At 34.7% G+C, this 485,103-nt stretch overlaps 20 protein-coding genes and 7 long non-coding RNA genes across 58 annotated transcripts; 15 read left to right on the plus strand and 12 right to left on the minus strand.

The window, feature by feature from the left end:
* Window positions 1-6,990: 6,990 nt before the first annotated feature.
* LOC135844658 (uncharacterized) lies at window positions 6,991-9,621 on the minus strand. Its single transcript, XM_065362922.1, has 3 exons — window positions 9,220-9,621; window positions 8,104-8,268; window positions 6,991-7,998 (listed from the first exon to the last, which is right to left on the minus strand). The coding sequence occupies exons 1-3, from the start codon at window positions 9,289-9,291 to the stop codon at window positions 7,795-7,797; spliced, it is 441 nt and encodes a 146-aa protein (XP_065218994.1). The 5' UTR covers window positions 9,292-9,621; the 3' UTR covers window positions 6,991-7,794.
* On the plus strand, window positions 7,040-16,772 carry AdSL (adenylosuccinate lyase). Of its 4 annotated transcripts, none has more exons than XM_065362882.1 (9): window positions 7,040-7,561; window positions 12,732-12,935; window positions 13,049-13,173; window positions 13,424-13,581; window positions 13,696-13,847; window positions 15,512-15,729; window positions 15,808-15,988; window positions 16,095-16,274; window positions 16,366-16,772. In XM_065362882.1, exons 1-9 carry the CDS (start codon window positions 7,424-7,426, stop codon window positions 16,450-16,452), a joined length of 1,443 nt encoding a protein of 480 aa, XP_065218954.1. In that variant the 5' UTR covers window positions 7,040-7,423; the 3' UTR covers window positions 16,453-16,772. The 4 variants fall into 4 exon arrangements, with proteins under 4 accessions (XP_065218954.1, XP_065218962.1, XP_065218948.1 ...); XM_065362890.1 differs by lacking the exon at window positions 7,040-7,561 and adding an exon at window positions 8,266-8,418; XM_065362876.1 differs by lacking the exon at window positions 7,040-7,561 and adding an exon at window positions 9,753-9,791.
* A 325-nt stretch (window positions 16,773-17,097) lies between these two features.
* On the minus strand, window positions 17,098-18,595 carry LOC135844649 (protein snakeskin-like). The gene is made up of 3 exons (XM_065362911.1): window positions 18,379-18,595; window positions 17,846-18,052; window positions 17,098-17,449 (listed from the first exon to the last, which is right to left on the minus strand). The coding sequence occupies exons 1-3, from the start codon at window positions 18,427-18,429 to the stop codon at window positions 17,225-17,227; spliced, it is 483 nt and encodes a 160-aa protein (XP_065218983.1). The 5' UTR covers window positions 18,430-18,595; the 3' UTR covers window positions 17,098-17,224.
* A 27,414-nt stretch (window positions 18,596-46,009) lies between these two features.
* On the plus strand, window positions 46,010-172,874 carry LOC135844758 (uncharacterized). 4 transcript variants are annotated; one of them, XM_065363104.1, is made up of 8 exons: window positions 46,010-46,493; window positions 46,643-50,250; window positions 50,349-50,585; window positions 164,290-164,402; window positions 169,584-169,735; window positions 169,867-172,275; window positions 172,358-172,518; window positions 172,627-172,874. In XM_065363104.1, exons 1-2 carry the CDS (start codon window positions 46,491-46,493, stop codon window positions 48,245-48,247), a joined length of 1,608 nt encoding a protein of 535 aa, XP_065219176.1. In that variant the 5' UTR covers window positions 46,010-46,490; the 3' UTR covers window positions 48,248-50,250; window positions 50,349-50,585; window positions 164,290-164,402; window positions 169,584-169,735; window positions 169,867-172,275; window positions 172,358-172,518; window positions 172,627-172,874. The 4 variants fall into 4 exon arrangements, 2 of the variants coding, with proteins under 2 accessions (XP_065219176.1, XP_065219167.1); XM_065363095.1 differs by having other exon boundaries at window positions 172,375-172,518; XR_010558628.1 differs by lacking the exons at window positions 46,010-46,493; window positions 46,643-50,250; window positions 50,349-50,585 and adding an exon at window positions 163,967-164,061 and having other exon boundaries at window positions 172,375-172,518.
* On the minus strand, window positions 56,160-76,772 carry LOC135844675 (uncharacterized). Of its 6 annotated transcripts, none has more exons than XR_010558607.1 (8): window positions 76,635-76,772; window positions 76,310-76,369; window positions 75,364-75,530; window positions 75,059-75,223; window positions 73,559-74,617; window positions 72,337-72,513; window positions 57,046-57,225; window positions 56,160-56,606 (listed from the first exon to the last, which is right to left on the minus strand). It is a non-coding gene; the product is annotated as an uncharacterized LOC135844675 (long non-coding RNA). The 6 variants fall into 6 exon arrangements; XR_010558610.1 differs by lacking the exon at window positions 76,635-76,772 and adding an exon at window positions 76,498-76,628; XR_010558605.1 differs by lacking the exon at window positions 76,310-76,369 and having other exon boundaries at window positions 73,350-74,617.
* Window positions 80,004-100,211, minus strand: LOC135844665 (uncharacterized). Of its 5 annotated transcripts, none has more exons than XR_010558600.1 (4): window positions 100,058-100,207; window positions 98,892-99,082; window positions 80,856-81,017; window positions 80,004-80,419 (listed from the first exon to the last, which is right to left on the minus strand). XR_010558600.1 is itself a non-coding variant. In XM_065362957.1 (4 exons), the coding sequence occupies exons 2-4, from the start codon at window positions 98,953-98,955 to the stop codon at window positions 97,996-97,998; spliced, it is 399 nt and encodes a 132-aa protein (XP_065219029.1). In that variant the 5' UTR covers window positions 98,956-99,082; window positions 100,058-100,211; the 3' UTR covers window positions 97,681-97,995. The 5 variants fall into 5 exon arrangements, 2 of the variants coding, with proteins under 2 accessions (XP_065219029.1, XP_065219040.1); XR_010558599.1 differs by lacking the exon at window positions 98,892-99,082 and adding an exon at window positions 81,144-81,331 and having other exon boundaries at window positions 100,058-100,196; XR_010558598.1 differs by lacking the exons at window positions 98,892-99,082; window positions 100,058-100,207 and adding exons at window positions 81,144-81,331; window positions 82,925-83,119.
* On the minus strand, window positions 86,376-88,564 carry LOC135844664 (uncharacterized). 3 transcript variants are annotated; one of them, XR_010558597.1, is made up of 5 exons: window positions 88,376-88,564; window positions 87,714-87,744; window positions 87,454-87,625; window positions 87,173-87,340; window positions 86,376-86,810 (listed from the first exon to the last, which is right to left on the minus strand). It is a non-coding gene; the product is annotated as an uncharacterized LOC135844664 (long non-coding RNA). The 3 variants fall into 3 exon arrangements; XR_010558596.1 differs by lacking the exon at window positions 87,714-87,744 and having other exon boundaries at window positions 88,176-88,558; XR_010558595.1 differs by lacking the exon at window positions 87,714-87,744 and having other exon boundaries at window positions 88,376-88,556.
* Window positions 107,280-109,040, minus strand: LOC135844723 (uncharacterized). The gene is made up of 3 exons (XR_010558621.1): window positions 108,668-109,040; window positions 108,367-108,531; window positions 107,280-107,885 (listed from the first exon to the last, which is right to left on the minus strand). It is a non-coding gene; the product is annotated as an uncharacterized LOC135844723 (long non-coding RNA).
* On the minus strand, window positions 113,438-139,516 carry LOC135844697 (uncharacterized). Of its 5 annotated transcripts, none has more exons than XR_010558619.1 (5): window positions 129,494-129,672; window positions 129,199-129,351; window positions 121,888-126,039; window positions 114,862-114,972; window positions 113,438-114,310 (listed from the first exon to the last, which is right to left on the minus strand). XR_010558619.1 is itself a non-coding variant. In XM_065363022.1 (5 exons), the coding sequence occupies exons 3-5, from the start codon at window positions 121,946-121,948 to the stop codon at window positions 113,880-113,882; spliced, it is 654 nt and encodes a 217-aa protein (XP_065219094.1). In that variant the 5' UTR covers window positions 121,949-126,039; window positions 138,994-139,143; window positions 139,296-139,516; the 3' UTR covers window positions 113,438-113,879. The 5 variants fall into 5 exon arrangements, 3 of the variants coding, with proteins under 3 accessions (XP_065219094.1, XP_065219088.1, XP_065219102.1); XM_065363022.1 differs by lacking the exons at window positions 129,199-129,351; window positions 129,494-129,672 and adding exons at window positions 138,994-139,143; window positions 139,296-139,516 and having other exon boundaries at window positions 114,811-114,972; XM_065363016.1 differs by having other exon boundaries at window positions 114,811-114,972; window positions 129,494-129,673.
* Window positions 141,018-144,780, minus strand: LOC135844728 (uncharacterized). 4 transcript variants are annotated; one of them, XM_065363056.1, is made up of 3 exons: window positions 143,552-144,780; window positions 143,014-143,175; window positions 141,018-141,972 (listed from the first exon to the last, which is right to left on the minus strand). In XM_065363056.1, the coding sequence occupies exons 1-3, from the start codon at window positions 143,610-143,612 to the stop codon at window positions 141,230-141,232; spliced, it is 966 nt and encodes a 321-aa protein (XP_065219128.1). In that variant the 5' UTR covers window positions 143,613-144,780; the 3' UTR covers window positions 141,018-141,229. The 4 variants fall into 4 exon arrangements, 3 of the variants coding, with proteins under 3 accessions (XP_065219128.1, XP_065219136.1, XP_065219145.1); XM_065363064.1 differs by having other exon boundaries at window positions 143,671-144,777; XM_065363073.1 differs by lacking the exon at window positions 143,552-144,780 and adding an exon at window positions 143,249-143,544.
* On the minus strand, window positions 148,384-151,663 carry LOC135844750 (uncharacterized). Its single transcript, XR_010558624.1, has 3 exons — window positions 151,444-151,663; window positions 151,069-151,227; window positions 148,384-150,629 (listed from the first exon to the last, which is right to left on the minus strand). It is a non-coding gene; the product is annotated as an uncharacterized LOC135844750 (long non-coding RNA).
* Window positions 172,875-193,219: 20,345 nt separating the features above from the next.
* Window positions 193,220-205,574, minus strand: LOC135844775 (ras-related protein Rac1). The gene is made up of 6 exons (XM_065363123.1): window positions 205,366-205,574; window positions 204,428-204,499; window positions 204,235-204,352; window positions 204,096-204,158; window positions 203,882-204,016; window positions 193,220-195,210 (listed from the first exon to the last, which is right to left on the minus strand). The coding sequence occupies exons 1-6, from the start codon at window positions 205,398-205,400 to the stop codon at window positions 195,055-195,057; spliced, it is 579 nt and encodes a 192-aa protein (XP_065219195.1). The 5' UTR covers window positions 205,401-205,574; the 3' UTR covers window positions 193,220-195,054.
* A 205-nt stretch (window positions 205,575-205,779) lies between these two features.
* On the plus strand, window positions 205,780-207,793 carry LOC135844783 (protein archease-like). 2 transcript variants are annotated; one of them, XM_065363135.1, is made up of 7 exons: window positions 205,783-205,979; window positions 206,086-206,225; window positions 206,370-206,534; window positions 206,632-206,656; window positions 206,742-206,946; window positions 207,051-207,255; window positions 207,356-207,793. In XM_065363135.1, the coding sequence occupies exons 3-6, from the start codon at window positions 206,483-206,485 to the stop codon at window positions 207,228-207,230; spliced, it is 462 nt and encodes a 153-aa protein (XP_065219207.1). In that variant the 5' UTR covers window positions 205,783-205,979; window positions 206,086-206,225; window positions 206,370-206,482; the 3' UTR covers window positions 207,231-207,255; window positions 207,356-207,793. The 2 variants fall into 2 exon arrangements, with proteins under 2 accessions (XP_065219216.1, XP_065219207.1); XM_065363144.1 differs by lacking the exon at window positions 207,356-207,793 and having other exon boundaries at window positions 205,780-205,979; window positions 207,051-207,256.
* Window positions 207,794-211,176: 3,383 nt separating this feature from the next.
* LOC135841860 (uncharacterized) lies at window positions 211,177-212,210 on the plus strand. The gene is made up of 3 exons (XR_010558004.1): window positions 211,177-211,504; window positions 211,654-211,815; window positions 212,048-212,210. It is a non-coding gene; the product is annotated as an uncharacterized LOC135841860 (long non-coding RNA).
* A 43,605-nt stretch (window positions 212,211-255,815) lies between these two features.
* On the minus strand, window positions 255,816-350,798 carry LOC135844806 (trehalase-like). Of its 4 annotated transcripts, XM_065363180.1 has the most exons (11): window positions 350,563-350,798; window positions 280,964-281,345; window positions 276,504-276,779; window positions 270,595-270,719; window positions 264,568-264,701; window positions 263,841-264,007; window positions 263,516-263,717; window positions 263,215-263,411; window positions 261,167-261,299; window positions 260,915-260,979; window positions 255,816-257,341 (listed from the first exon to the last, which is right to left on the minus strand). In XM_065363180.1, exons 1-11 carry the CDS (start codon window positions 350,679-350,681, stop codon window positions 257,336-257,338), a joined length of 1,806 nt encoding a protein of 601 aa, XP_065219252.1. In that variant the 5' UTR covers window positions 350,682-350,798; the 3' UTR covers window positions 255,816-257,335. The 4 variants fall into 4 exon arrangements, with proteins under 4 accessions (XP_065219252.1, XP_065219237.1, XP_065219242.1 ...); XM_065363165.1 differs by lacking the exon at window positions 260,915-260,979 and having other exon boundaries at window positions 350,563-350,796; XM_065363170.1 differs by lacking the exons at window positions 260,915-260,979; window positions 350,563-350,798 and adding an exon at window positions 326,276-326,613.
* LOC135844829 (uncharacterized) lies at window positions 319,090-323,387 on the minus strand. Of its 3 annotated transcripts, none has more exons than XR_010558647.1 (3): window positions 320,661-323,387; window positions 319,527-319,860; window positions 319,090-319,365 (listed from the first exon to the last, which is right to left on the minus strand). It is a non-coding gene; the product is annotated as an uncharacterized LOC135844829 (long non-coding RNA). The 3 variants fall into 3 exon arrangements; XR_010558649.1 differs by having other exon boundaries at window positions 319,090-319,209; window positions 319,292-319,365; window positions 319,527-323,387; XR_010558643.1 differs by having other exon boundaries at window positions 319,527-323,387.
* Window positions 350,799-352,672: 1,874 nt separating the features above from the next.
* Window positions 352,673-356,657, plus strand: LOC135844796 (uncharacterized). The gene is made up of 4 exons (XM_065363154.1): window positions 352,673-352,805; window positions 353,025-353,189; window positions 353,258-353,422; window positions 354,098-356,657. Exons 2-4 carry the CDS (start codon window positions 353,061-353,063, stop codon window positions 356,378-356,380), a joined length of 2,577 nt encoding a protein of 858 aa, XP_065219226.1. The 5' UTR covers window positions 352,673-352,805; window positions 353,025-353,060; the 3' UTR covers window positions 356,381-356,657.
* A 992-nt stretch (window positions 356,658-357,649) lies between these two features.
* On the plus strand, window positions 357,650-377,769 carry LOC135844839 (cytochrome P450 4C1-like). The gene is made up of 12 exons (XM_065363211.1): window positions 357,650-357,992; window positions 358,077-358,180; window positions 360,947-361,028; window positions 361,351-361,539; window positions 372,591-372,660; window positions 372,747-372,873; window positions 376,120-376,177; window positions 376,293-376,399; window positions 376,608-376,676; window positions 376,764-376,935; window positions 377,035-377,214; window positions 377,348-377,769. Exons 1-12 carry the CDS (start codon window positions 357,830-357,832, stop codon window positions 377,551-377,553), a joined length of 1,527 nt encoding a protein of 508 aa, XP_065219283.1. The 5' UTR covers window positions 357,650-357,829; the 3' UTR covers window positions 377,554-377,769.
* A 1,134-nt stretch (window positions 377,770-378,903) lies between these two features.
* On the plus strand, window positions 378,904-389,395 carry LOC135844843 (cytochrome P450 4C1-like). The gene is made up of 12 exons (XM_065363223.1): window positions 378,904-379,179; window positions 379,274-379,377; window positions 379,733-379,814; window positions 382,441-382,629; window positions 383,046-383,115; window positions 383,219-383,345; window positions 385,609-385,666; window positions 385,747-385,853; window positions 386,063-386,131; window positions 386,221-386,392; window positions 386,522-386,701; window positions 386,805-389,395. The coding sequence occupies exons 1-12, from the start codon at window positions 379,017-379,019 to the stop codon at window positions 386,996-386,998; spliced, it is 1,515 nt and encodes a 504-aa protein (XP_065219295.1). The 5' UTR covers window positions 378,904-379,016; the 3' UTR covers window positions 386,999-389,395.
* Window positions 389,396-393,648: 4,253 nt separating this feature from the next.
* Window positions 393,649-402,284, plus strand: LOC135844871 (cytochrome P450 4C1-like). Its single transcript, XM_065363258.1, has 10 exons — window positions 393,649-394,412; window positions 395,579-395,767; window positions 395,983-396,052; window positions 396,752-396,878; window positions 397,567-397,621; window positions 397,698-397,804; window positions 401,113-401,181; window positions 401,331-401,502; window positions 401,595-401,774; window positions 401,890-402,284. Exons 1-10 carry the CDS (start codon window positions 394,361-394,363, stop codon window positions 402,072-402,074), a joined length of 1,206 nt encoding a protein of 401 aa, XP_065219330.1. The 5' UTR covers window positions 393,649-394,360; the 3' UTR covers window positions 402,075-402,284.
* A 1,923-nt stretch (window positions 402,285-404,207) lies between these two features.
* On the plus strand, window positions 404,208-406,494 carry LOC135844878 (uncharacterized). The gene is made up of 3 exons (XM_065363270.1): window positions 404,208-404,400; window positions 404,480-404,804; window positions 404,952-406,494. Exons 2-3 carry the CDS (start codon window positions 404,505-404,507, stop codon window positions 405,294-405,296), a joined length of 645 nt encoding a protein of 214 aa, XP_065219342.1. The 5' UTR covers window positions 404,208-404,400; window positions 404,480-404,504; the 3' UTR covers window positions 405,297-406,494.
* A 2,832-nt stretch (window positions 406,495-409,326) lies between these two features.
* Window positions 409,327-418,005, plus strand: LOC135844861 (cytochrome P450 4C1-like). Its single transcript, XM_065363246.1, has 12 exons — window positions 409,327-409,700; window positions 409,815-409,918; window positions 413,034-413,115; window positions 413,194-413,382; window positions 413,583-413,652; window positions 413,910-414,036; window positions 414,258-414,312; window positions 414,410-414,516; window positions 416,152-416,220; window positions 416,350-416,521; window positions 416,644-416,823; window positions 416,935-418,005. Exons 1-12 carry the CDS (start codon window positions 409,538-409,540, stop codon window positions 417,117-417,119), a joined length of 1,503 nt encoding a protein of 500 aa, XP_065219318.1. The 5' UTR covers window positions 409,327-409,537; the 3' UTR covers window positions 417,120-418,005.
* Window positions 418,006-426,960: 8,955 nt separating this feature from the next.
* Window positions 426,961-431,201, plus strand: LOC135844886 (cytochrome P450 4g1-like). The gene is made up of 5 exons (XM_065363280.1): window positions 426,961-427,274; window positions 428,010-428,078; window positions 428,234-428,405; window positions 428,521-428,700; window positions 430,699-431,201. The coding sequence occupies exons 2-5, from the start codon at window positions 428,046-428,048 to the stop codon at window positions 430,881-430,883; spliced, it is 570 nt and encodes a 189-aa protein (XP_065219352.1). The 5' UTR covers window positions 426,961-427,274; window positions 428,010-428,045; the 3' UTR covers window positions 430,884-431,201.
* A 487-nt stretch (window positions 431,202-431,688) lies between these two features.
* Window positions 431,689-438,897, plus strand: LOC135844853 (cytochrome P450 4C1-like). Its single transcript, XM_065363234.1, has 12 exons — window positions 431,689-432,018; window positions 432,105-432,208; window positions 432,367-432,448; window positions 433,263-433,451; window positions 434,366-434,435; window positions 436,126-436,252; window positions 436,786-436,840; window positions 436,973-437,079; window positions 437,219-437,287; window positions 437,369-437,540; window positions 437,993-438,172; window positions 438,285-438,897. Exons 1-12 carry the CDS (start codon window positions 431,853-431,855, stop codon window positions 438,470-438,472), a joined length of 1,509 nt encoding a protein of 502 aa, XP_065219306.1. The 5' UTR covers window positions 431,689-431,852; the 3' UTR covers window positions 438,473-438,897.
* Window positions 438,898-446,811: 7,914 nt separating this feature from the next.
* On the plus strand, window positions 446,812-460,174 carry LOC135844899 (cytochrome P450 4C1-like). Of its 2 annotated transcripts, XM_065363288.1 has the most exons (12): window positions 446,812-447,148; window positions 449,832-449,935; window positions 450,881-450,962; window positions 451,132-451,320; window positions 451,400-451,469; window positions 451,564-451,690; window positions 454,868-454,922; window positions 455,030-455,136; window positions 455,240-455,308; window positions 455,402-455,573; window positions 456,730-456,909; window positions 459,137-460,174. In XM_065363288.1, exons 1-12 carry the CDS (start codon window positions 446,986-446,988, stop codon window positions 459,322-459,324), a joined length of 1,506 nt encoding a protein of 501 aa, XP_065219360.1. In that variant the 5' UTR covers window positions 446,812-446,985; the 3' UTR covers window positions 459,325-460,174. The 2 variants fall into 2 exon arrangements, with proteins under 2 accessions (XP_065219360.1, XP_065219366.1); XM_065363294.1 differs by lacking the exon at window positions 449,832-449,935 and having other exon boundaries at window positions 446,814-447,148.
* Window positions 460,175-460,388: 214 nt separating this feature from the next.
* Window positions 460,389-471,355, plus strand: LOC135844914 (cytochrome P450 4C1-like). The gene is made up of 12 exons (XM_065363305.1): window positions 460,389-460,986; window positions 461,104-461,207; window positions 464,840-464,921; window positions 465,084-465,272; window positions 465,410-465,479; window positions 465,583-465,709; window positions 466,087-466,141; window positions 466,242-466,348; window positions 466,475-466,543; window positions 466,680-466,851; window positions 466,964-467,143; window positions 468,596-471,355. Exons 1-12 carry the CDS (start codon window positions 460,824-460,826, stop codon window positions 468,781-468,783), a joined length of 1,506 nt encoding a protein of 501 aa, XP_065219377.1. The 5' UTR covers window positions 460,389-460,823; the 3' UTR covers window positions 468,784-471,355.
* Window positions 471,356-472,096: 741 nt separating this feature from the next.
* Window positions 472,097-473,696, plus strand: LOC135844919 (uncharacterized). The gene is made up of 3 exons (XR_010558671.1): window positions 472,097-472,407; window positions 472,578-472,651; window positions 472,735-473,696. It is a non-coding gene; the product is annotated as an uncharacterized LOC135844919 (long non-coding RNA).
* The last annotated feature ends 11,407 nt before the right edge of the window (window positions 473,697-485,103 follow it).

A 485,103-nucleotide genomic window follows, 5' to 3' on the forward strand; every position in this document is an offset into this window, starting at 1 on the left:
TAAATTTTTTAAATTAGTCCCAATAAAGGGATCTATTTACCAGGAAAAAAAAGTTTTTTTATTTATCGAAATACAAAATTTTGAGAGATTTTGCCCTAAATTCGATTGTGTTCTTTTGCTTATGTTTTTCAAAACTAAAATTTCTACAAATAAATCACTTAAATTTTGAAATTTTTAAGCCAAAAAATCAAATTCTTCCCATAACAAAAACATTAAACCATTCTGGATATACCTACTTATCAAATTTTTTGTATTTAAACTGATCTTACGCAAGGCCAATGCGTTCACCCGTACTTTTCGAGTTTATTCAGGAATAGATCCACCTTCCATCTCCTATTCTCTAAGTATGTTAAAAATTGAAGCTTTGATGATTTTGTAAAATGCTTAGCAAATCGGAAATATTCGGTAGCGAAATGAAAACTCTTGATGACGTCACGAAGATGACGTCATCAAAACTTTGAAGCTTAATTACAGCTTTTTAAGGCCTCTAATCGCGAAAAAAATTTCAGTACAACCATCTACGCATCACGCTGAACATTTTGAGTATTTTTTCACAATTTTCCGTCCAGCCGTTTTGCAGTGATGGCGTTACAAAGAAAACACCACTTCAATTTATTAAGTAGATGAAGTCTAAAATGTCTGAATACCAATTTTTGTCCGGAGGCAAGAATGACCATATCGCACCTTCGGAGTAATAAGGTTACCTACATCTAAACAAAAAATTGATTTTGACATTTTTGTATTTTTGGGGTTTGTATGACCCCTCCCCCACCCCTCAACCAAAATTAACACTTTGAGTTGGGTACATTATCTAGATTTTGTAAAAATGCAAATGGCCTAACTCAAAATCCCAACAACATTGCAAGTTGTTTGGAGTTATTTATAAGGGCACATCTCGAAAAACTCCGCCTTTCCTAAGTAAGTACATTTTGTAAGGTGCACTGCGGCAAGTCAGAATGATTTTTCGCAATTTCAACTTTGACCAGCTGTTACTCCCCTTCTAATGAACCAAATATGGCTCAAATTTATTATGTAGGTTCCCATAAGGGTTCTTAACCAATGGTGAAAATTTGAGCGTGATTGACACAGTAGCTTTCGCTCAGTGGAATAAAATATAAACTGTTCTGACTTCCCCCGGGGGAAGTCGGAACAGGCTTAACTTTGCAGAGGCGTAGATCACAAACGGAGCGCACTAGAAAAATTGCATATAAACAAAATTGTAGAGAATTTAATTCTCTTTGAGATTACTCTCATCAGATTTTCACTAGGACGCACGGTTCGTCCGCTATATGCGAAAAACTAAGTAATAGAAAGTTTGTATTTAGAACAAATTCAAAACATGTAGGTACAAAACAACAACAAAATACAATTGAACCAAAGACATCTAAGATTAAACTGAATCGCGAAAATTTTTATGCCGTGATGAAGTAGGGGTAGTACCCTCAAGTCATCTTTAGTGGCAGTTTGCCAGATATAAACCTCTAGGTGCTACCGCAAGTTTTCTAACTTACCCCGAATTCTGACTTCCCCCAGTGCACCTTACATAGAAAGTGTTGAAAAACAGTTTTTATTGTTTTGAAAAACTAAGCACTCTAGATAAAAACTAACGACATTATGTCGATTGGAAATTTAATTCTCCACAACTTCGTTGACAAGAATTTTTAGCCAAATTTTTGTAAAAAATAATGGCTATTGCGGTAGGTCCAACTTTGGATAAAAAGGTCGGGGGTCAAAAATTTTGATAGTTCTCGACGTTTTGAGCTCTACGTAACTAGACGATTCCCGGTGTGTCAGATTTTATATATATATATGGACCTAAGTATCCTCGACGTCACCGTACATAAACAGTACCTTTCGGTCACCAGCTTTTAAAATGCCTCAGGTGGTGTATTTATAGCATATTCGTAACCAGCACAGTTGTAATAGTGCTTCCACTCTTTTCCCCACTTGATTTAAATGCATTTAGTTTATATGTACAAACAAATTTGCAAAAATGGTAGCAATTCGCCTCCGATTCTAAACCAATTTTTTCCATGACCCCGTGTACCTATTTAAAAATATATTGACTATACGTCTTTGTCACCTGCTGCCTTGCCTAATAGATTACAACTGTGCTGGTTACAAATACGAAAATATAACACCACTGGAGGCATTTAAAAAGGGGTGACCAAAAGGTACTGTTTTATACCGTGACGTCGAGGGTATGTCAGTGTTGATGGAACAAAAATTTGAAAATCTGTATGCAGTAGGTGTATACATGACCTTTTCGTCACCGGACAAACTTTTCCCCTTTTACGTTTCAGGGGAAAACAATCCATTTGAACTTGGTATACACAGGGAAACGTCTTCGTCACTGGCAAAACGCCTCTGTCACCGATTTCGGTGACCAAGAGAACGCGTGAGTATATAAAAGGTGACGTAGAGGTACCGTTTGCATCTATAGATTGCACCCATACATATACACAGCCCATGACATTTCACTGACTTTTTGCGGACCGACGTTTGGTTTGCACTAGCAAGCGAGCGCTTGATTTTTTCCATGTGTTCTCAAAGCAGCTCACTGCTGGGCCATGAAAAGAAGGTATATACTCCATCAGGTTGGAGAAAGACTTATATTTAGGCTTGTAATTAAATTTTCAATTTTTAAGGAGGGCTCCCCACTCGAGTGTATGTTTTTTAGATATTCCCTAGACTTTTTCCACCATAAAAAAAATGTTTTCATTCACTTCCAGAGAGGTGAGGAACTCGAATAGCTCGTGCATGTAACTCCAAGTTCATAAAATCGGATAATGCAGGTCTTTAGTGGTATTCTGCCTCATGGCTCATATACACACTGGGTTGGTTTGTTTTTGAATGCCTGTAGAGAGTGAAAACAGAATAGACTTTTTGCAGCCTGGCGCAAAAAGTCTGAGGTTTATCTAGTATGGACTGCGTAATACCACTTTTCATGTGTACCTAAGTATTTATGTGAGGGCGCTTACGGAAAGGGACCTAATGACCAAAAAAAAAAAAAAAAAAGTTCTCTGAAATTGTTGTAGGAAAGAGTTCATACAACAATTTCAGAGAACTTTTTTTTTTTTTTTTTTTTGGTCCTTAGGTCCCTTTCCGTATGCGCCTCACTTATAAGTTTCAGCACAGTGGTTATTTTCACATTTTATAACCTGGAATCTGCTCTAATTGATCAAATCAACTCAAATTAAGGGAATGGGGTTCTTTCAGGATCAAGAATTGACCCCGGAAGTTTCAAGGGTCAAAGTTGCAAATTACAGAAAGGTCATTTTTTTGAGGAGCATAATATGACCCCAAATAGATGAAAAGGGTCCAAAATCATACCATTGGTCAGTACCCCCATTGTGATCAACATATCCAAATTTCAGCTTCCTAGGTCATCCCCACCTTAATTAAGGTGGGAAAAATCACATTTGACCCCAGTTTTTGACCCCCTTACCCCTAACATTGATCTGGAAGGTCCAAATTTTCAGCATACAATGGGAGGGTACCCCTTGAGTGCTTTTTGCAGGATTCAACCTTCCAACTCCGTTTGACTGCCCTCCAGGGTCAAAAGCAGGGCTGCATACCGATAAACATAAACGGTATTGGTACCAGGTATTGGTATTCAGCATACAGTTCTCAAAATGGTATTGGTATTTCGGTATTCTCCAATACAGATATCGAATTTTGGTATTTTGGTATTGGTATTTTATTATGTTGTGGATTTTTTTTCGGTATCTGGTATTGGTATTGGTATTGTACCAATATAATACCGAATAAAAAGTGTGTTTTTAGGCCAAAATTAACAAAATTTTTTGAATTTTTTTTAGAAATTACACTTTTGTTCTATTTGAACACCTCAATTTGTGAGTTCAAGGTTCATCATTATCACTTACAAGCTTTTCAATATGAGTAATTTATTAGTTATTTTATTTATAATTTTGTAATCAATCAAAAAATTCAAAATACCACAAAATTCCAATACCAAAATATACCATTGAAAATTATTTCGGTATTGGTATTTTGGTATTAATACCGTTTCAAAAACGTTATCGGTATTTTGTAAATTGGTACTTCATCTGTCTGCTAATTGGTATTGGTAAAACGGTATTCGTAAATTTTTTCAAAATTTGCCGGTATTGGTATTTTGGTACTTATATCGGTATGCAGCCCTGGTCAAAAGAGTGGATTTTTGAGGGTTTTTGGACGTTTAGCCAAACCTACAGCCCCTCCAAATTGACCTAGAGGGTCCAAATTTTTACATTACAATGGGACGATGTACCCGAAGTGTCTTTTGCAGGTTTCAACCTTCCAACCCCATTTGACCTGTTTCAGGGTCAAGACAGGTTTGTTACCAAAGTTTTTGAAGGAGGAAGAAGAGAGTTGGGCAAAGCCCAAGGGGGTGCAGGGGGGACGGAGTCCTCCCGCGAATATAAGAAGGAAGCAGCGGAAGGAGAGAGTTGGGCGAAGCCCAAGGGGGTGCAGGGGGGGACGAAATCCCCCCACTAACATAAGATAAGAACGAAAATTGCGGAAGGAGTGAGTTGGGCGAAGCCCAAGGGGGGTTCAGGGGGAGGGGGACCGCAGGCGAAGCACATAAGCGAAGTGCAGAACATGAAAAAAACACGCGGAGGAGGTAGTTGGGCGAAGCACAGGAGCGAAGGGAGGTGCAAGTAGTTCAAGCGAAGCGCAGAACATGAAAAAACAGGTGCAGGAGGCAGTTGGGCGAAGGTCAAGGGGGTGTAGGGGGGACAAAGTCCCCCCCCAGACATAGGCGATACACAGGAGCGAAGCGAGGGTGCGAGTAGTTCAAGTGCCCTCAATCTTTCTGGCACAAAAATTTGACTCTTACGTAGCGTCAGACTGCTACGACTTTTTTTTTTGGACGTTTCCTTTTGTCTCCCGATCAATTTTAATGAAAGGTTATAAACTTATAATATATGTAACTCAAAATGTTCTCCAAACATTGAAATATTTCCTCTTTAAGATTTTATTTTTCAAAGTGTTCTTATGCCAAATGAAGCAACGATACCAAATCTTTAAAATGAAGTGCTATTCATTCCTTACAATTAATTAGGTATAAGTTGATGAAAATAATGAATCAAGTTTTTGAAAAAAAGAAAATCACTCTCCTGTAAAATTTCACTTTCTTGAGGGACGAAGAGAGGATCTTTTTCTATTACATTACAGCCTACAGGTTTTAATTGAGGAGCTTGGTTACAAAGTTGGACAAACGCCACAGGGTTGATTTAGAGAAAATCCATGTTATTTGTTACAAAAATATGCAGCATCGTAAAGGCAGGAGATATTTGGCAAATTGTAGTGATTGATACTGAGTAACAAAAATACGAAAAATATCCTTCCACCCCCCCCCCACCACTAATAAAATGAACCTGAAAATGCACTTGTCTAATTTTGTAATTAAGATGAAGATAATTTGAAAGTGAAGCTGTCTAGATCAGTTAGGTTTTGATGCGTATAGGATTTTTAACCCTCTTTCCATTTCTGAGGTCCCTTGGTTTCAAAATAGTACATATAAAAAGTTGAAAAACGCGATCAAAGTTTTGCCTTAGTTTCAAACACGGACATGTGAACATTATCATAGTTTCAAAATGAGACATATCCCTTCATCTTAGTTACAAAAACAGACATATTCTGCATACAGGGGTTGAAACTGTTAAAAATCCAAAAACCAAAAATGAAGGAAAAACTGAAAATATAAATTTGTTTTGTGCAAAACTCAATACCAAAAATGAGAAATATTTGATCAAAACCAATTAACCAAAAACCAAATAAGTATAAAAAATTTAAAATTTAAATCCTCGAAATATGTGTAATGTTTTGACTTTTATGCATTAATTGACTGGTAGAAATGAAATGAATACAATAATTAATAATACTAATAATTACTAATGTGATAATTGGCAGAAAAAATAAAAAAAATAAAAAACTGAAAACTGAAACCAAAAACCCAAAACTAAATAAAAGTACCAAAAACCTATAAACCAAAAACCAATTATCAAGAGGTGAAAACTGAACAAACTGAAACCAAAAACCAAAAAATAAAAATCAATTTATTTCAGTTTTCATTCCCTGCCTGGATATGTCTGTGTTCGAAACTAAGGCAAAACTTTGAGCGCGTTTTTTATACTTTTACGTAGGTAGGTACTACATAATACATATATGTATATTGAAAGTAACAGACCTCGGCAATGAAAAGAGCGTTAAAAATCCTATTATAAGAATCAATACCTAACTCGATTTTTGTGAAAAAGTGGCGTTTGTCTAACTTTGTAACCAGGGATGGAAGAGCCGGGAGCGAGCCGGAGCCAGAGTCTGAAAGAGCCGGATTTTTTGAGGAGCTAGAGCCAGAGCCAAGAGCCAAGTAAATGAAAGTGCAGAAAAATATCAAGAGCTCTCTTGCAAAAGAGCTCCTTATTTTACTCAAGAGAGCCATCAACATAAGGAGTCTTTAACCTGGAAAGAGCCAGAGCCGAGTGGGAGCCCACAAAATTTTTCAGGCTCTTTGGCTCCCTAAAAGTAGAAAAAAAAGTGGAAAAATGCGCACAATTTTATTGAAAATTCAACTTTCAACTCACATTTGTGAAGAAAATGAATAATTTCTACGTTTGTTATCTCATTGAGAAATAAAATGAAAATAAATGCAGTATATTTTCATTTTTTTCATCATTTTTCACGAATTTTAAGTTCTAATTTAAAGAGCCAAGAGCCAGAGCAGGAGCTGCAGTGGGAGCCAAGAAATTGGAAGAGGGAGCTGAGAGTCAAAGAGCGGAGTTGGAAAGAATTGAGGAGCGAGCAAGGAGCCAAAGAGCACATGTAAAGAAAAAGAGTGAAGAGCCAAGAGCGAGCCAGAGCTAAAACTTAATGGGGAGCTGAGCCAGAGCCAAGAGCGGGAGCCCTGAATTCAAGGCTCTTCCATCCCTGTTTGTAACCAACCTCCTCAATGGTGTTTAAAAATTAAATTGAAGAAAAAACTAATAAAAGCTTTAATTTTTTATTTTACTGATAAAAGAATGCCTACCACATTGATAATATTTAGGCAAATGGTTATTATATGTATATATAGTCAATTACAATTATTTTTACATCAATGGTATAGGTAGTCCATCTCAATAGCACTTCAAAAAAAATAAAATTCAAATTTTAAAGATGAATCAGAATCATTTCATTTTTGATTGTTTTCAAGGTAAAATACGGTAATTACGAAGCAATTTACCCTCATTGCGCAGAATCTATTAAAAATAACACCTACTGCGCATACATCACAAACGAAGTTGGGATCGAGTTATCAATTCATTCCGAATTTGAATTGAAAATTGAAGAGAAAAGTTTGCAAGTTTACAAAGTCTTAGAAGTTGTGTACAATCGTGGTCTTGGTGCTGGGTTTCGTGCAGTTTCATGAACTTTCATCATGTGCGATTCAGTGAATACCTTTGTGTCTCCATTCTCGACAAGATACGCTTCGCCGGAAATGAAGTACAATTTTAGTGATAACAAGAGATTCACCACATGGAGAAGATTATGGTTGTATTTGGCTAAAAGTGAGAAGGTACGTTTGATTTTACTGGTAGAATGCTTAATGCATACTTCAAAAACCATATGTTCGAAAGATCTTTTACGAGAAACAGAGGAAAATAAGTAAAACAAACAAACGAAGTTGAACTTATGCTATAAAATTCCTTGGAAAACAAACTGAACATTCTATATTTTACTGCAGTAGAAAATATTTATTCTAATTAGATGAAACTTTTATAATAGGTAAGTATGTACTTAGTGAATTTTTCAAGCATACTTGATCGTTAAACCAATATCAGCGAAGAATGAAACACTTGTGAATATAGAGAAAACACCTGAAGCTAACATCATATCCATGTGGTATTTGAACTGTCTGGCGTAAATATTTGTTTGTATATTTCTCCAATCTTGGATAACGATGAAGCCAGCTATCAGCATAAACACTCCGTAGAAACAGCTGATGATTAAACACTGGAAAAGAACAAGAGACACAATGCAATGAACAAATTTTCCAAGTACTGGGTTTCAAACTTGGAGCTTTGAGTATATGAAGCTATCAAAAATGAATTTATTTACTGCTTTTTTGGGTATTCTTTCGCCAATGAAATGACAGACTATGATTAATATGTTGATGAGAATAGCGCCGGTGAACGCCGAGTATATTAGACCCGATTTTCCGTTACTTGGTTGCACTTTATTGTATGGTGAAATTATTAAACTGATGCTCAGTAACGCTAATACCTGTAAATTGGAAGTTCGATTTTTATAAGTGAAGGTTTATTCATCTGAAAACGTCACAGTTGACTCTGTGTCAGTTGTAACAAACTAGACAGAAATATTGAGATGCACGTAAATTTTTTTAAAATAAAAACAAAATTAAAAAGTCGTAGAGTAAGTAAACTACATAAGTACCTAATTATCAAATAATTAATTGTAATTCACGATTTCTTTTTTTTTTTTTTTTTAATGGAAAAGTGTACTTATGTGGGTTTCAACTTATTTGTAATGATTACATTTTTCATGATAAAGAGGATTAAGAGGCTGCAGGATGGAATGTTCTTTTTTTTATTTTCAAGAAGTTTGAAAGTTGGTTTGTACTGAACGTAATTTATAGATGGCTTAGGTACCCATTGTTGCAATTTAATTGCTCGAATATCGATTAAATCCAACAATTGAAAAACAATTACCAATATAGGTACGAATAATAAAAACAGTTTTTTATTACAGCTTCAAAATCGTTCAATTTCTCAAGGAGGTTCTTTGCTTAACTACTTTAGTAAGAGAACATTTATTTTTTAAAGTTGAAAAAAAATTTTTTTGTTCAAAATTTATGAATTGGAACTGCCAAAGATAGTACAAGCTGATCTTAAATTTCACAATTATTTATTTTCGTATTTTTTAATAGTAATTAAGTACTGCAAAGTTGAGTTTATGGTGTTAATAATCTGATGTAATGCCTATTAGATCTACTTGTTGGCGCACATTTTTGAAATTTCGTCATTAGATTGAGATAAAATTTTTCAACTCGTGTAGAAGTTTCTCGCGAATTAGGTAACTAGCTAATCTCTTCAGATTAGATAAGTACGAGTACTACCTATCTATAAATTACGTGCAATTTTTTTATTTTGTGGACTGCTTATCAAATAAGGTGGTGAAAAAATTACATGTGCGATGAACTTATAATCAACTTACCAATTCTAAAACTTTAATGAGAAAAGGTGATGCTCCTAGAATAGATTCTTTGAGGTTTTTTTCATTCGCCATGATTCGCGCACTATAAACCACTAAACACTTTTAACTGCAACGATAATACAAGTTGTAGTCGAATTTCGTTAATTAATAGATCGTTGATTAATTTCGACCGTAGCTATTAATTATTTTCTTTGTCAATTGAACTAATTCATTGATGGTCAAGTTTGATCCCTTAGCTGTAATTTTTTTCTTCGTCAATTAAACTTCGGTACGAGTATTCATCGATAATACCTTGTCGATCTGGAATCTGATGTTTTTTTCTGTTTCGTAATTCACAATGCGTTTTCCAACGGAAAGTACCAACGATTTCCATAATAGTAGGGAAAATATGGAAGGTGGGAGACGACGTTTTCTAATGATTCATGATTTTCTTACGGTTTTCCTTCGTGATCGTAACGTTTGATATTAAAGCGTGTAGAATCGAGTGCGGTGAACTATTTTTTGTAAGAGTTGGCCAACGCAGATTTGCCAGCAGGAAGATTATTTCGATGTTGCGTAATGCGAATTTGAATGTAACTATGGGGAAATGGATACTTATTTGTATATTGTTTTATTTTTTCAATTGTGTTGAAATTACTCGATGGTTCAAGAAGATGGATATGGATATTTTTTTGGTGAATTTGTTTCATTGAGATTTTGAGGCACTTTTTTAAATTTGAAACTTGAAAAAGTAAAAACAATGAAATTACAACTTGATGAAACTTGGATTTTATTTGATTCGATGTTCGATTTTTGTTGAAATTATTGAAAAATGAATGAAAGTCAGACTGCGTACTTACTTGATAACTAAAATCGCTACATACTATGTATTTAGAGAAAATTCTAATGAAATTAATCAATCTTTCACGTCGAAGGTCTGTTTTATTTTTTCAAGTGTTTCTTAATAATGGTAATTCGATCGTAGCATGATTGAAGTGTACCTTATATTTATTTGTGTGGTCATTATTCTTATCAGATCCTTAGTTGATTTATGCAATGCATTCATTATTTTTTCCTCATGAGCTATATAAATACAGTTTTGTTTTTGGCGTAGAATCTTAGTTTTACGAAACAAAGAGACCTTTCAAACTCTCACTCTCCAATTTGAAAGACAAAGTTGATTTTTGAAAATGATCTTCAAGAAATCTGTTCTCGCTTCTCAGGACGATTCTGAAATTTTTTATGAAGTATAAACATAGTTTTGGGCCGTACTGGAGCAGAAACCTCCAGAGATTTTTAGAATTTCTCCACTCCAGGAATTTCAAGCTATACTCTGGAAGGGCCAAAAATGAACTTTCGGAACTATAACTTTGTTCGGTGCTTCTTGGACATTCTCTTGGCCGTTTCAGATAGTTACCGCAAAATTGCAGGAGGGTGAGTTCAAAAGTAAATTTTTGACCAATTTGTAAATTCCAAAAAAAATTAATGAATAAGTAAATAACTTATTAAAATCGACAAAAACTTCTAGAAACTTGACAAATTCGGAAAAAATGTGGCGAAATCGAGCGAAAATTGCAGTAACCGTCATTCAAGCTCGTAAAAAATTGCTAAATAATACCTCGAAAGCGTTTAAGTTATTTGGAATAATAAAAAGTGGTGTTACGACGATTTTAGTAAATTTTTGAAGAAGTTTTCCACCTCGTTTCAATGACTGTCGGTGCTTTTTACGTGTTTTAGATCATTTTTTAAAACATATTTTGACTGTGTATTTCGTCTGTTTTCGTAAATTTATGATGATTCAATATTTTTATTTTATTTTCAACATATTTTCATGACATTTTATGCCAATTTTGCTGAAATGTTTTTTTTTTTTTTTTTTTTTTGAAATCTCATGTTTGAAAAGCTTGTCAAATTTCGGAACTATAATGTTTGAAAGAAATTCAATTGACAAAAAAAACCTGTTTTTTTTATTTGGTAACATTTGCTGTCAACAATTTTTTTTTCTCTAAATTACCAAGAAAGTCTGGTGTTAGCCAAAAATTACCAAAAAAAATTTTTTTCTACAATCTCAAAAAGTAGGTACCATATTTGCCAAAATTTACAAAAAGTTCTCATCTTGGTCAAAATTATTGAAAATTTTTAAAAAATCCACATTTCATGAAAATTGCAAAAAAAAGTCAAAAGTTTCGGTTTTTCCCAAAAAATTCTGGTTATTGACAAAGCTCTGGTGTTTCTCAACAGAATTGCCATAAAGAAGTCCCATGATCGACGATTTCCCAGGAATTCATACTTCATGCCAACACTACTGTAAAAAAAAGAACAGGTTTTCTTGTCAAAATGTGTCAAATGTGTCAAAAAAATCCAGTTTTGGCAATACTGTGCAAAAAGTCCCATTTCTTTAAAAATTATTAAACAGTCTAAATTTTTGTCAAAATTGTCCAAAAATTGTTCGAAAAGGGTGCTAAGTATTTTTTGTCGGAATTGTCAAAAAACTGTCCTGCCAAAAGTCCAGTTTTTGTCCAGCTATACCACGTTGTCCAATCTGCTAGACACCTTGTCACAAGATATTTTACACTTTTTCATATTTTAACCAAAATTATGGGACTCCGTATCCTCTCAACACATGGTTTTGAAAATCGTACAAAAAACATGACAAGTTCATGGTCGAAAATACTCATCATAGAAATGTATGTTTCTGAGATTTTTTCAAATTTTCTAGCAAATTTTTAAAAATTGAACATTCAGATAAAGCAGCTATGTTCAGAACACGTGTTTTCTTGCCTCGATGAAATTTTACTTCCACTTTTCGTAAATACCTAATCGAAAGTGAACCTTGATATCGGCGAAGCAATCGTCCAGTTCGATACGTCTTTTGACTGTGTGGAAAGTGTATAATTTGCTTGTCTGTACACATAAATCTACGAGCAGATGGATACCTATTTTATCATGCAATTAATCACCTCAATAATTGGGAACGTGAAGCAGCTATATCGAGGCGTTTAATTGGTAAATCCGAAGATCCTCGTTGCATGTTGTATTACGTACAATAAAGGGCGATGATATCGGGAAATGACTTGAAAACAACGCGAAAAAATATCAGTTTCGAAATTCATTTTGTTCTTTTTGTATAAGTACAATGAGGTAATCGTTATGAGATGTGATTGTTGTGAAGTGACACTCGAACGTGGAGAAAAATTGCGAAAATTGATTTTTTTTTTGTATGTATCTCCTTATTTCTATAACACCGCAGTTTCGAGTAAGTAGGTACTGAAGTCAAAATGAGTGCTCATTCTTTTTAGTACAACATATAAGCTAATGCCGCAGAGAGAATGCTGAAGGAGCGTCAATGGTGTTTAATTTTTACCTTCATTTCACTTCCAATCTTTTGAATACTTACGACAAATTTTCTTTTTCTAGTATTGATTTAGTTAGCTTGATGAATATCATAGGCTTATCACAGTGGATTTCACTTACTATTAAAGAGACTTTTTTTACAATGCGAATTAATTTTAATTCTGTTTGTTTGGCTACAGGAGCTGGGACTGAAAATTACCGACGATCAAATCAAAGAGCTGGAAAAAAATGTAGACAACGTTGATTTTGTGAAAGCGAATGAAGAAGAGAAACTAACTAGGCACGATGTAATGGCCCACGTTCACGTATTCGCCGCGCAATGTCCATTAGCGGCGCCAATCATTCATTTAGGAGCTACTTCGTGTGATATTGTCGATAATACGGTGAGTGAGCGTAGCATATTCGAAATAAAACGCTGCTCGATACATTTGTATCATTTTAGATACGATTTACTCGACTTCGATTGAATTACTAATTTATTACGTATATTTTACAGGATTTGATAGTCATGAAAGACGCTATGAAAATTCTGTTACCAAAACTCGCTAAATGTATCTCAGTGATTGCCGAGTTCGCTAAAAAGCACAAATCTCTACCTACCTTAGGATATACCCATCTACAGTAAGTTATAGTTTACCTAGTAGGTATTTTTCATTTTAAGGGACCGAAAGTGTGCCATTAAAGTACAGTGAGCAGATTTCGGAATGAAAATTAACTTCTATATTGTGTATTGGAATTTGAAATAAGGAATTGCATGACTTGTGCATTTGCTTCTGTGGTCAAGCTCTTCTTATCTTGATAATATGACAATAATATATTATGATTGTAAAATGCCTTCGCACAGTTATTGAATTTTTCGTTATTTTTTCAGACCAGCTCAGTTGACGACGGTAGGAAAACGAGCTTCCTTATGGTTGAATGAATTATTAATAAGCGAACGTGCCATTAGCAAGGTGAAAGAAGATTTGTTGTTCAGAGGTATCAAAGGTACTACTGGAACACAAGCTTCTTTTTTACAATTGTTCGAAGGTACGTAAGATGGGATTTATGATCTATTATAGTTACCTGACAAGTAACTAAGATATGTATTATTGAAGAAAAACTTGGAATTGCTTAATATTTTATGTTTTTTTTTCCTCACAGGTGATTACAATAAAGTCAAAAAACTGGATACCTTATTCACCCAATACGCTGGCTTCCAAAAATCATTTCCGGTCACAGGGCAAACGTATTCCAGACTGGTTGACGTTGAAATCGTATCAGCTCTGGCGTTACTTGGAGCAGCTGCTCATAAAGTACTTATTTATTTTTTAATAATTTATTTTGAAGTCAGTAGATCCAAGATTTTGAAGGATTGAAAAAAAGGAAAAGAAATTATTTCCTTAGATTTGATTTATCAGTGTTTTGGTATGTAGTTTGAGTAAATAATTATTCATTTGAAACTTTCGTGAAGAAATGTCACAAATACGCATAAAAAATATTAAAATTTGAAAAAAAAAAAAAAAGGTACCTACCCAAAGTTTTGAAAAAATAAATTTTCTCCAGGGTTTCTTAAGCGGAGCTTTTCACAGAATTGCATAAAATATCGTTAAAATGAGCTTGAAATTACCGATGTGAAAATACGGAAAAGCTAAAAGTATTGAAATGTATCAAAATATTTTCATGATTTTTGTGCTTTTTACGTGTTTCAAGTTATTTTCAACACATTTTGACAATATTTTATACAAGTGGTTAATTTTGTATAATTATTTCCTCCGTTTTTATTAATTTTTGATGAATTAATCTTTTTATGTTATTTTTAACATTCTTTCACGATAAGTATTTTATGCAATTTTGCTTAATTTTGACAAATTTTATTGAAAATTTGGTCAGTTTTTGGTAATTTTCAATGATTTAAAAATCGTTCTAAACGTTTTTTATTTTGTTATCAACTTGATTCAAGTATTTTTTGTGCGATTTTCATCAAATTTCAGCCAACAGAATTTCCCAAATTGCCAAAGAAGTCACGTGTTTTGCTAAGAATGACCAATAAGAGACCGTTTCATCCACAATTGTCAAAAATGGCATGCTTTTTTTATTGACATTCTCAGGAAATGCTATTTTTACCAAAATCATCAAAAAAAAATCTCAATTTATATATCTATAAAATGTTGTATTCATTTCTAAAATTATGAAAATTCACACCATGATTGTTGAAAAGTTCTCATTATGGTAAAAATTCGATTGCTGCAAAAAAGTCAAAAGTTTCGGGTTTTTTTTTGTCAACATTGCCGAGAAATTTTTGCCTTAGATTTCTACGAAGTCTTCTTTTTTTTCAAAGTTTCCCAATCAAATTCTGTTTTTTTGCTAAAATGCCCAAAGAATTCTGTTTTTTGACAGAAATCCTGTGTTTCTTACCTAAATTGCCAAAAAATTTTCAAGTCTGTTTCGAGCAAAATTCATGAGTTTTTCATGGTTTTCCTGTTTTGCAAAAATTTCCTAATAATGTGTGCCAAGAAAATTTCTGTTTTTATTGTCAAAATGGTGAAAAAGTTTCACTTTTGTCGAAATTTTACAAAAGTCCTATTTTTTGTAAAACTTATGAAACAGTCTCAATGTTTGCCAAGGTTGTCCATTAGTTATATTGTTGTTAAAGTTTTCAAAAAATATGCTGTTTTTCGCCTGAATGATCAAATAATTTGAGCCAAAACTTTTATAAATTCCTGATTTTTTCCAAAATATGGCCAAAATTGTCAAACAGTTCGTTTTTTTTTTACCAAAATTTGAAAAAATGTTCTACCAGAAGGCCTGTTTTTGGAATTTGACTCACTGAAAAAGCATGTCATTGTCATCCACACCTTAATGGTCACAATTTGACTCGTTGACTTCAATGCACTCCCGTTCATCGAACTAATTCGAGTATTTTCTATATTCAAGCGTGTGACTTACTCAACATATTATTACTTACATTTATTTTTAGACTTGCTCCGATTTAAGAATACTGGCGAATCAACAAGAAATGGGAGAACCGTTCGAAGAAACTCAAATTGGTTCAAGTGCCATGGCTTATAAACAAAATCCAATGCGTAGCGAACGATGCTGTTCTATTGCTAGATATTTAATGAATTTGGTTCCAAATCCATTGCAAACAGCTTCTGTTCAGTGGCTAGAAAGAACTTTGGACGATAGTGCGAATAGGTAACTGTCTAAAAAACCACGTGGATAATTGAAACATGAATTTTATTGCTAAAAAATTCATTGCGTTTGTTATTCTAGACGAATTGTTTTATCAGAAGCATTTTTAGCTGCCGACAGTATAGTGAGAATTTTACAAAATGTGTTCGAAGGATTGACCGTGTTCCCTAAAGTGATTGAAGCGAATATAAATAATTATTTACCATTCTTAGCTACCGAAAATATCATCATTGCTGTAGTCAATCATGGAGGCGACCGTCAAGTAAGTTCTTTTTTTTTCAAAAATAGATTAATTGTATGAATTGTTGTACCAATTTACACATTTTTGTAAATATTCATCTGATTTGAATTTCATTTTATCAATACAGGAAGCACATGAGAAAATTCGAGTTCTGTCAATCGAAGTTGCCAGAGAAATGAAAGTAGAAGGCGTCAAAAGAAATACTCTGATTGAAAAGATCGAAAAGGACAGCTTTTTCGAAAAAATTATTCCAGAATTGCCTTCTATTTTGGATATAAGAACATTTTTCGGTTGCGCTGATTTACAAGTAAGCACAATACGCGTATGAAATTCTATTTTTATCGACTTGTAGGCCCTACGTATTATTAATTATTTTTTAATTATATTATTGCTCTCAGGTTTCTGAATTTTTAGAAGATTACGTCGATCCTGTTTTGAAAAAATACGAAATTGAACGTATAGCACCTTCCACACTGGATATTTAAAACATTCGAAGACGACAAAACGCAGCGTTGAATCGAATACCTACCTACTACGAAGCTTTCAATTTTTTAAAATTTGTGCTAAATAATTAATGTTATCTTATTCGAGTAATAGTTTAATACTCACATGTTTTTTTTTGTATTTTAAACTGCGGGGTACACAGATAGTATGTTCATTGTATAGTCTCTGCTCTTCTTCTTCATCATAGTTCATGAACAATAATCGAATGAATTTTATTTTTGTTAGGTATGTTCCAGTGTTCCTGTTGTAATGTTGTGTTTTGTTTTGTTAACTTATCTGAAATACATAATCTTGCATTTTACTGGAACGAGTTCTTTTTGCTGTTTCATTCATGTAATACGTACTGTTCTATTTCTATTCGTACTCATCTTAAGGAATTATTAAAATTGATTGCATTATTTGAAGGGAAGCTCGACGATACACGAAATGATGATTTCTTCCAATGAATTAAGATTTAAGACATATTAATTGAGCAAAATAGGATAACCCTAGAATTTTGTCGTTTTGTTGTATGAAACATCTTCAGTCGAACAAGTTGCTTATCTTGAGAATCAAAGGTGTAATCGCGATTCGAATAGAAAACAAAGTTGAAAATGAATGTTTAAAATTAAAAAGTGAAAAACATGAATATTTAATTACATTTATTGAAAAAACGAATTTGAAAATGGTACATTAAGAAATTGTTACACCACTGTAGAGTAAAAAAATCAAAAACGAACACATTGCGACGTAAATTTCGCGACACATGGATTTTTAATAATCGCCATATTCTCGGAAAAAATGAATACACGATAGGACAGAATCAATGAGATATATGGCTCCAGATATTACACATAGAATACCAACCGTGATACCGATTCCTTTTTCGGATGTTACCACTTTGAACTTGTGTTCGGGTTGGTATCCAATCCAATAGTGAAGAGCAATTCCTCCAATTGCTATGAACAAAACTGTTCCGAATATGTTCATTATTACATCCTGAAAAACAAGAGTAATTTTCAGTAACGATAATTATAGTTCTTGAAATGATTGATAATTTCATCGAATCATCGATATGTGAGGAGTTGGAGTTGAGTTGATTGCTCAGGCATCAGGATACTAATATGTGATGATTCATTCGGAAAAATATTCAGTCTTGAATGAATCATCTAGAATCTAGATAGGTAGGTGTAGGTACTGGATGTCGATGTATTTTTCGCATCCCTCCCTTTCGCTTCTTCAATTTAATTTTTAAATAATCATTGAAATAAACAATGAACATAGAAAGAACTAGATAGGTTTAAAATTATGAATGTCAAACACTGGAAGTGATTCATTATTCATCAACACAGATGGTTGACAGTATTCTAATTTAAATGCACCATAATAACTTACGACAAGAGTCTTCTTTTGCTGAGTCGTTCCGAACGCATAAGATATTAAAATCACACTCGTATATATGAAAAATCCTACGAGTACTCCTGATGCTATTATTTCGGCATCAGGATTCTTTTCCTCATTTAGATTCCAGGTGCCTCCGATTCCGAGAAATTCGCCGCCATATCCTTTTCGGTAGAGTATCAGAATGATGAGATTTAAAACCTGGAAATGAATTTGAATTAGGTATAGGTAGGTATAGTGAATTAAACTCACATGAAGCACTCATATCAAATTGGATGGCAAAATCTCTCAAGGACGCTATGATAATTTTGCGTTTTTAATTTTAATTTTTTTTAGATACCTACAATAACAGCTCACATTTTCCAACAGGGGATTCTCTCTACCAAGTGCTTTTCTTCATCCTCAAAGTTTCCCATAAATTTAAAATTACCGATTCGTTTGCGACATTAATGATCTCAATTTGGGAGTTCCCATCTTTTGCGTTTACACGTACTCATTTAATATTATTAAAATGATTTTTTACTCACGATTTTAACAACTTTTATGACGATCGTTGCGATCGTCGTCATTTCAGGCATCTTGATCCAAGTTTTCAATCGCAGCGTTAAATAAAAAACACAATTTTTTCATAAAACGAAACTCAACACAATAGCTTACAAGAAACTTACACAAAAAAACGTTCAACTTGATTTGTGTCATTCCACAAAGTTAGATACCTACATTTCTTCTCTGTTTGCTTTTGCTGATAAATTTTACTCAGTGTGTAAATATTGGAAGGACTGTCATTTCGTAATGGCGAAAATATATAATTAATAATACACTTTTCAAGAGGTATATAGGTAGATTAGATAAGGTGACTTCATTAACAAAATGTGCGTAAACGAAATATCGCATCACTTACGAATATGTGTAATAGGTAAAATTAAAATAATAACGCGTTACTTTCATGACAACCTGTTGTAAGATTCGGATTGGTGAAAAAAAATCATTCCACGATCAACTCAGTACCTACATATTTTTGAAAATTTCCATCATGTATGCATCTTAAAATCACAGCTATAGTATCTAGATATAGCCTACGTTTGGCACGAACCAAATTAGAATGTCGATCGTCAAGTTTGAAGAAAATATCAGACCAGATTAACCGACGATAAGTAAAATTTTGTATCATTTTTTAAAAGAAAAAAAAAAATCAAATCCATGTCATTGAAAAAGTGGAGACAACCGCCAGCGACTGAATTTGTCAGATTTTGTGAAATTGTGAATTTTTGAAGATCACATTCTCTGACAGAATTTTTTTAGTCAAGTATTCAGATAGTGTAGGCGAATTAGCTGAAAAATCGCATTAAAAAAACATTATTACCTGGCCAAGGTTTTTTTGCGGGAAATTGTCGAAGGTGACCCCCTGAATAATTCCTGAGAGTTACCACCCCGTACCCCTCTTGCTAATTTTTTTATGGGGGGGGGGGGCTGAACTCCCCCAAAATGGGAGTTTCGCAGATTTCTCCTCAGGGGTTGATTTTACGTTGAAAACAGTTCAGTACTTTTTTTGTTCTACGTCAAATTTCCGATCTATTGATATATCAACTGTCCTTCCACCCCCAAGGGGGTGGGGCTAGAACCATTCAAATGAGAGGGGTTTTCTAAAAAACATAAAAAAAACTATCGGCGCATAGGAGGGGTGAAATAGCCCCCGAGAGCGTTCGGGTTGATACTAGCATGGAAGATGGGTACCATCGAGAAACTACCGCGTAAAAAATTTCAGATCCACGCCACCTCCCCTTTTTTTGAAATTTCAATAACACTGAAGTTTCAGAAAATGGTGATTCCCCAAAAAGGGGAGGGGGTGTGGATCTGAAACTTTCTACGCGGAAGTTTCTCAATGGTACCTACCTTCCATGCTAATATTAACTCGAACGTTTCAGGGGACCATTTCACCCCTCTTGGGCGCTCATAGCCTTTATGTATTTTTCAGAAAACCCCCCTCATTTAAATGGTTGCAGTTCCACCCCCCTGGAACATACAATGAAAGTAGATACATCAATAGATCGGAAATTAGATGTAGATCCTTTTATCTAACTACATATTTTTCGCTAAAATGCAATGCGGGGGAAATATTGCTAAAAACTGATTTTGAGGGAGGTTCCACCCCCCTTTGAGGGGGTTCCGGACTCCGTAGGGGCCAGGACATTTAGTATGTTTATGAAGGAACCTCTGTGAACAATATCTGAGAAAGATTTGATAATAATTTTTCCCGTAGACGGGACATAATTGGTTTTCAATGACTGGACTACAGACAAAGTACGTACAGTGGATTGGACATTGATTTTGAAAGTGATGTGATCTCATTGTCAGATCTGGGATACTCATTGCTCATCTGTGCCAAATGGTGAGCAATTCAATTAAAATTTAATTATATTTGCCATTTCAATAATTTGCAAATGCAAATTATATTGTAGATGAACATTCAAGCAAAAAGTGTAATTTTATTGTTAAGAGGGTGCTCTATGTATTGATGAGTTGCATAACCAAGAGACCACAAGGCATAAATTGCGTTTTTTAATTACGTTTTTTCATAGGCGCCACTGAGGTCAAATTTCTGGGGGGGGGGCAAGCTATAAATAAAGGCAAATTACCAGCAGCATATGTGTAACATACCTATATTTTTTTTTACGTAACATATGATTTTAGTAGGGTACCCGAGTGCCTATATTCGTTCGTTTGCATAAAAAACAGCTAGTGTTTCAAAATACATACCTAAGTATTCATTTTTGGTGCAAATAAAAACTTGAAAAAATAAAAAAAAATGAAAATTTTAAAAACCAGGGCGGTGATGCTTGAAATTCGTAATCGGCTTTATCAGTGTGATCGGTCGTAATAAAAATTTTGACGAAAACGGCGTGAACTGTCGTATTGGGAAACTGCTATGCTTGAAAAGTTGATAATAATGATAAATTTTTTTTTGAGAAATTGTTGGCTGCTTGAAATGAAACTGGAGTGGCAAATTTTTTCATATCTATATCTCGTTCTACGTTTTTTAAAATGTATATCAGGCGACGCCAGGGGGAGGGCACTTCATCAATTTTACACTATTAGAGTAAAAAACTCGTTCTAGTTCATACTCTCATCACGCGTAGCGCTATTTTCAAAATATTTCCTCCAAATTTCAATGACAGTAATCTCTGGTTGCCAAAAATGCTGATAATGAAGGAAATCATTTTGTTTTGTTTTGATAACATGACTTACAAATTTGTACTTCAATTTTATGCAAATTCACCATTGCATGATTGTTATTATTCTATCAAAAGTTAGGATGGGAGAAATTAAAGCATAATGAAGTAGTACAAATATATGTAGAACTTACATCTATTTGTATTACCATCATTTAAAGGAAATATTTCGATTGAAAAAGGAAACAGAAAAAGTGTGTACGACAGCAACGCTATTCACTGCAGTGATGAGAGTATGAACTAACTGCTCAGTGCAGCCACTATTCAAAAACAAAAAACAAGTTTTTCAAATTTTTTTGACTTGCCAATCTATTACAATATATATAAGTTGGTTTATCTATGGGCGACGCGGTAGCGTTGCCACCCCGCCCTCCAACGGTTTCAAACGCGTCATGAAACGCGTTACCGTAGGCGGCGCAACGCCAGACGGAGTTATATTCTCAAATCATTTCATAATGTTAGCCCAGAATATTTCCAACGCAATTTTCTCAAAAACTATGCGTTTATTCAAAAAACGCATAGATACTTTTTTTCTTATTTTTCAAAGACCTTTCAGAATATATAAGAATAATTTTTGTACGATAAAAATTCGCAAAGTTTCAAGTAGCCAGTTTTTTGTCATTTTGGTAAAATTCTTCTTCAAGTTCCACTCAAAGTTAGAAGGATTGGCCGAACCAATTTTGATGAAATTTGGAATATAGCTTCGATTTGTCAACCATTACTGACTAAAAGCAAAAAATTGTAAATTTTTTGAAAATTGACCCTGCACTCCCCCTTTTTGGGCCCCAAAAATTTTCAAAATTGACCCAAAATATCAAAAGGCACTTCTCCACTACAAACTTGATGTTCATGCAAAAATTGAGCTTTGTAGCCCAATTACATCAAGCTTGAGTGGAGTCTAAAGATGCTGAAAAATGGCAAATTTTGAAAAAACGAGCAGTATATTTATCCAAAGTACAATCAAACCAAAGCTGGGATAGATGTACGTACATCAAAAGGCACATCTACGATGTTGAAAGTACATTTGAACAAAATTTCAGCGTGATTTGTGCCCTATTCGAAGCTGTAGCTTTTCTTAATGAAGTAGTTTAATTATACTCAAAAAATGGCCAAAAATCCATTTTTTAAGAAAAGCTGCAGCTTGGAATAAAGTTTCAATCACGTTGAAATTATGTTCACATATACTTCAAACACCACGGAAGTGCCTTTTAATATTTTCAAATTGATATGAGCTTTCATTTATGCGCAATAATAATTATTATTGCACATAAACGTTCAATATCAAAATGTCCCTTAAATTTAAAGCACAACACGTGTTGGCGTTACAACGTGAGCGTTGTATGCAGTTGAAATGCGCCGTTATCTAAGCAGCCCAAGTGGCTGTTTGGTTTAAGCTTCCGCTCGCCACGCAGTAGACTCCGGTTCAAACCCCATCAGAATCAAAAATTTTTTTCAATTTTTAATTTTCTAAGCTGATTTTTTCAATATGATTTTTATTTAATATGTTCAATTTTTAAAAATAAATTGTAAAAAAACGTTGTTTTTCACTTCCGAAAGTACAAATTTTCTTTTGCCCTTGTTTTTTTTTTTTTTTTTTTTAAAGTAAACATGGAAAAAATTTCATTACGCAAATTTATTTAAAACAAACAAGATACATTTTTTCACCTGAAAAAACATGTTTTTTTTTTTACTTCTTGAAAAATGACGTTTTGCTTTACTTTGTTCAGATTTGTTTGGTTTTCATTAAAAAGTTGACATTTAAATTCCAAAATTTTGAAGCCAAAAAATGGAACCTGAAAAACACATCGTTTCTCACCTCTTGAATTTTTGAACGTTTTTTCACTCGCATTGATATGAGGAAATATGCCTTCATCGCGTAAGCGATGGTTATTAGAAATATCTCTAAGAATATCTCCCGCCTATACTGCAAGTAGGTCAACGTGAGAACTATGTTTTAGAAACAATGCGCATGTCTCATAGAAAAGATCATAGGCATGTATCCATCCGCGACACGTAGCTGGAGGCTCCGTGGATCGGATCTCTGACCAGCAACTTTACTTAGTTTCGGCAGATCGCGAATGCTGGTTCTCAGTCAGCTTAAGGATGATGGAGCTCGTCTTCTCTCCTTGGGCTTTATATTTTCGAGGTACCCACCTTATGAAGTGGTTAATATGTGCAATTTAACGCGATAGTTTTTCGTAAGTTTAATTATCGTGGAACTTATTGGGCAACACCAGATCCTGCCGGCCATCTGGATTGCTTCTCGACAAAAGGTACTTCTAGTAATCCATTTATACCGACGAGCCTAGTATGAGTGAGCTCCCGCGAAAGAGGTATAAAAAGCGTACAGTGTTATTTGTTCTTGGTACTCATAAAGGCATTTAGTAATTAACCTACTAACACCTATCATTATGGTAAAATAGTCGAATATTCACGTAATAACTAACGCGAGTCGTGTGGCATACACCAGAGTGTATGTCCATTATAAAATATGTCTCGTATGTATTTTATATTTAGAACTAACCATATCCTGTTAATTTGTACTTTTTATATTATTCTTTTTATCAATAAATCACATTGTAATCTCTCCGAGTCAAATGTGTATTATTTATTGGTAAATATGAGTGATTATATGAAGGGTGAACTGGCGTATACTGGAACCTCTCCTATGAACTGAGCTATCCACGGCAAGGCAAATATTCCTTCTCTAAGGAATATTTCTAGTCTCAAATACGTAAATAGGAAAAGATTAGAATTTCCCTCTATCACAGTTATGCCTGATCTAACTCTATCATATTGGCGCCCGCGATCCGGTGAGCCTGTGCCCCCTAGAATTATCAAGGGGTACTTGTCTCAATCTTACCCTCCTAAAAAGTCTATTTTCGATCTTGCTTGAGTCCAAAAAACTCGAAAAACGAGCAAAATTCAAGCTAAAAATTACGTTTCGAATGAATCTAAATTTTTCTCATCCAAAATTTTTTGATTTCTTTTTCGTTTTATTTTTTTTTAATTTTTTAACACCCAAAAATCACGTTTTTACCTCGAATTCGTAAGTCTCGAGGTAAAAATGTAGCTCATCTTATAGTGAGAAACAGTTTCAGTGGATGCTACTTACCTACACTTTTTTGTTAAAATGACATAGTTTATTTTAATGTACATATTGTAGATAGAACGAATTTTTTCCAATACTTTTTCGTCCATAAATTACGAAAAGGAAAAGAAAGAATTCTAACATACTAATAGACTCGCGATGCGTAGCAATACAACTCCGAGCCGTAATAATCTAATTAGTTAGAAGATTAGTTTTATTGCTTCTCTCTAACGTATGTGATGATTGAGGTACTGCAATGTGTACTGTACCTATCGAAAATACAACTTCCTCTCTACGAGCAAGGTGCAAAGCCTGACTAGCCTCATGGGAGATAGTTATTTCGAGAATCGCGGTGCACTTGTGGTCTCTTGGTTGTCATGTATTTTAGAGAACATTAACCTATAGAAATTCTAAAAATAGATACTCTCGGATGTACATGCTGGATGAGGGACCTTGACATACACTGTGACAATCGAGAACAATGACTTATCTACATGAGCAGGGTTATAATACCCGACCAGTCTCGTAAATGATAGCCATCTCAAAAATCACAACAAAGTCATGAGATCTCAATTATGTACTTTCCGAGGGTATCAATTAAAAATTCTATCAAACAGTTCGATTCATGATTTGTGCTTTCATAGATTTTCGTGAAAATCATTTTACTCACAGAGAATGAAAGTACTCCCTTTTATCCTGGATAGGTTGTCTCGTAAGTGAGTAATTTATCATCACGGAAATCTATGCTTAACACACATCTGAGTCGAAAATCTCAACTCATTCTTTTGGCACAGTTTGCAATAAATATTGACTCTCATGAAAATCATTTTACTCACAGAGAATGAAAGTACTCCCTTTTATCCTGGATAGGTTGTCTCCTAAGTGGGTACTTTATAATCATGAGAGTCTTTGGTTTTTCCTTTATTGGAAAAACTGTCAAATTGCATACCAACGCCAAAGTATGAATTTTTCAAGTTTGTTAGAAATAACAGAATTTAGTTTAAAAATTATTTTTATTGCTTTCTAACTTAATAAAAACCCATGTGATATATTTTCGGACATTTCTGTACAAATTATGATGACGAAAATCAGAAAATATAACACAAACAAGGTGAAAATTCTTCCGAGGAAAATTTTATTCCAATGGGGTAAAATAATTTTTTGATGAATTTGAACCTAAAAACTAGGTGAAATTGTGGTTTTTTGCCAAGTCTGAAGATGAAAATCCACATACTTGGCAGAAAAGTTGCAAAATTGCCCACCAATAGATTATAATTAATGATAGGAAATTAAATTCTAATCACCTCTTGACTTAACTAATACTCATTGTGGTGCATTTTCGGACATTTTTATATAAATTATGATGGTGAAAATCTGAAAATATGCCACAATGAAGGCAAAATTCTTCCGAGACCAGTTTTATTCAAGTAGAATAAAATAATTAGTCAATGGTCTTGAACCTAAAGTTGGGTGAAATTATGGTTTTTTGGTCAAGTCCGAAGATGAAAATCCACCTACTTGCCACAAAGACTGTAAAATTTCCCATCAATACTGAAAAATGCAAGTGTTGAATTTTTTTTTTGAAAAAATGAATGTGTAGTTCAGTCAAGAAAAATTCACTCAAACTCATATTTTCCCCTATGGAAAACAATGACAACTTGAGTGAATCACACCTAGTTTTAATACAGTAAAGTGCCAAATTTTCAGAAAATTCTGGCTACATTTATCTAATAATGTAGATTATTTTAGATAAATAATACACCTTCATACAGTATTATAACACTCGAAAATTTTAACATTTGAGAGCATCTTTCTAGTCAATTAGGTAACTTAGGGACGAATTGCTTCCCATAAGAAAGTAATTCAATCTGTACATTTTTTCTTTTTGTCTATTTTTATTTTTTATCTTCGTAAGATTTTCTCAGCTTGTCATTGAGAAAATGGTCAAATAACCTGCATAAAAAGGGTCTATTTGATTGAATGACAAACTGGCAGTTTTTTCATACAAATTTCTGAACATTCTGCTGCAAAAAACTTTGAAAATTCAGTGCCAAAAAGATCGTTTCAAACTTTGAAATCTCCGAGGAAAAAATATTCTCGAAGTACAAGAGACAAAAATATCAAGTTCTCTGTTAGAAAAGACCGCGATTTTTTCATTCTTCTTGGTGCCAAGTGCATTCACCTGTACACACGCGCCGAATTTTCATAAAGTCTTTCGAAATCATAGTTTCCACTGTGGGAAAGAAATTATCAACGAGTTCTCATAGTGTATTCTTATAGAAATCAAAAATAATAGCCAAAATTATAACTCCAGTGGTTAATTTTAGAAATAATCATCGTCTAAGTAGAAGACCTTTACACCTTTGGTTATACTCGCGTGTCTCTTTAATTGCTGTACTTCCTGCACAAAACAATTAACAGAAGCGCGAGCCTTATTACACCTATTTGTTGGTACATAGAAAAATATTATTTTTACTGCCTTACCATTAGTTCAGTGTAATAATCTTCTCGCGACGAATTCATTTAGTAATATGTAAATAGATAAAATGATACACCTCTCTTCCCCACCGCCTCCCCTGCATATGTAGATGCTCCGCTTCGAGTGATTAAAGTAACTACTGAGCTACGCTTAGAAAAATAAAAGCGTAGATTTTTATTTTTTCTCTTAATATTCATCAATAAAACCAATAGCCACTTATTCGATTTAATTTTTTCTTTAATATTTCTCTTGAATATTAATTTTAATATTCTTCTATACTGGCCATATAGGAGGATAGAAATATTCACGCACTTAATATTAAACGATCTGCTTAATATTTTGACCAATTAAATAGATTCACATTTTTATACCTTCTTATGCTTACGAGTATAAGAAAGCAGATACATAAGCATCTACGTACATACGTAAATAGTCTCTTTAATTTCATTTTTAATATTTTCGTTTCATTTTTAATATTTTCGTTTTTATTTTTCTCTTATGCTTAAATACATAAGATAATCAAGCCCTACTTAATTGCAATAGCCAAATACTCAGTTTAATTGCAGTTTTAATATTCTAACAATTAGTTTAAAATTTTTATTTTTTCATACTCGTATAGTAGGAAATAAAATCTAATAGTCCTATACTATTCTTGTACCAACGAATTGCAGTAATTAGAGGCTCTCGACTTCTTAAGTGTTATGATTTCCTACAAAATATTATTTTCAACAAAACTTTATTGATCAATTTGGAAAACGATCTTATTCGTACCAATTAGCTTTATGATCTAGGGTATGAACTTGGATGTAGAGAATATTAACTTAATTACTCCAGATAGGAAAATTGAGCAACTTTATAGCTCAAGGCAAGAAAATCTAGCGTGAGAAAATGATTACAATGAGGTTCTCAGCAGATTCCATGGGAAAGTAATAAAGGCAAGGTTCTCACCAAGTCTTCATTTCCATCTCCAAGTTTTCTTTCCACCTCCACTTTTCTATCGAATTGGACACCCAAGCTCAAGACTTAGCTCAAACCTTCGATCATATTTCGTGTCGTCTTCGCGTGCATCGGACCTTCGTCTTATTTTCGCGATTCATGTACACTCCTCCAGCACTGAATACACGTAGCAGGGTGAGTAGAAATACTTTCAAAACTTTGGAAATTACTCGACATCGTCGTAATTCCAAATTAAACAAAATCCTCGAAATGGACAAGGAAAATCAAGATTCGCATCATTCATTCTTTAGCGACCAATCCCAGACCAATGCCAAAGAGCATGAGTATGAGGATGTCGACAACCAAAAGTCGTCGAGTGATGAAGGATTGGGTACCCAAGAGTACACTCGTCCTTTTGATCCTGAGATGTGGAAAGATACAACGAATGATCACGTCTACTCGATTTTCCGGAAAACATGGGATTGGAATGAAGCAATTCATTCCGAGGTGAAAATGAATTTCCAACAACAACAACAAGAAATTGAAGATATCACAAAAGCGGTATCTGAAGCAAAAGGTGCTGCAGCGTACGTAAATACCAAGCTTTCAGACTTGGCGATCCAAGCACACAACAACTTAAAAGAAGCAGGTTCTTGGGTCGACGAACTCGGCGAAAAATTGAAAGCCACTCGTATTGCTCTGAATGAGACCAATAATGTTACGACGGAAAATACGTCAGAGATACGGAGAATTTCGACGACGATTAATAAAATTCATCAAGATACGAAGAAACGTGACGATGGTTGCGTTAAAGTCATCGAAGAAATCAATAACATCAAAGATTCTCTCCGACGTAGTCCGTTGATTGGCAGCTCAAAATTCAAATCTCTTGCGATTGATGCTGGATCTATAAAAAATGCAGGAATTACATTCACTGACGATCAACTGCATTTCCCGCACGAATTCTTAGACGAATTTGATGCGTATTTCGAGGAGACGAATGCAGTTGAAAAACACAAAATCCTTGCATTCAAAGGGGTAATTGCGACGAAAACTCGCAAAATATTCCTGGAAACTGTACGAAACGTGCAGAATTATCGCGAATTAAAGAACAAATTTTTGGACTTTTATTGGGATCGCAGAGCTCAGAACGAAGCGATGAAAGCTTGCAGATACGATTTTACGCACGCTGAAGATATCAAGGACTTGGCGAATAAAATGGCCAGATGGGCCAAATCATTACGTCATCATCGCCATAGAAGTGAGGATGAGATCATCGATATCCTCATTGGAAAAACACCAGAAAATTATCAACAAAGCTTGAAGGAAGAAGGACAGACAATGGATCAATTTTTGGAAAAATTGACCAATTTGTCTAGAATTCAACACGATCCTGAGAATGAAGTACCTGTTATGATTCGACGCAATTATAAACGTAAATTCGATGACCATGTTGTACCCGCGCCTGAGAATAATACGCGATACAATAACAAAGGTACATCGACAAATGAACAGCTGCTTGCGATATATAATTTACTCACGCAGAAGGCGACTCCGAGAAATTATAATTACAACAATAATAATAATAACGCAAATAACAACAACACCAACCGTCAGCCTGTTCAAAATAAAGAACCGATTACGTTTTCTCTTCCAACTACCGTCGGGGCTCCTATAACGACTCATCCGCCAAAGGATAAGCCGGAGCCAAAAACAATACTTCAAAATCCAAATCAAGTGAAAAACCCAACTATGACTGTGTCTCCAAATCCTAGGCAATTTAATGTCGACAGAAATGGGAATCTGACAATGAATAAATTTAGACCGAAATCTCCAACTAACGCACCTGCGGCTGCTGCTGTGCAAACAGTAGAATTCGATCCAGAACTCGCAGAATATGTTGTGATTCAATCACCTCAGGAAGATATAAATGATCAGGTGGCTACTTGCAACATATTAAATACAATATTCGCAGATGCGCCAGAGGAACTTGATATGCAAACAATCACGGCTGCCTTGCAATTAATGACTACTGCCTCCCCAGATATGACTGATGACGAAAGCTCGGCTTCGGGAAACGAAGATCACTAGGTAGCCAAGGGGCAACTCCTAGTGGCTCCTCCGCCCCTTCAGGAACGTGCTTTGATAAATACATATGGGTTGGGGATGGTTTAAGCCATTACATGGCTAGAGGCGAAAAGACCTATACTACCGATCTACCAGACTATTTACGAGATCAATTAGCTCTTGAAGAATTACATCGTAGATTGATAAACGCGGTATTTCCCGACAAATCGCATTTCATAGTTTCTGCTGGACAGTTGGAGTTCAATTATTCCCGAAAGCCATATCATGTCATAGAAAAACAATTACAAAACATCACTGACACACTACTCGACAAAGGTGCACAGAGCATAATATTATTATTCCCTCTGTTAAAACCACGCGCACCAGAAGACCTCGACGTAAGACTACCTCGGTATGTCGACTTCAAGAACATCTATGTACGAGTAGCCAACAGCCCCTACATACGATTTTTACGAACACCTGCAATGACCTTTTTGGAAACAGAAGTTCTTCATAGTCGTGGTAAACAATTTACAAGACCAAAAATTGGCCCACGTAAAGAGTTGCGACCAATAGAACACAAATTCCATTATGTCACCTCAATTCAACGATATTTCCCCTCCATCTTGGAATATCGCGATGTTCGTAAGATACTTATTTCTGAGATAACACAAATCGAATCGTTTAACCAGAAATTGGCTACATTAACCACCGATTCAGAAGTGGAACAAAATCCAAGAGGTGGTGGAGATTCTAATACAGCTCCAATCTCCACAATTATGCCAATTGGAAATGTTGAACTTTCTATTGACTTACTATACAAAGTCAAACCGGAGAAAAGAATTAAAAACGCGATTCGTAATCTCATGAAAGACCCCAAACTTTTCGCTGATTACCCTATGAGTCTAGGTGAATTACTCGTCGAAAAAATTAACGAACAACGACCACTTAGACCGAGTCATAGAAACATCAGAAAATTGAAGAAAAAACAAAACATCGAGTTCATTGAAGCAATTGATAATACTTCACTCAACAATAACGAGCCTGACCCAGCGACTTCATCTCAATTAGTGACTCAACAAACCAATGACCCTGCGTGTGTCATACCTGTCACCATTGGTACAAGAAAAGTTGCGTTACAACTTGATTCAGGGGCACTTCCCAACGTGCTATCTAAACTAATGGTCAAAACATTCCTCGAAGAAGCTCCGCATTGGATGAAGTTTATCAGGCTTCAAAAACAAGTCCAACTCAAATTAGCTGATAATTCGCTAATTCCATCCGCAACCCACATTGTCGAGCTCAAAATGATACTCGGAAATGAAAAAATTAAAGTGCCATTCTACATCATAGACACACCTGGTCAGACATTCATTATGGGCAGAATCACGATGGATTATCTGAGAATGACGTTAAATGTCCATAAGAGATTCGCAAAATGCGCACCAGAATTTGGCGAAAAATTCACAATACCGTTTATGCACACCGACGAATTCCAAAGTGCATTAACAGTATTCGCATTGGGTGCAAATGAACAAGAATACGAAACATTTTCCGATGATATGTCTGACTCTCATTACGACATCACTGAACAAGAAATTTACGAAGAGCGAAGGACAGCTCAACGCACTTTCAAAGAAAATCTGCGAGCTGACCTAAATATGGCTATCGAAAATGGGTCAATTACATTACAACAAGCGACTCAAGGGTTCGATAGACTACAGCATTTTGCCGATATTTTTGACCTCAATCCTGGTAAATACACTGGCGAGCAAGTCAAATTCACGTTTCAAGAAGGAAATGAACACTTGCAACCATGGAGAGGAGAAAAATTTCGACCTAGCAAAAAGTTATTGCCAGCTTTACGCAAAGCAATAACGAAAATGCTCGCTCTTGGTATAATCAGATACTCACACTCATGCTACATTAACACCTTAGCACCTGTAGTCAAGAAAAACGGAGACATTAGACTCTGTCTCGATGCCGACGAACTTAATAAATTCCTACTCAACGTTTTGACTGAGCCCAACACGATTGCAAGCATGTTGTATGATAATGCAGGCGATAAATTCTTCTGCACCCTCGACTTCACCGCGGGATTTTGGCAGCTTGTACTTACGTTGGAATCATGTAAATTTACTGCTTTCCAAGTTGAGGGGCAGGTGTATGAATTCACAAGGTTGCCTTACGGATTGAAAATATCATCCGGTGAATTCGTACATATGATTAATCAAGTCATTCCCAACGAAGACGGAATTACGAAGTACGTCGATGACATAAAAATCTCTGGAACAACTTTCGAAGAAACTATACAGAGACTCGAAAAAGTTTTCCAGTCAATAAGAAAACACGGCTTAAAACTAAATCCAACAAAGACACAATTCTTCAAAAATCGTGCTGATCATCTTGGCTTTGTAATTTCCGACAAAGGTGTTGGAAAGCAAAGCGAAAAGATCAAAAAACTCGAAGAATTTGAGAAGAAACACACCAAACGAGGAAAATTCTCTCTGTCTAAAAAGAACGACATTTTGGCTTTAGTTGGTAATACAGGACTTTACAGGGATTTTATTCCTGAATACTCTCAGATTGTAAACCCTATCTACCATCTAACGAAAGGTGATGTGCCTGTCGAGTGGACAGAAAAACAACAAAAAGCCTTTGAGACCTTGAAAGCTGAATTCAAAAAGGACTTCAAACTACAACAAGCTCCAAAGGAAGGTGACCTGTACCTAGACACGCAACTTTCTGATGACGCAATGAACGGAGTGTTATTTTATATGGTCGAGAATGAAAAACACATCATCATGTTCATCTCAATAGCGTTCAAAGATCATCAGAAAAACTTCACCTTATTTGACCGAGAAATCATGTGCTTGGTAAAATGCGTTCAAAAACTTCAAATATGGCTACATGGACGACGAATTCACGTCAGATCGAATCTTTTACCAATCATAAATCGATTTCGCGAAATTGCTCAAACCCATCTAAAAGCGGCGCATTGGATAACCGTTTTGAACTGCTATGATATTATTTACGATATGAACTTCTCCAATAAGACCCTGTACAAAATAAGGGCACCCGAACTGGAAATTCATAACGTTGAAGTTGCTAACGACCTAGAATCAACAGAGTCCGAGACAGCTGAACTTCAACTACAAGAATTTGAGACAGGAATTGAACCCCTGGAAGTCAAATTTCTTGCTGAAAACATTCCTGAGCTCCACAGACGTCTCAGAAATATTTCGTCATATCAGCAATCAGATACAACGTGCAAAAAACTCATTTCGATTCTTGAAGAACAAATTCCGGCGAATAATAAAAAGCAAAGAGATGCTAAAAAGAACAAACTTTCAAAATTTGAGATCTTCAGAAACGCCAAAGGCGAGAAAATTTTACTCAAAAAATTAGAAAACGGTGCAAAAGTTCCATGCCTGCCAAATGAGCTTTTCTACGACACCATTGATTACCTACATTGCGCATATGGTCATGTAGGAGCGACAAAACTCGACGTAATATTTCCCAGAATATTTTACCACAACAATTCATTGGCGTATATTCGCGAAATTTGCAACGTATGCATAGTCTGCAAGGTCAATAAAAACTATGCAAATCATAAAACCATCGAGTATGCACAAATTGAAGCGTATTCATTAGGAGATGTTTTATCCGTTGATTTGCTAGGACCTTTACCTGCTATGAAAAACGACCCAAAATACCTCCTGGTCGTGAAAGACGTTTTTACCAACCGAACGTGGCTACGAACACTCTTCAATATCAAAAAGAAGTCAGTTTGTCAACAAATGGCTACGGTGATTTTTGATATTGAAAGCCACAAAGTCCGAATCAAGAAAATAATCACCAACAACGGCTCTCAATTTATCTCTGACCTTTGGAAAAAATTACTCGATGAACATCAGATCCAAGTGGCTCATACCAGCGCATACAATCCACAATCTTCATCAGTGGAAAGGACGATGCGCTGGATTGGAGATAAATTACGAGTTAAGATCAACAAAACTCACAATCCGTTACGCTCACATCTTGGATGGCAAGACGTAATTGCTGAAATAGAGGATGAATTGAACAATACGCCAACATCATTCGGCTTTAAACCCAATGAAGCCTGGGGCATCTCAGATGTGATTGGATTACAAATTCCCCAAACTAGCGTAAAATTCAATTTCAAGAAAGAACTCCTCAAAATTCGTGAAAAAACGATAAAGCGCGAAATTCCATCTGTTTCGACTGAACAATGTCTTGAAGAGACCTTAAATCCCGATATTGACTTAATTTTCGACACAGATGGTTATGTCCGTGTCACAGCAGACGGAGCCTGCTCAAAAAATGGTGACGCAGATGCAATCGCTGGGATTGGTATTTGTTTTGCTCCAGACTCAATCCTAAATATTTCTGAGCGCATAACGAATACTCAATATCCAATTTCGAACAATCTCGCTGAATTAATTGCGATCCGTACAGCTTTACAAGTGCTTAAAGAAAATGAAATCAAGAAAGTCAAATTATTGAGCGACTCCAATTATGCTATTAAAGCACTCAACAACACCTGTTCGTTATGGCAGACGAATAATTGGAAGAACTCGAGAAACAAGCCAGTCCATCACGAACATCTATTTAAAGAAATTCTTGAACTTCGCAAAGAATTCGATAACGTCGAATTTATTCACGTTTTTGCGAGAAAGCATGAGTTTACCAACATCATTGCTGATTCTTTAGCCAAGAAAGCTGTATATACCATCGAACAGGATACGCAAAGAATCGAAGACATGACTCCACGTCAACATATTGAGTCGTTCATAAGAGAGAAAAGACACTTGAAGAAAATTGAAGAAGAATACGCCTTCAATAAAAGTCATCCAGACCCCACATTTTTCAAAAAAGGAGATTGGGTTTTAATGACTAATCATAAACAATCGTCATACGCTAAGCAGACTTCTGGCAAACTGTATGAGAAGAAAACTGGACCATATATCGTTATCCAAAGAAATGGTCATAATTGCTACCTTCTAGAACCCACTGATACAACTGAGATCAACCGAGTAGCAAACATTCGCCAATTGACTCTATTTATTACAAAAGAGAATTTGGAGAAATTAAGAAGCGAAGTTTGTTTTAAATCCAGCATTGATTCTCGTTCGTTGGAGCAGAGAATCAAGGAATTTCTTACTGATCATGAAAATGAGTCTGAAATCGAAAGTGAAGAGGATGAAGTACAACTCGACTCAGACCAGGAAGATGACACCAAAATTGTGATCAGTAGGAAAGATTTCTGAAAAGCATCTCAAGTAGTTCTACAAGAAGTAGCAAAATCAGCTCGTGAAAAGCGTGCTGCGGCACGAAATAAGCGACCTAATGAGACGCAAGCTACAACACAGGCGTCTCAAAATTCAACTATCTTACAACCCCAACCTTCCACTTCTGGGGCACAGGACACCCCTCCAGTTATTATAAAGAGAAAAAGAGGTCGTCCTCGAAAAGATAGGAGAGTTGAATTTTCTTCTCAAGAAACTATCTCAACAATCGACGATAGCCAAGATAGTCAAGATAGCCAAAATACTGATGACGACATATTCATGGATGCTCCAGAAGCACCTGAAAATACACCCGAAAATGACTTTTCCAATGCTCAAAATCCATTGGATACTCCACCCGATTCTGCTATTCCAGATTTGCAACCTAGCGAAACTCCAACCGCATCTCGGACTGGGGCAAGTGCAAAAAGACCTACCTCACTACCCACAAGAAAACGGTCCGAACGAGTCCTCGCTAGATTACGTACAAAACCATCTACTCACTGGAAAAAGCAGCTTGAGTCAAAATTCCTAAATTATGTATCAGATAGCGATCAAGAACCTCTCGCTCGCTTTTACGAAATGGTTCCTGATGAAAAATCTGACGATGAAGGAATCCAATCACGGAAAAATTAATTCCTGACAAATGAACCATCTGTGACGGGACAAGGTATAAATATTCCATCATATGTCCCATTATGTTGTCCTGTCACAATAGAAACAACCAACTACTGATAGGATAATGTACAAATATTTCATCATATGTTCCGTTATATTGTCTTATCAGTATGTTTGTTAAATTTGTCAAATTAATGTTTTGCAACAAGCGACTCATTAATACTTGATACAGTCGAGAAATGTAGAAAATTCGCGAATTCAAATATCTCGTTACATTTTTTGGCTATACTTCTTTACATGATAGGATAAGGTATAAATATCATACGTCCCATTACCTTGTCCCACCACAACACACATTATTCCCCAAAATTGTCAAATTAATGTTTTGCAACAAGTGACTCATTAATACGTCATAGCTAAAAAATGTATAGATTTCACGAACTCAGATGTCTCGCTACATTTTTTCAACCATAACTGTTTATATGATAGGATAAGGTATAAATATTCAATCATATGTCCCATTAGTCTGTCCTATCATATTACACCATATTCGTCAAAATTGTAAAATTAATGTTTTGCAATAAGCGACTCATTAATTTCCAACACTCGTAACTTGGGGGTACATAAACTTCTTCATATGTCCCATTGTACCTCTAGGTTACGTAATGTACATACTTAAACATTCTAATAATCGTAATTTTAATAATCTATATGTCTTCAAAATTCTGGACCACCTCTGTAAAAATTTATGTTTCGTCAAGAACGATTCATTTATTTACGAAATTCTTTTAGAAGACATACAAATCAAAATCGTTTGGAGATAGACAAAATACCCTATCATATGTCCCGGTGTATTTCCAAACGAACACACATGAATTATTATAAGAATGTATAGAAAAATACGTTTACTAACCCTTAGCATTTAAAAACATCGCATTCGCGTATTTCTAAGTAAAATACTACAGCAGATAGACGAATCCGGAACCCTATGCGTCGTGTATACAAAAATAAACTACAACAACGAGTTTATTACCCTAAGTTCGTTACTCCAGCGACACAGTAAGCGAGCCCAACATTGACCTTGCAACACCTCGTCAAAACAGTGCATTGACACTCGAATGCATCGGCTGGAGAATAAATACGTCACCAATACGAACCCAAACAAATACACACGCATCTGTGAGCCGAAATTCGCTGCCACAATACTCAGGGAAAGAAATACGCTTCACAACTAGTCTATACACGATTCACGAATATTAATTTTCATCCTTCCTCGAAATTTCTACTCATCAAAACATCCAACAACATACAGCTATGACTACAATATACTATCTCAACAAAAATTCAAATCCCTTACACACTCGGAGATATACAAATATTTCATCATATGCTCCAGAGTATCTTCGAGTACTGCAACTAGATTTTCTATCAAAAATAACCCATCTTTCCAACCAACATGACTTTGCATACTTGAAAATCTGCAAAAAATCTCATCATATGCTCCAGCGCATTTTCAAGCAATGCAAATCACATCTACATAAAAAATCTTCACAACACCTACATACTCGGAGAGATGCAAATATCTCATCATATGCTCCAGTTCATCTTCGAGTATTATAAATAAATTTCTCATCCTTCAAAATTTCAACTCATCAAAACGTCTGATAATATGCAGCTTTACTACAGCATACCATCACTACACCACACTAGAACCCTTGCATACTGAAGAATATGCAAATACTCCATCATATGCTCCAGTGTCTTTCTTCAGTATAGCAAAGCGACCTTTTCATTCTACAATTCGAAAATGTACAAAATTCCACCCATCATCTGTACCAGTGCATTTTCAAATCAAGACAGCATTTGTATACTCGGAGGTATACAAACACTACATCATATACTCCAGTGTACCTCGCAGTATGGCAAATGATAATTTTCTTTCCTTCTCTCTCTATAAAAAACAACGAATTTTTTTTTTGAAACTGCTAGAATCGTAATCGTGTGTATATTATAAGCTGTACATAAAAAGAAAAATAATCGAAATATTACAGTACAGTATTCTCAGCCTGAGAGCAGTGAAATACTCGTATGTAATATTTTCACATACTAATTAGTTCAAGCCGGCTGTGATATGTTCTAACACCTAATGTAAATATTATCTTCATATAAGGTGTTAAACCACGCCTCATCGTAATACCAGAAGATCGTCGTTAAGAGTTTGAATAATTACACCATTCCCAGTGGAATACCGAAGACGACGGATTTTTGGTCAAAGGAGCGAGGATAGAAATTCGAGCTGCTCGTAAAAATAACATACACACCTCGTTAAGATAATCGTTCACGTAAGGTACCAATTACGAGTAACACCGGCAGCATTTAGAGACGAAATAATTATCGGCGATGCAAGCAACAAGCATGTACCGCATACACGATTCGTTGCAATCTCTACGAATTTTTGCCTTGCAAAAAAGTGCACTATATGCATAATTCCACTCATTTTAATCGTCTGGCGATATGGAATTTTTTGCATATAGTCAGCATTTTTTGAAAAATTATTTCGAAGAGAAATCGTCACAAAACTCCGACGAAGCGCTGTAGGATGTAGAGACCATTCGGTACCCATTCAAAAAGAAATAAAAACGATATCAAGACGAAGACAAACTCTGTCACTCATATTAGGTGTCGATTTTCTCTCTCTTACGCGATTATTTTACTCGATAATTACCTCGCCTTTTTATCTATTTCTCACGAGCAAGTGTTCTCTAAAATCATATCCACCAAAATTTTATGGATTTAAAGGTGGGGGCCGATTTGTACTTCTATCTATATCATCATAAGATAGACAAAAATCGGACCAAAGGCACTACCTCCTTTTAAAACTCAGACCATTTTCCATATTGCTGAGTTCCTTACAACATCTCGTCTCTCTAGCTGTGGTAAGTTTTTGACTTTGTTATACTTCGATTCCGAGATTGCTTATTTTAATATAATCTGATCTAGTTGGCATACAACAAGTAAGCCCGCTGGATCTTTTTGCTGTTTCGAATTCGCGTGTGTTATTTGTGCAAATTTTCCAAAAAACCCTTTGATTTTTTTTTCTATTTCATCAAAATTTTCTTTTTAAACTTGTCCAAAAATTCGATAATATCCACGTGATCAATTCTTCGATCAAGCTTCTCAATCCCCTGTGGATTATTATTGAAAATTCATCCGATTAATTTTCAAATTTAATCGATTTTGGCTCAACCTTTTCTCAACCCATCCGATTTTCGAAATACATTCGTGTATTTTTTCGGATTGTCCCAGACCATTTTTCAATTTGCAATATGTCATATTGCGAAATTGTTTGTGACCAACGCAAGCTGTCCCTGGCCCTGCCAGGGCCATTTGCCGAATCCGATCGTGATAATGTCTACATTACAGCCTGTCGACACCTTTTTCATTACGGGTGTCTATATAGGATGTACGTAAATTCAACATCTCGAAACGATCGTGGTCTTCAATGCGTCCCATGCCCGCACCCTTTATGTACTCGTATGATCCTCGCATCCGACTTCCACTTCGTGGACCAGTCATTGCGAATTTTCCAAGTTCTACAAACTGACTCAAGAATTCAATCTTTGGTCAACCAGTTGGCTCTACAACGTGACTACGTTACGCGAGTAGAGACAACTATGCTAAATGAAAATATCTCGTTACGTAATCAAGTTCAGGACTACAAAAAGGAATACGCCAACTTGATGACGCGATATAATATGGTCCTGGACCATCAAATCGCAAATTTATTTTCGAACATTCGCAGTGGTGGAAACCCCCAACCATCAACCTCAAACCCTCAACCTGTTCCACCGCCATCTTCGACCCCAACTCCAAATTTGCAACAAACACCCCCTTCATCTTCAAGTCAGCAATCTCAACCATCTTCGACCTCAAACAATAATAATCCAATACAGGTACTTCCCTGTGAATCGATCGGTGCAGTTCAACGACCTCAACCTGCACCAACTCCCATCCCAACAATTGTCACACCTCGGCATCAAACAATACAACATGATCCTTCGACCTCGTCTATGAATCAGGAAACTGCTTTTATCGATTTAACAAATCCGACTCCCTCAACGTCACCCGGCAGCTTTAGAGCTCCAGATGTACGACCTGGCAATTCTTCTACTCGCGTAATAGTTACGCGAAAACGTTCGAAAAACCCCCCGCCACCGATGAAAAAAGGTACCTCAGCTGACAGACCTCTCTTTCATCGTCGTTATAAGGCTCGGTTCGGCTCCGATTCAGCTGAAATCAAACCGTTCTACCCATTAAACTCGTACCCCTACGGCTTCACTGCTGCGGGTTACGAGCTAATGGAAGATACATACGTCGCGGTATTTCTCGCGTACAAGATTTTATTAATGGGTGACGGACACGCCGACGGAATGGCGAGATTCCTAGGTTTAAATCGACCATATGAAATTTTCATCGATATCGAAATGTACAGACGAGATTTACTCGCGTCGGAACTCCAGCTGTATTTAGAGACATTTAAATTGCTCCCAAATAGGATTATGATCTCTATTGGAAATTATGATGTGCTCCAAGGCACATCATACTCCCATTTTTTCAACACATTTCAGGCAATTTGCCTATTATTTCGCAAATTGAACATCAGAGAATTGGTAATTTTACCACTAATCCCCCATCCAAACTCAAACCAAGAACATTTCGCAGCGATTAACAGAGCTCTGAATTTCGATTGGGCACGAGTTTTGAATGGGAGAATCACGAGAGTTCCCCATTTATTCGATGACATCCACCGAAATGCAGCAGGAATGGACCAATTTGGCCCATTTTACCCCTCAAATTCATATGCGGACTTAGTCTCAACACTTCGAGACGAATTTATTCCAACAATGTTTCGCAGACCACGCTCTCCCTCAGTCCCTAGACCTCACACACCTGACGTCGAACTACCCCCAGAAAATAATCCACCCACGTCCGTTCTTGATCTACGAGTACCCCGAATCTGTTTAACCCCTGTGCAAATAACACCTAGGCAAACAGTAATCTCGTCGCCGGAATCGACACAAAGCGTTAATACTTCCTCAGCTACTGCAAGCACCTCTCCTCTCCAAGGTATGTCACACATGGTACAGAACATGGACCCGCCATCTGACGAACCACAACATAGGGGTAGATTAGGTAAAATACGTCGCACGCGAAAACATTCCACCGATAATAACGAAGTGCGTAATATTCGACGTCGCACTGACCCCATCGTGCGGATGGTTGAACAGGCGTTAGCGAGCGTAGATCCAGACAGCGCGCCGCCTGTAAGTATTGCGAGCGAACGCTCGCAGCGTATTTTTGAATCTAATTCCAGAAACCCAACTGACCAACGTGTACCAACTTGGGCTGAAGAAGCGGCATTAGAGGACGAGAATAAAGAAAACGATAATACTAGAAATAATTAGTGCTGAGCTCTGGATCCCTAATTGTCCATCGTCGAGTAATATTATATTTAATCATCTATCTTATATTCTATTAATATATTTAATTAATTCTATGATAAATTAAGCATAAAATAGAACATTAATGGCATTTTCAGGTAGTCATCTATAAACAAAATTCAAAGTAAGTATTTCTAAAAACCCTTACTAATCGTTTGATTCCCTACAGATTTATTATATGACGTATACGACAACATACTCGAGAGCAGCGAATCCCTGCGAAAAGATGACGTAGAGCGACTTTTTGACTACAAATTGGCGATTCTCTGATAATGATACTGTCGGTGATTAAACGAATTCATCAGCAACGAAAATGTTATCCTTTTTCCACGACATTTTTTTTTTACAATAGTCAATAGTACTTATTTCGAAAATTTTATTCACAATATTTCACATATTTTGTTTTCGATTTCAATCCATGTTAAAATATCATATGCAATAGTCCAAATTTTACAAATTTTTTTTTGTCATAATATTTTGCATTTTTTCCACATTATCATGCATTCATGTTTGAGTTTTATGCATTTATATTTATATCTTGTACATATGTGTGCGCCTAGAGTTACGCTAAATTTCAAATAACACTGAATATGCTTTATCTCTCTTAGGGCGGTAGTGATGGATTACATAAAAAATTCAAAATATCGAGTGACGTAAAACAATTTTTTAGAGCCTTCTTAATTTGATTTCGCTTTTTCAATTTTTCTCTTTGATCGTCACATTTGGGTGGAAAATTGGGAACAAAAACTTACAATTGAGGGCAAAAATATTACAAAATTTCAGATAGGATTAGAAAAGAAGCTGGCTTTTTGAAAGTTTTCTCTAAATTTATAGGCCAAATTTGTATACTTAAGTTGACCGAGAACCACCTTCGTTGGCAGAATACATACTTCGAGTATTTATTCCATCTAAATTGTTAGGAAATTGTAGCGACTTAACCCAATCTTATACATTTGGATATCTATATAAAAAAGGGGGGACTCTTTTTGATACTCAAAAACTTAGGATTTTTTTTTTAACCCTATTCAATTCTTGCTTTTCTCAACCCTGTTGGTTGAATTATAAACATAGACTCAGTATTGACCACCTTTTGATGCACCTTTCTTCTCGTAATACTGCTCATTTGATATCATATGATATCGGATAAATGTCGATAGCAGTAGCCTGCACCCTCCACCCATCTTTTGAAAACCTGTCACCTCTAAATCGCCTGCAGATCAGCGCGGCAAAATACGGAGGGGCAGTGGTGATGCATCCTCTCTTGTCTTGTAAGGGAGGGGGGCGGGAGGAGGCATATTCTTTCCTCTTATTTTTCATGATCCGTGCTTTACCCCGCGACCTGCGGAGGGGGTCAACCCCCGGAGGGGCATATGATATGAGGAAATATGCCTTCATCGCGTAAGCGATGGTTATTAGAAATATCTCTAAGAATATCTCCCACCTATACTGCAAGTAGGTCAACGTGAGAACTATGTTTTAGAAACAATGCGCATGTCTCATAGAAAAGATCATAGGCATGTATCCATCCGCGACACGTAGCTGGAGGCTCCGTGGATCGGATCTCTGACCAGCAACTTTACTTAGTTTCGGCAGATCGCGAATGCTGGTTCTCAGTCAGCTTAAGGATGATGGAGCTCGTCTTCTCTCCTTGGGCTTTATATTTTCGAGGTACCCACCTTATGAAGTGGTTAATATGTGCAATTTAACGAGATAGTTTTTCGTAAGTTTAATTATCGTGGAACTTATTGGGCAACACCAGATCCTGCCGGCCATCTGGATTGCTTCTCGACAAAAGGTACTTCTAGTAATCCATTTATACCGACGAGCCTAGTATGAGTGAGCTCCCGCGAAAGAGGTATAAAAAGCGTACAGTGTTATTTGTTCTTGGTACTCATAAAGGCATTTAGTAATTAACCTACTAACACCTATCATTATGGTAAAATAGTCGAATATTCACGTAATAACTAACGCGAGTCGTGTGGCATACACCAGAGTGTATGTCCATTATAAAATATGTCTCGTATGTATTTTATATTTAGAACTAACCATATCCTGTTAATTTGTACTTTTTATATTATTCTTTTTATCAATAAATCACATTGTAATCTCTCCGAGTCAAATGTGTATTATTTATTGGTAAATATGAGTGATTATATGAAGGGTGAACTGGCGTATACTGGAACCTCTCCTATGAACTGAGCTATCCACGGCAAGGCAAATATTCCTTCTCTAAGGAATATTTCTAGTCTCAAATACGTAAATAGGAAAAGATTAGAATTTCCCTCTATCACAGTTATGCATGATCTAACTCTATCAGCATCACTCAGCTATTTTTTCTATCCTTTTCCTAAACTAAAAAATTCCATTTTGAAACTTCAAAAAATTCAAAAAACGAAAATAATAATTTTTTAATAGGTATTTCTATCAATTATTGGTAAACTTGTCATTTCATCTCTCATTTCATTTTAGAAATTTGTATTCGCTATTGTGTCATTTTATTTGACAAAATTTAAAGTCTTTTTTTTTACTGATCGGCGAATTTTTGGTCAACCCCTTCCTCCATCACCCTTAAAAACCCACTGTTTTTATTCCAGTCAGTTTAATGACAAATGTCCAGTAATCTGTCCACTCTCTGCATGCTCCTGCCACCAACGCTATTTTCATTCATTAGATTAAACACTTCATCACAATAATATAGAAAAAAAAGTACTGATATCCTCCAAAAAAACTCTTCAAAAAAGAATTACACCCCGCCCTCTCCACGATTTCTAATGAACCTACTCCATGAGCAAAAATTAAAAATTTCAGTAAGAAAATGTTATGATATCATGGTGGAATCCGCCCCTAACAAAAACAACCTACCACTTCACCATTTATCGTATAAGACAATCTATGAAACAGCTAATGAGCCAAAAATTTGGGCGGACAGATCCCTCAAATAAGTTTAGTAATCTAACTTGACTCTGGAGTGTGGAAGATTTGTCAGCCCCCAAATTTTTGGCTCATTAGCTGTTTCATAGATTGTCTTATACGATAAATGGTGAAGTGGTAGGTTGTTTTTGTTAGGGGCGGATTCCACCATGATATCATAACATTCTCTTACTGAAATTTTTAATTTTTGCTCATGGAGTAGGTTCATTAGAAATCGTGGAGAGGGCGGGGTGTAATTCTTTTTTGAAGAGTTTTTTTGGAGGATTAGAAATTTTAAATTCAAATTGAATTGCATCTGATCGCGTATTGAAAATGAAATTAATTGAAAATCCAATGAAAATGGACAAAGATCGAATTAGATTAGAAAACTTTTACATTTTTTACTCGTAAGTAACCATGTAATTTTCATTTTTGGACGCAAAATTCCACAATCATTACGATACCTTACGCTCATTATGATTTTCAAGCATTGCAAACCAAAAAAAAATAACGACCGATGAGGCCAATTACGATCGATTGCGAGAGCTCTTCCAAAGGAAATTTTGGAGCTGCACAATGATGAGTTACTTCTAAAAAGTTTATCATTTACATTTTGCTTCAAAATTTTGAAATTCAAATGATGATTTTTTTTTTGAAAAATTCAAAAGCGAAAAAAATGAGCCCAAACGTTCTTGAAAATTAGTATTTCGAGAAGCAAGAAACATGAAACAATGGAATTTGAATGATGATTTTTTCTAAATGTATGTAAGAAGGAAAACAAAAAAGAAAAGCAAACGACCCGGGCAAAGCGAGGGCAAAGCTTTCAAAAATCAGTCCTTCTTTCAAGAGGTATACGATGGTTTTTTTTAGTGTGGTCGAAATTTCATCACTGCTGATGTTTCCCTTGAAAAAGTCATTTTCAGAAGTCACTCACATATTGAACTGATTTGCATTTTCCTAAAAAACCAGACTTTTCGACTTTTTGAGATTTTCATTTTTTTTCAAGCATATGTGATGATGATACCTAGTGTTTTTTTAAAAAGTCTGTTTTTTTACATAAATATGAATTCTGCTTGGGGGGGGGGGGCAATTTTGAGTTTGGGGCCCCCGGCCCCCCTAGTTGCGGCGCCTATGCATTTTTTAAAGGTTTAAACGAAGTAAGTTGATAGAATCTGTTGAAATAAGATTTAGTGAATAAAATTATTGGAACGTAATACAATAGTTGTAGCAGGAATTATTAACCTTATCAGAATTTAGACGTCGATTTTACTCGACAGAAGATTTCTCCGTGAGTAATGAATCATGAATGAAATTCGCTGAAATTTGAATATGTTGTACTTGGAAGCATTCCTAACAAGTTGACGTTGGCGTCGTTGGCCTTTTTTCGATTTTTTCCTTTTGAGTGAAAATACATATGACCATTTTAAAATACCCTACCCTAGGGATGGTGCTAATTTTACAATGAAGATAAAATTGATAATACAACAGAAATCGAAAAAGGCCAACGTCAACTTGCCAGGAATGCTTCCAAGTATAACATATTCAAATTTCAGCGAATTTCATACATGATTCATTAGTCATTATACTCACGGAGAAAACTTCTGTCGAGTAAAATCGACGTCTAAATTCTGATAAGGTTAATAATTCCTGCTACAACTATTGTATTACGTGTCCAATAATTTTATTCACTTCTTCTAACATAATTAAATCTTATTTCAACACATAAGGTATTCTATTAATTTACTTCGTTTAAGCCTTACGTAAAATGTAGGTAATTAAAAAACGCACTTCATGCCTTGTGGTCTCTTGGTTATGCAACTCCTCAATACGTAGAGCACCCTTCAGTTTATTTTTTTTTCATAATTCATTTTTCCCTTTCATTAATTTTTGAGTGGAAATCAGGATCAGGAAGGATTCCAAAAATCAGGACTTCAGGAAAAATTTTCAAAAAAAATTTCTGAGTATTCTGTGTTGGAGGAGAGTGGGAGGTTCGTCCTTGACAATTCCCCACCACAACTCCCCTCATGTGTTCAAAATGCATTATGCAATGCGTGAATGCGATAATGGAATGCATGTCTTGGCCTTTTGATGACGTTTTCGTCTGTATCTTATCTTATCTTCATTCTTCAAGCAGACAGATTTGAGAACTCCATCCAGTATCGACTAGCTTTTTATGTGAATAATATGGTTATTGAATTTTAATTGAAGTGCTGTGAGTATCTAGATTTATTAAAATTTCTTCGTTTTCAATTAAATTGTTCCGACTACTGATTACTATTGCTCTGTCAGAGAGTCAGTGTTCATTGCTGGTGATACCTAAGTATTGATAAACGCCAATAACATTTTTCGATTTCGTTCGTCTTTTCAATGTTTCGTCTATCCATACGTCAAGAACACTTACAGCACGTTCACGTTTGTTTGTTATCCGTTTACAATTTAATGAAAATTCGTTATCTATCTCGTTGTGTTTGTGGACATTGAAACATCTATCGTAAAACATGGTAAGTTGTCGTTATATTCTCCTCATGTTACATATGTACTTAACTATTATCAAAATCATCGAGTTGTAGAATCAAGGTGATGAATCTGTCGAAGTTGTTCTAATCAGTAATTCTAAATATAGTATCACATCTTGATGTTTTCATTCTAGTCTAATGAATTGGAGAAGAAAACCTTTCCCAACGGTCGTCATCGTAACAAAACTTACCTCGATGTGTTTGAAACCGATCGAGAATTCTGCGAAATGGTACTGCGAGGTGAAAAAAGCCGATTCATTCCGGATGATTTCCTCAATTTCTTATCATCCAAAATGGAAAGTGTTTCGTTGCAAAACTGCATCTCTGAAAGGAATGGAATTCATTTTGTGAAAGCATTCGACGAAGAAATGGCTCAAGACTTCCGCGATATTATCGGAAGACCGAGGATAAACGTCGAGCAAGTTCATCCCCCTTGTAATGGTAACCATCCTAACGGATTCTTAGGAGTATTCTATCATTTTTTTGTACAAAAGCATATCGCCAATATCACCAATACGGACGGCTATTGTAAATACCTGGATAGTTACGCGGCGATTTTTCCCTTTCCGGTTATCGATCGCGTAGTTCGTCAAGAAATTGATATTCTCAACTCGATAGACGAAGATCTATTTACCGAAATGCAGATGTTTCTGAATCAACACTTCGATGACGTTGGAATACGATCCATTTCTGCAAAATTTTTCGATAACATAATGAATTTCAGACAAAAAAACGTTCCCGAGAAAGCGATTCTGGCTGCTGTCAAAGGATTAAATTTGAAAGGCTTGACAAACGATAACCGAAGCTGCGAGAATTTCAACGATAAGTTCTATTTCGCCAACGATAGGTGCGAATACTTGAAAACATACCCTAGAGTCAACCATACCGGAGTATTGAGATACCAAACGATCTACGAAATGATCGTAAATGTTACCAAACAGTATGGAAAATCGTGCAACTCTTCGCCAGCCAAATACGAACCGAAATACCTGCTCAAGTTACCAGAAATCAATCTCTACGAACTTTACTCGTTGCTTAACGTGAATTTTCTACGTAGCGATCGTCGCGAATATATTTATCGATTCAAGAAGTATTTACTTTTCTTCGTCAACGCTCTGAACAACCCTGCGAAACCAGTTTTCTTCATAGACGAAGGACTTTACGATTGTTTATTATATTATAGCACTTATAGGAAATCTCGTAACGACGTCGAAAGGATGAAATTCGAGTTATCAATGCTCACATTGGCGTATCGCCGTAAACAAAGCTTTGACGAAAGCCAAGCTCGAGGAACGTATAATCTAAACAATACCAATTTACGAGACGTCAAGAAATATTTCGATAATTTCCCCGGTATCGCGAATGCATTGGTTAAGAACGAAATCCTTTCCAATATTTTGGAAAGTCAAGCGTTCGTGTCTACTGATCGAGTCGCTATGGATGTTTGTTTTCGAAACGCAGTTCGCAATCAGCATAAAGATTTCTTCGAGTTGGTGATTCACGGATCTTTGTCTCCGAATAATTACAGATATTTGGTCATCTACAATGCTTATACCGGGCAAGAGACGAGCATCGCTATGCCTTCGAACAAAGCAGCCGTCGTCGACTTCATTAAAAGATATAATAAATACGATTTCAGCCAAGTCTTACCGCCTGAAAAGTTCCTCACTTGGGGACACGAGTGCTATTATCAAGGTGATGTTGCAAACTGGGATTCTAGACGTAAATTGCGTTATTAATTGAATCATGGTCAAGATCTTGTAGACTTCTTGTTTTTCATTTACGTAAATGTTGTTCCTTTTTTTTTTTCATGTTTTCGTTCGTTTTCGTGCATTTATTATTTTCTACTCTATGATGATGAAAATACGCTTTGTAATATTATTTCTCAACGTAGGTACCTAGTTATTTGATTAGAATTTTGTTTCCTTGAAATGTTATTTAGGCAATAAGATAAACAAGATAATTTTTAGTTAGTATTATTGTTCCATTGTCCCATGTTCCTGATTTTTAAAAATATCCATACATAAATTTCGTTAATGTACCCAAAGACTGACAGACGCCTATTTTGTTTGGACTGATACTTATTGATACGTAAGGTACTTATTTTATTATTTGTCTCATGTTCGCATTTAATGCACCAATATTCTTGTTTCTCGCACTGTTTCGTTGGCGAGGTAAAAGATTTTGAATTTATTCTAATTGTAAGTTTCCTATGATATCATCTTCCTACGTTTTTTGAAGACCTCCTGTCGTTATTTTGAAAGAATGAGATATTTATATTGATGTACCTAGGTGTTGTGTTGAACAGAAAAACATTCATGCGAATAGTTGGTTTGAAAATTCGTTTAAAAACTCATATTTTTTTTGACAAATAATGCGGAGCTAAAGTACGTGAAATTTTATAATGGATGATGAATTTAAGAACTTCGTTAAATTATAAAATTTTCAAATTATTTTGTTTTCAATTATTTATTAACAAGAAATCAACATGAGGTAATTGTACCAATTTTTTGTGCAATGGTAGGTAATCACTAATCAGTGTATTCACCGGTAGAGAATTCTCATTTTTCCCCCTGAAATTACTGAAATTATAGGTACCTCCACGAAAGTACAATTTTTTTCCCAACAATTCCCAAAAAGTCGTTGTTTTTGGCTAAAATTGTTTAAATATTGCTTTTTTCAAAATGAAAAGAATTTTTGCTTTTTGGCAAAATTGCAAAAAATTGTTCAAAAGTCTCGCTTTTTTGACTGAAATTGCGAAAAAATTTCATTTTTGGCTCCTAATTATCTAACTAAAGGTTCTGTTTTTTGCTGAAATTGTCAAAGTCTTGCTTTTTGCCCAATCTTCCCGTTTTTTAAAAAAAAGTGTCACAAAAGTAACACCTTTTTCTCCAATAATTCCCTGAAGGTAGGTACAGATTTTTGCTAAAACTGTCAGGATCTTACTTTTTTCCAACAATTAAAAAATATTCTCGCTTTTCCAAAAATGACAACTATTTTTGCTTTTTAGTAAAGTGGCCAAAAATAAAAACTTTCGAAGTTTTTGCTTTTCAGCAAAATAGCTAAACAATTTCGTTTCTTCTTGGAAAAAAGTTGCACAGCTTCACTTTTTTCCGAAAATTGCACCAAGTCTCGATTTTTCCACAAAATTTCCAAAAAAAATATTATTTTTTGCCGATGATTGTCAAAAGGTCTTGCTTTTAGCTAAAATTATCAAAATCTCTCTTTCAAATAGAAATTTTTGGTTCTTAGCAAAAATCTTTGGAGTATAAAATAATATACTCAAAGGTAAAAATACTAAAAGGTCTCACTTTTCACCAAGAATTATTTTAAAATTCCAGTTTTTTACCATGAATTTCCAACAAAGCTTATTTTTTTGCTAAAATTGTTTGATTAGGTGGTTAAAGAGGTGTTGAAAAATTGGAATACCATCATCGTCAGTCGTTCAAGTTTGTATGGTTGGGAGTAAGTTTTGAATTTACATATTGAAAAAAAAAAATTATTCGCTAATTGAATCAGCTAACATTCGTACGTTTTCCAACAGATCAGCGGATTATTTCCAATTAAAGATACTCCGTTACTCGACATTGAACCGTTTACATCGACCAGCTGTTGAGCAAATTTCACATCCTAACTGTGAGAAAGAGTATATTTTGACAAATATAATATGGATTCGAACTCGAAAGGAAAATCACTGTTTAGACTGCTGTCTACGGTATGGTTCATCAACATTGGAAAGTTGGTAAGTATTTTGCCTACAACTGTGTATGTTTTTCTATCATAAACATACGACTTATCATTATCGTATTTTAATTGCTTTCAAAAATATTACGATTGCAGTAAACTCGGTGAGAAAACACGTTAGACTTAGAGGGGATTGGTGCTACTTGGGCTGTGACGATCGCCGCCGCACCGCTAGTACTACATCTACCGGCGAGGATTCCACTGGTAATTCGTTTGACGGTGCTGATAGTTGTTTAGTTGACTGCTTCAGTGTATGTGAATGCTGTGCAACTGGGTTGTATTCGACGAATTTGCGAAAAATTTCAATTACGTAATTTCTTCCAACGTTAAAAGGTAAGGATTTTTGCAATTTTTTTAATTTAGTTGTTTGGAAATTGGGTAATAACATTTTTCTTATTTTTATCCTCGAGGTTTTAATCGTTCGTTGTAGTTTATTTAGAACGTTATGATTCTTAATTAAGGAATGAGAGTTTATTGTTGATTGTTAATCGGGATCAGGATACAGTTGTAATTTCAGTTGATTCTATTGTTGTTCGATTATTGCCAGTAATTTTAGCATTTTAATCAAGTTGGTAACTGTATGAGTGAATGTATTGATTGAATTTATACCTATGTACTATTTGAATATTTCGATCATGGTAATCTAAAAAAGGTCGATCAATTTTAAATTTTAGTGCTGATGAGCAACATCAAAAATATTGTTCTAGGTACTTACTTACGCTAATTTTAGAGCAGAGATTAATCTTGAAGTTCAATCGTGTAGGTATTTCAAAAATGAGATAGTGGTGGGACGAGAGTTTAAAACGCGTTTTTGGAAAATAATTATTTTCCTAACCGCCTCCTGAACTACTAAATTTGTTGAAAAAAGATCTCGTTTTGTGTTTTTTTTTCTCTGAAAATCCTCGATTTCTCCTTATTGATGTACTAGTTATATTTTTAGTCAACTATCAACTAAACATACTAGGAAATATTGTTTTCATTATTGTTGTATTTTAAATCGCTCCAATAATCCATCGCTAACGCATTCATACAGAAAATTATTTAAAGAATACCGCGATTATGTCATCGGTGGTTAAAACTATCTATACCGAATCAACATTGTATTTGGTGATTGAAGGATTTTACTTAATGACTTAGAAAAGTATCCTCATCCTACTTATCGTTCGAAGCGTGAATTATTCCTTGAAATAATATCGTTAAATTCAACAGCGTAAATTGCCGTTGATGATTAGCGAATTAATTTACGTACCTGTTCAATCGTTTTTTTTGTTTTCGTTTTTATTTTATTTACGTGTATTTATTTATTTATTTTTCGTTTTATTATGAACGTGTGAAACGTTCATTTCGATCTTCGATGAAGACCGGAGCTATGCCTTAGTTAGGTACCTGATAAAATTGTATTTCATTCTAAATTAAAAATAGGTATTAATTGGATGTCCTTCATTTCAAAAGCGTCCAGCAGTGGTCCAAAATATGAACCAAAGTTTTCTGTTTATTATTTATTTTTTACTTTTTTCTTTTGAAATTTATAAAACTTGAAAAATCAAGACCCTTCATCTCCAGGGCTCGTACCTCTACCTACTCAGGTACTTTTCAAGCGTCCAAGTTGCTTCAGTCACTTTTTTTGCGAAAAGTCTTGCCTTTTTGCCAAAGTTGTCAAAAGTCTTTCTTTATTGACAAAAAATTGTAAAAATGTGTAATTTTTCGTTTAATAATTCCCAAAAAGTCCTGTTCTCCTGTTCTTTGCTAAAATTGTCAAAATTTCGTCTTTTGCTAAAAAAATTACAAAATCTCGTGTTTTAACAAAATTGCTCCAAAAAAATTCATTTTGTTTCTAAAAATTCCAAAAAGTTTTTCATTTTTTAAATTTAACCAAAAGTACAATATAAGTATAACTTTTTTGCCAGAAATTGTCAAAAAGCATTTCCTTTCGCTGAAATGTTCAAAGGTCTTAATTTTTGCAAAAAATTGTCAAAAATTCTCGTTTTTGAAAAAAAATTATATGTACTAATACCTACGTGTATTGCCAAAAACTAAAAAGCCTTTCCTTTTGCTAAAATTGTCCAAGTCTTGCTTATTGCCAAAAATTATCAAAAATTCTTACTTCTTAGCAAAATAGATAAAAATTGCCTTCTTTTGCAAAAAATTCCAAAACATCGAATTTTTCTAATAAATAACTCGACATTCTACTTTTTTGGATAAAATTGTCAAAAGGTCTTCACCTCTGCTAAAATTGTCAAAATCTTGCTTTTTGCAAAAAATTTTTGCTTCTTATTCACTCCTCGGTGTAAATTTATTTCAACCCTGAGCTCATTTTTGAAAATTTCTGACTTACCTTTCATGCTTATTTCCGCGTACTCTTATGTACTTTGATATACGAGGTCTGATCAAAATGTTATTGGACAATCCCCATATTTTGGGTTTAAAATAATGGTAGCGAGTTTGTAATCATACCGTTGGAAAGAGCAAACCTTCCTCTACAAAATAAGCGTATGACGGGTTTTCTATGTGAAGGGGTTCCCAAACTGCAGCGGATTAAAGGGGGGTACCTCAGGTGTGTTCTGCGAATTTTTGATTTAGTGAAAAAAACGTACAAAAAACATACAAAAAGCGCTCAAAAATTTTATTTAACGAGTCTACGGCGAACATTGGAGTCAAAATTAGTATCTCCATTAAGATATTCCCCCTCCTGAGCAATACTTCAAACTCGCACACTGCTCTAAACGACAACATTGCAACAAACACAAAATTTTGCACACTGGTCTTGAGGTGTGTTTGTTTAAAGCGGATTAGCTCGCGTGCCCTTCAACGCACACAATTTTTTTATATATCGTTGGAAAGAGGAAGGTGTGCTCTTTCCAACGGTATGCTTACGAACTCGCTACCATTATTTTAAACCCAAAATATGGGGATTGTCCAATAACATTTTGATCAGCCCTCGTAGTTACTTTTAGCGTTACTACGTAAAGGTAATTGGTACTATAATGATTACATATTTTGGTGAGGATAAGAATTATTTCCTAAGAGGGGAATAATTGCGGATACTTAGTTAGCTCAGAAGGGTTGTAGTTCCACTATCAAACTATACACATTTAAAGATGGTTACATAATAAATAAAAACACATATTTACTTATTATATATAATTATTTACACTATTTACAAATCATCATTAACATACATCGCTTGCACTTATGTTTACACATAGCATGAGAATGGATGAAATTAAGAAATGTAAATGATCTACCTATTCGTGGGTTAGGTGAGATCAGCAAAATGATGACAATAACGAAGTATTGAGACTTCAACCTACCCATCTTGCATTTGGGTTTGTTGGTCGAATTAGGTACAAATAAGTCAAAACTATCTACACGTTGTAATTTTGTCTAATTCAATTAATATCAATCATAGATGACGACACCATGCTCATACATTTATGAGAAAAACTGATAATTAATTAAGTAGGTGTATTTCACCACTTACTTGGACACTGTACGCATTTACCATCGATTTCCAGGGTGCTCCTGGTTAAAAATTTTGAAATTTTCAAAAAAATCAAAAAAACTTTTAAAAAAATATTTTTGATTTTTTTGATGAATATTTGTCGCATTATGTCTATTTAAGAGTAAAAGGCCATTTTCAATCGGATTTTTCACTTTATTGGAGATTTTATCTCGCTTTTAAAATTCGCAAAAACAGCCATTTTCAAGATAATTCGCGATTTATCTTGATTTTTACAAATTTGTTATTCATTTGAAGTCTAGAATGCCATTTGGTTTGGCACTACATGACTTGAAATGGACCCTTACCCTCCCAATTAGCGCATAATTTTGTTCTAACATAGAATTTTTCATCCTCCGAATCGACTTGTGGAGTGATTTCGAGCCATTTCAACTCCTCAAGCCTCCAGTGAATCTTTGAATCTTTTAATCCTCGAAAAAACACGATTACAATCTGAATCTGAATTGGTAGAAATGATTTACGAAGATACCAACCTATAATCTATACATATAAAAATCCACAAAATTGGTAATGAGAGTTTACCGTTCCGAATTTCGTTTTGATCATTTTTATGGCAATTTTTCCAAAACTGAAAAATCCGAGAATACCCACTTCCCCCTCGGAGACTCTACAATTACTCAAAATCACCATCAAATTGATTCAGGACGTCAAAAATGAAGCATAGGTACGCCAAATTTCAGCCTCCCTGTCTGAAGTACCTCGATTTAATCAAAATTTTGATGCTTTTTCAAAGTGAAAAGTACTTTTGAATTTACTCTGTTCGGAACCCTAGTAGTGTAATTTCTAGAGATATTTTGATTCGATTTCTCATCAGTTTTATTGTGCTAGCTATTTTACATTTATGTACCATCAGAAATTCTATTTCAGATTCGTTCACACTAGCTTTGAATACCCCAGTAAACGTCTTTTTTGCAGCATTCTGATTAAATTTTCGAATTTCTTCTCCCATTACAGTTCAGTAGATGTTTGAAAAAATGGAACCCAAAAACAAAAAGAGAGAATTTAGACAATTTGATCGAAATGGCCGCACAAAGTATGGTAAATCGGGGTATTGAGTGAGAGAATTGCAGGTATGTTATGTATTTTTCAAGATTACTAGGTAATACCAATTAATTTTCTATCGAAATTATGCGCTAATTGGTGGGAGGGAGGGATGGAGGGAGGGTAAGGGTCCATTTCAAGTCATGTAGTGCCAAATGAAATCCTAGACTTCAAATGAATAACAAATTTGTAAAAATCAAGATGAATCGCCAATTATCTTGAAAATGGCTGTTTTTGCGAATTTTAAAAGCGAGATAAAATCTCCAATAAAGTGAAAAATCCGATTGAAAATCGCTTTTTACTCTTAAATACACATAATGCGACAAATATTCATTTTTGAAAGTTTCAAAATTTTGAACCCCGGTTGCAAAATGCTGGGTGAAGTCTGAGACCCCAAATTTTTCCTACAGTCTTTTGAGGTCCCCCCACAACTTTTTAGCACCCGCCCCATCCAAATTTCCAAAAAAAAAGTCAAAGACGGCCCACCCTACTGTGCCTGTGTGCCGTGTGCCAGCATACATTCTCCTATCTATTTCTTAACACAGTAGACAGTATAGGTATCAACAGTTTATAGCCATCCGTTTTTCAAACAAACATTCTCTAATCACCATTAAAAATATGCGTGTTTAAATAGGTAGGTACGTAAAAAACGTACCTAGCCGGGGTGTCTGCTTGGAAATTAAATTCAACAAATAAGTCAAGCATAGGTCACAACTCGATTCGTAGCCGCTCAGGTTGATTTTCATTCCTTTTAGAGGAATTTCGAAAGTGTAGAGAAATCGAAAATCGCGCTAGAGTCTTCAGAATGGCTTGTAATGGCAAACTTAGGATTTTGGTGGTTAATTGTGGACAAGGTACAGCCAATCGTGTAAATTCAAAAAATATCCTTGCGAATAGAAAAATTTTCGTTTTATGAATTTTTCTCCAAGGAGGAGCATGTTGTATTATCTCTTTCAATCAAATTTTTCATATTATAAGTATGTATTTTTCCAAAGATTATGCAAATTTTTTATTTTCGATGAAAATTTGAATAATCCATGAAACATACTCTCTAAATTTCACTGTTTCAAATTTAGTTTTGAAAATATTAAATTTCAAAATTCTATTGTGGGAGCTAAACTCAATATTGGTAGCTGAAATTTCAATGGTGTTGTACGTGGGGCAAGGGTTTCCACTGAGACCACTTTACATCCAAATCGCCGGGGGACACTTCATGAGGTTCTGTGATACGATTCTGAGAATATTTTCACATTTCAAATTTGTAGTGTGGCTGCACTGTCTTATTCATTTTGTTTATAATCGTTAATCATTAATAACACAACACAAAACAACAAAACTTCCGAACGTAGGTTACAATTATATATATTAGTTTAGTTGTTTAAATTTGTAATGTTTGACTTTCTATATTACGGTAGTACACATAAATAATCATTAATATCCATGTTTTACAAGGTTTTTAAGGGGTCGGGGTTGGCGTGGGGGTGATGGTGGTGGTGGTGGTGGCGGCGGCGGCGGCGGCGGCGGGGTTGGGGGAGAAGTTGAAACAATTTTTTTTTGTGTGTTTGCGTACCCGAGCACTACAAAAAGGCCAGCCTGGTGTGAAATGTCACCAGCCTTGTCATCTGTGTAGTTCTGTCTACTGATCTGGCGGCTATTGCAGAGATCTGTCTCACAAAATTCACAAGAAAAGCCTGCAGGACGTTTTTTTCCGATCAAAAACCAATCGCAAAGAACTTCAGTTTTGACATAATTGGGCACACCGGGAACTCCCATTCGCCTGAAGTCAGATCCATCTGAAATAATGAAAATCTACATGAAGAAAAATTCGTTTGTTGTAAAATACTATCTCGCTACTTTGCGTTCCAATGCTTCATTTTTCTTTCTCATTGAATGTTAGAATAAGATCTTCAGATTTCATGTAAGTACCTATCACAATTTGAAATTAGAAAATGTAAAATGGAAGTAGGCAACTGATTTCGGTCAGAATTTTTGACAGATGAAAATTAAAACAGAAAAAAAAATGGAATAGGTATGGATAATTTCGAAATTATTCACTTTTGTTTTTTATTTTTAGCTTATTTTTTGACAGGCTTTCTTTCAAATTCTTAAAGATGTCCGAAATTAGCATGTTCGATAGTAAATGAAAGTACCTACATATGTATTAATAAGCATGTCATCTGGATTCAAGTTTTTCAAAAACTTCGGTGAAAAAATCACAGTTGTATTTCTCACCTCCCACTCGACGACTGAAGATGGCACATGCTGCTCTATACCCTTCTACATCAGGTGTGTATTCCTTTATAGGGATCTTAAAATTCACGTTCTCTGTTGCGTTCCCATCAAAACACTTATTTGTTTGAGGGTCCAAATCTTGGCTGTATGCTTGGCACTCATAACATTTCAAACCATTTCCTGCAGTTCAAAAAAGTTAGGTAAGTACGTCATAGGCATAATGGAGGTACATACGTATTATGTTGATACATTTCAAGATAGATTCATTCAGAATAATGCATCGAATTAAATTTAAAAAATATTTACCTTTTGATATTTGAGTCAACAAAATCAAAGCGTAAAATATTAAAACCGGACTGTAGCTGCACATACTTAGGCTTTCACTGGTTTATAACAACTGTGAACGACGAATCAAAAAATGAACGTACAAACTATTGTTGCGAATTCCAATCGTAATTTATTCAACCTAAAAATAGAGTGATTTGTGGATGGATTTGAGAATTACAGCCCCAACGTATCGTATGTAGGTACAAAAAATAGGTATATTTTACATATCAAACGAGTCAAAATCCTCTTATGTGGGGGGATTCCCTTTTAGTCACATGTATTTTACATAATGTGCTTTGTTCAAATTTGTTTTTAAATAGGTAATTATTTTTTTTGAAGAAAACAAACGCTTACAAAATGGGTTAAATGTATGGTAAAAGTTTCAATAAAATACTTTTTTTGAAATGTAAGTGGTCATTCGGGATGTTGGGTTTCGGGAAAACGAATTCGAGATTTTGGGTGGTATCATCAAGATTTGCAACAAAAGGAAAAAAAAACAAAAATGAAAATATTAAAAGGTTCTCAAAAATTCAAATTCTTTTCTTTTACCAAGAATTCTGCGCTTTAATTAGGTACTACACCTACATTAATTCTCATCCAATTACTTTAACAGAATAGAGCCGGTTCTATTATACGATCCGAACGTATCCCATATATATTTTCTTGGTTCGAATACTTACTCGTAGAACATATTCTGAGTAATTTCTTACTTGATAACACCGTATTTGCTACACTTTGTAACTGACTAAGCTAACTAAGATACACACTTCGGCGCACAAAAACTTTCGGTACCTAACTTTGAGTGTGGACTAGGCAGGAGGCGATATTTATAATGATTTTTTTTCATCCGCATGCCAACGTAATTAGTAAGCATTTATTAAATTTCCTATACGGTATCAAAAACGCATTGTATTATACAATTAATACCATTAACAATTCACACAGTAGCTGTGTATTTTCGATTGAATTTCTAACCAAGATTACTTCAGCGCAAATTTTTTTCAAAGTGACCGCTGCTCTGTCTTGTTACTATTTCTTTTGTTTCTATACATGTAATATTATTTTTTAATTACTCAAGGGAGTTGATTGACACGCTGACGTTAAGGTACTACACTGCGACAATTGCCATACCATCAGGGTGTCCACAAGCCTGGAAAACCCGGAAAAGTCAGGGAATTTTGTGAAAAGTTACGTCAAACAGATTTTTCCATTTTTCATAATGAAAAAATTCACGTTAGCTTTGCTCTGGCAATTTTTTCGCTTGTCGGTTTTATCATGAATTGCCAAATTCCCAGAAAGCCTTGTTTTTTGCAAAAATTGTTGAAGTCTTGCATTTTATCAACTTATGGGTTATGAATACCCATCATTAATAAATCTCGCTCTTTAGCGCTAAAATGTTTCGCTTTTTTGATAAAAATGGTTAAGACGCCGCCCTGCCTTGTACTGAAATTATTGTGGAAGTCTAGTTTTCTGCCAAAAATAGCAAAAAGTCTCGCTTTTAGACAAAATTGTCAAGAATTTTCTTTTTTTTTTTGCAAAATAGATGCTAAGAATTGTGTTGTTTTTTGTTTCCGAAAACTCCCATTCTTTTCCGATAATAATTCTGATGTGTCGTTTTTTCGACAGAAATTCTAAAAAAAAAAACCTTTCCTTTTGCCAAAATTGTCAAAAGTCTCGTATTCATTTCCAGAAATCGCAAAAATTCTCAATTTTTGATCTAAAATTACACATGCTGCATTGCTATTTGCTGGAGGCTTCAGAATTGCTCAACACCGTTCGAAACCGTCTTCATCGATTTTGGGCATCGAAAGTAGGGTATTTACCGAATTTCAGCAATCTTGATTTATTTGGAGAAATTTTGAAACATTTTTCATTTTTAGTCAAAATTAAATGTTCAAAAATCGATAAATGTCCTTCAGCACCTGAAATGTTTGGCCAATCGGATATCTCATTTGTTAGGGGGAAATCAAAAAATAAAAGAATTATTTCCTCACAGGACTTCTTTTTTTTTTGAGTAACTTTACCTTGCACTCAACGAAAAAATAAAGCAAAAGTGAGCCAAAAAATGGCACAGATCTGTAATAAATAGGTAATATGTACACATACATAAATCTACAGATATCGCTATCTTTACTGCACTCGCTTAGTAGTAGAATAATAAATTGTAAAAGTACACCAAGTCGCCCAGTCGCCACATTCAATCATCCGAACAAAAAATTTCCCGCGGCTTTGAAATCTCTGAATTATTGTTGAAAGGTGACGCGTTTATAAGTCACAAGATGAGAATTCGTGTGATTTTGGTTGGATTATCATCTCAATAAGACGTGTTGTACTTACTCGACTCGTATCTAACTTATTGCCAAAAATTATCAAAAATTCTCACTTCGTTAGCAAAATTGCTAAAAATTGTCTTCTTTTGCAAAAAAGTCCAAAACATCGAATTTTTCTAATAAATAACTCAACATTCTACTTTTTTGGATAAAATTGTTAAAAGGTCTTCACCTCTGCTAAAATTGTCAAAATCTTGTTTTTTGCAAAAAATTTTCGCTTCTTATTCACTCCTCGGTGTAAATTTATTTCGACCCTGAGCTCATTTTTGAGAATTTTATTTCTGACTTATCTTTCATGCTTATTTCGCGTACTCTTCAAAACTGTAATGCAGGTATTCCAATTCAAATGTGCACCCTATAGCTTTCTTTTAAATTTCCCTAAAGAAAGAATATTTTGGCCATGAGAGTTGGTTTATTACATATAGGTACCTATACGGCTATATGTACCTAATTACCTACCTATTATCAAAATCCTGAATTTTGCAATACCTACATTATTCACGGTAGGTAGGTATGCAATTCACTCGGATTCGAACTTATGAAATCATCAAGCGAGTTCGAATGAGCATTTTCGGGGATATTTTTAGTCTGTAAATATAAGAAAAATAGGGACTGATTGACCAGAATATTGTTTGCTTTATTTGATACAGAACCCGTTTGGAAGGGTGTGCCAGCGTACATTTTCCTATCTATTTCTTAACACAGTAGACAGTGCAGGGATGGAAAGCTAAAAGATGAAACTTTAGCTTCAGCTTTTGGCTGTTCAAAATAATGAAACTTTCTAATGGCTAGCTTTTAGCTTCCAAAAACCATTGGCTTTCGGCTTTTATTTAGCTTTCGGCTTTCAGCTTTTGGCTTTTAATATTTTCACACACTGCTACAATACAGAAAAGTACGCCATGGATATTTGAAATGAAATATGAGTACCTATAATTCATAATAGGAAACGTGTACTTTAGTGAGAATAGAAATTAGAATCAAACAAAACGATGGAAAAAATGAAAACAAAAACGGGAAAATGGCTATGATTAAGTACAAAAAATTGAAATTGAAACCAAACCAGATAAATGTGCAAAAAAAGCTGAAAGAAAGCTGAAAGAATGAAGCTTTTGGCTTTAGCTTTTAGCTTTCAAAAATCCCAAATTTCCTTTGGCTTTCAGCTTTTAGCTTTCGGCTAGCTTTCCATCCCTGCAGTAGACAGTGTAGGTAAGGTGCACCGGGGGAAGTCCGAATTCGGGGTAAGTCAGAAAAACTGCTCTAGCTCTTAGAGGCTTATATCTGCGGAAGCGCTACCCAGGGGTAACTTGAGGGTACTACCCCTACTTCATCACAGCATGAAAAATTTCGCGACCCAGTTTCATTTTACAGGCTTTTGATTGGTTCTTTTTTAGTTGCTGTTTTGAATTTGATTTCAAATTGTAACCAGTGTTTTCCAAACTGCTTTTTACCTCAGAAGAAATGATCAGTAAAAGTGATATTATAAGTGAAAGTATTCCTAAAACAATAATGTAAAACCCCAAGTATTCAATTTTTTTAAATTTTCAATTATTCATTATTTATATCGCTTTTTCTGACTTACCCCCTAAATTAGTGCTATGGGGTAAGTCAGAAAAGTGAACATTGATAATTAGGATTGGACTTCATCGATGTGTAATACGTAGAATGATATGTTTTCGAGGTCGTAGAATCCGAATCTGGAGTTATTTTTTTTTTGTAGGAGTGGGGGGTGAGGCGTGGGGAGGGGGCAATTCCAAATTTTTCCTACATTATTGTGTAATATGTCAATTGATATATTTTCGAAGTCTTAGAATCCGAATCTGGAGTTATTTTTTTTGTAGGAGTGAAGCGGTGAGGCGTGGGGAGGAGAAAATTTCAAATTTTTCACACATTATAGTGTAATATGTCGAATAATATGTTTTCGAGGTCATAGAATTCGAATCCGGAGTCATTTTTTGTGGTCAAGGTGGAAGGTGAGTCGTAGGTTCGTATGGGTGGGGGATTTCAAATTTTGCTTATATTATGGTGTAATACGTTGATTGATGTTTTCGAGGTTGTGGAGTTCGAATCTAGAGTTGGTTTTTTGCAGAATGAGGAAAGTAAAAAATTCCAAATTTGGTTTTTATTTATTTCTATGTTTTCTTATACCACTGATGTTCAAAGTTGACAGTTTTTTATGTAAAATCAGAATTCAGAACACGTTTTGAAAAAAAAAAAATGCTATACAATCAGGCAATATCATGTGTTCTTTTCTGCAGGATGATGTCAGATGTGTATTTTGGAGTGGTGTTAATATGTTTTGGGGATTTTTTGTTTTGTTTTCTCAGAAGATGATTATTTTTTTCTCCTAACATGAATTTTTCAATTTTTTACAAAATACATTTTTGTACCCTACAATAAATTGTCAAATGAATTGTTTTTCTGAAGTTACCACAATGACAGCCAAAATTCCATAAAAGGCAGGAGGGGGAGATTTCTACAAATCGCCATTTTCATACACATCCGTGTTTTTGAGTGGAAGGTATTTCAAATAATCATTAGTTAGCTCATTTCCTTGCTGTTCCAACTTCCACGGAGCACAGTAGGCCAGAACCCCCTCTCCCCAAACAGTGATACTTGAGTAGCACTCAACCCTAAAAACTAGCTCAAGATTTGAATTCTGCGACCTTGAACACATAACATTCCAATATTATAGGCAAAATTTGAAATGTCTCCTCTCCCCTTGCCTCGCCTCCTACCCCTGCAAAAAAAATAACCCCAGATTCGAATTATACGATCTCAAAAAACATATCAATCGACATATTACACATTAATATAGGCAAAATTTGTAATATACTCTCTCTCCCCTTGACTCACCTCCCACCCCTACAAAAAAAACTCCAGATTCGGATTCTACGACCTCGAAAACATATTACTCGACATATCACATGATAATGTAGGAAAATTTTGAAATTTTCCCTCTCCCCGCGCCTCTCCCCACCATTCCCACAAAAAAATAACTCCAGATTCGGATTCTACGACCTCGAAAACATATTACTCGACATATCACATGATAATGTAGGAGAATTTTGAAATTTTCCCTCTCCCCACACCTCACCACCCACTCCTACAAAAAAAATAACTCCAGATTCGGATTCTACGACCTCGAAAACGTATTATTCGACATATTGCGTATCGATCAGGGTCGAATCCTAAAATCACCAATTAATTTTGTAGATTTTCTGACTTACCCCAAAGCGGGGTAAGTCAGAACAAGTTAAATTTTATTCGATTGTGCGAAAGCTGCTGTGACAATCGCGCTGAAATCTTTACCATTGGTTAAGAACCCTTATGGGAACCTACATACCAAATTTCAGCCATATTGGTTCATTAGTACGAGAGTAACAGCTGATCAAAGTTGAAATTGTGAAAAAACGTTCTGACTTCCCTGGTGCACCTTAGATAGATATACAGGGCTTCCAGAAATATCAAGTACCCTGTAGCATATGTAGGTTACGATTAGAATTAAGTTGGTAACACTGTATTGGAGTTAGTTAGAATTATACTTTTGAAACGTGCTTGATGTTCTTTCTCAAGTTTATTACATTTGGCGACGAGGAAAATGTTTAATTAATTTTTTTATATAAAAAAATTGCGTTCGCGAACAAAGACACCAGACACCAGACACCAGACAATGGCTCCCAGACGCAAAAACAAGCAAAAGACACCTACACACGCACACGAAGAGACACCCTTTGCTGGGTTTGCTATACCACGTTTTCAACCAAACACCTTCACGATACAGCAACGAATTTCGAATTTTCGCTTTGCAGAATTCTCTCCACAGACCGAGGAATGGCGCTACTACAAGCAACGATTCGAGGTAGAAATTAGTCTACAAGGGCTCGACGACGAAATCAATGCAAAACGCAATCTACTGTTGAAAAGTATTGGCCCAGATCGTTACCGTATGGTAAGTGACCATTTTGATCCAAAGCCAATAACTGAGCTTAATTACAACTCTATCGTGCAATTTCTGGATTCGTATTTCCGTCCTACTACCAATTATCTGTCGGAGCGTGTAAAATTCGGACAGACCACTAGAAAAAACACCCAAACTATCGCTCAATTCGTTGAAGACCTACGATCTAAAGCTGTTCCATGCAAATTTCGTGATACTTTAGATGAAAGACTGAGAGACCAATTTCTAGTGGGCCTAAACGATTCTACCATGCTCGAGAAGATTTTTGCGGAGCACCCAGACAAAAACTCAACGTTCAACGATGTCGTAAAAACGGCTACTTTACTCGAATCTGCTCAACTGCAACACTCCTCAGTGACTGCATCATCTACCGAAACTTCAACTCTACACAAGGTAACTGAAAATAAAACATCTTACCCCTTGAAAACAGTGAAAAATGACGTGAAAAATGACGCAAAAAGTGATAAGATAAAAATTGTCGACGCGTCTAAATCTTGTATCTATTGTGGTCGTGAACGGCACAAATCTGACACGAAGTGCCCAGCTGCTCAAGCTACTTGCAAAAGTTGCGGGAAAACTGGTCATTACCAACAATGTTGCCTTGGTTCGGGAAAAGTTAAACTGGAGAATTTCAAAAAACGCTCTGGTCCCAGACAAGGCCAAGGTGGATCGATAAAATTGGTATCAGTAGTGGATGATGATACACACGCTACTCTTTATCAACTCAACGCAGGCGGCAGTGGTATCCGACCAGTCGTAGATGTCAAACTTGGCAACGTCTCAATCGTCATGGAATATGATAGCGCGGCGCATTGTTCCACTATCAACACCAAGATCTGGGTTAAACTTGGTAAACCTAATCTACGTGCTACGATCAAGCTAGATGGTTATACGTCATTCGAATTGAAAACATTAGGCGAATTTGACATCTTCGCTAATGTTGGAAATGTGTCTCATCAAGTGACTATTGTTGTTATCGACAATCCGAATGTGGTACCTCTGTTTGGTCTCGATCTTATGCGAATCTTCGACATGATGCCCAAAGTTCAAAATGTTCGTCTAGCAATCAACTCCGTCACTCCACCTGACTACACTGCCGAAACGAAGGAAATATTTAGTAAATATAGCCAACTATTCTCAGACGAAATAGGAGAAGTCAGAACGTTTGAAGCCGTAATACACGTACAGTCCGATGCTAGACCAGTCGTAGCAAGAGCCAGACCAGTACCTTTTGCCTTAATCGACGCAACAAACGAAGAACTCAACAGACTTGAAAAAGATGGTGTTATTGAAAAAATTGACATAACTAAAGAGACAGTAGAATGGGCATCTCCGATAGTGATAACCGAACGTAAAAACGGCAAAGTAAGAATCGTTGGTGATTACAAATCTACTATCAATCCATACATCGTATACGAACCATATCCTTTGCCTGTGTTCGAAGAGGCAGCAGCAAAACTAGCCGGATGTACGATTTTTTGTGTTGTTGATCTTAAAGACGCATTCTCTCAACTCCGAGTCAAAAAAGAATGCCAAATTTACCTCGTTATTATCACGCACCGTGGGTATTATAGAGTATTACGCTTACCGCTTGGTGTTACAGTCGCATCGAATATTTTCCAAGAATTTATGAACAAAATACTAGCCAATATGGAAGGAACAGCTTGGTTTATTGACGATGTCGGCATCAGAGGTAAAAATCTACCAGAACTTCTTGAACGTCTAAACAAAGTTCTCACCAGACTACAACAACTTGGCTTACGTACACAACGCGGCAAAGTAAAGCTCTTTCATTCCGAAATAACGTTCCTGGGTTATAGAATTAACCAACTAGGCGTTACACCCGTCCAAGACAAAGTTGACGCATTAAAACAGCTCCCATCACCGACTAATCAGACAGAATTACGTTCGTTCATCGGTACTATCAACCAGTTTACTCGATTCATTCCTAATCTACAACAACAGCTCAGCTCTCTACACCCCCTCACCTCGAAATACGCTAAATGGGTATGGACAGCAGAACACCAACGTGTTTTTGACAACCTCAAACAGCTGATTACTACCGACGCAGTCCTCATTCATTACCAACCAGACCAGCCACTGTACCTAACTACCGAAGCATCCGAAAAAGGTCTAGGTGCGGTCCTGCAACAATGTATCAAAGGTAAAAACAAACTACGTCTAGTTTGCGGCTGTTTCCCGTGTTCTTACTCCTGCCGAGAAAAATTATTCGAATATTGACCGCGAGGCGCTTGGTATCATTTTTGGCATTGGCAAATTCGAACGCTACTTACGAGGTCGAGAATTTATTATACGTACCGATCAGAAACCACTGATACACATATTCAGCGAAAAGGAAGGGTTTCCTAAAATCGCCGCTTCATGTCTAATTCGTTGGTCTATTATACTCAGTGCTTTCAGATACAAGATCGAATATATTCCTGGTAAAGAAAACGTCATAGCCGATGTGTTATCTCGCCTACCCTCTCCTACTGAAACAAAATCCGAATACGAGCAGCAAGAAGAGGAAGAAACAGCACACATATACGCGATTCAACGTGATAACACCTACGAAAACTTTGACGTCACCCAACGTGTACTGAAAACAAAAACACTAGATGATAAAGTGCTCGTCAAAGTATTCGGCTACATTCAACGCGGCTGGCCAGAAAAACGCAACCTTCCGTGTGATGAATTCTTCCCCTATTTCGAGAAACGAAACGAACTCTACATAGACGATTCCATCATTATGTGGCACGATCGCATCGTTGTACCAGCGTCCCTACACGATAAGTTTCTTCAAAAGCTACACGAAACTCACATCGGTTCAACTTCGATGAAAAATCTCGCGCGATCAACTATATGGTGGCCACATATCGATCATCAAATTGAAGAATTCGCGCATAATTGCTCAACTTGCCAGAAACACTCACCTAACGAACCAGAGATGCCATTGTTCCTGTGGAATACCCCTCAAAATCCGTGGGAGCGTATTCATATCGATTACACAGGACCATACGAAAATAAACACTGGTTTGTAGTGATCGACGCACATTCGCGTTGGCTAGAGATATTCCCAGTCCCTTCACCCACCTCAGCCAACACGATCAGATGTTTACGCGCACTCATAGCTAGATACGGTGTATGCGAAGCAATTGTATCCGACAACGGAACTGCTTTTACCTCGGAAGAATTTCGCAACTTCTGCAAGTCGAATGGTATCCGTACAATATACACCACACCGTACCACAGCCGAACAAACGGACGTGTCGAACGAGCGATAAGAATGTTCAAACGGCGTTTCACTAAAGCCGCCGATCAATTTCAAGATCCGGAGCACCGTCTGCAAGCAATGCTATTCGCATATCGCTCAACCGTTCATAGCTCAACCGGAAAAACCCCAGCAGAGCTTTTCCTAAAAAGAAAGCTACGTACAACGTTCGACACACTAAAACCCCAAAATAAGGAAAATGAAAATGCCCTCAAACAGAAGATCCGGCATGACGAAAATAAAAAGGAACGCGTATTCGACGTTGGCGACGAAGTCTTCACAAAGAAGAGCAATGAGAAAACCTGGACGAAGGGGAAAATCGTTGAAAAAAAAAGGTCCATTGTCTTATACGGTCAGCTCCGATGATAATCGCACCACTCGGGTCCACAGTGATCACTTGAGAAGAAGTGAACGAGATCGCCGACAGCCAGCTCGTTTCCGCGATCAGTGATCAATTATTCGATGTCTCGGACATTTTTTTTTATCGTTTTTTTTATATCGATAGGATATGTAGCATATGTAGGTTACGATTAGAATTAAGTTGGTAACACTGTATTGGAGTTAGTTAGAATTATACTTTTGAAACGTGCTTGATGTTCTTTCTCAAGTTTATTACATACCCCTAAAAAAGTTTTCTACTAAAATACTTTGGTTGGTCACAGTGAATGATAATAATGATAGCACATGATTGGTTGTTGGACTAAAGAGATAACATTCCACCAATCATATGCATCTATTTCACGTTGCCAACCTATATGTATTTTTAATGAAAAACTTTCTTAGCGGTACTCGATATTTCTAGGCACCCCTGGCACCCTGTATACAGTGTATTTACCCACGTTTTTCAAACCAAACCGACATAGGGTTAAAAAGTACTTTTTTTTCTTGGCTATATAGTCTAAAGTGGTAACACTACATTCCAGTTGAAGACCACGGCACGTTTACATTTTCAAAACAGGACTTTCTTATTCGATGCTATATTTCCACTAATTTCACATTAAATAGAACTAAATTTACGTGTGGTGAGTTGTTTTGCATTCTTGCTATCATGTAAATGAAATATTGTTAAAACTTAGTTAAAACTATGAAATAATCGCCGAAGTTCCTGAGTGATAAGAAAAGTCCTGTTTTGAGATGTAAACACCTAAGAGCACAGAAGTGTTACCACTTTTGGAATGTAGTGTTACCATTTTAGACCATATAGCCAAGAAAAAAAAAGTACTTTTTAACCCTATTCTCCTATCATCATTAAAAATGGGTGCAATTTATCGTTACTTTAAAAAAGGGGGTTAGCACGATAACAGTAGTGGGTTATCACGATAAATAAGTATTCACGATGAGAAAGAGGATTGCACAATAAAAAAGTGTATTTCACAATAAAAAAATGTATTGCACGATTTCATAAAAAACGAACGATAAATTAAGTGGTATCCACGATAAATATGATAGTATAAGAACAATAAAAAATAAACAATTTCCACGAGAAGTTTTTGACAGAATGAACTATAAATAAGTGATGCCCACGATAAATAAGGATAAACGATCGCCAAAAAGTATAAGATTTTTGCAAGAGAATAAAAAATTAAGTGTTCTGGTAGGTGCCTATTTCAATAAAGCTTCACGAGATAACGTCGGATGACCTCGTTTATGTTTTTGACCCAATGGGATGGATTTTGCTGCCAAGGGAGAGTGGAAATTCGGTAAATTTTCACCTGAGCTTAATACTTTTTCTTGAAATGTCCCGATTCTCCTGTAATGGACTTGGAAAAATCACAGATTTTTAATGAAATTACGAGAAATTCTATTTTTTTACCTATTTGATGGCCTTTGCACCTCCCCCCACCCCCTCTGGAGCCTCATTTGGGTTTCGAACCAAAATAACGTCAAAAATGAATTCTGGAGCCCAAAAAACGAAAATATTGATACCCCGCCACTCGACTCTTCCAAAATAGCACCCCCTTGCAGTTTGCACCCTCCCCTTGGGGCCCCCATTTGAGGTTCGAACCAAAATAACGACAAAAATGAATTCAGTGCCTCAAAATACCTATGTATCAAAAAGATTGACGTCCAAATTTGCATTCATTTCTGAAATATGATTTTTGACACACTAAAAAATGAATCTGTTCCACTGTGTGCCAGCGTTTTCTTTTGTCAATGAAAAATATCGTGCTAATCAATGAAAAATATCGGGCTAACAACCTTTTTCAATAGTTGAAAAATGCTGTTCTTACCATCTAAACTATCGTTACTAAGCCATGTTTTATCGTTCAAATGGTTATCGTGCTAACCACCTTTTTTATCATTCGATTATATATTTCCCATTAAAAATTATGCCGGTCTAAATGAATTGGAAATCAAACTCGACAAATAAGTCGAGCATAGGTCACAACTTGATTTGTTATAATATATAGCTGCTCAGGTTGATTTTCATTCCTTTTAGAGGAATTTCGAAAAAGAGTAGAGAAATCGAAAATGGCGCTAGAGACTCTAAGAATGGCTTGTAATGGCAAAATTTGGATTCTGGTGGTCAATTGTGGACAAGATACAAATGCAACCAATCGTGTAAATTCAAAAAACACAAAAGGGTATGATTTATGGTTACGATAAAAAAGGGGGAATGCGCGACAAAAATAAGGGGTCCAACAATAAGCGACAGAAAAAATGAATACCACGGCCCACAAAAAACAACAAAAAAATTACTTCAATGACAGGCATTCTATACTGCACGGTAAAAAAATACATTCAACAACAAATAATTATTTTACACAACAACCAGATAAGCGAAATTCACGACACAATAATATCTTGGAACGAGTAATTTTATGACTAAAAAACGGCAATTTATACAATAAAAAGAGACTACACCGACTACACATTTGCAAATTGATAGGGAAAAAAGTTTCATTGCACCAATAGTGCCCTCTTGGATTTAGCTGGCCTCCCACGCTTAGGTTTTTGGCCGAAGGGAATGGATTTCACCTCGGGGAGGGGGGAGCCCGAACCCTTCTCTGACAACTTTGCATTCCAAGCACATGTTTACATGTTGATCTTTTCATGAAATAAGGGCATGAGCAAGTTGATAATTCCAAATTATTCGATACAATGCTGATTTTCCAAATTCCATGCGTGAATTTGAGGAATTCGTCAAAAGTTTTCCAATGTTCGTAACTATGCAGATTTGAAGGTTTTAATCAATTAGGGAGTAATTGAGTGTTTGGCTGTGCTCAGGAGGTGATGGAAAAAAGGGAAGCAGCGCTGGAATCGCTTGGAATTTGAATCACTTTTTTGTTTTGAGCAGCCTATTGATACCCAGAGATCCACTCCTTCCTTCAAAGACACATCTGGAGAAGTGGCAAAGTGTAGACAGTTTTGAATTACAATTTTATCATATTCCATTGTACCAATTATGTGCAGTTCAATCACTATACCCAAGTACAGATGTAGTTGTCGCTGAAAATCATAATTTGTCGTTCTAACACTCATATCTGTCGGGAGAACTAGTCGTGATTCATAAACAAAAATAGTTGTGATGACGACCTGTTTAGTCGTTTAAAAACTTCTGTTTTTAGTACCTAATTTGTCGTTAATACCCTTCTTATTGTCGTAAGACTTGCCTGTCGTTCAAACCACCTTTTTTGTCGTTCGATTAAATATTTCCCAATATAAAATACTTATCCCTGCGAATAGAACGATTTTGGTTTTATGAATTTTTCTCTAAAGAGGGGCATGTTGTATTTTCCCTTTTCTCAACTAAATATTTCATGTATTATATTTTTCAAATAAGTATTATTCAAATTTTTCATTTTCGATGAAAATGAGAATAATCCATGAGACATATTGTAATATGAAAAATTAAGCTGAATGGAAAATGATGGGGGTCTTTTGTGCAAACGCGTGGGTTAGATAACGCCACCGTGGGAAAAATCTGAGCTTCACGGTACGATATAGTAGCGAATTTTGAAAATATTAAAATTCAAAATTCTAGTGTGGGAGCTAAACTCAAAACTGGTTCTGAAATTTCAATGGTGTGGTGTGGTACTTAGGCCAAGGGTTTCCACTGAGACCACTTTTCATCCAAATACATGGGACACACTTAATGAGGATCTCTGATTCGATTCTAAAAATATTATCACGTTTCAAGTTCATAGTGTGGTTGCACTGTCATTATTTGCTTCCTTAGAACATTTAGAATTAACAATGTTCTAAGTTCGTTTCGTTTACTTATAGGAGTAACACAACACAAAACAACAAAACTTCCGAACATACATTACAATTATTATTAATTTAGTTGTTTAAATTAGTAATTTTTGACTTTTTTTTATATTACTGCAGTAGGTACATACTACATACATATCTTTCAAATAATCTTCTTTGATCTATCTTTTACAAGGTTGTCAAGGGGCTGGGGGAGAAGTTGAATCAATTTTTTTATGTGTGTTTTGGTACGCGACCGCCACAAAAAGTCCTGCCTGGTGTAAAATTTCACCAGCCTTGTCACTTGTGTCGTCCTGACCACTGGTGTGGTTGCCATTGCAGAAATCTGTTTCACAAAGTTCACAATAAAATATGCCATTAGCAGGATTAGTCCTGGCCATCGATGTGCAAAAAGCATGATTTCCAACATTTCCGGGCAAATTATCATATCCCAATCGCGCTACTTCATATCCATCTGAAATAATGAAAATCCACGTATGAAGAAATTTGCGTTCCAATGCTTTCGTTTTTCTTTCTCATAGAATTTTAGAATAAGATCTTCAGATTTTATGTAAGTACCTATCACAATTTGAAATTAGAAAAATGATTGATGTGAAATGGTAGTAGGCAACTGATGTCAGACAGTATTTTTGACTAATGAAAATGAATACGGATAAAAAAAGAAGTAAGTAAGTAACTGATTTATTTACGCATTTTGTGAGGGAAAATTGTTCACTTTTCTTTTTGATTTTGTTTTTTTCGACAGACTTTCTTTCAAATTCTAAAAGATATCCAAAATTAGCATGTTTGATAGTAAATGAAAGTAGGTACCTACATATTAATACGCATGTCATGTCATCTACTCGTAGATTCAAGTTTTTCAAAAACTTTTATGAAAAAATCACAGTAGCATATTTCTCACCTCGCAATTGACGTTTGAGGATGCCACATGCCACTCTAAAATCTGGTAAAGGTGTGAATTCCTTTATAGGGACTTTCTCGTTCCCATCCAAACAATTTTTACTTGCAGCGTCCAAATCTGTACTGTTTGCTTGGCACTCATAACATTTCAAAGCATTTCCTGAAGTTCAAAAAAGTTAGTATGTCAGAAAGGCATAGGTATGGAGGTATCATGTTGATACATTTCTGGATAGATTCATAGTACATGTATGTAATGTATCGAATTAAGTTTTAAAAAAATATATATTTACCTTTTGATATTTGAGTCAACAAGATCAAAGCGTAAAATATTAAAAACGGACTGTAGCAACACATACTCATGGCTTTCACTGGTTTAGTGATATAACCAACTTTGAACGATGAATCGAGAAATTAATGTACAAACTATTTTCGACGCGAATTCTATAATAAAGTGTAATTTATTCAACCTAAAAAAAAGTAATTTGTAGATGGATTTGAGAATTACAGTCCCAACGTATCGTAGTTATAAAAAATAGGTACATTTTTGAGTTCATGTTAATTTTGACTAATTTGCAGGGATTTAAATTAACGCACAGGCTTCTTTTTATAAAAAATGAATTATGAAAAGTGGTTAACAACAAAGGTTCACATTACTTTCTTTGAGGAAAAATTTTTGGTGGTGATCTCGTGAATCTTGTTGAAATTTTGTCTGAAAAGGTTTTTCCGGCATTTCAAATTCACTTCCGTAGACAAAATTGGATAAAATCCTCCGTGATGAATATTCCCTAGCAATGAATGTTATACAACGGTGAATTTTCCTCCGCGATCAATTTTACCCTGCGATGAGTTTCGCGCGGTGAATTTCGCGCAATGAATTTTCCTGTAATCTTTTTTTTGTCGAAGGCTTTAGACTGATCCAAAATTATCACCAAACACCAATCATCTCAAGTGGGAAGGGGGAAAGTCAGAATTAGGATTTATATCACGTTTCAGCCTTTCGCCTGAGTTTTGCTTCATTCTGGATTTTTGTATGAAAAAATTTACTTCAGGATTTTTAAATTCGATATAAAAACATTCGGGTAAGTGGTCAGGTAACATCGAAATTTGCAACAAAATTAAAATTAAAAAATTAAGTAAAAATAACGAACATCTCGATTGTTTGTTGATTAAATTCAGGAACAGGAAACAAAAATAAGTAAATAAGTACTAAGGTTCGAGATGGAGAAAACAGCAAAAGAGCAGATACAAAATACCACGGCATGAAATACTTGTGAATACTTTGTAAATCAAAAATGAATCTCACCAAATGTTAAAAAGTTCTCAAAAATTCATATTCTTTTCTTTTATCGAAAATTTTGCTCTTGAATCAGGTACATTAATTCTCATCCGATATTACTCGTACTTTAACAAAATATGAACCGGTTCTATTATATCCAAAGGTATCCCGTATTTTCTTGGTTCGAGTTGTACTCGTTGAACTATTCTAGCCTCAAAAGCTGAGTAATTTCTTACTTGATAACACTTGTTTGCTACACTTTGTAACTGACTAAGAGTAAGCTATACACACTTCGGCGGCACAAAAACTTTCGGTAACTTCGAGTAAGAACCAGGCAGTAGGCGATATTTATAATAATTTTTTTTTCATCCGTGTGCCAACGTAAATCAAATAAGCATTTATTATTATATATTCCTATGCGACATTAAAAGCACATTGTATTACTCAATTAATACAATAAACAATGCACAATTGCACGTAAAAGCTCTGTATTTGCGATTGAATTTCTGACCAAGATTACCTCAGTGCAAATTTTTTTCGTAAGTGACCGCTGCTCTGTCTTTTTACCACGTCTTTTGTTTCTATAGAATATTTTTTAATTACTTGATGGAGTTGATTGACTCGTTTATGTTCCTACACTGCGACATTTGCCACACCATACAACTATACTCTCAATGTAAATTGTAAACCTCGTTCACAGTAATACAGATTACTGTATTTTGTCACTCCCTGGCATTACAGGTTGCAGGTAGATATGTGGGGAGATTTACGAGGCAGCCGATGCACTTGCGAAGGGCTTCTCATCGGCTGTTTCAAAATCACCGCTAATATTTTGAAAATTCTAGTTTTTCGAAAAAATTTCCCAAGACAACCCAAAACAACAAAACTTCTGAACGTAGATTACAATTATATTAATTTAGTTGTTTAAATTTGTAATTTTCGACCTTTTTTATATTACTGTAGTACACATCTTTTAAATAATCATTTTTATCTATCTTTCACAAGGATTTTAAGGGATCAGGGTCGATGTTGGGATGAGAAATAAGTTGAAACATTTTTTTTATTTGTGTTTCTATTTATGTACGCCACCGCCACAAAAAGGCCAATAATTTCACCAGCCTTGTCATCTGTGTCGCTCTGTCTACTGGTCTGGTTGCCATTGCAGAGATCTGTCCTACAAACGTCACATTCAAAGCCATCAGGAGAATTTTTTTTGGCAATCGTTTTGCAAATAACTTCATTTTTAATATATCTGGGCAGATTATTATATCCACCTCGGCTCAATTCATATCCATCTGAAATAATGAAAATCTACATGAAGAAAAATTTGTTTGTTGTAAAATATCTCGTTACTTTGCGTTCCAATGCTTCATTTTCCTGTCTCATTGGATGTTAGAATAAGATCTTCAGATTTTATGTCAGTATCACAATATTGAAATTAGAAAATGTAAAATGTAAGTAGGCCATTGATTTCGGACAGTATTTTTGACTAATGAAAATTAAAACGGATAAAAAATTGTGTATGGAACTGATTTTTTTATGCGTTTTCTGTTGGGAAATTGTTCACTTTTGGTTTTTATTTTTATTTTTTGACAGGCTTTCTTTCAAATTCTTAAAGATGTCCAAAATTAGCATGTTTGATAGTAAATGAAAGTACCTACATATTAATAAGCATGCGATCTGGATTCAAGTATTTCTAAAACTTTAGTGAAAAAAATCACATAAGCATTTCTCACCTCCCAATCGACGTTTGACGATGCCACATACCGCTCTATACTCTTCAGAAATAGGTGTGTATTCCTTTATAGGGAGGTCTTTCTCGTTCCCATCAAAACAATTATTTGTTGCAGCGTCGAAATCTGTACTGTTTGCCGAGCACTCGTAACATTTCAAACCAATTCCTACGGTTCAAAAAAGTTTGGTACGTCAGAAAGGCATTTATGGAGGTATTAAGTGTGTTGATAATTTCAGGATAGATTCATTCATAATAATGCATCGAATTAAATAAAAAACAACAACAATAACAACAACAAACATTTACCTTTTGATATGTGAGTCAACAAGATCAGAGCGTAAAATATTAAAACCAGGCTGTAGTTAGACATACTTAGGCTTTCACTGTTTTATATCAAGTTTGAACGATGAATCGAGAAGTGAATGCATAAATTATGTATTTTCGACGCGAATTCTGATGGTAATTGATTCAACCTAAAAAAAAGTTATTTGTGGATGGATTTGAGAATTACAGCCCCAACGTACTTATCGTAGGTATATAAGAGATAGGTATATTTTACGTATCGAACGAATCAAAATTGTCTAATTGTGGGAGGATTCCCTTTCAGTCACATGCATATTACATAATGTGCTTTGTTCAAATTTGTTTTTAGGTACCTAGGTAATTATTTTTTTGAAGAAAACACACGCTTTCAAAGTGGGAGTTCAACGAAATACTTTTTCTGAAATCATTTGAGGGACAAAGAAGTTTTTTGCTTATTGTCACAAATTCAACGGCGTTCTCAACTGCCCCATATTTATCTCCAGAGAGCATGAATATTAGGACCAGCAAGAGAGAAGAAGCACGTTCACATTGCATTGTAGTTTGAAAAAAATGTTCGTCTGGCAATTTATAGCAAAAGCGTGCTGACGCCCTTTTTTGTCGTGGTCTAAAATCACACCCATTTAAAACGATACCTCGGATTCGCGTATGAAGAAGTTAAAGAGCTTTAGAAGAAGTCAAGTTTTTTGTACCTAACTCTTTGCAGAAAAAACAACAATTTTGAGCAAATTTTTAGCAAAACATTAGACTTTATAGCACTTTAGACAAAATGGTAAGATGTTTCGCTATTTCTGGCTGAACGCGAGTGCGAGAGACAACGTTAACAATAATTTTTAAGAAAAGAAGCGAGGCAAATTCGGGATAAAAACATTCGGGTAAGTGGTCATTCAGGATTTTGGGTTTCGGGAAAACGAATTTGGGAAATACCTACCCCATTCGTGAAATGTTCATTCGGGAATTCGGATTCGAGATTTTGGGTGGTAACATCGAGCTTTGCAACATAAAAAATAACAAAACTTGATTCCAATTGTTAAAAAGTTCTTGAAAATTCAAATTCTATTCTTTCATCAAAAATGTTGCGCTTAAATTAGGTAGGTAGGTTAGGTAGTAGGTACCTACAATAAATCTCATCCAATTACTTTAACAGAATAGAAACGGTTCTATGTATTATATCCAAACGTATTCCATATTTTCTTGTGGTTCGAGTATGTACTCGTAGTACCTATTCTAGCCTCAAAAGCTGAATAATTTCTTACTTGATAACACAATTGTTTGCTACACTTTGTAACTGACTAAGCTATACACACTTCGGCGGCACAAAGACTTTCGGTAACTTTGAGTACGAACTAGACAGTAGGCGATATTTATAATGATATTTTTCTCATCCGCGTGTCAACGTATATTAGGCAAGCATTTAATAAATTTCCTACGCGGTGTCTAAAACGCATTGCTGTATTATACAATAATTAATGCAATAAACGATGCACATAAAAGCTCTGTATTTGCAATTGAATTTCCAACCAAGATTACCTCAGCGTAAATTTTTATCGTAAGTGATCGCTGCTCTGTCTTTTTACTATTTCTTCTGTTTCTACAGAATGTTTTTGAAATGCTTAAACGAGTTGATGGACACATTTATGTTACTACACTCCGACAATTGTCACATCATACATACGATATAACTTTACTCTCAATATAAACCTCATTCACAGAATACCAGTAGATCTTCATAATACAAGTATAATGACAAAAGAACACGAAATTGTGAAAATCCGTCTATCTCTTCCACTGTATGAACAAGGAAGAATTTTTATTTGATCAAATAAAAATTCTTCCTTGAAATGTCTCCTACAACTTGGTTATCCTCAATTTTCATTTGAAGTAACCGTTGAGATTAAAAGCTCAAAAAAACATTCTCAAAATGATCAAAATCAGGTATTTTGATTTTCTGCCGAAATTTACAGAGATATGTACTACCCACATTAAAATTAAAAAGTATTGTACATAACAAAGGTGTTAAGAATTAATTTTTCAAAAATATACATTTCTCCGGCGATTTTATGATTGAGAATTTGAAAAAAAATACCTTTTTACGGTTGTGGACTAATATTAAAAATCGATTTTGAAAAAGTGATGCGTAATCAACTGGTTAAGTGGATCACTAACGTGCATTGAACGCATTTATGAAGGCTAAAGTTCATTTTGGACCATTTCTACGTGACACTTTTTGAAAATCTGGGATTTTCAAATATAACTGGAGGCTCTAGAACGGCTCAAAACATCCTCCAATCAACTTCGCGAGTTGTAATTATTATTATATCTTCTAAGTTATAAAGGGAAGTTGTGTCTTTTCGACTCCGCATCGCGCATTTCCTAGTGAACCGATTTTGCTGAAAATTGCACAATCGGTTCATTTGTATCTGAACCAGGTTTTGACGAAGTTTTGAACAAAAAGCTCCATTACAGCGACTGTAATCGAGCTTCAATGTTGCAAAAATCGCTACATAGACGTTGCGGTGAGGTAATTCGTTTCGCGGAGAGACGAGGTACGTTTTCGTTTACAACGTGTCCTTGGCGTTTCGTTTGCAGGGATACTACCAGTTCCCACCTTTGAATGTTTGATACTTTTTTTAAAATCCAATCTGAAAAAGCAAATCCGTAGAATTTTGAATATGGGGGTTTTTAAGGTCACTGAACATGATTTTGGCATTTATATTCCCCCCTAACCTCGAAATAAGCCCTTAACGAGGGGAGCTGAGGCATGCCAAATCACAAAATTTCGAAAAATTCAACATGTGAATCGAAGAGGGGAGGTTTCGAGTCACTGAGGTTGACTTTAGCATTCATATTCCCGTTAACCTCGAAATAAGTCCTCAGTCAATGGGCGGAGGGGGGGGGGGGTGTGCAAAACATGAGATTTCGAAAAATTCAACATGCGTATTGATATTTGATATTCGGGCTTACAGGGTCGATGAAGTTGATTTTAGCATCCATATATTCACCTTAACCTCAAAATGAGTCTTCCAAGGGGAATCTCGAAATGAGCTCTCAATTGGGGGGGGGGGTGCAAAACATGAAATTTCGAAAAATTCAATATGGGTATCGAAATAGGGGTTTTTAGGGTCACTGAAGTCGATTTTAGCATTCATACTCCCCTTAACTTCGAAATGAGTCCTCAAGCAAAGGAGGGGGGAGGGTGCAAAACATCAGATTTAAAAAATTCAACATGCGTATCTAAATATGGGTTTTTAGGGTCGATGAAGTTGATTTTAGCATCCATATATTCACCTTAACCTCAAAATGAGCCTTCCAAGGGGAATCTCGAAAAGAGCTCTCAATGGGGGGGGGGGTGCAAAACATGAAATTTCGAAAAATTGAATATGGGTATCGAAATAGGATTTTTTAGGATCATTGAAGTCGATTTTAGCATCCACATTCACCTTAACCTCGATATGAGCCCACAAAAGGGACGGTGCAAAACATGAAATTTCAAAAATTCAGTCTTGATAACAATGTATTGGTTTTTCAACTTTGTAGGGAGACTTGCAAGATTATGAGTATACATGAACGGCTTCTTTGTAATTTGTATCAAATGTTTACGAATGTAAAAATTTTATCAAAGGGGGAAAGCGGGGGGCAAATTTTTTCTCATAAATATTTTTATTTCCAAGCCAAGATACCGAGGACACGTGGTATTTTCCTATCATCGCTCTCGCAGTCTCGCTCAATCTTCATTTTATTCAATAGTTTTCACATTAAAAATAGGTACCGAAAAAAATAGCAGATATGCAATATTTTGCGTAGCAATTTTTTCAACTTTTTTGAGGGCTACGGTCGCGAGCCGGGGTTGGAGTTTTTCCTTACTATGTACGTGCCATAGTACGCCAGGCATGTGATATTTTTAGTTAGAATGGATGTTTTTAAATAAGAACTTTTACCTCACAATAACAAAAAAAAACAACAGTTTTTTAAGATGAGCAGGGTGGAAACCAAAGTATTTTTTAAAAAATGGAATCCACAATTTTTATACTCAAAAATGTCCATGTTTTGATATAAACCCATAAATTTTTGAAATTAAAATTGGCATGTTTTACAGAATTTTAAAATTGGCAGTTTTTTAAAAACTATTTTGAGGTAAGTATGTACTTACCTGAATTCAATTATTCCTGTATGCAAGAAAAATGCTGGAAAAGTGTTTGAAATCACAGAAGGGAAAGTGGAATTTAATGTAGAAAGCACCTACATACTTATTCATAATCAACTTTTGAAATTTTTCTGTTCTGAGGATTTTTCGAATTTTGGCCTTTACTTTGCAATTTTGGACTATGTGTGAAGTCCAATGGCTGCAATGAAATTCGACAAGGATACATGCCAACCTTCAAGATAGGTACTAGGAAAATTATATCAAAATTAGTAGTTTTCTGCCCGTTTTATCAATTTTTTTTAAATATAATTTTGGTTTTATTTTTTACCATTACCTACTCACAAGTTTTCTTCCACTATTCACCCGTGTTGCTTTTTCATGCCCGAAGGGCGGGTCGTCATCTTGTAAGTGTGGTTGCACTGGCATATTCGTTTTGTTTATAATAATTAATAACACAACACAAAACAACAAAACTTCTAAATACAGAATATAATTTATCTATATTTAGTTGTTTAGATTTATAATTTTTTGACTTTTTTATATGTAAATTACTGTAGTACACATCGTTTAAATAATCATTTTTATCTATATTTTACAAAGTTTTTAAGGGGTTGGGGTTGATGTTGGGGTGGGAGAGAAGTTGATACAATTTTTTTATGTTGTGTTTTGGTACACGACCACCATAAAAAGTCCAGCCCAGTGTGAAATTTCACCAGCCTTGTCACCTGTGTCGTTCTGTCTACCTACTGGTCTGGTGGACATTGCAGAGATCTGTACTACAAAGTTTACAAAAAAAGCCATCAGGAGGGTTATTTGTGGCAATCAATTCGCAAATTCCATCTTCGGTATAGTTTCCGGGCATGTCATTATATCCTATTCGCACCAATTCATATCCGTCTGAAATAATGAAAGTCTACATGATGAAAAATTCGTTTGCTGTTAAATAGTATCTCGCTACTTTGGGTTCCAATGCTTCATTTTTCTTTCTCATTGAATGTTAGATCATATGATCATAAGATTTTATGTAGGTAGGTATCATAATTATTTGAAATTGGAAAATGTAAAATGGAAGTAGGCAACTTTTTTGACTAATGAAAATTAAAACGGATAAAAAAATGGAGTATGAAACTGATTTTTTTATGTATTTTCTGGTGGAAAATTGTTCACTTTTCTTTTTGATTTTGTTTTTGTTTTTCGACTGACTTTCTTTCAAATTTTTAAAGATGCCCAAAATTAGCATGTTTGACACTACATATTAATAAGCATGCCATCTGGATTCCAAGTTTTTCAAAAACTTTAGTGAAAAAAAATCACTGTAGTAGTTATTTCTCACCTTCCAATCGACGTTTGAGGGTGCCACAAAACACTGTAAAATTTTCTTGACCAGGTGTGTATTCTTTTATAGGAACTTTCTCGTTCCCATCCAAACAATTTTTAGCTGCAGCCCCCAAATCTGTACTGTTTACTAAGCAGTCATAACATTTCAATCCGTTTCCTGCGGTTCAAAAAAGTTAGGTGCGTCAGAAAGGCATATGGAGGGGAGGTATATTATGTTGATAATTTCAAGATAGATTCATTCGTAATAATAATGTATCGAATTAAGTAAAAAAAAAATATTTACCTTTTGATATTTGAGTCAACAAGATCAAACCGTAAAATATTAAAACCGGACTGTAGTGACACATACTTAGGCTTTCACTGGTTTATAACAAGTTTGAAGGATGAATCGATGGAGAAGTGAATGTACAAATTAGTTTCGACGAAAATTCTGATGGTAATTTATTCAACCAGTTCAACAAAATGCTTTTTCTGAAATCATTTGAGGAACAAAGGAGTTTTTATTGCTTCTTGTCACAAATTAAACGACGTTTCTCAACTGCCCTGCCCCATATCATCTCGAGAGGAGATGAATATTAAGGCAGACAAGAGAGAAGATGCACGTTTGCATAATTGAAAAAAAAATTTCCATCTGGCAATTTATAGCAACTGTGTCATTCACGGAAAATATCTAATTTGATTCACGGTCATTTTCCCAAATCCGAATTCCACTCTCTAAATTTGAAACAGTCAATTTCACTGCTTAGCAGTCACGACATTTTGCCTTTTTAAAGCAGTAGTTTTTTTTTACTGCAAAACAGTGAAAAAAACTACTGCTTTAAAAAGGCAAAATGTCGTGACTGCTAAGCAGTGAAATTTGACTGCTTTAAATTTAGAGAGCAGGGATGGATATTTCCCGAATACCATTTTTCCAAAATACCCCCAAAAATGTTTTTAGTATAAAGTTCTGAGATACACCAATTTATTGCTGACATAGGTAAGTATTCGTTAGGTATAATTTAAAATGATACTCTCTAAATTTGAAACAGTCAATTTCACTGCTTAGCAGTCACGACATTTTGCCTTTTTAAAGCAGTAGTTTTTTTTTACTGCAAAACAGTGAAAAATTACTGAATTGGTCAGTCAAAATGATTTTTTACTGACCAACTCAGTAATTTTTCACTGTTTTGCAGTAAAAAAAAAACTACTGCTTTAAAAAGGCAAAATGTCGTGACTGCTAAGCAGTGAAATTGACTGTTTCAAATTTAGAGAGCAATGTTGGCAATTTTTAACAAAAAAAAGAGAGGCTTTGGTAATTCACTAAAAAATAATTATTTTACAAGACTTTTCAGCAATTCTGGTAAACAATTAACATGTATTCAATTTTTGGTAAAAAACTGGGCTTTTTCACAATTTGTTTTGTCGTGAAAGTGCGACTTTTTCGCAACTTTTTGTAAGAAACACAGATTTTTAGCAGTTTTTAGCGAGAAATCGAACCATTGAAGGCTTCCGAATGATCCAAAACCATCACCAATAATTTCAAGTGGGGAGGGGAAAAGTCAAAAGTACGCCATAAATCCTGTTTCAGTATTTCACCAGTGGTCATTCGGGATTTAGGGTTTTGGGAAAACGAATTCGGGATGTTGGGTGGTAACATCAAGATTTGCAACAAAACAAAAACAAAAATGAAGTAAAAATAACAAAACTTGATTGTTCGTTGATTAATTCAGGAATACGAAACAAAAATAAGCTATTTAATTTAATATTAAGGTTCGAGATGGAGAAACCCGCAAAATGGCACATACGAGTACAAAGTGTGACTGTAGGAAATACATGTGAATACTTTGTAAGTCAAAAATGAATCTCACTAAATTTTAAAAGGTTCTCAAAAATTCAAATTCTTTTCTTTTACCAAGAATTCTGCGCCTAAATTAGGTCCCTACATTATTTCTCATCCAATTACTTCAACAGAATAGAACCGGTTCTATTATATGTAAGTATAGGTATATCCAAACGTATCCCGAATTTTTTTGGTTCGAGTACTCGTTGAACTATTCTAGCCTCAAAAGTTGAGTAATTTCTTACTTGATAACACTTGTATCCGACACTTTGTAACTGACTAAGTTATACACACGTCCGCGGCAGAAAAACTTTCGGTAACTTCGAGTACGAATTAGGCAGTAGGCGATATTTATAATGATTTTTTTTCATCCGCTTTCCAACGTAAATTAAGTAAGCATTTATTGTACATATTTCCTATGTGACATTGAGCACATTGTATTATACAATTTAATGCACAATTGCACATAAAAGCTCTGTATTTGCGATTGAATTTCTAAACAAGATTACCTCAGCGTAAATTTTTTTCGTAAGTGATCGCTGCTCTGTGTTTTTACTATTTCTTTTGTTTCTACAGAATGTTTTTGAAATACTTAAACGACTTGATTGACACGTTTATGTTCATACAGTGCGACAATTGCCACACCATACAATTCTCATTTCTTTTCATATCACCTTCCTTGTACGGACATCATTTAAAAGAATTATCTTGACCGTAATAAAAAATTTTCTCCGACTTTGGTTTCTACCATTTAATCGTAAAAAAAAATATCCAACTTGGAAAGGGCTCCATACAAAAGGATTAATATAGCTTTGGGGACCAAAGAATGTTTATATTTTAGAAAAATTTTATTCAGATAAATTCTAAAGCAGAGATGGTAAATTTATGGATAAGTTGAATTTTTAATGTTTTTAAATGGGAGGAGGAGATCTGGCACTTTTTTTTTTACATGAAATTCAACAACTTTGAGCGGAGGAATACGCGAGCGGATGTGTTTTTTTTTTGTCAAATTGAGACTAATTTTTGCTAAAATTGTCAGTCTTGCATTTTGCAAAAAACTGTCAAAAATTCTCGGTTTTTCAAAAATTGAAAAAAAATCTACTTTCTGGTAAAATGGCTAAAAATTGTCGTTTTTTTTACAGAAAATTCCCCCAAAAATATCATGTTTCTCTAAACATTGTCCAAAAGTGTAGATAAGGTAGAGTGGGGTAATTCCAAAAACGGGGTACGCCTAACTGCAAAATTGTGACCTCATGCTAACAAATATCAATTTTCTGGTTGTGCCAACTAGGGGGTGTCGAAGCAACAACCTTTACCGACATATTCACCTGGTCACAACTCGCGAGGTTCAACTTGTCGCTCCGTAGCAAACACTTTTATCAAAACATGTTGAAACCACTCATAAGTAAAGTGAGAGGTGTTTTTTTAAAAAATGCATGTGAAATAGAAAAAACTGTCGATTTATCTGGAATTTTCACGATTTAGGGTCATGAAGGATTAAAGTTTAAGGTAAGATATCGCAATTTGAAAAAATTTGTTTATTTTGGCCGTAAATTGCGTTTTTGCAATTACCCCAGAAAAAATCGACTCAGGGTAATTGCAAAAATGATTTTTTTTTTCATTTTTGCACTTACCACAAATATTTTTTTGCCTTGAAAATGGTTCGAAATTACAAAAAAAAAAAAATACATAAACTTCCACGGTTACATGATGAGTTACACGTTAGAGAAGTGATTAACAGTTTTACTGAATTTTTAAATTATTGCTCCCTTTCAATGTTTTACTAATATATTTGACGAAAAATGAATTTCTATCACGAGTTTTTTACATAAAAAACATCAGAAATGATCAATAGTTGATTTTTTGTTCATTTTAGCGAGTTTTAAAAAAAATAATTTTTCAACATTTTTTCACTCTCCTAAAAATTTTTTTGGAAAGTGGAAAAGTTATCGAATTTTTTACCGAATCAAGACCACGAATACATCAAAAGTTAGCAAATGACACGTAGAATACAGTGAGTGTGTTGAAAATTCAAAAAAATTATAAAATACAAAAAATATTGCCCACTTTTGCATTTACCCCAACATGGGGTAAATGCAAAAGTCAATTTTCAAATTTTCTCCACGATTTGTGGACCAACTTGTACCAAAATTTTACGGTTGATAGAGAACCCCCTGAAGTATAAGTGGTACAAATTTCAGCTTCATCCGGGCAACTAATCAAATATAGTGCTTTGCAATTACCCCACTCTACTTTACACATTTTTCAAATAATAATTTTTATCTCTCTTTTACAATGGTTGGGGGGGGGGATACGATATTTTTGTGTGTGTTTTGGTATACGTGACCGCCGCAAAAAAGCTCGCCTGGTGTGAAACACCAGCCTTGTCATCCGTGTCATTCTTTCTGTGGGCCCGGCCATTGTGCGAAATTTCTGTTTTGTGTAGAACTTTTTTTTTTTTTTAAAACAGGGTTTTAAACACGTTTTCAACACAAATTCATTTGTTTTGGATTTAGTTTTTCAAATATGCGTTATCCAGTCATCAACTTTCAAGATGCGACGTCATAAAATAGCTATAAGGCTCAAGAAATATTAGAAAATTGAAATCAAAACACAAAACTAGCCTTCAAAAAAAAGTATAGAAAGAAGAATGGAAATCTAAAAATTCAGTTCCTTCAATTTCACTACTTTTTCAGCGAGAAATTTGTGATATACTACTATGCTGTACGTGGTATGTTTAGGGTGTGCCCACATGGTAACACTGCGTTGCACTAAGGCAACACTGTGTTGTATTCTCGTCAGCTAGCCATACGAGCCAAGCAACGAGAGTACAGAACACCAGTAGTGTATCCGAGTGCGCGGGTATGTTATTCACAGTTAATCGGTTAATGCAGTCATTTAATTATAAGTATTACTCTCGATTGTTAAGTGTTAGTATTAATTCTTCAGTTATTTCTAGTTAGTGTTTAGATATTATTAAGGATCGATGCGCTGAGATTAGGTTCGAGGCGAGTAGGTGAGAAGGATTAGTGATCTACTCATCGCCATCACGGTAAGAATGTATCATAGAATACTATCAGGAATCTTCGCTGAAAGATACCTTTTGCCAACCCTACACTAGAGAGTGTATAATTATTTTTAAGAAAGTGTCATGTTAACCTATCCGAATACATTCATATATGTAATTAGATAGCTCATGTAACAGAACAGTGTTGTTAATATCACACTCATTATAAATATTTCATCTTGTATTTCTTGTTGTTATTTATGGTGTATGTGAACATCTGTTAAGAGTGTAAAAGCAACCTTTCCTACTCACGCCCTAGCCGAGCATGTGATATTCTGGTGAGTATTTATAAGAAATACTCTAAGGGATATTTCCAGGAAACAACACAACATTATAGGTAGGTACTCTTACCTATCATGTACTCAAGTCATTTTACCCTCTTACAAATTGAAAAAAAACGCGTTTTTTTTAGGAAATTAAAGTTGAAAAAAAAACTTGTTTAAAACAAAAAAAAAACATTTTAAACAGAATTTTGTTTCAAACACTATCTGTTTTTTTCTCGACGTTTAAAACACTGTTTTAAACTGACAACACTGAAAATAGCGAAAAACATCGACAACTACTGTCTTATAACGTATTCATTTGCACCACGTGCACAACTTTCAAAGTTCAATAAAAACGAAAACTCATCGCCAGCAAATGTGGGTTTTATTACCACGATGTACAAAATACAATTAAATGCAAGTACATCGAGTCAAGTACATAGAGGGGCTTAAGTCGTTTGGACGGATGAATATTGAATGTCGCAATATTAATGGTTAAATACGAAATAACATAACGCGTAACATAACGTTAAATAACGAAACAAAGTTTCTTAAAAATATCTATCGTCTAAGTCAATTGGATTTTCGAAAAGTTGTATTAACGGCGACAACAATTTCACTAGCCTTGTCACCTGTGTCAGTCTGGGCCTGACCATTGCAGAAATCTGTAAAGCAGTAACTGCAAACCCCTCTTTTACTTCTATCACCTAAAACCTCTTTGCACGCGTTATCTGGTGCGTTTTTTATCATCTCTTGACAAATTATTTACTCCAGATCGCCCCACCATGTATGAATAACCATCTGAAATGATGAAAATCTATCTGAAGAGAAACTCGTTTGTTTGTGAAATATTTCGCTTTTGAAATTAGAAAAATGTAACATGTAAGTATAGGTAAGTAGGTAATACCTATTGTCAAACTACTTGATTTCGGACAGTATTTTTGACTTATGAAAATTAAAACAGAAAAAAAAGTGGAATAAATGAATAATAGAACAGATTTTTTATGCATTTTCTGGTGGGATATTGTTCACTTTTCTTTTTTCTTTTGTTTTTTTTCGATAGGCGTTCTTTCATATTATTACAGATGTCCGAAATTAACATGTTTGGCAGTAAATGAAAGTATAATGAAAACTTGAATTAAGACATCATTGTTGCATCTCACCTATCGATGTGATATTGACCATGAAACACACAGCTTTATACTTTTCAATGTTATTATTAATGATGCGTTCTTGTACAGGGACTTTTTCATTCCCGTCCAAACAATTTTTAGTTGCTGCGTCCAAATCTTGACTGTGACCTCCGCACTCATAACATTTCAAACCATTTCCTGCAGTTCAAAAAAGTTAGGAAGGTATATAGAGGTATTACGTTGATACATTTGAATTTTCAGGATGGATTCACAATACGTAATGCGTCGAATTAAGTAAAGAAAATATTTACCTTTTGATATATGAGCCAACAAAATCAAAGCGTAAAATAATACTAAAACTGAACTGTAGTTACACATATTTGTACTTGGGCTTACACTGGTTTATAACAACAGTGAGCGATGAATCAAGAAGTCGATGTACAAATTATTTTCGACGCAAATTGTGATTGTAATTTATTCAACCTGAGAAATAAAGTGATTTGTGGATGAATTTGAGAATTACAACCCCAGCATATCGTAGTGTAGGTGGCTATAGAAAATAAATACCTACATACATATTTTACACATCAAACGATTCGGATCTGGAATTATCATCAGAAATAGAATTTTCAGAAAAAGCAATAAGAAATTCTGTTTTTTGACCGTATGCAGCTGGATCCGGCTGATGATGATATGAGTCGATTTGGTATCCAGCACAGACTATTTGACCGAAATTTGAGCACTAATTCATTAGGTGAGATGATTCAACTGGTTTTTCAAATTTTCCAACTGCTTGTAAGCAATTACGAGTACTATTAGCGATAGGTAAGAAATTCGATTTCTGATGATAATTCCAGATCCGGCCGACGGTAGTATTATTCGATGGTGTATCGAACAATTCGAACATAGACCCTTTGGCCAAAATTTCAGCTGCTAGTCAAGTTCATGTAGTGGGAAGAAACTGTTACTTTTCAAATTCACACATAACATGAAAAAAAAACCAGGCTTGTTAACCAAAAAAAATGAACTTCACCTAATGTTAAAGGGTTCTCAAAATTCCAAATTCTTTTGTTGCACTTGAATTAGGTACATTAATTCTCATCCAATTACTTTAACAGAATAGGAACCGGTTCTATTAAGTACATATATCCAAACGTATTCCATATTTTCTTGGTTCGAGTACTCTTAGTACCTATTCTAGCCTTAAGGCTCAAATGCTGAATAATTTCTTACTTGATAACACAATTGTTTGCTACACTTTGTAACTGACTAAGCTATAACTAATACTACACACTTCGGCGGCACAAAAACTTTCGGTAACTTTGAGTACGAACTAGACAGTAGGCGATATTTATAATGATTTTTTTTTCATCCGCGTGTCAACGTATATTAAGCAAGCATTTGATAAATTTCCCATACGGTATCTAAAGCGCATTGTATTATAGGTACAATAATTAATGCAATAAACGATGCACATAAATGCTCTGTATTTGCAATTGAATTTCCAACCAAGATTACCTCAGTGCAATTTTTTTTGTAAGTGATCACTGCTCTGTCTTTTTACCATTTCTTCTGTTTCTACATGCCTAATGTTTTTGAAATACTTGAACGAGTTTAGTTTATTATACGTGTTTATATTTATGTTGCTACAATGGTTGCTTCATTCACTGCGACAATTGCTACACCATACAACTTTATTTCAATATACAGGGTCATCCAAAAAAGACTTTACCATTTCAAACGCGCGTATATAAGACAACAGTGTATTTTAGCGCCGAACTCTTGGCAGCACTGAATTCCTTGAAGAATTACATTTTTAAAACACTCCCCACAAAGTCAGTTTGGTACAAACGTTCGGCTGCCAGAGCGATTTTTGTAAAAAAGTACATTTTTACACAAAACCTCATTTTTATCATGTCACAACTTTTGAAAATCGAAAGCTTGGGTACTGAGCAAGAAAGTTTTATGAAAAAGTTCAACTGTCCGTGTGGAAAGAAGCCAGAGAGACCCAAAATAAACATCCTCTCCATAAAATTCAGCAAAAAATGAATTTTGGTGACGTGCTCGATAATCAGTTCAGTGCAGTAAAGTTGAACTGAAAAAAAGTCGAGCACAACTTGCACGATTTGAAATTTGTGAGAAAACAAGGGAATATCTGTGATATGTAGTAGATTGGAAAATGCTTTGGAAATGAATTTCTTCATAGAATGATGTGCTGCGCAGAACACCACCGATATCCCTCTTGTTTCATCTCGAATTTCAAATCGTGCAAGTTGTGCTAGACTTTTTTTCAGTTCAACTTTTCTGCACTGAACTGATTATCGAGCACTAAAGCTCTTTAATACAAGTATGGAAATAGATTATACTCTTAAGAAAGTCATAGGATTGTACATAAGTTTTACGTACTGCGCAGTGCGCGAGCAAGCATCAAATCAGCTGTTCACGTACAACGTTGCACCCCATTGGTTGCTCCACCCACCTCCACCGCGTGACGACACCAACCTGCCATGCGCAGTACGTAACATATACGTAAAATACTATGACTTTCTTAAGAGCATACTCTATTTCCATACTTGTATTTAAGAGCTTTATCGAGCACGTCACCAAAATTCATTTTTTGCTGAATTTTATGGAGAGGATGTTTATTTTGGGTCTCTCTGGCTTCTTTCCACACGGACAGTTGAACTTTTTCATAAAACTTTCTTGCTCAGTACCCAAGATTTCGATTTTCAAAAGTTGTGACATGATAAAAATGAGGTTTTGTGTAAAAATGTACTTTTTTACAAAAATCGCTCTGGCAGCCGAACGTTTGTACCAAACTGACTTTGTGGGGAGTGTTTTAAAAATGTAATTCTTTCTTCAAGGAATTCAGTGCTGCCAAGAGTTCCGCGCTAAAATGCACTGTTGTCTTATATACGCGCGTTTGAAATGGTAATGTCTTTTTTGGATGACCCTGTAAATCTCATGCTGGAAGTGATTTCAAGCTGTTTTGAAATCACCGTCAATATATTTTTGAAAATTCCAGATTTTTGAAAAAAAACCATTTACTTAAAACAAAAAAAATTGCTTTATCACCTTTACCCGGTGACCAAGAATAATGGGATTTCAATGTTATCAAAAAGGAGAGAAAATTCCCGTTATGAAAATTAGAAAATTAAATAATCATGTAAAAAATGGCGTTTGAGTGATTGTTTCAATGAAATATGAAATAATCTTTCATTTTGCATCGAAACAATAATTCGAAAGCACTTTCTCTCGATTGTTATTTTATTTTCCAGTTTTTAATTAGGGAAATTTTTTCCCTTTTTGGCATATCAGAACATTACAAAAACAAAACCCATTATTCTTGGTCACCGGGTAAATACAATATTGGTGCTTCCTAGAGACTCTTGCATTTCTCCGGCGATACTCATTGATGATTTGCAGTATTGTGGTTTTGACGAATGTATTGTTAGTTGGTTTTACTCGTACCTTAGTGGAAGGACACAACCTGTTCAAACTAGAGATGTTTTGAGTGCTATGGCTCAGGTGTTACGAGGAGTACCTCAGGGGAGCCTGTTGGGGCCTCTTCTTTTTCTAATTTACATCAATAGACTACATACACGAAAAAAAAAATTAATAAAAATTACTATTTCAGTACAGTAACCGGATCCCATTCAAAAATAATAGTGATTTTTACTCAGCCAAAAAATACATTTTACCTATCTAGAATTAGGTAAAAATTTATTACTCTCATAGTAAAATTCACTAATCTCATAGTAAAATTTACTATTCTCATAGTAAAAATCCCAATATTTTTGAATGGGATCCGGTTACTGTATGAAATAGTAAAAATTATCCATACTTTTTTTTTCGTGTAAGCTTCCCTTTGAGAGGTGTTCTTAGTGCTTTTGCTGATGATCAGGGCTCGGATATTCTTTCTCTAAAAAACCCAAAATATGCGCTTAAATATTCCCTAAAAAATGCCAAAATATGCTCTAAAAAGTAAAAATATTCCCTAACGATTTATGGGCATTGTTTTACAGGAAAAATCAATTCCTATACAATTTTACTAATATTGTTGTGTCATACCAAGAATTCATGAACAAAAGTGCGAAACAGAGCATTTTAAAATCACGAAAAGGTAATTCTAATTCCATCATTAAATGAATAAAAAACAAATAAAATGAACAAAACAAAAATAAGTAGGTATACAAGTGAGCTATTGTCAGTTTCACAAGTTTTAAGGTGAAAAATAAAAAATATCCAAAATACTAATTTGATGCAAAAATTTGAATTGAGCAAAATATTCCCTAAAAACCATTAAACATGTAAAATATGCTCTAAAAACGTAAAATATTCCCTAAGAAATGCCAAAATATGCTTTTACATGCTTTTATGGTGAAATATGCCAAAATATGCCCTAACAAATTAGGCTCATTTTACTTAAAATTTCATGAATCGTGGAGATAATGTTGGAATATTGTTGGCTGAGATCAACTTTTATATATTAATCAAACTTCAGTAATACATGGTTACGTACTACGATCCTATTTATATTGATTCTATTTATTCTTTTCCTGTAAATAAACTATTCGTGATTTAGCCTCCATACGTGATCCTTGATTTTCTTTCTTTTATTCTTGTTGTTGACATTGTATTACGATAGGTTATGAGCCCAGATCATTAATTTTTTTTAAAAATATAAATATTTTTTTTGGACTGAATTAAAAATGGAAAAGGACAAACCCTCATTTATTTTTGACGGAACGAGATTTGATGATTTTAAATTTCGAATGAACCTACACCTCGCGAATTTAGAGCTTAAAAAATATATCGACGAACCAGTGCCAGAAAATCCTACTGCCGCTTGGAAGAAAGGTAACATTTTAACGAAGTTGCAAATCGCGAATCACGTTAATGACGAAAATCTTCAATCGCTTAAAGATCAAGAAAATGCGCGTGATATGTGGAATGTACTTCTTAAAAGGTATGAACGTAAAACCGCTGTTTCTAAAATGATGCTCATTCGGAAATTAACTAATTTAAAAATGCCCGATAATTCGGATTTAAATAATCATATTCTTGTTTTTGAAAACCTCGTACGAGACTGTAAAAATGCCGGAATCGATTGGGACGACAGTTATTGGCCATGTTTTCTGCTCGGCACCTTGCCTACCAGTTATTCAGTAATTGTAGCAGCGTTGGAAGCAAATTCTACTGTTCTCGAAATGGAGGAGGTCAAATCAAAATTATTAGATTTCTATCAAAAACTGTCCGAAACCAAAAATGACGTCGACGAAAACTCCAAAAACTCAGTAATGTATGTAAACGGTAGAGGTAATTCTAATTCGAATTCTTATCGCGGTAGAGGCAGTAGAGGCAGACGTCGTGGTGGCAACTTTTTTCGTAATTCGTACTCTCAGCATCGATATCCTGACCGTGATTATTCTAATTCTCGCTACAACGATCGTGATCAAAATAATGATCAGAATGGTGGTCATCGAAGTCAAAATAACGGTCATCAAAATAATGGTCATCAAAATCATGGTCACCGAGGCTACTATCATCATAATCGTAATTCGTATCATCCGTATCGTCGAGGCGGTCGAGGCCGATTCAATCGTTATTCAAAAGACAACAGAACTGACTCCGATCACAAAAATGATGGTTCTTCTAATTCGAATGGAAATGTGAATTTGATCGAACGAAATGAGCATAGTTGTATGTCCACTACCAAATCTGATGCTTCGAAAACTGTGAGTTTTTATTTAGATTCTGGTTCAACTGACCATATTATGAATGATAAAACAAATTTAGAAGATATTAAAAATTTAAAAACTCCGATTAAATTTAACGTCGCTAAAAATGGTGTGAATATTATGGCATCAGAATTCGGAAATTTAACAGTATTTAGTAATCAGAATTTGAAAGTGAAAATTAATGAAATTTTATACGTACCTGAACTGAGACACAATTTATTGTCTGTTAGAAAATTAATTTTAAATGGACTTAGAATAATCTTCGATAGAGATGAAGTTTTAATACTGAAAAATGGAAATTCGATTGCGAAAGGTTATTTCGATGGTACTTTATATAAATTTGATTTTTATTTGCAAAATGAAATTTTGGAAAATCCTAAAATTCTATCTATAACTGCAGACGTAAATATTTGGCATCAAAGATTAGGCCATATAAGTAAAGATAATTTGAAACTTCTGACGAATAAAAATTTAGTGATTGGTATACCAGAATTGAAAAATAATATTGACGAAAACTGTGAAACATGTGTCTTGAGTAAAATGTGTAAATTACCATTTAATAAAGAAAAAGAAAATAGATCAAATCAAATTTTCGAAGTAATACATTCTGACGTATGTGGTCCATTTCAAAACTCTATAAATTGTGAAAAATATTACGTGACATTTATCGATGATTATAGTCATTTCACTTATGTGTATATTTTAAAATCGAAATCTGAAGTTTTTGAAAAATTTAAAATTTTTAGAAATATGGTAAACAATCAATTTAAAAGTGAAATTTCGAAATTTTATTGTGATAATGGTAAAGAGTATTTATCCAACGAATTTAAAACGTATTGTGAAAATGTTGGTATTGAAATTCGTAATACTAATTGTTACACACCTGAGCAAAATGGTAAAAGTGAAAGAATGAATTTGACAATTTTAAATAAAGTTCGAGCTTTGCTTATCAATGGAAAATTTTCGAAAGGTTTTTGGGCTGAAGCAGTCTTGACAGCTGTTCATATAATTAATAGATCGCCAAGTAGAGCAATTAATATGACACCTTATGAGAAGCTCTATAATAAAATACCTGATATTTCTTATTTTAAAGTTTTTGGTTGTCTTGCTTATGCTCTGATAAAATCGCTTAATGGTAAACTTGAACCCAGAGCTACTCGTTGCATGTTTCTCGGATATACTCATAATGGTTTTAAATTATATAATTTGGAAAACAAACGAATTATTTTTGCTAGAGATGTCAGATTTAATGAATATAATTTTCATACGGTTCAATCAAATAATATTGACGATTACAACGAATTTAATATTACGAAATTTGAAGATAATAAAATTGTACCCAATGTTATCGTAAATAATCAAAACAAAAACGTTTTAGAAGTTGATAAAGTTGAAAACAAGCAGCCAAATATTTTTGAGTATTATTCTTTAGCAGTAGATGCAATTTATGACGATGTTCCGAAATGTTTTAGTGAAATTGAATATAGATCAGATAAAATTAATTGGTTAGAAGCTATAAAAGTCGAAGCTGGTGCTTTAAAACAAAACAAAACTTGGACTTTGGTTCCTAGACCCAAAAATAAAAATATTATTGGCAGTAAATGGGTATTTGTTATCAAAACAAACGAATTTGGAATAATTTCTCGATATAAAGCTAGATTAGTTGCATTAGGATATGCACAAAAATTTGGAATTGATTATGACGAAATATTTTCTCCGGTAGCACGATTATCCTCGTTTAGAATTTTATTAGCGATATCTGTGCAATTTGGTTTTCATATACATCAACTTGATGTCAAAACTGCCTTTTTAAATGGAGATCTGTTAGAAGAAATATTTATGGAAATCCCTGAAGGGTTTACACAAAACTATGATATGGTATGTAAATTAAATAAAAGTCTTTATGGTTTAAAGCAAGCACCAAGATGTTGGTATCAAAAATTCGATATTTTTCTTAAATCACTTGGTTTTGTTAATTTTGAAAATGAATATTGCCTTTACGTGAAAATTGATGAAAATCCAGAAAATTGTATTTATTTATTATTATACGTTGATGATATTATAATTGCTTGCAAAAATCTAGAAATTTTGAATAAAATTAAAAATATTTTCAAAAGCAAGTTTGAAATGTCCGATATGGGAGAGGTAAAATATTATCTCGGCATACACGTTGAAAAACATGAAAATAAAATTGTTCTCTCTCAAAAATCGTATTTAGAGAAAGTCTTGAAAAAATTTAATATGAATGATTGCCGATCTGTTTCGATTCCTCTGGATGTTGGTGTTGATTTAAATGAAATTAATAAAAACGATGAAAATTCAAATTTACCTTGTCACCAAGCAATTGGATGTCTTATGTATGCAATGTTAGCAACTAGACCCGATTTATCTGTATCCGTAAATATTTTGAGTAGATTTCAGTCAAAGAATAATGAATATTTGTGGCAATGTATAAAACATGTTTTAAGATACGTGAAAGGCACCTTAGATTTGAAGTTGACTTTTAAAAAGTGTAATGTTAATGATATTTTACTCGGATATAGTGATTCAGATTGGGCAAGTAATGTAATTGATCGAAAATCTACTTCTGGATTTATTTTTAAATTATTCGGTAATACTATTTCTTGGGTCACTAGAAAACAAAATTGTGTGGCACTTTCGTCCACTGAAGCTGAATATATTGCATTGACTGAAACGATAAAAGAGGCTAAATTTTTAATTTCTGTGCTTAAAAATCTAAAAGTATTACCTGAAAACTTGCCAATTACGATTTATGGAGACAATATGAGTGCAATTAAGATTGCTATAAATCCAGTGAATTTTAAACGAACGAAACATATTGATATCAGATATCATTTTATTCGAAACGAAATTAAAAATAATATAATTGATTTGAAATACGTTTCAACTTCTGCAAATGTAGCAGATATTTTTACGAAATTAACCAGTAGAGTAATTTTTGAAAGACTCAGATCCGAACTTGGTTTAATTTATTAATGATGCTTTGTTTTCAGATATCAGCAAATTTTTGATAAGAGATTTACCTAGATTTACCTTATGTTTGATTAAGAGAGGCTGTTGGAATATTGTTGGCTGAGATCAACTTTTATATATTAATCAAACTTCAGTAATACATGGTTACGTACTACGATCCTATTTATATTGATTCTATTTATTCTTTTCCTGTAAATAAACTATTCGTGATTTAGCCTCCATACGTGATCCTTGATTTTCTTTCTTTTATTCTTGTTGTTGACATTGTATTACGATAGATAATTGAAAAATTCCCTATCCCCTACGCATACAAAAAATAATATGCTCCAGCATAAAAATCCGAGCCCTGCTGATGATACTTGTTTTAGTTATCTCTGCCAAGACTGTGGATGAACTTGTTCATCTGCTCAATGAGGATTGAAAAACAATTGCAGGCTGGTTTGAGAGCAGGGGACTCAAAATAAACTCTTCAAAGTCGGAATTGCGTGTGTTTGGTTTTCAAGAGCAGTATGTTCGGGACTTGGGTGGTCAAGTATATTTCCATGATGGTGGTTGCAATGGGTCATGTAACTGTGCTCCTCTGGTGCAGGTCATGCAACATAAATATTTGGGGGTTCATGTGGATGATAGTTTATCTTGGAGGGTACATTGTGTCAATCTGAGAGATAAACTTTGCAAAATTGTTCACTTATTGAAATACCTCTCTGGTATGGTGTCTCTAGCTCTTTTGCGGAGGTTCTACAGGATGTCATGTTACATTCTTATAATTTTTCTGATTTTTTTCAAAATGGGAGGGGGGGAGGTGCAGGATGTTAGAATGGCACAATGCTAGAATCCAGAATTTTAATTTTTTTTTTTAAATTGAAAATGAAGTGGGAGTTTGATGGAGCTTTCAGCGTAACCTGACTACACTAGGTATACTATGGCTGCTGCGTAGCATACATGTGAGTAGTATAGTTCTTTCACACAGAAAAGGGTTAATAATATTGACCCGCTTCTCTCTGTAAAACGGAGGCTTCCAAATAAACAAAACGTCAAACAATCTATACCTACCTACTCTGCCGCCGACTATTTCTCTTTCTAATTACTCATAAGGTTTTTATTTTTTCATCTCCAGCATACAGTGAGATGGTGCGACTTGAGTGCTTTTTGCTGGTTTCAACCTTTCAACCTCATTTGAATTTTTCCTAGGATAACAAAAAGTGTATTTTCCGGCTATTTTCACGTGTTTTTCGACTTTTAGAACAGCCTGTAGCCCCTCCAAATTGACCTGGACTTCTTTTTATTTTTCATTTCACTCCAGCTATCGATAATATTTCAGAATTTCAAGTTTTTCATTATTCCCTTAGTCAGAGTTTTGTGTTTCATTTTCGTTGGGTGTTTGCAATTTTATTTCAAGTTTGCCAATCGTGTAAATTCTAAAAATATCCCTGCGAATAGAAAAATTTTGATTTTATGAATTTTTCTCCAAGGAGAGGTATGTTGTATTTTTCATATTATATTTTTCAACGAGTACCTATTCAAATTCTGTATTTTCAATGAAAATTTGAGTAAGTAATCCATAAAACATAGGTATAATATGAAAAATTTAGCTTAATGGAAAAATGATAGAGGTGTTTTGTGCAAGCACGTGGGTTAGATAATGCGGCCATAGAAAAAATCTGAGCTTCGAGGTAGCGATTTTTGAAAATTTCAAAATTCAAAATTCTAATGTGGGAGCTGAACTCAAAACTGGCAGCTGGAATTTCAATGAAGGGAACAATTCACACGGATCTCTGATATGATTCTAAGAATGTTTTCACATTTCAAGTTCATAGTGAGGCTGCACTGTCATTTATTCCTTTTGTTTAATACAAGTAACACAACACAAAACAACAAAACTTCCGAACATACATTACAGTTAGGTACCTACTTATATTAATTTAGTTATTAAAATTTGTCATTTCTGACCTTTTTTTAATATTACTGTAGTAGGTAAGGTGCACAATACATACACATCTTTCAAATACACAGGTTATCTTGTTTATCTATCTTTTACAAGGTTTTCAAGCGGGTGGGGAGGAAGTTGAAACAATTTTTATGTGTGTTTTGGTACGCGACTGCCACAAAAAGGCCAGTCTAGTGTGAAATTTTATCAGCCTTGACATCTTTGTTGTTGCAGCGATCTGTTCCACAAACTTCACAATCAACATCAGGAAGATCATAATCATATGCGCTCAAGTATGCGCAAGCAGCATTATATCCAACCTTTCCGGGCAACCTATCATATCCCCTTCGCCACACTTTAATATATCCATCTGAAATAATAAAAATCCACATATATAGACACATAATGAAAAAAACTGCGTTTTTTGTAAAATATCTCGCTACTTTTCGTCCCAATGCTTCATTTTTCTTTCTCATTGAATGTTAGAATAAGATCTTCAGTTTTTATGTAAATATCACAATTTGAAATATTAGAAAATGTAAAATGGAAGTAGGCAACTGATTTCGGACAGTATTTTTGACTAATGAAAATTAAAACAGATACAATGTGGAGTATGAAACTGATTCTTTTATGCATTTCACTTTTTCTTTTGATTTTGTATTTTTCGACAGACTTTCTTTCAAATTCTTAAAGATGTGCCAAATTAGCACGTTTGATAGTATGCCATCTGGATTCGAGTTTTTCAAAAACTTAGGTGAAAAAATCACTGTAGCATTTCTCACCTTCCCATCGACGTTTGAAGGTGACACATACCGCTGTAAAACCTGGCATAGGTGTGTATTCCTTTATAGGGACTTTCTCGTTCCCATCCAAACAATTTTTAGTTGCAGCGTCCAAAGTACTGTTTGAGCGACACTCATAACATTTCAAACCATTTCCTGCAGTTCAAAAAAGTTAGTACATATGTCAGAAAGGCATAATATGGAGGTATGGCATATGGAGGTATTATGTTGATACATTTTTAAGGATAAATTCATTCATAATAATTAATAATGCATCGAATTAAGTAAAAAAAAAAAGCATTTACCTTTTGATATTTGAGTCAACAAGATCAAAGCGTAAAATATTAAAACCGAACTGTAGTTACACATACTTAGGCTTTCACTGGTTTATAACAACTTTGAACGACGAATCGATGGAGAAGTGAATGTACAAATTAGTTTGGACGCAAATTGTGATGGTAAGTATTTATTCAACCAGTTCAACAAAATGCTTTTTCTGAAATCATTTGAGGAACAAAGAAGTTTTTATTGCTTCTTGTCACAAATTAAACAACGTTTCTCAACTGCCCTGCCCCATATCATCTCGAGAGGAGATGAATATTAGGGCAGGCAAGAGAGAAGATGCATGTTTGCATAATTGACAAAAAATGTTCCATCTGGCAATTTATAGCAACTGTGTTATTCAGGGAAAAATCTCTTGAAATCTGCTCTAAAATGTATGGAATTTGATTCACGGTCATTTTCCCAAATCCGAATTCCAGGGATGGACATTTCCCGAATATCATTTTCCCAAAATACCCCCAAAAAATGTTTTTAATGTTCTGAGATACACCAATTTATTGCTGACATAGGTATTCGTTATAATTTAAAACGATACCTTGCCCTTGGATTCGCGTATGAAGAAGTCAAGTTTTTTGTAACTTTTTGCCAAAAAATAGCACTTTAGACAAAATGGTAAAATATTTCACAGTTTCTGGCTGAACGCGAGTGCGAGACAACGTTACCAATTTTTAACCAACAAAGTGAGGCTTTGGTAATTCAATAAAATTAATGTTTTACAAGACTTTTCAGCAATTCTAGTTAACATGTCTTCAATTTTTGGCGAAGAGCTGGGCTTTTTTCCAATTGTTGGCGAAAAAGTGACAATTTTTGTCATGAAAGTGCGACTTTTTTGCAACTTCTTGTAAGAAACCCAGATGTTCAGCAGTTTTTATCGAGAAATTGAACCATTGAAGGCTTCCGAATGATGGGAAAACGAATTCGGGATGTAATGAATCTCACCAAATTTTAAAAGGTTCTAAATAATTCAAATTCTTTTCTTTTACCAAGAATTCTGCGCTTGAATTAGGTATCTACATTATTTCTCATCCAATTACATACTTTAACAGAATAGAGTAAGTATCCCGTATTTTCTTGGTTCGAGTTGTACTCGTTGAACTATTCTAGCCTCAAAAGCTGAGTAATTTCTTACTTGATAACACTTGTTTGCTACACTTTGTAACTGACTAAGCTATAAACACTTCGGCGGTACAAAAACTTTCTTTCGGTAACTTCGAATAAGAACTAGGCAGTAGGCGATATTTATAATGATTTTTTTTCATCCGCGTTCCAACGTAAATTAAGTAAGCATTATTGTACATATTTCCTATGTGACATTAAAAGCACATTGTATTATACAATTTAATACAGTAAACAATGCAAATTGCACATAAAAGCTCTGTATTTGCGATTGAATTTCTAAACAAGATTACCTCAGCGCAAATTTTTTTCGTAAGTGATCGCTGCTCTGTGTTTTTACCCTTTCTTTTGTTTCTACAGAATGTTTTTGAAATACTTACTTAAACGAGTTGATTGACACGTTTATGTTCATACAGTGCGACAATTGCCATCACCATACAATTCTCATTTCTTTTCATATCACCTTCCTTGTACGGACATCATTTAAAAGAATTATCTTGACCGAAATAAAAAAATTTCTCCGACTTTGGTTTCTACCATTTAATCGTAAAAAAAAATATCCAACTTGGAAAGGGCTCCATACAAAAGGATTAATATAGCTTTGGGGACCAAAGAATGTTTATATTTTAGAAAAATTTTATTCAGATAAATTCTAAAGCAGAGATGGTAAATTTATGGATAAGTTGAATTTTTAATGTTTTTAAATGGGAGGAGGAAGTCTGGCACTTTTTTTGAAATTTTTTTTTTTTTGATTCATTTTTCTCTGCATTGAAATTTTTTACTCTAGGTTTTGTCACCTTTTCGAGCTGTTTTGGTAATTAAAGCTGCTCGTACTTTTTGTGGGGGGGGGGGACCTGAGTGCAAGCCTTGCATCTTCAAAAAAATTAATTCTAAATGTAGATTATGTACTTCTTTGATTGGAAAAATATTTCGATTTAACGGCTATAGGTACCTAAAGATTTTTCACTCGTTTCACATCTTGCATTCCACCGTAAAAAGTAAAAGTACATTCTATACAGAATTACTGTTCATAATTAAATAATACCTAAATACGCACGAGAAAGAAAAATACACGAACAATTATCGTATTTCATACAATACGTGATTGTGTGCGTTGTGTTAGGGGAATTATGATTAATTCGTCCTTGACTGTGGACTAGGTATGAGTATGTTTGTTGTATGCGTAATTGCGTAAGTCTAGGGTCTAGGTACTGGTACTCAAGATGGTCTAATAGGTGTGCTTGGATATTTATTTGCACATAGATTGCAGGCTACAGTCCTTATTTCAATTGCAAATAGGAGCCTGTTTTGCTAAAATTGTAAAACTAGGTAAGGTAGTTGAATTTATTTTGTTTTTGTTGCTGCGATGATTCGCTAGGTGTACTAGCTGGCGGTGTTGGTAGGTTGGTACGAGTACTTTCATTCGTTTTGTATATTTAGGTATAAAATGGTTGGTTTTTCTTTTTGAAATCTAATGTTGACCTAAAGGTGAAAGTCTTTAAATGTAAGATCAGATCGATAACATGATGATATCGTTTAATTTTTCGTTTATTCGAGTATAGAGTTTATTTACTTTGACACAACGTGAGACCGTACTCTGGTCTCTGTGGGGATGTTCAGGGCTGACGACAAATTGTTCGGTGAAAGTTTTTCTCTTTTTTTTAACCATTTAATTGATGCACACTGCAGCGGCGCCGTGCTCGTTGCCCAGTTTAATATGCTGACGACGGACGAGACCTTGAGAGCATTATTATCATAGGAGTACATTTCCAGTTTTAATGACGCTTTCTGACAGCCCGCTTCTTAATGGTCGGTGTGATTTAGAAGAATTCACGCGACAACAACCGGTGAATTCCAGAGAAGGCGATTAGAATCGATTGAATACATTTTTTGATTCAATTTGAACTGAAATAGTGGATTATGAAATTGAAGATCTGAGAGTTGAGATTCCCCCCCCCCCCCTCCTTACTACTAAAGTAGTAACCTATGATGAGAAAATAATTCCCTATTTTTTATTTTTTTCCATTTTCAAAAAACTCGGGCTGCAGTGGGCCCCTCAATTTTCAAAAATTTTTTAAAATACAAATTCTCTATAAAACTTGAAAATTTTAAAATTTTGATTTCTATGATCTCTAAAAAGTCTCTTTTGAGTAAAATAAACTCTCAGGACGATTTTAGCCCACTCTCTTGAAAACTAAGTTGACCTCCTAGAATAGCTCTTTGTATTTTATACATAGGTATGAGAAATCTTAAAATTAGTTGATTTTGGTCTTTACTCAAATACTCATACGTTGATGCAAATTGTTCACTCGCATACTTGCAATGAATTGTAACAAAGCACGAGCCCACTCTCCCCCTTAATTATTTAATGGTCCTTTTGAGAAAGAGTTTTTTTTTAAAATGATCATTAGCACAAATTGAATTTTTAAAAAATTTGTACAAGAAAAATAACGAGCAGATTAAATCCGGGTTATTTAAAATTCAGCAGCTTCTGGGAACGAATTTTGGATTTTACTCATCATTCAGAGTCGTAGCGAATGCTTCCTTATTGAAGGAGGAGGAAGGCAGATGACCAGAAATCCCCAATTATGTATCACGAACTTCCCAACTGGCCCCCCGTTGACAAAAAAAAGTTCTCAAGTTGATGTTTTTTAGAGTAGGAGGGGGGTGGAATTGAAGATTTTGTGGAGTAAAACGGTGAATTTTTAAAATAAAATAAGAGATAAAAATGTAATTTTTTTGTTAGTGATTTTTTCAAAAGAAATTCCGATAGATACCATGATCAGCTTATGGTAATTTTCAATTAGTGGGGAGGGGGAGTCAACTTGACAAATTATATGACACTTTCTGCAGTTTTGCCAAATCATCATTCAATTTTGAGAATTTCCGATTAATTCCTCGTATTTTTCAATACCTCATCTAACGTAAGCAATTAAGCATTCTGTGCAGAATTTAACCCAAATGAAGCATTTTCTCAAATTTTGGTCGTTTTCCGGTGGTCCATCAATTTTTGATATTTCTGAGTAATTTTCACAATCAATTTTACAACTTTTATACATACTTTATTGGTGAACATTCATTTCTAGCTCTATATCAAACGTCGATATCGTCAGAATTTTTACTTTGGCTTTCGACCATTATTATTTTATATACCTAATACATATTATTATATCTGTTGATTGATCAATAATTTTATAACTAATTAATCCACCTCAATTTTTCTTTGTTTCAGGTGAGTACAAATTTCCTTCCAAAACTGATAGAATATGAACTCGCGTATGAGAATAAGTTGTAAGTACCTACCTAATTTTGATAATTATTCTTATGAGAAAAAATACGTACGTAAGTCACTTCAAACCTGTGACCTTTTATTTTCAATTGCAAATCAAAAAAGAAATTAATCTCGGAATTTGAAAACAGCTGAAATAATTATCCATCGATGAATTTAGGTGATCTGACTTAACGAATAGGAATTTGGAAACAGTAGATCAAATTTTTGAGTCCACAAACGAGTTTTATTTTGATTGCATTCTTAAAAAATCAAACTTGGGTCAAAAATGGAAAAAAATTAAAATTTTACTAAATACATAGACCAAGAAAGCTAAAATTTGGCGTGTGTACTGTTTCCGACCCTCTAAATCGATTGGAAACGTGTCGAACCATTTCGAGTGGTAGTTCTGGAGCACCCTAGAAGACGTTTGAAAATTGTTTTCCACAACGTTTTACCCAATTGAGTTGTTTGAAATGGAATTTACTTAGTGCCTCATTTTTAATATAGGTACTGAGTCGATTGGAAGTGGTTTCAGCCTGTTCAGGAACCTTCGGGTGTCAAAAACGTAGTGAAAAAATGAAAAAATTCAGACGCGTAACAAAAACTTTCAAATTATTGAAAAAAATTGATTGAAATTAAAAAATTCTTTATACACAAATTTTCTCCCAATTTCAATTTTTTTCAGAACTTTCCTATGAAAAATTTGATTTTGATATTTTTGTGTGGGGGGGGGGGGAGGGTTGAGTAGAGAGCTTTCTAAAAATTTAGTGAAAAATTAGGCATTTTTTCAAAAAAAAAAAAAAAATGCTGTTAGATACCATGAACGAACTCCCTGGTACAAACGATTTCATAACCTGGTGTTTTTTTCGCCACTCCGTAGAAACAATCTACACCCACTGAACGACTGTGCGGAAAATTTAATTAATTTTCACCGACCATGCATATTATGAGGTATCGCCAAATCAACCCACGTGCGCTGTGATCCACAGTTGGCGAAGCGAAACGGTTGTCGTCATATGCCGAAGAAGACGATGACCCGTGTGGTAGATTTTCAAAAAAGGAGCGTTGTTATTCGCCTGCTCTGCTCTGCTTCAGCTAGCGTCATTTTACATAAATCTTAATCGAAAACGCCAATGATCCGGTCTAGATCGTCGGCGTACATGACGTCATATACCATATAGGTGCATTCGTCGCATCCCGGTCTCGGTCTTCGATGGAAAAAAATTCAGACGTGGATGGTAGATGGGAAAAGGACGTAAGAAATGTCACACCTACCATAGTCGAGTGTCGGGTAGTTTTTTTTTCTATTTTTTTAAATGTAAGCAAGTGGGATTAGTGTACGGAAACGAGATAGTGTACTCGGTGGGCGAAACATGAAAAAATTATAAGTCGTCCTATTGACCGCAGGCTATTTGGCCGGCGTCCATAGTCGACGAATCGCCTTCGCGGTATTTGCAGTCATCCGATCGAATCGGACTGAATCGATCAATTAGAGATGTCCGTGTACTTATTGAAACGAGTATTAAATCGAGCTTCTTGTTACCGATGTAAAGAAGGGGTCTTTATAGCCAAGACCGGTGTATTCTGACAATAAATTGTATAAATCTTTACATACAGTGCTCATTTTTCAAAATCTAGGTTCAAATGATTCATTATCACTCCATCTGTTCATCAGTTTGTCCTTATACTGTTTAGAGATGACTAGGTGTAGAGATTTAATAATACGAGAATGTCAACTTGGTGATCGTGAATATCCATCGTCAATATTCACTTCGGTAGTCCAACTTGGTTGGTTAAATGTTGAAAATTTACTGAAAAATCGAAAGGAAGAGGATGATTGGGGGAGGAGGAAGATTTTTATAGTTGAGTCCGAATTGGTCAAAAAAGGCTCTAGTCACAATCTCTGTAAAAATCTGGCAATTCATGTCAAGTTTGTTCAGATTTAGGTTCAAGTGCTCAGATTTTACGCAGCATTTTTTTATATGTATTTTTTAAAATCTGGTTTCCTTATGTTAGGAAAGATGAAAATTCGCTATTATTGGCTTCCTAATCCCCCTCTTGTAGCAGGTGAGCAGTTTTCTTTCAGTAATTGAAATTTCTCGTCAAAATGCCCAACTTTGGAGTCTGATAGCACGGAATTGCAAAAACTGAAAAAAATTGTGTATATGGTATGTTGTCTGTTATAGTAAGTAGATACGTAAGTATGCATTATGTAACTGAAAATAGCTTCAAAAACATTTGTCAAAAATTTCAAACGTTCAAGGTTGAGATTTTTTTAAATGTTTAATTTTCGAAAGCTGGCCAAATTTAGGAGCTGTATAATTTGAAAATGTGAAAATTCGAAAAACTCCAGGATGCGTACACTTTCATGATTATTTACAACTATGAACTTTTCATGATGGGATTTGCAAGATCTGGAGGGGAAGGGGTTGTACAAAATCCGAAGATTTTGGTAAAAATATAAAATTAAAATATTGTATGACATATTATTATTGCATGCAATTTCGATTGCGCTAAATACGAATATTGGTTCATTTTTTTGATTTAACTTTTCAATGGCCCTCATTAGTCGCCTTATTCATCGCCCAAATTTTCTGAAGATTGAAAAAATGTCAGAAAATGGTAATTTTAAAGTTTCCCTTTCGTCAGGGGAATACTTAAGCCTGATGAAATAATTATAAAGTACAATAAAAAATCTGAAGTTTTCCTTTCTGGGGTCACTTTTAGGCATATGTAGGTATCTCAAGTTAAACATTTGATTTTCAGGGAGGGAAATGGGGAAAAAATTGAAAGTTTTCAATTTGGCGAATGAAGCATCAAAGTAAATGTTTTTCGACCTCCCAAATCCATTTCTCTGTGTTTATTTTAGCTGTAAATCCAAACGTTGACCCTCGGGGATGAAGGCTAGGAGCAAAATTTAAATATATCTAACGAACCCAAATTCATCTAAATTAATTTTTTTTCTGGTCCTTGAAATCCATTTTAGAAATTATTTAATTTAGTTTCCTTTTCACGCTGTGAAGAAGAATGGTAGGACTTATAGCTACCGCCGCCGGTGAGCTCACCAGCGCATCGCGTTTTTCACTGTCAGTAGGGTGCCATCTAACACTCGTGTAAGGTATTTAAAAAAATCAAAATATTTACCTACCCTACAAGCTAATTTGCATATTTTTGTCATTAGTCTGATTCAGGTGAGAAAATGGTCTGAATTCGCACATAATGTGTGTATAGACAAAAAAAAAACTGTCTGAAAACACAGAAATGTAAGCTCCGGATATGTAAGATTGTTGACAAATGAAATATCAAACATAGATATTCATTTTATTCAGAGAAATTTGCTTAGGTATTATTAGCCAATTAATTTTCTTTTTTTCAATTTCCCAAAACAAAAGAACTAATTTGTGCATCATAAAGTTTGTTTACACCTAATAAAATTGGGTAGGTACACCCTATTTTGACAGTACTTTGGCTGTTGAAATCAGGTACGGGTAGGTATACTCAATTTTGTTAGGTACCTATTAAACAAACTTTATGATGCACAATTTAGTTCTTTTGTTTTGGGATATTAAAAAAAAGAAAATTTATTGGCTAATAATAAGCAAATTTCTCTGAATAAAATGTAAGTATATCTACTCGTATGTTTGGTATTTCATTTGTCAACAGGAGACAACCAAACAACATTTTTGCTTCCTGAAGTATGTAAAATCTTAGAGCATGTAGCTATACGTACTAATGCTCTAAGGGTAAAATTGAGGTTTTGTTCATGGATCCAAATCTTTCAAAGAATGAAAAAATCTGATTGGCTAATGCTTTGTTTATACCTAATGAAATTTTTCTGAAGCGAAGTTCGTTCCTTCCTAGAGTACATTCATAGAACAAGACTTTCCCTGGAAAGGATAAATGCCAATATGGTTATTAAAAAACAATGTTCATGATTGTACTGTAAACTGATAGAAAAACATCCTTGGTTTTATTATTGTTATATATTTTTTACTAAAGAATAGTCAAAGTTATTATAATTTTTTAATTTTTATTTGTAGAATGAGTAAAATAAACCAACCCCCACGAAAATCCATCCGATAACACTAGTTTTTGCACAATCCGCGCTTGCCCAAAGTTCACAGTTTTCATCAAAAATCGCTACTGATAATAACAGAGGTAGAGAATACCCTTACTCCACATTTCAATTGGTTCCATCTGTGGTAATGACGTGTTTGTTGGTGATATTGTGGTTGGACTTTGAGGTGATGACATGGCGGTTGTTTGGGGTTTGGTTACGGTTTTGTGTTATTTGCATACAAGCTTAGCCTTGGATAGCAGAGGTAGTGAGTATCTGAAACTGTAATTTCAATCGATTCTGCCCTTGATGGTGACGTGGTGGTGGTGGTGGTGGTGGTGGTTGGAGGTGGTGGTGCCGGGCCACCTGACATTGAATTGCAGAGATTTGTATCACAAAGTTTGCACTCTCCTCCTAAATTTTCTTCTCGAATTCGTCTGCAATAGAGGCTATCCATAAGAACATGAGAATCGGGTAAGAAAACCAACTTTCGTTCTATAGCATATGCGCCAGCTGAAAAGGCAAACATTTACATTAGGTAATAGCTTATAAAATTTTGTTTGTTGTAGATTATTTTACTCCTTTTAGCCTACATTTTAATGATTCATATTTTCTTTCCTGTTTATTAAATGCTAAAAAATAAAGAGCAGAAACGTTTCTATTGAGAATGGAATCACAAAAGGCCAAATGAAGGTATCTATTACGTTGAAAGACAATCATTGTGGCAACTGCGCAATTTTTTGGTGAACCTCAAATCTCAATAACAAAAACAGTTGGCAGTTGCATTGTGGCGGTTTTGCTATGCAAAAAGTTTAAATTTTTTGGGAGACTTGAAAAAGTGGATGATATGTTTTACAGAATATTAAGGTGGGTAATTTTCTTTATGTAAATGTGTTCAAAAATTCTATAAAAACGATCAAAACTGTTTTAACGCTTCGCTTCATGGAATAATAGAACTCCACTCATTTTTTAAGTTTTGTATTTTACTGCCTACCTTTCTCTGGTTTCCTGGTGTATAAGCATTTAGCATATCCGTGCCCCTCCGTGAGTGAGAAAAAGTCAGCTCCGGATTCTTTAGTGGTTTTTTCATTTACGTTTACACAGTTTGGATCTGGACTTCGGGTATCATGTTTACACTTGTAACATTCTATAGGTTTTCCTACATTAAAAAATTGTCAATTAGAACATGATTGATTTTTACGCGAACAACCTTAGGCGTACGTATATTAATTCGCTCACAATGTACATATTGTTGCTTTTCATCAAATGGGTAGGTACATAAGTAAAATTCTTACCTATTGAGTCACCAATAAACGCCAAAACATAGTGGGTAATGGCCAAAATAAACGTGAAAATTAAAACAAAACTGTAATTACTCATTGTTAGGCTATCACTGTTCTTTAAGAAATCTGAATCTAGTTATATGATTTTTGCTATCGAGGATTGTTGAGTTCTCAATTTCACTTGTAGAATGAAGCAGTCTACTCAACCTTTGCTGTATTTAAATGTTAGTATTTCATAAATTCTATAAATTACCCAAGAGCAAAAAAAAACTTACAACATTTTAACAAAGAAAAAAGTACAACATAGATACTGAACTGAACACATACTTGATAGGAAAAAAGAATACGTTCAGTAAAATGAACCAATCAAAAAAAAAACGATGAGAAATCATTTATTACGAGACTTAATGTAGAAACACAAATCATTCAAAACCATATTGCCCCAGAATAGGAAACTTCTTATTGATGACGTCATAGCACTTGGTACATCCCACTGTTTTTTTTCCATTTTAATTTCAAAATTTTTGGTTACGTATAGGTACGTACCTCTACCTACATGGGAGAAATTCTGTTTTTCAACTTTTTAGTGAAAATTAGCAAATTTATACGTAAATTTTACGTGAAGAGGACTTTGGTTGAATAAAATTGAATTTTTCATCGAATGGTTTAATGATGTGTTGTTTTCGTGCAGAATTCGCGATTTTATGAAGTATTCTGATTCACTTTTTGGTAGGTATGTATGTTTGTATGTAAGTACACTTTGAATTAAATTAATTCCTGAAAATCCACGTCTCCATGATTCGTGGGTACTTCGTCAGTGAAAATTTTCAATGTCTTTATGATTTATGCTTTTTTTGAGGATAATCAATCACCTTCACCTACGAAGCCTCCATGATTCATGGGTACTTCGTAAGTCAACCTTCGACCAGTGCTCCCCCTGCACAAATGAGTACCTATCCTGCCAATAACGAAAGAAAAAATATTAAAATTCTTCCAAATTGACCTAGACAGCTGAAATTAGTTATTATTGACTCCCCAAATCGACTGGAAGCGGGTTTTAACTGTTTTGAGCCGTTCTGAAGCCTCCAGCAGATTTTTGAAAGTTGAAATTTCCTCAAAATTTTGCTCAATGAAGTTCCAAAGCTAAAATTTACTTCATGTCTGTTCTAATCTCAACAGGCTTAGTTGACTAAAAATGATTCCAAGCTGTTTAAGAGCCACCGGCCCACCGCCAATATTTTGCAAATTCCAGATTTTCGAAAAAAATCCCATTTAAAACCGTCACAATTTACTTTAGCGTCTATAAATGAATCGGTGGGAACGGAAAGGGGCCAAGTCCATTTTCGCATTTTTCAGGAATAACAAAAAACTGATTTATTTGAAAATCAAAAATTTTTGGTAAACATGCTTAAGGTCATTGAAAGAGGACCCCAAGACACAATTTTTAGCTCTGTTTAGAAAAAAAAATATTCACGTGCGCCGGCGCTGTTGCTGCCTAAACAAATGGGACTTAGACCCTTTCTGCACCCAATCGACAAAATTTCTTTTGAAATTGCTCGGGCACGAATGGGGCTTGATTCTACATCTAAGTACATCATTTAGACTGCTATCTCGTTTAAATTGACCAAAAACCCCTCGAGTTCTAAGACTTTTTGCCGAAGTTGTTAATTTTTTCATCATTTTTCAGTTCAGAGATTAACTTAAATTTCAAAAAATGGTCTTCTCAAAAATGTTAGTTATTTTTCATGTCATATGGACTTGCATTCTGGGGAGGAAACAAAACCCTTCTAGATAGGATATTCCTTATCCAAAAAAGAATTATTAGGACAATGTTCAATTTAGCCCCTACCCAATCCTGTAGACAAACCTTCATTGATGAAAAAATTGTTACAACACCATCCCTATATATACTACAGGTATCACTGATGATAAAAAAAAATATTATTCAGCCTTCAGTACTGACCCACACTTATAATACTAGAGGGGTAAACTCAATCTTTGCTGATCAAATGAGTACTAAAGTGAACAGGGAAGGAATAGATACTATGGCAGTCAAAATCTTTAATAGTCTCCCTCCACAAATCAGAGATATTCATAATACAAAGCTATTTAAAAAAGCTCTTCATAAATGGCTACTAAAAAGGTCATTTTATGATGTAGATGAGTTCCTAAACTCTAACCCTATTTAATTAGTTAAGTATATGTATCCATTACTTTATCTTATTGTTTTGTTTCTATCCGTTTCATTTTATTGTATTTTTAATGTTGTAGAGTAGCTCAATAGGCAATACCGTGTAATAATATTGTAACATGACTTGTAAATGCCGCTTGCGGTCTCTTACAGCAATAAATTATTTGAATATTTGAATATTTATACAAAAAAGTCATAAATGCGGATCCGCCCTTTTTCTGCGCCCAAATACCACTTTCCCGGCAGTTTTGCGGAAATCTGACATCACCAGTCGATCCGCCGTACTTTGAAACCCCTATATCCGTGAACAATTTTTTTTCCAAAAATGTGACTTGTTACCTTTCCGTTCCCACCGATTCAAATACAGTTGGTGCTTTTTAGTGACTATTTTTGACGAATTACACATCATTTTTCGAAAATCGGTTTTCCGGCGATTTCATCATCGAGAATGTGAAAAATATGCGTACCTTACCTACCTACAGTGTTTTAGACTGACAGAAATCGATTTTGAAAAATTGACGTGTAATTGGTTAAACGGATCACTGACATGCAGTTGAACGCGTTTATGAAGGCTAAAGTTTATTTTGGACGGCTTCTATGACACTTTTTGAACATCTGGAATTTCCAAAATATGGCTGATTGGCTGGAGGCGCCAGAACGCTTCAGAACATCCTCCAGTCAACTTGGCGAGTTATAATTATAGAGTATAAATGAAGTTTTTACTTATCCAACTTCATTGGCTAAAATTTTGCAAAAATTTCAACTTTCAAAAATGTGCTCGAGGCTTCAGAACTGCTCAAAACCGTTTGAAATCGATTCCAATCGTTTCGGGTCATTGAAAATATATCATATATTTTACCGAATTTCAGCAATATGGTTACTTTGGTAAAATTTTGAAATCTTGCCCATAGCGTACACTTTCATGATTATTTACAACTTTGAATTTTTCATAATGGGATTCGCAAGATCTGGAGGGGAGGGGGTTGTACATACAAAATCCAAAGATTTTGGTTTGTAAAAATGTAAAAAAAAATTAAAATATTGTATGACATATTAATTGTTTTTTGCGTTTTCGATTGCGCTGAATACGAATACTATTAGTGGTTTTTTTTATTGGACTATTCAATGGCCCTCATTAGTCGCCTTATTCGTCGCCCAAATTTTCTGAAAATTGAAAAAATAGCGTGACATATGGTCTACTTATTAGGTTATTAGGAGCGTTGAATGCGAATGTAGACGTATTTTTCTGATTCGGACCTGCTAATGCTTCCATCTGCCCCAAAAACTTCCCAAAAGTTGAAGAAATTGTATAAAAATTACGTAATGGTTTGTGAAAAATTGGTTTCCTCGCGATTTTTTGAAACTGATAATCGTTTGTATGTAGCCTCTTCAACTTGCAAATCAGGCAAAAAGTCATAATAGGTAGATACTTAGGTGATTTTGTTCATTTTTTAAAGTCGGTCCTACTGTCTCCCTCATGGTCGAAATTGGATTATTACATACCTAAATTAGGTACATACTTACTTAGTACTTACCCTGTTTATTAATAATCTACCTCAACACATGTTATTTGAACATGACGTACCATATATATTTTCGTTTGTTATTTTTGAATGCAGCATCACAAGCGACATGTGACCAGAGAAAACACTTTTTGCAACAAATCCAATCTTGCCCTTTGTTATCTGTCAAATACATATAAGCGATCAAAAAATTGACAGAAATACTTATTAAAAAATCTTGTCCACAAAAAATTATCGCATAGGAATATCACTGCAAAAATTAGGTGTGTGATATTAGAACATGGGGTAGTAAATATTTGGAATTTGTAAACGTTTGAAAAATTTGATATGAATACATACTTCGAAAAAATCAGTAATTACATGATCGGAAAACACCTTCGATTGTCTTCTGATTTATGCAAACAAAGTAAGTACATCAAATTTCATATATTGCAGAGCAAAATCAAAAAACCGCAGAAAAATCATCACCAAATGAATGTTGATAGTGATCACTGATCAGTTATGAGTTATAACTATGACGATTTCAAAGCAAATTTTCAAATTTTACCTCACAAATAAAATATATAAGCCTATATTGTTGACTGTCTCCTGTTGACAAATGAAATACCAAACGTAGATATTCATTTTATTTAGAGAAATTTGCCTGTTATTAGCCAATTAATTTTCTTTTTAACAATTTCACAAAACAAAAGAACTAATTCGTGCATCAGAACGTTTGTTCGCACCTAATGAAATTGGGTACACTAAGGGTACACCCTATTTTGACAGTGACGCTGGGGTATGTTCACTTTGGCTGTAGAAATCAGGTATACCTACTCAATTTTGTTAGGTAGTTACCTGTTACACCAACTTTATCATGCACAAATTGGTTCTTTTGTTTCTGGAAATTAGAAAATTGATTGGCTAATAATGGGCAAATTTTGCTGAATAAAATGAATATGGTTGGTATTTCATTTGTCAACGGGAGACAAGACAACCAACAATATTTTTGCTTCTTAGGGTAAAATTAAAGTTTTTGTTTATGGATTCAAATTTTTCAAAGAATGAAAAAATCTGATTGGTTAATGCTTTGGTTCATAGAATAAGACTTTATTTGAAAAGCATAAATGCTAATATGGTTATTTAAAAACACTGTTCATAATTTGTATGTACCTACTGTAAACTGATAGAAAAAGAACTTTGGTTTTATTATTGTTATATTTTTTACTGAAAGTATAGTGAATACTGAATAGTCAAAGTTGTTATAATTTTTTATGTGTAGAATGAGTATAAAATGAACCAAACCCCACAAAAATCCATCGGATAGTTTTTACACAATCCTTTCCCAAAGTTCACAGTCACAGTTTTCATCAAGAACCTCTACTGATTACACCAACAGAAGTAGTGAGTAGGTAGTGAATACCCTTAATCCAGATTTCCATCGGTTCCATCTCTGGTAATGATGTGTTTGTAGGTGATAATGTGGTTGGACTTTGGAGGTGATGACATATGGTGGTTGTTTGGGGTTTGGTTACGGTTTTTCGTAATTTGCATACGCATATAAGAAGATTAGCCTTGGATAGCAGAAGTAGTCATTACCCTCATACGCCATACGCATCGGTTTCATCTCTGGTAATGACGTGTTTGAAGGTGATGATGATGACACACTTGGAGGTGAGATTCGCCTTGGATAGCAGAAGTAGCCAATACGATTAATGTCGATATCAATCGGTTCTATTTCTGGTAATGATGTGTTTGAAGGTGATGATGATGACACACTTGGAGGTGATGATGTGGTTTGAGGTGATACTGCAAGGCTACCGGACATTGAATTGCAGAGATTTGTATCACAAATTTTACAATCTGCTCCTAAATTTTCTTCTAGAAAATGTATACAATGGCGTTTACTTTCATGCCAGGATGTGAAAATAATCAACTTTCGTTCTATAGCATATGCACCATCTGAAAAGGCAAACATTTACATTAGGTAGCTTATAAAATTTTGTTTCTTATAGATTATTTTACTCCTTTCAGTCTACGTTTTAATGATTCATAATGTATTTCCTTTCCTGTTAATTAAATGCTAAAAAATAATGAGCAGAAAAGTTTCTATTGAGAATGGAATTACAAAAGGCCAAATGAAGGTATCTATATCTGGTATACCTATCTACGTTGTAAGACAATCTTGTGGCAACTGCGCAATTTTTTTGGTGAACCTCAAATCTCAATAACAAAAACAGTCGCATTGTGGCGGTTTTGCCATGTAAAAAGTTTCAATTTTTTGGCAGACTTGAAAAAGTGGATGATTTGTTTTACAGAATATTAAGGTGGGTAATTTTCTTTATGTACCTAAATGTGTTCAAGAATTCTATGAACCGATCAAAACTGTTTTAACGCTTCGCTTCATGGAATATAAATGTAGAACTCCGCTCATTTTTCGAGTTTTGCATTTCACTGCATACCTTTCTCTGGTTTCCTGGTGTATAAGCATTTAGGCCCCGCCAGTTTATTACCGGGAAAACGGTCATCTGTGAATTCTTTAGTCGTTTTTTCATTCACATTTACACAGTTTGGATCTGGACTTCCGGTATCGTGTTTACACTTGTAACATTCTATAGCGTTTCCTACATTAAAAAATTGTCAATTAGAACATGATTTTTACGCGAACAACCTTAGGCGCTATTAACCCTTTAAGGCCCAAACCAAACTGGAAGTGATCAGAAAAAATGCTTTCAATTTCACTGAAAGAAATGATTTTCAAAACGCTATATTCAGTCCCGAAATTGATGCAATGGTTACTGCACAGTACAGTAATTTTCAAATTACCTCATTTTGATGTAATGATTAAATAGGTTAAATCAGAGAATACATCAAGTGATGGAATGAGTACATCGCCAGGATGGATTTATTGCATCACTTTTCAAAATTCATTTCTATGTTCTCATTACATTTCTTTGGGGACTCAGTCATGCAGACATGGTATTCAAAACATCCTTTGGTGGGTAATAATTACATCATATACTTAGTAAGCAATGATTACATTCCTTAAACATGACTGAGAACCATGTAGTGATTTACTGAATACAGCAAACGAGTACAGTATTGCCATACTGCAATGAAATATTTTTTTTCAAACAGTGAAAAACCTATGAATACTTTGAGGGCCTGAATCAAATATTCTACTCGCGGCCATGTTGTTAAGTGTAGGTAGTTAGGAATGAAAGGTCGCAGGTTCGAATCCCAGTCAGGTAGGAAAATTTTCTTAGGGGAATTTAAGGCTCGTTTATACTGGCTGCGGAACGAGACCGTAAACTTTCGTAAACTTTCCGTGGAAAATCAAAGCTGGGAGTTATAACGTAGTCGTTTATAGTGGCTACGGACACCGTTCCGTAGTTTCTTACGCCGCGGCCAGTATAAACGAGCCCTTAATCTAGAAAAATTTGTTGCAGTGAGAATTAATCATATGTGTGGAGAAACGTGACATTGATAGTATCTAACCCCACTTTTTAAATATTGTTGAATAAAAGTGATGGAATGGTTACTGCACTTCTGTGTACCTAATAGTTACTTCTCTAAATATGTAGTGATTAATGCGTTTCATTCCTATACCAAAATTACCGCGTTTTAATGTACTGAGTGCATTGTTTTAATGTAACTATTACTGTTTATTTCTTTCAGTGTTGTTGAATGGGACTTACATGAATATCACTTTAATGTGTAGTATGCCCCCTGCCTCTCAAAACTATTTTGTAAATGAGGGGTCAATTTTTTCAAATTTTTGTAAATTACGAAAGAGCAAAATACTTAATTGGCCCAAATTTGAGGTAATCTTATGTAATCGCTTTCCACCCACCTAATTATTGAAAGCAAATCCTTGATGAGCCCCTTCCCATTTTTGGTGGGGCATAAATATGAAAAAGTTGAGGTAAAATATGGGCCAATGTCCTCCATTTTTAATTTTATGAATTTGTTAGTATGCTTTCACAAAATATAATCACAAAGGGTATACGCAGTGTGGTACAGAGTGATTTTTTCAATTTTTGATTAACTGGTTTTGTGAAAGTCGCTGAAACATGAGACGTGAGTACATCAAGTACTACATATGAGAATACACTTCACTTGAGTAAAACGATACGAAAATTATAAAATGTATATACAAGCAATGCCTGAGCTTTTTCAGGCCTTTTCACTTTCAGTTGCACTAATATCTAATGCTCATCTGAATAAATTTTACCCATCATTCGTAATTAGAGTAAGTGGTAGTAAAATGGACCACCTAAGCCTTTTTTGAGATTACTCTTCACCAAATTGACCAATTTTGGTCATCGAGGGCTTAAATGATAGATACATGTGTCTAGTTTAATAATATTTAATAAAACTACCTCACAATTTATATACAGGTGGAGCAATTTTCATTTTGGCGAAGGTATCAAAAAACGGGGTCTGACTTTGTGGGGTAGTAAAATGGACCACAGCAAAAAACACCTTAAAAAACGCATGAAAACACTTAAATGGTAGAACAATAGAGCACCTTAGCTTTTTTTATTTTTGTGGTTACTTTTCACCAAATTGGCCATTTTTGGTCATCGAGGGCTTAAATGATAGGTAAATATGTCTAGTTTAAGAAGATTGAATCAAATTACTTCGCAATTGCCTAAATCTAATCAAAAAATAGGAATTATTGTTGTGGTCCATTTTACTACCTCACAAAGTATGACAGATACAAATACATTACAGATGAATTTCATAATGAAAACTCGAGCCAAAAAAATATGTCCAATAGATGAAAATAAAGCTGAAAGTATGTACTACTTAACTCAAGTTATCGTTCACCAAAAAATAAATTACAAAAAATACAATCTGCATTCCAATCAAAATGTTTAATTTTTTATTGAAAATGGGAAATTCACACATTTCAAACAAACTGCCTTATCACTTCGAAAGTCGGAAATAATGAGTGATGGTCACCTAAAATGAAGTATTAGGTACAAATAACACCAGTTTCTGTAATTTCTCACCAGGTTGCGCTAGTGGATATCACTGAAACTACTGGTGGTCCATTTTACTACCCTGGTCCATTTTACTACCTCTTACTCTACTCAATTATCTCACATTTTATACCTCATCAAATTAGCATGTACATACGTACCAATGTCACTAAACATTCGTGAAAAATTTTTAAACCATCAAAAACGGATTCCTTGACCTATTTACTATCAAAATAGTCAATCAACCGCAAAAAATAACGAATTTATTAACCCCTTTCTATTTTTTCAAAATTTCACAAAATGAAAAATCCCTGAAAAAAATGCACTTTTATTTCAGAATTTTTTTTTTAGGACTTCCTAATTGAGAATCACATGTAAAATTAATGTTGTACACATGTTAACCTGATGACAAAGAAAAAGGTATCACCTTTTTTTTTTTTTTTTAGCCACATGTAGCGCCACAAAATGATTATCCATAACTGGTGTCAATATCCATGACTGGTACAATATGGTACTTCAACTTTACCTTATGCAGTAACCACAGAAGTTGACTCAACTCCAACTTCTACAGTTCTAGGGCTATTCTTAAAGAAATCTATTGTGCTACTTCCATTCTGCACCAAGAACCAGTTTGTTTTTTATGCGCGCGCAATTCTCTTGTAACAATTCTCTGGTTCAGTATAAATAAACCAACGCTCTTTTTTAGCGCTTATGTAATGGAATTGAGTGCTTCAAATTTAAAGAGATACGAGGTATGAGAGCGAACAAAGAACATACACGGTAACAAGCAAAACGTTCAATAATCAACAATCATGAACACAAGAATATGTACCAGTGTTGCCGTTTTGAGCATAATTATACGCTTTTCGCACAATTTCAAAAGAAGCGCATCTTTTTCCGCATCTTCAGATTTCCGCATCTTTAGGATGCGGTGAACATTTTTTCATATCTTTTGATAGTTTTTGTAAAGAATTATTGGATATTTTCAAAATTTTCCCATCTTTTTGAAAACACTATTGCGATTTTCCCAATTTCGGATTCTACATTTTCCATGATTGCCATGAGAATTCCAAAAAAAAGTACTTTTATGTTTCCCAGAGAAACATTGAAAAAAAAATTTGGAAGCGCATCTTTTCAGCATTTCAAAATGGCAACACTGATATGTACTGAGAAATTTAAAGCTCTTTAATACAAGTATGGAAATAGATTATACTCTTAAGAAAGTCATAGGATTTTACGTAAGTTTTACGTACTGCGCAGTGCGCGAGCACGCATCAAATCAGCTGTTCACGTACAACGTTGCACCCCATTGGTTGCTCTACCGCGTCACGACACCAACCTGCCATGTGCAGTATGTAACACATACGTAAAATGCTGTGACTTTCTTAAGAGCATACTCTATTTCCATACTTGTATTAAAGAGCTTTAGAGAAATTGTCCTTATCGGATTATGACGTATGTATTTCATACCCCTCCAATAATGGATAATCAAAAAATTTCATTATACTACTTCTCTCAAACGGAACTAGTTCTAATTAAATTATGAACGTCTTTATAATGAGCTAATTATTTGATTCATCGAGATTTATTGCTCTGTGTAGTTAATTGAGCGAAACCTAAATTCAAGTACCTACCTACTACATATAAGATGCGTGTACTTGCTAGCGACGACGCACAGTGACATCTCCATCAGTTGTTCAGTTTTGTATAGGATATCTACCTACTTACCAGAGTCCTGCACGGTATAGTTAAAAGTTATCTGCGTTAGTCGCGTGTCGTGTGCGGTAAGCTACCAAATATAACTCATCCAAAAGCAGTTATATTAGCGTTAGCCTATGCGGATAATTTTGTAGTTAAAATGACTAAACTACCTGCGATTATACCGCGCTCTTATCGGAAATGTAATGTTCGATTCTGTCTTATCTGTTTGATGAGTCACCAAAATGTATTGTTGAGACACCAGAGAACCGAATGCGGTTAACGTATGGTTATTAACCTAACTTACCGCTGGTTGCGCGCGCCGACAAAAGTAACTGCAGTTTGTAACCTGTAGTTGAATTAGCCGATAGCTCCGGCGGTTATCCGGCTATTTTAACTTAACCGTGCAGTACTCTGCTACTTACCTTCTACATATTTACATCTAAAAAGAAATTCCAAACAGAAAGATGTGTTTCTCTACAAGTTTTTTCACCAGTATTTTCATTATTGCGCCAAGTTTGTTCCTGAATTCGATGGCTCTTCGCTCACACTACGCAGGTAACCTCTTGAAAGACTTCGATAAGATAGACCGTGATGGCGATGGGTCTCTCACGTTTACGGACGTGCTGAATTATTATAGAGAACTAGGGTATACTTACGATTATGAGGTATTGGTAATGCAATTTCATGACGCCGATCGGAATTCAGATAGACATTTAAGTTATAGAGAAGCACAACGAAGTAAGTTCGCCACGATGAACGTGAATCCGTCCTCCGGCTTCACAGGTAAATTCATGGAAGACTTTAAAACTATAGATGCTGATAATGATAAGAATCTCTCGATCAAAGAGGTGCGGCAGTATTATATAGCAGTAGGTGTTACTTACGATTATCAGCAATTGAAAAAGGACTTTGCAGATGCTGATAAGAATCGAAATGGATATTTAAGTTATCGTGAAGCAGCAGAAAGTAAGTTCAATCCAAATCGAAATTAGGAAAATGTTAAACCTAAGTGTTAGTGTTACTTTTATTTATAAACCAATGTTTAATTTAAGAGTAACGCCCTCGCAACCATATTAAGGTTCCGAAGTGTTTATTAGTCTATGTATTACACGATTCTGATGAATTACCTACCAGCTTTGTTGTTGTTTTTTTTGACGTGTTACCAGGCTTGTTGACCAAAAAAATTTCTGGTCAGGGTTACGGTTAAAAATTTATCAAGAAATTCAAAATTTAGGTTAAAGGTTACAGTTATGGTTATTCATTTTTAAAAGTTATGGTTACGGTTTTGGTTGCAGTTATTGGTGATCATGTTTTTTTGGTTAATGTTTAAGGTTACGGTTAGGGTACAGTTTTTGATGGTGATTTTTCCAGTTGAGATTAAAATTTCAGTTAATGGTTGAAATTAGGTACCTACAGTTGAAAATTTGAAAATTTCAAAAACTTTTCTCTGAGTTTAGAAACAATTCTTCATTATCTCTTATCGTTAAAATATCATTTAGCATTAATAGTTTAATGACTAATGAGTGTGATGCAACTATAGTTTCAAGTTTTTTGAACTTTCTGTTCTCGTTTTTTTATTCCACCTTTTGATCATTTTTTTTGATTAAAATTTCAATTCACTGCAAATCACACTAAAAAATCACAGGTAAAAAGAAATGAAAATGCACTTTTCAATTTTTTTTAAATTTTAAACTGTTTTTTTTTTTCTAAAAAAAATCAGTTATAGTTACAGTTATGGTTCATTTTGATTTCAGAAAACGGTCACGGTTGGTTATGGTTAGTGATGTTACAAAAAAATTTTTTTGGTCAAGGTTACTTTTTTTCAGTTAATCTACCGGTTAATTTGTGGTTAAGGTTAATGGTTAAAAACCAGTTAACGAGCCTGCGTGTTACCAAGAAAGAAATCGTTATACACGGTTTTTCTAGCTCATTGTTTGTATCAAAGAAAGTGTAGATACGTAAAAAAAAATCCAAAATCTGCAAAAATCCGTTCATGCCTTGTCCCCCTTTTTTGGAACTTTTTCAGACGCCACACCCCCTAAAATGAGTTGTGACGAAAATTGCAAACAAGGTGTTAAAACGCGTTACGATTTCACACTGAACACAAATATTGCACTTTTTACTCCAAGTTTCAACTTTGCGACCAAATTTACAGGTACAAATGTTGAGAAAGTGCCATTTTTTAAAATTCTGCACAAAATTTAAGTAACAAGAAATCTTAGAAGAAGAATACGAGTATATACATTTCGGCAACATCAAACAATGCTTCCCTAAAAAAAAAAGGCCGTCCTTATCCGAAATTTTGCCGAATCTTATACCCCCGCCAGGCAGAATCGTAGTTCACAAACCAGTTAATCAAAAATTGAAAAAAATCGCTCTGTACTGTACCCCACTGGCCACTGCATATACCCTTTGCGATTATATTTTGTGAAAGCATATTAACAAATTCATAAAATTAAAAATGGAGGACATTGGCCCGTATTTTACCTCAACTTTTTCATATTTTATGCCCCACCAAAAATGGGAAGGGGCTCATCAAGGATTTGCTTTCAATAATTAGGTGGGTGGAATGCGATTATATACCTGAGATTACCCCGGTCGGGTCAATTAGGTATTTTGCTCTTTCGTAATTTACAAAAATTTGAAAAAATTGACCCTTCATTTACAAAATAGTTTTGAGAGGCAGGGTGTATACTACACATTAAAGTGATATTCATGTAAGTCCCATTCAACAAATTGAAAGCATTTTTTCTGATCACTTCCAGTTTGGTTTGGGTCTTTAAGGGTTAATTCATTCACAATATGTTGCATTTCATCAAATAGGTACGAGTACATAAAAAAAATTCTTACCTGTAGAAACATGAAACGCCAAAATAAACGCGAAAATTAAAACAAAACTGTAAATACTCATCCTTATGCTATCACTGTTTTTCAGCAAACCTGAATCTAGTTAGTTAGGTACATATATGATTTTTGCTATCAAGGAGTGTTGAGTTCTCATTCTCAATTCCACTTGTAGAATAAAGTAGCCTACTCAACTTTTTCCATTAGTTCAATATTTTAAAATGAATTCCATAATAATTACACAAGAGCATGAAAAAATTTTGCAACAGTTTTAACAAAGAGATACATTACAACGTACTGTAAAGAACGCAATATACCTACGTTCAGTAAAATAAACCAATCAAAAGAAACGATGAGAAATCATTTATTACGAGACTTTATGTAGAAACATAAATCTTTCAAAACCACATTGCCCCAGAATTGAAAACTTCTTAATTCTTATTGATGACGTCATAGCACTAGGTAAGGTACATTCTACTGTTTGTTTTTTTTTTCAGAATTTTCAATTCAAAATTTTTGGTTAGGTACATATACTTACATGGGAGAAATTCTGTTTTTCAACTTTTTGGTGTAAATTGGCGAATTTACGTAAATTTTGCGTGATGAGGACTTTTTTAAAATAAACTTAAATTTATCATCAAATGGTTTAATAATGTGTTGTTTTCGTGCAGAAATCACGATTTTTTGAAGTATTCTCATTCACGGTTTGTTATGTATTTAAGTACACTTTGAATTGAAATAATTCCTCAAAATCCACGTCTCCGTGATTCGTAGGTAGGTACTTCGTAAGTTAAAATTTTCAATGTCTTAACGTGGTCCTTCGGTGATTGAGGGTTGCGTTTCACTTATCAAGGCAGAGAATTTCAATCTTTTTTTTTTCGTGTTCAAAAGTGCTAAAGTAAAAACTTTTTGCGCAGCACGATTACTATTAGTTTGTTTAATATAATAAAGTATTTTAAAATAATAAAAACATTAGATAAGTACATGTGTTTAGTGATTTTGGAAGATGTCCAGAATGACTGTTTTAAAGACATTTCTCCGCGAAAACTGAATGAAATTGGATGATTTTTGGATATGTTGTTCATGAAAGTGCCCTTGAGGCTGCTATGTTGCCCTTTTTTAAAAATTTGGAATTTTCATTCCAAATTTGAAAAAAAGGGCAACTTAAAATCCAAATTTGAAAAAAAGGGCAACATAGCAGCCTCAAGGGCACTTTCATGTACAACATATCCAAAAATCATCCAATTTCATTCAGTTTTCGCTGAGAAATGTCTTTAAAACCGTCAGTCTGGACATCTTCCGAAATAACTATAACAAATGCAGATATAATACGGTTTTTATCATTTAAAATATTTTATTATATGAAACAAACTAATATTAATCGTTCTGCGCAAAAAGTTTTTACTTTAGCGCATTTGAACACGAAAAAAAAAAGATTGAAATTCTCTGCCTTGATAAGTGAAACGCAACCCTCAATCACCGAAGGACCACGTTAATGATTTATGTTTTTTTTGAGGATAATCAATCACCTACGAAGCCTACATGATTCATGGGTACGTCGTAACTGTCGTAAGTCAACCTTCGACCAGTGCTCCCGCTGCACAAATAGATATACTTAATACCGATATATTGCCAAAAATGAAAGAAAAAAAATCAAAATTCTACAAGACTGACCTACACAGCTGAAATTTGTTACATTTACCCTATTTTTGACTGCCCAAATCGACTGGGAGCGGTTCTAAACTGTTTTGAGCCGTTCTGAAACCTCCAGCAGATTTTTGAAAGTTGCAATTTCCTCAAAATTTTGCTCAATGAAGTTCCAAACCTAAAATTTACTTCAAGTCTGTTATAATCTCAACAGGCTTGGTTGACTGAAGGTGATTCCAAGCTGTTTAAAAACCACCGACCCACCGCCAATATTTCGTAAATTCCGGATTTTCGAAAAAATCTCATTAAAATCGTCACAATTTACTTTAGCGTCTATAATAATACAGTTGGTGCTTTTTAGTGACTCTTTTTGACGAATTACACATAATTTTTCGAAAATCGGTTTTCCGGCGATTTCATCATCGAGAATGTGAAAAATATGCGTACCTTACCTACCTAGTACCTACAGTGTTTTAGACTGACAGAAATCGATTTTGAAAAATTGACGTGTAATTGGTTAAACGGATCACTGACATGCAGTTGAACGCGTATATGAAGGCTAAAGTGCATTTTGGACGGCTTCTTTGGACCATTGTGGAGCCTTTAGTGTGATTTTCTATTTCTACAGAATCTGAAAATTTCTCAATGTAAAAGGCGTGGAAATTAATTTGAGAGCCTTAAAATCAACTTGTGATTTATTTTCGACCTGTTTGAAGGGCCTACTCGTATTTGAGCCCATTTCCAGGACACGTAGACTGTTTTTTTTTCACAAAGTATAGGTATTTTAAAAGGAAAAAAAAAATTTTAAAGAATCAAAAATCTCTGTTCGTAGGAAATTTTTGAAATTTGCACGTATCGATATAAATCTTGTCAACCCCTCCTCCTCCTATTCAAATTTTACCAATTACAGCTATTCTAAGCCCCCGATGCAATTTTCAATTTCCCTAGAAAGTCTGGAAATTAATTTAAAAACAAACTGTATCTATTTTTGACCCATAATTATAACGAATTCATCCACATTAAGTTCGATTTCCAGACGGAAATCTTGAGTGCATTTTTTTTATCAGAATATCTTAGAAGGAAAAAAAATTAAACATCAAAAATTTTCTGTTCGAGGGGAAATTTTTGAAATTTGTGCGAACGGACTAATGGTACTATTATTACAACTAATGTAATTCGAATTCATTCGTTATAAAACTACATTTCGAACTTTGATTGGCTGTACCAACCCCGAATTGTACAATTTCGGACTTGGTACCCAACATGTACATACCTACTTGATTTTGATTGCCACAGTGAACGCACCCATGGGATGTGGTCACTTTATCTGTTGAAATCTAGTATGTACATGGTGTGTAGAAATATCGTAAACCCCAAAAAAAGTTTTTTTTTTAAAAAATGTAGGCTGGCAACATGAAATACAGTAAAAGCTTGTTATAACGCTCTTCAAGGGACCAGGGCACCTATTCCTGAAATTCTTCATCGCCGTCATTATATAGTGCAATTTGTGTTAAATTTTTTGTATACCGGGGTATTCTAGAAGTTCCTTATAGTGGGTTATCTGTCGCTATATGTGCAATAAATAGCGCGGATAGCGATATCAAAAAGGTGTCCTTATGAGAATTATGAGTGTTATTTCTATTTTCTTGTAAAGACAGTTGGCTAAGAGAAAATTTCTGTGCAGAAAGTGTAATTGTCAAATGAAAATGTGATAAGCTAAAGAGATCTTGAATTTTCGAAATTTCAGCTCAGCTTAAAATCAATTTTTTACTCCAGTTTTGAAGATTTGGCTCAGATCAATGTGAAATATGTTGTAGATAAGGATTCATAGAGGTGAAAAATAAATGCTTTTATAAACTATTTTGGCACGCAAAATTTTAGGTTAAATTTTTTTTCAAGAATAGGTTCCATTTTTAACACTGTTCATAATTATTGTACTGTAACTGTACACTGATAGAAAGACATCCTTGGTTATATTATTGTTATATTTTTTACGAGGAAATAGTCAAAGTTATTATAATTTTTTAATTTTTATTTGTAGAATGAGTAAAATAAACCAAACCCCAAAAAATCCATACAATAGTTTTTGCACAATCCCTGCCAAAAGTTCACAGTTTTCATTAAAAATCCTTACTGATAATAACATAGGAAATGAATACCCTTAATCCAAATTTCAATTCGTTCCATCGCTGGTAGTGATGTGTTTGTAGGTGATAACATGGTTGGAGGTGATGGTGATGATGTGGTGGTTGGTGGTGATTACATGATATGGTGGTTGTTCGTTTGGGTACGATTTTCAATCATTTTCAGTTATAAGGTTTACTTCGCTGGATAACGGTCGTGGACTATACCCTCCATCTTGATTTCAACCTAGGTATCCAGACTGTGAATTGCATAAATCTCTTGTACAAATTTTGCATTGTGATCCTGGATATTTCTGTCGTGTGCTTCTACAAAGGTGTTCTTCTTGAGGTACCTTTCGCGCCGATCGCTCCAAATAAAATGTGCCATCTGAAAAGGCCAACATTTACATTAGCGTAGAACATTTTGTTTGTTGTAGATTGTTTTGGGTGCCATTTATCGGCAAGACAGATTAAATGATTTGAACAACCAAAAAAAGTGTTTTGCACAACAGATGCTAACGTCCAAAACCACTTTTTTAATGACGGAAACAGTTTTTAACGATTGCAGGACAACAAAAATCAAGTGAACGCCAGAGTATTCCCGACAAATTGAATTAAATGCATCGACGACTTTAGGAAATGAACGACGACATGACATAATGATAAAAGCGAGGACGCGACATATTTATTCACAGAACTAAAAGAGCCTTGTAGGATAAGATAGTGAAATCCGCACTTTCTCCAATTTTGACAAAACTCACCCAAAATGTTAGTATATATGTAAAACCACCCCAAAAAAATTTTTGAGCCGGCCCCCCCCACCCCAACCCGAGAAATGACCCCATATGTGCTCAAAATTCAAATGTCTCGTTCTCGGGAGGGGGTCGTCCAAAAATTTAGAAACTTTCACAGAAAATAGTCAGTAGGTAGGTGCGTGTGTGAAATTTTTTTCAAATTTTTTTTTTCGTATTTAGGGGCTCTTCGGGGGGGGGGGGTTCAAAATTTCAAAAATTCATAGAAAAAAACGGGAAGAGGGCACTTTGCGAAATTTTTTCAGAAATTTAGTTACACCCCAAAGTATAACATACAAGAAATAAACTGAGAAATCGTTTGGGTATAAAGACAGACGTTAGTGATTATTGCTAAGCAAAATATTTAAAAATAGGAATACCAAAAACAAAACTGGTGAGGAAGTCTGCAAAAGGACGCAAAAATGGCAAAAAAAATCACTTAATCTGAAATATCGAAGGAACATCTAAACCGATTTTAATAAAACTCGAAATCTCAAAATTTCGGCAATACACCAGTCGGGAGGGATAAAGCACTTTGTTCAAAATTTCATAGGTTTCGAGTTTACTCTGCCACAAAATGGGTACATAAACACATATATATATATAAATATATATATAAACTTTAAGGAAACCTGAAAAAAAACTAATGGTCACACAATGATCCCAACACCCCAAAACGCAAAGAAAATTTACTCCGGACCGAAACTGTCACAGTTGAGACAAATACAGTACCGGACTTTTCTGCGAAAAGCCGGTAAAAGAGAAATACTCGGCTGAGAATTATAAGTTGGCTGTTTTGTTTACTATTTTGATGATTTAAAAAATGCTTAGCAAATTGGAAATATTCGGCCGAGAAATTTGAAGTTCAAAGTTCAAATTGTTCAAAATATTACTTTTTTGATTTTTAATTTTTCATGCTTAAACTAAAATATTTTGATTTCAAAATGCTTTATAACGTATCCACACATTGTAAGGAAGATTTTGAAAAAAAATGAGCAAAATTGGTTCAGTTTTCATAAATTTAGAGGAGGGGGCCCAAAAATTGGTTTTTGGGCCATTTCTCCCCATGGGACCAAATCGGTTCAAATTTTGGAATTAGGTTTATAATGCAATTTGGAAGAAAACATATTTCCAAAATTTTTTTATGTTAAATTTAGCCCCTTTTTTCTTAAATTTGGGGCCCTAAAAATCAAAATTTGGACTTCGCTATATTTTTCGCATCAAGTACTCGTCGAGAGCTTTCTATTGAAAAAAAATGAGCTTCCTAGGTATAATTGGGGCCAAATGAGAGCCTGCTGAAATTTTTTGCTTGTAGCTGTATACTATAGATATTTTTTGTGGAGCTCAAAAATCGGTGCAACATGCTCAAAAAAAAAACGAAATGTTGCAAAAAACGTGTTTTTTCATCTTTTTTGCTATGTTCAAACTATTAAGGTCAAAATTTTTGGTAAAAATAGTATTTCAAGCAAAGTACGGACCTAAAAATACACAAAAACAACAATTTATCATTTTTGAGTCATAAACTACGTACGTAGGTAGGGTATAACACACGATTACATTGCATATAGAGCAGCACAATTGAATCAAGTTCTGATAAAATCCTAATTCACAGCAAGCACCCTGCGTGTTTGCTTTTTGTACACATGGCTGGTGAATTATAAGGCGTACAGAATGCCCTCTCTTCTCCCAGCTGAGAAATTTGAAAAGTTGTGGATCTTCAAGGTCAACATTTTTGATAAAAATCACATTTCAAGCAAAGTATACTTAAAAATTAAAAAAATGACGATTTTTTTCATGCTTGAACCACAAACATAGGTACATATAACGAACGGTTACATTGTATCTAGTAGCTCAATTGAATTTTGATAAAATACCAACTCGCATTGGGTGCTCAGTTTTTCTATACCTATGTCACACATGGTGGTGATCATGCAACAGCACCGTTTGGTGAATTTTCTTGAGTGTGTTGAATGGGTGCAAAAAAATCAATCACCAAATATTCAGGTATCTATCTTCATATATCCTCCAAAAAAAACTTTGTACGTCAAAAAAGAATTACACCCCGCGGCCCGCCCTCTCCACGATTCCTAATGAACCTACTCAATGAACAAGAGGTAAAAAGATTTCAAGTAAAAAAATGTTATGATATAATGGTGGAATCCGCCCCTAATAAAAAATACCTACCACACGTTCACCAGATAGGATGAGACAAACTATGAAACAGTTGATGAGCCAAAAATTTGGGGCGGACAGATCCCTCAAATAAGTTTAATAATCCAACTTGACTCCGGAGTCTGGAAGATTTGTCAGCCCCCAAATATTAGATACTGGTAAAGTAAAAGTGGTTTTTCATTTATGTAGGTATACTAGTAGTATTTCTGACATACTACTAGTGAACTTGGATGCAAACTAGACTAGTAATTTTTGCATAGGTACCTAATACTACTTATACTTGTGAAATGTGAAATGATTGTAATTTCACTTGTTACAATTAGTAGTATTTCATACATAGTACTTGTTGGCGTAATAATTAATAAATATTCGTTACTATTCAGCGATGTTCGTGTCAACTGCCCATTCGTTTTATCTGTCTTTTGAAGATTTTGTTAGTTTTCGAAGTATTTTTTCGAGTTGGTTTTCGTGTATTTCGCTATGCATTAAACAGTACTTGTAAACTACAAATAGTAAACTAGGTAGTGATTTTGGGCGATACTACATAGTAGTTTTTTTTTCGTGAGTGTTATTTTACTACATACTTTTATAGGGAATCCTTAGGTATACGCAGCGTTCAAAAGACCTAGCATCAGAAAGTTTTGCTGTAGGGGTTCTATGATTCACTTTTATGCAGTCTGGCTGTGGATCATCAGCATTACTTACACACTGGTAACATTCTATGGTAGTAGCGTTTTCTATACGTTAGAAAATTAACGATTAGTACATGATTTTTACGCGAACAAACTAACTAATTCAATACATTTAGGCGTAAGTAGCTATTTGTTCACTCGCAATATATGTTACGTTTCATCAAAAATACATAAGATAAATTCTTACCTACAGAAACGTAAAACGCCAAAATAAACGCGAAAATTGAAACAAAACTGTGACTACACATTATTAGGCTACCTATCACTGTTTTTCAGGAAATCGGAATCTAGTTATACAATTTTCACGATCGAGAAGTGTTGAATTCTCAATATCACTTGTAGAATGAAGTAGCCTACTAGAATTTTTCCGTATTTAAATGTTAGGTATTTCATAAATTCCACAAATTACACAAGAACAGATAAAAACTTTGCAATAAAAGATAGATCAGGTATATTCGAAATAATTAAAAAAACGAATCAACAAATCAATAACGATTTAATTACCCAATAAAAATGCAACGTGTAAAAAGTTCCAACAATTACAACAAAAAAAAATCTGATGCTACGCATCACAAACTTTCCGAACGTTCTTCTGTTAAGAAGTAGGTACGCGAAATAATTGTAAAAATGTGAAACACCCGTCATCCCCATGGCGATGTGACGTTTAATTATCACTTTCAGATAAAGGGTAACTAAGTTGGACCGCGCCGCGCCTTATGCGTTTCTCCTGCAGTTAAACTAAAAGGAGACGAAACGCGTGTGATGTTTACCATGTAAAGACTAAGCATTGACAAAAGTTGAAGTTGCTCCAGTTCATTTTTCACATTTCAAGGCCCATAAAATTTCTTCGATGGCACTTACGAACTCCAAATTGTTACTGTGCCGTCTTTACCATACTTCTGACCATCTCTACAAATTTCAATGACAGATTCTACACACATTTTTTGACCGAGGTATTCCTGACTGCGCAGTCAGGAGTACCTCGCGGACTACACAACCCTCCCTTTTCCCTGTTGCCTGCAAAATTGAAGTACAGCGCTGCCAAGATCACCCAGCGGGATAAATTGGCGTTACTCAGGTTATTTTGCCAAGATGGTCGCGAGTTGGTTGTCTTATACGCAGGTCCAGCATCTATAGGTGAACCTTATTTTAACAGTGACACTGGGGTTTGTTCACTTTGGCTGTCAAAATCAGGTATACTCAATTTTGTTAGGTAGTTACCTGTTGAACAACTTTATGATGCACAAATTGGTTCTTTTGTTTCTGGAAATTAGAATATTGACTTCCTAATAATGGGCAAATTTCGCTGAATAAAATGAATATGGTTGGTATTTCGTTTGTCAACAGGATACAAGACAACCAACAATATCTACCTATTTTTGTTTCTTGGGGTAAAATTAAAGTTTTTGTTTATGGATTCATATTTTTCAAAGAATGAAAAAATCTGATTGGTTAATGCTTTGGTTCATAGAATAAGACTTTCTTTGGAAAGCATAAATGCTAGATAATAATATGGTTATTACAAAACACTGGTCATAATTTGCACCTACTGTAAACTGATAGAAAGAGAACCTTGGTTTTAGTATTGTTATATTTTTTACTATAAGTATAGTGATGTGTAAAATGAGTATAAAATAAACCAACCACACAAAAATCCATCCGAGAGTTTTTACACAATCCTTCCCCAAGTTCACCAGTCACAGTCACATGATGATGTAGTTGGAGATGATGATGTGGTTGGAGGTGATGACAGGGGTGCTAACCCTAACCGCAAAAAACCGAAAACCGTAAACCAAAACCCAAACAAGAACCTAATTTTTGCCATTTTCAAACCCTAACTGAAAACAAAAACCGAAATTTCATAGATTTTTTAAAAACCGCAAAAAACCATAACAATAATAATGAAGCAGAATGAGTGAAACCAAAACCTAAACCGATATAATTTATTTCGGTTTTTTTGGGTTTTGAGGTTTGGATTTTTTCAGTTTTTTCAATTTTTCTGGGGGGATTTTTTCACATTTTTGACTTTTGAGACTCGAAATCCAGGGAAATTGATAAAGGGTATTCCACGGTAAGATAGGTGAAATGGCCCTGTTCCCAGATTTGGAAAATTATGATGGATTATTGTTGGGTACCTCCAAGTGGTGGGGGTGAAATTGACAAAAGAAAACTTTGAACCGCCACAGCTCCGGAGTGTATGGTGTATCCAAAAAGTTGTTTTCGCCAAAATGTGTCTTTTTACTAGTATTTTCTTACTACCAATCCATAAAATCAAAATTTTGTCTGCAAAAGGGTCATATTTGCAAAAAACCCTGGAAAATACGCGTTTTTTGCGTTTTTTTTTGCAAAATAGTACGGAATATGCGAAAAATACATGGAACAAAAATGTTTAGTGTCAAATTTTACCCTAGAAAATGTGTTCACAAGGTTGTCAAAACGCTCATCTACTGAGCTACCCGCGCGCACACGCCGCCTCTTTGCAGCAACGTCAAGAGATGAGGTATTATGGCACCTGCACTTACTGACAATTGTTACATTGGTTGTGTCGCTACACAGTATTGGGCAAAAGGTCAGAAATTTAAGCTCCTTCACCACCAGCTGAATAATAAAATTGCTGCCAAAAGGTGGACTATATTGCAGAATTGCGGGCTACCTCCTCAACAAATTTGGGAAACGATGGACTTCGGTTGTGGAAAGTGTGCCCTCAATTCTATCTCGGATCCAAAATACAATGACGGATAAAAACATGCTGGCTGAAGAGGTAGAAGAACAGAACTTGGATCGATTGAGGGCACCTTTCCACTCGGATGAATTATGGGATTTTCCAGAATTGACAGTAGCAGATTTGAAGCTCCTTTTCACAGGTAGCTTTCTACTTCGCCAAGCCATCTCTTATCTCGCGGAAATAATGGAGGAAGACTACACTATCCCACTCACCGGTTTTAAGGGGGGGTATACGGGGTATACACCCCCCCCCCCCCCCCATTATCTGAAAATTCTGAATTTATTGGCAAAATCGTCAGTTTGTCGGCAAAATCAAATCGTTAATTTGCCGAAAAAATCAGCAAACTATCCTTAAAAATTTTCAATTCTTTAAAAAGCGTTTGCCCTCGCTTCGCTCCGGCTAAAATGTTGTTTTCTATTTCTCAAACTGACCTTTCACATCAAATTTACTGCTGTTTTGCCTCTTAAAACTACAAATTTTAAAAAGCTTTCGCCCTCGCTGCTCTGCTCGGGCTATTTTAGTTCTCTTCATTCCCACTTAAAATTTCAAGAAACCATTAATAAAATTTTTAATAATCGAATTCTTAAATTTAAATTGATATTGTTCTACTTTTCGAATTACAAATCTTCCAAAGCTTTTGCCCTCGCTTCGCTCGGGCTACTTGCTACTTACAAAATCACAATTTCACGAAATCCGTGATTGAATTTGAAAAATATTGAGACAAAACAAAAACAAATTCCTTCATTAAAATTGATGTGAACTCAAAAATTAAAAAGAAAATTCCTGAAATACTCGTAGTAGTTAATACTCACACTACAGGGGTCGGCATAAGTTAGTATTCGTATTCAAAAACTGATGCGTTCTTTTTAACACCCCGTTGTGTGTAATGAGTAGATAGAAGATCTTGTAGGTAGTGTGTTGTGTTTGTGGAAGTCCCACCAACACTTTGGTAATGATAGTTTTTTTCCCCGCTATGTCACTACAGAAAAAAATTCATTTTCATTTGAAAAAATTTTTGTTTGTGCAAATCGGAATACAAACTTATTCCGACCCCTATATTTGAAAAGTAAGGTACGAATTTTTCATTCTCTCTGAATAGAGCTGTGGCGTCAACTGGCACCCGTCTGCCAGTCTGCCAAGCTGCCAAGCGCACCTGCACACGCAGCTCACAGTGACGTAGTGGGAGGCATTGTACCTCTAGCCACAGACGCAGTTCATCTATTTATTAATCTGTATTTATCTCGCACGCGATTACTATGTATGTTTTATGTTCCTCTAATAAACGTTTGTCAATTGACACCCGCCTGTCTGTCGACTATTTATTTATCCAAGTCGTAGCTTGATGATTTTTGAGTTGAGGCCCAGACCTCACAAGAGCCAACTAACTGTTCAAAAACATACAAAAATGACCGTTTTTTCGTTATTTGGGCCAATTTTTTTCAAGACTGTCGCTCTTGCTTTGCTCGAGCAGTAATTTTACCTTCTTTTCAATAAATTAATACTTATTCTTTTTGAAAAGATTTCAGAAAATTATCTAAAATTCCGATTTTTTTATGTCCAAAAATCCGGTTTTGCTCCCCCCTCCATCACAAATAAAAATAACCCTCTCCCCATATGATTTCAGCATACGCCACTGGTATTCAGCACGTTTAAATTTTGATTTTTGTCGGAAAAATCACAATTCTTTGTCGGCAAAATGACATGATACACCCCCCACCCCCAAAATAAAATGACTTCGATCCGCCTCTGTGTACGAGCTAGTTTCATCACATTCTCAACATTTTTGATTCTATTACCATACCTTTGATTACCTATATATTACCTATCCATTTTTATTCCGATGTACGAACTATTTTCATCTCATTCTTCGCGGTTTTTCATTCTATTACCATACCATTTTAACAATAAAAGTTCGCAGTTACGATTTTTCGCCCAATTCTATGTAGCGACACGACCAACGTAACAAATTGTCAGTATGTGCAGGTACCATAGGTACCTCATCTCTTGACGTTGCTGCAAAGAGGCGGCGTGTGCGCGCGGGTAGCTCAGTAGATGAGCGTTTTGACAACCTTGTGAACACATTTTCTAGGGTAAAATTTGACACTAAACATTTTTGTTCCATGTATTTTTCGCATATTCCGCATTATTTTGCAAAAAAACGCAAAAAACGCGTATTTTCCAGGGTTTTTTGCAAATATGACCCTTTTGCAGACAAAATTTCGATTTTATGGATTGGTAGTAAGAAAGTACTAGTAAAAAGACACATTTTGACGAAAACAACTTTTTGGATACACCATACACTCCGGAGCTGTGGCGGTTCAAAGTTTTCTTTTGTCAATTTCACCCCCACCACTATGGTAAAAATTTTTGAAAAAAATCGTGTTAAAAGACCCATGCTTCCCCTACACATTCCACACGGTACCAAAATTTTCTCCCCACAACTCATGGATACAGAATTTTTCTCGTAAAAAACGCGTTTTTTGGCTATACAGACCGAGGGGGGGGGGGTTGGGGAGCGGAAATTCCGCTCAAAAATTTTCATTGGAGGTACCCAACAATAATCCATCATAATTTTCCAAATCTGGGAACAGGGCCATTTCGCCTATCTTATCGTGGAATACCCTTTCAAATTAATTTGGTACCTACTTACCAAAATGAACTGTCCATAAGTTTGAGAACTGAATTGAAACCCTAGACCGATAAATTCCGCCGGTGCTTGGCTCGGTTTAATTTCAATTCAGTTCTCAAACTTATGGATATATTTTCATTGTGGTAAGTAAGTACCTATACCAAAATTAATTTGAAATTTCATATCAATTCCTGATCACAACTACTGAATGATCATTGCTTGGCGATGTTTCGATATCATGAATTTTTTCATTAAAACTACTTAGCAGAGTTTTGTTTAACAAATCCTTCTTAGTTTTTTGTAAGTTTTTTTTTTTTTTTTTGGTTGGCGCCGTATGGTGGTAATTTTGCTTTTTGAAACTATTTTTGACGGATATCACGAGTTTTTTTAAAAAAATACTAAATTGTATTATAAAATGTTAATGGAATTCCGGTATGTACTCCAAGAGCTTTAGAATAATGTTTTAAATCACGGAGTTTCTTACTAAAAGAAACACTATCGAATTTCGTACAGCGATGTAACTTAGGGTATTATTTCAAAATATAACGTTGATAAAAAAAAAAAATGATTCGGACCTGCTAATGCCTCGATCTGCCCCAAAAACTTTTTAAAAGTTGAAGAGATTGTATGAAAATTATACGTAATGTTTTGTGAAAAATTGGTTTCCTCGCGATTTTTTGAAACTGATGATCGTTTGTATAGCCTCTTTAATTTGCAAATTAAGCAAAAAGTCATAATAGGTCATTTCGTTCATTTTTCAAAGCCCTACTGACGCTCTCATGGTCGAGATTGGATTATCACAGTACCTAAATTACATACTTACCCTGTATATTAAATCTACCTCGACACATGTCATATATTTAAACATGACGTACAAATACGAGTAGGTACCTACCTATAATTTCATTCGTTATTTCTGAATGCAGCATCACTAGCGACATTTGGCCAGAGAAAACACTTTTTGCAACAAATCCAATCTTAGCTTTATTTGTTATCTGACAAATACAAGCGATAACAAAATTGACAAAAATATTAAATCTTGTCCACAAAAAATGATCGTGATATCACTGTGAAAATTAGGTGTGTGCGATATTACGACATGTGGCACTCAATATATATTTGAATTTTGTAAACTTTTGATAGATTATAAAAATTTTATGTGAATGTAGGTATACATACTTACTTTGAACAAATCTGTAGTTACCTACATCGTCGAATAACACTTTCAATTATCTTCTGATTTATATGAACAAATTTTTAAATAGGTATGTAGGTACATCAAATTTCATATGTTTCAGAGAAAAATCAAAATACCTACCCACCTACCTACCTCAGAAAAAGTTTTCAAAACATGCGAATGCGATTTTTATTTTTCCTCGCAATTTTTTGGCACGAAGCAATATCATCACTAAATGAATGCTAATAGTGATCAGTTATGAGTTATGACTATGACAATTTCAAAGCAAATTTTCAAATTTTACTTCAGAAATCAAATAATTGTATATTGTTGACTGTCTCCTGTTGACAAATGAAATACCAAACATGGACATTCATTTTATTCCGAGAAGATTGCCTATTATTAGCCAAATAATTTTGTTTTCTTTTTCAATTTCCCGAAACAGAAGAACTAATTTGTGTATCATATGTTTACACTTAATGAAATTGGGTACACCCTGTTTTGACAGTGATACGTTGCATTCACTTTGGCTATCGAAATCGGGTATACTCGATTTATTTTTTTTCGTTCTTTATATTGAAACTGATTGGCTAATGGTTTGCTTACTTATACCTAATTTTCCATTTTGAAATCAAGTATACCTACATACTTACTTGATTTTGATTGCCTCAGTGAACGCACCCCTGTGATGTGGTCACTTTATCTGTTGAAATCTGGTACATGGTGTGTAGAAATATCGTAAACCCCCAAAAAAGTTTTTTTTTCATTAAAAATGTAGGTTGGCAACATGAAATATGTACAGTAAAAGCTTGTTATAACGCTCTTCAAGGGGCCAGAATTTTGATGCGCATGTCTCAGCTGGCCAAAAATTTCAAATTTTTCACAGAAAATGATAAAGTGGCGAGTGGCCGCATATTATTGCTTGTTTACAGATGTAAACAATGCATACTAAACTAACGCTTGCGCCAGAGAGACTTGGTCCCCCACAAATTTTTCTATGTTTGGCCCAAGTTTGGCCGGAAAAATTTCCATTGTGGATTCCTCTACATACGTTATAGTATAGCTATTTTATGCTCTAAGTACACGGCGCGGCGTAAACATTTTGTAAGGGCGAAGAGGCAAAGTAATTTCAAATTTACACGGACCTACGCGGCCACCAAAGAATTCAAAATCAAAATTAACCAATCAGATACCATACTCAGAAGAAAGCTATCGCTGTTGTTCTTTGACACGGGGTATATTGATGATGCAACCTGTCTTTGAATGAACAATTATTTTCTGCTGCGAAGTTTGTTCCTTCATGGTTCTTGGTGTACATTCATAGAACAAGACTTTCTTTGGAAAACAAAAATGCCAATATGGTACGTTATTAAAAAACACTGTTCATAATTATTGTACTGTAACTGTACACTGATAGAAAGAGATCCTTGGTTATATTATTGTTATATTTTTTACGAGGAAGTAGTCAAAGTTATTATAATTTTTTAATTTTTATTTGTAGAATGAGTAAAATAAACCAAATCCCAAAAAATCCATACAATAGTTTTTGCACAATCCCTGCCAAAAGTTCGCAGTTTTCATTAAAAATTCTTACCTACTGATAATAACATAGGTAATGAATAGCCTTAATCCAAATTTCAATTCGTTCCATCGCTGGTAGTGATGTGTTTGTAGGTGATAACATGGTTGAAGGTGATGATGTGGTGGTTGGTGGTGATTACATGGTATGGTGGTTGTTCGTTTGGTTACGGTTTTCAGTTATCTGTAGCGACTTCCAGACTAAGAATTGCAGAAATTTCTTGCACAAATGTTGCATTTTGATCCTGGATATTTCTGTTGTGCGCTTCTACATATGTGTTCTGCTTGGTGTACGTCTTGTGACGATCGTTCCAAATAATATGTGCCATCTGAAAAGGCCAACATTTACATTACTGTAGAACATTTTGTTTGTTGTAGATTGTTTTGGGTGCCATTTATCGGCAAGACAGATTAAATGATTTGAACAACCAAAAAAAAAGTGTTTTGCACAACAGATGCTAACGTCCAAAACCATTTTTTAAATGATGGAAACAGTTTTTAACGATTGCAGGACAACAAAAATCAAGTGAACGTCAGCGTATATGCCCTACAAATTGAATGAAATGCATCGACGACTTTAGGAAATGAACGACGACATAATGATAAAAGCGACGACGTATTTATTCACAGAACTAAAATTTCCGAAAACGATTAGTATTGGTTTCGAACCAAACCAAAGCCTAAAAATAAAGGTAAAAATGAAATTCAGCACTTATAAAGGCACATTAAGTACACATCTTTAAATTCTTTTTGTGCCGATGCCGGTTCAAATCCAAAATTTTCTCCAACAAACATTTTTTCTTAAATTGGAAAATTAAAAAGCAAAATTTTTCTTTTTTTCAAAACTAGATTCGTTATTTTCATCAACTTCGTACCTTAGGGACCCACAGCTAGGGGTGCCCAGTACGCATTTGCATATTTGAGTAGGTAAGTATAGGTAACATGTTGAATCCACTACTGAATATTAGAGCAGAAGTATTTTTTTCATTTTACGAGTCTGGTGTTTATCAGTAGGTAACATTTGATTTGTTTACTTTTTGAGTTTTTGAGAATCTGAATCGAATCAACATTCGTTCGCGAGATGCAGTCTAATGGGGTGGGGGCCCGGGGTTGTTAATATACCAGAATATTAGATACTGGTAAAGTAATAGTGGTTTTTCATTTATGTACGTACTAGTAGTATTTCTGACATACTACTAGTGAACTTGGATGCAAACTAGACTAGTGGTTTTTGCATAGGTACTTACCTAATACTACTTACTTGTGAAATGCGAAATGATAGTAATTTCACTTGTTACAATTAGTAGTATTTCATACATAACGTACTTGTTGGCATACTAATTAATATGTATGTAAATATTCGTTTCTATTCAGCGATGTTCGTGTCAACTGCTCATTTGTTTTATCTGTCTTTTGAAGATTTTGTTAGTTTTCGAAGTATTTTTTCGAGTTGGTTTTCGTGTATTTCGTTATGTATTAAACAGTACTTGTAAACTACAAATATGTAGTAAACAAGGTAGTGATTTTGGGCGATACTATAGTAGTTTTTTTTTTCATAAGTGTTATTTTACTGCATACCTTCAAAGGGAATCCATTGGTATACGCAGCGTTCATGAGAACTAGCAGCAGAATGTTTTACAGTAGGGGTTCTTCGATTCACATTTATGCAGTCTGGATGTGGATCGGTAGAATAACTTACACACTGGTAACATTCTATAGTAGCGTTTCCTATATTAAAAAATTAACGATTAGAACATGATTTTTACGCGAACAAACTATTATAACTAATTCAATACATTTTAGGCGTAAGTAGCTATTTGTTCACTCGCAATAGGCCTATATGTTGCATTTCATCAAAAATACATAAGATAAATTCTTACCTACAGAAACGTAAAACGCCAAAATAAACGCGAAAATTGAAACAAAACTGTAATTACACATTATTAGACTACCTATCACTGTTTTTCAGGAAATCGGAATCTAGTTATACAATTTTCACGATCGACAAGTGTTGAATTCTCAATATCACTTGTAGAATGAAGTCTACTAGAATTTTTCCGTATTTAAATGTTAGGTATTTCATAAATTCCACAAATTACACAAGAACAGATAAACACTTTGCAATAAAAGATAGATCATTCGCGTTATATTCGAAATAATTAAAAAAACGAATCAACAAATCAATAACGATTTAATTACCTAATAAAAATGCAACGTGTAAAAAGTTCCAACAATTACAACAAAAAAAAATCTGATGCTACGCATCACAAACTTTCCGAACGTTCTTCTGTTAAGAAGTACGCGAAATAATTGTAAAAATGTGAAACACCCGTCCGTCATCCCCATGGCGATGTGGCGTTTACGGTTTAATTATCACTTTCAAATAAAGGGTAACTAAGTCGGACCGCGCCGCGCCTTATGCGTTTCTCCTGCAGTTAAACTAAAAGGAGACGAAACGTGTGTGATGTTTACCATGTAAAGACTAAGCTATAGACACTGGACCTGCGGGAAGACATCCAACTAGCGGCCATATTGGCTGAATTACGTGTGTCATGCCAATTTATCCCGCTGGATGCTTTTGGCTGCGCTGTACTTCAATTCTGCAGGCAACAGGGAAAAGGGAGGGTTGTGTAGTTACGCGAGGTACTCATGACTGCGCGCGCAGCCAGGAGTTCCTTCCGGACTACACAACCCTCCCTTTTCCCCGTTGCCTGCAGATTGAAGTACAGCGCAGCCAAAAGCATCCAGCGGGAGAAATTGGCATGACACAAGATTTTACTACCGTCCCTCTTCCCCGTTGCCTGCAGTTGGATGTCTTACCCGGAGGGCCCAGGTGCAGTGTCTATAGACTAAGCATTGACAAAAGTTGGAGTTGCTCCAGTTCATTTTTCACATTTCAAGGTCCATAAAATTTCTTCGATGGCACTTACGAACTCCAAATTGTTACTGTGCCATCTTTACCATACTTCTGACCATCTCTACAAATTTCAATGAGATATCATCATTAGGTCGCTTTTTATCACGTGTACAGAGTCTACACACATTTTTTGACCGCGCAGTCAGGAGTAAGTACCTCGCGGACTACACAACCCTCCCTCTTCCCTGTTGCCTGCAAAATTGAAGTACAGCACTGCCAAGATCACCCAGCGGGATAAATTGGCGTTACTCAGGTTATTTTGCCAAGATGGCCGCGAGTTGGTTGTTTTATACGCAGGTCCAGTGTCTATAGGTAAACCCTATTTTAACAGTGACACTGGGGTTTGTTCACTTTGGCTGTTGAAATCAGGTATACTCAATTTTGTTAGGTAGTTACCTGTTGAACAACTTTATGATGCACAAATTATTGGTTCTTTTGTTTCTGGAAATTAGAATATTGACTTCCTAATAATGGGCTAATTTTGCTGAATAAAATGAATATGGTTGGTATTTCGTTTGTCAACAGGATACAAGACAACCAACAATACCTATTTTTGTTTCTTGGGGTAAAATTAAAGTTTTTGTTTATGGATGCATATTTTTCAAAGAATGAAAAAATCTGATTGGTTAATGCTTTGGTTCATAGAATAAGACTTTCTTTGGAAAGCATAAATGCTAGATAATAATATGGTTATTACAAAACACTGGTCATAATTTGTACCTACTGTAAACTGATAGAAAGAGAACCTTGGTTTAGGATTGTTATATTTTTTACTATAAATATAGTGAATACTGAATAGTCAAAGTTGTTATAATTTTTTATGTGTAAAATGAGTATAAAATAAACCAACCACACGAAAATCCATCCGATAGTTTTTACACAATCCTTCCCCAAAGTTCACCAGTCACAGTCACATGATGATGTAGTTGGAGATGATGATGTGGTTGGAGGTGATGATGTGGTTGGAGGCGATGATGTGGTTGGAGGTGATGATGTGGTTGGAGATGATGATGTGGTTGGAGGTGATGATGTAGTTGGGGATGATGATGTGGTTGGAGATGATGATGATGTGGTTGGAGATGATGATGTAGTTGGAAGTGATGATGTGGTTGGAGGTGATGATGTGGTTGGAGGTGATGATGTGGTTGGAGGTGATGATGTGGTTGGAGATGATGAAGTGGTTGGAAGTGATGATGTAGTTGGAAGTGATGATGTGGTTGGAGGCGATGATGTGGTTGGAGGTGATGATGTGGTTGGAGGTGATGATGTAGTTGGGGATGATGATGTGGTTGGAGATGATGATGTAGTTGGGGATGATGATGTGGTTGGAGATGATGATGTGGTTGGAGGTGATGATGTGGTTGGAGATGATGATGTGGTTGGAGGTGATGATGTAGTTGGGGATGATGATGTGGTTGGAGATGATGATGATGTGGTTGGAGATGATGATGATGTGGTTGGAAGTGATGTGGTTGGAGGTGATGGACCACCTGACATTGAATTGCAGAGATATGTGTAACAAGTTTTGCATTGTCCATTTGGAAAATGATCTGAGAAAAAAAATCCTTCCGGACAATAAGACTCCGATGGTAGGGGTGTAGGTACAAGAACCCCCTTTCGTTCTACAGATATTCCACCACCTGAAAAGGCAAACATTGTACATACATGTACATACATTAGCTGACTAAGCTGAGAACATTTTGTTTGTTGTAGATTATTTTACCTCTTTCAGCCTATGTTTTAATGATTCATATTTCCTGTTAGTTAAATAATGCTGAAATAAAGAGCAGCAAAGTTTCTATAAGAATGGAATCACAGAAGGCCAAATGTACTTTAGCTATGTAAAAAGTTTTCATTTTTGGGAGACTTGAAAAAATCAGAGCTGTGGGTCCAAAACGATCCCAAAACCAGAACTGATTCGAATCCCGATTCACATGCAATCCCAAAACCTATTCTGAAACCAATATTGTTATTTTTCTTGATCCCAAAACTGAAAAAATCCAGGAACCAATATAATTCTGATCCCAAAACCATCCCAGAACTGAAACAAGATCGTTTTGGTTTCAGGATTTCAATTTTTGATTTTTCCCCTGATTTGATTTATGATAATTGATAAATATACAACAAATTAAGCAAAATATGCCTTTAAAACATCAAACCAATTACACCATCGGATTTGCCATGTCAAAACCTCCAAATTTTTTAGATCTCTTGCAGGGTCTACTATGTAGGTAGTCAATTTGGGCATAAAATTGGTTGAAATGAGAATCCCGAAACTGGAACTAGTTCAACTCGGAACCAAAACAAGTTTTTCAACCCCAAAACCAATACTGAAACGGAAATAAAAATTTAGAGGAACAAAACTGAAACAAATTCAATCCCGAAATGAATAAATTTTGATCCTGATTCCTGAAACCGAAATCCAATCCTGAAATCATTTATGACCCACAGCTCTGGAAAAAGTGGATGATTTGTTATTGTTTTAAGGAATATTATGGTAATTTTTTTGTAAATACGTTCTAATTCTAAAGCACTTACCACAAAGTGATCAAAACTGTTTTAAAACGCTTCATGGAATATGGAATTCCACTCATGTTTTAGGTTTCATAAATGTGGAGTTGTGGGTATTAATACTCAAGCAAACCGAAGGAGAAAACTCTATGTTTCATTTTACAACCTACCTTCCTCTGGTTTCATAATGAATGAGCATCCTGGCCAGCCATATTCTCCATCCATCTTGGAAAATATTTCTTTAGGGGTTTCTTCATTTACATTTACACAGTTTGGATCTGGTCTGTGAGGAAGATGTTTACACTTGTAACATAGTCGTTCTAGAACGATTCCTATATTAAAAAATTATTGATTAGAGTATGTACATGCATTTTACATGAACAACCTAATTCAATATGTACCTACCTACATTTAGGCGTATAGGTGGCTATTTGTTCAATCGCAATATGTTGCATTTTATCAAATAGGTACGTAAGAATGGTATTTTATCCTACTAGTAAAATAAAGTGATTTTTGACGATTTTTGAGGTTTATTTCCCGAGCAGAGCGAGGGAAGTAATTAAAAATCGTCGAAAATCACTTTATTTCACTAGTTGAATAACATAATTTATCCAAACGCGGGAAGAAAACGCGCATTTAATTACTCGAGCGACTAGCGAGAGTGAATAAAGTAGTGTTTTATTCTACTAGTAGGATAAAAATTCTTACCTGTTGAAACATAAAACACCAAAATAAATGCAAAAATTGAAACAAAACTGTAATTACTCATGCTTAAGCTATCACTGTTTTTCTTTTTTTAGGAAATCTGAATCTAGTTACCCACCTACCTACGTATATGATTTTTGCTATTGAGGAGTGTCAATAATTCCAATTGTAGAATGAAGTAGCCTATTTAACTTTTTCCGTAGTTCAATATTTTTAATAGGTAAATTACATAAATTAAACAAGAGCAAAAAAACTAACATTTTAACAAAGAAAAAATTACAACATACCTACATACTGAACAGAACACAATATACTCGATAGAAAAAACAATATGTTCAGTTAAAATAAACGAATCAAAAGAAACAATGAGAAATCATTTATTATGAGACTTTATGTAGAAACACAAATCATTCAAAACCACATTGCCGCAGAATTGGAAACTCCTTAATTCTTATTTATGACTTCATAGCACTAAGTAGGTAAGGTACATTCAACTGTTTTTTTTTTCAGAATTTTCATTTCAAAATTTTTGGTCAGGTACATACCTACCTACATGGGAGAAATTCTGTTTTTCAACTTTTTGGTGGAAATTGACGAATTTACACAAATTTCCACAAAATTTTGCTCAATAAAGCTAAAATTTACTTCAAGCCTATCCTAATCTCAACAGGCTTAGTTGACTGAATCCTCTCCTATTCTTGCAGTACTTCCTGGTTGGTAATGAAGTCCTTCCATGAGATCCGTAGTAGCCTTCGATAGCACCACACCTCAAAAGCAGATATTTTCTTTTCGCATTCTGCGCTCATGGTCCATGTTTTGCAAGAATACTTCAGAAGTTCAGAACTGTCCATATGTAGCATTGGATAATTCTCTTTCTCAGAGCTAGACTCATCCATCAATTTCCCAGCACATTGGCTAGGTTATTAAAGGCGCTTTTTGCCATTCCAATCCGTGATTTAATTTCTTTATGATCTCTACCATCATTATTTATCAGCGCTCCAAGGTATCTGAATTAATTTACATTTTCAATTTCTTGGCTTCCAATATTGATTTTGACCTCTTTGGCATCTCCTTTTGTAAATCTCATCACCTTGGTCTCTCCTGCGTTTATTTTCATTTCATATTTTAATCCAGCACTGTTGATTTGGTTGATCATTTTCTGCATCTGCGCTTCTGTTTCAGCAAGGATCACTTTGTCATCTGTGTAACTTATTTCATTTATTCTCTTGCTGTTGATCTTGAATCCCATTTGTTCGATTCGCGCTTCTCTCATTATTTTTTTCTTCTGCATACATGTTAAACAACCTAGGTGAGAGGGGGCATCCTTGTCTCACACCTCTCTTTATACCACATCCATTCTCCAAGTACTCAGTTCCACACTTGATGTTTGCAGGCACTCATGCTCCCAGTACAGGTTCTTGATTATCTGCAGGTCTTTGTCATCAATGTTGTATTTCTTCAGGATCTCCAACATCCTCTCATGGTTGACATGATCTAATGCTTTCTCATAATTGACGAAGCAAGCAATGATTTCCCTGTTTGCATTCAGTGCTCTTTGGATGATCACTTTCAGCAGGGCAATTGCATCTTTCATCCCTTTTTTCACTACAAAGTCATATTGTGTTTTGCTTAAATTTTCATCTATCTTCTTTTAAATTCTGGCATTGATGAGTAGTAGCTTCAGTGTGTGGCTCATTAATGCGATGGTTCTATATTCAGAGCATTTTTGATAGTTGTTCTGTTTTGGTATTGGTACAAAATTTACCACTTTGAAGTCCTTACACAGCATACTTTCATTGTAATATATTTCATTCAGGGGTTAAAACTGTTGAAAAACCAAAAACCAAGAAAACCCAAATAAAAACCTGTTTTGTGCAAAACTCAAAAACCAAAAATGGAAAATATTTGATCAAAACCAATTAACCAAAACCCAAAATATAAAAAATTTAAAATGTAAAATCTTCAAAATAGGTACCTGTAATGTTTTGACTTTTATGAATCAATTGATTGGTGGAAATGAATACAATAATTGAAGCATACAGTTCCAAAACGCACCAAGTCCAAAAAAATATTGATAAGAAATTCATGGTACTTATTGTTGGTACAATTTGGTAATGTAGAAATGGCCCAAACCCGAGTAGCACTGACGAGATTGGCAGTGGCCTCCACAAAAGTAATTATTGACATGATTTGAAAAACGTTGGAACATTATCCACAAAGGGGTTAATCTAACTACGTTTAAGATAACTGATTAAAAATTGACACTGTTTTCAAAAACTATGATGAAAATGTTGATGGTCATCATTGCTGTCTACATTTGTATCTACTGTCATGTGCAAGATTTCAATATATTGTACATAGATACCTTTGTAGACCCATGATCAATATCGAAATTCAGGTCATCTTGTCAATCTGATGTTGATGTCAACTATAAGATCGACAAAAGCATCTACAAAATTTTGATCTTGTATAGTTACTTTTGTCGATCTAATAATTGTCATCAACTTTGACATCCGCAAGATGACCTGTATATTGATCATAGGGTCTACAAAAGTATCTACAAAGTGTCGTCATCGAGTAGATACTTCTGTAGATCTTGTAATTGACATAAATGATCTGGTTAATATTGATGAGGAAGTTAATGTCGATTACAAGATCTATAAGATATTTTTAGAAATTTCAAAGTGTTGCCGACTCATTTGTTGATGTCTGAGTCGACAATACAATATGAAAATTTTTCAAAGTCCATAATAAGATGGACTGAATATTCTTTTAAGGCCTCTCCACTCCACAGCGGCAATGGTCTAGTGGTTAGAGAACGTGACAGAAGTGAGTGGCAACATAGGTTCAATCCCTACCCAAGGCAACTTTTTTCCTTTCAAAAAAATTTTTTAGGGTGAAATATTTTTGAGAATAATTTTACTTGAATCAAAAATAAGAGTTTTGGGCACATTTCGCACATTTTCAATCAAAATTTGCTTCTTTTAGACTCAAAAAAATGACACCAATGTCGAGACCTTGTTGAGACAAAAAATGAAGGGAGGCGACAGTCGATTTTGATATCAACTTCTCACTCATCATTTATTGACATTGGTGTCATCAAATGTTGTGTTGACAAGTGATGGATTAGAGAGCTTGTCTTTTCCATCGACTTTGGCATCGCTTGTGCTACGTGGGAATTGACTGATTTTTTGATATGTTGTAGCCAAGGCCCTTGGGCACAACATATCGCACCTCGATCAGGAGTAATAAGGTTACATCTCAAAAAAGTGAAATTTTACAGGAGAGTGTTTTTCTTTTTTTTAAAAACTTGATTCATTATTTTTATCAACTAATAATTAATTCTGAGGAATGAATAGCACCTCATTTTAAAGACCTGGTATCCTACCTTCATTTAGCATAAGAACACTTTGAAAAATAAAATCTTAAAGAGGAAATATTTCAATGTTTGGAAAACATTTTGAGTTATAACTTAACTATAAGTTATAACCTTTCATTAAAGTTGATGTGCAGGCGAGAGGAAGCGTCCAAAATAGATTTCCTGACAACAAAGTTGTAGAGAATTAAATTTCCAATCAACATAATGTCGTTAGTTTTTTTCTAGAGTGCTTAGTTTTTGAGTGTTTCTCAAACAACTAAAATTTCATTATATATGCAAATTCATTTTTCTGAAAAGTGATCATTGATCAATTAATTTTTTTTTCCATTTGGTACAAACCAATAAAAAATTCACTCCTTGTGACTATTTCTAACTGTCGTCGTTGTAGTCGCACTCCTTTACAGGAGATAGCATATACTTCCATCTATATTAGCCAGTTTCTAGCATATCTGATTGTTTCTTTCAGGGAGAGTTGGCTGGTGAGTTTGTTGTTAACAGTTCCGATCGTTTCCTCCCTCTCATCAATCTTCCTTGGATTTTCCCCTGTACCGCTAGCATGAAAATACCGTTTTCTCGTATTTTATGAGCTAAATACTTTAGCTTTCTGTTTTTGATATCTTCTACTATACGACTTTCCGCTCCTCTCCTATTCTTGCTAATACTTCCTTGTTGGTAATGAAGTCCTTCCATGAGATCCGTAGTAGCCTTCGATAGCACCACATCTCGAAAGCGGATACTTTCTTCTTGCATTCTGCACTCATGGTCCATGTTTCGCAGGAATACTTCAGAACGGTCCCTAACTGACAAACATTCAAAACAATCAAAACTGTTTGTTAACACTTTGTATGTATGTACAAAATTTGCTCAAAAAAGGTGGAGTTTTTTGAGATGTACCCTTATAACTCCAAACAACTTACAATGTTGTTGGGATTTTGAGTTAGGCCATTTGCGTTTTTTACTAGATCTAGATTCAAAGTGTAATTTTTGGTTGAAGGGGGGGTCATACAAACCCCAAAAATGCAAAAACGTCAAAATCAATTTTTTTTGAGATGTAACCTTATTACTCCCGATGTGCGATGTGTGAAAGTTGTATTTTGAGAAAAAACTGTTTGAAAGTTTGAGTGCTTGTGAAGCTTAGAAATGTGCATAATTATTTGAACATGGTGGCGATTTTATCTTATTTTCCCACTATCTAACTATACAAAATGCTATGGACCGTCAGTCTGGAGGAAACTTGTGTGTTAGCGGTAAGCGCTCAAACATTTCAAAATAGCCTATGTCCTTTTTAAAGCGAAAAATTGACCAATTTTTTTTTTTATTTAAAAATGTTTTTGAGCAAATTTTTGGATTCAAACCAGGTAAATAACAGTTGACAACACAAAATCGACTATGAGTAACCCATTATCTCTGAAAAAAGATCGCTATGTTAAAGTAAAAAAATAGCAAAAAAGACAAGTTTTTTTCGTCAAATTTTTTTTATTGATTTAAAAATACTTTTGAGCAAATTTTTGGATTCAAACCAGGTAAATAACAGTTGACAACACAACATCGACCATGAGTAACCCATTATCTCAGAAAAAGTAAATTTTTAATCGACTTTGCAGTATTCAAATGGCGATAGCTCAACTGGTTTTTCGATTTTGTGAAGTGGGGGTGGTCTCATATGATAGAGGAAGGTCTGAAGAATAACAATATGGATTCGTCTCAAAAAGGACATATGTGTCATCTCGTATACCCCTTTTTGTTACGAACTCTTCAATTTTGTTCATTTTTCAATATATGTACCACTGACTCTCATGGTCAAAATTGGATCATTACATTACCTAAATTACATAGGTACTTACTTACCATGTTTTTTAAACATGGCGTACAAATATATTTTCGTTTGTTATTTTTGAATGCAGCATCACAAGCGACATGTGGCCAGAGAAAACACTTATGTATTGCAACAAATCCAATCTTGCCCTTTGTTATCTGACAAGTATAAGCGATCACAAAATTGACAGAAATATTAAATCTTGCCCACAAAAAATTATCGTAGGAATATCGCTGCAAGAATTAGGTGTGTGATATTAGAACATGTGTACTGTGTAGTCAATATTTGGAATTTGTAAACTTTTGAAAAATTTGATTTGAACACATACTTTGAAAAAATCTGTAATTACACCATCGGAAAGCACCTTCGATTGTCTTCTGATTTATGTGAACAAATTGATGAATAGGTACATCAAATTTCATATTATTTCAGAGCAAAATCAAAAAACCTCAGAAAATTTTTTCAAAATATGCAATTTTTATTTTTCCTCACAATTTTTCGGCATGAAGCAATATCATCACCAAATGAATGCTGATAGTGATCAGTTATGAGTGGTGACACTGGGGTGTGTTCACTTTGGCTGTCGAAATCAGGTATACTCAATTTTGTTACGTAGTTACCTATTAAACAAAGTTTATGATGCACAAATTGGTTCTTTTGTTTCTGGAAATTGGAAAATTAATTGGATAATAATTTCAAAGAATGAAAAAATATGATCGGCTAACGCTTTGATTCATAGAACAAGACTTTCTTTGGAAAGCATAAATGCTCATTGCTCAATATGGTTATTTAAAAACACTATTCATAATAATTGTACTGTAAACTGATATGAAAGAGATCCTTGGTTTTGTTATTGTTATATTTTTTACTAGTGAATACTGAATATAGTCAAAGTTGTTATGATTTCTTAACGCATTTTGCGAAGTAGAATGAGTAAAATAAGTAAACCAAACCCCACAAAAATCTATCCGATAGGTTTTACACAATCCTTGCCCAAAGTTCACTGCAGTTTTCATCAGAAATCTGAACTGATAGCACCAACAGAGGTAGTGAACTGTGAACACCCTTAATCCAGATTTCAATCGGTTCCATCTCTGGCAATGGCGTATTTGTGTAAGGTACTGTAACCAGGGTATGTCAGACTCCCATTTTGTTCCTCACGAAAAAAAATTGTTGTTTTTCGATTCAAGGTTTTTATGACGGAATTTCTGGCATAGAATGAAAGTAATCATTGAATTAGAGCACATGCTGTGAATTTCACACAATTTCAAACTATTTTTAACCCAAAAGTGAAGTGCTGAAAAATGACTGAAATTCAAAACAATTAAATGTATTTCAATTGATACATGTATAGCATACCATTGGAAAGCTCGTTCAATTCTCTTTCAAGTTTCAAAGATGTTATTATGAAAAAGTTGTAAAAGTGCACGGTTTTGAAGATATACGCGGTTAAAGTTTGCCGAATTCCCATATACTGCAATGCTAAGTTGGTCAAACCAGGAACAAAATGGCCGTCTGACATACCTGGGTTATAGTTCCCTAATTTGTGAGGTGATAACATGATTGGAGGTGATGATGTGGTGGTTGTTCGGGTTTTGGTTACCGTTTTCGGTTATTCGCGGTTGTGGTTTACACCCGTGGATAACAGAGGTAGTGAATACCCCCAACCGAGATGTTAATCGATTCCTTCTCTGCTAATGACGTGTTTGGAGGTGATGTGGTTGGAGGTGCTGGGCCGCCTGACATTGAATTGCAAAGATCTGTATAACAAGATTCGCATTTTCTTGGAGTATAGTATGTGCTGGAAAATCCATCCGGACAGTAATTCTCAACTGGTGCGTCCCTGCGTACGAGAACCGCCTCTCGTGTTACAGAATCTGCGCCATCTGAAAAGGCAAACATTGTACATGTAGGTTCATTAGCTTAGAACATTTTGTTTGTTATAGATTATTTCACCTCTTTCAGACTATACGTTTTAATGATTCGTGTTTCCTGTTTATCAAATGCTAAAATACGAGTAAAGCGCAGCAAAGTTTCTACTAAGGATGGAATCACGAATAATCACAGGAGGCCAATTTTTTTTTCTAATACATAAAAAGTTTCAATTTTTGGGAGATTTGAAAAAGGTGGATGATTTGTTTTACGGAATACTAAGTAAGGCAATTTTTTGTAAATTTAGTATGTTCAGAAGTTCCATGAGAAGTGATCAAAACTGTTTCAAAACGCTTCATGGAATATGGAACTTCACTCATTTTTTAGGTTTTGTAAATGTGGAGTCAAAAGCAAACTAAATGAGAAAAATCAACATTTCATTTTACTGCCTACCGTAATGTTTTATCTTCATGTATACGCATCCTTCCCAGCCATATTCACCATGAATGTTGGACAATGTTTCTCTAGGGGTTTTTTCATTTACGTTTACACAGTTTGGATCTGGTGCGTTAGTACTATGATGATAACACTTGTAACATAGTATAGCGTTTCCTACATTAAAAAATTGTGGATTAGAGCATGATTTTTACACGAATAACCTAACTCAATACTTGTACCTACATTTAGGCGTAGGTACCTACTCTCTAAATTTGAAGCAGTGAAAATTCACTGCTTCAAATTTAGAGAGTAGCTATTTGTTCTCTCGCAATATGTTGTAACTTGCATTTCATCATATAGGTATAGGTACAACATTAAAAAAATTCTTACCTGTTGAAACATAAAACGCCAAAATAAATGCGAAAACTGAAACAAAGCTGTAATTACTCATGCTTAAGCTATCACTGTTTTTCAGGAAATCTGAATCAACGTAAATAGTTATACTTATGATTCTTGCTATTGCTATCGAGGAGTGTTGAGTTCTCAATTCCACTTGTAGAATGAAGCAGTACCTTATGGCCTACATACTTACTCAACTTTTTCCATAGTTCAATATTTTTTAATAAATTACATAAATTATTACACAAGAGCAAAAAAACTTACAACATTTTAACAAAGAAAAAATTACAACGTACCGAACAGATCACATACTTGATAGAAAAACAATATCGTACGTTCGGTAAAATAAACCAATCAAAAGAAACGATGAGAAATCATTTATTACGAAACTTCATGTAGAAACAAAAACTTATTAAAGCCACATTCAACGTTTTCTGGAGGGGTACTTACACAATTTTAGGGGGAAGGAAGGATTGCTCCAAAACGAATTTTGATGAACTAAAATTGTAGATCTGATGTCAAGGAACAATTTTTGTTGAATAATTTTTTTTTGTACAACCCATAGATTAGGAGATACACAAATTTCAAATGTTGGGGAGTGGACCCTTGAAGAAGGGGGAGGGGGAAAATCGGCATACAAGCTAAATTTATTCGCTTTAGTGTGTAGAACAAGAATCAATCATAAAATTGCTTTTAACAAGAATTGCGAGCGGGAGCTTTTTTTATTGTGAAATTAAGACCTGACTATTCAAGCGAATCCTAATCTCAACAGGCTTAGTTGACAGGAGGTGATTTCAAGCTGTTTTGAAGCCACCCCGCTAATATTCGGAAATTCCAAATCTTCGAAAAAATCCCATTAAAACCGTCAAAATTTACTTTAACATCTATAATACTTAATACAGTTGGTGCTTTTTAATAGTCACTCTTTTGACGAATTACACATCACTTTTCAAAAATCAATTTCTGCCTGTTCGAAACCGTAATATATTTTTTCAGCGATTTTATGATCGGGAATTTGAAAAATATATATCTAATTATTACCTTACGGTTCTGGACTGACTGATTGTGAAATATTCCATGGCTGGAGGCTCCAGAGCGCCTCAGAACATCCTTCGATTAATCTTGGCGAGTTGTAATTACTAATTAGAGTATATAAAGTAAATTTTACTTTTTCAACTTCATTTAGTAAAATTTTGTGAAAATTTCAACTTTTAAAGATCTGCTGGAGCTCTGAAACTGCTCAAAACCACTCAAAACCAATTCCAATCGATTTATGGCATCGAAAATAGGATATTTTACCAAATTTTAGCAATCTGATTAAATTCGGTAAAATTTTGAAATTTTTTCCATTTTTAGTCAAAATTAAATTTTTAAAAATCGATAAATGTTTTTCACTTCTTCAGCACCTGAAATATTTGACCGATCAGATACCTACCTCATTTGTGAAAAGAAAATCAAAAAATATGAAATAGGCCAACTTTTTTTTTTGAGTAAGTTCATCTCGCACACGACGAAAAAATAGAGCAAAATGAGCCAAAAATGACACAGATATGTCATCCAGTCCATCGCTCATTTCGTACCGACTACCGAGTGACCCATCTTCTTCCTACAATAAATGCCACGAACATTGTTAAGTTATAAAATGTGATGATAGTAACTCATTTTGAATAGCTCTTGGTCTCGCGGTGCAGTTTGAAAAATAGCTCGCTCGTAAACTGCTCAGCAATCTCGAGAAAGCAGTTCAAAAGATAAAACCACGTATTGCACGATTCAAACCTACTCTTACAATGTACCTCTACCTACTACCTAAGTACTGGTAGCTATAGCTACAATATCTCAAGATATCTTTACCTTTACTGCACTCGCTTATAATCGTAAAAGTACACCAAGTCGCCCTATTCAATCAACCGAACTAAAAAATTTCCCGCAGCTTTGAAATATCTCTATATTGTTGAAAGGTGACGCGTGTTTATAGGTTCTGGTTTCTCGTAAAGTCATAAGATGAGAATGGGTATGATTTTGATTGGATTTTCATCTCGATAAAAAAGTACTCGACTCGTATCTCTAACTTATTTAACTAATTCGGCGAAACGTTTGCCATTTTTTGCAATCGTCGTCGTTGAGTGAGTCGTGTCTCGTGTGATACTTTCTCCTTTATTTTTATTTGCAAACAACAACGTCATTTTCATCGTTCTTCATCGTGAGCCTATCACTCTATGTGTGTGAGATTGAGATAGCTTCGTTTTACGAGTATTCGTGAAAATAGTACCTACCTAATTTTTAATTTAAATTCATAAAACGACCGGTATAGAGTGTGACTGTACGTATATTGACGAATGAATCGTTTTCATTTCACGTATCAAAAAACTGCATGACGCTTTAGAGAATAGACAACAAACTGTTCTGCATAAATACACGTTTAGACGCTATATATGTGATGTGTATACTGTATTATCAGTGAAAGTAATTTACTTAACGCGTATTCCGTAAAATAATGTGAATTTTTACCTACACGTAATGTGTATATAGTCTCATAGTCTGTATACCTACCTATCAATTAGGTAATGATTATAAATACAAAATAGGCAATTGAGCGTATAAAAAGCGGTTACGCTTTACGCGGTTACACCACATAATTTATTTAATGTAGATTTAGCCAGCTCCATCCAACATCATAGTGGCCAACAGCTATTAAAGGTCTCTAGGTGGAAACTGGTGGTATATTAGTGCATATTGGAAAAAGAGCACGCCCCACAGGCCACAGCGTTCTCGCATCGTCAATTCGATGTACCTATACCTACATTGTGTAAATTTCATTGATTAGGTACTCGCTGATTACTTTATTGAGGTTTCAATTCAATTCAACCGTCTCTTAATCAATCTAGTGATCGAGTTTTAAATTAATAACGTCATTGTGTCGTAATCGTAATCCGTCTTCCGAATTTCCGTTATATGTATGTATTAGTCTTCTCACTCGAAAAATTCTTGTTTGTCGAGTAAATGGAAATGTTCGAGTGGTATTGGCCAATTACTCGTTAATCTGCTGGAAACGATTGTGGTTCGATTTAAATTGGCAAAAAAGATGGATGATATCCAGTTGCAGTGCAGAAATTTCATTTGAATATTGGAACTGTGTTTTCACCTTCAACTTAGAATTGTTATTAAAAAAAAAAAAAATTAGTTTGCAAAATTACAAATCATTGTAATAAGTATACTTATGATGAATAATAATAATTAATATATTATTTATTTTTTAATTTTGATTGTTTTGAGTTTAATTTAATGTGTATTTCATTTTATTTGCGTTCAATTTTGTGACTTTATTTTTTTTTAAATTAATTTGAAAAATTACAAACGATTGTAATATACAAATGATGAATATCGAATGATTAATATAGTTGTTTAATAAATACTTAATTGATATCATTCAGTTTTAAATTTAAAATATTTTGATTTTAATTTAATATTTCATTTTATTTTGACCAATCTCCGCCCTCATGTTTTGGTTTTGACTTCCTCCTTCACTTTTCAACAATCCTTTCACAGAGTTGAGGATGATTCTAAATAAAATTTGCATCAAAAATATGATATTTGATTCCCTTACATAATTCATGTCGTGTTTCGAATTATTTTTTTTTTTTTTTTTTTTTTTTTTTTAGTTGGGACTTGGGATTTTAAATTTTCGATTTGTGATTCATAAAAATTGTGAACCATGAATTACGTTTGCGAATAATTTTTGCAACATTTTACTCTGCAAATTTTGAGATACGTAATCTGTCAAAACACGATGTTTCAAGCAACTTTTTTTCAAATTTATTTCAATTTTCTGAAATTTCATCAGTTATTGAAAATGTTCCGTTATTTTCATGCCCATGTTGTAGTTTGTACATAATATCATACATACTATATGATCTTTGCCAAATTGTATTACACTTTTGATGAGACCTTTGATCAATTTCATTTTTATTCGAATTGTTTGATAATTTTTACAATTTTCACTGAATTTTGCTCAAATTTTGAGACAAGTATTTTATCAATTTTTAGTGATTTTAAATCATTGATGTGCTATTTTTAACAAGTTCTAATCTTGTTTCATGCAATTTTCGCCAAGTTCTCAAAAATTTTGTCAATTTTTTTGGTAAATTTTAGAAATTTTTATGTCAGTTTTTCTAGTTTTTTGTGATATTTCGTATAATTTTTTCTAAACTCGTTCAACTTAAGTTTGATAATATTTCATCCATTTTTTGTAAATTTCTGTGATTTATTTTTGCGATATTTTACTCAAATTTCAGTCATTTTCATCTATTTTTATGATATTTCAACTCATTTTTAAATAATTTTCGCCATTTTTCGCAAAGTTGACTCAAATTGTGCTGATTTTTCATCACTTTATTTTTATAATTTCTAATTAATTGAGAATTCAGTTTGACTTTTGTATCATTTTACAAATAATTCAATTTTTATAAATTTTCTTGCAATTTCGTGAATATTTCGATAATTTTTAATAATCTGAGTGACTTTTTCCAACTTTTGCTCAATTTCGAAGGATTTTCATCAATTTTTGGCTGTTTTCATATATTTTTATGCCATTTTAATTAGTTTTTATCATATTTTAAACTGCAGTTGTTGCAATTATTGCAACATTTTTCTGAAATTTCATCAATGTTTTGTAATTTTACTTGATTTTTCCCTTGTTTGATTCCATTTTAAAGTATTAGGTAGATCAATTTTTCAAAACTTTCAACCATTTTTGCAATATTTTTGCAATGTTTTACATATTTAATCAATAATCAATTTAAAATATTTTGGTCCCTTTTGAAAAAATTTTCGAGCAATTTTAGCAAGTTTCTGATTACTTTATGATCTTTTTGTACTTGATGGTAATTTTAAATAACTGAGCGTTCAACGATTTTTCTAAGCTTTCTGCATTTCTGAAAAATTATCATTTTTGAGAATTTGATCAATTTTCAGTTATTTTTAATAACCTAACAATTCATGAAAAAATTTCAGATGAATTTTGAGACATTTTTTTATTTACAAAATCATTAATAGGTGAAAATAAGTCGATAGTCCGAATCGCTTTTTTGAGCAGTAATTTGTAATCTGCGATTCGAATCCAATTTTTTACATTTTAAACCCCTTCCCATCTCGTCCCTCCCACCGTGATTCCAAATGTCCATACTGACTTATCCATTTCAGCTTTTTATTCAAAAAAAAAAAAAAATCGTTAAATCAGATAAATTTTCGAAGGGTTTAAAATTTTTGGTGGAGAAAATTGTCCCCATAAGGGCTTTGTGAGGTCAAAATACTTATTCTCTGAGGTTTGCTCTCTACATATTCTTTCGGTTTTTTGATCAAAGAAGTCATGTGGTAGGTACCAAAATTTTCAAAAATTAGGTACTAAAATTGTTGGCAAAATTGATACCGTAACCGTAACGTTTATGCTCGGTAATTTTAGTTTTTATTTTTAAATAAAAAATAAAAATTCGTTTCGCGAATTCTAAATATCGCTGGTTATGTTTTTAATGAAATTTTGTTCTTTTCGTAAAATCGCGTAAACTGTTGGCTGTTAAATTATCGTTTATTTTTCGTTGTTTTCGTTATGTATATAAGTTCGTCGTGTTAATATTGATTCAATCGTCGAGTTATAAAGTTGTCGAGCTTCTGCTCAATTTTGTTTTTGTTTTGGTTCATTGACTTAGGTCATTGACCGAGTAAATAAATATTTCTATTTATTTTGAGTCGTTATGTTTTAGTATGTCGAATTGTTTGATTAAAAGTCAATATTCTTTGAGTCAGATTTATCGATTTTGATCGATTTATCGTACATGGTAGCGTAGAGCGTAGTTCGTGAAAGCTCTGTTTCGCAATTCGACGTCCTGTGTGGAATTTTCTGGCTTGTGTAGCTTCAGCGTATTGGTTCGTGTAGTGTTCGACGAAGTAAATGTCGACAGTCCTGTCCTATTTGCGGTCAGGAAAATCGGTCAACGTAGACGACGAAGACAGTAGTGTAGACAAGCGTAAATCGAGCGCCGAGTTTCGTGGTTTTTCTGAAAAGGAAAAACCAGAACAAAGTATACCGAAGTCGAAAGGTAAAAGTAAAGTAACGTTACAGCACGTATCTGAGTCATCCGGCGATTTGGAAGCTGGTCCAAGTTCAGCAGGTTTTGGTGATTCGATATCCGACGATCCGACGATCCCTGTTGATTCCATTCCTCCTCCGTCTAATCCACCATCCGGTCCTCCACCTCCTCCACCTCCTGGTCCATCCGACGACGAGTCCGAAGGTAGTGAAAGTAGCGACGACGAGTCCGACGACGTAGCTGTAGAATCCGATTCGAGTAGTTCGTCTGGTAGTATGTTCGGTGCCAGTGATAATCGTGCAATGGAGTCGATGGTTTTTCGCGGTACTGGCTTCGTGTCCTGGAAGAGAAAAATAAAGGTCATTTTGGCGGCCAAAGGACTTCAAACCGCGATTCTCGAAGTAAATATGTTATCGGCGCGTAAAAAAGCGAAAGCTCTCGAAATTTTAATTAGGCACGTAGCTGAGAACGTTTTCCGACTGGTCAAGGAGACAGAGGACCCGTACGTATTCTGGACGGAGCTCAACTCCTTGTACCAGGCGGAAAACCAAGCAGCAATTATCGACTGTCGAACTCGTATTTCGAAGATTGTCATCGATATGTACAAAGGTCCGAAGGAGTTCTTGGAGGCATTTTATACGCTTGTCAACGATATGGAGAGTTTGGACGTGAAGTTGACTCCATCGGAAACGTATACGTATCTGATAAATGCTTTAGGCAATTCGCCTAAGTACGAGTCAGTGCGTATGACTGCTCGAGGACTAGTTCACGTCACAGCTGGAGATCCAAATCCAAAGTTAATTTCATCGTTGCTTTTGAGTTTGGAAGATGCCTCGAAGAACTCCTCGACCTCGAAGAGTTCGACAAGTACCGGTTCAGCGATGGCCGCATCCGATCAATCCGGTAATAATAATAATCGTAATCGTAATCGTAATAAATCGCGTAGTAGTAATTCGAACTCGTCCGGTAATTCGTCGAACGGTAACGGTGATCGTAGTGGTAAAAATGGCTTCGTTCAAGCCAAAGATCGTACCTGCTATAAGTGTAATAAACGGGGCCATATGGCCAAGTCTTGTCGATCCGCCGGAGGGAATTATAGAAACGATACCAACCCTCGGGGAAGTATCGTTTGCTATCGATGCAATCTAACCGGGCATATAGGTCGTAATTGTCCGCAGAACGGTGATTCGTCGCGTAATAACGGTGGTAACGGTTCGTCGAGTGGTACGTCGGGTACGTCTGGTACTGCAGGTTCGTCCGGTTCGTCAGGTCCTCGTCCGTCGATCGCGTTAGGTCTTTTTCCGTCGACTTCTGAAAAAAAGAAAAATTTCTCGTTAGAAGACAGTCGTAGTGGTAATATCGTAGATGATTTCGTTAAAAATAGAGTCGGTCGTAGCAGTTTCGGTGATAGTATCGCGATTTCAAATTTCGGAAATTCGCGTAACGTAAATATCGGTTCGAATTATTTTTTAGGTGACTCGATCGCTTTAAACCTCGGTGAAGAAAATGCGTATGTCGAGACAAACGACGACGACGGCGTCGATTTCATCACGTTTGTCGTCGACAGTGGTGCGACTTCGCATTTTCTAAAACATCCCGGAGTCCTGCTCGGTGAGAGGAAAGTAAACGAGAGTTTGCAATCCGCTCATTGTGAAGTCTCTTTGATCAAAGAAGGAGTAGGTCGATTGAGAGTTCTAGCCGATGACGGAAACGTCTATTGGTTGAACGAGGTATACTACGTACCTAGTCTTTCTTTTAGTCTTCTGTCCGTGTCGAAAATCGTAGCGAATGGTTATCGTTTCTTCTTCGATGAAGATCCTCGTTTGGTCGATCCTGCGGGAAATATAGTTTCTAGATTAGTACTTAACGATAATGGATTGTATACGATTCAATTTATGATCAATATACCTCCTCTTTTGTATTCTTGTTCAAATTATTCATCTGCGTTAATTTCTGACGATAGTAGTGACTCGACAAATGTAGGTAATACTTCGACGACGATAGGTAATGATTCTGGAGTTGTAGTATCGAACGTTTCAAGTGTAGGTATAGGAAATACCAGTACGTGTAGTGACAGTGATGTAAATCTGAAAAATAAAAAGAAAGTTAATAAGTTGAAAGGTGAAGGTGACATCTGGCATCGTAGGTTGGCTCATACGAGCAAGACGGTACTAGATAAGATCCCTGAGTTACGTGGATGTGATTGCCCACCTTTTAATCAATGTCAAATTTGTTGCAAAGCTAAACAGAAAAAACATACCTATGATTCGAGTAGGTATAGGTATCCAAATCCGCTCGATCTTGTTCATATTGACGTAATGGGTCCTATTACAGAAGGACTAGAAGGCGAGCGATATTTGATTGGCTTCGTAGATGACTGTACGAGATGGGGAGTAACGTTCGGAATGAGAAGTAAAGCCGAAGTAGGTACCTACCTAAAAAAGTATGTTAATATTAGTGAAACGTTATGGAGTACGAAAGTGAAGCGTATCAGGTGCGATAACGCTAGCGAATTTATTGGAGGTACCTTTAAAGAGTTTGTTGATGAGAAAGGCATATCGATGCAGAACAGTGAGCCGTATGAGAAGCAGCATAATGGCACCGTCGAGCGTTTTTTCCGAACCATCCAAGAAAAAATGCGAGCTCTGTTATACGAAGGCGGTTTAACGAATAAATTCTGGCTTTACGCTGCATACACGGCGAACTACGTGTACAATCGTTTACCGCATTCTGCCTTGAACGATCTGTCACCGTACGAGCTGTGGAATCGCCGAAAGCCGGATTTATCGAGAGTGAGATTGTTTGGAAGCGTTGCACGAGTTCTGGTACCGCCTGAAAAGAGAAAGAAAACTGATGAGAAGTCGATCGATATGGTTCTACTTGGTTTTACAGAGACAGGCTATGTATTGTACGATGTTTTACGTAATAAATTCACGAATTCGAGCTGTGTAGAAGTAGACGAAACGCGTAAGATACACGATGTTATTAACGATCATCTGTTAAAAACATCGGTATCAGTGAGTGTAAGCGATGTAAATATCGTACCTACGGTTACACCGGTATGTAACGCTGATCCAGCTCCTGGTTGCTCCAATTGGATAAACCCAGATGAGCTTACTGAAGCCGAACGTAGCGGTGATAATTTAGTAGATCGTAGTTTGATCGATACATCTGCTTCAGATGAACGTAGCGACGATTTTGCTTGCTTTGCACTCGCTGGGGTCGATGACCTTACGTATGAAGAAGCGTTAAACGGTCCTGAAGCGAAATTTTGGCGTGTAGCGATAGATGAAGAGTTAAAGGCGATGGAGATCAAAGACGTTTGGTATTCAGCATCTGAAAAAAGCGTAAATAAAGAGAATTATTCGAAAGTAGACAGTAAGTGGGTTCTAAAGAAAAAAATCAACTCGAATGGTGGGGTGAAATTTAAGGCTAGATTGGTGTTGCGTGGTTTCAAAGACAACCATTTTTATGAGTTGGATGAAATATACGCTCCAACACCTAATCAACCGATAATACGCTCGATGCTCAATCTAGCTATGGTCAACAAGTGGCAGTTGAGACAGCTAGATGTGAGTACTGCATTTCTCAATGGAGATATAAACCGAGGTATTATGTTCAACCCACCGAAAGGGACAAACGAAGAAAAAGGTGTCGTATATATTCTCAAACGTTCGTTATATGGGTTAAAAACGAGTCCCAAGTCGTGGAACGCAAAATTGAACGAGTACTTACTTTCGCTCGGTTTCGTAAGGAGTAAAGTCGATCCTTGTGTGTATTTCGATGCCGAAAATCCTCTACGTTGCGTGTTTGTCGTTTACGTAGACGATTTTCTAATTACAGGTTGCGATGATCGTCTAATTGAGTGGTTGGTCAAGCGATTGAATGAGCGTTTTGGAATCAGAGACCTGGAACAATGCAAGAAGTTCATTGGAATGGAAATTAATCGTAGTAAAGAAAAGTTAGAAATACATCAAAATTCATATATCGAGCAGTTAGTTAATGATTACAGTTTATCTAATTCGAATAGTATCTCAACTCCAATCGAACCGGGCTAGAAAATTACCAATCTCAAGCTCGATAAAAGTTATGAAACCAAAGTGCGTGGTCTCTTAGGAAGTTTAAGTTACATAGCAAGGGGAACACGTCCCGATATCGCTTTTGCTGTAAACTTTCTAAGCAGATACCAGCACTTGGCAAACAAGGAGCTATTCGAATATAGTAAGCGTATTCTCAGGTATTTACGTAGTACGTTGAACGTGAAACTTACCTACGTAATACCTGAAGTCGTTGATAAACACTCTGTAAGAGTGTACGTAGATTCGGACTTCGCTGGTGATTGTTTAGACAGGAAGTCAACGTCTGGAATTTTCGTGTTACATTATGGCAACGTAATTGACTGGGTAGTTAAGAAACAAAATTGTGTAAGTCTTTCGTCGTGTGAAGCTGAATACGTTGCGTTAAGTACATCTGGAAAGGAAGTCTTGTCTTGGCGAAATTTGTTTGTTGAATTGGAAGTTCGTATTGATACCGTACCGGTGTACTGCGATTCTAACGCAGCGATTGCCGTAGCGAACACGGTCGAATCTAAACGTACCAGACATATAGATGTCTGTTACCATCATATACGCGATTTAGTCACGAAACAGATAATCTACTTGCAAAAGATATCCTCGGCAGATCAACTTGCCGATATTTTGACCAAAGCCACGACACGTACCGTATTCGACAGACTCTGTGAGTCATTGTTTAACACTTAAATTATGTTTTCGAGTAGATTTTTGTATAATATAAGTATAGTTTTAACTGAAATTTTGCTGTAAAAATATTTTTTTATCGAAGTGTTTACAAACACCGGTAATGATAAGAAGCAACAAGTTTTACGTTTATTTAAGTGGTACGCGTGTTAGGTAAAATATTTTTATGGTGGGGTGTTGGCAAAATTGATACCGTAACCGTAACGTTTATGCTCGGTAATTTTAGTTTTTATTTTTAAATAAAAAATAAAAATTCGTTTCGCGAATTCTAAATATCGCTGGTTATGTTTTTAATGAAATTTTGTTCTTTTCGTAAAATCGCGTAAACTGTTGGCTGTTAAATTATCGTTTATTTTTCGTTGTTTTCGTTATGTATATAAGTTCGTCGTGTTAATATTGATTCAATCGTCGAGTTATAAAGTTGTCGAGCTTCTGCTCAATTTTGTTTTTGTTTTGGTTCATTGACTTAGGTCATTGACCGAGTAAATAAATATTTCTATTTATTTTGAGTCGTTATGTTTTAGTATGTCGAATTGTTTGATTAAAAGTCAATATTCTTTGAGTCAGATTTATCGATTTTGATCGATTTATCGTACAAAAATACTGCAGAATTTTCAAAATTTCAGGCCAGTTACCCCCCCCCCACCCCACCCTCTCCTCTCCTCACAGTTTGCCCCAGATATCCTCCCTCGGGAAAAAATACACCACTTGGGTACTTCAAGTTTTCAACTATAAAGATATTTTTTTGAAATAAAACCATCTTAGTTGAACGAAAAAATCGAAAAAAATTTCAAATATTCTCCCTCTCCCAATAAAATTATGGAAATTCACCTTTTTGATTTTTTTTTTCAAGTTTCAGTAAGTAATTGATCAAAATTTAATCTCACAAAAGTGTCCAGTTTTTTTTTTTTCTTTTTTTTTGTAAGACCAAAAATTTAACGTGGTCTTTTCCTCGTCCTTTCTCACGTTTTCCAAGTATCAGTCCTAAAAAATGTCCCAAGCAAGAGTTGGAAGAGCAAAGAATGAAAATTGGATATTTTTGAATCAACTTATCTGCATTTTGATTGTCACAATAATTAACTATTTAAGGCTCAAAACATTAAAAATTAATGAATGAGTAGGCAGTATCCCAACGTCTCAAAGTGAAAGAGAGCACTTTTTCTATTACTTGTAAAAGTAAAAATTTTAAAAACGTCAACTTATAACCGAGCAATAATCGTTTCATTTAGTCGAGAAATAACGAGAAAACATTTTACGAAAATGAAGATTAAGAGGGCAATGGTCGCCACATACCACAACATGCTCTCATTCAAGTTGAGATAATGCACAAAGCCATCCTATAATTTTCGCTCGATAATAAGCACACCTTTAAGCACCCAATATTGTAAAGTGAACAAAACAAAAAAACAAAACAAAAAAATGAAAAATAAAAACGCGAAATTATTAATCGTCGTTGACCTGGAATTATCAATTGAAGCGCTTTCTGTAAACAAAAAAGCGTAGGTGAATGGAAAACTTTCTTCATCTTCCTTTCACTTGCGCTAGGCATAACGATTCTTTGCCCCCACCGGCCGGCAGATCGACCAAACGGTACATATGTACGAATTTAACGCACGACTAAAACTATTATACAAACCGGTATCGTTAATCATTGACAGCGAAAGTTCTTTTTATTTTTTATTTCTAAACTTGTAATCCTAATACGAGGACGTTTGACCTTTCTAGTCATCTATCACATGTCAATTTATTTTTGGAATAAAAAATCTGTTGTAAGTTTAGTCGTTCGCGAAGAGCGTAAAGATATGGTATTGTGATGTGATGTGTGGTTTCAATGACTGTTTTCAGCTCGTATGTTGTACTCGTATTACTTATTTAATATTTACACGTGTTTCATTTCGTAGTGTCGTATAATGTTCGATTAGATACTCGTACTTTTACTTTTTCATTTCTTTTTTCATTTTTTTTAAAACTCAAATATTTGAATTTTTTGTTCGCAGAGTGATCATTTATCTGATAGATGACCTGGATACTGGATTTAATATCATCAGTTCAAATATGACGAAAATCAGAATGACGAAAAGAAACGAATTACCTTCAGATTTTGATATCGGTGAGTTATAATCGACCAATGATCTATATTCGTTTTAGTCTATGCAAATTAGATTATTTTCAATGCTAAAAAAATCTTGGATAAGTTTTCTTTTTTACTCCGGTAGAATGTGTTTACATAATTTTTTCAATTTTAAATAATATTTTGGATGAGCACTTGAGCAGTGTTCTGAAATTGAGCTGCTTTTCATGAGCAATCTTAAAAAATAATGCAAGAAGGGCTGTGAAAGAGTGAGCCACTCACTCTTTCTCCCTCTCTGAGGCTAAAATACAAAAAAAAAAAAAAAAAAAAAGATAAATATAATTAAAAGTATAGTCAAGTAAGGTTCAAAAATAATTGAAATTCATAAGACAATTCTTTAAAAATGAACAGAAATATCCTAAAAAATTGTTCTATATTTCTATAATATTAAAAATAAAAATTTAAAAACTTGTTGGAACAAAAATTACATAATTAAAAGGTTTTTTTTAATGTTGAAGGGACGCAGAGTTTTGATGAATAAGTATTTTAAATACGCGTTTTGATAACAATTTTTATTAATATTGGAACACATTTTTAATATTCTTGTTGCATTTTTCAACTTTTGTTGCATATTTTAATAAATTTCCTGAGATTATTATAAACAAAAATATCATTAAAATTATAACAAAATTTTCAAAAACTCATTCAAAAAGATGGAAAAAATTTTCAGAGCAGGTATTTTGAAATTAATTGTCAAAAATGTCTGAAAAAGTGATCGAAAATTGAAAAAGAACAGTTGAATAGATACAATTTACAAAAATATTTTATGGACCCATTTTGTGATAAATAATTGAAATTTGAAGGAATTTTTTCACAAATTATTTATTTTAGAAATTTGTTTTTCAAGTGGGTATCATTTGGTTTTAACAAAATATTTCCATGAATTTTATTCAAATTATCAATGATTCTATCTTTATCCAGAAATTTTCCAAAATTTACTGAAAAAAAAAAAATTGAAAACCTTATTTTGAAGTTGATGAACAAAATCTCGAAAACTGATTTAAAAATTGAAAAAAAAACTATTATTTGGACTCAGACATCAGCATTTTTATAATTCTTGGATTCATTTCAAGATACTTATTTTCAAGTAATTAATTAATTAAATTTTAAAAAAACACATTTTTTTCAAGTTTCCAAATTGTTTTGTACACGTATTTTAGTCAATTCCTAAATTATGAACACGAATGTTGTAAAAATTGCGAAAAAAATTGTAAAATGTGTTGGAAAAAAAGAGAATTTTTTAGAATATTTTAATGCTAAAAGTATGGTCAAAATATTGCGAAAATTGACTGAAATGGAACAGAATTTTTACAGAATTTTAAAGGAATTCGTTATGAAGAACTTTTTTTTTGCATTTTTAAAATTGTTTTGGGATTTACCTTTTGTAGTTGGTAACGCATAAGTATTTCAATGAATTATAATGTAAATGAAATTTCAAACAAAAGTGTCATGAAAATTATTTAAAAACTGATCAAAAATGAGAAAAGTTTTGAGAATGTATTTTTTGAAGTTGTTATGAAAATATTACAAAAATTCATATAATATTTCGGTAATCTTTATGACATCTTGGACTCGTTGAACTTTTGAGCGAATTTTCTGGCATTTATTGGTGTTTTTTTTCTTCTTATTTTAGACAAACATTCAGTGAATTTTGTGACATATTTCTAATTTTCAATCGGTTTTATAAAATTTTTGACAAATACGACATTTTATGTTATTGTTATGATTTTTATATACATTTTTCTTCGATGTTTTAATGATTTTTATTACATTTTCAATTCTTTTCTATTTCTGGTCTTTTCTTTAGAAAATTTCAGTGAAAACCAGAGAACAATATCTTATTTCGAAAGGAGTCAAAGATCAATTCAGGACGTTTCCTGTGAGCAATAAATTTCAAAAATCGACTCGTTGCTTTATAGTCCGGCATATGACAATAGGAGTAATTGCACCCCCCCCCCTCCCCGCCGATCATCCGGGACAACTTCTTTCTTAAAGGGGACGTCCTAAGGAACATTTTAAAGCAACTTGCCCCAAGAAAAGTTTTGCCTTACTTACAAAATGGCGGCCATTTTGATTGACAGGTCAGCCGAAATCGCAGATTTTGCGTTTTAACATAGGATTTGCTCAAACTTTTTCAAACTTTACAAAGGTAGATCGAAAGATCATGCAAAAATTATACACCTGTAAAAATTTCAAGTGCTGAAGTGCGTTTTTCGATTTTTGGTAAATTTTTGAAAATCGGATTTAGGCCAAAAATGAGGGGAAAAATCAAAATTTTACCAAACTGACCAAGAAAGCTGAAATTTGGGATGTACCTTATTTTCGACATGCCAAATCGATTGGAAACAGATTCAACCCGTTTTGAGCAGTTCTGGAGCCTCAAACAGATTTTTGAAATTCGAAATACCCACAAAATGCCATCAAATTGGAGTTGTAAAGCTAAGATTTATTCTAAAAACTAATTTTAATACGCTACGAAGTACTGCAGGTGAATTTCAAGTCGTTTTGGAGCCTCCAGCAACTTTTTGAAAATTCCTGAAGCCTCCAGCAGATTTTTGAAACTTTGAATTTACACAAAATTTCATCAAAATGGAGATGGAAAGCTGAAATTTACTCTACACTCCATATTTTAACACCCTCTGAAAACGACTTCTGGTGGATTTCAAGTCATTTTAGAGCCTCCAACGACTTTTTTGAAAATTACTGGAGCCTCCAGTACATTTTTGAAACTTGAAATTTCCCCAAAATTTTATCAAACCAAGATGGAGAATCGAAATTCATCCTGCAAACTAATTTCAATACGCTACGAAGTTGACTGCTGGTGAATTTGAAGTCGTTTTGGAGCCTCCAGCAACTTTTTGAAAGGTTGTATGACGTTTTTTTTTTGGAAAATTAAAATTTCTTAAAAGTAGCTGGAAGCTTGAAAACCATTTGAAACCACCATGTAGTCTGCGAAGTAAATTTCAGCTTGTCAACTCCATTTAATAAATTAATGTTGGGGAAATTTCAAGTTTCAAAAATCTACTGGAAGCTCCAGTAATCTTCAAAAAAGTCGCTGGAGTCCCTAAAATGACTTGAACCCACCTGAAGTCGTCTTCAGAGGGTGTTAAAATTGGAGTGTAGAGTAAATTTAAGCTTTCCATCTCCATTTGACGAAATTTTGTGAAAATGTCAAATTTCAAAATCTGCTGGAGGCTCCAGGTATTTTCAAAAAAGTCGCTGGAGGTCCTAAAATTACTTGAACCCACCTGAAGTCGTCTTCAGAGGGTGTTAATATTGGAGTGTAGAGTAAATTTCAGCTTTCCATCTCCATTTGATGAACTTTTGTGAAAATTTAAAGTTTCAAAAATCTGCTGGAGGCTTCAGGAATTTTCAAAAAGTCGCTGGAGGATCCAAAACGACTTGAAATTCACCTGCAGTACTTCGTAGCGTATTGAACTTAGTTTTTAGAATAAATTTCTGCTTTACAACTCCAGTCGATGGAATTTTGTGGGAATTTCGAGTTTCAAAAATCTGCTGGAGGTTCCAGAACTGCTCAAAACGGGTTGAACCTGTTTCCAATCGATTTTGCATGTCGAAAATTGGGTATATCCCAAATTTCAGCTTTCTTGGTCAATTTGGTAAAATTTTGATTTTTTCCCTCATTTTTGGCCTAAATTCGATTTTCAAAAATTCACCGAAAATCGAAAAACGCACTTAAGCACTTGAAATTTTGACAGGTGATAAATTTTTGCATGATCTTTCGATTTACCTTTCTAAAATTTGAAAAAGTTCGTGCCAGTCCTATGTTAAAACGCAAAATCTGCGATTTCGGCTGACCTGTCAATCAAAATGGCCGCCATTTTGTTAGTAAGACCAACTTTTTTTTGGCAAGTTTGCTTTAAAATGTTCCTTAGGATGTCCCCTTTAAGAAATGAGTTGTCCCGGAAGATCGGCGCGGGGGGGGGGCAATTACACCTTGTCATATGCCGGACGATTAAAAATGTACAAAATTTGTTTGTTTTTTGCGGTAGGTATCTTACTCCTTGAAAAAACCAGTAGAATCGACCTGCATCCTGCAATTAGCAGTTCTAAATTTTATGAAAATATGTCACAGGTTCACCGTCAATATTGCTTCACATTTTTCATAATAGGTGAATCCCAGAATTCCATCCGGTGAATTTCTTTTTCTCGTATTATTTTCGTATTCATTCCTTCATTGATATTATATTAGGTAAAAAATAATAGGTACGCAAACTCGTACAAATGCGAGATATTAAAAACACAAATACGAAATATTAAAATTTAATCACTAGGTACCAGCTTTCTTCTCAGTCTTCCTTTCAAAACCTAGTCTACATTTTTGACCAAATGTGAAAAAATTGGCAAACTATTCTGGCCCACTTTAGGTACATAGGTAAGAATTTGATTAAAATTAAACGTAGGTGCTTCTTCGTCATTATAAAATCATATATTTCTCGCTTTTACCCGTAAAAAAAATAATAATGTAATGAAAGAAATTCTCACACCATTAAAACGTTCGCATTTAGCGTCATCGCAATCATCTCTCAGACATTAAAAAAAAATCTTACCGTTCAAGTCTACACCTATGTATGTATAATTCACTCGTCTCGTACTCGTACGAGCAATTGTCGAATATCAATTGAAAAAATAGGTTACGTTGGTACTCTTTTTTCGCCAATTCAGCCGTGCTCTTGATCGTAAAATAGAAAAGAATAATGAATCGTATAAATACCTACTTGCGAATTTAATTCATTCATATTCATTGCTCGGTAACACAAACGACAGTCGTCATAAGCGTTTTAAAAGGAGTGAAAAAAAAATCTATAAAAAATCGAAAGTGATACTCGTTAAAAGGGAAAGCAGTATAGGTATTTGTTTAGTAATGTTTAGTTTTCTCGTAGTACTAGGTCTAGGTACTTGTGAGATGTGAGATGACTCGAGAAAAAAAAAACTTGATCTTTGGGTCGGTTTTCGATTCACTTCGTATAGTTGAAACCATGTTGAAACCATGTTTGTAGATATTCTCTACACTTTAATTTTAGTTACTTATAAGGTAACTAATGTGTTTATTAATTGGGTATTTTGTTTTATTTTTTTTACTCATCTGTGTATTATTAATAACTTGGTTAATTTTGTTGTATTATTTTATTATTCAAGGTTGAACGATTTGGATGAATGGATGACAAGAGACGTACGTATCGCATCGGTGTATCCTTGTAATTTGACGAACGATGCCTTGAAATTTCAGTACATTCTATCTGAATTCCTAAATTACCAACGTACTGAATGGATTTGACTTGATTGTCGTGGTAAGATTAATTTAACCAGTTCGGAAACCGAATATCTTTTTTTTTTTTTTTTTTTTTTTTTGATTTTAAATAACTGCTCTTTTATTGCTGACCTTACTCGTGTGTTTAATCTAAGCTTCTGATTGTTACAGATGTTGTGAGGTGTACTATAACGTTGTAAAATAAAAACAACATCTCGCGAGCAGGTGACATGTGAAATTATTGAAACTAATTTGTTTACCTAGCGTGTAAATTATGTTATTTTTAATTCGATTTACCTACGAACAGAGAAAGAGAAATGTACAGCGACAATATAGTACTACTTACCTACACTTACTTTTAAATACATACTCGTACTTATTACTCGTACACGTACGTGGTGTATTAAACACAGCACGCGAATGTTACCTTTCCTACCTACCTGTACTTCTACTTACATTTTTCAACGATTAACCACGACAACGTCGACGTAATTAACTCGTAAAATACACGTTTAAAGAATTATATATTAACATAGCGGATTACTCGTACAATATAAATCTACTCTTACTCATACCTAACAATTTACTTACGTTTATGTGTAAAAACAATACTCTCGATTCTCTTATGTTTACTCAACTGACTCTGTGACTCGGATGATGACAAAACGTCTTTACACACTTTCTTATGTTTTATGCGTATCGTGTAACGAATTCGCATCGTATATTCGTAATATTATTGAATAATTTTTTTTTTAACGCACGTTCACCTCATGATCTACCTACGTAATATAATTGCACAGCTCGAGCTGGCCGATGTAAATTTCATTTTTCATTGTATATTATTCATCGTGATAATCTTCATCTCACACGCTTCATTTTTTCCATATTATATTTTATAAGTATAGCACTTTTCCTACCTACTAACGGTTTATTATTTCTTCGGTATCTGTCCACTTTGAATTGTCTTTTGTGTGTACATGAGTACTACTTCGGAAACTGTCGTATGGATTTTGAGACTGATTTATCTTCGGGGACTGTCGACGTGTTGTAAATAATTTTTTACTTGTACGTTTAACGAATTGAAAGTTCGTAGGGTTGCCAAATTTGATATGTATTGTTTGATTTTATTTAATTCAAGAGTAAAATTTGTACGATTCTACGAACGATTACTTATAAGTAGGATATTTACTCGACTCAACGATGATGAAAAACTTAATTCAACGTTTTCTGACTATTCGACGATAGATTAAATACCTTTACTTACTATCAGAGCCATGACGATTGGGAAAAATTGAGGATATTGTTTATTTACTTTAAATTTACTATTTAGATTACAATAATTTCTACACATCACTTCAACAGACCTCTGCTTACTATTACTTTCATTACTAAATACTAAATAAATTCATAAAAATTCAACTTCACTGTAAAAATTTACTATTGCTGGACGAATTGTATTTACTGGAATTTGAAGGGAGGGGTTAGGGTGTGGATTTGGGGCGAATAATTCATTTTGTACGTTCTTATAACTCGAGAATTACTGCGAATACTCGTACCTAAACGTTTTACTAATATACTCGACCCATCTAAAAATATTACTTATGTACCTATTTTAAAATCACGAAAAACTCATACCGAATATGTACTTACTATTACAATTGTACCGTACCTAATACCTCTATGTACTAATAACTGATAAGACTTTTGTACCTTACCTACTTACTCTACCTATGTGTATACTTATTAATGAATAATTTTATGAACTCATATTTTACTTTGGCGCATGTGTACTGTACTTAAAATTAATCCACGTACCTCACGAAGTACCTACCTATTTACCAACGACATTTTAAAATAATGTAAACATTAAAACACGAATGTACTGGAATTTGTTAATGTACTCGTAGTACACGTTTAATTGCTGTATTTCAACTTATACGATATTACCTATATAAAATAAATTTTACTAACTAAGTAACATAATATGTAACATAACCTTACTAAAATGTAAATACTGAATTTTTCAAATGTCAATAATGTACTTAGAATCGACTAATTTTTACTACAAATCACGATCATACCTAGAAAAATGACTAACGTGCTTCGGTATCCGAGCTTCTTCGCTACAGTACATACTTACAATATTACTGAGAAACTGTTGAAATCAAAAGAACGTGAGACAGAAAAAAAAACAATTACGATTTTTTTTACTAAAAATTTAAAGTTTTATAACCAAACATTGTAACGTACGTTTTCAATTCTTATTACAGACCTATTAAATGGGTCTTACGTGACCAGTGACCATAACTCAACTCTTTTTCAAATTTGGCAATCTGCAGTAATTAATATTTTTATTTATTTTTTTCTAAAGGTAATCTATTTTATTGATTAGAATTTTGATTAGGTATTTTTTCTTCTCACGCTCTGTAAACATCTTTTATCGCTTTGTATTTTCGGCATTTTTTCTCCAAATTTTTGTTGTTGTTAGTAGTAGGATTTTATTTCAGCTAAACGAAGAGAGACTATTTTCCAAAAGGAACCAGTTTGTCTGAAATTTCGCTACGTTACGCGGTCAATCAAGTAATTTATTTTTCATTATCTAATAAAATGATGACATTTATTACAAAATTATCGCAGTTCTGTGATAGATAATTATATCTAGATATCATTTGTTCGCAGGTATAAAGGTATAATTATTATGAATGATTCAAGAATTCCTGCGTTGGGTTAGAATATCTACGACATTTTCCCCTTTTGTCAATCGAGTGATTTATCGAACTGAGTATAGTGATGTGAAAATTCCATTAAAACAGTAATAAATAGGTGTGTATTGAAAGGATAATTATTTCCTTCGAATAATACGTGTAGGTATAAGTATGTAATTCATTGAATTATTGCAACTGATGTCGTATTTTTTTCCATTATTTTCAGGAGAGGGTTTGTTCAAATCAAAACATGCGCTATTATTTCGTCATACTCAAGAATATTGAATCGTTCTTATTGCTATTATTGTCAATGTCGATCCAGAGTATATGCAGTAAAAATCGAATTGTGTATCGAAAATATGCATACTTAAACTCTAGACCTTCGAGTTTTAGTAAAAATGTAATAAGAGTTTGAATTTTTATGATCTTAATGAAGCTGTTCAAAAACAATAAAACATCTATTTGGTTTTTTAATTATTTCAAAATGCATAATGTGTTTATTTTAAATGAGAATTTTTATAGTGGTAAATTTAAGGATTATATAGGGTCTCGGTGGAAAAAAAGTTGATGGGTTTTTTGGGGAGGGGATGGGTAAGCAAAAAATGTTTCCCATAAAATTTCCTACCAGAATGGTAATTATTATAATTTTTTTGAAAAAATGCATTTTAACCTCGCACAATCGTAATTATCCAAAATATTCTCAAACGATCACTTTTGACAAAAAAAAAAAAAAAAAAAAAATGAAAAATTTACTGTTTGCGAATTAGCGAACGAAAAAAGCTGAAATTTAGTTTCCATCTCATTTTTGACCTCCCTAGTCGAGTTGTTATGGTTTTGAATTGTTCTGAGGCCTCTAACAGATTTTTGAATTCTCCAGTTTTCGAAAAAAATTCGATAAATAGATTCAAACTGAAATTCAGTACCTAAAAACTCAGATTTACTACTCGGTAGGTTAAAAATATCCAAATTTGAACAATTTTTCGATTAAACGTTCGCGAATGGCGAATTTTTCATTTTTTTTTTTTTTTTTCAAAAATAACCAGAGGAGAAAATTTTGAATTTGGATCGACACAAACTAATTTTTAAAATATGTGCTCGAGTCGGTCAAAATGGTCACAATGTATGTTAAATTCGAGTTTATAAGGGCTGAATTTCATTTTGATCCTATCCTATATTTATGGTACTTTTTTAAAAACTAGAAAACCTGAAGAATCTGCTAGATGCTCCTGAATAGCTCAAAACCAAGACTGATCCACTCTGGATGTCGAAAATAGGATGTAAACCAAGTTTTTCAACCTCTGACGTCAATTTAATCAAATTTTAATCTTTTTCATAGAAAATTGGCCAAATTTTAAATTAAAAAAAATTCGCTAAAATTGAGAAATGAATTTCATCAGCTAAAATTTGTGTTGGTGGTGTATTTTAAGATCCATTTTTAATTTTTCGTTGTTCGATTTTGATATTTATTTGCCAGCTGGGATATCACCTTCGTGAGGAGTTGAATCGAAAAAATGAACGACCTCGTTGTAAGGTTTAAGAGACGCTGAGTATTAGTTTTCAGAAACCGAGTGAATATTCGAACTCATCAAGGAACCTTTTGGAGTCTGGGACTCTTTTTGATTTTTTTTTTTTCACTAAAGCATAGAGCTGGGTCATTTTGGTAATAAATTTGATAACACTGAGAGAGGAGACACTTTTCCGGATGCAAATTTCTTGAAAAAAAATGCTGCAAATATCTACCTTTTCAAAGCCCATGTCAAAAGTTGACTTTAAAACAGGGTATTATAGGTACCTGAGTTATTAAGTATTTTGGAAAAAAATCTGGGCTAAAAATCACACCTTTTCTCGATCACATCGAGAGCAGGTAACCCTTAAAAAGATTTGTGTTGAAAATATCACCCATGAAAAAAAAAAATTCCTCAGTAGTGACATCCCAATCTAACGTTTTGAGAGATTTTGGTGTATTTTTTGAAAAAATTCGAGCCTCAAAAACACCATCGTCCGCATTTCTTTCAGAATAAGGTCTCTAAATTCGATTTTAATTCAAACGTGACCAAAAATGTAAGTATTTTTTTTTTTTTTGGAATAATCATATTATCGACATTTGAATTTTTTTGCCAATCAATGCAATTTTTTAAACATTAAAAAAAAATTAAATCCTCGTAAGATCTTTTAATTTTGTTGTTTGAGCACTAGAAATATTTTTTTTGACTCTTCCAAAGGGATTATCACGCTCTGGAGGGAAATGTGTGAAATCCGTTATTGAGAGATCGAGAAGTTCCACTTGTTACTAATATTACAAATAAGTGTTTGAGAAAAAAAATACGATAAGTAAGTAAGGAACTAATGAAATTCAGTTCCTTCAGATTCTAATTTAGTCTATTCGTCGCCGTCCCCACCCTCCCTCAGCAATTTTTGAGCGTGATTTTCAAATATGAATTTTTGTCAAATATCAAATCTGTTTTTCATTTTTCTCAACTCAAAAAATTGATTACTTTAAATTTTAAAGATTGAGATTTTCGTGACTTTGATTTTTTTAAATTTCATTATTGTTTACATACCTATTATTATATCGAAGATACAAAATTCACTTATAATTAGTAATAAATTTTTAAAAGGCTGAATATGTCTTCTTTGTTTTTATTATTTCAATTATTGCATTTTGCCAACTTTTTACAGCATGCACTTATTTTTCGAAATTTCTCAACCTCGGCGAGCTTTAACGTCCACTTTGCTTTGTCCTTATCCGAAACAACTTCAATGTACGCACTGAATCTACTCGTATGTAGGTACGTAAAAATATAATTAGGTAAGAATTAAATTTTCATTTTTCATGCCTATAGTGTGTAATATTCTCATAAATTACTTACCTGCTGGCTGCTACTTGGAGAAACTGGAGAAAAGATTCCATCTGTAGGTATTTCTCTTCCAACTTTCGCAAATTGGACATGGCACAAATCACACATTCGATAAAAAAGTTGAAACAAATAATACGAATGCACCGATCGAGCAAATTAATTTTTAAAAAAACACACCACGAACGTACAGAACCCTCTCTTAAGAGTCTTGAACTCTTGATGCAATAGCAACAACTGGTTGAATGTGAATGAAAATCTTACTGAATAGTGAATGGAATTAAAATCCATATCAAAATGCCAATCGTGGTTTCAATAACAAAATCAGCATCAGCATTTTCTACTAAAAACAAACCAACTGTTGGGTTACCGTTGCATATAATACATCTGGATCTTTCCCCGATTACCTGCCTATCGATTTTGATAAACCGAAGAAACCGATACATGTCGACAAATGGGAAAAGAATGTGAAATAGTGAACAATCATATCGTGGAGATATTTTTACTTGAGGTAGGTAGCAGGTACCCTCAGTTTTAGCTGGGTTGTTTTTACGACATGCTTCTTCGATCTATCTCGGTTTTGTTTGAAATGAAGAGTCGAGAGTGTGGGTTCAAAATGTTCATTGTACATAATGATACAATTCTAACGGCGATTGCAAAATAAAAGTTCTAATTTGTATCATCATCATCATCATAATACCGCAAGTTTATTGATTCAAAATAAGATTGCCAAATTGAATCTTAACTAATGTTACCTACTATAGGTATAGGTATACTTAACATACTATCTTATTAGGTAGGTATACCCGCGATCTTGTAAAATTTTTTACCCTTGCAATAGGAACCTTTACGACAGCCACCTTTGCAAAAGCATCCGAAAAGATCGCAGTCTCCATATCCGCAGAAAGGAGTACTACGAGAGCCGTCAGCACATCTGCCAACTGGCACAAATTTGCCATACCATGAAATTTTAAAGCCAATGACTTCAATTTCACACACAGGATGGCAACATGCGCCATCTACCCTTGCATAAAATAAATGCAACAAAATATAAACGACAATTTTTACGTAAGAACGCATTTTACCAAGTATGACAAGCTAAAGCCATGTACCCGATGTAGGTATGTGTAACACAAAATTGCGAAACTGAATCAAGATTTTCAGCAGAAAGTCTAATTTTATAATTTTAATGGCTTGATTTATACTATCATAATTACCTCGAATTCTAATACCTACCTAATTGTAAATTTTATGGAATCGAATAATACCTACATCTAATTACGAAACGTGAATCGGGTACAGCTATGTATAGGTAAGTAACCTAATTAGCCCAAATGTCAAGATTACGCGCGTAAATTGATTCTATTCAAATAATAGGTATATTTCAACATAGTTTATTGGTACCTACATCAAAAAAGGATAAAATTCCTACAAGGGAACCTCTTGAAGTGTCACACTCCGATTTGAACGAAACCCCGATTTTTGGAAAGAGCATAGTCTAAACCCCCCAAAACCAAATTTTCAGCTGCCCAAGTTCATTTTTCGATTCTTGGCGAATTTTTGAAAATTCAAAATTGACTGTTTTTGGCGATTTATGCTTTTTGAAAAAAAGTACGTACTTGATCAATAAAAATGGTCAAAATAAGTCCAAAAACTAATATGAATTACCCAAATCCAAATTTTATCAATTCTAGCCATTCTGGAGCCTCCGGCGCAATTTTTCAATTTCTCCAGAATTTTGAATTTGCCCCAGAAGGCGCGAATATGAAGTTGGGCAAGTAAAAAACGAGTTGTATATTACACTCGACATGTTTAACGAGTTTATCCACATTTGAGCCGATTTTGAGAGTGATACCTACCTCAAAAGTGGTTTTTTGACCGGTTTTTTTCAAAATTAAAAAAACCAAAAAATCCAAAATTTTCCCGTTTGTGTGGAAATTTTCGAAATTCACGCGAATCGCTGTATTTTGTCCAATACAAACCCCCAAATCCAAATTTCACAATTTCCAGCCATTCTGGGGCCTCCAGGGCGATTTTTCAATTTCTCCAGAATTTTGAATTTGCTCCAGAGAGCGTGAATACAAAGGTTAGGCAGCTAAAAATCGAGTTGTATATTACACTCGACCTGTGTAACGAGTTTATCCACATTTGAGCCGATTTTGAGAGTGACACCTCAAAAGTGGCTTATTGACCAGCTTTTTTCAAAATTAAGAAATCCAAAAAATCAAAAGATGACCGTTTGTGAGGAAATTTTTGAAATTCACGCGAATCACTGTATTTTGTCAGTAACTATAACCCCCCCAAATCCAAATTTCACAATTTCCAGCCATTCTGGAGCCTCCAGCGCGATTTTACTATTTCTCCAGAATTTTGAATTTGCTCCAGAAGGCGTGAATATGCAGTTGGGCAGCTAAAAATCGAGTTGTATATTACACTCGATCTGTTTAACGAGTTTATCCACATTTGAGCCGGTTTTGAGAATGACACCTCAAAAGTGGCTTTTTGACCAGCTTTTTTCAAAATTAAAAAATCCAAAAAAATCAAAAGTTTCCCGTTTGTGTGGAAATTTTCGAAATTCACGCGAATCGCTGTATTTTGTCCAATACAAACCCCCCAAATCCAAATTTCACAGTTTTCAGCCATTCTGGAGCCTCCAGTGCGATTTTTCAATTTCTCCAGAATTTTGAATTTGCTCCAGAAGACGTGAATATGAAGTTGGGCAGCTCAAAATCGAGTTGTGTGTTATACTCGACCTGTTTAACGAATTTATCCAAATTTCAGCCGATTCTGGAGGAGACACCTCAAGAGTGGTTTTTTGACCAGCTTTTTTTCAAAATAAAAATAATTCAAAAATCAAAAATTTCCCGTTTGCGAGAAAATTTTCGAAATTTGCGCGAATCACTGTATTTTGTCCGTAACTAGCCCCCCTCCAATTCAAATTTCCCAATTTCCAGCCATTCTGGAGCCTCCAGCGCGATTTTTCAATTTCTCCAGAATTTTGAATTTGCTCTAGAAGGCGAGAATATGAAGTTGGGCAGCTAAAAATCGAGTTGAATATTACACTCGACCTGTTTAACGAGTTTATCCACACTTGAGCCGATTTTGAGAGTGACACCTCAGAAGTGGCATTTTGACCAGCTCTTTTCAAAATTAAAAAATCCAATAAAATCAAAAGTTTCCCGTTTGTGTGTAAATTTTTGAAATTCACGCGAATCGCTGTATTTTGTCCAAAACTAACCCCCCGGAGCGCAACTTCCACCATTTCCAGCCGTTTTGGAGCGAGAGTGACACCTCAAAAAACCACTCTTTAGTTGTCACTTTCAAAATCGGCTCAAATGTGGATAAACTCGTTAAACAGGTCGAGTGTAATATACAACTCGATTTTTAGCTGCCTAACTTCATATTCACGCCTTCTGGAGCAAATTCAAAATTCTGGAGAAATTGAAAATCGCGCTGGAGGCTCCAGAATGGCTGGAAATTGTGAAATTTGGATTTGGGGGGGTTAGTTTTGGACAAAATTCAGAGATTCGCGTGAATTTCAAAAATTTTCACACAAATGGGAAAGTTTTGATTTTTTGGATTTTTTTAATTTTGAAAAAAGCTGGTCAAAAAGCCACTTTTGAGGTGTGTCACTCTCAAAATCGGCTCAAATGTGAATTAACTTGTTAAACAGGTCGAGTGTAATATTCAACTCGATTTTTAGCTGCCCAACTTTATATTCACGCCTTCTGGAGCAAATTCAAAATTCTGGAGAAATTGAAAATCGCGCTGGAGGCTCCAGAATGGCTGGAAATTGTGAAATTTGGATTTGGGGGGGTTAGTTTTGGACAAAATTCAGAGATTCGCGTGAATTTCAAAAATTTTCACACAAATGGGAAAGTTTTGATTTTTTGGATTTTTTTAATTTTGAAAAAAGCTGGTCAAAAAGCCACTTTTGAGGTGTGTCACTCTCAAAATCGGCTCAAATGTGAATTAACTTGTTAAACAGGTCGAGTGTAATATTCAACTCGATTTTTAGCTGCCCAACTTTATATTCACGCCTTCTGGAGAAAATTCAAAATTCTGGAGAAATTGAAAAATCGCGCTGGAGGCTCCAGAATGGCTGGAAATTGTGAAATTTTGATTTGAAGGGGTAGTTACGGACAAAATACAGTGATTTGAGTAAATTTCAAAAATTTCCTCACATTATGGTCATCTTTTGATTTTTTTGATTTTTCAATTTTGAAAAAAGCTGGTCAAAAAGTCACTTTTGAGGTGTCACTCTCAAAATTGGCTCAAATGAGGATAAACACGTTAAACAGGTCGAGTGTAATATACAACTCGATTTTTAGCTGCCTATAACTTCATATTCTCGCCTTCTGGAGCCAATTCAAAATTCTGGAGAAATTGAAAATCGCGCTGGAGGCTCCAGAATGGTTGGAAATTGTCAAATTTTGATGGGGGGGGGGGTTAGTTACGGACAAAATACAGTGATTCGCGCAAATTTCAAAAATTTCCTCGTCATATTTTGATTTTTTGGATTTTTTTAATTTTGAAAAAATCTGGTCAAAAAACCACTTTTGAGGTGTCACTCTCAAAATCGGCTCAAAACAGGTCGAGTGTAATAATTATACAACTCGATTTTTTGCTGCCCAACTTCATATTCACGCCTTCTGGAGCAAATTCAAAATTCTGGAGAAATTGAAAAATCGCGCTGGAGGCTCCAGAATGGCTGGAAATGGCGAAATTTGGATTTGGGTAAATAATGTTAGTTTTGGGACTTATTTTGACCATTTTTATTGATCAATCAAGTACGTACTTTTTAAAAAAAAAAGCATAAATCGCCAAAAACGGTCAATTTTGAATTATCAAAAATTCACCAAAAATCGAAAACTGAATTTGGGGCAGCTGAAGATTTGGTTTTGGTGGTTTTAGACTATGCTCTTTTCAAAAATCGCGGTCCCGATCAAATCGGAGTGTGACACCTCAAGGGGTTCAGTCCTAGGACCGAAAAGCACTGGTGAAATGCTGAAAGATAAAACTTTTGGCTTTAGCTTTTAGCTTCTACAAATTTTATAAAACTTTAACTTTAGCTTTTCGCTTTTCAAATTCGTAAAGTTTTCTAAAGGCTAGCTTTTAGCTTCCAAAAATCCTTTGGCTTTTGCCTTTTAGCTTTTGGTTTTCGTTTTCGATTCTTCAATTTTTTTTTAATAAGGTGAATTGAAAGGAAAATGGAAATTCACAATTACAACGAAAAAAAATAAAACGAAAAAACAGAAAAAAGGAGAAAAATAAAATATGAAAATCGAAAAAACGCAAACAGAAACTGAACCAAATGAATTTGCAAAACAGCTGAAAGAAATCTGAATAAATAATGCTTTTGGCTACAACTTTTAGCTTTTCAATGGAGGAGGGATGGAATAGTTGATCACACTAGTTCATTTTTTTTTATAAGGGTAAATGTTTTGCGGAAATTGTTAACAATTCTCCTGAAGTTCACTTTGTTTGAATTTTTTACATGTTTGCAAACTGACTGAAAATTCATCAAAAATGAAGTTGACTCGTCGAGTAGGTAGTACAGAGTACACATAGGTACAGTTCGCAGATTTAGTTGGGTTTTGAATTGGAGGGTCGAGAGTGTGAGTCCAAAATGTTCACATTATGATAAAATTCTAACGGCGATTGCAAAATAAAAATTCCAATTTGTATCATCATCATCATCATCATACCGCATGTTTATTGATTCAATTTGAACATTTAAGTATGCACCAACGCGACGATGGCATTTCAAAATAATATTGAATTGAATCTTAACTATAACGTTACTGTACTGTAGTAGGTCTAGGTACTTCTACTTACATACTATCTTATTATGTTAGTTATTCTAGAAAAACACGACTTTGATCCTATCTTTACCGTTGCAATAGGAACCTGAGCGACAGCCACCTTTGCAAAAGCATCCAAGAGGATCGCATCCTCCATATCCGCAGTAAGGAGTACTACGACTGCCGTCAGCACATCTACCAACAGGGACAAACTTGCCATCCAATGAAAGTTTTATGCCAAAGAGTTCAATTTCACATATAGGCGGGCAACATGCGCCATCTACCCTTACATAAAGTAAATGCAACAAAATAAAAACGAAAATTTTTACGTAAGAACGCATTTTACTGTATGACACACTAAGACATCTACCTATATGTGACACAAAATTTCAAAAATGAATTAAGATTTTCAGCAAGAAGTCGTATTTTATAATTTTAATGGCTTGATTTATACTATCATAATTACCTCGAATTCTAATACCTACCTACCCAATTATAAATTTTATGGAATCGAATAATATTTCTAATTATGAAACGTGAATTGGGTACAGCTATGTATAGGTAAATAACCTAATTAGCCCAAATGCCAAGATTACGCGTCTAAATTGATTCTATTCAAATAACACTAGGCAACGGCATGCTTGTGTTCGGGTTGAAAATGGGCTTAATCGATAGTTTAGACCCTAAAACAAAAAACAGAGTGGGATTTTTCAATTTGAATTGTTTTTGTGGTCAGGAGAGATGATCAAAGTTTCAAAAATGGCCGTTTTTGCCCTATTTCACGAGTTTCTGGCGACACCAGTATTGTTTTTCGAAAAAAACCAAGGTCATATTCGGATTCTACGCACTTTTTTAAGTAAACATCTTTACCGGATTTTTGATTTTCGAACATTCAAGCGCATACGGAAGATTTTCGATTGTAACACGAGATTTTTACTGCACGAGATCCTCGCCCGCGCGAACACGGTTCCGCGCCACGATTACATCGTGGAGTAACGCCAGCGTCGCGCGCTCCGAGTTTTAAAATATGTTACAAACAAAAATCGTCCGTATGCGCTTGAAACTTCGAAAATCGAAAATCCGGGAAAGATGTTTACTTAAAAAAGTGCGTAGAATCCGAATATGACCTTGGTTTTTTTCGAAAAACAATACTGGTGTCGCCAGAAACTCGTGAAATAGGGCAAAAACGGCCATTTTTGAAACTTTGATCATCTCTCCTGACCACAAAAACAATTCAAATTGAAAAATCCCACTCTGTTTTTTGTTTTAGGGTCTAAACTATCGATTAAGCCCATTTTCAACCCGAACACACGAAAAAAGTCAAAAATTGTTGCCTAGTGTAATAGGTATATTTCAACATAGCTTATTGGTACCTACTTACATCAAAAAAGGATAAAATTCTTACCAGGGAACCTCTTGAGGTGTCACACTCTGATTTGAACGGGATCGCGATTTTTGGAAAGAGCATAGTCTAAAACCCCCAAAACCAAATTTTCAGCTGCCCAAGTTCGTTTTTCGATTTTTGGCGATTTTTTGAAAATTAAAAATTGACTGTTTTTGGCGATTTATGCTTTTTTTAAAAAAGTAAATGGTCAAAATAAGTCCCAAAACTAATATTAATTACCCAAATCCAAATTTCACAATTTCCAGCCATTCTGGGGCCTCCAGCGCGATTTTCCAATTTCTCCAGAATTTTTTAATTTGCTCCAGAAGGCGTGAATATGAATTTAGGCAGCTAAAAATCGAGTTGTATGTGTATTACACTCGACCTGTTTAACGAATTTAATTTTATCCACATTTGAGCCGACTTTGAGAGTGACACCTCAAAAGAGGCTTTTTATTGACCAGCTTTCTTCAAAATTAAAAAATTCAAAAGATCAAAAGATGACTGTTTGTGAGGAAATATTTGAAATTTGCGCAAATCACTGTATTTTGTCCAAAAATAACCCCCCAAAATCCAAATTTCACAATTTCTAGCCATTCTGGAGCTTCCAGCGCGATTTTTCAATTTCTCCAGAATTTTGAATTTGCTCCAGAAGGCGTGAATATGAAGTTGGGCAGCTAAAAATCGAAGTGTATATTGCACTCGATCTGTTTAACGAGTTTATCTACATTTCAGCCGATTTTGAGAGTGACACCTCAAAAGTGGCTTTTTGACCAGCTTTTTTCAAAATTAAAGAATCCAAAACATCAAAAGATATGACGAGGAAATTTTTTAACTTTGTGCGAATCGCTGTATTTTGTCCGAAACTAACCCTCCCCCCTCCAATCCAAATTTCACAATTTCCAGCCATTCTGGAGCCTCCAGCGCGATTTTTCAATTTCTCCAGAATTTTGAATTTGCTCCAGAAGGCGTGAATATGAAGTTAGGCAACTAAAAATCGAGTTGTATATTACACTCGACCTGTTTAACGAGTTTATTCACATTTGAGCCGATTTTGAGAGTGACACCTCAAAAGTGCCTTTTTGACCAGCTTTCTTCAAAATTAAAAAATCAAAAAAATCAAAAAATGACCATTTGTGAGAAAATTTTTGAAATACACTTGACCTGTTTAACGAGTTTCTCCACATTTGAGCCGATTTTGAGAGTGACACTGTTATCTTATAAATGGTAATGATTAGCAGATGATAATAGGTTTCATAACGATTGTGTTAATGGTCCATCTCATAAATATCACCTAAGGGGGGACATTTATTCGACTCCTAGCTAGCTCAGATGGGAGTCCTGTGAGTAATCACTATATTTATAAGTCATCAAGTACATAAATAATCAACATTTAAATACCATTTATGTACACAAGGTTTATTTTGAGAAGATATTCACTACATTGGCTACATTTATAACATATTGAGATATGTTATTACTTCGACGAATGTGCTCTATCTAAACAAATAGGATAGCACTTAAGGTACTTCTCCTAGGTGACTCATGCCAATTATACAAGGAATTGAGACCATACTGGCTGCGCAATGTACAACAACCATGTAAGCGAAATATGTCGAATAATGCGTAAGTGAGGAATCTCTGCTCCATCCCTTACGACGATTGACTTCATCTATTAATTACGATACAACTATAATTAATACAGTGGAGACACCACCATGTAAGTACCCACTTACCTAACACTGCTGACCGTCACACCACCTCTTTTCTGTAGCCTACCCCAATAATAGTGGCTGTCGGTGGCTGCTTTACTAGAAGAGACTCACGTAACACACGCATCCCTCTCAATGCCTAGGTACATTTCGAGTAGACCGCAAAATTAGGTATAATCGTCGGATTATCACCATAGTAATTAATACGCGACGATTACGATTAGACTTTGATTTAATCTAGTCCACACGCGAGGTGGGTTAAATAATGAAATAATACTACTTAGGCCGAAGCCTGTCTTCGTATACAGATTACTCCCTGACCACATACTTTGACGAGGATCCTGCCACGGCCGATTGCAAAAACCAAGTGAAGAGACACTCGTATCGCCAGAAGCTCGTGCCTCCTTGGCGATTGACAGATGTCTTTCACACCATAATATTTGAATACTTTCCCACGTACTCGGTACCTTTTATTACCCAATAAAGATAAATCACATCACGTAAAAGGTAGCCCTAAGAATAATCACCAAGCAGGTGGAGGCAGATTGCACCATAACAACACCTCAAGAGTGGTTTTTTGAGGTGTCACTCTCGCTCCAAAACAGCTGGAAATGGTAGAATTTGCGCTCCGGGGGTTAGTTTTCAACAAAATACACCGATTCACGTAAATTTCAAAAATTTCCACTAAAACGGGATTCTTTTGGTTTTTTTGGATTTTTTAATTTTGAAAAAAGCTGGTCAAAAAGGCACTTTTGAGGTGTCACTCTCAAAATCGGCTCAAATGTGAATAAACTCGTTAAACAGGTCGAGTGTAATATACAACTCGATTTTTAGTTGCCTAACTTCATATTCACGCCTTCTGGAGCAAATTCAAAATTCTGGAGAAATTGAAAAATCGCGCTGGATGCTCCAGAATGGCCGGAAATTGTGAAAAATGGATTGGAGGGGGGGGTTAGTTTCGGACAAAATACAGCGATTCGCGCAAAGTTAAAAAATATCCTCGTCATATCTTTTGATGTTTTGGATTCTTTAATTTTGAAAAAAGCTGGTCAAAAAGCCACTTTTGAGGTGTCACTCTCAAAATCGGCTGAAATGTAGATAAACTCGTTAAACAGATCGAGTGCAATAATTATACACTTCGATTTTTAGCTGCCCAACTTCATATTCATGCCTTCTGGAGCAAATTCAAAATTCTGGAGAAATTGAAAAATCGCGCTGGAAGCTCCAGAATGGCTGTAAATTGTGAAACTTGGATTTGGGGGGTTATTTTTGGACAAAACACAGTGATTCGCGCAAATTTCAAATATTTCCTCACAAACGGTCATCTTTTGATCTTTTGAATTTTTTAATTTTGAAAAAAGCTGGTCAAAAAGCCACTTTTGAGGTGTCACTCTCAAAATCGGTCAAATGTGGATAAACTCGTTAAACAGGTCGAGTGTAATACACATACAACTCGATTTTTAGCTGCCTAAATTCATATTCACGCCTTCTGGAGCAAATTAAAAAATTCTGGAGAAATTGGACGTGTGACACCTCAAGAGGTTCCCTTGTTAGTAAGGTAAACATATTCATTTTCACTTAGGTACCTACTACTGATATCATGTAAAGTGCGTTTTCCAACTCCTACGTTGCTTGGAGCACAAAAGCACTTATTTTTGGCAACACAAAAAGTACCTAGGTACCTATTGTTCTATGGGTTTATAAAGTAGTCCTAGGACCGAAAAGCAGGAGTGAACAGTTGAAAGATGAAATTTTTGACTTCAGCTTTTTCAAATTCGTAAAGTTTTCTAACGGCTACAGCTTTTAGCTTCCAAAAATCCTTTGGCTTTTGTCTTTTAGCTTTTGGCTTTCGTTTTCGACTTTTCAATTTTTTTTAATAAGGTGAATTGAAAGGAAAATGGAAATTCACAATTACAACGAAAAAAAAAACGAAAAAACAGAAAGAAAGCTGAATAAATAAAGCTTTTCGCTACAACTTTTAGCTTTTCAATCATACAGCTCTGGTTAGCTTTGCCGTTAGAACTTCAAGAAAGCTGGAAAAATAAAGCTTTCGGCTGGCTCTGGCTTTCTTTCCGATGAAAATCGAAAACTTGTTAGAGTCTTCAGAATGACATTAAAGCTAGTATACTTATCGAAGTGTAGAAGGAGGAGGGATGGAATAGTTGATCACACTAGTTCATTTTTTTTATAAGAGGAAATGTTTTGCGGAAATTGTTAACAATTCTCCTGCAGTACACTTTGTTTGAATTTTTTACATGTTTGCAAACTGACTGAAAATTCATCAAAAATGAATTTGACTCGTCGAGTAGGTAGTACAGAGTACACATAGGTACAGTTCGCAGATTTAGTTGGGTTTTGAATTGAAGGGTCGAGAGTGTGAGTCCAAAATGTTCACATTATGATAAAATTCTAACGGCGATTGCAAAATAAAAATTCCAATTTGTATCATCATCATCATCATCATCATACCGCATGTTTATTGATTCAATTTGAACATTTTTTATGCACCAACGCGACGATGGCATTTCAAAATAATATTGAATTGAATCTCAAACTAACGTTACTGTACCGTAGTAGGTGCTTCTACTTACATACTATCTTATTATGTTAGTTATTCTAGAAAAACGCGATTTTGAACCTATCTTTACCGTTGCAATAGGAACCTGAGCGACAGCCACCTTTGCAAAAGCATCCGATAAGATCGCAGTCTCCATATCCGCAGAAAGGAGTACTACGAGAGCCGTCAGCACATCTGCCAACTGGGAAAAATTTGCCATACCATGAAATTTTTAAGCCAAAGATTTCAATTTCACATACAGGGGGGCAACATGCGCCATCTACCCTTACATAAAGTAAATGCAACAAAATAAAAACGAAAATTTTTACGTAAGGACGCATTTTACCTTATGACACACTAAGACATCTATCAATATGTAACACAAAATTGCAAAACTGAATTAAGATTTTCAGCAAAAAGTCGTATTACCTATACGTATAATTTCAATGGTTTGATTTATTATCTAATTACTTCGCATTCTGATACGAGTATACCTACCCAATTATAAATTTTATGGAATCGAATAATACCTATTTCTAATTATGAAACGTGAATGGGGTACAGCTACTATATGTAGGTAAATAACCTATAACTAATTAGCCCAAATGCCGAAATGACTTGCGTACCAAATTGATTCTATTCGAATATATAATTATTTCAACATAAATCTTGGTAACCTATTACATCAAAAAAGGATAAAATTTTTAGCAAGGTAAAAATATTCATTTACGAAAGCACTCATATTTTTTTTTGGCAACGCAAAAGGTATTGTTCTATGGGTTTATGAAGTAGTCATAAGGACTGAAAAATTATCATGGGGCGGAGCGACCAGGGAGCTTTATTATTTTCAAGTTACCGAATTTATTTTTCGATTTCATGAACTACTCGAGTCATTTTAGAGTGTTAAATGTCGCACAAGTTGTCCAAATGTCTAAAAAAAAAAAAAAAAAAAAAAATACCTGAATCAATCTTGGCTTATTTTTTCTGTGAATTTTGGCAGTTTATGCGTTAATTTTAGGTAAAAATCAATTAAAATAGAACATCTGGTAGCAGAGACCACGAGCTGAAAAATAAAACTTAGCTTTTAGCTTCTGATAAATCAAATATAAAGCTTAGATTTCTTTCAGCTTCCAAAAATTTTGAAAAATATCGGGTTTTTACAGCTTTTAGATTTTTGCTTTCGGCTGCTTCCAGATCTCTGATTTTGAATTTTTGATTTTTATATATTTTTTAAATTTAATTTTTAATAATTTGATATAATTACGTACTTTATTTTAATATTTTAAAATTAAATAATGATTTCAAAATATTGCTGCAAGATTCGAAATTTATTTGAACAAGAAAACTGAAAACTCAGCTAAATACCTGCATTAAATACATTAAAATGCGGTAAAAATCTGTCAGAACTTTAAGAAAGCTGAAAAAATATAAAGCTTTCACCTTCGGCTGGATTTGGATTTCATATTTATAAAGCTTAGCTTTCTTTTAGCTTGCAAAAATCTTGAAAATATTGTCTGTTTATGGCTGTTAGGATGCTTCAGGTATAATAAATGAATTTTTATACCTTATCCTTGTACCTTTTGAATTTTTTACACGATGTGAAGAAGTACACCATTTATAGAGAAACGTGCAAAAAACAAAAACAGAAATGGGTCAGATCAATCTTTCTTTCTGCAGAAGAATAAAATGAAGAAAAAAAATTGTGTTTTTTCGTATAGAAAATATAATTAAAAAACTATTTTAAAGTTAGCTTGTGACTGAAAAAAATAACCAAATTATCAAAAAAAAAAAAAAAAAAAAAAAAAACAGTAGGTAGGTAATAAATGTAACTTTACTGCACTTGTGTCACAGTGAAACTGGGTAAGGTCACGCTCAGATGTTACGTTCCAAACTTTTTAGGGCCATTGGGAGTTTGAGACACCGATTAAAATCAAAACTTTCTCTGACGTCTTCGATATTTTTGCGAACTGTCTAGGTAAGTAGGTTTACCAAGGCAATAGGAACCTCTTCGACAGCCACCTATGCAACCGCATCCAGTAACATCACATGATCTGCGAGTAATCCCACAATGAGGAGTACTACGCGTTCCGTCAGCACATCTACCAATAGGGGTAGGTGATACGCTTTCAAATTCACATAAAGGATAGCAACAATCGCCTTCTAGCCTTACATAAGGTAAATGCAATTGCAACAGAATATAAATGAAAATTTTTACGTAAGAAGGCATTTGCATTTTACTGTATGACAAACTAAGTAACACAAAATTGCAAAACTGAATTACCTAAGTAAGTATAATTAAGATTTTCACCAAAAAGTTTCATTATACTTACTGCAGTGGTTTGATTTATTATCTAATTGCTTTGCATTCTAATACCTAGGTATACTCAATTATAAATTTTATGGAATCGAATAATATTTCTAATTATGAAAAGTGAATCGAGTACAACGATATAAATAGTAAACTAATTGGCTCAAATTCCAAGATTACGAACGTAATAAGTAAATTGATTCAATTATCAAATAGAATACAGGGTGCGCAGAAATATCGAGTACCTATTCACAAAAAAGTTTTTCTGCTTGTGCACCCTGTAGCTAGTTAGGCACCTCTATCAAAAAAAGATAACATTTTTAATAAGGTAAAAATATTCATCTTCATTACTCATGTCATGAAAGTGTGTTTTAACACTCTTGTATTGAGATTGAGACCCATTTATTTTCAAAATAATTGTTATAAAAACTTTTTATTTTAAATTTTAAATAAGCCTTGTTTCTTGCCAAAAATGTAAAAACAATTTTTTTTGTCAAAATTAAAAATTTCCAGAAAGTTTTGTTTTTGCAAAAAATCTAACAAAAACCATTTTTTAATCAAAATTTCTAAAACTGTGAAAAAGACTTATTTATATTTTCAAAATTGCCAGAAAAAAATGTTCTTTTATCATTTTTAATTAAAATTGCCAAAAAAATCTTCATGTTTACCTATTTCCAAAAAATGCAGAAAATAATATTTTTCTGAGCAAAGTTTCCAAAAGCTGAAAAGAGTCCATTTTTTGTCAAAATTGTCAAAAAAAACCTTTATTTTATCAAAATTATCAGAAAGTTATGTTTTTGCCAAAATTACAAAAAAAATTTTTTTAGTCAGCTATGAGCAAAAGTCTAGCTGTTTAGTCACAAAAAAATCGAGTTTTTTTTTTTGTTAAAATTGGTATTTTTCTATTTTTCTTACCTCAAGTGGACTGGAGATGGCCCAAGATGCTAAGACTTGGAAATTTTAATCATAATCTATTCAGGTATTTATTAACTTATTATTGATAATTTTTATTTCTAAAAATTTTTTTTTGTAATTTTGGCCAAAACATGACTTTCTGATAATTTTGATAAAATTAGGAGTTTTTTTCTGACAATTTTGACAAAAAATGGACCTTTTTTAGCTTTTGGAAATTTTGCCCAGAAAAATATTGTTTTCTGCATTTTTTGGAAAATAAACATGAAGATTTTTTTGGCAATTTTGAAAATATAAATAAACCTTTTTCGCGGTTTTAGAAATTTTGACTAAAAAATGACTTTTGTTAGATTTATGCCTTAGTTTATCTTGATGCTTAATCAGAAATGATCATCCGGACCGGATCTTCAACCTGAAATTGCCTGATCCTATGCAAGTCTGAGATTCTGCTTGAACTCTCAAGGTCATTGAATTATCTGTATCTTCTCAATGTCGTATATCTGCCTGTAAACTAAAGGTCATTGACCTACTGTCCGACTTCTCAAGATTGTGTCTGTCTCCCTGTCTGGCCACTTGAGGTCATTGACCTGTAAGTATGACTTCTTAAAGTTGTCTGTCTCCCTGTCTGGTATCTCAAGGTCACTGACCTACCGGTCTAGCCTCTCATAGTCGTCTGTCTGTTCTCTAAAAGTCATTGACCCGTCTGTTTGGCTTCTCAAGGTCGCCTGTCTTCTTGTCTAGCCTCCTAAAATGTCGTTGACCCGTTTTCCTGACATCGCTGAGGTCATTTGTCTGTACCGCAAAGGTCATTTACCCCTCTGACTGGTTTCTTAAAGTCTTTTATCTTCTTGTCCAGCCTCTTAAGGTCATTGACCCATCAGTAGGATTTTCCAAGGTAGTCTGTCTGACCTAGTAACGTCATTGACCTATACCTGTCCAGCGTTTCATAGACGCATGTCTGACCTCTCCAAGTTGTTTGCTTCCCAGTCTGGCCTCTTAAGGTCATTGACCCCGTGTCTGACTTCTCAAAGTTGTCTGCTGTCCTATCTGGTCTCTTAAGGTCATTGACCCCTGTGTGTGGTCTCTCAAGGTTGACATACTTGTGCAGCCTTCCTATCTGTCCTCTTGAAGGAACAAAATTTTAATCAGAATGTTAAAAAAAGGTCAATCATTTGATTGCTGTCCTATCTGGTCTCTTAAGGTCATTGACCCCTGTGTGTGGTCTCTCAAGGTTGACATACTTGTGCAGCCTTCCTATCTGTCCTCTTGAAGGAACAAAATTTTAATCAGAATGTTAAAAAAAGGTCAATCATTTGATTCGACCCCTCCAACGCCCCTTCGCTTCAAATTTTCTGAAAACTGAAAAATTCATGTGACACACAGTGGGCTGTGAGCACCCTCAAAACGGGCGTAATTCAAAAACTTACAATAAACCTTAAAATAATGGTACAATCATATCCTCCCTTATTTTTTTTAGGTCGCAGAATACGAATTTGACAATATTGGTTTTGTAGGGGTGGGATGTGTGGGGGTGAGGGGACGAAAAATTCAAAATTTTACTATAATGATGTATGATATGTCGAAATGTATGTTTTTGAGGGTGTAGATCACGAATTTGACAATATTTTTTTCGTAGGGGTCAATGGTGGGGGCTGAGGGGGTGAAAATGGTTAAAAATTGAAAATTTGACTATAATGATGTGTGATATATCAAAATGTATGTTTTCGAGGTTGTAGATCACGAATTTGACAATATTTTTTTCGTAGGGTGTTAATGGTGGGGGATGAAGGGGGTGAAAAATTCAAAATTCGACCATAATGATGTGTGATATGTCGAATTGTATGTTTTTGAGGGTATAGATCACGAATTTGACAATATTTTTTTCGTAGGGGTGAATTGGAGGGGATGAAGGGGGTGAAAACGGTGAAAAATTCAAAATTTGACCATAATGATGTGTGATATGTCAAAATGTACGTTTTCGAGGGTGTAGAAAGGGTGAAGGGTGGGGGATGAAGAATTTTCTATTGGGGAGCCGTCAAAGTCCCTGGAAGAAAAAATTTGTAACATTTAAAGAAATTCACCATCTTCAGTATTACTAGCCGCTGGAATTTCCCGTGCATCTACGTGCAATAATTTGTTCTATTCCTATTTATGCAGCAGAGTAGGCAAAAAAAGGAGTTTCAACGTAAATTATACCTCTATAATTACTTCATAAAAACTAAAATCGAGTAAATCGATGAAAATTACTCTTTTTCAGTTGAATTATTTTATTCATACTTGGTATGTACATTTCAACATATCACTTATCATTATAGTCAAATTTTGAATTTTTCGCCGTTATCACCCCCTTCAGCCCCCACCATTGACTCCTATGAAAAAAATATTGTCAAATTCGTGATCTACACCCTCAAAAACATACATTTCGACATATCACACATCATTATAGTCAAATTTTGAATTTTTCACCCCCTTCACCCCCACCCCTGCAAAAAAAATATTGTCAAATTCGTATTCTGCGACCCAAAAAACATGAGGGAGGATATCATTCATTGTAAGTTTTTGAATTACGCCCATTTTGAGGGTGCTCACAGCCCACTGAGGGCCATACCTATGGCCAACTAGTTAGGTTTTTAGGAGCGCTGAATATGAATATCAACTTAATTTTTGAGTTTGGTTCTTCCAACACCCCTTCCTTTCCCCGGCCCCCAAATGTTCAAAAATTGAAAACATCTTCTACACGGTTTATTCGGTTTTTAGGAAGCACTGGATACGAATATAAACTTGGTTTTTTGATTCGACACCTCCATCGAAAGAATTGATCATAGCAAAAACATGAAATTATTCCCATTCGATCCGCTGACTAATCAATTTAGAAAATTAGTCATTATCTTAGAAATTTTCGCTCGTTTTAAAATTAAATCCAGTCCACCGCTGATAAAAATCAACACTAGTTTTTCAAAACATGGCACCTATGACGTCTGTAGTTCATACAAAGACTATAGTGATGAAAACCCAGCCCACAGGAACTTGATGATAACAGCTGTGTATGTACAACACTATTCCGCGAATAATCAACTGAAATAAATTATAGGAAACTGAGTAATTAGAAAATATTTCGAAATTCCATTCTAATATCTATCATATTCCGGATGAATCCTCCTAACGAAACCATTACTCTTCTACCTACTTGAACTTGAATCTACGCAAATCGAACTATTTAGAACGATGATGAACTAAATTTTTCTAAATTATCACCCTCGTGAAAAATAAACTCCCAACACATCTCGTCGGTCGTGTCATTATACTTTATTCATTACAAATATTAAATTAATAAATTAAATGCTATTAACAAAGAGAATAAGAAACAGAAATAAAAAGTTAATAAAATTCAAAACATCCAATACAACTTTACACGTATAAATTAAAATAAAAATGGATATGTTTAAAAATTAAATGCACAAAACTACACTTATCGTTCGGGAAAAAAAGAAGAAAAAAACCGCTTGTGCGTTATTACATAATCAAAATCAAAATGAACAGCGATTGGTAGGTCATTAATCGATGCGAACCGCGTTAATATAGTTACGATAATTGTAATTTAAAATACAAAAAAAAAAGAAAAAAATTTTGATCAACAAAATCATTCATCATTGTGGTAATTTTTCATCGTAATAATCGCATCGAATTACACAGAAGATGAAATAATAAAAAAAAAAACAGCGAAAAACTACAAACACACGTTTAAAAAAAGAAAAAAAAAAGAAGCGAGAAAAAAGACAAAAATAAAAACAGAACAGAGAACTCGAGCAAGCGTAAACATTTAAATCACAATCAACGCAACGCAAAAAATATAGCATATGCAAGCACAAAGCACCAATTAGACTATTAAAGTACCTATATACACTCTTTAAAAAAAAAAAAAAGAAAAATGAAAATTAATACTTTACAAAGATTTCATGATGGTGACATTTTAGAAAATCAACTAAATAATATTCTGAAATGCACGCAGAATAATTATTGACCTTAATAATATAAATAGGTATAATTTGTACGTAAAATACGTTGGATATTTTACATCGACGCAGAGGACACTATATTCGCTTAAGTGATTAATACTACGAAAAAAAGTCGCTTTCGCAGAATTGTTCTCCTGGCGCGACTTTTTATTACGCGATACGACGACATTAGAGTTAAAATACATCACAGTAATAAAAGAAAAAAAAATTATTGTTAATAATTCAATTATTAAAAAGTATGCATTATTTTTTCCTATCATTGCATTATCGCGACATATTATACGCGTATATAAAAAAAAAATGTAACTAAACTATCATCATACGAATCGATCGGCCAATAATAATTTTATTATTAAAAACAAACGAGTGTTTTAGAGAAGGGGGGGGGAGGTATTCCTTAATAGAAGATAAAACTGTCGTCGGATGTACGAGGCGACATCCACATACGACAACACAGGAAGCGCTAAATTTATATAGTTAACTACGTATCAGACACGTTTCTTTAATTCGGTAACCATTTTATGTTCAGCATTTTACCTCAGGCTACAATGAAAATAGTGCAGCAGCGATTTTATAAGCTACTTGAAAGACCAATGTAAAAAAAAAAAATTGCTGACGATAGAACAAGAATAACTCGCACGAAACCCATCCGTACAACAATCGCCTTATCGTTGGTATATCCAATTTCTCGATAAAAAGCTAAATGAACACATAAAATACGTATCTGATCGTTCTACTAATAATGGAATGACGATTACGACGCTTTTAAAACCAGAAATACATAAAAAAACGATCGCGCTAAATTAGCAGAAAAACCAGCGCTTGAAATGAAAACCCATTACGGAACACACGACGTTCAATCAAACGTGATTTTCGAATTCTAGGTAATTGAAAAGAGGAAAGAAAAAAAATCTGAACGGAACCAGATTCGGCCGAAATTAAAAAATATTCCGTGTGATGGCGCGAAAGAAAAAAATATATAAGTAGAGTGACAAGTTACGAAAATACAGTAGAATTAATTCGAGCTTTCAACGTACGATATTTACAAGATTTTTCCACAATAGATAAAGAGATATTCGTTCGAGCAACAGGTTTGTAAAATTTTTTCAGAGTATGACGCACCCCCTACGCTTTTTCGGTGGCACAATAGGACACAGTACAGCTCGTATTGCCTCGTCGAATACAGTTTTTAGGCCTTTCTGCGTTAGAGCACTGCATTCCAAGTATTTCACTGATCCGATTTCTTTCGCCATTGATAATCCCTGAAACAGATGAGAAAAAGCAATCGATTACAATCGGTGAAAAACGAAAATAAATAATAGGTAACCTTGGTCGAACTCGATTGAACACCCTGTACATGAGGCAGAAATTGAAACCGGTGGTATCATTAAATTAATCATACTAGTTTTATGGTCCAAGTACGTGAAAGTGTTCAATGAGTTGGCATTGTGTGTGTGTGTGTGTGTGTGTGTGGGGGGGGGGGGGGGTTGCAGGGAAAGAGGGCTGACATTTCTTAGCACGAACCCCATTTTCCGAAAATCGATTGGGGAGATTTCTTCAATTGGATGGAAGACACTAATCCTTCATTTTTCGGACAACCCCCCCCCCCAAGGAATCAATACCTCGCGAGGGGCAAAAAATACTTCAAAAAGCCGTCTTGTGACCTATCAAAATGAGTTGAAATTTCGCGGGAAGAACGAAAATGCAAATGATTTTCTTTTTTAACCACTTGCAAAAAATTTTGAACCCAAAATTTCATCAAAATTGAAAAAAAAATTATAATTATTACGCGACCTATCAATGTAGGTTAAAATTTTGCGAAAAAAAAACAAAAATGCCAATGAATTCTTTTTTTGGCCATTTCCGAAAAAATTGGGGGCAAAATTTCATTAAATTTGAAAGAAATTGAAAAATCAATACGGGATCGACCCATCGATGTGGATTGAAATTTCGCCAGAGAAACGAAAATGCGAAGTGTTTTCCTCATTTGACCACCTGAAAAAAATTAGGGTCAAAAATTTTTTTTTATGAGAAAATGGGAATAAAGTCCTGCGAGGAAAATTTTAAACCACGTGGATATGTTTTTTGCTTCAAACTTGATACTGTAATATCATCGACAGACACTACATATTAGTCCGGCATATGACAATAGGAGTAATTGCATCCCCCCCCCGCTGATCCTCCGGAACAACTTTTTTCTTAAAGGGACATAACATATGTAGGAAATTATCACTTTTAGTGCTTTGCATAATTATGAAAGAAAAATCACGTTTACAAGAAAAACACTACATCCCCCCCCCCCCTAAACCCTAAGCACTCCGCGTAATTTTTAAGCTCTCAACGAATATTATGTTAACTTTATCACTCGTTCTCATGCCTTGAAGATGGTACGTTATTGTACCGAAACGGCCGTCGCATTTTTTCTAATAATAAATATAGTGTTTTTCTTGTAAACGTGATTTTTCTTTCATAATTAAAGGGACATCCTACGGAACATTTTCAAGCAAACTTGCCCCAAAAAAAGTTGGACCAATATAGGACTTGCACAAAATTTTTCAAACTTTACAAAGGTAGATCGAAAGATCATGCTAAAATTTATCACCTGTCAAAATTTCAAGTGATCTAGTGCGTTTTTCGATTTTTGGTGCATTTTTGAAAATCGAATTTAGGCCAAAAATGAGGGAAAAAATCAAAATTTCACCAAATTGACCAAGAAAGCTGAAATTTGGGATATACCCTATTTTCGACATGCCAAATCGATTGGAAACAGTTTCAACCCGTTTTGAGCAGTTCTGGAGCCTCCAGCAGATTTTTGAAACTCGAAATTCCCATAAAATTCCATCAAATTGGAGTTGTAAAGCTAAAATTTATTCTAAAAACTAATTTCAATACGCTACGAAGTACTGCAGGTGAATTTCAAGTCGTTTTGGAGCCTCCAGCGACTTTTCGAAAATTCCTCAAGCCTCCAGCAGATTTTTGAAACTTGAAATTTTCACAAAATTTCATCAAATAAAGATGGAAAGCTGAAATTTACTCTACACTCCAATTTTAACACCCTCTGAAGACGACGTCAGGTAGGTTCAAGTCATTTTAGGGCCTCCAGCGACTTTTTTGAAAATTACTGGATCCTCCAGTAATAGATTTTTGAAAATTGAAATTTCCCCAACATTAATTTATCAAATGGAGTTGGTAAGCTGAAATTTACTTCGGGGACTACATGGTGGTTTCAAATGGTTTTGAAACTTCCAGCTACTTTTAGGCAATTTTCCAAAAAAAAAAAAGTCATACAACCTTTCAAAAAGTTGCTGGAGGCTCCAAAACGACTCGAAATTCACCTGTAGTACTTCGTAGCGTATTGAAATTAGTTTTTAGAATAAATTTTAGCTTTACAACTCCAATTTAATGGAATTTTGTGGGAATTTCGAGTTTCAAAAATCTGCTGGAGGCTCCAGAACTGCTCAAAACGGGTTGAAACCGTTTCCAATCGATTTGGCATGTAGAAAATAGGGTATATCCCAAATTTCAGCTTTCTCGGTCAATTTGGTGAAATTTTGATTTTCCCCCTCATTTTTGGCCTAAATTCGATTTTCAAAAATTCACCAAAAATCGAAAAACGCACTTTAGCACTTGAAATTTTGACAGGTGATACATTTTTGCATGATCTTTCGATCTACTTTTGTAAAGTTTGAAAAAGTTCGTGCAAGTTCTACGTTGAAACGCAAAATCTGCGATTTCGGCTGACCTGTCAATCAAAATGGCCGCCATTTTGTAAGTAAGTAAGGCCAACTTTTTTTTTTTGGCAAGTTTGCTTTAAAATGTTCCTTAGGATTTCCCCTTTAAGATAAAAGTTGTCCCGGAGGATCGGGGGGGGGGGGGGGGGGGTGCAATTACTCCTATTGTCATATGCCGGACTGTAATGTTAACTAATCGTATTAGTTTTACTACAGTCCAAGTACGAAATAGTGTCCATTGAGTGGGCATTTTTAATTTGGGGGGGGGGGGGGGGGTGGGGAGGGAGGGAGGTTGAAGGAAAAGAGGGCTGACATTTCTTCCACCTGATGAACCCAATTTTCCGGAAATCGATTGCGGGGGATCTATATACTAATAGTATGACCGAATTCTTATGACACTGAGATCTCAGCAACGGCTGAACCGATTTTGCTCGGTGACCTCTCAAAAAAAAGGTTTTGACCCGTAGATGTGCAGGTTTTAATCAAAAGTTTGAAAAGTTGCACCAAAAAGCTCAAAAAAGCTCAAAAATTGATTTTAGCCTATACATATCGCATTCGATGTATACACAGTAGTACGTATATTATACCTTGAAAGAGCATTGAAAAAAGTCAAATGTTGAAGAAAAAAGTTTACAAAAAAGTTGCGCCATAAAGCTCAAAAAAGCTCAATAATTGATTTTTAGCCTATACCTAACGCATTCGACGTATACACAGTAGTACGTTTATTATACCTTGAAAGAGCATCAAAAGAAGTCAAATGTTGAAGAAAAAAGTTCACAAAAAAGTTGTGCCATAAAGCTCAAAAAAGCTCAATATTCATCAAAAAGCTTATTAGTAAGACCGAATTCTTTTGACTGCAAGATCTTAACAATGGCTGAACCGATCTTGCTCAGTGACCTCTCAAAAAATAACTTTTGAAACGTACATATGCAGGTTTTCATCAAAAGTTCTGAAAGTTGCACCATAAAGCTCAAAAAAGCTCAATAATTGATTTTTGCCTATATGTAGCGCATTTGATGTATACAGAGAAATACGTATATTATACCTTGAAAGAACACCAAAAGAAGTCAAAAGTCAATGAAAAAAGCTTACAAAAAAGCTCAATAATTGATTTTAACCAATGACCGGATTCTTATGACGCTGAGATCTCAGCAACGGCTGAACCGATTTTGCTCAGTGAACTCTCAAAAAAATAGGTTTTGAACCATACATGTGCAGGTTTTTATCAAAAGTTCCAAAAATTGAACCGTAAAGCTCAAAAAAGCTCAATAATTGATTTTCATCTATATGTAGCGAATTCGACATATACATAGAAGTACCTATATTATACCTTGAAAAAGCAACAAAAGAAGTCAAATGTCGAAGAAAAAAGTTTACAAAAAAGTTGCGTCATAAAGCTCAAGAAAGCTCAATAATTGATTTTTGCCTATACTTAGCGTATTTGATGTATACAGAGAAGTAAGTACATATGTTATACCTTGAAAGAGCATCAAAAGTAGTGGAATGTTGAAGAAAAAACTTCACAAAAATAGTTGCACTGAAAAGCTCAAAAAAGCTCAATATTCGTCAAAAAGCTCATAGTATGACCAAATTCTTTTGACTCTGAGATCTCAGCAACAGCTGAACCGATTCTGCTCAGTGACCTCTCAAAAAATAGCTTTTGAATCGTAGATGTGCAGGTTTTTATCAAAAGTTCTAAAAGTTGCACTGTAAAGCTCAAAAAAGCTCAATAATTGATTTTCGCCTATACGCAGCGCATTCGACATATGCAGAGAAGTACGTATATTATACCTTGAAAGAGCACCAAAAAAAGTCCAATGTCGAAGAAAAAAGTTTGCGAAAAAGTTGCGCCGTAAGCTCGAAAAAGCTCAGTAATTGATTTTAACATTTTTAACCTGTATACAGCGCATTCGACATGTACAAAGAAGTACGTATATTATATCTTGAAAGAGCATCAAAAGAAATGGAATGTTGAAGAAAAAAGTTAACAAAAATAACTGTGCTGTAAAGCTCAAAAAAGCTCAACATTCGTCAAAAAGTTTTGAAGGGAGCTTTGAGCCTAAACCTTTGTACCTATATTTCTTCAACCTTTAAAATCAATCGATTGTATGTAGTTTCAATCACCATCGTAAAAAGCTTAAAAAGCTGACGTTGGTACACTTTTTCAACCTTTGAAATCAATTGATCGCAGTTTCATTCGACATGGAACTTTTCTTTTGTGAGGGGGGGGGGGTGAAAAATAAGGTAACCTTTGAAATCAATCGATTGTATGTAGTTTCAATCTCCATCATATAAAGCTGACGTTGGTACACTTTTTCAACCTTTGAAATCAATCAATTGTAGTTTCATTCCAAATGGAACTTGGGGGGGGGGGGGCGGAGTGAAAAATAAAGTTTGAAATTGATCAATTATATGCATTTTCAATCTCCGTCGTAAAAAGCTGACGTAGGTATGATTAAACAGGGTGTCTAACGGTCCTTCTGGGTCAGTAAAAGTCCTTCTTTTTGCCTATTGGTCCTTCTTTCTTCCGAATTTTCTAATAATTCTGTCATTTAATAAAAATGAGAAATGGTGTTCTTTTACGTCTCAAACGGTATCAATTTTTCACAGCTTTCGCTCAGGCTAGATCATTTTTCTTTTCTTTTCTTTTCTCTGACCAAAATTAAAGGGTAAAAAAATATGACTCCTCAAATCAAAAATAATGCTGTTTTACCTACTACTCAGGAATTGTGAATTTTTGAAAGCTTTTGCCCTCGCTTTGCTCGGGCATTTATTCATATTTTTAACTATGATGACTACCTTACTTATGAAATTTTCTGAAAACTTTCACAGCTTTCACCCTCGCTTCGCTCGGTCAGATTGCAATTCTGCTACAACAATTTTCAAACATTTCCTAAAATGGAAAAGTCAACTCGAGAAATTCCAAAAACATAATCTAATCAATGCAAAATTCAAATAAATTTTTATTCGACATTTTTGTTTCCAACTTCCCTTTTTAAAAAATGGTTCGAACCACATCTGTCCAATTAGTTGGAAAAAATCTTGGCGTGGAAAGGGGGGGAGTTTAGAGTAAAAAATTGGGAAAATATGGAAAATCTAGAGACAAAAATTGGAACAATGTCCATCGTGTCGTCACGCCTCCGAAAATGTTTTGTGTGGAAAGTTTTTGGCTCACCTCTTTTTTATTATTATTACATTGAACAAATTTTTAGTGACTTTTTTGATTACTTTTTGGTTACTGGTAGGTAGTCATTAGACAAGAAATTTATGAGGTCTATTTGAATATTATTAATTTCTTTGTTTCTTTTAAAAATTATAAATTTTCGTAGTTTTTTTTGGCAATTTTGTAAAAATGAATGAGGGAGGGGGGGTCAGTAGGTGCATTTTTAAATTTAAAAATGTCCTTCCAAAAGGTCCTTCCAAGGCCCTTCTTTTTAGTTTTCAGATTTTGTTGAACACCCTGTTGAAGTAATTCTAAAAAGTATGTAATTTACAATTGTAGTTTGGAACTTTCTTTTGTGGGGGGATGAAAAATAAGGATTTTCAACCTTTTAAATCGATCGATTTTATTTTCATTCGACATGGAAATTTCCTTTTGGGGGGGGGGGGCTGGTGGAAAATAAGGAGGGTATGGTTAAAGTTTGAAATTGATCAATTATATGTACATATTTTCAATCTCCATCATGAAAAGCTGACGTTGGTACACTTTTTCAACCTTTGAAATCTATTGATTGTAGTTTCATTTGACATGGAACTTTTTTGTGGGTGGGGGGGGAGATGAAAAATAAGGTAGGTATGATTAAAATAATTCTTGAATAAAATCAACACCTAATCAGTATAGATCAATATTTACAACAAAACCGCAACAATAAATTCAAATCAGTAAAATGCAAACCTAATCACCGTAGATCGCTGCAAAACCGGGATAAATATCACCCCCTCTCCCTTGAGTGTTAATTTTCATTGCACCCCTCGAGTTAGTTGAAAACGACATTTTTTGGAAATCGTTTGATTTTTAAAATAAAAATAAAAATAGATGTGTTAACAGATATTTCTGTCGTGATTTTTTTTTTACTATTGTCGTCCAATTTTTTATTTTTCGTGGACATTTTTTATCTGTCGTGCAAATATATGATTGTGGTTCAATTTTCTTTGTGTCGTTCAATTTCTTTTTTGGTCGGGCAATTCTTTTATTTGTCGGGCCTGTCGTTTAGACCACCTATTCTGTCGTAACGATAAATCATACCCTGTTTATTTTAATTTTTAAATATTAAAAATTATTTTAATTAAAAAGTTACTATGAAATAATTACTTTTAATTTTATTGAATGAACCAAAAGCTGTGATACAACTATACCGTAACATATTCTTACATCGTTCCTTCCAATTCTATCTTCCCCCATTCTGACATTGAATCCGTTCAAACGTAGCGCATTTATGCGCGTTGTTAACGGGTTGCTAGTTTTTTTTAATTCGATGGAAGACACTAATCCTTCATTTTTCGGACACCCCCCTCCTTCCAGAACCAATATCTCGTGAGAGGCAAAAAAATGCTTCAAAAAGCCGCCTTGTGACCTGTCAAAATGAGTTGAAATTTCGCGAGAAGAACGAAAATGCCAATGATTTTCTTTTTTAACAACTTGCAAAAAATGTTGAGCCCAAAATTTCATCAAAATTGAAAATCATCACGCAACCCATCAATGTAGGTTAAAATTTTGCGAAAAAAATAACAAAAATTCCACTGATTTTCTTTTTTTGACCATTACCGAGAAAATTGGGGTCAAAATTGCATTAAATCTGAAAGAAATTGAAAAATCAACACGCGATCCATCCGTCAATGTGGGTTGAAATTTCGCGAGAGAAACGTAAATTCCAGGTGTTTTCTTTATTTGACCGTCTGCAAAAAAATTAGGGTCAAAAATCTCTTCTTTGATGCGAAAATGGGAATGAAGTCTTGCGAGGAAAATTTTAAACCGTGGATACGTTTTTTGGTTCAAACTTGATACTGTAATATCATCGACAGACACATTTGATTGCATTTTGTTTCGTTTTTGAAAATTTTACATGATGTCAAAATATCAGAAATAATTTTTTGTCTTTAAAAGTGCGACAAAAATGCCAAAAACTCATCAAAAGTTGAACTAGATATTTCCATGGAGATTGATAAGTTGAGTGTTAATTTTACAATTTTCTTTCAAATTTGATGAAATTTTCAGCCCAATTTTTTTAGAAGTGTTCAAAACAGAAAATCACCGGTATTTTCGCGAAATTTTAACCTACATTGATGGGTCACAAGACGGGTTTTTAAAACTTCTACGCAATCAATTTTTTTTAATGAAGTGCCCCACCCCCCCTCTAAAAAAACTGCCCGCTATTTTCGATTTCCACATCACTTTCTTTGGTCCGAACAGTAGACTATAGAATCGGTTCACAACGTCTTCGAACACACAACAATCTCGATCGATTATTTCCATTGTGCATGGAATTTTTCAAACACACTGTACGATATAATTAACGCTGATTCTACGAAACAAAACGAAACGCGAGCAGACCAGCATTGAATTACAGGAATTTATCGAATACCATAATATTTTCTCCATTCTTGATACGCAGCAAATAGTGCAGATGTCGATGAAAAATAAATCGTTACGATAATCTGTAACATTTTTCAACGATTCAAGTTCAAGTTACGAAACGAATTTATTGTTCGAATCAATGACTCGTTATCGATGGGACAATGGTCGCTGGCCAATTACGACAGAGACGTACAGAAATACAAATGTCTACGTTTCCAAAATGACTCACAGTCACAGGAATTCCTTCATCTTGAAAATTAACAACTTTCATTTTCGCCCGCAATGTTTACTGTTTACATTTTGATTAATAATAAAATAAACAAATCGTACCCAAAGGCTACTAGGATGATCTAATCGAACGATATCGGCTTTTGAATGATAAAAAAAAATGAAGATAATATTTCAAAATGCTTAGTTCACGTAATATTATAAAATCGGTAAGCAATTAGACGATTTCTTCCAAAACAGGGGTCAAAGAGCAATACTAAGTAGATTAATGAGAAAAATGCAATCAACCCAGCCCAAAACAGATTAGTATTAGTAATACGAAAAAATTAATAGGTAACACGAAGGTAATTCGAAACGAAATTAGAACATAAAAATTTTCGATAAAGACTTCTCACTTACTTGAGGATAAGTAATTGGAGCTAATTTTTTTTCTTTCAGTTTCTCAATAGTTTCTTTATCTTCTCGCAGATCTAATTTTGTACCAACAAGTATTATAGGTGTACTGGGAGAATGATGTCTTACTTCAGGATACCACTAAATCGAAAAAAATCAACACTATTAGTGAAACGAAACAATAAAATTAACCTTACGGTATTACTCGAGGATAACGTACCTTTGCTCGAACATTCTCAAAAGATGCCGGATTTACGAGAGAGAAACAAATTAAAAATACATCCTGGAATGAATAATGAAATCATACGGATTAATTGTTGTGTATTTAAGTGCATTCTGTATTATGCGGTGACACTTACAGTTTGTGGGTATGAAAGTGGTCGTAATCTGTCGTAGTCTTCTTGACCAGCTGTATCCCATAATCCTAAGTTGATTGGTTTCCCATCGACCATAACATTGGCGGAGTAATTATCGAAACTGAAATTTAACGAGGTACGGTTACATAACGCTCATCTCTCAATATGAAACACGATTACGATAAAATGAGCTTACACTGTAGGTATGTACTCGCCGGGAAAAGCATTGGTTGTGTAACTAATGAGTAAACAAGTTTTACCGACGGCTCTGCGAACAGAAAAAAAATTATAAAATTTAATAATTTGCTTCAATAAATAATAATATTAATATTAATACGATTCTTATGATGGGGAAAAATTACGAGATGGAGGGTATTCAACTTTACTGTTGTAATTGACGTTGGGTCAACTGTTTAGTACGATTAATGGATACTGGAGGAGTTCCAAATAATACGATATATTAATAGATATTGCATGTGAGGGTTATATACGATGCAAGGTCGCTGTACCGCGTATTACGCGATAAGAATAAACATTTGGCGGTAATAAAATAAAATATCGCTAATAGTCGGATTAAACTTGCGAATAGCTACTATTTTATTGACCAACTCGAGACGCCAATTGATCCATGTACGAATATGGATATTTCGACGAAATATTCCAAGATGAATACGTAGGTAACCGTATCAAAACTAGACAATTATCCGACAGGATTATCACAGTCGGTATTATCAAACATCTTTTCAGCAGAACAGGTGTATACTGAATTTCTGTCAGATGTTGAGAGGTTCAATTCACTCCGAGTATGTTGATCGGGATAATATTTCAAACCGTATGAGATGGAAGTAGTACCACACTCGAGATGAACACCAAGTCGACGTTGAAACACAACGTTGGAGGCTTTTCCATGAAAAAGATAACGTTTCCAATTGGAATGTCAATCCATATACACTAATTACCTCCAACGTCGAACAGGAAATACACCTAAAGAACCTCATGGAGATCATATTTTCGGAAATTTTATCGAAAAATTCAACAATTAGGGTGTTAATATTAGTCTATCGGCGGCAATTACAGAATATATCGAGAAAATTATAAAATGGGTGTACCGCAGAGGGAATACTTTGAACTTACCCATCACCGACAACTACGCATTTTATGGCTTGCATTTCCACACTCCGACGATGAATTTATTCTTTTCGCACACTATCTATTAAATAAATTAGCCACAAGTAACAAATAATTAGGATATTGGATTTAATTAATTAAATAAAACACGAGAAATGAGTAATATCCTTTCATGCAATTTGAAAAAAAAGATAAATAGTTGTGACTGAAATTGTGTTTTCGATGAATTTGGAAAAAACTTTGCTCGTACGTGTTTTACGACATCTGTAACTTTTTATCTGTGGTGTTGGTTTGGAATTTGATTTCAGAATTGTGCTGCCTGCAAAAGTGTGCGCGTGAATCTAAAAAAAAAACATAAGCGCGCATTTTTTGATTTTTTTTGCAAAAACTTGTGAATTTTTTTGAAGGAGTGAATGAATTTTCGTAATTCCTAATAATTTTCTTGTCTTTTTTATTTTGTCATTAGTGAAATACAATAATCAATTAATCACGCCATAGTAAAAATGTCAAGAACTGAAGAATTTACTCCGCTCCGCTCCTCCAATTCCTGTATGAAGATGAACCGGCGTCCATATCAAGATGAGATTTCTGCAAATTCGAGTTATTTTTGTGGACAATTTGTAAGAATTTGAGTAAAACTCTATACTTTGAGAAATTGTAATTAGCTTTCAAGTAATTTGCTGTTGAATGAACGTCAATAACGTCATCGTCAATGTATTTTAATAGGGTCTCTTCAGTCTCGTCTCCTCTCTCATCACCCACCGGAGAATGAAGAATGGAAGATCAGGATCAGCTAATGACTTCTGCTGAAGATTCGTGTCCAAAAATGCTGCCCAGAGTACGAACATGTATATCTAACTATGTTGGTGAGTTTATTTCTCAAATTTGCATTAAATTAATTTGCTATCAAAAGATAATCTCCGCCTGTGACGTACTTTTTTTTCACATGCCATGACTCGCATGAGTCATTCCAAACTCGTTCTTATCACTTGTTTATCACTGAAATGCAGAAATTGCACAATTGCACCGGTGAAAAAATGTTCACGAGTTTCGATCCTTTTGAAAGTAAAAATCTGACGAAATTTCTATCAGAATCTTGTAATTTCTACGATATTTTTGAAAAATGGCAGAAATAACTGAAAACGACTGGTTCATTCCACCGAAGAAATACGAATGTAAGTAAAGTATCATCATTATTTCAACTAATGATTACATGGGTATTTTGAATTTATTCATACTCGATGTTGATTTTGATTTTTACTCATTTTACAGATTTGGATCATACAGCCGATGTACAGTAAGTAAACCGTCATCAACGTTTAGACGTTTACTCGTGTTCTCATTTTGTTAAATACGTCTCAGACCTTTACATTTAATTTCAGATTGCACGCTTGGGGTGATACTTTACAAGAAGCTTTTGAACAATGTGCCAACGCAATGTTTGGATACATTACTACGATCGAATATGTTGAAATGAAAGATACACTCGATATCGAAGCTGAAGGACACGATTTAGATTCTCTATTGTTTCATTTCTTGGACGAATTCTTGTTTAATTTTTGCGCCGAGCCATTCTTTATAGCCAGAGTAAGTGATTTAGAATTCTGTACTCAAGTGTACCTACTTATGATTTTTCTGTTTATCATTCTTATTCGTCGGTTTTCATCATTCGATCGTTCGTTCGTTCGCAGAAAGTTCAGATTCTTGAATTCGATACTGAGAATTTTCGAATCAAAGCTCGAGGATTTGGTGAAACGTTTGAGATTGGTAAACATCCTCAAGGAGCTGATATCAAAGCTATAACTTATTCTAATATGCAGATTCATCAAAATGACGATAAAAGCGAGGTTTTCGTTATCGTAGACATATAATGGATGTTTCGAGGAGACTGAATACGTAAGTATTTCGAATCGAAAGATTTATTCAGTTGTATTGATGTCTTTATTTTAGTATTTTTTACGATAATTTTATTTACATTAATATTGTCATGTTACAGGAGAAAATGAAATATCAATGAACGTGAACATATGGAGGAAGTATAAAAAGTACTGAACGAGTATTGAAGAATAAATTTAAACAAAATTTAAGCAATGTAATACGATGTAAGTAGAATGATATGGATTTGTGGGCAAATAAGTCGGAAAAAGAACAGAGAAAGAATGACTACTGGAGAATCAAGATCGAGTACATAGACAACAGAAATCACGAGGTCTTTTCCAGTACTCAGTATTAATTTTTACGATTTACCTAGTTATGATTATTATCTGAAAGCATATATGAAATAGTGTAAGATAAAATATAGTAAATTTATTATATTTGGCTAAACATAACGATACCAAGTATTCGCCTGATATAATGTACCTACTTGATAACGGTGCATGTAAGCTGTCATCTGCTATATTTTTTTATTAAATTTGTAACATGGCGAGAAAAATGTCGGTTTTATATTTTAGAAATCTTTCTTACAAATTTAATTGCTCGTAAACTTGGACAACTGCGTTAATGTATTCTGGATTATCTTTACCGTAGCATTCCTGTGAAAGAGAACAATCAGTTCGAAAGATGTAATCAGACTGAATGCGCCTTACGTAGTTGAATATGAAAATGGAGCTCTGCATTCATTATGCTTACTTGCAATATTTTCTTTTGATCAGAGTTACAATTGTCAAGTGAAGTTAGGAGGATCCAAGTCAATTTCCCATGCTTGATATCTTTTTAAAAAATGGTCAATAGGTAAATGATGAAAACAACCTGTTCTCATCATCACCTTGGCACTGGAAGGAATATTCCCAGTTCTACGCTAATGAACGCTTTTTTGAATTCGGTAATGAAATTAATCCTAAATTCAGAATTGTGCAGGTGACACTCTACATACAGAAAAATAAAGCTATACATTCATTAAATCCGTAAAAAATCAAGCGTCAATGCGAATCCGCTCCAACTGAAGGAATATGTATGTACCTACGTAAAGAAATTATCAATAAAATCGAATAGAAAAATTTCTTTGGAGAGAGATCACTTTTTAGAACCGTACAAAATCAATGAATTGAATATTCATGTTCAAAACTTTTGCATAAGTACCCTACAAGTAAATTAATCAATTAGATACTTTACATTAACCAGTTCCGAATATCTACGCTTGAACTTTTTTTTCAATTCGTTTTAACTTATCCTAAGTCAAAATTGTACCTAATATTGTAGATATGCATGATTTTGATTGTAAGATTATCGTAAATTACTGTTTAAATTATGACAATTGACAGCGCTGTGTTTTTTAATCTGTGCAGGTCTACGTTGAAAATCATAACGGCGCATCATCTTCAAAATTATAAATAATTACAAAAAGCTTCCGAAGAATTCTGTGATGTCAGCGAGCATGTCGCAGCTTCAAACTTCAAAGTGATTCATGCTTCTAGATCATCCTTCTGAATTCTGAAAGCAAAGTAAGCGAATGTTGAACATATTTATCCCCCAGTCATCTTAATTTCAACGTAGATATGCCTACATAATTGCAACAGATGAGCTATATTTATCAACGTGCTCAAATTTTCGGTCATGTTCGCTCAAAGTATTTTTTTATCAGCTCAAAACGCTTCATTCTTCGAAGCTGCGTTGACTGTTCTTGGCTCTTTTCGCATCCGAAATAAAGTACGTATACCGATCACCGAACAATTGGTTTGAGTGACAGATAGTGAGATTTCGGTATCGAACATTTGGTACCTACTTAAGTATATGTGATCGTCGTAGAGAAGTGCCATGAATTGCATCGATTGTACGAGTAAATAAGAATATCTTTGTAACATCCTCCATTCTCGGTTAGAGTTCTGTAAAAATGAAAAGTATCATGGAATTAAGAAGCATATCCTAAAATGAAATTAACGGGAGTATAACTTAATTTCATCTTCGTTTCACCATTTACGTATTTATTAGTATCATTTTTTGAAAAGAAGATACCTACGCAGGTACGTTTGAAAAAAAATAACCATACTAAATATCTCATGTAAAAATACCTATTTTCAATGCTTCATCTCCAAAATCCGAATTCCGAACGATTGGAAGACAGAACGATTGATTATTTGATTTCTATATCAATCTTCGTATAATATTGTTGTAGGTTTTGAAAAGATAGTTGAAGAACATGAAAAATTTTGGAAGCTGTCGCACGCAGAATTATTCTCCATCTTCACTACGTTGATCAGCTTTATTGTCATCATGGTCCAATCTACTGTCAGGTACATATCTACATCTACGTATACTCATCTTTTGCGAATTTTCTGAGCGAAATAGTTTCTTCCTAGTGATCATTATAATATATACACAGCCCGATGTTTTTAGAAGTAACAAGTATAGCTGCGTGCTGAAAATATATGTACTTAATGAAGAAATAGCATTATGAAAGTACCCATTCAAAATCTAACCGCTGTAGTAGCGATGTAGATTATCTTATCTTGAGAAGTAGTTTCGTTGCTGTACCATCTGTCAAAGCTGTCTGCGGAAGAGTTCGATTCTTCATTACGTACCTATACAGATGAATTCGAAAAAGTACAAACAGGGTCGTTTCTTATTATAAATTTATTAATTACCTACATATGTTGAATAATGACGTGAGAATAGGATCATGTTATTGAGGATTTACATATGTATCTTCCTTTGAAGGTTCATTTTACCAATACATATTAAAATTGAAAACTGAAAGTAGAAAAAAGTACAGCTAATAATTTGGCGAAGAACAGTGATTTTTGTGGGTGTTTTTTATTATGTACAATTCACAACGCTATCAGGTATTCATTTTCAAAGATTATATCACACTTTTAAAGGGAAGAAGTGCTTTCGAATTATTGTTTCGATGCAAAATGAATGATTATTTCATGTTTCATTGAAACTTTTAGGTACATGATTATTTAATTTTCTAATTTTCATCCTTTATTCTTGGTCACCCGGTAGAAAGTAGAAACATGAAACTTGTTGGGTGCCGTGTGCCTTACATTTTAACAACCAATCAGAAGCCTAGGAACACATTCAACTCGTTGAACTCCTGTGTGAGTCAGCGGCGTGTTTCCGAAAACAGCCAGTTTTGTTTTGTGCATTTTTCTGCTAGCCATTTTGTTTTCCTGTTCAGTGACTCAGTCTTCAGTTTGGTTTTGGTTGTACGTTGTAGTAATTTCAAATTGCCTTTCGCGTCCGTGTTAGCGAATTATTTTCAGAAGTTTTTTACGAGAATTATTGAATTTATTTACGCGAGTTAATTTTAATATGAATTCCAGTCAGAATAACATATTGGTAAGTTGATTGTATTATTCATTTAGGATTGTAATTGAGCGGCGACTATTGAACTCGAAATTTCATTGTTCTGATGCTTCGCGAATTTTAGTCATTATTCTACTACATCCTTATGTCAGTTATTTATGTCATTTGAATGATTTTAGTTCTTTCATTGGTATCCGATCCGATGTACGCGAATTTTCTGTAGAAGTTTCTCCAAATTAATAAGTAGGTATCTATTGTCTTCTGTCTCTCTCACACACACACACACAGTGGTCATATTTTCACGCCGCTACGTGAATGTTCAGTTGTAATTTGTTGTAATATTCTGTTTGCTACCATCAGTCGTCGCTCTTGATTGTAATTGACTAATTGTATTGTTTTCGTGTTGATGGGTTAATTTAGTTTTCTGGATACTGGTCGTATTTTCACTCGGTTTTCTAACGTATTGCATAGAGAAATGTTGGTGTAATCGTGTTTTTTTTTCTTTCCTGAGTATGTATTTTAAATTTTTAATAATGAAATGATGATGACGCGTTGTGAAAGTAGTTTTTTGCTGGTCCGCGTACCTAAGTAGGTATTAAGGTATTATTTTTGAAATTAATTTGTGCTGTTTTTATTCGATTCGATCCTAGTTTGTTTCGTGTCTATTCGTGTTTCATCTGTGTGACATTTCCTCTGATCCGAAGATTAAAGAAGTAGAAAACTAAAGCCAGTGTTTGTTTTCAGGTACAAGATACAGGATACACGTAAAGGTTACCGACGAACATGCTATAAAAAAAAGTGCCGGCGATGATCAAGAAGGAAACGGAAAATGATAAACAAGAGATGCTCGTCGAAGGTTTTCATTATGTATTTGTTGAAGAGGAAGCAGTTTCCCCTGGTGAGTTATTTCAATTCAACTGTTTGAAACTTGAAGACGAGTTTTTCTTCTCTTTGTAGTTTGTTGTACATATTCGTATTTCATGTGATTCTATCTTTGATCTTTCATTTTATTTGAAAATACGAAACTAAGCTAGTGTTTGTTTTCAGGCAGATACAGACCGACGCGACGAACGTGTCAAAAAAAAAGGTAGCGGAAATGATTATTACGAAGGAGACAGAAAATTAATACGCACGTATGAAAGATGCTCGTCGAAGGATTTCATCACTTATTTGTCGAAGATTGAAGCAGTTTGGTTTACCCTGGTGTTGGTGAGTTATTTCAATTCAATTGTTTGCAACTTGAAGAGATGTTTTACTTCGGTTCTCCCCTTTTATCCGTCTATACTCTTCACAGGGTGAAGCAGAATGATATAAGTAATTATTTTTCAGGTATTTCCTGATAGATTTGAGATTCTCACCACTAAATATATACCAATGAATTATTCTAATCAACGTTGTAATTTTAAAAAATATTTTATCTCATTTGAAATTTTTTTTTTAGATATCTCGTTACATCGTAGACAGTGATGGTGCTAAATATTGTATTTGGAGTTCCATACCTCATACCTGTGAAGTTGTTAAATGTTTTGTTGGAGAAGATTTGGAGGATTCGCTGCTTGGTAAGTTTTTTCAATCGAGTCGCTGTTATAATTTACCTACTTGTATTTATTGTGAACATTGAATTTATTTATTTCGAATTATTTCCTTTCCCTTTTCTTCATGTTTTTGAAAATGTTTGAAAACGTCATGCGACTAAAATTAGACTTGTTTTTTATTGTCCAATTTGTCGATAGAGTCGTTTTCCTCTATGTATTGTGTTCTTATTAAAATGAAATGATGGACTGGGAACGATTTTTAGTTAATTGAATTAAGCTGTTTTTTTTTTCAATGGTAGGTATTTCTCACCATACTTGGTTAATTATTCTAATCAAATCTTGTGATTTTTAAAAAAATTTTGAATTCTAATTGAATTTTCTCGTTTTCTTTTTTTAAATATTTTACAAGGATATTTACCTGTTAACTTGATAATTAATTTTTCATTTTTTCTTCAGATTTTTCATCGTTACACCGAGCACAAAAGTGGTACTACATTCGGTTTGGATTTCCACACCAGTGGAATTGAAGATTTCATTGGAGAATTTATAATTTGGTAAGTGTTTTCAATCAAGTCTCTGTTGGATTGTATTATAAATTGTGAACATTGCCACTTCTTCGGAGGTTTTTTTCCCGAGCACATTTAAATTGAGAATTTCGAGTCCGAAGCTGAGTTATGATTTTCGAGGTTTTTAAGAAAGGCGTCGCACATCCTATCAAAATAATATGAAATTTCAAATACCTCGACGATAATAATTTTTTTGACCTTTTTTTTTTTTGGAAGACTTTTGAGCTCAGAATTGGTCCATGACTTCTGGAATTTAGAAGTCTATTTTTGAATTAATGTCATACAACCCGTCAATATTTTCACTGTAAATGTTTTTTGAACACTTTTGAAGAATTTTCAACGAAAATTTGTAGTATAATTTTCGGAATTTTTGTAAAATGAGTGAATTACGTGGTCTATCAAAATGTACCATGTACCTATTTTAGTTGATACATTGGGCAATGCTGGCGAGGTGGATCCTCGAGATTGTACAATTTTTTTTCTTGAAAAATCCTCTGTCTGTCCAAATTGAGCTACTGTCAAAACCCCTAATTTCGGACAGGGTACGTAATTTCGGACACTCGGTGTTTTTGCTCTTTTATTGATAAGAACCAAGGGTACAAGTAAAAGTGAACACTTCTTCTATTAGTTTAGATCACGGACAATCTCCCTGATGTAAGAATTTTCATTTTACACTATTTATTTAGCCATTAAAATGGACTTTACAAAGTGCTTCATGTAAAGTGTGGGGAAAAAGTTATTCACAGAGTCTATCCAAATGCTTTCATAACCACGAAAATCGCTCTAAAATATCAAGAAGTCACTGGTAATTAAAAATAAAATTCATTTATCAAATTTCACGTTTTGTTTCTATTATTTAAATCCTAAAAACTGAAAAAGTCGCGAAACGGATCATTATTTCGGACACTTTGGTTAACGCTTTACCGAGTTTGGAAGGGTAACACTGATGCACTTGCAAATGTGTATTTTTCGAGTTCGACGGTATTTTTTCAAGTGTTTTCAGTTTTGATGAAGATATTGTACTATTATTTCACTCATTTTCCTAAAAACCATACTGAAAAGTAAAAGTCGGAGTCCTAAAATCATCAACAAGGAGTTTGATAAGAAATTGTTCAATGTTACCAACTTATTTTTCTAATGAGAAAGTGGATAATGAGAGTGCTGAACATTTCCTTGAAAAATCGTTTTTCTCTACATTTCACATCATGATTCGAGCTGTTTTTGATTGGAGTTGTTTTTCAGAGGTAAATAATTTCTTTTTCAACTAAAATTTTCGAGTTCTCACGTTAAAGAAAAAGTGTCCGAAATTAGGGTACCTTGGACCTAATTTCGGACACTTTTCGGATTCAAATTAAACAAACAAAATCACGTAATATTTATAAATTGATGCTCAAAAACGATTCACACGATGACATTCTATGAGAATGTGAAGACAAACACCAAGTTGAATCGCTCGTTTTAAAGCCTTTTTTGAAAAACGTGAAAAAGTGTCCGAAATTAGGGGTTTTGACAGTATCACAATGTAGCAGCATTGGGGCTGTGGGGTACCATTTTCTTTTTTCAGGTTCACATGTGGAAAGGAAATGGTGAGGTATGATGCATAGTTTTATAATTAATTTAGATATGTAGATACATAGAGGTAAATGGATTGGGGCTGATGGGTGTGATTTTTTCCATTTCAGGTTCAATTTTGGAAGGGATTTGTGCTATTATAATGGTTAATGATTATGAGTAATTTAGAATAATTTAGATAAATAGTTTAGTAGATACATAAGTTACATACAGTGAGTAATTGCTGGCAAAGTCATGCCTGATCGTTCTCAACTTATTGGTCCAATAATCTACTGTTTGCATGAATTGTGCCATGGTAATATTTTGTTACATTGGACTGGGATGGTCAATTTTCATTTTCCAGGTTCAAATTTGGAAGGGATTTGGTGTGAGATTCTTAGTTTTCAGAAGTAATTTAAGTTATTAATTTAGTACATATATGGAGTGGGTAAACTGATTGGGGCTGATGGGCGTGATTTTTTCCATTTCAGGTTCAATTTTGGAAGGGATTTGTGCTATTATAATGGTTAATGATTATGAGTAATTTAGAATAATTTAGATAAATAGTTTAGTAGATACATAAGTTACATACAGTGAGTAATTGCTGGCAAAGTCATGCCTGATCGTTCTCAACTTATTGGTCCAATAATCTACTGTTTGCATGAATTGTGCCATTGTAATATTGTTACATTGGACTGAGAGGGTCAATTTTCATTTTCCAGGTTCAAATTGTTCGGCTGGTGGTGAGCGTTTCAAGGAGTGTGTGTGTGTAGACATATACATATGTACTAGATATAAATGGTTGTGGGCATCCTTGTTAGGTTAAGTGTCTGTCCATCGTCATCTATCATCAAAATTTCAGTGTTGTCATAACGTTATTCATAACGTAACGAAAAAACGAAAAAACGGAAAAAACCGGAATTTTTTCCGTTATAATAACGTAACGATAAACAAAAACGAAATTTGTTGCAGAAGAAACCGTAACGAAATTATAACGTTACGAAAAATCTTAATGCTATAACGAAACGGAAAACGAAAAAAATTCCGTTATTTTTTCGTTTTTTTTTTCGTTTTTTTTTTCGCTTTTTTCTTCAAGTTTTTGGGGAAAATGATTAAAAAATGATTAATCAATAAAAAATTGAAAAAGTTAGTTTGAAAATTGAAAAATACTGTACTTGAAAATGAAATTGATGTAAAAATTTATGAGCATTTAAATACATATGTATCGAAAAATCAAGGTGTCTGACAGGTCCTATACTGGCCCCATTAGTCCTACTGAACTCCTACTTCTTTTTCAATAGGTAAGACTTTTTTTCAAATTTAAAATTTTTCATTTTCCCCCTTTTAACGGAATTTCGAACAAACTTTGTAGAAAAGGGCTCATTTTTGACTTTTTTAGATTTTGAATCACACATAAATGAGAGCTTAAAATTGATGGTTAATTACTTAATTTTTAAAAATTCATCGCTAATAACTGCATGTTTTGTTTTTTTTCTGGTTAAAATTGAAAAATTGGAATAAAATTTCATATTTTTTGCAAAAGTTTGGTTAAGAATTTGAACGTAAATTTCGACACCACTGCCCCCCCCCCCGAAATTCCATAAGTACTCGATAGATGACCTGCTGAAAGTCGTACTAAAGTCCTATTTTGTCATTTTTCAATAATTTTGTTAGACATCCTAAAAAATAGAAGTACTGACAATTGGAAAAATTTCATAAAAATAACTGCATTAAGTGGCTCAATTGACATAAAAGTTCACCTATTAAAAAAATGTTGCAAAAATAGAGAAAAGTGCTTAAAAGTTGGAATGAAATTGCATAAAGTTACTGAGAAATGAAGGTGAAGGTACACTTTAGGTATAAATACTGACCAACCTTGTACTTTTTTCAGTTTTTTTCAGAGAAACCCCCAATTTGGGCATTTTTGTGCTTTAACGAAAAACGAAACGAAATAACGAAATAACGGAAAAACAAAATGATGTAATAACGTTAAACGAAAAACATAGCGTAATGGAATTATCTGTGCAACGAAATAACGGAAAAATAACGTAACAAAAAATTTCACAAATCTGAAACGAAACGATATAACGTAACAAAAAAAAAAATTCGTTATGACAACACTGCAAAATTTTACTACCATCTGGATTCTTGTGATTTCTTGAAAAATTGAATTCTGTTAGCTTAAGTACACGCATCCACGGATTGTTCTGTCCTGGCCATGCTGGGGAAAAGTGTGCGGAGTACTACTCATCCCTGCGACACCACCCATTCAGTCATAAAGAGGGGTAGCCGTGATAGGCTGGCACATGGAGTACCGGATGCGTTTTCCATCTAGTAGTTAATAGTGTAATACTATTTTCTGCGACCTTAGTTCCGGTTGATCAAAGATATGGAGCAGGTGTGGTTAATGTTAGCCCTACGAATCGCAACATTGCCATTCCTGCCATCGAGGATCAGACCTGCCGCCCTCGGATCGCCAGATCTGCCTGCGATCCAAGCGCATGATGTGTAGTTTGTGTGAGTGATTTTAGTTATACATAATGTAGTAGAGAGATTGGGACTGATGGGTGCAATTTTTTCATTTCAGACACAATTTTAGAAGGGAATTGGGTTTATGATGGTTAGTGATTACGAGTAATTTAGATTAATTTAGATAAATAGTTTGATAGATACTTACATTGGGAGATTGCTGCTGAGGTTATGCCTCATGTTTTCCCCAATTTTTTCCCCAACAATCCCCTCTTCCCCCAAAATGCGCTATTATTATGTGGCTGCATTGGGGCTGAGGGGTACAATTTTCTTGTTTCAGATTCAAACATGGAAGGGATTTAATGTATAAGGCTCAGTTTTTAATAGTAATTTAGTTATTAATTTAGTACATATATGGAGTGGGTAAACTGATTGGGGCTGATGGGTGTGATTTGTTCATTTCATGTTCAATTTTGGAAGGGATTTGTGCTATTATAATGGTTAATGATTATGAGTAATTTAGAATAATTTAGATAAATAGTTTAGTAGATACATAAGTTACATACAGTGAGTAATTGCTGGCAAAGTCATGCCTGATCGTTCTCAACTTATTGGTCCAATAATCTACTGTTTGCATGAATTGTGCCATGGTAATATTTTGTTACATTGGACTGGGATGGTCAATTTTCATTTTCCAGGTTCAAATTTGGAAGGGATTTGGTGTGAGATTCTTAGTTTTCAGAAGTAATTTAAGTTATTAATTTAGTACATATATGGAGTGGGTAAACTGATTGGGGCTGATGGGCGTGATTTTTTCCATTTCAGGTTCAATTTTGGAAGGGATTTGTGCTATTATAATGGTTAATGATTATGAGTAATTTAGAATAATTTAGATAAATAGTTTAGTAGATACATAAGTTACATACAGTGAGTAATTGCTGGCAAAGTCATGCCTGATCGTTCTCAACTTATTGGTCCAATAATCTACTGTTTGCATGAATTGTGCCATTGTAATATTGTTACATTGGACTGAGAGGGTCAATTTTCATTTTCCAGGTTCAAATTGTTCGGCTGGTGGTGAGCGTTTCAAGGAGTGTGTGTGTAGACATATACATATGTACTAGATATAAATGGTTGTGGGCATCCTTGTTAGGTTAAGTGTCTGTCCATCGTCATCTATCATCAAAATTTTACTACCATCTGGATTCTTGTGATTTCTTGAAAAATTGAATTCTGTTAGCTTAAGTACACGCATCCACGGATTGTTCTGTCCTGGCCATGCTGGGGAAAAGTGTGCGGAGTACTACTCATCCCTGCGACACCACCCATTCAGTCATAAAGAGGGGTAGCCGTGATAGGCTGGCACATGGAGTACCGGATGCGTTTTCCATCTAGTAGTTAATAGTGTAATACTATTTTCTGCGACCTTAGTTCCGGTTGATCAAAGATATGGAGCAGGTGTGGTTAATGTTAGCCCTACGAATCGCAACATTGCCATTCCTGCCATCGAGGATCAGACCTGCCGCCCTCGGATCGCCAGATCTGCCTGCGATCCAAGCGCATGATGTGTAGTTTGTGTGAGTGATTTTAGTTATACATAATGTAGTAGAGAGATTGGGACTGATGGGTGCAATTTTTTCATTTCAGACACAATTTTAGAAGGGAATTGGGTTTATGATGGTTAGTGATTACGAGTAATTTAGATTAATTTAGATAAATAGTTTGATAGATACTTACATTGGGAGATTGCTGCTGAGGTTATGCCTCATGTTTTCCCCAATTTTTTCCCCAACAATCCCCTCTTCCCCCTAAATGCGCTATTATTATGTGGCTGCATTGGGGCTGAGGGGTACAATTTTCTTGTTTCAGATTCAAACATGGAAGGGATTTAATGTATAAGGCTCAGTTTTTAATAGTAATTTAGTTATCAATTTAGTACATATATGGAGTGGGTAAACTGATTGGGGCTGATGGGTGTGATTTGTTCATTTCATGTTCAATTTTGGAAGGGATTTGTGCTATTATAATGGTTAATGATTATAAGTAATTTAGAATAATTTAGATAAATAGTTTAGTAGATACATAAGTTACATACAGTGAGTAATTGCTGGCAAAGTCATGCCTGATCGTTCTCAACTTATTGGTCCAATAATCTACTGTTTGCATGAATTGTGCCATGGTAATATTTTGTTACATTGGACTGGGATGGTCAATTTTCATTTTCCAGGTTCAAATTTGGAAGGGATTTGGTGTGAGATTCTCAGTTTTCAGAAGTAATTTAGTTATTAATTTAGTATGTGGAGTGGGTAAACTGATTGGGGCTGATTAGTGTAATTTTTTCATTTCAGGTTCAAGTTTGGAAGGGATTTGGGCTATGATGGTTAATGATTATGAGTAATTTAGATTAATTTAGATAAATAGCTTAATAGATACCTACATTGGGAAATTGCTGCTGAGGTTATGCCTCAAGTTTTCCCCATTTTTTCCGCAACAATCCCCTTTTCCCTCCAAAATGCGCTATTATTATGTAGCTTAATTGGTGATGAGGGGTACAATTTTCTTGTTTCAGATTCAAACATGGAACGGGATTTAGTGTATAAGGCTCAGTTTTTGATAATGATCTAGTTATTAATTTAGTGCATGGAGTGGGTAAACTGATTGGGGCCTATTATTATGTAGCTGCATTGGGGCTGAGGGGTACATTTTTTTTGTTTCAGATTCAAACATGGAAGGGATTTAGTGTATGAGGCTCAGTTTTTAATAATGATCTAGATATTAATTTAGTATATGGAGTGGGTAAACTGATTGGGGCAGATGGGTGGAATTTTTTCTTTTCAGGTTCAAATTTGGAAGCGATTTGGTGTGAAATTCTTCGTTTTCAGAAGTAATTTAGTTATTAATTTAGTATATGGAGTGGGTAAACTGATTGGGGCTGATGTGTGCAATTTTTCCTTTTTCTGTTCAAATTTGGAGGGGATTTGTGGTATGCGGGGTTAGTGTTTACGAGTAATTCAGTATAATTTAGATATATGTAGTTCAGTAGATACATTGGGTGATTGCTGCTCAGGTTGTGCCTCGAGATTGCCCAATTTTTTCCCCAACAATCCCCTTTCCCCCAGAATGCGCTATCATTATCTAGCAGCATTGGGGGCTGAGGGGTACAATTTTCTGTTTTCAGGTTCAAATTTGGAAGGGATTTGTGGTCTAATGATATGCTTAGTTTATCCGAGTAATTTAGTTATTAATTCAGTAAACATAACGTAGAGTGGGTAAACCGATTGGGGCTGATGTGTGCGATTTTTCCTTTTCAGGTTCAATTTTGGAAGGGATTCAGTGTATGATGCTGAGTTTTTATTAGTAATTATTTAGATAAATAATTTAGTAGATACAGGCATGCATTGAGTTATTGCTGGCAAAGTCGGGCCTAATCATCCTCAACGTATTGATCAGATGATCTGCTGTTTGAGTGAAATCTGCCATTGTTATGTTGTTACATTGGAGTGAGTGCGACAGTTTTTCATTTGTCAAGTTCAAATTTTGATGAACGCTTTATTTCCTTTGTGTGATTGTATGGTTTTTTCATTTTCACTGTTGTGTAGGTGGAGCTGGTGGTGAGTGTGTTAAGGCATGTACTCATATATAGGATCGAACGGTTGTGGGCAGTCTTCTTGGGTTAAGTGGCTTGTCCATTGTCGTCTATTATGTAGTATATCAACCCACAACCATACATTTTCCAAAATTTCACAACAACCTGGAGTCTCGCAATTTCTTGACACAACAACCTGGAGTCTCACAATTTCTTGATAGTTTGTCTTCTGTTAGCTGAAGAAAACGCATCCGCGGGTACGGGCTCTCGCCCAAGGATCCGTCAGTCAGCAGGGCTGGTGAAAACTGTACAGGGTGTCAGGGGCTGAGATTCGTTCCTAACGATTCGAGGGAAACCTGGCACTCACCCCAGCGAGGGGTAGTCATAATAGGCTGGTGCAGGAATTAGCGTTTGCATTTCCGTCTAGTGGTTTCTGGTCTGACTGTCTCGCACACCCCTAGTTCCAGTTGATCAAAGATGTGTGCTGGGATGGTGTATGTCACCATCACAATCGTGATATATCCATTTCGGCCATTGAGGATCAGACCTGCCTGGTTGGTTCGCCAGATCTGCCTGCGACCCAACCACACGCAGTAAGTGGTGCACTCTAGGTTTTGCAACACTTGCTTGCGTGAAATGTGAGTTTTTGTGTGAGAGAGAAGTGTCAGTGGCTGCCTGGTTTTGTCACATCTGTCAACTTGCCAGACAGGTGAGTGAGGATGCTTAGTTTACAGGGGTAATTTGGTCAATAATTTATGCAGTATATGTATTACACAGTGGGTAAACTGATTGGGGCTGATGTGTACAATTTTTTTTTCAGGTCCAAATTTGGAAGGGATTTGGGGTATGATGGTTGGTATTTATTTGGATTAATTTAGATATATGTACCTAGTTTAGTTGATACATTGGGCAATGCTGGCAAGGTGGAGTCTCAAGATTGTCCAATTTATTTCTTGAAAAATCCCCTTTCTGCCCAAAATGAGCTATCACAATGTAGCTGCATTGGGGCTGCGGGGGTACAATTTTCTTTTTTCAGGTTCGCATTTGGAAGGGAATTGTGGGGTATTATGCTTAGTATGTATTTATGAATAATTTAGTTACTTATTGGGGCAACTTTGTTGAGAATTTGTGGTACGATTGATGAGTAGCTGTATGAGTAATTTAGATAGATAGGTACATGGGGTAAATGGATTGGGGCTGATGGGTATAATTTCATATTTTCAGCAACAATTTGGATTAATTTAGATATATGTACTTAGTTTAGTTGATACATTGGGCAATGCTGGCAAGGTGGAGCCTCAAGATTGTCCCATTTATTTCTTGAAAAATCCCCTTTCTGCCCAAAATGAGCTATCACAATGTAGCTGCATTGGGGCTGAGGGGTACAATTTTCGTTTTTCAGGTTCACATTTGGAAGGGAATTGTGGGGTGTGATGCATAGTTTTATAATTAATTTAGATAGATACATAGGGGTAAATGGATTGGGGCTGTGGGGTATAATTTTCTTTACGTAATACACACTCGTAATCTCATCATTACACCTCTGTCGCTAGATGCAAAATGTACGTCATTATGAGCGACCTAATGCCGGGTCAAACACGTACATAATAGCCGTATTATGTACGTGGTGTTATGTGGCAACACCGCGAAACTCCTCATTACGTACGCGTTTCGTTTGGACATAATTTAACAAATTTAACCGGTGAAGTTTGGTCACTCATAGACGCACATTTTTTGCATCTAAACAACAGAAGTGTAAAATGGTGAGGTTACGAGTGTTTATTATGTAAAGCACCTTACATTACGCGATTAATAAAGTGTGTGATTATGAACTCGAGCAAAGTTACAGCGCTCGTCTTCGACTCGCGCAGTAACTTTGCACTCATTCATAATCACCCACATTATTAATCTAGTAATGTAATGTAATGTACTATTTTTCAGGTTCACATTTGGAAGGGAATTGTGGGGTATGATGCTTAGTATTTATGAATAATTTAGTAACTTATGGGGGCTGATGGGTACAATTTTATATTTTCATCAACAAAGTTCTTGAGAATTTGAGGTGTATAATGCGCTTAGTTTTTATGAAAAATTCAGATAGCTACATATATTGGAGAAAGGGATTATTGTGGCTGATGGGTACAATATCATCTTTGCAGGTGCAAATGTGGAAGGGATTTGGTATTTATGGGTAATTTGGATTAATTTAGTTATATGTGCCTAGTTTAGTTGATACATTGGGCAATGCTGGCGAAGTGTAGCCTCGAGATTGTCCAATTTTTTTCCCCTTTCTGCCCAAAATGAGCTATCACAATGTAGCTGCATTGGGGCTGCAGGGTATGTGATATACTACTATGCCGTACGTGGTATGTATAGGGCTCGCCCACATGGTAACACTGCGTTGCACTAAGGCAACACTGCGTTGTATTCTCGTCAGCTAGCCATACGAGCCAAGCGACGAGAGTACAGAACGCCAGTAATGTATCCGAGTGCACGCGGGTATGTTATTCACGGTTAATGGGTTAATGCAGTCATTTAAGTATAAGTTTTACTCTCGAGTGTTAAGTGTTATATTTAGTGCTTTAGTTTTAGTTAGTTATTAGTGAAACCAATGAATAGACGAGAAGGAGTGATGATCTACTCGTCGCCACTCTGGGTAAGTACTTGCACATATCAGTGTGAATAAGTTAGATCTCCTTGCCAGAGGAGATCACTTATCCAAACCTACACCACAGTGTGTAACACCAACGTGTGTATATTTAGTTTAAGAAAGTGTCATGTTAACTAGTACATTTGCATATGTGCTAATCATGTAACGTGTTGTTAATATTGCACACATTAAATATTATTCTCGTGTATAACTTGTTATTATTTATGGTGTGTATGATCATATGTTAAGAGTGTAAAAGCAACCATTTCCTACTCACGCCCTAGCCGAGCATGTGAGGTATTCCGGTGAGTATTTAGCAGAAATACTCTAAGGGATATTTCTTGGAAACAACACAATAGCAATCAATCGTAAGTCACATTACCAATCCTGCTTTAAGTCAATTTACCCTCTTACATTGGCGCCCTTCCGAGTGTCCAAAAAGCACAGATTCGTCGTAATCTGAGCTTGGAGGAAGTAAATCGTTATGAGTACAAAGTTTAGATCGCGACCAAACTTTGGAAAATAATACTTGCAGTACGATTTCAATTGTACTTACGATTCACTTCTTGACTATTCTCAGACCAAAGTGTCCGAAAATAGGAAAGGAAAGAATACTTGTGAATATTTCAAAGTAAATAATCACGAAAGTATTAAGTTGCTTTCACTCATACACACACACACCTAGTCAAATTTGCCAGAATTTGACGAAAACGTGTTTATTTTTACATGTGTATGTGTGGTGGTAGATGATGAAATCCATCGATGGATAAAATATCCGTTGAGAATTTCTCAGAACTCAATCCGTTCGTTGAAACGTGAAAAGCGAGTTCCAGCTTGTCCGCCGCATTGTTGCGTGACCCCTACCACCACCCAAGGACAGACACACACGTCGCACTAGCCGCCATCTTTGCGATGTCGCCGCTGCAGCTGCGTAGCCACCAACCGTCGAGTTGATAGCTACCGCGGCTCGCATTATATATTTTTCTTTTCAAGTGTGACGACGGTTATAGCCACGCTCCTCCAGAGAAGCAGCTTGACTGTCATTGTGTTATTTTTCGCGCGCATTTTTGCGTCTTTAGTGTGTGTCTTGTCCGGTATCTTTTCACGTTCTATTTTTAAAGTGAATTTTGATACTAAGCAATTTATTTGCATAATTTCTCCGCGTTTGTTTTTCAACCACGCGATCAGCAGCAGTAGAACTTCTGTTCGAAGCTATATTTTGCAGCAGTATTGGTAAGTAATATCGTTGAATATTACTATTCATTTCGCGAGTGGCTTTTAATCAAAGCAAACACATCGCAAGCATTTTTCGCGTATTTTTCAAACCAGCACTCAAAGCTGAGTGATAATTCAGTGTCCTTGTATTTTTTCAGAAATACCCAAGGTGGTATTTTGGCACCTGAATTTTTTCTCCAGCAATTCGTGTTCGTGTTCGCGATTCATTCGAAGCTAATTTTTTAGCTGAGATCTAGTGCTCTTTATCTTGTCCGAGTCACCTCTGAAGTGACTTTGCACTCGAATCCCGCTAAGAAACACGTTTCGAGCACGTGTGAAACAGTTCGTCCTGACTCAGCGCTTTTTATCTTGTCCGGATTACTCGCCGTAGTAATCTAGCGACTTGAGTCAACCGACTGTATAGCTCAGTGCTAGTGAAGCGCAATTTACGTGAAAGAATATTTTTGTGTACCAGAACCAACTCGCGAATTAAAACCAGCATTGCACGTGAATTTGTGTTCGAAATTTAATAGAAATTTCACACAAAAAAGGGAAAATATTCGTCGTAATATTACCCCAGCTGTAGTTGAATTCGAACGAAATGGCATTTACTGGACCAGCTGCAGGCACCCGAAGTAAAGCGGTAGCCCTTACGCAACACCAAGTACATTGCTTATGTATTGGTGAAACGCACGAAGAATCGTGCGTTACGTTGAAAAATTCGGATAACAAATCCAAACGGAAAAATCGAAAAAATCCACCTACGCAGGATTTAAACGTAGAACAACCTGAACAACAATCGAGTCCGCAGAACCTTGTGGAATCATTGTTCAGCAGTCATCCGCCATCAAACAATTCTGACGAAGAATATGACGAGGATGATGATGAGGATGACGAAGATTACGTACCTACCGAAGAAAATAACATGGTACATGGATCAGATCTCCCTGACCCGCCCCCAGCGAGGACACGTCACCTGCAAAATTACAGGGACTCAAAAAGGGAAGAATGCAGATCCAAAACTGAACCGAAACGACCTGAAATCGCCACCGATGCTGAAATAAATGATCCGTTGAGATCGTTGTTTCAGCAAACATGGGATTTCACTGAAGGTGCCATAGAGAACCTACAGATTGGTCAAGCAGTTCAAGAACACAGCCTTATCCGAATAGAAGACTGTCTAATTAATCTTGTGGACCATGCAGGTAGTACGAACCGCAACATTGACGGATACAGAAACGACGTAAAAGACGTTCGTGAACACTGTACCCAATGGGCCACTGGCATGAAAGAATATGTAGGTCAAACTACCGGTGCAGCTTTACAAAAAGCTGACAGCGCGATGCAAAAGGCAACGCAATGTGAAACCAAATTTGACCAAGCGACCAACCTATTCAAAAATGAAATGACAAAACATAAGGCAGAATGCAGCCAGTTAGCTCATGCAGTTGCGGATATGAGAAAGGAAGGTGGATGTAGACCCAACAGTGGTCTTAATTCCAACCCAACCTTGAAAATAAATGCCAACTTAGTCAGAAGTGCTGGCATTTATTATGACGAATCGAAACGTTACTTCCCTCATGAATTTGTACGTCAGTTTGAAGACTACGTAAACAAAAGCAATGCCGCCGAAACTCAGAAAATTTACGCATTCCAAGGAGTAATTGAGACTCAAGATGCGACAGAGTGGAAAGGCGACATGGTGGGAATAACGGACTACGAAGACCTAAAACAGAGATTCCTTCAACATTATTGGAACAGTCAGTGTCAAAACGATGCATGGGAATATTTCCAGAAATATTTTTGCGAAACCAAAACGGAGAAACGTCTGTTCTTGGAGATAAAGAGATGGGTCCTATCTCTAATCAAACGCAAACATCCAAATATTTCCAAAGTACTGGAAGTGGCAGCTGAAAAAGTGCCTTACCCATACGATAAGAAATTAGCGAAACAAACTACAGTGGAAGGTTTTATAAGAAAACTTGACGAATTCGCCAACTATGACTCTGACCCGAAGAATAATGTACGCATTGCAGTTCGCAACAGCGCGATGACGCCCGTTCAATGGCAACAAACTCCATCATTCGAATGGAATAGAATGCCTAACAACAGCTGGAATAACGGAAACGGTTTGCCTCAGTCAACGTACTGGATGCTCACCGCAAATGGACAGTGGGCTCAAATACCCGGCAATCCGAATAACTGGAATTTGAATCAATGGGGTAATCAGACTCCGATGACTTCAAACCAGAATTTCGGTCCGCAAATAAGTTGGAATCAAAACTCCAACTCGAATTGGAACATGGGTAACAACCAAAACTTCCAGAATACCAACCCTAACGGGGGTTGGAATTCTCAGAAGAATGCGAAGAATTCTAATTCTGACAGGAATAGGAATTCAACCCAAGGTCCTATTCCAACAGGGAACTGGACAAACCAACCCATGATCACCAACTCACCACATAATGCGCCGGAACATCCGAAGAAATCGTATCCAGCTGTTACGAACAAAAATGTAAACGAAGGACAACTACAAATGGCATACCAAAAGCTACAAAAGGCTTTAGGTAACAATTTCAAAGGGAATCAGAAAATCAATTTCTATCCCAACTCGAACAAAACTAGTAATAGTAATGGTGTTAAACAGAACACTCATACTAATACTAATTCGAACAATTCTGGTGGTAATAACAACAGCAACGATAATGCAAAACCCCAGAACAGCGACAATCGTGGTGAAAAACCGCATGAAGCCAGAAAACCCTCGACTTTCCAACCGAAAGTGTCTAGTCAGATACCTCTACCGGTACACTTCTTCATAATAAACGAAGATGGTACGGTAGGAGAAGGTACTCCGGATAACGCCGATTTCTGCGCAGAAATCGAAGAAATCGACCTAGATCACGATTCCAACGAGAGTCAAGACCAAGGAAACGATGACAATTCGGAAAACTAAAAGGACTAGACACTACAGGGGCACGGTCTAGTAACATCAAAGACCCCGGTAAATCGATTTTTATGGAATTCATTTGGGTAGGCGACGGTATAGCGCATTTCCTAAAAAGAGGAGACACGCCATTACCTGTAGCGGTGCCACCATATTTACGTGATCAATTACCAATTGAGGAATTATACAGACGTATAGAGAAAACGGAATTCCCCGAAGGAGAGAAATTCGTTCTATCAGCTCTGCAATTCGAATTGAATCACTCACCTCAACCTTATGACAAAATAAAGAAAAGTCTAAACAAACTCTTAGATCTACTAGTCAAAGATAAAGGGGCGGAATTGATTATATTAATCTTCCCAATAGTAAAACCCTGCATTCCAGGTGACCCCAAAAGCATTGGCGTTAAACTAGATCGATATATCGAATACCGTAAAATATTCCAAAATGCGGCGGACGACCAAATTGTAATATTCTGGAAAGAACCGCCCATGTATTATTTGCAGACGCAAAAATTGATAACGGCCTCCGGTGTCGAAGCGATTGGCGTCATGGCAGATAAAAACCAACGAGTAATTCCTTGTGAACGAAAGTTCAAATTCGAAAAGGATAGGAACAAGTACTACCCTGCTATACCTACGTACCGTGTGATTTACGACATGGTTTGTACAGGTATATACAGACTATTCGAAGAATGGAAACGAGTACGTTTAAGCAGAAACGCGCTCAAATCTCCATACGACGAAGTACAAAAGATACTCCAACAACGTCCGCAACCTCCGTACACGTACATGGCTCCGCCTGAACAGCAACCTAAGCAGGAGGAAGAAATAAAGGACGAACCATTAAAAGGTAGTCAGGTCGTCGAACCTAGAAAGAAAACCTTATTTATGGAATATCGAACCTCGTGCAATAATCCTAATTGCCAACGAGATCCAACGTGTTGCATGTTACCAGAGGAATATTATGAAACATTCACGGATAAGTACACCCGTCCTGCTCAGTTAACAGAACTTGACGACGACGGTTTAGTACGAGGAAATCAAACTAAGAAATCCATAAGAGAAATGGATGTCAAATGTTTGATAATGGAGGACCCAGAACTCGTATTAGACGAGTTTCCGGAACTTGATTATTCTCCAACTCCTTTTGAAGTCTTGAACATTCACCATAGAGCGAAAGATCGAAGACCAATCGGAGATTTTGGAGTTAAAAATGCAATAATCAAGAAACCTCCCAAAGACAGATTACTCAGATTGTTGACAAGGGATGGCATTAAGACATTTCCGTGTAATAGTGATACGACTACAACACGCGTGAAATTCATAAGAGGCCTACCTGCCGACAAGAAATGGAGACATCATGCACTTCGTAAACGAATAATTAAAGAAGCTCGAGCACTCGAAGCGATTGACAACGCACACCTTGATGAAACTCAGCTGAAAGAAAAAGCTAAACCATTAGTGGTAAACGAAGGCACCGATGACCCAACTTGCGTCGTTCCAATCACAGTAGGTGATAAGATCGTTGCTATTCAGTTGGACTCGGGAGCACTCCCCAATGTTATCTCAAGGAATGTGCTGAAACAACTCAAATTGAAAGTGCCACATGCAGTACGCGAAATCGCTATGGATCGCATCGTGCAGCTACGTATGGCCAACAATGCAATTGAACGAGCGTCACAAATTCTGGCCAAAATTACATTCAATTTTGGTCCGAAGGAATTTGTAGTACCATTCTACATAATGGACACCATTGGCAACACTTTCATACTGGGAAGAGTAGCCATGGAGCATTTGGATCTACACTTACATTTCCGCCAGAGATGCGTAAGTCATGAACCTAAGGATGATGATCATTTTACAATTGCATTTATAAACCCAGATGTGTATAAAGATGCGCTCTCTTTATTTAAGATTGAGCAAATCCCTGAACACACTACTATAACTATTGATCTCATGGCCACAAGCATGTCTACAAGAGACAAGCTCAGAGAGCCTGAAGAAGACCGAATTAAAGCAGTACGTATTATGCAGAAAAATCTCATCGAAGATTTAGCTGAAATACGAGAGCTTGGCATTGCACCTCAAAAGGAGGTAGACGATGCCATGCACAAGATCAATGCTTATCAAGACATATTTAGTCTGAATCCGGGATGTTACAAAGGTGAAAAAGTACATTTCAACTTTATCCCCGGTGAGGGGCACCTAGCAGTGCCACGAGGTGAAAAATATAGACCTCCAGCTCGGTTAAAACAAGCCCTCGATATGACGACTCAAAAGATGTTAGATTTGCGAATAATTCGGCCATCTCGTTCAGTTTTTATAAATACACTCGCACCCGTCATTAAAAAGAATGGCGATATACGACTGTGTTTGGCAGCTGACGAGTTGAACAACTTTTTACAATGCGTACTAACTGAACCCGCTACAATCGATAGCGTAATATTCAGTGGTTCACCTGATGGTCTATTTTGTACGCTGGACTTTACGTCCGGATTCTGGCAATTAGAGCTAGATGAAGAATCGAAAAAGTATACAGCGTTCATAATAAACGGCCAAGTATACGAATTTAACAGACTACCATACGGATTGAAGATCTCGAGCGGTGAGTTTGTTCATATGATAAACCAAGTGCTAAAGGACGAAGAAGGCATCTCCAAGTTTGTGGATGACGTCAAAGTCTCTGGCACTACGTTTAAAGAAACACTTGATAGACTACTCAGTGTATTCGAAAAAATAAGACAGGCCGGATTAAAATTGAATCCAACCAAAACCCACTTTTTCAAGAGGCGTACAGACCACTTGGGGTTCGTCTTATCCAAAGAAAACATTGATAAACAGGACCTTAAAAAGGAAAAATTCCTGAAATTTGAGAAAGACCATATGAAACATGGCAAATTCGTACTTAAAAACAACAAAGAAGTGTTAGCTCTTGTTGGGAACACCGTGCTGTACAAGCCGTTTATTCCCCGATACATGCAAATCCTGAGCCCAATATACGAACTGACAAAGGGCGACGACCCTATAGTCTGGACGGATGCTCAACAGAAGGCCTTCGACATACTCAAATCGGAGTACTTGAAGGAATTCACGTTGAAACAACCTCCACGTGAGGGCGACTTATTCTTGGATACGCATTATACAGACGATGCAATGAATGCAGTTCTCTTCTACAAGGAAGATGAACAAAAGCAAATCATTATGTTCATTTCTGTTGGCTTCAAGGAGCACCAGAAAAACTTTACGCTGTATGACAAAGAAATGCTAACACTCTACTCAGTCATCAAAAAGATTTGGATGTGGATTTTCAGTAGGAGAGTCCACGTGCGCGCCAATTTGCTCCCAATTTACAAAGAATTTGAGAGTCTGGCGAAAACGCACCGAAAAGCTGCAAAATGGGTTACAACCATATGCAATTTCGATCTAATCTATGACATGAAGTTGTCTAATAAAGCGTTATACGACATCAAAGCACCAGAATTGGTAGTCGGAAATATCGTCATAGAAGAGCTAACAGAGCTCGATCTATTGATGATTAACCAAGTGGTACCCAGGTTCACGAAAGGTTTTCACAAGGAAGACAATCATGAACTCACAGGTGCCAGTAAAAAGACCGCCCTACCACCTCTGGATTGCAAATTTATGGACGAAAACGTACCTAGATTATTCGACCTATTATCTAATATAGAGGACGAACAAGCTAGAGATAAACATTGCAAAAAGATAATGGATGTCTTAGAAGAAGACGTACCAGCAAATAATAAGAAGCAACAGGGTACGTCACTTCGTAAAAAACAAATTTATGACATAATGTACACACGCGATGGTAAGAAACGTCTGATGAAAATTTTGCCAGACAAATCGCAAGTACCATATTTACCTGATCGATTATTGTATGACACGGTCGACTACCTCCACTGTGCTTATGGGCATACAGGGGCAAGTAGATTGGATACAATTTTCAAACAACTATACTACCATCCTAGTTCACTCGCGTATATACGCGATATTACAAACACCTACATTATATGCAAAGTGAACAAGAACTACGCGAAGCACAAAGTCCTGGAATACGCTCAAATAGAGGCGTACGCCATTGGCGACGTGCTATCGGTAGACATATATGGACCAGTTCCAGCATTAAAGAACGATCCGAAATACTTGCTAGTTGCAAAAGAAATCTTTACCAGTCGTGTCTGGCTTCGAGACATGCACAGGATTCAAAAGAAAGTAGTTTGCAACGCAATGGAATCAATTTTATTTGAAATTGAAATCCACGATGTCAAGATCAAGAAAGTGATCACTGACAACGGTACGCAATTTATTTCCGATTCCTGGTACAATTTGCTGGAAAAATGCGAGATCAAAGTCGCACATACGACAGCTTACAACCCTCAGAGTTCTTCAGTGGAACGAACAATGAGAGTAATAGGCGATAAGTTACGTGTCAAACTCAACGAAGTTTATGATCCATATCGCACTCATCTTGGTTGGAGTAAATTCGTTGGAGAAATCCAGAACGAAATTAACAACACACCAACGTCGTTTGGTTTCAAGCCCAACGAGGCTTGGTTCATACCAGACACGACAATTCCAGGTTTTCCTACTGAAATTAGAACTTTCAACTTCCGAGATGCGTTAGCACGATTACATGATCAAAATGAAAACAACCAAATTCCATCAATAACCATTGAGGAATGTCGAAGCCGTGAACTCAAGATATTTGACGTCCCGTCGAACGAACAGGAAGTCTTTATCGACAACAATGGCTATGCCAGAGTCACAGCCGACGGCGCCTGTTCCAAAAATGGCTCACCCGAAGCTATCGCTGGAATAGGAATCTGTTTCAAACCGGGTTCAACTGCTAACATATCTGACAGGATTGTAAGCACAGAATTCCAGGTTACGAACAATTACGCCGAACTAATGGCAATAATTATTGCGCTCGAAATATTACGAGATAACGGCGTTAAGAAGATAAAATTGTTATCAGATTCGAATTACGTAATCAAAGCGCTAACGAACACATGCTCAATTTGGAAAACCAATAATTGGAAGAATTCCCGAAATAAGCCAGTTAACCATGCTGAACTATTTCAACGTATTCTTGCTATCAGGCAAGAGCTCGAAGATGTAGAATTTCAGCACGTATACGCACGCAAAGTAGAATACACTAACATTATAGCTGATATGTTAGCCAAAAAAGCTGTGTATACGAGTGAATGGCAAGAAGACAGAAGCGGAAATTTGACTGACCGCCAAGCCGTTGAAGCATTTATTAGAGAAAAAAGACGTCAAAAGCGTATTGAAGAAGAATATTGCTTCAACAAAACGCACGTTGATCCTACATATTTGCAACCTGGCGACATGGTACTAATTACCAACCACAAACAGTCAAGTTTCGAAAAACGAACAGCGGCGAAACTCTATCAAAAGAAACATGGACCTTTTATAGTAATAAAATGGTCAGGTTTCAACAGTTACCTTCTGAAACCTACAGATGGAACAACTGTAGATAGAATTTCGAACATAAGACAGTTAACGCTATTCCTAACTAGTAAAAACATCGAAGACATGGAAAAAAGCGACTGTCTCAAATCTCTACTAGACCAGCGTTCTATTGAAGAAAAAATCAAAGAATTTTTGTTCAAAGCTCGCGAAGCAATGTCTGACAGCGAGGAAGACGTTGACGACCCGCCAACTCGTGCACCGCAAGGTGTCGGTATTAATGAGCGTGACATTGCAGAAGCATCACCTGCTATTTTACGACAGCTTGAAAATACAGCACGCGACCTTCGAGCACAACAAAGAGCTGAAAAACGCGATCAAGCCAGTACTTCAACAGCTACCGAACTACAAGTAGAAGTTGAAGTGCACAACCCACCGATTACTGAAACTGCAGTAAATGGTGAAGTGCCAACTGAACAACAGTCTACGGAATCAACATCCACTGATTTACGAGAGGAAGTTGATCCAAATGACTCAGCTCAAAATACCAATGCCACTGGGGAGACTCAGACGAGCACAGAGGATCAACTAGAATCCTCAACTTCGACTGGGACATCCGCAGCCACACCCAAACAAAGTGCACAACTCGCTCCTTCTGTTAGGAAGCCGCGAGGTCGACCTCCAAAGACACCTAAAATTGTGACAAACGCCGCGGAGCCGCAACCTTCAATGTCGCAATCTCAAACAGGAGATTTGACGACAGGAGGCAGCGCACAAACGGCAAAGGATTCAAATAAATTGACTAAATCTCAGAGAAAATCTGAGAGAATCAAGGCACGCCTAATGCGTATGGGTCAAGACCCACTTAGAACCTACGATTTCCATCAGATTGTCCCATATCATTACTCTGAGAAAAGTCTATATAAAAGTTACTTTATTGAAGACTCAGAACTTTCGCTCACAGAAGACTTACAAGAAGTTTTTACTGTGGAACCAAGAAACTTAGAGGTCAATAAAGTCACAGTTGAGATTAACCCTGAGGAAAATGAAATTAACATTTTCATTTCTCTCCCACCAGAATATAAACTGGAAGGGGAAATCATAAAGGTTGAAATTCCACCTCAGTGTGAAATACCTAGAAATGAAAATGCAATTGCTCAATTCTTAAAGAGTACAATTACCAACGCCATGAATGGCTGGTTACTTAATAAAATCTGAAATTAGTCAATTTATTTTGTAAAATCGTAACTGGAAATTTTGAACACTATAACCAGATAGTGACCAAAATACGCCACAGACCAGGATTCGCTGAAATCCAAGTCACAAGTATTTTTTGATTAGTAAAATTTCAAACAGGAAATTAAAAAAGTCAGAATAAATTACAAATATGAGAAAAAGTTGCAAATTTTGAATAATTAGATTTGAAAATACAACCAAATATACGTAAACGCGGACTGGGGCATTTAAAATGATCAATTTCGAAAATAATTAGATTTTTGAATAATCACAAATCACGTATGCTCCATTACAAGTCTCAACAAGTTAAAATTTGGTAAAAGACTGAAATTTAACTACAGTATTGGCTGAGTTTGGATTTTTTCGAAGTTGAAATTCGGTAAAAAACTGAAATTTAACTTCGAGAATCACTAAACACGTAAATATTCCACAAGGGAATAACCACGTAACAGCCAATACTCGGTTTAGATAGCTAAAAACGCAAAATTTGAGTAAAATCTCAGATTTTTGAAAAATAACGCTATTCAAAGCGTTACGCGTTACGTTACGGGCAAAAAACGTGAGCCACCGCATCCACATGTACTCAGACGGAATAACACCGGCGAAAATGTGCTCTTATCACCATTTCATCACTTCGAAGGAAAGTTTGATTAATTTAGAAGTTGTTCTTAGCAAAGTTGTACTTTTGAGTAATTAAAGGCTACGTTGAAATTAACTAACGTGTTAATACACTCTTTAGCGATTTCTACAGTGCCAGCTGTATTGAAACGAGTAAGTAAACCTTAAATTACGTAGCATTTAGTCCAAACTAATATCAAACAATATACCAATCTGACTTCGATTTTTAACAGAAAAATGGAAGCGGAAATGAACAACGGTGACCATAACAACCACGAGCACACCATCGCCAACCAACGAATCCGTCAAACCTGCAAAATTACAAAAAGACATGGCGAAATATATCGGAAATGCTACGTGCAAAATGGTAACGGTCCAGAAACCATGAAATGGATTAAGTTAGAGTTCCTGCAATGGTGGGACGAGCTGACTGAAAATACGGATCATTACGAAGTATGCTTTGCCATTAAGGCGTTATTAATTGCACAAATGAACATAGATACTAATCTATCACGCTATTTGTTTGTTAAATCAAGGAGTAACTAGTTAATACGATAACGACGGCGTAGAAACTCCAGCGAATCGACGTATTTGCGGGTGAATCAGCGCACCAGATTGCGACGAATGAAACACATACAAGATGTGATCATTGTCGTGATAATTTTAGTCATATCATATTAATTTGCATTTCCGTATTTGTTTCTTATGCTTTAAATATAAATGTATTTCGTACCGCTTGCTTTAATTAGCTATTCACACTTTCATTGCACAGCTTTACATTGCATACTTCGCCGAAAGTAAACAATGTACGTTTGTACACAGCTTAATCACACGCACATGAACAAATGGATACTTCGTAGAAAGTAACCTAACGTTCAACACACGCCTCATAAAATTAACAACTCAAACGCTTGATGGTATTTTAATCAGATTCGATACTAACATTTTCGATCGATTTTTTAGTACCTAAGAAGAATGAAAAGCTGATACATACAATGACGAAGGCTGAAATGGAAAACATATCAAACAACATAAAACACAAATTCAGGTAACAACTCGAAGTGTATTTATAATACTAAACGATTCGGTAAAAAAGCGGGCGGCATGAATACTTTATTCTAAATTAGTATCTACAGTGAATTTATAACATTCGGTTTTCGTTTCAAAATAGTTAGCAACAAGCTACGTGAGTTGAGAATTACTCTAATAAGAGTTGGTTTCGAACTTATGATTAGATTTTGAAAGTTAGCATTACATCTACGATCAATTCACCGGCGAGTGGAATGATTCTAACGTGGAAGAGCTACGAAGATGAAACCGAACGTTGATGCAAAATTTTCTTTATGGTAAAATAAAATATCACGTAAGTACCAATTACATACTTCAATGTAAGTAAGTAATGAGTACCAGACGATCTCTCAGAGTACAGATTGTTCAGATAGTGTTTATTTCCAAATTATAAAATGAGCTACGTAGACGAAACCGAACGTTACAGTAATTATCTTTCAGAATAATGATCGCTGAGTAAAAACTGCGTACTTCAACGTAAGTAAAACAGTAGGTACTTGGTGATTTGGTTTCAAACGCTAATTCTCCGGTTTAGTATTTTGAAAAATATTCCAAAGTGAGTAAAATTCAAAATTACAAATTAGCAGCGAACCAAATCAAATCATTCATAACTAGCGAATAATTTAGTCAATTCAGATACGCAAATGAAAGATAATTTTAACGAACGTTCATTAGCAGAATACCTACGGTCAATTTACCGGTGAGTAAAGTGATTGTAGCTAGGAAGAGCTACGTAGACGTAACCGGTCTCAATTAATAATGATTTTGCGAAATAAATTAGCTAGGAGAAGCCACGTAGAAAATACCGATGGTCTCTTAGTTTAAAATTTCAAAAACAGCTAAAAGAGCTACGAAACTGAAACCGATTATACTAAGACCAAATAATAGTACTAAATCAACCTAGATTTATGAATAATTAGCAGTAATAATTTATTTAGAAATTATGATCGCTAATAACGTTCACGTATTTTCATACAGATTCCAGATCGTATACGAAGGGCGAGCAAATTTTATCGTAGTATAAAATACCGCCAGCGGTACAAATGGAATATAGCAACGTTGCCAGACGTAGCATTTAGAAGTAGAAAATACAGGTACAGTGACTAATTATGTAGTCGGTTAGAATTTCTAGCATCAGTGTTAAGTAATACAATGTTTATTTTTCTCGGTGAAACAACTACGAGTATGATGAAAATAAGCAGATTTTCACAACAGAAAGTAGCAGTTGAAAAGTAATCAGAAAAAATTGAATTCAAACTGGAATAAATCGACAACATAGCAAACTCTATTCAGAAAGTTGCTTTTGGAGCTAAACGTACAGGTAAAACTTAGTTAGCATACTGAGATTAATGTACAAATCCATATACCCTGTCTAAACACTACAACTCAAAATTCGAAAAAACAAAATTACGAAAACGCAATTTTCTAACGCAGACAAGTTCGAAATTTTTTTCGAAATAATAGATTTTGAAATTCATTTTTCACATACATATGCCCTCATGTTTGCGAGAAAATTAGATTCGTGCATTGCAAAGCGTTTTCGAGGCAATGAGAAATTTTTGAAATTAATTAAGAGCCCAAAATAAATAAAATTTTGTTGACTCGAAATTATTTCAAATCTCAAAATGTAATTTTGAAAATTCCAAAACGTGAATAAAATGACCGAAATAATAGATTTTGGATATTTTTTCACGAAATTTTTGCAATACAGTAAAAGACTGTGACGCAAATTTCTTCGAACAAATACCTGAAAAGGACATAAATAAAAACCACAGGAGTAGTAATATTTAATCGATGACAAATAGAAATTTGAATAATTAGAATTTCGAGGTGATAATAACAAAAACCACCAGCACGCAAATTTCAACCATCGAATCCGATAAAAGATTGGAATCGATGATGAAATCTGACGCAATAATTTCGAGACAAAGAAGAACGTGCAGTTAGCAAAAGGCAGATGTTTTCTTTCAACGAAAAGAAAGCGACGTGACTCGTAGTGATAGCAAAATGGCTGACAGGCCGTTAAAAAATTCGATGTAATTGCGACATAGTTTATCATAACAATAAAGACCGCCGAACTGCGCATTTAGGCGCACATTTTGACAAACCCGTTCCAGGAAAATCGGCGCCGTCTGATATTTTCTGCTTAGAACATTCTAGAAGGTTATAGTCAAAACCTGCCGTTCGAGCGCATCGCTACCAACACAACGCCGAGTTCGACCAATCCCGTTCGCTGCCGCCGAGTAGCGAAGTGGGGGAAAGACTCGGCAGTTGGAAGCAACGACGAACCTGATCCAACTATCGAAATCATTATTTCGTTTCGCGTGCTACCGAGTACATGCCTTTGCTCTTGCTATATGTTACTAATGCGTTTTTGAATCTTCGTATTCTGTCTTCGCGTCTTATTTTTTGCGTTGCTATCGTAAGTAATTATTACTTATTTCGAGTATAGTATTTTCGTTTCTCGTTTCAATTTTAAATATTTGTCATCAGCTCCTGTGGTAAGTACAAACTCGTACGATTAATATGCTTTTAATATACTAAGCAGTGTTAACGTAAAGACAATAGGCCCACCATGCCGATTTGTTTTCTAATCAATATTCAGAATTTATTTTGTCGCTAAATCGGTATTGCCTTACAACTTCGTTTAACACCTCGTCGCATTTCTGTTCACAGTGATGGCAGAATCTACGCATCTCGCATGCGATAAATGCGGTTTGGTGATTACATCACACGGCAAACAATATGGAGGCGATAAAAAGGTTCCCGAATCAATCTACATAACCAAATGCCAGCATCTTTACCATAAGAGCTGCATCATGAAAGCGATCAAAGACTCCGAACTCCGAGATCCTGCCGGCGTGCAGTTGACTCGGTGTACACATATCGGTTGTGAACGAGACGTGAAGGAGAACATCTGCTACAAGGTAGAGGTAACTCGTATTCAGATCTCAACACCTGAACCCACAGGAGCCGCAACCGGCGAGTTGCAAGCTCTACGTAGGGAAATCGCTCAGTTACATACCGACAAAGAACTACAACAAGATTTGTCCGAAGACATGTACAAGAAAATGTCAGATTTCGAAGTACAATTAACTGATGCTAATAATATGATCGCGAGCTTAAAAGCTCAATTGGAAACTACTACGGCGAAATACGAGGCACTTCGTAAAGCCAAAATGTCATCGCTATTCCCGAGCTCCACAGCGATAGCCAGTCACTTGAACCAGCAATCTGCAACCAGCTCGAATGCGACGACGCCAGCTTCGCTGCCGGCGGTTACGGCCACCTTACCGACGAATACGACGCCGATTTCGACGACCACGGCAACCACCGCGGCGACAAACGAGCTCTGCCAGGGGTTTGTACCGTCACCGTTCCCGCCACCACCTCCGGTCAACAACGGTACACCAGAGGTCACGCCGAAAGTTCCGAAGCCGTCAAAAAACGCGGAAAGAGGTATCCCCGCACCCACGCCGGTGGGCGCAGGGATACCTCAAACAAACGCCGCTACCGCGAGCAACCTTACGCAAGGCCTCCACCGCCCGCCGCCCGGTTTCCCGACCATAACAGGCGCCGCAACGAACGCTACGACGAACGCAGCGACGGACGCTACGACGAACGCTACGACAATCGACGGTACGACGAATACGAGCACCATCACGACGAACGCCGCTACGACAACCGCCCCACGGACACTCGCTCACGTCGAGGACGCGGCCGACGGGGCGCTTATTAGTTTCAAAATCCCGTTCGTGCAACCGGGTACAGCGCCGACTGTACCGGATGCAAGTTCCCACTCGCCGATTTCACCTTACTGGGATTTCCCGCAAAAGAAGGAAACAGACTACTGGGGAAGACCACTCGCTCAAAGTGGCGAGCAGTCGAACTCCAGCGCGCCCGATACCGCCAACACGCAGAATTCCGTTGATCCGAACGCGAATTTAAACGTACCGAATCAAGCCGAAAGCGCTCAACCAACGGCGAACCAGTCTCCGGCGATTGTACCAAAGAAGAAAAAGCGGGCAAAACCGGGAAAACAGTCCAATACGAAAGCAAATCGAGACACCTTCGATTCACGATACCCGGAGGTAACGCACGAAGTGTTAGCGCCATTCTACCCAACGAATGCCTACCCGCAACACTTTTCGGTCTGCGGTTTGAAAATCGGCGAAGCAAAACCCGTTATGGCTCTCTTCGCGTACAAATATTGGATTGTAGGCGACATCCATGCTCATGGTATCATGCATGCGATTACGGAAGGCAAACCATATCATGACAACATAGATAAGCGCATGTATAAACGCGACATGAAGATTTCGGAATTAATTGAGTTAATCGTCGAATTAAAACAAATCCCGAAAAATCTCATGATATCTATTGGCACGTTCGACATCTTCTCATTTACGCCACCGAATACCTTCGACTTAAATTTCCGGAAACTCATCGAAGTTTTAGGAGATAAAAAAGTCGAACAGGTAATCATGTTGCCTCCGAACGCAAGCGGCCGACTGCACAACAACACGTTCCGGCAAATTACACAAACATTCTCGTACAATTGGGGAACTGGAAAATTCCAGTATATGGTTGCGAGCCACTTACTCAACGACTTGAACCTGGAATTGGCATCAGTGGACGAGCTTGGCCCGAAATATACGAAAGCTACATACCAAAAAGTAGCAAACTGTATCGCAGCCGTATTTATTCCGGAACCAGTCATCGAAAAAAGCGATTCAACCGTCGAGTTGAATAACGCTAATAGCGCCGCATCATCACCTGCAACGCCCCCAACATCAAAAGCGAAGCTTGATACGAACGTCGATTCGCAACAAACTTCCGCACCAGTGATGCCGCAGTTCAATCTGCCAAAATCGTCGTTCCAGCAAAGCCCGAATGACATCGTAACCGACACCCTGTCACCATCCTACGTAAACCCGCAGTTGCAGCAGGCAACAGCGAATTACCTGGGAAATAAAGCAGTGGGCACGCCGCCATACCCCAAAGTGGGTACAGCGACACCTGGATGTCATCCGCTAGATCCGCGAAACCAAAAGGCGAAATCAACAACTTCAACGAAAGTTGAGATTTCACCATACAGTGGCTTGCACCTAACAAATGTAGGTTTTTCTGACGACGAACAGAAACCGCTTACCGACAAAGAGGTGATCGAACGCGCCAAAGTCCTCACTAAAATTCAAGCCGACGTAAAAGCTAGTAAAGCGAAAGAGCAGGAGCGACTAGCCGCAGATGCCAAATCGCGCGAATCGCTGAAGGAAAAGATGGAGTGGAAGAAAGAGGCCGACAATGCGAAAGCTGGCATCTCCTCGTCGAAGGAGAAACCAGCCCGCAATGTTTCTGAACAATCCGGGAACTCGTCGGAAGATTCAAGAAACAAGTCTAAGCAAAGCTCGTCTAAAACTCCATCCCGCGCAACCTCCAAAGCAAGAGAACGCTCCCGCTCAGAGCACCGATCGTCGAATAAATCAAAAGATCGCAAGGTAAAATCGGGAGATGAGTCGTCCGTACTCAACACCGGTCTTAAACCTAACCCGACTATCGATAACGACAAATACATTGGGTTCATGGTAAAAACTCCACCATCGGGTAAACCTCCTACCGAAACGGAGCGACGAATGTACGAGATATTCGGCAATACCGAGGGTGTACCTGAACCTACCGACTCAACGACCTCTGCTTCTGCATCGGAAAGCGACACAACGAAAGTCGTTAAGTCAAAACCGCGCAAGTCACGCAGCTCGATAAAAACTAAGCTCTCGCCACCGCAAACGTTACTGACGTACATTCCGAGACAGCAACGTGCAAAGCAGTTGCGGGTAAACGCAGCGCTTAAGCGCGACTTAGTCCTCAAAAAGGTATTCGGTAAACAGTCGCAACCGAAGGTGCAAACTGAAGCTGAACATCCTGCGACGGAAGGAACAGTCGGCACTCAGCCAAAGGTACTCGTGCCGAAGCTTGATTTAACAGAATCAACGCCGCATGAGAAACCAGTGAAAACGGTCGACTTAACCGAATCAGCGGAACCTGATAAACCGCTCAAAACTATCGATCTCACCAAGACGGTAGATCCTTCCGCCGAGGAGGAACTACCTCGAGGAGCGCAGTCAATCGAACAGCGCACTCTAACAAAGGTTGATACAGCGGTACAGGATACGACTCTAACTCTACATTCCGTCGAGAATGATGAGTTCACCACCATTCGACAAGTAGTGACCACTGAAGTCACTACTGAAGTCATCGAAACAACTGAGCCGGCACACCTCGTTGATACCTACGATCTGACCGATGAGAGTCCTCGCAACGACGAAGAATCTCAACAACCAGTATCACCACGTACCGAAGCGGCGCTCCTCGACGAAGGAGTACAGCGAACGGGCGTACCGGCAATTGAACCTTCAAACGACGATGAAGGTGAAGACGACGAGGAGGATGAAGACGACGAAGATCTTTAAACCAACTCGCGTTTTCTTTGTAAATAGTTTAAAAATTTTTTTTTCTTCTCGTTTTCATAAATTGGCCAAAACACACTGTCGTAGTAGTAATAAGCTATACTGTATGACTTTTTGATATCAGAATACAAGATTTTGAATCAATGTCTTTTATTTACTTTGTCGAAATTATTTTGATTACAGCAATAATGAATATTCAAGAACGCTGGTGTGCCTTCAACGATATTTATTATATATTGCGCTTTGTCGACAGATTGGTGCACACATTCACAGTAACGTATGCCTTATCTGAAAAAACTGCGCACATAAGCATTAGATGTCATAATCAAGATGACTGCTTCTATGTATCGACAATAACTCGTTCAATTGAACTCGACAAAGAGTATTTCATACTGTGGTTTGCACTGCTGTTACTCTACACAGACTTAATTTGGCAAATCTACAAGATTGAAAGCTCACAATCGTCGAATTGTTGAAACTTTCAACATACTAAGTTTCGAACTTTTCTAACAGGAATTGATCGAAATTTACGTTTTTTTATCTCAATCGTCGAATTGGTGGTCTTTTCTCTTTTTACAAACTCGCCGTAGTTTGTTGAGTTTTTTACTACCAATTCTAATACTATAACTTTGTTCAACAGTGTTGAGAAAATGGTCTGCGTATTGAAAATGCCGGTAAGGCACTCGTTCCGAAAACCGTCGTTGGACGTGTTAAACGAGCCAGTCCGAAACAACGAAGTTCCAGTCCGGCCGTGGCCAATTATACCACCGTGGCACCCGGAGCTGCGGCGTTTACTTGCACCGAACGACGACACCGCCGAGCCAAATATTCTCACTTACCAACCGCCCACTCCGGAAGCAACTGATATAATAACGGTACTACCAAACGGCGAAGAACGGCGATATTATGAGATTACTCGAGACACCAACGGCGAGCCGCAACTTCAACCAATCCTGGGACCGGCAATTTCCAACGACCACCGACAGATCGCATGGACTCAGGTCTATCGACGACCGACGGTGCGTCCTCTAAACCGCTACGATGCTATCGTCGATAACATCCTTCAATCGCGATACGAACCCGAGCCGAGTGTGGAATTCAACCGTCTTCCGTTCAACGAAACGCTGACAGCTACTCCATTTACGATTCGATTAGAACGCGTCACTCCGCCGCTCACTTACGTCGATGATATTCGGATTTCTCCGCAATGACCAGTTTTTTCAATACTACTCCTGTAAATATTTCCTTTTCAAATTTTTTTTTTTTTTGTGTGTTTTTTGTTTTTTCTCTTTTCTTTGTTAAGTCTGCCTGCGTGCAGATATTTCAAAGTTTTTATTGTTTTTATTCTCATCATGGCTGTTATGTAAATATCATGTTAAAATTAATTTTCTTTTGTTTTCAAATTACATACCTACGTGTATGAATTTTCTGTTACTTGTATTTTCGTTTTGAACTAATTTTTAGAAGACTTAATTTTTTGTGATTGATGTATCACGGTGATGACGTTTTTGTTCCTTTGATTAGTATTAATTCTCTTTTGTAACATTTCGTATTATTTCTTGTTTGAATTTTCACCCAGTGATGTGTTTGTCACCTTCATTTGTTAGTTGTTTTGTATTTTTTACTTTTTTATGTTCTAGTATTAATTTTCGTTAATTTGTACATAGTTCCTACAAGCCGTTACTACCTCGTCGAAGGTAGAAACGACTTTATTATTAGTAACATCTTTGTTTGCACTTTCAAAGAGTTTTTTGCTTTATATTTTCTCTCTTGTGTTATGCAAACCCTTAATGCAATATCGCCGTATATTGCAATTCGTTAAGCGTGATGACAACTCGTTGAAGTTATCTCACGTTAGCACCAATCGCCGAATTGGTACTACATACCCGTGCAAACTCGAAGAATTGATTTGCTAGAATCGATTTTCACGCAGTCTGAATAGATATTTTTTCCACCTCAGGACAAGATGGCGCATGAATCGACAAACAGGTTGATACTGTAAGCCGCAAAGTCTCTTCAAACAATATAAGCCACACAGTAGGTGTAGCTAGTTTAAAGAGCACTCTTTTTGTCCTGGTTGACATAGGATGCGTCGTCGAACGCAACTATGTATTTATTTATTGGACCGCAGCCCTCAACAAGCAACAACGGGTCAGTTGAATGCGCATTATCCGACATTCAGGTTGGAAATGTAAGACGCTCGCTCTCAAAAGAACATTAAAATAAGAGGTACTCTGCCAAGGCACGAATCGGATACGCGATACCTATCGAGCCTCTCTCTTTCTAGAGTCTTAGATTGAGGCGAGCTCACGCTATCCGAACGTGACCTAAAATGAAGAATTATCACGCTTCCCGTCCAACCGAGACGGCGCGAGTTCCACTGGACAGAGTTCCGATGGCTCCGTGAATAATTCCAATTTCGTACGTAACGCAAGAACGTTACAAATGTTCAGAGAGCTAAATGAATTACCGCGATGGTATTCGGGATTACCGCGGTGTAGTCCCTTTAAAAGATAAACTGACTTTCCTCTCAAATAAAACGATCAGTTGCAAAGCGCCTTCTCCGACATTCAGGTTGGAAATGTAAGCCGCAAGTCTCCTAGAAGAACATTAATTTAATAGGTACTCTGCCCTGGTATCGCAGGATATAAAGAAGCGACGGATTCGCGTTGTTTTCCTCGTGTTTTGTTGATACCTAAAACGACAACAGGTGCTCTGCCTGGGTAATACCGAAGTGGCTGTTAAAATCCTGCACGATTTTTTCGGAAACTTTGGGCCATTACCAAAAAGACAACAGGTACTCTGCCTGGGTAAACACCCACTATTTTTTCAACGCTGGGTGTTATTACCAAAAAATGACAGATAGTATCTCCACGAGGTGATACAATGTTCAGGGAGCACAATTACCGCGATGGTAATTAGAACTACCGCGGTGTAGTTCTCACACGATAAACTGATCGAGTCTTTCGAGCCATAGGAAAACGATCGTCGAATCGTATCTGAAAGCTCATTTCGGCCTTGTCACCTTGCTTGTAATGACAACCAGTTGAAGTATGCGCTTTAATCGACTATCAGGTCAGATTTTGTAAGCCGCTCGTAACACCTCCACTAGGAGCATATTAATAATTGGTACTCTGCCACGGTACGTCTACGCGCCAAGATGTTGAGAACTTGGGACAAGTCACCATCAAATCGCGAGATCTTGGGGAGACTAGTGCTCAGGACTTCTTCACCGGCTGTGTAGATGATATTACCGAAAATAGACTGTAACACACCAGGTGTTATATTGGTATGCTCGGAGAGCTTATTTTTACCGTGTTGGTAAATGCAACTACCGCCGAGTAGATGCAAGGTATTATTCGAACTGGTTCACAATTACAGCAAGTTCAAAATTGGTAAATTAGTGGTCGAGGTTTACGAACCCATAACGCCCTGAAAAAAGGACATGCTATTTATTGGTCCTCTGCCATGGAGGCATACCATGCCGACACCCTGCGCTACTGCAGCTTGTTCGAGAGCACGGTATTGCCATCTCCATTGCCAATGGAAAGAACCGCCTGATAGGGCGATTGTTACCTTGATCATTGGCGATGTGATCCAAAAAATGAACTGTAACACATAAGGTGTTATATACGCATGTTCAAATCAGGAAGACCGCTGATCAGCACTCTTGGTCGTCGAACCAATTGAAACCCATCCAAAGGACATGCACTATTTCGGTTCTCTGCCTCGGTGTTTCCCACCTTGATCTGGAGTCGGTCAGGTTCCCGGCCAGACGACTCACAAGTGGTGAAATCACCGAAAAAGATGGTGCTCTGCCTCGGTACTCACCTACCTAGTCAGCAAGCGGATACTTGTAACGTTACTCGAAGAAACAGACTCGGACAGTAACAGTTTACGGTTTCGCAGAAGACGAAGTAGTGAAGTTACCGAAAATGACCACGCGCCCATTCGCTGGAAAATAAATCGTTGTATTTGTCCCAGCGACTTGGCGATTGGAATCGAAAAGTAACATAGAAGATGTTGCAAGTATGTCCGAATGGGATGCTGACACCTAGGGAATTGAGAGGAACTTGGTAGCATGGTTTACGAACCATTTTTAAGAACCGCACAAGAACATATTAATAATTGGTACTCTGCCACGGTACGCACCCCGTATCTGGAAGAAATCAGGCATGGTCCTGGAGGATTCCGCGGGTGAGGACGTTACCGAAAAAGACAGGTACACTGCCTGATAGGTGCCACGACTTGCACGGAACCGGTTACGGGTTCCAACATGAAATGTAGCGATGACTACCTTTCTGCAACTCATGACACACACGAAACCGATGACACAGCTTCAATTAAGGAAGCCAGTTTCTTCCCGAAGTTGGTGTTGTTCGAGCTTTCGTGTCATCAAAAATGCCAATTTTAACACAGATGAAGTGTTATAATATGTTCAGACGGACAACGCTGCAAGAAGGATATACTATGATAACAGGTTTCCCAGCCTGCGAATCCTCTGCGAGAATTGCAGAAATCGCTGTGTCATTATTTTGCATATCGATAATCGCGATCCGGCAGGCACGTGCCATTTTTCGCATTATCAACCTCAAAAAATGACAGATTTCTTGCAGATGTCGCAGCGAGTGATTTTGAAAAATGGAAGTAACATATAAGATGTTACAATCGTATATCCAAAGCAGCGAAACTACCAAGCACAAAAATTGAAATATAGAATACCATTCTTTGATTATTACGCGGTACCACCCACACATGAATCTGTTGCGGGGCCTTGATGGTCAATTAATTTATTTATTCTTTTGTCTAAGCTTCTTTACCGTATGCCTCTGCCATTCTCATCGAAGAAACGCAGGGGGGCAGGGGGACAGCTCCGCTGCCACGTACATGCATAGTATATCATGTTTTTATCCGTGCTTTTCTCCGCTGGTTACGCCATCGAGCAAACCTCAGAGGGGCATATGTGATATACTACTATGCCGTACGTGGTATGTATAGGGCTCGCCCACATGGTAACACTGCGTTGCACTAAGGCAACACTGCGTTGTATTCTCGTCAGCTAGCCATACGAGCCAAGCGACGAGAGTACAGAACGCCAGTAATGTATCCGAGTGCACGCGGGTATGTTATTCACGGTTAATGGGTTAATGCAGTCATTTAAGTATAAGTTTTACTCTCGAGTGTTAAGTGTTATATTTAGTGCTTTAGTTTTAGTTAGTTATTAGTGAAACCAATGAATAGACGAGAAGGAGTGATGATCTACTCGTCGCCACTCTGGGTAAGTACTTGCACATATCAGTGTGAATAAGTTAGATCTCCTTGCCAGAGGAGATCACTTATCCAAACCTACACCACAGTGTGTAACACCAACGTGTGTATATTTAGTTTAAGAAAGTGTCATGTTAACTAGTACATTTGCATATGTGCTAATCATGTAACGTGTTGTTAATATTGCACACATTAAATATTATTCTCGTGTATAACTTGTTATTATTTATGGTGTGTATGATCATATGTTAAGAGTGTAAAAGCAACCATTTCCTACTCACGCCCTAGCCGAGCATGTGAGGTATTCCGGTGAGTATTTAGCAGAAATACTCTAAGGGATATTTCTTGGAAACAACACAATAGCAACCACCATCGTAAGTCACATTACCAATCCTGCTTTAAGTCAATTTACCCTCTTACAGGTACAATTTTCTTTTTTCAGGTTCACATTTGGAAGGGAATTGTGGGGTATGATGCTTAGTTTTATGAGTAATTTAGTAGATAGATTGGGTGAACTGATTGGGGCTGATGAGTACAATTTTTTTTTCAGGTCCAAATTTGGAGGGGATTTGGCGTACAATGGTTGGTATTTATGGGTAATTTGGATTAATTTAGATATATGTACCTAGTTTAGTTGATACATTGGGTAATGCTGGCGAGGTGGAGCCTCAAGATTGCCCAATTTTTCTTCTTGAAAAATCCCCTTTCTGCCCAAAATGAGCTATCACAATGTAGCTGCATTGGGGCTGTGGGGTACAATTTTCTTTTTTCAGGTACACATGTGGAAGGGAATTGTGAGGTATGATGCATAGTTGTATAATTAATTTAGATGGATACATGAGGGTAAATGGAGTGGGGCTGTGGGGTACAATTTTATTTTTTCAGGTCAACATTTGGAAGGGAATTGTGGGGTATGATGCTCAGTATTTATGAATAATTTAGTTACTTATTGGGGCAACTTTGTTGAGAATTTGTGGTATGATTGATGCATAGCTTTATGAGTAATTTAGATAGATATGCAAATGGTACCTCTACGTCACCTTTTATATACTCACGCGTTCTCTTCGTCACCGAAATCGGTGACGGAGGCGTTTTTCCGGTGACGAAGACGTTTTCCTGTGTATACCAAGTCCAAATGGTTTGTTTTCCCCTGAAACGTAAAAGGGGAAAAGTTTGTCCGGTGGCGAAAAGGTCATGTATACACCTACTGTATACAGATTTTAAAAATTTTGTTCCATCAACACTGACATACCCTCGACGTCACAACATATAAACAGTACCTTTTGGTCACCGCTTTTTAAATGCTTCCAGTTATGTTATATTTTCGTATTCGTAGCCAGCGTAGTTGTAATCTATTAGGCAAGGCAGCAGGTGACAATTTGGTATAGTCAATATCTTTTTAAGTACACAAGGTCACGGAAGAGATCAGTTTATAATCGGAGGCAAATTGGTACCATTCTCGTAAATTTTTTTTGTATAAACTTAAAGCATGTAAATCAAGTGGGGAAAAGAGTATAAGCACTATTATAATTGTGCTGGTTACGAATATGAAGTAAATACACCTCCGGAGGCATTTAAAAGCCTGGTGACCAAAAGGTACTGTTTATGTACGGTGACGTCGAGGATACTTAGGTCCATATAATAGATACGTTGGGTAAATGGATTATTTTCAGCAACAATTTGGATTCAGAAGTTCAGACAGGAGAAGGTTTTTGGAAAACAAAAAGAAGCCACGTGTATGTAATTTTTGTGAATGATCTTTCGCCTCTCGCCCCCCCCCCCTTGCATCGCTTGTCCCAAGTTTCTGAAGTATCATACCATGAATTGACAATTTTCACTTTTCTATACCTTCCCATCCCCACTCTCCGCATAAATTGCTTGTTTCACGTTCAAAATTTCATCAACATTCTGTTCTTTTTTTTTCAATTAATGACTAATTCGTGTGTTTTTTTTTTCTTGAGCATGTTTCAGGTATTCATAACTCTTCATGATCGCCGGATCGTTTGCACAACATCGCAGTCATGTTCAGAGCTGAATAAACGAAGTACATCGTGACTTGAGCAGCGCCGCTTGTAGATTCTCCTTCAGTCATTGCAGCAGCCTCATCAGCTACAACGTACCTACGTTTTTCATCGTCATCGCCTTCGTACCATTTGCTGAACTGAATTTTTCTGATGGTTGCTGCGCCAAGATGTCATCGAGCAGTGAGCGGAATTTCTTACCAGAGCCGAGAACAGTAAAGTTGCGACTAAAACTCACTCGACCAGTACTGTTTTGCTGCTTTGGTTACACAAATTAAATTATTGAACGAGTTTTGCCTACTACCCCCACCCCTCGTTAATTTCTCAGTAGAAACAAGTTCGTGTTCGTCACTTTCTGCAAAAATGAAATCATTGTGCCCTGATGTAACTTTGTCATGAACGAATTTCAACCCACATTTCCGTTGAAATGGGATTTTCTCCATTTCCTTCGTCCGTTCGTTGTATTCGATTCTCAACATTCCGTTGAAATTGTATTCGTATTATTCTGTCGCGTAAATTGGCGCGTTTAATTCTCCCCCTCCCTTCCGCCCTTCATCCTAATCCCAAAACGAATTGTTGCCACCCTCCCCTCCACCAACTCAAATCGCTTGTCTCCCGTTACTGAAATATCTGATGAAAAGTTGACTACACTTTCACCCTCCATCCCTCCCCACAGAATTTTTTGGGGGTTTCGTTTTCTCGAAATTTTTGTGGGTATTTCATTTTTTTTGAGATTAGAGTGCAAGTTGTATGTATTATTCGCTCGTGGAAATCCGCTTTCGTCGTTCGTTTTAATACGTATTTTTATGATTTTCTGATTCATTTTGGGCTATCGATATATTGTTATTTATGAAAACCGATGATTAATCAAAAAATTTTGGGTGGTTGGTTGTTAGGGAAGGTGTTTCACGGTTATTTGAACTAATTGACATCATGGAACGTGGTCATGGGGGCTATTATTTTTGGTTAGATAGGCTGCAAGTTTGAATTACAACCTGATATCGTAGCAGTTGCGGATCAAAATGTTTTTTTTTTTTCAACAGAGAAATGTTGGCGTGTAGTGCTGGTGATGAGTTTATACAGGTATTTGTGTGCAGATGGAAGTTGAGTGGCGGCTGTGGCGAGTGTTGGTAGGGGATGCGGTTGTGGCTGGTCTTGTTAAGTTCTGTCCCATTCTGGCCTGTTAAGCATCAACCCACAACTGTACATTTTCCATCGCGATTTTTTGAAAATTTCTCTTCTGTTAGCTTCTAGGTTAAGAAAACGCATCCGCGGGTACGGGCTCTCGCCCAAGGATCCGTCAGGTCGGGGGCCTGCTTGGTGGGCCGCGCTTGCAGAAAACTGTACGGAGTGCACAGGGGCCGATGATATTCGTTAACGAGTTGAGGGAAACCTGGCACTCACTCCAACGAGGGGTAGTTGTAATAGGCTGGTACAGGAAGTAACGTTTGCGTTTCCATCTAGCGGTTATAGTCTGACTGTTTCTCGCGACCTTAGTTCCGGTTTATCAAAGATGGAGCAGGAATGGTTAATGTTACCCTCAGAATCGTGATATTGGCCATTCTTGCCATCGAGGATGACCTGCCTGGGTTGGTTTGCCAGATCTGCCTGCGAACCAACCGCACGCATGGTAAGTGGTGCACTGTAGGTTTTGCATACACTTGCTTGCGTGAAATGTGAGTTGAGTTTTTTTGAGAGAAATTTGAAATTTCAAAAGGCTGACCTGGTTTTGTTGCTTCGGTCAACTTGCCAGGCAGGTGAGCGTGTGTGAAAAGGCGTATGGTGATCTGGACTGTGTACGATGTCTGGTTGTGATTGAATTTGTGTTTTGTAAAATTTGAATGAAAAAATTGAAGCTGTGGAGTATTTGATCGTGTTGAAATGAAAAACATCCTTGAAAATGACATCATTTTTCATGTTTAATCCGGTACAAAAATATTAAAAGAATCGATATTTCAATCATTCCATACCTGCAGTACCCCCCCCCCCCTACCAAATTAATTTTTTTGTAAGTTTTCGGAACTGTTACGTTTGTTTTTAGAAAATAAGTTCATATTTTTGTCTTTTGTTGTGTATTTTTTTGATGTTATGTTCATGCTTTGTTGTGTAATTTTATTGTTGATGTACTTGTTGTTCAATATTGTCATGTCATAACGTAGGTATTCCATCGTTGATTTGATAAGTGTATCGTGTATTGTAATTTCAGGGATTGTATTCAGTTACTTTCTAACTAAGTAACCAAGTTACTAAAGTTACTAATAGTAACTTTTGGTTACTTTTTTAATATGTTGGTCACTAAAAGTTACTTTTTCCAAGTTTTTTCACAAGTTTCCTTTTTTTTTTTCTTCAAAATTTTATCAAACATTCTTCGAAAAAAACACTGCTTTTATTTAAATGGCATCACTCCTTTTCATGCATTATGAATTTAATTTTTTTCAGTTCTGATTTGAAATTTGCTAAGAGGTTTTCCAATTTCGATAGGTATTATTATTTTTGAATTTCTCCATAGTTTTTAGTGGATTTTCTCCTGTATTGATTGATTTTTATATCTTGAACTTTGGTGGTGATTTTTTTCCAAAATAATTTTTCTATGATTTTGCCCCGAATTTTGATGATTTGTTCCCCTGAATTTTTGCCGAATTTTATCACCTTGAATTCTCGTGAATTTTTCTTGAAAATTTTTTTGAATTTTCGCAAGCTCTCTTTTTTCAAGTTTTTTGATAATTTCTCGAAATTTCCATTTTTTTCTCGTATTTCAAATTTTGGGGAAGTTTCTACAGTTTTGAAAGATTTTTTCAGCTTTGTATTTTCACGATTCTATAGTTTTGTCCAAAATTTATTGTGGTCATTTTTTTACCTAAATGTTGACTGTATTTTTTCTTCATTTCAACAGTTTTTTTTTTCGAGTTTTGTGCTTTATAAAACAAAGTGACTTTTTTGCTCTCGTTTTTGTGGAATTGTAATTTTTCTTTTTCCAATAATCATAAATTCCTTTTTTTCGTGAAGGGAGGGAAGATTCTTCAAAATCTGATGACTTTGTTTGTTTTGTGTATTTTCACCTTTTGTGGTGGATTTTTCTGCATCGTGATATCTTTTATTCGTTGATCCCTCCCTCTCTCTGAACAATTTTTTTTCTCTCTGTTGAATCCTCGTTCAGTTTTACTAGAAATTTTTCGATGATTTTCCTCAAAAAATGTTCGATTTTATTTCCGAATGTATAATCAATTTTTAATTCTAGTGAGTTCTCTGTTCTGAATTCTTAATGATTTTTGCAGAACTGAATTTTCGAAAGATTTCCATAATTTTGTTTTGAATTTCATTGAATTCGTTTTTCTGCCTAAATTTTTGTTCTGATTTTCGGCGAAACCTTTTTTCTAGAATTTTCAAGATTTTTAATAACATTTCCTCCTAATTTAGTCCCAAATCTTGAAAATTTTTTCTGCCTTAATTTTTGCAGAATTTCCCTGTTTACAGATTTTTTTTGAGTTTTTTTGAAAGTTGAGACTTGCTGATTTTATTTGGCATTTTTTTGAAGATTTCTTCAAGTTTTATTGTTTTGAATTCTCATAGATTCTATTTTCCAATTTTTCGACGATTTTCCTTCGTGAGTTTTTTTTTCAATTCTTGCGGTGTTTTTTCTTAAATTTTAGTGCTTTTTACCTTAATATTTTCGGTGTGGAGTTTTTCTAGGTACTTGTAATCGAATTTTTATTCAGGAATCCTCGTGATTTTTTTCAACTTTTTAAATTTTGACAAAACTCTGTTTTATAGTTCATTTTGAATTTCGCGATTTTGATTTATTAAAAGATCACCAAGAGATTTTTCAACATTATTTTTGTACTATTTTTTTCTCCAGATCTTAATCTTCACTCTGCTTCTTCTTTTGGTTATTTTCTCTCAATTTCAATAATTTTGTCGCCCTTTTCCATGTATTTTGGATCGTGTCAATTTTTGACGGTTTTGATGGAGGCTTTTTTTTTCTTTTTGAAGCAAGGTAATTCGAATTTTTAAAATGATTTTACAAATCACGTTTTTTCGAAATTTGGATTGCAATCTCCCCCCTCCCGCGCCGCCTTTTCCTGTTAATTTTATAATAAGTTTCCCGTTCTAAAATGAGTCTTCTCATTTATGCTATTTTTTTTTTTTTTTTTACAAATTATTGTTTATTATTTCTCAAACACTCTGATTTTTTTTTCGTCAAATCCTCGCTCATGTCAATACTTCTGCTATTTTACAATTGGTATTTTTGTGTTTGATTTGTTTGAAATGATTTTGATCGAAAGATTGAATTTTGTTCCTCCCTGTTTCAGTAGACTTTCCCCTCTTTCAATTTTGCAATTTTTTTTAGTAGTTTTAACACATTTATTTCGATTATGTTTCCGGAATCCGTAATATTATTTTCATGCGTTCTTTTTGTATTTTAATCTGCGAGTAGTTTACTTTTGAAAATGGTAATAATTGTCTGTTTTGAGCTTTTGCTAGGTTGTTTTTAAAAAAATGGTTGGTATTTGAATTTTGATGTTTTTTGTCTGTGTTTTTTAAAAAAACTGCTATCAAAATTTTCATTACGTTTTTTTTTTTTTTTTGTAATCTAAAATTGAATGTAATTTTTTGATTTTGAATGCATTGAAGTTTTTTGGTTGCCACTTTTTTTTTACATTAACATTTTTTTGGTTACTTTTTCCGGCTTTTTTGGTTACTAAAGTTACTTTTTTTTGAGAAAAATTTGACTACAATCCCTGTAATTATTTTCCATGAATGGGTAGTGGTAAAATGTTCATCTTCAAGTTGTCCTATGCTTAGCTATCTTTATTATTGTAATAATTATTTTTAGTGTATTTGATGGTTTTCATATTTTTGTACATGTATTATTACTTTGTTACTTTTATCTTTGTAAAGATCGATCACAGCTTTTCATTGTTGAGCGGCGAACAGTGTTTTTTTGCCCAGATCGATCAGTAGTATGTATAGAATTAGTCTTACATTTTTTTTCACCGCATCGCCATCGCGATTTTTACTTCGTTTTGTGCGATTTTAATTCGTCGCATGTGTTGAAACTTTATTTGCATATCTAACTAATGATAGATAGATAGGTAGGTATAGGTACATACATAAATCGGCGACGAATCAAGTTCAAATGAATCGCTGAAATTGTACTCGACGTCTTTGATTCTGTAGATAATCGTTTGTCGAAGAAACTGCCTACTCGCAACTTCGCAAGGCGCAGAAAACACACGAAACACTGCGTTTTTTAGGATTTAAGAAAATATCAATGCTACGCCGGCTTTAGTCGATATTTAAAGTCTCTGATTGTGAATTAAGCCAAGATTTCTTGCACAGTGGATGGTGAGTTGGCATCATTGAGTAGAATGAACTGTAGAATTGAACTCAGCGGTCTCAATTTAGCTGAAAATCGTTTTTCAGCCGCCTAAGTGGACATTTTCACTGGAAAGAGAATGAAATTCTTTTAGCTGTCGAAGAAGTGCCTACTCACAAGGCGCAAAAAATTCACAAAACTCGGCGTTTTTTTTAAATTTGAGAAACATTATTTTTATTTATGTAAAATCGACGTAAGTTTCAGTTAATTGACCTAATTTGGGGTTGGTAATCGTGATTCCGATGATAGAATCTCATAAGGCATTTCAAATGGAAAACTGCGTTGAATTTTACGCGTGTCGAAGAAGTTGCCTACTCGCAAGGCATTAAAATCACACCAAACACGGCGTTTTTCTAATTATTTCATTTGATTCAAGTCTTCAGTGGACACACAGCGCCATCTATTGGAGTAAAATATAAACTTAGTACTGTTTTTTTTTAAAATCTAGGTTGAAAAAGTGGTGAAACGAGAGCTAGATATGCGCGTGGCGCTATCTCTCGGAATGTTAAGGAACTATGCTTGGAAAACTCGTCTAATAGTTCACTCAACAGACACACAGCGCCATCTATCGGATAAAACGGAACTAAAAATCCAATTTGAAAAAGTGAGGAAATGAGAGCTAGATATGCGCGTGGCGCTATCTATCGGAATATTACGGAACTACGTCGAATTTGAGCAATAGAAATGGGTTTTCGAGTGTTCTCTGCGAAGTAGTTCCGTAATATCCCGATAGATAGCGCCACGCGCATATCTAGCTCTCATTTCGTCATTTTTACAAGCTTGTTTTTAAAAACAGAACAAAGGTTCCGCTTTATTCCGATAGATGGCGCTGTATGTCCGTATCTTTTGCAGTCAGAATAGTTGCCTATCGTGATTTTTTGCAGGGGTATATTTAATTTTTCAATTCAAATTCGTATATTTCGTTTATTTTAGAATGAAATTTTTTCGAATCTACGTATTTTTACTAATTCGACATCGCTGATCACGATTCCGAGGTTATTTTCGAATTTTAAGGATTTTTTTACACTAATTCGAGTCAGCTGATTACGAATTTAATGTTATTAGCACGTTTTTAAAAGACGGTCAAGTCTCCTCAACCCCTTGATAAAGTAGAGAAACTCAAAAATTTCAATTTTCTCCTCAATTCGATGTCACTCGAGAGTGAAAAATAAACCAATCGACAAATTTCTACAAACATATTTATTGTTTTAAATAAAACTCAAAATGTACTGAAAGAGAATAACTTAACCTCGATATAATTACGTAAAATACCGTCGTAAATAAATATAATACAATTAATGTGCACGACACATTATTCTTCTTCATTTTTCACTTACCTAGAATAAATTACGAGGAGTACAACATACGACAGAGGAAAAGGAAAACATCGACAAATAGCTTGAAAAAATTCAACAGCTTCAGCGTATTTGCACGATGCATCGTCGTCACAATAGAGCAGCGTCGAGAATAATTTAGAATTCTGCTCGACGCGATTAATTTAATAACAAAAGAAAAAAAACTCACTCTTGTACGATAATATTAAACTAAGTATCACATCGATATAAGGAAAACAAAAAACAAAAATTACAGAAGATACCTATTCGAGATTTTTTTATTCAAAATCAAAAAGCTGGCTAGGCAGTAACTTCCGAATAATACTACAAAGGGAGAATCTTATCGACCAAGATCACGTACGTGTATATGTATAAAATAAGCGTCTTTTCGTATTTTTGCTATATACGGAGGCTTAGCCATCAAAAAAGGTTAGTGCCAGAACTCGGAACTAGAAATTAGTAAGCTAGGGATCACTTTTAGGCACGAAAGATGCAATTTTTTGACCAAATTGAATGAAAAAATGATCATCAACGATCCTAAAAGTGTTCGTTTTCGTTTCGATTTTTTTCAAATCGTCGTTTTCGTATCAGAAGGTAACAGTGCTTCAAAAATACCCCCAAATTCCACGACTTTTAAATTGAAAAAAAAAAATAATAAAAAGGAACGAGTCGCAGAACACGAGGGGTACGAATGAAGCACAAATTCGTAAATTTTGGAAACAATATTCGCTCTTCGGATTTTTTAAAAATGGAATGGAATTCGACATTATTCAACGTCAACGTCACCAGCAACACAACCACGATCCGTACAAGCAATACGAAACTTACAAAAAATTATATATCATAAATATTACAAGATGGAAGTACCAAAATAGCACACGCAAAGGCGCATCCGAGGCTACGGAGAAGGCCAAGAGAACGAATTCAGATCCACAGCTCCCACCGAAAAATCCATCCTGGATGCGCCAATGCACACACGAATATTACTCTAACGCTCATAGCAGAACGTAGAAAACCTATATAGTAAATGGAAGAACACTCAAAAATACGTAACAAACAAACAAACATACAAACAGACAAAAAAAACAACAATTTTGATGTCAAAAAAAAAGACAGACAGGAAACTACGTAACAAAACAGAGCGCTAAAGGAGTAAGCGCTTCGAATATTACAAAAAAAAAAAAAAGATAAATAAAACAAAATTTAACAAGTGTTCAAAAAAAAAAAGAAAAAAAGTAAAAAAATAAATATTTTAAAGGTCGACTTGACTCGATCATGCCATGATTTCGTTTTCTAACATGTTTTCAGCTACGTTTTCTAACATACTTTCGGCTACGGTGAATTTCCATTTTCCATACGACGGTACCAGGTTTATGTCTGCGAACATAAAACGAAAATTAATTATTTTTCTGACATATACGAATAGGTATATCGAGCGGATTTAATTAAAGGTCGAATCTCGTCGTCGTCGTCGAGTCACTACGAGTACGAACTTTCCATCGTTACGATAGATAATTATCGATTATTCGTACATAATCTATCGGGTTCTAAAATTAGAACACAGAGTTCATTTTTGTTCTTTTTTAATTTCCAACGATTGAGCCAACATTTCAACCCTTTGAGACCAGAGAAGAATCTGACGTTGGAAAAATTGAAAATTTCATTATATGGGAAGGAGTATAATGAAAATTTTCAATTCTTCTCGTAGTCCGGCATATGACAATAGGAGTAAATGACATTGGTGTCGTTTTCATATGATTCGATACCGCTGAGCACGAATATGACCTCTGATTTTCTGCTACACTCACCTACCCCTCTCCAGAGCCCCTCAGCCCCTCAATTTTCACGATTTTCGAAATCTGCGTGGAAAAAAATCAAGGGTCCACCCCCCTCAAGGGGGAGCCATGTGCTGTAGTTTATTCTACGAGAAATTTTTATGTACAATAACAATGAACTTATGTAATTTTCCCATAGCAATGAAACCAACATCATATCATCAAAATTACTATATTTCGAAAATCGTGAAAATTGAGGGGGGCTGAAGGGCTCTGGACAGGGGTAGGTGAGTGTAGCAGAAAATCTGAGGTCATATTCGTGCTCAGCGGTATCGAATCATATGAAAACGATACCCTACTCATTGATAGTTATTTTTTTCAAAATTGCCATTTCACCCCCCACCCCCCTACGATACATTATTCCAAGTTTTCATCACGGCGCACCAAAGCAAAAATTTCTAATATAGTATATGATGTTTGGGGGCCAAAAATACATCCAAAAAACGTGTTTACAAAATTTTACCTCGCAATCTTGATTGTTAATAGGCATAAAAAAATGAAAAAAACGCCATTTTGAGGGGTAAATATGAGGGGAGGGGGTTGAAAATTTTTGTGGGGATACCTATCAAGGATATACATAACCTCCAGAAAAATTTAGTGTTACTGAAATTTCAAAAAAGGGGGGTTCCGCAAAAAGGGGAGGTGGTGTGGATCTGAAATTTTTCACGGGGTAGTTTCTCGATGATACCCACTTTCAATGCTGATATCAACCCGAACGCTCTCGGGGCATATTTCACCCTTCTTATGCGCCGATAGTCCTTTTGTGTTTTTTAGAAAACCCCTCACATTTGAATGGTTCCTGCTCCACCCCCCTTGGGGGTAGAAGGAAAGTTGATATATCATTAGATCGGAAATTTGACGTAGATTCTTTTATCTAACCACATATTTTTCGCTAAAATGCAATGCGGAGGAGAAAATTGCAAAAAACTGGTTTTGGGGGGCTTAGATCCACAATAGGGGAGAAAGCTCACCAGGGACGACCGGGGACTCATCGGATTCGTGTTCAGCACAAAGAAATGGGCCAGTATACCAAAATTCAGCTTTCTACCTCACTTTTTCCAATGGAATGCTATTTTTCGTGGACTAGTTCCCACAAAATTCCGTCAAATTGGAGTTGTAAAGCTAAAATTTATTCTAAAAACTAATCTCAATACGCTACGAAGTACTGCAGATGAATTTCAAGTAGCTTTGGATCCTCCAGCGACTTTTTGAAACTTTAAATTTTTACAAAATTTCATCAAATCGAGATGGAAAGCTGAAATTTACTCCACACTCCAATTTTAACACCCCCTGAAAACAACTTCTGGTGGATTTCAAGCCATTTCAGAGCCTCCAACGACTTTTTTGAAAATTACTGGAGCCTCCAGTAGATTTTTGAAACTTGAAATTTCCCCAAAATTTCATCAAACTAAGAAGGAGAGTCAAAATTCATTCTGCAAACTAATTTCAATACGCTACGAAGTTGACTGCTGGTGAATTTCAAGTCGTTTTGGGCCTCCAGCAACTTTTTGAAAGGTTGTATGACGTTTTTTTGGAAAATTGAAATTTCCTAAAAGTAGCTGGAAGCTTCAAAACCATTTGAAACCACCATGTAGTCTGCGAAGTAAATTTCAGCTTGCCAACTCCATTTGATAAATTAATGTTGGGGAAATTCCAAGTTTCAAAAAACTACTGGAGGCTCCAGTAATTTTCCAAAAAGTCGCTGTAGGCCTTAAAATGACTTGAACCCACCTGAAGTCGTCTTGAGAGGGTGTTAAAATTGGAGTGTAGAGTAAATTTCAGCTTTCCATCTCCATTTGATGAAATTTTGTAAAAATTCAAAGTTTCAAAAATCTGCTGGAGGCTTCAGGAATTTTCAAAAAGTCGCTGGAGGCTCCAAAACGACTTGAAGTTCACCTACAGTACTTCGTAGCGTATTGAAATTAGTTTTTAGAATAAATTTCAGCTTTACAACTCCAATTTAATGGAATTTTGTGGGAATTTCGAGTTTCAAAAATCTGCTGGAGGCTTCAGAACTGCTCAAAACGGGTTGAAACCGTTTCCAATCGATTTGCCACGTCGAAAATAGGGTATATCCCAAATTTCAGCTTGCTCGGTCAATTTGGTAAAATTTTGATTTTTCCCTCATTTTTGGCCTAGATTCGATTTTCAAACATTGAAATTTTGACAGGTGATAAATTTTTGCATGATCTTTCGATCTACCTTTGTAAAGTTTGAAAAAGTTCCTGCAAGTCCTATGTTAAAACGCAAAATCTGCGATTTTGGCTCACTTGTCGATCAAAATGGCCGCCATTTTTTAAGTAAGGCCAACTTTGTTTTTGGCAAGTTTGCTTTAAAACGTTCCTTAGGATTTCCCCTTTAAGAAAAAAGTTGCCCCGGAGAATCGGCGAGGGGGGGGGGTGCAATTACTCCTATTGTCATATGCCGGACTATCGGGTCTCAAAGGCTTAATTAGCGGCAGCTGAGAAATGCTAATTGTAAATACGACATTACATAATGAAATGGCATGATGCCTCGTGGTCTTACATAAAGCTCATTTGCAAATGACGATGAAAATCAAAACAAAACAAAATAATAATATACCATTTACCAACAACACACTCGTGCTTAAAAGTGGCTCATATTTTATACTTGAAACATTTTTTTTTTTACTTTCATCCCCAAAATCTGTTAAAAACAATTTTAACCCCCCCCCCCTCCACACAAGTTGCAAAAAATTGAAAAAATCCTATTTATCCAACAATCTTGATTTCTGTGCTAAAATTCTTCCAAATAATCTCCTTTTTTTTTCAAAAAAAATTTTCCTCAATCCCTCAAACAATGTCAATCTCCATGTAAACCCCCTCCCCCCTCCTAAAAATCAGAAAAAAATCAAAAATAATCGAAATCCTTCCAAACGACCCTCTTTGTTGAAAAATAATCGAAATTCAAAAATAAGAGCCACTCAACTCGTGCAAATTCGAAATAATAATACGAGTAATCGAAAAAAAAACATCCCCGTGTTCTCGGTGCAAATTAAATCATTTACAGGTACGTAAATTTACACAAAAACACAAGTGAAAGTATACATAGTAAGTAGGTAAAGGTGCTCGATAGATAGGTTTAATTATTTTACCCAAATCGTGTTAAAATATTCTTTAAATTTTTCGAACGAACATTTGTAATCGTTTGGTTTACATTCTGTAAAATATTAATAACGGAATGTTTTCAAGAAATTCGCCAATCATTAATTATTACCTATTTCAGGTAAGGTAGTAGGTACTCGAAAAAGGAATTTTACACAAATGAGGAAAAAATTGGTTTGGCGTTTCGATTTCGATGAATTATCTCAAAAAAATGTTAGGAAATAGAAAATACTTCAACTCACCAGTATCGTAATGAGTAACTTGTTTGCCCCAGCGGTCTAAAAATTCTAAAATTAATCCGTTCGTCCATCCGAAACCAGTCTGTGGAAGGTATTCTCCGCCTGTGCCCGTTTCTCCTGCTTGTAGTGAGTTATACTGCAAAAAAAAATGAAAATTAGGGAAATGAATCCAGGAATAAAACAACACATGCAGAAGCAGGATTTTTAGCCGATTTTTCTTGAAATATTTCAAATTTAGTTCATTTTTGAGGGGTGGGGGTGGGGGAGAGATTCACTCCTTCACTCCAAACCAAACTTTTTCTTTCCAAAGAAAACAAATTTCAAAAAAAAAATCAAGCAAATCAAGATTCCAAAAATTAAGAAATGAATGAATGATTTTTTTTTTTTTTTTTTGAAATCTTAGGCCATTTTTTTCAACGTTCAATTTTACAAAATGCAAGACATTTTTTTGCAATGAAAGTAGAAAGAGAAACATTTTACATTTTTGAAGAAAAAAAAACGTAAGTTTATCGAAAAACTTTTCCTCAATCTTAACAAACCTGAACAATTTTTTTTGCAATTTAGGCGAAAGAAAGGACCTTTTTTTACGATTTTGGCAAAAAAACATTTTTTTTGTTAGCTTCGATTTTTTTTAAAATCAGTACTTTCTATAGCATTTGGCAAAAAAAAACAGATTTTTTTCTCAATATTGGCAAAACACAGAATTTTTTAGCATATTTTGTAAATCGGAATACTTTTTTTGAGATTTTTTTGCATGGATAGAACTTTTTGGTATCCTAGATAAATACAGGACTTTTTTGCATTTTTTGGAAAAAGCAAAATTATTTTTCAATATTTTGTAAGTAAATCAGAACACTTTCTTTTTGCAATTTACACAATTTTGCCAGAAAAGCAATTTTTTCAAGTTGAGTAAAATTGGAACTTTTCAATTTATTTTTTTCAAAATCAGTACTTTTTATAGCACTTTGGCAAAAAAAACAGATTTTTTTCAATATTGGCATAAAAGATTTAGAACTTTTTTTGCATTTTTTGGAAAAAATTTCGTCAAATATTTATAAATTTAAATACATTATTTTTTTGAAATTTTTTTGCATGGACAGAACTTTTTGCGATTTTAAATGAATACAGGGCTTTTTTGCATTTTTTGGAAAAAGCAAAATTATTTTTCAATATTTTTGTAAATTTTTTTCAAAATCAGTACCTACTTTTTATAGCATTTGGCGAAAAAAACAGATTTTTTTCAATATTGGCAAAAGATAGAATTTTCCGCAAATTTTGGTGAAAAAGCAAGACTTTTTTTGCATTTTGGCATAAAAGATTAAGAACTTCTTTTGCATTTTTTGGAAAAAAGCAAAATTATTCTTCAATATTTGTAAATCAGAACACTTTTTTTTTTGCAATTTACACTATTTTGGTAAAAAAAACTGTTTTTTTAAAAGTTGAGTAAAATTGGAACTTTTTAATTTATTTTTTTCAAAATCAATAGCAGTTGGCAAAAAAAAAACAGATTTTTTTTTCAATATTTCAAATTTTGGCATAAAAAAATTTAGAACTTTTTTTTGTATTTTTTTAAGGGGGGGGAACACAATTCTTCTTCTATATTCTTTGTAAATTAAATTGTTTTTTTTTTTTTGTAATTTAGGTGGAAAAGGAGGCCTTAAAAAACTGTTTTTTTTTACAGTCTGGGTAGTATTGCAACTTTTTCTTTTTTGGCATTTTTTTTTTCAAAATTGGTGCTTTTTATGACAGTTTTGGCAAAACAAAATTTTTTTCAGCAATTTTGGCGAAAAACTTGAAATTTTAATATAATTTTGGCAAACAGGACTTCTTTTGCAATTTTGGTAAAACAGCAAGACTTTTTAAAAATTTTAGTAAAAAGAGTTTTTTTTGTGATTTTGAAAAGGAAAGTGGAAACTTCAACTATTTTGGAAACTTTTACATCTTTAGAACTGTTTTCTACTATTTTGACAAAAAATATATCTTTTTTGCAACTTTTGCAATTACACATATACATAAGGGAAATTAAACGAATAAAAAAAGTTCAAACTCACTTTTTCGAACATCATTTGATAATTAGCGTATCCTTTGTAATTAGTACCGAGCCAAGTTTGAGCTAGACGGAAAGCAACTACTTGAGCTAATCTTTGATTGGTGCGATCTAAACCCTGGATTAGGAAAGCTTGAAGTGGAGGCCACGCGTTCGGATAATCCCATTGTTCTTTGGTAGCTTGCATAGAGGTCGGTGTGCCTGAAAACACAGTCGCAAAAAAATCATAAAAATAAACTCGAAAAATAAATCGAAAAGTACCAGCAGCCCTTCGATTCATGTTCCATTAGTGTAGAAAAACGTACCGTTATATTTCACAGAGTAGTCAGGTTCGATGATTCGGTTATCTTTTAAGTATTGTAGGGTTTTCATGGCGACGTGTTTCTTGGTCATCGTGTAGCTGCCGGTCCATAGAGGAGTTATATTGGAAATATAAAAGTATTCGCGGTGTTTCTTGTTCACTAGATCCCAATCGAACCACGTTCCTACGTCTTCTCTCCACAGCACCTGCACAAATCAAACAACTAGATATAAGACCATCGAAGTTTTGGCTCTTTTTTTTTTTTTTTAAGCAGCTCACCATCTAGCTACCCATCTCCCTCGCTCTCAAAAAAGTTGACAAATACTTACATCTTGTAACCCTCTTAAAAATTCATTGGCTATATCACGATAACGTCTGCTTTTCTGTTCGTTTCCCATTCGAATCCACCAGGTACTGAGGGCTAAGGCGTTCGCGTGTAGGAATGCGTTCAGATCTACTGGAATTATACCGGGGGCATTCACATCACGCAGACTACCTGTAAAAATAAACGTAAGAAAAAAAAATTCATCAGTAAAAATTAAAAAATACAAAACGATGAAAGGAAAAATTTTTACACGGTCAGTCAACGCCGGCCACAATTTACTACGTGACAACGACAACGACAGCGACAGTATTCTCGTCACCATCGCAGTCTATCGTTTTAATATATAAATTTTATCGAGTAACCTTATTTTAGTCACAGTAGGAATTTTCCTATAGCTATAATTTTCGCACATATTACAAAGTACAAATTCGTCGTAAGGTTTCCAGCCTCAGTACTCGTATAGTAATTACACTTCCTCGTATGCGTTTATCTTTTTCACTTAACAGTGGTTTTATTTTTAACTCTCGAGTACGAGTATACGACTATTCCATTCCATAAGGTACGCTAGAGGATATTTTCTCGTACGAGGATCAAACTACAACTTTCCAATTCGAACGATAGAAACACAAATAAGAAGGCATAAATTCCTTCTCTAAAATTTATCCAAACTTGGAAATTTAATCCAATTACAGTTACACCACAAATCTCAAATTACAAACTCCGAATCTTACCATGTGAGCTGCCATCTTTAATGAACCATCTGCTCGAGAAATCCCATCCAGTTTCGGCTGCAGACTTGATTCTCGTATAGAAGGTATCTCTTTCTTGAAGACTTTCGAATTCGTGAGCAATTTCATAATCTTCTCTGTAACATAATAAAAAAACCTCAATTTAAATACAATCCATTTAAATCACCAACGCCGCCATAATCACGACCAAAAATACCAAGTCTGGTTATCAGATCGCAGCAAAAAAAAAAGCACAAAAGCAGTCTGATTTTGAAAACTGGTGCTTTACGTAGGTAGGTGAATTTTCATCGTCATCGTCACACAGCCAAAGCCGCTCATTCGTGGTAAAATTTCGTTTCGGCGGCGGCGAGTTAATTAAACAACATCAGACACCGCAACGTGTGCAAACAGGAATTTATCGATACCAGAAATAGCCCTAAAAAACCAGAGGGCAACTTCGAATACAATTGACTTGGAAAATTTATACCACACTAGGTAAGTAAGAAATTTGGCGAATGGGTCTCAAAAAGTGTTTTTTATTTTCCAAAATCTTGGCCATCAATGAAGTAGACCACTGAAGACGTGTTTCACACAATGATGGAATATTTTCATCGCAACAGAGTATTTTTCATAAAACTGATGGTTCTGTTTCTCAAACTCGAAATACATTTTTTCGATCAATTTGTAAGTAGTGCCCATTACAATGAATCTACTAATGAATTGTACATTTTAAAAACCGGTTTACACGATACTAGGACACCGAGAATAAATGAAATAAAAATATAAAAAGTTGCAAATATTTTAGGTATGTACCTAATATTTTAGCAAAATTCATTTACATAGAAACTCCTGTAGAATCACTGAACCAGTTTTACTAAAAAACTAGTCGGCATGAGATGACTAATTTTTCCAACTTGTTCGATATTTAGATATTTAAAATTCTTTTTAACGTAGTACACCTATTTTTAGACTTTACAAGCTGGATACATTGCCAGTGGAATGCAACGACCTTTCCAAGGTATGAGTATTATTGGACATGAGGAACCGATTTCTGATTTTATTATGTAATATTCCGGCTAGATTTCAGTATTTTTATCCGCTAACTTTAATCGTATCACTAATTGGTTCAACTCGTTCATCCCTTAATTCAATTAAAACTCTAAATCAAAATATTTACTCACGCTTTCAAAGTTCATTAAGCATTGTAAATTTAAAAATCAAAACACTTACCCACGGTTTTCGAGTCACAATTAATAAACAGTAAAAATTTATAGCTGTGGGCTCTTCGATTCTCACAGCCACCCCCGATTCACACAATAATTCGGTTCTCATAAATGTCAAAACTTTATGGGCTCCACGCTCACGTTTTCGCCCTCACGCTTGCGACCATTTTCAATATGATAAAACCGAAATTTGAATAACATTGATATTTCTCATATAAAAAGTTCACATAATTGATAATTTGTACAAGAACTAATGAGCTCTAAGTACTTTTTAAACCCCTTTAAAATTAACCACAAGTACATTCAAAACATTGACATGACATTTACGACTTTTTTATCACTTACTAATTATTCAGAATTGCAACCCTTTTTCACTTGTCGCACATAGGCACCCTCCAAATTGCAATTTTACGATGTTGTAAATGTCACCCGCATTTCAAAATCATCCATCCTTTTTGATCCTTTCCTAAAATAAATTTAAATCAAACTGTCTTACCAATTTGCCCATTTTGAAGCCCTCCCTCTCAAAACAAACCAAATTTTATTATAAATACAATTAGGCTGAGTTTACAAATCCTCAGTTGTTTTTGGACTACCAAGATAGATACTTCGAGTTTTTTTTACCATTCACTTCTCAACCACCTACTTTGTATTTTTTTTTAAAAATTTGTTACTGAATTTTGTCATTGTTGCATAGATGTGCCGAGAATATTCTTGGAGAATATGCTCGAGAATATGCATGCATGCATTTGCAGTCATATTCTTTCAGACATGCGCGCATAATCTTTCTCATGTGCACTTGCACTTGAAAAAAATAAATCGGGTGACATATCAAAATACTTGTCTGGTAAATCTGGTTCATAATTTGTGCATATGAAACTAAAATAGATCCAAAATGAGCGCCGCAGCACCTTTTTTCATCAGTAAACGTTAAAATTCCCAAAATTTTCAAAGTAAAAACAGATTTTTGGCAAAGAATTGAAAAAAAAATATGGAAGAATATGAAGGAATATGCCTGCATGTTCTTGTCATGAGCGCACAGAAAAGATTATGCGCGCATTTTCCCAACTATGCATTGTTGAGTTCACGGTTTTCATTTAATAATTTTTGAGTACCGTTTTCAAAGATTTTTAATTACCAAATTTATTCGTGAATCAATTAATTGAGCGATTATTTTTATTCTCGAATCATCAAACATTTTTTATTGCGCATTTTATAATTTTTCACAAGATCGTTTGAGAATTTTGATTTTGGTTCGCCAATCCATTTATGGCACTAGAGATTTCCTGTATATTTTACTAGTTCAATTTATTCAACAATTGGTATGTCTCCTTTTGGAGTTTTATTTATTTATTTAAATTTTAGTTATTTTTCCTTACTTCGCCTAAACTTTAATTTCAATTTTTTTATTTGTGTAAATAAAGATTTAAACATTTTCCAAATTCAACAGTAAATTTAGATTTTTATGTAATTAGATTTTTTTTATTATTCATTCTTATCCAAAATTTTGTAAATTTCTATCTTAAATTTATTAAATTAAATTTTCGAAAACTTAAATTGTCAAATTTTATTAAATTAAAGTTGAGGAATATATGGTAACAAATTATATTCTAACAAAATTTACTCAAATGTGTCATTCTGTAGGTAATGAGCCCATTTGGTCGTTTCTATTTATTGAGATAATCGTGTTTTTAGTGAAAAAGTCAAGAGAATCGATAATCGAGGTTTTGATGGATTTTGATGTAGAACATATATCCGACTATCACCTGTTAAAGTATCAAGGCCGCAGGTGCGCCCCAAGCGGAGAAAAATGGAACTAAAGTTTTTCCAAGAAGGGCCCATTTGGTTGATTTTTTTTTTTTTTGGAGTAAATCCATTTCCCAAGACTTCCGAAAAAATACCCTGTGAATTATACTGCACCTAGTTGCCAGTGGCAAACATGTATATTGTATAATTGTATACCATTCAAAAACATGTTATAGCTATGTAGCTGCAGCGCTAGCCCTGTGGCACTGGTTATGGATTGCGGAGCAGGAGGTATGGGTTCCAATCGCACCTCCCAAAGGATTTTTTATACAAATTTTTTTTACAGTTTTTATTTTTACAAGTTGAATTTTGACAGAAAATGTAATTTAATAATTTTTTTTGGCTTTTGAACAGAGTAATGAATTTTTATGCAAAATTTTAATTTATTAATCATTGTTTTTCAGGCTTAAAATACTCATGAACATGAAAAGATTGAGTAAAAAAAATCGCTATTGCAGGTGGGTAGTAATATTTGACATCAGAAACAATAATCTTCAATTTTAGGTATGAAGGTTTTGGGATTACATGAAATTTCAGCTTTTTTCAGAAAAAAAAAACTTGAAGGCGATTTTCTCAAAAGTTGAGCTTTTCAAATTTTTAATAATGGATTTTTTTAAAGTCATTTTTTGCACTTTTTGGGCTTTTATCCAGCTGATATGATTGCTCCGGAGGTCTACTTCACCCCCCCCCCCCCAACCCATAACTCAATATTACCTGCGGAATGACACAAATTTGCAATTTTGAATAGAATGGAATAGAATATATTTGAGCTTGATTTGAGACCAGATTTGAAAAATTTTTTGATAAGGGATGGAAAGAGGCTAAAATGATGAAAACAAAAAATCAAAATAGACATCGGTCAAAAAAAACAAAAAACTTGTGCAACAATTCCAAAAATTAGAGTTCTGGTGTTATTGTGTTCTATCAGCATTATAAACCTCGTGTCACGCATCCCACCAGCCTACCACTTCAAATCAACAACTTTATTTGAGTGAATCAGTCGTTCGCGAACGATTCATCCGAGTAAATCGGTGGTTTGTGAATGATTCACAGAAGCGAATCAGTCGTTCGTGAGATATTCGTCTTCGTGAATCAGTCGTTCGTGAACGTTTCGTCGCTTTCATCAAGTCGAGTGAATTAGTAGTTCGGGAACGATTTCTTGGAGTGAATCAGTTGTTTGCGAACGATTCATCCGAGTGAATTTGTGGTTCATGAATGATTCACTCAAATGAATCAGGGCGGATTATTCGTTTACGAACGATTCATTCATACGAGTCATTCGTGAAAAAATCGCTGAGCGAATTAATCGTTCGCGAACGATTCATCTGAGACCTCAGACCTGAATGAATCAGTCGTCCAAGACCAATTCATTTGAATGAATTCATCATTCACTTCCGTCTTCCATAACCAAAAACTACTATTCACCTGAGAGAAAATTTCGTTCGCGAATGAATCATCTGAGTGAATCAGTTGTTCGAGAACGATATTAGGGATCTCGAACTGACAATTTTGGCGAAGGGCACGAGGCACGACATCGCCAATTTCTGGCAAAATATCAAGATTTGAGCAACTTTTGGAAAAAAATTTCAGCAAAACAGCGAACGTTGCAATTTTTGCAAAAAAAGTGAAAACTTTGGGTAATTTTTGGTAAAAAGCAAGATTTGAACAATTCAGCAAAAAACACGACTTTTTGAGAAAAAATAGACAATTTCTAGCAGTTTTTGAAAAAATGCAAGATTTTGACAATTTTATAGCAAAACGCAGAACTTTTTCGTAACTTCTGGCAAAAAAAGAGAGTTCTTGCTGATTTTTGAAAAAATCTGAGACCTTTCGAAATTTTTTTAGCAAAAAAGTGAAGCATTATTGGAAATTTTTGATAAATTTTTTTTTTGAAAACTTCTGACATAAAGAAAGATTTTGATAATTTTAGAAAGAGACGACATTTTCAGCAATTTCTGAAAATTAATTTTTATAAAATAACTTTTTAGATTTTTTCCCCAAAAAAGCGAAAATTTTCAAAAACAAGACTTCCTGGAAATTTTGACTCAAGACGAGACCTTCTGCTATTTTTGGCCGAAAGTAACCCTTCGTCATCAAGTTTATCAAAAGGCAGAACTTTTTAGCATTTTTCAGCAAAAACCACAAGCTTATTGGAAATACTTGGTGAAAAGTGAAAATTATTGTGCAATTTTTGGCAAAAAGCAGGTCATTCTGGCAATTACTGGCAACAGAGTTGGACTTCGTCATTTTGGGCAAAAAGCGAGTGGCGTTATTTTATTTAAACTAACTTTTAGAAATTTCTAGCAGGAAAGGGAGACCTTGTAGGGCGATTTTTATAAAAAAAAGGGAGGCTTTTTGGAATTTTGTTTAGCGAAAAAGTGAATATTTTCAGCAATTTTCGGATATCCAAATTTCCAAATACATACGAATATATACATATTTTTCTCTCTCAAAAAGTTGGGCCAAGATTTGAAAAAATTAAACGAAATATTGTTTTAAAAAAGTAACTTCAGTAATCAAAATTTTGAGATCAAAATCATCGTAGGTGAAAAACAAAATGCGTGCAAAATCGTGCTTGGTCACGACTTTGCAACATGTTTAATTGTTTATTCAAAATCTAATAACTATAATAACCTTTTCATTTTCAATTGAATTAGATAAATCAATAATTATCAGCAGGACATGATAATATTTATGTATCATCGCATCAGTTTCGGTCTCAAAAATTTCCGTGGAAATTTTCATCGAAATCACATGTACTCCTCACACAATGCAACTGTTTGAAACAGAAATTCATGCACATCAATCTCATTTGATTCATCAAACCTTCCAACCGAAAAAAATCGCAACCTTCAATCCTCATCGGTGATCAAAAGTTATCAAGTCTGAGTGCAGAACCCATAAATTTAAAAATCCTTGCGACTTTAAATTGGCTCTGGCTTTGTTGAAATTCAGACAGGAAAATTTTCCACTACATTGACTGACGTCTAAAACTTCTTACCTGTACGATTCCGGTCGAGGACCTTGAGACGGGGCGTAGTATCTCGCCATTCGATAAGTTTTGCCATCTTTTTCGAATTTAACCATTCTATTTGTCATCCAAAATTCAAATTCAGTCGTTAGTGTCTGAAAAAACAAAAGCGGAAAAAACCAGATTAGAATAAAAATTCATCCGAAACACATCAAAGAATGACGCCAATATGGCACATACAATATTTTTCTCATCTAAAATAAACGTCGATGGACATATTACTGTACCTATACAGGGAAAGATAGGACAGTCGAGGTCATGGATAGGGGGAAAGTAGAAGTACTCGTACACTAGCGCAATACGGTACCGAACACAAAGTATTCTTCGACGAAAATCGTTCGTTGCTACGTCCTTTTTTTTCTTTTCTACGAAATCGCGATTCGTCATAAATCATAAATAGCTCGCCTCTCTTATCTAAAAACTCAGTCGCCGGATATGGCGACCAAATTCTATAATTTTACTTTACGAGACCGCCGCCTCGATAGTTTAGTTTAGCTGTTTTAATCTTTAATTTTCGAATAATACAGTTTTGCACATCGCATATCGCATCACTAATCGAATCGAATCGCAAAGATGATCGTTAGACGTTCACGTGCAACAGCGATACGTTGACTCGACTCTGCGGTAATGTGAACTTCGCTACGTAAACAATTCGCATCGACTCACGTGCGCTCGACATTATTAATTTAATTTTCGTCACGGTGCACGATACGAGAGTACCTTACCTATATTACACACAGCGATAATGAATCGGCTGATTAAAAAAAGAAAAATTCCCCTCGCATATGCGTTTTTATTCGCGTAATACTGACACATTGCATAATTTTTTACCCATATCGTCTGCTCGTCCAGACTGCGCGATAAGCCGAGTCGAGAGGTTGAATTTATGGCGGCTGGTGCTAAATTTACTCGCCATCGATCAATCACGAATCAACAAATACACAGATAACCTAAAACCGAGAGCTTAGATTTCGAGTGGAAACAATTATGTACCTATTAATAAAGCTAAAGCTACCTTAAAAGTTTCTGGTTCATATTTTTTACGTAGTCGTATTCGTATAGTCAATGGCAATGGCGTAAATAAACGTATAGCGGATATACCTAGTATTTTGTTGACGGATTGACGTCAACTCGAGTGCATTATGTCAATTTCGTTTACCATACTCGCCTATACTACATATAAGAGTCGCGCATACGTTTCTCTAGATTTATTTTTATATTGTGTTGTGTGTTCCCTTTTGATTTAGACGGCTGCTAAAATGAAAATTTCGATCGATTATTCAAATTGCGTCGTTAGTTGTTGGGTACTTTTTTTTTTTTGACACGGCGTGGGTACGAGTAATAACGTCACTAGCATAAAATTTCGTCGGCGAAATAGATTCATCATCATTTCCACCACTTTCTCGGTTGTATAGGTTTTTGAAATCACTTCGAGCTCAAAAAGAGAAATAGACTCTCTTGACAGAAAAATCAGCCCTCATCCCATTCGTGAACGATTCATTTGCGTGAATCAGTCGTTCCCAAGCAACCAATTTGAGTAAATCCATCGTTTATGATTGATTCATCAGAAAGCTCAATAGTTTGAAAGAGACTCAACTTTGGTGATTGAACGGTTCATCACAGTCAAACAACTCATCTGAGCGAATCAGTCGTTCGAGAACGAATCACCTGGGTGAATTACTCGTTCACCAACGACTCATCTGAATGAATCTGCTGTTTGCAAACGACTCGCACTTGAATGAATCAGTCGTTCGCGAACGACTACTAGAGTCATGAATGAATCAGTCGTTCGCGAACGACTCACTTGAGTCATGAGTGAATCAAACGTTCGTGAACGACTCACCTAAATGAACCAGTCGTTCGCGAACGACTCACTTGAGTGAATCAATCTTTTGTAAACGACTCACCTGAATAAATCAGTCGTTCGGGAATCTGTCGTTCGCGAACGACTCTTCGAACGACACACTTGAGTGAATCAGTTGTTCGCGAAGTCGTTCGCGAACGACTAACTAGAGTCATGAGTGAATCAGTCGTTCGTGAACGACTCACTTGAGTCATGAGTGAATCAATCTTTTGTAAACGACTCACTTGAATGAATCAATCGTTCGGGAATCTATCGTTTGCGAACGACTTTTCAAATGACTCACTAGAGTCATGAGTGAATCAGTCGTTCGTGAACGAATCACTCGAGTCATGAGTGAATCAGTCGTTTGTGAACGACTCACTAGAGTCATGAGTGAATCAGTCGTTCGTGAACGACTCACTTGAGTCACGAGTGAAACAGTCGTTCGTGAACGACTCACCTAAATGAATCAGTCGTTCGCGAACGACTCACTTGAGTGAATCAATCTTTTATAAACGACTCACCTGAATAAATCAGTCGTTCGCGAACGACGCTTCGAACGACTCACTTGAGTGAATCAGTTGTTCGCGAACGACTCGCCTGAGTGAATCAGTCGTTCGTGAACGACTCACTTGAGTGAATCAATCTTTTGTATACGACTCACCTGAATGAATCAGTCATTCGCGAAGGACACTTCTGAGCGAATCAATCGTTCGCGAACGAACTGCACTTGATTGAATCAATCGTTCGCGAACGAACTGCACTTGATTGAATCAATCGTTCGTGAACGATTCAACTGAGAGTCGGTCGTTCACGGCCAATTTATCTCTGAGTAAATCAGTCATTTTCGAAGAATAATGACATAAAAATTTGGAGTCCAAACCAATACGAGTAGGCCTATTTGTAAATCAAAATTCGAAACCGCACGCAAAAAAATCAAATTAACCAAAATATTAAAATCCAAAACCCAAAGTTCATTTTCTGAGCTTTGGGGAATCGAAAAAAAAAATAGCGCTGTGAGAAGTTCTGGAATTTTCGAGCAAATTGAAAGTTTCAATTTTCATAAAACGTTACCCAACTGAGCTACCTATTTTAGAATAGTCCGCTAAAATTTAAAGTTTCCATTTTTTGGATCCCTCCCCCCCTTTACAATTGATTACGGAAGCGGATTCGAGCGATTTCAAGAAACTCTGACGCTTCCAGCAAATTTGTAGAATGGAAACTGGAAAGCACATAATTATATTTTCACAAAATTTCATCAATTCAGTCAGAAAGTAGAGGGATGACATTTTTTTGGATTTACTCAGTTTCTGACTTCTAAAATCAATTTTGGAAACACTTTCGAGCTATTTAGAGACTCTGGAGCCTCCAGCATATTTCTGGAAATAACGATTTTTACAAAATTGTAGTACCTAATTGAGCAAGAAAGTAGAAAGCTGAAATTTAGGATGCACCCAGGGTTTGTCCACGAAAATCAATTGGAAGTGATTTCAGGGTAATTTTTAGAAGTTCTGAAGCCTCCAGCAAATTTTTGGAAATGGCATTTTTTTTGGAAATTTAAGAAATTTTACTCAATCAAGTTGGAAACCTGAAATTTGGGGATGTACCTACTCAGTTTTTGTCCCTAAAATCGAAATCAATTGGAAGCAGTTCCAAGCTATTTTGAGAAGTTCTGGAGCCTCCAGCATATTTTTGGAACGGGCAATTTTCACTCGATTGATCTAGAAACCTGAAATTTGGGGTATGCCCGATTCTTAACCGAGAAAATCGAAGGTGGCCTCCCTTTTGAATTGCCATTGTTACGGAAAATGAAGGAGACACGAACCTGTGCTCAAATTTGAACTGCATTTTTTTGAGAATTTCATCAAATTTTGGAGGGAGACAAAGCAAAAAAAAATCCTCAACTTTGTAACTAAATTGACAACCAGATAATGATTTCACCTATGAAATGAAAGCCAGCCGGAGGAAGGGGGGGGGAGGTAAAAAGTTTCTTCCAAACAATTTTTCACATCAAAATCCTTTCAAAATAAAATTCCAAAGAAGGAGAGAACAGAAAATTCAAAGAATTGATCAAAACGATTAAATAAGCAAAAGAGCAATGCATTCAGATAAAAAGCTTTTTTACCAAAAATTCAAATCCATGGTATCAGCTTCGAATAATTGTACGAGTATCATTTATTTTCTTCAAATTAATTTTCATTCCCATTAATAGCCAATGATTGGAAACGAGTCAACGACGGATTTTCTCAATTATCTATCGGTGGATGAACTTGACGAAAAAACGAAGTGAAATAGAAAGGCACGAAGTCAAAATTTCAATCGAAATTGCAAATCATAATATGGGAAACCTTAGTACAGCCAGTTATGAGAATACCTTCTTATATAAGAATAAAATAAATAAGGTGGTTCAAAAAACCATAAAAAATGTAAACAGCTGAAAGATTATTGAAATTAATGTCAACGTTCCGAATAATCGTGAAAATTAGGGTCGCTCCTCTATTATACGAGTACTTCTAATCCCGACAACATTTCTGCAATTTTGTTTTACTCCAACTCCTTCAAAAAGTCACTGATTTTTATGAGAAAAAATTCCGTGAAAATTTCAACTCAACTTCACCCAAACTTGAAATCATAAGTCGTGCCAGAAGTCTTGCAAATTCTCAAGAAAAATCGAGCCAGAAATGAAAAATTTTCAAATATTAAAAACTTTAATTTTTCAAGTTTTTTTTTTTCAATTAGAAGACAAAAATTGTTGGGGAGGAGCAAGGGAGGATTTTTCTTGGAAAATTGGGTTATTTAAAAAGGTTTTCATCACAAATGACAACTTTCGCACATATCTACAATTTTTACTAGACTTCAATTTTTTATTTTTTCATTTTTTTCATAATTTCTGGAATTCACAATTTGATCAAAAATTTATGTACTTTTGAACTCGCACTTCTGGAATTTCGTGTTAAATACCTCAAAACAGTCAACAGGGTGCCCAATAAACACTGAAAAAAGTTACAGGTGCTCAAATTCATTTTTGACCCTTTCAGACAGCGATTTGAAATTTCTGGAGAAAATTAAAAAATTCCTGGAGACTCCAGAGTGACTCAAAACTACCACAGAAATTCTTCACATTGGTTCACTTTGCTCAAAAAAATTAACATTTCATAAAAAAATCACCCATAAAATGTTTTTTCAATTTTTAAAATTTTCAAAAATTCAAAAATTAACTTCAGCATCTGAAATTTTGATTATTGAGTATTTCGAACACGATCTTTCGATCTAGCTTTCCCTCGCGAGCACTTGGGCAGGTATATCGGTACATAAATTCTTCGATCAAATTTCACCTCGTAAAATTCATCTAAAAAAAATTTCCACTCTTGCAAACTATACAAACTAACCGGAACATTTACAGGTTAAATCCGGTTCTAATAACTCGACGATCGCGTCGAATAAGATCACATTCACATCGTATACTTGTTTACTTTTTTTTCTCCTATTTTTCAACCACCTCGAGGTAAAAAAAAAATCAGACAACGGTTTCGCAGGAGCTTTATAAGCACACAATACGGGGGTATTAGGTAAACGACAGCAGTTTAGAGTAACCTATAGGTAGGTACAGGTAGATTACAAGTACCTAAGTAGCCTACACGGGCCGGCAGCTAACAATTTGCAACAACGAATTGGCAATAATTTTATTAACTCGAACGACAGTTACGTATTTTGACCTTGCGCAAGTACACACTGGCTCGACGACGACGACGACGGCGAGCTAGTCGTGCTTTTTTTTTCCTAACACAGGTTTTCCAATTTTATCTCTATATACTTTTTTACTCGCAATTTGAAATTTACGCGACGTACACGGCGATAAAACGAGATAATGTCGCGAGTATCTACTGTTCAAACACAAAAGAAAAAAATTAACGACCGAACAAAAGGGGAGAAAAAAAATTCATTTCATCGTTCGATCGTCAGTTGACAAATACAGAAAAGGGTGAAAATATGTATCGTAGAGTTGGTAAATTTGCGTATAGTACAGTACACTTACCTCGATATTGTTCATAATAAAATTGAAGTCTTTGGTCGTTTGAAAGTAATTGAAAACCATTAGGATTAGTAACGGAGGTTGCGATCGATTCAGATAATATACTCGATTACCATTCGGCATGAAACCGAAACGGTTCACCATCGAGATTATATTTTCGATAATGCCCCTGGCCGTTTGTTTCATATCACAAAGTAGTAAACCGTTTACGATCCAGTACGTATCCCAATAATATAATTCGCGGAATCTTCCGCCCGGAATGCAGAATCCATTCGGTACCTGCAACATAGCAAATCAAATCACATTACATCATTTTAAAATGTATGTATGTAATTTCACACAGATAAATAAATAAACGAGTAATTAAATCTGCCTTTGTCTGGGTCATCGTCGGCTGCATTTTTTTTTTTAGCGAAAAGAAAACAGCCGATAAAAATAATAATAAATTTGCACAATCGGAATCGGAACGTAGACATTCGATAAGATCGATCAATTTATCGAACTTTCATTATAAAATTTACAATAATACGTATGTACATTTCCATCGACCAACAAACCAATAGGCAATGGTATAAATTTTCCACCAGACAGACGAAGACAAAAAGAAAATTTCTGTAATATTATATGTAGGTACACGATAACGAGTTGGCAACGATAACGAGATTCAATTATCCATTAAGAAACATACTGTATGTAAATAATAAACAATTAAAAACAAGATACAATAACCTTTGGCTGAAAAAATTTTATTTTTACGTTGGAAATTTTTTTTTTAGACTTTAGCCCTGTGTACGAGTTTTCCTAAAAATGTCTGCCACGTTCGAGAATTTCCTAATACGTAAAAATATGTACTTCGAAGACAAACGAGGTTATTGTTTCAATTACTTCGTTTATAATTTTTTTCGACAACGATAAGGTCATTTGAAACCAAAATAAAGCGAGGAGTCGAAAATTCGGCGAATTACTCGAAAAATTCTCAATGATAATGAATTGACCTGTCGACAAAGTAGATTGAATTTTGCCTTCTCAGTTATCAGTTTTGTAAAATTAATTCAGCTGCGGGGAGTAATTTGAATAAAAATACATATTACGTACATTTTAATCAAAGCACTTTCTCTTTCTTTCTTTCTTTTTTTCTTTTTTTTTTAAATACACACAAATGACCAAAATCATCAACTAAACTTCGCATCAGTGGTCATTAAAGAGTTTTTTTTTTTTTTTAAATAATAATAATGAGAGGCAATAATTATTTTTACTCTCTGAAATTCAAAAAGAAGATGGCCCACCTACTTTCTAAGACAAACGCCAAAGGTCAAATGTCACTCATTCGCCGCTGTTTTTAGTTTCGCAGGAGCCACAGAGTGTTAAAAAAATCATGAAACGTGTTTTTTTTCAAAAAATTTAAATTCCAAGACTGCCAAGAGGTATTTTTACTGCATGGATGAATTTTACGTTTTAAAAAGGTTCGAAGGAATCATTCATCACTTTTATGAACCGGTTACTTAGTTTTGAACCAGTTGCAAATAAATCCTAAAAAACCGGTTGCAAGAAAAAATTTTCGAATTACGAAAAAAATTGAAAATCGAGCGTTTTTCGACTCCTGAATTTTTTTTACCATCGATCTGGCAGTAGTTGGAAGACCTAATGCCACTCATCCTTAGGAAAAAATTTCAAGGGACAAAAAACGCCAATTTTCAATTTTCTAGGAAATATCGTGAGAAAATATTTCATCACAACCGGTTTTTCAGAATTTATTTACAACTATGTAGTTCAGAACTAAGAAACCGGTTCAAAAAATTAACTACTTACATATTTATTTGTATCCCTTGAAATGAATAAAATACCTTCTTTCCACTTATTTCTAAAAAAAAACTGTTTTATGATTTTTGGGACACCCTATATGCAGGTCCAAAATTTTTGACACCATCATCGGAAGCCCTAGTCATAAAAAACAAAACATGCCTAAAATAAATTCACTGTCTCTTTAATGCAAACTTCTTATTTTGATCGATTGAGGCGTCCTAACCCCCCTCCCCTTTCCCGCCATCTTTTATTCTTCGAAAAACTCGCATTTTGATACACAAAACAAAACGACGAATTTGAGAAATTTGGGTTTCGACCTTCCCCTCTCCCTCCAACAACTCAAATTCACACTTATTCTGATACTCAACATGATAAATTTGAAAATTCTTGGTTCCCCCCCTCCTGCTTTCCTATTTTCTTCTCTTTAAAGTCTCGGCTCGAAATACCACAAAAAAAATAGATCCAGCACCTTTGAAATGCTCAATTTTGATACCTAACACAATGAATTTCAGAATTTAGAATTTTGCCCTTTCCCTACTGTCTCTTCTTGGAAGTTTTGACCCCCCCCCCCCAAAACATCAGATGAAGCCTCCTCTTCAAGGAAAGTTTCGAATCATGGATACGTTTTTTGTTTGCTCGAGTTCACTCAATTCTTAAAATTCCAAATAAGAAAAAAAAGTACGTCTGACAAAATACCAGAAAGTAATTTTTGAAAGTTTGACATAATTTTACCAACTCGTTGGTTTTTTTCCAAGTTCTTAAATTTCAAAAAAAATGTTCATCAATGAGAACTGTTGTGTACTACATCAAAAGTATGATAAAATGGTCAAAAAATTCCCTTTTCTCTATCAAGTTTCTGCTCAAAATAACACCAAAAATGGATTCTGCACCTTTAAAAAAACGTACATTTCAATAGTACCAAACATAACGAATTTCCAAAATAAGAGTTTTGTCTTTTTTTCCTCTCTCTAAATGGAGTTTGGTTTTGAAATAACGTCAAAATGGTTTCAGTGCCCCGCCCCTCAAAACCTGCATTCTAATACCGATTACAACGCATTAGAAAATTCAGAGTTGCCCCCTCCCCTCCCCTCACCCATCCACCTCACATTTTCGGTTCGAAATGTCACGTCATGAGCAACAACTTTTCAAGATTTTTTCCAAGTTCACAAACGCCCGACAAAACGTCAAAAAATACCAGTAATTTATCAAAAATGAGCAGAAATTCAGCAGAAATTCGCCAGAAATTACCAGTAATACATAAAAGATTACCAGTGATTTACTAAAAATTACAAAGTGAAGAAATTACCAGCAATTTACCAAAAATTACCAGCAATTTACCAGAAGTTACCAGTAATTCACCAAAAATTTCCAGTAATTTACCAAACATTACCAGTGATTTTTCCCAATATTACCAGTAATTTACCAAAAATTACCAAAAATTGACCAAAAAATGTAAATTACCAGAAATAGACCAGGAATTACCAGTAATTTACCAGAAATTCGTCAGAAATTACCAGTAATACATCAAAAAATGACCAGTAATTCACCAAGAATTACAAAGTAACGTAATTTACTAAAAGTGACTGGGAATTACCAGTAATTTACCAGAAATTACCAGCAATTACCAAAAAAATTACCAAAAATTACCAGCGATTTTTCCAAAAATTACCAGAAATTTACCAAAAATTACCCAAAAGTGTAAATTACCAGATAAATGACCAAAAATTACCAGTAATTTACCAGAAATTTGTCAGAAATTACCAGTCATAAAATGACCAGTAATTCACCAAGAATTACAAAATAGCGTAATTTACCAAAAGTGACTGGGAATTACCAGTAATTTACCAGAAATTACCAAAAAGTGATCAGGAATTACCAGAAAATTGCCAAAAATGACCAGTGATACATCAAAAATGACCAGCAATTTACCAGAAGTTACCAGTAATTTACCAAAAATTACAAGTAATTTTACTAGAAATTACCAATAATGTACAAAACATGACCAGCAATTTACCGAAAATTATCAAAATTTTGTCAAAAAAATGAATAAATTGCCAAAATTGTATCGAACTTTCAAAAATAACTTCCTCGTGTCAGATTTTAGAAAACAGTTTGGAAAAAAACCGTCATACTTTACAACTGAGAAGATTTTTTTTTTCAATTTGAGGTTCATTCAAAGCAATATTTTCAAACAAAAAAAAATACAATTTTACAATCGCAAAGAGATGTTTTTAACCTGTTGATTCGAGTACAAAAGAATCTCTGAGAGAGTGGGGTAATTTTTTTCCAAATATATGAACAAGCGAGGAAAATGAAGTCTCTCGTCTGCGATGATTATTTCTCACAGGGCTCCAGGTCCTGGTTTTTTCTGATCAGATTTGGTAACACAAAGCTAAATTTTCGAATTTTTTTCCGAATTCAGGATTGCCAACCTAACTCGTGCGCAACCAAAATTTCATGGAGCACCATTTTTCAGTTCGTCGATCCATCTTTCTTTCGAGTATCTGCACATTTCTTACAGCTAAAATATTAAAAATCCGCCCCTGAGACGAGCCAGGCTCAACTTCGCAAATTTATTCATTCCCTAGCCTCCGATTCTCCCTTTTCATTTCCATTCTTTGTTCGTAAATATACCTAATAAGATATCAAATTTTACATACCCAAATCAACGAATATAATTCCGGCCGCACTTTCACATCGTCTTTGATCTTTCTGGCTAATGTTTTCCAAATTTCATTCAGCGCTAAAGCCCAATTTCTATACTCCGGATCGGCTATACGGTCAACTAAGCTAGGCCGCGAGGTGAAATCCGGCGGTAACCATACTTCCAGCTCGTCTCCGTCTTCGAAATTCTCGTCGACGAATTTCACCAAAAGATGATGCATATTGTCGCCATTTTGTACGTTACGTTTCAGATCCTCGTATTTCTCCATGATCTCCGCTTCGGTGTACTTTAGTTTCTTGTCGACGAAGGTTTTCGAGTCCGGGTAAATGGCTGCCATTTGGATATCGTGCATCAAGTCGCTCTCGCAGTAAATTTGACTGTAACATGATGAAAAAAACAACACACATACCGTTACAACAGATACCATACTTTTTTCAGAAGCTAAACCTAATCATTTTATCGACGATACAGCATCATCACAACATTTCCGCTACCAATACCGAAACCTATACGATAAGTTATCTTTTCAAACGTCGATTGGCTTAATTTCCTATACCTTTGGCACGATTTTTTCACATCTTGCGTTTCGTATTCGTTATGTAAAAGTTGAAAACGGTCTCCGAAACAGCCAGCCAGCAAAACCGTCACTATTACTGCCAACACACCGGACCATTTTTTCGCATACATGGTTCACGCCACCACCCTCACTGTAGCACGACGAATACGAGTAATTCTAACCAGCGCAGCGCCCACCAAGTACCGCGAGCTGGTCATTTGCAGACATCTTATCAAACCCTCGACAACCACACGTCGTCTTCTTGATTGACACACAAATTGTCCTCACAAACTTTTACCTGCCGACGGACGGAAACTCCAACCAATATTAAGATAATTCGCCCAACGCCCTTTCTCATTAGACGTCGTTTTACCTGAATAATTATTACAAACGACGCTCATTATCGACGACCATTTGCGAGCACCTACGTAAGTAATGAAAATGTAAATCCACGCTAATTACGGCTAATTTCTTCGATATAATACGATAAATTACGTTTAACAAAATCGTCGACCGGCGCGGCGCGACGGCCGAAAATCAAGTCGAGCTTTTAATTCAGGTCGTTTTAACAATCCATCTTGTTTGAACATAGTGTACATCGCGTGTAAATCAAATAAAATATACATCTCGGAAGCTCATTTCAACGCTGATAGCTTTCGACTGCGACTACTATAGATAAAGGTAATTGGAAAATTATTTTTACAAGTATCGTTATTAGTTTTTTTTTTTTTTTTTTAGATTTCAATTTCAATCATAAAAGCAGCAGTTTTCTAAAAATAAAAAATATGAAATAGGTACCTACGAAGATTTGTATTTAAAGCCAAGGATGATCACCTAATCCAAATTAATTCGAACAAAAAATAAGTCAGGTGCCCCACATTGGTCAATTTTAACATAAGTTTTTTACGCCCACGCCTGTCCAAAATTTTCAAAACTTGGAAAATAGTATATTACACAACGAGGGCCGAAAAAGTGATTTTTGACGAAGGTGAGGTTTGTGACCCGAACGAAGTGAGGGGAACAACTCACACGAGTTCAAAATCACTTTTTCTCCGAGTTTAGTGAAGTAATTTTTCCTGAACGAGGGTGGAAAGTACTTATTTTTACATCCGAGCGATTCTCGCGAGGTTGGAAAAGTAGTACTATTCACCCCTAGATAGGAAAAATCAATTTAACCTTATTGTAAAAATCAAGTCCAATTTTCAAAAAATTTAGAAAGTCAGACACAATATCTGAAAATTTACTGACATCATCACACAAATTGCCAATTGTATGACACAATTTTATGGAACTAGATAGAGATGATTTTTACAAGTTTTCAATGGTTTGACAAAATGCCAGAACATTTCTAGTACAATTACCAGTAATTTTTGGTAAATTACCAGTAATTCTTGGTAAATTACCAGTATTTCTTGGTAAATGTACAGTAATTTTTGGTAAATTACCAGTAATTTTTGGTAAATTACCAGTAATTCTTGGTAAATTACCAGTAATTCTTGGTAAATTACCAGTAATTCTTGGTAAATTACCAGTAGTTTTTGGTAAATTACAAGCAACTTTTCAGTAAATTATGAGCATTTTTTTTTTTTTTTTTTTTTTAGTAAATTACGAGTAATTTTTGGTAAATTACCAGCATTTTTTAGTTGATTACCAGTATTTTTAGGTAAATTACCAATAATTTTTGGTAAAATATCAGTAATTTTTGGTAAATTACCAGTAATTTGTGGTAAATGTCCAGTAGTTTTTGGTAAATTACCAGTAATTCTTGGTAAATGTCCAGTAGTTTTTGGTAAATTACTAGTATTTTTTGGTGATTACCAGTAATAATTGTTCAGTAATTTGTGAAAAATTTCCAGTAATTTTTGGAAATTAAATTAGCACTGAAACTTTGTTGAACTTTACTGTTTGGAAAATCAAACACCCCAATAAATTTTTTTAAAAATAAATTGCTGTCAAACTCAAAAATGACTTTCAACATAAAAAATCTTGTTGGAAGTGAAAAAACCAACCATAACTCGAAGCTTTTACTGCTAGGGCTCGTAATCACTAATCACTTCTTTCTAAAAAAAATCACTCTAGTACCCAAAAAAAATTTTCAAAGTAACCCAAAATAAATAGGCAAAACATTCTTATGCAAAAAAACAGAACTAGAACATTTCTCTTTTTTTGTTTTTTATTTTTCAAATTTAAAATCTAAAAATGGAATATGATAGAAACTTGCACAATTTTAGCAATAAGCAGAACTTTTTGGGCAATTCGTGTCAAAAACAGCTGATTTTGCAACTTTTTGAATGAAAAAAAAATAGCAATTTTGGAAATCAACAAAATGACAATTTTCAGCAATTTCTAGCAAAAAGCAAAACTTTTAAAAATTTCAGCGAAAGGAAGAGCTTTTTAGAAATTTTTGGTCGAAAAGCGACACACAGGGGAACATTTTTCAAAAAATTAGCTTTTTTGCTAATTTTTTCCAAAATGTGAGACTTTTTGGCGATTCAAGCAAAAAGGGAAACTTTTTGCCAGATTTGGCACAAAACAAGACTCCAACAATAATTTTAGCAAAAAGCAAGGAAGACTTCTTAGACATTTCTGACAATTTTGCTAGAAAGTGGGAATTTTTGACATTGAATTTGCACAAGACAAGGCTCTGATCATTTTTGCAAAAAGGAGGGCATTTTAGGAGTTGATGGCAAAAAGTGATACTTACCAACTTTTTAAAAACTTTTGGCAAAAGTTTGTTAAAAAGTAAAACTTGAAAAAAGTTTTAGTAAAAAAAAGCTTTTTGGCAAATTCAGGGTGTCTACCAAAATTTAATTTTCAAAAATAGCGACTTTTCGCGACTTTTAGCAACTTTTTTTCGCGACTTTTAGCGACTTTTTTTCAGTTAAAAGTACCTCCCCCCCCAAAAAAAAAAAATTTCCAACGAAAAAAATGGTTTTTTTACCAATCGCCATCAACTAAAAATAAGAAAAGTTTTTAAAATTTGAAGTTTGGACAATTTATAGCGACTTTTTGGTATTTTTGGCGAAAATCGCGACCTTTTCGCGACTTTAGCGCTCTATTTTCAGAATCGCGACTTTTAACGCTATAGCGACCTGGTAGACACCCTGGCAATTGTTGACAAAAAAAGTGATATTTTTTAGAAATTTTTATCAAAAAAGCTTTCGATTCGACAAAACGCGGAATTTTTAGGAAAAAAGTACAACGATATTTCAAAAATTTTGCTAAAAATCCAGACGTTTTGTCAACTTTTTGCAAAAAGCAAAACTTTTACAATTTTAGCAAAAGCAAAACTTTTTTTTGACAATTCCTGCCAAAAAAACAAAAATTTTTGGATTCTGATTTTTGTCGAAAAAGTGACACTTTCTGGGATTTTTTTGCAAAAAACCACAATTTTTAGGAGTTTTTGGCAAAACACGAGACTTTTTGTTGGTTTTAGAAGATGAAGTGATTTGTCGCAATTTCAGCAATTGTACCAGCCCTGCATTGCAGAGGAGGAATTACCCAATTTCTCAAGAAGTTCCATTCCGGGATTGGTATGGGGGGGGGGGGGGGTTCGTAAATTTCACTTATTCGTGATTTTCGATGAAACCACCAAATCTTGAAAGTACAATAAAATACATCACCGAGTCCGATCCAAATTTCATGCACAAAATTTCGTTTTCAATTTTTTTTTTTTTTTTTTTTTTTCAAATTAAAGTTTGGCTTAATTTTTAAGAGAAACCAAGATCTAATGAAATTTTGATAGACAACCGAAATTTGGTTCATACCTTATTTTTGATCTTTCAACAAAGTCCTCCAACAGATTTTTGTATTTTATTGGGCTCAAAAACCACAACAAATCAACTCACAAAACGATAAAATGGGACATGAATCGATTTCAGAAAATTCTAATTTTTTTCATCTTCATCATTGAAAAAAAAAAACATTTCGGAGTTCAATAATTTGCAAAAAAAAATCGAAAAATGACATTCAACGCTCAAAATATCACTTGAAGGTGAATTATTGGAAGGTTTTTCGATCTTTTTTTTAGGGGGGGGGACGGTCATGTAATGGTAACAAAATGTGCAAAAATGGAGGAAGCTCTAATTTTCAAAATTTTGGAACATGCTACTCCTCCTCCCTCCGACAAATTCAACAGCAAATTTTACTTCATGCTGAAATGCTGAATATATTTCTCGCTATTTTGAATGATTTTGCAATTCTAAAAACAATGCACAAAATTGAAGTATTTTCAGCAATCTAGTGCATACGTTCATGGTTCCAAACTATCAAAAAATTCTAAAGACATTTGATTCAAAGAACTGAAATTTTAACGATCGATATCGAAACCTCTGCTAGTCCGCTCATATGTACAAGAAATTCGACACCCTTAAAATCACTTCGCTATTTACATTCGTTCGAAACCTATCCACCCTTAAAATTACTTCTGATTATAATTTATTTACATTGACGTAGGCCTACTCGTCTTTCTTGTACACACTTCAACACATCCTAACTAAACACCATATAATCATCTTCCACAGTCGCACCATACAATTTAGAAAGTTGACGAGTCCGAATGCAACAATAGAATGGTCGCCACGCGTCGAATTAATCTATAAATATACGTCATACACACATTAGAGACATATGAAGCAGGGAAATACAATGTCGGCTAAGTGCCAATCACGTTTTTTACGGGAGAGCGAAAACGAGTTCGCATAACAGGTACATCTTATAGAAAGCGCTATCTCTCGGTGTTCCATAGTACAACTTGGAGTCCAAGTTGTACTATGGAACACCGAGAGATAGAGCTTTCTATAAGATGTACCTGTTATGCGAACTCGTTTACGCTCTCCCGTAAAAAACGTGATTGGCACTTAGCCGACATTGTATTTCCCTGCTTCATATCTGCAATGTCGCAAGGGTCACCTATGTATACTTATAAGAGTTGAGCACTATACACGCAGCACACAAATTACTAATATAACCGCATATATAAGCAGCTTTTCCGAAAAAAAAATAAAATAAAATTATTCCCTTGCAACGAAGACAAGGGCAAATCAAAGAGTTTAGCGTTCGGTTGCATTCGTCGGCTTTCTATTACGTCACAGAAAAAAGATTTTATAAGTTGCTGAATGAACTATATAAAACGTCATCCCTGGGACTTCCCTCCTCCCCTCCTGAACACATCGAATGATTTAAAAAAAAAAAAATTGGCCCATGCTCAGCAGGTGAACAACGAAAGAAAAAGGAGACACACAGTACATTACGTACGTCGTACGTCATTTGAACTTTGCATCAGCCCGATTGCAAGATATTTATAGAAATGGCCGCCGGTTTTGGTCTATGGTCTATGGTCTATGGGTTGTCGCTCATCCGAACATATGTTGACCTAGACCAGTGTATCGCAAAATTCACTTTTTACGACATTTTTTTCCTATCGCAATGTGCCATAAAATGAGAGGCTCTTTCACCGGTATACCTACTTGACGAATAACGATCGAACCTATGAGACTAAGTAACATACAGATGAACTTACATCAAGTTCCGTATAAGGTTATGGATTAAAACAGATACGAGTACCTCTACGACGTCTGTCGAGGAAGTAAAAGCAACAGCGAACGCGTAACACGACAACACAATTTCAAAAAGTCCTCACTCTAAGGTCTCCGAAGCGTCCGATTAGTTCCTCTCTTTAAATATGGTAATAACCAGACACGACTATCGATTGTTTTTTCTTTCGTTTTTTCTATATTATTGTTTTTTGTATTCGTCCGATGAATATGAACACACAATCGTTTCCATTGCGAAAGGAAGTATAAAATGATCGTTTAAATAATACTTTTCAGCAAAACATCGATCGAGTGACACCCCAAGGTTCCCTAGCTCAATTGTTTATCACGTTCGACAGATGAAAAAATCTTGTAGGAAGTTACTTCCTTTGGAAATTTTACATACGTAATAAGAATAAGCGTAGGAATGTCTCAATTTTCATTTTTTTTCTCTCGAAAAATTGAACGAAGAAAAAATAAACAATGATTGTAAAAAATTGCATAAATAAAAAGAATCATTTTAGAAAGGAAAACTCATTAAAATCAGAAGTAAAGGGCGGGGGGGAGGAGCTTGTAATTCAAATTTGGGAAAATAGTGGTTTGTGAAGATCATTTCAAAAATTCGAATATAAAAAAATGTACCATGCTTCAAAAATGCTTCAAAAATGCTTTAAAAAAATCCTCAAATTCACAAGAAAAATTGCATCAAAACTTGGCAAAAATTGACATACGTTTCAAAAAAAAAGCAACAAAGTTATTGAAATTGAGAGAAAATGATCAAAACAGGAAGTAGAGGAATGGTCAAGATCTGGAGAGAAAAAAATAAATCCCCAAAAATTACAGAAATTCACCCAAAATTTGAAAAGTTGAAAAAAAAATCATGAAGATTTCAGAATTAAAATTCAATTACATTAGAAAACCTCCTTCAAAAAAAAGTATAGTAAAAAGCATCAAAATTCAAGAAAAACATCGTAAAAAATTTGAAAAAAACTCACAAAAATTCACGATAAAAAATTTAAGCACAAAAAAAAACATGAAAATTCGGGGAAAATCGTCGAAAAATTAGGAAATAAAATCTATGAGATTTCAAAAAAATAAAACGTGGAAAAAAATCAAAAAAGCCCCCAAAAAAATTCGAAATAAAACCATAAAGTCTCGAAGTCCAAAAAAAACTCTCAAAAACTCAAAAAAATCGGTAAGAAGGGGAATTCCACAAACATTTAAGCAGAAAAAAATTAATAAAATTCAGGGTAAGATTTAAAAAAAAAATTATAAAAATCACGAAAATTCAAGAAAACAGGTTTTGCCGAAATTAAGAACACAAAATTTAGGCAGAAAAACGAATCAATAAACACAAAATCATGGAAATGATGAAAATGGAAAACTTTCGAAAATTCAATTTAAAAAAATCACGGAAAATTCAGAACAGAGAACTCACAAGAATTAAAAGTACGATTAAAAATTTTGAGAAAAATCATCAGAAAATTTCAAGTTGAATTCGAGACGATTTAAGAGAGAAAAATAATTTGAACTTGAAAAAAAAATTGTTCAAAATGAGAGGAAATCCGGAGGACTTTCCCAAAACTATGAGGGGAGGGGAAACTGAAAGAAAAGAGGGATCAACGATTGAAAGATATCAAAATGCAAAAAAAATCCACCACAAAAGGTGAAAATGGAAAAAGCAAACTCATCAAATCTCGAAAAGTTTCCCCTTCTTCCCAGAAAAAATATGGTCAAAATTTACAGAAAATCATAACTTTTGGAAGAAGAAAAATCACAATTCCACAAAATGTAAGCAAAAAAAATCATTAGTTTTTAAAAAGCACAAAACTCGAAATAAAAAAAAATCAGTCAAAATCAAGGCAAAAAAAGGACCATAATTTTGAGCAAAAAACAAAACTATAAAATCGTGAAAATTCAAGGTTAAAAAGTCTTTCAAAACTGGAGAAACTTCGTCAAAATTTGTAGAGAAAAAAAATAGAAATTCCGGAAAAATCATCAAAAAACAAAAAAATAAGAACTCACGAAAATTCAAAAAAAGATACCCGTCGAAGTTGAAAAAATTTACAAAAATCCAAAAGAAAAATTGGAGTTAAGAAACTCTATAAAATTCACAAAAAAATCGATCGAACAATACTAAGGAGAAATTTAGACCAGAATTCGAGCAGTAAAATCACACAAGCTTAAGGGAAAATGTTCTCGAAAAAAATTACGAATTCAGCAATAATTCAAGCGATAAAAAATCATCAAAAATTGCAAAAAAATTTCCAACGTTTCCTCTTTTTTTTCGCTATTTAAAAACCGAACCATTCGCAAATCACTCAAAGCACAGGAAATCAGCTCCGCCAAGTCAAAAGATCGATATCGTGCGATTTCACAAACACGAGTATAGTCGAATACAATGCCTCAGCTTTCCATACAATAATCCTTTGAATTTATTGAATGAAATGACTCATACTCGTACACCGATAAATCTATGGATTTTCAATTAGATACAGCACACGTCACATTCACACTCCACCACGCACCAGTGCAGACTTTTAAGTAAGCGTAAGTATGGATATAAATTCGAATAAAATGTTAACCTAATTTTCGCTTCGAATCGAAAACCCTTTTCATATGTAAACCACCCTTTTACATAGAAATTTCAATCGCTCACTCCTACGTGTAAATGTAAACTTTCCTCGTATAATAAATTTATCTCACGTCTAAATTCGATCATTACTTACTCGTATACATGTATACCGCACCACAAACTGTTCGTCGTATACCTACGTATGTACGAGTATGTAATTCGAACAGACCGAAGAGTTCTTTTAGCCAAGCCACATACGAGTACAAGTATTTTCGCTAAAAGTCGTCTCAGCGACTCTAGCCATCGATTACGAACCCTAATCAATATAAAAAGAAACCCCTAAAGACTTTCGATTTCAAATTCAAGGCCAATATACTCTCGTTATTTTAATAACCCCTGATTTATAAACGTTGACTCAGCACACACGAGATTTACTGGCAACGGATTTTCTTATTTCAGTTCACTGTCATGGTAACTAACATACACGTAGGTAGTAGTAGGTACGACTACGAGTACATGTGACATTAGCCAAAGCCAAAATCAGCTATCGAGTTTTCAAGCTCGCATTCACACAATTTAGCAGCAGTCTCGCTGTCGTTTTATCGCACGATTTCAGCGACGACGAAGAAGACGACGACGCCAAAAAAAAACCGCGGTTCAATAACCGAATTCATCGCAAAGTTTAATGAGCAACGCAACTTTTGTCGGGTGGCGGAAACTTCCATTCAATTTGTCGCATAGTTAGTTATTATCTATATTCTTACCTTACGTGTAGATGAAAAACGACAAACTACTCATTAACACGATCAAATTAGATATGGATGATAATAATATTCTAATTAGAAGTGAATATCTGGGCAGGTGTCTAATTGTTTGTATAATAGAATGATGGAATCAAAGTCTCGTATCCATTTCCGTATAGTTTTTCATACTCCCAGAACGAGCTTTTCCAAAAATAGAAATACAAAGATTCAAATTAATTGTTTTTTTTTTTTTTTTTTTTTTTTTAAGTTTTGTGATGGAAAAATCGGTCAAAAATTTCGAATTTTTTCATCACAGGGTGTCTAACAAATTTTCAAACCCTAAATGCATGACTTTTAAGGGAGTTTTACAGTACTTTGCATGTCCACATATTTGAGCCCCCCTCCCCCTAAAAAATCTCAATTTTTTTGCCTTTTGAATTTCACCCTAAAAAAATTGTGCGCAGTCAATTTTTTCATCTATCAGTCTACAATTGTAAATTCATACATCATCATAAAAATAATTTCAAAAAAATATATCCTCTCGGGTGAAGGAGGGGGGGGGGTGAGATTGAAATTTTTACTAATTTTTACATCAGATTTTCTCAATTAATTCGTGAATGCGATTCGAACAATTCTCCTTTGGGGGGGGGGGGGGGAAGGGAGGGGAGTCCAGAAATGCAGAATAATTTTGAAATACGACTTTTTGAACTTTTCTATTGGTTTGGTCACGTTACCAAAATTTTTCCAGTTATTTTATCGTCGGAAATTTCCGAAAATCTGTGCATCAGAAATTAAATCAACCTGAGCCAAGCGAGGGCAAAAGCTTTGAAAAATTGATAATTCGAAAAGTGAAACATCGTCATTTTTAGTGCGAGAATTTGATTTTTATGGCGTTAAAATTTCAAAATTCAGACAACAGGCTATGAGCAAAGAAAAAAAAAGTGGAAAAATCAAAAAATTTGGGAAAAAATAACATTTAACAAAAAAGAGGCTTTTAAGCATGTTTTTGTAAAAAAAAATTTCAGTTTGACAAAATTTGAAACAAAAAGGAGACTTTTTGGGCAGGCAATGCTACAATCAATGCTTTTTGGATGTTTTGAGAAAAAAGCACACATTTCTTAGAAGAAAAAAATCAAAATCCGGAAATCACCAGGCTCAGATAACATCAGTAACATTATGCTTAAAAATCTTTCCACAAATATCCTAACGAGCTTTAAAACACTTTTCAACTCTTGCCTTCGAATTGGTACTTTCCGAACGCCTGGAAAATTGCCAAAGTAATTGTGCTATCCAAAAAAGAATCTCCTTCTTCGTCTCCTAATGATTATAGACCTATCAGTCTTCTCTCTTCTCTATCCAAAATCCTTGAAAAAATCATTTGTAAACGTCTTTTGGACTTTCTGAAAAAGGAACAGATTTTGCCATCTTTTCAGTATGGTTTTCTTAATAAAATGAGCACAGTTCATCAGCTGCATCGAATGGTACAACTTATTAACAATGGCTACGAAAAGAAGCAATTCTCAACTGCGGCTTTTATAGACATCAAAAAGGCCTTCGACTCGGTATGGCATTGTGGTTTAATTCACAAATTAGTTACAATCGAAACACCCACCTTTCTACATAAAATCATTTCTTCCTTCCTTCAAAATAGGAAATTTTATGTTCAAACTTCAAATCGACAATGAAAGCTCTTCGCTTTGAGAAATCAGCCAAGGTGTACCGCAAGGCGCTGTATTGAGTCCAACATTGTTCATCGTATACTGCTATGATATTCCTAAACCAGCTGATAATGAAATACCGGGTGACCAAGAATAATGAGTTTTGTAATGTTCTGATATGCCAAAAAGGGGAAAAAAATTTCCTGATTAAAAACTGGAAAATGAAATAACAATCGAGAAAAAGTGCTTTCGAATTATTGTTTCGATGCGAAATGAAAGATTATTTCATATTTCATTGAAACAATCACTCAAACGCCATTTTTTACATGATTATTTAATTTTCTAATTTTCATAACGGGAATTTTCTCTCCTTTTTGATAACATCGAAATCCCATTATTCTTGGTCACCTGGTAGCAATGTTTGCTGATGATATGTGTTTACTCAGCCAAAATAATGATCTTCTAATTGCTCGTAATCAACTTCAAGCTGGTATCAATGAATTGGAACCATGGTTTGAATGCTGGAAACTTGAGCTACTTAAATCCTTTTAAAAGTGAAACGAAAATCTTCATACTTTGCAAAATCTCACCGACTCCAGAAATCTTAATCGATAACCCTGTGGTACCATGGAATACATCAACAGTTGAATATCTCGGCGTACACTTGGACCAGAAACTATCTCTCAAAAACTATATCGTTCTCAAATCACGTGATGTCTACCTCATACTACGTAAACTTTACCCCTTACTGAATCGTCGTTCCAGATTGTCTACATCTTGTAGTCTACTTCTTTACAAAAGTCTCATCTGTAGCTCATTCACATATGCAGTGCCAATATGGAAAACAGCTTCAAAAACTAACGAACATAAGCTACAAATTATACAAAACAACGTTCTGCGAATCATTATAAACGCACCATGGTTCCTCCGAAATAATCAGTTACACAATGAACTGCAAATAGAATCAATCAACGCCTTCTCTAAAAGACTTACTGAAAAATACCTATTCACGCTGGAATTGCTTGATGACTTCAAATTCCTACTTAGCAAAAATCTTATGAATCGTCTTAAAACACATAAAAATCCTTAAGATCTTTTTTGATGCAATAAAACAATAGTTCTTCCAAATCGTAATATTATTCGTAGGTTTTTATAAAATGTTTTGCCTATAGGTACTTGACAGAGGTGCGCCGCGCTAGTGTCGCCTTGTTTCTGATTGGCTGATGAAAGGTCCCCGAATAAACATTGGAATGTATTGTTGTGAAAATTGAAGGAAAATTGTTGAAAATTGCTGATAACAACGGGACCTTTCGTTAGTTCCGGTGTTTTTTACTATAATTTCCTAGAGCGCGACAGTTGTCTTGTCAAATCCCTATACCCTCTTAAGTATCATGTTATTATTGTATAAAAATTGATCACTTCGTGTGTAGCGTTTAGGCGCTGAGCCGATAAATACATATTTCTTCTTCTTCTTCTTCTTCTTAGAAATTTAGACAAAAATTACCCCAATTTGGCTATTTTGTCTGAAAAAACTGCTTTCTGAGAATTTTGTTGAAAAAACATTACAACTTTCCATCAGCTTTTTGACATTCCCCCTCCCCCTAAAAATTGACAGTTTTTGACAACTTGTCCAAAATTGACACTTTTCTGATTTGGACATACCTACTTTGCAAATACACACACACACAACCTTATAAGGAGGTTTAGTTTGTCAATTTTGGAACCAAAACAGGATTTTTTGAAACAGAAATGGCGAAAATAAATTCTTTTTGGATGTACGGGGTCAAAAAAGGTCGGATTTACTTTATTTTCAACCCACCAAATCGATTGAAAACTATTTCAAAACTCTGTGAGCAATTTTGGAGCCTCCAGCAGATTTTTGGAACTTGAATTCCCATAAAATTTTGCTCAATGAAGTTGGAAAGCTGAAATTTCAAGTGACTTCATACTTAAATTTCTACATTCTGACTCAATTTGAGGTGGTTTTAATCAGGCCGGTTTTTAAGGAACTTTTTAAAATTGTGAGATTTCTAAAATATGGCTGGAGACTCCTGAACAATTTGAAACCGTCTTCAATTGGATCAGCTATAGTTGAAATAAGGGTATAAAATGAATTTCAGCCACCAAACTTCATCGGCTAAAATATTTGCTGGAGACGCAAGAACTTCTCAAAACGGTTCCAAACGGTTTCTAATCAATTTGAGGGGGGGGGGGATATACCAAATTTCATCTTTTTAGGTCAATTTGGTAAAGTTTCGATTTTTTTTACCATTTTTGGTTCAAAATTGATTTTCAAAAATTCACTCAAAATCGAGAAATATACCTTAGCATTTTGAAATGTTGGCTGATGATGCATTTTTGCATGCTCTTTTCGGTTTTATTTTTTTTTTCGGTTGGTTCAAATCAAAAAATTGGCTGGCAGTTCAAATAAATTATGGATCCTTCCAACTCCTTCTCCTCACAGGAGTGACACAACAGTCACAGATTCATGATTTTTGAATTTCATCATAATCTTCTCCTTCACTAATTTACCAACTTTCCCATTCCTGTCGAGAATTTTTTTTTCACTTTTTTCATCCTAAAAATCTGCGTAATTTTCTCTCATCTGCTTCGAATTTGGAAATTATTCACGTGACATAAAAAACTTTGAGGAGCAATGTGGTAAATTAGATAACTGACAGCCATCTCTTCACGATTCAAGCAACACTACAAAATAGTCTAGTCCATCTGCATGACGTAACATTCGCGAATTATGATATAAAAACCTCTCCGAGCGCATCGTACAGGTTTACCTATAATTTTCGCCACATTCTCGATATTTTTTTGAAGGCATTACAGAGTACTTACAGAGACAGACTACCCAGAACCTTGATAATCTCAGTACCTGATACCGCGAACGCTTAATTATTACAATCCCTCTTTCTTACGCTTCGCTTTATCCACTATACAGCAAATCGCCTAATATACTTATGTAGTTCTAATTACAAGAACATTTTAAGTAACAAGCTGATAAAAATGCAAAACTGCAACAATTTCCTTTGAATTACGACCTAATTGTAAACAACTTTCTAATCGGATCAATTAACAATTTAATTAAAAATCTTCTAATTAATAGCGAGTACCTAGTAGATACACTGCCATGCCATGCCACACAAACTATGAACTCTGACAATTTGCACGCAAAGTACATTCGATACCGGCCTAAACGACTCGTCACCATGCCTCCTACAGTTTTCGTCCATCTGTTTCGATTTCGGTTCGCAAAATTGTCGTCGAAAAGTATACAAAAATGAAGAAAAATCACCTTACTTATGGGAAAATTTCGATGGCGCCTATGGCGTGCCAGTTTAATTTAGGTCATCGATACCGACGACTGATCGTCGTCTCTCCGATGCTGCTGCCGCCTCAGACAACCATATTATTACATTCGAAGCAACAAGTATCAATGTAAAGGTACGTTCACCCTCTATACTTATACTCTTTTCACTATTCGTATTGATTTTTCTGAGAATATGAAAATTGAAATGTACTTATACGAGTATGTAAATTTCAGGGCATGATTTTACATTTTTTTTTTTTTTTAGATCGTGATATAAGTAATAAAATATAATTAGTGTCATCGCAATTCAATCATCATCATCGTGTTATCAGTTTCCGATAATCGAATATGAGTCACATTTGACAAAAATATCTCATCTATCGTTACTTAAAATTACTCGTGACAAATTAGGGTATAAGTACTTGAAAAATATACGTCACAACCATACCGCAATGAAATACATAAAATAGCTCTACTTTATGACACTAGATATACGTTTACGTATGATAACAGAACCATATGAATGTGTCGGTGTACCTTTCATACACAACAGTACACGTAACATATACGAAGGTATGTATATTTGTAAACCAATGAATGAGCAATATGCCAACGTGCCAAATGGGTGTGACTCGTATCCACTTTTACCATAGGTTGAATTTTTTTCTTCTTTTTTTCATTTCAAAGTCACCGAAGGGTAATCATTCAACGTTTTGATAACAAATTATCGGCTAACAAAATACATACGAGTACAAGCTGAAAAGTTCATATTTTTTTGTGCTTTTATTATCCTGTTCTTGGACGACGACGACGACACGCAATACGAATTTACTATTTCATAATACATGAGTCGTGTTTCAAAAATTTCTCCTTACGATACCACTTCAATTTTCAACTTCGAGGATATTAATATGTATCAAATTAGCTCGTATTCATTTATGTAATTGTGAAAATTTTCATAGCAATTTTTTCGCTTACCTCCTCTTCCTTCAAAGTAGGTAATTGATTGTAAATTTAGCCCACTTTAAAAATTAAGTTTTGCTAAAAGGGTTCCCCAGTTTCAAAAAAAAAAATCAAGGAAAATAATTTTGAAAATCAATTTCTCCAAAAATCTTTCAATTTTGCATCAAAATTCGTTTAAAAATCCCTCAAAAAAGCTCCTTCATCTCCTACGCTTGTGTCCTCCCACAGTTGGAAAAAAATCCCAAAAAACAAAAAATCGAAATCTGTAAACAAAATTTGAAAATTTTTTGGTCAAAATCCAACCACAAATACATATTTCCCTCTTCAAAAAATACCTCCCTCGGCCTCTAAAACAATATTAATGCTCGCATACGACGCTTCCAAAAAGAAAAAAAATGAATAAAAAATTGAAATCCGTAAGAAATTTGAAAATTTTTCGGTCAGAATTCTTCTGAACAACTCTTTTATCAGGGAAAAACTTTCCTCGGTTCTGCAAACAACATTGATTCTCTTTTTTTAACACACCTCCTCCCCCCCCCACCGCTGAAAAAATGTAAAAAATAAATAATGAAGTCTGCTGGCAAATTTTTGTTTTGAAAATTTTCAGGTCAGAATTCGATTTAATGATAATTTTCCCTTTCAAGAAAAGATATTTTCCCATTCCCCAAACAATACTCCTCCCTTTCCCTCAGTCTGTGAATTTTTTTTGAAAATCCCCCCCCCCCCAACAATACTTATTATCGAAGAAAAAATAAAAAAATAATAATTCCGTAATTTTTTTTTGAAAAATCTGCATCTCTTGTAAGGGGACAATATGCCTTCACTGGCTAGACAGGGATATTCATCGTATCTCTCTCAGTGGGTTTATAAATCTTTCATCTAAAGGAAGTACTGGAGAATCCAATCAATAGTTCGATTCTACAGTACTTTACTTAGATGAAAGTATATATTCGATGCACTTAGGTAAGGTGTTAAGTACGTGGGAACCACCCAAGAGGTGTTTTCACATCGTTCCATTAAGGGCAGATGTGAAAAGCTCACAAGTTCGTAAAGCTCAATTCCTTCTCAACTCGAGGCTAGAAGCCAAGTTGAGATGGAATTGATCTTCACTTGTCGATTCGCGCTTCGTCTGGTAGGTCTGACCGCGGAAAAGTAATAAGGCCACTCACTCCTACGTAAGAGTTGTGCTTGAGTCCCAGGTCCTCTGCCTTAACGTTCGTGTTTAAGGGAGAGTATTCGCGTTTAAACTTAAGTCTTCTAAATTCGCTACCCAACGCGGGCAATTCGATAGTTACACGCAGATAGGTAAAAGCGATCCTACTTGCGCCACTATTCGGTGGAATATATATTGGTTATACGCGTAGAGTTTTATATGTTTTAGACTTAAGTTTCGTGTTGTAATTTTATTCCAAAATTATAATACACTATTCGTGTTTATCGTGTGTTCTTATTTCGCGTGCGGTTCGAATTAATACAAGGTAAACTCGACTAAATCTGTTTAAATTTATACATATTGGTGTTGAAATAGCTGAGCTAGCAGCGGGTAAGTACTGTTTTAAAAGGTGATATATTACATCTCTTAGGGAGTTAGATTCATCCTGACCTATCATTGGCAACGCCTCTATATATCTATTTAACATTGGCGCCCAAACGTTCCTTTCTGTGAAAAGATTTACGACATTGACTGCTTGTTTAAAGTGACAGTTTACTCAAAACGTCATAGTAAACCTTTCCTGAAGGGTAGCACGTACTTTGCGAGACGTAATTCTATGCTAAAGGCTCGTAGGCCACACATTTAGCAAAGAATCGTAACTTTATTATTTAAAATAAAGGTACTTCGAAATTTTCAATAAAATTCGAAAATCCAAAAGTCTGATAATTTAAGAGTTTGAAGATTTGTTGGACTCGAAGAAATTTCGAAAACCCAATTAATTTCTGTGTATTTGAACTGAAAAGTACAAATATTCACGAAAATAATTATTCCAATACTCAGTGTATTTTTTATAAAGTGCTTTATTAACGTTTTTTGCTACTCGTTTTTTCTACCTACTCAAGGCTCTACTCAAAGTGAGTAACTTCTGGTCAACCCTTAGTTGAACAGAAAGGTAGAAAAGTTCCTCGAGAATCGAAAAGTGCGGACGACCTAGCAAAAGCGATAATACTCACATAGAAAATACTCGCGAGCTTCCAGTTTTTCTTCTCAAAATAGCTCATTGTGAAGAAAAATTGTGACTAAATTTATCTAGTCATAAAAATCTATTGTATAATTGAACTATCTGGGTACAATTATTCAATAAATTTATCCTCTCCTCTCTATCTAGTGGAAATTTTTTCGGAAAAATCTACCAGATAGCTACCTATCTAAATTATTTCTTTCCTGTGCTTTTTACCTACGTCAAAATAGGTAACCTCCACCCTTTTTGTCAAAACGTAATTTTATACACTGTTATTTTGTTTTAATTTGTTATTTGATTCGTAATCTATTTGATTACTTAATCTCAATTCAAAATTTCTAAAAGAAATTTGCAAAATTTCAAAATTTCTAAAAGGGATTTACAATTTTGAGTGTGCTATATCGTGGACATTTTTTCTGAATTTCATTAAAATTAAAAATTTGAAAAATAGGTTATTGTTAAAATATAGTTACGTATTCACATTAACCGCCACGCGCCCCAACCGCCACCCAGAATCGTGTAGTTTTTGTCAAACTACCTGCGACGTTGCATACAACAAACCACCCTCTCGAACAAGGGTGAAACGAACGTGTTTCTTAAGTGCTTGTTGACAGTCGCGAAGTACCCTGCAGAGTTGATAGACTAATTGATTCTTGAAAAACCTTAAAGGTTAACAAATCAATACTAAGATAGCACACGAAGTCTGCTCATTAATTTTTATTTTTATTTAAATACAGACACGAGTCTGGAAACCTTTTTCTCACCCTTACGTGTAGTTATATGAATCAGGACGGTCCTGCTTTTAATACCAGAAGAAAAAAGGGAGAAAAGAAGGCGAGTAGCATTCTGGAAGCTAAAAGTTTAACACCTACGAAGACTTTAATTTCGAATAAAATCGAAAAAAGTACAGAAAGTACTCCAGAACAAGGAAAAATGTCGGACATTGAAGATTATATGCCACACATTTCTCACGAGTCATTTTTTGAAAGCCAGGTTAGTGACAATCAAAATGCAAGTACTTGTCAAATGGCTACTCAAGAAGTATTTGACAAAGAAAATGATCCACTAAATTTAAGTTTTGAAAAGATAATAGAAGAAGAACCTGAAAGGCTTCAACGACCTTTTCAACCTGGTGAATATAAGGAAACATTAGATGATAAGACTTACGAATGTTTTTATAAAACTTGGGAATGGCAGGATGATATGCAGAAGGAAATAAAAATAAATTATGAACTTCAAGATAAACGCATCTTAAGAAATGCAAGATTAGCAGGAGAGGCTAAAAGCCAAGCTGAAGCAGCTATAAAAAAAGCTGAGGCAGCCACAACCAAGACAAATAAAGTCATTCAAGACGTCAGTTTATGGTACGACGATATTGACCATAAATTGAAAAAGAGTGAGAAAATCGCCAAAGAAATTTCAGCGGATTTATGTTCTACGAAAACTAAGATCAGGGATTCTTTGAGAGTCAGAGATGAAGGATGCCAGAGGATGTTGGAAGAAATCAAAACTATTCAACAAAGAATGACAGCACCTACACCTGTTCGTGGCGATTTGCAATTTATACCTCAAAAGTATAAAATGATTGACCCTAATTGTGTCAAAAATTCGGGAATTTATTTCTCCGACGAAATGAGACACTTTCCTCACGAATTCTTAAAGGAATTTGAGGATTTCTTTGAAGGAGTGGGATGCTCTGAAGCTCAGAAAATTATGGCTTTCAGAGCTGTGATTTTAACTAAAAATAAAACACAGTTCAAAGAAACCATAAAAAATATGAGCACCTATCAGGAAGTCAGAGATCAATTTTTATCATTCTATTGGAATATTGAAGCGCAAAATGACGCAATGATAGAATGTAGGTACAATAATGTACACGTCGATGACATAAAAAGCATGGCGGTACATATGATAAGATGGGCGAGAACTTTGAGCTATCGCACATATCATTATGATTCTGAGGTCATTCGTGTTCTAACGAATAAAGCCCCATTAGAATACAGATCAATGATTACTCAACCAGGTCAAACTATCGATCAATTTATTGAAAAACTTAGAGTTTTATCAAAAATTGACGTAGATCCCAAAAATGAGGTACCCTACGTAATAGGAAAAAGACCTCAGGTAACGGTTCAACAGCAGAAGCTGCCATGGACCCCAGCAGCTCAAAGTGCTCAAAACCCAACAAATACAAATAAAATTCGTGTACCTGTATATGCGAAAACTCCAGAAAAACCTTCAACTTCTACGAGCGAAGAAAGCTCAAAAACAGCTGAAATTAAAACTGAATCTGGAGTCCAAAAAGGGCCTAATGGTGAAATTATAAAGAAAAAATTTAAACCTAAGAGTCCTTCGACAGGTCAAGTTATACCAGTGCACCACTTAGAATACGATCCAGAAACTGATCAATATTACGAGTTGAGTGACACTGAGGAAGAAATTCCACCTATGAACGTCCAGGCATTGGGTATTTTAACGGATATTTTAAGTAACCCCAATGCTGACCCCCTGGACATGCAAATGCTAACAGGGGCACTTGTGAATTTGGCTAAAGCCAATTCGCAGGCGGGAAACGGGAGCCATTAGAGGACAGCGGGGCATCTTCTAATGACTTTTGGGCCCCCAGTAATATGTTTGAAGATTACATATGGGCTGGAGATGGCATAGCGCATTTTTTAAAAAGGGGCCAAGTACAATTTCAAGAGCAAATACCTGGCTACTTAAGAGATCAATTGTGCTATGAGGATTTATTCGATAGATTAAAAAATGTGAATTTTCCGAAAAATAAGAGATTCATATTATCTTCAGGTCAAGTAGAAATTAACTACTCAAGAAAACCTTATAACGTACTTGAACAATTATTACGAAAAATAATTGCAATGCTTATAAATGAAAAAGAAGCAGAGTGCGTAATTTTACTTTTTCCTATAGTAAAGCCCAGAGCCACAGCAGAACAGGAAGTCACTATGGCTAGATACATTGCTTTTAGAGAAATATACTCGAGAGTTTGTAATGATACTAGGGTTTTTATTTGGAAAAAACCAGCTTACAGATACCTAGAAATGGAGACTTATCTCAACTCTCACGGTATAGAACGCTCAAGACCAAAAATGAGCAAATCAGGATTTGTGATGCCAAATGTGGATAAATTCCACTATGTAAAATCACTAAAGCGCTATTTTCCATTAATAGCGACGTATCACGAGCTATTTGTGCTAATGTCTGAAGAACTTTATAAATTTGAAGAAATTAGAGCACAACTTACAGCTACAGATGGACGAAGGAGCATAACTGGACCCCTAAAGGACATTTATGAGCCTGAAACAGCTCCATATATTGATCCAGGTCATAAAGAAACGGAGTTAGACCAAGAGGACGAGCTTTCGGAAGAAATGAAAAAATTAAATCATGAGGAGAAAAATTCCTCAATGACTTTTCTTCAACCTGTAAGCGTATTAAAACGCAAACTTGAGAAAAAACCAGTTAATGTTGTAAAAAAGCAACGAGTTTCCTGGGCAAAGCAACTTAACCTGGTAAAATGTTTCGAAAAGGATGAACCTCTAAGAGCACTAGATGCGGTCGATAACGCATTAATTGACCCAGAGCAAATTTGCAGACATGTGGGGCCACAATTAGTGACCCAAACTGTGAACGACCCTACTTGCGTCATTCCAATACACATAGGCAAAAAGACCTTTGCTCTACAATTGGACTCAGGGGCCCTACCTAATGCAATTTCGAAAAAATTATTGACAACTTTGTTAAGGGAGTCACCTGAATCCATCAGATTTATTCCCCTCCGACGTACAGTCCAACTAAGGTTGGCTGACAATACAGTCATAAGGTCAATGAGCCATTTAGCTGTAATTCAACTTGAATTCGGCACTGAGCTCATTGGAGTGCCGTTTTATGTACTGGAATCATCAGGAAGTACATTCATTATGGGGAGAATATCATTAGAATACATAAAAATTCTGATTGATATTCCAGAAAGAGTAGCCACCTGTAAGATGGACCCCAATAATGAGTACATAATTCCTTTCATGAATGCTGACGAAGCTCATGAAGCTTTTACCATATTCTCACTGACCCAAACCAGCAGGCAGGGTCATAGAATGGTTATAGATATGGCCAAGCACACAAAATTGGCTGATATCCATAAAGAAATTAAATTAGAAGAAGAAAAAGCTCGAAAACTTTTTCTTGAAAATTTGAATAAAGACCTATGTGATGCTGTGAAAAATAAATCAATCACACCAGAACAGGCTAAATTGGCAGAAGAAAAATTATGCCAATATAAAGACATCTTCAGCTTGAATCCGGGATGCTATAAAGGGGAAGAAGTGGACTTTAAGTTCAAATCTGGAAATGAACATTTAAAACCCTGGAGAGGTGAAAAGTTCAGACCAAGTAAAAAACTTTTACCTGGCATCAGGAAAGCTGTAGAAAAAATGCTTGCGCTCGATATAATTCGACCATCTCACTCGACCTATATTAACACGCTCGCACCTGTTGTTAAAAAAAACGGGGATATTCGGCTCTGCTTGGATGCAGATGAATTAAATAAACACTTAGAAAATGTACTAACAGAGCCGGATACAATTGAAAGTATGATTTTTGATAATCCTGGGGATATCCTATTTTGTACTCTCGATTTTACTGCTGGATTTTTACAAAGATTATTGAATAAAAAATCCAGGCAATTTACTGCTTTTCAATTAGAAGGGCAAGTTTATGAGTTCACAAGACTACCTTATGGTACAAAAGTATCAAGTGGACTTTTTATACTTATGATCAATGCAATCATTGCAAACAAAAAGGGCCGTACCAAGTACGTAGATGATTTAAAAATTTCAGGAGAAACTTTTGAAGAGTGCTTGGACAACTTAATTGAAGTTTTTGAACTCATTCGTGAGAGTGGCTTAAAGCTCAACCCAACGAAAACTCAATTTTTCAGGAATCGAGCTGATCATCTCGGCTCTGTGCTCAGTGACAAAGGCATTGAGAAACAAAGTGAAAAACTGAAAAAATTGGAAGAGTTTGAAAAGAAAAATACCAAAAGGGGTAAATTTTCTTTGAAAAAGAAAAATGACATTTTAGCCCTAGTTGGACTGACGGGATTATATAGGAATTTTATTCCCGAATATTCCCAAATTGTGAAGCCCATTTATGAGCTCACAAAAGGTGAATCTCAAAACGTAGAGTGGGGAGAAGAGCAGCAAAAAGCTTTTGAAAAGCTCAAGGAATTATACAATAAGGACTTCAAATTGCAGCAACCCCCCCGAGAAGGAGACTTATACCTAGATACCCAAATATCGCACGATGCGATGAATGGAGTATTATTTTTCAGACGTGATGAGGAAAAACAAATCATCATGTTCGTCTCAAATGCTTTCAAAGAGCATCAGAAAGAATTTACATTATTTGATAAAGAAATAATGTGTCTCGTAAAAAGCATTTTAAAATTGCAAATGTGGCTACATGGAAGAACTGTTCATGTGAGGTCTAACTTATTGCCAATAGTCAATAGATTTAGAGAAATTTCGCAAACTCACAGAAAAGCAGCTCACTGGATTACAGTGCTCAACAGTTTCGACTTAGTATACGACATGATCCACTCAAATAAGTCACTTTACAAAATTAAAGCGCCTGAGCTGGAAATTAAAGCCTTAGAGCTTGACTGTTATGAAGCTGATATCGAAAGTTCGGACACTGACTTGGGAAATTCAGAAACTGATATTGAAAATTTTGGTTCTGATCTAGAACCCATTTCAGTAAATTTTATGCAAGAACATATTTCAGAATTGCATAGAAAATTAGAACAAATTGGTAAAATTCAAAGTTTTGATGTTACGTGTCAAAAAATTATGAGAATTTTAGAAGAAAAAGTTCCTTTAAATAATAAGAAACAGCGTGACATTCAGAAACTGAAAATGATGAAATTTGAAATTCAAAATTCTAAGAACAATGAAAAAGTTCTATACAGAATTTTGGAAAATGGACTGAAAGTTCCATGTCTCCCAGACGAACTTTTTTATGATACCATAGATTATTTACACGATTCCTATGGTCATGTAGGGGCTGCGAAATTGGACATGATTTTTCGCAGAATTTACTACCATCAATGCTCGTTGGCATATATAAAGGAAATTTGCAATACATGTATCGTATGCAAAGTTAATAAAAGCTATACGAATAGCAAAACAATAGAATATGCTCAAATTGAGGCATACGCTATTGGCGATGTACTCTCAGCGGACATTTATGGACCCCTACCTGCTTTAAAAAATCAACCAAAATACCTCTTGGTTGTGAAAGATATTTTTTCAAATAAAACCTGGTTGCGCACCCTATTTCAAATTAAAAAGAAAGAAGTGTGTCAACAAATGGCTACAATCATAGAGTACATAAGTAATAAAAATATTGAGATCAAAAAGATCATAACAGATAATGGGTCACAATTTATCTCAGACTCATGGTATAATCTATTAGAAAACCATGGCATAAAAGTGGCGCACACAAATGTGTATAACCCACAATCATCGTCTGTGGAAAGGACGATGAGGTCAATTGGAGATAAAATTAGGGTCAAATTAAATAAAAATCACGATCCCTATAAAACTCATCTGGGATGGCACCTACTCATTACTGAGGTTGAGTTGGAGTTGAACAACACTCCAACCTCCTTCGGTTTTAAACCTAATGAGGCATGGGGAATTAAAGATAAAATTTGTGAAACCCTACCTCAACAATCAATGAAATTTGATTTTAAATTTGAATTGACAAAAATTAGGAAAAAGATGTCTGAGAAAGAAATTCCCTCGACGACATTTTTAAAATGCATGGAAAATAAATTAGATCCAGAAAAGGACTTAATTTATGACACCGATGGCTACGTCAGGGTGACAGCTGACGGGGCTTGCTCCAAAAATGGCGATATAAATGCCATAGCTGGAATTGGAATCTGTTTCGCTCCAGACTCCAAAATGAACATTTCTGAAAGAATTGTCAATAAGCATTATGCCACTTCTAACAACTTGGCAGAATTAATGGCGATCCATGTGGCACTTAGAGTGCTAAAAGAGAATAATATCAAAAAAGTAAAACTTCTGAGTGACAGCAATTATGCTGTGAAAGCTCTAAATTATAGCATATCAACATGGCAAACGAACAACTGGAAAAATGCTAAAAATAAACCAGTTCACCATGAAATGCTATTTAAGAAAATTCTAGAATTAAAAATGGAATTTGAAAGCGTAGAATTTATTCATGTTTACGCCAGAAAACATGAATACACGAATATAATTGCTGATAACCTTGCGAAAAAGGCTGTCTACACAGTCGAGCAAAAACAGCAATGTATAAGTGAAATGTCTGAAAGACAAGTAATTGAAAATTTCATAAGAGAGAAAAGGCGATTAAAAAGAATTGAAGAAGAATATGCTTTCAATAAATCGCACTTAGACCCCATCCTATTAAAACCAGGAGATTGGGTCCTTATGACAAATCATAAACAATCGAATGCGGAACGAAAAACTGCTTCAAAATTGTAGGAAAAAAGGACAGGTCCTTTCGTAATAATTCAGAGAAATGGGCACAATTGTTACTTATTACAGCCTAAGGATGGAAGTACAATTAATAGGGTGGCCAACATACGCCAACTCACCCCATTCATTTCCAAAGAAAATTTGGAAAAACTGAAAAACGACACCTGTCTAAAATCAAAATTAGACTCTCGAACTTTAGAACAGAAAATTAAAGATTTTTTGACTGAATATGAGAAGGAACTTCAAAACGAAATTGATGAAGAATTTGATGAGTTTTCAACCCCAAATTTCGAGCCAATTTCAAAAAGCGATCTTAAAAACGCTTCAAATAATGTTTTGAAGGAGCTCAGTGCCAATGCGCGTGCACAACGTGCAGCGGAAAGGGAGGCTAAGAAAGCTGAAGGTAATCTGAAAACTTCAACTCCTGAAAACACTGAAAAAGCTCCAAAATTGGATCTCCCTGAACAGCCAGAAATTGCTGGGGCAGTCCAAGAAACCCCAACCCTAAAAAGAGGGAGGGGGAGACCCAGGAAAATAGACTTTGGTAAAGTCGAAAAAATTCCTGAAATAATTGAAAATAAAAAAGGTACTATTGATACCAATAAAATTCTAGAAGAAATTATTCAACTAGAACCCACTCAGGATGACAAAATTTTGGAAAAATTGGGCCCAACAGACCCAAAGAAAGTCCAAAATTTTGAAAATTCTAAAGACTTAAGTACAGGGGCACTACTTGAGGATTCCTCACTCATAAAAAGACCTAGAGGAAGACCCAAAAAGTGTACTCCCCGTGAGCCCACTGGTGAACCCACTAGTGAGCCCAATATCACTGTAAACTTGGCTGATTCGGAACCAAAAGATGAAAATGAAAATCTCTTTGGAGAATTACCAAGTCTTGAAACTGATGAGGAATTGAGCGACTCAACCTCAGAAAAATCAGTAATCAATCAAGCTATCACGAAATCTGATTTTAAAAAGTCTAATAATGACAAAGTCACTTCAACCCCAAAGCGTTCAAAACGCATATTGGAAAGAAAAATGCGCCTAGGGGAGGACCCCAAAGCCATTAAAAGACCAAGATTGGAGTTGAAAAAACTGGACTATGGTTCGGATAGCGATGAAGACCCTTACTCATTATTCTTTGAGGCAGTTATGGAAGCCTACAACGAAGAATATCAGAGCCTAAATTCTATGACAGTTTTGGAAAATCAGGATACTGACCAAAATGCCATAGAAGTCGTGGTAAATCCATTCAGGACAACGGACGACGAAGATTCAGAAAGTTCAAATGACTCTGAATTTTATGAAAGAATAAGTGAAACCATAGAATTGGTCAGAAACGCGACTGAAGAAAATTCACCTGATAGGAGCTCTGAAAGCTCAGTGGTCACTGTCATAGAAAATGATCAAAGCACAATCATTTTCTTTGAGACAGAGACAACTCAGGAGGATGCTAGAATAAGCTTTCAACCAACTAAAAGGTTGATACCAATTTTTGCTTCGGCGATATTTATTGTAATTTTATTTAGCGTATTTCATGCATTTTTAAATAAAAAAACTTATGATGAATAAAAATATGCACTTGTCTACTTATTTCAACTTTTTCAGCACAATTCTCACTCTCTTTTCGAAAAAAGGCAGGAATGAAGAAAAAATGAAAAAGGGGAAAGAAGAGACAGGTATGAAAAGGAAAAATTCTAATTTGTTAAAAACAATAAAAACCCATTCGCTCTATAAAAATTATTAAAATTCTGAAACCTTTTCTCCGGTACTATTTTGGAACTTTAGAAATAAAATTTACAAAAATTAGTGAAGGAAATGAGGAGCAGAAAATAAAAAAAGGGGGGGCGAATGAAAAATCAAAATTCAATTAGGATTTCGACTATTTCCAGGAAATATAAAAACCATATAAAAATGGCCCATTTCCGATTCTTCGCAAATTACAACAAAAAATGATAAAATTACCCTTTTGTTGTGTTTTTGTTTTTTACTCCCTATAGAATTTTGGACAAAATTCACCAATAGGAATATCTCAAAAAACTCTAAAGTTTTCACTTTTTTGACCAAAAAGGCAAAAAGAGAAAATCAAAACTTGTTCTCAAAAATAAAGATAAAAATTTTTTTTTGGGGAAGAATATTTTGACAAAACCTTTCTGATCAACTTTGAAATCATTTTTCAGAAAGAAAAAATTTCAGAGTAACTTCTTAAGAATACTGAGGCTAAAAACTAAAAAATTTCAAATCCATTAAAAAGGAAATAAAAATTGAAAATTTTGAAAATGGATTTTCAAATTTCGAAGAGTTAAAAAAATTCAAATTTGGATAAAAACATTTTATTCAGCTTCTCGAAACAAAATTTGAAAAACCCAACAGAATGCTGATTATTGACGTAAAAATACCCAAAAATACATTCTAAAAGAAAATAATATTTTTTTGAGAGAATTCAAAAAATGGGAAAACTTTCAGAAAAAGGTGATCGAAATTAGTGTCCCAAAATATTTTTTCAATTTTTCAAATTGGTCCTAAATTATAAAAACAAGACATTTGCCTCACTCTTCAGACGAAAAACTGAAGAATTTGCCAAAAAATTTGGCACAAGCATTCAGAGTTGTCTACCTAATGAAAACTCAGACCTCGGAGACAAAAAGAGCTCACCTAAACATTTGCTCTAAGTTGTCAAAACAAAAATCAGAAAGCAAAGAAGAATTTGCTAAAAAATTCATCATCTTTGCCCATTTTTCTTCTTTTCGGAAATAAAGAGAAACCTCTCTGAATGGGGGACACCACATCTGCCCTCAATTCGCCCCAATAGTTGCCTTAAAAAATTAGCCTACGTTTGTCCCTCTGACAACTTCAGAAAAAAGAGAAACTTCAAAAATGAAAGTTTCGAAATGAGATTTTGAAAAGTCAAAGCACCCCATATTACGTTTGCTCCACAAAAATTAAAATTGTCAATTTTTGAAAAAACTGTTCAAATTTTGAAAAAATTGCTAATCAGAGATAATGAAAAAATCATTAAAAAATTGAATTGAAAATTCATACTGGGTTAATGGAAATTTGCTCTCTGCAAATTCATAATTCCTTTTTGAAAAGGAGAACTATGGGATACATTGGAATGGCTCGAAAAATTCAAAATTTTTCCAAACAACCCAAACAACAGGAGGAAACTAAAAATAAAAACCTCTGTATAAGGAATGAAGAAAACTGCATCCAAAATGCTGAAAAACTCATTCAAAAAACCACTTTTTTCTCACTTTTGGAAATTTTTTCTCAAAGGGTCCAGAGAGTGGCTTTTTCTGGTAAAAAGGCCACCCTCTCGACACTTCGACGAAAAAACCAAAAACTCATAACCTGAAAAGAGTTGAAAAAATCTACAAGTATTTATTGCATGTAAAAAAATCACAGTAAATACGAATAGGGATGGAAAAAATTTCGTACCTCAAACCCTCCAGATCAAAAATTGATGAAATTACAGCAATTGGTGAAAAATTGAAAATTTCAAAAATTTGAAGAATTTGGAAAATTTGACAAAAATAGGTATAGGTCAAAATTACGAAACCTAGGGAAAAATGGAAAATATCCAATCCCCACATACCCCTCTACCCATAGAAAGTCAAAAATTTTACAAAAACTCATTTTTCAAAAAATTTTTTTTTGAAAATGAAAATGTTCAAAAATTGATCAAAGGTAAAAACCACTTACGATCACAAATATTACGAACAGTCACAAAAATAAAAAAGCATTCAAAAAATTGAAATTTGAAAATTTGGAATTTTTTCAAAAATGAAAATTTCTAAAAAAGGGCTAAAATGGGCGGATATGGATCAAAAGTTAAAAACGATCGATCATGAAATAGAAGAATTAAATCCTCTTCAAATTTCCTTCCCTCCCTCATACCAAAAATGCACTTTAAAAGGGTCAAAAATCACTTTTTGCTTTCAAGCAAACCAAAAAATTGAATTTTCATGGGAAAAGAAATGTTTTGAAAATCTCCCCTGAAAATAATACCAATAGTCAATTATATTGGCATTGCAAAAAGACACCTGCCTAAGAACAAAATAAGAGGAAGAAATAAAAGTAGATTTAAAATTATCAATTTATCTACTAGCCATCGGACGACAATGTTATCTGCAACGTCGCCGAGGCCGATAATTTCCTCGAATTTTGCAAGTTCTAAAAGCAGATATCGGAGATAAGGAAAAAGTTTAGCCAAAACCGGATGGGTTGAAACCTAATCACAATAAAATAAAATCATAATACCCCCGACTGACGCAATATTGAGTGATTTCTTGACAAACGATTGATGAATATAGTTAGAAAAGGTATTCTGTGCGTTTAACAAGCGAAATAAAGTATTTTGGAAGCGTAAAAAGTGCAATTCCTAACCAGCTAAAGTGTAATTTGAAGTGATTGGTGCCAGGAAGATTCTATTATTTCTACGTTACCGAAAAATCGTTCGATTGATAATTACTGTAAGTATTATTATCACTCATACATACCTATACCTGTTATGTACTATTTATTTTGCATTATATGTACCTATACGTGTATGTGGTAGTATAGATAGGGTAGTAGGATGAAAGAATCACAAGCCAGCCGGAAGTATTCGATCATCCTACTAAACCAAAATTGAGATTTACCATTCTCGGCATGAGGTAATTTTTCTGTTCATTAATACGAGCAGAAAAATTTACACCCATTCAGAACCCTCAAAAAATGTTTCAAAAACGGAATTGAGAAACACCCCAAAAATGGGAAATCATGGTTGGTTTACCCCCAACCATATCAAAACATTTCCCAAGTACTCTGCTAGAGTACAAAATTATGAAACGATTTCGATAAAATGACACAAAATCTAGTAGATTCGATCATTCAAAACAAACTGATTCAGAAAAGTCGTAAACTTTAGTATTTACGACACAAAAGTAATGTGGTCCCTGAAAAATTTTTTATAAAAATTCAAATCAGACTCAAATTTCAACTTTCATTCTTTGAAACTGATTCAATTTAGAAAAAACTACCTAAAAAGGCCATCAGCCAATAGCGAAAATAATAATTTTGGAAAAAATAACCAAAAAATCTGTGGAACCTGAAAAATAGGTAGATACCTACCAAACCAAAATTATCCCCTAAAGCAGTAAATTTTCGTTGAAAAAGTAAAATAACTCTGCCCCGATAAAAGTTAGTATTAAATTACCCAAAAATAATCCTATTTTGATTATTTAATTAAACCTAAAATCCAAATAGGTACCTACCAAACAAATTTTGTCAAAATCTTGCAAAGAAATTATCCCCATTTGACTCGAATACATAAAAAATACCTAGTAGGTAAAATTTTGAATCGATAAATGCAAAAATTTACAAACAAGTAGGTACCTACCTAAAACATGCATTTGGCTAATTTACCCAAATCTTGCATATTTTCGGATGAAATAAAAACTTAGAATTTCGTTATAAATAATGGAAATCTATTCACACGATGAAATATTTTAAAAATCCAAAATAAAAATCATTTTCACCAAATAGGTACCTATCAAAATGAAGTCTGAAATATCTTGTCTCAAGATCATTACCTTAAAAAACATCGCAATTATGATAAATTTTTACCAAAAAATTCAAATTCGGACAAAAATTCGATTAGGTAGGTATACCTATTCACATCACCAAAAACTCCTCTGTACCTTTTTCATCGATAAGTTCGTGGAATATTATTCAACTACATGAATTTTGGAAACAAAATGATTATTATTGGATAAAAATGTGGAAAAAACCAATAAGTAGGTACCTACTCATCATAGTAATTTGAATTTTGGCATTTTTAGAATCAAAAACTACTCTAAAACAGAATTTAAAATGAAACATTATCAAATTCTAATCAAATTCGAAAAATTAAAATGAATTTTTTTTCAAAATCAAAGAAATAGGTATACATACCTACCTATTTCTTAACTCAAAAACATAAATATTCGTAAAATGAATAAAATGGGACCACAAAGCTTTAAGTCAATAAAATTACAAGTCATAATGAACTGACTGACCTAATAATCTTTATTCCCCCCCCACCCCTTCTTTGTTTTTTGTTCCCATAGATGTCGGAGGAAAATAAGAAGCCGGATTTGTGGAAGATACTTTTCCGGTATCCGCCATCGAAAGAAAAACCATCTGTAGTATCTGCGAAACTTCCAACGCGCTCGGTGAAAACTTTATTTGGCATATACTTAGGCTATGACATAATATGTCGCGCATTAAAGATATTCGAGGGTAGGCCAAAAGAGGAAAAGAAGGAATAAACGATTTTTTGTATGTATTCGATAATAATGTATATTTTGCATTTGTATTCATATTCACCATTTGTTTTCGGTGATATCGCACGATAACATGTACAATTGCATTTCCTAAGATAGCATTAAAAAATACGTTAAAAATGTAAAATGTGTCGCCTAACTTTATTTTTAACTTAAAAGGTTATTCACAAGTTCACACACAAACACTCAGCGTACAAAATAAAGCCTATAGGCTAAATGAATTCAGACAACGACCATATGGACAACGAATTTTGGTCCATACTTTAGTAAGGTATAAATCTGTCGAAGTAAAACACTGTCAAAGAATAAATCCTTCGACACCTCGAATATTCACACTTTGAAAATCGATAGGTACCAGACTTTCCAATACGAGAGTCTGGACCTTATAAAAACTAGCTCTTTGGGAAGGGAACTCAGGGAGTAAAAAACATATTCGGGATAAAAACTTGAAAATCGAAACTAAATTCAGTTGGCATTTTGGTTCGAAGGTGATAACTTCTAAAAAATTTTTTCAATAGAAAGTATTGTGCAGTGTTAGTGATTTCAAAAAATCAAATATTATCGCTCCCAAAAGAATTCAATTCAGTTTGCATCGATAAATTTTTTTTTAATGATTAATTAATCGCGAAAATCAATTAAAAATTCACAACGCGGTAATTAAAATAAAATTTATTCGTACACCACCCACGGTGTGAATTGAACGTAACCGGTTCGGTAACAGAGTGAATACAGCTAAAACGCGAGTGATAAACACTATCAAAATTTTGTTATCATTATTCAAAAGTGAAGTTTTCATGTTCGAAAAATTACATTCTAATTCTGAAGAAAGTGACCAAAACAAATATAAATTATATTTGCATCGCTTAAATTTAGTTCTGAATAAAATAGATTATTCAAAAGAGTGGATGTTCGGATTACTTGAGGATTACAACAAGACCGAAGTAAGTACAAGTGCATTTAGTTCACTAATTTTACCGGTTCGATCAAAAAATTGCCACTAGTTGCAAGGATCAAAATTGGATAATAATTTCAAACACGTTTAGAAAATCTCGAACATTAAGAATGAAAAGTGTTAAAAACACCACGAATTTTGGGGACAAAACACCAGAAATGGTACTAAATTTAAAATTCATACCCAAAACTGTTTCGGAAAAGTGCATGAAAAACACACAAAATTCTCCCATTAAAAGTACACAAATTTCTCTAAATGAAAATGAAATTCAACGTTTTGTAAAGATTCGCGAAAAGAAAGAATTACCTACAAATCGTTCAAGTGTTCCAAAATCCGAACAATAAATTCGCACCATTTCCATCGAAATTCTCAGTTTCAAAAGTCTACCAATTTTGAATACCGAAATCTTTTCATAACTATTACGATGAATTCCAACTAGTGCATTTTGGAGTAAATCACAAGCAGATATTTGTGAACAAAGTTGTGGATTCTAGCTAATAATCTTGAAACGCTCAAAAACCAAGAAAGTTGATCTTTTTTCAGAAAAAACTAGAAATTCGAACACTAAGTTCGTGGCAAACTTTTGGTATCGTATTAAAATAATCGAAAACCCTATTTTTTGGAATTTACCACTCAAATTTGAATACTAAAAAATTCCGATTATTGGTACCAAATTGGCTTATTTATTTTTTCTTCGAACCCCATTATCAAAAGTTGATTTTTTTATAAAAACTGTAGAAAATTGATTGATGATTCGAAAACAGTGTTATCAGAAATAGCCATAAAAATGCAAATTTTGTGTTGTTCCGAATTCACCCCCATTTCACTGACAATTAAAATTATTAGAGTGAAAAATCTGAAAAATCGAATCAAATCTTGATCAGGTTAAAATTTTCCTTTAGAAAAAGTTGATTTACTCAAAAATCACACATTTTGCCTCAAACGTTTATAAATTTTCAAATCGTACCCCGACTAAGGTATTAATTTAAAAATCCATCACTCAAGTTTGGGCTAATGTCTAGAATTTTTAATTCACAAAACAAACTAAAAGTTTGAAAAATTCTACTAGAGTTTACAACCCAAAAAACACTATAAAATACTCAAAGTAAAAATCTTTTTGGAACTTTCTTCGTAAATTAAAAATGATAAAATTGAAAACTTTAGCGCAGATCTGAAACCAAGTGTCAAAATTTTGAATACCCATCAAATCATTCATAAAAATTGGAAAACTGATAATCAACTGAAAAATGATTAGATTCAGGCTAAGCGGAAAAAATTGAATTTTTTTTTAGTAATCAACAAATTTGTCCCATAAAACCCACAAAAATTAAACCATCACACATTTTGAATTTTTTTTTTAAAATAGTTCAATATTACTGATGACTTAAGGTTCAGGTTATTTCAAAAATTTGGAAAATTTTATCTCAATTAAACTGAGATCAAAACCAAGAAATTACATTTTCTTCGAAATAATGTGAACCCCAACGAAGTACTCAGGTACTAAAAACCAAAACCACGCAATTCTAGCATTTTTTCACAAACCACCAAAACTCGAAATTGAATTCAGTATAGAATAAAAATTTATAAAAATCTTTCTAAAAAATAGTATAAAAATTCCTAATTTTTCGCCTACCTAATTCTACACATTTCGAGAAAATGATTTTTTTTTTTTACCTTAAAAGAAAAATAGAAAAATATAACAAAAAAAAAAAATACTTAAGATAAAAATGAATCAACAAAAACGTTGAAAAACTAAAAAATAAAAAAGCTTTGGCAATTAAATGACTAGAAAAAATAATAAAAAGCTGAAAATTATATTTTCAGAAAAAAGCAAAATATTTTTGGTAACTAAATAATAATCAAAAAACAATTAAAAATTAAAACTGAGTATTTCGATAAAAAATAAAAAATCTTTGGTTTCGTAAAAATTAAAATTAACAAAAAATTAAAAAAAAAAATTATCGAAATAAATCACGACCTGATAAAAACCAAAATAATAAAATAATTTAAAAAATTGTAAAATATTTTATCTTTGGCTACATTTTCAAAACAAAATATAAAAAATAACCCCCTACTGCCCTAATAATCCAAAAACCACTAATTTTGTCCGATTTTGAATCGTTTTAAAAGTTTCAAATACTCCTAAAAGGAATAATCAAGACCCAGTAAGCGGTATTTGAATCGAATAAACTATAAGTTTTACACAACTTTTAGTTGAAAAATGAATTCATTTTTGAAAAAGATGAAAAAATAATTATTTTTTCAATAAATAACTAATAATAGAAATGTTTGAAAATTTTATTTTTTCAGACAGAAATGAAGATATTATTGTGTGACGAGTGCACGGAACCGTTGGCCGAGCCAGGGGAGCACGCTCCAAAGGACGAGAATGGGGTGAAGAAAGAGGATCCACCGTATGTAACGGTTTGTAAACATGCGTATCATTGGGGATGTATCCACTATCTTTTCAACACGACTACAACCCCCTCTCGCATCATTTGCCGACATCCTATGTGCAATCGAAGTCTGACTAACTTTGACTTTGTTCAGTTAGAATGTCCAACAAGGACACAAGTGGTAAACCAACCCCCTAACAACGAGCACATCAGGCAGATGAGATCAACGATAGGTCAGCTCCAAAAAGAAATGGAAGTTCTAAAAGAACTAATCAAAAACTTACAATCGAAAAATGAGAAACAGGCAGCCGAACTGAAAGAAAAAATCGATGAGAACGCCGTGCTTTCGAGCTCATTGACCGATCTAGAGCGCCGATTCAATCTTCTAATGGAGCAAAAATTGAATCAGTACATTCAAGCTGGACCATCGACCCCCTCCTCTTCGATTACATCAGGATCGTACCCGAAAATTCCAGCTTTAATGGAATTAGGTACTTCGTACGTGGGACCGCCAGAATACGATCTCACCGGCGAACCCCAGTGTCAGATCCGATTCGACGCCCTGGGTGTTGAACCTATGGATACGATGAGCTCGCAAATTTCGATTCCTCAAAAAATTGAGTACTCAACACCGCTGAATCAGTTGTACCCGACGCAAGAGTATTATAGAGATCGCAGTTCATCCCTACCTTCAACGAACCGAGGAAGACGAGGAATCAACGAGCGAAGAGTATTCAGGATGCCGCGAGGTACTACGAAGCGAGGCCCGCCACCGAGAGCGCAATCTCCGCGCGAAAATGAGCCCGAAGTACCCGAGGAAAAGAAAAACCCATCAGCCGAACAGCCCCGGTACCACAAAAAATACCTGTCGCGTTTTGGCAGATCTTCCAACGAACTCGAGCCCTATTATCCAATGAACGCGTACCCGTTTTATTTCACCGCCGCGGGCAGACAAGACAAAGCTAAAAACATTCACATGGTACTTTTTATGAATCAAGCGATGATGATCGGGGACGGACATATTCATGCGATGGTACATTGCATGGTTGATGAAGAAAAATATGGCCAATATCTCGATAATACCATCTATCGGCGAGACCTCTTAGCGTCTGATCTCTTTCGATTACTCGATTCAATGATAATATTACCGAAAAAATTATTTATCTCGATCGGTAATTTTGATGTGGTCTGCAATACATCTTACGATGACTTCACCGATGAAATGACGAAGATCGCGGATCTCCTTAAAGAAAAAAAAGTGACGGAGCTGATTTTAGCACCATTAGTGCACACGCCCCAACACAATAACATCGCTTTTGACCACATCAAATTGGCACTGGAAACAGACTGGGGATTGTTAGCAGGTGCGAAGACGACGCGAGTAGACGAATTTTTCGAGCAACTGGATAAAATCCCACCGCCCAGAGATGAATTTGGTCCATATCACAACATCAAACGTTACGAAGAAATTTTGGACAAATTGGCCGAAAAATTCATCCCCCTTCCAATTTCTCTGCAAGAAAAAATCAAGAAAGGGAAAGTACTTCAGCCACCGAGTAAAGATCGACGACGCATTGAAATGCTCCGAAAGGGCCTAATTTCAAAAGACACCGAATCGAAGCCGACCATGTCAGTCCAACCAACCATCAAACAGGAAAAAATGGAAACTGACGATAAACCCTACACTCCGGATCAGTTGGCCGAATTAAAACGGATCGAAATAAGAAAGAAATTAATCGAACAGAAAACAGCTGAAAATGCCCAACTAGGCAAATCCGATGAGCACCCTGTAGGAGCTTCGACCAGCTCAGAATTGGCACCCGAAGATGCGCAAAATACGACACCGCAAATGCCAATTTTGACCCCTCGTACCGACTTAAATCCGGCCACGCTGAACATGTCATCGACCTCCGCTCAGGCTATTAACCTGCCAGAAGTGACGCTTACCGCTATTAACGGTCAACAGGTGATACCACCCCTCACCTTTGGGATGAACTGGCAAACATTATTTGACCAGCATGCGCAGAGTTGGACCCAGGAAATGGAGCACCAAACCAGCGCGACGACAAATGAGTCTGAACAGGCTCCAAAAACACCGAACGTGTCGCTCACTGAAGAGCCCATCGTCATCTCTAGTGACGAGGAGAAAAAAGAGGGCTAATGGCTCATATTTCAACGCTCTATCGACTCAAGGTAAATTGCACAGAGTTTTTTGAATTTTTTATATCGCGTAAAAAATACCCAAATATTTGAACTACTTTTTCAAAAAAACTCGAATCTTGGAAGAAATACCATCCAAAAATTACCTAGGTACAAATACGATTAAAAAACAAAAAAAAATTCGAACTAAAGTACCAAAATTATAAAAAAAAAAAAAAGAAAAAAACCCCAAAACATGTCGATATGAGCAAAAATGACCCTCTCAAAAAATGTAAAAATCAATCACGTTATTTTTCCTTCAATTTTGTTATTTTTTAATTTCAAATCAGCTTCGAAAGCTTTTATTCATCTATTTATTTTTTTTTTTCTGAGCTAAATTTATCTGAAATAGAAAGGAAAAAGTCAAAACTTATAATTTTTCGTTTTTTACATTTTCTGAAGTTTTGAATAATTTTATTTATTGTACAAAAAGTGATTGATTACAAAAAATCACCCCCTAAATTTTTTTTTTAGAAAAATCAGACCGATTTTTTAATGGAAAATGGTTTGAATTAAATTAAATAAAAACTCGAAATATTCGCGAATTTTCTACCTCTTGACTCAGTTTAAAAAGCACAATTTTGGCTTTAAAAGTGCTTAGGTAGTCTTCAAAAAATAAAAAAAATCGTCGTAAAAAAGACCACCCAGCTGGAAGATAACATCCACCTTCCCACAACCGGTACCGCTACGCTCACGACCTTCACCACTAACCTAGTAACCGCCAAAACCACCTAAAAAACTGTGTCAACCTAAATTCCATTTTCCATTCATCGATCCGACCATTAAAACGACCCGTAGAGCAGAAAAAATGAACATCCAAAAATGTAAATAAAGTTAAGATGTAATTTATTGAATATTTATTGATAATTTTTTTTTTCATTACAAAAAACTCTACGCATTAATTTATCTATACATTTGTATAATTAGGTTATAAAATAGCACAAAATATTTTTTTTAAATTTTTTTTTACAAACATACAAAATTTGTACTCTAAAACTACGATACAATAATACATGTATGTAAATTTTTTTTTACAAACTTAAAATAAATTCAATTTATTTTTTGAATGTTTACAATCATTTTTTTATTTTTTTTTACAAACTTATATTAACGTAAAATACGTTTACAGAATCAAAAAATTTAAATTCAAAAAGTTTTTTCCAAAAATTTACAAAAATTTTAATTTTATTTTTTTTAAAATTCTTTTTTAATTTTTTTTATTTCTTAACAAAGATATCACATTCAGGGCACAGAAGGCCATGTTGACTCAGACCGTAGACGGATAACATTCCTTTCAAAAATCTAGCTATCTTTGTCTTCCTGTGGAACAAAAATGGCATAAGTTTACTCAAATTTTATTTTTAATTTTTATCTAAAATTATTTTCTATGAAAAAATACAACCTGAAAAAGAAGTCCATGAGCCAAGAAAAAGGATCTGTGCATTATTAGTTAAGGAAATCTTCTTTGTCTTCTTACTGGAACAAAAAGAATTAGGTTAGAATTTTCTAATTTTAAAATTAAAATTAAAATTATCATTTTAATTATCATTTTTCCTACTTATTTTTTTTTTAACTAATTTAAACTACGTAATCGTAAAAATGCTATAAAAATAAGCCAAATTTTTAGATTTACTCACCTTATTGTAAATACGAAAAATATCCCAACAGACTGGTTCAACTTTGGCTCAATCCTATTTTAAGTTTCACCCATCTTTCTCTGAACTGGTCCTAAACAAAAACAACATTTTTTATTTAATTTATTTCATAACTTTAAAATTTTTTTTTAGAAATAAAAAATGTACAGATATTTTAAATCGATCATGTGTTTAAATTAGACTGATTAATCCTAAGAAACAAAAATGCTCTTAAATTTTACATTATTTAATAAAAATGTAAATATGTTTTTGTACTTATCTTTAGTTTTTGATAAACAAAGTAATTCTCTTGCCATCGTCGTTGACCAAAATACACCTGTAAAGAAGAAGAAAAAACTTGAAATTAATTATGAGAAATAAGACTGACTAGAAATTAATTTATTCTTAATTAACTATAAAACAACGTTAAACAAATAAAAAAGAAGAAAAACAACGTTGCTTAGAATTAAGTTTGTTTAGGTACATTCCTATTTATTTTTATAATTTTTCTTAAAAATTTATTTCCCTTTAAACTTTTTTAAATTTTTTCAAAATTTTTTTTTAATTTGTTTTATGTTTCACCGAATAGTGGTGGTAAGTAGTTTCGCTTTCAACCGAACTCCGTGTACAACAGAAAGGTAGCGCAATTTTTTCCAAAAACTTAGCCCTCTATCATAAAAATAAAATTCCAAAATGTCAATTTTCTTTTGAAAAAATGAACATTTTTTCCAATAGAAAAACAATTCATTTTTCCTCAACCTTTTTTTTTTTCTCTCATTTTTCAAACTTCCCTAAAAAACAATTCTTTTTTGGATTTTGAAGAAATGACAATTTTTCTAATAGAAAAATAACTCACTTTCTTCAAAGTTTTTCCAAATTTTTTAATTTTCTTTTCTTTTTTTTTTTTCTTATCAATGATCAGTTTTGAACATTTCAAATGCTCAAATATTACATCAAACTTTGATAAAATTTTTTCCTTTAGAATTTTTTGAACTTTTTCTTTTTTCAAATTTTTTTATTTTTTTTAACTTTAAAAAACTCTACCCAAATCATTCAATGAATGATTTTCCAATAGAAAATCATCCATTTTTTCAAAATTCTTAGTAAAAACAATAGCTATACTCAAGCCAACCTTACCAGCAATTTTTCTTCAAAAATTCTTGGTCAGACTATCCAAAGACAACAAAGCCAAACAACCACGAACTTCTTGAGCTTTTTTCATCTTCTCCTGAAATCATAAAATTGAGGAAGGGTACCTTTTAGATTAACCCTCCCCCTCAAAAATTAAATCGTACTTAAATACTTACCATTTCGGCCATGACCCTGCTGCGGAGTGACCAGATCAAAGGTAGCTTCTGGATTGATTTATTGATATCTTGACTTCGGTCAAATATTGATGGTCAATTGTAGTTACTCTTTATCAGTAAGAGTCAACTCACCAGCACACTCAAAATCCACCTCACTTTTGGAATTATAATAAAAACCAAAGAGTTTCAAAATTTATTTTGGGATTACTATTCCCCGCATCACTCAAGCAAAGTACGGGGGGCAATAGGGTCACATCCAGTGAAGCACAATGTCACCTTTTTTCAAAATTTCCGTGCTTTCCTCTACATTTCCTCAGGGGATACTTTAGAAGTAAACCCACGTTAGGGGCAAATGTAAGGGGACAATATGCCTTCACTGGCTAGACAGGGATATTCATCGTATCTCTCTCAGTGGGTTTATAAATCTTTCATCTAAAGGAAGTACTGGAGAATCCAATCAATAGTTCGATTCTACAGTACTTTACTTAGATGAAAGTATATATTCGATGCACTTAGGTAAGGTGTTAAGTACGTGGGAACCACCCAAGAGGTGTTTTCACATCGTTCCATTAAGGGCAGATGTGAAAAGCTCACAAGTTCGTAAAGCTCAATTCCTTCTCAACTCGAGGCTAGAAGCCAAGTTGAGATGGAATTGATCTTCACTTGTCGATTCGCGCTTCGTCTGGTAGGTCTGACCGCGGAAAAGTAATAAGGCCACTCACTCCTACGTAAGAGTTGTGCTTGAGTCCCAGGTCCTCTGCCTTAACGTTCGTGTTTAAGGGAGAGTATTCGCGTTTAAACTTAAGTCTTCTAAATTCGCTACCCAACGCGGGCAATTCGATAGTTACACGCAGATAGGTAAAAGCGATCCTACTTGCGCCACTATTCGGTGGAATATATATTGGTTATACGCGTAGAGTTTTATATGTTTTAGACTTAAGTTTCGTGTTGTAATTTTATTCCAAAATTATAATACACTATTCGTGTTTATCGTGTGTTCTTATTTCGCGTGCGGTTCGAATTAATACAAGGTAAACTCGACTAAATCTGTTTAAATTTATACATATTGGTGTTGAAATAGCTGAGCTAGCAGCGGGTAAGTACTGTTTTAAAAGGTGATATATTACATCTCTTAGGGAGTTAGATTCATCCTGACCTATTAGGGAAATATTCTTATCCTCCCAACGTACGCAACGCCTCTATATATCTATTTAACACTCTGATCAAAATTTTCCAAATAACCTCTTTTTCGAGAAAACCTCTGGGATTGAGGGGACCAACATTGCTTGCGGTTAAGTTTTTTTTTGTTTTTGAAAATATAGTCATTCAGAAAAGTGTTGACCAAAAATGATAAATTTTCGATAGACGAGTGCATTTTAATTTGCGCAAATTTAGTTCTTGGGCTTGGGTTGGCGTTGGATTGGAGGGACCTGAGTGCGATGACCTTGACCCAAAATTCACGAATCTTCAAATTTTAAGGAAAGGGATGAATGGAAGTGAAATGGTTAAAAAAAAATCAAAATAGGAATCGAATTGATCGGAAATTGAAAGTTGTGTTACATAACCAAAAATCATCCTCTTAGACTGATACGGAGGGGAGAAGACTGATTTTTTTCGTATTTTTTGACAACACCCCTTCTCCCCTCTTTCTAAATTGACCTAGGAGACTGGAACTTGGCAAGTATGGGAGGTTTCAACTTATCAACCCTTCCCCACCCTTTTCAGCTACAAAAAAAGTGAATTTTCGTCCTTTTTAAAGGTTTTTGATTTTGAATGAATCGCCGAAACATCGTCAAATTAATCGAAGAGGCCGAATTTGAAATATAAAAATAAATCTGAAGAGTACCTTAAATGTGTCCTCTATATTGAAGGTTTCGACTTTTCAACCTTTCCTCGTCCCTTTTCAGCAAAAATAAAGTGAATTTTCTCGTTTTTTAAAATGATTTTCGATTCAGAATCATCGCTGGGGCCTCCCCAAATTGACCTATGAGGCTGAAATTTGGGGATTTACATCTGTACAGAACCTGTGGTGTGCTTCTTGAAGGTTTTGTAAAATTTTCAGAAAAAAATTATCGACTTTTATTCATTTTATTTTTTGGTTATGAATTTTTTCAACGTTTGAGAGGCTCCACACAAAGGGACCAAATAAATTTGTAGGAGGATGTTTTTTCTTGAAAAAAAATATGTACAAAAATTTTGAGGGAGAAATGGAAAACGTTTGGGTAAATAGAATTTTTTTTGAATATTTTTCAACTAGAGAAGGGGCTCACAGGATAACTTTTTTTGACTTAAGAGAAAATAACAAAAATGGAATGGGAGTCTTAAAAATGTCAAACTTCAAAATAAACGCCATTTCACTAGACGAAGGCGAGGGGGGGGGGGGCTGAAAGCTGAAAATGTTAAATCGTCTGTTTGTACTTTAATGTTTTGGGTGACATTTGAAGCTCAGAACGAAGGGAGCAAAATAACAACATACAGCATCGAATATTTATAAATTGAAAATAAAATTCAACCAATTAGGACATACATAGAATTTTACAATGAGAAAAGCGTTTGACCATACCTCACTTGTGCGTACCAGCATAAGAGCAGCAAAATGAGACTCATTCACTCTCAGAAACATGCAGAAAACGGTAGAAAAAAATTCATTTCAACGCAACGAACTCATCTACAAAAATAGCATACTTAATGGCGAAGATGATTACACTCGAATAAGATGTAAGTAAAAATTCAAACGAGGTTATAAAATATCGCTCGTAAAGAAATTAGGTATCTACACCGTTAATGGGAGGAGACCAGCAGAATCAAATCAATCAATCAATCAATCAGGGGCCATTGCTTCTGTGTAACCCCCTTCTCTTGCCACAGATCTGTTCTCAAAGCTCTTCCGGTTTATTTTTATCGACTATTTAATTCCTATACGATCGATAATTATTAATTCATCAAAGTTATCAAATCAGATTCTTCAAAATGAGACTCGAGCTCGAGAGTAATATTGAGTAATATTTCATCATACGTGTAAACGCAACCTTTCTCGGTAAACCGTAGCGAACTGAAGACATTTAATAGAGCTGGGGGTCAAGAATTTCATTCGAAACACACAATTAGATTTTTAAACCATTTCAATAGAATTTTTATCTCAAAATATTCTAAAAGAAAAAAAGGTGATAAAATCAATTAAACCTTGATGTGGTGTTTTTGCAAAAAAAAAAAAAAAAAAAAATCGCAAATGTGATCAGATTAATGCATAAGTAAGTATATCTAAAAAAAAATCAATTACAAATGTTACTGACTCGGAAAGAAATTAGACCTTTTGAATTTGCAAAAACACCACGTCAATTGATAAATCGAAATCGACCATCGTAAGTTCAAAAAAAATCAAAAAGGTTATCTTTTCAAAAAAAAAAAATTAGCATATCATGGCGATAAATTTGACGATTTCAGCGAATGAATTCAAGCAATGAATCCACCTTTTTAGCGTATCTTGGCACAGATTAAATTTGAAATAAAAACAACCTATAAATAAAAAGGAGTCAAAAAAACACGATTCCTAATTTCTTTTTTCAAATTACGAAAACCAAATTACTCGATTCGAGGCTTCAAGATACCTACATCTCGATTTACCCACAATTTTTCAATTCAAAAAGTCATATTAAAATTGAATTTCTGAGAACAATCTGTTCAAGTGTTCGTTCATTAACCCAGTATTTCCGATTTGTTTCTCAAAGTCATAACGAATGAAGCACCAGTCCTTACAAAAAGCTCATCTATTTTGAAAATCCATCGTTAAAAAAATGATTCATTCGAAGCCAAAGTAGAAAAGTAAACACTAATAGACTAATTATTTATATTGGCATCGTTCGAGATATACGAAGACGCAATAATTCAGTCGACTAAGTAATCAACAAATAACTATTTATCCAAGTATACCAGAAAATATTGACGCTGATTCTTCAAAAAAAAAAAAAATCTTCGAAACAATAATAGCAACAGGTGGTCTGATCAAATTTCAGCCATCTGAAGCGGAAAACACCTCGAAATTAAAGGGTTATTCGTTAATGATGTAAAAATTGCATCAGTTTTGAAAGATGACACACAAATAAGTACAGTTCTCTTCGCACATTAATTTCCAAGACAAAAATAACTCGTGCCCAATTAACTCTTTTGTCTTTTCTCTTTCAAGCAACAAAAACAAAAATTATACCAAAATTTGAGTTAAAGCCATTGATTTTTTCCAAAATTAAAATGGCCAGGAATGAAGATCCTCAACAATCAATTCAAATACAGCTTATACAAACAATTACATAGAGTCTAAGTGATCCCCCCCCTAAAATCGTAATTAATACAAAAATTTCAAATCAACTCTCCATCCTTCCTCATCTTTCTGCCACAAAAATTACACAAATCATTTTTTAAAAAATTAGGTACAATTTTCTTCGCATTCAGACTTGAAATTGGAAATTCAAAATTGAACTAAAAACGACCAAAACCAAATTTTCATTTTTTTAAAAAATTACTTCACCCCCCCCCCCTCTCCATCCGGCTTTTCAAACACAAAATTGACCAATTAGAAAGTCGATTTTAAAATTTTTTCAAGCAATTGTGTTTAAATTTTTCAAGCTATTTTTAAAAAAAATAAATTATAACTTTTTTCTATTTTTATCATCCTCACATAATTTAATTTCAAAATTTCTATTTTAAAGACCATCAAAAAATTCCTAAAATAATTTATAATTTTTCATCCGGAAAAATGACAAGTTTACTCTCAAATTGATGAAATTCGAGGACGAATAATCCACAGAAAGGTCAAATTTTGCAAATTATCAATTTTCTTTTAAATTTTGAAAAATTTCAAAAACAGTTATTTTAAAATTTCCTCAAAGATAACTCAAATCAATTTTCATTTCTAACTACCATTTTTCTTTTCATTCAGATTAAACATTAGAAATTCAAAACTAAACTAAAAAGAATCAAATGATAATTTTTCATTTTGAAAAAAATGATTACTTCACTCTCCCCACCCTCTGACCATCCAAGCACAAAATTGGCCAATTTAAAATTTGATTTAAAAATTTTTTCAGGCGTATGCTTGAATAATAATTCAATTTCAAAAATTTTACTTTAAAGACCACCAAAAAATGCATAAAACCAATTTTTTTCAAATTTATAACCATTAATCCGAAAAAGTTACAAATTTACTCTTAAATTGATGAACTCAAAAACCGAAAAATTCACAGAAAAGTTGAATTCTTAAAATTATCAATTTTCTTTCAAATTTTAAAGAAATTTTAAAAGCAATTATTCCCAAAATTTCCTCATCAAAAATTACTCCCAAACTCTTCCAAAAAACCTGCATTTTCCTCCCTCACACGTACAAATTTCAAATTTTCAAAGCTCCATAAACCAAAATTTGTAAAAATACATCAAGGCTAATTTTTCTCTTACCTTCTACGTAAATGCACAGCTACAGAGCATCTTTGGACAAACACTTTATAACACGTAACTTTACCATGATACGAGTGTCTTCTTTTCGTGTGTGTTTCCGGAATATTTTTCATTTTTACTCGAACGAAAGAATCAACGAATTAAAAAATTTTCAAAAAAAAAAAAACGCGGAGAAACTAGGAAAAAAATTACAAAACTAAAAAAAAAAAATTTACGGCCGAAGAGCGAATGAGCACGATACGCGTAAGAAACGAGCTCTGTCGAAGTGATCGCGTGTTCTAACGCGTTTACACGGTAGCCTTACGAAATGTGCATTGATAAGAAACCGTCTACGAGCTGAAAAATATAACTCGCGGAGACGGCGGCTGCGCGGGGGCGCGGGGGGGAGGGGGCCAGGAGTCGCGAGTAGCGCTAGCTAATTTTCAAAAGTACGTAATGTGCAAAAAAGCTCTCCTCGAGAGTAGGGGGTACCACGTCGTCGTCGCGTATACGTATTTATCGCGAATAAACAAGCGTCATTTTTTTCGAGAAAAATTACAGACACACACACACATTTATACGAGTAATCATACATTTGTAAATTTACAGCTCGCTAAGCAATAAGCATATCGCATATCGACGCAAATCTCAATCTCAATACTCGTATAAAGGGGGTGTGCCTGCTAGAAATGCGCGCAATAACCAATCATCCTACGTCCTCCACTTGAGCTTGGGAGAATCAGGCGACGATGCAGCACGATGGTCGATGGGCCAGGGGGGGAAGCACAGAGAGAAGTGAAAAAATTACTGGCTTTAGTTTCAAATTGCATCATTTTTGTTTGGTGATTGTGATTAGCGGCGCCGCGTCGGCCGCGTCCGCGTCCGCGTCTCCGGGTCAAGCCGAAGCGAATCAACATAAACAAAAAAATTCAACATCGTTAACGGTAAATGCGTCGCACAGAACCGAGTTCCGCAGCCGCATCCGCACTTGAGAATTTCTAACCGGATGTAATAAAATTTTTTACACCAATTTTCCAACGTACGATACTCGACATTCGACCAATTGTCGTCGCGCCATTTTAGTAGGACGCGATACCAAACATAGAAAATTTCTCACCCCTGTATACGAATCCCCCTCCTATCTTCTCGGCATAGCCTGTATAAAGGAAACCGCTTACGAGCGAAATTAAAATTTATTACGTCGAGTGTCTAAAAGAGTCCATTTCGGTGCCAATTTAATGTGAAAATTGCATACAAAACAGAACGGCGAATATTCCTACGTCAAAATACATAATATTAACGAATTCGATCCATTTTTTCTAAAATTGGCATCTTCTTTACTCGTTTTTTTGCATACGACGACCTTTGGAACGCTCGAGGAAATTCCTTAGATGACATTGCGGTAATTTTTTTGCGGAAGAACGCGATTTGAAAATGACCCTCGGTGGCTGCGAAATTTATTCTAATAGAATCAACATAGACGTATTACGTAGAGGCATGGTGATAGTTGTTCTGACTAGAATTTTCATCAGTTTTATCACCCCAAATCAGATTTCATCAGAAATTTGAAACCCTGACGTGAGGATCCAGATTCAGTTTTTAGTCAAAAATTGGAGAAAAAACTAAAAATTCGTGTAAGTTGAATTACAAGTTGGTTTCTTATGATGAAATGTCTTGAAATTTGAAAACTGTCTCGTAAAAAAAACAAACATATATTCAGAGGAGGATTCAAGAGCACAGCTTCTCATATCAAAATTGATGGTATTTCACTTTTAGAAATTTATGAATTTTGGAAAGCTGTTGCCCTAGCGAGCCAATTCGTTCTTTCACAAACCCTTGATCAATCAAATTTGAAAAGCACAAACAAGGAAACTGCACACGAACCCCCCCCCCCTCCGCAATGTTGGGAAAGATCATGGTATGAACCTCGGAAACCAAACTTTTAGCTAAATATTTGAATTGATTTTTCGATTTTTTGATAATCCAAAAATCGCGATTTTCATTTTTTTGAAACAAGAATAGTCAAAACAGGACTCGTATTCAACCCCCCCCCCTCCCCCCAACCGAAAAAATGAGTGATTTCAGTCATCAAAAAATTGACAAAACACGAGCAAAACACTTTAACGAAGAAAAAATCACGAAAAACTCACAGAAGATTACATTGAAGAGTTCTGGTTGCTTTGAATCATTTTTACAAACAGCGAGAGTTTCGACAATTCTGGCAACAAAAAAAAACAATTTTTGGCAAAATGAAGCGAAACTTCAACAATTTTAACAAAAGCATGGGCCTTCAGGAAAATTTTTGAAAAAACGCGAGACCTTTGGTTTTTTTTTTAAAAAAAGACAATTTTTATATTTTCTTTTAAAAAAATGAGAATTTTTTACAATTTTTAGCAAAAAGCAGGAGTTTTTGGGAATCAGTGGCAAACTTTTTAGGCAATTTCTGACAAAAAAAGAGGCTAAAAAAAATTAAAATCTTCAGCAATAGCGAGAAAAGCAAAAATTTGGCAATTTTTTGGAATCATTGGAAAAGAAGTTACATATTATTTCAAAATTGTTTTTAAAAAGTGAGTCTTTTTTTTTTGCATAAGTATTCCAAGTAAAAGAACTTCGGCACTTCTTTGTGCAATGTTTGGAAATTTCAGCTTGAGTTTTTGGTAAAAAGCAGGACTTGATGGGCACTTGTTAGCCAAAAAAGTTATAATGTTTTCGCAATCTTTGTCGAAGATGAAAGACTCTTTTTCATTTTTTTTAGTTAAAAAACGACTTAATGGCTTTTTTGGCAAAAATGCGGGCCTTTTGACAGTTGATACGAAAACATGAAGATCTTTTTTATAATTTTTTTGCGACAAAGCGACACTTTCGCCCACGCTTTACTCGAGCGAATTGCATATGACGCAGTTGTTCGAACTTCCAAAAAATTTTGAGATTAGAAAAATTGAACAGAAAAATTTCAAAATTACCTACATATTTGAAATGTTCTAAAATATTTGAAAATTAGTATAACGTGTAGGTACCTTGTCCATTTTCATTTTCAAATATTTTAGGCGATGCAACGCTCCGAAAATTTTGAAAAAATTCAGAAGAATTCTAAACTTTTGCTTTCCAACGAATTTGAAGTCCCTCAATTTTCAAGTTGGAGGATTTATTCAAAATTCAAATTAATATCTAAAAATTCAGAACAGACAACTCTTGAATTAGGTAGTCAAATTATTGTAATTTTAGAAGATTTTGATAAATACAATTTCTTATTTGATATCATTAGAATAAAAATAATTAGTCAAGAATACAACAAAATGATTGAGAATGAAGGAAATAGAAATAATGTAGTTCTTTCTTATAATTTTGGAACATCTATAGACAGTCCATTCCAAGACCCTTCCACCCTAATCAGAAAGAAATCTTTACTCACAAGCTGCAGGGCTGCCTCAATGCAAATTTACAAAATATCAAAAAAATTGCCATTAAAACTGAAAAAACGAAAGCTGGAGGGGGGGGGGGGATTAAATTTGCAAAAAAAGCTTTCAAGCATAATTTGTAAAAAAAAAAATAATTTCAAAATGTTAAGATAAAAATCAATCATTTCAATGAAGAAAAAATCACGAAAAACCCACAGAAAATTAGGTACATTGAAATGTTCTGGAACCCGTTATAATTTTAAAAAATGGAATTTCTTTGAAACTTTTTGATAAAAAGTAAGATTTTTTGACAATTCTGGCAAAAAAAACAATTTTTGGTGAAATGAAGCGAGACTTTGACAATTTTGACAAAAGCCAAGGGCCTTTTGGACAATTTTTGAAAGAAAGTGAGACTTTCAGGTTTCTTTTTGAACAAAAAGACAACTTTTGGCTACTTTGTTAAAAAACGGGATTTTTTTTACAATTTTGAGTAAAAAGCAAAAACTTGACAATTTTAGTAAAAAGTAGAAGCTTTTGGGAATCACTGGCAAGCTTTTTTTGTCATTTTCTGACAAAATATGAGGCTAATGGATAATTTTTGAAGAAAAAAACTACCTAAAATCTTCATCAATCAGCAAGAAAAGCAAAAATTTGGCAATTTTTGGGAATCATTGAAAAAGAGGTTACATATTGTTTCAAAATTGTTTTTAAAACAGAGAATTTTTTGGAATTTTCCAAGTAAAAGAACGACACTTTTTTGCATAATTTTGGGAAATTTTAGCTCGTGTTTTTGAACAAAAGCAGGACTTATGACATTTAATGGCAAAAAAATGATGACTTTTTTCGCAATCTTTGCCAAAAATGGGAGACTTTTTTCAATTTTTCGGTTGAAAAGCGACTTTTTGGCCTTTTGTTGGCCAAAAAGGGGCCTTTAGGCAGTTGTTATAAAATCATGAAGACTTTTTTAGAATTTTTTGCGACAAAGCGACACTACCAATAAGAGGACTTTTTAGGCAAGCAAGCCATAAATCAATGCTTTTTGGACGTTTTTACGAAAAGGGCACAAATTTCATAGCTATTTTGACAAAAATTATGCCCATCAGACTATTTTGTCAATAAAACAACTTCCTATTGACACTTCAACAATTTTAACAAAAAACAGAAATTTTTGTAAAATTTTGACAAGACCATGATTTTTTTGGACAATTTTGACAAGGACAAGACTGCTTGAAAATTTTGGAAAAAATTGGCCCTTTGTGACAATTTAACCTAAAATGGGCATTTTTGTAAATTCTGGCAAAAATGGACCCTTCTTGACTATTTTGATAAAAATTGACGCTTCAACTTTTTCCCCCAAAAATTAAAACTTTTTGACAACTTTTCCAAAATTAACACTTTCTAACCAGAGCAAAGACAAAAAAAAACAGAACTACTTGTACATAGAACAAAAATTGGATTTTCTGAACAGGTGAAGCGAAAATCAATTTTCTTAGAATCTGGGGGGGGGGGGGGGAGGAGTACAAAAAATTATGGACTAACAACTTTTGAGAATTAGCACACCCCCCCCCCCCCCCGGTGAAAAATAAATGCACGAGATAAGCGCTAAAGCGAATTTTTTGATTTTTGGTGAATTATTTTTTCAAAATCAAACTAAGGTCAAAAGGAAGAGAAAAATTAGAAATTTTACCAGAATTTTCGAACTCAACCTGAAATTGATCGGAAACGATTCCGAGCCGTTTTGAGCAGTTCATGAAACCTCCATCAGATTTCTGAAAGTTGAAATTTCCACAAAAATTCACTCATGGGGTTAGAAAGCTGAAATTTACTCCAATTATACACTAATTCCCACATTCTGAATTTCTTGGAGCTAATTTCAAGTCGTTCTGGAGCCTCCAGCCGTGTTTTAGAAATTCTAGTTTCCGAAAAAATACCTTAAAATCTGCCCAATTCAAAATTCTAACCTTTTTCTCACTCTTGCCCCAAATTTTGATTCCCCAAAAATTCACTGAAAGTCGAAAATGAACTTCAACTTTTGAAATTTTGACATGTGATGTAAGTATTTTTGCATACCTACTTTCTCGATTTAGCTCCACTAATTCAATATTTTTCTACCAGTTGGGTACCTGTTGTGTCGAACAAATCTTCACCTATCCATTACACGAGTATTTTTCAATCGAAATTAGCCACACAACTGTATCATGTCACATACACTCGTAGGTACCTAACACACGTAAAAAATAATGCTTTATACATATTTTGAAAACATCAACGGCTCCCGACAGTCGACGTCTGTCTGTCTCTGTTCTGTTCCCATCCCAATACCCTGCTTTACTTTACGTACCTACATAGTACATAGTCAACGACACAAATGTCATTAGTTGCATCACACGCGCGCGTCAATATTTCGCCAAACAGAAGACAAAATAAGTGCGAGTAAATAAGTACGTAGGCATCTATTTTAACAGCAGGCTAGAGGCTAGAGTTACCAATCGTACCATCGAGCATTACCGGCTCATTACCATAAAATCGTGTCAACGAACCTAAAAATTCGCCAGCTCTACCGCCACCGCGAGAAAGAAAATTTTTTAAGGTCGTCGCCTCGCTGCAAAGCCAATTCGTCACCGTACCGGTCTCTCAGTCAAAGCGATCTCGATCTTGCGCGAAAATAAGTTACGGATTTTCTCTGTAGAGAGCCCCACTCTATACTCGTATCGTGTCCCAAAAAATTCAAATTCAAGTTCGAAAAAACGCATTTTCCTGACCTCCAAGTTGGGTGTTCAAAAGTCGATAACATTTTAATCGAACTTTCACCATCGAGAAAAATATCGCGAATTCCTATCTCTCGACTTGATGCGGCATTTCACGACTGAAATTATTATACCACACATACCTATCTATATTTCGCCTATACATCGAGAGAATTGAAAAATTCCAACTTGTATGATAAGAGAAGACTGCGCAAAAATAGAATTTCCGGGTATTAACATTACGACGAAGTACATTCAAATAAACAAAATCCAAACAACACGATTCAATCAAGAATTTTCCATTAAATGCCCGATAATTGGAACCATTAGTCCGTATAAATCGCACAACATATAGATAGCAGTTAATGAATTAATTCATATTTTTCCACTTATAAATTGCCTCATCATTCGGTCAAGTAACAAACCCAAACAAAAAATTATTAATCCCCGTATTATCTAATTTCCTTGAAAATCCTGTCAACAAATTCGAAAATCAAATTGCATCAGTTCCTCTGCCCCGAATGAACTCGGTCAATACCCAGGCCATTTGAACCAATCAGAATCGATAACACGGTTCAAATGCACACCAGATCAGACGAGTCTGCTACGACACGATCAATTAAGTCACGTGTAAGATGAAAACATTAAAAATACACGAAATACGAGAAATACGCCAAAGTTAATTTAAACTTTTTTGGTTTTTTATCAATCGAGCAATAAAAAACGAATTAAGCAGACTATCTTCGAAATTCGACACTAATTTCAGTCTTTTCATCCAATCAGCGAAAAGCTCGCGTAATCAGCTCACATTCGTGATAAACAAGGGGCAACAAGGGTTACGCAATTTTCCTAATCTAAAAGATCTATACTTATATCGCGGGGATGTCATTCAGAGGTTGACCTCATTATAAACAATTTCCAACTTCGGGGCGCAACTATTTGATTACATTGCCTCATAAATTTTCATATCTTAATAATCGATCGCCAATCGCATTGCAATACGAGTACATACAATAATTTGTGTATCTCGAGCAAAAGAATATTATGTACTGTTTATAAATTCAACACTACAGTCTACATCTACATATCCTATATTATGGTATTTTATTTTTATTTTTACTCGATTCCTCAATACTAAATATCATTTCAGGATAGGCTTATTATACCCACGTAAACGTAGGGTATCTGTTGATGCTTGTAAACGGTGTCAAATTCCATTCAACGTCAGCTAAATTAAAAATAATAAAAATAACTCATAGGTACGTTCGAGCGAAATTATACGATAGTTTGCATTTTCTCGTCATTTAGCTCGGCCTAAGCTCGATGCAGTTTTTAATAAAAATCACGTGGCGATATTATATAGTCGCGTTTTATTTGAAATGTGTAAAACTCGACAAACTGGATGAAAAATTCAGCGTGTGTTTGTTTTACAAACGAAAATTTTGTAAATATTTTCTCCACGTTTTGAAAACATTATATACGCGAGTCATATTTTACGATGCACCCCCTGTTCCACATATTATGTATTTACAATTGACAATCGCGTAAATTATTCATTACGAGGAAAAAATCTACATTAGTTCGTGAATCGAAACGCCAGTTTCTTTTTTCAAGAAAAAAAAAATTGAAGAATGTTCATTTTGATTTTGGAGTATGCCAGTTGAAAAATCTATTCGGACATTTTGAACACTTCGCTGACCAATGAGCTAACAATTTTGAAAAAAATTTGGAACCGAATCGGAAAAGGACACAAAAATACACCACCATGAAAAATTTTGAACACTGAATTTTTTTGGTTGAATTTTAGCAGATCCCATGCTAAGCCAACATTTGGCTGGCATGCCATATGTATTTTTGTACCTTATCCAAAAAATCGATTCAACATCAATTCAAGCCGATTTGGTGCCTCCAGAAATTTTACTTAGCTAGTGCTCAATTCCCCCCTCCCCCTCCTCAAAAAAATGTAACCACAGAAACCAAAAAAATCTAGAAAAAGTGGCCAAAAAAGCGACAAAACGCGTTTTGTGAAAATTTAAAGTTTCAAAAATCTGCTGGAGGCTTCAGAAAATTTCAAAAAGTCGCTGGAGGATCCAAAACGACTTGAAATTCACCACCAGCAGTACTTCGTAGCGTATTGAATTTAGTTTTTAGAATAAATTTCAGCTTTACAAGTCCAATTTGATGGAATTTTGTGGGAATTTCGAGTTTCAAAAATCTGCTGGAGGCTCCAGAACTGCTCAAAACGGGTTGAAACCGTTTCCAATCGATTTGGCACGTCGAAAATAGGGCATATCCCAAATTTCAGCTTTCTTGGTCAATTTGGTAGAATTTTGATTTTTTCCCTCATTTTTGGCCTAAATTGGATTTTCAAAAATTCACCAAAAATCGAAAAACCCACTTTAGAACTTGAAATTTTGACAGGTGATAAATTTTTACATGATCTTTCGATCTACCTTAGTAAGGTTTGAAAAATTTCGTGCAAGCCCTATATGTTGAAACGTAAAATCTGCGATTTCGGCTGACCTGTCAATCAAAATGGCCGCCATTTTGTAAGTAAGGCCAACTTTTTTTTGGGCAAGTTTGCTTTAAAATGTTCCTTAGGATGTCCCCTTCAAGAAAAAAAGCTGTCCCGGAGAATCGGTGGGTGGGGGGGGGGGGGGTGCAATTACTCCTATTGTCATATGCCGGACTACAAGACATTGTAGCAAAAGGCAGGACTTTTAGGAGATTACTAGCAAAAAATGATGCTTTTTCACAATTTTTGAATTAGAATGTGACTTTTAAGGAATTTTTTGCAAAAACAGACAATTTTTAGCCATTTCAATGAAGTGCAAATTCATGTCAATTTTTGAAAAAGCGAGAATTTCCAACAGTTTTTGGTAAAAAGCAAGACATTTTAATACTAAGCATTTGGATAATTTTTGCAAAATAATGAGATTTTTGAAATTTTCTGCAAAAAAATGACAATTGTTTGCCATTATTGATGAAGCTAAAATTTATGTCAATTTTGATAAATTCGGGATTTATTGACAAAAACCTTTTTTGGTCTTAATTTTCAACCCAAAAAACGAAACTTTTTAGATAATTATAGGAAAGGATGTAAATTTTTTCTAGAAATTTTGCTACAGATCGAAAATTTTTATCAATTTTTGGCAAAAAAAATATATGTACGTAGCGACAAGTTTTAGGATTTTTTTTTTTTAGCAAAAAACGGGGCTTTATTATGTCAATTTTGATAAAAATTGAAATTTTTTAGGAATTTTTATAATCTTTTTTTTTCTTTAAGATGCATAAAAAAGTTGAATTCTTGGAAATGAAAAAAAGTAACTTTAATAACCACAAACGTTGAAAAAGTAACCAAAAATTATTTTCAGTAACTTTAGCAACCTGATTACTGGAAAAATAACCAAGCACCAGCCCTGATTGTAAAAATACGATTTTCAAGCCCAATATGAAAAGAATTCAAGGAATAAAAACAATTTTAAACACAATTGTACAAGACCAAACAAAAATAAAACTTCATTTATGACTCACCCAACATTTTCATATCGTTAATTCTACATATTCTCAAAGAGAAAAATTCGTAACTCACCTGAAACAAGGAAACAAAACAAATAAACGATTAGTCGACTACTTAAGTATATCTCGTAGAAAAATTCATTATCAAATAATACAGAGGGTCTAGTCTTTCAGAGAAATTATTTTCTTTGACTTTTCTCAGTTCTCCAGACAAATGTTTTCCAATTTTCCTGACTGATATTGAATAGTCACCTTGGTTATCCCGATGAGAGTAACATCGATGAAAGGTATGCTCAAAATGACTCGTTTTGGGGGGAGGGGGGAGGGGGAAATTGAAAAATAATTTTATACATTTCCATTCATCGCCCTCAAAACATGTCACGTGATTTTTTCCTTTTCCAAAAAATTTTGAAGATCGATATGAAAAAAACATTGTAATTTATAAACACCCCCCCCCCCAAATACTCGCGTTGAGAACCTAATGATTCACATGTCACACGATTTTTTTCGATCAACTTCCAGGAAATTAAAGAGACAGTGGAAGGAAGTGTTGGGGGAGGGGGTCGAATCAAAAAACTTACTTGATATTCGCATTCTGCGCTACTGAAAACATATGAAACGATATGTCACACAATATTTGACATTTTTTGATATTTTGACCAAAACTTTACGGCTCTATCACTCCCCCCCCCCTTTCACCAATTTTTCGAATCCGTCACAAAAACATCATGGTTGTAAATGTAAATATTATAACATAAAAATGTATAATTCCTGTATCATTCAAAATTTTTAAATTTCATCCCCAAAATTTTGCAAGCTTTTGAAACTTGAGCTCTCAAAAAAGCTCAACTTTGACGAAAATTTTTGAATAGTATGTTGCGGAAATTCCGAGCAATCAGACAACAAAGTTGGCCATCATGACGAGAAATTTCACTGCTGAAAAAAAAACACCCCACCTGTATCAGAGGAAGGGGGTGGAGGGTCAATTATAACAATTTTTCTTGTTAGTGTTTCCAACGCTGAGGAATCTACGAAACGATTGTAGCAAAGTCGAAGAGCGTAAATGAAAACCGGATTAATTTAACATAAAGTGGTCCATGGACCCAACTGACCCAAGGGTCGTTCGTGCGAGTTCCAGAAATTTCTCCAAGAGCAAAGAACTTCTGACTTTTTGAATTTTTTGCCTCATAAGGTATGCTGTTCCAAGAAACCCACTCGAGATGCCCACTTGTAAATTGCCCTGCCTCCGGATAGCCTCGTTCAACAGGTCGAAAATAAGCCAGAACTCCATTTTCCCTCAGCCCAAATTCATTTTCGTGCCTTCTGGAGGAATTCAAAAATCCTGAAAAAATCGAAAGTATCGCTGGAGGCTTTCAGAATGACTGAAAATTATGGAATTTGACCGAAAGAGAGCCCGGTCAATATCGACTCCAAAACAGATTTCCATCATTTCAAGTAAAAATTTTTTTCTTCAAAAAATCGCAATTTTTTGGATTTTCAAAAATTTGCCCAAAATGAAAAATTTAGTCTTTTAATGACAATGGCATGCCTCTCCCCCAAGATGTTTTCGAAGATGCTAAACACAAAATATGACTTCAATTTTTTGATCCGACCTTTTCCACACCCCATAACCACTTTTAGAAGGGTCAAAACTTGCCAAAAGAGTAACATTTTCTGACTTTTCTCAAATTTCCACAGACAGATAGTTGGAAAAATGAAATTTTGTCTGATTAATATCGATTGCAAGGTTTCAGGAATACCAAAAATCAAAACTGACACTCTTTCGATCCAATTATAAAAAGTCTCGTGCAGACTGCACGTGGAAATAATCATCTTTCGAGATAATAAACTCAAGTACCATTCAACATTCCAAGATCTTCCACGAGGAGACCCGTAAACTTGGCTAAAAATCTAAAATTCATACATTAAAATCACGCAATAATTATCTCTTTCATTCCAGGCGCATTTACGAGTACACACAATTTGCCAAAATATCGATCCTCAGACAAGATAGCGAGGAACCATTTCAAGGACAACGATCGTGCCAATATCAAAGTACCTATGTACAGTCGAGCAAACCGGAAGTATTCTCAGCTGAATCCGCCACATCAACGCCTCCAGAACTGATCGCGATAAATACGTACCATAGATTAGATAATTTTCGAAGAATAATTTATTTGAAATTATTGAAAAGCTGTTTAAGGAAATTAATAGGTACTTCAATAATTTACGAATTTCAATGTAAATATACGCGCGAATTTAATCAGAATACATTATAAATTCTTTAAATACGTGGAACCTTTACTCGACAAAGATCTTATCATCATTTTTAACAAATTACATTTCACCTTCAGGGTGAAAAAAATCACGAATTCTTGTCTCGCAAGTTCTAAGCTGAGAAAAAAATTCGCCATCGAGTGCTATAATAAAATTTCTCATAAAAATAGTTCTATAATCAGCATCGACGACGATGACTTTCTCAAAGTACACTCGTAGTCGTAGTCGTACAATTAAACCAGTGGGTTCGAAATGGCAACAAAAAAAAATATACCGACGAAAACCAGTTTGATGTTAAAATTTTTGAATATTTCGATAAACTACGAGCAGCAGAGTTTCTACAGGGCACATAAATGGTGAAAAATTTCTATCTTCAACACCCAATCAGTAATCAGTATCAGTATTTTCAAAATACTCGATCGTATGAAAAATGTACGTAAAAGCACATTTCAGTGTACGTATTTTTTCCAATTCAAATGAAGCTTCCACTCGAACACATAAAAATATAAAGATAAAAGCTACAGCCAATCTGATGCAATACTCGATTAAATGTAGCTCTACCCTACCTCTAAGCACTCGGAATCGAGAAAACGAACAAATAAAAAGTCGAGTCGAGGTAGGTATTGGAAACTCTTATGGGAATTCTTTCGTTATCCGAGCACCTCACCTAAATAACTGTTTAATCGAAAATGTAATCGAACTCTCGTATAATGTATATTTCAACGGGTATAGTGGTACTTGTGCTTAGTCTATTTTTGGAACCATGAGTCAAAAAATTCGCATATATTTAAGGTTGTAGATAACGCAACCAAACGGTACGATTGCAAATTGGATAAAAAAAAATTGCACGACCACTGAACTGTTAACCGGTTTACTGTATTTTAATTTCGACGTGCGAATGCGACAAGCACAAGGCAGACATAGCCTATGTTCACGACCTATTAGCAACTGGTTATCAGCCGCGCCGGGACACGCCATCTCTAATTAACCAATCGTAGCTCGAGTTCGCTTCGTGTGTACATTATCACCATGTGTACACAGCACACATACAATTTACCGCGCTCAAATAGCGCATTCTCAATGCATAAGTGTACTGTTTATGTATGAAAATGATATCTATCTGACATTGTAATCGTACTCGTAGGTACACGTAACCTTCGTTGCCATAAGCATTCATTTTTTTTTTCATTTCAATTTCGCTTCCCTTTCTATTTTAAGAGAATTTTTTTCTATTTTAGATGTCTCTCCCGTCTATTCGTTATTCGATGCTATAGTCTTATTGTCTCGCTTTTGCTGAGTTGCTGTCGCTGTACTGTCAGCATAACCCCTCGTAACTAGACATGCCCATCTGTCTATGGCTATAAAAACGATGATCTTTCACATTACTGTCAACGATGAATGCATACGACTCGAGACGTGCATGACTGATGTATAGGTAACGTCTACATTGAACAGAAGGGTGGAAGGGTAGAGGGGAAAAATCAATTGAATACATCATCAAGAGAAAAATAAGATTTATATAATTTTATAAAAAATTTCAACTAGTTTTTTTCATTACCCCCCCCCCCCTCCTTCCTCTCTCCCATCACATCGTTCAGAAAAATCTGTATAAGATTCCAAGCACAAAATCTCGATAAACAGGTAACTTCCCAATTCGAGGCACATCGCTCGGTCTCATTTTATAGAATTCCGCAAAGGCTGGTAAATAGGAATTTTCTGAAAGTAAGTACACGTACTCAATTTTTCTCCTAGAAAAATAACTTTGGTAGTAACCAAAGAAATGATCGAAAAGTAACCAAAAAATTGAAAGACATGAGAAAAATATTGTTAAAAAATCACAAAAAATGCCAGAATATTTCAATTAAAATACTTATGGGTACTGGGAAAAACATAATTGAAGTCTAATTAAGTAATGAAACTCGATCAAGACTTTGACGATATCAGCCAAAAGCAGGACTTTTTCGCAATTGCAAATTTGCAATGGCAATTAAATGATAGCTTTTCCAAATTTTTGTGAGGAAAGTGAGAACTCTTTGGCAATAAAGCATGGCTTTTTTTTAATTTTTACAATTTTTGACGTAAAAGTGAGAACTTTTGCATGGTATCTAACGAATTTTTTTTAATGAAAAAATCACTTCTTTGCACTTTTTTTAAACCAAATTTTTAGAAAGCGCTCCAGTCGACCCCCTTCCACCAATACAAAAAAATTTAACACAAGCCAAATTTTTCACAGGAAAATTATTGAATTTGGATGAAAATTAACCGGCTAAGCTGACATCACATATTCCAAACACTCGTACCAATTTCATCAAAAAAGAAAACTTTTTTCTCAATGATTTGAAGGTTTTTGTTACTAATTTGAATTCTTACATTTTTTTACTATGTACCTTTTTGACTAAATTCACTATACTCCGGCATATGATAATAGGAGTAATTGCATCCCCCTCCCGATCCTCCGGGACAACTTTTTTCTTAACGGGGGCATCCTAAGGAACATTTTAAAGCAAACTTGCCCAAAAAAAAGTTGGCATTACTTACAAAATGGCGGCCATTTTGATTGACAGTTCAGCCGAAATCGCAGATTTTGCGTTTCAACATAGGACTTGCACGAAATTTTTCAAACTTTACAAAGATAGATCGAAAGATCATGCTAAAATTTATCACCTGTCAAAATTTCAAGTGCTAAAGTGCGTTTTTCGATTTTTGGTGAATTTTTGAAAATTGAATTCAGGCCAAAAAATGAGAGAAAAAAATCAAAATTTTACCAAATTGACCAAGAAAGCTGAAATTTGGGATATACCCTATTTTCGACATGCCAAATCGATTGGAAACGGTTTCAACCCGTTTTGAGCAGTTCTGGAGCCTCCAGCAGATTTTTGAAACTCAAAATTTTCATAAAATTCCATCAAATTGGAGTAGTAAAGCTAAAATTTATTTTAAAAACTAATTTCAAGTACTGCAGGTGAATTTCAAGTCGTTTTGGAGCCTCCAGCGACTTTTTGAAAGGTTGTATGGCGTTTTTTTTTTGGAAAATTGAAATTTTCTTAAAGCAGCTGGGAGCTTCAAAACCATTTGAAACCACCATGCAGTCTGCGAAGTAAATTTCAGCTTTCCATCTCCATTTGATGAATTTTTGTGAAAATTTAAAGTTTCAAAAATCTGCTGGAGGCTCCAGTAATTTTCAAAAAAGTCGCTGGATGTTCTACAATGACTTGAACCCACCTGAAGTCGTCTTCAGAGGATGTTAAAATTGGAGTGCAGAGTAAATTTCAGCTTTCCATCTCCATTTGATGAAATTTTGTGAAAATTTAAAGTTTCAAAAATCTGCTGGAGGCTTTAGGAATTTTCAAAAAGTCGCTGGAGGCTCCAAAACGACTTGAAATCCATCTGGAGTACTTCGTAGTGTACCTATCAAAATTAGTTTCCAAAATAAATTTCGGCTTTCCAACTCCTTTGATGAAATTTTGTGGGAATTTCTAGTTTCAAAAATCTGCTGGAGGCTCCAGAACTGCTCAAAATGGTTTGAAACAGTTTCCAATCGATTTGGCATATTCCAAATTTCAGCTTTCTTGAACAATTTGGTAAAATTTTGATTTTCCCCTCATTTTTGGTTCAAATTCGATTTTTAAAAATTCACCAAAAATCGAAAAACCCACTTGAGCACTTGAAATTTTGACAGGTGATAAATTTTTGCATGATCTTTCGATCTACCTTTGTAAAACCGAGAAAGTTAAAATTGGAGTGTGATGTAAATTTCAGCTTTCCATCTCCATTTGATGAAATTTTGTGAAAATTTAAAGTTTCAAAAATCTTTTGGACGCTCCAGTATTTTTCAAAAAAAGTCGCTGGAAGCCCAAAATTACTTGAACCCACCTGAGGTCGTCTTCAGAGGGTGTTAGAATTGGAGTGTAGAGTAAATTTCAGCTTTCCATCTCCATTTTGATGAAATTTTGTGAAAATTTAAAGTTTCAAACATCTGCTGGAGGCTTCTAGAATTTTCAAAAAGTTTCTGGAGGCTCCAAAACGACTTGAAATTCACGTGCAGTACTTCGTAACGTATTGAAATTAGTTTTTAGAATAAATTTCAGCTTTACAACTCCAATTTGATGAAATTTTGTGGGAATTTCAAGTTATAAAAATCTGCTGGAGGCTCCAGTTATTTTCAAAAAAGTTGCTAGAGGCTCTAAAATGACTTGAACCTACCTGAAGTTGTTTTTTGAGAGGTTGTTAATATTGGAGTGTAGAGTAAATTTCAACTTTCCATCTCCATTTGATGAAATTTTATAAAAATGTAATGTTTCAAGCATCTGCTGGAGGCTTTAGAAATTTTCAAAAAGTTTCTGGAGGCTCCAAAACGACTTGAAATTCATCTGCAGTACTTCGTAACGTATTGAAATTAGTTTTTAGAATAAATTTCAACTTTACAACTCCAATTTGATGAAATTTTGTGGGAATTTCGAGTTCTAAAAATCTGCTGGAGGCTCCAGAGCTGCTCAAAACTGGTTAAAACCGTTTCTAATCGGTTTGGCATGTCGAAAATAGGGTATATCCCAAATTTCAGCTTTCTTGCTCAATTTGGTAAAATTTTGATTTTTTTCCTCATTTTTGGCATATAAATTTGATTTTCAAAAATTCACTAAAAATCGAAAAACGCACTTTAGCACTTGAAATTTTGACAGGTGATGAATTTTCTCCTGATCTTTCGATCTACCTTAGTAAGTTTTTAAAAATTTTGTGCAAGTTTCATGTTGGAACGCAAACTCTGCGATTTCGGCTAACCTGTCAATCAAAATGACCGCCATTTTGTAAGTAGGGCCACTTTTTTTTAGCACAAGGGCTAGAAATGTTCCTTAGAACTCCCTCTTTAAGAAAAAAGTTGTCCCAGAGGATCGTCCTGGGGGGGGGTGGGGGGGTGCAATAGATATGCGGGCTCCTCGACTAAAGAGGGGTGGGGGAGGTGTGCCAGTGATAGCGATTTTCTTTCTCAATTAATTAAATTCGAGGAACATAAAAAAATTGAACAAAATCAGAAGACCTAAACCCAAATCCGGACTGACTTGACATTGAATGACCCAGGATTGTCCTTATTTTTGTAGTTTCACTTTTCTACACCCCCTCCCTATTATAGGATTTTACGATGTTTCTTATTTTTTGAATTTTCCCCAGGTCCAAAAAATGGCACCAGAAGAACATCCAAAGATGAAAAAAATCAAAAAAATTCAATATGTAAGTTAAAAAAGTAGATAATTATTAAGAAATCTCAATTTAGACAGCAGAATTTTTCAAAATGAGTTGATTTTTTTTTCAAGATAACCCCTCTGTCTACTCACCTCCCCTCCATTCAAACAATACTGTTCCTTCAATGCGGAGTTATTCAAAACAGTGGAATAAAATAGAAGTTGGAGAAACATAATTTTAAAATACCTAATTCTCAATTTTTGCTTCATAATCCCTCTAAATAACTCTCTTTCCAAAAAGCAATCTCTCCAATTCTCCAAATGCAGCCTATAGAGACCACCAAAAAAAAAATCAGAAAAATCAACACAATAATACGCCAAAATTATTTCAAAAAAAAAAAATCTACTTTAAAAATTGCTCTGGATTATTCATTTTTCAATCAAATATGTACCTCTCATGGCCTGTAATTTTCAAAAAATTCCTCACATTTCATATTTTCAAAATTGTTCCTTTCAACTCTCGCGTTTTGTACAAAAAATCACAAAGAATCTCTATTTTTTGCTAAAAAGGACGGATGAAAAAATTGTCCAAATTTCAAATCAAAGTTTTTTTTAGATGAAAAATATTCCCATTTTAAAAGGAATTTTAAGAAACACAAAATTTTAAAATCTGAGCTAACATTTTCAAATCGAAAAAACGTGCATAAATTTTTCTCTCATTTTCACCACTGGTAGAGTATAGTCTCTTGCAAGCAGATTGCAGGTAACCAGATATACACGAGCCATCGACACGGTGGTGTACAGTGGCACGTAAAATAACTAAGAAATAATCGTCCTCGCTATCGAAAAAAAAAAAATGCTGCAATAAGCGATAACGTCGAAACGAAGAAAAAATTCACGATCAAGCGGTAATTTATATAATCGTTAGCGTAGTCGTCTTATCGTAATCGCACTATACAACAGAGGGGCTCGACTCGGAGGCTCGTTCACTCAATCGTTCAAACAAATTGTTATTATTTCCCATTCCGATACATAAACTGTGCACAATCGTTCGTTTGATTAACAATATTCCAATTAATAATGGTCGTTATATATTCCAAAACGTACATATTTGAAGAAGAAAAAAAATTCATTATAGCGACTATACTATAATACGTATTACAGAGAATTTTTCGCATCATTTCAAAAAGAGCTACCCTTACCGAGCCGCCTACTTTATAAAATAAAATTACGTAGGTAGGTTTTCCACCAGCGCAGCGTAGAGAAGGTGACTGTACGTAGGTACTCGTAAGATTCAAATTCAATTAAAAAATGGGGCCAAAAAAGGTGGGTGTGTCATTATCTTTTCGCTGTAATATTTTTCACATAAAGAAAGAACAACGCAAGGTTAAAAGAAAACTTCGTTAGCATGTTCCTAAAAATTTCCCTCTGCCCTGCCAATTGCCATGTGTTTTCAAATGGGTATAAATTCACTACGTAAAATTTAAATGTTTTAGAATTTTGGCAAAAACTTGCAAAAACTGCCTCGATTTTCGAATACTCAAAATTTGACTGAACATTATCAAAATTACTCAAATTGAATTTTTAAAAAAATCGCAGGAACCAGGAAGTATTGAAAAATTGACACGAAAATCAGTATCACTAAAAATTACCATGAGTTAACGAAATTTCAGTAAAATTGAGTGAAAATTCCACTTTTTCATCATGGGGAGCGAGGAGAGGAGGAGAGGGGGAGAGAAAAATCATCAAATTGTGTTTTTCTGGTGAAAATAGACCACATCTAAAATTTAGAATAAAAACACGTAAAAATTCCAATTTTTTCAATTTTTTGAAAAGTTGTGAGAGGGGGGGGGCTTGATTTCGAGTTGGAGCAAAACCACTTTCAGAAAATTTTGTTTTAATTGCAAACAGCAGCTCGAAGATGTGGAAGCAAAAAAACTCGCGAAAAAATTTATCTTTTGGTATACGAGAATAAGGTATCAGGAAACAGGTCAATAACCTTTCTACAGCTAATCTGACTTTGAGATTTGACACTTTTTTCCCAATAATTGAATTAAATTTCTACGTAAATTTAGAAGTTAACATTTGAAATATTCAGTCCAGATCATCGATGAAATTATAGCTATCTTTAGATTAATTATCAAAGTTCCAATTAGCGAGCATTTGGACGAATAAAATTCAATACTGCACGAGACCAGTTAGCATAATTATTATCCAACGTTGTCCAAATATAAACTGATGGGTGCGGTTTATCTTATCAAAATAAATAAAAGAATTAAATAAAGAGACAACCGCTGAAAAAACCAGACGCTTGACCGGTACTTCTCTTTGAACCCGATTGCAAAAAAATTCGCATTTTCGCATAATTAAATCTCATTAAAACGCCATAATTTGACAAAAAAAAAAAAAAAAAAAAAAACTTCAATACAACATTGAATCGAACATACGATACAAGAATCTACAACAGTATAAAAATCGAACACAAACTCGTTTTAATTAAGTAAATCACGTCGTCGTCGAGTAAATTTCATTATTTTTTCTCTCTTCAAAGGCTTTCCCTACTCCCCTATTTTCTCACACAGAGACCATAAAGATTAAAAATAAAAAACCCGAACGAGTAAGCATAAAGTAGGAGCAAATTTAGCGAATTTTTTGGCACAATTTTATTGCTTTTGGCCGAGAAAACTGCACAGCAGTAGAAAAATTTCAGCGGAGAAAATTTCCAACGCGTAATATGAAAATTCGAAATTTGCCAATGACGAACAAAAGTAGGTACAAATCGCTACATCCGTTTTTCAGGCGACATTAGTCTATAAAAACAACCACGATACGAGTAATAAATTTTAATAACCGCTTTTACAAGTTCAAGGCTTGAAAAAAATTTTCACTTACAGGACGTTCACACGCAAATAGCTACCGTAATCAAACTGTTTTCTGAATTTCTTTCTCTTATTTCGTCCTTTAAACAATACACCTCGTCGTTCGCCAGGATACTCTAATTGTACATACGTACAGAGACAGGCCATATAGACGTAAAATCGCGCCATTTTATGCATTACCAATCGCAGCTTCGTACTAATAATCAATTTTGCAACGTAAAATACCCTGCACCTGTACCTCTTATTCATTACTCTGTTTTGACAACTTCCTGCAAATCACTTTGCTTTAATAAAGGAATACGATGCAACAACGTATGATTAATGAAAGGTATCGAAATTTTCAATTTTCTGTCTGATCAGTAAGTTAACGAGGAAAAACAAAGTTGATACATAATATACACAATTTTTTTTTCTTTCAGCTATTCGTGAAAGGTGAAATTTTCCCAATCTTAAAATAAGTTGGCAAAACCACAAACTTCGTTCTGAGTGATTTAAATTTTAAATTTTGCACATGTTCGGTACGTTCGTATTATAAACAAGTTCTAGGGGACAATTTTTTTCGACTTGTTTCTCCTCTAAATGAAATTCTCATTGTTTGCAATTAGTTTTCACAATTTGCGAAATTATACGTGGTTTTAAACAATACCCATTGAATAAGTTATTTTGTTCTTGTAAAGAGTAAAAAATAAACATAACGTTGTCAAAAGAATACATTCTAAAGGGAAATTACTCGAAAAATTTCACCAACGTTATATTCAAGCGACGACTAATCACGCTTATTAAAAGATGGCTTGAATAATACAACGGAATTAATGGAAGAAAATTTCGCAGTGAACCGTTTCGAAAAACATTTTCTTTCAATTATCGAGTTCCCAGAAAGAAAAAAATATTTTTCAGCAGTCAATTTGGCGCCGTGACTTGAATTTCATTTCGAGTTCCTTCAATTTTCACATTAGTTGACTCGATTAACGCGGAAATGAAAAATTCATTCTGAAACTCGACAACAGAAATATTATTATTGCATCTTATAGGATATATAATTATTTTAAAAAGGAGTAGAATTTTTCTCGAGAGTTCACCCTACTTCTAACATAAATTACTACCTCTTTTTTCACTCAATTTTTTTCCAAAAAAAAAAAAATTTAGTAACCAAAAAAAGTGACAAAACATTTAGGTAAATGTAGGAAAAAATTACCAGAAAAAAATGAAAAATTACAAAACAAAAAATGTTCTAGTTTTATTTTATTTAAAAAATTGCAGAATTTTGATGAAAAAGCGAGGCTTGGACAATTTCAGCAAAAAGAGGGACTTTTTTTTGGCAATTTTGGGCAAAAAATCGAAACTTCTCGACAATTTTGGAGAAAGTGCAACTTTTTGGAATTCTTAGCAAAAAACGGCAATTTTTTGAAATTTTGCTAAAAATTGAAAATTTTTGTCTACTTTGGTGCAAAAAACAAGATTTTGGCAATTTTAACAAAATGCAGAATTTTGGACAATAATTTGTAAAAAAAAATAATGATGTTTTTTCACGATTTTTTTCGAAAAAGCAAAAGTTAGGTACCTATTTCTTGGCAATTTTGGAAAATGAGACTTTTTTTGGAATTTTTTCAGTCAGAATTTTTGACAATAATCAAGACTGATAATTTTGGTAAAACGCAGTACTTTTTAGCAAATATTTGCAAAACATGATTTCTCAAAATTTTTGTCAAAAAAGCGAGAATTTTTGAAAATTTTCAGAAAATAAAAAAACGAGACTTTTGAACAATTTTTGGAAAAAAAAGTGAAACTATTTTGTATTTTTTACCAAAAAAACCTACAAATTTTCGATTTTTAAAAAATATAGAATTTTTGTCGAAAGAAAAACGTTAACGATTTCAGCAGAAAACTGGACTTTAAGGGAGTTATTGACAAAAAATTGTATCTACTTTTTCGCAATTTTGCGAAACTTTTTAGCGACTTTTGGCAAAAACCAAGACTTATATGGACAGTTCTTGGAAAAAAGTAAGACCTTTTGAAATGAGAATTTCTGACAATATTATTGGCGAAAAGCAGGATTGGGAAATTTAGCAAAAATCAGTACCTTTTGGCAATTACTAGCAAAAAAATGATATTTTTAATTAAGACCATTTAAAATTTTTTTCGAAAAAACGACAATTTCAAGCAAAAAACGAAACTACATACTTAAATTTTTTTTGTGATTCAAGATTTATCAAAAAAAAAAAAATTATGTGAAAAACAGAAAAAGTAATGGAGGGAGGAGGGGGAGGAGTACAAAAAATGTTGAGCAAACTCAGAGAGCCTAAAACCAAAAATCGGGCTGATCTGACAAGGAATATCCCCCCCCCTGACTCTACAGATTCAATTTTTTAAACATGATTTTTATCCGAACTGCGCAAAAATAATTAATTATTAATTATTTTTCAAGAGAATAGCACTGGCTTAGAATAACAAAAAAAAAAATACACACTCCTCAAAAGTGATAAAACATTTAAATGCAATAAAAATTACCAGAAAAAACTAAAAAACTACAAAATGAAATATTCTAGTAATAAATTGCACTATTTCGCAGAATTTTGATGAAAAAGCAAGACTTGGACAATTTCAGCAAAAATTGAGATTTTTTGGCAATTTTTGGCCAAAATCAAAACTTCTAGACAATTTTGGAAAAAGTGTAACTTTTTGGAATTTATTTTTGCAAAAAACGACAATTTTTTGAAATTTTGCTAAAAATTGAAAACTTTTGTCAACTTTAGGGCAAAAAACAAGATTTTGGCAATTTTAACAAAATGCAGAACTTTTTGCAATAATTGTAAAAAAATAATGATGTTTTTGCACGATTTTTTTTTTTGAAAAAGCGAAAGTTGGGTATTCTTGGCAATTTCTGAAAAATAAAGCAACTTTGGAAAATGAGACTTTTTGGAATTTTTTCCAGAACAAACTAAGTAGGTACAAATTTTTGTTAATAAGAATGTGAAAAAGTCAGAATTTTCATCAAAAATCAAGACTGATAATTTTAGCAAAACGCAGGACTTTTTAGCAAATATTTGCAAAACATGATGATTTCTCACAATTTTTGTCAAAAAAGCGAGAATTGTTGAAAATTTTCGGAAAATAAAAAAACAAGACTTTCGAACAATTTTTGGAAAAAAAAGTGAAACTAAGTATTTGGAATTTTTCGCAAAAAAACTACAAATTTTGAATTAAAAAAATATAGTATTTTTGTTAAAAGCAAAACTTTTACAATTTTAGCAAAAAAACCGGACTTTAAGGTAGTTATTGGCAAAAAATGATACTTTTTCACAATTTTGCGATTTTTCTAAACGAGACCTTTCATTAGCTAACAGCTAGACTTTTTAGCGACTTTTGGCAAAAAGCAAGACTTATAACAGTTTTTGGAATAAAGTAAGACTTTCTGAAATGAGAGTTTCTGACAATTATTAGCAAAAAAACGATACTTTTTCGCAATCTTTGTCGAAAAACCGAGACTTTTATGGATTTTTTGGTGAAAAAAAGTAGGCTTTTGAATATACGTATTAGCCCTATATTTTTTAAAATTAGGACCATTTAAAAACTTTTTTCGAAAAGGCGACAATTTCAAGCAAAAACGAAACTACTTGACAATTTTTTTGTGATTCAAGATGTACATGTATAAAAAAAAAAACTTTTTTGAAAATATGTGAAAAAAGAAAAAGTAATGCAGGGGAGGGGAAGAGTACAGAAAATGTTGAGCAAACTCATAGGGCCTAAAACCAAAAATCGAGCTGATCTAACATAGAATACCCCTCCCCCCGCTTGACTCTACAGATTCAATTTTTTAAAAATGATTTCTATCTGAACTGCGCAAAAATAATAATTTTTTGAGAGAATAGATAACACTGGCTTAAAATCTGAAAAAAACATTCCTCAAATTTTTTCGATTCGTAGCCAACATTTCAACGCAAATTTTTTTCAACTTCTCTCACAAATTTCAACACAAGACCAATCCTTCTTACTAGAAAATCAATTGTGTCATCTTTAGATTTAGAATGTGCTCAGTTCAACTCCGTATTATTGAAAATTCGATGATAATAGAGGGAGAAATCATTTGATAAACTAACCACGAACGCTAGATTACCTCAAGTCTTGCCTTTAGTTTCTTAAAGGGTTGAAAAATTCACAGCGGATACAAAATGATCACTTATCCTAATTATTACAACACATCCTATAAATGGGTCAATAATTTCTAATCTACGCCAGACTACAACATCCAACAATACATACTCCATATTAAAGATACTCAGTAAAAAGATAAACACGCAAAGGCGATCTTACCGTGGTAATTTATCCATGTAACTTTGTCCAAACTTGTGACCATCGTAATCGACCACATTATCCTTATGCGCCTCGGCGACAAAGATCCTTCGCACGTTACACTGCACCATACCGATCATAGCACGAAACTTATTATAAAAAAATGGCAACTTGTACGTGGCAGCGACGACGACGGTGGATAATCGGCTCGTGATTTTCTCATGATTCACGTCCTTTTCTTTCTTCTTCTTCCAATTAACCTTAAAATTATTACAAAATGCAAATCAATCATCGACTAATACACAAGCTAACGTGTAGCACTTAAACTTACATATCGCCTTTCTGTACTCGTCTACAACAGTATTAACAATCCCAACTCGCCAGTAAGGTTTCCAATTAAAACAATCACTCGTTGTGTTTATAAATACACGTAAAATTCGCAGTATAATAAAGAAAAAAAAATGTACTAACTTGTAGTGTAGTTTCTTAATACGCAACACGACGCTGCCAGCACGAGCCGACTGCTCGATAAAGACGTTTGAATGTAATAATAGGGTTGTTGGGTACCATCTGGCCTATTAACGTGTATTGGAAATTCGAACTAACGATCGAATCCATCGGGCGTCATTTTCAATTAAAACCTTGACGTTATTAAATTAAACATCATTTATCGTATTTCGTCGTCTGAATGAAAAGCTCGCTCTTCGGTGCAAATGCAAAGGTCGTATTTTCATTCGAGTGCTAAAGCAACTTACGACTTTCCTGTAAACAAACGAGGAAAAAAACTAGTTTGAACATTTTTCAAAATTCGTTCGGAATTTTCCACCGTGTAACATAAATATAAACTCGTAAGAATACAAAAATTAGTCACAACGATAAATCATCGAGTAGAATAATCATTTGACTTGAACAAGTTTAAGGAAAATCAATAATCATTAACCGTGAGTTTAGCCTTCGAAAGGACGAGGGTATTTACGAATATGAATCAAATATTCATCACGAACATCAAACAAAGTTTTTCAAATGGAACGTACTAAAAAAAGTTCTATACTGTGATAATCAACTCGTAACAAGACGATAGTAACATCAGAATTACGACACTTAAGAAGTATTTAAAATTAAATTCATCAAATTGCAAACGAATACGTACTTCAGGTGTTCGATATTGTAATCGTTCTAAACCGAACAGTATTCTGAATTGATACATAATTTCACGCTTCACAGACGACTGAACGTTCAAATTAACACGAGACATTCTTCATTCGTCTGTGTAGACAGATAACACACTCTGAAATTAATAGAAATTTGAATTAAAATTCTAAAAAAAAAGAAATGAAATTCATTCACCGGTACAGGGGATTACTTACTCGTACTGTGGGATGTCGTTTAGAACCAAGGTGTTTCATTTGGTGTCAATCAACGAATACAACAGTTTATTCATAATTCTGATTCTATTCCGTAACAGCGGTGAAATAAGAATTTCCATCACGAAGACAGCAGCGTATCTGCGAACAGAGTTTTCAGTTACTCAAACGATACGTTACATTCGAAGTAACGAATTGATCAAAATGGAAAGTACATCGGCTAACAGCCATCGAAATTCAAATACTCTCATCTACACAATTACACATAACAATAATGTACATTACTCGAGATGAAATAAGAAAAAAAGCTAAGAAAATTTACCTGAATGAATACCCATAACGCCGCCGCCGATCGTATTCCTCGAAAGTATTCGAATAAGCAAACACCGCCATTAACCAAGTGCTTCTGACTGCTCTGGAATGAAAAACATCAGCGTAAAACACTCTGAATTCGTAAAATTTCATAATAATAATTAAAATACGATAAAATTACCTTAATTTCTCTAATTTTTGGATCGCATCATCACTCATAATATAAAACATTCTTTCACTATTTTTCCTGCACATGGCCACCCCCCCCTCACCTCTTCGTCATTCAACAACCAACAAGTGAAGTGACGTCATAAAAAAAGATGGCTGCCATCGTTACGGACAGTTTTTAAAAACTCCACAATACTTCATTCTCATTGGCTAGAGCTGCTCATGTTCTAAGAATCGATAGTACTGCCTGAAATCAATACAAAACAAAGCCAACAAACAAAGATAAAATCAAAATTTTTGAAACGAAAACGAAAATAAAACAGAAAAAACTGTTGCAAAAATTAGTTTTTCTCGTTCAAAATGAACTAAATTCATGAAAAATAACACGAAATAGTGATATAACTCTTCTTTCAGAGTTCAGTAAGTCATTATTTCAATAATCATCGATAATTGGGCGTATTTTCATCTTCAAAGTTGCAGCCCAAATTGCAGTCTTTGAGCACTGTCTATGTGCATAAATCCTTTCTTGCTTTTCATACGACTTCTAACATCAGCTTCTATACTTTAGCGGGATTTTCAAGTAATACGTTTTCTCAGGTTATACGTTTTTTGATAAATTTTTGTTCCATTTCATTTCAGAAAAATAAGCTCACTGTCGGTGTGACAGAATCGAAAATGGTGAAGCAAACTTGCGAATATTGTCAAGAAATACTACCGACGCATATAGACTTGAGATTACACGTACTGAAGTTCCATCCAGCTAAAATAAAGGATTTAGCTTCCGTACCTTGTTACCAGGATATTGTAAGAAGCTGTTTTTCGAAATTTGAATCGTACATTGGCAACTAACGTAATACTCGATGTACTTTCAGGAATGCAGAGAATGCTCGAAGACATTTCGTTCCTCTGGAAGCTTAAAATCTCATATAAAAGATGAGCATGCGACCATATATGAACCAACAACTGAAGTCGTAACCGTGCCCTGGCCCTCGCCCTCACCCGATTTCAATAATAAGATAAATGATAAAACGAAAATGGTAAAAATTATTCGATATCTCTCCTCATGGTCAATTGATTATTTTCCACCTCTGTAGGTGAGGTTAATCTGAAAGTAAATTCAAAATGCATCTCCATTTGTCTTTTCCACTTATACTTATGGTTTACCAGCAATATTTAACTCCTAACAATTTTTAATTAATATTATTCGAGTTTAACTGAAATTTGGAATCATGTTTTTCTATAAAAGAGACCCACTTTTTGTCAAACTCAAAACTGCCAAAAAAAAACATTTTTTTTTCAAAAAATAGGCTACCAAGTCTCAATTTTTTTACCAAAAAAATCCCAAAAAATCCTGTTTTTTTCTTGTCATAATTTGCCTAAAGGTTTTTAGTTTCCCAAAATCTTTGATTCAATTTTTTTCAAGTTGATGATTTTGTTTTTGAAAACATTTTTCAAATTTTGAGGTTTTCGATTCGGTTCTAAAAATCGGTTCTCAATATTTTTCGGTTCCTGATTCAATTTTTGGACTCGGTTTTTGTTTTCTTTTTGGCCTTTGGGTTAACACGGTTCTGTTCTCAAAACTGTGTTTTTAAGAACCTTTTCCGAATCACTCCTCACCTGAGAGGTGGAAAATAACAACTCTCTCACTGAAAGCTACGTATTACCTTAGCTATGTACCTACTACCTACTCAATTCGTTAATTTTTCTTACAGAAATGTCCCGTGTGCAATTTCCAATGCCTTACAATGAGCACCTATCGCAGGCACGTGAAAGATAAACACCCAGCGGACGTCACTACTCTCACACCTTCCACACGTGTAGCAAAAAAAATGAAAAAATGTCCACTTTGTTCCTACTCGAACACTATAAAAAAAGAAATCTTCGATCACTTCACCGACGATCATCGAATCAAGTTACAAACAAAAACCTTCAATTTCGCCAACATGGCTCAATTTCTAGAATGGAAAAACACGATGGAGAAAGATACAAACAGTAGCTACGCTCAGAATTCCAAAGCAGTCACCGATAACGGTAAACGTACGACGTATCGTTACATATGCCATCGTTCGGGATTCTACAGAAAAGCCAGCAAAGGTATTCGCAAAGTAAAATACAAAGGTAGTAATAAAATCGACGGTTATTGCCCTTCGGAATTAGAGGTAACCTACGACGAAGGCGGCTGCCAAGTTAATTACGTTAAAACTCACATCGGTCATTCGAACGAAATACAACGTACAACGCTGACTCGCGAACAACGAGATGCTCTAGCTGTACAAATAGCCAACGGAGTACCTTTCGATAAAATTATAAAAGATGCTAGATTATCAAAAAATGGAACATCCGTCGACAGATTACAACTATTAACTCGTAAAGATTTATTCAACATCGCCAAAAGGTACTCTCTGCAGCAGACAGCGGTACTTTGGGACGATCGAGGAGTCGATACTTGGGTAAACGAAACCGAAGGAGTGCTCTTCTACAAACCTCAAAACAAACCCTGTCCGCAGTATCCAAATTTATTAAAAACCGATTTCGTTTTAATCATTATGAATTTATGTCAGAAAGAAATATTCGCCGATTTCTGTCACGATTTAGTCTGCATCGATAGTTTAACCGGAGCTAATGATAATTTCGATTTAGTTACCCTCATGGTACGAGATAACGCTTTGAACGGTTTCCCTTGCGCTTTCTTATTCGCCAATAGAATCGATCAAAACATCATGGAGATGTTTTTCTCTCTCATTAGAGAAAAAATCGAACCGGTTCGAGTTAAAGCTGTAATGACTGATTTCTACGATACCCATCATCTCGCCTGGGAAAAAGTATTCGGTGCCCCAGCACGTCGCCTGTACTGCTCTTGGCTCGTCGATAAAGCCTGGAGATCGCGTCTAAATCGAGTCAAACCCACCGAAGAACGTAGATTAGCGTACACCATGCTGAAGAATATTCAAACCGAAAGCAACGAACAAAAGTTCAAAAAACTATTCGACTTGTTCTTGAGCAACGAAGCACTCGACGCCGAATTAAGATCTTTTTTCGAAGAGAATTACGCATCGTGTACCGAAAGATGGGCTAGCTGTTACCGTATCGAAGACCGTATCAACGAAGATAGTCAAATGCAACAAATACACGAGCACTTGAAATACATCTGCACCTACGGTAAGAAACAAAAACCGCTCGAAAAGATCATCAATTCCGTACTACGAATGGTCGGCGATCACCTAGTCAATCGTAAGGTGATTTTGAACAGCGACGAGACCGTTTACCACTTGAATCTTATACAGAAACGTCACCGAGATAGTTATTTCGGTAGTTTCGATTCGATCATCGCTGTCGCCGAAGGTTGGCACGTTTCATCTTTCGTCGAACTCAACGAACCTTACGAATTATACTTCGTGCAACAAGTACTGCAAAAATGCAACTGTAATTATACCTGTTCCGAATGCCACGTTTGTATTCATCAATTCGCTTGTTCCTGCGTCGATCACACTGTTGAAAATAATATGTGTAAACATATACATTTAGTCATTCGATTCAGAGACGGTAAAAAACGTTTCATTTTGGACGAAGGAAACGGTACGTTTAAAGATATCGAATCGGAAAACGATCAATTTGACGATCGAATCGATTACAATACCGATATCGACGAATACGATACTTCTAAAATCAAAAATGAAATCGACTCGAGTCTCATTATACCTGATGAAAACCCTGTCAAGAGTTGCGACCAAGATAACCTAATCGAAATAAGCTCATTGGACAATACTAGTGCTGTCGATCAACCGAGACTTATTATCGATACGAATGATTTTAATATATCGGTGATGCCGATTTTATCGCAGGAGGAAAAATTGCAGAAGAGGAAACTCGAACTGATCGAGGTAGTTACCAAGAAAATTCAACGAATTCAATCGTTTCCAGAACTGTGTGTTTTGGAAAATATTTTAGGTCAGATTGACGAAAAAATTGACGTTAAAATTAATAATAACGTATGAATTGAATTCAAAGCTAGATTTTTTCGTGTGTTTTTTTGTACTTTTTTAATTTAAAAAAAATATATTTGAATGTTTTTGTAACAATGTTACTGATTTTTTTTTCTATTTTTAAAATTTTTTTTTTATATATAAATACCTATCTGTGAGTTTTGTAACAATGTTACAGGTCATTTCATTCGTGTTTTGTCTGCTACATTATTAGCCAGATAAATTTTTAACATACTATCAATAAGTTCGTTACTAGCGAATTGTAAATATATAATGGTTCATTTAACAATTTAATTGTTCTAAAATACGTATTGTCTTATTGAACTTGATCGAAATGTTCATTTTAAAATTTACTATTGAGAATGCTCACCAAATTATTAAAATTAGCCATAAGATCAAGGTTACTGAAAGCGAATCAAATAGTCGGTTCATTTAACAGTCCAATCGTTCTAAAATCGCCGCACTCATTTCAGAAGCGTTTACCTAATGAACTTGATACATATTATAGTGACTTACAAAGTCGTTAGATATGTCTTAGTCGAACACTAAACGCATTGCCCATCTGCATTTAGACGATCCAAACTTGCAAATTACTAAAGCATTGCAGGATATTTTTTTTTAAAGGAAAATTTCGATTCTGAAAAAAACAGACCCGTGCGAAGTAAGGGCAAAAGCGTTCAAAGATTTGTGTATTGAAAAATAAAAAAATAATTAATTCTTTCTAAAGTAAGTACCTACTTACTGTTTTAGTGTTTTGAATTGAATTTTCATTTTTGACTATGCAATTTAATCCTGTATTTATATATCTTTCCTTTTCAAGAGAGGTGAAAACCATATTTTTTCATTCGTGCCTCATGAGAATTTTAGGAGTAGTAGGTACATAAGTAGATACCTATCTTTCAGAATTGTTCGAAAGCGGAAAAAATTTAAAATTGGTTCATCTTGAATTTTGGTCGTAAGATTAACCAGATGATACTTTACTCCGTCCAGCGATATTCAGGCTCAAGAATTTACACAGTACCTAGCTACCTTACATTACCTACTAATACGAGTACCTACTCGTACATTTCATTAAAGTGCATCAAATTAGACGAATATTCGTATAAAATAGCTATACCTACCTATAAATGTAGAGAATAAATTTTCAACTGCGAGGGCAAGTGAAGTTCAATTTGACGAAAAAATTATGAAGGTCAAGAAGAAAGCACACGATTGCCTTGACGTGAATCGTCAGTGATCAACAAACACCTGCGCACTTCCTCGTTTACATTGTCCTTTCAACTTTTATTTACTTACGAACTTTCTACGATTAGGTAGGTACTCCGAAGTAATCATTCAGTTCGTTCAGATGCCTTATCAAAACATTACTTACAATTAGGTACTTTTGTAAGTACATAGGTATAATTGTTAATTAGGTGAACGATTGATATCTTGTGAACAATTTCGTAAATACGTACAACAATGATGCTAATGTTGATTTCGAGCTTAATTTTCATCATAATGTTGATAAAAAATATCGATCAATTAAAAAATAAACAGTACTACAAATCCCTGGAGCAGTTTCCTTCGTTTCCAGCATATCCTTTGATTGGAAACTTGAACATGTTACTTGGTTCACTCACAGGTAATCTCTTGACATTTTTCTTCTCATACGTACCTACCTATATTTACCCACCTACTCATTGAATTGTTTCCGAATTTCTTTCAGATTTACTGAAATTTATGGAGAAAACAATGTCACTCGGTGATCGCCTGCTTTTTTGGTTAGGTCCTATGCCAATATTGTTTTTGAAAAAATACGACGATATCGCGGTCAGTTGTCATTATTTTATTTATTCCCAGTAGCCTATTTACTTTTTAAAAGGTTTCGCCTATTCAACGAGTAAAAAATTGTAAAATGATTCATGTCGGAAAAAGTTCTAGGGTTCAAAATTTGTTATCAAAAATATTAGGAGAAAAAGTCGATTTAATAATGGTCCGGCATATGACAATAGGAGTAATTGCACCCCCCCCTCCCCGATCCACCGGGACAACTTTTTTCTTAAAGGGGATATCCTAAGGAACATTTTATAGCAAATTTGTCAAAAAAATTTGGCCCTACTTACAAAATGGCGGCCATTTTGATTGACAGGTCAGCCGAAATCGCAGATTTTGCGTTTTAACATAGGACTTGCACCAACTTTTTCAAACTTTACAGAGGTAGATCGAAAGATCATGCAAAAATTTATCATCTGTCAAAATTTCAAGTGCTAAAGTGGGTTTTTCGATTTTTGGTGAATTTTTGAAAATCGAATTTACTTAGGCCAAAAATGAGGAAAAAAATCAAAATTTTACCAAATTAACCAAGAAAGCTGAAATTTGGGATATACCCTATTTTCGACATGCCAAATCGATTGAAAACGGTTTCAACCCGTTTTGAGCAGTTCTGGAGCCTCCAGCAGATTTGTTGTAAAGCTAAAATTTATTCTAAAAACCAATTTCAATACGCTACGAAGTACTGCAGGTGAATTTCAAGTCGCTTTGGAGCCTCCAGCGACGTTTTGAAAATTCCTGAAGCCTCCAGCAGATTTTTGAAACTTTAAATTTTCGCAAAATTTCATCAAATGGCGATGGAACGCTGAAATTTACTCTACACTCCAATTTTAACACCCTCTGAAGACGACTTCAGGTGGGTTCAAGTAATTTTAGGGCCTCCAGCGACTTTCTTTGAAAATTACTGGAGGCTCCAGCAGATTTTTGAAACTTGAAATTTACATTCGCAGGCTACATAGTGGTTTCAAAATATGATTTTGAAGCTTCCAGCTACTTTTATAGGAAATTTCAATTTTCCAAAAAAACGTCATACAACCTTTCAAAAAGTTGCTGGAGGCTCCAAAACGACTTGAAATTCACCAGCAGTCAACTTCGTAGCGTATTGAAATTAGTTTGCAGAATGAATTTTGACTCTTCATCTTAGTTTGATGAAATTTTGGGGAAATTTCAAGTTTCAAAAATCTACTGGAGGGTCCAGTAATTTTCAAAAAATCATTGGAGGCTCTAAAATGACTTGAAATTTACCAGAAGTCGTTTTCAGAGGGTGTTAAAATTGGATTGTAGAGTAAATTTCAGCTTTCCATCTCCATTTGAAGAAATTTTGTGAAAATTTAATGTTTCAAAAATCTGCTGGAGGCTCCACAACTGCTCAAAACGGGTTGAAACCGTTTCCAATCGATTCGGCATGTCGAAAATAGGGTATATCCCAAATTTCAGCTTTCTTGGTCAATTTGGTAAAATTTTGATTTTTTCCCTAATTTTTAGCCTAAATTCGATTTTCAAAAATTCACCAAAAATCGAAAAACGCACTTTAGCACTTGAAATTTTGACAGGTGATAAATTTTTGCATGATCTTTCGATCTACCTTTGTAAAGTTTGAAAAAGTTCGTGCAAGTCCTATGTTAAAAGTTAAAACGCAAAATCTGCGATTTTGGCTGACCTGTCAATCAAAATGGCCGCCATTTTGTAAGTAAGGCACACTTTTTTTTTGGGCAAGTTTGCTTTAAAATGTTCCTTAGGATGTCCCCTATAAGAAAACAGTTGTCCCGGAGGATCGGAGGGGGGAGGGGGTGCAAACTCCTATTGTCATATGCCGGACTATAAATTCAAAATAGGTACCTACATAGTTGTAGTTACTTTCCTAACTAAAAAAAAAAATGTATTTTTTTATGGGTCCGCAGCTAATAAAAAAGCAAACAATCGATAATAATTTATAATCTATTTTTTTACATTTCGACCAAAATTTTAGGACTCCATACCAACGTCTCATAGTTTTGGGAACCCATCACAAAAACTTCGTAGTTGAACGTATGCTTCCCAGATTTTCTTTTTAATTTTCAAATTATATCTCCAAAATCTGGTAAGTTTTTGAAAATTAAGCTTTCAAAATAAAGCTCAGCTTTGAAATAATGAGATTTTTGGCAAATATTTTCGAAACTACATTAAGCCTTACATTCAGTTACATCTAAAACACCTACACAAATTTTCTCCAAATTGAAGCAGTTCCTCTCAATTGCTGAACAATTTTTTTCTTTCTCTATGTGAGGAATTTCAGCAGAGATCTTCGTTTCAAGTTGAAAGTTGCCCATGAAAAATTTTACCTCCGAAGGCACCCCTGAAAGGAAGATTTGGGCCCTCGCAAACAGAAGCTATTCGTAAATTTTCAACCGCTCAGTAGAACCCTAAAAATCAGTTTGAGTGGCGATATTAGGAGCGAAAGAAACACAATTTTTTCAAAAATTTCCTCTCTTCGAGAGCCCAAATTTTACTTGCAGGGGCATCTTTAGGGCTAAAATTTTTTCTAGGTAACTTTTCAACTCAACATGATGAAGGTCTCTGTTGAATTTGGTCAACATCCGCCCACTTTTTTTTTCACGATCCGCCATAATTTACCTACATAGGTACAGGGCTCAATTTTTCATTAGTCCAGGTTGTTGTTCTCAAATCATCTCACAACACACGACAATTTTGTTTTGGCCGCTACTAAATTTCGCAACTGATTGAAAACCATCTTATCCTAATACGGAACTAATTCATTTTCCACAGACAGTTTTAAACCAAACTCAATATCGCGATTGGCCGGGATTTGGAAATCAATGGTTCGGAATTGGAATGGTAAATGCCAAATGTACGTAAGCAACACCAAGACTTGCGCTCAACTTTTTTTTTTCTTTGTATTATACAACAGTCGACTTGCAGAACAAAACATAAAAGATAAAACTTTTCTTTCGTCAATACCTACTTGAGGTATTAAATCACATTGATATCAAGCGTCTCAGTTAATTTTGCAGGATCAATTTACTTATGCCGATAATTCACACACTCTTAAACAAGTGTTTGTCAGTCTGAATTATTACACAAAGGCCAAAGCAGCCAATAATCATGATCAGAATTTAACTCCTCATCTGACATACGAGTATTTACAACCTACATCTTAATAATTATTACAGACGAAGAATGGAAAATATCAAGAAAAGTATTTACACCTGCTTTCACTACAGAAATGATGTCAAAATACTTCAATACTTTCGAAAAAAATTCATCAAGTCTTGTAGAAACGTTCAAACCAGCATCGCTTTCGGGCGAAATAATAAATGTTTGGGAAGATGTGATAAAGGTCAATATTGACACCATCACAGGTAAGCGCCAGATCAAATAAAACTTGAAACAATGTATCTATGCAAAAATTTCCGCATGAATATGCTATAGGTATGCTCAGTTGTATGTATTCAAAGATTTCCAAGTACCATCTTGTAAAAGAAATGATTTTTTCTAGACTAAAGATATATGGGGTCACAGTTGATATTACTTTTTCATACCAAATACACTTTTATATACTCACGTACCAGAATGCCCTCCCAACTTGAAAACAACCGTATTCTCAGCAAATTCCAATCTTTCACATGATTGAAATAATGAGACAGTGCATCCTCCTACAGTTCTCACACAATTGTTTTCATTTTCCACCAAAATGCAGTAAAAATGATAGTGTTTTGTCAATCATTTAATATTCAATTTTGTAGAGACAGATTGTGCTGTATTTTCAGTCGGGTAAGCGATAGAAATTCGTTCTGAGTCAACATACTAAATAGTTCAGTAGTAGGACCTCTAGCGGATTAATTCTCTTAGAACTTTGTGTTGAAAGAGAAATGCTAGAGAACCCAGTCATTTGGCAACTCCCAATGATATAGCATTGGTATGTCAGCTTTCCAGAGATAAGATAGGCTTGTACCTATTCTCATGTTTGCATAAATCTTGTTATCCAAACAAGTTGCTAAGTCCAGTCGTATTTCGAAATATGAACTGGTGAAGCAATGATCAAGGATCTATTTCGAAATAGATTGAGTTCCAGTTGCGCTGATTGAGTTTGTCGAATGCACTCGGGTGCTTAGTCATTACGTAAAACTTCAAGTTCACCCTAATTCAAAATCTCTTTCAAAAGAGTAACATAGATAGACCTTCCCATATCCGTTTATTGTTCCCCTTTCCCATGGTGATGTGCTTTAGCACTCCTCAAGGCATTTAAAATGCTATCTCTCTCACTTTATGTAATACTGTACAGGCCAGTATAATTAGCTTGAGTAAGTTACTACTCTGTACTTGATTTATGAACAATAAACGATGCAAAGTATAACGATGAAGACTTTTCTTATTTCATAACCCGGGAAAAAAAGTTTTATAGAATTTTATAAAAAATACCCACTTATTTTCTATACAAAATTTGTCTCTATCAAACTGTATACAATTGTATAAAATTTTATGCAGTTGTATGCAGTTGTATACAGTTTGATACCTAGAGACAAATTTTGTATAAAAAATAATTGGGTATTTTTTATAAAATTTTATATGTGGTTGCTATGAAGACAAATTTTAACATTGATTCAAAATTATTCATGAATTAATGCAAGATCATTTTGTGGATTGTGGGCTTCCAAAGCATCCACTTTTTATCAATAATTAAGTCCCACGCTTGTCACTTCACTACACATGACACTTTGAGTGGAATATAATTAGAAGAGACCAATAAAATCAATATATAGAGAATGATGCAGTACTTTATCTAAGAGTACTAATAACTATACCATTTCATTTGATATGTACAATTGTATCATTTTTGATAAACTTATATAAAAATGTATACAATATTGTCTATTTGATAAAATTACATAAATTTTGATAAAAAAAATTTTAAAACTAACACCATATTTCGCACCTCGGGAGTAATAAGGTGACATCTCAAAAAAGTGAAATTTTACAGGAGAGTGATTTTCCTTTTTTTAAAAACTTGATTCATTATTTTTATCAACTTATAATTAATTGTGAGGAATGAATAGCACCTCGTTTTAAAGATCTGGTATCCTACCTTCATTTAGCATAAGAACACTTTGAAAAATAAAATCTTAAAGAGAAAATATTTCAATGTTTGGAAAACATTTTGAGTTAGCACCTTTCATTAAAGTTGATGTGGAGGCGAAAAAAAGCGTCGAAAAAAAAATTCATGTTAACAAAGTTGTAGAGAATTAAATTTCCAATCGACATAATGTCGTTAGTTTTTTTCTAGAGTGCTTAGTTTTTGAGTTTTTCTCAAAAAACTAAAATTTCATTATATGTGCAAATTCATTTTTCTGAAAAGTGTTCAATTTAAAAAATTTTTCCATTTGGTACAAACACATAAAAAATGCACTCCTTGTGACTATTTCTAACTGACAAACATTCAAATCAATCAAAACTGTTTGTTAACACTTTGTAATGTACGAAATTTGCTCAAAAAAGGTGGAGTTTTTTGAGATTGTTAAGATCGATTCTGTCGAGATCTTACGAACTGCCGGATGGTGGAGAAATATGAGGTTTATTTCTCAACCATTAAAGTTATTCTGGCTGATCCGTTAAACCTCTGAACGGAGTCTCGATCCTGGGAGAAACGAGTAGTGTGTAGTAGGATCTATAGGGGCGCCCCGAAGGATCGCACCTACTTACACCCCTTCCCACACGTACGAGTTTCAATTCGATAAAAATTCATTGCTCACCCCTTCCCAGAGTGACAATTTTATGTTTCGTGCAATAATCGATTGAGTGAATTGTTTAATAACTTGTCGTGCACTACAAGTCAATTCGTTCATTAATTTGTCGCAATATTTTCTCATGTATAGTACAACCCAGAAACATAATTTCTTCTTTGCACCTATCACAAAGTCCTACCTTATTCGTCTCTAGCAAGCATAACACAGAAACTAAGTTTCTTCTTTATACATTGCCATAATATGAAATCACAAACTCTCATTCTCGAAATGTTTACCAACAATTGATGAACTCAAAAACATAGTCAAATAAAACGATTTTAATTCAAAGGAACAATACCTACATAGATATTTGTAATTTTTCGAGTTCAAGTACACTAATTATTAGCTTGAAATTACCATTACTATATTCTATACATCTGTAGTTTATTGATTAAAATTACGAACCATTTCTCTAAATAAAATTAAAATAATACGAATTAAAAGAAAAATGAAATACAAATTTCGATCAAGTCCTTCAACAGGAAATAAAAATCGTCCCTCATGTGATTGTTTATCCATTCTGTCCTTTTATTTACGACCTGTAACAGCCAATATATCGATCTTATTTACAGTACTGTTCATGCATTCGATTCTATCAAGTATTATGCTTATTGATTTTTCTCTAGGAGAAACCTCAGCATGGTTGTATCATTATTTTCGATCTCAAAATTTTAAAGTCGTTTTCATCCAGGGGTTTCGTTAAAAAAATCGGCCAGCTGTTCATTCTTTTTTGAGTTTACTTTCACTACTTTGAGAATATTTCTTCGGAAATATTCTTTCACTTTTAAATATTTTAATTCGATATGCTTAACCCTTCCTTTACTGGTTGAGTTTTTGCAAATGGACATCGCTGACGTACTATCTTCAAAGAGAGTGAGAGGGTAAGATATTGGCCCAATCACCTCCTCAAAGAGTCTAGCTAGAAACAGAATCTCATGAGCTACGTCACAGATAGCCATGTATTCTGCTTCAGCTGAGCTCTCAGCACGGCAGCGTTGTAATCTCGAGCACCAGCCTATAGGATTACCATACAGGCGAATGATATAGGCTGTAGTCGACTTACGTGTCCTTTGGTCTCCAGCATAGTCGGCATCTACATATGCGTCCAACGTGTTGACAGTAGTAGTTACATCGTTATTTTTAGAATACAATAAGCCTAAATTCTTAGAACCTCATAAGTATTCTAAAACACGTTTTAGTAGACTCCAGTGTATTTCCTGTGGGTCTGACTGAAACCTTGCAAGATAGTTTACAGAGAAAGCCATATCCGGCCTCGTATTGTTTGACAAATACAAAAGAGCGCCTATCGCCTGTTTATAAGAATAGGATGGCTGTTCCTCGTTCAAAACATCGTTTTTTGTTTTCTTCTGAGAAGAGATAGCAACCATCGGCGTGGTAGCAACCCTACACTCAGACATACCAAATGTACGTAAAAGAGAATTTGCATATTTTGACTGGTGAAGAAAGACAGAGTTACTGTTATCCCTCCAGTCAATTTCAAAGCCAAGAAACTTATTTGGTCTGCCTAATTCCTTCATTTCAAATCTATTTTTAAGGTTGGTAATAAAAGCCTGTATTTCAATCTCATCGTTGCCAGTGCATACTATATCATCAACATATAGCAGCACAATTGTAACCAATTTGCCTCGTATTTTTACGTAAATACAAGGGTCTCTCTCACTTCTAACAAAACCTAGTGATGCCATGAATTCGTCGAACTCCTTATTCCAGCATTTTGGTGCCGTAGGCATTCCATACAGTGCTTTATTTACTTTAAACACAAATCGTTTCGAGTCGCCAGTCATACCTTGTGGAATGTTGACATATTTGACTCGATCCATTTTACTTTGTAGAAAAGCATTCTTTATGTCAAATTGATACATATTCCAAGAGTGTTGCACAGCATAAGAAAACAACCATCGTATAGCAGTGGTAGAGGGAGTAGGAGAGGCAGTATCGGCTGAATCATACTTCTCCTTATCCCTGCACCCTACTGCGACTAAACGAGCCTTTGGTGTGCCGTTTTCTTTTACAGTGAAGACCCATTTAAGTGGAATCACATTCATTTGTTTTGTACGTTTAGTCAATTCAAGTACATTATGCCTTTTAAAAGCGTCAAGTTTGTTTTGTATAGGTGTGCCCCATTTGGCAACGTTGTCCTTTGAAATTGCTTCGTTATATGTAGCAGGTTTTTCTCTGCTAGCAAATAATAGCCATGGTTTTGAGAAACAATATTTAAGGTTTAGGTTGTTAGGTTGATTTTCTATGTTATCATTATTATACTCGTCATTTTCATCAATTTCATGAGTCTCAGGATCGGAGTCCAATTCCTGTGTAAGATCTGGAATATTAGGTACAACATCCGAAGTATGTGTTTCCAATTTACCAGAATCTTCCGAATTTTTCTCTTCAACCTGAGAACCAGGAATTGAATCGGAGTCATTTTGTACAGTATTTACTTGTATTGTCTTGCTTTCATCTATCTGAGAGGTATTAGTTGTATTTTCAGGTATGGACTCATCCACCACTGAAAATGTTCCTACATTTTTGTCAAGAAAGTCATTTTTATATAGTATTGTTTCGTCTACTTCTACACTGCAAACTTCTGAAGTTTTGTTAGTTTTTGGATCAAATACTGTACAACCAGTGTTTGTAAAACCAGCCAAATAATAAGTATTTGATCGCGAAGTAAATTTCTTTCCTTTTGGTATAATTTCATTCAAAGTATATACCCTAGAGCCAAAAATTTTTATATTTGATACATCAGGTATTGATTCGAAAAATTTTTCATAAGGTGTTATCATGTCCAATGCAGAATGTGGGGTTCGATTATAAATATAGCAGGCGGCATGTACAGCCAATCCCCACATTCCAACAGGAAATCCAGATTCAAAGAGCAGAGCACGAGCTCTCTCTTGAATGGTCCTATTAATTCGTTCAGCTAACCCATTGTGCTCATGGCAATAAGGTTCTGATTCGTCAGTAATAATTCCATATTTTGTTAAAATGGCCCTCACTTCACTTCCAGTAAATTCGGTGCCATTGTCACATCGCAAAATTTTGAATTGTCCAGCACCAGGGAACTGAGCCTGAAGATAACGAAAAGCTTCATTCAAGCATTCAGCTATTTCTGAGCCAGATTTCGATTTTGTTAGAAAAACTTGTAAATATCGTGTATAGTCGTCAGTAACACACATAATGTAAACATTTTTCTTCACAAAGGTAGGGGGATTAATAGGACCCATCAGATCTACGTGAATACACTCACAAGGTCTGGTGGCCCTATCCCTATCTTTGTCAAATGTTTTCTTATGTTGTTTTGATTTCATACAAATTTCACAAGGATTTGTTTTCTCACAAATTAGTTTATCAACCCCTAATGCTACATTTTTGAAACTGTTGACTGCAGAAGCGGATATATGTCCCATTCGCCTGTGCCATAATGCCCCTTCCTGCTTCAACAGTTCCAACTGTTTAGGTGTTAATTTTCGTTTCAAATTTCGAGTTTTATTTCGCTTTGTAATTTTACTCAATTTTATTGGTAAAGTTACAGTCGATTTTGATTCGTTATCATTTTTAGATTCGATTGGGCTGTCAATAAGTTCAGCTCTTAGCCTATAAAGACCATTCGATTGTTCAATTTTGGCGATTTTTATACCTGTTTTTCGATCTAATATATGCCCTGTTCGAGGATACAAAACAAATACAGATTTGAACTGAATGTTGAAAGTAGATACGCTAATAATATTTTCGTCAATTTTAGGTACATATTGAACATTCTTAATCATTAAAGCTGTTTTAGTTTTTCCAAAAATCACTGATAAAAATAGACAACCTTCACCAAGTGAGTATAGAGGTGCATCTTTATTAGCAGTAGTCACCACTTGAGGTTTCTCAAATAGAGTAAAATTATTCAGTAAATTTTGATCATCAATCATGTGATGACTCGCACCAGAGTCGACTAAAAATAATACAGTTTTATTAAAATCATTACCTTTAGGACAATCAGCTCGAACATGACCATATTCACGACATCCATAGCAGGCTTTTCCCGGATTTGGGCAGTCTTTCTCTTTATGGAAATACTCCCCGCATTTCGTGCAAAGTATTTTCAATTTCTCCTCTTTGGACATAGTCTTGAGTTGTTCAACTTGTTGAGGTGTATACTTAGGTTTGGAAATTTTCACTTTTGGCTCGTCGGATTTTTCAGTGGAGTCAATTGGACGTTTTCGTTGATTTTTACCAGAGGCAGAGGAGGCGGAAGAGGAAGACTCGTTGCGCTTATCATTTTCTGGCTTTTTAGAATCAAAGGGTTTTTTATCAGAGAATTTCTTATTTTTGTCATTTTCAGCAATCCTCAAAAATCGTTCCTTGATGAATTCTAATGTTTGATTTTCATCAGGCAGATTGGTGATCGTAGAGAAAAACGTCGAATAAGGGCTTCGATGATCATAGATCCCCTCTATTTTTTGAAGAAAAATTGTGGTTATATATTCGTCGGAGAATACTGTTCCCAAATTTTGATACTCATTAATCATCTGTTCAAAGTCAGCCATAAATCGGTCTGGGTCAAAATTACGACGAAAACGCAGCCTTACAAATCGATTATGGAGATCCACCATATCTTGGACTCTCCCAGATCCATAATTTTGTGATATGTACCTATACATATCGTAAGCAGTAGTCAAATCTTGGAGTCTGGCTGCAATAGTCTTAGAAACGGCCAGGGTAATATACTGCATAGTTTGTGCATCTAGTATATTTCTCTTGACTTGAGAGAGCTCTACTTCTGATCCTTTTGGAGAATTAATAAAAGGGTATAGATTTAGAGCACGTAAGTCTAACTCCACCATATTTCGCCAGGCTCTAAAATTTCTGTGCCCAATGAGTTTTTCGTGATCACCCATAGATCGAAGCTGGAAAGGTGGCGTAATATATGCCCTATCTGCTGCCATAAGTTGCTGTTGGTCCGAAAATAACGAATTATTACTAGCAGCTAGTATCGCCTGTACCTGCATTTGCACCTGTTGCTGTATCAGTAACTGAACTTCTGGTGTCATCTCGGGTGAGCCGCCGCCTTCAGCATCAGCACTATTTTTATCCGATCGCGTACGCATTTTAACCGATAAATTCCGAAAAATTTTACTCAAAAAAAATGTATATCAATGTACAGAAAAAAAAATACTCGAAAATCAGAAAAATAGGTACTTTCACTTTCGCGAAACGCACAATACCACCAATAAATGTAGGTAAAAATCGTTTTTTTTTTTTTTAATATCAACACCAGCAAAAAAAATCGAGAAAGATACAAAAAAAACATACACAAAATTCGAACAAAAAAAATCACGAATATAAGTTAATGGTTGATGTTAAGATCGATTCTGTCGAGATCTTACGAACTGCCGGATGGTGGAGAAATATGAGGTTTATTTCTCAACCATTAAAGTTATTCTGGCTGATCCGTTAAACCTCTGAACGGAGTCTCGATCCTGGGAGAAACGAGTAGTGTGTAGTAGGATCTATAGGGGCGCCCCGAAGGATCGCACCTACTTACAGAGATGTCACCTTATAACTCCGAACAACTTGCAATGTTGTTGGGATTTTGAGTTAGGCCATTTGGGTTTTTTACATGATCTAGATAATGTACCCAACTCAAAGTGTTATTTTTGGTTGAGGGGGGTCATACAAACCCCAAAAATGCAAAAACATCAAAATCAATTTTTTTTGAGATGTCACCTTATTACTCCCGAGGTGCGATTTGATCACTTTTATCAAATTTTATACAGCTAAATCAAATTCTATACAAATGTATACAGTTTTAAACAATTTTATAAGCGTTTATACAATTAATGCAAAATATCCATTCTACTGAAAAAAATTTTATCCAATTTTATCAAAGTAATTACTCTTCTTTTTATCAAAATCTATATGAATGTATAAAACTGTATACAATTATATGCATTTGATACACCTTTATAAAAAGCTAATTCAATTTTGATGAAATTCTATAAACTTTTATGCAATTTTATCAAAGCAATTATTTTTCTTTTTATGAAAATGTATAGGAATGTATAAAACTGCATACAATTGTATCATATTTGATACACCTTTATAAAAAGCTATTTCAATTTTGATGAAATTCTATAAAATTTTATGCAATTTTTATAGAACTCTATACAAGTTTATGCAATTTTTATAGAATTCTACACAAGCAGGGGTGCGGTGATGGGGTATTCTTGACGAGCGATTCGTCGTTGACGATTTAGGGGGGGCCGATTTTTTTTTAAATTATACCTATTGTTTTGCTAAAAAATGTAGTTCTCAGAACTTTCAACTCAAAATTAGTGGATATATTAATACTTGAGGCAAAAATGTTAAACCGCCCCCAATCAAATTGAGGCCCCCCCCAATCAAAATAGCCCTCTTCCACCCCACACTCAACTATTTTTTATATCACTCTGCTGCTTTAAAAAACTTCAACTTCTTAACTTGGAACTTTTCCTTAAAATTATTCAATTTATTTGATGTTTGTGCCAAAAGTGTAAGGCCCCCCTAATCTGAATGAGCCCCCCAATTCAGAATAGACCCCCCTCCACTCAATTTTTTTACGTTTTTTTAAATCTCGAATGTCATTACTTTTCATACAAGTCAAAACCAAAAGTAAAAAAATTGACAAAAAAGTAAACACGTATGCAGAAGTATTCATGTAATTATTTTTTTAACAAGATATGCGAATAAGCCTCAGATTTCAAAATGAGACTCCATTCATCTGAACGGACCCCCCCTCCATTTTTTGAATTATGCAGCTTCTCTTTTGTAAAAAAAAAACACGACAACTTCAAAACTTGGAACTTTTCCTTGAAACTATTGGATTTAGGTACTTGGTATTTGTGCCAAAATTGTAAGCCCCCCATTGGAATAGAACCCCCTTCTCAATTTTTTTACATACTTAAGACATGAATTTTTTTCGATCTCAAAATTTTATTGGGTACTTTTCATACAAATCAAAGATCAGAATAATTATGAAAATTTAATAAGTACACAGAAGTATATAATTTTTTTTGACAAGATACGCGAATAAGCCTTAGATTTAAATTGCCAGCTGTTTTATCATTTCTTGGTTAGAAATCCTCATCGCTTTTCAAACACAAAATCACCATGCAAAGAGAGCCAATTATCGAGCATGGTAGATCCCAGTTGGCTTTTGATGATATTTTCAGTGGCGTAGCCAAGGGGTGGCGAAGGAGGCCATCAAGCCCCCCCCCCCGCGAAAATTTAAAATGAAACATGAAAAAAATGGACGTTTTTTCGTATTTGGGACCCATTTTTTCGAAAAATTTTCGCTCTCGCTTCGCTCGAGCAATAAATTTACCATTCTTTTCATAAAATCATCATGTGTCACAAAAAATTTTCAGAAAAGTCACTATAATTTCGATTTTTCATCCCTAAAAATTTGGTTTTGCACTTTCATTTTCTGTTGCGGGGGGGGGGGGGTGGTCTGTAGATGGGGGGCGCTCGTCGTAGACGTAGGGGGTTCACCGCACCCCTGTACACAAGTTTATAAAACTTTTTTTCCTGGGAAGGTAAATGTCTGTGTTGTATATTTTGTAAATAATACAATCAGTGCCTGAAAAGTAGGTAACGAGGTGGTAAGTCACCAGGTACCCACAAAGCCCATAGGCACTAGGTACTGCTAGGCCTAAGTAGGTAGCTAGCATCTGTGACCAGGGGCGCATTATCCAGTAGGCACTAGAAGCAGTCGCTTAGGGCGCGACATTTCCAGGGGCGGCAAATTTTTCGAGGTACAAATAAAAAATTTTTTTAAATAAAAAATTTGTTACACATTCGTGCCATCCTGTTGAACATATTGCCAGACAGGATTCTGATAGACTTAATAAAATTGAAGAAAAAGCCAAGAGATTGATTGACATTTTACAAAAACGATATTGACGATTTTGAAATACCATTTAAAACAATTAAGGTACAACTTGAAAAAATTTCTCTCACATCACTTTATGATTTGATTTTAATGCACAAAGACTTGTATCCGAATACTGAAATAATTCTGCGTATATTTTTATCAACATCTGCTACAAATTGTAGTGCAGAAAGATCGTTTTCAGCAATGAAACGAATAAACAGTCCTTTCAGATGTAGAATGAATGAGGACAGACTGAACCATTTAACTATGCTACATTTAAACGCGGATTTGACAATGCTGTTAAATATCGAAGATATCATCAACGATTTCTCAAAACAAAAATCTCAAAAAAAAATGTTCTAATTTTTTGTTTATTTTGTGTTTTTTATTTTGCTCATCTTTAACGTTGTTGTTTTATGTTCTAATTTAGTGGATAGGCTAATATAAGCACAGGAATTTTCAACTTTTTTAAAAATAAAAGTTCTTATCCTAGTTTTGTTTTCAGCGAGGGGAATAAGACACCCATCCCCCCCACCCTAATCCCACAATTATGACAGAAAGGGCGGCTTTTTTAATCAGCTTTGAGCGGCTAAATACGTAATGCGCCTCTGTCTGTGACAAGTACTGCACTTCGAGATGTGCTAAACACATTGAGATGTGCAGAAAATTCTATCTCCACAATTTATTGAAATTCACATTTTCATTTCAGAAAACACAGTTGGTGTAGCAATAGAGGGAATGGGACAAGAAGGAAAATACTTCAGTAACGCGTTGCATGAGTAAGATTTGAGATTTGTAGAACCTACCTCCACCTATTTACTCGTAGTTAATTTCATCCGTTAAAATTCCGCAATACGAATTCCAGAGGAATGAAAATGTTAGCAAAACAAGCGATGTTACCTTGGTTACAAATACGTTTAATATACAATGCATACCTCAAATTAACAGGAAGATCAAAACTTATAGATCAGTTCCATGCTTTGCCTACAAAGGTAGTATTACATTTAATCCAAACAGTAAACACATTAATGTAAGTGCAAAGAGTGCAAGGAAACAAGTGTCAAATAATAAGTGAACGAAACAAAGCATGTGTGGTACCTACATTATGCTTACGAGAGAGATATCCCAATTGGCAGAATTTTTTCTTAAATAAACAAATCAATGTAACTTAAATCCAAGTGGATAGGAGTACGTACAATATTCAATTTTTGGTGATTTTCTGAAAATAAAATTTGGACAAAAACTAGAAAAAATCAAAATTCTGCCAAATTTTTGTGCCAGAAACATTGAGGGCTGTTGAACTACTTGCACCCTTGCTTCGCTCCTCTGCATTGTCTGCATTTTACCCCACTCGGGTTTCGCCCAACTCTCTTCTTCCTCCTGCAAAAAGTATGGTAACAAACCTGTCTTGACCCTCAAACAGGTCAAATGGGGTTGGAAGGTTGAAACCGGCAAAAGGGCCTTCGGTTACATCCTCCTATTGTACTGTGAAAATTTGAACCCTCTAGGTCAATTTGGAGGTGCTGCTGTGGGCTTTCCTAAACGTTGAAAAACACATTTGACCCTGGAAAGGGGTCAAATAGGGTTGGTTGGACGGTTGAAACATGCAAAAGGCACTTCGGATACACCCTCTCATTGTACTGTGAAAATTTAGACCCTCTTGGTCAATTTGGAGGGGCTACAGGCTATCTGAAAAATTAGAAAACGCGTAAAATAGCAAAAAAATCCACTGTTTTGACCCTGGAGAGAGGTCAAATAGGGTTGGAAGGTTGAAACCTGTAATAATCACTCATGGGGCACCCCCCCCCCCATTGTATGCTGAAAATGTGGGCCTTCTAGATAAATTTTAGAGGTGAGGGGGGTTAAAAAATGGGGTCAAATGTGGTTTTTCTCACCTTAAACAGGGTGGGGATGACCTAGGAAGCTGAAATTTGGATATGTTGATCACAATAGAGGTACTGACCAATGGTATGATTTTGGACCCTTTTCATTAATTTGGGGTCATATTAAGTTTTGGTGAAACTTCTATTTATGTAAATATATACCTGCTTAAATAAATAAATAAATAAATAAATATATATATAAAAACTGACACACCCGGAATCGTCTAGTTTGAGCTCAAAACGTCGAGAACTATCAAAATTTTTGACCCCGCACCTAGCTTTTTATCCAAAGTTGGGCCTACCCATCAGTTTTTACAAAAATTTGGCTAAAAACGAATTACCTTATCACGCTAGAAGTGGGTACAAATATAAGTTGTACAACTATACGGCTCGACCATGGCCTCCCCTGGGGGCGCATCCATGGTCCATTATATTAACAGGCGATGCGGAACCAGCTAACTAGTATTTACCGAAACCAAGTGAGGATTTTCTGCAAGAAATCTCTACCCCTAAAGAGTGGTGGTATAGGCGCAATTGCTATGTACAAGTACAAAGCTCGTAAATAATAAAATTTACGTTTCTTAAACCCTATCTGTGGTCATAAATGTCATCATGACGCGAGCCGCGAGATCATTAATTAACTGACCTACGTCACAGAGGGTGGATCTCCCTGCATACGTCGCTACACAGAGATCTTGTAAATCTGCGCATTCCATCGTCCTTGACTCGATAATTTCACAGGTTACTAATATTTTCAATATAGGGGTTCATAAAATAAGCACTACTTTCGGCAGTGGGGCCAATAAAAGTCCAAATCAATTTTAGATCGTATAAGTAATATAACTCAATCTGAGAATGTTGAAATTTGAGAGTAAAGTAAATTATTAAAAAACTATGATAATTTGATCAATACTGATTTCACAGTTGAAAAGGCCGAAAAGGGCATTAAATTTTGAACTTTTTGAGTATTTTGAAATTTTCAAAATTTAAAAGTTGAACTTTCAATTTGAAAGTTCAAATTTCAAAATGGCGCTGTAAGTGGGAGCTACCATTTAAAATTTTGAAAAAATTTCCATAGATGTACATTTTGATACTTTTTTGAAATATTTAGGTTTCAAGATGGAACTCTTGACGGTGGGGGAGCACCCCCACCCCCCAATTTTGGGTGAAACTTTCAAAAGAAAATCTGGGACATGTGATACATCGAATTGTATGTTTTCGGCAACGCTGAACACAAATATGACGTCAGATTTTTTATTAGACCCCATCTACGGCCCCCAGCACCTCCTCTTAGGGGGTAAAAGTTCAAAAAAGCGTTTTGTTCGTGTGACACATGGAATAGTATGTTTTTGGTGACGCTGAACACGAATATGACGTCAGATTTGTGATTGGACCCGTCTGGCCCCCAACACCTCTCCAATGGGGTGACCCCCCCCAAAAATGATTACATTCGTGTGACACATGCAATAGTATGTTTTCGATATCGCTGAACACGAATATTGCCTTAGTTTTTCGAATCGACTTCACCCGTGGCCCCCAGAACCTCCCCCAATAGGTAAACGTTCAAAAAAAATTGTTGGGGGCCAAGGATGGGATACAATCACAAATCTGACGTCATATTCGTGTTCATATAGCCTCACCAAAAACATTCTATTCCATGTGTCACACGAACAAAACGCTTTTTTGAACTTTTACCCACTAGAGGAGGTGCTGGGGGCCGTGGATGGGGTCCAATAAAAAATCTGACGTCATATTCGTGTTTAGCGTTGCCGAAAACATACAATTCGATACATCGCATCACATGCCCCAGATTTTCTTTCGAAAGTTTCACCCAAAATTGGTGGTGGGGGGTGCTCCCCCTCCGTCAAGAGTTCCATCTCGAAACCTAAATATTTCAAAAAAGTATCAAAATGTACATCTATGGAAATTTTTTCAAAATTTTAAATGGTAGCTCCCACTTACAGCGCCATTTTGAAATTTGAACTTTCAAATTGAAAGTTCAACTTTTAAATTTTGAAAATTTCAAAATACTTAAAAAGTTCAAAATTCAATGCCCTTTTCAACTGTGAAATCAGTTTTGATCAAAGTATCATAGTTTTGGAGGAATGGGCTGCTGAAGTTGAGTACCTCGAGACAATGTGAAAATAATGGAAACCCTCCCACCCGCCCCCTGAGGGGGCTAGGACCAAACTGATTGCGGCTTTCTTACTTACTGGGTGGGTAGATATTGTAAAAAAAATTTGAGCAAAATCGAAGGACATGGTCCAAAAACGTTGGTTGAGTTGACATGGAATGACCTGGAGTTCAGATACCTACCTCGTTGAATGTTTCAAATATTTTTCGTTGACTTTTCAGATTCTGAAAGATAAACTCAACGAGTACAAGATTGCGCAAAATTCGTCATTGGAAGATGGTGCGATACAAGCAACTACATACATATTACCTACTACTGTACACTCATAACCTAAAATGTCAACATAAGCATAACCAACTAAGTATGTAATACCTTTATTCGTATTTCTTTGCAGTTCCATCATCTAAAGCAATAATCGACCAACTTATCAAAGGAGGCTTATTGGAATCTTCGTTCACAGAAATTCGAATGAGAGATGAACTAACACACATAATCATGACAGTGAGTACAGTTTTTTAAAATGAATAATAAATTTTCGCGAAATTAAACTATGTAAATCCAAGACAGCTTTTAGCCTTATATAGGTTCCTTGGGAAAAATAGGTTAGCGTTTTCTCTTACAATGATTTATCAAGAAGAGTCGACTGATCCCAGTCTACGATTACACCAATCCGATTTTACTCATCCCGCTAGTTTTCTACAATTTTCAGGCAATCGAAACCACAGCATTAAATCTATGTTTTTTGATGTTGATGCTGGCCATTCATCAAGACGTTCAGGTAACCAAAATTGATGCATCCATGACTTAGTATTACACCTGTCTTTGGTCTATTCATACTTCTTTGATTGTATCTGTGTCCATGAAGCAAAAAGTTTACGAAGAAATCGAAGAGATTTTTAAAGATAACGACACTCTCACCGCAGATCATCTTTTTAATGGACTCAAGTATACGGAGCAATGCATCAAAGAAACATCCAGAAGATTTACTCATGCTATAATTACTACCAGACGCAATCACAAAGAATGTATATTAAAAGGTGAGATTGCTTTCGGTTAATTTCCCCTTAACATATTAGGCATTTAACATACCTACCTACATATATGTTGATACCTAAATTTATTTATTCATTTTTTAGATAACATGATCATTCCAGCCAACACGTTAATTCTTGCAGTTTTACATTTAGCCAATCAAGACCCAGATTTGTATAAAAATCCGCAAAAATGGGATCCGGAGCACTTTAGCGAACAAGCGATAAAAAATCGACCAAAAAATAGCTTCATGAGTTTTGGACACGGGCCAAGATCTTGTATAGGTATGAGAATTTGCAGTAATGTATAGCTTTTCAGGTTCATGGACTCTTTCAGATTTCTAGCATTTAGCAGGAACCACATTCAGACCTACTTGTATAATGTGTTCTAAATTAATATATTTTTTTTTATTTGTAGGAATCAGATACGCGATGCTTTCGGTCAAAACAAGTATTGTGTACCTGCTACGTGATTATCATTTGACAACTAATATAAAAGAAGTGACCAATGAGGATTTGACAACCGATTTGAGCATAAGAAGAAAACTTGGTTACCTTATTAAATTTTTGAGAAGAAAGCAGATCGAAAATGATAATACGATGGGCTACGAAATTACATATTGAAGCGCCACATTTGCTTAAAATAATCATATTGAATACATATGTACGAGTACCTATGTATGTACATATTTAGATGTAATATAGGTACCTCTACTACCTAGGTAATTCTATTGCCACTTTTTCATTTTTTATTTTTATATTTTTGTTGTTGTCAAATTGTTCGTTATTGAAAGATTTTGAATTGAGTATAGAAGATAGTAAAATGGCTTACTTAAGAGACTAATTATTCAATACACAACATACAATTTTTCATCGTGCTGGTTGCGTGTTGATCCACTTCTAGCAAATTTGATGAAATGGAATTCAATTTTTTTTGAAAATGGCCAAAAAAGAAAATCACTCGCATTTATGTTTTTTTCCTGCAAAATTTTACTTAACCCAGGTAAGTACCTAAATTGATGGCTCGCGTGATAATTTTTCATTTTTTTCAATTATGATGAAATTTTGAACATTTTGATCTCAAAATCTTTTAAAAGAGATCAAAACGGAAAATCATTGACATTTTTGTTTTTCACGCAAAATTTTAACGTGTTTTGATAGGTCATATGTCTTCAATTTTTTTCTGAGCGCGTAAAAAAATTGATCAATTATTTGTCCTTTTCATGTACTGTATAATTTTCTTCGCTATAAAAAGATGTCAGTACTCTACTTGAATTTAGAGCTGGAAAAACGTGATATTTGATACGTCACGTATAATATTATATGTAGACAAAATTTTACATTTCTTTCTCTGTACAGGCCTTCACCTACTTTCATAAAAAAAAAATCGAATTGAATGCTGATGAGGTTTGCGCGTGCCTACAGTATCCGCTTATTTGGCGTAGAAGTAGGTAATCTATTACTATGGAAATTTTGTTCAAATTCAAGTTCAAAAGGTTCTCAAGCTGCCCGCGCAATGACGTTACAACAACTTTGAAGTTCAATTACCTACAGCTTTTTGGAGTGACACGAATGTATGGGCAAAATTTCAGTGAATATGCATCGATTGAGTTCGAATTTGTTATATGTCATTTTCTCATGAAGTGGCACCAAACTGAAAAAAAATCCCACAAAGTGCATATAAATAAGGGCCACCTCAGTTACTTAATACTCCTTCCTTTTTTTCAAAGTGCATCAAATTAGACAAATATTCGTAGGTAAAAAATAGTGTTATAAATTTAAGGAATAATTAAATTTTCAACTCCCTGGACGAGCGAAGTACCTATCAAGGTTGAGAAGAAAGCACATAGGTAAAATGGCCTTCGCACTTCTTCTTTTTCATGGTCCTATAACACTTTCATCTACCTACTTACACACTTTTTTTGATTATTCCCAGGTGAACAATGAAAATTCAGTTCGTTCAGATACCTTATAAAAGAATTACGTAAGTACTCTACCTTCGTAATAAGTATCGTTAATTAGGTATTCGAACGTGCATTTAATCGAATTATTGATATCTGCGAATAATTTCATAAATACGTACAACAATGATACTAATGTTGATCGCGAGCTTAATTTTCATCGTAATGTTGATAAAAATTGTCGATCGATTAAAAAATGAACAGTACTATAAATTGATGGAGCAGTTTCCTTCGTATCCAGCATATCCTTTGATTGGAAACTTGAACATGTTATTTGGTTCACTCAAAGGTAACCTCAAAACACTTTTTTTTCTCATACGTACCAACCTAGGTATCATATATTTACCTATTCAACTGTTTCTCGTACATTGGATTTCTTTCAGATTTACTGAAAAACTTGGAGAAAATAATGTCACTCGATGATCGCGTGTTCTTTTGGTTAGGTCCTATTCCAGTATTGTTTTTGAAAAAACACGATGATATCGTGGTCAGTTATTATTATTACCAATTATTATTAGGTATTGTTATTATTTTTTTATCAGGTTTTCCTGAAACTTGGGAGGTCAATTTACCTATTCAACGAGTAAAAAATTGTGAAATGATTCATTTCGGAGAAATCTTTCCCAGGGCTGTAACGTAATTTACAGTGTTTTACCAAAAGTTAATTACCATATTTTACCATAATTTACAAAAAAAGCAAAATTAACCCAAATCTCCCTCCAGGAGCATCTTCGGAGCTAAATTTTTTATTAGAAACTATTAACTCAAAATGAAGGTTGATTGAATATGTACCAGTACCTACTATTTTATCCTAATATGGCGAACTAATTCATTTTCCACAGGCAGTTTCAAACCTAACTCAATATCGTGATTGGATGGGATTTGGAGATCAATGGTTTGGAACCGGAATACTGACTGCCAAATGTAAGCAACACCACCAGACTTACGTTTTACGTTCAACTTGAATGAGCTTTTCTAAAATAAATATGCAAGACAGAGTCAAATCTTGATTAGTATGTTCAAGAATCATTCTCTCCTTATTATCATTGATTTCAATTCTTACACAAATGCCTAAGCAGTCAATTAATCGTGATCAAAATTTGACTCCTTACATCCTTACCTACTACCCAAGTCATCAACTCATCATCATCATTGAACTTTGGCCTGGTGAGCTGTTCAGCCAGTTTGGGAAACTGCAGAAGAATTGCTTGCCGATGTATCATCAAGTTTTTTCTTCGGCCTTCCTCTGCTCCTCCTGTCAATTGTTCATCAGGCATTCTATCAACGTGTCTTCGCCAATTCTTTTTGTAATCCTTCACCCATCTAATGATTGGCTCTGCTCCTAGTTTCTTCAGAATGTCTTCCTTCCTTTTCCTATCGCGTTTTGTATATATCCTGCCATGGCTCACACAAATATCATTCCAGCTGCAGTTACTCTGCTTATTATAATCTTTTCTCATTGTCCCATGTTTTGCTTCCATACAGCAGCATTGGTCTTGCCAGATTCGAGTTTTGGCTCTGGCTTTTCTTGGAGGGATGGCTTGGTTTATCGTCCCACTTACTTTCAGGAATTTGTTGATCTTCTTAAGTCATGCATCAACCTCTCCTTTGTAAGATAGCTCACACAAGAGATATTTAAAGCTTCTGGCTTGTTCCACTGGCATGGCAGTCCATTGACAATAATTTTACTGTGTATTGGTTCTTCCCCTCAAAGGCCATCACCTTTGTTTTTGACTACGAGATTCTCATTTCGTATTTATCTGCTACTTTCTGAAGGTTGTACATTGCTCTCTGCAAAACATCTTTGTTGTCAGCAAAGACCACCTGATCATCAGCAAATACCTAGCAGAGTATTGCCGTGGGCGGTGGGTGTCATTGATGTCTAGCCCTTTTGGCTTGGTTTTCAGCCATTCTTTAATCATGTTGTCAAATTAGATGTTGAACATACTACACTATGTTGAGCATCACTGTCGCACTCCTCTTCCTGTCTTCTTCGCTTCCAACCAGTTTCTGGATTTTACCCGCACAACAATTGTCAACGTCAACATTTACATCGACTATGTTTTTTTTCAACATAATAATGGAAAAGTGATCAATTAATAATTATTTAGTAGGAATCTTCTGTCTGTATAAAAGCCAGGTAAATGAAAATTTTTGAAATTTTCTCATGATTTCTGATACCTTGACATGCCATCTCGACATGTAGATGTATTTGATGCTCAAAATTTACATCTACAACTATGTTGACCAATTTTTCAGAATTAAAATGTCTGTTCTAGAGTTTGAAAGTTTAGTAAACAAACATTCAAAAATATGATCTTGTTCAGTGAGGAAAGCAAATTTTTTAGGGAATTGATGAAATTATTCACTTTTCCACAGTTTGGAGTTGTAGATGATATGGTGTTGATATTGTGGATGTATTTGCTGATGTCAAATTTCACATCAACATCAACGTCGACATGAAAATGGATTAGTTTAGTACTCTTATTGTTAGATAATGTATTGCACCTATCTTTGATGCAAGGAATAATTTCTGTTCAACTTTTTGATTATACAGACTTTTCGTCTGTACTTCTTTGGAAATGGACTTTGCATCAATGCTGTTTTCAGCATGAGCAATAGCTACGTCAGAGGAAATAATTTTTGGAAAAAATTGCAAATTTTTAAACTCAAATTTTATAATTTTACAAAGCAGGAGGTCGATATAAATTTCAATGTGAATGTCGATCCATCCACATCCGTCACTTTTGGATGCCCCATGTTGATGTTGATGTGAATTTCAACCCTGTGTCGAGCCAATTGTCAACACAAATGCAGATCAACATCAATTGACAATTACATCTACAATTAGCTTGACACAGGGTCAAAATTCACATTGACATGTGGCATCCAAAAGTGACGGATGTGGATGGGTCGACATTCACATCCACATTAGCATGGTCATTGTTGTATGGGTACTTTTATTACATCATTTGTGTATATTTCTTCAATTAAGCGTACTATTTGTTTACTCACTTTGATTTTCCTCAGGATTTCAAACAACTTCTTCCTTCAGACACTATTGTATGCCTTCTCCAGATCGATGAAGCATATATTGTGTGTTTCTAGGTTATACTCTCCTCCCTTCTCCATCAGCAGCTTCATTGCATATATTCCATCAAAGCATGATCTTCCCTTTCAAAATCCATTTTGGCATTCCAATATTACTGGCCCCGCACGGCTCTTGATTCTTCTTACTAGCATCTTTGCAAGTATTTTGTAAGCAGCATTTAGTAGGCTTATTCCACGGTAGTTTCCTGGGTTGTTTCAGTCTCCTTTTTTGAAAATAGGTATTACAATTGCAGTACAGAAGTCTTCAGGTACGATAGCACCTGATAGTATTTTATTGTAGAAAGCTAGCAGTCTCTTCTCAACTATTATTGTGGTGTTCTTGAATAAGTCTGTTGGCAACTTACTCATATCTCTACCTGGAGCTTTTCCATTTCTGGAGCTTTTCAAGGCTCCATCTAGCTCCACACAAGAAAATGACTCATGCTTTGATAATTTACAGACGAATCATGGAAAGTATCGAGAAGAGCATTCGCACCTGCTTTCACAACAGAAATGATGTCAAAATATGTTGATACTTTCAAAAAAGGTTCATTGGCTCTCGTGGAAACGTTCAAACCAGCAGCACTTTCTGGTGAAATAATAGATGTTTGGGAAGATGTGATAAGGATCAATATTGACACAATCGTAGGTAAGCGCCAGACCAAATAAAACTTGAAAAACAATGCACGCAAAACTTGCCGCATGAATATATGCTACCCAGTTGTAGGTAGGCTGATGTACATATTTTCAACCGAGTACCAACACGATCCTTCAAAAGAAAAATAATTTTTCCTGGACAGAAAATTTTTTGAGCCACAGTTAATATACCCCTACTGTTCTGTACAATTTTTTTTTTTAAACGCCCTCCCAACCTGAAAAAGCACCAACCATATCTTCAGCGACGTTCACTCATTCACAAGATTAAAATGAGACAGTGCATCTACAGTTCTCTCTAAATTTTTTCCATTTTCCCTTGAAATTCAGTAAGAATCATCGCGTTTTGTCAATCATTTTCCCAAATCTTTGATTGATATTGATTGAAATTCACATTTATATTCATTTCAGAAAACACAATTGGCATAGCATTGGAGGGAGTAGGGCAAGAAGGAAAAGACTTCAGTAACTCGTTGCATGAGTAAGATTTAAGATTTGTAGTACCTCTTATCTACTCAAGATTAGTTCATTTTATCAATTTCAAATTCAAAATTTTACATTTATTAATCTGTAATCAATTTCAGAGCAATGCCAAGTGTAACTAAGCAAGTGATAACACCATGGTTACAGCCACGTTTAATATATAATGCATATCTCAAATTGACAGGAAGATCAAAAATTATAGACCAGTTCCGCGCTTTGCCCACAAAGGTAGCACATTTAAGCTATACACATTCACTGCCAAAAGTGCAACGAGAAAAATTTCAGGAGCCAAAATATACTAAGTACAATTTTTGAATTTTGGTGATTTTCTGAAAGTCAAAGGGTATTCTTGGGTGAAATAGGTGAAATGGCCCTGTCTTTGGATTTCTAAAATTTTGATGAAACATTGTTGGTTACATTAAAAAAAATTCTGGAGCTAGGAACATCCTTTCGTACCAAAACTAGAAAGAAATCAAAATGCTGCCAAATTTAACAAAAAATCCAAAATTTGGTACCTATGTATTTATCCTATTTTCAACTTCTCAATGAATTGATCGCAAATAATTGAACTTCAAAGCAGTGAATTTTGTACCAATACCAAAAAAGAGTAACTCGCAAAAATGCTCAGAGTATAGAACCATCATATTAATGAGCCACGCATCAAAGCTGTTGTATACCATCATTAAATGCCAGAGTAGAAAAAATGAAGATTGATGAGAACCCCAGTGAAACTCAATATGGCTTTGTAGCAAAGAAAGGGACCAGAGATGCAATAGCCCTACTGTTAAATGCTAACAGGGAAATAATTCCATGTTTTATTGATTATGAAAAGGCATTTGATTGTGGTTAACCATGAGAGGATGTTGAAGATCCTAAAGATAGGCTTTTATAAGACCACTCAGGTTTTGTGGTTGCTCCAAAATCAAGGTCTTTGGAGTTTGGAGTTTTTAAACGGTCTGGTGTGGAGATAGATTGGTGCACATTCAATGTGCAATTATCATCACAGGGGCTAGCTACCTACTGAGGTTCTACAGGGTGCCAAGAAATATCGAGTACCCCTAAGAAAGTTTTTCATTAAAAAAATAAGTTGGCAACGTGAAATAGATGCGTATGATTGGTGGAATGTTATCTCTCCAGTCCAACAACCAATCATGTGCTATCATTATTATCATTCACTGTAACTTTTTTAGGGGTACTCGATATTTCTAGGCACCCTGTAGCAGTACCTAGCTTCCATGAGTTTTGTAGGTACCTGGCGACTTACCGCCTTGTTACCTATTTTTTGGACAATGATTGTTCAATTACGTAACACACAACATACACCGACATTTACCTTATGAAATAAGAAAAGTCTTCAGTTATACTTTGAATCGTTTATTGTTCAAATAAAGCAATCACATTGTAATAACTTACTCAAGCTAATTATACTGAGCCTGTACAGTCTTACATAAATGAGAGGTAGCATTCTAAATGCCTTTGAGGAGTGCATAAGCACATCACCACGGGGAAGGGGAACAATACACGGATGTGGGAAGGTCCATCTACGTTACTCTTTTGAAAGAGATTTGAAATAAGGATGAACTTGAAGTTTTATGTAATAACCAAGCACCCGAGTGCATTTGACAATTCATATTTCGAAATACGACTGAACTTACGCAACTAGTTTGGATACTTAGCTAGATTTATGCATCTCCGGAACGCCAATGTACCAATGTTATCTCATTGGGAGTCACCAAATGACTGGTTTCTCTAGTGTTTCTCTTTCAACACAAAGTTTTAAGAGAATTAATCCGCTAGAGGTCGTATTACAGAACTATTTCGTATGTTGACTATTGGAAGAACCTGTCGCTTACGTGACTGGAAATACTGCACAATCTGTCTCAACACTGGTCTGGTCATTCTGTTCTACATTTTTGTCTTGTGGGTCGGTCTGGTGCAGTCCTCCCTACAAATTTTAATCCTGGCCGTGGGTCAGTCCAGGTCCAAAAAATGGTTTTCATTTTTCAGAAAGAAAAAAACTTCCTAACACATTAGATGAGTAGAAAAATGTGATTTTCACTTTCAGAACATTGAATCTTAGAAAGAAATTGAATCATATTGGAAATGTATTTGAAGTAAGCATCTAAAATGGCAGTATAAATTTGAAAAATTGAACGTAACTGAGGTCCAAACCACAGTCATTTGTTTGGGTTTTTAGAAAGGTCTTCAGTCTTCAGGCCGGAGACTCCGGAACCCCTGAAAATACTTCGGTTTAAAATTATTTTTTTAAAGTCAATTTGGTAAAATTTTGATTTTTTCCATTTTTGGCACGATTTTTAAAAATTCACCAAAAATTAAAAAAACTGAACTTCAGCATGTGAAATTTTAGTACCTAGGTGATGTATTTCGACATGCTCTTCCAATTTAGCTGTATGCGGTACAAAAAATTTCTGCCAGTTGAGATCTTTTTCTTGTTGAATTTTTGATTTTTTTTTCGTTAAATTTTTTTTAGATCCTGAAAGATAAACTCAACGATTACAAGATTGCGCAAAATTCGTCATTGGAACATGGTGCGATATAACCAACATATTTACCTACTAATATAAGAGTTGTCAACACAACAGAATACCTTTAATCGTATTTTTTGCAGTTCCATCATCCAAAGCAATAATCGACCAACTCATCAAAGGAGGCCTCTTGGAATCTTCGTTCACAGAAATTCGAATGAGAGATGAACTAATACACGTATTCATAACAGTGAGTAGATTTACAAGCACATGAATAAACTTTCTCGAAATTAGATTAAATTCGAGGCAGCTTTTTTTAGCCTTACATATAGACTCTTGAAGAAAAATAAGCATTTTCTCTTAGAACAATTTACCTATCGAGAAGGATCTTTTGATGCGGGTCCAAGATTAAACTAATCCGCGATTTTATTCATTCCGCCAATTTTCTATAATTTTCAGGCAATCGAAAGCACAGGATTAAATCTATGTTTTTTAATGTTGATGCTGGCCATTCATCAAGACGTTCAGGTAACCTAAATTGATGCATCCATGACTTAGTATTACACCTGTCTTTGGTCTATTCATACTTCTTATTGATTGTATCTGTGTCCATGAAGCAAAAAGTTTACGAAGAAATCGAAGAGATTTTTAAAGATAACGACACTCCCACCACAGATCATCTATTCAATGGACTAAAGTATACGGAGCAATGCATCAAAGAAACATCCAGAAGATTTACTCACGCTATAATTACTACCAGACGTACTCACAAAGAATGTATATTAAAAGGTGAGATTGCTTTCCCCATATTTTCTTTTGACATACCTACCTTTACCTATATGAGCATCCAATATACCTACATGGATAGCTACATTTATGTATTATGTTGAAACTGATTCCTCCATTTTTAATTTTTAGATGGTGTGATCATACCACCCAACACGTTCATTATGCCACTTATACATGTAGCCAATCAAGACCCCGATGTGTATGAAAATCCGCAAAAATGGGATCCAGAGCACTTCAGCGAACAAGCGATAAAAAATCGACCAAAAAATAGCTTCATGAGTTTCGGACATGGACCAAGATCTTGTATAGGTATGAGAGTTCGCAGTAAAGTATAGCTTCTGCTTTTCAGGTTCAAAGTTGGACCCTTCAGTGTCCTAAATCAATACACACCCTGATTTCTTTTTATTCGTAGGAATCAGATATGCCATGGTTACGGTCAAGACAAGTATTGCGTACCTGTTACGTGATTATCATTTGACAACTAATATAAAAGAAGTGACCGACGAGGATTTGATATCCGATTTGAGCATACGAAGTAAACTTGGTTACCCAATTAAATTTTCGAGAAGAGAGCAGATCGAAAATAATAATACGATACGGAATTAGATATTGAAGCACCGCATTTGCTTAAAATAATTCATATTGAATATTTAGACGGTTTTAGTACCTATACCTAATTTTTTTGCTACTTTTTCATTTTTTTCGTTTTTTCATTTTTTTAAATTTTTTATTTATTTTTTTTTTGAAGCATGTAAAATGAAAATCGAAGATAACGCGATTGCGATGGCTTATTTAAAACGCTGATTACCTATTCAATGCGTAATTCGTACTAAATCCATAATAATGAATCAACATTGCAAATAAGCGATGTTCTCAAGGTTACAATGAAATTAAAATTGCACTAAATACGCCTGCATAATTATGTTTTTTTTCGCGGACTCTCAAAAATCTGGTTTTTGGGTTGAATGTTGTTTGAATCTCTTTTCAAACATCTTTTTAGATTCCAACCGTAAACTTTCTAACCTTAAAAGTCTTCTTATTTCTTCAAGTAAAATCAGTAAAATCCAAACTCCAGTTTCAAAAGCGATTATGCCAGCTAGCAGATTCTCGAGAATCGGTCAAAATCCGTGTAGAAAAAACAAACTTATTACCTTGTCCTGCTTTTAGAAATTTCGAAAAAAAAATACTGAATTGCTAAAAGCTTTCCGAAGGAAGGAGTCTTTACCATCATTTAATATTCCATTTTTAACTTTTCGTATAATTTGGAGGCGAGAAATTATCACAGGTGAGGCGAATTGTCTGTGAGGCTTCATTTTTTGTACAAATTACCCCCCCCCCCCCTCCCCCGACACACTATTTCGCTATATCGTGGCTGGTCGAGAGCTTGGAAATTGCTCAGCACCGAGAAATTCATTCGAAAAACCTAATCTTGTCATAAAATGAAATATCTACACTAGACACCTACCCCTTTTTTAATTTACCTACACAAATAAATTGTAAATTTAAATTAAATCTAGATATAACTTCCTTAACATAAAATTTAATCCTTTATACATCCTAACATCAACCATGGTTTATCAGCCTTTTTCGAACAATAAGCGTAAGGTAAGGTGTGATCAATGATCATTGTTTAGAGAGATCCCTCATTTGATTATCAAAAATAGACTTTTTATTCTTTTTTGACTTATTCACCAAGGTCATAGGTCATCTTTACAGAATTACAAAAAAATTGGACAAAGTGTATTAAAGTGTCCTAAGATTCGAGTATGGTATCATTTTATAAAACCATCAAAACATCGACCCGGACATGATTTTTTTCATTTTTATCGAAATATGTAACTTACGTCGATCAAATGGATCTCTCAACCATATCGCATACATGGTGATAAAAATATTCAAGACCAAGGTTAATTTTTTAGTAAAATGTTTGCAAATTTAAATTATTCCTAATTTGAATTTTAGAGAATTTTAATTATTACATTGTTTACTTATTATTTTTTTGTAAATTTTCGGTAGTTTTTTTTATACCCTAAAGCGTGTTAATGACGTGTTTTCAGCCCTATTTTAAATATTAAATTGCAAACGGAAGATATCATGGCTCAATTTATGTCTCAGTTACCCGGAAGATTACCTACATTAAATAAATCTAGTACTCGTATTCGTAGTTAATTAAGTAGGTATGCGTTGCTCTACATGTTACAGAAGAATAGACATATTTTCCATTAGGTACTTTTGGAACAGTTTATAGGCCTACGTACATTTAGGTTGTCGCAATCAGATTTATAACCTTAGTTTGTTCAGTCAGGCTTAAGTGTTTTGAGGTGCATTTTTGTTAGATTCGCCCCTTTTTCGGGTTTAAGATCGCGAGTGATTTGGTACATAAAAGTACAACAATGTTGCTAATACTAGTATTATTGGCGAGTTTAATTTTCGTAATATTTTTAATAAAACTTATTGATAAATTTAAAAATCAAAGATTTTATACGTTATTGAAGAAATTTCCATCGTATCCGACGTATCCGTTGATTGGAAACTTGTACATGATATACGGTTCTCTAAATGGTAAATCCTTCAATATTTTTCTTATAGGTAGATGGTTGAATTATACATACTGTATACGCTCAAAATGGCATGATTTTGAGATACTTAACAAGGAGCGAACCTGAAGGTTTCCTTGTAAGATCGAAAGAAATTGTTCACTTATTATTGGAATTGCTTTCAGATTTACTGGGTAAAGTGGAGAAAATAATGTTACCACATGATCGCGTGTTTTTTTGGTTAGGTCCTTACCCTGTTCTACTTTTGAAAAAGTACGATGATATTGCGGTGAGTTACCTAAGTAACCTTATATTTTTTTTAATTTTTAAGATTTTCTTAAAATGCAATAAGTAGATCAACTTCTCCAAGTGTCGATTTTTTGCACTCCCAACTACCCGAAGTTGTTGGATTTTATGAGAAAGTAAACCCTAAATTTTTCATTTTGCCTCGAGTTAGAAAAAAAGTGAAGTCTCCCACCCCCATGAAGTTATGAAAAAAAATCTGAGTTAAATTCTTATAGGTAAGTAATATTTTTTATTGCATCCTTCGTATAGATCGTCAAATTGTAAGACATCAAAAAAATCAAATAAATTTAAACAATCAAGTTGGTAATTTTTTTTTTAAATTTCCAATTTCTGAACCAGGATTCTTCTAAATTATCCTCTTCCGAAATAAAAGTTCCTTAATCCCTCGAAAAATGTTATCTACTTTTTTTGTACGGGCCATAGACCACCTTTATCTAAAAAACAAAAAATCAAAAATTGATAAAAAAAATTGAAAAAGGCAGACTTTTGTGATGAGCAGCTATGCCCTGATCGCCTTAGTAGTTAATAATGTAACTCCCCAAAAGTGTAGGTTATTGAACTCACTTTGTGGGTGTGGACAATGGCTTACATATTATAATGTACTTGTACTTGCGATCTGAGCCTCGCTGCAAGGATCGTGAACCTAGAGAAATCACTTGGTCAAGGTATCTCGAGCTTGCCTGGTCAATGTCAATCACATCGCGGCATTTTAATTAATTTTTGAAAAACGTGAATTCCCCCATAAGAGCAATGTAATTTGAAAATGTTATCCCCTTTTCGTTAGTTAGAGAGTAGCCACTAGATAGCGACTACTTTGCTGACAGTTGCCAATACAGCAACAACGTATTCTTTTATGTTACTTTGCTTTATAATACGTTGCCAGGTTTTCCTGCGATTGTTTTACATTACCTACTCGTAGTGTGAGTAGATAGGTAATGTGTACTACCTATCTCATACACAGTAGTGGTCTGCACGGGCCTGTCCGAAAGGCCGCGGGCCGAGCCCGATAAAAGTCGGGTCGGGTCGGGCCAGGCTTGTCAGGCTTGTCAGGCTTTCTCTGGCTCAGGTTTCGTACTCAACGCATGCGCTGTGAGTACTCGTAAATAAAGAAGTGTTGCACCATGTTCACATCACAACAATGCCTATTGTTGGGAAAACCATCTCGTCGCATCATGCCAACGTTGCAACAAAATTTATCAGAAGTGTTGAAAAAATTATTGTCTGGTCGGGCTCGGGCTGGTCGGGCTTGTTTTGGGCTTTCGGGTCGGGTCGGGCTTTTCGCCCGAGTATTCGGGCCGGGTCGGGTAAGCCCGCGGGCTTGCCCGACCCGCGCAGACCACTAATACACAGATTAATTATAAGTTTACTTCTTATAATTATTTGGTATAATATTGCTCAATTACTTGCATTACGATAACATTTGTAATAAAAACCCATAAGTAATTGGTTCGAGAAGACTTTCTTTATTTATAGTAGGTATAGCAACTTCTCACTGTGTGCATTGAGGTAGATAGGATTGCATATCTAGAGCTAGTCAGATGTAATTGGCAAATATTTCCATCCCTATGGAATATTTCAGGTGTGATTTAATACCATGACAAAAAAGGGCGTCGCACAACAAGCATAGGCACTTTCACGCCAGAAAAATCATTACCGTGACTAAATTAGAAATTCCCGACAATGAAGAGCTTATCACGACATAAAAGGTACTCCAACGACGAAATAATGTATCAAACGACGAATCAAAAAATTCACGACATTTTATTATTTTCAACTGCTATAGTTTAAGGCAACGCACGACAAAATTTTTCTATCAAAAACAGGCATTTCACTGACAGAAATAAACGTTTAAAAAATATTAAAATGATACCAAAAAAACGAAGTAGGTATGTAAAAAATTGCTGTTTATAGAAGTAATGTTTTGTGGACTTTGATGGGTGACCCCTCTTCCTCTTTTGACTTCAGGGATGAAGCGAAACACGGCTAAGGGGAAACAGTTTGCCCCCCTCCAGTTCCACAAAAGTAGGAAAAACTTGGGAAATTGTGAGAAATTCAAGAAAGTTAGGAAAATACAAAAATTCCAACAATATTTTAGTTTCAGTTTTAAAAAATTCAAATTCTTTACAATCATGTATTTAATTATTGTTCATTTGCCGACAAAATCACTAATCTATCATCAAAATTCTCATTTTTTCCCTAAGCTTTTTTCCTCGCTTCGCTTAGGCCAATTTGATTCTCTTCTACTGAGTTACAATTTCACTCAAATTTTTTTGAAAGAAACCCTCAGTTGATTATTTATCAAAATTTTTTACAAAATGTAATTGTAATTGAACTGATAATGTTCTGTCATGCATGAAATTATTTTGCCGTGAGTACTGCTATCTCATTATTAAATCGTAGTCGTTCATAAATACTTTATTGACGGGCATCATGTGGTGTGGAACTTCATCATTTTTCGTCGTTCATTTATCTTTTATGAATGAAAAAATGCTTGTTGTGATGACACCCTTTTTCGTCATGCGAAAAATATTTCCCTGAATATTTCTCAGAAAACACCTTGGGAGAAAATTATGCTAATAACTTCTTCTATATACCTGTCCCATCTAGTCTCACTGTATCACTTTTTTGGAAATTTTCCATTTTATGGTCTAACTCCAACTCCTTTTCCAAAAAAAAAAAAGTCCCTCGGTTACCAAACAATGTTGATTATTTTCCTTATGTTATGGAGACTCCCATAGTTGATAAAAATCATAAAGAATCACAATAATAAGAAAGGTTTTTTTTTTTAAATTTCGATCTGAGGAACTAAGGTTTTACTTTTTTTCTATCTGGGGAACACGCCTTGTAATAGTGAGAGTAAGAAAGACTGCATATAGGATAGATATGGATAATTCCATGATAAAGGAGACAATCTTGTAATTTTAACATAGGTGAATTCTGAGAAATATTCGTTACAGAGGGAATACTTCTCAGGTACCTGCATCAACAAATATCCTCAGTTACCTTTTATAATCAAAAGTGAAATGATAACTTAAGGAGCGATTATGTACATTAATTTTAATCAGAAATATTTACAATAATCGAGATGTGTGTACACAAATAATCATACATAAAAATATATAACTATTCTGTATTGCCATGAGATTCAATGACGGCAGCATAATCTGCCAGGATTATGCGGAGGACTTAAAACTCTCGCGAGTATAGCTTAGAAGATAGTTACAAAGCGGTGTAAAACAATGATAGATAAATTACAACAGCGTCTATAAGTTAAGTAAGTAGACCAATCGATAGGTGATTAACACCTCGTCACCTATAGATTGATATAATTATGCTTAATGATAGATATAATTTACGTAATTTGGTAAATTGTGGGTGCACGCAATCATGAATAAAGGATTCAACAATTACCTGAGGTGATGGAGTAGGTACATTTCTAAATTAACTGTTCACATTGCCTGCCTCTCCTGTGCAACCCCAATTATTAGTCACTTCAGCAGGTATGCTTAGTAGCTCCATTTTTATAGGGTTATCATCCCTGATTTCCGGATAAATCAAGGGATGAGCCAAAAAAGTACCATGATCTTACGAGGAGTTAACGAAGTATCGCGTTATATAAAATAGTACTATGTCAGTACGAGGGATTAACGCCGCAACATGTTATAAGTTCAGCATCGCCATCTACGGATGGGTACATCGAATGTGTGATTTCTAGAGTGCCGAGTCAGGGCACCCTGGTAACCTATTTAGCTGGTCAAGCTTAAGAGGAAACTATCGCGAGCTGTTCCATCAGAAGACTGATTTTTTAGAAGAAACAAAGCTGGAGCAGGACCCGGACCCCAGCTTCGACAGAATTATCGCGTGATAGCCTTGAATGCGCCCCTACAGTAGAATTCGCATAATCTTGTCTAAGGTAGGCAAGATCATAAAACTATGTAGTGGAGGTATCACGTTGTGAACAGGAACATCTACAGGTGGTCAGGGCAATCCTGCTCATCACATCCTTTCAATATACCAAATCTATAGGAGTAGAACATAAAACATGAAAATTTCATGTTAGTTTCATTATTCTCATTTATAAGGGCTTCAGAATAAGTTCCACTTACTTATTCATTATGGGAGGGGAAAGGGTGTGTCAAAATTATCAAGTATGTAGTGTTCTCTATGTAAAACACATCAAAATTTCAATTTTTAAAAATTTTCTCATTTTTGAAAAAGAAGGGGAGTGTTCCTCTAGCATGATCTAATTTTAAATTGGGGAAATAAAATTTTCTGATCCCCCCCAAAAACAGAAACGAGTGCAGTGAAAAAATAGTGAACATTTTTCTCACTACAATAAACAAAAAGCTACACATCCTGATCTATAAAATGTTTAATCAATTACGCTACCTACCTATTTAAATATTTTTCACAGACTGTATTGACTCCAGAGTTGGCGCGATTCCTGGGTTTGTCAGAATCGGATTCCTGAATTACGATTCCCATACATGGGAGAATCGCGATTCTCCAGTCTCGATTCTTTCACAAAGCGAATCCGGTTCTGAATCCGATTCTTTAGCGGTTCTCGATTCCCTCCGATTCCGATTCCCAAATGCTAATTTTTTTCAACTTCAGGACTGACAAATGAATTTGATATAGAATCAGCAATTTCCCCAACTAGGGATATGATCACTTTGCATGTTCTATTGTTTCGTTTGTGGCTGTGAGTAGGGAATCGCAGAGAATCACTAAGGCGCGATTCTCTATTAAAGAGGATCCGATTCTTACATTGCGCGATTCTTTCACTGCATAGAATCACTGATTCACAATATTTTCACACAACAGCTAACCTTTAAATAAATGTCATCAGTCCCAAACTACAAAATGCAAATGTATCACTAAAAGCCATTGAAAACAGTGCATTTTACTATTTTAACACGTGAATAACACCTGCAAGGAATCGCAGGGAATCGAGAAGGTGCGATTCTCTGTAAAAGAGAATCGGATTCCTGCATTTCCCGATTCGTTTGACTTGGAGAACCGCGATTCGAATCCGATTCGAATCGTGAGAATCGGATTCTTTCTCGATTCTTTCACACGATTCGAATCGCGCCAACTCTGATTGACTCAAACTCAACACCGCGATATGCTTGGATTTGCAGAAGAATGGATAGGAACTGGAATATTAAATGCTAATTGTAAGATTTTCCAATTAACGTAGCGTGCCCAGTGATAGACAGTGCTAAGAATTTTTTCCTCCAAATACTGATGTATCTTCAAAACAATTTAGGTTACTGAGCTGCATTTTTTTTGTGTACCTTCTGGCACTATTTGGGTACACAAAATATATTTTACTTTAGATTTTTATTCATTATTTAATGTAGTAATTACGTTTTTTCATGATAAAGTCCAAAATCATACATGGACCAGTAATCAACACACATGTTCCAGTTATCGACAAAAAGGGTGCCAGTTATCGACACAATAAAATAAGACTTGTAAACTGCTTTTTGAAAATTGATTCATGTAGGAAAAATTAAATTATGCATTAAAATTTGAAACTTCGAAGAAATGAAATAATAAAACCGTAACCACAGCTTTAATAATTTTATAATTTAGGTGGAAATATCCGCTGTCGATGATTGGTACTGAACTGAATAGGTATGGAATTGGATTGTACCAGTGATCGACAGGTTGCTTCAATGTACGTAATTTTCAAATTTTTTTTGGTGTTAGAATGGTTTAAAAGAAATTATATTTGCACTTCATCCGACTAAAAAAGTATTGAAACCACTCTAAATCAACAAAAATTGAAAATTCAGTGAAATTTGCATTGAAACAACAGCTGTCAATTACTGGTACGATATGTATTATTCGACACCCTATTATCAACAGTTGATATTTTCACTTATTATTTAAATATTAAGACTTTCAGAATATCAACAAAAGCAAAATCCACTTCTTGAAACCTTATGAAATACATTTAAAACAAAATTTGCCACCAAAAGTTGATTTACTTACTCAGAAATCCTTAACCATTCACCGTTGCTCCTTAGATTTGAACACCAAAATTTAGCTAAAAATGCCACCAAAATTCAAGCTGATAACAACTTTATTTTTTTTTAACTTTTGGGTCTTGAAAACAGACGATTTTGACAGGCATGAATAGTTGGAGACCTAATTGATCGTTTTTACTGCAGTAAAAGTGGTAATAACAGAAATGAATTTGTTTTTTCGCCTATTGAAATTAGGTGTCGATTACTGGCGATGTTTTGAGGCATGTCGATTACTGGGCACGCTACTACCAACTCACGTGTGAGGTGATTTGTTTTACATTTATAAAAGTTGAAATAATCAATTGCAGATGCTGAATGGAAAATATCGAGGAGAGTTTTAGCACCTGCTTTCAGTACAGAAATGCTTTCAAAATACGTAAATATCTTCAAAAAAAATTCATCAGCTTTAGTAGACAGATTTGAAACAGCGGCAGATTCCGGTGAAATTATAAATATTTGGGAAGACGTGATAAAGGCAAACGTTGACAGTATCGTAGGTAAAATACTAAAAAGTAATGTGTTCTAACTTCATCATTTTCAGCATTGTTTGTGTACAAAGGGGTGGTGGGGGAGGAAGGAGGGTCCCATATCAATTCGGCCAGCGTTGCAAAGGATTGGAACATGGTTAATGTTATAGGCCTACCTAATTTTAAAAACTTCAGATCATTATATGTAGGTACTTATTAACCGGATAAGTATAATTTCATTTCAGAAATCACAATCGGCGTAGCAATGCAAGGAACGGAGGGAAAAGGAAAAGAATTCAGTGACGCGTTGATAGAGTGAGTAAAACCAAAAACTTACCGTGTTTTGTGCTTTTCACTTAGATCTATACCTACTTTCCTTTTGAAATATCTGTTAAAATTTGTCCCTTTTTATGGAATTTTCGGATAGGCAACTTGTAAATTGTGGAGGGAGATAAATGGAAAAATAAAAAATTTCCTAAACTCTTTTTCTTTTCTATTTGTTTTATAAAAACTCGAGGTAAGCTTCATGATATACCCATGTCATTGTAACCAATTCCAAATTTTAGCACAATATGGTTATATCTGATGCGATTTTGACTATTTATTTACATAAATTAATATAATCCGCAACCTATTTCCTTGGTCATATGATGTTTCATATCGATGTTATACAAGTATTCCTAAGTTACTGGAATCAGTACTACAGGTACCTATATTACTGAGAAAGCTGTGTACTTTCCTCCCACTACAAAATTTAAAAAACTGCTGGATGCTCTATAGAATGGCTTGAGAAATAAAAATTGGAATTTTTGATAAAATGTTTGAAGGATTTTATGAATCATGTTCAGAGCAACGGAATATACAATTATGTCAGTCGGTTGGATCATCTCCTTTACTCATGAATTTGAAAAAAATTGCACCATTTTCTCAAAAAATCAAAAACAAAGAAATACGATTAAGAGAAGGAGACTTGCCTAAAAGTGCAATTATTTACTTGTACCTGGTGAATTTCAGGGCTGCTCAAAGTGTAGCAAAACAAGTGATAACACCCTGGTTACACCCATGTTTCATATACAACACATACCTAAAATTAACTGGAAAATCCAAGTTTATTCATCAGCTCCACGCTTTGCCTACTAAGGTATAGTATACTCAAACTCACTACTCATAAATGTACCTAATTACATTATTAGGTACTCATCAAACAAGTACCTATACTTACGCAATTCAATTAGGTACGTTTCTAACAATAAATTTTCAATATGAAGTGGGAGGGTGTGTTTCAACCCTCTCAGACAGAAAAATGTTGGTAAAAAGTTGGGAATTAGTAAAAGTTGGGAAGGAGATGTCCAGGCAGGAAAAATCGAAGAATAACCAAGAAAAAATGATGTTTTACTTGAAATTTTCCCAAAACAAAAGCTCTTTCCAATACATTCCAGTCAAAACTACAAGAAAGTGCCAGCTTTCTGCAAAAATATAGCCTATTTGATGCAGCAAATGCGGAAAAAATTTCCATTTTTTTCCTCAGTTGGTTCTTTTTAAGAAAATAAAAATTATCAACATCCTGAATTTCCGCAAAAAATGAAGAACAGAAGCGATTAATTTTTTTCACTAATGATTGTTTTTTTTCAAGTTTTTACCATTTTTATCAATAATATTAATTAGCCAACAATTAATTTTGAAAATCTTCTACACCTGTATTTTACAATCATGCTGCGTGCATAATTCAACACAAATTTAAGATTTTTCTTCCCTATACCAATATACCATTCATTGCGTTTGTTAAATCCATTATTCCAATAATAATGTAAATTGGCTTAAACTTTCAGATATTACAAGATAAACTCAACGAAATCAAAAATGGAGAAAATACATCAGAAAATGGTATGATAAGTTGCATTGATAAATTGTTGAGATCTCTCTACAATGGTAGTAGGTTTAATACTAATTAATTTTGCAGTTCATTCATCTAAAGCAATAATCGACCAACTTATCAAAGGAAGCTTATTAGAATCCAACTATACAGAAACCCGAATGAGAGATGAATTAACACACATTATCTTAGCAGTGAGTATGCAATACGTAACTGTAGATTTATTAGAATTCACCTATAATGAGCTCAGATTTTCAAGTATTCACAAGATGATCTCAAATTTGGATCATGGATGAAAAAATTGAAAACGTAATAGTGAAGGTTTAGAGCATTCTCTTTCAATCTGGCTAGTAAAACATTGAAGCACATTTTTTGATTTTTGGTGAACTTTTAAAAAACAAAAATTTGTCCCGAAAATTCTTCTTCTTGGTGTCGTATCACCCCTCTGGGGGGTTTTGTGATTATGATGCACCAGTTGCCGTTTCCATGACCCAACACACCAGCTCCCTCCAGCTGTCCCTGTTGAGGGTGCTCCTGACACACACTGGGAAGCTGTGTCCAGTGGCCTTACAGATAGAGTCTGTCCATCTTGTGGGAGCATCCACACCGTCTTGTTCCTTCTACCTTGCTTTGGATGAACAGAGACTCCCATCTCATCAGCCCTTGTGACATGCCCAAAGTATTTGAGGATTCTGCCTAGGACCATTGCCGACATGCCGACAGCCTTTTCTGGACACCAGTTTCCCCCAGGAAGGAAACATTGGTCATTTTCTGCATCCATGGGATCCGGACCATTCTTCTCCATCATCACATCTGAGGCGCATAAATTTTTGTTCTGTCTCCCTGGCTTACCATCCAGGTTTCTGGCGCATACAGAAACACTGAGAAAACCAATGCATTTACAAGCCTTATCTTTATAGTAACTTGCTCACCGCTGCATCTGATCAAATCTTCTTCAGGTGAGACATGGCGCTTCTTGTGATTTGCCCTCTGCATCTTATCTCGGCATCACTGCCTCCTTTGTTATACACAATCAATCCAAAAAATACAAATTGGTTCACCACATCGATTCCCTCAATTTCCTGGATCTCAGGCAAGTTGTTCTCTGGCTTATTCACAATCATAATTGTAGTCTTCCCTTTATTTATCAGCACGCCATATTCTGCACTAACCTCTTCCAGGCATTCAGAAACACAGACACATTTTTGACACTTGAGGCAATGAGTGTTGACTGTTGTGTCATCAGTGTAACAGAGATTGGACATTTGTACACCTCCAATTGACACTCCTCCCTGCTATTCACCTGAGCCATCATTATTGGTGCTTTCAGATACAAGTAGCTGTAGAGTCTCACAAATGATATATTCTCAGTATAGATTGAACAGGAGTGGGGGACAAAATGCAGCCCTGTCGATCTTCTCTCTCTCTAGGTGGAATTTCTCTGACGTTTTTTCTCTGTTAATTTGAACATTTGCCATGCTCCCCTCATACAGCTGTTTAATCTGCCACACCAGATGTATTGAAGCACCCATCTTGATTAGAATTCTCCATAGTTTATGCCATAGTACGCAGTTAAACGCTTTCTTGTAATTTACAAAACACAGCACAGTACACACATTGTATTCTCATGCTAACTCAATTGGCAATCTGTGGTTGCAGATCTGCTCCCTAGTTCCTCTTCCTCTCATAAATCCTGCTATTCTGGAGGGAATTGACTGTGCATGAGTAAGTATAACCTGTTGTACGCAATCATCAATAGTGCCTTGCTGATGTGACTCATCAGAGAGATTATTCTGTAATTCTCACAGTTCTCAGGAGATCCTTTTTCATACAGATGAGTGGCATATGTTGACTATACCCAGTCCTCCAGCCATCTGCCACTCAACCATATCAAGTTGTGTAGGTATGTTGTGGATTTGGTGGGTGATTTCTGCGCTTCCAGCTTTGAAGACCTCCACTGTCACCTTATCTGGTCCTGGAGCGTCGTTCTTTTTCAAGTACTCAATGGCCTTGATGACCTCATCAAGTAGAATTGGTGGCTTCTTCTCCTCTATGATGTTGAATCTAGGATCATCAGGTAGCTCCTTTTCCTCGTCATATATGTAGCTTCTTGCAGTACTTTCTCCATGTCTCCAAAACCTCTTCTGCATCAGTCTTAACTTTGCCCTTTTTCTCTCGAATGATCTACTTGCTGGCTTTGAATTCCTTTGTAATCGACCTGATTTTTTGAAAGAGCAACTAGGTCTTGTTCTTCTACATGTGCATCTCAATTTCCTAACATATTGATGAAATGTGGGCATTTTTATCCCACTGCGACAGGCCGGTTATGCGTCGAGATAAAATTTTGCTTTGCCTGCCCTGTTCTGCAGTCCTTGGCAGCTTTCTACATCTACACTCTTCTATTGTCTCAATTCTTTCCTCCATGAACCAGTGCTACCATATGTTTGGTTCAGTCTTTAGATGAGTGGTGTCATATGCCTCATTTATGTGTGTTTTCAGCTCCAACCACTGCTGGTTTGGTGGTGCCTCCGGGCTTGAGACTGCTGCTGTGAGAGATATATCCAGGGTGACACAGTATATCTTTGGGTTGGTGACTTTCATTGCCTATGGGATCATTTTCTTCTTAGGCACTTTTAGTTTTAGGCATAGCTCCATCATTAATAGCCGGTGATCAGACCTGCATTCTGCATCTGGCAGTGTTTTGGCATTCTTGCATGAGGTTCTCCATCACTTGCCAATCAGGATATAGTAATCCTGGTTTCTATACCTGTCACCTGGCTATGTCCACATCATCAAAATAGAGGGAGAAATTAAAATGTTACCAAATTAAACCAGAAAGCTGAAATTTTTGAATATTTCAAGCATTTCTGGAGCATCTAGCAGGTTTTTTGATAGTTGAAATTTCCATAAAATTTTACTCAATTACTTCGCAGTACCTACCATAATTTCAAAATGCTCAGTTTATTGGAGAGGGTTACAAATTGTTCTGACGCTTCCAGATTTATTTTCAAAATTTTATGTGCAATAATACGATTTTCTGGGTGAATTTGATAAAATTTTGATTTTTTGCATTTCTGGAGCCAAATTAACTTTTCAAAATTCATAAAAAAAGAAAAAATGCACTTTGTGACCCAAATTTTGGATGGTGGTGTACCTATTCTTGAATATTCTTTCAAAGTGGGTTTGTCTAGTTGACATTTTTTCTGTCAATTGAACTTACTTTTAGTTGCTTAAATGGAAATCATTCGCAATTAATTTTTTAGCTCTGAAGTATACGCACCTGTACCAACATAATGAACATGGTGACACCGCGAATGAATTCCATTTTCTTGGCACCACTGGTTTTTGATTAGAACTTCGAAACAGTTTTTGAAAAACGCGAAATGTGGTCGCGCTATTAATTTTCCCGCTATGAATTTCGCAGGATGAATTTTCCTAGAACGAATGAACATAATGTGATTTCAATAGTTCTGTTTCTCTCAATTGGTAAATGTGTTTTCAGGCAATCGAAACTACAGGACTTAATCTTTGTTTTTCATTGCTCATGTTGGCCATTCATCAGGATATTCAGGTAGGTACCTAGTCTATTTTCAATTTACACCCAACTAACAATAAGCCAAACAATTGATCGTGAACTTACATAATTCAGTTTTGAAATGATGCAAAAGGCATATGCCTTATTAAAACGAATTCAAATCATTCGATTTATCTGTGTTAAAGCAAAAAGTTCACCAAGAAATCGAAGAGTTATTTAAAGACAACGACACTCTCACTGCAGATCATTTGTTCAACGGTTTGAAATACATGGAGCAATGTATCAAGGAAACATCTAGAGTATTTTCTCAAGTCGTAGTCACCAGCAGACGTACTCATAAAGAATGCACATTAAAAGGTAACTCATCCCATCGACACCAGCACTCGTCTCAACAATCCACTCTTACTTATTTTGTTAAAACTTTCATTCATTTTACATATCGTACTTAGATAACATGGTCATCCCAGCCAATACGTTCGTCGTACCACTTCTATTCTTAGCCAGTAAAGACCCTGATTTGTATGAAAATCCTCGAAAATGGGATCCGGATAATTTCAGCGAACAGGCGGTGCAAAATCGACCAAAAATCAGCTTCATGAGCTTTGGATACGGTCCTCGATCTTGCATAGGTATGTTAATTTTCAAATAGAAAAAAATTGAGTAATTTAAATTCAAACACGTAATTAATTATGTAGCAGGTAGACCATATAAACTTACACACGAATTAATTTTCTCTATTTGTAGGAGTTAGATACACTATGCTTTCGGTTAAAACGCAAATGGTGTACATCTTACGAAATTATCATTTGTCAACCAACATCAAAGAATTGACGAAAGAGCATGTGAAAGCAGATCTGTTTGTAAGGAGTACAATCGGGTTTCCTATCAAATTTACGAAGAGAAAGAGTCTGAATCCTGAAGATTTCTGAAATGTCCTGTGCTCGATCGCTTACCAATAAGAAGACCATTGAAACACTACCTCTACTTCAGCATCGTGACTGGTCAAGAGCTTGGAAATTGCTCAACATTGAAAAATTCATTCGAAAGATAAAACCTTGTTGTAAAATAAAATATCTACACTACTCTGTCCCTTTTAATCTACACAATTAAATTGTAAATTTAAATTAAATATAGATATAACTTCTTTAACATAAACTTTAATCCTTTACCTACAATATACGAGTACATCCTACTACGATTCATCACCTCGTTGGAATTCAAAAAAAAAATCGAATTAGATTTTTTTAAATGCATATCTGCATTGGTTTGACGTGATCCAAATTTGTAAATTTTTTCTGCGATTTATAATTTCCTTGAGGAAAAGTATATGTATTGTATTACGCCATTTTGGGAATCCCTAGCGATCCCGATAATACCGCCTTGGTAATACCACCTCTACCCTCCTCCCTCCAAAAGTTACTCTTATCAGTGTTTTTGAGATGAATTTTCAGAATTATTTCTAAAATAATGGTGAGAATCTTCAAAGAAAAAGATCACACCATGTTTTGTCGTTAAGAACTTTTTTGGGACAGAGAACCATTGTGCTTTGGATTCTAAAAATTTGTGTTCAGCAATCTTGAAAACATACTATTCGATATACTCGTATTACACAATTTTCAGTGACTTTTCAAAATTTTATCCTATTTAGAATAGAAGGGCGTAAATGGGTTTTGAAGAACTGTAAGCAGAAAATAAGTTCATATTCCTATTCAGCGAACACCTCGATTCGATACATCACTCGACTTTTCATGATTTTTCGAAATTTGTCCCTTTTTTTTGAGGCACATACAGACATTAGGGGGTGGGACCCAAAAAGTAAGTTCATATTCGTACTCAGCGAGCTCCAAAACATACCATTCGATATATCACTCGACTTTTTGATGATTTTTTGAAATTTTAGCCCCCTTGTTGAGGCACAGAGGGGCTTTGAGGAACTGGACCCAAAAAATAAGTTCATATTCGAACTCAGCGACCTCGGAAACATACCATTCGATATATCACTCGACTTTTCTCGATTTTTCAAAATTATAACCCCTTTTTGGGGCACAGAAGGGCTTTGAGGAACTGGACCCAAAAAATAAGTTGGTATTCGTATTCAGCGACCTCGAAAACATACTATCCGATATATCGCATGTCCAGATTCGTTTTTCAAATATATGATTCAGTTGTGTGTTACTTGAAAAATTAAGCACCCCTCCCACCAACCCCCGGGGAGAATTGAAGACCAATCAATGGTGGTGTAATTAATAGTTGAGTGAGTATAGACTTTGTAAAAAAAATTTGAGCGAAAACGAATGCTACATATTAAGTGGTAACCTTGATCAATTTATTGAACTGACCTTTTTGAAACACCTACTCTTTCCACCCCTTTTTTCAGACACCCTTCTTGAGGGATGGGTATCGAGCGTAGTATCAAATTGTCGAGAATTTGAAGGGGAACATTTTTAGTCATGGTAGTTTTTATCGTAAACCTAATATCTTCGGAGTAAATCGCAAAAAACGTGAATAGGAACCGGTTTTAGCTCCCTGAAAAAGTTAGCTCCAGGGGTAGAAGGTGTGGTTTTTTTTGGTAGTTCAAGGGGTTCATCTGAACACATTCCCGAAGAAAAAATTTATGTGCTAATTTTTTCCTTTTCGCCCTCGCTTTTTTACGTTATTTTCCTGCTCTATGAAATTTTGGATCTCAATTTTTTTTTTTGGTTAGTGTTAAAAAAACCACTCACATTTTTATTTTTTTCGCGAAATTTTAATCCACATTAACAAATTGCGTAATGATTTTCCAATTTTGATGAAATTTTGTCAATTTTAGTGCCAAAATCGTCTGGAAGTGACCAAAAGAGAAAACCACTGACATTTTTGTTTTTCTCGCGAAATTTTAATTCATTTTGATAGGTCACAAGCCGGTTTTTAAAAACTAAAAAAAACAGATATGCGAAAACGCGATGCCTAAACCTATAATACAACGTTTCCTATCTGAAACGTGAAACCAATAAGAAACCCTACTTAATACGAAGGCACATCAATGCTGTCTCGAGTCGCCTATCAATAATGGCGATGATAAGCAAAGAAGTCGGTTCGGTTAGTCGGTCTCGGTGAACTGTTAAAGTCTTAATAATATGCGAGTTGCCTGCTTCAAAAAAGCTAAGCGGTTTAGATTTTTGTGTGTCAAAGCCAATGGTAGAAATATCCACTATTAAAACTTAAAAGTGAATACAACGTAACCGTGGATACAGTTTCATATTAATTTGAATAAAAGTGAGTTTGATTTAGAATTCTCAGTACCTAATCTTATCAATAATAATTTTCATGGTACATTTTCCATACAACGCGATAGGATATTGCTGTTTCGACCATCAACGATGGCAAATTTTAATTTCCAAATTATTCGAGTTACGCCGGATGATAAACAAAGAATTGGCGCCTTTTTACACGTGGCTTACTATCCAGATGATCCTATTTTGAATGCGATGAATGTCAAGAAAGCTGATCCTAGTCAAGACGAGCACGAACTCGGTATCATCGATGAAGGATATTCGTATGCTGCTGTCGACGACGATGGGGTGATTTTAGGGATTCTACTAATGGGAGAAGTTAATCGAGACACTTACTCTGATCGAAGAAAAGAGATGGAAACATGCTCGTCGGAGTATTTCTTGAAAGTAAACATTCCTACCTAATTTACCTCTACCTATACCTGTAGTCTTAGATTCAACTCTCCAATATTTTGTTCAATAAACTTTATTTAAATTTTGGAAAAATTCCCCTGTACTTACTTACCTAATTTTATTGTTGTTTTACCTCATCAGGTTTTGAAATTTTACGAAACGATGGAACTAGGAGCCAAAATCCTCGAAGTCAGCCAAAACGACAAAGGAATAGAATTTCATGTCGCCGCAGTGTTACCAACAGCTCGAAGAAAAGGCATTATGAGGGCGTTATTTCAACACGGTACCGAAGTGGCCAAAAATAACGGTTACAAGCTCCTCATTTGTACTTGTGCCAGTCAATTTACCGCCAACTTATGCCAATCTTTACAATGGAGTTGCGTATATTGCCAACCTTATATTTATTTCGAGCAAGATGGAGAAAGAGTGTTCAAAAATCCGACACCGCCTCATTTGTATCCTCGAATTTATACTCGGTATTTGTAATCCAAGGTGTAAAATTCTGTTTATCATGAGCCTCAGTGACTAGTTTATTTTTCGAGGAATGTCAGTAAAATTGGATAAATTTTGAGACAATCGTGCTGGAATTTTAACGAATTGCCTCGTTTTGATTATTCAAAAAGATTTTTGAGCCCACCCAATGCACACATTCGAACGTTATTTTTTCAATTTTTCAAAATGAATTTCGCTTCATTTGCATACATTTTAGATCTTAAAAATCGATTGTCAGGTTCCATTTGATTTGTAAAATTACTTAGACTAAGCATGTGAAATTCTGGGATAATAATACATATAAAAAATTGGCAACCAAAGTTTTTAAATTTTGCACTTGTGTGGATGTGAAAAGTTTTAAAAATGTTTGCCAATAAAATTATTCAGAAATGAAGAAATTTGAGAGAAAAATTGACTGAATTTTTGGTTAAAATTTCATGAAAGGTACACATTTATTCGTCGATATACTTGAAATTCATATTTTTTAAATGCAGAAAAACGTGATTTAAATAATCAAAATTTTATTAAAAAAAAAAAAATTGTTTCAGAAATCTCAAAACAAAAATTATAATTTTGAATTAAAATACTTGTCTAAATAAGTATTTTGAAACAAAATTTGAAAACGTTTACCTGTTGAATTGGATATTCAGTTGCAATTATAAACACCTTAAATAAAAAAAAAAATCATTTTTACTATTTCGTAGTTTAAAAAATTCTATTTTTGAAATATTTAAATGGCTGAGTATTCTTTGTATTACATTTCTCTTCGGTAGGTACTGAAAGTTTTTTTTTTTTTAGCGTTCAAAAGTGTTGAAAATGTGGTTTAAAAAATAAAAATTGAAAGAATTGAAAAAATATCATTTTGTTTTTATTTTTGTTTATCTAAAAACTCCTAAAAAAAATTGAAATAATTTCAAGGATTAGATATAAGTTGATAAAGACCAAGCTTTTTATAATTATTTTCTTTAAATCAATTTGAAATTTTTCTGAAGATGTTCACGATATGAATTTACGAAACAGATCTTTTTTGAGGTCTTTAAAAGAAAGAATATATTAATTTTAAAAAAATTTTCAAAACCGAATTTTACACTCATTTTGACTTATTAAGTTTTGAAAAAAATCAGGTATCCTCTCCACATATTTTCTACTCCAAAAATTGTTTGACAAATAAATTTACAATTTTCCGCTTGCATTTTTTTTTGTGTCTAATTTGTTACATTTGAACCAAGAAATGATTCTGAAAACAGTTATTATAAAAACTGTACAAATCATGTTTAATAGATCGTGTAAACGCGATTGATGCTTGTTTGTGACCAACTTGGCCAATCACCTAGGTACCAATTTTCCAAAACAGGTTTCTACCAGTTCTAGTCCGGCATATGAAAATAGGAGTAATTGCACCCCCCCACCCCGCAGATCCGCTGGGACAAATTTTTTCTTAAATGGGACATCCTAAGGAACATTTTAAAGCAAACGAAGTACTGCAGGTGAATTTCGAGTCGTTTTGGAGCCTCCAGCGACTTTTTGAAAATTCCTGAAGCCTCCAGCAGATTTTTGAAACTTTAAATTTTCACAAAATTTCATCAAATGGAGATGGAAAGCTGAAATTTACTCTACACTCCAATTTTAACACCCTCTGAAGACGACTTCAGGTGGGTTCGAGTCATTTTAGAGCCTCCAGCGACTTTTTTGAAAATTCCTGGAGCCTCCAGTAGATCTTTGAAACTTGAAATTTCCCCAAAATTTCATCAAACTGAGATGGAGAGTCGAAATTCATTCTGCAAACTAATTTCAATACACTACGAAGTCGACTACTGGTGGATATCAAGTCGTTTTGGAGCCTCCAGCGACTTTTTGAAAGGTTGTATGGCGTTTTTTGGAAAATTAAAATTTCCTAAATGTACCTGGAAGCTTCAAAACCATTTGAAACCACCATGTAGTCTGCGAACTAAATTTCAGCTTGCCTTCTCCATTTGATAAATTAATGTTGGGGAAATTTCAAGTTTCAAAAATCTGCTGGAGGCTTCAGGAATTTTCAAAAAGTTGCTGGAGGCTCCAAAACGACTTGATATCCACCGGTAGTCAACTTCGTATCGTATTGAAATTAGTTGGATTTCGACTCTCCATCTCAGTTTGATGAAATTTTGGGGAAATTTGAAGTTTCAAAAATCTACTGGAGGCTCCGGTAATTTTCAAAAAAGTCGCTGGAGGCTCTAAAATGACTTGAACCCACCTGAAGTCGTCTTCAGAGGGTGTTAAAATTGGAGTGTACAGTAAATTTCAGCTTTCCCTCTCCATTTGATGAAATTTTGTGAAAATTTAAAGTTTCAAAAATCTGCTGGAGGCTTCAGGAATTTTCAAAAAGTCGCTGGAGGCTCCAAAACGACTTGAAATTCACCTTCAGTACTTCGTAGCGTATTGAAATTAGTTTTTAGAATAAATTTCAGCTTTACAACTCCAATTTGATGGAATTTTGTGGGAATTTCGAGTTTCAAAAATCTGTTGGAGGCTCAAGAACTGCTCAAAACTGGTTGAAACCGTTTCCAATCGATTTGGGAGTTGAAAATGAGAAATTTACCAAATTTCAGCTTTCTAGATAAAGATAAAAATTATATTTTTTTTCAATTTTTGGCCTCTTATTCGATTTTTAAAAATTGATGATTTATTATTTTCTGATCTAGTGGATTACAAATGGTATCCAGACACGAATTATTCATTTTTATAAAAATGAATTACTTGGATCAAATGATCGAATAATTTTAAAATTTTCCATCAAGTATTATCGACCACCGCATAGAGGAAAAAATATACGAAATTAATTTTTTAGAAAAAAATTTGCAAATTTAAATTAGCTTTAATTTGAATTTGGAGCTTCTCTTTACATTCTCGATTATTTTTTGCAAATGTTTGGCGGCTTTTTTTGATTGTAAACTGATGAATAAAAAGTAAAAACATATACGTAGTAGCCCAAAGCGCTTTATTCATCATAAAACAGTCATGTAGTTCCGATAAAGTTTTTTCAGGCCTATGTTTAAATTTAAACGCAAATCGAACATAAAATGGCTCATTTTATGGACCAATTATTCGGCAAAATACATACCTACCACCTTGGAATAAATAAATCTGGTATTAAATAATCAAGTAGATAAGTACGCGTATAATCCCAGTGGGAATTGATCCAAGGTACGTATGATCTAAAAATTCGCCGATTAAATTATCATCTTCCTACATGACTTCGAACCCCCCCCCCCCCAAACGGAGAAAAACCAAATTATTTTTTCTTCGATTTATACTCGTAATTTCCTCGGAAAAAGTAAGTATACTTATCACACCATTTTGAGAATCCTGGTCGCTTTTTCAGATGATCTATGGACTAAAATTCGCGTTTAAACGAAAATCAACACCAAACCGGTTTCGTTCAATGTAATTTCAGGGACACTTTCCCAAACTACATAAATGAAAAAACGCATCCTCTATACGAGTAAGTATAAAAAATTAACATTTTCGATTCAATCACTGAAATTGCACTAGGTCTACGACCTGTCTGGAGATGATACTTCAAAATATTGTTTTGAATGTTTTATGCTGTTTCATCGCTATTATACCTATTATTATCAATAACGTGCTAATTAGGTATGCACCTGTTTATATGTAGTACAAAATCAATAAAATACTTATATCGCACCTCGTGTCTTCTTTTATTTTTAAAATTTTGTTTACCAAACGAACTACGTACTCGTTTCATCATTTCAACGCACCAAAATTGGCAAGTATACGTGTGAGTAATTTATGAATTTAGAGCGTAATCTCAACTTCCAACTCCGAAGGCGTGTGAAAAAAGTCGATATTAGTGTAGGTCCAGGTATATGGTACCGAAAAAGAATTTCTAAGAAGAAGTATGAGGTATCAACGTTCGGGAAATTACATTCTGGTTTATGGATGAATCGTCAGTCGTCTCCTAAGAAATATACGTAAGATCGTAATATTAGCATTTACTCATTTTTATGATGCTAGATAGATTATACTTTTTCAAATCGTACTCCTACTACGTCTGTTTGGGCCAACCCATGAGCGATTAAAATCTACTCGCGGTTTCCCAAATCAAATTTATAATCTCAGGTTGTCCAGTCAATTATCAAATTAGTGTTTAAGGTGCATTTTGTTCGATTCATACCTACATACATACCTTCTTAGGGTTTAAGATCGCGAGTGATTTCGTACATAAAACTACAACAATGTTGCTAATACTACTCGCGAGTTTAGTTTTCGTATTATTTTTAATGAAATTAATCGATAAATTTAAAAATCAAAGGTTTTATACTTTATTGAAGAAATTTCCATCGTATCCGACGTATCCGTTGATTGGAAACTTGAACATGTTGACCGGTTCTCTTAATGGTAAATTGTCTTAATATTTTTCTATTTGATGGCTGTGCACGCTCAAAAGGATATGATTTTGAGGGGAAACTGAACCTCGTCAAATCGTTGTTTACTACTGGAATTTGCTTTCAGATTTACTGGGAAATTTCGAGAAAATAATGCAAACGCATGATCGCGTCTTTTTTTGGTTAGGTCCGTTCCCTGTTCTATTTTTGAAAAAGTACGACGATATTGCGGTGAGTTAGCTTGATATCTCAAGTTTGTTTATTTTCAGTATTATTTTCTTAAAATTTAATAAAACATAGGTCAACATCTCAAAGTTTCGCTTTTTTGTGCTCCCACTCCCCAAAGCTGTTGGATTTTATTAGAAAATAATTCTGCAATTTTTCATTTTGGGCACATCAAGTTGAAAATGAATCCATCAAAAAAATTCTGGGTTAAAATTTTTTTAAATAATTAGGCCTAATCTTATTTTCAAAAAAAAAATCAAATAAAAAAATTAAAGTAATCAAATTCACATTTCTGAGCCAGAATTCTCCTAAATAGACTAAATCCTCTCCCCCCCCCAAAAACACACACACACATTCCTGGGTCCCTCAAAAAAATCTTGCTCTTTTTGCATGGACCATCTATGTAAAAAAAATCAAAAATTGATAAGAAATTAAAGAAGGCAAGAATTTTATGACAATTTTCCATTTTGGCCAGACTTCAGACTCCAGTTCTTTTTTCAGAAAAAAATTATCCTCTAGGTAATTAGCTAATAAAAAAGGTAATTTTTTTAAAAATTTATATCTTGAGACTCGAGGTTCACTTTTTACTATCCAGGGAAAAAAAACAATGCTTGCTTTCAATGTACCTACTAAATCTAAAGAATTAGAATTTGTAGAAACATAAAAATCTCAATTTTCTTGGATTTTTCTCATTTTCAAGGGCTTGTGAATTAAAATCCACTTCTTCGTAATAGGAGGGGGAAGGGGATGTCAAAACTGTCGAGCAGTGTTCTCTAGAAGAGGATGGACCAAATAGAAGAATTTTAAGATTTTTGAAATTTTGATGAAAAATTGTCGGATACCTTAACAAAAATGTCTAAGCCGAAAAAATTTCCCCACCTCGCCCCCTTGCTCACAATGAAACGCCTTTTACGGGGGGGGGGGGGGGGTGGAATCATTATCAACGAGTTTTGAGAACAAAATTTTGAATTTACCCAAAATACATAGAGGGTACATGAGTCTATAGCCACGTGCATTTTTTCAAATTTACAACTTCTCGAAACCCCAATTTTGGGGCTATAGGCAACCCCCTCACCCCAATTTTGGGGATGAAAGAAGATTTACGATATGGGTATCGTTATCATATGAATTGAACCCGCTGAACACGAATACGAAGTTGGATTTCCAGTTGGGCGCTCCTAAGGGTCACATTGAGGGAGGGGGTTGCCCAAAAATTGACCATTCAGCATTTTTTATTTAAAGCTCGTTGAAATATGAGGTTCTTTCCCGAAAAAGGCATTTTCCGCCATTATGGGCAAGGGGGCGAAGGGGGATTTTTTTTGGTTTCGACCTTTTTTTTTAAAGGTGGGTCATTCCATGTCAACTCAACCAAAAAAAGGCGATTTTGAAAGTCATGTCTTTCGATTTCGCTCAAATTTTGTTTACAATATATACCCACCCAGTAAGTGAGAAGCCCGCAATTGGTTTGGTCCCAGCCCCCTCAGGGGGTGGGTGGGAGGGCTTCCATTATTTTCACATTGTCTCGAGGTACTCAACTTTAGCAGCTCATTCCTCCAAAAGTATGATACTTTGATCAAAACTGACTTCACAGTTCGAAAGGGCATTGTATTTAAAGCTTTTTAAGAATTTTGAAATTTTCAAAAGTTGAAAGATGAACTTTCAATTGAATGTTCAAATTTCAAAATGGCGCTGTAAGTGAGAGCTACCATTTAAAATTGTGAAAAAATTTCCATAGATGTACCTTTTAATGCTTTTTTGAAATTTTCAAGTTTCGAGATGGAGTCTCTCAATGGGGGGGGAGAACCCCCACCCCCACTTTTTGAGCAAAACTTTCGAAAGAAAATCTGGGGCATGTGATGTATCGAATTCTATGTTTTTGGTGACGCTGAACAAGAATATGACGTCAGATTTTGGATAGGATCCGTCCACAGCCCCCAGCACCTCCCCAAAGGGGGTGACCCCCCCTAAAAAATGGTTACATTCGTGTGACACATGAAATAGTACGTTTTCGATATCGCAGAACACGAATATTGCCTCAGTTTTTCGAATCAACTTCACCCATGGCCCCCAGAACCTCCCCCAATAGGTAAAAGTCCAAAAAAATGGTTGGGGGCCTTGGATGGGGTCCAATCAAAAATCAGACGTCATATTCGTGTTCAGCGTCACCAAAAACATGCCATTCTATGTGTCACACGAACAAACCACTTTTTTGAACTTTAACCCCCTTTGGGGAGATGCTGGGGGTCGTGGATGAGGTCATATCAAAAATCTGACGTCATATTCGTGTTTAGCGTCACCAAAAACATAGAATTCGATATATCACATGCCCCAGATTTTCTTTAGAAAGTTTTGCCCAAAAAGTGGGGGTGGGGGTGCTCCCCCTCCATTGAGAGACCCCATCTCGAAACTTAAAAATTTCAAAAAAGCATTAAAAGGTACATCTATGGAAATTTTTTCAAAATTGTAAATGGTAGCTCTCGATTACAGCGCTATTTTGAAATTTGAACATTCAATTTGAAAGTTCAACTTTCAACTTTTGAAAATTTCAAAATGTTTGAAAAGTTTTAAATGCAATGCCTTTTTGAACTGTGAAATTAGTTTTGATCAAAGTATCATAGTTTTGGAGGAATGGGCTGCTGATGTTGAGTACCTCGAGACAATGTGAAAATAATGGAATCCCCCCACTCGCCCCCTGAGGGGGCTGGGGCCAAACTAATCGCGGGGTTCTTACTTACTGGGTGGGTATATATTGTAAACAAAATTTGAGCGAAATCGAAAGACATGACTCAAAAACGTTGGGTGAGTTGACATGGAATGACCCAGGTTGCCGACAATTTTTCATAAAAATTTCAAAAATGTGAGGACAGAGGCGTTTCACTTATTTTACCCCGGAACACCCATTTCTAAATTGAGAACAACATTTTCAAATTTTTTTTCACAAGAGCCAAAAACGCTAGGGAGTTGGAGTGAGAAATCGTGAAAATTTTTTCACGAGCATAAAAATAGAGCTACCTAACTATCTCGATCTATAAAATGTTTAAAAGCTGGAAATCAACCTCTCCCTTCGTGATCTTTGCAACAACTCTATTCAAATACATCTATATTTTAATATTTTTCACAGACTGTATTAACTCAGACTCAACACCGCGATATGCTTGGGTTTGGAGAACAATGGATAGGAACTGGAATATTAAATGCTAATTGTAAGATTTTCCAATTCCCAACTCACCATCGATGTGAGGTGATTTGTTTTATAAAAGTTTGAATACATAATTTTGCAGACGATGATTGGAAAATATCGAGGAGAGTTTTAGTACCTGCTTTCAGTACAGAAATGCTTTCAAAATACGTAACTATCTTCAAAAAAAATTCATCAGCTTTAGTAGACAGATTTGAAACATCAGCAGATTCCGGTGAAATTATAAATATTTGGGAAGACGTGATAAAGGCAAATGTTGACAGTATCGTAGGTGAGATGATATAGAACGTGTAATGTGTTCTTACTTCATTATTTCAGCATATTGTTTGTGTATAAAGGGGAGAGGAAGGAAGGGTCCTACGTCCTACGTCAAAGGACAGCAAAATGGTTAATGTTACCTAATTTTAAAAAAATTTCAGCTCTTCTTCTTTGCATTACTTACTAACCGGATAAGATATAATTTCATTTCAGAAATCACAATGGGCGTAGCAATGCAAGGAACGGAGGAAAAAGGAAAAGAATTCAGTGACGCGTTGATAGAGTAAGTAAAACTAAAAATTTACAGTGCTTCGTGCTTTTCTCTGAGATCAACAGAACTTTCCTCTTAAAATTTCTTACAAATGGAATTTTTGGAAAACTTGGCAAGTGCTCTAGAATGGCTTGAAATAAAAATTGGAATTTTTGTAAATTTTTAGTGATTTTTCTCAAAAAATAATAAATTAAGAAATAAGATTAAGAGAGGAAGACTCGCCTAAAAGTAAAATTATTATGTATTTACTAGTACCTGGTGAATTTCAGGGCAGCTCAAAGTGTAACAAAACAAGCGATAACACCTTGGTTACAGCCACGTTTGATATACAACGCATATCTAAAATTGACTGGAAAATCCAAGTTTATTCATCAGTTCCACGCTTTGCCTACTAAGGTAGTATACTCATTACTCATACCTAACTATTATTAATCGTTACCTAAGTCAAATAAGTAGCCTACCTATATGCAATTCAATTACATACTTCTATAATAAAAAATGTTCAATATGATGGGGGGGGGTGTCTACCACCCAGACAAAAAAAATGTTGGTAAAAAGTAGGGCATTTTCATTGCGGTTAAATTCATTATTCTAATAATTTTTCCTTCAACTTTTAGATATTACAAGATAAACTCAATGAAATCAAAAACCAAGAAAATGCATCAGAAAATGGTATGATAAGTGATAAAGATAAATTGTTGAGATCTCGATACAATGGTACTAATACGTAGGTTTAATACCTAATTCAAATTTCAAATTACTTTTGCAGTTCAGTCATCTAAAGCAATAATCGACCAACTTATCAAAGGAGGCTTATTGGAATCGTCGTTCACAGAAATTCGAATGAGAGATGAATTAACACACATTATTTTAACAGTGAGTACATAACTAGATTTAATATAATTTATCTAAAATAAGTTTAGAATTTTAAAGTTTTACAAGATAATCTCAAACATGGATGAAAAAATTGAAAATGTATAATAGTGAATAACTAAGATTTGGAACAACTCCTTCAATCTGGTTTGTGAGACGTTAAAGCACATTTTTTGATCTTTGGTGAACATTTAAAAAACAAAAATTTGTCCTAAAAATACGTGGAGGGAAAAATCAAAATTTTACAAAATTAAACCAGAAAGCTGAAATTTGATAAGTGTCCTTTCTAGTTTCGATCCTTAGAATTGATTGGAAACGGTTTCAATTCATTTCAAGCAGTTCAGAAGCCTCCGGGAGATTTAAAAATATTAAAATTTCCATAAAATTTTACCCAAAATAGTCAAAGAATGATTCCAAATCGTTCTGAGGCCTCCAGACATATTTTAGAAATTCCAGATCCTCAAAAAGAACGTAATAACGTACCTAGGTAATAACAGTAAGGGTAAGGACGCCCAATTCCGACCAGTGCCTAATCCCGACCACCCTTTATATCTCGTCTGTTCTTAGCGCTACCTATTGGAAAATGGTATAAACGTGTTCCTCTATCACAGACGATTAATTTGAGACATACCCGGCCGCTGTAGAGCCAAACCTCGCGAAATAAATCCAAGTTGAAGAAATTCCATGTTCAAAAAATTGTTTTTCAACATTTTTCGTCGCCAAAATTTTCTAATTAGTTTTGAATAATTTTATGGTTTTAAATACGTTTTGTAATGGTTATTGACTGAAGATTCCGATGATATAGCCGCTTTTTTAATCCATCAAAGGTATGTATAAAAAATTTTCACGTAAGTGTAAAATGGTATGGGTCCCCTAATCCAGACCACCAATCAGATCATGTAAATTCAGTCGGGGTGGTCGGGATTAGGGTACCAAATTCAGTCATTCTTGAGGTGCCTCAGAAGAAAATTCCAAAAAGCCATAAAGAATTATTCTATAACCCCAAAATTTTAATATGAGTTGGGGGAAGGTTCAATCTATCTTTTAAGCCACTTACTGTATTTTCATGTGAAATAGTATTTTATTGGTTGCTGCACTTTCAAATGTGGTCGGAATTAGGGTACCTAACTTTTGAAGGTGGTTGGGATTAGGGCACCAAAATTTGAAAAATCATTTTTGAGACATTGCGGGAAAAAATTCAAAAAAAATATAAAGAATTATTCGTTTACGCCAAAATTTTGGTATGAGTTAGGGGAAGGTTCAACCTATCTTTTAAGCCATTTCCCATGATCTGAAGTGAAATAGTCTTCGATCGGTGGCAGTTTTACTAAAAGTGGTCGGATTTGGGGCTCCTTACCCTTACTTTAGTTAGTTTTCTAGGTCAATTTAGCAAAATGCTGATTTTTTTCATCCAGATTAGATTTTTTAAAGTTGACAAAAATCAAAAAACGCACTTTAGTGTCTACATTTTGGATGGTGATGTATTTTTGGATGTTCTTTCGATTTAAGATTGTCCAGTTGCAATTTTTTCTGTCAATTGAGATACTCAGTTAAAAAAATTTTATAGTGAATTTTTTCGCTGTTAAGTATCAACATGTGATATTGATAGTTTTCAACAATATGTGAATATGTTTTCAGGCAATCGAAACTACAGGACTGAATCTTTGTTTCTCGTTGCTCATGTTGGCCATTCATCAGGATATTCAGGTAGTAATTTTAAATTCACACCTAATAAGATAAACTATATCAATCGTGCACATAATTCAGATTTGAAATTATGCAAAAAGCATGTCTCATTAAAACGAATTCAAATCGTTCAATTTATCTATCTTACAGCAAAAAGTTTACCAAGAAATCGAAGATCTATTTACAGATAACGACACTCTCGCCGCAGATCATTTATTCAACGATTTGAAATACATGGAGCAATGCATCAAGGAAACATCTAGAGTATTTTCTCATGCCATAGTCACCACCAGACGTACTCATAAAGAATGCATGTTGAAAGGTACATAAAATCATACTTTCAGGAATTTCCCCTCGTGATCCCATCCCCTCGACACGAGCACACTCATCTCAACTAATCCACTCTTAATACTTAAATACTTGATTAACCTGTATTCATTTTAGATGATATGGTCATACCAGCCAATACGTTCGTCGTACCACTTCTATTCTTAGCCAATCAAGACCCCGATTTGTATGAAAATCCACGAAAATGGGATCCGGAAAATTTCAACGAACAAGCGGTGCAAAATCGACCCAAAAACAGCTTCATGAGCTTTGGATACGGTCCTCGATCTTGTATAGGTATGTTAATTTTCGAAAAGAAAAAAATCGAGTAATTTGAATTTAAACACGTAATTAATTATGTAACAGGTAAGCCACATAAACTTACACACGAATTAATTTTATTTGCAGGAATTAGATACGCTATCCTATCGATTAAAACGCAAATGGTGTACATCTTACGAGAGTATCATTTGTCAACCAATATTAAAGAATTGACGAAAGAGCATTTGAAAGCAGATCTGTTTGTCAGGAGTACAATCGGTTTTCCAATCAAATTCACGAAAAGAAAGAGTCAGAATCATGAAGATTCCTAAAACGTCCTGTATTCGCTCGCATTACCAATAAGAACATGATTGAAACACTACCTCTACTTCAGCATCGTGACTGGTCGAGAGCTTGGAAATTGCTCAACATCGAAAAATTCATTCGAAAGATAAAACCTTGTGTTAAAATAATATATCTACACTACACCTCTGTTGCTTTTAATTTACTCAATTAAATTGTAAATTTAAATCAAATTTAGATATAACTTCATTAACATAAAATTTAATCCTTTATACTTACTTACATCCTACCATCAACCATGATTCATCAGCCTTTTTCGAACAATAAGTAAGATGTAACCAAACCATGGCGCAGATAGGGCCCGCATTTGATTTTCAAAAATTGACTTTTTATTATTTTCTGATTTTTCACCAAGGTCATAATCTGTACAGAATTAGAAAAAAATTGGGCAAAGTGTATTAAAGTGTCCCAAAATACGAGTATGGTATAATTTTATAAAACCATCAAAACATCTACCCAGACACGAATTTTTAATTTTTATCGAAATATCTTACTTCGACCAATGATGTATCAACCATATCGCAAAGTGAGAAAAATATTCAAGATCGAGTTAATTTTTTTAGTAAAATGTGTGCAAATTTAAATTAGGCCTAATTTGAATTTAGAGAATTTTATTACATTCTTGATTATTTTTTTGTAAATTTTCGGTAGTTTTTTTTTCTTTAAAAAATGTTAAACTGATAAATAAGTACTACGCAGTAGATAGGTAGAGGTACCCTAAAAGCGCGTTATTCGCATGAAAACAGCCATAACGTAATTCCAATGAAGTTTTTTCAGGCCTATTTTAAATATTAAAATGCAAATCGAAGATATCATAGCTCAATTTATGTCCCAGTTACCCGGAAGAATACATTAAATAAATCTTATATTCGTACAGTTAATTAAGTAGGTATGCGTTGCTCTACATGTTATAGAGGAATAGACATTTTCCATTGGGTACTTTTGGAAACAGTTTACAGGCCTACGTAGATTTAGGTTGTCGCATTCAGATTTATAATCTTAGTTTGTTCAGTCAGGCCCAAGTGTTTGAGGTGCATTTGTTCGATTCATCCCTTCTTCGAGTTTGAGATCGCGAGTGATTTCGTACATTCAAGTGCAACAATGTTGCTAATACTATTCGCGAGTTTAATTTTCGTAGTATTTTTAATAAAACTTATTGATAAATTTAAAAATCAAAGATTTTGCACGTTATTGAAGAAATTTCCATCGTATCCGACGTATCCGTTGATTGGAAACTTGTACATGGTGTACGGTTCTCTAAATGGTAAATCCTTCAATATTTTTCTTATGTATGTAGATTGTAGATGGTTGAATTGTATACGCTCAAAAGGACATTATTTTGAGATACCTAACAAGGGAACCTGAACCATCTCCGGTTTGGCTCAAATTTGGCTCACTGAAACGTCAGGAGTAAATTTTCAGCTGCCGAAGTTAATTTTTCACATTTTAGCGTACCTAATTTTGAAAATGGCAATAGGCCGTCGTGGTACTGGAGAGGTTTTCATAAAAATGGTAGGTAAAACCACGAGACGAAAATCTGAAATTAGGGTTGGATCACTAAAGTTGAGCACACGAATCGATTACGACCATTTTCAAGACGATCTGGAGCCTCCCGCAGGAACAGGGGTTTCTCCAGCACACTGGAATTGCTCCAGAAGGCGGTGTAATCAACTCATGGGTGCAAAAATTGTTCTTTTTTCCAGTCTAAAAATTGGATTCCGCGGTGTTGGTGACGTGAACTTTCACTGAGTCAAATATTAGCCAAATCGGAGCTGTTGAGTTGATAAGGTTCCCTTGTAAAATCAAAATAAATTGTTTACCTACTTAATATTGGAATTTGCTTTCAGATTTACTGGGTAAAGTGGAGAAAATAATGTCACCACATGATCGCTTGTTTTTTTGGTTAGGTCCCTACCCTATTCTACTTTTGAAAAAGTACGATGATATTGCGGTGAGTTACCTGGGGTACCTTAAAAAGTTTTTTTTTTCATTTTCTGTATTTTCTAAATGAGTTAGAATTTTCTAAAATAATCCTTTGTACGCAGAGATCCCCAAGTTGTGAAACATCAAAAAAAAAAAAAAAACAATCAGGGTTAATGATTTTTTTTTAAATTTCCCATTTCTGAACCAGGATTCTTCTAAATAATCATCTTCCAAAAAAAACCGTTTCTTAATCCCCCCCAAAAATGCTACTCTTTTTGTATGGACTTTTGGGCCCCCTTTATTCAAGAAAACAAAAATCAAAAATAATTATGTAAAAAAATGAAGAAGAAAAGATTTTGTGGAAAATTTTCCCATTTTTGGTCAAACTCCAACTCCTTTTTCGAAAAAAAAATCCCTCGGTTCCCGAACAATGTTGATCATCTTCCTTATGTTTTGGAGACTCCCAAATTTGATAAGAATCATAAAGAACCAAAATAATAAGAAAGAAAGGTAGTAGGTACTTACCTATTTTTTTTGAATTTCGATCTGAGGACTCGGGTTTTATTTCTTTCCTATCCTTTCCAATTTCCATGTACCAAATCTACAGAATTAGAATAGATACCTATACATAAGTATAAAAACATGAGAATTTCGTTGTTTGTATTTTTCTCATTTTTATAAAGGCTTTAGAATTAAGTTCCACTTATTCATTACGGGTGGGGGAAGGGTGTATTAAAACTATCGAGTAGTGTTCTGTAGATGAGGATTGACCAAATCCAAAATTCGCGTGTAAAAAACTTCATAATTTCCATTTTTAAAATTTTTCTCATTTTTGAACACGTAGGAAAGCGTTCCTAGCATGATCTAATTTTTTTTTTGAGAGAGAAAAGTAGTTATGTCTTTATTTGGCTCAGCGTCTAAACGCTATACACGAAGGGATCAATTTTTATACAATAACGTGATACTTAAGAGGGTAGGCAACAATTTTTATAAAAACCTACGAATATAACGATTTGAAAGAATTATTATTTTATTGCATCAAAAAAGATCTTGAGGATTTTTACGTGTTTTAAGACACGATTTATAAGATTTTTGCTAAGTAGGAATTCAAAGTCATCAAGCGATTCCAGCGTGAATAGGTATTTTTCAGTAAGTCTTTCAGAGAATAAGTCGATTGATTCTATTTGCAGTTCATTATGTAACTGATTGTTTTGGAGGAACCATGGTGCGTTTGTAATGATTTGCAGAACTTTGTTTTGTATAATTTGTAGCTTATGTTTGTTAGTTTTTGAAGCTGTTATCCATATTGGTGCTGCATATGTGAATGATCTACGGATGAGACTTCTGTAAAGAAGTAGACTACAAGATGTAGACAATCTGGAATGACAATTCAATAAGGGGTATAGTTTACGTAGTTTGAGGTAGGCATCGCCTGATTTGAGAATGATGTGGTTTTTGAGAGATAGTTTCTGGTCCAAGTGTATGCCGACATATTCAACTGTTGATGTATTGCATGGTACCACAGTGTTATCGATTACGATTTCTGGAGTCAGTGAAATTTTGCGAAGTGTGAAGATTTTCATTTCACTTTTAAGAGGATTTAGCTTAAGTTTCCAGTGTTCAAACCATGGTTCCAATTCATCGATACCAGCTTGAAGTTTATTACGAGCAATTAGAAGATCCTTATTTTGGCTGAGTAAACACGTATCATCAGCAAACATTGCTATTTCATTATGCTGGTTTAGGAATATCAATAATATCATAGCATTATAAGATGAACAATGTTGGTCTCAATACAGCGCCTTGCGGTAGGTACACCTTAGCTGATTTCTCAAAGCAAAGAGCTTTCATCGTCGATTTGAACATAAAATTTCCTATTTTGAAGGAAGGTAGAAATGATTTTATGTAGAAAAGGGGGTGTTTCGATTGTAACCAATTTGTGAATTAAACCGCAATGCCATACAGAGTCAAAGGCCTTTTTGATGTCTATAAAAGCTGCAGTTGTGAATTGCTTCTTTTTGTAGCCATTGTTAATAAGTTGTACCATTCGATGCAACTGATGAACTGTGCTCATTTTATTACGCATACCATACTGAAAAGATGGCAAAATCTGTTCCATTTTCAGAAAGTCCAAAAGACGTTTACGAATGATTTTTTCAGGGATTTTGGATAGAGAAGAGAGAAGACTGATAGGTCTATAATCATTAGGAGACAAAGAAGGAGATTCTTTTTTGCATAGCACAATTACTTTGGCAATTTTCCAGGTGTTCAGAAAGTAACCAATTCAAAGGCAAGAGTTGAAAAGTGTTTTGAAGCTAGTTAAGGTATTTGTTGGAAGGTTTTTAAGCATAATCTTACTGATAGTAGGGGTACCAAAGTGAAAATTATCAAAACAATGGGACCGGAAAGATATACTTTTTTCGCGATATTTCCTCGAAAGAGGATCATTTCCCGACCCCGAAACCACCATTACATTTTTGAGATCGAATTGCAAAACCGATCCAGGGGTTCCCAAAGTTGTGAAAATTGAGCACCTTCGTTGTCTTCTATTTTGGTCCATAAATCCTGACCAAAAGGGGGTAGGGGGTGCTTGTGGTCTCAAATAACTCGTATTGGATCACTCTTGAAATATCTACCCATGACCGTTCTCATTTAGTGATACCTCACATTTCAGTGGTTCCCAAAGTTGAACTTTTGTATTCCAAATTTTTAAAGTCTCGCATTCAAACGAATATTGTCAGTAAATAAATTTAGCAATCAAAAACTAGTCCAGATAAAAAGTTGCGAAATTTTACGACGATTTCAAAAATGTGTCATTTTTTTCTTAGCATTGATAGGGGCCGAGCTGAGGGGGTTGGAACGTCAAAAAACGTGATGTAACAATAGTCCAGTAACTTAAGCAAAAAAATAGGGGGTATCGTGAATCTGTAGGTGGCAAGCTGATTTTTGGTATACTGGTCCATTTTGATGGCCTGAAAACGAATCCGAGGAGTCCCTTGCGGTCCCGGGTGAGCTTTCCCCTAAATTGTGGATCTTAGCCCCCCAAAATCGGTCGCCATAATGTTGATGGGTAATATTGATTGTAGTACCTTCAATCGTTCCAAAATGGTACGGGGGTGGTTTCCTTTGTTTTTCTGAGGTACAGAGCGGAGCACAATGTCATCCCGCCCCCTCCTCCCCCTTCACTTATCAGTTATTTGCCTATATACGCATGTGAGATGAATTGAAATGCACTAAAAAATGTAAAATTGTCGAATGGAATGTTGATACGAGTTTCAAAAACCAGTTTTAGCGTATTGTGACCACTTCTCCCCCTTTGTGGATCTTAGCCCCCCCCCAATCGGTTTTTGACCAATATATCGAAAAGTATTGAGTCCAGCTCAAAAATTGTTAGGACGAATGCGGCTCTACACCTAATTTCTCATCAGATGACCCATTGATCAATTTTCAGGTCCCAAGGGGGTTGGACCTACCCCTTCTGACCTCTCACCATTCAATTATTTGCCAGTATACGTATATGAGGGGAATTGAAATTTACTAAAAAAAATGTAAAAATGACGAATGGAATTTCGCGGAAATGATCAAAAAGTGCGATTGGGCTGCAACTTCAGAAATTGTCTGTAGCTCAACTGAGTTTTTGAAAAATTTTGGGCTGAAAAATACCTTCTCGTATGTACAGATTCGAAATCGTACCCAAACCTGAGAAAGCTCACCTTGTGACCAGATCTCAGATTTTTTCCCTACGAGGGGCTACCAAAAATCAACTCCTCCAAACCCATCACTTTGATACCTACAAGTAACAGCAGAGATATGGGAGATACAGTATTGTGTTCTATGTTCAATCCTGAACCAAAATTGCAATTCTCCGAGAGTCAGTACCACTGTTTAGAAGCTCAGATTTTCAAAAATTGGTGTGAAATAAGCGCTGTGAATGCTCAAAGAATTCATTGCTCGCTCCACCAACCTACTTCCAAAAGTACCATTCATTCTAACACACTTGAAACATTGGCATATCGCATAAGCATAGCGAAACTTGGCATTTTGGTTCAGAATTAAACTAGGGACACGATGCTGCATCGCCTACCTCTCTCTCGCTACCCGTTTCCATTGTTCATTAATTGAATTTACAATAAAATTTTGAAATTTTTTAATGCATCTAACTTATAAAATTACCTACTCTCAAATTTTTACTTTGCCTATTGGCGATTGAATTGGAAATTTCATACACACAGACTTGAAAAGTATAGGAACGAGAAGGTACATAGGTATTCGATGATTTAGGTTCACTCCACTTCAGAAGTACGAAAAAGTTTTGAGGGCTTGTAAAACAAAAAGGGGGAGAAATGTTCACGATACGTTTAAAACTCGTATTAACTTTCCATTCGACATTTTTACATTTTTTTTTAGTAAATTTCAATTCCCCTCATATACGTATACTGGCAAATAATTGAATGGTGAGAGGTCAGAAGGGGTAGGTCCAACCCCCTTGGGACCTGAAAATTGATCAATGGGTCATCTGATGAGAAATTAGATGTAGAGCCGCATTCGTCCTAACAATTTTTGAGCTGGACTCAATACTTTTCGATATATTGGTCAAAAACCGATTGGGGGGGGCTAAGATCCACAAAGGGGGAGAAGTGGTCACAATACGCTAAAACTGGTTTTTGAAACTCGTATCAACATTCCATTCGACAATTTTACATTTTTTAGCGCATTTCAATTCATCTCACGTGCGTATATAGGCAAATAACTGATAAGTGAAGGGGGAGGAGGGGGCGGGATGACATTGTGCTCTGCTCTGTACCTCAGAAAAACAAAGGAAACCACCCCCGTACCATTTTGGAACGATTGAAGGTACTACAATCAATATTACCCATCAACATTATGGCGACCGATTTTGGGGGGCTAAGATCCACAATTTAGGGGAAAGCTCACCCGGGACCGCAAGGGACTCCTCGGATTCGTTTTCAGGCCATCAAAATGGACCAGTATACCAAAAATCAGCTTGCCACCTACAGATTCACGATACCCCCTATTTTTTTGCTTAAGTTACTGGACTATTGTTACATCACGTTTTTTGACGTTCCAACCCCCTCAGCTCGGCCCCTATCAATGCTTAGAAAAAAAATGACACATTTTTGAAATCGTCGTAAAATTTCGCAACTTTTTATCTGGACTAGTTTTTGATTGCTAAATTTATTTACTGACAATATTCGTTTGAATGCGAGACTTTAAAAATTTGGAATACAAAAGTTCAACTTTGGGAACCACTGAAATGTGAGGTATCACTAAATGAGAACGGTCATGGGTAGATATTTCAAGAGTGATCCAATACGAGTTATTTGAGACCACAAGCACCCCCCTACCCCCTTTTGGTCAGGATTTATGGACCAAAATAGAAGACAACGAAGGTGCTCAATTTTCACAACTTTGGGAACCCCTGGATCGGTTTTGCAATTCGATCTCAAAAATGTAATGGTGGTTTCGGGGTCGGGAAATGATCCTCTTTCGAGGAAATATCGCGAAAAAAGTATGTCTTTCCGGTCTCACTCTTTTGCGATTTTGAAACGATAGACCGACATGGTACCCCTACTATGATGTTATCCGTGCCTGGTGATTTCCGGATTTTGATTTCTTTGATAATATAGCGAATTCTTCAACTGAGGTTTGATGAAGCATTTTGCAAAGACGATGATTGCTGGGTTCAGTCGAAATATCAAGAGTGTCTGTATTTCTATTACAGAAAATATCTATGTAAAAATCAGCAAATAATTCACATTTTTCGTGGTTTGTAGTCGCCAATTTGTTATTACGAGTTAGTGGAGGTAATATTGTTGGTTTGTTGAGAAGACTTCTAGTATGATTCCATAAAGAAGAACTGGGCAATAGGCTCTCAAGATATTTTTGGTAGTTGGCATGTCGATATTCTTCCAATCTTTTCCATACATTATGGGTTAGATGATTCAAGCGATTTTTCAAGGAATAGTCTCTTGTTCTTTGCCATTGTCTTCTCAGGTGATTTTTTTTTAGGATGAGTCGAACAATAGGAAAAGGAAGATTTGTTATGCTGGTTTTAGAGATTGCTTTTTGAGCTTTGGAGGCAGCACAAAGAATTGTTCTAGACAGAGAGTCAAGGCGAGAGTCAATTTCAGTGCTCTGTAAAATCTCTTCAGTAATAGGTGGAAGCTCTTCCAACTCTGTTTTGAAAATAGACCAGTCAGAAATAAAATTTTCTGATTTTTTTCCCCGCAAAAACCAAAAACGTTAGTAAGTAGAGTGAAAAAATCGTGAACATTTTTCTCACTATATAGAATAAAAAAAAGCAACACATTCTGATCTATGAAATATCTAATCAAATACGCTATTTTAATATTTTTCACAGACTGTATTGACTCAAACTCAACACCGCGATACGCTTGGATTTGGAGAACAATGGCTAGGAACTGGAATACTAAGTGCTAATTGTAAGATTTTCCAATTCCCAACTCACCACGATGTGAGGTGATCTGTTTTATATAAAATTAAATAATTGCAGATCATGATTGGAAAATATCGAGGAGAGTTTTAGCACCGGCTTTCAGTACAGAAATGCTTTCAACATACGTAAATACCTTCAAAAAAAATTCGTCCGCTTTAGTAGACAGGTTTGAATCAGCAGCGAATTCCGGTGAAATTATCAATATTTGGGAAGACGTGATAAAGGCGAATATTGACAGTATCGTAGGTAAGAGTTTAAGACATCATTTACCTAACAAGTTTTTCCGAGTTCGAGAAAATCCAATAGGCAGCGACGCCGACGCAGCACTAATTTTCATCAAGAATTTAATGATTTTTTCAAAGAAGAAATGAAAACTGGAATCCGAAAAAATATTCTCATCTTTTGAAAACAAAATAAAAATGCAGGAACTATGTAATCAAAAAAATATAATTCAGGTTCGGTTCTTTACATGACAAAATGGCCAGCTACACAATCTATCCGACAGAAATAAAAATTCCAAAATTCCATTCTTTTTTTTTTTTTTAATTAAAATAATTTTAATTTGAGGGGTGAATTTTGATTTAATTATTTCATTTCAGAAATCACAATGGGCGTAGAAATCCAAGGAACGGAGGAAAAAGGAAAAGAATTCAGCGACGCGTTGATAGAGTAAAACTAAAAATTTACTTTGAAAGTTGAAATTTCCATAAAATTTTACTCAATGAAGTCAAAAAGCTACGATTTACTTCGCAGTACCCTAATTTCAAAATGCTCAGTCCATTGGAGGTGGTTTCAAATCGTTCTGAGGCATAAAGATGTATTCTGGAAATTCTAGATCTTCAAAAAGTACATTAATACCTCAACAATAATTTTTTCGGTCAATTTGGTAAAATGTTGATTTCTTTCGCATTTTTCGACCAAAATTGGATTTTAAAAAATCAGAAAAAAAAACAAAAAATACACTTTAGCAACTGAATGTTGGCTGGTGATATATTTTGAATGTTCTTTCGATTTAGGTTTGTCCATGTTGAAATTTTTTCAGCCAATTGGGATACCTTTTTTATTCGCCTTCAAGAATCATCATAATGAACATATAATAAATCAGGGTGTCTACTAAATCCAAAAAACAAAATTTCGTACCTTTTTCGTACTTTTATCGTATTTTTTTCGTACAATATATTTTTAATAATCATACTTTGAATTTACATGGAGGGGAGGGGGTGTATCATGTCATTTCGGCCACAAAAATCAAAATTTGAACGTGCTGAGCAGTGTGGTCTGGGCCATCAAGAGCCAATGTGAGACCAGAACGAATATAATTTGCCCATAGAGGTCTTTTGAGAGGGAGGGGTTTGATTGAAAATTGGTCAACATAAATAGGAAAAAAATACCCATTTCGCTGATTGATGTCATAACCATAAGACTTACAAAAATTTTCACTTTCTGTTTTCAATTTTTGGGGGCTCAAATGTGATTTTTTTCCAATTTTAAAAGAAGAAAAAAATTTGCCCGAACGAAGCAAGGGCGAAAGTTTTTGAAAATTTGATTTCGCGAGGGCAAAAACTTTGGAAAATTCGTATTTTGAAAGAGCTATAAAAAAACAATGTTTTTTAAAATTTTCGAATTGGAAAGATTTTTCTAGGATGTGAATTTTGATTTTTTTTAAAGTCAGAGAACAGGCGCCAGTGAAAGTGAAAACTATTGAAAAAATGTATTTCGAGAAGTAAGTATGCGAGAATTTTATTTTTTCACTTTGAAACTATAAAAATTGAATACTAAGTTGATATATTTTTTTCAAGAATTTCAATTTTTAAAAAGAAAAGAATCCCAAGCGAAGCGAGGGCAAAAGCTTTAGAAAATTGTAGTTCGAAAAGTACTAGAACAATATCAATTTTAATGCAAGAAATTTTTTTTCATCTCAATTTTTTAAAATTTTATCAATGGTTTGTTGAAATTGGTTGCGGGGAAAAGGCACTAAATTGGCCCGAGCGAAGCGAGGGCAAAAGCTTTTCTAAATTTTGTAGTTTCAAGAAGCAAAATAGTAGTAATTTTGATGTGAAAAAGCCAGTTTTTCCACCAATGACATTTTTAAAGGTTTGTTAAAAACTAACTATGTATCTAGACCTACCTACTTTCCAAACATAATTATGAATAATTTGAGAAATAGAAAACAATAATTTAGCCCGAGTGAAGCGAGGGAAATTTTTTTTGAAAAAATAAGAATTTTGAGGATATATTGGTGATTTTGTTGGCAAATTAACAATGGAATCCTTTCAAAATTTCGTACAAATTTCGTAAATTTCGCACATTTTTGACGTTTTTTCGTACTTTTTTGGGTCATTTTCAAATTTCGTGCTTTTTTCGTAAATTCGTACTTTTTTCGTGCTGTAAACACCCTGTAAATGTAATGTGATTCTGATAAATGGGTTTCTACAATGGGTAAATAATATGTTTTCAGGCAATCGAAACTACAGGACTGAATCTTTGTTTTTCAATGCTGATGTTGGCCATTAATCAGGATATTCAGGTAGGTAGTCTATATTCAATTCACACCCGACTACGTACTAACAATAAGTCAAACTATGTAGTATCAATCGTGCACGTAATTCAGTTCTGAAATGATGCAAAAAGCATGTCTCATTAAAACGAATTCAAATCGTTCAATTTATCTATCTCTTACAGCAAAAAGTTTACCAAGAAATCGAAGAGTTATTTAAAGACAACGACACTCTCGCCGCAGATCATTTGTTCAACGATTTGAAATATATGGAGCAATGTATCAAGGAAACATCTAGAGTATTTTCTCATGCCGTAATCACCACCAGACGTACTCATAAAGAATGCACACTGAAAGGTAAAATCATACTTTCAAGAATTTACCCTCATCCCCTCGACACAAGCACTCGTCACAACTAATCCATTCTTACTTATTTGATTAAAACCTGCATTCATTATTTTATGTAATGTAGATAACATGGTCATACCAGCCAACACGTTCGTCGTACCACTTCTGTTCTTAGCCAATCAAGACCCTGATTTGTATGAAAATCCTCAAAAATGGGATCCGGAAAATTTCAACGAACAAGCGGTCCTAAATCGTCCAAAAAACAGCTTCATGAGCTTCGGATACGGGCCCCGATCTTGTATAGGTATGTTAATTTTCAAAAGAATAGTCCGGCAAATCACAATATGAGTAATTGCAACCCCCGCCCCCGCCGATCCTCAGGGACAACTTTTTTCTTGAAGGGGACATCCTAAGAAACATTTTAAAGCAAACTTGCCTAAAAAAAAGTTGGCCTTACCTACAAAATGACGGCCATTTTGATTGACAGGTCAGCCGAAATCGCAGATTTTGCGTTTCAACCGAAAATTTTCTGACTTTACAAAAGTAGATCAAAAGATCATGCAAAAATTTATCACCTGTCAAAATTTCAAGTGCTAAAGTGCGTTTTTCGATTTTTGGTGAATTTTTGAAAATTGAATCTAGACCAAAAATGAGGGAAAAATCAAAATTTTACCAAATTGACCAAGAAAGCTGAAATTTGGGATATACCCTATTTTCAACATGCCAAATCGATTGGAAACGGTTTCAACCCGTTTTGAGCCGTCCTGGAGCCTCCAGCAGATTTTTGAAACTCGAAATGTCCACAAAATTACATCAAATTGGAGCTGTAAAGCTGAAATTTATTCTAAAAACTAACTTCAATACACTACGAAGTACTGCAGGTAAATTTCAAGTCATTTTGGAGCCTCCAGCAACCTTTTTGAAAATTACTGGAGCTCCCAGTAGATTTTTGAAACTCTAAATTTCCCCAAAATTTCATCAAACTGTGGTGGAGAGTCGAAATTCATTCTTCAAACTAATTTTAACACCCTCTGAAGACAACTTCAGGTGGGTTCAAGTCATTTTAGAGCCTCCAGCGACTTTTTTGAACGTTACTGGAGCCTCCAGTTGATTTTTTATATGTACTTGAAATTTCCCCAACATTAATTTATCAAATGGAGTTGGCAAGCTGAAATTTACTTCGCAGACTACATGGTGGTTTCAAATGGTTTTGAAGCGTCCAGCTACTTTTAGGAAATTTCAATTTTCCAAAAAAAACGTCATACAACCTTTCAAAAATTCGCTGGAGGCTCCAAAGTGAGTTGAAATCCACCAGCAGTCCACTTCGTAGCGTATTGAAATTAGTTTGAAGAATGAATTTCGACTCTCCACCACAGTTTGATGAAATTTTGGGGAAATTTCGAGTTTCAAAAATCTGCTGGAGGCTCTAGTAACGTTCAAAAAAGTCGCTGGAGGCTCTAAAATGACTTGAACCCACCTGAAGTTGTCTTCAGAGGGTGTTAAAATTAGTTTGAAGAATGAATTTCGACTCTCCACCACAGTTTGATGAAATTTTGTGAAAATTTAAAGTTTCAAAAATCTGCTGGAGGCTTCAGGAATTTTTAAAAAGTCGCTGGAGGCTCCAAAACGACTTGAAATTTACCTGCAGTACTTCGTAGCGTATTGAAATTAGTTTTTAGAATAAATTTCAGCTTCACAACTCCAATTTGATGGAATTTTATGGGAATTTCGAGTATCAAAAATCTGCTGGAGGCTCCAGAACTGCTCAAAACGGGTTGAAACCGTTTTCAATCGATTTGGCATGTTGAAAATAGGGTATATCCCAAATTTCAGCTTTATTGGTCAATTTGGTAAAATTTTGATTTTTCCCTCATTTTGCCCTAGATTCGATTTTTAAAAATTCAACAAAAATCGAAAAACGCACTTTAGCACTTGAAATTTTGATAGGTGATAAATTTTTGTATGACCTTTCGATCTACCTTTGTAAAGTCTGAAAATTTTTGTGCAAGTCCTATGTTGAAACGCAAAATCTGCGATTTCGGCTGACCTGCCAATCAAAATGGCCGCCATTTTGTAAATAAGGCCAAGTTTTTTTTGGGCAAGTTTGCTTTAAAATGTTCCTTAGGATGTCCCCTTCAAGAAAAAAGCTGTCCCGGAGGATCGGGGGGGTGCAATTACTCCTATTGTCATATGCCGGACTAGAAAGCAATTGAGTAAATAATTTGAATTCAAACATGTAATTAATTATGTAGCACGGTAGACCACATAAACTTACACACGAATTAATTTTCTGTATTTGTAGGAATTAGATACGCTATGCTTTCGATTAAAACGCAAATGGTGTACATCTTACGAGATTATCATTTGTCAACCAATATCAAAGAATTGACGAAAGAGCATTTGAAAACAGATCTGTTCGTAAGGAGTACAATCGGGTTTCCTATAAAATTTACGAAGAGAAAGGGTCTAAATCTTGTAGATTTCTAAGAAGTCCTGTGCTCGCTCGCTCACTTACCAATTGGCAATTACCAATAAGAAGACGATTGAAACACTACACCTATTTCTCCACTGTGACTGGAAGAGAGCTTAAAAATTGCTCAACACCGAAAAGTCCATTCGAAAAGTAAACTTGGTTACCATATAAAATTTTCAAGAAGAAAGGAGATCGAAAATAATAATACGATACGAAATTAGATGTTCAATTTATATACTTATTTTGAATTTGCTTAAAATACTCATAAATGGAATATTTAGACGTAATATATGTATTTACCTAATTTTTATCGCTGTTTTTTTCAATTATTATTAAATATCTACATTTTTTTTTTTTTTTTTTTGAAGATGCCAGATGAGAATTGAAGATAGCGCGATGGTTTATTTATAAGACTAATTATTCCACGCACAACATACAAAAATCCATGATATGAAACAACTATGTAAATACGCGATGTTTTCAAGGTTATAACTAAATTAAAATTTTTCATCATGCTAGCAGTAATGTAGCGTTACTTTTGGCAGTTTTGGCTCACCCTATAGACATAAGTATTGGAATTTTCACCTCGGAAGTCTAGTTATGTTAATATGGAAACACTATTCCATATGCTGGCTAGTGCAGAAAGAATCGCCATCAATAAAATTAGAAACGTGTACGTTTACACTTGTTCTTTTTAATGATTCTAAATCGTCTAGTTGACTCATTCCGGGCTTTACCCCTCCTAAGCATGTCCGCTTTTCTTTAAGAGATGACAATCATTCGTTTTTCCAGTTTTATGCTTTCAAGATATGTACTATTATAGGTAGGTAGATGAAATGCATCGTAAAATTACACTTCACAGTCAAATAGGTAGATATGTACTATAGATAGACGGAGAAGTGTTCGAAGACGTGTTATTAGTTGGATTGATGCTCGCCAGCATCCTAACGCTATAGTAATTTCAGAGATATATCTACGTTACGATGATACTGATATTATTATTCGCGAGCTTAATTTTCGTAATAATTTTAATAAAATTAATCGATAAATTTAAAAATGAAAGATTTTATAAATTAATGAATCAATTTCCTTCGTATCCGACGTATCCATTGATTGGAAACTTGAATATGTTGTTCGGTTCTTTGAATGGTAAGTAGGTATCTATTTATTTTTCATCAAATGCAACACATCAAATGACAGATATTTCAAAAACTGTACTCGAACAATGCTTTCAGATTTACTGAAGAACGTGGAAAAAATAATGCTACCTTACGATCGTGTGTTTTTTTGGTTAGGTCCCTATCCTGTTTTATTTTTGAAAAAATACGACGATATTTCGGTGAGTTATCGCTCCTGAATGTTTTTATTCTCATTATTTTCTCAACATATTCGAGAGATCGGGTTTTAATTTTTTGGTTTAAATTTATCAACTTGAAGCTCAATGAAGAATTTTCATCACATAACTTTAATACATTCGTAAAAATTAATTTTCCACAGACCGTATTAAATCAGACTCAATACCGTGAGTTGCTTGGATTCGGACATCAATGGTTAGGAACCGGAATATTAAACGCCTCATGTAAGCACGCATTACACTTACATATGCTCACTAGATCGAAAGAGCACGTAAAAATACATCACTAGCCAAAATTTCAGATGCTAAAATATATTTTTAGATTTTTGGTCAATTTTTGGCGATCAAAATCTCACCAAATTGGCGTTTTTGTCCACCTAAATCGATTGGAGACAGTTTAGAACCATCTGGAGCAGTTCTGGAGCCTCCAGCAGATTTTTGAATGTTGAAATTTCAACGAAACTTTACGCAGTTTAAAAAATGTTCAGCCCAAAATTGGTAATAATTTTCGAAATTTTGAAAAAAGATGTCAGCGACCTGTCGAAACCATCGAATATTTCGTATAAGATGTTTTTAAAGCAATTTTGTATACCTAATTTTGAGCACAAAACTAAGTCATGATTTTCATGATTACTGATAGTAAAAAATTGGAGCTCAACGTTTGGTTGATCTTTAGAAATTATCATAACGATCCAAAAAATTATCATATGAATTTTGGGCTCGCAATTCCACAAAGTGCTTAAGAAGTCAAAACAGAAAAAATTAATTTTCTTCGGAAATTTAAAAATACCGAAAATCATGACCCAATTGAGGGCTCAAATCTCTTCAATAATGCTTAAAAACTATTTTTAAAAATCTCAGCACCAGAAGTTTTGGCTACTGATGAATTCCTAGATGCTCTTTCGACGTAGCAACATTTCAAAAATGTTTCGTCCTGTTGGGATATTTCCCTCGTGAAGTATCCAACACACTTTGTCAGTAAACTGACGAAGATTTCATCGCAAGTCAAAAACAAATTTTACACCAAATTCTTTTTCAGACGAAGAATGGAAAATATCGAGAAAAGTTTTAGCACCTGCTTTCACCTCGGAAATGCTCGCAAAATATGTAACTATTTTCAAAAAAAATTCTTCAGCTCTTGTGGATTTATTCAAACCAGCAGCAGATTCTGGTGAAGTAGTCGATATCTGGGAAGATGTCATACATACTAATATCGACACTATCGTAGGTAAGAGCAATTCGTTAAATGTTTCAGAGCCTCTTCCCCTGCCCCCCTGAAGTTCAAAATGAGACTTTTAGTATGCATATCAAGATGGTGCATTTCAAAAATAGTATTTTTTTTTGGAGGGGCGTATTTGAATTGAAATTGTATCGTTTGGATTTGGAAAAATGCCATGAAGGTTAACTTGACATTATCGTAGGTAAAAACCGATGTCGTCAAGCGACGTAAAATTGTCGATTGACGTCAATCATTCTGTAGCAAAATTTCCAACAAAAAAAAACGAAGAAGAAAAAGAAGACAATCAGCAATTGAAAATCAAGTTTTCTAGTCTAGGGCACTGATTCTGATCCTGAAAATCCGTGAACCCAGGCGAAAACCTGAATCCAAAATTTCGAATCATGCAATCTAATTTTAATTTTGGATCAAACGAGATTTTAAAATCAGATTTAAAGTCCTTAAATATGTACATGACGATTATCGAAAATTCGAGCTTCAAGTCCCCACTCTGTAGGTATTTTTGTTTCGGTTTCAAGATCAAACTGATTTCAAAATCAGAATCAGCATTCCTAAAAACTCAGACTCTCTCAAGTCCTCCTCTAGAAAACTCAGTTTTGGTTCTTCGGGTCAAACGGGTTTCAAAATCAGAATCAGCGTCTCTGTAAACCTCATCTTATTATTCAAAATTTTAGACCGAAGGCCCCCCCCTTCCTGAGACTTTAGAATGCTCAACTTTGATAACACAGGGTCAAACTAATTTCACTATCAAAATCAGCGCCTTTCGAATAATTTCAATAGGGTTTACGCATATCACTTTTTTCGGTACCTATTTTGAAATTGAATTTTTTTTAAATTTCCCCTCTTTTTATGTGTACCTATTCCATGTTTTGAAAATATGTACTCGACACATGTTTTCATTTCAGAAATCACACTGGGCGTAGGAATGCAAGGAATAGGACAGCAAGGAAAGGAATTCAATGAAGCGCTGCAAGAGTAAGATTAAGATTAATAGAACTATCTATAGTGCAAAAATATTTTTTTAAATTGGAATTTAAAAAAAAAATCGAATGGAATATGTAGGTACTTAATGTAATCTGATCTGATACTGAATTCTTGAATCAGAAAACTGAAATTCAGTTTCTGTATTGATAATCAATCCATAAATTTTATTCAAGTCTCGTATTTCTCAATTTTTTTCAAAAAAAGAAACTTTAGCAATCAAAGCTCTAAAAAGTAACCATAAAAATCGAACCTTTTAGGAAATTTTTTCGCAACAAAGTGACACTTTCTGCAATTTTTGGCGCAAGAGAAAACAATTTTTAGCAAAAAGCAAGACTTTGACAACTTACGAAGTACTGCAGGTGAATTTAAAGTCGTTTTGGATCCTCCAGCGATTTTTTTAAAATTCCTGAAGCCTCCAGCAGATTTTTGAAACTTTGAATTTTCACAAAATTTCATCAAATGGAGATGGAAAGCTGAAATTTACTCTACACTCCAATTTTAACACCCTCTGAAGACGACTTCAGGTGGATTCTAGTCATTTTAGGGCCTCCAGCGACTTTTTTTGAAAATTACTGGAGCCTCCAGTAGATTTTTGAAACTTGAAATTTCCCCAAAATTTCATCAAACTAAGATGGAGAGTCAAAATTCATTCTGCAAACTAATTTCAATACGCTACGAAGTTGACTGCTGGTGGATTTCAAGTCGTTTTGGAGCCTCCAGCGACTTTTTGAATGGTTGTATGGCGTTTTTTTGGAAAATTAAAATTTCCTATAAAAGTGGCTGGAAGCTTCAGAATCATATTTTGAAACCACCATGTAGTCTGCGAAGCAAATTTCAGCTTGCCAACTCCATTTGATAAATTAATGTTGGGGAAATTTCAAGTTTCAGAAATCCACTGGAGGCTCCAATAATTTTCAAAAAAGTCTCTGGAGGCCCTAAAATGACTTGAACCCACCTAAAGTCGTCTTCAGAGGGTGTTAAAATTGGAGTGTAGAGTAAATTTCAGCTTTTCATCTCCATTTGATGAAATTTTGTGAAAATTTAAAGTTTCAAAAATCTGCTGGAGGCTTCAGGAATTTTAAAAAAGTCGCTGGAGGATCCAAAACGACTTTAAATTCACCTGTAGTACTTCGTAGCGTATTGAAATTAGTTTCTAGAATAAATTTTAGCTTTACAACTCCAATTTGATGGAATTTTGTGGGAATTTCGAGATTCAAAAATCTGCTGGAGGCTCCAGAACTGCTCAAAACGGGTTGAAGCCGTTTCCAATCGATTTGGCAAGTCGAAAATAGGGTCTATCTCAAATTTCAGCTTTCTTGGTCAATTTGGTAAAATTTTGATTTTTCCCCTCATTTTTGTCCTAAATTCGATTTTCAAAAATTCACCAAAAATCGAAAAACGCACTTTAGCACTTGAAATTTTGACAGGTGATAAATTTTTGCATGATCTTTCGATCTACTTACCTTTGTAAAGTTTGAAGAAGTTCGTGCAAGTCCTATGTTAAAACGCAAAATCTGCGATTTTGGCTGACCTAGCTGTCAATCAAAATGGCCGGTCCCCTTTAAGAAAAATGTTGTCCCGGATGATCGGCGGGGGGTGGGGGGGTGCAATTACTCCTATTGTCATATGCCGGACTAGAACACGAGTCACGAGCCCTAAATTAATCTGTTATGAATTTCAGAGGAATATCAAGCGTGGTAAAACAGACGATAACACCTTGGCTGCAACCGAGTTTGATATACAACGTCTACCTAAAATTAACTGGAAAAACCAAACTCATACGTCAGTTGCAAGCTTTGCCAACAAAGGTAAGTATACGAAATACGAAATGAATCTATAAGCCAGTACGAAGAGCACAGGGGAAAACATTACACTGCATTAGAATCGTGCATTAAAACTCGTTTCAGAAAATTAAAAAAAAAAAAACTGGTTCATTTTTAGATGAAAACTTTTTTTGACTGTTTTTCTTAAAAGAGGAGGAACTACAGGGTGGTCCGGAAATCGTCCGCCAAAATTCAACCTGTAAGTAGATGGTACTCGAGCGAGGAGACGAACAAAAAATGTTATAATGACTGGTTGTCTGTCTCGCGAATGGGAACAGCCACGTGCTTCGCGAAACTTGTTTGCTAGTTTTGAAAAAATCATCAAATGGGTTGTGGGAATTATTTGATTGATTCTGACGCCATTACTTTACACAAATTTTAAATTTTCAATCAATTCAATTTTTTTTACTTCGATTTTGATAAGTATTTCCCTGTACACTTCGCACGGAATCTTGAAATTAATGCTTTCTATTTAATTGCGAAGGGAATCAATTATACTTAATCGAACATATTTTCAGATATTGAAAGATAAACTCAATGAGTTCAAAAGTGGAGAATATTCAGAAGAACAAGGTACGATATAAGCGATACCTACATTTTAATCCTAATTCCCATAGTTGGGGCAAAATGATCGATATCGTAATAGTAGGTAAAGGTATAATAGTAAAAAGGTTCTCATAATTATTCGAATTAATTTGCTTACAGTTAATTCATCGAAAGCTGTAATCGATCAACTTATCAGAGGAGGTTTATTAGAGCCCAGTTTTACAGACACACGAATGAGAAACGAACTAACACAAATAATCTTTACAGTGAGTATTATTTAAACCAATAATTAGTCTAATCGTAAATAGTGTCGAATGAACTCAGACGGAAGATGTTTACAAAATCTCAACCCGCCAAAACCAATCTCATAATCTCATCCTGGGCATAATTTTTTACTATTTTTAGGCAATCGAAACCACAGGACTAAATCTTTGCTTTACAATGTTGATGTTGGCAATTCATCAGGATATTCAGGTAGCACACACGTTCAAATTTCATTATGAATGATTATTAACGAAGCAAAATCTCAATCAAATCAATTCATTTATGTTGAAGCAAAAAGTTTACGAAGAAATCGAAGAGCTAACCAAAAATAACGATACTCTAACCGCAGATCACTTATTTAATGGTTTGAAATACATGGAGCAATGCATCAAGGAAACAACCAGAGTATTTTCTCACGCCATAGTTACCACCAGACGTACTCACAAAGATTGTATATTAAAAGGTAAAATTATTTTCCATCGATTCAGCTGTGACCAGCGAATTATTCAGAGGCGTGACAAAGTGATGTGTCGTGGGGGGGGGGCTGAAATTTTCTCAACTTTCTTCGCCAGATTCTCCCGATTTTTACCTCACACCACACCCCTTCCCACACTTTTTTTCATGCTAATTACCCAGATACGGTTCGAACAAATCTTGGAGGGGGGGGGGAGTTGAATACAATAATGTTGAATAACTTTAAATTTTCAATAACGATGCTTTTATAATTTATGTACTTGACAAAAATTTAAATTTGATTCAAATCTTGCGAAATTGCAAAATTTTTAAAAAAGCGAAACTGTCTGGCTTTTGTGGTTCTCTAGAGAGTTGACTGCAGACCCCCCCCCCCCCGATGGCACACTCAAAATGACGTACCGACAGAATACATACGTATGTACAACCCTACATTTGTTTTAGATAATACGATCATACCTGCCAACACACAAGTCACTTCAGTTCTACATTTAGCCAATCAAGACCCAGATTTGTATGAAAATCCTGAAAAATGGGATCCAGAGCACTTCAGCGAACAAGCAATGAAAAATCGACCAAAAAACAGCTTTATGAGCTTCGGATACGGGCCACGATCTTGCATAGGTTCGTAAATCTCCTAATTACACATGGCACATGGCTTTTGAGTAGCATACATATAAATTACAATATTAACACCAGAATCTTCAAAATTTTGAACAATTTTTTATGTTTTCAGGAATTAGATACGCGATGCTTTCGATTAAAACGCAAATCGTGTACATTTTACGTAACTATCGTTTATCAACGAATATTGAGACTTTTACGAGAGAGCATTTGAAAACAGATCTGTGTATAAGGAGTAGAATTGGTTACCCTATAAAATTTGAGAAGAGAAATGGTCGCAATTGTAAAGAATTTAAATAAATCTTGTACTGGAATTTAAATTTGAAAAAGTATTTTTAAGTTGTATCGTGATTTTCTTGAAATGCTTGTAAATAATTTTCTATGGCTTAGACATTTTTCTAATTTTTCATATCATTTTTGAGAATTTGGAAAAAAAGTATTTCATTTCATTTTTATGTGAATTTAAAAAAAAAACCAATTAAAGAAGAAAAGACATTCAAAAATCAAAAATATGCAAAAACTGATTTTCTCCTCATCATAAGCTAGCCACCAAATTGAACTGCAGCCTAGTAAATTTTTCCACTGTTTATAATTTAATTCCCATTGCAAAAGTTTTTTTTTTTTTTTTTTTTAAAAAAAAGAGAAAAGAAAACACCACCTCTTTTAGCTAATTTGAACCAGTAAAACATTTACTTAAAATGAAATAAATCAAACTTGAGCCACATTTTGTTGAAAATTTCCTTTTTGTAAGAAACCCGCAATCAGTTGTGTCCCAGCCCCCTCAGGGGATGGGTGGGGGGGCTTCCATTATTATCACATTGTCTCGAGGTACTCAACTTCAGCAGCGCATTCCTTCAAAACTATGGTACTGTACTTTGATCAAAACTGATTCCACAATTCGAAATGGTATTAAATTTTGAACTTCTTAAGCATTTTGAAGTTTTCAAAAGATGAAACTGAAAGTTGAACTTTCAAATTGAAAGTTCAAATTTCAAAATGGCGCTGTAAGTGGGAGTTACCATTTAAAATTCTGAAAAAATTTCCATAGATGTACCTATGGATGCTTTTATGAAATATTCAAATATTCAAGTTTCGAGATGGGATCTCCTAGTGGAGGGGGAGCACCCCCTCCCCCAATTTTGGGCAAAACTATCGAAAAAAAATTTGGGGCATGTGATATATCGAATGGCATGTTTTTGTTAACGCTGAACACGAATATGTCGTTAGATTTTTGATTGGACCCCATCCACGGCCCCCAGCACCTCCCCAAATGGGGTAAAAGTTCAAAATAGAGTTTTTTTCGTGCGACGCATCAAATAGTACGTTTTTGGTGACGCTGAACACAAATATAACGTCAGAATTTAGATTGGACCCATCCATGGTCCCCAACACCGCCCCAAGGGATCTAACCTAAAAAAAATGGTTTCAATCGTGTGACACATGAAATAGTAGGTATGTTTTCGGTATCGCTGAACACGAATATAGCCTTAGTTTTTCAAATTGACCTCACCCATGGCTCCCAGAACCTCCCCCCATTGTTAAAGGCAAAAAAATTTGTTAGAGGCCGTGAATGGGGTCCAACCAAAAATCTGACGTCATAATCGTGTTCAGCGTCACCAAAAACATACTATTTGATGCATCGCACGAAAAAAACTTTATTTTGAACTTTTACCCCATTTGGGGAGGTGCTGGGGGCCGTGGATGGGGTCCAATCAAAAATCTAACGTCATATTCGTGTTCAGCGTGACCATAAACATGCAATTCGATACATCACATGCCCCAGATTTTTTTTCGATAGTTTTTTCCAAAATTGGGGGAGGGGTGCTCCCCCTTCATTAAGGGATCCCATCTCGAAATTTGAATATTTCAAAACAGCATCCATAGGTACATCTATGGAAATTTTTTCAGAATTTTAAATGGTAGCTCCCACTTACAGCACTATTTTGAAATTTGAACTTTCAATTTGAAAGTTCAACTTTCAACTTTTGAAAATTTCAAAATGCTTAAAAAGTTCAAAATTCAATACCCTTTCGAACTGTGGAATCAGTTTTGATCAAAGTACCATAGTTTTGAAGGAATGCGCTGCTGAAGTTGAGTACCTCGAGACAATGTGATAATAATGGAAGCCCCCCACCCACCCCTGAGGGGGCTGGGACACAACTGATTGCGGGTTTCTTTTCTTACTACTAGGTGGGTAGATATTGTAAAAAAAATTGAGCGAAATCGAAAGACATTGTAGGGGGAGAAAGTAATTATTGTGCCCTAGCTCCGCAATGTAGGGGGTGAACAACTGCAAACTCAAGCACATTACTTCTGGTGATTCTCGATATAATTGCATTTCTTCACATAGATGCAATTATCCACCAACATTATGTCCTCTGACTCTTTCCTAAGGAGCCTCGTGAACCGGATTAAATACACGATTTTAACGGGGAACTTGATATCGTGAAGCGCGAAGTCATAAATAAGTAGAAAACGTCATAAGTTGATAAGTAGTTCAGGTAGGAAGCCCTGGTGGTAGATCTTCTCAGGGTTAAAGCGTACGAAGGAAATTATGACATCTCAATTAGCCAAATAAAAATTCATGTATTGGTACACGTAATATCACAGGTTGCTCAAATCATATACATGAATGAGTCTTCTATAATTAAATGATAATTATAAACTTCTAATAGAAAACGTACAGAAAATCGAATGCGTAAGATGGTGGCAGGCTTTCAACGTTTTTAGTTGCATATTGAGCCCAAAACCGAAAAAGCTCATATGCAACCCCCGAATCCCTCGAGGTCATGGCTAAGGACATCGCGTTCTCTGGATTGCTGTGTCTACTGACGAGCGTATAACCCCGATGCCCGAGTGCTAGTTACATTCCACAGTTCCTCATTTATGATCCTTTATGACTTATATTCCACGGTACTGTGGAGATATAAGAACGCGTAAGGCGTGACTCGGTATGTTGTTCCATAACGGATGGGATAAGTTCCATGGGTCCATAGAAAGCGTATCCGCGGCATAAATTGGTATTTCGAAGTCTTGGTCACCGAGGTATTCCACTGGGCAGCAAGAAGTCGAAAGCGTGAGGAGGAATGCGTACAACAATTTGATCAGCTAGCAAGGTAAACTGGTGGAACTAACAACTTAGGAAAAAACGCTCGTGCATGAACTTATAAAGGCGAAAGTTCAACGCAAAAGTAGCAGGGATGACGGATATTCTTACGTAGAAGTAGGGACATAACAGCGCGCGTCGCGTAGGTCTTATTGGCGGTATAAAATAGGTGGTGGAATCGCGGAAGGGTTGATGAGTCGCGAATATTTCCATCAACTGACGTCACGAATACCATAAAATAGAATGCGTATGACGTCACGAATACCTTGTATTTACGAGGAAATTTTCATTTTCTACCGCTTATACTGGAAGAAGTGATCATTTCTACCGCTACAACATGACTTCCAAAATCGCAATTTTTTGGTCGAATTGACATGAAATGACCCAAAACTGAAAAAAATTATAAATACAAAATTAAAAATTAAATTTTTTTTTTGGAAAATTTACCATTTTTAGTCAAAGTCCTACTGAATACATAGCTTCCCCTTTTTAAAATTTTTAAAATCAAAGTTTAAAAAAATCTCTGTGTCAAAATTCTTCCAAATACCCCGCTTTCAAAGAACCTTCCTTGGTCATCCCTTTCTATAAGGGCTCTCAAAGCTGGTAAAATTGTTTTAAAATGAAACAAAGTGGAGTCGATAATTTTTTTTAGTTTTCTAAAATCCAAAAACAAAATAATTTTTATGTTTTTAAATTGGTTTATTTTCTGAAGGAGCGCGAAGTTCCACTTTTTCACTACCTTTAGGGTGGAAGAGAAGGGGGTGGGGATTGTCAAAACCTTCAATGGTACTTTTCTGATGAAAACTAAAGACAAAATAATCATGATGTCGCCTTACTTCAGGTACCACCGAAAACACCAGTTCTACATATATGCTTATTATAAAAAAAAAAAAAAAAAAAAAAAAAAATTTTTGAAATTGGCAAAAATGATCAAAAAATGAGCACCACTGACTTCTAAAATATCATATCAACTCCTCCCAGTTTCATGAATGAAATGTTTCAATACTTTGGCATAATTAATGCGAAATATTTGCTCATACGAAGTCATTGGCCTCGAGACAATTTTAAAAAAATCAAAAAAGGGTGTATAAAAGTAGCCCCACAACATGGTATCACTTTGGAAGACAATAAACGCATTGACGATAGAAAAAAATACTGCACCGCTGTCGAAGGTCGAAGAATAAGAATAATTATTAAATACCGAAACGTAATTCGACTGGAATTTTTTAAAGCTCGTTTAAACTTTGAAAAAAAAATATAGTCGGGCGCAAATACATAGAAGATACGAGTAAAGCATTCACTTTAGACTAATTATTCGGCAAAACTACAAATTTATACTCATGTACCTACTCGTATCTATAAATAAACTCGGTACCTAGTCGTAGCCTAATTAAATAATTAGTTAATCCATGTTTTTTAATGTTACAACGAAATAAAAATTTTCATCAGAGCAAATTGCGGATTTTTATTCGTCTGAGAATATTTTTGGGTACTCGTTTCAGAACGTTATTAGAAAAAATACAGTACGTTATACAACACATTCAATAGGTGTTTTTTTCCCTTAAAGTTTTGTATATGGGAGGAAACCTGAAATGCTGAAATAGCACGAAATTGCACACTATGAGAAAAATTACCGAGGCTAAATTATTCAGCTTGCGATTCTACATGATTGACGTACCGCGAGCAACAAACTAATTAATTGTAAATTCGTACCTACATAATTACTTATTAAAGTTTAGGAAACTACATACATTCTGGCTCCAGGATAAATCTTCATATAAAAAAAATCATATGTAGGTAGTAGGTACTTATCTTTTTTATGATATGTATCAAGCTGTTTTCAAGTTGAATTTTTCTCACTTTACTTCTCCTACTTAAAAATACGTATACTCGAAAATCTTTTCCGTTTCCCAGATCAGATTTATAACTTCGGATTGTTCATTCAATTAAACTCAATTAAATACCAAATATCGTATGTAAGTTAGTGAAGTTTTTGTTCGATTAATAGCATCTTGATTTTTACGCGAATACTCGTAATTTCATACATTCTTAAGTATAAGTGCAACAAAATGCTGCTAATACTACTTGCGAGTTTAATTTTCGTGATCATTTTTACGAGTTTTATCGATAAATTTAAAAATAAAAGGTTTTACAAATTGATAAACCAGTTTCCTTCGTATTCGACGTATCCATTGATTGGAAACCTGAACATGTTGTACGGTTCTTTGAATGGTAAATTTTTCAATATATTTTCAATGCTCGAAACCACGCAATTTTGAGATATCGTATTCACCTCGAGGAATTTTTTCCGCATAAATTGCTTTCAGATTTACTGGGGAATTTGGAGAAAATAATGCTACCCCATGATCGCGTGTTTTTTTGGTTAGGTCCCTTTCCTGTTCTATTTTTGAAAAAGTACGATGATATTGCGGTGAGTTATACCTTGGTATTACAATTTTTTTCATTTTCAGTATTTTCTTAAAATTTGGGTGCCTCTGTTCTCGGATTTTTGAAATTTTTATCAAACATTATTGGGTAACTCCCACCCCTCCCCCTTGGCAACAATGACCAAAAAATGATTTTTCTGAAAAAAAAAGTCATACCTACTTTAACAAGTTCTAAATTCACCCAAAATGTAGAAAGGAGACAATGAGTCTAGCCACGTGAATTTTTTCAATTTTTTTTGGCCCCCATGCCCGGGGGGGGGAGAGATATGACAGAATAAAATTTGAAAATTTTTCCTCCTCATAGGTCATCCTCAAAAACTCTGAGAGTGGGAGGCAAAAAATTGTGAAAAAATTTCACGTGGCTAAACTCATGTCTCCTCTTATGTATTTTGGGTGACTTCAAAATCATCATCATCATCAAAAGTTGTATTTTATGACCTCCGGCATCTTGGCCTTTAACGTCAACAATCCAACCACAGAAATTAAATTAACAAATAACAAAAATATTTTATTCCAAACTCGTCGAAGCATCACTTTTTTCAGAAAAAAGTGTTTTTTCGCCATTATGAGTAGGGAGGGGTAATAGTCCGGCATATGACAATAGGAGTAATTGCACCCCCCCCCCGCCGATCCTCCGGGACAATTTTTTTCTTAAAGGGGACATCCTAAGGAACATTTTTAAGCAAACTTGCCAAAAAAAAAGTTGGCCTTACTTACAAAATGGCGGCCATTTTGATTGAAAGGTCAGCCAAAATCGCAGATTTTGCGTTTTAACATAGGACTTGCACGAACTTTTTCAAACTTTACAAAGGTAGATCGAAAGATCATGCAAAAATTTATCACCTGTCAAAATTTCAAGTGCTAAAGTGCGTTTTTCGATTTTTGGTGAATTTTTGAAATTCCAATTTAGGCCAAAAATGAGGGGAAAAACCAAAATTTTACCAAATCGACCAAGAAAGCTGAAATTTGAAATGTACCCTATTTTCGACATGCCAAATCGATTGGAAACGGTTTCAACCCGTTTTGAGTAGTTCTGGAGCCTCCAGCAAATTTTTGAAACTTGAAATTTCTCCAAAATTTCATCAAACTGAGATGGAGAGTCAAAATTCATTCTGCAAACTAATTTCAATACGCTACGAAGTTGACTGCTGGTGAATTTCAAGTAGTTTTGGAGCCTCCAGCGACTTTTTGAAAGGTTGAATGACGTTTTTTTGTAAAATTGAAACTTCCTAAAAGTAGCTGGAAGCTTCAAAACCGTTTGAAACCACCATGTAGTCTGCGAAGTAAATTTCAGCTTGCCAACTCCTTTCGATAAATTGATGTTGTGGAAATTTCAAGTTTAAAAAATCTACTGGAGGCTCCAGTAATTTTCAAAAAAGTCGCTGGAGGCCCTAAAATGACTTGAACCCACCTGAAGTCGTCTTCGGAGGGTGTTAAAATTGGAGTGTAGAGTAAATTTCAGCTTTCCATCTCCATTTGATGAAATTTTGTGAACATTTAAAGTTTCAAAAATCTGCTGGAGTCTTTAGAGATTTTCAAAAAGTCGCTGGAGGCTCTAAAATGACTTGAAATTCGCCAGAAGTCGTCTTCAGAGGGTGTTAAAATTGGAGTGCAGAGTAAATTTCAGCTTTCCATCTCCATTTGATGAAATTTTGTGAACATTTAAAGTTTCAAAAATCTGCAAGAGGCTCCAGTAATTTTCAAAAAAGTCACTGGAGGCTCTAAAATGACTTCAAATTCGCCAGAAGTCGTCTTCAGAGGGTGTTAAAACTGGAGTGCAGAGTAAATTTCAGCTTTCCATCTCCATTTGATGAAATTTTGTGAAAATTTAAAGTTTCAAAAATCTGCTGGAGGCTTTGGGAATTTTCAAAAAGTCGCTGGAGGCTCCAAAACAATTTGAAATTCAACTGCAGTACTTCGTAGCGTATTGAAATTAGTTTTTAGAATACATTTTAGCTTTACAACTCCAATTTGATGGAATTTTGTGAGAATTTCAAGTTTCAAAAATTTGCTGGAGGCTCCAGAACTGCTCAAAACGGGTTGAAACCGTTTCCAATCGATTTGGCATGTCGAAAATAGGGAATATCCCAAATTTCAGCTTTCTTGGTCAACTTGGTAAAATTTTGATTTTTTCCCTCATTTTTGGCCTAAATTGGATTTTCAAAAATTCACCAAAAATCGAAAAACGCACTTTAGCACATGAAATTTTGAAAGGTGATAAATTTTTGCATGATCTTTTGATCTACCTTTGTGAAGTTTGAAAAATTTCGTGCAAGTCCTATGTTGAAACGCAAAATTTGCAATTTTGGCTGACCTGTCAATCAAAATGGCCGCCATTTTGTAAGTAAGGCCAACTTTTTTTTGGGCAAGTTTGCTTTAAAATGTTCCTTAGGATGTCCCCTTCAAGAAAAAAGTTGTCCCGGAGGATCGGCGGGGGGGGGTGCAATTACTCCTATTGTCATATGCCGGACTATGAGGTGGGGGTTTCATCAAAATTTCAAAACTCCGAGGACGGGGGCACTTTACCTACGTAATTTACCCAGGAATATCTACCCTTTTCTCTGGGGATTGCTTATGCAAAAAATTGACGAGGCCAAAATTCAGGTCAATAGTGTATTTGTGGGTCTTCTACGATAAGTAAACATCGTGCTCGTTCGACCACCTTCGGCAGAGCCGAATACATATTAAGCTTGTTGGTACTATTAACCCATAGGTGCATATAATCGTATTTCATCAATTCATTCGTTGTTTCGTTTCCTTTTATGCATACAATGTATATTTTTCTATAACTTTGTGAAACTTTGTATGGTACATTTCGATGTAATTATGTAATTCGTTCGCATAATTATACGTATCGTTTTGTTTGAACTTGGATTCATTTTATCGCTATTTTTACACAGAAAAAATACATTGTATTTTGATGCAGGTATCAATGCTTGGGAAATTATACATTCTGACTTATGGATGAATATTCATCAATAAGAAAAAAAACAATATCACGCTTTCTTCGCTTTATATGTATAGCGCCATGCTAATTTTCAAGTTCAATTCTTCTCACCTTATAGGTATATACATACTTCTCCTACTAACTCTGGGTTATTTAGCTGAAAATCCGTCCAGAATCAGATATTCATAATTTCAGTTTTTTCAGTCGATTACCAAACAGGCTCAAGTGTTTAAGAGAACATTTGCTTGATTAATACTTTTTTGTTTTTTGTTTTTAAGCGGGTGATATTTATACACACGTAATACCTACAAAAATGCTGCTGATACTATTCGCGAGTTTAATTTTCGTAATAATTTTCATCATTCTTATCGATAAATTAAAAAATAAAAATTTTTACAAATTAATGAACCAGTTTCATTCGTATCCGACTTATCCGTTGATTGGAAACTTGAACATGTTGTACGGTTCTCTGAATGGTAAAGAAGGAGGGTCATTATGGGCATTTTCGTGCCCCTCGCTACTTCGAGACTTGAATGGCCTTTTCTTATAGGGGATGGTCCCTAGTATTAATATTAGGCGATATTTTCCCAGAAAAGCCCATAGGGGGGCTGTGGGGTGGCCCCAAAGTCGAAAATTTCAAAAATTTTTAGAACCACTGCTCGAAAATGTAAAAAATTAAAAGTAGCGAATATATGTTGCTTTAAGGGTAAGCAATGCGGCACGTAACGCTTTTTTCATTTTTGACCTTTTTGGGGGTTGTGGTGGGGGTATTTCTATTTTTGAAAATTTTAAAACCCCCTTTTTTGACCCTTCCCGTCGAGCCCCGCTAATGCCCTTTTCATGGTTTATTGCTACTAGTAGTAAGTTCAATTGATATCATTTGCAACCCCCTCACCAACTTGGCTCATATCGAAAAATTCAATTTTTGACTTTTTTTTGAAGTCCATATTTTGGGAAACCATGAAAAGCTATCGAGGTCCGGTTTGCGGCAAATATGTTGAATTTTACTTCTTAATCGACTGGCATGCTTGAATTTTTATTTCAAGTCAATTTTTGACCTCATTGTTGCAGATCACTTTTGGGGGTGGCGAACTTTGAGAACCCCTGAAAAAAGTTCTAAAGTGAATTTTTTCAAACTTTGAGCTGAAATGGTCTTAAATACATGTGTTTAATCAAGATAATATGCGAATGCGATATTTTAATACAATTTAGTCATTTTGGGTGATTTTATCAAAAAAAGTAGTGTTTTAACAACAGGCATAGCTTTCCGGCAAAAGTTAAGCTACGTGTATTCGTGGTGTAGTCCAGTCATTAAAGACATTTTTGCAGGAAAAATTAATATCAAACCGATCTTTCGCAGATATTGTTCACAGAGGTCCCCTCAACAACCTACTAAAAGTCCTGGCCCCTACGGGGTCCGGAACCCCCTCAAAGGGGGTGGAACCTCCCCCGAAATCAGTTTTTCGCCATTTTCTCCCCCGCATTGCATTTTAGCGAAAAATATGTGGCTAGATAAAAGAATCTATGTCGAATTTCCGATGTAATGATGTATCAACTTCCCTTGTATGTTCAAGAGGGGCGAAACTGCAACCATTCAAATGAAGGGGTTCTCTGAAAAATACATAAAGGCTATAGACGCCTAAGAGGGGTGAAATGGTCACCGAAATCGTTCGAGTTGATATTAGCATGGGAGGTAGGTACCATTGAGAAACTTCCGCGTGGAAAGTTTCAGATCCACACCCCTCCCCTTTTTGGAGAGCCCCCCTTTTCTGAAACTTCAATAACACTTTTCTCAGCCCCATTCCAACCGATTTTGAAAATTTTTCAGTATGTTATGTATATCCTTATTAGGTATCCCCACAAAAAATTTTAACCCTCTCCTCTCATATTTACCATTCAAAATGGTGTAAAAATGTGTCATAGGGACGGTTGGGGGTAAAATGGGAATTTTAGGGAAAATAACTAAGAATTAATGAGTAGGGTATAGTTTTCTTATGATTCGATACCGCTGAGCACGAATATAACGTCAGATTTTTTGCTACACTCATCTAGCCCTCTACAGAACACTTGGCCGCCTCAATTTTTATTTTTATTATTGTTAAAAAGCATAATATTAGTTGAAATACGCCATTTTGAAGGGTAAATATAAGGGGAGGGGATTGAAAATTTTTGTGGGGATACCTAATAAGGATATACATAACATACTGAAAAATTTTCAAAATCGGTTGGAATGAGGCTGAGAGAAGTGTTATTGAAGTTTCAGAACTTTTGCCGGAAATGCTATGCCTGTTGTTAAAACACTACTTTTTTTGATAAAATCACCCAAAATGACTAAATTGTATTAAAATATCGCATTCGCATATTATCTTGATTAAACACATGTATTTAAGACCATTTCAGCTCAAAGTTTGAAAAAATTCACTTTAGAACTTTTTTCAGGGGTTCTCAAAGTTCGCCACCCCCAAAAGTGATCTGCAACAATGAGGTCAAAAATTGACTTGAAATAAAAATTCAAGCATGCCAGTCGATTAAGAAGTAAAATTCAACATATTTGCCGCAAACCGGACCTCGATAGCTTTTCATGGTTTCCCAAAATATGGACTTCAAAAAAAAGTCAAAAATTGAATTTTTCAATATGAGCCAAGTTGGTGAGGGGGTTGCAAATGATATCAATTGAACTTACTACTAGTAGCAATAAACCATGAAAAGGGCATTAGCGGGGCTCGATGGGAAGGGTCAAAAAAGGGGGTTTCAAAATTTTCAAAAATAGAAATACCCCCACCACAACCCCCAAAAAGGTCAAAAATGAAAAAAGCGTTACGTGCTGCATTGCTTACCCTTAAAGCAACATATATTCGCTACTTTTAATTTTTTACATTTTCGAGCAGTGGTTCTAAAAATTTTTGAAATTTTCGACTTTGGGGCCACCCCACAGCCCCCCTATGGGCTTTTCTGGGAAAATATCGCCTAATATTAATACTAGGGACCATCCCCTATAAGAAAAGGCCATTCAAGTCTCGAAGTAGCGAGGGGCACGAAAATGCCCATAATGACCCTCCTTCTTTATCAATACTTTTCCTTTTGATGTTTGAGATACCTACACCTACACAATATCTACCTACACATCGAGCAATTTTTTACGTTATAAATTGATTTCAGATATTTTGGAAAATTTCGAGAAAATAATGATACCAAATGATCGCGTGTTTTTTTGGTTAGGTCCCTACCCTGTTCTACTTTTGAAAAAGTACGATGATATTGCGGTAAGTTATCGTGCATGTTTTCATTTTCAGTATTTCCTTGAAAATTTAAAAGATTGAATTTCTCAATTTAAAAAAAAATGTAAATAACACCCAATGATAATTTGTTATAATGAAAATCTAAGCAGCGAGGAGTCAAAAATATTTGTCAAAAATTTCAAAATCTCAAATTTGAGAATTTTTTAAAGCCCTATTTTTAAAAGTTTGCCAAATTTTCGGAGTCGTAGTTAGAAAACTTGACAAAAAGGTGATAGAATTCGTAAAACCATGGAATGAATACGAAGTCTCAACATTTATGTATTAGTTAAAATATTGATAGGAAATTTAGGAAATATGCATCGTTTTATACGTTTTTGAAGGTGCTGAATTCAAATATCAACTCATTTTTTCAATTCTCCATTTTTAACGCCCTCCAATAGTCTCTCAATTTCTTGAAAATTGAAAAAAAAAACACGCGACATAATGGTTTATTACTTAGGTTTATGGAAGCGTTGAGCACAAATATCAACTCATTTTTTTGATAAAACCTCCCCAAAACGACCTGTCGACCCCCACATTAGTAAGTACCCTTAAAATAAGGAGATCTCTCACTTCCCAAAGTTGCTCCCTCGCCACCCCAAAAAATCTCTTTGGATTCTTCAAAAAGTTTCCGTTTTCAGTCAAAATCTTTCTGAGTGACCCATCTTTCTAAGAGAAAACTTCACGTAGCCCCTCCCCCCTATATTGCTTGCTCTCCTATACAGAGATCCCAATAATTTGAAAAGTCGAACCAATTGAATAAAATAAAGGTGGTAAATTTCCCCCCAAAAAATCTCAAAGTCTGCTTCAGAATTTTTTTAAACATTGAAAATAATAGCCATCATATTCTATACGAATAAAATAGGTAATTAAAAAGATCAAAGTTTAAATGTGCCATCTACTCAAGTACCTAGGTATTATTTTTCACAGACCGTATTAACTCAAGCTTCACACCGCGATATGCTTGGATTTGGAGAAGAATGGCTAGGAACCGGAATAGTGACTGCCAAATGTAAGATTTTAGATTTTTTTTTTCTAACCCTCATAAGCTGACATGCAAAGTTGAAGAATTTTTCCTTTGATTGTAGAAGCTAGACACCTACATCAACATCTTTTATACCTACCTTTAAATAACAAAATTGCCTTTTTTTTTTTTTTTTTTTTTACATTAATAATCGCAGATGATGAGTGGAAAGTATCGAGACGAGCTTTACAACCTGCTTTCAGTACAGAAATGCTTTCATCATACGTAAGTATTTTCGAAAAAAATTCATCGGCTCTTGTAGATAGGTTGAAACCGGCAGCAGATTCGGGTAAAATCATAGATGTTTGGGGAGATGTCATGAAGTGCAATGTTGACAGTATCGTAGGTAAGAAGGTCAATGGCAAAGAAAAGAGGAGGGGCGGTCATTTGTCAGTTTCGAATCATCGGATATAATTTCATTTCAGAAATCACACTCGGAGTACCAATGCAGGGAATAGAGCAAAAAGGAAAAGAATTCAGTGACGCGTTGATAGAGTAAGAAGACTAAAATTTAGTTACAATGCACCGCGGGCTTCTCCATTTTTTTTTTTTTTCATAAAAATTACTCATTTCTACATATGAATTTCAGAGCAAGTAAAAGCGTAGCAAAACAAGCGATAACACCTTGGTTACAACCACGTATCATATACAACGCTTATTTGAGATTAACAGGAAAAATCAAATTCATTCATCAGTTCCATGCTTTGCCTACTCAAGTAAGTAGCAAAAACACAACTTTTTGGCAGTTTTGAAAAAAAGGCTTTAGAGAAAAAAAGTAGGATTTTTCATAAATTTTGGGAAGAAACTCAGTGCTTTTGATACAAAACATGGGTAATTTTTTTTTTCAAATTTAAGAAATACTTACCCGATTAGCGCTCGGTGGCAGTAAAATTGCCAACTGCCAATTTTGGACTTTTGGCCAAAAAAGGCAAGAAGTTGGTAAAAATCTCCACCAATGAAAACGCTTTATTTAATGCCAACTTGACAATTTGTTGGAAAAAATTCTGCCAACTAATTGCCAACAGAGGCAATATTTCTGTCAGTTACGTACATTTCATTTTTCCAACTAATTGCCAACAGAGGACATATTTTTGCCAATTACTCTTATTCTCAAAATAACAGTTACATTTTTGAATTTTAAATTTCAAAAATCAAAAATGAAGGGAAGGGTTGCATATTTTTGATTTTTGACTGCAGAAGAGGTATCTTCCCATGAGGTTTCATTTTTCCTACCTATAACATATTACTAAAATTTCCTGACCTACGGGGGGTTCGAACCTGTGTTCTCCTGCACCTAAAACCCTACATCTAACCCTACAGCTACCATTGCTACGAGGAGGAATGGGCATAAAATGAATTCTTATAATTTGCTTGCAGGCTCCTGTTATTAATTGCTTTGATTCAGTCTATGTCAGAAAAATTTATGAATGTTTTTTGTTGTAAAAATTCTTTGATGTGGATTTCTTTAAATTTTAGTAAAACCAAAAATTTTTAATCTAAATCCAGAAATTTTGTTAATTCTATACTTCAGAAATAAAATAAAAATAAGAAAATCAATTTTTAAAAATTAATATCAATTAAATTGAAATTATTTTTTTTTAATTTTTTGAATAAATTTTGTGAATTGACTTTTTTATTTTCATTGATTTGGAAGAAATTATTTTGTAAAATGAAATTTTAAAAATATCCGAGTTTAGCTTTACAATTTTTGGTTTCACTGCAATTTTTTTCAATCCACATAGGTAGGTACACATTCAGAATTTTCATTTTGTATTGATTTTTTTTAAAAATTGAATTGAAAATATATTTTCAAAATACCCAATTTTAGGTACTAGGTATTGAAAATACCTACAACTTTTTGAGGGAGGGGTGGGGGGGGGGTTTGAAACTTGAGTGGCTGCTTGCAATAATTATTTCAAAAATTGAGAACATATTTTTGGATTTAGCTTCAGAATTTTTGTTCTTAAAAATTATTCTGCTTAGATTTTTTTGATAATTTGGTTTAAAATATTATTTTAAAATAAATTGTTTCCTTTTTGAAATTGTCGATGACTGTGGAGAACTTTTTTTTTAGAAAGTTTGAAAAAAGCACATTTTTTGGAGAGGGGTACTTTGTTGGTTAAAAATATTTATTAATCTTACCTATAACCTTTTTTTTTCAATTTCAGTGATTGCTGTGAATTTAAAAATATTTAAAAATAGGTACCTACCTCGCAAAATATTTCGCATTTGTTCTTTTTTTTTTGCTTTTTTTTACAGAATTTGACTGAGTGTAACGATTTTTTTTTTGAAATCGGAAAAAATGAAATAGGTACCTACTTTGAAAGAAAAATTATAGTAAAAATTAAAAAAAAAAAACAATTTAAAAATGTTGAAAAGATTTAATTTTCAATTGGATTCTAAAAAAAAATCCATACTAGGTTGTAATTATGATTTTAGTTTAATTTTAAACTTTAAAACCACCATAATATACTAATTATTTCAATGAAAACTTCAAAATTTTAGCCCTGAAAAAAAACATACACTTGAATTTTGTATCGCTTCAACCGAATTGTAAAAAAAAATAGCATCTGTAATGTCTTGCGCAAGCGCATGATGCTGATGTTGGCAGAAAATTGCCAAAATGTTGACAATATTCTTCTAAGGAAGTTATTGCCAACTTTTTGACAATTTATTGCCAACTACAGCAAGATGCGCATGCGCAAATAAAATACGTGGCAATGTTTTGACATTTGGGTGGCAATTTTCTCTTACCTTCATTTTCTATTTCGTAGGTGCCAACTTTATACTCAAAAATGCCAATGTGGCAGTAAAAACAGCAAAAATAATTGCCACTGCGCTAATCGGGTATGTAGATTTTTTAGAAATTTTCACCAAACAAATAGATTTTTTGTAATTTTGATAAAAGAAACGAGATTTTTTGGAAATTTTGATAATTCAGTGTACAAACAGAATTTTTCCGGCAATTATATGTGACGCAACGGGACAAAATCGACCTTCGGACCTAAAAAATTATTTTTCACTTTTTGACGGATTTTCGGTACTCGGACATTCAAAAATCATTTAAAACCACCCAGAAGTCCCTATGATTTGCATAGCTCCAAATACATGGTAATCCAGTCAAAAGTGTGCTCATTTTTTTGATTTTTTTGATTTTTTTTTGATTTTTTCATTATTTCAACTTTTAAATCGATCTGGAGGCGAAACAAAGCGTTCTACGAGAAAAATATATCGATCAAAGTTGTAGAGAATTAAATTTCCAAAAACCTATAAGAGGTTTATTTTTCTCCTAAATGCATAGTTTTTCTGTTTTTCTCAAAAAACAAAAACCTCATGATGATTACCATAAAATTTCTGTTTTTTGAGAAAAACAGAAAAACTATGCATTTAGGAGAAAAATAAACCTCTTGTAGGTTTTTGGAAATTTAATTCTCTACAACTTTGCTCGATGTATTTTTCTCGTAGAACGCTTTGTTTCGCCTCCAGATCGATTTCAAAATTGAAATAATGAAAAAATAAAATGAAAAATTGAAAAAATGAGCGCAATCACGACTGAGCCCCCTGTATCAATGTAAATAACCATTTTACCCAGTGATATTCACACAAAACAGGCAAGAAACGTTATCCAAGACTATGTTTAGCTCAGTTTAGCCGGAGAACCTGATTAGAACGCAAGCACTTCCGCTAAACGAGCAGAACTGGACTGAAAACTTTAACCCCCCATAACTCAAAAACTTGTTTTCGGCTCGAAGGTCGATTTTGTCGCGTTGCGTCACATATAGGTATTTTTTTTTTGACATGTAATGTTATCGAGAAAAAAAACGAAAATTTCAAATTAACAAGTGTAATCTATGGTTTTAATATTTTTTCATTTTTTTCCTTCGACTTTCAAGATACTGCAAGATAAACTCAAGGAGTACAAAAATGGAGAAAATTCATCAGAACATGGTATGTACTTAGTGCAATGTATTTTGATTGCACTTGCATTTATATTTCAAGTATAAGTAAATCCGCATAATGTAGGTAATAATGATTCAAATCATCTACTTTTGCAGTTGATTCATCCAAAGTAATAATCGACCGACTAATCAAAGCAAGCTTTTCAGAATCTAGTTTCACAGAAACACGAATCAGAAACGAAGTAACACACGTCATCTTCGCAGTGAGTAGAGAACGAACTATAGTTTTAATAGGATTTATGATTTAAAAAATATTTTTTTTTCGATGAACCGCTACCTATTCAATTTTTTATAATGTATTTCCAGGCCATCGAAACTACAGGACTAAATCTATGTTTCTCAATGGTGATGTTGGCTATTCATCAGGATATTCAGGTAGGTCAAGTTTCATTTTCTATCTATTAATAGAATATGCAGGATTGAATTCAGAAATGATTAAAAAGAATTCAAAATCTATCTCTGTTAAAGCAAAAAGTTTACCAAGAAATCGAAGAGCTTTTTAAAGATAACGACACTCTCACCGCAGATCATTTATTCAATGGCTTGAAATACATGGAGCAATGCATCAAGGAAACCTCTAGAATATTTGCTCATTCCACAGTAGGCAGCAGACGTACCCATAAAGAATGTATATTGAAAGGTAAAATTATGGGTATGATTTATCGTTACGACAAAAAAGGGGGAATGCACGACAAAAATAAGGGGTTTAAGCGACAGAAAAAATAAATACCACGGCCCACAAAAAAACACGACAAAAAAATTACTTCAACGACAGGCATTTTATATTGCACGGTAAAAAAATGCATTCAACGACAAATAATTATTTTACACGACAACCGGATAAGCGAAATTCACGACACAATAGTATCTAGGAACGACTAATTTTATGATTAAATAACGGCAATTTATACAATTAAAAAGAGACTACACAGACTACACATTTGCAAATTGATAGGAAAAAAAGTTTCATTGCACCAATAGTGCCCTTTTGGATTTAGCTGGCCTCCCACGTTTGCGTTTTTGGCAGAAGGAAATGGATTTCGCCTCGGGGGGGGGGGGGGGGGTGTCCCCGAACCCATTTCTGACAACATTGCATTCCGAGTACATGTTTACATGTTGTTCTTTTCATGAAATAAGGGCATGAGCAAGTTGATAATTTCAAATTGTTCGATACAATGCTGATTTTCCAAATTCCATGCGTGAGTTTGAGGAATTCGTCAAAAGTTTTCCGATGTTTATCTGCAGATTTGAAGGTTCGATCAATTTGGGAGTAATGAGTGTTTGGCTGTGCTGGAGATGGTGAAAAAAAAGGAAGCAGCGCTGGAATCGCCTGGAATTTGAATCACTTTTTTGTTTTGAGAAGCCCATTGCTATCCAGAGATCCACTCCTTTAAAGACACATCTGGAGAAGTGGCAAAATGTAGACAGTTTTGAATTATAACTTTATCATATTCCATTGAACCAATTATGTGCAGTTCAAACACTATACCCAAGTACAGATGTAGTTGTCGCTGAGAATCATATACTTTGTCGTTCTAACACTCATATCTGTCGGGAGAAGTAGTCGTGATTCATAAACAAAAATAGTCGTGATGACTACCTTTTTAGTCGTTTAAAAGCTTCTGTTTTTAGCACCTAATTTGTCGTTAATACCCCTGTTATTGTCGTAAGACTTGCCTGTCGTTCAAACCACCTTTTTTGTCGTTCAATTAAATATTTCCCTAAAATTATACCTTACTTTTAGTACAAGTATTAATTTACTCGTTCCAACTGATCCATTCTTACATTTATTCTAGACAACACGATCATACCAGCCAATACGATGGTCGCACCACTTTTCTTTTTAGCCAATAAAGACCCCGATTTGTATAAAAATCCGAAAAAATGGGATCCCGAACATTTCAGCGAAGAAGCAGTAAAAAATCGACCAAAAAACAGTTTTATGAGTTTTGGATACGGGCCACGATCTTGCATAGGTATGTAAATTTTCAACAAAAAAACACGTGTATTTTCAATTTTAAATTTCGACAAGTTAATACGCGGTCAATTTCGTGTCAAATCAGCCCAATTTTGGGTTTAGGTACTTAGATTTTGCTCAAATTTTTTTTTGAAGGTTTCTTGTAATTTGAAAAGAAAGAGAAACACTGTCATTTACTCAACAATCCCCATTGGAAGATGCGAGGCGGAGTTTGTTTTTGATATATGTATTCTTAATTTTTTTATAGAGTTTGCTAATTGGTCAAAAATTTGCTTTAGAATACATTCACTTGGTTTGGAGGGTTACCAATAAGCACTGACCATAAGTGATGCATGCTCAAGTTCAATTTTTGCCTTTTGGGTCGTTCCACGTCAATTGGATCAAAAAGTGGTAGGGAGGTTCGGCGACTTTTTTGAAATTTTTCATGTGGAAAAACCTTCCGAAAGGGATGACCAATGTCGCAAATCGCAGCCCTCTAGACCATTTTTAAAGGCAGCCAGGGGGTGTCAAAGTTTTCAATGAACCTTGATTTTTTTGTGAGGAGTTCACTTCATCGAGTGAAAGGGTTTTTTTCAATTTTTTCAACAGATACGTAAAACTAGAGGTCAAATGGGTCAACTTGACATATCAAAACTTTTTTTCATGTTTGAAATCAAAAAATCGCATTTTTTCGCAAACTTTAAATTTTTAAAAATCAACTTTGCAACATGGTACCACCCCCATTTTTTAATATGTTGTTCAGCATGAAAAGTTGTCCATAATATATTTTTTTCAGAATTTTTGAGAGTTGGAACGATATGAAAACTACGTTTCGAAACATTTTGAGCTAATTTTTTCCACGAAAAAAAGTGGCAACACTGATTTTTATGATATCACCAAAAAGCTTTTCAAAACCCTTAACTTTGGGAAAATGTTCCATTTCGGTAGGTATCACGGTTATCGAGTAATCCACTGCTGAAATGGGATGATATTTCAAGTTCACTGAAAACTTTGACACCCCCTGGCTGCCTTTAAAAATGGGCTAGAGGGCTGCGATTTGCACCATTGGTCATCCCTTCGAAAGGTCTTTCCACAGGAAAAATTTCAAAAATTGCCAAGCCCCCTTACCACTTCTTAGTCCAATTGACGTGGAATGACCCTTTTCAGAGTAATTTGGAATTTCCTGCTGAAAATTAAAAAATCGCTGGAGACTCCAGAATTGCTCAAAACTATGAGTTCCTGGTTGGTGGGAGGGGGGGGGGTCAAATTGAAAAAATTATTCATATTTTTTGTTAGCATTTTTTTAGAAATTTATATTTCTAAAAAAAGTTGAAAAATTACACTTGAAACAGTTTTTTTTTTGAATTTTTTGTTTTAAAAAATCTGTCAAAAATGTATTTCATCGCCTAAGATTTTGGTTACAGGAGTTTAAGGATAATGCTCTTTCGATCTAGTCTAGTTTCGTTCAAATTGGAAAGGACTTGTTAAACTTCAAAGAATTCCCTTGTTGGTTGTATCTATTTTCCATTTAAAAAAATTCAAAACTTTTGTAAAGTACAAAATTCAAAAATACTAGAATTGAAACGCATTTGGAAAAAGAAAAAAAAAATAGAAAACTTTAGTCTTGCTTCTTCCCCTTTTGAGATTTTGACAATTTTAGCAAAAGTCAAGGTTCAGGTAGAACTGAGAAAAATTACCCATTTACTTGAAATTCCAAAATTTTTGCCAACTTGAACATGCTCAAGGCATGAATTGATCATTTTAGTAAAAAGCTGGACTTTTTGATTATAATTGGCAATGATAAAAAAAGAGACTTTAGGGTAATTATTCTGAAAAAATAGTAAAATTTCCGTCGACTGTACGACGAAAATTCCTCAGTAATTTCGCTAAAAAAAAATGAGAATTTTTCTCAAGTTTTTGACAAAAAGCAAAACTTTGACAATTTTAGCAAAAAGTATGTTTTTCTAGGTGATTATAAGTATTGTAAAAAATTATTTAATGAAAAAGTGACACTTTTTGGCATGCAAAAAAGAAAATGACAATTTCTCAACAATTTTTCAGCGAGAAACGAGACTTTTAAAATCAGTTTGACAGAATGCGAGATGTTTTGGTAATTTTGTCAGAAAGCGAGAACATGAAAGTTTTAGCAAAAAAAAAAAAAACAGCCAATTTGACTCGGAATGACCCTTTATATCTAACCAACACGAAAACTTACTTACACAGTAATTACCTAATTCTATTTGCAGGAACCAGATACGCGATGCTTTCGATTAAAACGGAAATGTTGTACATTTTACGTGAATATCATTTGTCTACCAATATAAAAGAATTTACGAAAGAGCATTTGTATGCAGATCTGTTCGTAAGGAGTTCGATCGGTTACCCTATTAAATTCACAAGGAGAAAAGATCTGAACGATAATCAAAACTTTTGAGACGTCCTGCATTTGCTTGATGATCAAAGTGGATTGAAAAAATGTATATCCTGGATTTCGACGAAAATTGGCGAGGACGTTTACTTATTCGAGTGGGAAATTCCCAAGAAAAATTTAGAGCTCTCTAGATGTCCAGGAGGCTGATCCAGGGGCCCTCAAAGTAGGGTTTTTTTCAAAAAAAATCCTGGTTCTTTGCCACTGACATTATGATAACTTCATTTACTAAAATTTAATCATTTACACAATACTCATTTTTGGTGATGAAATCATTGCCGTTTGATGGTTCCAAAATATTCGAAGACCTATTCGAAGAAAAAAAAACAACCCTATAATATGCATCCAAGATACACTTTCATATCCTCATCTAGTAAAAAAATCATTAAATAATGTAAAATGGAGCTAAAAAAAAATATATGTATATACTTCGACATTTACACAGATATCACAATGTACGTAGATAGTAAGATACTATGTAGATAATTGAAATAATTTAATGCGAGTACTTACGTACTTTTCCTAAACAAGTACTCGATTTTTTATTTTTATACGTATTTTTTTTCGAATGTTTGAATATTTATGTACTCTCATTATTTAATATAGGTAAGTAACCTCGAGAATTATAATAAATAAATGATGAGAAGAAACAACGATATACATTGTAAAATACTGAAACGTAATTCATAAATAGTCGGACGCAAATAGAAGATACAGCATTCACTTTAGACTAATTATTCGGCAAACCTACTTACAACCTATCTATAAATAAACTCGGTACTTGCAGCCTAATTAAGTAATTAGGTGCAGCATGTTTTTCATGTTATAACAAAATAAAAAATTTTATTTGAGCAAATTGCGCATTTTTTTTCTAAAAATATTTTTGAATTTAGATATGCTTTTCAGAACGTTATTAATAAAAAAAATATAACAGGTTATGCAGAAGTACCACACATCCAATGCTTGAATACCTATTTTTTCCTTATAATTTTTCGTATGGGAGGAAACCTGAAATGCTAAAATAGCACGAAATTGCACACTATGAGAAAAATTACCTAGGCTAAATTCAGCTCGCGATTTTGTATGATTGACGTACCACGTGCAAAAAACTAATTAATTGCAAATTCGTACCTATATAATTACCTATGTACTTATTAAAGTTTAGCAAACTACATAATACATACATTCTAGCTCCAGGATAAATCTTCGTACTAAAAAAAATCATACTTCATCATTTTTAAGATATGTATCAAGCAGTTTTTCAAGTTGAATTTCTCTCACTTTACTTCTCCTACGCAGTAATATGGATCTACTTACGCTCGAAAATCTTTTCCGTTTCCCAGATCAGATTTATAACTTCGGATTGTTCATTCGCAATTAAACTCAATTAAATATGTACCAAATATCGTAATATGCAAGTGAGTGCAGTTTTTATTCGATTAATAGCATCTTGATTTTTACGCGAATATCTACTCGTAATTTCATAGATTCTTAAGTGCAACAAAATGCTGCTAATACTATTTGCGAGTTTAATTTTCGTGATCATTTTTATGAGTTTTATCGATAAATTTAAAAATAAAAGGTTCTACAAATTAATAAACCAGTTTCCTTCGTATCCGACGTATCCGTTGATTGGAAACCTGAACATGTTGTACGGTTCTCTGAATGGTAAATTTCTCAATATATTTTCCTTTTGACGACTAAGTACAATAATGCTCGAAACCACACAATTTTGAGATATCGTATTCACCTCGAGGAATTTTTTTACACATAAATTGCTTTCAGATTTACTGGGGAATTTGGAGAAAATAATGCTACCCCATGACCGCGTGTTTTTTTGGTTAGGTCCCTTTCCTGTTCTATTTTTGAAAAAGTACGATGATATTGCGGTGAGTTATATGTACCTTGGTATTTTAAGTTTTTTTATTTTCAGTATTTTCTTAAATAATTTTGGGTGTCTCTGTTCTCGGATTTTTGAAATTTTGATGAAACATTTTTGGCTACCTCCTACTACATTATCTAGATCTTGTAAAAAACGCAAATGGCCTAACTCAAAATCCCAACAACATTGCAAATTGTTTGGAGTTATAAGGGCACATCTCAAAAAACTCCACCTTTTTTGAGCAAATTTCATATGTACTTACAAAGTGTTAACAAACAGTTTTGATTGTTTTGAATGTTTGTCAGTTAGAAATAGTCACAAGGAGTGCATTTTTTATTGGTTTGTACCAAATGGAAAAAAAATTTTAAATTGATCACTTTTCAGAAAAATGAATTTGCACATATTTAGTTTTTTGAGAAAAACTCAAAAACTAAGCACTCTAGAAAAAAACTAACGACATTACGTCGATTGGAAATTTAATTCTCTACAACTTTGTTCTCATGAAATTTTTTTTGGACGCTTCCTTTCGCCTCCACATCACCTTTAATGAAAGGTTCTAACTCAAAATGTTTTCCAAACATTGAAATATTTCCTCTTTAAGATTTTATTTTTCAAAGTGTTCTTATGCTAAATGAAGGTAGGATACCAGATCTTTAAAATGAGGTGCTATTCATTCCTCACAATTAATTATAAGTTGATAAAAATAATGAATCAAGTTTTTAAAAAAAGAAAATCACTCTCCTGTAAAATTTCACTTTTTTGAGATGTAACCTTATCACTCCCGAGGTGCGATATGGCATAAAAGAGAATGGCCAGAAGATTGGTGCAAATCTGTGTTAATTCCCCTACATAAGAAAGGTGATACGAAAAATTGCTGATTCCACATGCCAGTAAAGTGATGCTTAGACTAATCAACAACAGGATCGAGGCATACTTCCATAGGCAGATTCCATCTGAACAGGCAGGTTTTATGACTGGAAGAGGTACAAGAGAGCAGATTTTTAACATCAGGCAAATAATCAAAAAATTCTGTGAATTCAACATCCCTGTGGTGCTATGCTTCGTTGACTATGCAAAGGCCTTTGACTGTGTCAATTGGACAAAGCTATATGAGATACTATGCAAGATGCGAGTTCCAGAGCACCTAAATTGAGGTGATCAAATCGATCTATGACAAGAACAAGATAATGGTTAGAGTAGGTGGAGAAGAGTCAAACCCATTTCAGTCATAATGGGGAGTAAGACAAGGCTGCATACTCTCTCCTCTGCTGTTCAACATCTATGGCGAGTACATCATGCAAAAAGCCATGGAGAACTAGGAAGGCAGCATCAAGATAGGAGGAAGAAGAATCTCCAATCTCCGTTACACTGATGATACCACCTTAATAGCTGTAAGTGAAGAGGAACTGGCAGAACTGATCAAACAGATCAGGATGGTCAATGAGGACATGGGACTCTTCAAAAATTGGGGGAAAACCAAGGTCATGGTTGTTGACAGAGCTGGATACTTACCAGAATCCGAAGCCCGGAATGAATTACAAAAAGTGAACTTGTTCATTTATTTGGGTTCACTTGTAGATGCTGATGGAGGATCAACCAAGGAAATTAGAAGAAAAATGGCTCTTGGACTGTTGAGGGAGCGGAATGAATAATTTCATTCCAGGTTCAGGGTTCCACTCCAACATAAAAAATAATTTTGTTCCGGTTTTATCGTTCCACTCTGCTCAAAAATATCGTTCCATTCTGGTTTAGTGTTCTGTTCCACTCCAACTTTTTTTTGTGTTTTAGAGAAAGTTGCATTCAAAGTAGGTCAGAATTTTCATGTCATGAGCAACAATTGAAGTTGAAATACCCAAAATTTTGAAAAATGTTTGAATTAAGAGTGTTTTAATGAAATTTAAAGTCCATCTCATTGTCAGATAAAAGAAGCACCAAAAACACCCAATGAAATTTGGAAGGTTTTACTTGGTGTTTTGACTGTTCAGGATTTGAATTTTTATGAGCTTAAAATGGTCTATTTCATGTCATTTACCATGTCTTGTTATAATTTTCTAGTTTATTGAGATAAAATTTCAGCAGAAACACGTGTTGTTCACACTACAGTCTTGCAAAATGTTCATTAAAGGTCAAAAAATCATGCGAGGTTGGAGTGTTAAAAACCCATATTTTTATTCCAGTTCGGTTCCAGTTTCGCTCCAGTAAATTTTTAGTAAGTTGCTCAAGGTTCCATTCCACTCCGCAAAAATTCTCCCAAAAGTTAGGGGTTTAGCGTTCTGGTTCGTTCCGGTTTGGTTCCGCTCCACAACACTGCTCTTGGAAGAGCGGTGATGTCTCAGTTGGGAAAAATCACTACCAACCAGAAAATCTCCATAAAAATGAGGAAGAGACTAATCAGGACACTACTTTTTCCAGTTTTCTTATATGTAGTGGAGACCTGGACATTGAAGCAAGAGGATCAAAAAAGAATTGATGCCTTTGAAATGTGGGTATGGTGCAGGATGTTGAAGATACCATACACTGCGCATCAAAAAAATGCATCATTTGTGGAACAATGGCAAGAACCAACCAGAGGCTAAATAAAATAAAATATGTGAGACCAGGATAATGAGATATTTTGGACACGTAGCCAGAAGAGGGTTGGCTCAGTTGAGAATGCGGCCACACCAGCTTAAGACAGAGAGGCGTGGTGGTCATTGTTGGGGGCACAGTAGTCTCTTGCAACTATGACGTTGATGATGATGATGCAACCAGGGCTGTAAGGTAATTTATGTTGGTAAATTATGGCGGTATTTTAAGCTATTTTACCAAAAGTTTATTACCGTAATTTACCAAGAAGCAAAATTGAACACTTTCCAAATTTGCATGGAAATTTATGATTTGAAAGTAACCAAAAATTGTTCCTATAAATTTTCAAAAAATTCCCATGGAAAATTTCCTATAATCTATAATAACACTTAAAACAGATGAAAATTTACTTTAGGGGTAGGTCAGAAGTTCAGAACTTTGAAGTCAAAACTACAAATAATTCTTCAAAGCCAAATTAGTAAAATATAGTAAAATACCATATTTTACCAGCGAATAAATTACAGTAATTTAACAGCCCTGGACACAAAATATGGTTTATTAGGTTTATAGAAGCGCTGAACACAAAATATCAACTCATTTTTTTGATGGGGCCTCCCCAACACTACCATTGACCCCCATGTTAGTAGATACCCTTGAAATAAGGAGCCTCACTTCCCAAAGTTGCCCCTCCCCCCCAAACAAAATATATTAAGTATGTATACATTGTATGCATAATAAAAAATCAGAGTCTCTTTGGATTTTTCAAAAATTTCCCATTTTCAGTCAGAATATTTCTGACTTCTGAGTAACCCATCTTTTTATGGGAAAACTTCTCGTAGACCCCTCCCCCACAACGTTTGCTCCCCTATACAGAGACTCCAAAAATTTGAAAAATTGAAACAATTGAATAAAATAAAGATGGTAAATTTCCCCCAAAAATCTCAAAGTCTGCTTCAGAATTTTTTTTTAAACATTGAAAATACCATCCATCATATTCTATACGAATAAAATAATTTAAAAGATCGAAGTTTAAATGTGCCATCCACTCAAGTACCTAGGTATTATTTTTCACAGACCGTATTAACTCAAGCTTCACACCGCGATATGCTTGGATTTGGAGAAGAATGGCTAGGAACCGGAATAGTGACCGCCAAATGTAAGATTTTGGATTTTTTTCCTAGCCCTTATAAAGTGACATGCAAAGTTGAAGAAATTTTCCTTAGATCGTAGAAACTAGACACCTACATCAACATCTTTATAAGTAAATATACCTTTGAATAAACAAATTGCATTTTTTTTCCTACATTAATAATCGCAGATGATGAGTGGAAAGTATCGAGACGAGCTTTACAGCCTGCTTTCAGTACAGAAATGCTTTCATCATACGTAAATATTTTCAAAAAAAATGCATCCGCTCTTGTAGATAGGTTGAAACCAGCAGCACATTCGGGTAAAATCATAGATGTTTGGGAAAACGTCATGAAGTGCAAAGTTGACAGTATCGTAGGTAAGAGCTAGAACATTTCAATTGTATAGGACATAGGTCTAAAATAAAGGGAAGGGACAGGGGCAGTCATTTTATGTCAATTTCGAATCATATTTGTCATTTTATGAGGTTTCTGAACAGATACAATTTCATTTCAGAAATCACACTCGGCGTACCAATGCAGGGAATAGAACAAAAAGGAAAAGAATTCAGTGACGCGTTGATAGAGTAAGACTAAAATTTACGATGCATCGTCAGGCTACTCAATTTTTTTCTCTGATCAATGTTTTATTATTTATTCATAAAAATTTCTCATTTCTATGAATTTCAGAGCAAGTAAAAGCGTAGCAAAACAAGCGATAACACCTTGGTTACAACCACGTATCATATACAACGCTTATTTGAGATTAACAGGGAAAATCAAATTCATTCATCAGTTCCATGCTTTGCCTACTCAAGTAAGTAGATAGCAAAAACACAACTTTCTGGAAATCTTAAAGGGAAAAAAACAGGCTATAGAGAAATAAAGTAAGATTTTTCGCAAATTTTGGGAAGAAAGTTAGTAATTTTGATCCAATTTGTTTTTGCAAGTTTGAGAGATAAATATTCAGATTTTTTGAAAAAAAAAAAAAATAGGTACAAGATTGTTACAGAAAGGGATTTTTTATAATTTTGGTTTAAAAAAAACGAGATTTTTTGGAAATTTTGATAATTCAGAGTAGGTACAAACAGGATTGTTTTTTTTGAGGTGCAATGTGCATCAAGAAAAAAAAACCGAAAATTTTAAATCAACGAGTGTAATCTATTGTTTTAATATTTTTCTTTCAACTTTTAGATACTGCAAGATAAACTCAAGGAGTACAAAAATGGAAAAAATTCATCAGAACATGGTATTGCAATGCATTTTGATTGAACTTGCATTTATATTTCAAGTACCTATAATAAATTATACAATAATGTAACAATGATTCAAATTATCTACTTTTGCAGTTGATTCATCCAAAGTAATAATCGACCGACTTATCAAAGCAAGCTTTTCAGAATCTAGTTTTACAGAAACACGAATCAGAAACGAAGTAACACACGTTATCTTCGCAGTGAGTAGAACGAACTATAAATAGTTTTAATAGAATTTATGAGTTGAGGAACACTTATTTCCCTCGATGAATTATTTCTTTACTTAGATCTTTGAAGATACTCATTCCATTTTTTTATATTTTCAGGCAATCGAAAGTACAGGACTAAATCTATGTTTCTCAATGGTGATGTTGGCTATTCATCAGGATATTCAGGTAACCCAAGTTCCATTTTCTATCTACATTTAATAGGTATGTAGAATATGCACAATTATTGAATTCAGAAATGATTAAAAATTAATATGCATTTAAAAAAACGAATTCGAATTGAATTAATTCGTCTGTGTTGAAGCAACGAGTTTACCAAGAAATCGAAGAGCTATTTAAAGACAACGACACTCCCACCGCAGATCATTTGTTGAATGGTTTGAAATACATGGAGCAATGCATCAAGGAAACCACCAGAATATTTTCTCATTCCACAGTAGGCAGTAGACGTACTCATAAAGAATGTACATTGAAAGGTGCATAATATGAAATTACTTTCAGCAGCCATTTTTACCACCCTTTGACATAAGCACTCGTTTCCATTAATTCACTGTTATTAGACTCGTATTTACTTTTTTTTTTTTTTAGATAACATGATCATACCAGCCAATACGATGGTCGCACCACTTTTCTTTTTAGCCAATAAAGACCCCGATTTGTATAAAAATCCGAAAAAATGGGATCCTGAACATTTCAGCGAAGAAGCTGTAAGAAATCGACCAAAAAACAGTTTTATGAGCTTTGGATACGGACCACGATCTTGCATAGGTATGTAAAGTTTCATCAAAAAAAAAAAAAAAAAAAAAAAAACGTGTATCTTCAATTTTAAATTTCAATAGGTTAATATGCGGTCAATTTCGTGTCAAATCAGCCCAATTTTGGGTTAGGTACTTCGATTTCGTTCAATTTTTTCTAAAAGATTTCTTATACTCATTTAAAAACAAAGAGAATATATCGCTGTCATTGACTCAACAATTCTCATTGGAATTTATGAGGTGGGGTTTGTTTCTGAATTTTTCCCAATTTTTCTGGAGTTTGCAAATTGGTCAAAAATTTGCTTTAGAATTCATACCCCTGGTGTATAGAGGGTTCCCAATAAGCACTGGCCGAAGTAATACGTGCTCAAGTTCATTTTTAGACCTTTCATAAGTAATTTGGAATCTCCTACTGAAAATTAAAAAATCGCTGAAGACTCCAGAATTGCTCAAAACTATGAGTTCCTGGTTCATGCTCTTTCGATCTAGTCTAGTTTCGTTCAAATTGGAAAGGACTTGTTCAACTTCAAAAAATTCCCTTGTTGGTTGTATCTATTTTCCATTTAAAAAAATTTTAAACTTTTGTGAAATACAAAATTCAAAAATACCAGAATTGAAACGCGTTTGAAAAAGAAAAAAAAATAGAAAACTTAGTCTTGCTTCTTTCTCTTTTGAGATTTGGACAATTTCAGCAAAATTCAAGGTTCAAACCGCCAAAGACAAACTTTTGTAAATTGAATGTTTCTGAAAGTTGAACTCTGAACTTTTGAAATTTTTGGTAAATATTTTCGAAATTTATCTCAATTACAGGACTCGTAGGCTCATATTTGATTTTCGCAAAAAAAATAGGTAAATTTAGTAACCAAAAAAGCTTCAAAAAATAACCAAAAAAGTGACATATTTAAAAAGTTGAACTAACTTTGCAACTTTTTGATAAAAAAAACGATTTTTTGGCAATTTTTGACAGCAAAGTGAGATTTCTTTAATTTCTTGCTAAAATCCACATTAAAAAGTATGTTTTTAATTGACAATGATAAAAAAGAGCCTTAGGGTAATTATTCTGAAAAAATAGTAAAATTCCTCAGTCATTTCAATTTTGCTAAAAAAAATGAGAATTTTTCTCAAGTTTTTGATAAAAAGCAAAACTTTGACAATTTTAGCAAAAAGTGTTTCTCTAGGTGATTATAAGTATTGTAAAAAATTATACTTTCTCGTCGTTTTTGTGAGAAAAACGACCAAAACGAGATTCATTCCCAAATTCTTAATCAAAAAGTGACACTTTTTGGCATGCAAAAAAAAATGACAATTTCTCAACAATTTTTAGCGAGATATTTAGGTAATTTTGTCAGAAAGCGAGAACATGAAAGTTTTAGCAAAAAAAAACAACCGGCAAATTTGACTCGAAATGACTCTTATGTAACCGATATGTAAACTAAACTTACACAGGAATTAATTGTATTTGTAGGAACCAGATACGCGATGCTTTCGATTAAAACGGAAATGATGTACATTTTACGTGAATATCATTTGTCAACAAATATAAAAGAATTTACGAAAGAGCATTTGTATGCAGATCTGTTCGTAAGGAGTTCGATTGGTTACCCTATTAAATTCACAAGGAGAAAGGATTTCAACGATAATCAAGACTTTTGAGACATCCTGCATTTTTGCTTACTTATTATTAATCAGATGATCAAGGTGGATCGAAAAAATGTGTATCGTGGATTTCGACGAAAATTGGCGAGGAAGTTTACTTATTCGAGTGGGAAATTAACCAAGAAAATTTTAGAGCCCCTCAAATGTTCAAGATGAGGCTGACCCAGGGGCCCTCAAAGTAGGGTCCTTTTCGAAAAAGTCCTGATTATTTGTCACATTATGATAGCATAACCTACTCGTAGGCAATTCTTCGGTGTGAGCCCCCTCGAAAGATTTGATTTGAGTTTCTCAACCTCCCTGATCAATTTGAATTCAAAATTCGATACCCTTAATTTTTTCAAAAATTACTCTACTTTGAGGACCCCATTTTCAGCCCCTTGAACATCTGACAAGGGAACCTCTTGAGGTGTCATACTCCGATTTGAACGAGACCGCGATTTTTGGAAAGAGCATAGTCTAAACCCCCCAAAACCAAATTTTCAGCTGCCCAAGTTCATTTTTCGATTTTTGGCGAATTTTTAAAAATTCAAAATTGACTATTTTGGTGATTTATGCTTTTTTTAAAAAAGTACGTACTTGATCAATAAAAATGGTCAAAATAAGTCCCAAAACTAATATTAATTACCCAAATCCAAATTTCACCATTTCCAGCCATTCTGGAGCCTCCAGCGCGATTTTTCAATTTCTCCAGAGTTTTGAATTTGCTCCAGAAGGCGTGAATATGCAGTTGGGTAGCTAAAAATCGAGTTGTGTATTATACTCAACCTGTTTAACGAGTTTGTCCACTTTTGAGCCGATTTTGAGAGTGACACCTCAAAAATTACTTTCTGACCAGCTTTTTTCAAAATAAAAAAATCAAAAAAATCAAAAGTTTCCCGTTTGTGTGGAAATTTCCGAAATTCACGCGAATCGCTGTATTCTGTCCTAAACTAACCCCGCAAATCAAAATTTCACAATTTCCAGCCATTCTGGAGCCTCCAGCGCGATTTTTCAATTTCTCCCGAGTTTTTAATTTGCTCCAGAAGGCGTGAATATGCAGTTGGGCAGCTAAAAATCGAGTTGTGTGTTATACTCGATCTGTTTAACGAGTTTATGCACATTTTGTTAAATAGATACGTAGAGGCGTTGCCAATGATAGGAGGATAAGAATATTTCCCTAGTAGGTCAGGATGAATCTAACTCCCTAAGAGATGTAATATATCACCTTTTAAAATAGTACTTACCCGCTGCTAGCTCAGCTTTTACAACACCAATATGCATAAATTTAAACAGATTTAGTCGAGTTTACTTTGTATTAATTCGAACCGCACGCGAAATAAGAACACACGATAAACACGAAAAGTGTATTATAATTTTGGAATAAAATTATAACACGAAACTTAAGTCTAAAACATATAAAACTCTACGCGTATAACCAATATATATTCCACCAAATAGTGGCGTAAGTAGGATCGCTTTTACCCACCTACGTGTAACTATCAAATTGCCCGCGTTGGGTAGCGAATTTAGAAGACTTAAGTTTAAACGCGAATACTCTCCCTTAAACACGAACGTTAAGGCAGAGGACCTGGGACTCAAGCACAACTCTTACGTAGGAGTGAGTGGCCTTATTACTTTTCCGCGGTCAGACCTACCAGACGAAGCGCGAATCGACAAGTGAAGATCAATTCCATCTCAACTTGGCTTCTAGCCTCGAGTCGAGAAGGAATTGAGCTTTACGAACTTGTGAGCTTTTCACATCTGCCCTTAATGGAACGATGTGAAAACACCTCTTGGGTGGTTCCCACGTACTTAACACCTTACCTAAGTGCATCGAGTATATGCTTTCATCTACGTAAAGTACTGTAGAATCGAACTATTGATTGGATTCTCCAGTACTTCCTTTAGATGAAAGATTTATAATCCCACTGAGAGAGATACGATGAATATCCCTGTCTAGCCAGTGAAGGCATATTGTCCCCTTACATTTGCCCCTAACGTGGGTTTACTTCTAAAGTATCCCCTGAGGAAATGTAGAGGAAAGCACGGAAATTTTGAAAAAAGGTGACATTGTGCTTCACTGGATGTGACCCTATTGCCCCCCGTACTTTGCTTGAGTGATGCGGGGAATAGTAATCCCAAAATAAATTTTGAAACTCTTTGGTTTTTATTATAATTCCAAAAGTGAGGTGGATTTTGAGTGTGCTGGTGAGTTGACTCTTACTGATAAAGAGTAACTACAATTGACCATCAATATTTGACCGAAGTCAAAATATCAATAAATCAATCCAGAAGCTACCTTTGATCTGGTCACTTCGCAGCAGGGTCATGGCCGAAATGGTAAGTATTTAAGTACGATTTAATCTTTGAGGGGGAGGGTTAATCTAAAAGGTACCCTTCCTCAATTTTATGATTTCAGGAGAAGATGAAAAAAGCTCAAGAAGTTCGTGGTTGTTTGGCTTTGTTGTCTTTGGATAGTCTGACCAAGAATTTTTGAAGAAAAATTGCTGGTAAGGTTGGCTTGAGTATAGCTATTGTTTTTACTAAAAATTTTGAAAAATGGATGATTTTCTATTGGAAAGTCATTCATTGAATAATTTGAGTAGAGTTTTTATATTTTTTAAAAAAAATTGAAAAAGGAAAAGTATAAAAAATTTAAAAAAAAAAAATTCTAAAGGAAAAATTTTATCAAAGTTTGATGTGATATTTGAGCATTTGAAATGTTCAAAACTGATCATTGATAAGAAAAAAAGAAAAAAAAAATTAAAAAATTTGAAAAAACTTTGAAGAAAGTGAGTTATTTTTCTATTAGAAAAATTGTCATTTCTTCAAAATTCAAAAAAGAATTGTTTTTTAGGGAAGTTTGAAAAATGAAAAAAAAAGGTTGAGGAAAAATGAATTGTTTTTCTATCGGAAAAAATGTTCATTTTTTCAAAAAAAATTGAAATTTTGGAATTTTATTTTTATGATAGAGTGCTAAGTTTTTGGAAAAAATTGCGCTACCTTTCTGTTGTACACGGAGTTCGGTTGAAAGCGAAACTACTTACCACCACTATTCGATGAAACATAAAACAAATTAAAAAAAAAAATTTTGAAAAAATTTTAAAAAAGTTTAAAAGGAAAATAAATTTTTAAGAAAAATTATAAAAATAAATAGGAATGTACCTAAACAAACTTAATTCTAAGCAACGTTGTTTTTCTTCTTTTTTATTTGTTTAACATTGTTTTATCGTTAATTAAAAATAAATTAATTTCTAGTCAGTCTTATTTCTCATAATTAATTTCAAGTTTTTTCTTCTTCTTTACAGGTGTATTGTGGTCAACGACGATGACAAGAGAATTATTTTGTCTATCAAAAACTAAAGATAAGTACAAAAACATATTTACATTTTTATTAAATAATGTAAAATTTAAGAGCATTTTTGTTTCTTAGGATTAATCAGTCTAATTTAAACACATGATCGATTTAAAATATCTGTACATTTTTTATTTCTAAAAAAAAATTTTAAAGTTATGAAATAAATTAAATAAAAAATGTTGTTTTTGTTTAGGACCAGTTCAGAGAAAGATGGGTGAAACTTAAAATAGGATTGAGCCAAAGTTGAACCAGTCTGTTGGGACATTTTTCGTATTTACAATAAGGTGAGTAAATCTAAAAATTTGGCTTATTTTTATAGCATTTTTACGATTACGTAGTTTAAAATTAGTTATTATATATAAAAAAAAATAAGTAGGAAAAATGATAATTAAAATGATAATTTTAATTTTAATTTTAAAATTAGAAAATTCTAACCTAATTCTTTTTGTTCCAGTAAGAAGACAAAGAAGATTTCCTTAACTAATAATGCACAGATCCTTTTTCTTGGCTCATGGACTTCTTTTCCAGGTTGTATTTTCTTTTAGAAAATAGTTTTAGATAGAAATTAAAAATAAAATTTTGAGTAAACTTATGCCATTTTTGTTCCACAGGAAGACAAAGATAGCTAGATTTTTGAAAGGAATGTTATCCGTCTACGGTCTGAGTCAACATGGCCTTCTGTGCCCTGAATGTGATATCTTTGTTAAAAAATAAAAAAAAATTAAAAAAGAATTTTAAAAAAAAATAAAATTAAAATTTTTGTAAATTTTTAGAAAAAAAAATTTTTTGAATTTGAATTTTTTGATTCTGTAAACGTATTTTACGTTAATATAAGTTTGTAAAAAATAAAAAAAATAATTGTAAACATTCAAAAAATAAATTGAATTTATTTTAAGTTTGTAAAAAAAAATTTACATACATGTATTGTTGTATCGTAGTTTTAGAGTACAAATTTTGTATGTTTGTAAAAAAAATTTAAAAAAAATATTTTGTGCTGTTTTATAACCTAATTATACAAATGTATAGATAAATTAATGCGTAGAGTTTTTTGTAATGAAAAAAAAAATTATCAATAAATATTCAATAAATTACATCTTAATTTTATTTACATTTTTGGATGTTCATTTTTTCTGCTCTACGGGTCGTTTTGATGGTCGGATCGATGAATGGAAAATGGAATTTAGGTTGACACAGTTTTTTAGGTGGTTTTGGCGGTTACTAGGTTACTGGTGAAGGTCGTGAGCGTAACGGTACCGGTTGTGGGAAGGTGGATGTTATCTTCCAGCTGGGTGGTCTTTTTTACGACGATTTTATTTTTTTTATTTTTTGAAGACTACCTGAGCACTTTTAAAGCCAAAATTGTGCTTTTTAAACTGAGTCAAGAGGTAGAAAATTCGCGAATATTTCGAGTTTTTATTTAATTTAATTCAAACCATTTTCCATTAAAAAATCAGTCTGATTTTTCTAAAAAAAAATTTAGAGGGTAATTTTTTGTAATCAATCACTTTTTATACAATAAATAAAATTATTCAAAACTTCAGAAAATCTAAAAAACGAAAAATTATAAGTTTTGACTTTTTCCTTTCTATTTCAGAGACATTTAGCTCAGAAAAAAAAATTAAATAAATAAATAAAAGCTTTCGAAGCTGATTTGAAATTGAAAAATAACAAAATTGAAGGAAAAATAACGTGATTGATTTTTACATTTTTTGAGAGGGTGATTTTTGCTCATATCGACATGTTTTGGGGTTTTTTTCTTTTTTTTTTTTTTATAATTTTGGTACTTTAGTTCGAATTTTTTTTTTTGTTTTTTAATCGTATTTGTACCTAGGTAATTTTTGGATGGTATTTCTTCCAAAATTCGAGTTTTTTGAAAAAGTAGTTCAAATATTTGGGTATTTTTTACGCGATATAAAAAATTCAAAAAACTCTGTGCAATTTACCTTAAGTCGATAGAGCGTTGAAATATGAGCCATTAGCCCTCTTTTTTCTCCTCGTCACTAGAGATGACGATGGGCTCTTCAGTGAGCGACACGTTCGGTGTTTTTGGAGCCTGTTCAGACTCGTTTGTCGTCGCGCTGGTTTGGTGCTCCATTTCCTGGGTCCAACTCTGCGCATGCTGGTCAAATAATGTTTGCCAGTTCATCCCAAAGGTGAGGGGTGGTATCACCTGTTGACCGTTAATAGCGGTAAGCGTCACTTCTGGCAGGTTAATAGCCTGAGCGGAGGTCGATGGCATGTTCAGCGTGGCCGGGTTTAAGTCGGTACGAGGTGTCAAAATTGGCATTTGCGGTGTCGTATTTTGCGCATCTTCGGGTGCCAATTCTGAGCTGGTCGAAGCTCCTACAGGGTGCTCATCGGATTTGCCTAGTTGGGCGTTTTCAGCTGTTTTCTGTTCGATTAATTTCTTTCTTATTTCGATCCGTTTTAATTCGGCCAACTGATCCGGAGTGTAGGGTTTATCGTCAGTTTCCATTTCTTCCTGTTTGATGGTTGGTGGGACTGACATGGTCGGCTTCGATTCGGTGTCTTTTGAAATTAGACCCTTTCGGAGCATTTCAATGCGTCGTCGATCTTTACTCGGTGGCTGAAGTACTTTCCCTTTCTTGATTTTTTCTTGCAGAGAAATTGGAAGGGGGATGAATTTTTCGGCCAATTTGTCCAAAATTTCTTCGTAGCGTTTGATGTTGTGGTATGGACCAAATTCATCTCTGGGCGGTGGGATTTTATCCAGTTGTTCGAAAAATTCGTCTACTCGCGTCGTCTTCGCACCTGCTAACAATCCCCAGTCTGTTTCCAGTGCCAATTTGATGTGGTCAAAAGCGATGTTGTTAAGTTGGGGCGTGTGCACTAATGGTGCTAAAATCAGCTCCGTTACTTTTTTCTCTTTAAGGAGATTCGCGATCTTCGTCATTTCATCGGTGAAGTCATCGTAAGATGTATTGCATACCACATCAAAATTACCGATCGAGATAAATAATTTTTTCGGTAATATTATCATTGAATCGAGTAATCGAAAGAGATCAGACGCTAAGAGGTCTCGCCGATAGATGGTATTATCGAGATATTGGCCATATTTTTCTTCATCAACCATGCAATGTACCATCGCATGAATATGTCCGTCCCCGATCATCATCGCTTGGTTCATAAAAAGTACCATGTGAATATTTTTAGCTTTGTCCTGTCTGCCCGCGGCGGTGAAATAAAACGGGTACGCGTTCATTGGATAATAGGGCTCGAGTTCGTTGGAAGATCTGCCAAAACGCGACAGGTATTTTTTGTGATACCGGGGCTGTTCGGCGGATGGGTTTTTCTTTTCCTCAGGTACTTCGGGCTCATTTTCGCGCGGAGATAGCGCTCTCGGTGGCGGGCCTCGCTTCGTAGTACCTCGCGGCATTCTGAATACTCTTCGCTCGTTGATTCCTCGTCTTCCTCGGTTCGCTGGAGGTAGGGATGAACTGCGATCTCTATAATACTCTTGCGTCGGGTATAACTGATTTAGCGGTGTTGAATACTCAATTTTTTGAGGAATCGAAATTTGCGAGCTCATCGTATCCATAGGTTCAACACCCGGTGCGTCGAATCGAATTTGACGCTGGGGTTCGTTGGTGAGATCATACTCTGGCGGTCCCACGTACGAAGTACCTAATTCCATTAAAGCTGGAATTTTCGAGTATGATCCTGACGTGATCGAAGAGGAGGGGGTCGATGGTCCAGCTTGAATGTACTGATTCAATTTCTGGTCCATTAGGAGATTGAATCGGCGCTCTAGATCGGTCAATGAGCTCGAAAGCACGGCGTTCGCATCGATTTTTTCTTTCAGTTCGGCTGCCTGTTTCTCATTTTTGGTTTGTAGATTTTTAATCAATTCTTTCAAGACCTCGACCTCTTTTTGGAGCTGGCCTATCGTCGATCTCATCTGCCTGATGTGCTCGTTGTTGGGGGGTTGGTTTACCACCTGTGTCCTAGTAGGACAATCCAATTGGACGAAGTCGAAATTCGTGAGGCTTCGATTGCACATTGGATGACGGCAAATGATGCGAGAGGGGGTTGTAGTCGTTTTGAAAAGATAGTGGATACATCCCCAATGATACGCATGTTTACAAACCGTTACATACGGTGGATCCTCTTTCTTCACCCCATTCTCGTCCTTTGGAGCGTGCTCCCCTGGCTCGGCCAACGATTCCGTACACTCGTCGCACAATAAGATCTTCATTTCCGTCTGAAAAAATAAAATTTTCAACAAATTTTTGTGATTAGTTATTTATTGGAAAAAATGATTATTTTTTCATCTTTTTCAAAAATGAATTCATTTTTCAACTAAAAGTTGTGTAAAACTTATAGTTTATTCGATTCAAATACCGCTTACTGGGTCTTGATTATCCCTTTTAGGAGTATTTGGAACTTTTGAAACGATTCAAAATCGGTCAAAGTTAGTGATTTTTTGGATTATTGGGCAGTAAAGGGTATTCATTTACATTTTGTTTCGAAAAATTAGCCGAAGATGAAATATTTTACGATTTGTTAAATCATTTTATTGTTTTGGTTTTTATTGGGTTGTGATTTATTTTGATAAATTTTTTCAATTTTTATTAGTTTTAATTTTTACGAAACCAAAGATTTTTTATTTTTTTATCGAAATACTCAGTTTTAATTTTTGATTGTTTTTTGATTATTATTTAGTTACCAAAAATATTTTACTTTTTTCTGAAAATATAATTTTCAGCTTTTTATTATTTTTTCTAGTCATTTAATTGCCAAAGATTTATGTTTTTTAGTTTTTCACCGTTTTAGTTGACTCATTTTTATCTTAAGTATTTTTTGTTATATTTTTCTATTTTTTCTTTTAAGATAAAAAACAATTTTCTCGAAGTATGTAGAATTGGGTAGTCGAAAAATTAGGAATTTTTATTACTATTTTCCTGAAGGATTTTTTGCAATTTTATTTTACACTTGATTCAATTTCGAGTTTTGGTAGTTGTTGAAAAAATGCTAGACTGATATTATTTTTGGTTTTTGGTACCTGAGAGTACTTCGTTGGAGTTTTGAAGAAATGTAATTTTTCAATGTTGATCTCAGTTTAGTTGAGATAAAATTTTCTAAATTTTGAACTAACCTGAATCTTAAGTCATCAGAAATACTGAACTATTTTTAAAAAAGAATTCAAGATGTGTGATGGTTTAATTTTTTGCGGGTTTTATGGGACAAATTTGTTGATTACTAAAGAAAATTCCATTTTTTCCGCTTAGCCTGAATCTAATCATTTTTCAGTTGATTATCAGTTTTCCAATTTTTATGAATGATTTGATGGGTATTCAAAATTTTGACACTTGGTTTCAGATCTGCGCTGAAGTTTTCAATTTTATCATTTTTAATTTACGAAGAAAGTTTCAAAAAGGTTTTTACTTTGAGTATTTTATTGCATTTTTTGGGTTGTAAACTCGAGTAGAATTTTTCAAACTTTTAGTTTGTTTTGTGAATTAAAAATTCTAGACATTAACCCAAACTTGAGTGATGAATTTTTTAAATTAATACCTTAGTTGGGGTACAATTTGAAAATTTATAGACGTTCGAGGCAAAATGTGTGATTTTTGAGTAAATCAACTTTTCCTAAAAGACAATTTTAATCTGGTCAAGATTTGATTCGATTTTTCAGAATTTTCACTCTAATACTTTTAATTGTCAGTGAAATGGGGGTGAATTCGGAACAACACAGAATTTGCATTTTTATGGCTTGTTCTGATAACACTGTTTTCGAATCATCAATCAATTTTCTACAGTTTTTATAAAAAAAATCAACTTTTGATAATGGGGTTCGAAGAAAAAATAAATAAGCCAATTTGGTACCAATAATCGGAATTTTTTAGTATTCAAATTTGAGTGGTAAATTCCAAAAAATAGGGTTTTCGGTTATTTTAATACGATACCAAAAGTTTGCCACGAACTTAGTGTTCGAATTTCTAGTTTTTTCTGAAAAAAGATCAACTTTCTTGGTTTTTGAGCGTTTCAAGATTATTAGCTAGAATCCACAACTTTGTTCACAAATATCTGCTTGTGATTTACTTCAAAATGCGCTAGTTGGAATTCATTGTAGTAGTTATGAAAAGATTTCGGTATTCAAAATTGGTAGGCTTTTGAAACTGAGAATTTCGATGGAAATGGTGCGAATTTATTGTTCGGATTTTGGAACACTTGAACGATTTGTAGGTAATTCTTTCTTTTCGCGAATCTTTACAAAACGTTGAATTTCATTTTCATTTAGAGAAATTTGTGTGTTTTTCATGCACTTTTCCGAAACAGTTAAATTTAGTACCATTTCTGGTGTTTTGTTTCCAAAATTTATAGGGTTTTTAACACTCGACATTTTTAATGTTCGAGATTTTCTAAACGTGTTTGAAATTATTATCCAATTTTGATCCTTGCAACTAGTGGCAATTTTTGATCGAACCGGTAAAATTAGTGAGCTAAATGCACTTGTACTTACTTCGGTTCTGTAGAAATCTTCCAATAATTCGTACATCCAGTTTTTGGAATACTCCACTTTCTTCAATACTAGGTTTAGGCGTTTCAGGTATAACTTATAATTGTTTCGCTCAATTTTTGCAATCAAAAAACACAATGTTTTGAAAATAAAAAATACAACTGTTTTGGTCGAAGATTGATAATAATTATCAACCGCGTTCAGCTCGATTCACTCAAAATTTACCGAACCGGTTGACGTTCGATTCACACCGTGGGTGGTGTACGAATAAATTTTATTTTAATTACCGCGTTGTAAATTTTTAATTATTTTTCGCGATCAATTAATTATTCGGAAAAATTTTATCGATGTAAACTGAATTAAATTCTTTTAGGAGTGATTGTATTTGACTTTTGAAGTTACTAAAACTGCACGATATTTTCTATTGAATAAAAATTTAGAAGTTATCACCTTCGAAATAGAATTCCAACTGAATTTAGTTTTGATTTTTAAGTACTTATCCCGAATGTATTTTTTTTTTTTACTCCCTGAGATCCCTTCCCAAAAGAGCTAATTTTTATAAGGTCCAGACTCTCGTATTGGAAAGTCTGGTACCTATCGATTTTCAAAGTGTGAATATTCGATGTGTCGAAGGATTTATTCTTTGACAGTGTTTTACCTCGACAGATTTATGTACTTACCAGATATGGACGAATTCGTTGTCCATGTTCTCGTAGTTTGGAGTAATTTAGCCTATAGGCATTATTTTTCGCGCTGAGTGTATGTATAATATTGTAGGTAACCTTTTAAGTTGTATAGGTGAAAATGAAGTAGGCGACACGTTGTTCATACGTATTTTTTAGCTTTATTTTAACATAAACTTAGGAAAAGATACTGGGTATGAGTATACACAACATGGTGCGAGTCACCGAAAAAAGAAAACAAAAAATAACAACTACAAAGAACACCAAAGTAACTCGAATAAATCATTCTTTTTTATCCTCTTTTCTCGTGGTTATGTATGTCTTCCCCAAGTCATATAACCAATATCCAGCTAAGACAAGGCCCATGAATTTCGATGTTGGGCGTCCCTTTATTGTGATCGGATTTTTGGGCGTAGGAGGTAAGTTCACTTTGACCTTCCACTCTTTCGAGTCGATCTGCTGTTTTTCACCTTTTTTCGGCATCTAGGAAAAAAGAAAAGAAGAGAGGGGGGGAATCGAAGGGTTTTAATTAATTTAGTCAGTTCAATACGACTTTAATTTTATTGACTTAAAGTTTTGTGGTCCCTTTTTATTCATTTCATGAATATTTAGTTTCGAGTTAGGAAATAGGTAGGTACGTATACCTATTCCTTTGATTTTGAAAAAAAAAATTCATTTTAATCTTTCGAATTTTATTAGAATTTGTTAATGTTTCATTTTAAATTCTACTTTCAGTAGTTTTAGAAAAAGAAGATCGTAAAAAGTTCAAAATTTTGTATTGAGTAGGTACCTACTTATTAGGTTTTTTCGGATTTTTATTTGTTTGAATCATTTTAATTTTCAAAATTCATGTAGTTAAAAAAAAAATATTTCACGAAGTTTTATCGTTTAGATCGGTGAAATAAACAGACGAATTTTGTGTGATGTAGATAGGTATACCTACCTAACTGAAATTTCATTTGGATTTAAACTTTTTAGTATTAAAATTTCCTCAAAATTGTCCATATTATTCATTTTGGTGAAAAGTTAATAATTTTGAGATAAAGTGTTTCAGAATTTCTTTTAATAGGTACCTATTTGGTAAAAATAATTTTATTTCTGAACTGTTGTGACAAGTTGTCTTCGTGTGTATAGAATAAGGTATTTTAAACAAATTCTAATTTTTATTTCATTTGGAGAAAATAGACAGAAAATTTTGTGTAAATTTGCCAAATGATTGAAGTAGGTAGGTACCTACTTGTTTGTAAATTTTTTAGTTTCTCAATTCCAAATCTTACCTATCAGGTATTTTTTATCATGTTCGAGTCAAAAAAAAAAAAAAAGGATTAATTTTAATAAAACTTGAAAAGAGAAAAAAAATCTGTTTGGTAGGTACCTATTTGGATTTTTATTTTAGCCCTAGGTTCAAAATAGGATTATTTTTTGAGTAATTCAATACTAAAATTTCGAGGCAAAATTAGTTTAAGAAAATTTTCTACTTAGTAAGATAGTTTTGGTTTGGTAGGTAGTACCTACTTATTCAGATTTAACTGATTTTTAGGTTATTTTCCTAAATTTTCAAATTTAGTTTTTGGCCAATCGCCTTTTGGATGATTTTTTACTAATTTTAATTATTTTCAAGAAAAATGAAGATTGAAATTTGGTTCTGATTTGAATTTGTTCGAAGTTTTTCAGGGACCACTTCACTTTTTTGTCGTAAATACTAAGTGACGACTTTTCTGAATTAATTAGTTTCAAAATGATCGAATCTATCAGATTTTGTGTCATTTTATCGAAATCGTTTCAGATTTTTGTACTCTAGCAGAGTACTTGGGAAGTTTTTTGATATGGTTGGGGGTAAGTCAGCCATAGTTTCCCATTTTTGGAGTGTTTCACAATTCCGTTTTTGAAACATTTTTTGAGGGTTCTGAATGGGTGTAAATTTTTCTGCTCGTATTAATGAGCAGAAAAATTACCTCATGCCGAGAATGGCAAATCTCAATTTTGGCTTAGTAGGATGATCGAATACTTCCGGCTGGCTTGTGATTCGTTCATCCTACTACCCTATCTATACTATCACATACACGTATAGGTACATATAATGCAAAATAAATAGTACATAACAGGTATAGGTATGTATGAGTGATAATAATACTTACAGTAGATTATCAATCGAACAATTTTCAATTAAATAGGACTGCTCTTGAAATTGTAGCAGGATACCCACGATGAAAATTACGTTTAATAACTTCACGATTCACAAAACACTTTCAAACTTTGCTTTTTCATGCACAAGATGCTTTTTAAACCACAGTCTTCGAACGTTTGTCAAGCAATCACTCAAATCTATATCCAATATTGCGTCAGTCGGGGGTATTATTATTTTATTTTATTGTGATTAGGTTTCAACCCATCCGGTTTTGGCTAAACTTTTTTCTTATCTGCGATATCTTCTTTTAGAACTTGCAAAATTCGAGGAAATTATCGGCCTCGGCGACGTTGCAGATAACATTGTCGTCCGATGGCTGGTAGATAAATTGATAATTTTCAATCTACTTTTAATCTCCTCTTATTTTGCTCATAGGCAGGTGTCTTTTTGCCATGTCAATATAATTGACTATTAGCATTAATTTCAGGGGAGATTTTTAGAGTAATTATTTTCCCATGAAAATTCAGTTTTTGATGGGTTAGAAAGCGAAAAGTGATTTTTTGACCCCTTTAGAGTGCATTTTTGGTATGGGTAGGGGGAAGGAAATCGAAGAGGATTTATTTCTTCAACTTTATGATCGATCGTTTTTGATTTTTAACCTATATCCGTCGATTTTGGCCCTTTTTTTTTTTTTTAGAAATTTTCATTTTTGAAAAATTTCAAATTTTCAACTTTCAATTTTTTGAAGGCTTTTATTTTCATTACTGTTCATATTATATAGGATCGTAATGAATTACTACATTTTGACCAATTTTTGAAAGTTTTAATTTCCAAAAAAAAAATTTTGGTTTTTTGAAAAATGAGTTTTTGCAAAATTTTAGATTTTTTACAAGTATAGGGGTGTGTAGGGATTGGATATTTTCCATTCTTCCCTAGGTTTCGTGATTTTAACGTATACTTATTTTTGTCAAATTTTTTTTTCAAATTCTTCAAATTTTTTGAATTTTCAATTTTTTCAAAAAATTGCTTTAACTTCATCCATTTATGATCTGGAGGGTTGGGGGTTTGAGGTACGAAATTTTTTCCATGCCTATTCATATTTAATGTAATTTTTAAATACAATAAATACTTGTAGATTTTTTCAACTCTTTTCAGGTTATGAGTTTTTGGTTTTTTCATCGAAGTGTCAAGAGGGTGGCCTTTTTACCAGAAAAAGCCACTCTCTGGACCCTTCGAGAAAAAATTTCCAAAAGTGAGAAAAAAGTGGTTTTTTGAATGAGTTTTTCAGCATTTTGGATGCAGTTTTCTTCATTCCTTATACAGAGGTTTTTATTTTGAGTTTTCCCCCTGCTGTTTGGATTGTTTGGAAAAATTTTGAATTTTTCGAGCCATTCCAATGTATCCCATAGTTCTCCTTTTCAAAAAGGAATTATGGATCTGCAGAGAGCAAATTTCCATTAACCCAGTATGAATTTTCAATTCAATTTTTTAATGATTTTTTCATTATTTCTGATTAGCAATTTTTTCAAAATTTGAACAGATTTTTCAAAAATTGACAATTTTAATTTTTGTGGAGCAAACGTAATATGGGGTGCTTTGACTTTTCAAGATTTCATTTCAAAACTTTCATTTTGAAATTTCAATTTTTTCTGAATTTGTCAGAGGGACAAACGTAGGTTAATTTTTTAAGGCAAATTTCGGGGCGAATTGAGGGCAGATGTGGTGTCCCCCATTCAAAGAGGTTTCTCTTTATTTCCGAAAAGAAGAAAAATGGGCAAAGATGATGAATTTGTTAGCAGATTCATCTTTGCTTTCTGATTTTTGTTTTGACAACTTAGAGCAAATGTTTAGGTGAGCTCTTTTTGTCTCCGAGGTCTGAGTTTTCATTAGGTAGACAACTCTGAATGCTTGTGCCAAATTTTTTGGCAAATTCTTCAGTTTTTCGTCTGAAGAGTGAGGCAAATGTCTTGTTTTTATAATTTAGGACCAATTTGAAAAATTGAAAAAATATTTTGGGACGCTAATTTCGATCAGCTTTTTCTGAAAGTTTTCCCATTTTCTGAATTCTCTCAAAAATATTATTTTCTTTTAGAATGTATATTTGGGTATTTTTACGTCAATAACCAGCATTCTGTTGGGTTTTTCAAATTTTGTTTCGAGAAGCTGAATAAAATTTCAGTTTTTCGACTCTTCTAAATTTGAAAATCCAGAGACTTTTTCAAAATTTTCAATTTTGAGGTTCCATTCTTATGAATTTGAAAATTTTTTAGTTTTTAGCCTCAGTATTCTTAAGAAGTTACTCTGAAATTTTTCTTTCTGAAAAATGATTTCAAAGTTGATCAAAAAAAGTTTTGTCAAAATATTCTTCCCAAAAAAAAAATTTTTATCTTTATTTTTGAGAACAAGTTTTGATTTTCTCTTTTTGCCTTTTTGGTCAAGAAAGTGAAAACTTTAGAGTTTTTTGAGATATTCCTATTGGTGAATTTTGTCCAAAATTCTATAGGGAGTAAAAAACGAAAACACAACAAAAGGGTAATTTTATCATTTTTTGTTGTAATTTGCGAAGAATCGGAAATGGGCCATTTTTATATGGTTTTTGTATTTCCTGGAAATAGTCGAAATCCTAATTGAATTTTGATTTTTCATTCGCCCCCCCTTTTTTTTATTTTCTGCTCCTCATTTCCTTCACTAATTTTTGTAAATTTTATTTCTAAAGTTCCAAAATAGTACCGGAGAAAAGGTTTCAGAATTTTAATAATTTTTATGTAGCGAATGCGTTTTTATTGTTTTTAACAAATTAGAATTTTTCCTTTTCATACCTGTCTCTTCTTTCCCCTTTTTCATTTTTTCTTCATTCCTGTCTTTTTCGAAAAGAGAGTGAGAATTGTGCTGAAAAAGTTGAAATAAGTAGACAAGTATATATTTTTATTCATCATAAGATTTTTTATTTAAAAATGCATGAAATACGCTAAATAAAATTACAATAAATATCGCCGAAGCAAAAATTGGTATCAACCTTTTAGTTGGTTGAACGCTTATTCTAGCGTCCTCCTGAGTTGTCTCTGTCTCAAAGAAAATGATTGTGCTTTGATCATTTTCTATGACAGTGACCACTGAGCTTTCAGAGCTCCTATCAGGTGAATTTTCTTCAGTCGCGTTTCTGACCAATTCTATGGTTTCACTTATTCTTTCATAAAATTCAGAGTCATTTGAACTTTCTGAATCTTCGTCGTCCGTTGTCCTGAATGGATTTACCACGACTTCTATGGCATTTTGGTCAGTATCCTGATTTTCCAAAACTGTCATAGAATTTAGGCTCTGATATTCTTCGTTGTAGGCTTCCATAACTGCCTCAAAGAATAATGAGTAAGGGTCTTCATCGCTATCCGAACCATAGTCCAGTTTTTTCAACTCCAATCTTGGTCTTTTAATGGCTTTGGGGTCCTCCCCTAGGCGCATTTTTCTTTCCAATATGCGTTTTGAACGCCTTGGGGTTGAAGTGACTTTGTCATTATTAGACTTTTTAAAATCAGATTTCGTGATAGCTTGATTGATTACTGATTTTTCTGAGGTTGAGTCGCTCAATTCCTCATCAGTTTCAAGACTTGGTAATTCTCCAAAGAGATTTTCATTTTCATCTTTTGGTTCCGAATCAGCCAAGTTTACAGTGATATTGGGCTCACTAGTG

Source organism: Planococcus citri, chromosome 1, assembly GCF_950023065.1.
Source record: "Planococcus citri chromosome 1, ihPlaCitr1.1, whole genome shotgun sequence".
Lineage (NCBI taxonomy): Eukaryota > Metazoa > Arthropoda > Insecta > Hemiptera > Pseudococcidae > Planococcus > Planococcus citri.

Bases quoted from the DNA above. Each gene is read 5' to 3' on its own strand.
- AdSL (XM_065362882.1), top strand. From the start codon at position 7,424: ATGTGCGATTCAGTGAATACCTTTGTGTCTCCATTCTCGACAAGATAC. The intron at 12,936-13,048 runs GTGAGTGAGCGT...TATATTTTACAG, and splicing joins GTGATATTGTCGATAATACG to GATTTGATAGTCATGAAAGA. The intron at 13,174-13,423 runs GTAAGTTATAGT...TTATTTTTTCAG, and splicing joins TTAGGATATACCCATCTACA to ACCAGCTCAGTTGACGACGG.
- LOC135844658 (XM_065362922.1), bottom strand. From the start codon at position 9,291: ATGGCGAATGAAAAAAACCTCAAAGAATCTATTCTAGGAGCATCACCT. The intron at 8,269-9,219 runs GTAAGTTGATTA...TCCAATTTACAG, and splicing joins TCATTAAAGTTTTAGAATTG to GTATTAGCGTTACTGAGCAT. The intron at 7,999-8,103 runs GTAAATAAATTC...GTTCTTTTCCAG, and splicing joins AAAGAATACCCAAAAAAGCA to TGTTTAATCATCAGCTGTTT.
- LOC135844649 (XM_065362911.1), bottom strand. From the start codon at position 18,429: ATGCCTGAAATGACGACGATCGCAACGATCGTCATAAAAGTTGTTAAA. The intron at 18,053-18,378 runs GTGAGTAAAAAA...ATTCATTTCCAG, and splicing joins TCATAAAAGTTGTTAAAATC to GTTTTAAATCTCATCATTCT. The intron at 17,450-17,845 runs GTAAGTTATTAT...CTTGTTTTTCAG, and splicing joins AGCAAAAGAAGACTCTTGTC to GATGTAATAATGAACATATT.
- LOC135844665 (XM_065362957.1), bottom strand. From the start codon at position 98,955: ATGTGTAACTACAGTTCGGTTTTAATATTTTACGCTTTGATCTTGTTG. The intron at 98,743-98,891 runs GTAAATGCTTTT...TTTGAACTGCAG, and splicing joins GTTGACTCAAATATCAAAAG to GAAATGGTTTGAAATGTTAT. The intron at 98,175-98,586 runs GTGAGAAATGCT...TTATTATTTCAG, and splicing joins CTTCAAACGTCGATGGGAAG to ATGGATATATTAAAGTGTGG.
- LOC135844697 (XM_065363022.1), bottom strand. From the start codon at position 121,948: ATGAGTATTTACAGTTTTGTTTTAATTTTCGCGTTTATTTTGGCGTTT. The intron at 114,973-121,887 runs GTAAGAATTTTT...TTTTTAATGTAG, and splicing joins GGCGTTTCATGTTTCTACAG to GAAACGCTATAGAATGTTAC. The intron at 114,311-114,810 runs GTATGCAGTGAA...TTGCCTTTTCAG, and splicing joins CACCAGGAAACCAGAGAAAG to ATGGTGCATATGCTATAGAA.
- LOC135844728 (XM_065363056.1), bottom strand. From the start codon at position 143,612: ATGAGTAATTACAGTTTTGTTTCAATTTTTGCATTTATTTTGGTGTTT. The intron at 143,176-143,551 runs GTAAGAATTTTT...TTTTTAATATAG, and splicing joins GGTGTTTTATGTTTCAACAG to GAATCGTTCTAGAACGACTA. The intron at 141,973-143,013 runs GTAGGTTGTAAA...TTGCCTTTTCAG, and splicing joins CATTATGAAACCAGAGGAAG to GTGGTGGAATATCTGTAGAA.
- LOC135844775 (XM_065363123.1), bottom strand. From the start codon at position 205,400: ATGCAAGCCATAAAATGCGTAGTTGTCGGTGATGG. The intron at 204,500-205,365 runs GTAAGTTCAAAG...TTCTGTTCGCAG, and splicing joins TGCGTAGTTGTCGGTGATGG to AGCCGTCGGTAAAACTTGTT. The intron at 195,211-203,881 runs GTAAGTGAGAAG...CATCTGTTTCAG, and splicing joins CTCCAATTACTTATCCTCAA to GGATTATCAATGGCGAAAGA.
- LOC135844783 (XM_065363144.1), top strand. From the start codon at position 206,483: ATGGCAGAAATAACTGAAAACGACTGGTTCATTCCACCGAAGAAATAC. The intron at 206,535-206,631 runs GTAAGTAAAGTA...CTCATTTTACAG, and splicing joins TCCACCGAAGAAATACGAAT to ATTTGGATCATACAGCCGAT. The intron at 206,947-207,050 runs GTAAGTGATTTA...GTTCGTTCGCAG, and splicing joins AGCCATTCTTTATAGCCAGA to AAAGTTCAGATTCTTGAATT.
- LOC135844806 (XM_065363165.1), bottom strand. From the start codon at position 350,681: ATGATCGGTATGGTGCAGTGTAACGTGCGAAGGATCTTTGTCGCCGAG. The intron at 264,008-264,567 runs GTAAGATTCGGA...TTATTTTTACAG, and splicing joins TAAAGATGGCAGCTCACATG to GTAGTCTGCGTGATGTGAAT. The intron at 261,300-263,214 runs GTGAGTTTGAAC...TTTTTTTTGCAG, and splicing joins ATCAAATGATGTTCGAAAAA to TATAACTCACTACAAGCAGG.
- LOC135844796 (XM_065363154.1), top strand. From the start codon at position 353,061: ATGGTGAAGCAAACTTGCGAATATTGTCAAGAAATACTACCGACGCAT. The intron at 353,190-353,257 runs GTAAGAAGCTGT...ATGTACTTTCAG, and splicing joins TACCTTGTTACCAGGATATT to GAATGCAGAGAATGCTCGAA. The intron at 353,423-354,097 runs GTAAAAATTATT...TTTTTCTTACAG, and splicing joins TAAATGATAAAACGAAAATG to AAATGTCCCGTGTGCAATTT.
- LOC135844839 (XM_065363211.1), top strand. From the start codon at position 357,830: ATGATGCTAATGTTGATTTCGAGCTTAATTTTCATCATAATGTTGATA. The intron at 358,181-360,946 runs GTCAGTTGTCAT...CATTTTCCACAG, and splicing joins AAAAATACGACGATATCGCG to ACAGTTTTAAACCAAACTCA. The intron at 376,677-376,763 runs GTAACCAAAATT...GTGTCCATGAAG, and splicing joins CCATTCATCAAGACGTTCAG to CAAAAAGTTTACGAAGAAAT.
- LOC135844843 (XM_065363223.1), top strand. From the start codon at position 379,017: ATGATACTAATGTTGATCGCGAGCTTAATTTTCATCGTAATGTTGATA. The intron at 383,116-383,218 runs GTAAGATTTAAG...AATCAATTTCAG, and splicing joins TTCAGTAACTCGTTGCATGA to AGCAATGCCAAGTGTAACTA. The intron at 386,393-386,521 runs GTGAGATTGCTT...TTTAATTTTTAG, and splicing joins CAAAGAATGTATATTAAAAG to ATGGTGTGATCATACCACCC.
- LOC135844871 (XM_065363258.1), top strand. From the start codon at position 394,361: ATGCTTGGATTTGCAGAAGAATGGATAGGAACTGGAATATTAAATGCT. The intron at 394,413-395,578 runs GTAAGATTTTCC...AATCAATTGCAG, and splicing joins TGGAATATTAAATGCTAATT to ATGCTGAATGGAAAATATCG. The intron at 395,768-395,982 runs GTAAAATACTAA...ATTTCATTTCAG, and splicing joins AAACGTTGACAGTATCGTAG to AAATCACAATCGGCGTAGCA.
- LOC135844878 (XM_065363270.1), top strand. From the start codon at position 404,505: ATGGCAAATTTTAATTTCCAAATTATTCGAGTTACGCCGGATGATAAA. The intron at 404,805-404,951 runs GTAAACATTCCT...TTACCTCATCAG, and splicing joins CGTCGGAGTATTTCTTGAAA to GTTTTGAAATTTTACGAAAC.
- LOC135844861 (XM_065363246.1), top strand. From the start codon at position 409,538: ATGTTGCTAATACTACTCGCGAGTTTAGTTTTCGTATTATTTTTAATG. The intron at 409,701-409,814 runs GTAAATTGTCTT...ATTTGCTTTCAG, and splicing joins GTTGACCGGTTCTCTTAATG to ATTTACTGGGAAATTTCGAG. The intron at 414,517-416,151 runs GTGAGTACATAA...ATATGTTTTCAG, and splicing joins TAACACACATTATTTTAACA to GCAATCGAAACTACAGGACT.
- LOC135844886 (XM_065363280.1), top strand. From the start codon at position 428,046: ATGCTGATGTTGGCCATTAATCAGGATATTCAG. The intron at 428,079-428,233 runs GTAGGTAGTCTA...TATCTCTTACAG, and splicing joins CCATTAATCAGGATATTCAG to CAAAAAGTTTACCAAGAAAT. The intron at 428,701-430,698 runs GTATGTTAATTT...CTGTATTTGTAG, and splicing joins CGGGCCCCGATCTTGTATAG to GAATTAGATACGCTATGCTT.
- LOC135844853 (XM_065363234.1), top strand. From the start codon at position 431,853: ATGATACTGATATTATTATTCGCGAGCTTAATTTTCGTAATAATTTTA. The intron at 433,452-434,365 runs GTAAGAGCAATT...TTTTCATTTCAG, and splicing joins TAATATCGACACTATCGTAG to AAATCACACTGGGCGTAGGA. The intron at 437,080-437,218 runs GTGAGTATTATT...TACTATTTTTAG, and splicing joins TAACACAAATAATCTTTACA to GCAATCGAAACCACAGGACT.
- LOC135844899 (XM_065363288.1), top strand. From the start codon at position 446,986: ATGCTGCTGATACTATTCGCGAGTTTAATTTTCGTAATAATTTTCATC. The intron at 451,321-451,399 runs GTAAGAAGGTCA...ATTTCATTTCAG, and splicing joins CAATGTTGACAGTATCGTAG to AAATCACACTCGGAGTACCA. The intron at 455,309-455,401 runs GTAGGTCAAGTT...TCTCTGTTAAAG, and splicing joins CTATTCATCAGGATATTCAG to CAAAAAGTTTACCAAGAAAT.
- LOC135844914 (XM_065363305.1), top strand. From the start codon at position 460,824: ATGCTGCTAATACTATTTGCGAGTTTAATTTTCGTGATCATTTTTATG. The intron at 465,273-465,409 runs GTAAGAGCTAGA...ATTTCATTTCAG, and splicing joins CAAAGTTGACAGTATCGTAG to AAATCACACTCGGCGTACCA. The intron at 466,349-466,474 runs GTGAGTAGAACG...TTATATTTTCAG, and splicing joins TAACACACGTTATCTTCGCA to GCAATCGAAAGTACAGGACT.